The 576,716-nt window shown below is 36.1% G+C and overlaps 5 protein-coding genes and 1 long non-coding RNA gene across 19 annotated transcripts in view; 3 read left to right on the top strand and 3 right to left on the bottom strand.

The window, feature by feature from the left end:
- Window positions 1-72,533, bottom strand: part of LOC117403637 (rho GTPase-activating protein 15-like) — a 161,292-nt gene extending 88,759 nt beyond the window's left edge. The window contains exons 1-7 of the mRNA XM_034005889.3: window positions 72,452-72,533; window positions 70,690-70,926; window positions 68,411-68,572; window positions 53,334-53,399; window positions 49,412-49,473; window positions 47,782-47,869; window positions 44,068-44,157 (exon numbers count right to left, since the gene is read on the bottom strand). Coding sequence (XP_033861780.2) covers window positions 44,068-44,157; window positions 47,782-47,869; window positions 49,412-49,473; window positions 53,334-53,399; window positions 68,411-68,563 — 459 coding nt within the window. The 5' untranslated portion in view covers window positions 68,564-68,572; window positions 70,690-70,926; window positions 72,452-72,533. The remainder of the gene's footprint in view (window positions 1-44,067; window positions 44,158-47,781; window positions 47,870-49,411; window positions 49,474-53,333; window positions 53,400-68,410; window positions 68,573-70,689; window positions 70,927-72,451) is intronic.
- Window positions 72,534-74,190: 1,657 nt separating this feature from the next.
- Window positions 74,191-85,013, bottom strand: LOC117403699 (kynureninase-like). 5 transcript variants are annotated; one of them, XM_034006037.3, is made up of 14 exons: window positions 84,882-85,013; window positions 83,547-83,734; window positions 81,751-81,871; window positions 81,258-81,340; window positions 79,967-80,028; window positions 79,794-79,865; window positions 79,128-79,202; window positions 78,568-78,714; window positions 77,503-77,601; window positions 77,140-77,213; window positions 76,626-76,678; window positions 75,521-75,606; window positions 74,757-74,987; window positions 74,191-74,437 (listed from the first exon to the last, which is right to left on the bottom strand). In XM_034006037.3, exons 2-14 carry the CDS (start codon window positions 83,713-83,715, stop codon window positions 74,309-74,311), a joined length of 1,401 nt encoding a protein of 466 aa, XP_033861928.1. In that variant the 5' UTR covers window positions 83,716-83,734; window positions 84,882-85,013; the 3' UTR covers window positions 74,191-74,308. The 5 variants fall into 5 exon arrangements, with proteins under 5 accessions (XP_033861928.1, XP_033861935.1, XP_058888347.1 ...); XM_034006044.3 differs by having other exon boundaries at window positions 83,547-83,729; window positions 84,835-84,996; XM_059032364.1 differs by having other exon boundaries at window positions 83,547-83,729; window positions 84,882-84,996.
- A 42,409-nt stretch (window positions 85,014-127,422) lies between these two features.
- On the top strand, window positions 127,423-467,885 carry LOC117408938 (low-density lipoprotein receptor-related protein 1B-like). 8 transcript variants are annotated; one of them, XM_034014419.3, is made up of 92 exons: window positions 127,423-127,665; window positions 184,779-184,901; window positions 220,738-220,875; window positions 245,355-245,474; window positions 246,755-246,883; window positions 254,544-254,801; window positions 258,693-258,855; window positions 271,406-271,628; window positions 277,594-277,780; window positions 278,740-278,883; window positions 280,554-280,790; window positions 281,096-281,276; window positions 285,140-285,359; window positions 285,999-286,188; window positions 288,759-288,881; window positions 291,005-291,145; window positions 291,440-291,565; window positions 296,762-296,878; window positions 304,810-304,890; window positions 307,931-308,098; window positions 309,486-309,668; window positions 318,608-318,808; window positions 323,837-324,082; window positions 328,822-329,019; window positions 330,101-330,305; window positions 331,246-331,410; window positions 332,102-332,346; window positions 339,552-339,683; window positions 344,178-344,405; window positions 344,940-345,114; window positions 346,697-346,791; window positions 348,560-348,709; window positions 355,905-356,045; window positions 357,993-358,118; window positions 358,245-358,376; window positions 363,872-364,006; window positions 364,413-364,542; window positions 368,257-368,383; window positions 368,579-368,730; window positions 369,036-369,160; window positions 373,899-374,270; window positions 389,086-389,275; window positions 391,497-391,701; window positions 394,614-394,806; window positions 400,024-400,149; window positions 403,340-403,468; window positions 403,705-403,824; window positions 404,381-404,494; window positions 405,042-405,191; window positions 405,695-405,817; window positions 406,634-406,753; window positions 408,184-408,312; window positions 411,740-411,862; window positions 412,970-413,110; window positions 418,757-418,944; window positions 419,283-419,466; window positions 419,766-419,851; window positions 424,081-424,203; window positions 424,885-425,066; window positions 425,186-425,385; window positions 426,825-427,013; window positions 427,261-427,409; window positions 427,809-427,902; window positions 428,402-428,518; window positions 428,859-428,978; window positions 430,024-430,143; window positions 432,604-432,720; window positions 434,628-434,734; window positions 434,867-434,996; window positions 441,853-441,959; window positions 442,581-442,713; window positions 443,940-444,062; window positions 444,456-444,578; window positions 445,184-445,324; window positions 446,143-446,277; window positions 446,723-446,842; window positions 448,074-448,315; window positions 448,713-448,936; window positions 449,515-449,621; window positions 450,580-450,696; window positions 450,926-451,099; window positions 452,696-452,821; window positions 453,413-453,577; window positions 458,138-458,299; window positions 459,736-459,910; window positions 461,217-461,321; window positions 462,631-462,744; window positions 464,043-464,119; window positions 464,795-464,885; window positions 465,197-465,341; window positions 465,875-465,949; window positions 466,874-467,885. In XM_034014419.3, exons 1-92 carry the CDS (start codon window positions 127,584-127,586, stop codon window positions 467,012-467,014), a joined length of 13,905 nt encoding a protein of 4,634 aa, XP_033870310.3. In that variant the 5' UTR covers window positions 127,423-127,583; the 3' UTR covers window positions 467,015-467,885. The 8 variants fall into 8 exon arrangements, with proteins under 8 accessions (XP_033870310.3, XP_058888344.1, XP_033870304.3 ...); XM_059032361.1 differs by having other exon boundaries at window positions 441,850-441,959; window positions 458,174-458,299; XM_034014413.3 differs by having other exon boundaries at window positions 441,850-441,959.
- Window positions 467,886-495,374: 27,489 nt separating this feature from the next.
- Window positions 495,375-562,498, top strand: si:ch211-246m6.5 (von Willebrand factor D and EGF domain-containing protein). Of its 3 annotated transcripts, none has more exons than XM_059032358.1 (32): window positions 495,375-495,451; window positions 511,630-511,814; window positions 513,322-513,550; window positions 514,738-514,803; window positions 515,038-515,270; window positions 517,894-517,983; window positions 518,202-518,343; window positions 520,338-520,555; window positions 522,873-522,946; window positions 524,511-524,784; window positions 525,225-525,439; window positions 526,395-527,365; window positions 532,362-532,498; window positions 534,383-534,544; window positions 535,248-535,352; window positions 536,375-536,489; window positions 537,374-537,624; window positions 541,050-541,269; window positions 542,225-542,362; window positions 547,588-547,740; window positions 551,874-552,038; window positions 553,763-554,659; window positions 555,293-555,388; window positions 555,946-556,041; window positions 556,614-556,709; window positions 556,896-556,991; window positions 557,241-557,336; window positions 557,452-557,547; window positions 558,843-558,938; window positions 559,183-559,278; window positions 560,534-560,631; window positions 560,896-562,498. In XM_059032358.1, exons 1-32 carry the CDS (start codon window positions 495,430-495,432, stop codon window positions 560,914-560,916), a joined length of 5,949 nt encoding a protein of 1,982 aa, XP_058888341.1. In that variant the 5' UTR covers window positions 495,375-495,429; the 3' UTR covers window positions 560,917-562,498. The 3 variants fall into 3 exon arrangements, with proteins under 3 accessions (XP_058888341.1, XP_058888343.1, XP_033860344.3); XM_034004453.3 differs by lacking the exon at window positions 495,375-495,451 and adding an exon at window positions 500,977-501,349; XM_059032360.1 differs by lacking the exon at window positions 511,630-511,814 and having other exon boundaries at window positions 495,396-495,451.
- LOC117402871 (uncharacterized) lies at window positions 544,891-565,167 on the bottom strand. The gene is made up of 3 exons (XR_004544513.3): window positions 565,035-565,167; window positions 546,981-547,013; window positions 544,891-546,694 (listed from the first exon to the last, which is right to left on the bottom strand). It is a non-coding gene; the product is annotated as an uncharacterized LOC117402871 (long non-coding RNA).
- Window positions 565,168-572,039: 6,872 nt separating this feature from the next.
- LOC117406281 (transcription factor 15-like) lies at window positions 572,040-576,121 on the top strand. Its single transcript, XM_034010225.3, has 2 exons — window positions 572,040-572,666; window positions 573,691-576,121. The coding sequence occupies exons 1-2, from the start codon at window positions 572,202-572,204 to the stop codon at window positions 573,721-573,723; spliced, it is 498 nt and encodes a 165-aa protein (XP_033866116.2). The 5' UTR covers window positions 572,040-572,201; the 3' UTR covers window positions 573,724-576,121.
- Window positions 576,122-576,716: the final 595 nt, after the last annotated feature.

Here is a 576,716-nt window from a genome sequence, read left to right as displayed (position 1 = left end):
TGCTTTGACAAATTCGCTTTAAGACTTCCAGCCTTGTGGACTAACTCAATTCTTCCTAGAGCAATTTAAAATCTGGAATTCTGATCCCCACAAATCACCACCACCATGGACATATGGGTATCTGCATTTGAGGACTTAAGAGACTCAAGTGTAGATGTACTAAAGTCACAATACTATAAGCGACTTTTTAGGGACTGCGTTTTGGCAGCAGTTTTTCTTTGCGGTTCAACCTTAGAACCTTAGGTATTCATTTGATTTTATTACTGTACTGTATACTGTATAGGCCTACGTACAGATTTAAATTTTTACATAATGTAATGTGTAGCCTACCCAAAACACATTACTGTTATTTCAGCACAACGATTTGCATTTAGAATCCATTGAGCACTATAAATGTATGTGTGTGCGATTTTATTGTATTATTTTTAATCCTGACACCTCCTTATGTCGAACAAACATGTCCGGCTTAGCGAGGGGTTACTGTATGATTATGAAAAGCTTTTGGGGGTGAAGGTGGGGCCCCACTATAGAATCTGATGGGATTAAACTTCCATTCATTTATATATATATATATATATATATAATTAAAATAGGTAGAATGAAGACAGAACAGAATGCATTGCACAGGTGATGTTTACATTTAACAAAAACAATGCTATTTTGATTCTTGCACCCTTGCACCCATGTATAGACGTTATCCTTCGGACACCATCTGCTGCAGCAGACCACAACTCAACTCCCATTATTTATTTGAACAATGTCGCAACACATATTTAAATTAGTATTGTGTGGCGTAGTGGTTAGGGCTCTGGACTCTTGACCGGAGGGTTATGGGTTCAATCCCTGGTAGGGGACACTGCTGCTGTACCCTTGAGCAAGGTACTTTACCTAAATTGCGTCAGTAAAAACCCAACTGTATAAATGGGTAATTGTATGTAAAAATAATGTGATATCTTGTAACAATTGTAAGTCGCCCTGGATAAGGGCGTCTGCTAAGAAATAAATAATAATAATATTGTGGCTCTTTTCATTAACATATTTTCTCTTAGTACATATGACAAAATGTATACTTTGCGAATTGTCGCAACGAAAATGCAAATTGTGGTATGTTTGCGCTGCGACTGACCCATCTTAGTACATCTACCCCCCCAGTGAACTTGATGCAGTGCATTGCCCACTCAACATAACTTTAAACATCTGGGTATGAAGCACCCCACAGAAAACTCTCCCTGTAATATACTGTACAGTACTGAAAGTGAATTGTTGAGTACATTGCATAAACACTTTTGAGAACCCACACATTACATCACACCAGCAGACTGAGGACTTGCCAACGTTTGCACTTCCACAGAGCTTTAGTGACAGCTTAAGTATAATGTTGAAGCAGGTGGTTAATAGATAAGCCCTTAGTAAGAAAGAGTAAATAGTTATTTCCTTAACCTCATCTGCTCACTTGTTTGGCTTGGGACTTTAAATAACCATATGCATATAATCTATACCTCACAGTAGATACTCAAAATAATTAGAGATATACGTCCAAATGCCAGGGCTTCAAAAATACACTATTAGCAAAATACTGGGCATATAAAAATTCAGTCTGTTTTGTTTCCTTTCATCTGAGCAGTAAATGCAGTTGGCAGTGGTAAGTGGGATAATCATAGCGTTAATAAAACTTTTTGTAAATACTGAAATTAAGGTCACTGTTGTCACTTAACATTGACGTAAAGCTAAGACACACTGATTTTTACCAATGGGCACACCCACAATGTTAATAATCATTCTGACATTATTTACAAAAAAAAAAAAAAAGCTTTTATGTTTTTATGCACAATCTCCTGCTGTTAATAAGGTTATTTCAATGACAACAATAATGGATACTAAGATCTAGTTTTAAGCCTTACATTACATTTCTCATTGTACGGTTACTTTTGTGTGAAGCAGCACATTGGTATTTTAACTGGATTAAACTATTATACTTACCTCATTATAATGCTTAAAATGTTTGACTGCTAAAGGCAGTTAATAAAGGTGGAGTGAACTGCTAAGCTGTTCACTTTTACACTTAATTGTGAGGATATAGTTATACTTTTAACAATTGGAAAATTGTTATCAATCCTGTGCAGTTCTTAGCGGTCTGAATTAAATTATGTAATATATATATATATGGAAGAATTCTAAACTATTATTGGGTTTCTCAAATATGGTGGGAGGTAAAACAAATCAAAGTGTAAGCTGTGTGTGTTATTATTATTATCATGATATTGTGTGGTTATTGCTTTATTGGATTAGTTCATTTTCGTGTATAGAGTTAAGATTTATTTATTTATTTCTCACTTGTCCTTTACATCGGCATGTAGTGCTGTGTGGGTCTCCATGGAGACGGTTCAGCTGTGTCTCCCAATTAGCACAGGTGCACATTTCAATTAAACAGGAGCTACCTGTTTCCGGAACTCTGAGCTTAGAGCATGGGTTTTGGGGAACTGCCGTTTGGGTAAGACAGACTTTGTTTGTTTTCCTTGAATATACTTGTTGCACTGGGAATTGGCTGGAAGCGCATGCTTGGAAATGTTTAAGAGTCATTATTAATATGAAATAGACTGTCCCGCTCTGCATTAGAGTGGCATGGCAATAGCATCCCCCATGCTCTCAGACTGCGGTAGCTACAGTATTTCGGTTGACTATGACAAAAGTAAGGGTTTTGTTTTTAAAACTTTTATTACGGGCCGGTCCAAGTGCATGCAGTTTAAAAGGGATTTGGTTCAGTGAGTGATTGATCTGCGTATTTTACTACTAAAAAGTACCCACACGTATTCATTGTTCCTGGCAGTGTATTGACTCCTGATTCATTTGTGTTTATTAGGAGTATAATAATCTTTTGATAACAGGTATTTCTGACTTGCTGCTACGTAGTTTACTAATTGCTTCTACATACTACTATACTGATAAACTGTTAAACGTTAAACTGTTACTATACTTGAAGTCTTTGCTATTTATGTTAGGATTGGGATTATCAATTAGTGTACTGGACTAAAGGTGTTAAATATATACTGTCCTTTTAACTATAGGGGGCCCATTTACTGGGTGATTTAACTTACGTACTGACTTAATGTCTGTGCTTAATGGTTTAAAAGTCTGTTTTTACTCTTAATAAAATAATTGTTACTTTTCATTATGAGTTTTTACTGCCTCCCTTTATCCACTTTATCTAACTTGCTCCTTGATCAAGAAAGAATCTGTATTAAACTATTTGGACAAATTGGCATAGTCATTAAACCTACTTAATTGATAAAGTAATTACTTAATAAAATACTACTGAGATTGCTCCCTTCTCTCAGTCAAAGTTCGGGAACGCTACAAAAGGGTTAATTAAGTATGCACTGTTGAACAAGTGAAAGCCATGCTTGACTTACAAAAACACAAACTCACATTACAGACTGCTCAATAACAGAAAATGTTTAAAATAAAAAAAAATGTAATAAAAAAGGCAATACAAAAATAAGCAATTAACTACAGCATAAAATAATAGGTCATTCTGTTGCTAAATATCATCATGATTAGCATGTTTAGTAAAGTTGGCTACATTTCTAGACTTTTCTGTACCGAAGTCTAAAATAACTACAGTTTGATTAAAGGCTGTCTGTTTGTCTGCACATTGAAATACATATTGTTCCTGCCCGATTTAGTGGTAAACAAATAGTTGAGCACAAAATTGATTACAATACTGAGAATGTGGGTCCTGGATCCCTTATTTCCAAAAATGTGTGCTTTTAATTTGTGGTTCTACTTACATTGATTCATTTTATATTCTTGAAATGTATCCATCCATCTATTTGCCCCAAACTTTTCTTACAAAAAGGGTTACAGCAGACATTCAAAGCACTAGCCCTGTATTTGCACCATAACTAAACAATCTGTTTTTTTAAAGGATGCTGCTGCTCTCTACAGTTTAAAAATATCCCTCTCTCCCACTTGCTTCCCTCTGTCTCTACTGTATTGCAGAAATCAGCACAATGCAACAGCCCAGAGTAAGTATTTTTCCAGTGATAGTAAAACACTTCCAAAGGCTTTAGCTAGTAAATCCTACTTGAAGAGTGGATATTTCCCAATGTTCTTCTTCCTGCTTGGTAAATGTTACTTGGATGGGATTTCAAAACTATAACAGTACTTCAGACCATCAAATGTAAACACCACTGGGAAAAGACATTCATTATCAAAAATACAAGCTACTAAACCTGTAGGAGAAAGATATTATGACCATAACAAAATAAAAAATAAAAATAAAAAATGAAGCTAATGATCTTTGGAGTTAAAATGACCCTTCGAATATTGCTTGTTTTTTCTATGGCTCCTTAAATAGCTACCCTCTGTCACTAAGCTTCAGTACTTTTGAAAACACACACCCAAGCTTAGGCATATCACTGCATGTTATCTAGAGGTTGCATTGTATCCATAATGCGTATTTAGGCAATTCTATATAATATACTATAGGGGTGACACTGAATGGTCGACTAGTCGAATAGGAAAGTCAACCACAGAAACTGTTAATTGATTAATTGCACATCACCTGATTGTGAAGTAATTTCAAAGTGTGCGGCTTCAGATGGTCAGAAGTGTGGTTGTGGTTGCAATCCATTAACACAGAAATTATTTTTTAAAACATGAATAAATACTAAAAAAAAAAATAACTAAAGTAGGTTTAAAATATAGTTCACAAACAGCAAAACTGAATTACATAGAGATACAAATAGAGAACCACGTAGCCTTTCTAAATTAGTAGTCATTCTACCCCTAGTATACTATGGTGTTTTTGACAGGGCAGTATTCACAGGGTTCACATACAAGGGGTGCATGTTTTTTTTCAGAAAATTATGGTACTCAGGTCCCGCAGAAAGAACTGGGAAGGCAGAGGAATTACTAAAATAGTGAAATATTTTGGAACTTAAACGTCATGATATACAGAATCACAGGAGACTGGGTACTCCACTTTTAATACATAGAAAATAAGCAAAGATTAAAAATATGTCTTTTCTCATCACAACTGTTCTTCACTACAATTTGAACCTTCCAGCATTTTGTGAGAAAAGTTTGGCTTACATGTAACAGACCTTGCTTATTCCATTTCCAGATGCCATTAGTTGTTAAATAATTTCCTTGCAATAGCGCATAAGCACAGAATAGTTTAAGGCACAATTCATGTCGAAATGCATTTGTAATCCTGTATTCTTTTTATTACATTTAAACAAATGTGTTTGTTCTGGAGTGATGTGTTTCCTGGGGGCTGCCCTTGCAAGCAATAATAATGGGGTTGCACCAGTCCTGTGCAGTGGGTGTCACTTGAGAATTAGCTTTGTTTAAATTGGCAAACATAACAATTCTTGTAGAATACTCTATCACTGAAATCTTAACAAATATGGAAAGTATAGCATTCTCAATACATATAAGTCTGTTCAATGTTCAATTGCAGGACAAACTCACATCAATTTAGGAAAAAAAGTGTATAATAATTTTAAACAGAAACATTACATTAATAATTTGTATTTATACATCTTGACCAAGAGAATGTAAATATATGTACACAACTCACTTTAAAATTGCTATATGAGTGTTAAAGATTTCCTTTTATCTGTGCCAAAACGGAGTCAATTTAATATAAATAACCTGGGATCTGAACAAAATCAAGCTGAGAAAACACATTTTCCACATTATGATTATGATTTTAAGTTTTATATTTCAGATAATTGCAATGGAAAGATTGTATAGTCCTTTTTCAGGATGAACTCCATAATGAAGCAATAATGATACCAAGAAGGTAGTGTTTACTGTGGATTTTAGCCCACTTTAGGTGGTTTTGAACCAGTCTAAAAAGCAGATGCTACCCTTGAAATAATTATTGTAATAACAAACTGTGCTTTAAAGTCCTAAGATTCTAATAGCAAATTATAGTTTGGAAATGGAGTAGCTGTTGAAGGTCAGGGAGTTTTGCGTGGGCGTTAGACAACCTGTCAGTCAATCAATTGTCAGAATTCTGACAGCCTGTTCCAATCTATTTTAGTTGTTTTTATGCATTTTTTATTGTGTGGTGGCATGCTTTTACAAAAAGCTCAGTTAAAAGGATTGCAGTTTCTATATATATAAACACATAAATACTGCTTGTCAGCCAAATAAAATATTCTATTGGAACAATCTTTCATTCAGATCTAAACACAACTAAGATGCCCTGAAATACTAGTCATATTTTCCTGATTTGTTGGTCCGAATAGATGACATATTGGAGTAAATCAAATAGTTGTTAGTTGATTTGACTGACTCCTGTCAAACACTTTAAATATGTAGCATTCTGACTGGTGACTTCATGAAATGGATGTTTAAATACAGAAATAGAAAGCTACACCATTTGAATTACTTGCAGGAAAAAACAGGCTCCCTGAAACAATTTAAAACAAATGTTGGTTTATATACAAATGGAATCTTCTTGACACGATGTTTATACGTGCTTATCTTTCATTGCATTCGCCACCGTTATGATTAAAATATATACTGTATTGACATTGAACCATATGAAATATATGGTAAGTATTTATATTATTGGTAAAATAAAACACACACTTAATCAGTAACCCTTAATTCAGCACATTCATTAAATAATGATTGGATTTATTCTATTATAGTTTCTTGTAATGTGACAAAAAAAAAAAGTTCAGAAACATTTATACACTGAAACGGTTTGGTACTTTAATTATAACATGCATATTAAAAGATGCTGCATTAAAGCAACTATAATTAGACAGCTGGCAGTTTTCGGTGTAAGAAATGTCAAGTTGGAATGTTGCCTACAGTAGAGCATTATTTTGTACATATTTTTAGATATTCATAACCACAATTTATATTCGTCTCAGCAATGTCATGTGTACTGTATGTGCCAATTCCCAGCAGCAGAGACCTTCATATATTTTTATTTTAACAATAACAAATATATTTTTTAAGACATTAAGGACTGGGTATTGTGTAAATGATGAATGCAAAAACAGTATGTAAACAATTCATGGCCCTATTTATTTATTTATTTATTTTTCACACCCAACAAAGCAAGCATAACACTATCCCAACTCATATGTATCATCTATTTTTCACTATTTAAAACTTCTGTGGGATGGAAAGCACAAGAACGGTAGTGAATTGACTTATTTTGTGAAGTGTCATCAGAATTCAGGCTGTGTCTTTGGATGTCTGTCCGGGTAGCTCTAATCACTGGGAGCCACTGATTTTATGGACTGGAGCACTTTTTAATTTTATAATCCATAATTGGGATTACTAAAGACAGAACAGATTTAGGCTGGGACCAAATCAAAACTTTGACAGCCCGCTAATCGCACTTAACAAAACTGTATTTAATAGCGTTTTCTTTTTTTTTTTCTTCTACTCATAAAAAGAAAACACTATTAAATACAGTTTTGTTAAGTGCGATTAGCGGGTTGTCAAAGTTTTGATTTGGTCCCAGCCTTAGTCAAATGCTGTGTAATTTTAATATCTGTTTAGAAATTCTGTCTGGAAATGTTCAATTGACTTTTCCACAGCACAGATTGGAGCTGTGACAGTTAAATCTGGTGCTGCTGTTAGAGTCGTGGCATTCTGCTATTTGGCTTGGTGCAACTCAATCTGTGACATGCTTGTGAATACTTACTTCTGTGCTGTCTGGGTGACATATGGAACTAAAACATTTTTGAAACCCGAGATTTGTATATTAGATGTTTCTGCTTTGAATAAGTAAGAAAAAAAGCTTCAGATTGTATTTGAATCCAATTTTACTCAAGGTGCTTTTTAAATTTAAAACCTGCAGAATTTGTTTTGTAATACTCATATATGAAAAGTCTATTTTGTTTTTTTTTGCCTTTCACTGATCATATTTCAGCATTCTCAGTATATATGGTACAGAATCAACATATTTGCTCTAATAATTACATATATACTAATTAATTAATTAATAATAATTACAGATAAACTGAATACCATTGTGACTAGTAGTGTTAGAATACAAACAATTACAACTTTCATATCACTACTGAAGACCAGAACATATTTACCATATTTGAGAAGTCTGTATGTTTTGTCTGTGATGCTTTAGTTCTGCTTTAGTCACCTTGCAATCAAATCTACTCTAAAAGATGCTTTGCAACTAAGGTATAAATTAAAATATACTCTTTTTTTTGTCAAAAGGAAGATAATACACTTTAACTGCCCAAAAAAGTGGATCATTGGATGTTGTTTGAACTCACCTTACTTGACATGACTTTCCTTAAAATGCAATAACTAAATAAAGTTAAAATGTACAAGCTCCAATTAAAGTTCTAAGAAAACTGAACCACATATAAAATGCGCTGTGCTGTTTTTGGTTGGCACAGCAACACATTTCAATAAAATGATATTGTGTTCATTTATAAAAGCTAGAGTTACAATTTAAAAGGTCAAGATATTTAGATATTAATTGTACAATGATTTTGGTCTTTTGCCTTTGACAAAGTACAGTACATTTGAGGAAATAGAGGGCACACTTGCCTAGCATTTCTAAATATGATCAGCTGTGTGGAGAGGAAAGCGTACCCTTGAAAATATGGTTTTCTGCAGGGAAGAATGTTTCTGCCAGTCTTATTTTCCTTTTTTAGATATTACCCCTATCTAAAGCCTAGTATTCTTATCAAATGATTGCTAGACTCAGCTTTTAAAGCGAGAACGAAAAAGACTTCTAAATAAAAACAATGGCATTTTAAGTTAAAAAAGAGAATGCATTTATTAAGTCATTTAACCCTGAAGTTGTAATCAATATAGCTTCTTTATCCTACAAGTGAAAGTGTTTCAAAGCAACATTATTTTCCATAAATCAATGAGCTTTACTGAGAATAAAAACACAATACAAACACTATCCAGCCAAGAACAGTATCACTGTCAGTCGGGAACATGATTAAAAAAATAGTGCATCAGCTAGTATTTGGCGTTCTAGCAAAAAAATTATCTTTTCAACTTGTCAAGTTTTCAACTAGAATAAACTGAAAACATAAATTGTTTTGTGCAAGTAAAGTACAAATAATACATTTGTAAGGGCAGACATTACAAATTCGGCCTGCCCCTTATATCTTCTGCCACCTACTTAGAACAAAACACATACTCAGAGTCTATATTTGTAGATAATCACACAACATGAAAGTATGTTTTTATAGTAATGGGAAGTCCTTTTGAAGAACAACAGTTCAGCTTTCCCATGCTGGAATTATGGGTGAGTCACAGTGATTGGAAAAAGAGTAAGACTGCTGAGTGATATAATTCTTAGAAAGTGTAAAATTCATACACTGTGCAAGCAACACAAAGAGCCTTTTAACAGCAAATGTTGATATTTTCTACCATACTAACAACATAACTAGTTAGATTCCACACCTTGCAATAGGAAATAGCAAATGTTACTGCTGTGGTAAGATGTAAAATTAGTGTGTTTCAGTCTTGCATGTTAAGTCCTTCTGTTGACACGTGAATCCAAAATGATTTCATATTTGAAAAATACTCTGGCAGCTGGTGTTCCCACATCCATGTAGTGAATTAGCCATTTATATTCCGTAACTCTATCTGGGCTGCACCTGGGCATCTCATGTGTCAGGTGGTACCTTTGACAAGCAAAAATGAGTGGGGGGGGGGCTGAAAGGAGATCATGCCTTTATCTTCTGAGTTTTTTTTTTTAAATGCTAACACCTGTCGTGCTACAATTCCTGTCAGTGGGATTCCAAATCACCCCAAGAGAGTTCTTACTGCCAAGTGAGCCGTACCAGCCTGAGAAACAGACGACAATGTGAGAAGGTCCTGCTGCCTTCTCCGCCTGCACACCAATGACTCAGTCCCAGTTCAGCTGTTTGTTCAATAAGGGTTGTAATCCAAGCCAAGCACGTACATCTTTCACTAATATATAGCCTCACACTTCTGTTTGCTTGCTCGCTCCAGCCAGGTCAGATGTAAAACCTGACTGTTACTCGGCACCTTTTCATAATATAAAATTCCTACTAATTGCTTCCTTTTTTTGCAAGCCTTGTTTTACAGTTTAAGGGTAAAAAAATGCAACTATCAAACCTAAAAACAGGTGTCTATATTTCATTTGGTATACAGAAATACACATCTGACATTATCAGCATATATATTTGCTGCTGATTGAGAAACTAGCTGATCAAGCATTGTTATGATATCATCTACATGGGTAAATATATGGGTTAGCTACCAGAGCTGAAAGTCTGAGCAGTCAGTATTCAACAGCAAAGAGACATTCAGTATAAAGCCAACAATAATAAAAAAAAAGCAACAGAACTCAAAATAATTGAAAAGGTGTTTAGCTTACTTCCCAGGAAAAACTTAATAAAATAAAATGAACAACAGTAATCATTTAGATACACCATCTTAGTACAGGTATAGACAACATTGGGTGATAACCACCAAGCTGAAACTTGGAACTTTTATCTTTTTGTCCTTGGTGTAAACCAAAATAGTAATAATAATAATACTAATAATAACTCAAGCACATTGGAGTACATTGGAATTCTAATGACTAAGGTCACTAAATATTAAGCAGAGGCATTTGGAAAAGGCATAACTATACTAAGGCAACAACAGGCCCCAGGGCAGCTGCTGGTCATTGGATCCACAAGCCTTAATTCATCCTAATTGTGCAAGTACTAAAATAATTGGTTTAAATTAAAATAGCACACTGTACTTGAATTTGAAAGTATAAAGAGGAAAAGTAGGTACATTAATTCAGTAGTACTCAGTGCAATGAGCCTGAATACAATGGTTTAAGTAGCTCTGAGCACTGGAAGACACTTCGAGTGGGGGATACTATGTAAGCCCTTTGCAGCCCCCATCAGCCACTTTCAATTCCCCTAGTGGTCTTTGGGTAGCTGTTGTCAGCTATGTTCGATTCCACACTATGCCTCTCTTCTTCGCTGTGTAATTACGGCAATCTGTCCCCAAACCACACCAAACATCAGCATGGCAACTGTCTGAAATGGGCTGGGTGGGGTACTTGCTGGGGTAATTGGGTGGGCACCTCCCATCTCCAGTTTTTTTTGTCGATTTAGCCCACACCACCTCAGGAAGGTTTGAAAGTGCTGCTGGTATCCCAGCACCACTCCCCTCCATCCCCCACCCAACCTAGCCCAGTTTACGTACCTTGGCCATTCATTCCTCATCATTGATGTTAACTTCTTCCATCGCTTTACCGTTTGGATGAAACATTTGTTCTGGCAAAGGTCTGGGAATAAATGCCTCAGAAGGATGGTGAACTCCCAAAATGCTTTGGATTAGGTAAAAAGGGCAGCAAATAAATGTAAAATAATGTTTGAAAAGAAGATTGCACTGGTGTTGTACTTTTTAGTGTTTTATTTTGTTTGTAGATTGGATGACCATTATCAATTGCTTATTGTCAGTGTTAAATTACCACCACCCCCAAACAAGATGTAATGAATCTCCTCCTAGTGGCTGATAAGTTAATAATTTTGACATCAGCATAAGACAGCACATCTCGACTACAGAGCTTGCTCTTTACTTTGAATAGTCTTTGAACTGTATGGTTTGTGGCTCACGTCTAGACCTTTTGTATTCAATTCAATGGGCTGAGATGCATCACAATGACAATCACGTTTTATTAGTACACGAGGGAAATTTAAATTTACAGACAATTTTTTTTTTGTTTCTCCCTATTTGGTGACTCCCATTATTCCTTATGGAGAGGTGAACACATCCCTGGCTATGTATGAACTTGGCTACCTGTACTGTCAATGGTGGGGGCGTATGGCATTTCAAACCAAACTCAATATGCTAATTCACTTCATAAATACTCAACAGGAACTTATTAAATACCCCCATAATACAAATATAAATGAAATAGTCAATGGAATAAGTTAGCCTGGCCTGTCTAATGAGCTAGTGTGCCCTGCAAATTAGGATTACTATTGGGAGATATGAGCTGTTTAGAGCCAAGTGGCAAATAGTTCAATGGAAGAGGAGGAGGCCACAGCTTTCATGGCGATCCAAGCTGTGCACAGAGAAGCCAACAAAAAGATTTCAGGAGCAAAAAGCCCTCATGCCACTTATCTTTGCTCTTTATAACAAAGTTGGTGGGATGGATTAAGGCCCAGAAGATATGAAAAGGATGGTGTTGTATGAACAGAGTTCATAAAGAGTACAAGAAGGAAGAGGATTGGGTGTTTAGTTGAGTGAGCGATCATTTGTAGCTCGCTTTGGTGTTCTTGCTAGTGACTGATTGCTCAACAAGACGGGGTGGTGGGAAGTTTCAGTTAAGTGGCAGTAGTCTCACTATGGTTGACATTTTATGCATTTTATCTTTTAATCTACTGAAAAGCATTACTGTTCCTGCATTTCTGGCTTGCACTTTATCTAGATTATTCAATATTGTGTTCCCTATAGTGGAGTTGCAAAAACAAACAATTGTGCAGTTAAGCAAGCAAGCAGGCCATACAAAAATGCAAATATAATTTAAATTAATGAATTGATATTCTGAATATATAATGTGGATGTCACAAATATGTATACACAGTATATCCAGAACATTATATATATATATATATATATATATATATATATATATATATATATAGCTCTTTAGCGCTTGAAGATTTCCAGAATGGGCAGATTAAAAACTGCACTTGTTCTCACATGGACAACTATGGTTTGCTCATGGGTAAATCAAAGAAACCAAGCTTTCCTAAATAACTAGAATGAGATGTATTGTCGCTGGACTGCAAACCAGAGACAATACATTTTAGGACTGGCCTACAATAGTCAGGCTTTTCTACACAAAATAATTATAAGAACATAAGAACATAAGAAAGTTTACAAACAAGAGGAGGCCATTCAGCCCATCTTGCTCATTTGGTTGTTAGTAGCTTATTGATCCCAGAATCTCATCAAGCAGCTTCTTGAAGGATCCCAGGGTGTCAGCTTCAACAACATTACTGGAGAGTTGGTTCCAGACCCTCACAATTCTCTGTGTAAAAAAGTGGCTCCTATTTTCTGTTCTGAATACCCCTTTATCTAATCTCCATTTGTGACCCCTGGTCCCTGTTTCTTTTTTCAGGTCAAAAAAGTCCCCTGGGTCGACATTGTCTATACCTTTTAGGATTTTGAATGCTTGAATCAGATCGCTGCATAGTCTTCTTTGTTCAAGACTGAATAGATTCAATTCTTTTAGCCTGTCTGCATACGACATGCCTTTTAAACCTGGGATAATTCTGGTTGCTCTTCTTTGCTCTCTTTCTAGAGTGACCAGAACTGAACACAATATTCTAGGTGAGGTCTTACTAATGCATTGTAAAGTTTTAACATTACTTCCCTTGATTTAAATTAAACACTTCTCACAATATATCCGAGCATCTTGTTGGCCTTTTTATAGCTTCCCCACATTGTCTAGATGAAGACATTTCTGAGTCAACATAAACTCCTAGGTGTTTTTCATAGTTCCCTACTTCAATTTCAGTATCTCCCATATGCTATTTATAATGCACATTTTTATTGCCTGCATGCAATACTTTACACTTTTCTCCATTAAATGTCATTTGCCATGTGTCTGCCCAGTTCTGAATGCTGTCTAGATCATTTTGAATGACCTTTGCTGCTGCAACAGTGTTTGCCACTCCTCCAATTTTTGTGTCATCTGCAAATTTAACAAGTTTGCTTACTATACCTGAATCTAGATCACTAATGTAAATTAAGAATAGCAGAGGACCTAATACTGATCCCTGTGGTACACCACTGTTTACCTCGCTCCATTTTGAGGTTTCTCCTTGCGGCGGAGTGTCCCGCCCCTATATATATATTTATTATTATTTGTATTTTTGTTTGCGGCGCAGATCAAAGCGCCGCGTATTTGTTGTTTGTTTTTATAATTTAAAAACCTCGTGAGGATGCGTGGCTGATCAGCTACTGATTATTTAACTAGCTGACAGTCACACATCCTTACTAAACTCGTGCAGACTGTGGCCGAGGGGTAATAAGATAATTAACAGCTAGTTAACCCCTCGGCCAGAGTATAAGAACCTGCAGCTGTCCGTGCTGCGGGGAGAGTGTACAGAGGAGAGTACGGGGAGCGGAGAGAGCGAGGAGAGAGAAAGATTAAAAACATCTGCCAAGTATTGTGCTGGTGCTAAAACCAGCACGCTTATTTGTTTCTATTTGTTTGGCCAACAAGCCTTTTTGTTTTGTGTTTTGTTGTTTGTTTAAATCTTTTGTTTTGTTTTATTATTGAATAAATACGCTGAGCGCAGTAGCGTTCAGCTTCACCCGCCCATCCACTGTTTTGTTTCTGGTACTTCCTGGTCCGTGACGTCACCACACACGCCACTCAACAACAGCACTCGGTCACACTCCTCTAATCAGTACTTTCTGTTTTCTACATGTTAACCACTCCATAATCCACGTGCATGCATTTCCTTGAATCCCTACTGCGTTCAGTTTGAGAATTAATCTTTTATACGGGACTTTGTCAAAAGCTTTCCGGAAATCTAAATAAACCATGTTGTATGCTTTGCAATTATCCATTGTCAATGTTGCATCCTCAAAAAAGTCAAGCAGGTTAGTTAGACACGATCTCCCTTTCCTAAAACCATGCTGACTGTCTCCCAGGATATTGTTACCATATAGGTAATTTTCCATTTTAGATCTTATTATAGTTTCCATAAGTTTACATATAATAGAAGCCAGGCTTATCTTATCAGGCAAATCTAAAAGCTGAACATAAATTTATTCTATAATGATCAAAAGCCTGCTTATAACATGAGCTCTTACACTGGCTCTCAAAAGTATTCACCCCCCCTTGGACTTTTCCACATTATATTGTGTTACAACATGGAATCAAAATGGATTTAATTAGAAGTTTTTGCCACTGATCAACACAAAAAAGTCCATAATGTCAAAGTGAAAAATAAAGTCTACAAATTGTTCTAAATTAATTACAAATACAAAACAGAAAATAATTGATTGCATAAGTATTCACCCCCTTGAGTCAATATTTGGTAGAGGCACCTTTGGCAGCAATTACAGCCACAAGTCTATTTGGATAAGTCTCTACCAGCTTTGCACATCTGGGCACTGCAATTTTTGCCCATTCTTCTTTGCAAAATTGCTCAAGCTCTGTCAAGTTGGATGGGGACCTTTGGTGAACAGCAATTTTCAACTCTTTCCACATATTCTCAATTGGATTGAGGTCTGGGCTTTGACTGGGCCACTCCAATACATTGACCTTTTTGTTTTTAAGCCACTCCAGTGTGCCTTTGGCTGTATGTTTGGGGTCATTGTCCTACTGGAAGATGAATCTTCTCCCAAGTCCCAGGTCTCTTGCAGACTTCAGCAGGTTTTCCTCCAGGATTTCTCTGTACTTTGCTGCATCCATTTTGCCCTCTATCTTCACAAGCTTTCCAGGCCCTGATGCAGATAAGCACCCCCATAGCATGATGCTGCCACCACCATGCTTCATGGTAGGGATGGTATTCTCAGGATGATGTGCGCCAAACATAGTGCTTAGCGTTGAGGCCAAAAGGCTCTATTTTGGTCTCATCAGACCATAGAATCTTCTTCCACTTGGTCTCAGAGTCTCCCACATGCCTTCTGGAAAACTCTAGCCGAGATTTGATGTGAGTTTTTTTCAACAATGGCTTTCTTTTTGCCACTCTCCCATAAAGGCCACTTTTGTGAAGCACCCAGGCTATTGTTGCCGTATGCACAGTGTCTCCCAGCTCAGCCGTGGAAGACTGTAACTCCTTTAGAGTTGCCATAGGCCTCCTGGTGGTCTCCCTGACTAGTGCCCTTCTCGCCCGGATACTCAGTTTTTGAGGACGGCCTGTTCTAGACAGATTCACAGTTGTGCCATATTCTCTCCATTTCTTAATAATGGACTTTTCTGTGCTCCAGGGGATATTCAATGCCTTGGAAATGTTCTTATATCCTACCCCTGATTGGTGCTTTTGAAGAACCTTATTCCGGATTTGCTTTGAATGTTCCTTCGTCTTCATGATGTAGTTTTTGTTAGGAAATGTACTAACCAACTGTGGTACCTCCCAGAGACAGGTGTATTTAACCTGAAATCATGTGAAACACCTTAATTGCACACAGGTGAACTCCATTCAAGTAATTATGTGACTTCTAAAGACAATTGGCTGCACCAGAGCTTATTTAGGTGTGTCATAGCAAAGGGGGTGAATACTTATGCAATCAATTATTTTCTGTTTTATATTTGTAATTAATTTAGAACAATTTGTAGATTTTATTTTTCACTTTGACATTATGGACTTTTTTTGTGTTGATCAATGGCAAAAACTCCTAATTAAATCCATTTTGTTTCCATGTTGTAACACAATAAAATGCGGAAAAGTCCAAGGGGGATGAATACTTTTGAGAGCCACTGTATCCTGGCTGTGCATAAATTACAATAAACTCTTAATGATACACCATTTTATATAGTTTAATACATGCCATGAAGTCCCCCAGGCAGACCAAACAAAAAATGGTGGAGCACATAACAAAAGTATTTCAACGACATGAAATGACCACCCCATATGTTGACTTTAAACAGATTACATTCACAATGTTGTATATGTATTATTATTGGATCTTTATACATTTGCAAAATAGGTATAATAATTAAATCATTGGTAACGCATATTACAATGCTGAGAAAATATGTAGAACTTCTTGATTGGAAAAATTAGATACAGTAGGATATTACACTTAACATTAATTGAATAAAATAACCAACCCATATTGAAAAGATCACTTCCTAAGGAAGCATTAGAAAGCATCAGTTGGAATAAAATATGCCTGCCAAAAACAATCCCTATCTGGGGAAAATGCACGTAAGAAAAAACAGCCTAAAACAACAGGAAATAATAACAACAAACAATGCAAGCCATGTGGTATGTCATATAAAAAGTAAAAAGAAAACGGCACAAAGATGATACAAGGGGGCGTTGGGATGCTTATTTATACTGCTCAAAATAACTGGAGAATGTAAGGAAAATTATAACAACCTGTAGTGTGCAATGTATGCAAATGTATTATGATATGTCATACAGTATGTGTGAGTTTCGTGCAACTACTCAGCAACAATCATGGATCTCAGTGACTTTATGTATTGAACAATGCAGCTGGGTTAAAAAACTAAATATGTCCCAAATCACAGAAACACAAGCAATGCATTGTGGGCTATTAAGGTCATCCTGTATTTTTGTGATCTGTCAGTCTACATTAATATTAACACAGGGGGCATTTAGTTCAATCATAGTAACTGAAATGAAGTCATGGAAAGGTATATAATGTAACACTGTATACAACATATTTGCCAAGCTTAAATATCCTGGTTTAGCCAAAGAAGCACTATTTAAAGTTGTAATCTCCGAGGAAATCTGCTGTTCTAGGTCTGAATCCCTTCTTCAGCTTGACGATTAACATTAATTTTGTTCCTTAAAAAACGGAAGAAAAAATATATATATAAAGAACAAAATTAATGGTGAACACAGTTTAAGCAGCTTTGTAGTAGTGAAGTCCAAACTGTAAATACCTATTTCCCTTTGGGAATTTAGGCATGCACATCATCACATATTATGGTAGACAATGTAAGCCAGGCTTTGAATAAACTTCAATGTAACAACATTGTGAAGGATGTTGAAACTGCAAAACAAATGCAATATATATGACTTGTTTATTCCAGGGAATAAAAGTACAATATTAAACATATAATATGCAGTAATTCCCATTTCACACTACAGTACCTTGTAATGCATCTATCACTGCAGCTCTTTAATTATAGGAATGTGTTTACTGTATAAATGAATAGCAGTACCATAAATGACTTCCTTCTTCCATATAGTATATACAGACTTGGACCTCATATAAATGCAGATATTTGTATTAATACTGTGACTATATTTTATTTCCCAACAGGTACAATAATTATTAAAGCAATAAAAACACACATAAATAAATAAATAAATACTTACACTAATTAATTAATTGATTAATTAATTAAAATAATTAATTAATTAATACAAAATAAAAAAGCAGCTATGAAATCAGACTGTGTTGCACATCATCTTTTTTAAGGGCAATTAATTCTCAGACTCACAGGTGATGTCCTCTAACAGTCGGATCCTACGAGCTCCCATCGGGCCCATAAAGCATGCCTCCCTATGAGGCCTGTTAGTGCAGATCAGGTGGTCATATGGAGGGAAAGATGAGCCTTCGCTGACAGATGGTGGGATGACCTGGAAAACCTGCCCCCTTTTTCTGGGATCAGGCAGCAGCTGACAGGTATTATTTCATAAAATAAAGTCTAAAATGAATTGCTAGAGTCTCTGCATTAATCTGGGGCTGCAACCAGCCATGTAACATTGATGTCAGAACAAATCTGTCTCTGTACAGAAAGAGAAAACGTGCTTTTTGATGAAGTTGTTTATACATTTTAATATAATATGTCTGGTTGATGTGAGAGATTACTCCCACATCCTTTGGCTTTGGTGAAATAGTAAGAAACAACAGAGAAAGATGCTGTTGCTTCTTTCTGTTTTTGAAAAAACAACAACAAAAAAAAAAAAAAAAACATAAAAACTCAAAGTGTAGGATTCCAATTCTTCAAGCTTGGAATAGCTTCAAATTACTGGGACAAACCCATAGCCAAGTGCAGAGAAAACATAAACCATGAATGTGATTGATATGAAATAACGGTCAGGTATTTCTATGCATAAATGAACAATGATATTTCAACTATATTGATAAATATGTTTGAAGGACTTATTTTTCTCCTGCAACAATAAAAATGTATATTTCTATGTTTGATTATAAAACATAACATCACAAAGAATTACTTTTTTTCAAATGTAGTGTTCAATCTTCTTCAGTTTAATGATACATGTGATAAATATGCTGTAAAGACTACATTTCTGTAGTGTATTGATGGTGTTTTCTTTAGTTCGTTTTCTGAATTCTGTGCCAAGCCTTCTGAACTTGCCTAACACTCAGGCTTCAATAACCACTATTGATTTGCCCAGGCACGAATGCTATAAGCTATTCTTTTTTTGTATAGCCACTTAACCAATTAAATATATCAGAGGTTTTTTTATCTGCTTGAAGAACTTTAAATAAGTACAATAATATGGAAACCACTAAAACATTTCCTTTGACTACAAACCAAGTGAATCTAGCTGATTCATTAGAAGTGTATAAACAGAGATAACCACATTTGTTTTCTACTGACTGTTAAAAATGGACAGACTGTGCCAATAAATGAGAATAAATAGTAATAACATAACAAAATCAATACTCAAAATGTAAGTAATGTATAGCACATGCCATACACAGGCATGTACAGTTAGCAGACCTCCCTAGCCAAGCATCCTCACATGAAACCCAATCCTGACCTGACTGCTCCAGGCAGCCAAGTGTCTCAAGCTGTACAATGGGTGTGATATACTGTCCCCCGTAGCAAAATGGTTGACACAAGCAAACAAGCTTTACTTGTGAACTAAACATTAACATGTTTTTAGCTTGTAACAGTATTCCATTCCACGGGTGGGATGATAGCTTGGTCTCCATGCCCATCCAATCCCGGGCCTCTCTGAGGGACTATCAGTACAGGTTTGTTAATTAGTGGAAATGCTTATGCTGGTTTTGTGATGAGAAAGCCTAGCAACCAGATACTGGGATGAGACCATCAAAACACATTAGCCCCCAACAGCTATTAGTTAGAAATTACTTTTGGTTACTTTTGGATTGTGACAGAATTGGTGCAGTGCAGCAACCCTAAGTAAACACACTTATGCTGTATCATCCCCAGCAAGTATACTGATCAAAGATTTTTTTTCAGTGCCTTTAATGGAAACAGCTTCCTTTGTTGGAATGCATCCCTCAAAGTGTCCAAACGTTGTCCTATTCATTTCACATAAAAACAACATTTCCGTTTTCTAACTGCTAGCTTTTATTGAAAAATCTAAAATAAGTCAATGTGTCAGGACACTCCAGCTTGGTTTTACATTTGGTATCAGGTTCCATTCACCCACATGATAAAGTAATAAAATACTTCCCTGCTGCCTAAACATGTCAAATTATACTTTGGCAGTAATGGTGGCTATTAAAATACAATGTATAACTATTCTTACAATTCAGTAGTCAGTCATTTAAGCATGTCAGTTTACAAACAAAACATTCAAAACATCTGTATCGTATTTATTTATTTATTTATTTATTTATTTGTTTATTATTATTATTATTATTATTATTATTATTATTATTATTATTATTATTATTATTGAATGTACAATTCATTTACATTACAACTTGTGTTCATAACCCACTGGGATACAAAAGGCTCTGCTCATTACAACAATGTTATTTAACCTGTACTACATGACCTTTATATGAGCCCCCATGATGAACAGCTAAGTCTTAACATAAAAAAACAAAAAACATCTGATATGAAGGCACTGAGAGTGGTAGCCTCTCCTATGCATCTTTACTAAAGGTTTTTGGAGGACCTTAACCCGGAATACACAAGAGGGCACTGTTGTGCAGAACTGACTGATACTTGAACAAAACACAGTAATCCAGGATTATGGCATCATGGGGAAATATTTACAGGGAAATGGGGCATGAACAGTGTGTGTGCTGTCTACTCTCCAAAGTGTACATCTTCTTGTTCTGAATTTTAAATTTGAGAAGCCTTTATATTTATTCAGAAAATACACAGTTTCATTTTTTGTTTCACGGTTTTGTTTCATCGAAATCTGAAACGGGAATGCTTCTTGTTCATTGCTCAATTACCACAGTGCAATATCCTTCATACCTTCATTTATGTATCAATATAACCAATAAAAAAGAGAACAAAAAATCACATGACAGTTACTGTATCTCGAATATGTAAAAAAACAAACAAAAATTAATTAAATCAAAACAAAATGGAAGCCAGTACTGCATTTTAACACATAGGCAAAGTAAGCTGTCTTTCCTTACAGTCATTGTGTTTATAAACTGTATCTAAAACTGTGCATTTACATCTGCACACCATTTAGTCACTAAAGCTCAACTAATAATAGTGTCTGTTCAGCTATCATGCAGCCAAGTCACACAGCTGAGCTGTGTCACACAGGTTTCTGGACGTTTCCTAACAGATATTGATTGGTCTACACATCATCAAGCTGTTGTCTTTAAAGGGACAACGTCTATGAAAAGCTGAATACTGTGCCTAGACATATCTGTGTCATGCTCCATCCATGAAAAAAAAGCAGGTCTCTTGAAGTGCAACCCTTCACAGTACTAATCACAGAAGACTATTGACTGTAATCAAATAACATGTACTTAAGTTGGATTTCACCAGGGACCATCTGCACTATAAGTGATATACAGTATATACGGTTTATAAACTTTTTCATAAGAAAGCTGCATAGTGTTACTGGTACGTAACAAATATTTTCTAAGGTATCTTAATTACTCTGAAGAAGCAGTACTTTGGCTGGTGGACAACACAAATAAGTTGATTTGCATTTCTGTGTTGTGAGTGTTTTGGCAGTCGGTACACTAGTCCAGATTGTAACCCCTATTTCTGCCTCCAAAGCCTGCCTTGGAGGAGTGTCCACAGAGGGATTAGGGATTTAGTGAGGAAGGTAAGTGTGACTACAAGCTTTGGCTCACCATCTGCTCCCCAGCAGAGCTTGGGCCAACCTGTGCAGCCTGCAGCAAAGACCTGGGCGCTGTGCTAAACCCACTCCTGTCCAACCTGGCACTGTCAGCACATCACCATCAGTCTGCTGATTAGTTTTAAGAAGCAATCCATATGTAGTTTTTTTTTTTTTTTTTTGCATATATCGATTTATGTGCAGTATGTATATTGTATGTAGTAAAATTATACTAACCATGTCAGCATATTTTCTTAAAAATCAACACACATATATTATGATATAGTTTATGATATAGTTGCAAGAACATTTTTAATTTTGTGGTAAACTTCAACTTTCTTTTAACAGATACAATCCTATTAAACAAAATTGCAACCATGAAATGAACAGGTTCCAATGCATTTGTCAGAGGCTGAATCTACTAGGCTATAAACGGTTGTTACCAGTGGAGTGTTTATAGAAATGTCCCCTGTTAGAGCAGAGAAAAAGAAACAACATAACCAGAAGAAAAGGAAACATAATACTCATTATTAAATTGCAGCAGTCGCCTTTGCCAGGAACCTATTTCTCATCATTAATTATTCATATTATACTTCAGTAATCCAATACTCAGGTGAGGATAACAGTGATAGAATGTGCAATTTCAAAGCTTAATGGTGATGGGTAGCAGAATAAGGGATTACAAATATCAAATACATCACTAATGTGTGTATAAATCTAAGATGAGCGCAAAATCTAGTTTTATGTTTATTTACTTTATTGCATTATTTCCCTGGAAGGGAAACAATTATGTTGACCTTTTCGTAGATTTGAGAAGTCTTACTTATTGTAAATGATGATGTCCAAAGCACATTTTCAGACTAATTTTAACATAATGAATTACAGGCATTACCTAATAACATTTGCCCAGCAATTTGTGAATGACTAAACTGCATATTAATCACAAGGAAACATTACCATTTTGAGGATAAAGGAAAAATTACCAGCACACCTAAACTAACATCATATGTGAATGAGTCTGTTCAAGTGGTGCCGTTCCTGGACCCAGTCATCCCTACAACCTACAGAAGAGGATGCATTTGTATCAAACTGAAATATTAAGAGTTTAATTCTACACCATACAAATGAATTAGAAAATATTTAATCTAAAAAAATCAGCAAATATCCTAAAAATGTTATATAATATAAAAAGTTGTTAATGAACTAAGAATGTGATCTTCAAACAATTGATTGATATGTTTGTCTACTAGTCTGTATTTATTTATTTATTTAATCAGTTTTATTAGATAGCCATGGATGGGAAAAGGCATGCTTGCTTTAAAAACAATAGAAATATAAATGTTACAGCATCAGAGATTGTCCAAAGCAGATGGAGCTACTTTCTGACATCAGACTGCTGAATACAACAGCATATTAATAATATTTTATATGTGCTATTTCTACACATATAATTTTTTTTTTTTGTTCCAACACAATATTTTTTTGTTGACAAAACCATACAATAACTGACATTTCAGATGATTTCTAAAATGTATTTTTCTACTGATTTTCAAAGTATTTTACAATGCATCATTTAAAAAACGATTGCTGTTTCTCAGGCCTGGAATGAGTGTTGATAATGTGGTTAAATAATTCTACATAAAAAACAATTGAGATTTAAACATCATTACTTGGACCTCTCCCAGTTTAGCATCACTCTAGAAATAAATATATTCATAATGAATTAAGCTCCATTGCATTATTGTATTTCCTTTTTAAAACATGTTCTTGGTGTGTTGCTAATGGTTTGAGGGAAAATAAAAGGTCAGACACACGAGTCAAATTGTACCAAACTAAGTTTTTAATGCTTTGTGGTCCTAGCAAATGTATTCACTGCAACACACTGTAGTTAGCCAACCCTATTCCCCTTTGTAAGGCTTATAGTAACAGAGGAAGTCAAAAAAGATCTTACATTATGCTTACATTACCCACTAGTTTCTCAGCACCTTCATGAAATCTTATGAAGGCTCTGGCTAATGCATAAACTAGTCATCAACATTAGCATTGCCCTGTGTATGGCATTTTGTGCCAACTGCTCTCTGAGCAATCATTAAAGGTCATGTTTTGATGACTGAATGCCACACAGGTACCTTTTCCCCTTTGAGAGGCATTCCCCAGGTGAATGTGAAAGGTTAAAAATTACCTTCTGAGCAGAGTTGTTTTCTCTCTTTTAACAATAGATATTTTTACACAGAACTCACAGCAGTACAACATTCTGAAGTGTTTGGAAGGTACATTATTTTGGGAGGAATACAGTTGACCAGGACATGTGGTTGTTAAAAAAAAATAATAGATAAGACCTGAACATAAATGGCTGAGAAACAAGGGGGTGTTCTGTAACTCTTTAATAGTATGAATCAGATTTGGAACTCTGTGTCACTAAAACATTCCTTGATAAGACAACCTGGCAGTGAAATTGTTCAATACAAAAACAGTTATAAAAGGACCCCCCCCCCCCCCCCCCAAAAAAAACAAAACAAAAAAACAAACAAACAAAAGAACTAAACATAGGCAGTTATTAATCTTCTTCCCAGGAGTCTCGTTGCACTTAACTCCGGTTCTGAAGATGCTGGCATGCCCGTTGACTGCATTTATATTCCTACCACAACATCCACAGAGCTAATAGCAGGGTTATTAACATAACAAACTTAAATGTTCTATATAAATAATACTGTTTCAGGATGCACTCGCTCAGCTGACAGTATTTAGGCAGCAGCTCAACATCTGTTTATGAACACTTTGCCTAATGATATCATCCGATAGCATTAAGTGTGGCACAGAACTGCACAGAGGCAGGTGCAGCTGCTTCAACTACCCATCATACCGAAAGAAAAGAGCTGCATCCCCCATCCGGAAACCCATTATTAGGACAATTTTCTTCGACAAAAAACAGCCCTGTGATTTCAATCTGTATATCACCTGTAATTGTAGTTTTTAGCAAGTCGCTGATTCCATACATTTAGTAGTGAACTGCAATGATGGTCTGAATGCTGAAAACACATTTGTGCCGCCAGCTGCAGAGCCTTTTTTTAGACTCTGTTAACAAACTGCGGCTAACATGGTGGTACGCAGAGTACAGCTTTGTTTCTGTCCCTATTTGCTCTGTTTGGATGTACACAATTATGGAAATTACTGATTATTCATTTCCTACAAAGGCAAGGTTCCTGGTCACTTTACCCTCACTGACCAGCTTCAGTGACTACACAAGTTTGGACACGTACAGTTATTTCATTCTACTAGTAAAACTGCTGATGGATGGGTAATAGAATAGTGAAAGAAATGTTTTGTAATGGGGGCACACCTTGTGTGATCTTTCTCTGTTTTGTGTTTTGTTTCAACTGTCAATCAGTAAAAAACAAAAGTAGTTGCATTTTTGAGGAAAAAGGCAACAGCTGCCTAATTGAATAATACAAAAAGAAGCTAGATCTCTTCTTATTTCTTTTCAGGTTTGTTTCTGTTCACGTGTGATTTTTGCCAGAACCTGAAGATCCTACTAAATTTCCAAAACATTTTAGTTAATATTAACACTTATTTGCTGTAAAATAACTGTAATTTTCAACCAACTGAGAAGGAGTTGTACAATCTTTAAAAGTATTATCTACAAAATGACAGAATGACAGTTCGAACCAGTTGTAAGCTGCAAGACATCAGCTTCCTGATTCAAGTGTGTCAAGCATTCCTAGAAGTATTTACAGTTACAATTACAGTTTGAAGGTACTGTTGCTTGGTCAGTAAAGTATATTAACATGTTATGTCCATTTATATGTGATGATTTGAACGTGCACACTAAAAACTACTATTCCCAGCCAGCACTGCTGTAAACACGCTAAGATGCCACCTGATTCATGTGGAATGAATGTGTTTATATCTTCTCATAAACAAATAGAAAATAAATAAATAAATAAATAAATAAATAAATAAATAAAAATGTTTAAAAAAATGATTTCCATTACACGAGAGTAGATGTTAAAACTTCATGCTGATTTGAACTCGGCTCTCGCCAAGATAAGCACCAACTAAGACGTAGCTTTACAGTAAACTAATGTGATCCATATGTGTCTCCATCCATTTACGTTTCCTTCCATATGATGATGTAAATATCCTTCTGTCTGGTGTTAATGGCTGAAGTGTAATGCTGGCTCCAGGGATCAGCTTATTTTGCCTCCCTGGCGCATCAGCACACACAACGGCTGCGATGCTGGCTCCAGGGATCAACCACAGTGCGGCCTCCCCAGCGCATCAGCATGACAACCGTCTGGATTGAGCTAAGTAGGGTACATCTCTGGGGTTTTCAAGTGGGCACCTTCCATCCTCAGTGTTTCGTCGACTAGCCCACGACACCTCAAGAGGGCTCGACGGTGATTCTGGCGTCCCAGCATCACCCCCCTCCGTCCCCCAAAAAGCATGCACCTACAGTAACTGATGAGATCTGCAACAATTACTGCATGTTATGTATTATTTTTCTAAATAAGTTAATATCCTACAACAAGCATGCTGTTTCAGACACAGTAACAATATTCAGATATATTTTGTTTTTGGGGATATTTAATACCAAATACACACACTATAACTGGAAAGTTCTCTTGATATCTTCCTATTGTTTCAGTACATGCTGCTTTAATCAGCTTATGGCATGTTAACCTGACTCTTTGATTCCAAAGATCATGAGTTTGCTTTGAGCACTGATAGTAAAATAGGAGTGTGAACTAACTATTTTCTAATTCTTGATTTCACAGGACATTCAAATAGCTTTCTTTGGTGATAATAAGCTCATTTTCCCCTAAGAATTAACAAAAATCAAATGCTTGACTCATGGTGCACACTGACCCAAGAACGTGTTCAAGACAAGCTTGCTTTACTGTGGGCACTCCATTCCCAACAGGCTATGAAATGTTCAAGGGATTGCAAAAAAAATAATAAGTGAATTATACTTTTTCTTCCTGTTAATAAATATTTGTGGTAAATAATGATAATAATAATAATAAGAAGAAGAAGAAGAAGAAGAAGAAGAAGAAGAAGAAGAAGAAGAAGAAGAAGAAGAAGAAGAAGAAGAAGAAGAAGAATGCACATAGTTAGTATTTTCAATAAAGTAGTGATCGTTTTACATTTCCTGGGAAAAAAAAAAAAAAAAACCTGCTCTTTCAATATGGCATCACTTAATTGAATGCATAGTAATATGTTTCATTTCAAAGGAACTTTATTATATTTCAAAAGGACCTTGTATGATTTGAATCTTGGGTGTTTTGGCAGCAGCACCATCAGAAAGAGTTTATTTAGCTTTTATTTACAGCTGTTCTAAATTCTGAAGCCTTGTATGTAAACATTCAGACAGGAGGCCTAAAAGAAACCTTATTTTAGTTTCACAAGTTCCCTAATAGACAGACCAAAGAGATAGCAGAATGTCCTACAGCCTTGTTGCCCTTAGGCAGATTCTTGAGATCATAGAAAAACTACACAAATCTCCCAGTGGAATGAATAAGATTTTTTTAAAAAAATTTTAAATCATAATATATATATATATATATATATATATATATATATATATATATATATATATATATATATATATATATATATATTAAAATCCTAACACTAGCGGACAACTAGCACTGATTGTCTATTAACGATACTTCATCTACATATCTACATCTCTCAATCCTTTGAAGGTGTATAGTGCCTTCACATACATTTACATGATATAATTATTAAAATTAATCATAACTGTCTGAAGTTTCTCTAAGACGTGAACAGTACAGTTTGCATTGACATGAAATTGCAGACAAAGGCATTGTTATATAATTCCTGCTTCAACAAATTAAAACATGCTGCAGAAAAATCTAAAGGCTAAGACTAGCTATTACTAATCCACACTATTGTTATCATAACAAATTGATTATACAATGATCCTTCTTAAATAAACCAAAATGTTACATTTACACATATATTATTACATCTTAAATACACCAAAATGTTACATTACATATATCTTATTGTATCATTTACCTTTACCCTTTAGGCCACACGATTATGTTTTACCAGTGCATCTTATCCTACCTGTTATGTGAAATCAGGAATGTTTAACTGATACTGTAGGTTTTTCTTTAATATTTTAATATGTTGTGTGTAGTCACAAGTGCTCGATGATGCTCAGGTTTTATTTTTCCGTCTTTCTCTTTGTTAGCTGACAGGATACATTAATGCACAGCATTTATTACTTCTTGTTTTCCTGCATAAGATAATTTGCCAACAAAGGAAAAGAGCTGGAATGATAAATTGAAAAATGATCTTAAATCAAACTATTGTCATTCATTTAAGCTATACCTACACTTAAAAAATACTACCATGTAATATGTTAAAGTAAAAATTATCCACTAGTATAGATCAGTTACTGTAAAAAGAGAAAACAAAATGTCCTTTCCCCCATGGTATATATATATATATATATTGTAGCGTTCCTGGTTCCCGCAGGCAGGCACATCACACTGGGCGAGGCAATCCACACACAAGAGGAGGGCGGGCGCGAACCCGGGACCTCTTGCACTGAAACATAGCGCCGATACCGCTGTACGAAAGAGCCGGCTCCTTTGCAAGGAGCGTATATCGGGCTTATGTCTCTGTGTGTGATTACGCCACCTACCAGCCCTGCTGCTGCCTTCCCCCGTGCACGCTACAATATATATATATATATATATATATATATATATATATATATATATATATATATATATATATATATATATTCACACACACATATATATATTGCAAATAGACCCGATACAGAAGGCATTACCACGCATTTAGACCATTTGGCTAATGGGACATGAGACGAACAAAACTGTCCATATATGTGTTCAGCATTTTGCAGACACATGGACATCACCCTAGACTTACAATGATTTCATTTCATTGTTCTAGATATCCGTAAAAAAACAAAAGAGAAAAAAGTAGCTTAGGTGTTAGTCCAACAACATCTATGATATTTGGACACCAAAATGGTCCATGATCTTTAAATTAGACAAGATCTTCTTGTATGCCATTGTAGCAGGGTGGTAGAGAGCCCTGTACATTGATTTGTTTATTTACTTTTAGAATGGGGTTTCCCCCTCCTCCCCTGTGTTATTTTGTATTTGTTTGTTATGATTTATTTATTATTGTGTTTATATGATGGTGAAGCGCTGTCGGTATTGTTTTTGTATTTATTTATTATTGCGTTTATATGATGGCGAAGCGCCGTCGGTATTGTTTTTGTATTTATTTATTACTGTATTTATGTGACGGCAAAGCGCTGCAGGTTTTGTTGTTATTTTATTTAGAAGGTGTTCTGGCAGAGGCGGGAGTGGGTACTCGTCCTCTGCCAGGAATAATTAGAAAACCTTGTGCAGAAGGTGGTCATCTCCCAAATGAATTAAGTTAATTTGTTGCTAAATCAGGAGATGGTCACCTGCATATAAACCTGCAGCACTCTCAATTCCGGGTGGGTGTATGAGGAGCGAGAGTGGAGAGAGCGAGGAGAGAAAAACGAAACTAAAAAAAGATACAGGAACAGTGAAGGCTACAGCCCAGCCTGACCTGTATGGTTCATTTATACTTTGTGTTCGTGACTTGTTTTTGTTTACCTGTTTTATTTTTGGCTCTGTGAGCAAGTGTTTCGTTTTGTTTAAACCTTTGATTTATTTTTGTTATTTAAAAATAAAACGGCGCGCCGCATCTTTTTGTTTCAAATCTGCCGTTTGGTGTATGTTTCCCGTCCCTGCATCTGTCCTGACGTCACCACCCAGCTAGCCTGTCACAGTCGTTTGTTCACAGGCTAGAAACATAGGCATTTTGTGTTGCTCTAGCAAGACACTGTATCAGAGAATAACTATTTGCATTTATTCAAAGGCAGGAGACTTGTCAATTGATCAATGCATGGATTATAACCTACAGTAGGACCATCTGAACCATCGCTGTCAGGAGGCTTGTACTGCAACCAGGAAAAAAGTATTCCAGATTATCCCCTCCACTATCTGAAATCCAGCGAACATATCAACCCTAACAAGTGTTTTTTTTTATTTATTTTTTTTATCAAAAGGAATTTCTGTGCCTCTGTTATTTCTCTTTTGCAAGTAAATTACACTTTTTAGGATTTATTAAGACAAGAAATAATTTTCAAATAGCAGGTCAAAACTCTCTTCGGAAATATGCTCATTACTTTCTAGCCCCAGGCGGTTTTTACTGCTCAAATGTATCCATCTTCCTTCTTTTGTTTTTAGTTTTTTTTTGTTTTATTCTAGATCCTGTTGCCATGCCTAATGCTATAATGTCACAGCAGTTTGTACAAAGCAATGATGTGATTTTTGCTCACAGCAGGTGTTACACAAACTCTGATCAATTATTGAAGTGAAGGCTGTGCAGCAACATGACCATTACTGCAGCAGGCAGATAAAAACAGAAGGCTTTTAATAGCAATATTTTCTCTTTCCAGTTGCTGAAACAAAGATGCATCAAAAGTATTTCATTTATTTTACTTTTGTATCTTGTTCAGCAAATGTTTCATACTTATAAACAGTTGTCCCCATATATTTGATGCAATTGGGCACTTTTAATTATCTAGACAATGACAAATCTAATTGGCCCTCCCAAGCCTTTACAGATGTTCTATATCCATTTTCAGCATGTGCTATTCTTTCTTGTAATGTGAAGCAACCAGCTCACTTGTGCTTTTCTAAATTTACAGTACAAAATGAAGAACCAGTGCTGCCAGTTGACTCAGAGACAAGCTCAGATATTTTCAAATAAAAATTTTGCCCTGGTACTTTGGTAGTACCTTTTTGATAATTTGGGTTAACATTTACCACTTTTTAGGGAAAGAAATAGTCCAAAATTAAAATGATCTAATTAATAAAAACAATATGGGAGGTTATATTTCAATTTTTCTGTCAGTGTTTCAATTTGGCCTTGCACGACTGCAGATATCGTTCAGATTTCTTAAACTGGATTTATAAGAATATGTCCGAAGACAGCAAGTGCAGCCTGCTTCATTTGGCCAACATAATAATGATAATAATAATAATAAATACCCGCCAGTTGAAGTTGTTATATTTGTGTTATTACGGCACCAGTATACCAATATTATTCAAGTTCATCAAACTCCTCAGGAGATACTGTGCATGTCTGGCACTTTGTTTTGTAAGTCTTGCAGCAAACTGATACTTAGCCCCACATTAGTCTCTTTGAATAAAATTGGAGAAACCAACAGGTTTGTTTTCTTCTTAATTTGTTTTCTTTTTTCTTTTCTTTTTTTTTCAACATATTGCTTGTTTGCAAAACAAATCGTGCCCTATGAAGGTTTAGGAGATTTAATTTCAGCACTATACACTTCAGCTCTGTAAACTCTAGCTCTATAGCCTGGTGCTGAGGTCGGTAGCCAGTGGCAACTAAAAAGAATTGAAAAAGTTAGCTACACATGAATAAATAAGGTTTTAAATGGGTTTAAAAGTAAAAAGAACTAGTAGCAATATTCCTGCTGACGAACAAAATCTGGCAGTTCTGTAGAACATTTACTGGAACCTGCTCATTGTATTGTGATGGAAATGTGTCTTACCTGGTCTGTGAATTAAGATAGAGTTTCTTTCCCATGCAATTACACAAATAAAAAAATAAAAAAAAACAATAGTTCAGTTGGATTTTTAAATGCGATCATGTAGACCTACACTACTGATCCAATTAGTTGGTTCTTTAACCAGTTGTCTAAATACTAGGTTAAATTAGTTTACTTTTTTTTGCCAAAAGTACATGCCAGCATTTGCTAGTTACAGTAGGTTCCCACCAACTTTTTATGTCTTAAAGTACATTCCTTGTGTGCTAATTAGCCACGGAATATTACTCCAGATACTCCAGACAGGTGTTTGTAGCCTGTCAGGGTCACAACAAGTAAATCAGCATGAGCTGTACTGAAGAAAAAAAGATTTGTGAATTACAAACACAAAACGTGTTCATTTCATCTTCCATCTGTTATTATGTGTCCGGTGCCAATATTTCAGTTTTACCAGAGAACTAATGGTTATGGGAACAGGTCTGTCATTTAAAAAAAAAACAAAAAAAAAAAAACATTCCAATCAAATGTAAAGATGTAAAGAGCTACTTGGTATTGGATGGCTATGAAACATTACAGCTATCTTATAATACAGTTTCTTCTTGTTTATAATAACTTTGTATCATCCTGGTGACTTAAAAAACAGTTTAAGCACCCCTGTGGCCTTAAAAAGGCTCTTAAACATGTATTTTCTGGTCCACCAGATTGCAACCATGAACTTGTCCTGCTGCAACACTCTGCCCCCAGTGGAGGCAAGAAATGCTACACTTCTATACAGTATTTCTTATTGTGTATTTCCACTTGGGCATGCACAAGAGTGTGGCATGGGGGAAAAGAACCAATCTCAATCAGCAGGTTCCTCTTAACCTGTTGACTGCCATGCAAATAGAACTTGTACACTGTTCTATTATAACCTTTGTTAAACCAATTTAAAAACAACGTGAACATCCAATCGGTGATGTAATCTAAGAGAAAGCCCTCCTCTGCAATGGTAACATGTAGATTCAGATAGGAAATAAGAAATCTGACTAACCTGTGTTGTCAGTTTCAGAAACTGCATTGTCAAATCAAGACACACATATCTAACATGTGTACTGTATATAACAAATATTATCGTGTCAGGTATTTTCTAAAGTAGATTTAGAGGCGGTCTGTTCCACACTTATTGTAGATTGCACATTGTTACATTTGTTTACATGTAGAGTATTAAATGGAAATAAGGCCATCTTATCTATTTGTACCCTTTATTAATGTTACGGGGTTCCTACTGTATGTGCACCTAAATTGTTTAATTCTAGTTTAGATTTTTTTTTTTCTTTTCTGGAGCTAATCTAATCTGTCCCAGACTTGTTTATAACCAGCCATTAAAATACACTTACTGCACTATAATAAACCATATAGTTAATTATACTGAATCAGTAATACACCAGTGATACTGCAATTCCATGTTTTGCTGTTATTGTTATTCTACAGTCTAAAAGGTATTTACTATACATAAAAAAAACACCTGCCCAATGCACCTTGCATTATAATTTTAAAAATACAATAAAAGAGGCAGTGGACATTTTGAAAAAAAGCACAATTTCATAATTGCATTCAGGGGTGATTATGCCCTCAGCACAACATTACATCAGTGATACAGTGGAAGGTTAGATGCTGTAAATTTATATATCAATCTATTGATTTGTGTTTTATTATAGATTGGCAACTATACTTTGATTACGCATTGAAGAAGAACAACTTTCTTTATTATTAGAACATAACACTTGTTCGACTCTGAAGATAGCATCTTGTTGAGCATAAATCCTCTAGACCATAGTTCCTGAATTTGTTTTTCAGAATTGTGTGTTTGTACTGTAGCCTACACTGATAAAGCTTTGCCTTTTTAATTCTTAGTAAAATGTTCTACTTTATTTACATCCACTGGTCTTTACTGATGACTATATAGTACGACCTTATAAACGCACCAAAATGTACACAAGAAGCTATTTTTTAGTCCAAAATCAATAAGCTTGGATCATGTGTCCCTCTATATGACAATTTATGGGTACAGATTCTAAATGTGACATCGGTGTTGACTGATTCTAAAGCAAGTGCAGGTTTATCACATAAAACAAAAAAGTAAGTGCAAAGTTAAATTGGTGTTTTTTGTTTGTTTGTTTGTTTTACACATCTGGGATTCACTGAATCAACATTTCCCATTGTTAAATGTTGAATGATAGATACTAAACCCTATGAACTCTATGGGAACTTTTTATTGTGTTCTTAATGGAAAAATAATTCCTTCACTGGGTGGAGGGGGCTATTTGTGCACATGAAATTTGCCAGAGAATATATAATCTTTGAAAAGGTGACCCTTAAACAGTTTCTAATGCTTACAGTCATGACAAATAACTGAAGACAATTATTCATATTGTCATTAGAAATACATTTATCTGTAGATGCACTGAGCTTGGTGGTATGGGAATGCATATAGCAATTATTCATGCAATTAATTTCATGGTGTACCTGCACTTTTTAAAATGAACTCTTAAGAAAGGCATATACTGTAATAAAGGCCTGTCGTATTAAGACTGGATGGATGTCAGAAAATGAACCCTGTACATGAATTCACTAAATAATAAGGTATCACAGAGGTGACAGTGAAAGGCAAACTGGGAGTAATTTCTGGTTTGTTTGTCTTTAAATATGACCCTTTCCTGACAAGGTTCCACAGCTTTGGTCAAAGCTGTTCAAGTAACTTTCCTTGGTTAAAATAAAACCTATTAACAATGTTTACAAATGAGGAAAGCTAGATAAGATGTAACCCTGGACAGACTAACTGTGGTGCCCCAAAACACTTTTAATGTTTAATATTTCACGGCTAAGTGCTTCAGATTCTCATGCAGATTGTAAATTGCATCAACATTTTAGACCTTTTATGGCATCATTAGAGCTATAAAATATACACATGAGGATGAAGTGCTCACTGGTATACCAGCAAGAAAAACTGCTTAATCTTTTGAAAACACATGAATTACAGTACAAACAAGTACAAATTGTAACATTTTTCTGGACTGTCGCATTATGGTGACATTCAATCTATTTTTTCATTTTTTTTTCTTTTTTGCACATCAGATAACATTGGGTTCTTTGTTTAACATAATACTAAAAAGGACAAGCTTATGAAAAAGAAGTGTTCAAAATACTAAAACATGTATGTGTTGTGTGCTTGTTCTTGTGTATAGCCTGTTTCTTTCATTAACTAATTTTGCCAAGGAATGAAATAATGAAATCTTTAAACTCAAGTTTAAGCTTTTAACTGCAGAGAACAAGTGGGATCTTGAGAAAGTAGCTGCAGCTGAAAGTGTCAGTCAAAGATTTACAACTTTTTCTAAACTTCTTGGGAAGTGCAGCTGCCTAAATGAGAGGGATTAAACTAACACCCTGCTTAGAGGAAGAGCAGGCCAGGATTAGGGCACTGGGCTTGGACACAGCAACCATTCAAGCAGGGACCGGAGCTTTTTAAGAGGGGGAAAAAAACGGTCTTGCTCAGCCCTCATGGGGATTCACAGCTGAATTGCCTGAACAAAAACATAGTCAAGCACTGCCTTGTCAACAACATGTAGAACCCCCTGCCTGACAGCCTCAGAAGGCCCACGTGGCCAACTTGAACCAAGAACAATGATAGAAAACAGGTGGTTGAGTCCACTGCCACAAAAAAAACACCTGCTTATGAAACCCAATCCAGGTACCCCCACACATTGCTTTTTTTCCCATCCTTGAGGCTACAGTGTTCAAATAATTCTCACACTTCACATTCAGAGCATATATCACCCATGAATGTTATAACTGTTAAAAAATAATTATTTTTTTAATTAAAATATATAATTTGTTTACAGTGGGTTCAAAAGCTCCAGTTTGACTGAAGAAAACTTGTTGCAAAAGTCTCCCGGATGTTACCGTGGAGATCATACTACTTTTTGGCTTTCAAGTGATTCCCAATCATTAAAAACTAAAGGAACAACCTTTCAAGTTTGAGCAAAGTTATTTTGAAGTGTATTATACATGCAAACAAGGTGAATGGTGTTTTACAATCATTATTACATGACATCAAGCCATCAGGAAGGCTCGGTAAAACAGGGAAGGATTGTGGTGGATTGTTATGAATCATCTAAGTGTATAACATACATGTCATAACATGGCTGTCTACACTGGAACTCTGGGGGAGTGACCAGCATCTTAGTGTGTCTGACTCCTGAAATGGTTGGTTCAGCTTTTCTGTTGTCATAAAATGGCAATTCGACAATCTGGTCAACCGGCAGATGGTCATGCTAGTCTATGTTACCCTGAGCACTGTGTTCCATGGTTTCCCTGTCAATGTCACTATCTTGAAACAGCAATCATAAGACCAAACAAAAGACTGTGATGGTCAGGTCAGCTTTTATACATAAGGGATAACTGTACTTGACAGGTGACAGGTACATGGACAGCATGCAAAAATAAGAAAGCAGCTTAGCAAATAGGATCTCATAACAACCCAACTGAGAAAAGTGTATCTTAGCTCACATCTTTACATGAGAGTGATGGTTTTAATGGACACACTTTTTTTTTTTTTTTTTTGCGATACTATATAGCAACTTAGGGAATTGCATACTAATTACCATAAATAAGATTTGATAAATGCATTTATTCCTGTAATCTGTCCATAAATCATGTTAAAAAGATTACAGCAGAGAAATAATATATGAAAAACAGAATTTACATTATGCAATTTAAAATATATTCTGCAAATTGATTTTATTTTAAAGTCCCACAAGGGGCAGTTGCTTACAGTACAAATAAGAAAAGCTGCTATATGTGAACCCAAGGGAAGCTGTATCCAGTTGTGTTTGTCAAAGCTTAGATCCATCATGTCATGCTAGCCTATTGTACTACCTACTCTTCCCTTTGCATGCTCTAACTATTTTCTGTTAAACTAAGGCTGTCACTGAGAAAACACATATACAAACTCTTTTGCAAACACAATGTCCACTTCTCTTCTGGAATTCTCAGGAGCCAGGATTTTTTTCTCTCTCGCTCTTTATCTTGTGGTGAATGTTGACAGACCACTGGACCTTGTTGTCAGCCATGACAAGCTTATAGCTATTTTGTAGAAACTGGAGAAAAACAAAAGGGCCTCTAGTGTAGTGGTTAGCTATCAGAAGCAAGGCAGTGCAATCAAAAGGTTATTTGCTTACAGCCTGCCAAAGCTGCATTTTCAGCTAGAATCAGTTTGCTGGGTTATGGAAGTGCATAAATTGCTCACTTTGAACCATTATAAAAAATGTTCTTGCTGAGAAGGCAGCAGGAACCATTTCATCCAGTTATGATGCAGTTTTATGTCTCTATTAACATTTACTGTAATGCACATGCTCCTGTTTCTCTTCTCAAATGGTCACTTACCAGATCTTGTTGAAAATATGATTTACAAGTAATTATAGTAATTACGACTGAGATCTGAGGGCCTGTGTGTAACAGGAGAATATGGCTGTGGGACACTGCAATTGTATTTAAAAACCTGTTCATGATTAACTGAGAACATAATTAAGGTAAGAATGTAAGTAATGTGAAATATTGTATTTTTGTTCAACAAAAAAGGCAAAAACAAACTTAAAACCGGACCCTATTAAACAAAAAAGAAAATAAACTTCAAACCTAAGCCTAATTGTGTTTCTCCATTATTTTAGTTGAGGATCACATGCACAAACAAGACATGATAACCAGTGTTACTAACTCATAACATTGACGTTATTTGCAGTGCATGGAAAAGACCTTACTGGTTTGTATAAAAACAAATCTGCACTCATTTTAGTATATGCAAAAGGCCTTTTATATATTCTACCAGGTTACGGTCGTCATTTTTTAAATGATATTTTGTATAGTGACGATGGCAAGCTTTCTAAGAATATATGACACTACATATTATTTGTATATACTATACAGTTTAGTATACTGTGCATGAATTAATTGTTTCAATATCACATTGAGAAGACTACAATGAAAATCTAAATAATATGTTGCATTATATATTATTAGAAAGCTTACAATCTATGCTATACAGGTTCATCATCTGTATTTGACTGGTTTTAATGCAGATCCTCCTAATGTATCCTTTACATCATGAATGTCATTACATTTAAGTTGGAATTTGAATAGCTCTAAGACACAAGTGAGAATAGGCTAAAAAAAATCATTTTCATCCTTAAGTCCTACAAATTCATGGAATTTTGGATTCATTTTGCAATTTATGAAGTTTCTCTTCATATCTTTCCCTGGTTATGTGTCAAAGTTATGAAGCCCATACATTTTGGGCAGAGTAATCTGATTGTCTAGACAAGTGGTTTACAAGGTAATGACCTGCACAACTATCAGATTCCAGTGAACTTCCATTGAAGGAACTTGGGAGAGGGTGAGGTTATACATTGAGGGCACTAATCCATTACACCTCCCTGTCATTTTACTTTTGGAAATCTTCTGCATACAACACTGATTCTCAGTGAAAACAACAGAATGATTTATAAAAATTGTCACCGGACACTCTTATTATTTCAGCAAGGCTTTCTTTTCCCATGTATTAAATATGGAAACCGTATAGGTTTTCTTTGTACAACTACCATAGATACATGTCACATAGCAATCTCTACTTGTCCACACCCACTCACATCCTAAAGTAAACCTTTCTGTCCAACTTTTCCAGCCAAAGAGTTGTTTTTTCCAATCTTGGGAATTCTCTTCAGTTGAATTGCTTGACTGAGCTTTCCTGCTTTATTTTTTCTCAGAAGGTGCACATTTCTCAAACACTAATAACATTCCACCCAAGAGATTCCCATGAGCTACGGCTCATTACAGTTTCAGCAACAAAACAGGAAAACAAGTTCCCAAAATCGCCCGTTTTTGAAAAAATAAAAAAAAAATGGTTTAATATATATATATATATATATATATATATATATATATATATATATATATATATCAGTGTAAATTTACAGTGTAAACATTTCAAAATGTGTACGATAAGAACAACTAAGAAGTTCTAATCTAAGCAACATTTATTACCAATTTGTACTTAGAATTTAAAATCAAAATGTGCTGCTTGTATTAAGAGATGTATATAACCATTTTATTAAGTCAGGACAAATGTCACCTTGTTTTTTTTTTTTTAAGTTACAACTATGTATAAATATACAGCCCTCTTTGCATGCACTACATTTTAAATAATGCATGCATCTGCCTTTTAAAGAACATTAATATGTCTGGAAAAACAGCTGAAAATGGGATCCTTTTTACGAAACCGTTTATAAAAATTCTTAGGCTAAACAGTGCTATGAGAAATTTGAAACAAAGATTTGGGATTAGGTCCAATTATAGGTTACATAAACTTGTCTTTGCAAATAAAATAATGAACTGTAAAAAAAAAAAAAAAGTTATAAGTAAAAATGTTATTGGAAACAAATACACCAGGTGGCAGCACTGTGACTTATTTCATAGTTCAGGATTATAGGCAGCACCCTAAACCTACACAGTTTTAACATGTGTGCTATACAAATTACTGCAAAACTGTATTTGTATTCATTCAAATAACAGGTTTTACTGATGCAAATAACTGGGCCAAAACTGGCCAAAGGAAGACTTTGAGGTTGTTTTTTAATATAAAACTTTTTACCCTTTACCTAGTCCTGTAAAACAAAGATCAGAAGTATTGGCATCCTTACAAACTTTTCTGTCTAGCCTTATTACATTAATTTGAGGTGAGATCCATACATTAGTATAATCAAGTACATATCTAATTAATGAAACAGATTGAGACAATATCATTTCAGTTTGTTAAGGTATGCATTTATTATCTCTAAAACATTATATCTTATTGTAATTGAAAAGGTTAAGTGCATTAATTCCTAAACAAAACTGCAACTACTTAATATGTTCCATAACAGCAAAACTCAAAAGATCTTCTTGCATGGATACTTTTGCCACAAAATAATATACTTTATTTGATGCAAACAAAACTGAACATATTATTTCCTGGAACGAGATCCTTTCAGAAATACTGACGAAGCCGAGCCCTTCTCTTTGATTTTTAAACATAATCATTGTGCAAGCTGACAACGGTAATCTAAGGCAATGCAACCCAGGAGGGTAAAGCAATCAAAATGAATCTGCTTTCTTTTAATCTACAAATATGTTGGTCTGAAAGACCTTAAAGGTTTAAATGAAAAACAGATGTAATACTGGCACCTTGGAGCAAATACTGTACAGTTCATAAAAACAAACAATCTGTTGATTCACAGAACCACTGTAAGCATGAAAAGATTGTCCAAACTTCTTGGTACAAAAGCTTTTTAGATTGGAAACCACTTTCAGAGGTCAAGATATTAATCTCTTGTATGTATGTATGTGTGTATGTGTGTATGTATGTGTGTGTGTGTGTATATATATAATTACTAGTACTGGGTATACATTCTTGACTTGACCATGTTATGTAAGATGTATAGCTTAAATGAATGACAATAGTTTGATTTAAGATCATTTTTCAATTTATCATTCCAGCTCTTTTCCTTTGTTGGCAAATTATCTTACGCAGGAAAACAAGAAGTGATAAATGCTGTGCATTAATGTATCCTGTCAGCTAACAAAGAGAAAGACGGAAAAATAAAACCTGAGCATCATCGAGTTTCAAACACCCTTACTGTACTGACTGAACCTCTTACCAGCATGGTATACCTGATGATATATTGACTTTCAACTTGTCTCAGACAAGCTTTAATAACTGGTTTTACTACATATTTTGAAAAAAAGGTTAATTATAGCACACGAACAGCTTTGTGATCAATGTGGCAAGTTGTCAAAACTGCCCAGCTTAATAGAGAGCCCACATTTTACTTGATGTAGAAGATCAAACACATTAGTATAGCATCGTAACCCTTCAAATGTCCCCCACCAAAAAAAAAATCTTTCAATTGTTTCACAAAATGATGGATGGAGAAAGTTATGCACATGCTGGATAATGCATACAAACATGACTAATGAAACGCTATACATAAAAATGTCAAATCAGATGCATTAAACCAGAGCATTACATACTATAAAGAATCCATGTGACATTAATCAAAAAAGAAAAATTAAAATGAGAAATCTTCTTAGCCCGATCTCTCCCTCATTTGTAAAGACTTTGTCCCACGCTAGCTGGTCAACAGTTTAAGAGGTATTACTCTTAAAATACAAAAAAAATACAGTATTACCAACTTGTACACTCATTTTAATCCTGCCATTGACTGACAATGCTGTCAGACCTCAGGATGGGTTTATATAGTTATTACAAGCATTTCTCTGTCCATGGCACTTTGGATTATTTGAGATTATGTTGTAATCCCTTTAATCCTCGTTGCATTAAGGTTTCAGTCAAAATACTGAACAGTAAAATACCACTCAGCAGCAATGAAGTCTGCTGCATGTTATGAGATCTGGAAGCTACCTTCATTTATTTTTTTGCATTACTCCGGGCAAGCCAAACATTTATGATAAACAGAGAAAACAGCTGACACCCTTGCCCTCTGTTAACTTAGTTTTAACATGTATTTTAATGTACTGCTTTGTTGTTCCTATTTTGTACCACAGATAGAAGTAAGGAAATACAGACGTACAAAAACATGTTACATACTGTATCACCTCAACAAGACCTCTATGCATGGAGCCGCATGTCTGACTTCTAGCGTGTGACATGTGCAGAAACAGCTAAGTTGAACTCAAAATGAACAGCCATATAAAGATGTGATATGAAGTACAAAGAACAATACAGTAATTTCCCCTACACAATAACACATTTATTTGTACTGTAATTCTGACTTGTCTGGAGTTAAAGTGTACAAGACACGCATTACGTTACCATTGTTGCAGATAAGAGCATGAACTGGATACACTGCGATGTTTAGATGAAAAAAATATCTTTCTTCTGATGAATGTGCCTGAATAAAATGAATTCCTATGTTGATCCACCTATGGAACAATCAGAACTGTGTTGACAAATATGGACAGCATGGGATACAGCAAAGGTAAAGTACTGTGTATCTTGTGAACAGCAGGCAGTTCTGTAACACTTCAATTCTAGATAGTGTACTCAACACAGTAAAAATCAACCTATCACCTAATTCAATTATGTTTTGAGCTGGAGGGAAACTAAGGGGAATGGTAAGTCAGTGCATCTGAAGTAATATTAACTCAGACTGAATTAGCACATCAGCATCACTAATGTTTTAATTGAATATTGCTACACATTGCTCTATTGATTGTTACGTTTCCCTCCAGCTAAAAAATGTTACCTGAATTGGGTTTTTAGTGCTTTTTTTTTTTTAAATGTTAATAAACAAACACACAAAAACAGACACAATGTAATGCCATTTATTTATTTATTTATTAATTATTAATTTTACATTCACTATGGTCTGGATTTGAACTGCTGATCCTTGGCACCAAGGCACACGTGCTACAGTTTTGCTAAAGGGGAATCCCCCTAGTGGGGTTTGTAGTCATGTCATTATGCACACATACAATGTGCCTATTCGGCCAGTAGGGGTCATTCATTATTCATCACAACAAACACAAACTCACACTTGCTCTTATACTGGGCAATCTAAGAGCAAACAGTAACAGTACCAAGTATTTTTGGTTAAACCAACTACTTAGGCCATTCTTAAATGGCCTGGAACCAACTCCCCAGTAATGTTGTTGAAGCTGACACCCTGGGATCCTTCAAGAAGCTGCTTGATGAGATTCTGGGATCAATAAGCTACTAACAACCAAACGAGCAAGATGGGCTGAATGGCCTCCTCTCGTTTGTAAACTTTCTTATGTTCTTATGTTCTTAAAGCCCACTGTCCCACCTGTAAAATGACAGTCAATGTCAGATTCAGATCTATATAATGCAGTGTGTCTGTACCCAATTCTAATTTGTTATGACAAGCCACTTTTGACAAGACCTGTTATTTGATTTTCTATAGCGAACGAAAAAAAAATCTAAATAGACCAAACAGGAAAAGTGATTAACAGTACTAAAACACCATTGATTTGAGGAATCAAGGAAGAGAGGCTTGTAGAATGTCCTTCAAGTCTTATTCCTAGCCAAACTCAAGTTCATCCTTTTCAGCTATTTTTCCATTACATAACATAGAATTATTTATGAAACCTCAAGCACGATATGACACATACAACACAGCTTTGAGAATGAAACCTGTATTTCCTTTTTCTATGTGTTACATTAATACCAAAATGGATTCTGGTATGTAATACTTGTAAGACACAAAATGTAGAGAAAAGGACTGTTTCCTCTAGAACTCTTGGTAAGGACATTGCTTTGGTAACTAGGTTACTGTTTGCTTTTAGGACTTCTGACCCTCTGACCCTGGCATGGTTCCTAGTCATAAATCCCTTCAGCATAATGAAACCTCTCCTTGTACATGATGGCATGGCCCTTAGGATACAACCACAAGTCAAAGAGCATACTAACATGGCACTTCAAAAAAATAAAAATAAAACTTTAACCAGCCAGTCACTGTGAACTCCAGAATTGGATATAAAGTACCAGGATGTACTTTATTTGTAAGAGTTGCACTTCCTGCTATTACAACATCGGCACATTTTCAGGATTGAAAAAAAACGCCAATCATCAGGTTACTATTTCTTATTATCAATAAATCACAAAACTATTTAACTAAGTATCACTCAGAGCCTTTTGCAAAGAGTAAAATGCATACAAACTATTTAAGACTCAATTAAGATAGATAATACAGTTTAAAACAGAAATGGGACATTACTATTCAAAGAGTACATGGATAAAACCCCAGAGTTTTGAAAAGGTTACATTTTGCTAATACAAAGAACCCATGCAATTCCTTTTGAGCATAATATACAGTTTTGTTTTGTTTTGAATGGCTAATGCTTACTTTTCTTCCGCTATATCCAAGAGACGTACCTCAGTTGAAACCTTAGCATCAGTATAAATAAACAGGACAACCACAGTCAGTTGGATCAGTGCCTTGTTTAAGCATTCTGCCAGAACAATATTTATTTAAGCCAGTGTTTGCTGGAAAAAAATAAATCCAAAGAGGAATGACCCGATAATCTTTAAAAACATATTACATATCTGTTACATGACCATAAAACTTGTGTAAGTCACAACATTTTGAGGCTTGTAATTTCACTTAAACACCAATTGTTGTAATATAAAACTGTTAACTGTTCACTGTTCACTGCTATTGACACATTTTCAACATGGATATGTACTTTGTAGAGACTGAGTGCTGGAAAACCTGCTACTATGGGGTTTGGCAGAAAAATAACAGCCAGTACAGCAAAAAAAACAAAAAAAAGCAAGAAAAAAAGCACAAGTGTAGATAAGTTACTCCCCTATTTCCATGTGATATCTGAATGTATGCAATAACAATATGTTGCATAACAAGTACTGTAATGGAATGTAGTCTGAAGTGTATGCATATATGGCTAACTTATAAACGGTTGAAATAAATCAATATTTGCAGGTTCCCCCTCATCACTACTACGAATACTTTATCATTGTATTTGAGGTTATTGATTTAGTATGTCTACCACTGAATGCCACACACAAAGATGATAGGACAATTTGTCAAGCATACTGAATGCCCCCATCCTTTAACAGCCAGCAGCTTCTGGGCCCTGCTGTAAAAAATACTTCTTACAGGTACAGTGTGCAGATTGTCCTACCTGGAATACATTCTTTCGGCTCGACTTCTCAGTTGTCCATTCGATTTGAGCACCATAAAGATCTACGCTCTCCGGCTTGCATCCAGTTTTCTGAAAGAATGAACAAATGGCATTTGTATATAGATAGGCTATCCCCAAGAAATATAATAGAGGGCTCCCGAGTGGCGCATCCAGTAAAGGCGCTCCGCGCAGGATGTGCCCTATAGCCTGGAGATCGCAGGTTCGAATCCAGGCTATGTCACAGCTGACCGTGACCGGGAGTTCCTAGGGGGCGGCGCACAATTGGCTGAGCGCTGCCCGGGTAGGGAGGGCTTAGGTCGGCAGGGGAATCCACGGCTCACCGCGCATCAGCGACCCCTGTGGCCGATAGGGCGCCTGTGGCTCTGCAGCGGAGCCACCAGATCTGTGTTGTCCTCCGGCACTATAGGTCTGGTGGCATTGCTGTGGAACTGCAGTGCGAAAAATGATGGCTTGGCAGGAGCACGTTTCGGAGGACGCGTGTTCCAGCCTCCGTTTCCCGAGTCGGCGCGGGGGTTGTGAGCGGTGAGCCGGGGATACAGATAATAATTGGGCATGCTAAATTGGGGTGAAAATCGGGGTAAAATAATTGGCGACGACTAAATTAAAAAAAAAAAGAAATATAATAGAAATACAAGTCAGGTTATTTAGATTGTTTTTAAAACGTGAGAATTAAATTGTCACAGCAGAAACAATCTCATGCTGAATATTTATAAAACAATATTATAAAACAAATTTACAGTCTCTGTGTCCTATAACATGTATCCCTTAGTGATCAAGTGAATTTCAGTCATAGGCTCCAAATTACTTTGGGTGAATCTTAATTGTCTCTGCGGTTAAAGTTTAAAGATCTAAATTTTGAATTTCTACTTTTCTTCTTTTGCATGGACTTGAGGAATGAAAGAGTGCAGACGCTATTGTGGGAAGACCTCATTTAATTTAACAAACAATAGAGCACGGTTGTGTAATTCTTTCTTTGATTTATCTTAACAGAATTGCAGTAACGATTGTCTACCTTTGCGGTTATTGTAACACATAAAACATGTAATAAGCGGGCTGCATAAATAAATCTCTGGCTTTTAAGATAACCAGTGTTTTAAAATCAAATGTCTTATATATTAGCTATATTAAACTTGTTACTGGTCCCCTTCTAATTATGCTAAGAATCTGGTGCTGTTGCTAGCGCTATTTTTATTTATTATGTTTTTATATTTAATATAGACCTTAACTGACGGCATAAGGGCTCCATTCAATAGTTAACTACAATATTGCCCAGCAGGACTGAGGTGCCAGTTCAGTTAACCTCTATGGTTGGTGCACCTTGTTAATCCTTGTTGTGGATGCCCGTTTCTTCCAGTAACTCTGCCTGTTTGACATTCTATTTCGTCAATCTAGATAAGACTTTTTTTTTCTGTCTGCAGTCAGGTCATCCATCACCAGTTTGTTAGGCTAAATGGGCTGCAGCCTGCTACACAGAGGATACCACAGGGACATTGACACAAAGATGGTAGATAAAACCCACCAAAAAAAACCTGGCTATTGCTGGACATTTCCAAAACATGTGCATTTCGCTGCTTACAGTACACGCTGCTGCCGAAATAAAGTATTTTGATTAATAATATTTGAACCAATTGCCATATTTGAAAAAAATTAATGTTTTTTTTTATATATGAGAAACTTACACAAACCTGTAATACATTCAGTATTTCAGAGACATTTGAAAGCTCCCAATCAATATTACTACCAATATAAATAAACCAACTTGAGAAACAAAGAGAATTCCAACATGTGCGAGGGCCTTCTAAATATATATTTCAAATGCTTCCCAACATAATTCACCTAGAATTACGTGCTATTGAACAGTTAGGTGATTTATTACTGTGTGTGTATACTTCATTTGCTAGATGAAGGTTGAAGGAATGTTTTAAATTTAAATAAACATTAGAAAAAGGTTGTAAAATATGTAGCTTTTTCAATATAAACACATGTTTTTTTTCATATAAACACAGCATGCACACAAGGGTTTTCAGCTGTTACTTGACATTGTTATTTCAGATAATATTCAAAGTATTATTTACTTTCAGGTTAACATAATTAGAATGTACTGTATTCACATAACAAAGTAATGCCTATTGGACTATTTGCTATTTGAATTACTGTTTCTCGGCTCTACTCACACCTTTATCTTGAATACCTGTATGCGGCTCACACATAATTATAACACAAGATTGCCTAGAAGAAGGTGTGTAGTATTTTCTATTCATCCATTTACTAGAACCTGAATACTTAATTGCACAATTGTTTAAATCTGAATCCAGTTTCAAGTTTCTGAATGTAGCCTTGTAAAAGTAACATTGACAAGTTTCGGAATTAGACCACCAAGGGTGACAGATCAAGCGCTGGTCACTCTTCTCTCTACTGACTACTTATTTTGTTCAGTAGTGGTTGTATGAAATCCATGAGACTTACTCAATCAGAACTCATATTACAGAAATGCATTATGTTGCTGTTGTCTTCTCAAAATTAATTACATTGCTGGCCAATTACTGTACTGACAAACTTCCTAATACATACAAACCAACCTCAGCTTGTTTACTGTGAGTAACCTACAATCCAATACATCATATTTAGGGTCAGTTGTAGAACAATTTGAAAATCAAACCATAAATGCCATATATTGATCTCTGGTTTGTGTTGTACATTGACATGTTCTCATTTTCGAAGAAAAGGAAATCTGCTATTTGTAAATGTTATGTATGTTTTCTTTTCTTTATCTTTTGCAGAAACCATATCTTTTTTTTAAAGTTGAGAACATTTCCCCTGAAACTAAAGTGGCAAGAAGTATAAAAGATTGTCCTCAATTGTCCGATCTGAGAGAGGTTATTGATTGTGACTCCTGCTTGGAGTGCACCTTCCCAGCCGTCTGTCATACAGATACAGCCTGGCAGGTCTGACCCACCCCTGACAGCTCCACACAGCAGGGGGGTGAGAGGGAAGGACTGTCACACTCTGCCCCATTCTGATCACAATGTCATAACAGACAGCTTCAAGGCTAGCTTTTCCTGCTTCTGAGCCTACAGAGGTGAGCTTTTTGTTTTTAGCTACAAGGTGAGTTTTGCTGCCTCACTTGGTTATTTTCTATTTGAGCATATCCAGGTCTGTCAGATTTTTTTTCTTTCAAACTGTGCCTGAGGATTAAGAGGAATAGTTTTATTCCAAGAATCGTATGAGTGTCTGTTTAAAGAGTAACGTTTAGAAATGATGCCTTGCAAAATACAGTGTCAATGTTATGGTATCATTTACTGAAGCTTTTCTTTTTAATAGTCTGCAGGTAATGGAATGTCGGAGACACTTCAAAATACAGGTACATTAACTACACGTAGTTACACTGTAGTTACCATTTACTAATACTGGCAACAAGCACTTACACAATAATTATATGATTGTAAGGCTGGAATTTTATCAACCTGTATTTAACAACGTTATTTTCCTGGATGCTGGAATTGTGGTCTGCTTGCTTTGATTCGAAAATGTGAACCAAGAGTGAATTCAGGTAACAAAAACAAATGTTTGGCTGAGTTTGGTTACAGACTGAAAACTAAATGAAACTTCATGTTGTTGATGATCAGAACATACAACTATAATTAAATATTAAAAGAAGACAAAATGATGTAATACTTATACAAAAATACCTACCAAATTTGTTAAAGCCTGTTGTTTGCTTTCTTTGTAAAACAACAGCTTCTTTCCATCTAGAACAACCCAGGTTGAGGCCCAGTTTTTCCTACAGAAAAATACATAAATACAATTATATAAATGTACATATTAACTAAAAGATATGGCTCACTCTACAGGATCCAACACAATTGTAATTTATTCATACCACACTTATGATTACATTTTCAAATGATATTTAATTTCATACTTGTTTACTCTGTACTTGGCAAGGTTTAAGGTTCAAAATCATATGCTATTAAACTTTAAATTAAGCTTAATTAATTCCATGCTCATGTCTTTAAATTTGACAAATATGACCTCCCCTTGCTCGGTGGTAGGATTATGATGAACACAAGTTAACGCAAGTACGATATGCAAAAAAAGACCTCTCTGTCAACGATTAAGGCTATTGGGGACAGATTATAACTTCTTAACCTCTCAGCTAGATAAGACAGACAGTAACATCAGGAAGGCAAAAAAGAACTAGAACTGAATGTGGAAATGTGGAAGCTGGAAGGGTGAAAAAATTGCTCTTCAAAACAGAAATAGTAGAATACAGGGCAAAGTATTAAAAAATAGTTCTAAATTATAATGAGAAGGAAATTACTTTGACTATACTGTATCAGATGTAATATATAATTTAGCATTATATATCTAATCTAAATCCCAGTATATATGTGTGTGTGTGTGTATGTGTGTGTATGTGTCTACATATATATATATATATATATATATATATATATATATATATATATATATATATATATATAATCTTTTCAGGAGAACTGAGACTAGTCAGATGTAATTAATCAGATTAAAAAATAAAAAAATAAATACATAAAAATAGATCATAAATACATTGTCAGCCTTTGCAAACCAAACACATTTTAAAACTGTATACAACTTTCCTGCTAAATTAATTTATTTTCTCAAAATCTAATACCTGTATTATTTATCCAGTAATAATGTATGATAGATTTTTTGTTAGATTCATAGACTACTTTGTTGGGCCTGTTTTAGTGTCTCACATTACACATTATTCTGAGTAACCTTGCATTTACAAGTGCATTATCCACTTTGATATGGAAGATTGAATCTTTGATATACATACATTGTTACTATATGATAACCTCAATAATAAAATAGGTATTTATTTCCATGCTTTATCTTATCACCAATTGACATTGATATTACTTAATATGTAAACCACTTTCAATAAACCACATCAAAGCATTCATCAATGCATTGTGTCAACTAAACAGTAAACAACACAAGGTTTAGGATAGTGTGTATAAGATATCAACAGCAGCTACAAATACATTACAGAAAATAGAATAGAAAGTAGAAATGCCAAAATGATAAATGGTACTAACTTTCATTTCACTGATATTTGCTGGCATCAGGTTAATAGAACATGTGTTTGTACAGCATCCTAGTGTTTACAATGTGGTTTTATCAGATGGAGAACAAAAGGACCATTGTAATTGTATATATAAAAATAGCTTAGTCAGAGATAACCAACAACAGAAGTCTAATCTAATCTAGTTTTGTCTAATTGACATCAACATCAGCTGAAATGTATTTTAAAGAAGTTTATTTTTCAACATACCTTAACTTTTTGCCACCCTCAGCAATTTTGGCTTTATTCAGGTATTCACATTTTTCTGTGTCCTGCAAACAAACAGAAAAGCATAGCAGTATAAACAAACCGAAGAACTGAAAAATTCCATGTTTGATATTACGGTGAAATACATAACTGTAAACAAAATCTTCAGAGAACACTCAAGACAGAGAGAGAATGTTTGTCACTTTTAAAATAACTGCATTATTTTGTGCAGTCTTTTAGACTGATGCACATTAACTTTGGAATCATACTGTAGATTTCTCTGGAGAAATATGCTTTCAATGTATTTCATCAAATACTGTGTATCTATGCTTGTATGTAGTGTCCTCAAAAGACCATAAGAACTGCATATATATATATATATATATATATATATATATATATATATATATATATATATATATATAGTATAGAAGAATCCAAATGTCTTAATTAAAATATTAAAAATGACTAAAATAAAGCGTTCAAAAAATATGTAAAGTATGGTGACATTTTAAAAATGAAAACTACTATTATCATCAAATTCATCAGTGACCTATTTTATATATAACGACTTGAACACCAGCAGACAATCATTAACTGCATCCAGACTTATTGTATGGCTATGGTGTTTAGGGATTGAATACTGGGTTAAGTGTTGTGTTTAATTCCAAGTAGAAAGATGATGAAAAGTAGAGTGCAGTGACCCCCTGAGGATCATACATTTGATTATTCAGTAACATTTGTAATGTAGGGTTAACAACTCCCCAAACACAGAGGCACACAAATACACATATATTTTGTGAGGGGAAAACAAAAACAACCAGGCCACTGAATAAAATATGTAATACAATCCTTCCCTCCTCAGATATCAAATATTTGTTTCATCTCCTCTAAATATATCTAGTGCATTTTGAAAAACCTTCATGGCTAATTTTTGTGTGCAAACTTCCTGATAACCAATGTTAACCTATCTAACAAAGAGAGGGTGATGTTAAGTAATGCCTTTGCAATTTATACTCATACTCATACTCTAGTGCTGAATTGTTCAGCAGTTTTTCTGGCACTTAGTGTCTTTACAAGTTTAATAACTTTAATTCTGTCATCTATGGAGGACCTTTTGTTTCTACACATTTTATCTCTTCCTTTACAAGAGAGCGCTGTTGTTTTATTGATTACGGATAAAAGACAGCTATAATGGTTACCGTATTCCTTTGAATTTAGAATGTGCCATTTAAAACCATATATTTCTTATAACAATAGCCCTGTGTAAGGGTGCTTAATACAGGTTTGAGTCCGTTGCTGGGTAAGAGAATTGTGGTCGCTGGTTGAGTTAGACAGGTGGTCGCTTAATACAGTTAAATAAAAACACAAATATAATTGGGAGGAATTTAAAGTGGTCTTTAGACCAGGTGGTCGCTAAATAAAGGTGGTTGCATGAGCAGGTTTGACTGTATATATACCGAGCATCAAAAGAAACTTATCACTATTATAACACATTTATTTTCGAAAAAAATAAAGTATATAAATGATGGACATTGACTAAATGTTTTGGGTTTCTTTTTAAATCACTCGATCATTCATCCTTGACCATGACACGCTTGAGTGACTATGACTGAAGCATATGCACTTAATCACCTAATTAGTGAGACAGTTGATTGGACACTGGATATGGAGTGATTTCAGCTGTTGAATTGCAAGCGTGAATAAAAGCAATAAAGAAAATCACAGAAAAAAAACAATACGCCACATCTGTCAAGAGAGCAGCACCTTCGTGCAGTCAGCATGTTGGAGGCTGGTAGGGCAGCGTACTGTGGCTCGCCGTCTTGGGTGCTCACAGCTAGCAATTTCAAACCTGGCGAGACGGTATAACCAGACACACTCTGTCAATGACAGGCCACGAACTGGGAGACCAAGAATCACAACACTTGCCCAAGACCGACAGATCATTTTGCAGCATCTTCGTGATGTCAATTGTTAATCAGCACAATAAAAAGTCACTGCACCTGCACTGAAACAGTTTGTCATTTTTCGATCACATCTAGTGAATTTTATCCAAATGTAAGTGATACGTTTCTTTTGATGCTCACATATAAGTGATAAGTTTAATACAGTACAGCTAGTTATAATAAATAGTGGATTATAATACATCCATAACTTTAAATTATAAGCCATGTCCCCATTGGAACCCATTAGCAAAAACTACGCCTACAATTACACTGATCGTCTAGCTCCCACACTTAGAATGTCAATGACAAAGCATTCTAAATGTTTAAACCACAACAGATGTTCAATTTTTTTTTTACTTAATGACTTATAATATGTTTATAAGTGTTCAGTGACTACCTCTAATCAAGTTGAGAGTGTATTTTCTGTTGCACTGTTTGTATGACAGACCTGACTCGCCTAACACACTTGACACAGCAAAGAGTGCACAAGAAATACACTCTCAACTTGATTAGAAGTAGCCACTGGACACTTATAAACATACAAGATATGCATTCAGCAAATATCAATCTTCATCCATTAGAGAGCATGGGATGTCCCAATAAGGATTTGCAGGCATTGTTAAGAAGATCAGTGACTATGAATATTAGGTGATCAGTTACTGTGCAAGACCTTAAGGCTCAGAGACTGATTCTTTGACCAGTAAGCTAAAGAGCAAGGTCTGTTCCAAGTTGTTAAGTCAATTAAAAATGTACATCTGCTTTTCTGAACTGTTTGTAGCTCCCAAGCAGCACATGATTCAAAGAAAACCACTGAGGCGCTGTATCTAAACAGAAGTCTACTTTTTATCTCTATAGTTTTAAAGATTAACAAGAGCCTCTATGTAAGACAGTCCGCATTATTGAACAGGAAACGTCAATTTAATTTTTATTTGTAGTTTGAGATTCATTTTAGTTCCTTTTCCCTTATTAGCAGTAGCTGCAGTATTATTGAGATGAATAGCTAGACTTGAATAATTTAGTTTGAAATTCAGTTTGAAGTTTAGTTTGAAGTTTATAGTTCTTGTTCCCTGCAACGTTCAGATTTAGGACTGCTGCACAAACCAAACTTTTGTCACTAGCACAATGAAGGGCCCTTTAAATATGTATTATAAGATGAGATAAAGCACTTGGATAAAACATTTAATTCTGGCTTATGTATTTTGTTTTAATTTGATTTCCTTTTTTTTTAATAAGATGTACTTTCATTTCCAGTGGGTTTTAATAACAAAGACACAATTTTACAAAACAGTTCCAATGGTAAACATTACAGAGTACAGATTGTTTGAAATCAATTCAAACCATTAACTTCAAAAATACTAATAATGCTCACTAAGTTAAGTTAAGTTAGTCTAAACATAAAATTCCCAAAACTGAAACACAGTACCCCACTGTGTATATGACTCACCTTTATATAATCGGGAACTGATGTCAAAAATTAAAATTTTCCACAAAAAATGTGTTCATTCTTTGACAAAAGGTTGTGTGTGTAACTTCATTTTTGTATAATAATATGATCACATTTTAGGATGATTTATGTGTATTATATACAGGATGTGTGTTATATACAAGTAACACAGTACACTTGGGCTAAAGTATTCTATGTGTTGCTAAGGTAGTATATAAGAGATGCATGTTATACAAATGATGCCAGCCAGCTCAGTGATTTGCATTATATTCAGGGTTCACGTTATATACAGGGTGCACATTACATTCTAGGAAGGTTCTCCTTTTTCTCCATCAAGCTTTGTAGGTCTAAAGAGTTTAGGTGGTTCATGTATATTCTCAAAACCATTACCACCTTACGACTTAAGAATGAATATACAAGAGACTGATCACACAGAAACAGATATATGATGCTTCATGTATAACCTATTTTCATAAATATATATATATACTAGATATATAAATATATATATATATATATGAAATACAATACTTACAGGCTTCTCTCCAGCAGTAATATCTGCCAAATTATGCTGGGAATGATTTCTTCTATGACGAGATACCTGAATATAACAAGAAGAAAAATATTGATGGTTTTAGTGCATCTTTTCATTTTAATTTAATGACAAACTCCAAAGCAATCCTAAAATTATACAAATTTGACATCATTCTCATTTACTATAGTGCCACAATGTACTTGTCATGCTGAATTTCTCTACATTCTGTGTATCTGTTGTTGTTTTCTCACTGCCACATAAGAGATGCAGGAGTGGTGTTATTAATGTTCAACTCCCACAATATCAGATATCAAGCTGCCTCTGCTTTAAAGTCAGGACATTAAAACTATAGCTAATTACAGTAATATTGGCATAACTCAGCAGGGGAAATACTATCTGAAATTATAAAGGTAGTATATTTCATTTAACTATCCTAATGGTTGAACGTTATTTTATTTCTACCTTCATTGGCAATGCATTTATTTTCACACTTGCATAAGAAAAATAAATCAAGTGGTAACAAAATGATAAATCCTTATTTAAAAATATATATATATTTTGACGTTTTGCAAAGACATAAAAACAACAAGTGCCTTGTTATGCATTTGAACTCAGCTGTTTGTAAAATAAATAATAATAATAATAATAATAATAATAATAATAATAATAATAATAATAATAATAATAATAATAATAATACACCAGTAAAACAGTAAACTGTTGTATTTTTCCAATATTTTAAAGTAATGCAATATTAGAAAGTATGTCTCAGCCCATTTGTTTTTCCAATAAATTGTTAATTTGTATGTAACCACTGCTAGACATCCCCTTTTCATTACAGACTGCTCTTGATATTTACCTCATACACCTAAACTACCGTATGCCTGGGAAGCACAGTTCAAATTCAGAAATGAAGGATGTGTTAAGAAATGTATGTGTACCTGCAGTACTGCTTGAAGATTTCAGATATGTTTGTAGACAAAAAATTAAATAGTTTTGGCATCAACTAGCTCTCAGACAACTTCCAAATACATTTTATACAGTAAGTCAACGAGTTGTAATTCCATTTCATGGTAGAAAACAATAAGACTTGCCAATCACTTAGGATCACAAAACACTGTTCTTGTAACTAAGTGATGTTATCATACAGTACGCAAGTAATATACTGCATTGTAACCCTTAGCTAATCCCTAGCCTTGAATACAGTTTGCAAGTTAGAATTCTGATGAAAATAAGTACTAAACTGGAAATAATTATCGGTGGACATAAGATTCAGGGAGAAAATGTCAAGTTCATAATATGGAAGTAGATGTTGAGCCACCTAAACTGTGACAGTAACATAATTCGTAGTATGCCTATGGTTTGTAAAGCAAAATAACTCTGAAGGCTTTTTTTATAATGTTTACTACAATATTTAAGGCAAGGGGACAGAATAATATATAAGAGAATATTCGGAATTGAAAAGACCACCTTTAGGTGGATTTTTTTTTTTTTAAATCACCCTTACTTACCTAACACACAAGCAGAGCAGTGATACGACGCTCCTGAGGAATTGCTTCTAAACTTAAAAGAATATATTCTGACAATCTCACATCCCCTGAAGTAAAGGATGCCAAAAACTACAATATTTCTTCTGAAAGCTATTTTACTGAAGATGTAGAAGATTAGGAAGGAAAACACTTCAGGACACTACTATGTCACCTACCATTAAGCAGCCTTAATCTTTTTGTTAAGAGATATTTCCACAAAACAGGTCATGGGAACTAAAGAAATGGGTATGTTTTTGCAAGTGTAGAAAGCAATGTTTAAGATATCGGATAAGAGGTCATACATCTGCTGCCAAAAACAATAGCCAAAAAGAATAGTAGTATATGAGACAGGGAACTCTATGTTGGACATGGCCACCTGTCCAGGGGGAGGAAACATTCTACATGTCAAAGTCAATTTACAGAGACCAAGGCTGAGGGAAATGCTTTTCAGTATTGCTACAGGCTGCAATACTATAGTAAATAAGCAACACCTTATTGTTTTGCTATTGTGAAAGGCACCCAATCATAGTGCAGCTCACAATACAGCAGAATATCCATGGCTTATATGTAATTTTTCATGGGAAATATAAAGGTACATAAGCACTTAAATTAAAAAATATATTCGTAAGAGGAATCTGATGCATAATATTAGTGGTCAAGTATAAAAGAAGAAGAGATTTTTGAGTGTGCGACCAACCTCGTCTCTACGAGCGACATCGAGCAAAGTATACATGGTTTACATGTCATTGCTGTTAACTATGTTTTAACTCTGCAGAGGCATTAATATATAAAGTGCCTTATGGTCGGCACCAAAGGAGGCAAGGGAGGCAGAGCCTCCTCAACTTTTCAAAGAAAAAAATAAATAAACCTAAAAATATATATATAATTTTCAATAAAATAAAGTACAATTATTGGCTAAAATGTAAGAAAAAAAATATTTTAACCTAAACTCTAGATTCAACATTCCTAAAGAGACACGTGCTTACAGTGCCAGATGGTGTTCTGGTCGTGGAAGAGCGTTTTTTTTTTTTTTTTTACAAAGGGAGGCAAGCCTCCCTTCTCCCATTAAACACAGTGTTAGCAGTGGCAGATTGTGTGATATGAGCACAGGTTTTAATTGGAGGAAACTCCAAAAATGCTGTCATTTCTCACTTCACCAGACGAGGCTTTGCCATTAAACACAGCACTCCCACTAGCAGATCGGGTGATCTGAGCACCGGTTTTAATTGGAGGAGTGACCCACATCCTCCCGTCCCCTTCTAAAGCGCTGTTGTAAGCAGTTGTATGTGCTGTTAATGTAGGAGTGAGGATTGAAATTGCTTTGTTTCGTTTTCCATCAGTGGTAAGAAACACACTATATGTTGTTATTGTTTTATTTTGGTGCTTGTCTTGTGAAGAGCTCAAATGTGAAATGCAGCATAAGGCAGTTGATCGGCTGATTAAGACTCAATTTGCCACGCAACTCTGAAGGGAAGCCATAACTAAAAATTGAAATTGCTAATAAGAACAGGTTATTTCATTTGGCAGTAGAGCATTATGTTTGAGATTACATATTTGAAGGGAAAATGTGAAACTTTAATTGTCACACACACTAGAGTATAGGGCAGGGAGTCTTGGCTAAAAAAAAAAAATAATACGTTGCTGGTTGTTGCTATGGTAACTTAAGACGAGACGCAACGCACTGTGGTTTTTTTTTTCACTGTAATCAAAGTTAGCTCACTAATACAGTAACAGCCTTTCAGAATGTCAAAAATGACTTTTACATCTGGAAAATCCTCAGCTAAAAGGCTTAGTTTAAAGTTGCAAGTCAGTTAGTTACCTGTTGTTGTAGGCTTTTTTTTCTTTCTTTTTTACCGTAATAACTGATGACTCATACAGAGAAACAAAAAACAATCATTTGTTTGGTTGGAGTGGAAAAAGAAAAAAAAGTGTTTTTAACCAGTTTTTAAAGTTAACAATACTATTTTTTTTTTCAATAAAAATGTACTTACTACAATGCAGAGGAACTCAAACCGAATGGAAAAAAATAGAAGCCTGTATGTAGATTTACAATTTTGTGTTGTTCGCCTGTGGTGTACATAAGTTCAATTAAATCAACTTAATTACGTTTTTTTAAACGGTAAAAACTGAAATCAGAAAATAATAAAGCGGATTTCATAGGGCCCTAAGTTATTTATGAACCTGTTTTTTAATTTAACTCACTATCAATGTTAATTTGTGATGTTAAAGCTGAAAATCATGTTAGAAGTCATGTTTAAAATCCCCATTTCTGTAATGCTAATAATCCTGAATACTGAAAAAAAGACTTTGTTTAAATGTTCAATATTATTGCAAATGTTATGCCTTTACAAGAGATTACTGGTGATCTTAGAATGCTATGGGTAAGTAGAAAAATAGATACATTGCACATTATGTGAAAAAAGTTTTACCCTCCCCCCCTGTACTTGTGCCTCCCCTGACACAGAGGTCACCAGCCGCCACTGGTCGGCACCTCTTTTTGGAAAAGCTTTGCTGTGCATGAATGACTTCACGATTATATACAGACGTGCATCAAATTTGTTGGTACCCTTACAGCTCATTGAAATAATGTTTCATTCCTCCTGAAAAGTGATGAAATTAAAAGCTACTTTATCATGTATACTTGCATGCCTTTGGTATGTCATAGAATAAAGCAAAGAAGCTGTGAAAAGAGATGAATTATTGCTTATTCTACAAAGATATTCTAAAATGACCTGGACACATTTGTTGGTACCCCTTAGAAAAGATAATAAATAATTGGATTATAGTGATATTTCAAACTAATTAGTTTCTTTAATTAGTATCACACATGTCTCCAATCTTGTAATCAGTCATTCAGCCTATTTAAATGGAGAAAAGTAGTCACTGTGCTGTTTGGTATCATTGTGTGCACCACACTGAACATGGACCAGAGAAAGCAAAGGAGAGAGTTGTCTGAGGAGATTAGAAAGAAAATAATAGACAAGCATGGTAAAGGTAAAGGCTACAAGACCATCTCCAAGCAGCTTGATGTTCCTGTGACAACAGTTGCAAATATCATTAAGAAGTTTAAGGTCCATGGAACTGTAGCCAACCTCTCTGGGCGCGGCCGCAAGAGGAAAATCGACCCCAGATTGAGCAGAAGGATAGTGCGAATGGTAGAAAAAGAACCAAGGCCAACGAGATACAAGCTGAACTCCAAGGTGAAGGTACGTCAGTTTCTGATCGCACCATCCGTTGCTTTTTGAGCAAAAGTGGGCTCCATGGAAGAAGACCCAGGAGGACTCCACTTTTGACAGAAAAACATAAAAAAGCCAGACTGGAATTTGCTAAAATGCATATTGACAAGCCACAATCCTTCTGGGAGAATGTCCTTTGGACAGATGAGTCAAAACTGGAGCTTTTTGGCAAGTCACATCAGCTCTATGTTCACAGACGAAAAAATGAAGCTTTCAAAGAAAAGAACACCATACCTACAGTGAAACATGGAGGAGGCTCGGTTATGTTTTGGGGCTGCTTTGCTGCGCCTGGCACAGGGTGCCTTGAATCTGTGCAGGGCACAATGAAATCTCAAGACTATCAAGGCATTCTGGAGCGAAACGTACTGCCCAGTGTCAGAAAGCTCTGTCTCAGTCGCAGGTCATGGGTCCTCCAACAGGATAATGACCCAAAACACACAGCTAAAAGCACCCAAGAATGGATAAGAACAAAACATTGGACTATTCTGAAGTGGCCTTCTATGAGTCCTGATCTGAATCCTATCGAACATCTATGGAAAGAGCTGAAACTTGCAGTCTGGAGAAGGCACCCATCAAACCTGAGACAGCTGGAGCAGTTTGCTCAGGACGAGTGGGCCAAACTACCTGTTTTTATTGAGAAAAACATTATATATTAAAAATACAAAACTGAAAGATCATAATTGGATAAGTCTCATCCCCCTGAGTTAATACTTGGTGGAAGCACCTTTGGCAGCAATTACAGCTGTGAGTCTGTTGGGATAGGTCTCTACCAACTTTGCACACCTAGATTTGGCAATATTTGACCATTCTTCTTTACAAAACTGTTCAATCTCTGTCAGGTTCCTTGGGGAGCGTTGATGGACAGCAATCTTCAAATCATGCCACAAATTTTCGATTGGATTTAGATCGGGGCTCTGACTGGGCCACTCAAGTACATTTACCTATTTGTTCCTTAGCCACTCCAGTATATATGTAGATAGATAGATAGATAGATAGATAGATAGATAGATAGATAGATAGATAGATAGATAAACAGATATGTATAATACTGTACTGTATATATAATTGAGCCCTGTGATTCCTGTACAGTGAAAGTCTGGCAGAAGTCCGTGACCACGGGGGTTGATATCCTCAGGGATCTATAATGAGCCAAATTTCTCAGACAGAAAAAAAATGCTTCTCTCACAGCTGGGGCACAAAGCAGTTCTCATTATGTGCAACCCAGATGACACTCACAATCGAACCATTACAAGATACCATAACAAGAGCATTGATAAGATGTGATCTTATCAAGTGTAGTCTTCATGTACTAAGGCTTCCAAGTAGAAAATATGAAATGTGATGATCATATATGTTAATAATTAACACATCATCATACAATGTATCTTTAGAAGAAGATAAAGAAATACTGTAGACTTTTGGATGTGGAAACCTGTTTGCCCACAGCAAGTATCCATTGCCCATATTTCCCATTATAAACCTCTTGGAGAGTGATATATACAGTTGATTTTACATTGTAGATAATGTATCAATTGTATTGTTTACGTGTAGACTACACCTTTACAACCCTAAACCATACAAAGTAAACTTTAATACCTAATAATATTAATAGTCAAAAGAGCTAATGGCAAAGTCATCAGTTACAAATACAGTTCACTGGACAGGAGCTATGGCTAAGTGGTATTAGTAAACATCAGGATCCCATTGCTCAAAGAAGGAGCCACCATCCCGGAGGTGCAGGGCCGAGCGATTCGGTCTCCGAGCTGGATAGCTTACAAAAAGAAGGACCCCCAGCTCCCTGCAGCTGTGCAACCAATGCAAAATACGGAAAAAAAACAAAAATATTGATAGACCGAATAATATATATACACACACACACACGCATATATCCCTTTTTCTTTTTTCTTTCTTTTTCTCCTTTTCTCTTTTAGACGATGTGTGCTCTACTGCTCAGTGCCACTCCGGGCATACTAGCAATATTCTGTTGAGCTGTGGAAATGTTTGAGAGAGAGGAGTGGAAGTAGGTTTCTACCGCAGAGGATGTCCAGCACCCCATTCTTTTAATCTTATGTTGATTTATGTTAACTTTGGCTGCGGAGGTAGCTGCGCCTATACGAAAAGAATGGGGAGTGTAAAACTGAGATGGCAAAATCCGAAATGGCATTAGCAACAGGTTGAATGAGTTCTTTAATGTCCTTGAGAATTTCCTGATGTAGATCGTAGAGCGGATCTTGGATGGATGGTGGCTGAGGAGCTGGAGCAATTGAGGCTGCTGGTTGATGGGGCAGCTTGCTGTAAGGATGCAGGGGGGCGTGGATTCTTGAAACTGAGGAGGAAAGATAGGTTCGGTTGAAATGCTGTTGCAGTATAGAAAAAATATTGGATTTGCGGTCGCTCTCCGCTAGAATCGGAATACCTCTTTTAAAAAGAGTTTTCAGGAGTCTATCGACTGACCAGTCTTTAAAATACAGCCGAGCTGGAGAGGATTCCCGAGGTTGACGCCGCTTGCTTCTCCGTGGCTGGGCTGCAGAAGATCGGTTAGCAGCGGCTGGAGCGGTGGATGATACAGCTGGAGGATCCGAGTAGAGAGGTATAGGTCCGGGGGTGGAAAGCTGGGGAGAAACCCTTGATCTTTCAGATGGAACGCGGACAGAAGTGACAGACGTACTAGCCTCTGGAATAAACTCTTCTTCCAAGTCTTCTGACTCCAATGATAGGAGTCTTACTGAGAGTGTACACAGACACAGGATGGGGAGTGCTCAGGGTTTATATATGATTGGAAATTGAATTGGCGTGAACTGAGAAAGGAGGTGGAGCCCTACCTCCTGTCCCCTAAACCCCACATAAAGGTTAACATTACAAGCAGGTAACAGCTTGAGACTTTACATTTCAAGTCTGTTGTTCATTCCAAAAAATAAAGAACAAAAATATATATCTCTACTTTCCTGATGTTTAATATGATGTACACTTATTTGCTGATAATCATCAGATACACATTTTTTAAAGGTGAACTATGATTGATTTACATCCATATAATAATATTAATATATTATTATTCATTACTCTTGTCAGTTTTCAATGAAATGAGTTAGAGGCAGAAATAGGCCACTTTTTACATTTTCTATTTTGTAAAGTATATATATATATATATATATATATATATATATATATATATATATATATATATAATTTACAAAATATAGTTTTGTTTTGTTTTTTTGTTTTATTTTTTTTTGGGGGGGGGGGGGGGGGGCACTTTCATTTTCATGTTGAGATAGATATGCCTTACTTTGTCTGTTTTTGAATTTCCTCGGCCATTTCACCTGGAGAGTGGAATTCTTTCCAGGCCTTCAACACCTTATTTCCTGTGATTAACCAGCCTGCTGCTTTCCAAAATGATTCACATACTCTGCAGCCAGTGACAGGCTTTAACACTGAAGACCCCATAGCTGAGGTGAAATGGTCTCGCGACAACCCGAAAGTAAGTATGTTGAAACTGTGAGCTTTCTTTAACCTTTCTTTAAATGGTTATGTATTTCTGATACTGCAGCACAACACCTGAATAAATGTTCACCATGCTTTTCAACTATAGGAGGCTTATTTATCCCCTGACACAACCACTGAAGTTTATGAGTTTCCCTCTCAAAATGAAACAGTATATAAAAACCAGGATATGGCATTGTGTATTGTTCATCGGGATTTGGTATGTGGAAAGGTGAAGGGACACCAACACCTTTGAAAATGTTTGACTTAAAAGGAAATGGCAAGAATGGAAATACAGTTCTTGTGACTTTTGCAGAGAAACTTGGGGTTGACCACAAAAGTTGCACATAAGAATAGCACTTTTTACTTCACATCATTTTTAGCACATAAGAAACTGCAAATGCTATATAAGATCTTGAGTCTTATCAAGTACAAAAAGACCTGACTGGAACAACATCTTACAGGGCTTACAGAGAGGCCATATCATCCTTTTGAAAAAACATCTTGATAATCTGAATATTATCCCTGGACCCCTGCTTTTTGTAGTGTTGTCCTGCCCTCTACTGCTTTCGTAAAGAATGCTTGAAAATAGTGATATGTTTTTTTTTTTGTTTCAGTGTGTAAACTACAAAAATGCTGTAATTTCTCACTTCTCCAGCGAGTTCAAGGTCATAGCCCTGCTATTTCCAGCTCATCATCTCTTTCACCCATGTAGCAAAATGACAAGGTAACATGATTCGGGGTCAGCTGTATTACAGGAACACTTACATAAAGCGGGAAAGTGGAAATCAATCCTGACTGACAGTGTCTTCAGGATAATCAGACCTACTGTCATCTGCCCCCCTCCCCCACAATGAATCAAACGTGTAGAAGGTCTGTCGTTTCTTGTTAGCAGAATCGTTTTTACTCCTGGCAAGGTAAACAAACCTTTCACTGGGCTTACTATTGACCATATTATTAGCTAACCCCCACCAATCACTGTTGGATTTCTATGAAACAAAACGAATTAAGCACCCATCCTTCTCACATGTGCTTCTGCATGACATTCCAGCACTATATACTATAGTTTATAGATTATTTTAACCAAATCTTCAGTGAACATAACATAGGCCAAAACAATTTGGAGGAAGGAACACGTAAAGTATTGTTCTGAGCCTTTGCCTTATTTTTTTTTTCAAAATACAGTCCAACACTAACTCACTGCTATATAATTATTAATTACATTTCTTGATGTGTTAACTTAAAAAATATATATATATATAGTTGTAGTCAAAAGTTTACACACCCCAAAGGAAATTTATAATCTTTAGACATTTCTTGAAAACAAAGAAATTTAGGAAAAATCTTTTGTAGGAAATGTTTTGCTTTCGTGGATGAGGAAAAAAAACAATTATTTATTTCAGCAATTTTTTTGCAAAAATCAAAAAATGCTAATTCAAAAGTATTCATACCGGTTGTTGCTATGATAGTATTGTCTACAAGGTGCTAGAAATTTCAATATGTTTATGCAGAAGCAAATTCTAGAAAATGCTGGATTGTAGGTGAACATTCTTACAGAGTATAAAAGGGTTAGGCATAGGATGATTGCTGTCATTACCAATAAGTCAATATGGGAAACTATCCGAAGACCTTAGGCAGAAAATTATTTATTGTCATAAAGCTGGAGAAGGATACAAGAAGATTTCCAAGCATTTGAGTATCCCAATTTCAACTATTGTTTCCATTAAGTACAAGTTCAAGAAGTACAAGACTTATGGTACTGTCACAATGGTCCCTCAGTCGGGAAGAAAGAAGGTTCTTTCACCAAGAACAAGTAGATGAATTGTGAGAAAGGTTAATTAGAATCCGAGATTGACTGCCAAAGACATTCAAAGTGAATTGGCTGCAAGTGGGACTGAGGTTTCCATTTCAACCATAGGTCGAGTATGGCATGGTGAAGGTCTCAATGGTCACAGGTCAAGGAAAAAGCCACTCTTAGGAAAATGTCACAAGGACAATCGCTTAAAGTTTGCAAAACAGCATTTGAATGATGGATGAGTTCTGGTCAAAGGTTTTGTGGAGTGATGAAACAAAAATCGAGCTGTTTGGTCATGCTGATAGTCATTACGTTTGGAGAAAATACATGGTATACATGGTAAAATGGATTCCATAGCATACCAATAGATACTGGCCAATCATCTGAAACCCTCCGCTACAAAACCTGGTTTAAAGTGCAACACGACAACACTCCAAAGCACATATTAAAATATTTTTCAGAATGGTTAAAGAATAAAATCAAGGCTCTGGAATGGCCTAGTCAAAGTCCTGATCTAAATCCGATTGAGAATCTTTGGTATGAGTTGAAGAAGGCTAAACACAAGAGAAGACCTCGGAATTTGAATGAACTGGAACAATTTTGCATTGAAGAATGGTAAAAAAGCACTAAAGAATCATGCCAAAAGCTCATTGACAAATATCCTAATCGTTTAAAAGAGGTTATTTTTCTTGTCAGAATGTCAATGAAAAAGCCTTCTAAACTTCACAACAGATTCAATATAAACAGATTAACTGTTAATATCAGGGTTGTGTGTGTTTTTTATTTTATTATATTTTAGTGAGAATTGTGACTTTCTGTAAGTTCTTGACTTTACAGTTACAATATTAAAATGTCAGACTTCAATCATGTTCTCATGTTTGTCTTTATTTTTGTATTTATTTTTTAATACTATATAGTAACATTCAGCACGAAACTGCAAGCACATTACTGACATTTGAGTAAAACATTCCCCACTTCAAAAACAAATAAGTTATAGGTTGGTGTGCAGACAAAATCTAAATCTCCCTCCACTTTGATATTTCTTTAAAAAAAAAAAGAATACCTATAAAATGTAATTCATTTTATAAGAAATAATAAAAAAAAAGGTAAAATTACTTAATTATTACTTTTTTAGAAGTACATTTCCAGTAATATTCCTCATTTTAGCACACCAGTTTAGGATTATAATTACCCCTATACTTCTGTGGCAAAACAATGCCTGAATTGGCATCCATTTGAATTTATCACAGGTCATTGAGCATTCTAGTTAATTACTGCATGAGTAGCCTGTTTTTCTCCCCTCTGGAAACACATTTCTAATGGAAGACGAGGAATGACAAATGTGTCATCTATATAATTAGCTAGGAAGCAACACATAAAACATTAAACATGCTTTGTGCCGACGACAATCAAAACATTTCATTTGTTGTCAATTATTCATCACTTTGTAGGTTCTGAAGGGGTTGTTAATATGGAAATCAGTCTAGATGCTAACAAGGTTATAGTTTCTGATTTCAAATGGAAATCATTTAAATACATTAAAAGGCAGATTTATTTAATTTTTATCATGACATTTTAAACTTCATATTTTACAACAAATGCTATCTTTTTTACTTCAGTAATGACAGATACAGCAATCTTTGATTTAAAACAAAAAATGCTGCATCTACCTTTTGATAAAGATAATATAAGTAAATACTGTATATTGCACAAATCTTTAAACTAATGGCTTTTCAAAGTTTGATGTGTCCAGAATACTTTTAATAGAAGGGATGTTAAAAAGTTGTAGATGAGTTACTGACACTCTGTAAATATATAACATTTTGATGTAGCTCAAAGAGGTATTTTTAAATCTTCATTGAGGTGTTTATGCAGTTGAAGATGCCCATAAATCCACCTCTTTACTGTATAACTATGGAAGTACTTAAGCACTTATTCAGATGTATTGGCATATACAGTTAATAATAGCCAGCAAACAGTATTCAGGGCTTACCAATATTTATTTTACATGTATTTAACACAGACTGAGTTTGATCAGTTGTGTACACAAGACAATGCTTTTTTGTTACAATAGAAAAAGAAAACAGAATACGTGATGCCTTTCCAAGGGAAATCTGTTATAGGAGGCTGAAGAGGGAAAGGGAAGCTGGAATGGGGGGACTGTGTTTTAGATTACAGTTTCCCTTTTTTTATTTTACTTGGATGATGGTAGAACCACAAAACTCAAATTCATTCTAGTTTCATTGGAAATCCTGCTTGCTACTAATTATTACACCTTTTACAGCTGTCAAATTGTAAAGAAGTGAGCCAAAAAGTGAGCTTTTTAAAGTAATTAAAACTGATGCACGGGGCTCTCAATCTAAAATGCCAACAGGAACCTTAGCTAGCCAATACCCACAGTAGTGGAAGCTGATAGTCTGTATGCTTCCAAAAGCATATTCAAAAAGAAGCATTATGGTTAAAATAGACTTCCTAATCAACAGTATTCAAATATCAATCTCTAAATGGAGTTGACAGCATGGTTTGGCTATAGATTTTAAATGCAATTGATTTTTTAAATGTTATTTTAATGACAAAAAAACAACCAATACAGGCAATTACCTTTCTGATAACTGCCATGTCTGATCAATCTTGCCAGGCTCAATGTCACATTTACAGAATATCAAGGCTCACTAGAGGACAGTGTGCAAACAAAGCCTCCAACTTCACTCTTGGCTTGAATTGAAATTAATAGGGTCAAAACCTGTGATCATTAAGATATGGTAAAGAAAACATTTCTCTAACTTTTTTCTTCTAAAATGATGTCCATCAACAAGCAGGAAATCAGCAAACGGATGGAGTTGAAAGTGGAGTATAGCAGGTTATCCACCATAGAGCAACGAAACTCAGCAGGCACAATAACTGGAGACTATGGGAAAGAGGCTATTACAGTTTAGACCTGTCATCCAAGGAGGTGCTCTAGAACGACACTTTGGTTTGATTTTCAAAGAACAGTAGCCTACAGGGTGGTATAGGCTTCTACAAAATAAAAAGTATAAATTCAAAGAAACAGCTAAAATTATGTTTGTGTGTGTGTGTGTGTCTTTAAATGTACTTATTGATTTTATTTGCTATACAGTATTAATTTGTTCTTTCAAGTCCACAAGCCCTGATCTATGAAATGAGAATACTATAAAGTGATATGCAGAGTGGAACAACCCATTTCCTTTTAATATGAGTCACAGGTAGACTGCTCTGAGCGGAATTGTTTTTCTTTTAAAGCCAGGTGCAAAATAAATGGGCTGATTGTATCAACAATAAAACAAATATCTTTCAACTTTTCTAATAGAAAGGCAGCAAACAATGTATTTTAAACAAAAAATGTGTTTGTGCATTTTTTTTTTTTTTTATGTTTACTGTATTGATACTTTCATTTAGTAGTCTGGTAGTAAAAGGTAGTTAAAGCAAATTTAAGCTAAACTTGGTCCTGTCTGCCGTTACACCAGTGTAAAAGTATTGGGAACCAGTATCTGCATGTACTAATGCACAGAGCAAATGGAATTTACCGTAATGTGCTGTAAATGTGGAAGCAAGTTATTGTTTACTGAGCTGCGAGTTCTAGACTAGTTGCCTATTGTGAAATCACCGAATACAACTTCAGGAGTAAAGGCATCATCGTGTGTAAAAATGGTATAGGCACAAGACATTGCCATGTTCTTCTAATACACTTTATATGCCGTAGCCAACCAATAAACTAAACTCCTTAAAGCAGGTAACATTGATAAGAAAAACTGTCTCAAAATTATTTGCCAAAAAATTACAAATGGTAATTCTGTCCCATTTACCAGCTGGGTATGGAAATGCTCATTACTTTATAAGAGGGTTAATCCATTTAGCTTTCGCATATTGATATGCCAATTATGTCTAATTGCAGAAGAGGCATCAGTCAAGGTAATAGTGCATAAACACATGCAAGAACATTAAGAACATCCCAACATGTAATAAAGTAGGTGTTAATTGGTAGCAGGGTATTGAGGTGTATAATTCTGGGAGAGATGGATCACTTGCAGTGTCTCTAAATAATTCCATTTGCAACCACACACTGTGATGTTTTCAAGCTTGTCCAAAAAAATAACCCCCAAACAAAACAACACACATTTAATATAGAACAGAGCTGCACTTTCAAAAACTGCAAAAGTTATAACTGACTAAAACATTTAGCAGTCACCAATTGTTTTATTTTTCTAATATACGCAAGAATATATTTTAAATTCTTACGTTAAGTAACAAAAAGTAAAAAAAAAAACAACACTTTTTTTTGATTGAAAGATTGTGATTCAAAGTTTCCTGTTTTCTGATAAAGAGAAAATCTAAATAATCTTTAAAAACAACATTTTACAGTTTTTGATAACCACTTCCTATTATCACTGTGAATACGTGTTTGCAAATATTAATAATAATAATAATAATAATAATAATAATAATAATAATAATAATAATAATAATAATAATAAATCACTTGTGCAGTCTATGAGGTAATTTCCAGTGATTTACAAGATTATTGAAGGCATGTGCTAATGTAACTGCATGGTACATTGTGCATAACTTAATTGTCCGTATTTCATTACAATTGCACCTCTACCTGATTTGAAAAAGATACTAAATATTCTTGTTTTATATAGACAAACATACTTACATTTACAGGTCAAAGTTAGCTTTTTGAACATGAACACATTTCCAACTAAATCAAATACATTGTGTAATGCAGTATGAAAGTATTTAAAACTGACTCTTCATGTATGTTCTTTGAAGTTCAGTTCAGACCAAACTTTTAGCCCTACTTTAAATAGAACGTTTGTGTAAAAGGTGATAAGTCTACTGTTATAATTCAATCATGTATTATTATTATTACAGTAAACCATTACTTACTGATTTTAGATTTATTTTTTTACTTTTCTGTATAATCTGACATTGGCCATGAAAATGTATTTGACTGGGTCCTGTTTTTTTTTTTTTTTAATGATTCATTGAAAAAAGATGTGTGATGATACTTACAGCTTTAGCAGGGTGTCCAGGATCGGTCACGACCATAGACTTGGTTTGGCTCAGTCTGTCAGAGTTAGCTGTGATACTCTTAATCCTCATTTGAACTGCCCCAGGGTTTTGACGAGGGGAGCTTAGTTTGTTTGAAACACTTTGAACATCCATTGTACTTTCCTGAAAAATTAAGAAAAAAATAAGTGTTTTACTATGAGTAAGTACGTTACTTATATCCTTCATTTACCTTTACCTAAACTGTTTATCAGACAGGTAATAATCAACAGTGACAGAATGTATACACAGATCTACAATTACTATTTGGCCTTGTGCAGTATAACGCATAAGATCGATCAATGAATAATGAATAAATGAGTAAATACATAGTAGAAATAGCACTGTGTGTTTTTGAGATATGACAAGTCGTCGTTTTCTACACATTCTATTAATGACTATACAATGCAATCTTGTGGGGAACTCCCAAGACCTGCTGGTATTTTTCGCCCTGGAAGTTCACAAAAGCACCAGTAGAGGGTGTACAAGCTTCAGGTTCTTAAGAGCATTGCATTCCATGTGCTGCATTGTATTTCTTACAATTTAAACAGTTTACATGCTGTAACTGTTCTGACTGTTAATGTGATACTTGTTTCCATATTGTTAAAGGAATACAGAAAACATATTTTAAACTTTAACCCTCAACTGACAGACTGCGGCTCCTCGTGGATTCAGAAATACTGTCTTCTTGATTCTCCTCTTCCTGGTTTGTGGTTGATGCTGACTTGTGGTGTTTTCAGATTTGCAACCCTATCACTCCTTTTGTCTGGTCCCTCAGTTAACGTTAAAATGAATAGCTTAGGTTCATGAGGTTACTTTATTGTGTCATAGGAGGACTGTTCTGTTCTGTTTTATACCTTTAGTATAACTCATTTACTGTAGCTGTATACAAATGTGTGGCGCAAAGTGAATAAACTAAACTAAACTAAAATATTGCAGCAAACACAATTTAAAAGTGTTTTTAAAGTTCTGAATTCATAGGCATCTGTTTGTGGGTGTGTGTGGGTGTGTATGTGTGTGTGTGTGTGTGTGTGTATGTTTCTATGATACTGTTGCTAAGTTACTTTGATCAACCTATACCCTGCTGAGATAAGTCACTGCTGGATTGTATTATAGTGTTTTACAGCACCAGGGAATCCACTGGGCATGCACAAACCAGCATTGTTTAGGTGGTAATCCCAGGATAGGTGGTTCAGACAATCCAGGGGGGTTCCCTGTGCTGTAAAATGCTCTAATACAATCTATCCTGGCAGGGTATGTACAGGTTGATGAAATCATCCCCTAAAGCCCTCCACACACAGTGTGTTAAGTGAGTGGATTCTCTTCGTTCGAATAGTGAGTCACACCATACATCACACTAATTTCCTTTTTCACATAAAAGGCATGCATTTTTGCTTCCTGAAGGGTCTGTTTGCAAAACAACTGAGGTGAGCAAACAAAAAGAAAAAAATAAAGAAGAACAATTCATTTCCAAATTTGCTTTGCTTCATTTATTGCCTGCTCTGCAGGACACACTGAGGCTGACAGGTTGTCAGTTATCAAGCAATCCAGTTAATTGGAACACTCTGCCACCTTCAAGAAGATCCCTAGGCAACTTCTGCTCTTTGCCTTTACATCATTTGCACATTTTAAAACTGCTTGTTAAATGATTTAAAATGTTTTTATTGAATCTGATGTATTTGAAAGTTACCCAATTAAAAGTAAAAACCTGAATATTGACTCCTACTGTGTCAAGGTATGATTCTCTCTGAGAGGATGGATTCAAATCCTAAGATTTTTTTTCCAACGTATTGTTCACAGAGGTAAAAAACATTTCAAAACCCAAGTTAAAGGGATCAACCATACATAGAAGTGATATCTAGAAAAGGGGGCCAAGTTATAAAAAATTGAGTTATAAGTTATAAATAAATAAATAGGGAGGCAATGTCCTTTATTATTTATTATAATGTGGTTTGCAGACTTAAGTTATAATTCAATTTTGTGCAAACTACCTGAGGAAATACCTGTATTCTGTATTACTAATATTTTCTAGTTTGTTTTTTGATGTCGAATTGGAAACAAAAGTCTAAGCTTCCCCAAAGAATAGGATTGAAAAATGACTTGTTCACATTCTTTAAAATATTAAGTTAGACGCATGCTATAATATGGAAATAATGCAAAATAAAATAAACAAAAATTGTATTATTATTTTTTTGTTTTGGTTTTTACAGATATACTGTACGAAGTTGAACTGAAGTTCTCACCTTTATTTCTCTATTTGGCTGCACAATTCGAGGTGGTTTCCAAGTCTTCTCTTTAGTGATTGAATGCACAAAAAACTTCCTTCCTGTTGTTTCATCCAGGTAAACCTCCCACAGCTCCAGAACCTGGACTGGGACTCCAGTCGGACTTGGAGGCTCCAGTTTTAGGTCCTCTTTAAAATAATTCAGCACACTTTACAGGTTTTTTATTCTCTTTCATAGGACAGCGGCTAGGTAAATCTGTCAAATTAGAAATGTTATGGTCAGAAGCCACAGTGTAAACTGTATGATGTACAGCTTGTTGTACAACAAATATGGAACACCTTTACTGTCTTGCAAAAATACAATTAATAAGAGTATAGACTTTTCAGCTATTATTGTTTGTTTAGCTTTATTCTCTCAGAAAAAGAGGAAAACAACCAATGTAACCTTCTGCTTAGTTATAATATTCTACACATGTATGTTATATTGCTGTAGAAAAAGTAGGTCCATCCTTAATTACCAAACAACTAATTTAATACAAATAATTTGTTTGGGGAATTATATGCAGTGTTAGCATTAAATAATTGTAAACAGTTATTATAATTTTTTTGTCAATTTGGTACTTTTTTAAAACGTCTACAATTAAAAATGAACCGAAGGGTATATCTAAAAAATGTAATGTGAAATGTAAAAACATATACATATTTATTTTTGGGTATAAATTAACTGCTACAGCAAGAGGTAGATCCAGATAGTCGGTCATGTCCAACAAAAGCTATAACAAATGTCGCTGTGTTATACAAGCCTACCGGTAAGGCCTGCCCTGATTCAATGCTTGAGAGCAGCTTGTGACTTATAGTATTGGGCATAATAAGGACAGGTCAGGCCATTTCAAATTACAAACATCATTTCTGCAAGTTGGATGTCCTTTTTTTATAGTTTACAGCTAATTTGTCCTGTCACACCCTGAGCAACCTGGACAGTACAAGGTGCCATGTTTATACAGAACACAGATTGCAATTTAAGTGATTATTTTGTGTTTTTTAAAAAAAAGAAAGCTAAAGGGAACCAGAAGGTGTGGGAATGTAGAATCAAGTCAATCTATCACAAACATGGTAAATACTTGAGAAGCCAGATTGGAGGGAACTAGGGCCTGGTAGATGCCCGTGTTGGGAAGGGAAGTGACTGTGCTGTACAGGCAAGGCCAACTACGACGGTAATGCCCCACCAATCTTTAAATCTTTCATTTACAGATTTATTTACTTTTTCAATGTTTTACATTTGTTTCAGATAGACTGTGAGCATCAGTCATCCACAATTGAGTGCTCAATCATAAATTCTAAGGTAAAATTTAAGCAAACCATTTTGACTGAACATGTAACGGACCAAAAATAAAGACATTTGATGTTACTCTGGTTGAAATAATAATGGTCTGCAACCAATCAATAAATGTAGGCCCTGAACCATAAATGCTAATTTATATACAGTAAATGTTTACATCTTTAGTACAGCCACTTAAAATATTTTTTTGAAATATATTGTTACCCGTTAAAACAACCGAATTATAAACAGAACACACGGCAGACACCTTTTCCTGAGTGTTGTAACTTTCTCTGAATTGGGAACTGTAAGTTTAAAAAGTATTGTTTAATTAAATTGAAATTTAAAAGAACAGACATTTTAATACACTATCGGGGCCCAAAACTCTACCATGTTATAAATGGCTGAAGTTTTTAAAAGCTGCTTTGGCATAAACATTAAGAGTTATATTGAGGTTTCTTACCTAGCACCCGTCCGTTGTCTTCTTGTCTGTTATACTGCCATGAATTTGAAGAAAAAGACAGGTTCCTCTAAATCAAGGAAGTGTGTGAAGCATCACGTGCATAAAACCCTGTAGTCTCACAAAGCATACTCTCATGATAAATGCAAGTTAAAACCACTTCCTGGAAGCTGTGTATGTTTATACCACAGAATTATATGTACAGAAACTTTCTTAGTATGGGTTACACTGCAATCAATGCAAACAAATGCAACGCAAATCTTTAATGAAGAGTTTTACATTTGATTTTATTTTGAAAAATGTTGGTCTAAACATGCGGATAACTATCCCTCTTTCTCAGTTGCCTACTTCTCCTTTGTAGCTCTTATCAGCAACTACACATTTCAACATACAGACCTTGCACAAATACACAACAGCTTTTTTGTTGCATTACAACAGTAAAAAGTATTTCTGTTAAAAAAAAAACATTTATCCTATGTTTGTCTCAAGGGATATCATTATTAAAGTAACATTAAAAACAGCAGAATATAAAATGTTGATCAGGGCCATAGCCGGCCATCTAAATTCCTTATTGTCATAACATTTTGACACTCGCTCACACCATCTTTGTTTTTAAAAATGACTGCGCAAAAAGCATGCAAGTTAAGTAATGAAAGCACTTCAAGCAGTGGCATGGCAGATTTGCCGTGACAGCGGCGCCAGACTTTCCATGATGAGGTGGAAGGGGGGGCAGAACAAAAAATTGAGGGGGCTACACCCCTCTTTGTGCAGACATGCATAAAATACATTCAAATAATTTTCAGTATCAGAAGTGGACCAGGTTGAACAGCAAACATTTAAACAGCAACCTTAGGAAAGATAGAAGTTACAGGAGAGGAGTCATTATCTGAAGAAGTGAAATAATAATAGTAAACTGTAAAAAAAATATTCAGCGTTAGCTTATGGAGTGTACTGACGCGAATGGGAATGAATGTGCATACCGAGTGTGTGACTAAAGTTTATTGATTGAAGGCAGCTTACATACAGAGTGTTGTAAACAAGGTGGGAGAAGGGTTATTACCAGATAAAGTGTAGTGATCATTTGTTCCTGTATTATGGCGTGTTGTCAATAGATATCACTTGTTAAGGGACACACATACCCTGTAGATAGCAGTGACCTTTAAACCATGCGTATCTGCATGCGTATTTGTAATGAAGGGCAACTACTTTTACAAAAACCTGCCTACTTCTTCCCAAAAGAAACCATAATAAAAAATTAAAACATTAAAAACCATGGCTCCAAGACTGAATTTAGTTCTGTGCAGCTGGATGTCTTTGAGATCGGTGCAGTCTGTGTCTTTTGTGTCTAGTTTTAATGGTCTTTTTTATTTTTTAGTAACTTAACTAGTAGTTTTCTAATATATTAAATATTTCCTTTTTAGGGGATAGTAAATATAACTTGAATATTATTATTATATTTAGAATTGTTGTTTTTCCCTGACGTTTTCTTCTCCTTTAAGAATTTGATTGACCCCTGCTAGCCATTTAGTAGTAAAATTAGTTTCATGTACGTGTTTTGGTGCATGCAGAATGGGTGCAACATTTTAATAAGCGATTAATCAATAATTTAAAACAGAATGAATGCAGAACACAGTTTATTACAATCACTATTCATAATTGTGTTAACATTTTTTTTTAAGTAATGCATGTTTACTAAACAGTGTATTTTGCTTCTCCAGAAGAGGAAGAAAAACAAGAACACGTTTTGATATCTTATTCCTTTTACTGTATTTAGCATCATTATAGATAATTATTAAATTGGTACAAAGATACATTACTATAAGAATATACAGTTTTATACATGAGTCCATCCTTGAATTGTTATGCTTGTTCTTTCTGGCTTGCTGTGAGCACAGACCCCAGAATGTTGATAAAACGGTACACATCACTGAATGAATTGTACAGTGGCACTGGTGCAATGCGTAGCACATTTGGTTCCCGCATGTCGCACTGAAAAAGAATGGGTGAAAGTCTATTAAAGCAGGTTTTCCACAAATTCTACTGTGACTTTCATTACAAAACCATTATGCATACACAAATTAAATAGCAGTGGCTCAAACACTCTATCATTTTAAACTGGGACACTAATAAAACTGTCAAAAGGTACACAAATGTTTTTTTATGCAGGACCTTTACTTGGTACTTACAACTGTCTCAATAAATTACAAATTTCTAACAAATGATGGTTACATTATTATAGCATGTACTACCATGTTCACATTTCCCCAACTGACATTATACAAGATGTTGAAATTAACATTCTACTTACTGCTACTCCTCTCTTCTCAAGTTCTTTATAAACTGTTTTGATTGGTACCGAAAAGGCTAGGGAAAGTTGGCAGCCACGTTCCTCCACGTTTGAAGGTGTAATGATTTTCACATACGGTTTCTGTGGATCTGATTCGTCCTTTGTGTAGCACTGCTTAATAAGGCACTCCAAATAACCAGTAAGGAGAACAGATTTCTTTCTTAGTGCCTTCATACTAGTTTGGTTGAAGATCTAACCAAGGAAAAAATATATCTGTAATGGCTTAACAGAAAAGAGGCAGAATCAAATGGATTTCTATGCATGACAGAACACAGAGCACAACAACTACAGAGATTATGCAATCAGAAATGCTAAGTTGAGCTTCTGTGCAGGTTGTGATGGTGTTTTTGTGATGTGGACCAATGAGCCTGAGATTCAAACCAGGTTCCATAAGAACATCTTTAACCAGTGCATGCACATTCAGAGGGAGGGTCCTTATAATTCAGATTATAGCCAAATGCAATTTGCAATGTCTACAGGAGGCTAGGAGTGTATGATAAACGTTTGGTGAAGGTGCAAGATGCAAAACCAAGGCAGTTCACCATTTGGAGTACTGACAGACATTTCCAGCGCATAAGGGTTCCCATTTTGGGGATGAGGACCCTAAAAAGCACTATAAGTTCAATGACGTGAAAATAAAAATTTGCCTGTTGAATTTTTGGATTAAAAGATATACAAATACATGTATTGGTATGTACAGCACACAGTATACAATACCTTCTTACCTCTAAGGAAGCCTGCAGGGCACAGACCAATAAAATCGAAGGATTTGATATCCGATATCCATTTATTCCAGGGCTTAACTGAAGTTCTAGGAGATTAATGAGACAGGTTAAACATAACTGTCTACTGCAGCATGGTATCATCAATTTACATTACATTCTATTGAATGTTACAAGAACCTGGATATTATGTAAAAATAATATTTGAATGACCACAAGGGGTCAGTGCAAGCTTACTGATGAAAACATGCTAATACTATAATGATGTGGCTGGTACTCTGAAGTAAATAAGGTTCACAAGGCTTTGGATGAAATACACTTTGTACACACTTGTGTTATTATTTTATTTATGTATTTACTTTTTTATTTCAATATACAATTTATTCTAGTTAGTTGGAGAAAAAAAAAATTCTTATCATTCCTGAGTTTGTGTTGAAATAACTTAAGTCAGCGGGGAAATAAATACATAAAGAAATAAATAAATAAATGTTTATTTTGCTTTCCTGACCAAAACACTGATAGCATCTGTTAGCCCTACAGATGGGAGACTGGCTAGGAGCTGATATGTAACCCACAGTGTCTGTAACTGCACATTACATAATTAATCTCTAGAAAGTCCCCTCTGGCCCCTGCAGTTTGATTTTGTCTGGGTGAGCAGCTGCCAAAATAAAATAGTCTCCAATGTAACGTGTTCCAAGGGCATCTGGACTTAGGGCATGTAGTCTATTCCTTCACCTTTTCTACCTCAGTAAACATGTATTGATGCTGCTGCCTGAGGTTGCTGAATCAGGGCAGCTAAGGGACGTCAAAATCAAGACAAGGTTTGGTTATGCCAATAATTTTATAATATTCCCAATGCTTTAAATGATGCAGTGCTCAATGATGTACAAATACAGCAGCAGTACAGTATGTACCTGGAAACCTGATGTAACCAGCTGCCAGCAAGGCTGAGCATTTGTGGTTGCTTACTCTGGGTGCCTTTCTTGTACTGTACCCAATTCTGACTGTGCCTTATCTCACTGATTTATTTACCATAATAAATATTTTTTATGAGGCACAAGCATTCTCTTTAACATTGCTGTATCTAGAGGACTATTAAAACACGTACTGTTATCCATAAGAAATCGAGTTTTCATTTCATGACCCCACCAGCCAATCAACCTGCAAATTTAAAAAAAGACTTAATGGTAAGTGAAAAACTTATTTTTTCTTTTTTTTTTTTTAAATTGAGTAAATCGGCAATTGATTTTACCCCATTTCTCTCCCAATTTGAAACGCCTTTACCGGATGCGCCACTCGGGAGCCCATGAAAAACATTTTGACCTTTATCTATTACAGTATTTGTAAAGAAACAGTTACACGTAATGGAAATATAATGTTGATCTCTGGGATCTATTGTCTGTACAAGAGTAACCATCAAGGACATATCAGAAGTGTTCTTTGAAAATGTCAGAGAACAAAACACAGAAATGTAGTCTAGAATAAAATCTTTTTTCATTCAGTTATGTATTCTCCAAAATTATATTTTTAACATACTCATAACATAAGAAAATACACTAACAAAATAATCTATAAAAAAGCTGATTTTAGCAAGTGTAAAATTTGCAGTATTAGATACTTACACAGGCTGAACAGTGTTAGCATGTTTTTCATGAATAAACGCTCCAGCGAGAGAACCTGCTCCAGAATTCATATACTGGAATAAAAATGTAGAGTTCCATTTTAAAATCATGTTCTCCAAAATAACACCCTTGCACTTGTGTAATGGCTTGAAAGGTATATCCTTGTTGGAATAGTCTGGAGTAACTGGATTTTACAACTCCAGCAATGTGTTTCAGAAATACTGGATAATTCATTTCCTATGTTCCTGAAATTGTAGGCACTGGTTACATGGTATTGGTGGAATGTATAACATTATTATTATTATTATTATTATTATTATTATTATTACAAATTCCCTTCATTGTGGGACATCAATGGCCTACCTTGTATGTACACCAGCAGGCAAAGTCAACTTCCCAGTCATGTAGGTACAGTTCTGCATTGCCAACAGCATGAGCCAAGTCAAATCCAACAAAACAACCCTAGAACAAAACCTATATGAGACATGTTTGTAAAAATACAGTTTTTTTTCTTTTTTTATCAGACTACTGAGTGAGAGGCATCCACCTGTACACACATACAAATAAAACAAATACAGTATTACAAGTCAGCTATAACGTCAGAGGGCAGCTTTGCAATTCCACTGTGTAAATAAGTTCTGGCATTGAAAATGTAAAAAGCCAAAAACATAATGCAAATGTATACAAATGAATGAATACTGTTAATATTAAACAGCTGAGCACAATGTAATATGCACTAATACCACATACAGTACACAGGTAAGTACTTTTAGGATAATTAAACTAATTTAGATTAACTTCAGTACAACCCACAAGGTGGCAGTAAGGACTGTTTGCATATTTTTTTTTCTCTTCATTTTAAACTCACTGGTACAGTTAACACCATGGTTTTTTTTTTTCTTTTTTTTATATTTTTAAGGAACATAATTAAAGTAGTTTTAACTCCAATTTACAAGGAATTAACAACAAAATAAAAAATGTAAACACACAGACATTGAGACAGAAAGCAGTTCTTGTTCATGACTGACAAACAGGACTTTCTAGGTCAAAGGTCACTGCTAGAAAAGGGGTTATTTACAGCGTAATCCTATTCAGAATTTACTTCAACTTACAAGGTTAAACCCATTCCTAACTGAGTGTATGTTTACCAAATACACAATGAAGGGCAATTATTTTCCCAAGAAGTAGTTTTACCTGTTTTATTTTAGTTTAACTTTATATTAAGTTGATATGAAAAACATGCAACCTTGTAGACAGCCAGGGTACCAATTGACTTTTTTTTTTCTTTTTAATTGTGCACAGCAATATAATGAATAGTAATTGCATTAAAATTAAAATATACATTGGTTATTTTAGGACATTTTTTAAGCCAGTTTTTAAATTTTATTTTTTATCTGAAACTACTAAAATGGGAGATATAAACTATACCTTTTTATGGCCCGCCTTTGTAATTGCTGGCATATCAAAAAGCTGTCCTGTGTAGTATTGCACTCCACTAAACAGAATCACAGCGATTGAATCTCCTTCTTTCTCAATCGTAGAAATGATGTCTTCCATTCTTAATGTCTCTTCACCCTAAGAATGGTTAAAACATTATAGTGATGTTCCAAACAGTTCAAAACTAAAAGGGCTACTCAGCTTATGCCTTACGGTTATCCTAAACCGATTACTTGCAAAAGTTTGATCACTCAATATGTACAGTCATGAAAGTAACAGAAGATTAAACAAAAAAACAATGAACTCCAGGCATAAAAATAAAAAACAAAGAAATTAAAAATCCATTCCTTTTATAAGTTATTATTTTTACAGTGCAAAAGGGTCTTTATGAATTATTGGTTCATATACAAGCTTAGCTTTTTTATCTGAATAAAACAAATAATTACTGTTCATGTACATTTACAGTGCAGTTGTTATCTCCTACTGTATTCCCCTATTTTTATTCAATCTGAAATTGTTTCCAAGTCAGATAACTTCCATCTAAAACGTACCTCCCTGGGACGCATCAGCAGCATGCTTTTTTGAGGATCTTGTCCTCGAAGCTGAATTTGGGATTCTACAGCATACTACAACAAATTGCATGTGAAACAGCATTTATTATTTCTTCAGAAAGATAGTACAGGTAAGTAGTATATTTAACATTATTGTCGTTTGTAACACAGTCTAGGCAATGCTATGTTTAAAGGAACATTTTGCAATATGAAAACTAGGTTTGCTTGATACAGTATGGAACTTCACATGGCATTTTGAAAGATTGCTGACTACAATAGGCACTATCTACCTTTATAGTTATTGCACTTTTGCACAGAGGATAATTCTTGGTAATCAACGGCTGAGAACAATGCAGCTTATTACATTATTGTAATGCACATGTTTACCTCACTGAGGGATCAATTTGGCAATAATAATGAATATAATTACTCTAAAAACAATTTCACAAATATCGAGCTGGCAAGTTGTAACCGTATCTTGTACAAAATATGCAGAAAGATTGCTTAATGCCAAAGCCTGTATACAATGGAAATTCTACATTGCACACAGTATATGCCACAGCTAATCTGTGAACTGGCTGATCATTTTGTCTCCAAACTAAAAGACAGTCTCTAGACTAGTTTATATGGTAGAAATCTATTCTGACTGTTAAATGTATTGCTTACATGGTCTGAAGGGAATGCTTTGGCCTCGATAAGAATTTTATGACGACTTGAAGTTGGTTTGTAAAAGGAGAGCTGTAACAAATAAATAAATATATAATTGAGTAAACAGTTTAATATAAAGTTCTCTTGAAAATTCTGAAACAACAATGTAAAGGTTAAAATCTACATCTCACCAACAGAAGATGCAAATTCACAGTCAGCGCATTCATTAATGCTACTTCTTCCACTTTTGCTCCTGTTTGAAAACAACATTTTCAAAGGAGAAAAACAGTTTTTAGTTTTACAACACTTGAGCCAAACAATCATTATATCTCAATAATCTCTTTTTACACCCAGAGTCACTCATTGCCTTTGATGTAGGTTTTTGCAGGTTCCTAGGGACTAGATTTTGTCTGTCATACAGTATAAGAGATTCTGAGACATTTTAACCAAAATGATCATGTATGTAACAAAATTATCGGGAAACACACCATAAACTTTTAGATTGTTGTTGCTATTGTACCCTATGTGGGAGGGATCTCCTTCATGTGGCGAATTTCAGAAATTATTAATTGACTCTCGTTCAACTCATGAGCTATTATTAGTGGCAGTCAACTGTGTAATTCATGTATGCAAGAACAGATTAATTTACTAATCCCCTGTACATTTCTCATGCAATGTACAGGGCATTCTGTTTTTTAACTGTAGGATTACACCAATTTGTATAAAGCTCATAGTGTATGGATTATGTTGAAAATTATCATGTGGCACAGGGTAACATGAGTTGGTACAAGAACACAAATAGAAATATACCAGTCAGTTACAGCTCTCACAAGAGAGCCTGGTTATGACCATAAGCTTTGAGCTTAAGTTACTGGGTTTGTACCCATTCTCTGCTTGAGCATTGGATAGCCTCGCCTCGCCTCACCCTGTCAACCTCTCCAGAGCCTGCCTATGAACCGGAGGCACCCACCGGAAAGCCTGTTAAATGTGGTGTCAGAAGAGAACATGGATACCTGTAGCTTGTCGTGTGATGTGGGAAGTACAAGGAGGGACTTCAGGGTAGCAGAGTGTAGGATACAAATCTGTCCCTAATGCGTACAGTAAATGAGATAATGCATGCAAATTGAAATATTACAGATCTGGAACAGCTCTTGATATCTCTACCGTGCTGTGAACATGCTTGGAGAAGGCTTTGTTGTTTAGCCATTTGTGTGACTTGTGTTAGCCCATTGAAATAATATGTTCTATGGTATAGTATAGGTGTGGCCACATTATCAGAACATTTTCCCATGTGCTGTGATACATTTTTCACTCATTATATGAATCACTTGGTTGAGGGTATTGAAAACAAGATCTTACAAACAGCAATGGAGGCACTGGCAACAAAAAAAGTTGATATTTTAGGTATTGGACAAACCCAGTTGATATCAAATTATTATACTAAAATCAAATACTAATGGTAGTCAGTATTAGTAAACTTACCCACTACCTTAGCCATTAGGTCCACAATACATTCGTCTCCCAGAGCCCAAGGGCGACTGCCTTCAAAATGACCATGAACACCCCTGAATACAAACATAAATAAAACAGACTTTAATTATTGGTAAGTCTGATATCTAGTTAGTTAGAATATCATAGTTCTCATCATCATACATTAATATAGATAGATAGATAGATAGATAGATAGATAGATAGATCACACGCTGTATATTACTTTATTTGAGGTTCCAACCCTGCAACTAAATAAACAGATTAAAATACTGTTATAAATGATATAATTTATAACTGTGGGCAAGGTTAACCACATTACTACTTCAAACTTTAGAGGGCAGACATTAAAGTTAATTTCTAAACTGAAGGTATAGAAGGTACAGCAGCAGAAAACAAAATACATTAAAAATAATGAATGGGGCAAATAAATGGTTGGGGCAAACAAACACTAATTAGGAAAAATACTTAACAGTATGTTACTTACATTTTGTGCCATTTATCTAACTCTTCATTAATGTAGGTTTTAACATTTTTAGGCTGCAGTCCAAGAGAATTTCCAACAAGATATACACATTCCTCTTTTTCATCTACACATGAGAAGTCAACTGTGAAGGGATTAAAAAAGAAAACGTTTTCTTTATGGACTAACTCTTTAACAACCCTAAACTTCATTTCTACTCTGCTCCATTACATAGAAGATCAGCTTACAAAGAAATGCTGAAGAAAGAAAATGTCAAGTGCTGTAAAGGTAAAAATGTAAGAATTGAAAATAATGTTTTTGCCTGATCAATGCAAACTTGATAATTAGCAAAGGAAATAGTACTGTACCTTGCTGAACTGTCTGAACTGTAAATGTCAGTGTCAATGTTCTGTCTTTCATTCGTAAGCAGAAGTCTCATGTTCAAAATCTTATCATGCCTTTTTTATTTAGATTAAAGTTAATCTTTAATTTCTTAACCTGTTGATAAGTGGACAAATGCAGAGCTTCTGAAAGTAACTGGCCCAAATCAACTCTCCTAGCTGAGGAAACGTGTGAGCACTTGGCAGAGGCAGACCCAGTAGAGTCAAAGTACAGCCAGGAAAGCAGAGTTCTAAGTTATGCCTCATTCCTCTGATAAACATCCCAGTGCTTCAAGTTCATACTTTTACTCTGATTTCTTCTCTCTGCCTGTGCACTTTCCTCAGTCCCCATCAGTAAGATTTAAACTAATTACAACAATGTCCATCAACATTTTCACTAATTGGTTGATCATCAGCAGGCAATAGTAAACAATAATGGTTTCCTAGTTGATGGTTTCATGCTCTGAGCACTTAGCTGGGATCCTAGCAATCCGTTTGCTGCGAAATAACAGATTTTCTATGCTGGTACAGAATTGACAGTTTTACACTTGGGGCGGGGCAAAGAACATGCAAGACTTTTTTTTGTTTGTCTGATAACCAAATCAATACACTTCTCATACATAATCATCAACACAGGCTTTACATTTTTGTAAACAAACTTGTTCAATAATACTGCTTCTGTTGTACAGAGGTCAAGGTTGAACGAGACGCACTGTCACATTTAGGTGCAGTTTACTTCAGTATCCAGGGCATTGTTACTACTGAAGAAGCTGTTTAAAGATGCCGAAAACAATAAACAAAATCACCCCTAAAGATCGGGTCAGTGAGTTTGGCAATAGCCATCCAGATGACAAAGACTAATTTGGAGCTAAACTAACATGAATACTATTTTGTGTTTCTTTTATTATTAGGCCCTACTACACAGAAGTAAAATGGTAAGTTTGTTTATATTATTGATTGATGGCACTGGTGAATTTAAAAGTGTACCAATAAATACTTCCTGTATTAACTGTTCTTCATTAGTACTATTTGTGTATCTTATAATGTGACACATTATACACCTTATATTTTAATTGCGGAATAACTCCAATTTATTGTTTTTTTATCAGAGAATTTAATTCTTTTTATTGCAGAAAACTAGGATCTCTGCTTATCAGCAACATCAATCTGGATGAGAAAGTCACTGATTTTAATTCCAATGCACTTGTTTCTGAACTGTTTCAAGGTGGCTCCACCAGCAACATGGCAAGATTAATGGAATATGAACAAAAAGATATTTCATGTAAAAGGTAATTTCATTCAATACTCTCAATAAGGCTGGCTAAATTAACTGAACAGAGGGAGTCTTTTAGGATGTTTTAACCTATTAAAAACAGGTGAAGTTGAGCATGCCACACTACTTGGCAGTAGATACTGTATTAATAGATATTTCAGACTTACTACAAGGTAGGTCTTTAACTTTCGGGACCAGGAAATGTTCCCGCAGGTGTTGTAAAGCATCATGTTCGTCAAGATGTAAGGCAAGCTTTTGATCTAAGATGCTACATCCCAACACTGAGGCAGTGTGCTCCAGGATCATGGCAGGGGAAGTACAGTTCAGAAGTTCCATTGGGGTATAAAAATCTAAACTGAAAAAAATAAAACTTTAATGTTTATGTAACAGGCATATGTTTAACACCTTCCATGATTTAAATCAGCATTCAGAATTTGCACCATGGGATATTAAACATTCTTGGCATCAGCAAGCAACACAAAGTATAATTCAGAATGAGGCTTGTATAATCACAGTTTGAATATGGGAATTAACTTAGCAGTTTCAGAAATGTGCATATAGCACATGCTGATTATTTATAATACACTCCCACCAACTTGTAGTCCACAGACACAATCTGATATATCTCATGTTTTATTCAATTATATTGTTTAGCAGGGTTGGTTCCAAATGTGATTAATCCCTATAATATTGCTTTGGAAGGTATATTAAATACAGATTTATTTTACATTGTGCAAAAGTTTGACTACGTATGTCTGTTTAAATGTACTTTTTGTTGTTGTTATTGTTGTTTTACTCTCATTGTAACACAGCAATAAATAGCAGATTTGCTAATGTATGTCATTATCTCCTAAGATTGTAAGCTTTTATTATTTATTTATAAATGGCACTAGAACAAATACCATAAAAAAAAGTCTACTTTCTACTTTTCTAGCACATGTATCCTGTTCCATTATAGTAGTATGTCGGTAAACAAACAACCATTTAAATCTTTATTATTATTATTTATTTTAAATAAATAAGATCATTAAAAACGGAACATTTAAAAAATAACTCATTACTATATCTGAGTTACTATTTTTGCAAATGTACAAAAATACCTCATATTGTGTATTGTTTTGCTGATCGCATCTTTACAAGTTTTATCTTTAGTGACCTGCAATTTTTTTTTTATGTTTATCTCACTCACTTTTAGTTTTACCCTAATCAATCACTGCTGCTTGTTTTTCAATCTTGTATTCATGAACCGCCACCTATACACCTTGTCAATATCCTTATACTCATTTTCTCTTTTTACCAGACTACTATGCTGATATTACTCAATTATCCAGGTCTGTAAATATGCACTATTTAAAAAACAAATCAAACTACTTAAACACATGCATGCAGTACTTAACAAATGAACCAAATACAGTATCACCTAAGCATATCTTTTTCATCGGAAAATTGCTTTACCTTATGAGAAAATGATATCGCCGAAGTACTCTAAATGAGGCACCTACCTGGAGAAAAAAAGATTCAGTTAAGCACCACTGAGTCTGTGTTTTCAGTGAGAAAGTTGCTTGCTTTCATACTTTTAAAGCCGTCTTCCTCTTACACACTTCTGGTGCCTCCCAGCATACGTCATATCCCACCCCCTTGCCTAGCTGTATCGCAGAAGTGAAAAGTTTCTAACTGAGATGATTGAGCAACATTCTTAGTCAATAGTGTGTAAAAGGAATGCTTTACCAGTTACAATGTTTGTGATTATAGTTATTTTTTTCATAGTACTGAATACTAAATACTACCATTAGAAGCAATCCTTTTTGATTAGGTGGTAAAAAAAAAAAAAAAAAAACATTTTTGTTGATGCAACAGATACTTCTACAACTCCATAATATATCCAGTACATTTCATCATATGTTTTATTACTGTGGGGCAATGTCCAGCTGTATTTATCTAAATCTTTAAAAATATTTGATTTGCAGACCCAAAGGTCAATCGGTTGCTAGCTGGTAGTGATTCTTATCTGACTGTTGCTGTGTATATTGTACAAAAGTTGATAATTTACTGTTAGCTGATAATGCACTTTCTTTGTTTTTTTGTTCGGAATCAGATAACACCGTGTAACAATTTTTTTTTTTATTTTTTTTTTTTTTGTTCCTGGGTAGTAAGTGTTATTTCCTAATTGCTTATGCCTCAAAAGTATAGAACATGGCTATTATTCCCCACAAACTTTGCTTTTGTGACCAGTGATATTTTGAAATTTACCTATTTTTCAGAACATTCCAGATAGATTCAGTGCTGAGTAAACTTGGAGTAACTTCTAGAACTTTCTAGAACTTTCCAGTAATATAAATAGCAGTATAAATACAGGGGCCTTAAGCCCACCAGTTCAGTTTAGTTCCAGCTGCCTAAGTGGATACATATCTGCATTTTTCTGAGATGGCATCAAGAGGCTGCAAGCATCCGGCAGACGCATTTTGCTATGTCTGCGGCCAATTTATGAAGACAAGAGCGAAAAAGTACTCCGTGGAAGCATCTGCTAAGATGTGTGAGGCCTACAAGGCATATTTCGGCATGCCTGTCGGGCATCAAGACAAACCCTGGGCTCCTCATTTCACCTGCGAGCACTGCAAAAAAAACTCTGGAAGGTAAGATGGACAATTGTTGCTCAGAATTTTATGTTATAAAATTTGGTAAAGTTTTTAAAATTGTAAAAGTTTTTAATTTTAAAATGTTTTACAATTTTCAATGTTATTGAAAAAATATATCATATATGAAAAATGTTGCGAGACTCTCTTACACATTAGTCATGGGTGAAATAAATATATTTTTGTAGGATGGTACAGAGGGGAAAAGAGAGACATGAAGTTCACTATCCCAAGAATTTGGCGGGAACCCACTGACCACTCAAGCAACTGCTACCTCTGCATGGTGGACCCTTCCAAACGTCGGACTGGCAAGAATGCACCTGCTATCATGTATCCGGACCTTCCTTCATCCATCGCCCCGGTGCCACACTGCCATGAGCTCCCCGTACCCACTCCTCCAGGGGGGAGAGCAGCTGTCTTTAGAAGAGAGCAGCAAGTCAGAGAGCGAGGAAGATGTTGTAGATCCAGATGATAATTTCAGAGGTGGAGCTGAGGAGAGAAACCCATACTACCCCAACCAAAAAGACCTCAACGACTTGATTAGAGATCTTGGTCTCACCAAGTCCAATGCCGAGCTTTTGACGTCTAGGCTCAAGCAGTGGAACTTGTTGGATGAAAGTGTGCAAGTCGCAGATCAGAGGAAGTGTCACCAACCTTTTTCCAGCTTCTTCACCCGTCAAGATGGGCTCTGCTTCTGCCACAATGTGACCAGTCTGTTCAAGGCAATCGGAATCGCCTGTAACCAAAAATCTCGAAAAACTACTCACTTCTAAATCTTTTGTAGTCATTTTTGTATTACTTTAGTATAAATACATTATTATTTCTTATTTCTTAATTTGGATTCATATGTTGTTTTTTTCTGACTTTATGTGACACAAATCTGCCCGTTTTCTCATTGGAAATAGGTAAATTTCAAAATATCACTGTCCTGGTCACAAAAGCAAAGTTTGTGGGGAATAATAGCCATTTTCTATACTTTTGAGGCATAAGCAATTTGGAAATAACACTTACTACCCAGGAACAAAAATTGTGTCAAGTTCAGACTGTATAAGAATGTGTACCATCCCTCTTTAAGAGAATGTGTTGTTCTATAAAGAGAGCAGGAAAGGAATTCTTAAATTAAAAAAAAGAATTGCACATGTCAGATAAGAATGTAATGTGATGAGTGAAAATTCTAAGTGCTATAGCAGTGACGTTACGTAGTTACGAAATGCATGACTGACTTGTACACAATTATCAAACTAAATACTGTACATTTCTATAATTTTAAAATTTAGTGAACATATAAGAATATGATTTGTCCAAAATGTTAAATATCACGATGTGCCAGGTACATCATGACCCACCTGGCCTCTAAATCCAATAATCACAGAGATGGAGAATAGTCTGTCAATCCAAACAGTACCTTGTGATTATTTTCTGGTTTGAACCATGCAGGTAGGGGGCACATGGCTAAAAAATATGCTGGTTGTTAATTTGTCTGGTACTAAATACTTCAGGAACATCCACGCTTTTAAAAAACGCGCATTGTATAGAGAAATGACATTTCAATAATCCCATGGGAGGAGTGAATACCACTTTTGCAGTATGATAGGGATTAAGTTAAAGATTTTGATTAAATTTGTGATTTACAGTTAGGATTAGGTTTATTTGTAGATGTTCCTGGCACATTTGACTCTTGGTCATTGCCAATGGCTTGGTCATTGCCTTTTTATATACTTGTAATACATAACTGTCAGAATAGGTTCAATATTTAATTTGCTTTAATGTGCAGCTCCTTCAGAGCAGGAAATACTGTTTGAATCAACAGGGTATTTCCTGGTCTATGATGAACTAAACATCATTTACAAGCTAGAACTCTTTCATCAAATGGTTTGGGATAGATCATAGCTAATTCCTTAACTTAACATCTCACGAGGTGGTGTAACTACAGTATTTCCACATGTTTATTGAATTGTGAATACTAGTTAAGAATATACAACCAGTTATTAATTTATTTCCTAAATCTAAGTTTTATACATTTGGGAATTCTTTTCTTGCATACACACATTTCTTTATCAAACTTATTATGAAATAACAAATATTCAGCATTCCTATATTTTCCTTGAGTGCTGTTTTGTAACACTGTGTCTGTGTTAGGCATTGGCATGGAGATTTTAGCTGATACTGTACAAAGCAAAACAAAGACACCAAGACGTGTAAGGCCTGTGTGCTGTATGCAGGAAAGATGTAGGCAAGCCAAACCAAAAGAATCAAGCAATGTAGCAGTCCGATCAGCAACAGACAGTCAAGGAGAACAAAGAAGCAGAGAAAAGGAGTTATTACTCCAACTGCAACAGCTGGGATCTGGGATCAGGTTTCAACAGCGGGCACCCTCAGTGTAACACGACTCATTCAGTCGGAAATAAACAGCAGTGTGGGAAGGAAATAGACATGAGATATGCAAATAAATTAAAAGAATGAACAAACATGTGGCTAAAATAAGACTAACACAGATGTACATGTTTGGTAAAAGCTTAATGGTCAAATAAATAAATAAAAAATAAGCTAATAATAATAATAATAATAATAATAATAATAATAATAATGTCTACTGCAATTTTAATCTAAAATTACTTTTCTGAGTAAACATATAATAATTGTTTGTTTTTACTATATTCTCTTACAGTATATTATTATTATTTATTTCTTAGCAGACGCCCTTATCCAGGGCGACTTACAATTGTAACAAGATATCACATTATACATTATTTCACATTATACAGAAATCACATTATTTTTACATACAATTACCCATTTATACAGTTGGGTTTTTACTGGAGCAATGTAGGTAAAGTACCTTGCTCAAGGGTACAACAGCAGTGTCCCCCACTGGGGATTGAACCCACAACCCTCCGGTCAGGAGTCCACAGCCCTAACCACTACCCACTGTATATTGTTTTGTTATTTTATGTGCTTGTTTGGGTAAATTTGTGAGTTCTAGAAATTCATTAAACAAAATAAAAAAGAAACAATCAAAACACTTTTGTTTTGCAATTTCAGACCCCCTTCAATGTGTAAGGACAAAGCAAAGGATGTAATAATTAAACATTTCCAAAATGTTAGCTTTCAATCGGCATTTATCAGTTAGCTTATCTTTACATTTACATTTTATTAAAGTTACAAATAGCTTTGTTGTCAGTCGAGTACAGTGTGTCAAACCTGGTCACTTTTTGTCTACCCCTTATAAAATTACCAGGGAGTTCCTTGTCTAAAAATACAGGATGCACAAGAAAACTGGTTTAGCCAGTAACATATCACATTAGGAAAATAACATAAAAGAAATGCCGCTATGGCTAAATGCATGTAGTGCAGCACACTTACTGATTTTACTGTGACCTTTAAATATGTGACCTTTAAAATTGCCTACTATGCATGCTTCTGCTTCTCCTTACATTTGAGAAGGTTGTAATGAATACAAACTTCATAAGCAACAATAGAAGGCATTGCAAATTAGAAGCAATCTTTAAATCAATTCTAGATAATACAGATAACGACACTGGCAATTGGATGTTGGTGTGAGTTACAGTAGTGCTCGATTATTGCCATGCTGAGCATTGGAAATGGTGTGCTGTTCGAATATGGAAGACATGTACAAAATGAAAAACAGAAATAATCCTAAATGACAACTGAGCACAAATTATTATTTCAGCATAAGCATGAGATGATTGAGGTTTTTCTTGTGAAAAGGCCTTGGCCACCTAAATGTTGTATTACAGTGTAGTCTTCAGGATGTATTGGACAGGCTTACAGCATGGGGGGCGTTTCTCTTGATATGCATCAGTAAACCTATTGACAAAGATAAATAATGGTGCAATTATTGCCTTGTGATAGATCCAAAATGCCTGTCCTTAGAGCAGATGAAACTCTGCAAGAAGCCAGGCAGACTATAGATTTCTTATCAATCCCAATTAGCTAACCTTCTAAGAAATCTCTTTTACCTAAAATAAAGAATATTGGAGTTTAAGAAGCCTTTTTCCTAATCCACAAACAAACCCTAAAACAGATGACAGACAGAAAGAAACCCCAAAATATAAAATGGATACAAAAATGGATGGTCTTTTGAGTTTTACTTTGTTTTTCACAGTCCTGTGGCCTGTAAGCGGCGCCTCAGGTCAATCAGCGGAGTGGTGGGAACCAGAACCATCCTGATGATAGGCCGCACCGGAGGAGCCTGCCAGCGGTTCGACCTGCCCCGCGCCGGAGCGCGGGGAAGGAGTAGCGCGGCCACTTGTAGAGACACCTCGCATTCACGGTGGGATTGCTGCAGGATCTCCTCCACAGCTGGTCCAGAAGTATGTGTCTAGCAGTGCAGCCTTATCTGCGTCGGGGACCCTCGCTTGCGACAGCCACAGTTGTCTGTGAGCCACTATAAGACTTGCCAGGCTCCGGCCCAGGGCTTGCCCTTGAAGACCGAAGATCTGGAGAAGCGTGCCTGAAAGGACGCGCAATTCGGTAGCCACTGGCTCAGGAAGCGAGGCCTCTCGCAGTATGCTGTCCATGTAGGCCGTCAGTATACCCGCTCCATTGCTGCTAACAGGTACAAGTAAAATACAGCTGTATTCAATGTCCTCCTTCACTGTTGTTATTTGTCCTAAATCTGACGAACAACACATGCAGTACTGTTATTTCAGATGTCTAATATTAGGTACCATACATATACTGGAGCATTAATATAGAGAATTAAAAACAATCTTTGAGATTGCTCTTGCACAGTTAATCAAGAAAGTATGAGCTTGCTGTCAAATAATTTGAGCCCCTTTTGTACCTCAATGATAGAGAGCCATTGTGAAATAAATGATTCTTCCTTTATTGGATTGTGGCAGTTCAGATACTTTGTTATCTAGAGAAACTTTATAATCATTCTTTCCTTTGATGTCAGCAATCACCATTGTATTATTCTGCAGCAATTATATTGGCTTTCTCTAAGGCTTAAACAGTAAATTGGCTAAGATTTTAAAAGTGTTAAGGGATTTACTGCCCATTATTTGTCAGATCTGATGGTTTCCCTTAATAAAAGCCTTTGTATAGGTTACAGTACCACACTCTTTCTCTCTTTAACTCAGTAAATCTTACATCGGTTTTACACAGTCTTCCATGAACTTTTAGAAAAGACTTTAGGTTGTCATTGTCATTATTCAGTTGAAAGAATGTTAAAAGAAAATCCATGGATTGGACCCTTAAACCAGTACCACCATGCTCTGCTGATACAGGTCTGTTGATTGACCCTAAGACACATTTGAGGACTTGGTGGCAGGGCATTTGTTAATGTACTTTTGTTTGAGAACGCTACCACCCTGACGACAGGACATTCTTATGTTATTTCCAGATAAATAAATACTCCTATGAACTGCTATTTTCCAATCAATGTTATGTTACAGTACCTAAATTATTTGAGTTGTATTCACTTATTAATCTATTTTTTATTTTCCTCAATTTCCATGCAATCCATCTGTATATTTGTATGGCATAAATGTTTATAAAGGTTAGCCATTTAAACACACCCTACACCTTCACAAGCAAGTAGTCCATTTTAATTCAACACTTTAATTGTGGCTGGTGATAATATCATGCAAAACATGCTGTAACCGTTTATCTTGAAAGCTTGACAACATAATCAATATTATATTTATTCAATTAGACAATTAAAAGTTGTTTTGAAAATACATGCATGTATGCAGAAGAGTTCAAAGCCAAACATTTTCAGTGAATAAAATTATACAGAAGACAATTGAAGGCTCTTTAACATAACCACTCTATTACCCTGTGCTTGCAGTAAGAATTGGATTAGCTTTTTTTGTATCTGTTTCTTTAATGTTTGGGAAATACACTAGTGTGATAGGTCTGGAGAATGATTCAGGTTGTTGTGCAGTATTGTATGTACAGCAAAGAAACCTATTTGTCTAGACAGTTTACATTACCTGCCAATCCGGTGAAGTACAACATGCCTGACTGAAGAATCTTCAATGGCAATGCAATGGCACTAAGTGGCAGGCACACATCCTGCATATTTTATGTTAAAAGTATATTTTGTTGCGTCGACAAGAAGGGTTAATAAAACCCTCACTGCCTAATAACATGTGCGAATGTGGTCAAGCTAGATTGAATAATTAACTGCCAATCAAGTTTCACCACATATATAAAGGAGGAGCTGGGAGATAGTGTCCCATAATTCATTTGGAACTTAGATCAGCACATCCTGTGTTCTTTGGTCCCACCACAGTGACAGCATTATAGCCAGGTTGAACATTTGGTGAATTATATAATAATTGCTATCATTTATGAACTTTGTCTGGCATGGATTTTTAAAAATGGTAGCTTAACTTATACTTCTTATCTTGGAGCAATTTAAACAATTCACAGGTTTTGTAATACATGTAATAAACCAACATTGGATTATTGGAACCTAGATTTATTATTTTCATGAATATAATGGTACTTGCAAATTATTTTCACTGTACTGTAATTGCATCCCAAAGTCAAAGATTTGATTAAAAAAATGGTTGTTCATCAGAACAATATTGGTTAGATTGATTCGTATAAGCCAACTGTATTAAAAAAAAAAAAACTGGACCAAAACTAGCATGACATACATTTGGCCATATGCTTATCTACTGTAATTGTATATGTATATGATTGTATATGGTACTGAATACTGTTGTCAGGTTGTGGATTTTTGTTTTTAGATTCCAAAGCCACATTCATGCACTGCACCTAGGCTGTTTATTAACACTTCAAAAGAAGGTAGTAGAAATTACCTACATATGGGTAATTATGCAGAAGGAAGGCTTAGACAATAGGAATTGAATATGTCCCTAATTAAACGCCACACTAACCTCAGCAATCATGCTACAGATTAAGAAATGTTGGGGGTGAAAAGAGACTGCATGGTCCACCAAGCTACAGTTTCTCATATTTAGCCCCACAGCACTGTAAAACTTGTATGACAGCTGTATTTTGGATGCTACAACACCACCAGGTAAGTTTTTGTCTTTACTGATTTTATTTTTCAGCCTTCTGTTCTGAACATGCTTTTCCTTAGTTGCCAGGTATGTCTTCTTGTGTGTGCTGAGTTTGAAGAAGTACCCTGGGTTGACCTTATCTATACCAGAGCTCACACTAAAGGCCCCAACTTAGTAAATGTAGTAAGATTTGTAATAGAAAGGCTGTCAGACATCATCTCATAGTGACAGTCATCAAACTGTTGTTGGCAGTAGTTACAGAGCGTATTAGTATCTGAGTATGTATTTCCCTAGGCTTTTTATTTGACGTTGAAAAATTCCTTTGAGAATGATATAATGAACTAGGCTCACCTAATACATTTGAAAGCACTTTCCATTGTTCTTGTTTTCTTTGGCTGTCAACAAGAATTGATGACTTACCATCTAGCTAAAAAATTACAGTAGATAAGAAACTAATGCAGTTGGAGTGGAATCGAGGATGGAATCGCATGGGGATGCATCTAGACAGGTCCAAATGTAACATCAGCAGAGTACGTTGGCCTTTACCCACAGGGTCAGAATTCGATTGAATTGCTCTTGATGTGGCAACTCTACAGGGAGCTTTTTCTTTATGGGGGTTTTATATATATATATATATATATATATATATATATATATATATATATATATATATATATATATATATTATTTTTTTACGTATTCTAGCAGCACATTAATTATTTTCTAGGTAAAGATTTGTTTTTGTTTAATTTGCCATTAGACAAAAACTATGTGATAATTCTTTTAACAGCACTTTCAAAATAATGGTTGTCAACTTTCATAACTTTATGTCATCTATTTGTGTGCTAGAGCTGAGAAAATAGCACCAGGCTTTTAATGAACCTTACCATTCTACTCCATACTGGCAGCTGAAAAAAAAACCTATAGGGCTGGTTTAAAAAAAAATCACATAGTCTGTATACTGTGGTTTAAAACCAGCTGAATTTTAATCACAAAAAGACTAGTACAAGTGCATTATTTCTAAGGCCCTGTGTAAATTGTGATTTCACGGGCTGCACGGAAATCGTGAAATTAGCCCAATAACGCAATTTTTACAATATTCTTAAGAAATAAAAATAAATGATTTCCTAATTATTATTTGTATTTCATACAGAAAAAAAATCACATTAACGAAACTGTACAGCTCTGCTGTGTGCCTGCATGTACTATTCGCCATGCACATAGTGATCACGTAAAGCAGTATCCAGCAGGAGTTTTACACAGCAATGGAGGTAAGCACTTCTGTACGTCCTGCAACGTTACTGTAGATCATTACCGAGAATCGGCTGTTGACAGGCATTTAGATTCAAGTATTCACCGAAAGAAAAAGGTGGAAATCCAGAGTAGTACTGCGACTGCTTTACTTGCAAAGAAACAAAAAATGGTGACTTCCATGTTCTAAAAGTCCACTGAAAACCATGAAGCACGAAATACATTAAATTTTGACCTGACAGAGGTGTTTGTTTGTGCAAATATTCCTCTTGAAAAACTGGACAACCAAAAGTTACGTAAATTCTTCAGACTGAGTGTAGCAAATGGTGGAGTGATTCCTTCCTCAGCCCAGCTGATGAATACTTACCTAAAGTTGCTGAGTATCACAAGCAGGAGATTATGTAATTGGTAAAAACAGTCTGGTTGCTTGTCAGTGGTCTCTGACGAGTCGACTGATGCCCAAGATCAGTATGGGTTACACATCGTATTTGTTTTGCAAGACCTAAATGGTGAACATGTATCTGATGTACTAGAACTGAAAGCTGTCCTTGCAGATACACTTTACCTACAGGCTGTTAATTATAACACTGTTTCACAAGCCATTGTAAAGTGCTTGAATAACGTTGACTTTGATGATGTCAGTGCATTTATCTCTATATTTGATGTTTTAAAAAATAATAATAATCTGTACACATAATTTATAAAATAGTTCTGTGCACATTCCGTGAAATATGATACTTTACCAATGACACTGCCTTGAATTTTAAAGAAACTTTCCGTAATTTTGACAGAGACAGTGATAAATTGGTGATAAATCTCCCTCCCGACCTGTGAGGGCGCTGTGTAAAGGAAACAGAGTGCCCTGGACTGGATGGCCAGACAATTCATTCCCAGGGTTAGACGGAAGTCAGCCATCTAGAAAGGGGGCGGAGCTACAGTACACTAAATCATCAACCCGGAAGAGAAACTATGTGGCAGCAGCGGATTGGAGGAGCAGTTGCACTCGTTAACCAAGGGGTCATGATTGACGGTACAAAAGTGGACGTAGCGAAGTGATCTGTTCCTTTGAATGGTTAATGCTGAACCGGAACGAAAATCTGTATTGTTATCATGAGTGTTCTGTTTGTTTGTCGTGTCTAAAGAATTCCTTGTTTGTTGTTATTAGACATCACTGCACCATTGTTCACGATTAACTATATTTACACCACAAACACTATACCAGTCACTGTGGACTTGTGTTTGCATTTTGTGTTGTGTGGGTGTTTAGATCAGGGCTATTATTTCAGGACCAACCCGTGGATTACAATGGAGCAATACACAACACTGTATTGCCTGTTCTCATTATTATTTACTGTGTTTTCTCACCAGACTGCATCACTCCTGCACCTGCACACTGTTAACCACTTTTGCCACAGGTCTTAATTATTTCTAATGGGTATGTAAGACTGTTCTTCAGATAAAAAAAAAAGATATTCTTCATGCTTTAAATTTCAAATATATTCAGTTACTGAAGGATCTAAAAGAAATACACAGAAAATATATGTACATGTAATACGTTATGCACTATTTTAGTAATTAGGTAATTATGTCATGTAACAATAAAATAAATATATAAATGAATAAATTAATGAGCTCTTATTAAAGGACAACCAAAGTTTTTATATCAGACTTTCCTGGCACACAAATGAAAATCATTGTACCTCATAAAAGAGAACTTTCAAATTATGTATTAGCTTGAAAACCTAAGTATCCCTTAAACAATTCCCACATTGCCTCATTATACTTTCTATTGCCTCATTAAATCTACATAGGTTTTTAAAGAATCATACAACTCTCTGCACTCGTTACCTATAGAGGCATCCAGGCCAAACAGTTACAGCAGGTAATGAGGATTTGACTGAGTGCCGGACCATACATTGCCTTGATTGGTAAGATATAAAAGTTAATGCCAGTGGACCTTTGTATAGCTGCTGAGTCATCACAAGAAATAGTTCCGAAACATCAAATAACACATCCTGTTGTTGTTTTCTTCCTGTTGCAGTGTTCTGTGTATAGTCCTTTGAAAGGGATGTCTGAAAAGAAATAAAAAAGGCTTCACATGGTGTGCATAGTTTGGAAAGCAGTTTTACTCTGTGCAAAATTTTCTTGCTATTTTGAGTCAGGTGGCACCAGTAAGTTCACTTTCACTTTAAGCTAAAAACATGGCTTATTATAGTTTACTTAAGGGTTAGCATTTCATTACAAATTGGAAATCTAAATCGCTTATAGTAGCATTTAAGACATACATTGACTGTGTTAAGAGTTGTTTTTTTTGTTGTTGTTCACGATAGCCATTTAAGCAAATTATGTTCTGTTTCTGTGCATTTTTTTTGTCTGCTATATAGAAAGTGGGTGTTGTGTGTTTTTTTTTCTTCATTGCGATTGGAGGTTAAGGGTTAAGGAGGAATGCCCCTGGAGAACTTGTGAACTGAGCAAGTTCCAGGTATCTCCTTGTGTGTTGAGCATCTTGAATAAAGTGTCAGATAGTTATCTTTGTACTGCAAAATCCTTTAACGTTTACCTATCTGCAGCATGATTCCTATTTAAAGCAGGCTTCATTAAGAACTGCTAAATTCAGTGGATGCTATTTGGTTGCTCTTCCTTTGTGTCACTGCTGCTACATCTATTGTATAAATGTACCGCATATGTGCCACTTCAACAAGATTTTACTAATGTTCGCCTATGACGCTGCTACTTGTGCAAGTGCTCATTAAAGCCAAATTCTTTATTCTACTATTTATTGAAGTCTGGTGTCCTGATTCATAAACAATTTGTCTTATACCCGAAATTATTTCAGAGAGAGAAAGGCTTGTCAGTCATCTGCCAGCAGGGTGTTGAGCCTTTGGCAGGGGAGGAGGATGAAGAGATCAAAAGCATATTGTACTGTAGCAAAGCTATCATCACGTACAGTTCAGTCTGGAAGAAAAAACCCTCAAATTAAAAACAAAACGAAAAAAAAAATACAAATCAAAAGAAGATATTAGATATTAATACTCATCGTTTTTTTTTTTTTTTTGTTTACCTCATGATATGAAATTTAACTTTTTTTTTTTCAAAATTACCCTGATATTAAAGCCCTTTGTATCCAAGTGCATTTGTACTTAAACTTTCAGAACTGAAAAACATGCATTTTGTAAATAGTATAATTTAACTTAATTTGTTTAATACAAATGACAAAAACTCCTTTAACTTACATTACAGTGGACTGCAAACCTCCTCATCTATAACTACATCAGCTGATTGCTCATTCCTCTCAACCTGAGGACTGTGTAAGGTTCAGCAATCAATCACATCTGTGTTGGAGGTTTTCAAATGTCAAAACGCTGGCAACAAGTTGACTGCCAGTGAGTTCCCAAATAAGGCAGTTAGGGCAGCAATTACAGCTGGCAGGCAGTGGTGGCAGAAAGAAATCTGACTGCAGCAGAAGGCTATGGCTGTTTTTAAAGCTCACAATGGCAGTCTGGAATGCTCTGAAAGAGCAATGTAAGGATGAATGTAGTACATAAGTGAATCAGGTAAAGCTTGTTTTGAAAGGCAGTGTCGCTTTTCTTTTCTCGTGAGACTTGGCAACACTGGTAACCTTCCCCATCTGTCTCATAGGCGGCCACTGATTCCTGAACACCTCATTTTGTTGTTGACAAGAGTTTGTGCAGGATACAGCAGGCAGTGGCAATTTTGGGAACGCACTAATGCTGCACTTCGGTCCGTTTCATCAATCCGCTACCTCCCTTTCAAGTGCCCGCTACCCGTATTTGCCCAAGCATGGTGTTGAATGCGTCCTCAGCAACTGTCAGCCGTCTGTCCGGACGTGTAGGGTTTCTAAGCCAGGGTAGTATACGCAGCATCACCTGATCCCCAATATGCTGTATTGCCTGAATGAAAGGGAAATATATACAACGTCTCCGTCGGTTTTCAGCCATACCTGCAATACCTGTTGGTCAGTTTAATTTTATACCTCTGAGTTCATTTTTAATTAATGAGTAGTACGATAAATTATTTGAAACAGTATTCACTACTAACGACATGACACCCCACCAATGACATTTCAAAAACAGTTTGGGCAAGAGCAGTAAAACACATTATTAACCAACCAGGCACAAAGTATTTTGCTTTATTACAGCAGCTTAGATTCACTTGTGTACCACTTCTCTGCACATGGAATCCACATTTTCACAAAATTTCACTAGTAATCTTCAAAAAAAGCAAGAGTAATTTACGCACCTTTCCCATTCATTTGCATGACATCGGATGAAAAGCCCGGTTCAAAGCCCAGTTGAAAGTTACAATTATTTTGTTACCTCATAAGAACCAGTGGCTTTTCTTAATTTATATTTCCCTAATGCTCACTTGCCCAGTTCATTTGTTACATGACCCTGCTGAAAATGTGCTTAATTTTTGCATGCCTATTAATCTTGTTCCCCAAGAATGTATTATATTGAAGGATAATATTGGCAATTTGCTGGAGTCTAAACTGAAAACAAATACTGAGATAGTATATAATACATAAATTTGGATACCAGTGAAAAACAAAAATATATGTATACAGTAGCCACTGTTTAGAGCAGCAAAGAAATATAATTAGTAACAAAAAGAAAAAAAGGAGTGTGAATATAATTAAAAAAATGAAACTGTACTAACCACCATTCAGTCATGCCTTTAAATGTCTTTTACCAGATATTTTTCATTACTTTACCAACTCATGCTTATTTGAGAAGATATACAATTAACGATAAGATACTGGACTTCAAGCCATTTCTAGATAAAGGTAATCATTCTAGCCATCAAAACAAATGCTCCAAGGATTGTATTAGCTTTAAATTATGTAGCCTAGCTTCAGAAGATTTAGCTAAAAGGTAGGAGTTATAATAACAGAAAAGGTAGGCCACAAGAATGACAGTGATGGTATTTTTAGAAGCACCAATGTCCTGAACATACTCTGAATAAAGCCTCCACCAAAAAAAAAATATATAATAGGATTGTATTGACACTATGGCCTCTAAATTATGTGAGAAAATCGTATTTTTTCTTACAATCTTACAATTTAAAATACCCAATTTGAATGCTGCCCTGTAATCCATTAATCCATAAGGCTGGACATACAGGCAACGTAAGCAATGGCTATTACTAAGCTGCTAAACCTCAAAGTCTCTGGCTGAGCTTCAGGCCCCTGACCAAGAAGTCACTGACTCATGATAAGGTAAATGATTTTTGGTGCACCCTGTCAACTTGTCAAGGATTTGACCCACGCTTGCATGACTCACCCTGCAGTCTAAGCGGTAGAAGGATAGAGGAATTATAAAGAAACACAGACAAACTGATTTTGCCTTCAGATGGGAAATAATGTATTTATTTTGCTTCCCTCTACACATTCCATATGGGTCTTACTAGTTTTAAACTGGATCTTGCAATATCAGTCCCAGGTATAATCATCAACATCAAAGCCTTGATGTTCCAACCTGTGGGTTATATGTGTGTATATATATATATATATATATATATATATATATATATATATATATATATATATATATATTATACACACAGTTGTAGTCAAAAGTTTACATACCCAATGGAAATTTATAATTTCTAGAAATTTCTCAAACTTTTGCTTTTGTGGCTGAGGAAAAAGCAATTTTTTTGCAAAACTCCAAAAATGCTAATTCAAAAGTATTCATACCCTGACAAAGAAAATGAAATGAATAGCTAGCTGCAGCACCATTAGCAATAATAACCTCTTTTAAACAATTAGGATATTTGTCAATGAGCTTTTGGTATGATTCTTTAATGATTTTTGACCATTCAACACAAAATTGTGCCAGTTCATTCAAATTCCGAGGACCTCTCTTGTGCACAGCCTTCTTCAACTCATACCAAAGAGTCTCAATTGGATTAGACTGGGACTTTGACTTGGCCATTCTAGAACCTTGATTTTATTCATCTTTAACCATTCTGAAGATTTTGATGCATGCTTTGGATCGTTGTCGTGTTGGAGCGTCCAGTTGTACTTTAAACCAAGTTTTGTAGCGGAGGGTTTCAGACGATTGGCCAATATTTTTTGGTATGCTATGAAATCCATTTTACTATGTATTGAAACTAAATTTCCTGTGCCATTAGAGGAAAAACAGCCCCATAGAAGGATATTACCACCTCCATGCTTGACAGTAGATATGGTGTTCTTTTCTTTGTATGCCTCACCAGACTTTCTCCAAATATAATGACTATCAGCATGACCAAACAGATTGATTTTTGTTTCATCACTCCACAAAAGCTTTGACCAGAACTCATATCCATCATTCAAATGCTGTTTTGCAAACTTTAAGCGATTGTCCTAGAGACGTTTTCCTAACATTGGCCTTTTTCTTGATCTGCAACCATTGAGACCTTCACCATGCAATACTTGACCTATGGTTGAAATGGAAACCCCAGTCCCACTTGCAGCCAATTTACTTTGAATGTCTTTGGCAGTCAATCTCGCAATTGGTCTACTTGTTCTTGGTGAAAGAACCTTCTTTCTTCCAGACTGAGGGAGCGTTGTGACAATACTATGAGTTTTGTACTTCTTGATAATAGAAACAATAGTTGAAATTGGTAAACTCAAACGCTTCAGCTTTATGACAATAATTTTCTGCCTAAGGTCTTCAGATAGCTCTTTACTTTGTCCCATATTTACCTACTATGCCTAACCCTCTAAGAATGTTCACCTACAATCCAGCATTTTCTAGACTTTTCTACAATTAGGTTCTGTATTATCATACTGAATTTTCTAGCACCTTGTAGACGATACTATCATAGCATCAAACGGTATGAATACTTTTAAATTAGCATTTCTGGAGCTTTGCAAAAAAAAAAAAAAAATCGCTGAAATAAATAAATCTATTTCTTGTAACTATTTTTCCTCGTTCACAAAAACAAATACTTTGTCTCTGTTTTTGAGCCATTTCTAGAAATGATACATTTCCATTGGGGAATGTAAACTTTTGACTACAACTGTATATTTGTGAGCACCACTTGCAGTACTACAGTATATAATAATATCCCTTTTAAGCATTAAACTGTGACCTAGTTGATGATGTAGTACTTTACTGTTTATCTAGGCTGTATACATTGATAAATGAGTCTCTTTGTACAAGATTAGAACAAAAGAACCAATTAGGTCTCAAGGTATTAATTATTCCAAGAATAAAAGGGCATCTAGGAAACCTCTTTTTTTTTTTTTTTTTACCGACAGTCGTACATGTTGAATATGACAGAAATAGTACAATATTCTATCCTCTCTTGCTTACAAACACACACACACACACACACATATATATATATTAGCACTTGTCTGCTTTGGTAAAAAAAAAAAAAAACATTAGCATGTCCCTTGAGAGATTTTGGTAGGATGAAAAACGGCTAAAATCAATAATGCACAACTGGCACTACTGATTTGTCTTTATTATTAGGTTTTGTTTTTTTTCAAGATTCTACTTTGCATGTTTCTTCAAAAGAACGGGATGACATTGTCTCCCTGGATGTAGGCTGAAGGGGAACGATATATTTTAAAGTCAAGACTGATAGTTACAGAGGTGATTATTAAGGCATATGTTAGCACTCATTTGTCCCAAGTTATATTCATTTAAGAAATGTGGCGTTTCATATTCTGATTGTTTCATGTCTCTGGTTTGACACTGTCTACTTTTTTTTCTTGTTTTAAAAGAAAACATAAAGTGGGTTATTTCAAACTAAATGTGCTATAGAATAAACTTAGTTGCCACTATGTTTACTATTTTCTCTTCATCTCCTCTGTTTTTTCATGCCCTATGGTTTTTTCTGGAACTACAAACTTTTCAAAAAGTGTATTCTTTATGTTAAGGCTTATTACCTGTATGTCCTGTGGAATTACTACCATTGTCTGTTGTTTACAACTTTTTTTTCAGGTTTTATTTCCATCAATGGTAATTATAAGACTTGAAAATGGGTATCATCACATTATTTCTTTATGATCTTTAAGTCCTGGTTGAAAAACAAGACCAATTTTATATTTTAAAATTACCCATACATAAGCAATCAACCCAGTATTGAAAATACATGTATACAATTGCCTAATCGGAATGTCTGCTTAAATGGGATATGCGGCGATCTGATTCAAGCATTCAGAATTCTAAAAGGTATTGACAATGTCAACCCAAGGGACTTTTTCAACCTGAAAAAAGAAACAAGGACCAGGGGTCACAAATGGAGATTAAATAAAGGGGCATTCAGAACAGAAAATAGGACACACTTTTTTTTTTTTTTTTTTTTTTTTTTTTTTTAATTTAGTCGTTGCCAATTATTTTTTATTATTTTCTCCCAATTTGGAGCCACCCAAGAGCTACAGCGTCGGAGGACAACGCAGCTCTCGGGCAGCTACAGGCAAGCTCACAGGCGCCCGGCCAGACTACAGGGGTCGCTAGTGCGCGGTGAGCCGAGGACACCCTGACCGACCTAACCCTCCCTCCCCCCGGGCGACGCTCGGCCAATTGTGCGCCGCCCCTTGGGAGCTCCCGTCCTCGATCGGCAAAGGAATAGCCTGGATTCGAACTCGCAACTTGCAGGCTATAGAGCGCATCCTGCACTCACGTGGAGCGCCTTTACTGGATGTGCCACTCGGGAACGGACACACTTTTTTACACAGAGAATTGAAGGGTCTGGAACCAACTCCCCAGTAATGTTGAAGCTGACACCCTAGGATCCTTGATGAGATTCTGGGACCAATAAGCTACAAACACCCAAACGAGCAAGATGGGCCGAATGGCCTCCTCTCGTTTGTAAACTTTATGTTCTTAAAACTCTTGGAGATGGTTCTTCCTGATGCTATTTATGTTGTTTAATTGGGATGTCACTTCGTTTAACTGGGATACAGTATTTTCAAATGATGAACGGAGATCGCTTTTCAGAGCAAGACAGGTTCGCGTAACACAGTGCAGTGATTAAGCTGTGACTTGCATAAATTGTGTAAAACAAGAGTTTCCTGTGGTTTCTCAGGTTGCTGTTGCAAAGAAAGTTGGCGTGTCAACATCGCAGGTGCCTCGCCTTGTGATAAGATGTAATTTCATTCATTTTCATTTCATGTAGAAATAAAAAAAACAATGATTAATTTTGTTTAGGAAAAAAAAGGACTTGTATTTTAAAGTATGTATTTAAAAAAGTGTGACTAAGGTCATCTCAAATGCCTCTCTCGAAGCATCCAGATAAAGCGGTGCTGACTGTAATGTGAAACTGCAGAATATACACCTTTGTTTCTTACTCATTCTCAAACTTTTCTTAACTCGTTTTCATTTTAAAGCATTAAAATGTGTATTGCAGTGTAATAGCAAGTCCAAAGTTTCTGGCATTACTTCTTGGTTCTCTATGTACTGAGCATCAAATGACACAATGAGTCAATATTTTGATGGAAGAGACCTTTTTCAATAGATATACACTGACAATTGGAAGCTGAATGCTGCACTTTTCATTGCCTTTAAGATAACAATAAGTGCCAGCTTGCACATGCCCTTACTGCACTTTGTGCTGAGGTGATCGATCAGTGAGTGACACTGGTAATTATAAGGAAATACTATAATAAAGGATGTACTGTTATTCTACCCAATCAAACAGCAGCAGTATTAGCAGTATCTATGGCGTGCAGAAGAATTTGAAATAATATGTAATGCATTGTTTAATTGGCGTTTTAGACAGATACATGTAATTATCCTAAATGCCTTGTACCCATCTTTTTGTTTGGTCAGTAAACTAGCATGTTTACCTTGTAATACATATGTGGTAGTATATATTTATTAGCATGTTTACCTTGTGGCTCTCTCTCTGGGGCTCTGACAATGCTGGGCTCCCTCTCTGGGGCTCTAGCGGTGTGGGGCTCTCTCTCTGGGGCTCTGGTGGCACGAGATACTCTCTCTCTGGTAGCACAGGACGGCGGGAGGTACTCTTTCGCTGGTGTCGATGTGCAGTCTCTCACTGGTGGCAGAGTGGTGTGCTCTCACTGGCAGTGTGGGGCACTTTCTCTTGGGCGGCGCTGGACACTCTCTCCCGGGCCGCACAGGACACTCTCTCTCAGACGGCAGAGTTGGAGTGGAGCTCTCTGGCGGCAGCTGCGGCTCAGGGTTCTCTTTCTCAGGTGGTAGTGCTGGGCACTCTGGCGATGCTGGGCTCTCTCTCTGGGGCTCTGGCGCTGGCAGCATAGGATGCTCCCTCCTTGGCGGTGCAGGGTTCTCTGATTCGGCGGGTGGTAGAAAGACAAATAGGAAAGAAAGAGCTGCCGGATTTAAAAGCGTATATCCCTGCCTGCACATTTGGGCTTATTTTGTCATGTATGTGCATTAGCTGCCCCCTGGTACTTCGGTACCTCGGTGCACGCTCAGCCATGCATTTGTCATCCACAAAGTTCAACTGTTTAATACACGCAGCAGTCATAAAAATGTTGTGTTTGTTTTAAGCCTACATGTCAAAGTAGTCAAGGTTATAATACAAGACCACCCCTTGCAGCTACATGTAAGTACTTGAAGTTAAATACAGTACTTTGAGTGCATCTAATTAAGGTTGACATTACACTATGCTTGAGTGCCTTTTTACATATACAAAATGCTTTTTTTCATAGAATTATTATTGACTTCCGAGAAATATTATATGCATTTTTGCTAAATCACAGAATTATTTAATTTCATAGAATGTACAAAACTACAGAACGAAATGTTACATCCACATAAAAATCAGTTTGTATCCAAGAAAAGCTTTCTGCACTGTGACCTTAAATGACACTTAAATGACCAATGTTATTTTGTATTTTTACATGAAAGGGAATTTTTTTGTATATAGAATCAATTTTCCAAATATCTTCAAAATAAAGGTATATGTAATGTTGCTAATATTATTTAAATATTAAGTTTCTATGACTGAAGATATATTCAGAATGTGCTGTTTTTAAAAAAGAAACATATTCTTGCTTGCTTTATACCAATTCTTATACAAAACACTGAAAATAGGCAGTGAATCAATGCACTAATGATCTCTCCATGCAATTACTGGCAATTACACAGCCAAGAAACTGACCATTAGGTAGCAAATTGTTCATAAATTTAAGTAAGGGTGGCTATACTTCAGTAGAACGATAGGAGAAACATGATGTAATTGTAACAACATGTGGAGTACACTGATTTCTGAAAATATATTTTTGGGACACTTTTCCTTCCTCTACCTTAATGATGCTTGATATGTTATGAAGAACTAAAAGGCGTTATTTTAAAGATGATTGTCTTTTGTTGGGGATGAATGTAAAGATACTAAACTAGCACAGTAAACCAAAATAAGTATGTCAGAATAGTGTGTCTACAGATACAGGTTATGTGGTGATAATAAATTGTGTTCCATGTTGCCAAAGCTTCAAAGTAAAACAAATATATATTTTTTGGCAGTATGATCTGATTAAACATTTATTTATTTAATTATAATAAAAGTTATGGTGGTGCTTTATTTTAATGTATTGTTCATCTTGCCTGCTTGGGATCTGATAGTTAAGGAGAGTATCCACTGCACACGCTCTTTGATACACAGATATTGTGTTTAATTTCTGCATATTTTAGAACTAATGTTGATGCATAATAGAATAGATACAATTAGTGATTGAATGATGTAGCCAGCAGATCTATATTGAAGTATCTATACTTCAGCATTGATTTTCTCAGGGCCTAATCTTTATTTGTTGTGACAAGCACATTCTTTAATTTCTGCTTTACACTCATATCGTTTATTGTGATACATACTTATTTTTTTTATTTGACCCCATATAATTTATTCATTTTGGGATAATACTACATTAGTGAGGTATCTTTCTTGTTATTTTTAAAGAGAAGACGATTTTTGTTTCAGGGATACCAAGATATTTAAGTTAGTGGTCTGACAGAGGGGTAAAACAGCCAACACATTTTTGTTATTTATTCATTTACAAAGAGACATCATCATAATGTAAACAACATGTAATGTATATGTTATCTCCAATAGCTATAGTCTTATTCACAACAGGACCCTCAGCTTCATAAACCAGCACAGGTTTTACATTTTCTGGTTGGTCAGTATTCATTTTTTATTGTTTCAAACATTTGTTTGTATTATTATTTTTTGAATTACTGTTGTCGAGTGTTATATGTGAATATTTTTATTGTTTATTATTTCTGAAATTATTTTCTCTTGTCTAATAGCAGAATTGGATTATTGTTTTTCAAACAAAACCATAGAATATTACTTCTGCAGGGTCAGCAGGCCCGTTATCTGATTTCAAGTATATTTACTTGAGTTGAGATGAAGATGTTTTTGGATGAAAACTGAACTGAATCATTCCAGTTCATGTGCTGTTTAAGATAAGAATATGTAACAAGGAAGCCAATTTTCCAAAATAAATCTACAAACAAATAAAAATGACTTAAATTTATGTTTTTTTGTTTTTTTTTAAGATACAAAAATCATATTTTTCACTGTTTGTTAAACTGTACAGTGTTCACTTTGTATTGTTGTATGACCGTCTGTTAAACTCAGATGGTGTCTGTAATGGGTGATGAATTGGGTATTTTCCAGGAGTGTGATTGAATGGCCATTTACCCATGAAATTGTCATGCACAGTAGTGAAACCCAGATCAACAGGAGCCTTTTTACTTCTGAGCAATCAACATGAATTGGAATTGTGACAGCAATGAAGTTTCCTTGGCTAAAGATATGTACAGTAATAACTTGTTTTATGGCAAGTTATTACTGTACACTGAGACTATACTGAAAGCCTAGTTGTCTTGGAATCTTTCTTGAGCACACTTCTAGGCTCATTTGCTGCATGAGTGTAATTAGAGGCAGGCTTAACACTGTGTTGACATTTGTGAAGAGGAAGACATTATTTTACCAGTTTAAACATTACTAGCTTATTCTCAACTTCTCTCTGATGACAATTTGAAACATGAATTTATTACTACCCATTATTATAAGATACCTTCCAAATCACAACTGTATAGAGAACATACAGTGGATTTTTAAAGCTTTTTCTTCTGTGCCATACAATTTTCATCTCATTTTAGGTACTGTTCTTACAACAATGTTCTTACAGTGTTTTGCTGTTGTTCTTACAGTGTTTTGCTGTTTTCATATATTGCTCTAAGTACAGTACCTAAAATGAAATGAAAATTGTATGGCACAGAAACAAAAGCTTAAAATACCCACTGTATTTTCTCTAAAAACAGTTATGGGATGAACCTTTGCCACAACAACAGCAGGAACGATTGATTCAAGAATTCAAGACACATGCTTCTCTGATTCAAGATGACATTTAGGAATACCTAATGACTGACAGTATTCATTGTCATCAAGGATATCTGGTGGGTAAATTCTCTAATTGGCCTGATGATTAATTGGTCTATGAGTTATTATGTAATCTATTATTTTATTGTACAGTATATTATAATATATTTGGTTTTGTATTTAACTACTGCAGAACAATGTACTTGTCTTGTTGCCGTACCAGAAACTAAACTCATTGTACAAGTCTGGCATGTTCATTGAGATATATCCACACGTGCTGTAACCCTGTGCAGTGACAAATGTTCAATATGGCCACCTACCACTACAAAAACAGCCTCTTAAATAAATAAAAAACAAGACAGAGGTTGGAAGTCAACGAGCGAGCACACACACTGTAATTCAATGTCTTAACCACTGCACAAAGTCATGTTCTTTTACATAAGCACTTATAATAATAATCTTTATTTATTTAATAATAATCTTTATTTTTATACAGCGCCTTTCATAGTGGACCACCATCACAAAGTGCTTTACAAGATACGAGATGTGTGAGAACTATGCATCAGTTGCAGAGTTACTTACAACAATGTCTCACCTGTAAGACGGAGCACTAGGAAGTTAAGTGACTTGCTCAGGATCATATGATGAGTCAGTGACTGAGCTGGGATTTGAACTGGGGACCTCCTAGTTACAAACCTGTTTCTTTAACCACAGGACCACACAGTGTTTAATATCTCACCAACACTTTATTTTTAATTTTCTAACATTAAACTGGCTTCATTCATTAACCAAATGTAGCTGCACTCGCTTCAGAATAGGGCCCTTTGTAGGTAGTATAATTCAAGTAACATTACTCTGACTTTCCAGTGTTCTGTATGTGTTGATGCTTAGATGTAGACAATGTATCTCTGAATTTTACACAAATGTGTGTCTAATCCTCTGATTACGTAAATATTTTATTAGTGTTATTAGTTGTATTATTAGTAGTATTATTATTTGTTGTCTTAATAAGCCTTCAGTCCTTGCATGAGCTTACAGTAGAAATGTTGTGCCCTTGAATAAACCAGACTCCTGCAGTATGCCATAATCCAATTTAAGAGAAAAATGCTTAATTTCTATTTTATGGTACAAACAGTCTATTCTTTTAACTAAGTAATTTCTCTTGGACTAAACTTAATAAATACAAGATTCCTAAACATGATGGGCTGCTTAACCATGCCAAACACTTTTGACAATTCAATGTGCTGTGTCTCAGTCTCATAAGGTGACCCTTATACATTGCCTTTACACATTAAGAAGTATAAATAATGCAGAGTGGGTCTGATGAAAATGTAACACTGTTGCATATTACCATTAACAAATCTGAATAAATGCTGATTGCATTTTCTACTGTTTTAGAATAAAGAGAAGATAGATGTATGTTCATTTGTAAAATGTAACTACACTGTCTACCAATTATTTATGTCAATTTTACACTAGACAGTAATGTCCATAATAACAGTGTTTTGCTGTATGTTTACAAGTCTGGTTCTATAACTTTACTGTTAATCACTCTTAAATCACAATGATTTTCTACAGTTTCTTGATTATATTCATATTCTTGTAATGACATTCAGACACAAACCTCCTTGTTTGTTACTATGGTTACCAAGTCATCTCTCTGATTAGGTGTATAATTTTATGACTTTCACTATAAATTGCACACAGCCTGGTCTATTGATTATGCAAGCTGAAAATTACCTTTCCTGCGGCTTTGAATGGGATTTTAGAAAAGAGAAATTGTCATGCCACACTGACTCTGCCCGGACTGCCCTCCTCTTCCCCCAAGATAAAGCTGTCACATGGGGTGGTGACTAAATGGATAATTAGCAGCCGTCACCCTTAACTAAATATTGTAGTTTGAGATCCCCTTTAACAGCTTAATTATCGTGGGTGTTTAACTAATACCAGCCTGTCAGCAGAATGCTTGCACCTGTGTTCTTCCCTATAAAAGTTAGGTGCAGAAAGGGGATGGGGTGCACACAGGACAGAGAGCACAGAGAACAAAGCATGGGGAGAACGGGGAGAGGAGCTTCTGAACCAGAGAGCGCCCAGGAAAGCAGTTCACGGAGCGGTAAGAAATGCGGGAAGAGAGAGGCTGTGCAGAGGATTATGGGAGCCACCCACTGAGTGCCGCATCGGGGAAGAGCTCCTTGTGAATGAGAAGGAGCGTTGGATAGAAGAACGCAGAATGCGTGGCACTGAGTGGGAGCAGGAAGAGACGCTGGAGACTGCGAGACTGGCATCAGATTATTGGCAGTGCAAGTAGCTGGGATACTATTTAGCCCTCCACACAGATAAGTGCTTGTTGCCTGGTATTAAATCGTTGATAGTGTGAAATAAGTACTTTGTTGTTGGCAGTTTTTTTTTGTATAAGGATATTTTAAATAGGGATTTGTGATTTTTATCATTACTGTAGTCATTTCCAGACGTAGTGTTTTAATCGGGAGGGTTGTGACACCAGATTTAAATGCATTGATTGGAGAAGTGGGTGGAAGGGATTCGGGGAGGTAAATTACAGGTTCCTAGTACCTGCTTTAAACACTAGGTGGCGTAGGTTGGTAGACTACAACTTTATTAAATCAATTTTTGTTTGTACCTGTTGTGCCCTAGTCTCTAGGGTAACTAGTGGTAGTAGACGGAGTGTAAAGTAGCTCTCTGCCCCATCCCGAATGTATTAACTGCCGCAAAATTAATGAGGCATGTCATAAGCTGCAACATTTAAATCTGAAAATTCCGCTGCGCCGGTGTTCTGAAACCCTCAGAATGGGCTATCGGTAGCACAGACTAATTGGTGTTTATTATATATGATAAAGCTTTTTTTTTATTGACGATCACTTCAACACCTGATGAAGACACACACTGGGCCTCATTTACGAAAGAGTACTAAACATTATGGTGCACGTTCATGATTTCCGTATTTACTATTGCAATTTTATTCATTATCTCACGAAATGGTGGGCATATTATGGCGCACATTCATTTTATCTTGCCACACTATAGAAATCAAAATGAATATGTGAAGTGTATGGTAATGTATTTAAATGAGGCATCCCGCTCTGAATAATGAGATGACATTTATTCACACCATATTTACTAAAGGGCAATTATCGTAGTGTGCACCTTAAAGCGAGCGATAATTCGTGTTTAGAAACCAGGCTTTAACCACTGATAGGCACACTATTTAAACCTATTTTTAAATAGGAGGCTGTAGGAGGCTTTGTGGTCCAGTGGTTAAAGAAACCGGCTTATAACCAAAAGGTCCCCGGTTCAAATCCCACCTCAGCCACTGACTCATTGTGTGACCCTGAGCAAGTCGCTTAACCTCCTTGTGCTCCGTCTTTCTGGTGAAATGCAATTGTAAGTGACTCTACAGCTGATGCATAGTTCACACACCCTAGTCTCTGTAAGTCGCCTTGGATAAAGGCGTCTGCTAAATAAACAAATAATAATATTTTTCTGGTCTGAAATCTATCTGGCATCATGTAGGCATTACTTGCATTAAAGTTTTCATATAGAGCAGAAAATTACCTGTAAATAACAGGTTATACTAAGCTTGAATAAATGTGAATTAATGTTATCATTTCTTTATTTTACAGTTCATTACATTGGTACACATAATAGAGTGGTTAAATAAGACAGTGGACCAAACAAATTATTATAATTGAAAACAACCTCCTCCACTGGAAATTCGAACTCCTCTGCATGCAGTTTTAATTTGTGTTGCCTCCCCTGCGGAGGGCTGCGTCTGTTGATTTTCGGTCAAAGTAAGCCGCCGCCAGCTTTCATAATAAACCACTGACCAAAAGATATGCCTGGACTGCTGGGGCTTTTAATCTCATGGTGGTCACGGGTAAGTCTTGGACATTACCGTGCACATTAAATTATCGCTAACAATACATGTAGTGTGCACTCTATGGTATGTAAATTAGCCAAGTAGTGTGCATGTAAATTAATGCATTCCCTGTTTGAAAATGGGACAATACATTTAGATTTATGATGCACGTTAGGCTCACTACTTAATATGCACCTTACAGCTACATTAGTGCCCTTTCGTGAATAAGGCCCTACGTGTTAAAACGCGTTGTGTTGAAACGCATTGTCGACAAGTCACCACTTTAATATATTAATAAATCATGTATTTGATAATGTATGTTTCTCTAATTTTGAACATAACGTTTTATAACACTGTGATGTTTGTGTACTATATGTTAAAACTTGTAGGAGTTTTTAAAACTATTCATTAATGTTCTAAAATAACATTCTTAAGTAATGGATTACAACCACACTTGCACTGCCTGTCTGCACTGTCCATCAGGTACTTCCAGTTTAATCCAAACAGCTGAATACAATTAAAATACAGACATTGCTAGTTTGGTAGTAGTATAAACATTAAACACACTTTAAATAAAAACATTACTATGTTGCTGCTGTTTTGAAATTGAAACAAGAGATTCGTCGACTACGAGTTTCTGAGGTCAACTGTCACCTTTCTAGTTGACTGGTCAACTAGTCGGTGCTACCACTACTTAAAATGTAAAGTTAAATTGCATGTCAATTTTAGTGTTGCAATGGAGCATGAAAGGAAAATAATCACAAATATTTTAACATGCTTATATCTTTTTTTTTTTACTGAATAATTTATAGCTTTCCAGGATGTAATGGGATCCCCATAAAATAATTATTGAACCTAATCAGATTTTAATATCATGCTGTGTCTCTTGATCTAAGAAAAATATGTTCTGTTTGTAATAGGATTGTGGGAATCCGCTGCAAGGGATTGAGAGAGACAGAGGGATTGCAATACGTTTTATTTACAGTATTTTACAGGTGTTGCTGCAACATAGAAAAGCTGCATCTCCATGCTGCTACTAGGGTACCATCCATGGTATTACTTATTGCGTTAGAAAATAAAAGTTCCCCACACAGTTGGCTTCAGTGCTGCTCCCACTACAAAGGGAGATCCTGCTGCAGGCCACGTATTTGGTTCACTCACACTGGTTGGACACCCAGTTGATCTAGTCTGAATTTGTTTGGATGTGATTTTCGGATGGATAATGAGTGGAAACAGCATCTTTTTAATGAGCTTCTTATGAATACAAATTCCAAGACAGTTGAACCCTTTAAGTTGAGTTGTGAGCCAGATAATGCAAATTCATTGTTTGTATTGTGCTAAGCCATAATGTAATGACTGTTTTGCTACATGCTGAAGGGCAGAAAAGAGGATCAGGTAACATTTTGAACACTTGACTGGCTTCTGGTGGAAATCCAATTGAGAAAATGAGAATTATTATCCAGGGAATGAATTTGGAAAAATCTGCTTTGGGAGTTCATTTTTGCAACAAACCATTTTTAATATCATAAATAAGAATACTAGTCCTGTTGTTGAGCTGGTAGAAGAAAGACATTTAACTTCGTACAAATGTATCCTTACACCAATTCACTCAGAATGCCTGTCTGGTGAAAAAAAAATGGACAGTGAGATTGGTATTCACCTTTACTAACAAGTAATCTCTTATATATTGTATTTATCATGCTCAATGTTCAAGACAATGACCTTACTCTGCATCATATGTACTCACCTCTATATAAAACGGCACATACTGACACATCGTTATTTTTATATCATCAATCAGCAAGGCTGAACATAAGGTGACAAAGTACAACCAAAATATGTCAAATTGAATAGCTACTATTTACTTTGTATACTCTATATAAACATTGATATACTCATATGGGAAAATGTTATTTGCTGGTGCGGGTGCCAGAGAAACTACGTTATCCGAATTTATATTCTGATTCACTCAATTTTACTATGGGGAAAAAAAAATGTAATTTTCTGTCAGAAAAGGGTGGTTGGATTAAAAACAAAAAACTAAAGTTGATGCTGGGATATTAAATAAGAAAAACTATAAACACCCAGCACTATCTCCATATTGTCAATGAATTGTACACACGTATACTGAAATACATATCATAAACTTTTTGAAACCTTTTTTCATCCACCAATCAGGAAATTCCATTGTAGGACACTACCAAATTGAATTTTCAAATAGAATATCTGCCTTAAAATAAAAACATAAAAAAAACAGAAGGGATGCAAAACATTGAAAAGGTAAATACATTTGTACACTAGATTATTCAAATGTCAATTTCTAATTGTAATAAAACCCTAATTAGCGGAGACTGCTTTGGTAGCTGCCAAGGGAGAGTCTGTCAGATGGTAATGGCATCTATTTAGGGTTCTATGGTTACGAATACAACTAATTGAAAGCTAAATTATAAAAATGTTACCCCACATATTTGCAGGGTCCAATTTATCCCGTTTATGTGGGAATGTTAAATGATAAAGGTAAGGTTAAAACCTCACCACCCCAGAGTAAATATTAGCAAGGTTGTCCGGGTCGGCCATTTTGTAAATACCATTGTAATTACCCTTCATGTACACCGGGTTGTTTTATGTTTCTTCTAAATACTTAACAAACAATCACAAAAAAAGGACATTCTAACATTATAACAACATGATGTAGGAAACATACTAGAAAATAGAAAATCACAAATATATTACATAGATTATTAGTTTAATTAAAATCTGTTCCAGGTTATTAAATGTAGAATCCTATAGGGGGCACCCAGGTATTGCAAACATAAATTCATTTTCAACTGGCTTTTGCTATATGCAGTGAAAGGTGTCATTCATACAAAACAAGAAGAGAAGGGATATTGAAATGTATTTAGTGTCAGAATTCTGTTCCCCGATCAGAGATAAAGTCAATTAATAAACTCTGTTATTTAATTATTTTCTAATACTTATCTTGTTCAAAATGGAAAACAATGGTTGCTTACTGGGGATAAGAGTAGCAGTGAAGCTGTCCCCATTTATAAATCCAAAAACAAGCTTGTGAAAGCATAATATTAAACCAGGCAGTGCAATTAATATTCTCCTCCTGAATGTTAGGTTGAGTTTGAGGAACACCACGTGCTTTCCTCTCTCTCACAGCTCAGCGAAGTCGTATAATTACCTATTTAAATTTGATCCTAACAGCCTTACTGGTTTTGAAGGGGGCTGTGTATGGTAGCCTTGGCTCCTTGCCGTGGAGTTGAAAGGAATCACCATGGCAAAAGGCATATCTCTCGATGTCTAAGAAGAATGTTTTTTTTAATGAAAATACTCCAGTATTTGTCATGACTACCTTGCTTAAACTTGCAATGTCCATCAAAAAGATCATCAAGACATTTCAGCGTCTATAATTACACAGGATAGCCAATATCTATGAAGAGGACCAAACAAAACAAATGTCTAGGGCAGCCATGGTCAGCTAAAACTAATTCAACAAGCCTGTAAAGCATTTTAAATTGTTCTGGAGAGATATCTGGCCTTTTCTCAATGATACATCCGCTTCACTGACTGCAGCAAAGCCTGTTCTCCAGAATGGCCTATAACATATCATCACTTTTGAGACTTTTCCTTAAGGAACATAAAAATATGTGCAGTCTTGGATACAGAAGCACCTGCCAAGCGAACAACTAGCATCAGCCTTTTACTAGCCTTTTCAACATGGAGATGCAGTTTTTATATGGAGCAGAATACATTTTCCATTTTGCACAACAAATTGATTTTTTCTTTTTTGTTTAAGTTACTTAGTCCTTTCTATTGACATTTTCATAAAGGGTTTACATTACTGCTGACCTGGCTGAGTCTAGTGTCAACTGATCAGAAGCAAGTAAGGGGGGTCTAGTAAAGAATCAAGTAGCGTAACCCTTGGAGAGTAAACATTTACCTCTCTAGCAAGAACACGACCTTCAGATTCTAGAACCTACTCCAGCCTGGAGAAATTCTGATTTCCAGCAGTGATCAGTGAAAGATAACTTTCGATACCTGGTAGGAGAGTGTAAACATCGCAGCAAGAGGTGTTTTATATAAATTAATCTGCTAATAACACCATTACTATGGAGGGGACCATACTTTAAAGACCTCCTGCAATGTGCAATCACAGAGCTTAGTTAGTTTCTGTACAAAAGATAGGCGTGTTTACTGCCCTGCAGCTGAGAAGACCTACTTGCAAAAGGGAATGGGAGTGAAATTATATTATCATGGCCAAGAAACAATATCATTATTTCAGTGTTGCACACAGGAGAGGTCACATGTGTGTGAGATTCATTATGTTCTACACACAAACGGCATCTGCCAGTTCAATGGGTTGAAATAAAATAATGAAAAAGAGAAGATATCTTGTTTAAGCACAGCAATATAAAAGCAGTACATTTATAGTTGTAAGATATGGGGAGGGTTACTATCCAAAACATTGTCTCATACTGGCGATCAAAGATATGATTTAATACAGTTATACATAATGTGTATGGAGAGAGGTCTAGATATAGCTGCAAAGATATTTGAAAAAGTGTTTAAATATTAATGGAATTTTAATATAATTTGCAGGTGCATATTTTTGTAACTCAATTACTTTAAAAATGTAGACAGGAACATTTTTAATTATTGAAGTGTCTGTGGATTTACTTTTGTGATGAGTGTTTTGTTTTGGGTGGGTTGGCATTCAGGGTATTTGCAGCCCCTAAGGATGTCCATCTTACATAAAGCTTTGGTGAAAAAAATAAAGAAAAGTTACATTAAAACCCTCAAGATGGCAGTAGTAAGTAAGGCACGGTTTTCTATTCTGTTTATGGAAACAGATTTATTTAATTTGGTACACTGATGTAAGGAAATATGCTGCAAGATTGATTGAAAATTAAATAGATGAGTTACATATTCAATGCTTAAACCCATATTATTTTAAACCATGTCTAGGGTACCTTTTTAAAAACAACATTGGTTGCTCCACAAATATTAACAGGAAATAGACATACAGTACTGTATACCTTGAAAGTCAGTTCAAAGTAGGTGCAGTGACACTATGCCTCACTATGAGGATTTGAAAGTCAGTTCAAAGTAGATGCAGTGACACTATGCCTCACTATGAGGATTTTAGCTGTGTTTTAAACAACCAGACCACTATTTTGTTAAACCCGAAACAGGAATCTGCCCAGGGAAAACCTGTCCATTTGACTATACAAAACATATACAGTTAAAAAACAAAAATGACACACACCCTACCCCTGAAAAGGAAACTTACACACACCCTAAAATGCCACAAATAGAGCAACACAATATGTTCCTGTGATCCCCTAGTCACCCTTGATCCCAGTAGAAATATGACCCCCTTGACTTTGGATTTATTGTGGATAACTTCAATTTTGACCTCATTGGCTTGGGGTCAAGGTTGGGGTGAGGGTTAGGAAAGGGTTCATTTTATTAATTTTATTTCGCCACTATAAACTCCAATGGCATTACATTTCAGCTTTGGAAGTATACATACATTTATAAGTGTAAGTATTTTATTGGGACTTATGATTTGTACGTTTGTTTTGGATTGTGTTTCCCTTTTAATAAAATTCACCCTCTACCATTGTGGTAGAGGTTTTTCACCTCTATAAAGTGACTCTGTGACGTGTGTTCCACCTCCACACCCACTGCACCGTCACAACAATCAATTAGCACCCAGCCACCTGACATAAATGGAGACCTCAGCTCCTCAGAAGGGAGAGGTAGCTGAGGAAGCAAGGGTGGTGTTTTTTTTGTGTGCTGGTTTTTTTAAAATTTTGCAGTCCAGTGAAGGCAAAGCTCAGCCTGGAAGCTTTACTTTGTGTTTATTGTTTGTCTGTTATAAACTTTTTGTTTGGCCCTCGTGTCTGTTTATTTTGTGTTTTTTATTTAATAAAAGTCTTTTGTTTGAACTGCAGTCTGTCTCTCAGTTTAGCTGAGGCGCTTGGTTGGTAACCACAAAGTTATATCGAGCATATCGAGCTCCAGTCTGTTTCACTGACAAGCCTCCAAAGAGAAAAATGTATTTTGTAGCCATTTACTGGTGACTTCCATGTTACTGTTACCTTAAAGAGTAAGTAGTGCGGTTCCGAAAAATGTAGCATTATACATCCCTACGTGTTGCTACAACTGTTTAAATAACGTACCCGTAATTATTATTTTCATTGTTCACATCCTGACAACTTAGTATTGCAAACATTCTACATTTACAAATGAATATACTGTGTTTCTCATTGTATAATACTTCTTAACTTATAAAGTATGGGTGTGGCAGCTCAAATAAGATATACTCCATACACAACATACTGTATTAGCCAATTATGAATCACAAAAATTAAGTCTACTCAATTTTGAAACATTTGGCATTTCTCCCTCTAATTGTGCACATAAAGATTGCCTACCCAGGAACCCTAAATTGGGCAGATCCATTATTTTTCTCTCAGATAGCTTTAATGTATGAATGAAAAATGCAGTACAGCAGAAACACTCTATTAAATATATATATATATATATATATATATATATATATATATATATATATATTTTTTTTAATTTATTTTTATCAAGCGGGAAGACTAAAACAGTTTGTGATAATATACATTAAATCCTTCACAATAAACTGCAACTTGGTGGTTTCATTTATTCAACACAGCACTTTTAATATCCCTGAGTAAAACATGTACATCAATAACACTAAACTGGTGGCCACAAAACAAAACAGGACTGTGGCAGAGTAGGGCTCTGCCCTTGTAAATATTGGCAGGGATAGGGTTTAATTCTCCTCCCTGCCCAGGTTTATTGTGTCAGGTGGGAATAATGAACAATGTGACAGGGAGCGTGAGGATCTGAGCTGCAAATCTCCCTCCCGACCCAAGAGGGCGCTAAGCAGAGGTACTTGCACGCCTGTTCAGAGACGGGCCGGCTTGGAGAGAGGGGCGGAAAAGGAAGTCGGCCATCTTGGTGCAAGGCGGAATGACCATATTAGGGGACAAGATTACTGTGATCAGCTGTGCTGCATTAGACAACTGGCAGGTGTGCTGAGTCGCACTGATCATGGGGTGGAGTCTCCTAGTATATAAGGGCTGTCATTCTGTAAGTGTGGGGCCTTTGAGGTAATAGTGAGCCTGTGTTGCTGAGCTGTGTGTTTGTTTTGTTTTGTTTGTTGGTGGTCTATGTGTTTATTTATCATCAGGACCGGGGTCAGACGCCAAGGAGCTGCCGCACTACTGCCAGCACTCGTCACCTTGGACATCACACGGCCCGCACAACTGAACTGGACACTTCAGCACCTGAGCACCTGCACTTTTCACCACCCCACAAGTGCACCCAAAGAGCCGAGAGGGACATGCTTTATTGGGACTTATGATTTGTACGTTTGTTTTGGATTGTGTTTCCCTTTTAATAAAATTCACCCTCTACCATTGTGGTAGAGGTTTTTCACCTCTATAAAGTGACTCTGTGACGTGTGTTCCACCTCCACACCCACTGCACCGTCACAACAATCAATTAGCACCCAGCCACCTGACATAAATGGAGACCTCAGCTCCTCAGAAGGGAGAGGTAGCTGAGGAAGCAAGGGTGGTGTTTTTTTTGTGTGCTGGTTTTTTTTAAAATTTTGCAGTCCAGTGAAGGCAAAGCTCAGCCTGGAAGCCTTATTTTTGTAAGCTTTACTTTGTGTTTATTGTTTGTCTGTTATAAACTTTTTGTTTGGCCCTCGTGTCTGTTTATTTTGTGTTTTTTATTTAATAAAAGTCTTTTGTTTGAACTGCAGTCTGTCTCTGGGCCTCATCCCTTGCGCCATCCTGTCATAAGGACTTGTATCCATAGTCTTAATATGGGAGATAAAGAAGATTGTAAAGACGGACAGATTGAAATGAATTTCTTAATATAATAATTACATTATTAATGTAAACTATTTATTTAGCATTTTACAGACATAAAGATCTTGGTAACATGTTAGTTTAGATATCCGTTATAAGTGATTATAAACAGTAGCAAAAAATAAACAATGGCAAAGGTGTATAATAACTGTATTGCAAAAACAAAGCAGCCCCATAAAATTGATGAGACAGACATATAAAGGCAGAGAAAGACAAACAAACCTGGAAATACAGGCAGACACACTATATCCATGATAACTATATAAAATAGCAAACAAAAAAAAAAATTAAAAGGCAAAAGTGTTTACCGTATTACTTCGAATTAATGCCACCCTCCAATTAACGCCTCCTTCAGATATCAGCTTTTTAATGCCGCCCTTGAATAATCGCCGCTCTCAATAAAGAAAGTAAAGGTATTTTTTTTCTACCCCTGCTTAAAAAATAAAGAAATGCGCAACTCTGCCTATGTACATGACACCCACAAAGAGACTGCAACCTCAATCCAGCATGTAATACAAACTAATGTACACCCACCTTAGTAAGCAAATGTTATTTTATAGTACAGTCCCGACAGACAACCCAAGATGAACTACTTAAAGCACAGCAGTCCTTCACGTTCTTTTTTTCCAGCAGAGTTCAGTGCCAACACAGCAGGGGATAAAACAAGGGCTGTCTGTTTACCTCCTCGTCGGCCTGGATGGTGAAAACTTAAACTCAGAGGAACTTGGAGTTTTGCTGGTCACTCTAAGCGCTATCCGAAAGCTGGCTGAAGATATCTTCTTGTAGGGGGTTTAGTTGTTTTGTTTATTATTCAATTGGAATTTTACTCAGTCCTGTACAATTACATATAAAAAAAAAAAAAAAAAAAAAAAAGTGCTTACTATCTATGAGAAGATTTAGTTTCGATTTCTCTTACAGAGAAATTACAAACAAGCAGGTAAATTACAGTGAAAAAAAAAAAAATCAAGTAGGATATATTTTAGTTTTAATAGAAGTCAAACCGATATTCAGAGGTAATATTTTTCGTTAAGAAAAACAACTACATCACACTCAACTACCATTGTCTCTCCTCTTCTTGTCACGCCCCATAGCAACCAATACACACTCCTGATTCGCTGGTACAGTACTCCCCTGACCTCCCAACTCAAGCCCCCAAAACACACAAGAGTATAGTGCTGCAGATCGGAGCCTCTCATGGCGCCGTTTCTAAAATGCATTAAATCATTTAATAAAATATTGCAGCATTTGTAAAGCATAGATTATTAATGAAGGCCAACCTCGTATAATCGCCACCCTTGTTTAAGGGCAGCAGTCATTTTGATCAATTTAAAATAAATGCTGCGCCAAATTGAACTAATACGGTAATAATAGTCTTATTATTTCCAATCATATATAATTGTTAATAGCATAATTAATAATCACTTATAACAGATGCCTAAACTTTATAGAAGTTGCTTAACATATTTAATACATATAAAAAGCAAAATATGTGTTATATACATTATTAGAATGTTACTTGTCAAATACTTTGTTATGAAATGTTTATAAGTCAAGTCTGGGACAGCAGGCAAGGGCCAGTGCTGTGTGATCCACTGCTGTGATGAATACTTCTGAACCCTGCGGGCGAGGGTAGGTACTACAATAAAAAAAACAAAAAAACACTGGAACAGGGGGCTGATGCTTTGTAGTTTAGCTGAGGCGCTTGGTTGGTAACCACAAAGTTATATCGAGCATATCGAGCTCCAGTCTGTTTCACTGACAAGCCTCCAAAGAGAAAAATGTATTTTGTAGCCATTTACTGGTGACTTCCATGTTACTGTTACCTTAAAGAGTAAGTAGTGCGGTTCCGAAAAATGTAGCATTATACATCCCTACGTGTTGCTACAACTGTTTAAATAACGTACCCGTAATTATTATTTTCATTGTTCACATCCTGACAACTTTTTACACTTACAACTTTAAAACCGGTTTCAAACCTCTTTTCAAAATGTCTGCTCTAGTGCACTGGAGTTTGAGATCTGTCCTCTAAATCACTGCAGGAAGACCTATAAAATGGCTTTTTTTCTGTTCCGTACTACATCATGGATCGTTAATGCTGTGTTACCTGTTTGACAATGTGGGCAAATATCACTATCAGTGCACAGAGCGGGCATTTTGAAAACAGTTTTGAAACAGACTTTAAAGTTGTAAGTGTAAAAAGCTGTCAGGGTGTTAACAATGAAAATAATAATTACAGGCATGTTATGTAAACTGTTGAAACAATTCGTGGGGGGCATGTAATGCTATATTTTTGGAACCCCGCTACTTACTCTTTAAATACTAGTTAATTACAACTGAAAGTTACCTTCAATAATTACACACAGAGTCTATGATGTGCATCCTTTTCAATGAAAAGGAGTGATGAAAATAGGTTGCTCATATCCATGCCTCCAACAGAAATGTTATTATTAAGTGGCAGTTGGTAAAAACTAAAGATTAACCTTTAATAAATGATATATTGCAGCATAATGTACATCCTTATAAATCCAAGCGAAGTATATGAAAACAGGTTGCTAGGCTATCAGCACTAATCTGTGACTAGTACTACCTTGTTAATCAGGGACTTGGAATTATTGATATTCATTTATTTGACTGTCTTTGGTATCATCTTTGGTATATTCTATTACATTTTTTTCCAAGTGGAATATACATACATAGAATTGACTTCACTACAGTGCAGTGAGAGCTTGACAAGATACAACCAGTTTTTATTACATGACAAGGAAGGACTGACACTGTGGATCTGATGAGGTTTATGGTTTATTGATCCTGAAAAAATAAAGTTCAGTGGTCTTTAGTCAATTCTTTTGCTGCAGTAAAACTGTGCTTTATCTGTTTTTTCTATAAAACAGAATCGTAAATATCACTTACTCTATTTAATCTCTATATAACCCAGGAATTTAAAATTACAAATCAGATTACAACTTATGTTTATAAACTTTACTAACACAAATAATATCACAATTACTTATACTGTGATTCCTTCTCACAACATAAATACTATTAGCTTCATAAGACCTGAGAAGATCAATTTTTCTTCATTAAGGTCATCCACGATTGGTGCTAATTGTGGTCTGTGTTCACCTGCTTGCATATATATGTGTATATATATATATATATATATATATATATATATATATATATATATATATATATATATATATATATATAGTAACACAGCAGGGAGGGGGTTAATATCCTCCCTGCAGAAAATATGTGCGTATGCACATTTTGTTAATTTGCTTATTGTTTAATTTGTTTTTCTGTTAATTGTTTTATTATTTAATTATCCCCTGCACCTGGGGATCATTGTAAATCAGAGCCAGGTGCAGGGTATTTAAAGAGAGCAGCCAGTCTGTTCTAGGCTGCTAAGGAGAAGGAGGCAGAAAGGAGTGCTCTGCTTCCTGGCAGTCGTGAGGTACAAAAGTATGCTGCATTAAACCTGTGTGGTTTTTGTTTAAGGTGTTTGGCAGGTAAACGGTTTAGCCGTCCTGCGAGTGAGTCAGGGACCTGCCTGTCTAGTTAGTGCTCGTAAAGAGCTAAGTGTTTGTTTTGTTTATTTTGGTTTTTGTGACTATTAAAAAAATAGCGCAACAGCGCTTTTAAAAATCAAGTTTTGTGTGTGGCTGGGTCATTTAAAGTACTGAAAAAGAACCTGAAGGACTAAAACCCTTCACAATATATATATATATATATATATATATATATATATATATATATATATATATTAAAATAGATTTCACAATCTTGGTTGAATGAAAGGGTACAATATACAACAGTTTCAAAAGCTTTCAAACTGTAAGAGGTATGCTTTTTAAATTATAATATCACTCTATATAAGATAAGATTTTGGAGTCAATAACATTTTAATGAAGAATTCAAGATGGAAGTATAATCATACATCCACAGGGATCCACCGATAGTGCCAATAGTGACAGCGTGCAAGCAAGTAGCCTTCACGAGTGAGAGGAAGCAAAGCCATTCTTCGAGGGCTAAGTCAAGATCATCACACACAAACAGTAAGTGACTAAAGCCGGATGCAAACCCCGGCCAGGAGAGCAATAACCTACTTGCCACCTGTTTCCTAGATGGCTTTGAAAGCATTGCTCAGTTGCTCAGGAAAAAAATGGCTTTTATAAGCATAGACATTGTCCTTAAAAATTTTAAATGGGTATAATTCTATGAAAAATGTCAGATAAAGGCAATCACAGACCGCATGTATTGTTTACATTTCTGGGGAACATGAAATTCATTCTATTATTCCAGTAAATCTAACCTAATATGTATTGCCATTATTTTGTAGGTCGTAGATTTTAATATTTTGGGGTATTTTGGGGTTTATATGGATTGGACATGATTTCCAATTAGCAGACACATCAAAGAAAAATAGAAGAAATTAATTTTATTAACTTGCACAAAATACAAAGGATAAAGTGGTTTGTGTGCCTTTAAATCTGAGAGTACTTGCAGTTCCTAGTCCTCATAGAAGTATGGTTCTCTTCTTCAAGAGCATGGTACCTCCTCTAGATCTTGCTGTCCTCAATAATAGCTACAAATACATAACTAGAGTTTATTTTACATACAGTATATTAAAATAGAGATAATTCAGTAAAACATTTAATTGAAACATAAGTAAAAACTGGGGGGGCGGTGGGAATCTCAGTATGCACACTTTACATGTGGAATATGATGTGTAGCAGTTCTGGTTTCTGTTTAATAATGTCCCTGGCATGTATGATAAAGCACAATATGTGCAAGTCGAAGCCACATTTTCCCAAGTTAGCTGGTACTTTGCGAACATTTTGGAAATTGCTATGCTGACAGAAATATTATCTATAGATGGTACGAACATGAATGACATCAGCACAAAACAAGCCAGGTTTATTCGCCTTGAAATCATAAAAAGAAAAGAAAATTGACAGAAATGGGTGGCGCAAGCCATCGGGAGACAGGTCCAAAATGACACTGGACATTTCCATCAATGCATATAAGTTTACCAACTAAAGCATCACCATTTTCTGTCAAATATTTACAATTAAGATTGTCATCTTAGACAGTATTTAACTGATGGACGGAGAGTACTGTTGGACGAAGTCACCAATACATACCTCTGTAATAAACAGTGGCTGTCCAGCAAAGCACAGTGCTCTGACAAACTCATTAACATTCTGTGCTTCTTTTTATTAAAGCATGTGTAAAAGCTGCATAAATGGATTGCTTGTCTCTCAGTTCACTTTCTTGTTTTAGTTTAATGTGTTGTTTATTTTTCAGTATGTTCTTTTATTGTCAGTGCGAACATGTACCTCAATGCAGCAGTATTTGCAGCGCTATGCATCCTCTGCCTTATCTGACCCACTTTTGCTATTTGGCTTTTTGTATACTTTGAAACATTGTTTTCTGTTTTTGATTTATATTCATAAACTGAATTACTTTTTCTCCCCATTCCTCATCCACTCAAAATATTATATTTTCATGTAAGTATTTCAATTTAGTTTTTGATCAAGCTAGTTACTCTGCCACAGTAATCAAACTTTGATTGTCCATAAGAAAACAGAATCAGGTGATCATGTGTTTGTGAAGCAACAGAGAATCAATCACGTGCATCGTTTGAATGATATTTAATCCTGTAAGCACTCACTTATGATTCCTACCAAAATAATGTCATTATTGACACAGGTCACTTCCAATCAAAGCTAAAGTATGCCCATGGCACAACTACATTGCTGTAATAACAAACTAGCCGCAGAAACCATTTCCTTTTTTACCCCTCCTGCTCTTTATTATAGTCCACTACACAGCTGGCACAGCTGCCTCTTTTACTGTCAGGGTGGGCACTACCATATACATAGATGGAATGGATACATTGCTATAGCCAGTAATAAAGGCAAGGCCAGTACTGATTGGTTCCCGTCATTGCTTAATAATGGGGTTTCATTGCTTGTCATTCATCTGGCCTCAGTTATATGCCCCCAGGGTTGAAGCCGTCTGACAGATCGTCCACGTTTTCTCAATGTGGTCTTAATTGTTACCTGAAGGAGTGAATATGCACTGGAGTGAAATTTTTATAATTTGTTACTTGCTTTGTTGGACTTAAGGGTTGATTTGATCAAACTATATGGCTGGATATTTTTAGAACATTTTAAAGTACTGGGGAATCACCCTGGACCTTTATGAGCCTCTGATGTATCTGTGCTTGTCCTGGGATTACCTCTAAAAATAAGGGTTTGGCACAATCCAGGGGTATTCCACTATGGCTTATTCCTGGGACAGAAATTGATCAAATCACCCCTAGATATACAGACTGAGAATGGTTCATTATAGTGTATGTAGACCAGTGTGCCAGTTATACATTAACTGGACCGTATCAAATGTCAAGAATATCTCAAGGGTTCATTAATCACAGTTGCATTGGCATTCTTATTTTAAACACACAGTCACACAGTATATTATTATTATTATTATTATTATTATTATTATTATTATTATTATTATTATTATTATTACGAAGATATGCACCCACTGAGGTTTGCATTGAATTCCCAAAGGGTTCACCACTGTAATACAACTTTGGTATATGGAGCTGAAAAAGTCGGTACTTTAAATACACTCAGTATTTCAATTTAGAATCAATACTTTTCATAATAGCAAATAATGATTATGAGCAATATACTGTGTGTGTATATATACAGGTAGTGGACAAAAAAAATGGAAACACCAATGTAAAGTCACTTAATAGGGCATTGGACCACGATGGTATCCCGCTCTGTGGAGTTCTCGGTGGACCATTTTTTATGAAACTGGCTGCTCACGCCCCAGGTTGAAATTTGCAGTCAATTGATCTGCAGTTGCTTGCCTTTTTTGCCTTGCACTTCGAGTTAATGCACATATATCACGATCCTGGAGTATGTGCTTCCACCCACTGTTGCCCTTTGCTGATGATGTCATTCCCTCGGAGTTCCATGCCGACATCACCTTAGACACCATTGCTCGTGAAACATCAGCAAGTTGAGCTGTCTTGGTCACTGAAGCTCCTGCCAAACGTGCCCCAACAATCATCCTTCTTTTAAAGTCACTGAGGTCTCCTCTTGCAGCCATGCTAGCTATAATTATAGGCAACCAGGCCTGTCCAGCATTTTTATGCATGACCCTAAGCATGCTGGGATGTTATTTGCTTAATGTGGAAGCCGTTGCTTTCAATATACTTGGTGTCCCTCATTTACCCAGGTATTTCCATTTTTTTGTCCACTACCTGTGTGTATATATATTTATATATATATATATATATATATATATATATATATATATATATATATATATATATATATATATTGGTTTATAAAATAGTTAGAGTATAAAATATAGTTAGAGTATACATAATTACAAAAAAAATCTGCTGTGGTCTTTAGTTTTGGCAGTCATGCATCCCATGTTATTAAAGTAGGTATTCAGACCATATTTAATAAGTACACAGTGAACAAAGCCAACAACTATTCAGAAAGAATAGGTGTGCCAGCATTCAAATTGTGTGTACAATTTATTTTGTAGGTTGAGCCAAAAATATCAGTTGTGTAAGAGATGTATTGGCTGTTTGTTTTACCTTTATTCTTAACGGTCTCTTGTTTTCACAAGATCCATGAAACTGCACAGCCTACTGATACCCAGTTTATTTAAATCGGAAATAACTGGGATCTGTATTGCTACTGTATTGTTGTGTTAAATGCCTTTTCCTGGATTATAGATGTGATTTATGAGACAGGCTGGTGTGCAGCAGATCCTAGTAATTAATCAGCAGATTTCCTCCCTCTGGCATATCTCTCTGCCCCTCTACTGTGATGTAAATCAGACGTACTCTACACTGAATAGTCAAGACACACACTCTCTGTTCTCTCCTTCTCTACACCCCTGCCCCCCCCCCCCCCCCCCACTCTCTCCCTCTCCCTCTCCCTCTCCCTCTCCCTCACACTCATGCACACACACGCGCACACACACATACACCTACAAATCCTGCTGAAAGCAGGGACAGAACGGCAGGCAGGCTCATTTAGCAGAAGAATTTCAACTGACATTTCTAAATTACGCTGCTAGACTCAAAGCTGGCTGCCGACTTGCGTGAGTGTGCAGTGAAGCAGCCCGTCTTTATTCCACAACGATGTCTGAGTTTATTTTAGCCTTGCTAACCATATCGGGATTAATTCCTATTGCTGAGGTGCTGACAGTGGGAGCTGAACAAGGTAAGAGTGCATCATCGGTGATGGGGAGAGGGATTAAACAGGTCTGTTACAAACTTATTGTGCTAACCTGATACTGACTGTTGGACAGTTTGAATCTGAATTTGACTGTTGTCTACCAATTCCTAAATCCAGTATTGTGTAACAGTCATGTAGCAAAACAACGTGTGCTCATAATTTAAGTATACATCATGGTCAGTATTTTTTCATCATTTTTTAATAGCTGCAGAAGTGCGGGAAATTATTCTGGGTGTTTGAATTTGGGCAGGTTGCTTGCTCTGTGGTGCTGTACTGTAGGGGCATTGGTTCTTTTTGTTAATTCATTTTGTATACCGTGTCAATACCCTACAATTAATTTTGCACTATCCTTTAGATTGTGTTGGGTATTCATATGTAAACACAGTAGCTGTTGAAGATGTACGGTACAGCAAGTAGTTTGTTTCACATACTATTACTAGAGATTAGATTGGATGTTTTAGTTTAACGCCACGACTTCACAAGAATACTGTAGGCTACTGTATACATTTTCATCAGTTTATGTCGTATCAAAATCGTTACATTTTAATAGAGAATTGAGAAGAATGTAGCCCTACCACATGCTGTGCAAACAATTTAAACACGTATGCATGTTTTTATTCTGTATTTTGTTTGGTGATATTTGATTTCTGCATATTGACCAAAAGAAAAAGAAAAATGACAACAAAACAATCAGAAAAAACAGTTTATGTATCTTCGAAAATGTGCTCAATCTTCAGTAGATTTAATCCATATCAATTCCAAAAATGAATGTTAAATGTATCTTATTTAGGTAAATATATTGTGTTAAGTATGTGCATCAAATAATAGCATACCTGTTGACCGTGCTGTTTAAGAATAATACGTTTTCTGTGTACAGGTATTTGAGGCTGTGTCTGTGGCTGACGTTAAAATGTTCATTGTGAATCTCCAGAGTTTGGTTTACCTCTAGTTTGGGCTAATTTTGCAAAAATTAAAATTAAAAAAGCAACATTTTGCTCACAATTAAATTAAACGAAAGTAGAATTCTTTGGTGTTGTAAACATGAGTTAATTACCCAGAAGCAGATGGTGTAAATTAGTATTTACCACTAGTTACTATCAAACTTGACCACTGGTCTTAAAAAATAGGAGCATAAATGATAAGAAAGCATTGGTATTTTAGATTTTGTTTTTGTCATTTGCTGTGATGCAAAATAGGATATCCAGTTTATTTTTTAAAGGATTCATTTAGAAACATCCAGACCTACATTATAAGTATTATTGGCTAACAACAGGCTTACAGTGTATTACAATGTAATTCTAATGATGCACATCTAGTTATTTGTTCTCTCTATATTAATGATCTAGGAACTAACTTGGATGATACTAATACTAACATGCATCTTTATGCTGATGATTCTAGTCTATATTCGGCAGGACACTCCATACAGGAGGTCGAAAGGGATCTGCAGACTACATTTGACATCATACAAAAAAAAATATCTCATGATAGATTGTTACTTAATGTATAGAAGACACAAACTATGTTATTCTGTTCTAATAAAAAGCAGTATAAAAAATCCATCTTGGACTATTGTTACACGTAAAGATGAGATAATAAAGATTATAAATACTTAGACATATTTATTGATGAGAGTCTTACATTTAATCATCATATTGGACAAACTGATTTCAAAGGTAAGACCTAAATTAGGATTCCTTTTTAGAAATAGGAAGATCTTTTCTCAGTCTAGCAGATCAAAATTGGTGACTACTACTATTCTCCCTGTCCTTGATTATGGTGATTTATCAGTTAACTTCTACTCAGTCTTTACATAAACTAGACATATTTTACAACTCATGCTGCAGATTTGTATTAGAATGTCCCACCTTGACTCATCATTGCAACATGTATGTACAATTAGGCTGGCTTTCACTTACAAACCTAAGGCTTTATCATTGGTACTGCTTTGTGTTTGAGTTTCTTAAGGGATTGGTGCCTCGTTATTTAACTGCTCTGGTTAACAAATATGGTACCAACTATAATCTGCGTTCCTGTGATTCTGCCAACCTGCTCATTACAAGGGTTGGTATATGTTTGGGTAAAATATCCTTTGCCTATCGGCTTCCAAAAACGTTTAACTCTTTTAACCATGATATAAGGAGTACATTTGATAGTCTCTCTTTTAAATGTTTTAAAAATGATCTCTGTAAATTGTTTAGGGCTTCATGTAATTGTTTTGATCCTGATTAAGGATCCACACATGTTTGGGTGAATGTCCTTTGCTTATGACTCCTAAAATGATTAAGACAGTACCATACATGATATTGTGTTGTTTTATTGTATGTTTGTTAACAGGACCCCCTGTAAATGAGATCTTGGTCTCAATTGGTTAAATTCCTGTATAAATAAAACAAACAAACAAAACAAAAAAAAAATTGGGGAACGTTATATTTTATTATATGGCAGAGCTACATGATGTTATTAGTAATGGTAACTATTTTATTATTACTATTTTAAACGTAATGTTTAATTACAATTATTAAAGGAAATTGCATTCATTGTGTTATTTGATCACTATGAAAGTATTGTGAATTAATGTTTTGTAGTCAAGTTAGTCCAGCATCCCATTGTTCTTAGCATCTGAAAGACCTATATTTCCATGCATAGTTATTACATTTCTGTGTTCCTGACTGACCATATGTGGAATGGGATAACTGCTGCAAAACCGTTTTCTGAGAAAAAATAAACAGACCTTAGTACCGTTTTCTGCTTCATCTGTTGAAAGTAAATGCTTTAACATTTCCTGCTGAGAAGTTTAGGGAAACTAAACTAACAGCACTTCTTATACATATGAAGCAGAGGAATGTACAGGTTGCAAGAAGGTGGTTCTGAGTTCAGTCAGCACATTATGGCCTGTGATTAGCTTACAGGGGTAATTTTGTATGCAAACTTTTTTTTTCCTGCTGCTATTGCTGTCAAGCAATTCAAGTTAAGTGGCACAAGCAAGGCTTTAACACTTAAAGAGTAAGTAGAGGAGTTCAGAAAAAATATAGCGTTGTAAGTCCCCACGTGTTGCTACAACTGCTTAAACAACGTACCTGTAAGTTTTATTTTTTATTGTTAACAGCCTGACAATTTTTTACACTTACAACTTTAAAGTCTGTTTCAAAGCTCTGTTCAAAATGTCCACTCTAGCGCAGTGGGTTTGAGATCTGTCCTCTAAATCACTGCAGGAAGCGCGATACAAAAAAAAAGAAAATTAAAAAACAACATAAAAAAAAGTGCTCTGGCTTTTCTGTTCAGTACCACATCATGGATCGTTATTGCTGTGTTACCTGTGTTGACAATGTGGGCAACAATCCTTACACTATCAGTGCACTAGAGCGGACATTTTGAAAAGAGCTTTGAAACAAACTTTGAAGATATAAGTGTAAAAAGTTGTCAGTATGTTAAAAATGAAAAAAAAAATGCAGGTGCATTATTTAAACACTTGTAGCAACATGTAACGCTATATTTTTTGGAACCTGATTACTTACTCTTTAAATTACTGGTAGCTTGTATTATATATAATACATGATACATGTATAGTATTTGTGTCTATTTTGGGGTCTACCTGGAACTCTGAAACAATGTCTATGCTATACCTATTGACTGATAAGCTTTCATTAAATAACAGGTTTTATTCTGATACTTTGTTACTCAAACAGACATAATTACAATATGAATCCAGTGTTCACATAATTTATTCTAGCTTGTTAAGCAGCATCCCAATATAGACTAGTAACATTTGTCTGAATGAATAATAATTAAGTTGGTCCTGCTTGAAACATAACAAATAGTATTATACAGTATATGTATAGTATTAGAGCACGACTGTTTTTTTTACAGAGATTCATATTTCATAATTGAGTTTATAAACTAGCACCGGTAGAGTAGAGAGCTGAGCCACTCCAATAAAAAGAACCAGCCATTCCTGTTATTTCTTGCTTGTTCAGAGCTTGTTGTGACCGGTCAATGGGGTAAAAATGTCATGCAACAATTAGTCTGGTTAGCTATGCAAGCTCAGTGGGCAGGCGTGTTGTCTATACACATCAACCAATTGATGGCCAAATCAATCTGGGGTTTGCTCAAGTGTAATGCAAAACACAACAACGAGATATACAAGGAAATAATAACATTTAAGTTCAATGGTAATAGCTTATCAATCAAATTGCACTTAATTGTGGCCATACTTAGTGCTGGCAAGCACTGTCTCATAAAACTGTGAGAGGGAAAGTGCTAATTTCAGAGCAGTTAAATCACAGAGAAACTGTGTATAACAATATTAATTATGCTTTCCTTTTTCATTCAAAGACTATAAAAATATATCATAGATGTTGTTGACATACAGAATACAAATTAAAATTGATAGATGAGAAGCAAAAAAAATTGGTTCCAAAGGGTTATGGAATCTAAAACGGCAAACTTGTTTTGTGAACTGTAGAGGGACACCTTAACCCACAATCACATTGTGATGAAATGAGTAACTGGCAGGATAGGTATTAAACATTTTCTGCAGCTTTACAAATGTGTTTTCATAGCTGGTTCAAATTGCAGTATGGAAAGTATAACTGCAAACTTTTTTTTGTCGTTTCATATGAACTTTTTGCCAACTCAGTTAAAGCACTGGAAAAATAATGTGTCTTATGAAGCGATCCAAAAATAAAAGTCTATGTCAGGTGCTTTAAAAAAAAAAGAAAAAAAGCTTTTACCGTCAACAAGAATATGGTGAAACTTTGAAAATAACTACCTGTTACAACAAACAATCTTTTGAATTACATGTCAAATTAGATGTTTTTGATTTTAATGCGAGAGAGAAAGATTATGTTTTTAATAGCACACATTCACTGTTGCATGGACAGCACAGAAGTCTCTATATTTTGTTAGCAGAGTTTTCCTTAAAACAAAGTGACTGTGCGGTTTCAAATGTGTCTCCATTAATTTTCCTCTATCTAAGTATCAGATAGCTCCTGCATATCTCTTTTGTTCTATAAGCAATTCTACTTCTACTTGTTTTTGTCTTTTTCTTACCCTGCTTTGATTCACTAAAAGCTTTAGTAAGAACATATTGTGAATAACAGAAACAGTAAATAAAGCAAGGATTTGGATTTTAAGGATTGCATTGTTCATTTGTTATGTCTGTCTTGTAGAATTAAAGATGTTTCCCACTGGTTCTTGCAAGTGTGTGTTATTTTATGCTGCAGTCCTGTTCCTGGATTCGCTCCTGCAGTGAGCCCACAGTTAGAGCTTAAGGGCAGAACAGTTTGTTTCTATAATGGTTACATTACACAAGCTCAAGCTGGTGCGAATAGAACATGCATATTTTCTGACTGGAAGATTGTGGCCTGTGGTTCCTTTTTGGCAGTTCTCTTTCCCTGGCACTGGAGTGTTTTTTCAGTGATCAGCTTGTTCCGAATGGCTGGACAGTGCTGAGGCAACCCTCACAAGTTCTAGCCCATTCTGTTTCCTCAGCACTACTCCGTGCTGCTCTGTATATACCTGTATTGAGCAGATCTTTGTCAGTCTGTGGATATCCAAAGGTCTAAATGAGGTACAATGCAGGTGTTTTTTTCATCGTTTGTTTCAGGAAGAGGGAATACATTTATAGTCAGGCCTCAGGCTGTTCAGTGCATCAAAAATGCCCTGGCATCCCTTTACTATTAATTTGTTTGTAAAGCAACATGTTGGTTGCTTCATTCTAACACAAATAATGTGATAGATGTTGAATTTGTTTAAAGACATGGATATTTGTTTGTAGGTTTATACAGATTTGTTTGATTAATATCTTTCCTGTTTTTCCATTTTTTGATGATCTCCACATGTCCAGATTGGTTATAAAGGGTAAATAGAAACACCTCTAAAAATACTTCAAAGCTGAAATACTTTCCCATCATTTCCTACCAGAATAAATGCATTTCTTTAGAAGGCATTGTTTCATGACAATATAGATAAAACCCTTAACTTTCCAAATAAAAATATCGCCCAGTCTCGATTGTCGCTCTTTTTCATATTAGCACCCAGTTTTACTGTCAAAAGGTAAATAAATGCCCACACTCACCAAAACCCTTACCCATTCATTTTTCAATATCTTAAAATATTATATTACAAATTAAAAATGTTTTTCTATTATACACAACTAAGGAAATATTATAGATGTATATTTTATGTTTAGTGTTTATTTGTCAAAATAACGTTTTAAAAAAGCATTTTGACATGGCAAATTGAGCCTGCAAGCAACCTTGGCTTCTACAAGGCAAACACTGAAAGTTACATTAATCTCTACACCTTACATTTACTATTTTAGTTAAGACTATTCATCCATGTGTCAAGTGAATGTATTATTATCATATATATATATATATATATATATATATATATATATATATATATATATATATATATATATATATATATATATTTATACTGGATATAAATTCAGTTTTTAATATAATCTGAAAAGTTTGTATGTGATATCACCAGAGAAATCAGAAGCTTTGAGAATCACGATTACATTGATTGGCTCAATTGTCCTGAGATTATTATGGAAAACTGTTTTCCTGCATATTTAATAAAGGACATATAAAGTTCATATCAGAAAGGTTAATGCAACTTTTATGCTTTCATATGTATTGCATGTGGGGTCGGGAAGAAGCTCATGCTCCAAAGATTGGTCAGGTTGACTAACCGACTCAATGACTGATATCCAAGGTGACTTACAGGTGTTACAGGACAGTACAGGGTTACCCAACACCTTCTTCCAATCCCTGGTTAGGTAACCTGAAATTCTATTAGCAAGGTGTTACACTCTCTAGACCCAAAATACTTTGGGCCATTACCAAAATGCATTTCTAGCTAATTTACATTCATTGATAGTACAATATTAAGGCAAAACATTACAATGGGTTTTGTATTGTGCATGTAAGCTTTTATATTCTGAGCATCTGCTACAGTATGTCAATATTGCAATGCAATGAATTTCTAGAATTGTTATTTGTTATATGTATCCAATATTCAAATTGTATATTTATTAAATATCCAAACAATGTGCTTGCTGTGTGTAACTAACATGCAATTGATTTTAACTGTTATCTTCTTTCTTATGTGTGACTGTATCCTAATATTGTAAACTACTTTACATTTGTATGCAAGTCATGTTTCCACTCCTATCAAGTTGAAAACAAAAATTATTATCTGCAATAAAAATAGCAGGAAATAGCTTGAGGCTTGTAAAATAAAAGCTTATAAAGGCCTTTGTTTTTTAAACTTCCCATTTATTTTAAAACGCTATGACTAATCTCATCCGATAGCTACCAATTCATTTGTAATTCATTATATCTTCCCACTTTCTCATTCAATTCCTTATCATTAATCTTCTATTATATTATAATGTGTTATGAGATTGCTTTTGAAAATCTGCATCTGTTTATGTGTGATGAAGTGAAACTCAAAGTGCTTTTCTCTTGCTTTCTATATATAGTTTTAGTGGGCAAGCCCCATGATGCTAACAGCTGTGGGTGGGTTGGTTGCATTACAGTAGTACCTGTCAAGCTCCCGTTCTGCATGGGTGTCTTTGGGTTATGTCACTAGGGTGCACACACTGGTGGGTTAGAATTGAGGGTAGCTGTGACATCACAGAAGAGGACCCAGGGAGATAATGGACAGATGCCGTGGAGGAGAGCAAGTGCACGAGAAGCTCTACTAAGATTTCGCTGTCCCACAAGCAAGGATAATCATGTAATTTATCAGATGTTAATTATCAAGGTAAGAATAGAAATATTCTCAAAAAAACATCCAGAGCAGGTCAGATTGCATGACAGAAAAGAAAGATGACAGCAGATAACTTCAAAACATAATTATGTAAAATGCAAACCAATACATTTCTTACTTCCGAGCTAGAAGATACCACATAGTACAAGCACAAAGGACAAGTTACCATGGTTTCTCATCAAATTAACATCTTTACAATAGTTTTATTTCCAGCTATTGCTATTTAAAAACAATAATTAAAGTAAGCTGTCCAATACACATTTATTATTATAGAGTGTGGCAAAAAAAGAAAAAATTCAACAGAGCTTTGACAAAATAAATTCATATAAATTAAACAAGTACAGTTGTGGAAAGTGTGTTGAAGGCTTTGATAAGCTGTTTTTGGACAAAAACCCACAACAAAAACGTCCTCAGTAGAGCAAAATGTCCCTGTAATGCCCTTGTTTAGGTTTTGCTTATTCATTCCCAGCAGGGAAACCGTGTTCAGGCAGGTCAGATCTTGGCTGAAGTATAAAGCAATGCATCAAGACACAGTAATTAATCAGTAGAAACAAGTATTACAGTGTAAACAGTAGAATGAAAATGCAAGGGCAACTGGTAAACTAAAAACAAATCAACACAAATAATATTTCTTGCCATGGTCAGATTAAAAAGATGTACCATAAAGCAGGCACATAAGAACAAGGCACCCATGGATGCTGTTAACATTCTGACAACATAAATAATTTGTACAGGTTCATATGTAAATAGATGGTGACCAGTTAAAACAAATGTTACTTTGTGAATGTATTTACTTTTTCACTCTGCTTCAAACTGCTTTAGTATGATTTGTTGAAGCTGTGTTGCATGTAAATGGTCATAGCCAGGGGTTTTACTGCCCCTAATGAAAAATCAAAACGGCCAACAAACAGCCAAGATAAAAATTTTGTTTGGGCAAAGTGACAGAACTCAATAATTGTTTTTCAACAACAATGTAATATATAAATAAAGGATTTGGTTATATACAAAATAAACAATAGATGGCTTTCTAAAAAAATGGGTTAGCTACTCGGACATTAAAGAGAATTGTGCTTGTAAATGTGTGTCCTAAGCTTTTCATTACGATATTGAGAAATTAAAGTGTTTTTACACTTCTAAATAATTATCAATTGAGATGTAATGTTGAACATACATATATATTCATTTGTCCTTATCTCATTTAAAATTATTATTTATCAGTCACAATTACAAAACTGCAAGCAATTACATTTTTACCTTTTCCTTCAATATGGAGAAAATAGTTTAGCATCTTCACTTTTCCTTTAAAAGTGTAACAAAAGTTATACAGTACTTACCAACATTACTATTTTCAGGTTTATTTTAACATCTCTTTTGGTCACTTTTCGTCTATAGTGTACTACATGTTCCAAATTGAAGTATAAAATACAAGCGAAGAACACAAATCTCTTCAACGGGTGGCAGTGATTTTTATTACATGAGAGTAGCAGTAATTTTATGCTAATATTGGACTCGGCGTTCACCAAGGCTAAATGAGATAGTAGTCGTGGGGACCAACCAAACGTGGGGCACTTTGCAGGGGTCATCGGTGTTTTATTGACTAGCCCACAACACCTCGGGAAGGCTTGACAGGGAAACTGGCATCCCAGCACCTCTCCCCTCCAGCCCAGTTTACTTACCTTAGCCATCCATTCCTTTTTACTGATGTTAACTTCCTCCATCACTTGCCTTAGCCACCCATTCCTTTTTGTCCTTCACCTCTCTTTTGAGATCCCCAATCAGCCTCTTTCCTCCTCAATCAGAGCCATTTGCCACTTCTCTCTGCCTCCTCGGATAGAGCCTCCACTATGTCCCGCAATTCCTATCCACTAAATCCAATATCTCTGAGAATCTAGGTCATGGAGTGCGTGATGAATCTCCAACAACCCACCTCTGCTGGATAAATCCGGACCTCCTCCACCTCAGCGGCTAACTCATCATACCAGAGTTTCTTTCTCCTGTATGAATCTTCCCATGGCACTGTTAGCTCCACCGGGAGAACAAGCAGTGCTGAGACTGACCACAGGACAATGTCAGGTAGAAGGGTAGTTGTAGCAATCTTGGGTGGGAACATAATGCGCTGGCCAACATCTGCCTGCATTCTCCAATCTAGCAGCCTCCCACTGTCCCAGGCGAATCTTAGTTCCAATAGCCTTTCCTGTTGCTTGCTCTCCTGGACGGAGGAATGTTGTTTTCTGTGTGCCAGCTTTGCTGATATTATCGGCGAGCTATTGATTTTATTGTGCAGTTCTTCCAGTGCTAATAACAAGCATCCCAGCACCTGGTCATGATGCCAAGTGAAGTAAACCTGGCTCAGAGCCACCTTACATCCTGTAAGAATGTGCTCCAAGGTAGCTGGTGATGAACACAAACGACATTCAGGGTTTTCTCCTACACATGCATTCAGGTTCAGCGGTGATGGAAGAACATCATGTGTGGACCTGATAAAGAATCTGATCTTCCCCTCTTCCATTGTCCACTGGTCATTCTCCCTGCATAGCCTGGGACGCTGCCTTGACACACATCATCAGCTCCTCCTCCTTTTGCCCTTCAGTAACTACCAACTTCCTCCTTTCAGCTGCAGCTGCTTTGTGCCTCTTGGGGAAGCCGAACTTAGACCAGGGGCTCAAGTGATAATAGTGTTGGTGATAATAAGCGACAGGAAATGTGATTTTGACATCTGTTTGCATTGTAAACATCTTTTGCTGATGTTTTATTTAGATTGAGTTTGTGAACAGCTTACATCTGTTAATAGTAACAGACATCAGTGACTTCGGAAGAATATCTCCTTTCAATTTATACTTAACAACTCTAACTATATGTATGTCTGTAAATGTTGCATATTTACCTACCATAGTTGTCAAAAAAAAAAAAAACCTGTAGAGGTCTGGTTTTGTATTTTTTTCAGAACATATTTTAAATTCATCCATTTTTGGTGAATCAGGGAATGTTAAAATGATTTTGCTGGCAGTTCTTTTGTGAAGCATCTCACTCAAAATGTGGCCTTATTTCCCACATATCTAGGGGCATTTTAGACCCCAGTGTGCATGAAATTGGCTTTTTTAATGTTCTGTCTGTCAGTGAAAGAGTTATATATATATATATAGAGAGAGAGAGAGAGAGAGAGAGAGAGAGAGAGAGAGAGAGAGAGAGAGAGAGAGAGAGAGAGAGAGAGAGAGAGAAAGTTTTAATTAAAGATAGAATCCATCAGTAATTTTTCTATGACTGAAAAAAGGAGGAACAGTAGCTAAGACTGCTTTTCAGTGAAGAAAAATTTTAAATATATAATCACAGTTTCTTTATGGCTGTCTGCACATTCAATCATGCATAGACAACTAGGATGAGTTCTTATTTATTTATTTTTAATCTTACAACTTTCAGTAACAAATGATAGAGGAGTTGGTGTGACACTCTCAAAAAACATATGTATTCTCTGTTAGATCCAGAACTATAACAGACTCAGTAGTGCTTAAACAATAAGACGCTGGCTGCAGGGTCATGTGGAATATTTTTTTTTTTACAATAGAGAGTTGCAGGTGACTTCCATAACAAAGAATTTGGTCACAGAAATGTAACTGACAAGGTAACATTGAAGGTAAATCTAAAACACTTTGTTATTCATCTGATATGTGCAAGGGCAGTGTGTACAACAGAGCAAGCTATCAGGGTGGATTTATGATGGATGATCGCCTTGGTGATTGTTAAGTAACAACATCATCAGGTTTTTACAACTGAGAGCATAAGCATCTATACCAGTTATGGTTTACATGCTACTATCAGTCCTGCTGTAAATCAATTCAATTGTAGCTTGCTCAAAAAAGTAAGAATGGATAGACGAGGTATGCTGTTTCATATCTTTATACCATTTTGTGATGTTGTATAAATGAAACAGTATTTTCACCTAAATAAGATAACAAAAAGGTTAGGGAAACAAATTTGCTGGGTTATCGAACTGCAGTTCGAATCAACACAATTAATATGCTGCATCCTATTATTTAGCTGCATTTGAACATGCTGTTTTTCTATAGTACTCAATAATGTGAAGGACAGAAGCTATGTAGAAATGTGAAAATAGCACTGTCAAGATATTAATATACAGCAAGCCTTGCCTCAATGGAGTACCCCTGCCATACTCTTCTGGTGCTTCAGACTGGAGTTATAGCCAATTGTAGGTAGTTTTGCAATTAACGAATCTACTCTAATCTACAAACTAGGGCGAGTCCATCTCATTTCACTTCTACCCTTAACAGCTATCACATAGAAATGATTTCTTCACTCCGTCTTGATACCAATTTGACTCCATGTGGATAAAAGGCCAATATGGGCTTATCAAAACAAACACACTGCTGCACCAAGTCCTCAAGTGTATTAATTTAAAAAGGACCAGCACTGGCAGTAATCACTGGCTATTATAAAGGTCTTCTGCTCTTGATAAGAGCCGTCATCGTTCACAACGATAGCTGGCCTGAAATATTAATAATGTTCACATTTTGAAACAATTTCCTGATTTAGGTATCCAGTAAATGTATTTTTTCTCCACATAAAGCTTATTATTGTGTGATCCTAGGCCTGTATTTTATTGGTTATTGATACAATTTTATAAAGCTTTGCATTTTACGTTTTGCTGCGAAGACCATGTTTAAGGTTGCAAGGTCAATGTTTATTGATTTATCCAATAGCAAACAGTAACCTTCACTTAAGGTGTGATCAAACAATATTTTATGTTAGATAAAAAACTATGACCTTGCATGACTATAACTTGAATGAGAACATTAGACACTCAATAGCCTGTTAATTAATAAATAAACTTAATTTTTTTGTTAATGACCTGCATCTATTCAGAAAGGGGGAGGTGTACAGTACCTGTGCAGCTCAGATAATTGAAACACCACTGTCCCCTTGTCCCACACAACCCACTTTTTTTTAATAACTCATATTAATTCAAAATGTAATTGCCAGGATAATATAAATCTACAGTTTTCAGTTGAATTGTAAAATTATTCAATTGAAAGATCAAAGGGTGACATCATAGAAAGGTTTAAATAACTACTGATTAATGGCCAGTTTAATCTCTTTAGAAATGTACTATTTTTTACACATCCCACATAACCTTCTGGGTCACAGGAGCTTCCTTCTGGTGGACGGATTTGGTTGATGTTCTAAAGAATTTTAAAGACATGTTCGAAAATGGATTCTCTCTGCAACCTCTGACAGATCACATATATCCTATCTTGTTTATTAAAAATCACATAAGAATCAAAGTAGTTTATGGTTTTATACTAATATGGTTTATTTTATTTTGGAAAGAACCAAAATAGTTGCCTTTTGTTAATTTCCTTCACTGAGAACATTTGATTTTTCTTGTTTTATTAGTCTTGCTTTATCAAACCAGATCGCAATAAAAGATGACTTCTTGTAATATACTTCAGAGACTTAGAACCCATCTGACTTCAGTGGAACACATCCCTCTAAAGCTCTTTTGTGGCCATTACATAATTTACATTTATGTTCTGTACTCATGCCATAAGCTTTGCTTGGCTGATTTTTGTTCTCTCTTCATACATCGTAGCTATTTTGTTAATTAAAGTTTTTAAATCCTATAAGATTGATCTAAAAATGTTGTTCCATTTTACATAAATGACTGAGAGAACAAGATACATGCTTTTCTTCATAATCACATGCTGTTATTTTCAGTCAACATTGAATATTAATTCTAAAATATTTTTCAAACTATTAATTACCATCTACTAAATATCAGGAAATAGATTTATAGGCTTACGTTCATTACTCTTGGAAATTTGACATTTTTAGGTTGCTGTATTTTGGGATCACATAATACAAAACAAAAACATCCCTCTTGTATTATTCAGAAAATTCACATGGCTTCAAGCTTTCTTTGTAATAGGACTCCGTGCAATATGATTTGGAAATCCGATGCAGTGTTTACAAAACATTTTTGTAAATGTTTTTCAAAATCTGGTTATGTTCCTGTTTAAAAGAAGGCTCCCATTAATAGATGTCTGTAGGTTTATTTATTGTATTCAACCCCCCATCCCGTCTTTCTGTAGTTTCTTCAGGTTGTCATATATATACTACTGGTACTGTGCACAAACACAAACAAGAAATCACTTTACTTTTCTCAACTCAGTTCCCAATTCTCAAAGCAGTTAACATGACCACATTACTAAATCCAAATTAAACAGGATTTTATGTACCATGTAAAGGTACTTTTTTTCTCTCTAAAATACTGGTATTATCCAACACGTTGTTTCTGAAAACTTTCACAAAAACATTTTTCAATGCTTTAGTTGTTGGTATCTGTCATTGTGCTCAGTGTCACATGTTAAGGAGACACGGAATTCATATCCAGTGCTGTACAGTCTTCCATTATTCAAGTAGATTTGTAATACTTTGGTCTTAAAAGCGGGACCCTACAGTTCTAATTTCATTAGGGGAGCTGGAAACTCGGGATTATGCCATTTATCTGGGCTAGAAAGCAATTAATTAATTCTGCATTCTGTGTTTTCATAGTACGATACAGTATCAGTACTGTACAGTATTTCACAACTCTTAAAGTTATTGAATTTACACTAACGAATGTACAGTATACAGATACGGTATACTTCTACTTCCATGCTTTTGTGGATTTCAATTTCCCAACATTTTAACCACAGTGTAGTCAGTGGGTGGTTCATGTGCTTTAGTGATATACTGTATAATGCAGAATATAATAAAACTTCCTGCGCCTGCCCCCACTTCTGCTTTGTTTTAGGAGTGGTTGAGAAATTAAATTGTAATGTCCATATTGTCATACACCAGTGGTGATGATTACATGTCTAGAGCAGTTTTGATAATATGTTATGCTGATTAAAACCCTACAGTCTTGGTTTATGTGACGTATAGACTTGTTAAATTATATATTTTGGTAGGGGGACTGTGGCAATGTGGCCACGCCCTTGTGCGTAGTTTGTTTATATGTTACGTGTTGTGTGTAAATGTTGGTGTATAGTCATTGGTACACGGGATATAAATGGGTCTGTGTTTCACGTGTGATTTAAATTGTATATTTGTATTTAGGCACGAGGATGGCACATCACATCACGTGCATTTAAAGTATTAGTATGTGAACACGGGAAAGTGCACTTTAATTAATTCACGTGCAGTTGTACCGAGATTCCAATTGAATGATTGACTAGCAATCGAGTCTCGGTACAGCTGCATAAAAGCAGCAAGTTTTCACTCACTCTGGGTTGTGTGTTCGGTGAGTGGAGAACGGGTGAGGAGAAGGAGGAAAGAAGTAGAGGAAAGGAAAGTAAACTAAACTAAAATAACCATTTATTTCACTCACCGTGTTTGTTTGTCTGTTCGTTTTTGTTTACCTGTTTATTTTGGCCGCAAGTGTCGTGTCCTGTTTTTGTGTTCTCTTATTTTGTTTATTAAATGCTGAGCACAACCAAGTTGCTCAGCTTCACCAACCTCACTGTCTCTGTCTGTTCTGTGTTTCTCCCGGTTTCTGGTCTGACGTCACCCACTACAGCCGTCTTTGTGACAGGGACATAATGCCATGGATATAATCATTGCATATGTACTGTAATCCAGTGGTGAAGCTTACAGCTTCATTTAAGATAGCATGTACATTAGTGCTTCATTATTTCACAGTTGAAAATTATACTTATTAATAATATATTAACAAGTGGCTAAAACACTCGTTTTATTAAAATAGGTTATTTTACATAGCACTGACCACTCATACAAAATATAATATTCACACTGGCAATAATCACATCAATACTAACAATGTTAGGTTAATTAAGATTGGAAGGCAAGATAGGAAAAATACTTAGCAGGGACATTTGTTTACACAGAAAGCAGCCAAAATCACTATTGGTAGATGCTTCTTGATACTGTAACTGAATTTAGGATTATTTTGGCTCTTTTAGAATCTTGTCTGTATTTTTCTTTCAAACGTAAAGCTGGGCTGTATTTTAGTCTGCAAGGTTAAACGCTTAACAGCTCATGACCAATATATTGCTTTGTGCTAATAGATTATATCCTGGATACATTTCCAGTGCAGGCTAATTTGTAAAGTCGGCATTCAGTGTCCAATAAAAGTGGTGAAATATAGTCCACTAAAGGACCTTAACACCCAATAAACATTTTATGGACTTTCCCCTGTCCAGAGCATTGCAATCATTTGCAGTGTATACACAACAAATACAAATATATTTTATAAAGACAATAGCGTTGACAGAGCACTTGAAAAAACGAACTACTCATAATGGCTATTGAGATGACACAATTCCACTAGGATGAAGAATCCTTCTAAAAGCATCTGCTTAATGTTACAGATTCACATTTGTTGAGTTTGTTCTTTAAAGGTATTATGAGAATGTCTTAAATCAAATTCACAGTCTGTGTTTGGACAGGTCTACACACTTGAGTTCTAGAAGTTTTAAGCAATGTAAAATCACAATTCATACATTAAGAAACAGTGTAAGCTTTTAAGTGTAGGACACACATGACTCCGTTTATTAAGCACATTTGAATATTAAATCAGGTATATCTTCTGTACACTAGAACATAGCTACAGTTCCAGAAATGCACATTAAATGCTGAGTTTTCACCTCAATATTAGTACAATTGCACGTATTCTTACAGATAAGATTATCAGGCAAATGTCTTCCAAGATTGTTGTGATTTTGGAGACTGCACTTAAAAACCGTGCATGGAAACATAATTCTAATACAAGATAACATCATATTTTTGTTACAACATAATGTTCTTATGATGAGACAGGCAGTTTTTTCATATGCACTTTGTTTCATTGGAGCCTCAAATTCTAATAAAAAATAAATAAAATTGTCCTGGTGGAGCTGCATAACGATAAGACATACTGACAATCCCTAATCCCATTGCATAGATTTGTCTACATTTGGAGCCCTGACATAGAGAGCTATACATTGCTCCAACCCTTTAGTCTTTATAAGCTCCATTCCTTATCTCAGGATAGGAATATTAAATTAATGTTTTATCTTCAAGACAGGTGGCATTGTTGCCAATGGCCTATACTGAGTACCATGTCTGTATAAATTCTGATGGGATTTTTTCTATTGAGTTCTGAAATCAGTGCTTTCAGTATGACATTGCAGTTTTTTAAATGTCAAAGCCGTGGTATTGGAAAGAGACATTTGCAATTTGGTGATAGCAGCTGTCATAAGATGAATAAGAAATTTTATGGTACCAGTTACATGAGCAACCAAAAAAACCCTAGGAAGTCAGAAACAAAAACAATACAATTCAGGCTCAGCATACAAAAAGCATAACTTTCATGTTGAAAAATGACCTTGGAAATATACACATTAACCTTATAGAGCAGGGGTTCCCGAAGTGCGGCCCGCAATGGCACTGTCTGCGGGGGGGGGGGGGGGGGGGAGGGGGGGAAGCCGGGCTACAGATTAATTAAATGTATTACGTGTTTTACTAAGTATCAATACATTAAAACCAAACCTGTTCGCTTTGGAAGTTTGGAAATCAGGATGCAATAATACAAAGTTACCACCAGATGGCTTTAGCTGCACTGCGAGAGGGGATGTTTACTATTGTGCGAGCCATGTAAAACCAGTTTCAAGTTACATGATAACGATAGGTTGCGGATGCAACCCCGGTTCCCTGAAAGAGAAAATAACCATCAAGTATGGGATATTGCCGTCAGGCAGTAGCAATTGGCTGAGCTTTATAGCAAAGCTGCCGATAGGACTCTCTTCCTCTTTTGCTCTTCAGGCCGTGAAGGCTTCTGGAGCGACCTCGCGGCTTGATGGTTATTTTCTCTTTCAGGGAACCGGGGTTGCATCCGCAACCTATCGTTCCCTTTCAAGTCGAAAATAACCATCAAGTATGGGAACAGTGTACCCAAGCCGTTGCGAGGGAGGATTCTCGGCAGTAGGACAGACTTACGTCATAACGCAGTTGTGTAGGCAACACATCTACGCGTATGCGGAACCGCGCCTCAGCGTCTATGCTTGCAATGACACCTGTCCTAAGGTGGAATAATCAACACCATGTCGTGACAGTACTCAATATGACCGCCAACTAGGGCATCATAGAGTGTAACACGGATGCTCCGAAATATTGAGCAGAGGATTCCAGTACATTTAAACGGTAGAACCTCATAAAAGTATGTGGTGTAGCACAACTGGCTGCAGCGCAAATGTCTAAAGAGGGCCCAGGATGTCGCCATACCCCTAGTGGAATGTGCCTTCAACTGCCCTGGTGGCGGAAGGCGTGCAGATTCATATGCTAATTTAATAGCATCCACTATCCAATGGGAAAGGCGTTGTTTAGACAACGGCTGACCCAAAGTCCTAGAACCATGGCATATGAACAACTGTTCTGTTTGCCTCACAGTCGTTGTACAGTCAATATAACACCTCAATGCCCGAACGGGGCAGAGCATGTCTAACCAGAGAATGGGCAAAAACCAGCTTCTCAAGCCTCAGCTTAATGAGTACAGTCAGTCGACAAGCTCTAATGACCTACCGCTACCGATGCTGAAGACAAAAGAGGAAGAGAGTCTCTGCGCGCTGCGCATAGTAAGCTCCCAGGGGGGCGGGCTTACGTGGCAGCTCGCGCAGAGGCCTATCGGCAGCTTTGCTATAAAGCTCAGCCATTCGCTACTGCCTGATGGCAATATCCCATACTTGATGGTTATTTTCGACCTGAAAGGGAACATTTAGTTTCACGCTGCTTTTCTTATTTGTTTATGTATCTATTGAAAACGTATGTTTACGTTTAGTCTGTAAACCACACTTTCAAATGGTTTTCCTTTTTAGATATTTAAACTCACATTCTGGAAATATAATAATAATAATAATAATAATAATAATAATAATAATAATAATAATAATAATATGAAGTATAAACCAAGAAGGGGGACCAAGAAAGATTTCTGCAAAATCTGGAAGAATCGTTCGAGCAACCAAGCAAAATCCAAAGATTACTGCAAAAGATTTGACAAAAGAATTGAGAAGATGGTCAAGAAATTAACGAGCGAACAATTCAACGATACCTTGACAAGACGAATGTCCATGGGCGAAAAACAAGATGTAAACATTTGTTAAAAAGAATACCCAAAAGAAAGTGATTGGCGTTTTCCATTGAATACTTGAAGAAGCCTGATTTCTTCAACCAAATTTTATGGTCAGAGGAATCCAAAATATAACTATTTTCATCAAGAAAGCAACAGTATGTTTGTAGGAAGCTAGGAGAAGAATTTAAAGAAAAGTTTGTCATGCCCAGTGTTAAACATGGTGGAGGTTGTGATGGTATGGGCTTGTTTTTCTTCCTCATCCACTGGCGACCTTTGTATTGAAGAAGGATGAAGTATAATCCCTGGTCTGCAGCGACCTGGCAGGAAAAAGAAAGATGCGTGACTGCATTGTACAGGTATTTTTTGTGTTCTCTGTTAGTGAAAATTTGTTTTAATAAAAGGAATACACATTCATTGAATACATACTGAGTACAGCACTGTTATTGCATGATATGCATGTAGAGGGAGTGGAATTGCGGAGCTTTGCATCTCTGCTTAGTGAAAAACTGTGAGATTTGCATTGCAACTGAAAAAAAGCAAGTCACAGATGCTTAAATCCAGTGGTAGTCCTGACAGTAGAATATTGTACTGTAATGTCATTTTAATTCAAAGGCCATTACATGTAACGCCGCACGGCAGTTAAACTAGGCACTCTCATGAGACGATTGCCTAAAATAGGATTGACTAAACATAATTGTGATCATTTAAGAAGTTGCTTACCCATGAGGACTTGTTTTGATTGTTTTGACGTATTGTCCTCAGTGATTGAGCACCATTGACATTTGTATACTGTATTGAAACTGCTGATGCGCAGAGGCACGCTTTTGCTAATTGTAATCATATCATCTGCTTTTAAGAATCAGCCGCTTATAAGAATCAAATCATCCGGGACAGATGTGATTTTTATAAACAGAGAGAGAGAGAGAGAGAGAGAGAGAGAGAGAGAGAGAGAGAGAGAGAGGGATATTTTATATACATTTCTTACTATGCTATATTTTGTGCACTCATTCTGAGCAAATCTAGGTCCTGTTTTTCCAATATTGCCACTATTTATTTTTTCTAAATCTGCCTTTATTTGGCTTTGAGCTTCTCAGGAGACATGCTGGAGATAGCATCTTCATTCCAGTCAAATCATGTGACAATGTAACCCTTCAACTGTCAGCCCCACCTGCTTCTTTGTTGGAATACAGAGATTTGGAATACAGAGAATTTGGAATACAGAGAATTTGGAAAACCTTTTGGCTAATTGACATAAAGCACAATCTTAAGAACACATCAACTAGTATATATGTTTCACTTGTATCAAGCATTCTACAAAGCTACAGGTAACTTACACAAGCAAACTAAGAATACAAATAATCTTATTACTATATGTTACTTACAAGTCAGAAACTAGTTTTATATACCCCAAGGATTTGCATGAATGATTCCATAGAGTCCAATTAGTGCCTACTCTGAAATAGACGCTGTTATCCAAATAAGCGCCCAGGTAAAGAGAAGATTGAGAAAATAAGCGCCCAGGCGCAATATTGAGCATATACAGTAAAACCAAATTTTTATGAAAGACAAAACTGAATACAACATGCAAATATAACTAGCTGGCATGTTGTTACATTTTCCATTTTACAATCATTCTTCTTAATTACTTCTAGAGTCCTTCATTAATCTCTATAACACTGTTTTGCTTGTTAAGCCTTTTTTTTCCTGTTTTAGAGGCTGCTCCGAATAAGCTTGCATGACAGTATAATACAGAGGCCTATATGTGTTTCAGAAAGTCTTTTTTTTTCTAATTTAGCAAATCGATTTGAAAAATTATTTTTTATTGCCTGCAGTCCTGTCTCTGTTTTATTAAACGTTTTATGCTCACGCAAGCATGTGTTTGTAGATTTGTCGTCGCTCACAAGAACAATGATTTGCATATTCATGATACACATGATTAAGAGTACTTAGTGTTGTGCCCAAATCCAATGAAGACACAGCTGAGGGTAAAATGGTCACTAATGCCAGGCTTGAGGCTTTGTCTTCTTTCTGGCTATATAAAGAAGTACTGTGCCCTGTTCATAAAAGGGGGCTCACCAGGCATTACCTTTAAACAAAGAGTTACACACGTGCAAATTGGAGTTAAGTGTGTCTGGCTAAAAGAGCTTGCAACAAAACTTCATAAACAGACGTAAACCCTTTTTTAGCTAAGTATGTCTAAATGTGAAATAGACACTGTTTAGCACAGTACACCCTCAGTATAATACCCTTCATTATAATGAACCTTCGGTTATAACGAACTTGACCCCTGGACACCAAATTAAAAAAAAAAAAGATAATATTGTAATGTATGGGAGGTCTGTGAAGTGCAGGAATGCTTGGCATAGGAGGGGCTGTGTTTCACATCGGTCGAACAGCCTATGGGTGACAGGGACGGACCACAGGAGCTGCTGGTGATTGGCCGTGGAGTGGGACGAGGCGGGACTAACTGGGGCTAAAGACCAGTGACAGGGGGAGTGTTTGTTGTTGTTGTGAAGCAGAGAGAAGCGAATGAACAGACAGAATAGTTCCACCCTGAGATTCCTTTTAAGAATGAATTAGTTTTAGCGGCGTAGGTCGTGGCCCACAGCGACGTGTTCATTGTTAGTTAACAATTGTCTTTGATCATGTATTAGTGTAATAAATATCGAGTTTGGCCCTGAATCGACTGAAGGTTCATTCTTAAAGCGTTAAGAATTTTTGTTACAATATACACACACTGTCAACATCCCGGTCTGTATGCACAGGATGCCACCTCGCACCTCTGTCGTGAATATAGGATGTCAAAAAGCACTCCGTTTTTTGGCTTGTTCAGCAACCATGCGGCAAAGCAAAATTGATTAAAGAAAAAAAAACTGCGAAAAAAAAAACAACTTGAGGATCTGATTAACTTTTCTTTCATGTCAAAATATTCATGTTGGGTTGGAATAAAAGCTCAGTTTGGGATTCTTGCATGTTGGATTAAGATTTGGTGCACTTTGAAACGACTGATTTTCAATAAAAGTTTAGCTTCAGTTCAGGATTTTTGCTTTTTCTACTGCGTTTTAATTCTTTAACAAATTAGATAAAGTAAAGGAAGTATACTGCATGCATGAAACAAATAGCTGCATGTAATACTACTTTTATTCACAATGTCATCTCATTAACTTACTCCAACAGTTTATCATTAATTTTGATTGTCCTTTCGCTAAAACAAACCCCTCGATATAACGAACAAAAGGTTTAGACCTCAACAGGTTCGTTATAGTGAGGGTGTACTGTACAGGTAACTCATGCTTACAGTCAAGTGCAATTGAGTGCAAATCCACACTGTTGGATTATCCAATGGTGTAAGGGTAACACTCACCCAGTTCAGTTTGGCTGAAATGCAGGAGCGAAATGTAAAAAGGAATGTGATAATGTAAAACACTTAGGATATTTTGTGGCAACATTTTAAATAAATAAATATGAATGTATTTATTTCTGCATTCATTTTTAAATTACACAAAAGCACAAATTATGCATTTAAAAAGCAGCCTCAGTCATCAAAAATAAACATAAGGGAATGTTTATATATAACACAAAAACAAACACAGAAAGGCTGTAGCTGTAAAAAAAAAAAAAAAAAATCCATTTAGCGTTGTTAGTTATGTCAGTTATTCAACCAAAAACGAAGATAGAGCCACAGCTGTGCAAGCAATTGTTTATTTACTATGTGTAGAGTGCAGGATGATGCATTATGCATAACGCAATTGAAACGCTATATAAAAGTGTTGATCAATATAGCCAATCAATTTTATATGAACAGTCCCTGTAGAAATGTCTACCACATTGCAGAAGATAAGTGCAAGTCTATAAAGGTTTGAAGTTTAAAAAATAAATCAAATATTTTTTTTATCAAGCTAAAGGAACTGAATTGTCAGTGTCCCCATTTTAGTTTTCCCCAAAAGGCTTTTGGGAAAACTAAAAAAAATATTTAATAACCATAGACCAAATGGCTTGTCCTGCTTTTCACTTTTAACTGCACACATGATTACAATGACATTGGGTTGAGCGTCATTTTTATTTTGGTTCTACTAATCCTTTTAACACATTGGGCTGGATTCTCAAAGGTCATTGACCTTAAATCATTATCACAATTCTGTTCAGAACAAAATAAACAACATTTACAATTCCTAAACTAATAAGAAACAACTTAAGACTACACAGTGTTTGTTCATAAATTACCAGGCTTGCATTGTGACCAAACTGAGATTTCTCCTTCAACAACAACAACAAATAGTAATGTATCTAAGGTCATACAGTAGGTCGTAATGTATATTTTAATATGTATAGGTTTTATACAGCAGGGATTATATACTTTTAACCTGTCTGTTTTTAGACTATACTTTGGTGTTGCATTTCTTCAGTTTTGTCCCCTAAATTGTTGCATCCTGAACAGTAAAACTCTTGTATGTCTGTTAACCTAAACTTGAATTTTATGATAAAGCATTCCCTGTTTTTACCTGCCTGTCGCTGCAGACAGATTGGTCCTACCGATTTAGGTGATAACATAAATAAATCCCCTCTAGCCCTTCTGAATCTTCCAACAATTACTTTCTTACAAGGGCTTTAAACTGCCATGCATTGAATGAACATTTAGAGGGAAAACTCAGCGAATGTGTAACTATACCCTGGAGTTTTTAAGTTCCTGTAACCATCAGTCTATATTACCTCTGAGTAACTAGAGTCACAAAGAGCTGTGTCTGGCACTGTCTCTATGTTACTGCTTGCCTGAGTGTTATTATCTATTCAGGTTGTATGACTGTAAATGTACAAATAGAGCACAGAGATAAAGGGCTGCTCTTTTCAATCCATAGTGTGGTCTATATCTTGAAATTGATTTTTTGCAGTACAAGCAGTTCATGCAGTATACTTAAGATCAAAGGTGAATGCTAAGACCTGGATTTATAGGGATGGACACAAAATGCAATACCTATAAATTGATTTGTAATGCTTCATGCAAATGGTACCCTTGTTTTATTAGTGTCCTCTCATAGTAATTGGAACCATACATTAAAAAATGTTGACTGCCATTTACACCCTTAAAGGAAAACAGTGTTGTTCATAGAGTTTATTGAAATAGTTCTTATGGGAATAGAATTTAAAATAGGTTTTTAAAGATTTATGAAATTAAACAAGAAATAAAACCCATGTCAAGTCTCAAGGTTTTTCATAATTTTGAGAGTCTCACGGCCGTACAATGGATTCTCATGTTTGTGCATAAGTGTGTTATTGTTTGCGAGGCTGAGAAACCCTTTATACATGATACTGCGGTAAATCCAATGGAACAGTCCGAGCGTATTATTTAATTTTGGGGGAGTGGGGTTCATCATGAAGAGGTGTACATTACTGTTCTATATTCCTGTAGCTGCTACGCAAACTCCCCCCTTACTCCAAAGATACAACTACTACGACTACTACTAATAATAATGCTAATATTGTAAATAACTTTGAAAATCTAGTTTCAAGTTTATAAAAGAAATTGAAAGTTTGATGGAATTATACAAAGCTAAAATCAGACTTTATCGTAGGTTTGTAGCTGAAAAAGATTATCTCCCAAAGTCCATGCATTTGCATAGGAGAACTGGAAAAACATTGCAGAACACGCCTCATTCATGCTGTGCCCTCTTCATTAACAGTCGAAGTGATCCTGTCATGAGGCTTTTTTTTCAATTGTAATACTCCCTTGAGTTAGCAGAACCACAGCAGTAAATTGGTTCATGTGGCAAAGTGCCCCGCCCCTGTGTGCATTTGTGTGATCTGTGTTGTATGTTGTGTGCGTGTGTGTGTTAATGTTGGTGTATAGTCATTGGTACACGGGATATAAACGGGTCTGTGTTTCACGTGTATTTAAAAAGTGTATATTTGTATTTAGGCACGGGATTGCACATCACGCACGTGCATTTAAAATATAATATGTGAACACGGGGTTTCACGTAATTAATTCACGTGCTGGGATTCAAGTGAATAATTAATTAGTAATTGAATCCCAGCACAACAGTATATATAGATGCACATTTTCACTCAGTGGTGGTTAGGTGTTCGGAAGAGGAGAACGGGAGAGAGAGAGAGAGAGAGGAGAGTTAAGTTAAAGGTCGTAAAAGTGAAGATAAGTGTGTGTACTCACCGTGTTTGTTTGTCTCCGAGCACCGTTTGTGTTTAGTGCGTTTTGTTTGTCTTTTTACTTTGGCGTATAGTGCCGTGTCCCGTGTTTTGTGCTGTTTTCAACCCTTTTATTTGTTAATAAACGCTGAGTGCAGCCATTGCACTCAGCTCATCATCAACCACTGTCTTTGTTTTGAATTCCTGTCTGGTCTGACGCCACCCACTCTGGCCGTCTTTGTGACAGTTCACCAGATGCATTAGCTAACACATTTTAAATGACGCTGGTGCTGTCAGGCCTGTGCTGTCAATTTAATGTACAACCATGAAATAAAATTGCAGAGATTTAAATACTGTCAATTGGCAGATATCTATCATCCCTGCTACAATTTAACCAAATGCTAAATTGATGAAAGTCCTAACTTATTGTAGGAGCCATAATACTACTGTGGAATAAGCAGTGATGTCCCCCTCGTCTCATCCCTACCACGCTACTTGCAGTTCCTGTTTCCCCATACACTCAACAAAATCGCAGTTTATCATTTGACAGGGCTAACAAGTGAACCAATTGATTACATATTCAGACAATTAGGTATTGAGGTATTATTGTAAAGCAACTAGACTTACAGCTATTTATATTAAAGATAAATAAATAAACAAATACTGTATATATTTTCACAACCTGTTTCATACACTAATACACACATGATTAAAACACCATCATTATTATTATTATTATTATTATTATTATTATTATTATTATTATTAATCCTTTGCGTAACACTCCCCCACTCCCCCTTCTCGTATATTGAATGGTTTAGTCCAGAATCAGCTCGTCTCACTGTCCTGTTGCAGCCGTTAAGAGCTAATGAGACTGAAGTTTTGAAACAGAAGTGCATCTGTTTGCAATAAAAGGTGTGTAATGCCACAGGTGCCCTTTATTTGTTTGTTGCTATTGAGTTGTATCTTTTAAATACATTTTTAGCTTATTTTATCTACGTTATTTCTAATATATGGGTCTAAAAATAAGAACTGTTCCAATTATTACATCTAATTGTAAAATGCTGACACCTCAGCACAGCGTTGATACAGGTTCCCTTCACCTCTCTACATTATTCACACCTGTTGTTCCAGAGCAGAGGCACTCAATATTCAATTTTTTTTTTTCATTATTTATCTCTTAAGGGTTTCTTATGGTTGTTGTATTCTTTGCTTATTTGTATGGGTTATACACATGTCAATCTCCATGAATTAATAGGATCAAAACAGTTCAATATTCTACATGTGAAGTACTGAAGCGGTGCTCTCCCTGCCCACCTGGGAATAAGCCTGAATAACCTTACGTGGCCATCAGTGATTGATTAGATGACTAGTCTAATTAGTCACTTAAGTGTTACCATAAACATTTCACGACCCACTGCCCAATTGTATAATTAAGAATTTAAGGACAAAGGGTTATTCAAATAATTCTTGCTGTAAAGTCTTAGTTGTCAATTTACCGGTAAAGATTTCTGGAACTCCTTTATAATGTATCATACATATGGTTACAAAGCTTATAATGGATTCCTCTGCTGTACATTAATCTGTTAGAAAGGCTAATAGCATATTTTTTTTAAAAAATCCATGTTGAAAATTATTTGTAATCTGATTCAGTTCACATAAGCATCTCTTTCTATGCATTTAAAAGGTGTCTATGGAATGGGTGTCAGCATTTATACAATACAAATCCTTTTTTTTTTTTTTATATAGTGCCTTTCATGCCAAGGGATCTGAGAGCGCTGTACAAAGTTAAAAACAAAATAAAATAGCTCACTTGTACAATACACTCCAGTTACAAACAAGTATTTAAAAGCACATTAAATATATATATATATATATATATATATATATATATATATATATATATATATATATATATATATATATGTTTTCAATTTAGATTTAAAGTAACCCAGTGTTTCAGCCTGCCTAATGGTAATCGGAACAGAGTTCCACAACCGAGGAGCACAACAGCAACTGACTCCAGCTGTTTTAAGATTACTTTATGGAACAATTAAAAGTTCTGCATTTTCTGATCTCATTAGAACGACTAGGAATATACAGAGTTAATAGTTAATATAGGAGATAGGATGGCCCTAATCCATGAAGGTCCTTAAGTAGCTCACTGGTAACCAATGGAAGGACCTAAGCACTGGAGTAATGTGTTGAGAACGACGAGTATGAGAAAGCAGTCTGGCAGCTGCGTGCTGAACAAGCTGAAGCCTTCTGAGTTTAGTGGCAGGTATGCCAACAAACAAAGATTGCAATAATCAAGATGAGACATTATAAATGCATGTTTCAACATCTCTGAATCCCTCACATCCAATACAGATTTTAATTTTGCAACATTTCTCAAAGGATAAAAAGTTATGTATTGCTCACTCCACTTCAGGATCCCCAGTCTGTCACTTAAACATGGAGAAGGGTTGTTAAGTTTGGTTTGAAGCAAATGCTAGCACGGAGTAATCACTTAGTAATTGTGCAGTTTATGCTATTTACATGCCTTAAAAAAGAAGCATTGAAAAATGTGATACTGGCATGTATTAATTGTAAGATATTATTTATGTTTGATAGTTTGACGGTGGTACAAATATCCAGCTTTTAGTTTACTCACCAATTTTTCTGGCTCTTAATTGAGTTTCTGTAATTTTTTATTTGTGTTTACATCCTGGTAACTTTTTACACCTTTACATTTGTGAGCTACTCTACAACAGAATGCAGTATACTACACTTTTGTAACCTTGAGGTGTGCTTCAGGGGCCAGGAGCTAAGGCTTCTCCCCCTGTCTATTCACCATCAATCGCCATGTTTAATCCCCAGGACATGCCCTTTTTCACCTCTTGCTTCCTTCCATCCTTCTCCTCTATGCCATACCACCTCACTTCAACGAGGGTGGTTCTCAGCGAGCCAGGGAGCCTTCGTAAAATGCCTCTCTAATCAGCATACCTCTTTCCCCATATTCTATCCTCTCCTCAGCGAAGCCTGTTCTCAGCAAACCAGTTGACTACTCTTTTTGTTCTAATCCAACTGCTGTCTCTTTTCCTCCCATTTCTCCTTGGAAATTGGCCTTTAACTCACCCAGTAATAAACACTCCATTTCCCCATTTTCAGTAAAGGTCTGAGCAAATTGCATTCCATGCAACCTGCCCTGTGAATCGCAGTTCAAAGGTCTATCAAAAATGTCTTTGTCCTATTCTGTCTTAAAACAAGAGTGTCGTCCAATATGTTCTGTGCAAGCAATGTTAAGACATCCATTAAAACAGAGTGGTCTTAATTTCCAGTACCTATTAAAGTGATCACTTTAATAATTTAGGACTGGGAGTTAAATTGAAAAGAAATATTTCTTGTTTTTGAATGTACTCTAAAAGTTCAATATAGCACAGCATGTGATGGATCAAATACAAACTTCAATTTCCAGATGCCCCTTCACATTCAAATAGCAAGAGGGACTGGATCATATCTGCTTGTTCCTGATCAAAAGCGAGTCAGCCTCAGGTGCTGGGCAGTTGTGCTAAGACTGTACTTGCAAAAACAAATCAATTTTTCCAAGTGACAGTTGTGCTTTTAGCTGCAGAAAAGAAACTGACAGTTGCAAACAATATAGTTCACCTGGGGTGACTTCTGCAAGACTGTGATGTTTAAAATGTACATGTTATAGTTGCAGAGGGGTCTTTATGTTGCTTGCACACAAGTTATTGGACTAAGATAAGTACAGAAAAGAGACAATTTCCGAAGACCTTTGATTAAGACCTAAGTAGTGTGACAAAAACCTAAAAAATATTCAGAGCATCAAAAGAAACTTATCACTATTATAACACATTTATTAAAAAAAAAAAAAAAAGTATATAAATGATGGACATTGGCAAAATGTTTTTGGTTTCTTTTTAATCACTCGATCATTCATCCTTGACCATGACATGCTTGAGTGACTATGACTGAAGCATATGCACTTAATCACCCAATTAGTCAGACAGTTGATTGGACACTGGATATGGAGTGATTTCAGCTGTTGAATTGCAAGCTTGAATAAAAGCAATAAAGAAAATCACAGAAAAAAAAAACAATATGCCACATCTGTCAAGAGAGCAACGCCTTCGTGCAATCGGCATGTTGGAGGCTGGACTAGGGCAGCATACTGTGGCTCGCCGTCTTGTGTGCTCACAGCCAGCAATTTCAAACTTGGCAAGACGGTATAACCGGACACACTCTGTCAATGACGGGCCATGAACTGGGAGACCAAGAGTCACAACACCTGCCCAAGATCGACAGATCATTTTGCAGCATCTTCGTGATGTCATTTGTTAATCAGCACAATAAAAAGTCACTGCACCTGCTCTGTAACAGAGTTTGTCATTTTTTGATCACATCTAGTGAATTTTTATCCAAATATAAGTGATAAGTTTCTTTTGATGCTCAAATATAAGTGCTAAGTTTTTTTTGATGCTCAAATATAAGTGAGAAACTAAAAAAACATGCCCGCCTGGACAAAGTAATCAATCATGGAATTTGTTTTCTAGAATATCTCATCCCTCTATTGAATTTTTTTTTTCTTTTGCCAGCAACCAAAAAAGAGTCAGAATGTCTCCTGCTGACAGCTTGGACAGTTTTAAAGCTCAGATAGTACATTGGAACCTCAGGAACAATACCTTCCCTCAAAGAAATCGAATACCCTCTACAATCAGACCTAAAAAGGCTATATTTTAAATTTAGTAAACCAGCTCTTCATGATATAAAATACAATTGATACCCATCTTAAAAATTAAGCTTTATGCTTTATGGTTTGCATCATTCGAACCAGAACAGGAATCACTTTTCAGATTAGATTCCAAACGTTCTGAAATCAAAAATTTGACTAGGTGATAGCTGCATATCAATTGAAGTAGATCGACTTTGGAACTCCCTCTATTATTATTTTTAAGAAATGCTAACATGAATGTCTGACAAATTATATTTGTAGGCATAGTATTTAACAAGCTGAATTTCCAAGGCTGGTCATTAAATTAAAATAAAAACCAAACCGCACAAAGATTAATCATGCACAAAATCAAAATCAGCAATGACATTCACTAAACAGTGGTACCATGTTTTGCATGCAGTAAGCCCCTTTACTTTGCTTTGTAAACCGGCTGTATTCACTAACCAGTGGCAGGCGCATGGAAAAAGTACAGCGTTCTAGTAATTTAAATATAATGAATAATGTTAATTACCGAAAATACCGCAAGGGAGGTATTTGATATGCAAACCATATTCACTTCAGGGTGCTAACTTTACTAGGTGCCTCAGCGTGTGTTTAAAGTACCGCTTATTGAAACCAGGCGGTGTCAGAGAACCAGCAGAAGAGCTGCACAGGAGAGCGAGAAGAAGAGTCAGGAAGAGAGTATTTCAGACCAGGCTGACGTTACTAGGGCTGTGTGAGGAGGAGGTAAGAACTAGATACAGACTGAGCACAGAGATCATACTAGCCTTACAGTATATGTAGGGTCCCAGAAAATTCATGATATCATAAATTTCACAGAAATCGTGTATTTGACTGTCTTCTGTGAACAGATATTGTTGAAGTATTAGTTTGCAGTGTAGGATTAACATTAAAAATGCAGACAGCTGACAAATAAAAATCCAAATAAAAAAAAATAGCTAAATTCATTTCAACAGAAGATCGCGTTCAGAGCTAAGAAAAGGTGACGTTCTATGCAAATGGTGGGATTCTGTTTTGCTCAGCTTGTAATGTGTCTTTGGATCATCTAAGAAAAGGTGCCATTGACAAGCATCTTGACAGTGCAGTACACAAAAACAAGAAAATCAAACTTGAAGTTCAGGCTAAACGATTACTGAACAAGCAGGTCACAATCACAGGATTGTTTAAAAAGAGCACAGAAAGTGGAGAAGCACGTAATGGCAACACGTTTGAATTAGTGGAAGCTTTTAGTGCAGCGAACATACCAGTATAACATCTGGTCAATGAAATATTACGACGTTTTTTAATGAAAAAAATCCCGAATTGTGAAGCTGTGCCTAACAGTGGCACACTAAGACGAGAGTAACTGCCTAAAGTGTATGCAGCACACAAACAATATTTAAATAGAAAAATGAACGATTCTGAGTCTGTTTGCGTTGCATGCGATGAGGCCACTGATGATAAAGGCAACTGTGTTTTGTACAGTATTTTCATCCCAGAGCTTTACAACTGTTAATTCAGATGAACCTACTGTTTACTTAGAAACACTGCATCTCGGCTCTAACCACACAACAGTAGTAGGTCAGGCCATCATTAAAACGCTTGTGAAGAATGGTAATGATTACTGTGTGTCTGACAATGTAACAGAGGGAGAGACACCAGCTGTTTACAGCTATGCTTAGTTGTATAAGATGTTTTTTTTTTTTTTTAATTTTTATTATTATTAATATTATTTCATTAGGTTGATTGGCTCCAGTGGCATATATGATGCTATATCATTTACTAATAATTTTGTCTGCTTGTTACTTTTGCAGCCAACACAGACCATTTTAAACTACTCTTGTTTCCAGCAAAAGTTTGTTCCATTTTTAAAAATGGTTTCATTAGCTACTTGAGTTCCAATGTTCCAATGTAATATATTGATATAGTCACCATGTACGTGTGATATTTAAGTAGGCTAAGCTTAAAATAGCTTTGAAATATGCAAAAGAAAATTATGGAAAAGAAAGATTTTTTTGCATGCACCACTAAATAGGTAATATACTGTGTGTATATATATATACTGTGGCTGCATGTACTGTATGGAAATAATATGTGTCTGATTCACCTATTCCCTGGAACCACTACATACTGTAATATGGAATAGTGAAAGACATTCACACACCACATCAAAAGGCGATCTGTGCTTTCAATGTCAGAAGTCATGAAAGACATACACTTTATGAGATGCATAACACATTTACAATGTATATCAGTGAAAAGGGCTACACATGAAACTGATTGTAATCCTTGCATTGCATAACTGTGAACCTGGATATTGGATTAATGGAGGTCTAAAATGAATCTTTCAGACCGCATTTATGTGACTGATATCTTGAGGATCATGTAGCTGTTGAGCCACCTGGAGTGGTTGTAAACTTGTCTTCAAACCACTGAAGATGACTGGTGCCATCTGACTATCCTGGCAAAATTCCCCCTGAAACCAGCCATCATATGTTTCAAAAGTGCCCACAGCACCAAAAATAACTTTTAACAGCTCCAGCATCCTCCTGTATTACCATCTGCTCTTTTGAAATCATTTGTGAAAGCATACATTTTACTTATCTGACCAAACATTTACTCCTTTGTGTAGATTCTAAGTAATACTAGGTGAAAATGTACTCCATCAGTCCCAGCTCTGGAAAACACCAAAGTAACTTTGAAAAGTAAAATATATTCAGATTTATAGCTGCTTAGGAGAGAATTAACTAAATAAGGTATTGCAGTTACTTACATTTTTTTTTATTATTGTAATTACTTATATTTCAGTTTTAAATGAATCTTTTTGGCTTCAACAGGATTTCTTTTGTTTGTTTGTTTTGTTTTTTACTGTCTGAATTCTGCATTTCCTTTTTTAACACTGGTATACCAACAGAACTGCAATATTTTAAGTTGGACTTAGGTTGTAAATCAGATTTACTTTTTGAGCCTGGGTTGAACTTTATAAGAATGTTACAATTACTGTTTAAAGCCTATATCTTAAATAAAAAGTCAGTAAAGGCACACCAGTGCATTGCTTCACGTTGCGTCGCTTTGTTTTTTTTTGATGCGTGGTAGACCGTGCTACACCAGCGCTTCTATGCCTAAGCATCAATTCCCTTTCCGAGATATAAAAAAGTACTTTATAGCATTCCATTTAGCACGAAAATACCCTGCCTCCCCCCACTGCTGCTCTTACCTAATACAAAGAAAATATGGCTGTGTTTTGGGAAGACATGGAAAGTGTGCCATCAACAGAAGAGAAAGAGGAGGAGGAAGAAGAGATTTGTACCGTACATAAGTTTGAACATAGATTTCCATTTGACTTGAACTTCTTAAAAAAAGGTAATTTAGATAGTCTTCTAAAATAAAGAACCTTTGTCTTTAATCATCTTTAGTACCGTGTCTATTTAGAGAACATAGATAATGCGTATTGGTACATGCGTGTTTGTGTGTGCGTCTGGGTGTAGTTTTTATCTGTATATACATGTTGTGTGTAAACAGTCAGTATATTACTGGACCACAGTTTTACAGCAACTGATTATGCAACAAAAGATCTGACCGGTACTTCTTGATATTTTTAGTTTAATAAAGACTGAATCAGCAAAACAAAGCACAAACAAATAAACAGTCATATTAATTAATTGTGCAATGCGAATATCGTTTCCTGAATCAACTGTACATGCTAGGTTTCAGATCGATCTTCTACGTCAATGCATAAGACATTTTACAATGCTATAACATACGTACTATATTTAGTACACTTCGAGTAAAAAAGACGATCTTACATAGAAAATGTAGGTTTGTTTTTAAAAAGAAAAATCTAAAATTTAATAACTCTGCTGTACGGTTATTGACTCAGGTATATGATTGTACAGGTGTATGATCCTCTCTGTGCCAGAAATGGAAAAGAGCAGAAAATGGGTTTAACATCATAATTAATTTGAAACAGAATGCATTTATATATAATTTATGTTAAAAAAGTCAATTATAGAATACAGTGATGTAAGGAGTAGAGTCTACATTAACCAACATAAACAACAAATCAACACACAGTATATGAATCATACAGGGATGTCGCTAATTCACTGGAGTGACATTTTTTTTTATTTTTTTTAATATCAGCAATGACATGATGGCAATCTTTCAGTTTTAACACACATTTCAACTTCTTATTCCATGGAATTGCAGTACAGAGTGTTTGACATTATTGACAGGCTTTAGTTTTAGCTTTGTTTATGGATTACAGTTTTATGAAAGCTGGAGAAGGCAGATGATGTGACAAAACCACATTCAATTTCTCAGTAATTACAGACCTATAACTCACTTGGAATGTCCATCTCCAAAGCGATGAGCCTCGTTTTTTTTTATTTCTGGTGATGTCACCCAGGAGTTAACTGCTATTGGTCAAGTGCAGACGCATTGGACGAGCGGAGCAACAAAAATTGCTCTGGGAGAAATCTGCCGCTCCTAGGCGCAACACAATGCAAAACCCAGGCCTGTGTCCAGGCCTTCAGTGAGTTTGACATACAATCTAAACTTGTAAAAGAGAGATAGCAATTCTCATAAGGGCATTAACAGTGTTGGCACTTGAAGTATCAGGTTTGACTCACATGAGTATGAACTGTTTAATATATGTCTTTGTTGTGAAAAGAATAAAGACAGTAGAAACTGGTGTGGAATAAATCACAAAAATATACTGGTTACTAGGATTTCAGCCCTGGGATCCCCAATTACACAAACCAGAACATGTGTTATGTTACATTTCCTTCTTAAGACAATTTTTCAAGCTAGAGTTTCCAATAGGTGATTGTGCAGCTACAGGTGGAAGTGTGCTGGGTTGTCATATTAGGCTACATATACTCCATTTAACTTCATGCTCACATCTGTGCCAGAACGTTTTGCGATTTTATCGAAATTAACTGCGTCTTCAGAATTTACATAGAGGTATGGGACTGGAAATCACATTTGTCTTCAGTTTCTCTACAGTATACATAGTGCGGTAGTCTGGATCAGCCAATATATAGACAATTATAAATAAATGATAATAAAAACCAAACATGAAAATGAATAAAGAAGTAAGAAAATGAAGGAGCTATAAGGTATTAATTTATTACACTTTTCATAATAGGAAGTCTGTAACCCTCTGCTGTTAGCTTAATTTCATGCTTTGAAGCCCAATAGATTAGTGACAGTAGAAATAACTAGATGGCAAATATATCTTAATTGTATGTAGAGCTAGTAAAGCACAGGTATTCTGTGTCACGAGATTCCCCTGATCTGATCATGGCAAGTCCTCATTAGACCATGAACATGTAGTTTATCTGTGGAGCCGTACACCTGAGGAACAGCACTTAATGGTTTTATAATCTGAATGTGTAACTGTGTACATAATATTCTGCATGCCAGCTTTGCCATTACCTAATCTCTAAAAGGTTACACATGAGCTGAATTTGCAAATGGTTCTGGGAAATTCAGCCAAGCATCAATTTGATTGGCATGACTTCAAGCGCTGCAATGCTGATTAAAAAAATTACAATCTAACCTGCTGCAAACCTACTGCTATAAAAATGGGCCAACAGTTAGGTATTTTCAAGATGGTAAAAAATTCAGCGAGTAGCAGGTAATTACTGATCAGAACATGAACGCAACGTATGCTTGTATTTTTAAGTTTATGGCTCAGAGTCTATTCTTTAAAATGCAAAACTTCTGCTTGACAGGTTTAAGTTGACAGTTTTGTCACCACGTTGCATAATTTGTATCTAGCAGTAACAGTTACAATTACTGTCTAATGTATGTCATCTTGATGCTAACTCAAGGAACCACATGTTTTGGTAATTGACATATTGTTATTTTGTTTTTTCCCATTAAATTCAACTTTGAAGGGAAATGTTTATCTTGACAACAATACAATAAGGCATTCTTTCCAGAAATTTAAAAAACATTTTAAAACTTTTGTATTTAATTAGAGAGTTAGGCAGTTAGTATTATTATTATTATTATTATTATTATTATTATTATTATTATTATTATTACTACTATGACTACAATAATAATAATAATAATAATAAAAATAATAATAATAATAATAATAATAATAATTCTATCTGGCGATATGACTAAGATCATTTACTTTTGAGTTTAAGTTTGGCTTTTTTAACATCTATCAGCACATTTTCAAATGTTCTTAATGCATCCAATATGTAATACATGTCTTCAATGTATGGAAGAAATTATACATACTGTAGTAAGTATAAATGACCTACTTCATGTTTAAACACATGCATAAATATTGTGTCTCTTAAGTTTTAAATAAGAAGGCAATTATTTATCTATTTAACTTTAAATAACCTAAGTGGAGAATGCCTTTTACACCACCATACCCTGTAAATTATCTTTCCACTTAAGGATTACTAATTTAGCCCATTATATCAATTTAGAACTTAATACTTCAGACCTGTCTTTATAAAATAAAGTATACTCTGAAAAAAAGACCCATTGGTGACACATAACCAAATGCATTTCATTTGACTGCTTTTGAATGAACAATTCATTATTATGTGTTTAACGATTTAATTACGTTACCTTTTTTGTGAACAAATACAGTTGTTTCAGAACGTTGATAAAACTTTGTTCAATACCGTTAATATGCTGTACACATAACACATTTCCTGAGCCTGTAAATACAGTGTAAGTAACCTGGATAAATACAAGCATGCAATCAAAGGAGGAATAACATGAGATCAATCAGTAACATATCCAGCAGCTACTGCACCACATATTCATTACTTCATGTATAACTGTATGTACAGAGGTTTCAAATGGGCTTGAGTTTGCAATATTGACAACATATTACTATTGATGACAAGAGGTATTGGTGATAAACAGTAAACTGGTTAAATTGACTGTACATTTAAAATTGTACAACTGTTTACCTTGTCATTCACTTCCACTGTTGGTCTAGTTTATACAGTACTGTAACTGTGGTTTTGATCTTAAAAGTTGGCTGTTTGCCACAGACCCAAATCCACCATGGTTTTCAAGAATTTATGTTCAATTTACTTGTAGTCCTGCTGACAAGTTCAAATGTTTATTAAGGCAAATTATAGATCAAATATCTTGTCAAAAAAAGCCAGCTTAATCATTTTTATAAATTTTACCTAATTGTAAAATTAAAATGTTTTTTTGAGTGATTCAGAGCTGATTGTGATGAATGCTATGCAATTTAATTATTCAGCCTTGCATCGCCTAACTCAGTAATTAGTCTCTTAGCTGAAGTATATGAGCTGCCTTGAGTATAAAAAAGGGAACATGAATGTAATGGATAATTCAGTAATAACAAAGAGATGAGCAAAATATGTATGTCAAAATGAATAAAATATATAGGCTTTCACACTATTGAAATGATATGTTAAAATATCAGAACTATCCCAGCTACATTATATATACTTTAACATACTCAATCATATTCAGAGAGCAGCAGTACCAACAAATAAACAATAGATTATTTCCTAATTCCATTGGTAGGTTTCCTTTTACTACTTACTGTACACTATAATCACAAAAGGCATGTAATCTGTAAAGTATAGTACAGGTATTTATTACATACTGTGATATTTTCTAGGGTTCTCTAATGATTGTGGGATTAAGGCAAGACGTTGTTTTATTTGATATAGCATCCTTAACATTTCTATAATAACTTTCATTTAACTGATTGTATGCTAATGCAGGAGCAAAATCATTCTTTCTGCAAATATTCTCAAGGGAAATTATTGGTATATTAAAGCTTCAGACCCGAGCACTGATTAAAAACGTGCCACTATGTAACACAATTTTTGTTCCTGGGTAGTAAGTGTTATTTCCTAATTGCTTATGCCTCAGAAGTATAGAAAATGGCTATTATTCCCCACAAACTTTGCTTTTGTGACCAGGACAGTGATATTTTGAAATTTACCTATTTCCAATGAGAAAACGGGCGAATTTGTGTCTTTTCGTTCACATAAAGTCAGAAAAAACAACATATGAATCCAAATTAACATGTATTTATACTAAAGTAATACAAAAATGACTACAAAAGATTTAGAAGTGAGTAGTTTTTCGAGATATACGATTATACTGTAAATCACTTTCACGAATCAGCCCCCAAATGTAGTCTCCCATCATGTTCTCGTTATACTATCCTTGGTAGCGGCGTTCAAAGTCCAGTATATCCTGGTGGAAGCGCTCGCCTTGCTGCTCCGAGTACGCTCCCATGTTCTCCTTGAATTTATCAAGATGAGCATCAAGGATATGGACTTTGTGGGACATCCTACAGCCCATTGTGCTGTAGTTCTTCACCAGAGTCTCAACCAGCTCCACATAGTTTTCGGCCTTGTGATTGCCCAGGAAGCCCTAAACCACTGCGACAAAGCTGTTCCAAGCCGCTTTCTCCTTACTAGTGAGCTTCTTGGGGAATTCATTGCACTCCAGGATCTTCTTTATCTGTGGTCCGACAAAGACACCGGCTTTGACCTTTGCCTCAGACAGCTTAGGGAAGAAGTCTTGAAGGTACTTGAAGGCTGCCGACTCCTTATCTAGAGCTCTGACAAATTGTTTCATAAGGCCCAATTTGATGTGCAGTGGTGGCATCAGCACCTTCCGGGGGTCCACCAGTGGCTCCCACTTGACGTTGTTCCTCCCCACAGAGAACTCGGTCCGCTGTGGCCAGTCCTGCCTGTGGTAGTGCGCCTTGGTGTCCCTGCTGTCCCAAAGGCAAAGATAGCAGGGAAACTTGGTAAAACCGCCTTGGAGACTGTCGGACTGGAGTGGCGGAGGCAGAGGCAGCTCCTGCTCCTCTGCTCCTGGCGGTGGTGGAGGCAGAGGCAGCTCCTGCTGCTCTGCTCCTTGCGGTGGAGGCAGAGGCCATGGGGCTGATGGGAGGCTGTGGCGGTGCTGGCTCCCTCTGCTGTGGCGGCTGGGCTGGTGTGCGCCGTGCTCCCTTCAGCAGCATAAATAGAGGCTGCCCAGGTGCTTACGGTCTGTTCCCTCGCATACGCCTCCCATCGCTCGCTGTCCATCAACCGCAGGAACCGGACGGCTACTGGTATAGACTGGGCCTCCAGCCCAGCATTTTCCAGAATCCAGTCCCGCAGTTTGATGGCGTCTTCTGCCATTTTTTTTTTTTTTAATCCAAATATGCGGTTCCTGCTCTGGCCTGAGTCCTGGAGGCGCTGTAGATCCCACGCAGGACACCACGTGTCACAAAGACGGCCGGAGTGGGTGGCGTCAGACCAGAAGCAGGAAATAAATAAACAAAATGAGAGGTAGAGTTTGGTGGAGCTGAGCGAATGCTTTCACTCAGCATTTAATAAATAAACAGAACAGAAAATAAAAAGGTTTTAACACAACACAAAACAGGACACGGCACTTACGCCAAAATAAATATATAAACAAAACGGACTAAACAGTGAACAGACAAACGAACAAACACGGTGAGTGAAAACAACTATCAATTTACTTTATTTTACTTTACTTTCTCCTTCTCCTTCTCTCTCTCCTGTTCTCCACTCACGAACACCCCACCCTGAGTGAAAGAAACGTGCATCTATATATACTGTTGTGCTGGGATTTAATTACTAATTAATTATTCACTTGAATCCCAGCACGTGAATTAATTCTGTGCAACCCCGTGCTCACATATTACATTTAACCAGCACGTGAAGTGATTTGTGCCCTCCTCGTGCCTAAATACAAATCTACACTTTTTAAATCACATGTGAAACACAGACCCGTTTATATCCCGTGTACCAATCTATACACCAACAATAACATAATACATAATATGCACACAGGGGCGGGGCACATTGCCACAGAGACCCATCAGGAATGCCACCATTTTGAAGTCTCCTATGACCTTGATGCCGTCTCAGAAAAATGCAGATATGTATCCACTTAGGCAGCTGGAACTAAACTGAACTGGTGGGCTTAAGGCCCCTGTATTTATACTACTATTTATATTACTGGAAAGTTCTAGAAGTTACTCCAAGTTTACTCAGCACTGAATCTATCTGGAATGTTCTGGAAAATAGGTAAATTTCAAAATATCACTGTCCTGGTCACAAAAGCAAAGTTTGTGGGGAATAATAGCCATTTTCTATACTTTTGAGGCATAAGCAATTAGGAAATAACACTTACTACCCAGGAACCAAAAAAAAATAAAAATTGTTACACAGTGTCAGTGTTTTAGCAGGTAGTACATTAATATGCAGATAATGAAACCAACTTCCAAGGCAATCTTTACTTATGCTAGTTATTCATTGTGAAAAACCATATTCAGTGCACACTTAGGATTAACATAACAATCTACATATTTTAAAGGGAATTTCTCAGATATGATTAGCTAATATTGGTCTTTTGAATTAATCACCAAACACAAAATCTAAGAAATGTAAATCTGTTCTTAACATCTTTTAAAATGTTGCTTCTTTTTTATGATTGTTGTTTAGGAAATTGGAATCTTCCCCTTTGTGAGTGTTTCCAATCGATAACTTTTAAAAACAGGATTTTCACTGGAAGAAAACATGTATGCATTTTTTATTGATGTATTTTATAGTATGTCTATCTTGTTTTTTTTAAGTTTGAGTGAAGTATATACTCTGAAGCTCAGCTTCAGATTGTGTTGTGCTGCTAATTTCTTAGGTTCAGTGTCAATTCATTTCACCAAAGCAACATGCTACCAAGCTCCTGAACCTTGGAGGTAAGGTACCAGCCTGGGTAGTCTCTGCCTGGACTCATCCAACACTTGACCAGTCATTTGGTCATTAACTCTGTGGGAAGTAACCTTTTTAAAATTTAATTTATGAGAAATAGAGCAACATTGCAACTGAACTACTTGAGCACAACTTGCATGGACAGTTATTTGCATGAAGACAGAGTAGATATTTTAAATGTTATGGTGACATACAGTACATGACTGATTGTCCATTATAAACTGTGATTAAAGAAGTCTGAACTATTTAATGAATATCAAACTTATTTATGAGTCAGAGTTGAAAAAATAAACATTCTATGCTAAAACTTTGTGAATAAGTATATTATTATTATTATTATTATTATTATTATTATTATTATTATTATTATTATTATTATTATATCATTACACACACATTTCATCCAAAATATATTAACACAAATATGTACAGCTTTTGTATATCTTTTACAGCAGTTTCACATTTGTATTTTTGCCATCTTGACAAAAACTAAATAATCCATTTCCCAGCAGATGCTGTAAGTTTAGATTATTGCAGCATACACATAATACTACTGCATGACAGCTTTAGAGTGTCTTTGTTACATTACCATAAATGAATGGTCCATTAAAACATTTTGTTTTTAAGTTTTGTCATGTACCCATTGACCCTTGCAGTATAAAAAAAAAAAAAAAAAAAAAACAGGCAGCATTCTAGGTCACTTTACATTCACAGTTAGCAATTTGTTAAAAAAAAAAAAAAGCATATTAAAAAATAAAATGCAAACTTCACACATTAACAAACAAACAAACACACTGTATTAGCACAGGATATCATAGGACATACAGACTGGGAATACAGTCAAGTCCACAGTTGTGTAATTATTAAAACAACTCATGTGGGTTGAGTACTTTCAATAAATACTATACATTCTTTAATGTTAATATACATTAACAACAGCCTTATATTTGAACTGTAATGCTACTTTGAACTAATGTACAAAAACATGGTCTTAAAATTCTCATTTGCTTTATTGACCACAAACAATATGGCCGTGAAGCAAATAAAAACAGAAACCGAACATGTTTCTTAATTCCACCGCTGCAGATGGAATATACTTAACAAATGGCTTGCATGCACATACTGTATATTTGTAATATTTAAAAAACAATACCGATACTGCACTAATAAAGAGACAATAATATCACATTCCTTACTGATCACCTTGCTATAGCAATATAAAGCATCCTGACTCTCTCCAAACGCAGAATATTGTATTTATTATTTAGATTTACCTTCCAAAAATTCAGTTGACAGATGGGTAAATTGGTTGGTTAGGTTGAGGGGGACTAAGATGGCGTTGAGAAATCCTAAAGGATCAATAATCCTGTCACTTGCTTATTTACCAGTCACAAACACATATTGCAAGCAAGGTGATTCAACTGTAAGTTTTTTTTTTTACTTTCATTATATATAGTTTTTTTAATGAAAGCCCAGACGTATTGGTCATGTGTTTCTGGTAATTCCCAGACAGGCTACAATTAGCTGTCCCGGTCCCAACATGTCTATGATCCATTCTCTAGCTACCACATGCAGTACAGTATATTTTCAGAACTGACCATTGAGACGGCCGGAACCAACAAAGCTTGATAACCTGTGAACTCAGCAAAATTGCTATGCGTATTATTTTACATATTCAATTTAAATATCATATGTAATTCATATTTCTTCAATGCGTAAACACCCAGTAACACAGCTTATCTGGAGCGCTGCTCATGAGTATATGTTATGCAAATTAGGGAAAGTCACCATACAACCATATAGATTCCAAAAGGTACACTTTCAAATGCTAAATAGGAAAACATATATTTTATATGCAGGTGAATACAGTTCCAAACACATGTACAGTGGCCAGGTAAGAACAATACTAAATAATATACTGAATCTGTGCTTATTTAAAGGACAATTTTAATATCATAGATAAGTTACCAGTATATCATAGAAAATCAACTGTAAATTCAGGACAAAAAAAAAAAAAAACACTTTTAATGACATGATTTGTGAGAACTAGTAGTGCTTATACCATTCAGTTTTACAGGCATCTGTTTTACATTATAGTTCTACAGATTCCTTAAGCTGTATTTATACAATCCTAGTAAGGGGTAATAGATCTACTTGACTGATTTAATACAGAAGTAAACCTGGCACAGGCCTGCTTTACACTGCTTTGTTAATGGGGACTGGCAGCGTTAGCAGGGGTATGCAATGGTTTAAAAACCGAGCCCTGCATGTTTTATTACAGGGCGAAAGAGTACATCTTTGTTAAATTGATCCCTTAAAAATCAGAAAAAAACAATGCTGGTGTAATAGCCATAATCCTGACTTTCTTCATCAGGAAACATCGGTTTCTATGTCAGATAAAGGACTTGACATTTATTGTCTTGTTAACTTAATGCGCTTCTGTTTTTTTTACTTAGTATATGACATGGTTATAAATTAAATAAATCAAATAGATAATGTGTTAAATTGAATGTAATTATGTAATTAATGCAATGCATTGCATGAACCCCCATAGTATTAGTTATTATAGATCGTGTGTATGAACCCCCAGCGTATTAGTTATTATAGATCATGTGTATGAACCCCCAGTGTATTAGTTATTATAGATCATGTGTATTGCTTCATTGCATTTTTCCTGTTTTGAAGATTACACTGATCATTTCTCCCCAAATCTCATCTGTACCAATCTTAGCCATGTTGATATTTTATACAAGGGAGATCCTAAACTGAAATGTTAATGCAGTTTTAAGAGTCCTGATGAATTTTTCAAAAAATGGCAAATCACATGCGTATTGAAGCACTTTGACTATACCCTTGCTGACCTGCATGTGTTTGAATGTCAAGTGATTTTGCTGGTGTTCCAAGTGTAATTTTCTTTTTACTGAATAGATTTCTCACACTTGGCTTACTTCGATAGCAATGTTCTTGTGTTTATTGCACCTTTCTTGCTACTAGACTGATCATTTTGGCATTGGTACATAACTATGTTTTTCTACCATCTCTTTTGAACTAATTTATGGGGGGTTTAATGTGCTATTACTGTATATCTAAAATGTTGTATATGTTTAAACTAATGTTGCATAGAGAACTAACCGTTATTTTCTAGAGTTCCCTCATTTGTATCTGTCGTGTTTTGTATTTGGGCCTACTGTCATATTATCCCCCACTGGAGATGCACAGTTATACTGTATTGACACCTGCACTTTAAACATAAATCAGGGAACAGTAAAGTATATTTAGTCTTGCTACTATTCGATTTTTATTTTTTTGCCAAATCAATGATTAATTTCAACGTTTATTTTTTAAAGAATTTACCGTTTTTTTATCTTTATTTTTCAATTCAAGCAGAGCATGGGTGAAATCAATCTTTATGCTTAAAAACACAGACTTTTTATGCCATTGAGAAACGTCTCATTTAGAGAAACCCCTTTATCGCATTCGACATGCAACAAAACCATGGTTACCAACATTCTTATTGAAATAATGTTTGGTCACAGTGAAACTATACCTAAATATAGATGTGTTTTCCTCTTGCGCCCCATTTTCAAATCAAACTAGTAACTGTTACCATATATACCTATAGTAGTAAACGCTTACGTACACCTCAACCCGCTCATTTCAAAGTAGGCGCTTTGAATACCAGGCTATAGCTGGCAAAGGAAAGTGCAGTCGGTCTGATATTTTAAATGTCTTATTTTTTTATTATATTACTTTAGCAATATGCTTTCTATGTTGTTTCCGGTTATTGAATGCACCTTACATTGATTATTTAAACTTTGTAAATGTTAACAATCTTCCATTTCTAACCAGTTCAGTATCCCTTTCCAATCAGGAGATGATGTTGTTGCTAGGAAGCCTTTGCTGCAAATAATTGAGAAGACTTAAAACACAGTATGAATCAGCAGTACTACAAATACAGATGCAAGTAATATGACCTATTTTGTTATTTGAAAACATACATTTACATATGCCCTGTGACCTGGACTGACCCAATCAGTGGATTTAAGACTCATGCTGAGTCCTTATTGTATGAACCTTAACATAACCCAAACTTAAAAAAAAACCTGGTCCAAACATGTACTGTAGCTGTAGAAGATGGACCACACTTCTACTGCATACTAATGATGAAGGCATCGTTACTGTAGTTGTGTTTTAGGGGCTTACCTTTGTTCTATTATTTGTATTTGTCTGATGGATTTCTCATATACTGTATAAATACGGATTCACTTATGTTGTAATCATGGTTCTATTGCTTTTGTGAAACTTTTTTTTTTTGTATTTCAAATATGATCTTGTGTAGACACATACCACTGAGTGGTCTGTCTATGGTTCTTTTTCTCTTCCAGTCCGGTGAATCACAGTCATACAAACGTATGGATCTGCGCGGTCTGTCATACTATGTCCAGTTAATTTTTCTTCCTGTCATGACATGTCTACGAGCAGTCTGTCACACTATGTAAATCCATTGTTTATTTTTCTTCCTGTCTGTGCAAATCATGATCATGTTTCGACATGTCTACGAGCAGCCTGTCAGACTATGCCCATGGTTTATCTTTTCTTCCTGATGAGCAGTAACACATAGGGCAGGTCCACCTCACTGGGTTTTAATATAGAGTAGCTGGTGAGCTGTGTTATATAATTATATATAATTATTAAACTAATTCAACATGCATTCCAAATGTTAATTCTGTGGCACACCAATAGATAACACTTTACAACAAGCCTATTAATACTTAAAATTAACGTATCATAGTATTCTATTGTATGAGCATCCAAAACAAATTTGGGCAGAATGGAAGTGCCCATTCCTTTACAGCTAAAAAAGAACCAAGTATCCCCACATTAAAAATGCATTAAACAAATAAAACACAAGGAGACAAATGTCATAAAGCAACATTTAAATGCCCTTTGCTAGGGCATGCTTTCTTGCTGCTATCTTTCCACATTCCTTCATCATCACTAAACTATAAAAACAAAAAGGATGCATTTGAAATATTATTTTCAAACAGGATAGGTAAATGGTGGTAGTAGGCTACTACTTCCATGCATCTGACTACATTATTTTTCAACTGCAATTCATTTGTTGGACTATTTGATAGAAATTATTAATGTTGTATTCTTGAATTTGGCTATAAGTATATAGAAGTACCAAAAATAAATATAGTAAAATCTATATATATTACGGTAGACAGAATTTTGTCACGGATGTTATTTTTAGAAGATCAATAAAACGCTATTGGGATTGTAAATGGGATCAATACTAATTTAACAGTTCAGGTCTCTGCTAATTCAGTGTAAAAGAGAGCACAGTATTTGTTGAAACTGCTATTTCAATGGAAAAGAGAGCACCGTATTCATTATAACTCTGCTAGTGTGGTTTCTAACCTCTCTGTCCTGTAACTGCTCCTCAAAGTCTGGGAACCGTATTCAGTGAAATTGTTTTATACTTGTGGTGAAAAATATAAAATTGTGATATTAAACAGAAATCTTAAAGTACCTTTATACTCAGTGGCATAGAGAACTAAATAGAATTTCGAATTCAGACAGACAATGCCAGTTATATGACTTTATCTGATATTGCTCTGCATATTGACTTGTTACTATGGGTTTTATCCTGTTTAAAGTCTTGGCATGCCTCTGTGATAGATTACATGGTAATCTAATCTATAAAAAAGTTCAAATAAATAAATCGACCTAGCTTGGGGCATTGAAATGCAGAGCAATATTTTCTGTAGCATCTACATCAGTTTATGCAGATACTACAGACTGGAACCTTGAGTGAATGAAATAATGAGGACAATGTATTACCCCTGCTAAAAGTAACAGTAGAATGATTAATTTATACCATTACTTTTCTGTGACAGTTACTGCATAATACAAATGGATTGATTTAATATGCTGGTAAAGTAAGACTGTTTGAGATGGGCAAGTAATATGTTCTTACATGGAAATCATATCATAGTTGAATGAAAACTATATTGTAAATTGTTAATGTTGGAACACTTGTAGTTGGAAGACCATAGAAACAACAAAGCAGGATAAACTTAAAAGAAACAAAATTAAGCCAAAACATTTGTAGACTTGACAATGACCTAGATTCCATTACACTTTTGGCTTTGCTTTAAAGATGGCAGGCTTACAACCCAACCAAACAGAATCATGTTATGATTTTATACATTCATTTACCATTTTGATGATGTGATAATCCATTATTACTGGGCACTTTGGGTGGTGTGTGTCTGCATTTTGCTCTACCATGTATTCATAATTAAAGCAATTAATGAATCAGTCAAACTTATCATGGCTTGCTTTTTATAGTCCAGTGGAAAGAATGTGTTATTCATGTTGCATATATGAATGCATTAATGTACTATAATACACATAACCTTTCATAAAATGTTATTTAGTAAAAATACATATACAGTAAAGTGTATGTTCTGTCAATTAAATCCAGCTTAACAAAGCAATTATCACTGTACGCTCAGCAAGTGTAGCAGCTTGAAAAAAGTACCTTTGATTTTACTGAGGAGTGATAAATTACATACAGTTCTCAACATTTACTCGGGAGCATTCACCAGGAGAAAAAAAATATCTTCAAAGGATCACAGTGTATCCAGATCACTCTCCCTCCTGCAACAATGCTGGTTTTCTGTTCCCACAATACGTCACTCATTACAATCAGAGCATCAGCATTACTGCAGAAGGGGGCATGAACTGGATACACTGCAAGGTTTAGAAGAGAAATTATCTTTTGCTTTGCGAATGTTCCCGAGTAAAAGTTAAAAACAAGTAATTCCCATGTTGATTTACCTGTCAACATGGCATACAGAAAAAGTAACACTGGGCTGCTAAATGTAAAATATATTCCTAAAGGGAGTTTCATTTTGAATTACTGTTTTTAAAATGTTGGTTTTGTGGAAGAATTACATTAATTCTAGAAAGCACTAGAAAGAATTGTGTACACAAAATTTTTAATTGAATTGCTTGTGCATTACTGCATTTTTAACTTAGTCGTATCTTCCTAAACAAAATATAAATTGCACCTTTATCTGTCTGCTGTGTGTTGTCACAGTGTGCAAGTGTGTAAATATGATGCTTCCTACACCGTTTATAATAATATTAATATTATCCCAGCAACGTTTTATAAAAGTACAGTGCCAATTCTAATTTCCCTTGTATTAATTGCTTTAATGCCTTCCCAGGCAGTAGATGAGAATGACAGTTTATAACACAGGCCCTGAATTGTGCTGGTTTGGGTAATTTAAATATCTTTCTCATTGGTTTGCTTTTTCTTCTCTAGCAGTGATTTTAATCTAGTTCTTAGTCATTAATACTATTTCCCACTGTGGTATAGTTTGTGTTTTAACACCACAATCAGTTATACAATGGTGTACAAGATCTCCAGCTTTCTGTTAAGGTTTGGGTAATAACAGTTATACTTTTCTAATAATTTTCTTTATATCCTGTATCACATCGTTATATTTCTAGCCATTTTCTATTTAATTTCTAACTCGTCTCTTTGTACCCATGTGAAATGTTCTTGGGTAGATATAATTTATGCATATTCTTTCTTTTACAGGCTAAAGAATACAGAGCTCAAAACATGTTGTGTATAATACTTTGTAAGGGTCACAGGAATCAAAGTAGTGAGCTGCTGACAAGAGTTTTCTTTTTGTGACATACCTGTGATCAGGCTGAACTGTCAGTTGTGAGAATCATTTACCTTTAAAACTGAAGAAAACATTTCACTGCTTTCTAATCCACCTGAAAATAAGTGGACTTCAGATCGATTTGAAAACACTGTAGTGGATAGGCATCCAGAAGTCTTATTTGATTAGTTTAATGGAAGCTGTGTTGTAGGCATTCATAAGTTATGCACTGAGTTATCAGACAGGTGATAATGGAATCAATTCTGGTCAACGATAACTTCATTAAAAATGAGTAAATTGGAATAGTCAGTGGCAGGGAATAGATTGGTTTGTGATGTTAGGATCAGATTTGTCAGACAGTTCTGAAATGGAATTAATACAAAAAATAATACAAGCCATCCTGATATCATTCATAATGAGTTTTTGCATATTGAATAACATTTTCATTTAACAATTATTAAAGAGGTAAGATGTATAATGATTTAAATGCCAAACAGAACATTATGCAAATAGATGAACACATTCAAAGTGAGGAATATTAAAGTTGAACCATTTTCTATTTTATTTTTAAGACAATTACCATTGTCACAAGTAATATAATGCTTATTGTGAGCCATGTAATATTTATGCATGCATATGTTATGATATTTAAATTTAATACGTATAGAATGTATAGCAATTTTGCTGCACAGCTTGACTGTTATCACAAGCTTCGTTGGTTCCCAGCGTCGCAATCGTCAATTGTGAATATACTGCATGCGGTAGCTAGAGAATGGATCATTGAAATGCCAGGATAGCTAATTGTGGGAACTGCCAGAAACACGTGGCTAATAAGTCTGGGTTTAAAAAACAAAACAAAAAAAAACACTCACTTTGTGAATGGTGAATAAGCGACTGGATTCTTCTTGGCGCCGTCTTAGTCGCCCTCAACCTAGCCTACCAATTTATCTGTCAACCACATTTTTGGAAGGTAAATCTATATAATAAATACAATCTTATGTTTGGAGAGAATCGGGATGCTTTAAATGCTTCTATTTTCTTTCACCTTCAGAAAACGTTGTTATTGATTTATAATCAATTCAAATAGTCATGTGAGTGATGATGCACTGACTAAATATCAACGTGCTAAAGATGTCTTTGCTTATCTAATACCATTTTAAATAAGATAACTTGAGCACATAATGGAAATCAGCATGGCCTATACTGGAGGTTGCCTTATTTGTTTTACTGTTATTGAGATTAATGTGCTATTCCTTAGCTACAGTTTGCTCATTTTAGTGATAGCATAAGTTACCTGTACAATTCATGAATTTTTCTGCTGTTCGTAGCTAATCCAAATTATAGTATGCTGCTTTTTCATATGGGATAAAAACATGTTTGCAAACTAAGGGAACAACATTCATTTAGAATAATAATTACAAAACAAAGATACATGTCTAAATCAAGAGAGTCTACAGGATTAGTGATGCGTCTGATGAGAAAAGCCTGTCAGGTCAGTGTTTAATATGCTGTTGCAGTATAGGACCACTGATACAGCATGGGTTATATACGCAATAGATTGCACATGTCATAAATATGCAGATGGCATTGTGGTAGTAAGATGCAGTCTATTCTGCATCAATATAGAAAACAAGTGACCATTTACACAACTGTTACCAGTGAGAGGCTTGTTTCTGTAGTTCCTGTCTGCCTTAATGAGCAGCAAGTCAGTGGGGTACATTCAAATTAAGCTAAACAGGCTTTTATGTAGTGCTGCCAATAGCTGTGTCATCTGAAAATTGAAATATACTACTGTTACAATACCTCTGAGAATTCTGAGAGCAACTAATGCAAAACACAATGAATTGTGAACAAAACACAAGCCATGAACTATGAATGACATGGGGGTCTATTGAATGTATTACAGCATCATCTTTTAAATCAATAAAAATGTGTCTTTCTTGTGGGAAAAACCAAAAGAGACTTGCATGCACCATAACATATGCTGATTTTCCATAAACCTGGTACACAAAGGGCCTTTTGTAATTATCTCAACTGTATTTAGATTGACTCCCATTAAGATACATTAAATAGCACTTTAATAAAAACTTATCTTTACATGATTATTACAGTCTAATAATTAATATTGTGTAATGGTTTCTTTGGCAGAAAGTTGGAACACATCTCTCTACCTCTAAGAATACATTTAATGAAAAAAAAAACATTTGAAAACCAGTTCTCATTTAGACATGGTGAAGGGGTAAACCAAAGTTATTGTATTTTTATCTTGCTCCTAATTGTATTATTACTTGTACTGTGATTCTTGAAATGTATTTTTGTTTACGACTGTTAAGTCGCCCTGGATAAGGGCATCTGCTAATAAATAATAATAATAATAATAATAATAATAATAATAATAATAATAATAATAATAATGTTTTAAAGATTAGCAGGTGAAAACAGGCAAGAATTTCCCTTGAGAGTTAAAACCATTGATCTACCGGTAATCTTAATCTTTGAGAGAAGAGAATTGTCTCTCTTATGTGATAGCTCTATTACATATCATAGACATGTATTTAGGTTATTAATACCACCTTGAGGCAATCTGGTTTGCACTAGTACAAGTGTCTTGTCATTGCAAGAATTGTTTTAAGTTGAATTCGGACAAAACTGAGGTAATCAAATGTGGAAATTTTAAACTGATTTTAGACGGACTTGAGACCCAGCCAAGCACTAGTCTAAAGAATCTTGGTATTATTTTTGACCAAAACTTGGCTTTTGATGAGCATATTCATAATATTACTAAAGTTTCTTTTTACCATCTATGTAATATTGTGTGTATTCACTCCTGTCTTACTCAGGCAGATGCAGAAAAGATGATTCATGCCTTTGTTTTGTTTTTTCTCGTATAGACTATTGTAATACTTTGCTTGCTGGTGTCTCAAAAAACTCTTAAAAAATTACAATATGTCCAAAATTCAGCGGCTAGAATTTTAACTAAAACTAAATTCACTGATCATATTACTCCAGTCTTAGCCACGCTGCATTGGTTCCCAGTGGAGTTCAGACTAAAATTTAAAATCCTATTGCTGACTTTTAAGGCTCTGCATGGGTTAGTGCCAAGCTATATCTGCGAGCTTCTGGTATCATATACCCCAGTGCGCAGTCTTCAATCCAATGATTCCGGTCTACTTAAGGTACCAATAACTAAGCGGCGATCTTTCGGGGACAGAGCCTTTTCATGTCTAGCCCCAAGGCTGTGAACAACCTCCCGAAAGGTCATAAGGGACAGTGACTCTGTAACCACTTTTAAATCTAAGCTGAAAAAACATTTTTTATTCAATAGCTTTTATTGTATGAACAAATTGTTATGTTTTATTGTTTTTTTTATTGTTCAGCGCTTTGAGATGCACATGAAAGGCGTTATATAAAATAAAGATTATTATTATTATTATTATTATTATTACAATATAATGCTTTATATAACAGTACCACTGACAGAGGGAATGTCTTCAGTATTAAATAACCAGTATGCATAAGTGAGCAAAAACCACAAATAAAATTGAAAAGGTACCATATTGTAATTAGACTGTATAGAGAGGTAGTGTTCAAAATATGAGAAGCAGATATTATGTACACCATACAGACTATATTAATTAGTTTACATCACTTCTCATGTTGTCATGCATGCAGGCAATCAAGAATGAGATACACAGGTTTACTTTTAATCACCATATGACACCATATGAAAAAGTGCTCCAAACAAGGTAATGAGGTACCAAATAATACCACAGATCGGTTTCCATCTCGATTAGGTTTGAGCAATAATATTTTAGATATGTGCTGTAACTTTTAATCTTACAGACGGATGGATATTTGTTCAATGAGGAGCATACTGTATATATTCTGGTTAAACCAGTCAGGCTCAGCTAAATCCTGAATTGATTTTTGGTTAGTGACAAATAATTTTATAACATATAATGGTAAAGTATTGATTACCCCCTCCCCTCTTACTGATCATCATGCTATTATTATAGAGTTTAATCACCCATCAAAAGTTGTCCGTAAATATAATCCTGGTTATTGGAAATTAAAATGCTCTCTACTTGATAATGAAGAATTTTCTAAACAAATTATAGATATGATTTAGATTCTTAATTCCGATGATTCTCTCTCACCCACCAACAAATGGGAACAATTCAAATTTAATACTAGGCTTATAGCTCTCAAATTGAGTAAACATTTAACTAACCATTAAAAAGTAATCTGTGGTATTGAAATTAAAGATGAAGTTAATTACCTTGGAAATCTAATTAGTAAAGATAAACAATGTAGCAATGGTCATAATTTTCAAGACAAAATAAAAAAAGACAAATGTATTTGATAAATGGTTGAGAAGGGATCTATTCATTTACGGTACGGTACTCCTCTCTAAGACAGAAGGCATCTCCAGAATTGTATACCCAGCCATTTCTCTCCCTATATCTCCCCATATTTGTAAATTTGTGGAAAAGTCTGCTTTTTCAATTTACATAGCATAATCAAACTGAATATATAAATAGAAATATGCTTTGTAAAAAAATGAATGAAGGGGGTCTAAATGCAATATCTTTCTCTTCCACCAGTAGTACTTTTAAAATGAATTGGATTAAGAAAATTCTGTGTGATAAAGGAACCATTTAGTTTGCGATTCCCATCTTAATGTTTAAAACATGTGGAGGGTTAGAATTTCTATTAAAATGTGATTTTGATATTTAAAAACTTCTCTTAAAGGTATCCGATTTTCATGCACAGGCACTGGTTTCATGAAAGATCTTTTTCAAACATAATATTTCCCCCCATAAATACTGTATATGGAGTAGCCAATTCATTATCTACAAACGTCATTATCTACATTATCTCATTATCTACAAACTATAAACGTCACTCCCTATACTTGGGTTAGTTAAGGCATTATATCTTTAACAGACTTATTCAATCATGATGGATCACTGTTATATTCAGTTTTTAAATAAATATAATTATCCATTTACAGCTAAAGAATATGCAATTGTTTTTTATGCCATTCCTTCAGCCTTATGCATTTTAATACTACACTATTTACTTTATACTACGATAAGCTATAATGCCTTACCTGCTTTAGTTATTAATGGTAAAGATCTATTGTGTAATTGTAATAATAAATGTATTCATAATCGTTGCTTGCCCTATTATCATATACAGTAATTTTGCTTTCTCCATGACCAGCATGCCACTTATAGAAGTGCCTTTTTGGTTGCACTGCACGCATGGTTCAGTGATTGCATACTCCCTTTTGAAAGTGGAGTGTTTGGTAGACTGGTTAGTTTGTAAGTTTGGTGTTCGTAACTCTGTGGTTCTACTGTGTATCCTATTATTTTGATACTGTATACCAAAAACTGTAATCTAGTAAGGCATACATTTCTCAAAGTTTCTCAAACACATATACCGCAAATGTTTACACAACTAAAAAAAAGTGCCCTTTTCTTTTTATCTAGGTTTTCCGGTCTGTGGTGAATGGCACTTGGCGAGCACCAGGAATGGTTGCTTCCCTTTTCCTTCTTTTACTTTCAAACAAACACAAATAGAACATTTGCAAATCTTTTTTTGTTATGTTTGAGTTTCTTTCCTTCTCACAGTAGAACATCTGTCATTGATTAAACACACTAGTGCTTAAAAAAAAAAAAGAAACTGTTCAAAAATCATATCTGAAATAGAGATTCGCTTCCCTGCGGTATATTTTAGTGTTGCTCCTAATTAAAACATGTTTAACAGGGATGTCAGCTCTTATAAATAAGCACTATATGTAATTAATTGCCCTTGAAATTAATCTGTTTTCATATTATGGCAATGATTTATAGGGTCATTCTGTGTAATGGCAAATCAGTTCCATTCACATACAGTGAATGTAAAAAATAAATTGGCCTTCTGTGTCATTGATTTTGGTATTATTATGACATTAGCATCCAATACATGGAGGTATCTTTTACAGTATAGTATATTAAAATTAAACATGCAAAATGTTTGTATGCAGCCTCTGAAAGTTTACCACAGTATTTGTGTAGTTTTACTGTGTTTGCAATATACACGCCTTCATTGCACTTCCTACATAATGTGAATTTCCTATTGTTCCCAGTGTTTTATGCGTATTTTCAACCTCTCTGGCACATCAGTGTACCTCCAAGGCAAATAGGTTCAGGAGATTCATATACTATTAGGAGCACTGGCATTTTTTTTTTTAACAATGCTATATCCTGATTAAACCAGACACAAATTGGATATGTGTTTATAATAAAATTAATCGGTTTGGAATTACATTTTACACAGGTATGAAGTATACGCTTTAGATCAATAAGCAATATGAACTATATATTCGGCCATACCACATACAAAACCAATTCGATGGATAAGCCACTCCTATATTTTTGATTCCCGATTTTTTTTTTTTCACGTTCAATACAGCACACATTTGTAAATGAGATGTTGTAGCTCAGTGGATCAATCCTGTGTCATTATCAGCCAGTCATAATAATTAGCAAGAGAGATACGCGTTTTCAATATATTGTAAAAAAATAAATTAAGAATAATTGAAAACATGCTTTAGTCAAGGATATTACTAGTGTGTCATTACAGTCCTGTGATATAAATATACAGTATTTGCATTTTTATTCCTCAGTGCAGCTTTACAGCATATTGAATGTATGGTCAAACACAATGAACATACATGAAATATGAATTCCCTCTGTCCCTGCTGGCATCCCATATTTCACCAAGAATTGACATTCAAGTTAAGTCACATCCCCTCCTGACCTTAGCTGAATCTGGGAGAAGAATGTCTTCCGCTCCATTTGTCTGTACATTTTTTTTAAAAGGGGAGGACAGCATTCACAAATACTACCTTGAAAGCAAAACAACCCTCTATTAGTAGAACAGTGGCTGAAATCTATTAACATTGGAAAGTTTTTAAAATATTAATAAAACAGAATCTCCACACAGTACATAAAGAGTCTTGTGAAGTCTATCAAATCCCTTGGTTTCAATCTGTACACACATATACTATGTACGTGCTTTTAGAAATACACTGTTAACTTTACAACAGTTTTCTACAATCTAAACAATGAGTACACACCAAATAAAATGAATAAAACCAAATATAAGAGCAGCTTTTTGTTTGTGTTCAGACTATTGTACCATATTAGCTAAATCAAGCTCTATTTTCTAGTCTGGGGTACATCGTATGCTATATCTAACTATCCATCACAGTTTTATACATTGTAAAACATCTAATTATGCTTCCAAATTGAATGCATGGTTGAAAAGAGTTTTTCAAAGTTTTTCTTCTGGAGGGTTCAAGCGAAAAATAGAATACAAGTAAAAAAAACAAGTGAGATGGGCTGTCTGTATTTCATACAACATCTCTGGAATGAGTAATTGGTACAGTGCCAAAAATCCTCTCCAAACTGGGCTAAGAAATATATTGAGCACACAGAAGAGAACATATGGTCAATGTCATATCACTTGCGAAGCATATGCCATTATCTGAATGCTTATAAAACTGTCTTGACAGACACTATTGGGAAACCTTGTAGCCCAGCACAGATGTGCACGTCCAACCAGCAGGACAGTAAAGCACTGGGAAACGGAAGAAGTAACAGTGTATGAAATATATACTTTGGCAGTTGTTTTAAACTTTCCTGCTTGTCTTCTAAAGCGATCTTTGGCTTTGTAAAGGACAAGATTCCTGCTAGAAGTTTATATATAAATCATTTTCATAATCTGAATTCATAAAAAGCGCAATTTAAGTAGATACATGCGCAAATGCTATGTTTATAACCTTCAATGTATGTATCATTCCTAGCAGGGATATGCATCTCACAAGCACATAACCTGTACCAGAAGATTTATAACCATTCATTCAATTATTATGGACACAGTCTTGAGTTCAATTGTGTCAGTCTAGGTCATGGTGACCTAATTTTGTCTGAGTTCAGGCTTCTTATGACTATATTCGGAATCATTTGTCTCATGTCCAAGTTATTCCTTATAATGTTTATGTAAAATTGTAACTGTTGAAGGTTATGTCAAGGGAACGCTTGTCTGATTACATTATATTCCACATGATGTGGACCTCCTCTTCCATGGTACAGAGTTTTTATGACGGCCCAACTAAATTATCAATGTAAAGAAACACTTTACAAGTAACATGTGTACATATAGGCCTGCTAACAAATGCTGAAAACATGAAACCCCATATGTTGCTTACAAAAATGTTAATTTCCCTAAAGAGGGGCAGCCATAACCACACAATTAGCATGGCTGTTTGCATGGAAGCATTTAGCACAGGAGAACATATTAGAAATCTAGCTCTGTGGTGAGGATGAGAATTTTAGAACAATTAACCTTGTATTTTCTAAAGGTATTTAAATCTGACAGTAGTTATTATTATTATTATTATTATTATTATTATTATTATTATTATTATTATTTGAAGATGGTGTAGTAAAGGGACCAATAGACTACAATATAACAATATCATTATAAAAACCCATAAAGTAGAATCATATTATATCATATACCTCCTAACAATAGCTCATATTAAAATAACTATCTGATAAAATAATATTTTGTAAATAATGATGAAAGTTTAAGTATTACAGACACCCTCCGTCACCATCAACCATTATCACTAACTAGAACATCATGGCAACAACCCCCCCCCCCCCCCCTCCACCCCAACCCTCCTTGATGTAATACTTGAATGTCCCCTTGTGCAGAGTTTCTAACTTAATTCTGTTTCCATACAATATACTGTATGTTTAACCATCTCATTGATCATTAAATTTCATTTTATTTTTTCATTCTCCATTTTGTTTGATTTCCAGAACACGTCACATGTGATGTGGGTGAATTTCTTTGCCACGATCAAGTGACTTGTATCTCTGAGAACTGGCTTTGTGATGGAGAAACTGACTGTCCAGACAGTTCTGATGAGACTCTGGACAGATGTAAGTAAAACAGCGAAGTCTTTTATTTTTATATAATTTATATACTTTGAATAAGGAATCAAGGAGGAAAAAATACATGTATTTAGATTTGTATTTTCCTTATGTGTAGATATTTTTGTTGATTTTTTAAACTTGTTTGAGACCAGTTTACTCAGGACCACACATACGATTGCAAATATATACACCAGTTTAGTGTTTAGTTCTCACACAACAGATTAATATCTGGAGCTGGTCTTTTGTTGTGGTCATTGAATGTGGTCATACATGATGCATTGAATAAGGTTTTATTTTTGTTTTAGGTAACATGCAGAGTCATAACCTACAGTTTTAATTTTACAAATAGATTTGGTTCTGCAAAGAAAAAAGCTACTTTAATGAATTGAAACCAACACAATAATTCCATAAATCTTACTGATGTTGCACTTTCATTATATTTTCATTTTATAATATGATATCTGGTACTACATTAGGAACAGAACCTTTTCAGTTTCCATGCCTTATTCTTAGGAAAACCATTACACTTGGATGCATACAATATCAGTCAATAAGGAAGCAGCTGGCTCATAAATGACAGGGGAGATGCAGCTGAAGGGATGGAGACAGTTTAAATCTCCCAGTCAAATGTCCAAGGAAGTTCAAGATCAGCTGATAGCATGGCTTGTAAAAAGATGTATTTAATTTACTGTAGCACCAGATATAATTTCATACAATAGAAATACATGCATTTCTGTAAATAACAATAAAGACAGTGTTTATCTTGTTTCAGATTGTAATGGCAGACATTACCTTTGTCTGTACTCTTACCTTTCCAACCACCAGATGGTAATGCCCACTACAGGGTTCTATTGCTTGAGTAGCACTTCTTAAATGATATTGCAGTTACTGTATGTGCTTCAGTGAGGGCACCATTAATTAGTTTAAGAATTTGATCATAGAAAGGTTATAGTCATTTGTCCTCTAACCTCATACTCAAAAGACACAGGTCAGCAAAGTGGATCATTCAGAGTTTTGTAATCGATAATAAAATGTCATATAGAGAGTGTGTATATTTTTTAATATATTATATCCTGGAACTGAAACAGTGTGCTTCTAAAGCAACTAACAGTGATCGATTTGGGATATAATATTGATGACTAAACTATTTATGTGTGTACAGGAAATAATCTAGCACTAATACTACTGTTAACAAACTGGGAAGACATGGTAAAAGTAGGAGGACAATTACGTGCATACAGTATTTTCAAAGTTTGGTGGGGAACTCCCACTGTTAAAATCCTTTTCAGAATGTACTGATAAAACACAGTATTGAAGTTATTTTCAAATATCGTATTTTCAGTGTGGTACCCTTCACTATGAGCTTTGACCTAAAATGTCTGCCAAGTACTGCATGCCATGTGACCTTTTGGTTTATGGTTGATGAAAACCTAATACTTTGAGAAATGGCCTTCAAAAAATAGTATTACGTGTGTACAGTGGAGTTTATGCATAGTATTCACAATGGTTTATCCTGTCTTTAAAACAGATTAAATCATATTGCTGTAGCCCAGCATCAAAAAAGCTTTCTGTTCTATCCAAATGCAAATTTGCAAATATTATCAGTTAATTCTGGTACATATCTTAATCTAATGATATATAATATATAATATAATTTCCTGGCACAGGAAAGGTTAGAATGTCACAATTCACTTTCCTACATTTGTAAAACATGTTTTTTATTTTACTTTCTTTAATTTTAAAGATGATCTCCCTTAAAAATACTTAATTTTTAAATTATAAACCTTAATGTTAATTTGACATTATTGGATATTTTGCAAAGATTTCTGCAAGTAGCCTTCTAACAAGATATTGGTAACAAAGCAAAATTGTATATTGAGAACAGGAAATACTTTTTTTTTTTAACAATGTGGTACACTCTATGAGGGAGAATGTACAATAGTGTATTCTCTGTGCAAAATACTGCTTTGCATTCCAGATATCACAACACAACCTAAAAGGGCAGCAGTGTGAAGTAGTGGTTAGGGCTCTGGACTCTTGACCGGAGGGTCGTGGGTTCAATCCCAGGTGGGGGACATTGCTGCTGTACCCTTGAGCAAGGTACTTTACCTAGATTGCTCCAGTAAAAACCCAACTGTATAAATGGGTAATTGTATGTAAAAAATAATATGATATAATTGTAACAATTGTAAGTCGCCCTGGATAAGGGTGTCTGCTAATAATAATAATAATAATAATAATAATAATAATAATAATAATAATAATAATAATAATAATAATAATAAAAAAAGCCAAGTAAATTAACATTACCAGGAGATCAGACTGTGTGAAATTACATTTTCAAAAATTGGTTAAAACATTATAACAAAAACACAAACAATACAATTAATCCTACTTAATTATATGCCTAATCATTTTATATCCATGTAAAGCACTTCAACAACAAAACTAATCCATTTAAAATTCACTGTCACCACAGGCTCATTCCTTTATCATCAGCATTATATTCTATTATCATGTACATAAATCATGTGTCCCCAGATTTTATAATACTTCCTTATAAAGCCAGAGCAAATCTAATATATATATATATATATATATATATATATATATATATATATATATATATATATATATGTTAAGCAGTTCATTAATGCGGATTACCTATTCCTGGAAATGGGAATTAAATATGTTTTCCTAACAGATTTTTCCCCATAGTTAACTACTGTGTGTGTGTATCTGTGTCCTTTTCCAAAGTACTGTCTGTAGGCTGTGCTCCACTCCGCTGCAAGCTACGTGCTGCCCCGGTTGTGTGACTGCACACGGTCCAGGCTAGACACCTTTGCCCAATGCATCAGTGGTGCTTCACCTCGGCACGCCAATAGCAATGCCCAAATTTCACCCTTGCACGTCCCGCGGAGGGATGCTCCCTTCACAGGACAAGCACCTCCTCTATATACGGTGCCTGGGCATGCAGCACGCTACCTCCACCTTGGGGGATGAGACGTTCTGCACAATCTGCTCAGCGTCCCAGCCACGGACCTTGCGCTGGAGGCCCGCAGAGTTCACTGGTGCGGCTTCCTCAGCCAGCTGAGCCTTCTGCGGTGTTGGGAGCCCCGGTCTCCCCCCTCCTCCATCTGTCCTCGAGCCCTTCACAGAGCATTCCCTGAGCGCAGGCTCCAGCACGTCGATCTAGCAGCCGCTGAAGGTCTCCTTCAAGGAGCACTAAGCGAGCGAGACACTTGAGGCAGGCAAAGGATATCTCAGAACTGAAGAGACTCAGGTTCAGGAGTACCTGGTCAGGCAGCAGGCTCCTTCCCCTGCTCCGACCCCAGCTCCACCTCCGGCACCTGCCCCGGGACCGACCTCACCCTTACGGCGGTCACCCTCAGAACAAGACATGACGATGAGCGAGGATGCGATTTCAATCGCGGCTTCTTGGGATGGTGGCTCCCTCCTACAGGAAGAGAGAAAGGTCCAAGAGCTGACCCAGGAGACAGGCCCCAGCTCTGTTACCTCTGAGACTGGTGTTACCCCTCCCTCAATCTCAATTCGGGCGCTTATGGAGCGAGTCTCCAAGTTCCTCTAGGTTCCTTGGATGGCAGCGCCTGAACAGCGGTGTTCTGTCTTTAGAACAGTGCAGGCTTCCCCCCTCCATCCTCTTGGCACTGACCGGCCTCGGCGCCGAGTACTTCAAAGCAAGCAGCCCCGCTGGCTTCCTTGGAAGACGCAGGGGCGCTGGGCTTAGCGGAATTCCCACTGGTGGATTCTACCATCGCGGCATGAAGCGTAAGTTAGAAACTGAGTTGCCTGGCCAACCTGGATGGCATTTTGCAATTGGCACCCTTCCTTGAACCAGTACATTTGGTCTCAGGTACGCTGCTGCAAATATCAGGCCTTATAGTGGCATGCAGACAGCTTTGGCTGTCCCAGGCCAGGGTCCCGACAAGTTTGCCTTGCTTGACGCGCCTATCTCCCCTGGCCATATGTTCGGGCCAGCAGTGGAGGAAATCCTGCAATACTCCCACCAAGAACGGGAGGATTCCTGACAGGTGGCCTCAACACTCCCTTCCTGTGCTGTGGCGTGGGAGAGGATGAGACACTGGCGTCTCTCCGTGACACATGGTGACACGAACGGTTCCGATCCCCTCTGTGCCGTGCGGCGACCTGAGGCATTGCCTTCAGGCTTCCATGGCAGCTAATAACTAGGGCCGCCCGCAAGGACGGGGAAACGCAGAATGAGGGGCCCTAGCACAGCAGCTCTCAGCGAGGCAGTTCCAGCTCTGCCCTAGGCAGTCTCCAAAGCAGGCTCCACCTCAGCCTCAGCAGCCCCAGCAGGTTCCCTGAAAGCTTGTGGCCTCAGACTCACCCCTTCATGCAACACCAGCTACAATACTGGCGCACTTGCACCTCAGATTCCTGCAGTTCCCCGCAGGCCTTCCTCCCTTTCGAGGGATCACGTATCTTCCCAGCAACACCTTACCCTTGGTTGTCCAGTTTACAAGATTATGGGTGGCAAGCAGTGCTGATACTGCCACAGTTCCTTTTAAAACAAGATTTACATCTCAAAAAAACTTTACTTTCTTGGTTAAATTATTTGGAATAAACTTTGAAAAAGCAGTTTCATACAGTAGGTAATATGGTTTGTATTTATACTGTGTAACATATCAATTAGCAATGGAGAAGATTTTTTTTTTCACTGTGAATTTGCACTAATTATTTATTATTAAGCTTAAAAAATACAGTAATATGTGGAATGGCTGGGGCACTTTGATAATCACAGTAAATTAATTAGCAAGCTTGGGAGATGAGTGTTAGACTGACAACAGATAATAATTTTACTGTCTAAAGTATCAGATCCCTAGCTATCAAAGATTTATGTTCTACAAGTGTCTTTTTTAAAGTATTGGTGTTCTCATTGTTTATTAATGATATCCATGTAATGATGAATTTATAAAGAGGGAATACAGCTAAAGATACTCTAACTTAGAAATGTCATCTTTATTTCAAATAAAACACATCCAGCACTAATTGTTACATGTTGAAATGGTGCATAGTTTCATTTTATTAAAAATGTTTACCTTTATAGTATCCGAATGATATTCATTATAGCGTGTCTTTGTTCGGTTCAAATAACTAATATATATATAAAAAAAAATACAGTTAATTACAAGGGAAGTCTGTTTTGATTTTGTTTTATATTGGGTTGTTGGAGGTTCAGGTCATCAGTTAAACTCCCTACACAATTTTCTGTCAAGTATGTTTTTATCTGTGTATAGTTTCAGAAGGTTGAATAGTCTCAGGCAATTATAGTAGGGTACCTTAAGATGTTGGTCTTGGTGGGTATTTGCTGGTAGTGGTAATGCTCGATGATTTGGTTACAGATAGTTAAATGTTAGACAGCATACAGTATATACAAGGTTATAAAGACTGCACTGGACAGTGAAAACAATGAATACAAGATCAGCATCTGCTTAGCAATGCCACACAATTTTGAACAGTGCAATTCCAGTCAATCTGTCACTGGATTTGAATGATGTAAGATAGATTCCAAAATGATATCCTGAAAAAAATTCAGCAGCACTGAATATAGAAATGGTATTTCAACACTGAAGATAGTGATTGCTTTAATAGTGCTTGTTATTAATATACTTTTCTATATAATGGTGCTTTTAAATTTTTGTACAAATGCAAACTATGTCTTTTTGAAACTGAAGTACGTCACATCATTTTGCTGGACTATAGATGAAAACCTAATGGATGTCTTCCACTAACATGGATTAGTTTATTTTAATGGATTTTTCAATCTATCCAGTTTTACATACCCTAAAATGTAACTGCAGGCTCCAAACTTTAATCTAAACTGAATGAGCATCCAGCAGCTTAAATGTGCACAATTGATTAAAACTTCAATTCTGTTTGATGACAATGCTAAACACTAAATCACTACGAGCCTTTAGCTTTTTACCTGCAGGTGTTGTTTTATTTGTGCTGAAACAATCAGTGAAACCAATCCTTCCCATCCTTAGCAATGTGAAATGATCTTCAACTAAAGATGACTTTATGGTTACTTCAACTTAATTTTTAAGCAGCCTACTGCAAGCGATCAAGTCCAAAATATGACCTAAAACACATTATAAAAATGCGCAAGAATATATTTTTGATTTATAATGCTGTAGCATTACAATATCATTACACATAGATGGTTGACTCAGTGTTCAACTTGAGACAACTAACTGTCTCCATGCTTAATTAAATATAGTTGTAGGTAATTATCTATGCATCTGACATTAATGCACACTATAAAACTAACCCTAATGTACCAAGTATCTGTAAGTACCTTTATTTGGACTTTGTTGATGGTTACTATGCAACCTAATCATTACAATATGGATACTGCCTTTCCTGCTAGTATTGTATTGTATCATAAATCAATGTACAAGACCTCAATTTAGCACTATTTGCAGGTGTGTCCCTCTAGGCATTGATGATGAGTGTGGTACATATAGTATTTCTTATTTAAAAACTATTCAAAGCACGAAAATACAAAATATTCCCCCACTACAAAAAGCCGTAAGAGAACTCACTGGACCCCCTGGACATATCATTAAGAATGACCTACTAACTTTAAACTTGCACCCTACCTTCACTTGACTATTAAAATACAAATGTGGATAAATAGCTGTTAATTGTCCAAAATGACATTTTGTTACAAAGAAGTATTCTAAGTGAGGGCTAGGCAACAATAGCATTGGACTCTTGAGTAAGTGTGTGTCGAGCAACTTGTACAAACGAATGTCAATAATGATTATGGCAATTTCATTGAGTATGAGTAATCGTTATTCATAGAAAAATGCATTGTTTAAATGCTGTTTTATTGTTCATTATTTTACAGCATGGATGGGGTTAAAATTCCCCATCCATGCTAAACTCGTGCAGAATGTGACCGTCTCCAGATTCGTTAATTTATTACTAATCTGGAGACAGTCACATGTATAAAAACCTGCAGCTTTGGCTGACATTGGTTAGTGTGGTAAAGACAGAATGAGAGACATGAGTCGTGAGGTAAAGAGAACAGCTCAAATCAAATATAACAATTGCTACCCTTGCTGGTTTTATGCCAGCATAATACTTGTTTGTTCCATGTCTGTTTTGTTTGTTTGTTTTGGCCAACGTGCTGTTTTGTTTGTAAAGGTGTTTTGTGTTTGTTCAACCTTTTTATTTATTATTAAATGTGCGCACCAGCGCTTCACCCATAGTACTTGCCTGTTGTGTCAATCTCTTTCTGGTCTGACGTCACCCACAAGCCATCCTGTCCACAGGGGATATTAAAAATCCAAGTGCGAGTATTTGTACGAGTATTGGTTTCCAAGTAAGAGTATGATTACAAGTACCAGTAATGGGTTCTCTGCACACCCCTATTTTAGAGGGATTCTGTCTGTTACAGTATTGATGAATTTGTAGTCATGGCAGTCATCAAAAGTTGCACAGATATATTTGTGTTACAGTATACTATGGTGTTTTGATCGGTTAGTATACAAAAGGTCTTAGTTATACAAAGAACTGTTACTCAAGAAAGATCAGCCATGCTTCTTGTACAATTGGTGTGTGTTATAGTAAAATACAGGATGCTTTTGTGACACTAAACATCTGCTCCAAATGAAAAAAAATATTCTTAGGCTCCTATTCACAAGTCATTATTTTAAAAGCTGTTTTAAATAATACAGTAATAGTTTGATTTTCATGAAACTGCCTTTGACAGTTAATACAGTATTTTATCTTTAAATGAATTAAAGCTTTGTGAAAGGAAGGAAGTGGGAACTGGATATTATTGGAAGATTTAATGGGTCCTGTCTTTTGTACTTTGATCATATGGGGATCAGATTATCAAAAAGACAATCACAATCCGCTTTCCAAAAGTAATCACATCCAGAATGACTTATACAATTAAACATGTTTTAATTCATTATCACATTGCAATTCTAAAGAAGATTCAAAATTTAATGAAGCCAAATTTTATTTCCATAAATTCCATGCCATTGGCTAATTTTCAGTTCAATTAATTTCTTTACTCTAGCAATTCTTACAGAAATATAGATACATTTGGTAAGGGACCATTTTTCCTTTTTTATATTTCATTATGTCATATATAATTAAGTGCTGGTGGTTTATACTGATTTTCATAATTATTTGGCTCCATTTTCACTCTACTAGTTCCATAAGACTGTATAATAATTTCTTAGAAAAACTGTTCAATGATATGTAAAGGATAGAGGTCTATTTTTCTGAAATGCTTTTTTGTTTCCCATAACTAAGCCACATGTGCAAGTCTAGGCTTATTTTTATTTATTAAGTTTACTGAGGATGACTTTTTCAGGTTTTCTTCATATTAAAACAAATTGCTTATAAATGTGGCTATTGCCTCTGAGAATTGGCACCTGCCACAAGACATTTTTGTAAGTAATGTAGCATAGCATTTTGTTAGTGCACTGAAAGACAGCCTATTGCATTACGTATGTCTGTGGTCACAGCAGACACTGAACTAAGCATTCATTTTTTTGGTGGATTGTAACTTTACTGGGGCTGGTGTTTGACAGAGAATGTGCTGTAATAGATTGGCTTGTATTTACATACAATCTGTTTTGGGAGTTCAGTTTTATTTTTAGAACTGGAACAGGGGTTTTAGTACCTGCTACTTGTGTTGTGGGTGTCTGCTGGATGATGAGAGAGAGACAGAGGGATGCAGTTGACAACGCCACTCAAGCATCCAGGTTTTATTCAAACAAACACAAAACTGCAACCCGCTAATCGCACTTAACAAAACTGTATTTAATAGCGTTTTCTTTTTTTTGTAAGTATCTTATTTCTTCTACTCCTAAAAAGAAAACGCTATTAAGTACAGTTTTGTTAAGTGCAATTAGCGGGTTGTCAAAATTTTGACAACCCGCTAATTGAGACGGAATGCCTTCAGTAAGAATAGCAAACAGAAACAAGTGCATGATCCAAGGAACCAATTGCATGTACACATTCCACCACCCAAGAGGCTGAAGTCCAGAAAGAGCCTTGCCTTAGCGGCATCCAACTCCAAAATAGAACTGTGGAAGGCTATAGAGTCACAAAATGGTGGCACTGACCACAAACAAAAACTCTGGTGTACACAAAATCGAGCGAGAGCTGGGGTGGCAACAACTAGTGACAAATAGGACCAAGTGGAAGATAAGGAATGATCCCAAATGTGAATGTGGATCTGAAATACATAAACACTTAAGTTCAAGGTTCTGCATCCTGCTCCCTCAGAATCATTACACTGGGTTTACATTTCCATTTGTTTAAGATTAACTTGTGTAAATTATTTGTTTGGGCACAAAGTGAATAAAGTAAACTAATACAAAACATGTAAAGGTTCCATAACTGACACTGTTAAACAAAGAATAAAAGATGCAATGTTTTTGACATACTGGTAATTTGTAAAATATATCTTGGTGACTAGGGGTGTGCGAACCTTAGAAAGTTGAACTCTGCAAACTTCAAACCAGTAAAAGAAGTAGTTCCACCCTACTAATATTAATCCAAAGTAATATTTTGTACTGTGAATAGTTCAGAAACCCTGTATTTCTCATAAAAGTGATTCATATAAAAGTTGTTGTCAACCCTATCAACTACGCCCAAATTGCTTCAACATGTAACCCCTTGTTTTCTGGATGAAGCTATAAAACTGCCATATTTCCTTATAATATATATTTTAAAAAAGAACACAAAAAATCCCTCTTTCTTTTCTACGTTCACTTGAAGAAGATACCTCGGAGGTCTTGAAAGCTTGTGATTTAATTATTTTTTAGTCAGTCTCTTTCTCTTTGTCTATTTAATATTTCTAAATTCTCAATGTTGGTAATAAAACACATTTGTAGGTAAACATAACATTATGCTCTGTTCAGCGATTACTGAACAATACAACACTTTAATAAGATGGGTTTAGCTGAAAGGACTGCTTTCAAAGCTTATCATTTCAGTCAGGATTGATCCTCTGCACATACACTGACGACAGAATTAAGGCACTTATGACTGCTTCCATGGAAACACTAGCTACACAGTAATCATGAACCAGGTTTTAGACGGAAAACGTATTTACAAAACATGCTTATGCCTGATCATTCCTTAGAGTGCAATTTAAATAATTGATTTTAATATGAAGTTTGACTTTTACATTGGTTTACATAGTAGTTACTTAATAAATAAATGTGTACTTACACATAATTGCAAAGTTATTATTAGGGCCCTACCAAGTTCATGGTACATTTTCATAAATTTCACAGTCATAATATTTTAAAAATCTTAAATTTCACAGTTTCAGCTATTTAAATCTTACATTTCAGGTGGTGTAACAAAGTATGAACATGTAGTTAAAAATGGCAAAATATAAACATTTAAAGTCCTGAAGTTAACAAAAGCATGTGACTAACAAAGTAGAAACGCTAAAAGAAAAGAAAACTGAAATCCAGAGGATCGTTCTGTGATTGCTGTGTTTCTGTTATTGTTATTATTTAAAAAAAAAAAAAAAAAACTGTTCTGGTTTTAAACGTCATTGCAAACGTCTGCAACAGTAACTCAAAAACTACTCTGAAATGCTGTTTTTCTTCACTCCCTGTCTCTGCGGTGTAATTAACTGTCCGTATTTAGACATAGCTCTCTCTGCATCCACAGAGTTTGTTGAAATTGACAGGCAATGCCGAGCTAGGAATTGGTCTGTAGCTGGAAAATATATCCAGAGGCTAAAATTACTGACATATTTATTTTATTAATTTTTTTGCCTGCTGTGTTTTTTTATGTATTTTTCTACTCATACTACTACTTGGTATATATTTGGCTGCCAAATTATTTTACATGATCCTCTGCAGTAATGATTGTAGCACTTGATTTATTTTGGACACTCATTTTAAAATGAGATCCAATTGAGATCCGTAGGTCATACTAAACCCGCCCTGGATGCCCGTGTCTACCAATCAGTGAGTAGAGCCCAGTTATTGGATGTTGTCAAGTGTCAATCAATAAATCCTGTCCTGCTCATGATGATTTTTTTTTTTTTCTTAAATTGAAACAAGCTAACAATCGCATCAGGAACCTGTAACGGTACATATAACTGCATTGGATTTCACCATAGGGTAAAAGTACACAAAAGACCAGATTTCATGGGGGAGACCAGATTTCACGGTCCGTGACATGTTTTTCATGGCCATGAATTTGGTAGAGCCCTAGTTATTATGCATAGTTACAAAGTACTTAATGTGTAAATCGTTTAGCACAATATATATTCATACACAATTGTATCAGAAAAGGTTTAGGGTTAGGCTTGTAACTCTGCATAATAACATTGTAATTATGTGTAAGTACACATGTATTTACTAAATAAATACTATGTAAATACACAGTAATTAGAGACACTTAATGTAAAGTGTTACCGGTTCGATTTGGACTAATGTGAAACATCAAAACAAAACCTCTATGGTTCTGGTAAGTTACCCAAATACAATACAATCTAAAAACATAAGTCAAATATGTGCCTATATTCTATGTTGCCATGGAAACAGAACACTCTATTGAAAAAATCAATATAGTTGATTTTTATGTACTTTATGTACAGTACGTACGTAGGCACGTGCAAGACATATATTGTATTCCTGTTATATACACTACATGTTCCTGCGTCATGACGCTCCCTGGTCGGCAGCTGTATTTAAACATAAACCGACACCATTATCACTCTCGTTATGGTTACAAAGTGTAAATGCAGGCCTGTGGAATAAACACTTCTGGGGTGTCTTTGTGGAATAAGTTTTTTTTTTTTTTTTTTAAGAGCGAGGCCTGGATTTTTTTTAAGAAAAAGGATTTTTAACTCCAAATATGTTATAAATGTTTATCCATCACGATATAAACGTCACAAAGTTGTATTTGCATTCAGTGGTATAAACAAGAGAACAAAATAAAATAACACAATGCAAAATATCCACCATGCATGTTGATCTGAGAGTTTTTATATAACCCCCCCCTTTTTGTTTTACCATCGCTAAACTCTCGTATGATAATTTCAGTATAGGTTTTGTCAGCATTATCGCATAGTATAGCCATGTGGTCCAAGTACAGGTCTGCCCAGCCAATTGTCCCACAGTTTCCTGCATGCATACACTGACTTTAAGAATGTTAAGAACCTGTAGAAAAACAAACAAAAAAAACCAAAACAAAACATTTTATTCTACATTTCTTGTTAATCTGAAACATTTACAACAGATAAAAATACAAACAATAAATATAGAAATGTTTTATGTTTTATTCACTTTTGTATGCTTTAAGAAACATAGACTATATAACATAACATACAGTATGTGTCAGGATATATTGGTTGGTTTTTGTTGTAGAAATGCAGGCCAGGGTGAAGTCTGATTTTATATGTGTTGTTCTCTTTAGCAGGAAGTAATTAACCATCCACGGTACATTGCTTTTCAGTTTGCTTAAGCAATAATGGTCAGGAGCATTGCCTTGGAATATGTTGGCATTACATTCCATGAACAGTGTTGTCCAGTAACAAAATATCTATTTTAAGAAATAAAATAGAATTGTTTAATTTACATAACAAAATAATAATTATTTTGTAAAGAATACATTCATAAATAAATACATCTAGTCACTTTACCAATAGATTATCTTTTTGAATTTATCTTAAAGTGCATATCTCCAGTCCTCATCGTAGAAAAGGTCCATTCCAGTACAGGCCCAATTAATTAAGGATAAAGATCTGGACTAGAATGAAGCCCAGTGGCCTATACACTTTCAGTTGTGTGTATTTCTTCATTTATTCCGTTTTTTTTATATATATATATATATATATATATATATATATATATATATATATATATATATATATATATAACCATCATTCTGAACATATGCAATATAAACAATATTTCAAACAGACTTCTTTTAGTTGCAGCATGATAAAAGGTTTTCTTTTGTTTTTTGCTGTTTGTATCAGGGTGGTTAACCAACTGTCAATCTGTCAGTGCATTTTCAATCTGTAATTAAATAAATAATAATAATAAAAAAACACCTCGGTTTCTGGATAGAAGTGTTGCTTCTTTTTTTTTTCCAACATCATTTCATGAAGCAGTCGTCCTCCCGGTGGAGAGCTAAGAAAGAATGTTGTAACAGTAAAACTCTCTTTGATGTGATAACCTTTCTTCTCCTGTCTGCACTTCCTCAAGTGATAGAACAGATCCATAATCCTTCATAGCTTTGAATATAAATGATAAACTAGCCAAAAGCCACTTATGTTGACTGTTCAAGTAGTCATACATATCAAGGGGCATAAAACGCATTAGAAAGATCCTGTTATAAAAAAAAATAAAAAATAAAAAAATGGTGGGCCTTTAACCCCATTATCTCAATTCTTTCTTAATTCAAATTATATAGAAAAGGTGTTTTAGCAATTTCAAAATAAAACAACTTCTAAGTTCCCATATGGAGTATTTTGTTGTATACCTTTGGTAAACAACTTTAAAATAGACTAGAATAATTTTTGACTTTTATACTGTAAGGCACTGTTTTATTTTAGAAATCAATTATATTATAGACCTGTTGACACATCTGATCTCATGGGACCAAATCAAAACTTTGACAACCAGCTAATCGCACTTAACAAAACTGTATTTAAAAAAGTTTTCTTTTTTTGTAAGTACCTTATTTCTTCTACTCATAAAAAGAAAACTCTATTAAATACAATTTTGTTAAGTGCAATTAGCGGGTTGTCAAAGTTTTGATTTGGTCCCAGCCTTAGTGTTTATAACATTAAGGCATATGGCTTTAGAATTTTGAAATACCATTCAAGGGTTAAGGAAACAGGAATCATTTGAACCATAGTGTGGAAAACCTGAGAGATATAAACCCCAGACATTAACACCTGGGGTGTTGAATCATGTCCAGCACCAACATGCAGTGTATAGTTCAAGACCTGCTGTGAATCATTTATGGAGCTGCCACCATAAGGCAAAAAAACTGTAATAGAGCCACCAGCACGCGTTTACGTTGGCCAGTTATAATGCTACCGTTTCCTGTCTAGACTAAGTCTGCTGAAAATAACACCCTGTTTCTTATTTGTGACCGTCCATTAGGTCTGGTTTTTTCGATTCCGACAGACTATTACATAAAGTAAATATAAAAAAAGAAAGTCAAACAATGAGAAGCTTGTTCTTATATAAATCAAACTTAAATTCGATCTACCTTGCTACATCTGTTCTCATCAATGTCAAGTCTTAAGGTTTATCCATGAAACTCACGTTTTTTCACGATTTTGAGTCACGTATTATTTTGGGGGAGTGGGTGACCATGAAGAGGTGTACATTACCATTCTATATTCCTGTAGCTGCTACGCAAACTACCCTCTTACTCCAAAGATAGAATTGCCTTGTTGTCTCAAACTGACGGTTTGTCTGCGGGAGCCGTCTATGTTTCTGTACACAACACGTCATTACTCGGGCAGATTCGAAGGAGAGGCTGTCAGACTGTCACTGTCTCGTTCACGCAGAAATTACCACAGAAATAAAAGATAAGTGAACATCAATGAGAATTTAATTATTAAAGTCAAAATATATAATGTTCTTTATGATGCCAGTGTCAGTGGTTATAAAGACAATAAAAAGGAAGACACCATATGGTAAGAAATAGCAGAACAATTGTAAATTGATGATATGTCTATCTCTCTTTATTTCACCTTAGTGTAAAATGACGCTTCTTTGTTTTAATAATGTTGACCAATAATAATAATCACATTCACACACTAACTGAGAAGATTTTATGAAAACTGAAAATCAATAAAAGTATATTATATTAAACTCATTTTCTCAGTATTTACAAAGAAATCCCCCCCCCAAAAAAAACAAACAAACAAACAAACAAAAGCAAAACAAAACAAAAAAAATCTAGTGGTCTAGGTTAAGGTTTTTCAGCAGGGGTCTCACTGGAATGAACACTTAGGGGTTAACAGGTCTGTGTTTTATGTCAGAATCTGTTATTTCCCTGTAAAACCACAGTTACTAATGCATACTGACATGAATCTGTTCAGAATGTGGTATGGTAGATGCAAGTGGCTTTGCATACATTTATTCATGTATTTATTTATGTATTTGTTTGTTTGTTTTTGTTTTGGACAAAAAAAGGATGGAAGTTAAGGGGGTACAGTACAAGCCCTGGATCTCCTCAGTCAAGTGAAAGGTGCCCTCTGGCAACAGGAACCAAGCAGGTTCCAATTATGGGTCTGGCCCCTGAACGGGACTGCTGGTCAGCCCTAGGGCTATCTGATGAGGTTGTGGGCACGTTGCAGAACGCTAGGGCAGGCTCCACTAGGTCCTTATACACCAATAAGTGGAGATACTTTCAGGCCTGGTGTCTGACTAGAGGTCATGACCCCATATCTTGCCCTATGCCAGTTATCTTGCAGTTTCTGCAAGAACTGCTGGATGCCGGTAGGTCACCTTCTACTTTGATGGTGTATCTGGCGGCCATTACTGCACGCCATGCCCCCGTTGATTCTGTATCTTCGGGTATGCATTTCTTGGTGACCCATTTTCTCAAGGGTGCTCGTGATTACGCCCTCCCACGAAGGGACGTTCTCTCCCAATGGAGCCTTGATATTGTGCTGGATGCTCTCATGAAGGCCCTGTTTGAGCCCATACACTCCATAGAGTTGAAGTATCAAAGTGGGTCAGTGAGCTACAGGCATATTTGGGATGATGGCAGCAGGGTGTCACTATGTATAAACCCTGCTTTCCTCCCTAAGGTGATCACAGCCTTCCACATGAACCAGTCTGTGGAACTGGAGTCTTTCCATCCACCTCTGTTTTCTTTGGAAGAGGATGGGAGATTGAACTCCCTCTGCCCGGTGTGGGCATTGAGGGGGTACGTGGATAGGACAAGAGCTCTGCGTCATTCTGACCAGCTCTTTGTCTGTCACGGTATACAGGGCCTAGGACAGCCCCTCATATGGCCCCTGCCATTTAGCACACAGTTTCGACTCCAATGACGAGGGTCCAGTAACCTCGCCCGCCCGGTCACACTGTGTCCCCACCCCCTTCGATTGGCGTTTGGGACCATCAGAACCTTCCCCCGCCAGTCCCCAGCCATGTCTCCTCAATGCGCCCTCCCACTTTTCCTTCTGTCTCTCCTTACGTGTTTTCCTAGGACAGAAAAGGGGGGAAAACAATTCAGCGTGGAAAGGAAAAACGGTACCCATTACTTCCTTTCCTCGGGAATCTGCCGTGTTTACACGTGTGGTCGAGGCTGCCGATACTTTTAGTAAATCCTTATATTGCGTCCAGTCTCGACCCAGAATAACTGGGTGTGGTAACTTCTCGGCCACCCCCACTACTAGATGGCGCTTTATCGGACCTACCGATAAGTATACTTTTAGAGTGGCGTATGTCGCCGTATCCCCATGGATACAGGAGATCGCCACCTGGCCTTGTGGCTGCGATGACATACCTCCAAGGAGAGCTGTTCGAATCAGAGTTTGCTCACACCCTGTGTCCACTAATGCGTGGGTACTCACATTCCCCAGCGCCACATCAACAATACACGGGCCCTCCCGACCATTTCCCCATTTCTTACCCGTCTCAGACGCCAGGTGACACGCAGCCACATCGCATTCCATAGCGGCCGGGCAGTATCTCGCGATGTGTCCCGACTGCTGGCACCTGAAAAAGATTGGAGGGGCAGAGGGTGAGGATGGTACGTATCTGTCCCGCTGTTGGTATGTCAGCGGGGCAGGGGGAGCCATTCTACCCCAGCTGGGGGCCAACCTCTGCCTCCTTGGTAAGGGGGCTGGATGACCCGACGGGGCTGGTGATTTGATGGGTCGGGGTCCGGGAGTGAGGTTCGGTGGTGTTCCTTTGGTAGAGGAGGGAGGGGTGCAGTCCAGCAACGTGGTGCGGGCGGACACGAGGGAGTCCTCAAAATTCTCCGCCAGTGCCACGGCCTGTTCCAGAGTGGTGGAATTGTGCCGGCGTAACCACGCTTGCGTCTCCGCCCCAACCACATGGCAAAATTGTTCCATTACAATGGCTTCCCCCATCTGGATCCCAGTTTTCTGGCTGGGGTTCAGCCATTGCGCCATGTGGTTGCACAATCGTTGGGCCACCACCCTGGGCCGGGTGTTTGATGGTCGCCGGAACTCCCGGAAGTGGACTCGGTGGGTCTCCCCCGTGATATTAAGGCGGCGGAGGATAGCCTGCTTCACTAACTCGTACTGGCCGGTGTCTTCATCAGTCATGGCCCGCTATGCTGCTTGCGCTTCTCCCATCAAGCAGGGGCCAAGTTGGCTAGCCCAGTACTCCCGGGGCAATGCTGCGGTGGTAGCCAGCCGTTCGAAGGCTACGAGATAGGCTTCTGGGTCATCCTCTGCCATCATCTTCTGAGCCCGGGCCTTCGGGGCCACCATCACAGGGCCGGTTGCCGCCGACATAATTCCCATCCCGAACCTTTCGATGAGGGCTGTGTACCGCTCCTCCCTCCTCCGTTCCTCAGCCTCCCTCCAGCTGTCCAACGCCTCCAGAATCGCCGATAAAGCAGCGGGGTCCATCCCACGAACACATCACGTGTGACAGGTAGCTGAGTGGGTGATAGGGAAATAAAAGAGACCAGTCCCGATTTTCAATTATAATACTGCACGGCTTTATTTGGCCACAACAGAAATAATAATGGAGCTTGGATACACAACGATGTGTAACCCGGCAACCACAAAGCAAAAGGAACAGGGGGAACTTCACAAAAACCAAAAAAACAACAAAGAAGGTAAATAACCAAACAAAAACAATCGTCCGTCCTTCCTCCTTTCCCCGAGGTAAAACAGGGTGGGACCAGCGCAGCACTTCCGGGTTCGCTCCAGAGTGTACCGTTAGTGGTTTGTTACTGTTTTCTCTCTCTCTCTCTCTCGCTGTCTCTCACCATACCTTGCCAGAAGGAACAGAACCCCGGGCCACGCCCCCTTTTGTACGCTCCGTCCCGCTCCCATTGGGCAGCGCGGGCAACCGCCGTTGACCAGTGCGCGATTGCCACAGCGCTCCCCGTCTGGGTTGATGACGTTGCGCACCGTGGACCCGCCCCCCTCCAAGATGGCCGACTTCCACCTCTCCTGGGGATGTCTGCTCCTCCTCCCCAGCACCCTCACTGGTCGGAAGGGAGATCTAAAACAAGAATTCACTCTCTCTTTGTCACAGGCCCTTTGTTCTCAAAATTGTAATCTGTATCTGCACGTGCTCAAAGCCAGCTACTGCCACAGTACTCATTAGAGCTGTACAGTATATAATGCACTTGGAGACCGGTATAGTTTGCAGTGCTGTAAGGAACATTACTGACCAAGAATGACAATACCATGTGTAGTATAAAGTATTGTTTTTATATTTCCATACCAAAATACAAATCTATAGCATTGATGATTAACTTGTCATCACTGTCTGTATAATGGCTTTAAAATACATTTTTAGACAGTCCTCTGTGTGGTTGTAAAAAGCAGGATTGACTGCAGATAAATGTCATCTTCTCTAATAAAGGAACATGCCCCCCCCCCATCCAAAACTCCTCGGCATTCTTCTGTAGGTTGACTGAATTTTTGGAATCCTGAGACATTCAAGTAACTGTAGATCATTATTTTAGTGCATGCCTGTAATCCCTAATTTTTCATTTATGTAAGATGTCTCTGAGGTATTGCTTTAATGTTACATCTTTTAAGGAAATAAAGTGATTTGTAACAAAAGCTTTCTAAAATCCTTCCATATATCCCTTTGTCAATTTTAACATTTTCACAAGAAACTATCTTTTCATTTTCAGTCACACTGGTCCAAATTATAAATGATTTACTGCCTTTGAAATTACTGCTTCCAAATATTTTTTGGCACCAATGTCATATTTCCTTTTTCTGCTACACAGCAGCTTTTACAATTAATTTACTCTGACAACTGAAAAAGTGCTCTTATCAGTGAATAATGTGTTTGTGACATGAGTGTTGCTCAGAAGCATTTTGTACTTTTATTTTTTATTCATGCATATAAAAATAAAACATCATTTCTAACCTCTTCATACTAATTCTGACTTTAGATACATTTTATAGCAGTACATCACCATAAGGTTGGCTAACAATGCCAGCATGATAACATGCTTTATAATGTTTTAATAGCTGCTTTTCAATAATGACAGTGGTACATTACTGTATATACACAGTACATAAGAACACATTTACAATTCAAAATGAATGGTTTTGACTTCCTCACAGGTTATGAGGTACAGTAGCTTCCTCAAAAGAATACCCCTCATCCTGTCAATAAACCCAGTCAGCAGATAAGTCTTCATTATAATGAAGTCCTACTTACCACCTCAACTTCACTTTCTGGCCTTGCCCTTGGGGTTGTTGTTAGATTGTCTTTCTGGCGATTGATCAGCACCAGCAGGGTGTGCATATTCTGTACTGATATTATTAATACCCGGGGCTGGCATGATTTCATTGCTTTGTTTTGTGTTTGTCTTCACTGTCTTCCCCTTGGCATCAAATACTGCTCCTAATGTGTTTTGACCTTGTCAATCATTTGTACCATTTGTATTATTCTAATTTTTTTGGTCGATGGAATTTTTCAATATATTTTTTAGTTCATGCTCTGTGCTCGGGCTCTAAGCTGTTCGGCACTGGTGTACGACTTGTTTACTGTATTTTGTCATCACAAAAATCTAGGGTTCCTTTTGTCTGCTTTTATTCTCTCAGCTCTCTGGCAGTTGTTCTGGTTGCACTTGCCATTATTCCAAAGAGTTTTTGTTTAGTTTTTTTCTGCTATTGAAACATTCTTGATTTATCCTTAAATACTCAGAAATCCAGTATTTTAACTTTGGGGATTTTGTAAGCACAGTTACAGGTGTGGCATATTTGCATTTGTATTTATTCTTTTGGTTAGAATGCCTGTAAGGCTTTAGTCTTTGCCATGCTTTTTTATTATTATTCTGTGTTCAGATTTATATTTATCATTATATTTTGGGACCCAGGGGATTTATTTTTGCTTGTTCAGTTGTTACTTTCTGTTCCGTTTAAATTCGATTTCAATTTTTACTTTTGTAGTTTAAAATCAGCCCCTTCTCTCTCCTGCCTCATTGTGTATACCAGGGACAGTCACACGGCAATGTTTTAAAAATGTAATGTAATGCTTCAAATTATACCAAGCTTATTCATCTATAAAAGTGGAGTAACATTCTTTTTGGAAGAAGATAAAATGTGTTATTATTTATTTAAATCACTTTGCCCAAACTAGCAACACAAGTGTACTATGATTCTCTCAGGAAATTGATAATTTAGCATGTATGGTGTGGTTCCAGATCCCACTGGTGGTGTTAGACTAATGTGATGCTGTATAGAAGTAGCCTACAGCAAACCAAAGCTAGTTTACCTGAACATATTAAAAGGGTCTATAACAATAATACTACTTTTAAATGAGTGAAAACATATGTAGGTGCTACAATCATAAAATCATTGTATTGATATCTTATATGATTTTGCACTAGGACCCAGACTAGTGGTTGTTATGCTATTTTAAGATCAATTATTTGCATACCAGTATTCTGAAGTGTTTGCTTTATCTTTTCCTCTGGGAGGTGAGTCTAAATTATTTTTACAACAAGAATGAACATTAACCCAGAGATTAACTACATTAACATTAACGTGCTTTATCATGCTTTTAATAATACACTTTAAATTATATAATGTGCTTGGCATTTGTAAGTACCAGCATGACAGTGTTGATTAACATCAGTTTATGCATGTTGATTTGTAACTTTGTAATTTTTTAAAATATTATTTATACTGTACAGTACAGCAACAAGCCTAAAGTGTTGCTCCAAAAACAAACCAGGAAATCAATCAAATCATCATTTCATTTTATTCCACATATATGGCAGAATCAGCCTGTGATCTGTATTTGTATATGTTACAGATCATTCAATAATTGTCCTGAGGTCTTTTTATGCTGTGCAAGGTACATCCTTATTCATATTTTATTATATTTTTCCAAAACAAAAACCCTGATCTAGTTTGGGTAACTGGGCAAAACTTTTAATCAATTAAATTAATAACATGAATTCCTTCAGGAAATTACAATAACAAAAAAAGAGATGAAAGTCTCAGAATCTGGTTGGAATCAATATGTGAATATGAAATCTAGACCCATATCTACTGGTTTTATATTTTAATAATACCAAATTTGACAATAAATTATGTTGTTTGGTTAAACATATACAATTTCATTTTTTCTATCAGTAAGTTTACATGGCACAAGTATTCTGAATATTAAGTATTTGGAATACTAGAATTTTCCTCCCTGTATACATGCAGGCAGAATTCTCTTATTCCTTTCATATTCTGAGTTTCCATGGTAAACGAATGCCATTAACGCATGCGTACCTTGCTTCCCACTGCAAACCCAAAGAGTGCTGATTGTAGTAGAATAGTGTGCTGTTTATTGTAAAGAGCTGGTGGTGTGGACATATATTTCTGTAATTTGTTTTTGTTTTTTCAGATATGGAATCTTTTTTAGGTATTGATATTTGTTTTCTGTATATTCTTTTGTACTCAAATTGTAAGAGCATTTTATACTGCATCTATACAGCGCCTCAATACCTACTGGTGAGTGGCACTTTAGAAATTTTGAAAAATAGATAGATAAATAAATAAATAAATAAATAAATAAATAAAGTGTATGTGATGGCTAATATATTATAATGTGATGACATACTGACTGCTTCAGTCTCGTCAGTCAGCTGGTCAGGGAAACTTTCTTCTTCAAACCCGATGACTTCACCACACCGGTGTGAAAGTGTAACCCGTGAGATAGTGAACCCCTTACATAATAAATCAGATTTTTGTTTTTGTAATGTTTGCTACTTACTAGTTATATACAGCGCTACACTTAATAAAACATTAAATACAACCTCTTGTTTTTTTATACACTTATCGTCAATTTTTTAATACGAGTAAAAAGTTGTGTGAATAAACACACCTACAGCGAAAGTACAGATGTGGGAAAAGCTTGCAAAGAGGAGTATGTACAGTATGTGCTTGTTTCTTCTTCCAGTTTTAAAATGTTAAACTCAAGGTTTTTTCCATCGTCTCCCCTTACAGTACTGTGCAGAGATGGAATATTCATATTCCGAATATGCTGTTTACAATATATTTTCGGATTATTCAATATTCCGAATAATAGTGGAATATCACTGGCAATGTAAACACAATTATTATTATTATTATTATTTATTTCTTAGCAGACGCCCTTATCCAGGGCGACTTACAATCGCAAGCAAATACAAATACATTCAAGTGTTACAATATAAGTCATACAATAAGAACAAGAAATACAATAATTCTCAAGTGTGACAAACCACAATTCAATAATACAGCAGATAATAGTGAAAGTTACATCAGGATATGATTAAGTAGTGATAGTTACATCAGGATATGATTAAGTACAAAATACTACAGATTAAACACTTGGGAGATTACAATATTCTGAGGTACAGGATTAAATGCAGTAAAATAGGGGGCAGATAAGAGCAAAATAAAGCATATTTAAATGAAGGGTGATAGTGTCCCAGGATACAACAGAGGAGTTCTACAGGTGCTGTTTGAAGAGGTGAGTCTTAAGGAGGCGCCGGAATGTGGTCAGGGACTGGGCAGTCCTGACATCTGTAGGAAGGTCGTTCCACCACTGCGGAGCAAGGGTGGAGAAGGAGCGGGCTCGGGAGGCAGGGGAGCGTAGCGGAGGTAGAGCCAGTCTTCTAGTGCAGGCGGAGCGGAGAGGTCGAGTGGGGGTGTAGGGAGAGATGAGGGTCTGGAGGTAGCTGGGTGCAGTCTGATCAAGGCATCTGTAGGCTAGTACAAGAGTCTTGAACTGGATGCGAGCGGTGATCGGGAGCCAGTGGAGCGAGCGGAGTAGTGGAGTAGCGTGGGCGAAGCGAGGTAGAGAGAACACCAGGCGAGCAGCAGAGTTCTGGATGAGCTGGAGCGGACGGGTGGCGGACGCAGGGAGGCCAGCCAGGAGGGAGTTGCAGTAGTCTAGGCGGGAGAGTACCAGGGCCTGGACCAGGAGCTGGGTAGCATAGTTGGTGAGGAAGGGTCGGATTCTTCGGATGTTGCTCAGGAAGAATCTGCAAGTGCGTGCCAGAGTGGAGATGTGCTGGGAATAAGAGAGGCAGGGGTCCAGGGTGACTCCAAGGTTTTTAGCTGAGGAAGAGGGAGAGAGTGTGGTAGATTCCAGAGGAACAGAGATAGAGAGATCAGAGGAGGGGGAGGAGGAGGGAAAGAAAAGGAGGTCAGATTTAGAGAGGTTGAGTTTGAGGTGATGCGAGTGCATCCAGGAGGAAATAGCAGACAGACAGGTAGAGATACGGGAGGAGATGGTGGAGTCAGAGGTGGGGAAGGAGAGGAAAATCTGAGCATCATCAGCATAGAAATGGTATGAGAAACCATAGGATGCGATGAGGGGGCCCAGGGAGCGGGTGTAGAGAGAGAACAGGAGAGGACCCAAGACTGACCCTTGGGGGACTCCAGTCAAGAGAGGGTGAGGTGTGGAGGTTGCTCCACGCCAGGTTACCTGGTAAGTGCGGTTGGAGAGGTAGGAGGAGAACCAGGCCAGAGCAGTGCCAGAGATCCCCAGGTCAGCAAGAGATGATAGTAGAATAGAGTGATCAACAGTGTCAAAGGCAGCAGAGAGGTCGAGGAGAATTAGGACAGAGGAGAGAGAGGCAGCTCGGGCACACTTAAGTAATAATAATAATAATAATAATAATTTCTTTCTTAGCAGACGCCCTTATCCAGGGCGACTTACAAGATATCACATTATTTTTACATACAATTACCCATTTATACAGTTGGGTTTTTACTGGAGCAATCTAGGTAAAGTACCTTGCTCAAGGGTACAGCAGCAGTGTCCCCACTGGGGATTGAACCCATGACCCTCCAGTCAAGAGTCCAGAGCCCTAACCACTACTCCACACTGCTGCCCAAGTGAGTTGGTGACAGAGGAGGTTTCAGTGGAGTGAGCAGAGCGGAAGCCAGATTGGAGAGGGTCAAGCAGAGAGTGGTTGGACAGGAAAGCAGAGAGCTGGCGGTGTACAGTCCGCTCGAGGGTTTTGGAGAGGAAGGGTAGGAGGGAGACAGGACGGTAGCTCTGGAGGGAGGTGGGGTCGAGGGTAGGTTTTTGTATGCTACAGCTGATTTTTTTTATGACATTTTCAGAATATTGGTGTTTTTATTCTTGATCTTGAAAAAGTTAGTTTTTGGTTTTTGTTTTTTAAATGTGTTTGGTACATTGATAGAACATTTCTCCAGCACATCTGGTTCTAGTTGATGGTTCACAATGAACTATAAATCCTTCTAACATTTTATTGAGTTAGATTGAAGCCAATGCTTTTTCAGCAGCAGTTCTTCCTCGTATATCCAAAGCAGAATAAAGCAAATATTTCCAACATTTCTTTGATTCCATGATTTGCGTTGATAGATATATTTGATTAGTACAAATATATTACCTTAGTGATGCCAATTGCCAATTCTGGAATGTGAATTATGTACTGTTTGGCATGGCACACTTCATATGCATCGGAATATTCCCAATTTCAGGGGTAAAACAACAGCACAAACAAAAACACCTATGGGATTAAAATCACCTCAGAACAGTCCATTGTGACCTTATCCGCTATCTAATAGCACAACCATGGTTCTACAGTACTGGTACTGTTCAACATGGTACCGTTACAGTAGCTGTATAGACCATGGGTAGATTTAAAGCCTTAAGAGTTTGTAAAGGGGCAAAGGGGGAGGACAGACACCTCCCATGGCTTACACAGTGTCCAGATCTCAATCCAAAAAAGCTTCTGTAGAAAAAGATGGATAGTCAATGTCCACATTGCACTGATTGATGAATGGAGTTGCATTTGACAAGATGTTTATTAGAACCTTATAGAACCTTGTTGCGTTAATGCTGTAATTTATTTGAATGGGGAACTAGGCAGAGTTATCTATAGTGTTAGGTTCTGAAAAAAGCATTACTGTAGTCTAATCCATATGTTATTTTCTTTCTCACATACGCCATCCAAAAAAGTGCTTCATAATTAAGTTTAAAAAAGAGATGCTAATAATCATTGTAAGTGCCTGATTAACACAAAATAACCTTTCTACTGTAAGAAATGATGTATTATATATTTTTCTTGGGTTGCAAAATGTTAAATAAATCTATCAGTGCATGTGTGCAAGAGTTCGAGTTTTCTAAAAAGTGCCTTATTCAGATCATTTAAATAAAATAGTTTATAGTTCCAAAGAATTGGCTTAGCTTGTCTTAGTGGTTGTAATCAGGTTGCTGCTGAGAAATCTGCATTCGTTTTTGGATGAGGATGATGCAAACAACATTCAGCAGTGACACATGAATATTTCTAAAAATGTGAAAAACAAGGAGTGCTATTCAAAGGCAAAAAAAAGACAAGCAGACAGCCCCAGCTTAATACAAGATGCAAATAAGATGTAATAAATGGTGATGCACACATTAGGTCTCAGATAATGCTATGTCTTTTGTTTTAATTGTGTAGTATGAGGGCTGTATCACATCTATGAAACATGTTGATTTATTGCTATAAGCAATCTAATCTAGGAGCTGGAGTTGTGGAGTACAGGTATATTTCTTTGATACTGTTCTGTAGCCATTTCCTTTGTTGTAGTTTGCTATGAGTGCTTTCTTAAATGTGAATCCAACTGGAATTAACTTCCTATTTTTCTGGCTATTGACTTTATAATGCAGCTTAGTTACTGTGTAATGTTTTTACAGACTTTTAATGTAAAGGTGCCAAAAATTGTGAAGTGCTTTTTTTATTATAAAGATTGTTTGTTAAACTACCAGATGTTGTGCATTTTAGTAATCTGTGTCTAATGTTCACTAAATGCTTGTATTTAACTTGTTTTCTTGAATGATCTTATATTAAGTGTAGGGTGCCAATACGTTTGTCTGCCACCGTAGATACATACAGTATGTACATATGGTTTTAGTGGAAATGGGAGCAATTAGCAAAACAGTCCAGACAAAATGACCTCTAAACCTTTTACATATACCATAGAGTATATTTAAAATATAACACAGGGAGGCCTGTAAACTGTCATCTTTAATGATGTATTGCCCTACCTCATGCAAGAATACTTTAATGAGGAAAGTAAAGGAGGAGCTAGTCAGACCATAAACTGAAAAGTGTTTCATTAGGTGATGTATGGGCATTTTATTATACAGTGAGTGCTTTTGAATGTAATGTATTAACATTTCATGATTTAGTGAATGTCCTTTATTATAATATATGTACAATCTGAATAAATGACACCTTTGTTTCATTTCACGTTGATTGCATTATGCTGCATGCTATATGAATTTAATTTTATTCAGTGTGTGATTTTTATTGTACAGCAAACTAAAGTTATTTTGTTATAATGCATTACAAGTAAAACAACATGCTATTGAATGATGAACTCATAAACGTAAATCTGAGTTTTCTTTATACTAGGCGTAGCTCATTTACATACTGAGGTGGATTCAATGTAACGTAAAATGTTGTTTAAATCTTTACCAAGCGTAATAAATTATAACAGTTTTGAATTTACCATAATTCACTGTTACTCTACTGATTTTTCTTCAGTTTGTAAATTACTTATGTATTTAGTGAGGAGATAAAGGGGTTTACGGTGTCATGCATGATTGCCAGGTGTCCAGAAGACTTTTACATATTGAGACAGAGCCGCAAGTACTGTCGGTTTAGCTGTTAATCCCGCTTACTAATGCATATGATTGTGGCTGAGGAAAAGACATACAGGATAATGTAATTAAAGTAAATGCAAGCAGACATCTAGAGTTTACTATAAATAATCACTTCATAGTTGCGTTCCCTCTAAAATATATTAGTTAAGGGATTGACCTGGAAACAGTGAGAAGTAAAATAATATACTTTACCAACTTATAGGTACACAGTCTTATATATAATTTGAAATTCCTGTTGGTAATGCCAGCAAGCACAAATTTAACCTGGTTTCTCCTGGGTTTAAAACTTTTGGCTGAAGAGCTGGTTATAGGCTGACAGTGAATTTCAAGACCTTTTACAATAAGATTAGAAAATCAAGTGATTGTCATCTTCACGGTGAGGTTTTATAGAATTATTCTGTAAGAAACCAGTAAATGTGTCCTCCAGTTCCAGACATGCTGGTCATGAACCGCAGCAGAGATACAATTTGTAATCTAACAATATTCATAAATAATGTTTTGAAGATTTACCTTAGCATATATAATGTTGATTAATATGCAGGTCAGGAAGCCTTTAAAACATTTGAATGGAAAACAGTGGATTCATTAAGAACCCAATGAAAATACATTCACTAGTACAATACAGTGTGGTACTCTTGCTGAAAGCATTTATTCCCTGAGTACAAAGACTTTAGATCTGTTTGAAAAGGAAAGCACTATTATTAAGAGAAAGGGGGGCTGCCTGGAATGGTGTGTTCTATCAGTTTAATACCACAGATAACGAGGAATGACCAAATCAATTCCAGCAATTTCACTTTTTTTTAAAGGGATGGAGCTCAATCACAAATTGGGCCACATTGCTCCCCATTTAAAATATTCCTGTTGATTAGGAGCAGTTGAATAGTGCTAACCATCTACTGACTTGTGGCTCCAGTTCTTTAATTAACCATTTTTATAAATGTCTAAAAAAAAAACCAGTGTGTGCATTCACTACAACGGGTGATACTTTATTGTACCGAATGTGTGAGTAGGTTTTCATCATTCCAAGCCTGGTTAACTTCCTGCAGACCTGATTAAACTGATAATCACATTGAACACAGCCGAAGGCTTTCAGCACACATTAATTATAGGGATTAGCTGGTGTAGGGTGATTTGTCTTTTTGTTCTTTCTTTCTTGGAGGAGGGTAAATATCATCCAAGTTTAATTAAAATTACTATATGAAAAGCAAAGAAGAGTGTCAGCTTTTTATTTTGTCACAAGAAAATAATACATGGCTTTGATGTTAATGGGAAACTGAAATAATAATAATAAAAAAAAAAATTTAACTGCAAAAGCTTGCTGACTTTTTCACCACGAAAACTCTTGTTCTTATCAGTTTCGAATGTGAGTTCTAGAAGGTGTCTTTTTAATATGATATCAAATGCTTTTATATGTATACATATGCATATTTGAGAAACAACATTTAAAATAAATCATACATGCAGGTTAAAAAACTGAAATCTACTTTAAATAAAACAATGACATTATGCTGTGCCATATTTATATTGTAGATCTTCACTACCAGTTAAGTGGTCCCTTCAAAGCTCTGATGACTGTACAACCACAACAAATCCCACCTGCGTCTATACTTTACTGTACACTCCAGCAAAGAGCGTGGCCAATTTAATAAAACTCCAATTACCAGATACCCCTGAACTTTCAAGTTCTAAAGACACAGCAGTAGACGCCAGTGAGTAAACTACAAGACAGATCTGCTCAGACTATTCATGTTAATATGCAACCACTTTTCCCCAGTGACAGTGGCCCTGTGAGCTACACAAAAAAGGACAGGTGCAGTCATTGTAGTTTATTTAAGATAGTTGCTGCAATATTATTGTTTAAAAATGACATTTCAAAGACTGCCTTATACGTTTTAAAATTCAAGTTGAATAGAAAAATAAACGTGTTATTACTATATCTTAGGCTGGTAAGTATCTTATTTCTTCTACTCATAAAAAGAAAACGCTATTAAATACAGTTTTGTTAAGTGCGATTAGCGGGTTGTCAAAGTTTTGATTTGGTCCCAGCCTTAGTACCTGTTACTACTTTATAAATACAATTAGATTGCATCCATATTAATCATTAAGGTGCATGGTGGACTATCACGTGATTATATTAACCAGCTCTCACATTTAAGATTATTGCATTATTTAATGTATTCCAGTCTGTCACAGTCTTGGCAAAAATATATTTTGCAAATTCTTCTGAAAACAAATGCAAAAGAAACATTTTCACACAAACTGAGGCTGTGTCAGGCACAGGTTGTAGTGTGAAAGTTCTTATGATCAACACGGTGACACAATCTGTTCAAGAGGTTTTGGGAGTTAACTCATCTGTAAAATTACCTTCTTTTGCTGGTATTATAAGTGCGTTGGTTCGGGGGGGCTGGGGGGAGGTCTTGCAAAACCAGGTTGTTTTACACAGCCAAACTGAGTAGTTCAGAATAGTAATGACCATACCTACATTGTTTGCATTTAATTCCATCCCCATTCTTTATTGTATTCCATCCCCAGCTTGTTATCTTGGAAACTTTTTTCTTCTCTAAATCTAGATCACAGTTAGAGGCTCCTGCTGTCTAAAGCAAAATGCTGAAGTCAGAGTCAATTAATTTATAAACAAATTAACCAAACAAAAAAAAAGCAACATTGTTGTCTCTTATATTTTAGAACAATTTGGGTAGCAGGCACAGTGAGCATCACATTTTAGAATTGGCAGTATATAAATACTAGTACTGCATTTATCCATAACTTCAAAAGACTTAATTAAAACTCTTAGGTAAAACTTATTACTAACTAGTGGGGTTCTGAAAAATATAGCATTACACACCCCCACGTGTTGCTACAACTTCAAATAATGTACCTGATTTTCATTGTAGCAAAACGTGGGTACGTGTAACGCTATATTTTTAGGAACCCTGGTACTTACTCTTTAAGGTAATACATGTAGACAAGCTAAGCAATAATGTTTGTTGTGTCAGCAAAGATTTGAACCTACAATTTTAAAAGACAGCACTGTTCCCCAGGTTTAAATTACGTATAAGGAGCACATGCAATTTTTAACAGTGTTATACAGTACAGTTGTGTGTTGCAATTATTTTTATATGTTTATTTAATGCATCTCTAAAGACTGACATGCATTCCCCTAAGGAGGCGGTGTGGTCCAGTGGTTAAAGTCCAGGGCTTTAACCAGAAGGACACCGGTTCAAATCCCACCTCTGCCACTGTGTGACCCTGAGCAAGTCACTTAACCTCCTGTGCTCCATCCTGCGGATGAGATGCTAAATCAATGTCCTATTGTAATAGACTCTGCATATAATGCACAGTTCACAGCCTACCTCTGTAAAGCGCTTTGTGATGATGGTCCACAATGAAAGGCGCTATATAAAAATACAAGATATAAAGATATATATACTTATTGACAACGTTACTGTAACAGGGGACTTGCTATATGTGATTGAATGAGTGATCAATGATGTGGATGCGTGCTCGCTGCTTGATTGACAGGAGACCAAGACTGGAAGGTTGGGATTGACACGCCCTGCAGGCATGCAGGCTTATTTACATATAGTACAGGATACAGGAACCTTACATGGGACATGCAGCCCGGCATACAAAAGGCAAAATAAACACTGTGCAAAATCTATCAAACAAAAGGAGCCTGAAAACGGCTTACGCTCTTCCGCTAACAAATGGAGGTCCCGCTTCCACACCTGTCTTATACTGGGTGGGTTCTACTATCCCGAAACTAACTCCCTGTCCCTCAGGCAGTTCACCCAACTCCAACCTCGGATATACACACGATCGTTGACATGTTGCAGCTTCCTTCTCCCGGGACAAACCCGCAACCACCTCCCGACCTCGGAATATAAACATGATTGCCATTAGAGGTGGTCGCTTCGTTTCCTGAACCCAGGCATTCAGCAGCACAGACGGACCATTGCTTTGGCAGCTGCAGTGCTCTGACCCATATGGCTTGACCCTTTTATTCCTAGCACTCTGCTGCACCATGCCCACCTGCTGATTAAGAGCTTGCAGCTGGTAAACACACACAACTAAACAGACTGCTACACACAGAAAGTCAGGTTCCTCATTAAAACCAAACCCGTTCTTATTTATACAAGCACTACACTCGTATTTACAATAAACAATCACAGAAGCCTCCTCCTTATGTGCATGGCCCCATTCCTTTGCAGATCAGATTTGTAATCAATGAATGTATCGTTGGCATATTTGCTTTGTTCATTCCTCACAGTACCTACAGAGCTTCAACTGGCTCTTTCCTCGGATCATCAATAATACTATAAAACATTTTCCTCATAGCTCAAAAGCCTTTTGATTTTTTTTTACTTTTCTTACTGCCCATCCATGGAAAGAAGCTGCTATTATGTTAAACAGAATAATAATATATAATGTGAGGCTTAGAGCAGTGCTTGCAAAGAGTTGTCGATTCTTGGTCCTGACCAAGACACTTGAATATGGAAAATTGCAGCTTTTAAGACGACAAGCTTGGGAAGTATCTTGAGGATTATATGCATTAGCAGATACCGAAAATGTCATACACTGTGTTTTACTTGACAACTAATGTATTGGAAATGTGTGCTGTAAATGGAGTGTTGCTCAGTGTTTTGGGGTAGACATGACTGTTTTTTGCATACTGGGTTCATTCTATAACAGATTTTTTTAATGTTATTTTTTCCTGTCGTTTCATGTTGTATTCATTTACAGTACTGCATGTCTAGTCTAAACTTGTTGTTACAGTAACTTTTTTGATGCCTTTTTGTTACTGATGTACATTTCCTGATATATTTAAGATGAATTATTCTTCATTCTATTTTGCTAATGTAATGATTTTACAAAGTACTTGCAGGCACTGATGATCCATATGACAATAATTTGTTAACTAACATTACTGAGAAATCCTTTTATGATGTGCCAATGTAGCCCCTGGAAAAAAATAAAAAGGATCAGGCTACATTTATAAGGATTCAGGCTACATTTAATTGTTGTTAATGTTTAAGCAGATAGGTGCTTGCGCTTTGTTCTTTGATATTTTGGGACCTACATTAATTCTAATCGACTGGAAGTTGAAGGTTTAATCTTCAAAGTTTTGATATTTTGTCAGGCGGATTGTTTTCCAGCCTGAAGAAGAAAAGGGTGTTACTGAAATGGCTGACCCTATGTATTTTTAGTAGTAAAACCCAAATGTGTTTTTTAAATATTAAGAACGTAACACAACCGTATTATTTACTGCATGAAATACTGAGCAAAAATGTATCAGGAAGGAAAATAAGGAAGCAAGTTGCATTGCGTTGTAGCAAAGCTAGCCCTGCTCACTCTCGATGCAACATTTTAATCACCCTGTGGATGTGTTATAACCTGCAGGGTTGGGAATCATTTGTATGGCACTATTGTAGTTCTTGGACTCTCTTGCATAGTAAACTTTGCTGGCGTCTTTTCTACAACATTAATGCTTGTTTTATTAAAAATAAACACGGCACTGTAAGAACGAGGAAAACACCTTATCAAAATCCTCTCAACTAATCTTGGAAAAAATCTTGCCTTGTCTCAGGGCTCTTAACTTTTTTCTGACCCAACATCCTTGCTTTGAGTTTCAAATACATGTTGGTTATAGTTGCGGTGGACTAATCAATTAGTATCTAATGGAAGTGGTTAAGCTTTTTATTTACACACAGACGTTAATGGCGGAGATTTACTTGAAATTCTGCATTTTGATTGGCTGAGGCCCTGTACAACATTATTTTAGGTTTATAATAAAATAAAATAAAAATAAAACATCATGCAACAACATTCTTGATAAAACTGCTGGTTAAATATCATATTATTTTAATGTAAACCCATGATTGATTTTAAACAACACATGATATCCTTGCACTATTAACAAGCTATTAGGTGTGACAAGGCCATGGTTTATTTGTGTTGACATTTCAGAAACAGGAATGTCATGTTGAACAAAAGGTTAGCCAGATCTCCTTCTAGGCTGGCATAAGGTTATAGTAACTGAGGGCTCTAGGAACTGAAGAAATGTCAGATCACATTTGACAAATATAAAGCTTCAGACATATAAAATGTCAGGATGTGTCAGTGGTAAAGCATGATGCATGTATCTCTCAACAGTATATCTTGAAGTTTTTGTTTTGTTGTGTATGTTACATTTCTAAGCAAATCATATATTCTTAGAACAAGCGTTGAATTGACAACAGAACTGGTAGAAGGCACAGGTGTCGTTGTCCATCCATCAACAGTCCAAAGCACTTTTGACCATTGTTCCATAGTCCACTAGTGTTCTTGTGCATATTTTAACCTTTTAGTCTTGTTCCCCTTTCTTAACAGAGTTATTCTTACTGCAACACATCCTTCAAGTCCTGATTTCAAGAGTGACCTTCGTACTGTTGCTCTGATGAACAACGACACATGTGCCTTCTGCCCGTTCTGTTGTCAATTCAATGCTTGTCTTCTTTCTATTCCTTATGGATATTATCTTCAAGTATTACTCATCCTTGTTAGACAGCTTTTTGGGTTTTCCAGTCCTGGGTTTGTCAATTACAGATGATGTTTCTCTGTACTTGCTGATTATGCTTTGGATACCATACCTTGGAAATCGAGCTATTTCACACAATGTTTTTCCTTCTTTATGGGTCGTAGAAAACACTGGTAGAGGCTTTGAGTAAATTGTTGCTCATAATGCATCAGAATAGAAACATGCAACATGTCTAAGACTTTTGCACATCAGTATGTGTATATATATATATATATATATATATATATATATATATATATATATATATATATATATATATATAATACTGATGACTACATAAAGAACATAATTCATGAGGAACAGGAAAAAAATGGAACCTGTTAAAATGAAAACAAAAATGCATGACTATTGAATAATGAAAAAACAATGTGAATACAAATAGATGGTTGCTTCTTAAAGCAAATGCATTAGGAATGAAAACAGAATTGGGAAAGTCTACGTTTAGTCAAATACATATGAAGCAAATGCATACTAAGTGTGAAATGAATGCAAACGAGCCATTCACGTTTGCTAAAATGTATGTCATATGTTGTTTTGTTGCATGAGGGATTACAGCTCTTTGGTGTTGGTTCACATGCTGAAACCTCTAGAGATACTAATGTCTATTTATATGCTTATTTAATAATTTTAATGTTTTATAAGCCACTCTTACCAAAACATAATATTAGAATAAAATGATTTGGGTAGGTAATAATGCATACAGAATACTGATTCCATGTGTGTTACTTGAAAACCACCCAGGTTAAAATGTATATATATATATATATATATATATATATATATATATATATATATATATATATATATATATATATATATATATAAATATATATTGTGACAGACTAGGGGGAGGAGGAGAGAAAGAGGTAGTCCAAGAGGGGCTAAAGGACTACATCCCCCAGAATGCCACGGGAGGGATCCAGGATGAGATTCACCTGGCTCTAATAATTAATGATTCTCTAGTGATTAGCAGGCAGGTATTTAACAGGAACAGAAATGTGTGTTCAGGGCAGTCTGTGTGAAGGCAAGAGGCTGTCAGGACTTGAAAAATTACTAGAGAAGAAAAGGTACTGTGTGAAACCTGTGTTGTGTAACGTGAAGAAGAGTTTATTTTTAAAAAATCGGTAAATGGCTTAGCCATCTGATTTTAGTTAGACCCTTAAACAGTTTAGTTTGTAATCCAGATGGGAGTTAGGTTTTTGTTTTGTTTTGATTTGTATTTGCTGTAAATAATAAAAATGGCATGAAAGTGCTTTAAACTTAAATTTGTGTGTCTGCTTCAAAAGGGCTATCGGACCTTTAAAATCTGTGACCTCTCTCTCTCTCTCTCTCTCTCTCTCTCTCTCTCTCTCTCTCTCTCTCTCTCTCTCTCTCTCTCTTTATATGTCTATATACAGTCAACCCTCTTTATACCACCAGGGCAATAAGCGAGGGTGGCATTATAGTGAGGGTCAAAAAAAATTAAATGAATAAATACTCACACACAACCTTCTATGTTTGCAATAAATTCAAACATTTTAATTTTTATGTTATACAATTACAGTGTATTTACATAGTCTAAGTAAAGTACCTTGCTCAAGGGTACAGCAGCAGTGTACCCCATCTGGGATTGAACCCACAACCCTCCGGTCAAGAGTCCAGAGCCCTAACCACTACGCCACACTGCTGCCCACACTGAATTAGATAACAAAAAGAAACTTACAAAATATATACAGTGCTCCCCCTTTATAATGCTGTAGTCGGGAGCCATTATTAAGAGGCTGTGCTATGTGTTCTGCCTTATGAATACAATACTAGTGTTAGTGTAATGGCATATTGGGGCAAATGGGAGCCATGGCCGTACCGCCTTATAACCTGTTTTGCAGTATAACATGCTGCCTTATAAAGGGGAAGCACTGTATGTTTGTAATATATCATCACTCTCAAAAAACAACACCATCCAAGGAAAAAGTAGGATATTTTCCCAGATGGCTCGTTCGGTGTTTTCTATAATGGAGTTATTGAAACAGACTAAAGCAGGTCTATTTTATTCTCACCCTGCGGCCTGGCTTTGGATGGGGCTTCTTGAGCTCAAGAGACAGTCTGGCAGCATGTGTGAATGTTAATATGACTGATCTGGATATTCAGAGGAATGAGAGGCTGGCTGACATGCTATTTTAAAATGTCTTATTTGTACTGAGATGTGTTTTGCTTTTGTTTTTGTCTGCTTCTTCTGGTCAGGGTTAACTTGGTAGTTGTTCAGAGTTTTTTTTTGAGTGTTTGAGTGTGCTTTTCTACCTGGTGGCAATGAACCATGCCCTATGTCCCTTCTTCCGTTCGCTTTTAATCTATATATTAAGTTGTTTATTTATTGACTCTGTCCCATTTAATTCGAAGCTCGTCAATCATTGATGTTTTGTTCCCTTTTTAGGTACTGTGGAGGTATTGGTGAAATGCCCTCTGAATCACATAGCCTGTATTGGTACAAACAGATGCATTCATTATAGCAAAGTTTGCAATGGAATACTGGACTGTGTGGATGGATATGATGAAGGTGTGCAGTGTCGAGGTGAGTTGTTATTTATTTTTCATGGCTTGCAGTAAGGTCATACTTGCTATAATAGACAGCATACAATACATCCAGGCTCATGTTGTTTTTCATTAAAAAATGAACTGTTTATATGCTGAAGTAGTATTTAAGTATTCATGGTACACATCCAAAATATATTACTTGATTACTCTGATATGTATTTTTAATCCGGGAAGTTGTAATTACGTTTTTGCTGCTGTCTCAACTGTAGACCGCTACAGAAGAAACTCCAATTGGGAGCAATTAAAAATAGGATTATGTTGGTTAGCTGTATCAGTTGAAAACTTAATTTAACCAGATAGACTGCTGTGGTGAATTCTTAATAAATCAAGTCCATATAGATTTTCTTGGTATGGGCTTGTATGGGTATTTTACTGCCCGCAGGCATTTTGATACAGTGGAACAGATTAAGCTTTTGCACAAATGTAAAGTTTTTATGTATTTTCTAAATATAAAGCTATAAAGTTGGTCATTCTTGGGATTAGTAACACGTCAACTTGTTAGTCGTTTGCTTTTATCTTTTGAAGCAACAGTTTTTATTTTAAGAAGAAGAAAGTTGTACACTTTGCTAAGATGAAAATAAAAATGTTAATTGTATCCTGACTGTAAATTCCTATCTAAGCACTCACTGTGGGTTTGAAATCTACATTTACCTTCAATAAAGCTGAAAAGGCTTATTGCTAGTGGAGTGGTTTCCATTCAGGGGAGATTGAAAGTCACTATCAATGTTTCATAGATCACAACTCAATAGGAAAGATGTGTTGAGAGTAGTATCTATTGAAGTTATTGAGATGAAAAGCCAGGTAGCAAGGCCAGTTTGAAGCATTTCTTCTGTCTACAGGAACTCCTTCAACTTGGTTTTCATTACAGCAAACACAAAATAGTTTTGTGCCAAAAACTTAAATTGCAGTATGAGCTTAAATATAATACTTTATTTTCTAATAACATTGCATTCTTTACTACTTTTGGAAATGTGCATGGATTAAAGCTGCTTAAGGAAATGTAATCCTTAATTGGTTGTAATTTGCACTGAGACATCTTTGGGTCTATTCAGTTGATCTGGTGGCTCTAAATACCACCCCTGTTTAAATCATTAAAGGGGCCCTCGTGAAAACCAACATGTCTGTGTGTAGGTCGCTTGTATAGTGTAGTGTATGCATGTCTTTGAAAGTAGGTGAAATGCCAGGCTTGGTCCTATTGTAATATTTAAACAGTGGCAACATTTAGATCTGTCACTGCTTGGATGCATTGAAAGTAGCAAAGCTCTTCTGACACATTCAGTTGAATTGTTTTGTTTACAATCAGCAATGGCTTCCAAAAGTAAGATTACTGCTACATTTTTATGTAAATTATACTTCGTACTGTGTGGTAATTAGTTATTTTTCCTCCAGTCCGTCAACTTTCTTACTAGATTTAATTTAAGTTTTTATGCTGCCCAGTAATTGAAAACAAATCATGTAAAACATTTCTATACCATGTAATGATGTCTATTTCTGTGTACTTCCAATGCAACGTTTTTAGAAAGAGCCGCCACCAGCCTACTATAGAGTTTTCAGAATGCATTTCAGTATAACCTACTACTTATTATGACGCCTGCATTTCTTATAATTTGTGCACAAACCTAATGTAGTGGGTGGCCCAAATTGCATATGTGCAGTGTGCTTCCACACCATATTTTAACATTCAGAAAGAGCATATTGTAGCAAGAGTATTTTGGCACAACAACTGTCTAGTTGTTGCATTTCCTTAAGGGATTCAATGTGTCTTGCCTATACATTCTGAAAATTCTCACAGATTGGAGGAGTAAAATAAAAGCATTTGGATCTGTTTCATTGTGTGAAGGCGCCATATGTTTGTAGTGGTTTGATCTACAGTATTGCTTCAGAGTGCCCCCCCCCCCCCCCCACACCATGTAATCAAGTCTCAAGTTCTCTTCAGGACACCCTGTATTGTCTGTCTTACATTTCTCAAGTAACATACTTGTGACAACACCTCACCTGCTCGGTCGAGTTGTACAGAACATGAAGCCAAGAGAGTTGAAAAGTCATCTTTTGCGATTCTCAAATGATTTGTTTCAAGAATCAAAACAGTCTAGATACATTGTGAGAAATATTGCAGCAAGTCACTCCAGAACATCTCAAAAGAGAAACATATTTAAATTAGTGTTCTGCGGTATATCGATACCTATGGTATATCATGATACCAAAATCCTATGATACCTAATACCGGGGCAAAATAAAAATACCGAACTGTTGCGGTTTTTCGATAGAGGTTTTTTGTTTTTTTTTAGCTTTGAAAACAAAACTCTGTAATTGTGTGCTTTAAAAACAATATGAACTAAGCTTACTCATTTCCGCTTGGCAGAAGTGACCAACTACCCTGCGCGTTCTGAGAAAAGTAAATTACTGCAGCAGTTATGGCGAATGCCGGAGAGGAGCTTGATGTGGAACTATTTTGGATTTCAGCCAGATGACAACAGCACTCTGGTTGAAGGCGGACAGTCAAAATGTCAGACTGCAAAAGTCTGCCAATGCAGACGGCTACAGGTTCAGCATGAAAGCAATAGAAAGTACTTGCAGTTTATTATAGTAGCCTGAGTGGTTGTCTTTTGTCTAATTTACTTTCTGTGAAAGATTTTTAACAACCAAGCGAGCATGATGGGCCGACTGGCCTCGTCTCACTAGTAAAATGTCTTATGTTCTTATTTAAGGTGCACTGGGGCATTGTTTTGACGGAGACATTTGGATGGAATACGCTTAAACAGAATTCTATTCTAATAGCACTAAGAGAATTGTAGCATTAAATATAATATTTCAATTTGAACTTTACACTATTGAATTGCGTATGTTAGCAGCGTTTTTAGTAAAGCAGTTCTTTGCCAGAAATACATTTTTTCTATGGAAGCAGTAAAAATGTAACATATTACTAGACGTTTAATGAAACCAGCTGGGAAAGTGGAACATTTTCCTTTTTGCTAAACATATACACGGTAAATCTTACAACATATTTTGTTATGTGAAATTGACACCCATACCACAAACAATAAAACAAATTTAAAATCCACTACACAGGCATTGTCACAAACATACAGTATAAAACAACCTAGCTATAAAAAAAAATATATATATATACACTTAACATATATGCTAACATAAAATACATATGTTAACGCTTAATTACCACAGTACACCTTTTTACTGCACAAAACAGTCAGGGGTTATCTGAACAAATAGCCAGCTTGTCATGTGTTTGTTTTACTAGAACCAATTTCAGAGTCGCGGGCGCCCAACTTGGTTTCCCTATTTAACTGCCTTAACAATAACTGCAGTCTTTATCTACCTCTCTGCTGTGTGTCTTTGTGTGGTTTACAAAAGTAAATGGGTCTAACTTCCATCAAACTACAACAGTATTAAAATTCTTGTCAGAGAGTAATCTGTAGTCCCCTGTCTATTTTAACTTATGTCACTGCTGGATGCATTAGGGGATTATAATGAATTACATTTTATTGGCAGGAGACAAGATGTTTACAATCTTACGTCTGTAAAGGATTATTTTGTTATTGCTCAAAGTTGTTGCTTAATCGCTCGGTTTTGTGAAAAGGAATAATGTTTATTTTCTATATATGCCAATGATTAAGTGTAATAACAGATAACAGACATTTATAGAACCCATCATATATTAAGGCAACAGGTTCTATGTGCTGTAGATTAACCAGAACAATCAAAATAGGTCACAAACAATGCTAAAAGTTATATATTAGGAGTGGTACATAGAGCCATTAGTATTCATATTTGTATTCGTTAATGAATGTGGGTATGTATTCGTCAAACCGGAAGTGGGCAGGGGCAAACCTGGACGTTTACACTGTAAAAATGTCCTCAGTGATAAAACGATGCAACAATGTGCAGTTTTCTATGCAACACACATGCAAACTTCACTTATGCTGTGTATAATATATTCTGTGCAGTCCTGTGCTGTATTTTGTAACAAAGCTCTACTATAAGTAGGGCTCTTCGTTTTCGGTTTTTATTTTTGATGACGTAATGCCCCTTTTAACTACCATATTTTCCTTGGGTAAATATTGACTTCCAAACTACCTCACCAGTAATGTCTCCTACTGGCTTGGGTTCCATCCGTTGAAATACAGTTGGGGCTATCTGCAGTGCTTTTAAGTCCAGTGCAATTATAGTATTTCATTTAACAAACAAGAAAGAAACACTGCATTTTCATTTTAAAAAAAAAAAGCTTTTAGTAATTCTTAAGGGGTATCACCTTGTTATCAGTACAACATACTGCTTTCATTGAGTGTTCTCCAGCAAGTACTACTTCTTCTCTAAAGGAAATATAGAAAAATATAACTTCCCCAGAAAACCCATGGACTGAAAAGAAGAAATCAACTTTTAAAATGAAATATTACATGGACTTCCACAATATACTTTTTTAGGCAATCAATGTTTTATAAAGACGTTCTGTTTGTGATTCTCCCTACTCTTTCTATGTTATTGTCAATATTTAAAAATTATAATTATACTCCCAAAATCCCTTATCCATCATTGATTACAACACTGCACATTACATTTCAGTTTTATTTCCACTTAACTTCTATCATGATTGTAGTCCCTGTAAATTTACCATGTAATCACTTAATGGCCCATTCTCACTACTGGCCAGTTTTAAGAGAATGGCAGCTGAAATCTGGCAATCCAAGCATTGAAAAGCAGCTTTAAATCACATCTACCAGTCCTCAGTTCATTAAGCTGCGACTAAGCTTTTATGTCTGTCTTATCTAGCATTAGGCTAAGTTGTTTCGCCAGGATTTTCTTTCACTTTAGGGCAGCAGTGTGAAGTAGTGGTTAGGGCTCTGCACTCTTGACCAGAGGGTTGTGGGTTCAATCCCCAGTGGGGGACACTGCTGTTGTACCCTTGAGCAAGGTACTTTACCTACATTGCCCCAGTAAAAACCCAACTGTATAAATGGGTAATTGTATATAAAAATAAATAAATGTGATATCTGTATAATGTGATATCTTGTAACAATTGTAAGTCGCCCTGGATAAGGGCGTCTGCTAAGAAATAAATAATAATAAAATAATAATTTAAAAATAAACCGTTGCAAGAATAAACAAAATTGAAACTGAAACACAGATCAGACAGCTTCTATAATGAAGTATACTTATTTTTTCTTTATGGTATAGGCTCAAAATTATTTTGTAGAGCTAAATCAATAATTGTGTGATAATATATTCTGATCTATATTATAACAGCATGATAGTGCCACTATAGTTATGGTTTCAACCATGTCAAACCTTTAATTTTCAACCCTTAATTCAAAAGGATTCATTTTAAAAGACAAATGGGATGTCAAAACAATAAAATCTCCCTTTTGTACAATGCAGATTTATAATGTCATTTTTCAGCAGACCTGGAGAAAAACCTGTAAAAGGTACAGCTATGGTACTCGGTGCAGAGGTAGCGGTCTCTGCTGACTTCATTTCCTACAGCTGTTCGAATTCAATAGATTTTTGTGGCATGTACATTCTGGTGTTTGAAAGAAGATTAAGCCAATCACATGGAAGAATACTGATGTTCTTTTGTTCTGATTGGTTGTTTTGGAAATAGGTCTTTTAGAATGCTAGGTTTAAATTCTCTGAATAGACCCTTTTTGGTAGGGGATATTGCCTCTCTGTGGCTGACCTCCTGCAGCTGATTTTGGGCTGTGGGTCTCCCAGCCTCCTGCTGCAGACTTCCATCCCCATTCATTTTCCTATGTCGGCGGATATTCTGAACCCATTCACTGTTCTGGAATTTGTCTGGTACTGACAATACAAATCTGATTTATGTAATGATGAATACATATTTTAACAGTCAAATTTAAAGCATTAGGCTTTGTGTTTTTGTCGTTCTTTGTAAATATTATTAACTTCAGATTATGAGTTTGTAACATTAAGAAATGTAGACCTGTAGGGTATAGCATTATGGACATAAATTAACTGCATTAGAATCAAAACGCGTCTGGATCAAAAGCTTTAAGAAAAAAAGGTAATTTTGCCAGCATTAAATTTTCATATTTGACTTTTTCAAAAGTATACATTAGTCTAATACTGTCAGAATATAAACAGAACCATATACATTTAAAATGTAATCAATTTATATATATATATATATATATATATATATATATATATATATATATATATATATATATATATATATATATATATAATATAATTTTGTACATAATCTTAAAATGCTGCCGTACGGTGAGTACGATAGCCGGGTTAGAGTACTGTTGCGTTGGACTTGAAAAGATTGCTTATGACAAACTAAAGTAAAAACAATTAGGTTCAGATTTTAAAGTCGATGCAAGAAGTGATAACATAAACAAAAGCACAGTAATTGCAGACGTCGGTGTGTATTGAAATGCAGTAAACAGTAAGCAGGCCTGCCTGCCTAACTGGTGGTGGGAACAAAAAAAGGCTTGTTTATACAGTAGTCTCCGCGTATAGGAACACTTCCTAAGAGAACACTTCACCTATGTGAACACCCTTGTGGTGAAACAGATTTTTCCCATTAGAAATGCTCCAGTTAAAGGAACAGGAACTTCACTTAAAAGAACATAGCGATTTAAGTTTTGCTTTAGTTTTATGAACGTCAGTTTGTTTGTTACTTTATTATTATACTTTATTAACATACACTTGCCTATTTTGCTTTTACTTATTCAGTTAATTCCATATGTTGATGCACATGTATCATGCCAAGTAATGCATATGTATTTATTTATTATTTTTTTGATTCATGTTGTGTCTTCGGCTATAAGAACACTGCTTGTTTCCCGAGGGGTGCTCTCTTAGCCAGAGACTACTGTATTGTCATTCTTGTAAAACAAGTTGCTAAGCAGTTTTATGCTACATTTCTGTACTTATTTTACAGGAAAACAATACATTCAAGCTGCAGTTTAAAAATAAATAATTAAATACATGTGCATATCTACAAAAATAAATAATTAATCCAGCAGTAATAAGCTCTTTAGGTCAATGTATAGGCTCTACAGCCACACATCTCAAGGAATACCTTACATAAATTAGTTAAAGCCTCAAAAGTTGGGACATGCCAAACCATCCATATCTTACATGCACCCAGTGATGTGATTGGTAACATTCAATGATAAGGGGAGCAGTGAAAATATACTGTATATATTATGGTTTTCCAGAAACTATTTGTAATTGCCTTTAAGAAGTATTTATCGGTAAGTATTCAATCCGTTCATTAACATACTGATTTCAAATCAAGAAAAGAAGTCCTTCCCTCATCTTTACAATTGACTACCAATCAATGGCAATTCATTTTTCAAGTGTTTTAAAAGCAAATTTCTTTCATCCGGGGTGCTGACATTTTTACTGCTGTACTAGTGTATCGAGGCCATAAACTGACAATGAAACACTCAAATGCTGAAGTTAATTGTCATTGATTGGTACTCTGTTGCAAAAAATGGGGAGCTGCAGTTCCCTGACCCCTAGATTTATGGCCTTTTGTTTTTTGTGTGTGTGTGTGTGTGTGTGTGTGTGCAACACCCTGCTTAAATAAATCAAACCCTCAACAGTAAGCAGCGGGTGATAAAATATGTCTAAGCACACTGTGCTTTTAATCCTCTTTTTCTTCTGTTTGTTACCTTATGCTTTTCAGTACAAGTCTGCATTACAGAGATGTGTGCACAAATCATCCCGGACCACAGGAATTCTACAATTTTTGCAATACATTCCTTTAATCATGATTACTGTATCCGCCTTTTAGTGTATCCAAGCAAACCTTTATATATCGTTTTGTTCAGCACACATTGAACTTTCCACTGGTACAAACCCCTTGTGGATATCTGGTAAGATGACCAAAATATTGAGCCATTTAAAAAAAAAAAGAATTCATATGTTATCATCTTGGTTTTGTTCCAGTTTGTGCCTGTTTTTTTTTTTTCATAAGGCAATGTTGAAAGCTATATATTGTTGAATTTGTCTGTCAACATGCTTCACTAGGTTTCTAATTTACAAAAAGCATGTCTGTAACCACAATATACAACGAACAAGCCGAAAGTAAAAGAAAAAAAAAGGTAAACAAGCGTAGGTCACAAAAAAATAAAATAAAATAAATATCCTAACTCATTCCAAATAAATGACATAGGTAAGGATGATTTCTATTAGATTATAAATGGTTACTAATACAAAAAATGTTTCCAACAGTGTGTTTTTCTGTAACTGCAGGAAATGCAACAAACACAAATATATGATGTTGGTAGTTATAAAAAAAAGAAAATAAATATGTCATGATAAAAAATATAACAGGTTGGGTTAAATGAAAAAAAACCCGAGGTAAAACACTGGCAACAAAAATGTACTAAAACACAATAAGTTCCCTCACAACAACTCAAAAGAGCTTCCCAGAATGATTCTCAAAAATAGCTTTATCTGTTATTTAAATTTGTAAAGCCAAATGTGAGATGTAATAAACTTGGTAATCAAAAGTAAAATAAAAAGAACGAGTTCAAGTTGTGGTTTATCCAGATACTGATTGTAAAGGAAAGAAAGAAAAAACAAAACTGAGGAAAAAAAAAACTCGTAAAAGTATAAAATACAGGGAATATATCGCACATATAAATGTCAATTGCGGAAATAAAATTGATATAACGTATTGATAAATATACAGAAGACTTTTAAAAAAAAGTTAAGCAACGAAGTCTTAACCACTCCTCCTTGTCTCACCACAGAAACTTGAACAGAGCGCTCTAGTCATGCCTCCCAAACTTTTTTTCACGCTTTTTCGTCATGCATTTTGAACCAAGAAAATATTCCAACCCCTATCCCATGGTTCATTTGTTGCCGGAAAGGGGCCTAATCATGGCAAGCTTTTTTAAATGGTGAAAAAAAGATAGTAGCTTTTCAGGGCACCTCAAAGAGTTGGACGACATATTTTTAGGACGTGCCAGGTATGCCCTAAGGGCACTGAAGTGGTTAAAATAAGATTTTTTTTAAAGAATGCATTCTGGTAAATAAATGTAATTAGCATATTATGGGGTGTAAATCTACAATATAGACATCAGCAATTTTTTTTTTTAGGGCTATAGTTTTGGAGTAAAAAAGAAAAAAAAAACTTGTACTGTTCAGTGTTAAAAGTTATAAAGTAAAAATGTCCCCCTTAATAGCAAATATGACATTCAACTGAATACATGTTCAGAATGCCCTTTTTTTAAAAGGGCATTCTGAAGTTGTAAACACATGCCTACATTATATAACAGTAGCATTAACATTTGTAGTCTCAAAGCATGGCACCAGTTCTCTTATTTATCCTTTGTCATTAGACTGTAATTCATCGAAGGCACTGAAGCACCAGAAGTTTAGGGAAACGTGGGTTTGTGGACACTGCTGTAAATCAGTTTGTATCAAACACTCCAGTCACTGCTGAGAGAAGGGTTGATGGCTGCACAAAACAGTATTGCAATTGGCTGGACAGTGATCTGTTTCCTCATTTTTGTGAAGCGTCATGCTCAGAACAATTACCAGTGGCACAGTTACCAGTGGCATGTTCAGAGTATTTATTTGAACCCTCTCTATATAGATGTATTATAATTAGTATATAGTAGTGAATACATACTATTTTTAGGAGTTAAAGTATCAATGGTAGTTATATGGGTGAGATTCTTTTTTTCAGATCAATCTCATTGTTAATCTATTTCAGAGTCTCTTTCAACAACCAACCTATTAGATTATTTACATCATGCATTTTTTATTGTATGCCAAGACAGAGCCAAGCCGTATTACTTTTTAAAATTGTTACACTGTGCAACCCTGTGTCAGTCTTTTTTGTGTGCAGTTTGAGAAAATGTAATAATTGTGCTGTAAATATTAGATTTTTGTTCCTTTAGTGCCTTTATGTATTCTCATTGTGACTAAATCCTGAGAGCTGAGCCTCGTAAGACATAAGACAGGTGGTCACCTGTTTTTTGCTGGAAATCTGAAATGGACATCTCCACATATTCTCCACAAACAAATTATGCTATTAGCCTGCATACTACTAAAATATACTGTTTGTGGATTGTCAGAATTATCACTTTCTTTCCTACATTTTAATATGGAAGCCGTAAATTGCATCTGCAGTCCAAAAAGCATTTCTTCAGAAGCAGACTAATCAATATTGCACCAACAAGCTCCCTGTTGGTATGAGAAACATGTGCTCTTCACTAAGCCTGTATAAGCTACAGTGACATGAAAAAGCTTAAACAAGCTTGGGATTTGTACCAGACTGGAAGTTTCAGGACAGGGAAAAGAAAAGGATATGCAAATGAATGAAAATGAAATTAGAACAGTACTCGAGTTATTTAGTCATTACAACTTGATCAACATATTTAGAAAAAAAAAATAGAAATCATGCTTCCCATATTGAATTAGTAGATCTGTGTGATTCAGAAACTCTTATTTTTTTATTAGATTTAAATTGACTGTGTTTTCACCTTCAGATGTCAAAATTAAATTACATTTCTTTTAATTTCTTATTTTTTCTTGTACCTGTTGTGTTTACATACCATTACCTTTGTTGATAGCTTAAGAAAGTAATATATGTTAAGAAGGCATTTTTTAGGTATGAATTCAGTCAGATGCAGACGTACAAGAGGCAGTGTCATAGCTGTATAAGAGTAGCTGAGCGGTTTATTAGACCTCGCTGTGCTTTTTACTAGTTTCTCACATCATTTGAAAATCATTTCGGTACTTTCTTTTGGAATTATGAACTGTGCCAGGCATCTATCCCAAAGCTGGGTTGCATGGTATACATCCTTGTGCCTGATTTTGATGATGAGGCAAAACTCCAACACAAGGAGACAATGCATTTGCCACTGATTCCATCTCCTAGATAAACACCAACACAAAAAAAAAACCAAAAAACAATTGGCATACTAAAAATTCTCAGGATCCTTGATAGATTAAACATTTGGTGGGATAAACTGGCTGACAGTATCAGTAAATAGCAGTAACTCCAGAAAACCAGAAAACAAGTATGAACTGTGATGTCTCAAGGCTACACCTGTATTACAGATGAAGAATAAAAACATATTGCTGATTGGGACAAGCACTTTCCATCCTAATGTCATTTTGGAGATATGTCACCCTTTTGAATATTAGAAAGATGGAAACCAGCCCTGAACAAATCAGAAGAGCTCCAGATCTGGGGAGTTCTGGACAAGTGTATAGGTATTGACTGTCAAAAGTGATATGATATATCTTAGGGTCTTTCAAAAATAGTACCATAGTTATGCCAGGAGGAGAAGCAGCCTGAGGCCTAGGATCCTCAGAGGTTTCTCCTGTGGTTTTATTTTTTCTCTCCATTGATTTTATGGGCTTTATGTGGTGTACTGTAATAGTTTATTTATTTTTGGCCTTTTACCAGCTTTTTTCAAATATGGCAGACAGCTTTTTACAGGATGTGTTTTGAAATTCTTGGCAGATGTCGTGTCAAGTAGGAAGTTGATGCACTGCTTTAAAAAAAGTAAAGTTTATTCTGTGGATCATTTGTATATGACTGGCAGACTTTTTTTTTTAACACCTTTTGAAAAATGCTTAATCATGCCAAGTCAATGGTGTTATGTTTCCCACTCCGTTGGTTTCCTTTTAGAGGAAGTCTTCTTGCTATCTGTGAATAGCAGTGTTGATTGGAGCTGTAAATCTATACCACTATCTCACTCTAAAATATGAAACCACATTGCAGATGTATTTTATTTAGTTGCACAAAAAAAGCAAATCTGACATTTAAGTAAAACAGACATAAAGAAAAATCCTGAGGGACATAAATGTATTGGCCATTATCAGTGGCTGCCCTGAATTCTTATGAAACAGCTTTAATATATCAGCAACGCCAAGTCTGGACTGAGGTACTCTGTCTTAACGTATCAACAACCTAACAAGATACACATTATGAAAAATCCTTCAACCAAACTATGAATCGTTTTTCATTATGGCTGATGACAGATGACAGCTCCCAATAGAAAACCATTTGAAGCAAGAAAACAAAACATTTTGATTAGTAGTTTCTCTAACATGTACAATACTCCCAAGAAACTAGCAGTTGGGCAACACTAGTGTTGGTTAATTGTTGCCAAATGAGATCCGATTTCAACTCCATACTGCTTAAAACACTACTTTTCATGTTAATTCCAGCATCTTTATCTTTGGTTTCAGACCAGTTATTAATACTAAGTACCTAATATTATTTTAGGCAAGGTAGTCCAATATTGGTGCTAATGAGAGAAAACATGCCATACATCTACACTCTGTCCGAGTACTTGTTTGGTAGTGTATGTGATTACTAAATGTTATCCTCCAAATAATACCAAGTCTGAATTCAGTCATCTGGTCAGTTGATTAAAACAGTTTTAATGCATATACTAAAATGAGACAATATTAGAATCACAATAGTAAACTCTCCAGAAAAAAAGAACGTCCTGAACTGAAAAATCCAGATTAGTTATATGCTCTTAAGCAGCAGAGAAATTCGTAAACACTCAGAGGATTCATGTTTAAGTGTGTTGCACAGTGTGCCTATTATGTATTTATGGAGGCATATGGTACTGCAGGATTTACACCAGTGTTTTCTTATCTGGTATCTTTTTTACAGGAATATCAAAAAAATGTATCGACTCACACAGGGTATATTTATCGCTGCATTGGGGCCGACCTAGTTAGACTCATGAATCGTTATCAGACTCGGTCACACAAGACATGGGAAATTTTAAATGGAAAAGTGCATTTTTATTAAAAAATAAATAAACAAAATAAATAACTGACTGATATATTTGCTTTCATTGATAAGTTAACCGTGTTTATGTATGTGGGGTCCATTTTCAACCCTTTCCGCCTTCCATGTGCACTCAATTATTACCACTTGTGATGGGGTGCCCACCCCTTGAGCATATTTATGTATTTATGTATTGTTATTTATTGTTGTATAGGTATGCTGTGTTTGTGTGGACAGACAAAAACCGTCCGACATTATTAGTTATTATTTGAGACCGCCGAAAAGCCGGTCGTAATAAAGTGTAGCAAGCGTGGATGGGGTTAAATTCCCCATCCCGATAAAACCTGTGGAAATGTGGCTGGAGCTTTAAGGTAATTTATTAATGAGTAAATAAGGCTCCAGCCACCAATACAAGACTCACTCCGGGCTCATATTGCTATATTTAGATTTATACTTGTTAATTTGTTCTGTGTTTTGTTTGTTTAGCCAACGAGCCCTTTTCTTTGTAGTTCAAGTAAAGTCTTTTGTTTTGTTTAAATATTTACTTTTGTTGTTTATTAAAATAAAACCCTGAGCGCCAATGCGCCTCAGTTTCAGCCCCATACCTTTTGTTTTTGCAATTCTTCCTGGTCTGTGACGTCACCACCCACACCACTAAAGCCATCCGTTATGACACCGCTGATGAAGGGTTAAGGTTCAGAGGTTATTTTCCCTTAACTACACACTATACCATTTCTGCTATGTACTGTATGTATATGTGAAAGTAATTCCATTAAACCAGGTATTTGACCAAATTAATTCAACCTTTAGGCAGTTGGCCAAAATCTGATATTTGGTTGTTTGGTTACATGCCTGATTTGACTGATGGATTGTTACATTTACACAGTGAAAGCCTTCTGTAAAAAAAACTGCTTGTTGTTGAAATGTACTCTTGGAAGTATTACAGTAAGAACATCCATTTGTTTCATTTAAGGGACTAAGTACAGAACATCCCTGGGCACCTCTAACATCCATGGACTAGTAGTACACTTTTAAATTGCGACTCAAGTAGCCTTACATTAACCCAAAGTGATAGAGAGCCATTTGCTTCACCCCACAGACCTATAAACTATCTGTGTGAATTCTACAGCCCGCTTATACATTCTAATAACAGCTAAGTACAAGCAGTCAATTCAAGAATGCACTTGGTTTAGTTAAAACACTGATGCATGCTAAACCCTTAGAGCCCTACCCTCACAAATGGACTTAAGAACCTTTCAAGCAAATGATGAGCACAAAATGGACATCGCAGGAAGCAGTGCATTATGAAAACATGTCAGAACATAACTGGGACATATGTCATGTTATTTATGACTGCATGCATAGACATTTGGCATGTTCAATAAAATCACTGGCATATTTTACCTTTGGAACTGTCTTACAAGCCTAAGCTAGGTGGATATTTTTCATTGCAAATCTTTAACAAACTAACTGTTTCGGGTGGGAAGAAATTACCAGCGCACCCCTCTCATTACAACAATTCCACCTCAGGCATGCGTAGTGATGGGGAACGGAGGGATTTCCAACCTAAAATGCATAGTGGACAGAGAATTCAATACAAATTAATTCTCCACTTTACCTACCACTGTTCCAATCCTCATGGATTCATATTTCAGCTCAGCTTCATGACCTTTGGTTAGTAACTTCATCGTCAATAAAATGTGGACTGGCATGTGTAAATACAATGAAATATTTGGTGTCTATTTTATAGTTGTTAATGGAGGCTGATTTGTATGTCTTCTAGTGGCGGTACTCTTGTTTTCAGAACTTGAAAGGTAAGGCTGTTTGTATCAGTCGGGCCGTCACTCACGGTCGTTCATTGCCCCTTTTAAAATGAGACCCAGCACACAGAAAAAGGAGTTTTAAAACGCGCTATTTTTAATAAACAAATTAAATCAAAACAAAACCTAACTCCGTTTTGGAGCACTGACTACACAGTTGTCAGGAACTTAACTAATAAACAGGACAGGTAAGCTGTTTACCTGTTAAAATATAAACACACAGTTTAACAACACAACAAAAAGGCTTTCACACAGTACCTTATTACTTGCGATTCAGCACATTTATCAATCGGGCTGTCCACACAGCCACCCTGAGCAGCCTGACTGCTTTCTTTAAATACCCTGCACCTGGCTCTAATTTACAATATTAGCCAGGTGCAGGTGATTATTAAACAATAAAATAATAATCAAATAATAAAACAATTAACCCAATACACATTTTTAGGCAGGAAGGATATTAACCCCCTCCCTGCTGTGTTACATTATATACTTTAGCAGACATGTCAGATGCTTGCTAACAATTGAATGAGGGTACATGGCAGCTCACACAAAATTCACCTTTAGGTACATGTACAGCTTTATTTTTATCTTGACTTTTACCATTTTTTAAAATATGCAGTGCTTTTTGGTGAAGTCACAGCAGTATAAATATAATGGTAATAGTGCTCTAAAATGTTTGGTTGATGTAGTCAATTTTGTTAAAAGGCTAAAAGGAGATATATTCGTGAAGAGGCTACATAGGTTACAGGCAGCATGGCAGCAAAAATGTAAGCTACAAAGTTTAGTATCATTAATGAGACAATATAACCACATAAATAAAAACTGTTAATATTTTTTAGAATAGCAAAACAGGAATTCAGAAACACATAATAGATACACTTGCTTACATTAGAAGATTGTTTATTTGAAGGTACTCAGAATAAATATTAATAAATAATAATAAATATTCAAAATACTGCAAGTTTGTGTTGATTCAATTACAGCATGTATGGTATAAAATATATGATTGTGTTTTATATTTCAACAAATGTTATCAAAATTATATATTGAGCTCTTGCAATGCAGCAGTACAATGATTTACTGTTGTGTTACAAGCACATCTAGCATGTAATATGCATTAACCATTACAGGAACAGAATATTACAATGAAGTAATGTATTCCTCTTGCTGTTTCCTGCTGTTGCTGTACTTATGTTTCAAAATATAACTGATTGTTTGTATTTATTTATTCACAGAATTGATTTAACTTAGTTGCTGTTTGTCACTGGCAGGAAATGGTTGACTTGAGGATATGATAGAAGGTGTTTGGTTGGCATATGCTTCCTTTTCTCTTAAAGTGATTTTCTCTTAAAGTGACTTTTCTGTAGCTTTCTACTAAAATCTCTGAAATGATTGCCCCTAAACTGCGAGTGTTACAGCTGGGGTTTTATTTCCCCATATAACACCCCAAAAGTATTGTTGCTTTAGGATAGTTAATGATTCTGTGGCTTTGGTATGCTAAGGCCCTTTGATGCTGCTCAATGTGAAAGCTGAAACAGATGAATAAACTGGAAAAGGTCTGTCATCCTATTTTCCATTGTAAAACAAGCATAGTTTAATCTCTTGTTAACTGTGCATAGATACAATTATGGGTCTAGATTCCTCTATGTAGTTGCCAATTGCGTCTTTATTGCTGCTCTTTGCAAAGTAATTTGGGTTACAATGTCAAATCCCCAAATCTTTCATAGGCCTGTATAGCCCGCTGTTCTCGTTGTGTATCACTTCAGCATATACTGTTACTTAATGCACTAATGATACCTTAAGTAAGGATGTCCAATATTAGTGGCAATTTAGATCTGTGAAGTAGTACCTCATATATCTGCGACTTCCATTATTATTATTATTATTATTAATTTCTTAGCAGACACCCTTATCCAAGAAGACTTACAATTGTTACAAGATATCACATTATTTTTACATACAATTACCCATTTATACAGTTGAGCTGAAGGGTACAGCAGCAGTGTCCCCCACCTGGGATTGAACCCACGACCCTCCGGTCAAGAGTCCAGAGCCCTAACCACTACGCCACACTGCTGCCCTGTGTCTTTATCCGTGGCTCCCTGATGAGTTCTATCTCTGAAATGCAGTACATTACCCCCCCCCCCCCCCCCCCCCCACACACACACACACACACATACACATAAAGATGTATGCTTCAGTCTAACCTGTGGAGTCAACACCAAGACAGCAGTGCTACAGATACGAGGATTCATGTCTTGGTATGAACAGAAGAAGGATTCTGTCAAATTAGTTCTCCTGAGGCAGTTACTTAGTGAAACCCAGCAAACATATTTTGCCTCACAGAACAAAAGACTGATCGACTTTATCATGGTTCAAAAGAACTACTTGCAGCAGTAAATTGAAAAAAAACAAATCTGCTGGTACGTATTTTGTTGAAATGTAAGACAAGTTTAAATTACACAGCAGGCTTGTTTATTTAGTTTTAAAGTAAAACAATGTTTTCTAGAATTGTATTTATTGTTTGAAATCCTAGACAACTAGCAAAACTTTTAGCTTTGTAGTACTGTGTTTTTTTATAGTGTGTGTGTGTATATATATATATATATATATATATATATATATATATATTTTGGTAACAGAAAAAAGCTAGGGAAACGGGGTCGGATGTGTATCATATTTTGAAAAGATTTTGCTAGGAGTATCACTGTCAAAGTAAACTAATTTTAAAACATTCTTCTGTCTTTGTAATATTTTATTGCATACATCTCTAGTAAACGGTAATTTGGTTTACATTACTAGTTTCTATATTTTATCCATGCATTCTAGTCACACGCAACAACGCCTCATTTATCCGCGGATTTCACACATCCATGGATCTATGTCCCCCCAAGCGAGCGGATAAATGAGTGCCACAGTATATTATGACACATGATTTAATTACCTTCTCACATTGTTTTTCATGTTTTATATACACATGTAAATAAATCGTAACACATTTGAGGCACTTTGTCCAGTGGAATACACATATCTGTTTTTTAACCCTTTTACTGCGTATGATATCATTAAAAGTGATGTGGTGGTGCTGATGACAGTAGATTGTTATGTACTAGGTTTAGCCTACTCTTTCGTGGAGGGTAGGTTAAGCAGTGGGAGAAAGTTCAATTCTCCTTATGGGAATTTCTGGAATTGTTATCTATGACAAAGCATATACACTGATTAAATAATTTATCACAAGCCATTCACTCTTGGTGTTTAAATACCAAGTCACTATTATAGATAGATGTCTGAAAAGTCACATGTTCATATTGGTTTTCTCATTTGTTTTGTTAATTACATTGAAATAACCTATTGTGCCCGATGTAATTATGTTGATGTAATTCATGCGTTACTTATAATACTAAGTTATTGACAAAAAACAAAACAAAAACAATTACATTTGTTGTGAAAAATTCTAGTATTTTCATGGCTGGTTTTGAGGACACTGGCACTGATTTGTGAATGTCCTGGTAAAAATGGCAAAATACAGTGATTCAATTGCCAACTGTCACAGATCATTCAAGAATAATTTCCTGGGCATTACCAGTTAGTGGATGCATTAACAATAACAAATATAATATGGGAACCTGCACTTTTCCAGCTTGTGTTACTACTACAGTTAAAATACTGTTGAAGTTCAAGACAATCTCACTTATAATCTATGTATTTACTTTTATTTTACTAAAATTAATAAAAAGTTTATTGTAGCAAACATAGCCTTAGATTTAATATTTCCACCAGTCAATGCGAAAGTGTCAACAGAAAAATCTAATTAAAAAGTATATAATTAGGCTTATATCAATGTTGATAACAAAGTCAAATGAAACATTGAAATAATGAAACAAAAGGTACATTTTAACAATGTAAGGATGTAATTGCGACCTTCTGTATAAGGGAGCACGCCTTTAAGTAACTAATAAAATAAATTAATACATTGCAATACTATAAGGAATGCATGAGATACTACGTGAGCTATTTGCATTACTAATGAGTACTTAGAGCGGGCAATTAAACTGGAAATATATCTTTAAGAAGACTCACTATGCCATACAGGTACTTAGGGCCCAGAATGGATGCCTGAATAGAAGTACAGTACTCAGACGTGTGTAAAGTGTTCTTTATAAACATGTCGTTATTTATTTATGTTGGAAGCACACCATACTGTAGTCTGCCCCCAATTTATGATACAGCCCTCAGAAAATACAATTCCATTAGTCTTGTTTGGGAACCCAAACCATCTAAAGTAATAAATTATTCTTTACCTCTGAAGGGAATGAAACAAGTACAGATTCCTTTACTAGTCTCATTTTGTTTGTTATTGATGGTTTTCTATAGTTGTAAATCAATCTGATGATCTTTTCACAGCCCTCTTAACAGCAGCATAAATTTTTCATACATCACTAGCTGAACAAATGTTTTTTAGTTTGCAGTATAAATATCAGCTAAGCTTGTGTTTTAATAAGTATCACAGTGGGCTTTAGGCGTTACATAAACTCTTTGAATAGATGTGGATACAGTAAGCCCTATTCATAAAGCCTACTATTATTATTATTATTATTATTATTATTATTATTATTATTATTATTATTATTATTTACATTTAATATGTAATGCACTTTTAAAAAAGCATCTTTAAATGACACATAACTGAGAGAAACATGCATCATGAATACATAAATAAATACGATTTAAATGACAGTATATTTGTTCAGTAAATAGATGTCTGTAACAATTTAAATGTCATGGTTCTGTATGCAGAAATCCAGGTAGAGTGAACACTCACATTGTTTTAAGCAGTTCACTTCTTTGTGATAGCCCTGTAGAGACTCTTCGGTGTGTGTCCTTAATTGTCCCTGTATTAGTATTCAGTACTTATAAATCCCTATCATTGTGAAAGCTCAGGAAGAAGCAATCCATACATCATCACCTGCAATGCTTCCCATTGAGGATTCTGCTAGAATTTCTTTCCTCTGAGATACCACGTGCAAATCCTTATGAATGCAAGTTCTATTTTATTCTCTTTTTATACATAGAATCATTTAAACAGTACTGGCGGTACTCAAATAAATGACATAAATGAAGACAAATGTTTTGACAAGAGCTTTGAAACAGACTTTAAAGTTGAAATGTGCATTTACCTTTTTAGTTTATTTGTATTGTTCTGCTTACCATACCTCCTTGTACACTGTCTAAATTCCTGTCATATATTTCTCAGTGTCCATTTGAAGGTTTCCTGTTTTTATCAATTTTTCAGTTGTTAAATTTGACCTTCAGCTGTGTTGGAACTACATCTCCACATCTTAACCCAGGTGACCTTTCTTCTGTATGAATTCAGCAGATTGAACATTCCAGGGAATAAGACTAGTGAAAACCTTTTTTTTTTTTTTTTTTCCTGAAGGCAGTGAGGTAAATGCAAGCTTAGAAGTAGTGGGGGAAAAGACAACTGATGTTCAGTGAATGTAAAAGTGAACTGCCTGACAATCCTAATGGAGTACTATCACTTTACAAGCTGTTTTTGAAGTCTAGTATATTTTCTTTACAAACCAATGTAGTGAGTTCTAAAATGCACAGCCGGTCCTACAGGAGTGAGTTGGTGTGTTTTTTTTTTTTTCCTGTCTTCTACATGCGCTTGATTATTACGAGTACAGCATACAAACAAGCTGAAAGCTATATGTTTGTATTTATGTAATGAATACTGAAGAAATACAGCCAAATCATTTTTACCGTAAATAAATCAATATATATTTTTATTTAGTCATAGGGAAATGTTTTGACAAAAAAATAACATGTAGGTAATAAACAATAAACAACGGGGTGGAACAACCACAACACCACGTCCTAACCAAAAAAAAGGGGGAGAGATGAATAAATCATATATCATATTATACTGCGGAACAGGTTACAGGTTATAAGGCAGTACGGTCATGGCTGCCATTTGCCCCATATTGCCATTACACTAACACAAGTATTCTCGTTAAAGGCGGAACAGAAACAGCATGGTCTCTTAACTATGGCTCCCGACTATAGCGTTATAAAGGCAGAGCACTGTATAACTTATTTTTTATCATTAATTCAGTCTAATCAGAATATACATATTAAGAATTTCGAACCTCATTAAACCAATTTACTTACAAAGCAGTAAGAATAAGCATGAACTATAGTACTAGGTAGCTGCGAGTTCAATAAGAAATGTAGTGGAATGCAATGTCAGATCATGTAATGCATGAGAGGTACAGGGAATGGGCTCCTTTTTCCTGAGGTACTGCATGATGAAGCAAGTACATTAAATAAAAATTGAATAGGCTTGCAAACATGCCTTTGGTAATGTACAGTAAGAGTACAATGGTCGATACAACCTACACTCTAACATATTTTTATTACTAAGTTTAAACACTTTTTAGAATCTCAGGGAATCTCAAAATACTATGATATGACCCATTGCATTAATTTTTAAAAAGCTGCCAACCGTACAGCATCTCCTGCAGTGTTTACAATAAACATATTCACGATTGACATTTTTATTTACACATCGTAGATAAAATAAACTAGGAGATATATATATATATATATATATATATATATATATATATATTTACTTTTACTCGGCAATATGTTAAAAAAAAAACTCTGCAGGGTGTTTTGTAACACTAAGTAGCAACTATGAATTGGTAGCAGATATGCTTCCCAGCTGGAGGTAAACGTAATAAAAGGTATACCTGCAGGAACACAAGATAAAACTTTGCCAATGGACTGTGAAGGTATACAGTACAATGCATAACTACACACATGGTAATTATATTAGTTATGTGTAATGTCTGATTCTGTCATATGCTACATATTACTAGTAGATGTGATTTGTATTGTTCTTGGGAAGCCATTTTTGTACCACCAGCACCTCTTGCTTGGGATGTATTCAAATGAAAAAAGCACTTTGTATGCAAATGTATATATGAATCCACACTTCAGATAAATTAATACACTACCTGACAGTCAAAGAAATGAAAAAAAAAAAAGAAATTGCAATGTTTAGAAGGCAACATATTGTGCAGAGAACTTGTCTTATCTCTTTAGAAAATAGAACTCCTTCTGCAAAAATATCAGGCCGTTCACATGCTGGAGAGTTTATTTTGGACACAAACGATAACTGAGAATTATTTGAGTACCGGTATACCAAAACCATGTTAACAAAGAACACTGACTGTTTGTCATATGCTGATGTATATAAATATGTATAAATACATGTTTTTAGAAGGATACAAATTATTATTTTTCAATTAAATAGAAAGTCCAAATGATTAAAAAAGAAACCAGGTCCACTGCAATATACACATATAAACAACATCTCTGTTTCAAATTTGTACCGTCCTTTTAACCAAGTTTTTATATTGAGGCATTTGACTAATATCTTAAACTAGAGGACAAAATAACCTTGTTTATGCATTTTTTAATAGGAAGGGTAATAATACTCTTCAAGGTGGATTGCCAAAATAACTGCTCAACCAAATTATTTCATGTCAGTAGCAAACAACGTATTCATATTGAGTTTATTAAAATTGATTTTTGCACATGTTGTGCAAGCATTAGTAAATCAAAACAAATTCTCAACAAATTGAAAATCTAACTGTAGTGGACAGGAGTAGCTGTGGGGTTAAAAACAGCATGCACACTTGGCTGGAATATTTTAAAATCCATATCTAGTTGTATGACTTTTAAACATATGTTATTGATTATGTGGTTCTAAAAAGAAAGGCATTTCATTAAAGCAATGATTTATTCATCCGGACAACTGTTTTGTGTCTGTAGACTTCCTGGTTGGTGGAATCATGCAATGTTATAATTATATGACTCATAGGAGATTGTAACTAATCCTAGAATCACATTTTAGTTACGACTTTCAAAACTACCAATGACAAAATTGGTAATACTTACACAGCAAAAATTGTCTAGAATCATGAATGACCTTTATCACAGTTGTTGTCTGTTTTGATATTTGGTAAAAACTGCTATAAGTATAGCCAGCGCTCCAGAAAAGCTGCTGAATGGGTGTGTTTTACACATTGAAAAAATATGAATTACATATGATATTTAAATGTAATGCAGAAAGAATATGCATAGCAACTTTGCTACACAGCTTGAGTTTGCATGCCATCAAGCTTCTTGTACTTGATTGGTTCCCAGCGTCTCAGTGGTAAATTGTGAATATAATGCATGCGGTAGCTAGAGAATGGATCATAGAAATACCGGAAAAGCTAATTGTAGCCTGTCTGGGAATTGCCAGAAACATGTGACCAATAAGCCTGGTCTTTCAATGAAAAAAAAACTAAAATGTACATAAATCCACTCACTAACAATGTGTGTTTACAGAGTCTGAATGCTTTATATTACTATAGCAAGGCATACAATATTATTGTTTCTTTATTTGCATTGGTGCAGTATCAGTTCAGTATTTTTTATATTTTTGGAATTTTAGTTTTAACATGTTTAGGGAGCGTGTCTGTCGACTTGGAAAGGGAGAGTTACAGAAGTCAACTATACTAATGTAACAGCCTAGTACTTGTGGGAGGAGACTCGGTGGAAAAGCATTGTTAGATTTGTTTCAAGAAGAAAACAAGGAAACTGGAGTTGTTGTACAGCACTTCAAAGTAACATTACAGTTAAAATGTAAGGCTGTAATTAATGCATACCCCCATAAGTTAACATTAATATATGTACTGTATTTATTGGAATTACTCATGACTTCAAGGTAATGCTGCTTTATTACTCGCCCTAAAATGAATTTTATGCACATAGTGGACAGCAAATTACTCAAAGACCCAAAACCGTATCTGGAGCACTGAGTATAGCAATGTCATAATTACAAGTTAAGCCTAGAATAAATAATGATTTCTTGGATGACATGTGCTTCTTTCATAGCAAAGAATTTGAGACAAGCATAGTGATTAACACTGTTTTTCAAAATAAGATTTCCTACATAAATTCAGAAGTCTTTTGAACCACGTGGGTTTTTCATTGTCTTATAATATTACTAAATGGATATTCTGATGAATAGCAGACTATCAAATATAGATCTGTGAGTTTTGCAATATTGCACTGGCTTTTCTGGTGTTTGAATAATACGTGGCATTTAAATAGACATGGTACCCTTTAAACGCTTTGTGATGCTGGTCCACTATGAAAGGCGCTATATAAAATAAAAATTGAATGAATGTAATTTTTTTTTTGGGGGGGGGCTTTACAGTTTGCACTGTCTTAGCTTGTAAAAAGGTCAAGATAGTTTTTGTGTGACCAACCATATTGCAAGCACTGTGGTGAGCAAATTATTAGTAACTGGTTAGGGAAATTGCATTTAGCTTGACTTAAAGGGTGCAACAGGCTGGTGCGCTTGCTGGTTGTAGGAGCATTGCAGGGAGAAGCCCAACAGCTGCCTGACACTACTTGAAATACCTTCTTATACTAGAGGTAATTTGCTTCAGTTGAAATGGAATTTAAATTACCCTTTATGATTTGGTATGTCTTTGATTTGGAGCATGGATGGGAAAGGTGATGGAGGTTGCACTCATGCACTCATCAGTGAGAGGGTGAGAGACTGTTCCTGGGGATAAAATTATCTTTGAAAACAACCCCCCCCCATCTCAAGGGCTAGTGAATATATTTTTTAATAAATAATTTTTCAATTTAAAGCTAGGTTGTTAAGTGCTGCCTGATCAATAGACTGTTAGGGGGTCTTAAGATTTACTGAAAAAGAATTGATCCATAAGAGATAAAGGTTAAACACCAAAACAATATCTAAACAATTTAAATTAAATGATTCTCTGTTTTTTTTTTCAGAACTCTTACCAAAATGTCATCGATTAGGATGTCAGTATGCTTGTGTCATGACAAGAAATGGAACATTTTGCTACTGTGGAGATGGCTTTGAAGTAGCAGAAGATGGCCATAGTTGCACAGGTAGTCAGAAAACAAAACATACTGTGCAGTTTTTATTGAAGTTACAATGACACTTTAATTACAGTACAATGAAAACTATTATACATTTAAAAGTACTGTGCATTTTATTGAAAATACGGTTATAAGCGAACTTTTAAAAAGTATACACAGCAAAGAACTGTACTTGAAATCTGCATATCCCAACTGCTATGCTCATTTCTCAGCTTTGTGTCTCATAGTGGTCATACTGATTATGGGCATTTTTAAACCACAAGAGCAAGATGTCTCAACATCAGGGTATTCAGCAAATTGGAAATGCTGATGACTTGCATGAACAATTTGCTGTCCACTTTTGTCTGCAAGGATAATGCACATTGTTCCTTTTTTATTTCAATACTTCATGGAAATGGCATTGATGCATGAGCACGATACCAACTCAAACTGTGTCTGTGGCAACTTGAAATGATCAACAGTGCCAAAACAGAACTAAAATACAGTACAGAGGTACTAATCTGTTTAATCTAGGCTTGTTTTAATGAGAATTTACTGCATGTATTGTGATGGAGTGTATGTTTCTTACCTATATGGGCAGGTAACAGGACCCTGGGCATACTGAGTTTGGTAAGGGCAGGTAAAGCCAGGGTTTATCTAAAGTTGAACAGATTAGCAGCTCAATCACCTAATCACCTCAATTGCTAATTGGAAACAGCTGCACTTGATTCCAGTGTGTATAAAAGCTGAGGCTTTCAGTTTGTTAAGGGAGAGAAGAAAGGAGGGTGTAAGAGTAGTTGCTATTAAAAATAAATATTGTAATTAACTGGAAAAAAGAAAATATGCTTATACAATTTTGGGGAAAACAGGGCTAGCCTGTCCCCTTTATACAGAGTTTATTTGACTGTGCCTGAAGGTCAGTGAGTTTAGGGCCCGAAAAGGGGTTAGGTTTATTTGTGTATTTTTTGTTTTACACTGTTAAAGCGACAGAATCCTTGTTGTCTACTGTTGTAAATAAAAGTGTGCTATGGTATTTAACAGTATCTTGAGCCTCTGGAGTAATTCCTAAAGCAGCAAGAAGGTAATCATGTGATCAGAGGTGCCTTCCTACACCGGACGACAGGGGGCGCTACATCACAGTATTTATTCATAGCCACATAGCACAGCTAACAACCTACAAATTACAAAAAGTAGACACAGAAGTTGCTTTGAAAATGCATTATTTTTTTGTCATGTATGAAGTGATTATGGATTTAGGTCAGGCTTTGAATACATTTATTGCTTATGAATTACCTCTCCTTTTCTTTCAGATTATGATGAATGTGCTGTGTATGGGACTTGTAGCCAAACCTGTATGAACACCTATGGGTCATATGGATGCAGCTGTACAGAAGGATATATAATGCAATCTAACAGAAAATCCTGCAAAGCTAAAATAGGTGAAGTATTTTTTTCCAATGCAGAGCTGATACGAGTTATGGGAGTTGGTGTATTAAATGACTGTGCTTCTTTCTCTCATCACTTTTTAAAATCATACTGTACTTTTTGCCTTTTTAAAACTATTAGAGACCAAAAATAACAATTTAAAATATTTTTTTTTTCTGTTTTGTTTAATTATGCATGTAGATACAGCAAAAGTATGATCATTAACCCATTAAAATTGTAGTTTGCGCAGCTCAGCCTGCCATTGTTTCTTAAAATAGTGATTTATTACTTAATTCAGTGTTGGGGGTATAGTAACCACAGAAAAGTATACCCACCATGACAATATTGCAAGGTTTGCAGCCAAAATACTATAGCTTTTATCACAAACCAAACAGTATGTGGTCTAAGTACAGTACAATGACAGTAATAACTCCCAGTACAATAGACCTCCCGAGTGGCGCATCCGGAAAAGGCACTCTGCCGGAGTGCAGGATGTGCCCTATAGCTTGGAGATCACCGGTTTGAATCCAAGCTTTGCCACTGCTGACTGTGGATGGGAGTTCCCAGGGGGCAGTTGGCCAAGCGCTGCCTGATAGGGGTTAGGTTGGCTAGGAAGTCCTTTTCTTACTGTACACCAGCACCCCCTGTGGCTGGTTGGGCACCTGCAGGCCAGTCTGTATGCAATTCAGAACTGCGTGGTCCTCCGACGCTGTAAGTTCTGCACGGTGGGCTTGTAGAGCAAAAAAAAAAGCGGATGGCTGACAGCACTCGTTTCGGAGGACGCAAGTGCTTGTCTTGAGTTAGTTCGGGGGTTGCAGCGGTGAGCCAGGTTGACTAATAATTGGACATTACAAAAATTGGGGAGAAAAATTGAAAAAATGAATACGAATAATTGGTCAAAAACAAAAATAAATAAATAATAATCCCAGTACAATACATGTACTGGCAATAGGATACATTATGCATTGATACTGTTATGTATAATGACAACCATGATAGCAAAGCATTAGAAAATACATTTAAAGTTTATTCAATATACAATATTAAAGCTCAATGTTTCACTTAATCTGAAATTCATACTATAAGACTATACAACTATATGACTGACAAAACATTTTTAATGCATGAATAAGATGTAGTACAATTATAGTAAGATGGACAATGTAAACCACAATATGAATCGACTAATAACTGGATAAAGAATGTAGATAAATAAAAGTATTTTAGTTGACTGATTTGTTGTTGGGGAAGGTCCAACACAGGTGCCTCTAAGAATTATTTATTTAGAACAAAGTAAAATATTTATTATCAGTAAGGAGTGCAGAATATTGTAACCATTACAGTCCATATACAATACATATTGCGAATAGTGCACCTTAAGTTATTACCCCCCAATTGTCAAAACACTTTTAAATCAAATCAATTTTCTTTGTTCAAAATCAATTCTGTGAACAAAGGTGAACTATAAAATAATAAAATTAGGGTAGTAGACATTCTGCATTGTCACGTCTCATGAGAAGTAGCAGATGGTAACATTGTACTTTTATGTGGGTGTGAATACTTCTATAGCTGGAACAACTTAACACTAGAACCACCGAGATTTCAGACTACGTACATCCGCTGTACCTGCAAAATGTGCGGCTCCATTTTAAAACAGCTTCGATATGAAAGTGAAAAACAAACAAAAGGATACAACTTAATATTTTTTATTTATAAACAGCATACATAACATTTTCAGAGCAGAAACTCCGTATTTACATTGAAAATTAAACCTTTTTTCTTTTTTTTTTTCCAAAAAGAGCACATACATAATAAACATGAAAAATTGTAATAAAATAGATTTTACGCAGTAAACTTCTGTGTAAACAAGTGTAGAAAGCTGTATGCACATATAACATTATAAAACATAAATAACTAGTTATAAAAATAACATAAAACAAAAATGTAACATAACTTATGCAACGTGAAAGTGCTTTGAGTGAAACAGTGTTCAAAGGCTCTGTCTGTCTGTCTTTCTTCAGAGTTTTATTACAGCTTTCTAAGTACAATCTATGCAGAAAACACGCTTTTTAACTGTACCAGTGCATTTGCCACAGACTGCCTTTTCATAATGGGCACAGACATCAAAAGTTCTGTTTTTATTGCATTTAGCAACCTGGCACCTGTCTTTTATTCTGTGGGCACAGCGCTGGCTGAAGGTTGAGGGGCATTTGCCAGCCGGCTTCATGTCTTTTATAAAAAAAAATTCTGCCGTAGCTCCAGGGCTAACTGCAAAATGAAGTCCCTCCGAGTGATTGTATTGCCAGTGCACTCCTTGTACAAAACCAAAGTGTTGATGGCTGTCAGGTCCTAAACATTATAAAAAACAGCCACCTTTGTACCATCTTTGACAGAATACAGTCGTGCCATTTGATCCAGTATATTCACACCGTACTTTGTTGCATTGTAAAATTCAACAGTCTCCTGCTTTCGTTTAGCCTCTGTCCTGGTGGTCACTGATTTGTGCAGAGAGCTTAGAATAAGGACATTTTTAATTTTTTTTTACACCTGTACACACTCAGGGTAGCACAGTCATTCTGCCTGAGGAGTGTAGTGGAGTACAGGGGGGCTCGCATGGCTTGAGCTGTTGGAAATGCCCACTTCAAATGTCGCCTCACCACTGCAGAGTCTTAAATAATATATCATAAATGAACATTGTGCTGCAAAGCAGAATATTCAGCCCTGCAGTTGCTTTAATATTTTAAGAACCTTTAATGATATTACAATCTTCATTAACCATCTGCGCCATTTGTCTCTTTCTGGATCCAAATTTAATACTGCAAGATTCTTTTCACGTAACCCTTTGCAGTCCATTTATTAAGTGCGTGTCAGGCGCGTTAGGTCCAATTTATTTTCACACGCGCAGTTAATTTTAGACGCGCTGTTTAAAAGTATTTTTTTTCCAAAGTCAAATGGGTTTAAAAGGCCCTGCATATCAACAAAGCACTCACTAGGCATCTCCAGCCTCGCCCCATCCCTTTCATTTGCTATAGTTTTCACATATGCTAAGAAATAAATAATAATAATAATAGTCGTACATACCGATCAATCATCTCCTGATCACTCGTTTTATCATCAAATGCCTCAATAATGCGATCCAAGTCATTATTTTATTACTATAACATCTGAAAAAAGCTCTGCAAATGTCCATGATATTCTCTGAGCGCTGATGCAGTCACAGCTAGCTTGTTTCCTTATGGCCGCCGTTATCTGATGCCAGGGGCAAGTATGACTATTCATGAGATACCCTTTTTTTTTCGGCTTGTCTCGGCTCGTCGCTCCCACTCGGCCATTGAATGGTTCTCTGCTTTTTCTGGAGAAAAAACAACTAGAAACCCGTTTTGAAGATCAGAATGCTGTTTTTTTTTTGTATGACCGCTACATGTATTAAATACTGTTTAGCTTTGTGGATGACAAATGCACTGTATTTATTTTGAAAAGGATTACAGTACCTGCTCATGACGAGATGTAAGATATGTAAATATAATAATTTTAGACCTGCAGTATAACATGTAAACATGCATTCTCTAGTCTAGCGCCAACACTCCAATTTTATAAAAAGATTCATTCATAGCTTTCCATGAGCGATATTCCATTCTTACCATACAAAACCCACTTGTGTCATTAAATCAGCTTCTTTACTGAATGCCAAAAGCAGCATCTGCTTTAACTCTGATACAGAAGGATATTCATATGAACATGTGTTGTGATTTGTTTCATAATAACGTTTGAGGTTGCTCGCCTTGTAGTAGGCTACAGTGTGTACGATTTGTTGCAGATAAGACACAGGTTTACCACTGTTTTCAGTGAAAGCAAACTCTTTCTCCCAGTCTGGTTCAAAGCCTCATAAGTTAGTTTATTTTTTTTTTCAATGCCATTGTCTCCATGAAACTAATAAACACGTAATTCAAAATTATGAGAATTACTTTCAGCTGCACATCCAGCTTCGAAATATGCATGTGCCAGCGAGCAGTGTCGAAAGTCAACAAGAGACAAAATAACCTTGCAGTGAACATGCAGGCTCAAAGAAACAGGAGCAAGAGAACGAGAGAGAAGAAAGAATAATTAACAGGAATGAATACAGAGAACACAAATAATAAACTTGTTGTGTTTATTTTTACTTTCTCTCTCGTTTATTATTCTTTCTATAGTTCATTCAAGCCGCAAAGTGTGCATCACCCTGCATTTCATGGGGAGCCGCACTTTAACTGCAAAAGAGCCGCGGTTTGGCCACCTCTGCTCTACTGTGTCAGTAGGACACCACACACCAAACTCTCATTAGCACTTAAAACAGTTTGGTAAATTGTAATATGCAGAAAATAACAGAAATAAAGCTGTAGCAGGATAGCATGGAAAATAAGAAACATTTTCAGGGAATGGAAGAAATAAAGAGATAATCCCCTCTGAAAGGTAACATGACATTCAAACATATTACAGATGTATGCTTTTCCCAAGCACTGAGGGAGGGACTTGACAAAAGCTGTGTGTCTTAAACAGTGGGAGCAATTCAAAAGTAGTATGTCAGTGAATGATTGTAACTCAAGTATCGTAGCAACAGAATGAGATAAACTGAATGCTGAGTAAAGGATGATGGTATATGATATAAAGGCTCTTGACTGAAGGGCACATGGATGTTGTGGAGGAGGCTATGTGGTCCAGTGGTAAAGAAAATGGCTTGTAACCAGGAGGTCCCCGGTTCAAATCCCACTTCAGCCATACAATACATACAATTATCCATTTATACAGTTGGGTTTTTATTGGAGCAATTTAGATAAAGTACCTTGCTCAAAGGTACAACAGCAGCGTTCCCCACTGGGGATTGAACCCACAACCTTCTGGTCAAGAGTCCAGAGCCCTAACCACTACTCCACACTGCACGCTGCTGGATAAAGGCGTCTGTTAAATAAACAAATAATAATAATTATGAAGCACCTCAGGCCCGACTCGGCCGGTTACATTTAACTAGTAAAATATATATAGTGCACATGGCTTTCGTTGCATGAATCCTGGAAAATGGGCCAGTGTGCCAAAACAATTTTTTAAAAACATAACTACGAACTAATACTAACTTTACCGCCGCACGTCATATTTGTTGTACTGTCAGTATCTGAGACTACGTACTGAAGTGCTGTGATGGTACTCATTCCCATGGCACATCTTTTACAAATCGGGTTTTCTACAACTAAGCAACCAATAAGCCAAAAGGAAAGCGCTGAAATCAATAAATCATAAAGAAAGTAATTATGAAAAAAAACTGAAGACGAACATTCAGGCTGGCACCAAATTGAAACTTTGACAACCCGCTAATCGCACTTAACAAAACGGTATTTAATAGCGTTTTATTTTTATGAGTAGAAGAAATAAGATACAAAAAAAAAAGAAAACACTATTAAATACAGTTTTGTTAAGTGTGATTAACGGTTGCGGGTTTGCTTGTGAAAGAGTTGTACACATACATTTTCAAATCTTGAATACAGTATTTTCATTTTCTGACAAGCACAAAAGTGTGCGTGTAACATATATATTGAAAGGCTTCGTTTAGCCACTTTCTTTTGAGACATGGGCTCTCTTTGGTTACCATACACAGTTAGAAACATACTGAAAATAAAAACCATCATGAAAAAATATGGAAATATATTGGGCCAGATAAAATTGCATCTGGGCCAGTAAAAACACTAGCTCAGTGGCCCAAGGGGCCAGTAGTTAAAAACCTGAACGTAGAACCCTGTTTTCCCCACCTGGTGATAATCATAAATTTACTCCTTGCACTGAAGTACTGTATTGATGCTTGCAAAATGTTGTAATAAAGAAAACATGTGGTGTGCAGTGACGCAGGGAAGAGAGACCCATTGACGTTACATTAAGAAGCTCTAATAAAGGACTGTAGGAGTAATTTCACTGCAGAATGTTTTCATGATTTTTGTAAAGCTAAATCTTTTTCTATGAACAATAGTGAATTAGCCTACATTCATTAAGGGTTATTTTTTAAAGATTGTCAAAAACATAATAACCACCCCCCTTTCAAAACGTAGCCTGCTTTTTGGTGTGTATTCTAAAGTCTACATATATGCAAATACATTTCATATGGCAGCAAGATCAAATTACATATTTTGAAAGAATGCACACTTCAACAAATCTGTTTCTACAGTGTTTGAAAAATCTATAGAATACAGGACAAAGAAGTAAAGGGAAGTACAGTATTGTTTACTTGTTTATCATGTTGATATTAGTTATTCCATATGAAACTAGTGCAATGTAAATACCAATAAATAATTAAGTCATTTTCACACTCTGCAGGCACATTCCAACAACACACATTCACCTGTTTATTATTTTTCTAATAACATTTCTAAATCGTAAATGTAATAATCAACTTTTATTTTCAACACATTTACTTTATTTCCAAGCAATATGGAGAACGTGCTGTCTGTAAACCATCACACAGAACAACATGAGAAAGCTTATGTTGGCTTAATGATAGCCTGTGACGGTGCAGTGGGTGTGGATGTGGAACACACGTCACAGAGTCACTTATAGGTGCAAAAACTACAATGGTAGAGGGTGAACTTTATTAAAAGGGAAACACAGTCCAAAGCAACAAAAATACAAATCACAAGTCCCAATAGAGCAAGTCCCTCTCAGCTCTTTGGGTGCACTTTTGGGGTGGTGAAAAGTGCAGGTGCTCAGGTGCTGAAGTGTCCAGTTCAGTTGTGCGGGGCATGTGATGTCCAAGGTGAAAAGTGCTGGCAGTAGTGCGGCAGCTTCTTGGCGTCTGACCCCGGTCCTGACGATAAACAAATCAAAACACGTAGCACACAAACAAACACACAGCTCAGCCACCCAGGTTTAGTATTACCTCAAAGTCCCCCACTTACAGAATGACAGCCCTTATATACTAGGAGACTCCACCCCATGATCAGCACGACTCAACACACCTGCCAGTTATCTAATGCAGCACAGCTGATCACAGTAATCTTGTCCCCTAATATGGTCATTCCGCCCTGCACCAAGATGGCCGACTTCCTTTTTCGCCCCTCTCTCCAAGCCGGCCCGTCTCTGAACAGGCGTGCAAGTACCTCTGCTTAGCGCCCTCTTGGGTCGGGAGGGAGATTTGCAGCTCAGATCCTCACGCTCCCTGTCACATAGCCTATCATTGTGAATGGGATATGCAAAGTCTTAAATATGAACGGAACTTGATGAGTTCTAAATGTATACTCTATCCGCATTCCGCACCAAACTCCACTGTCATCTGTGTTTTTTAGTCCCTTTCTAGTGCATAAAATCATAAGCATTAACAAGCAACTGCTGCATGTAGCAGCTAGATTTCTTACAACCACTTGTGTGTGTTGTATTCAGGTGCTTTATCGGCTCAGCAGCACATTTATTTCATTGAGGTATGGCACCGACTCTCCAAATAATTACGTTTCTCTGGGGTTGTATTTTAACATGAAATTCTTCTTAATGAACATGGTAAAATGTAAATCCAGCACCATGGAATAGCTCATCAAGAAAATGAACATCAGGCTGCGACAACAACAGCGTTTCAATATCCGATTCTGAAACTGCATGTATTCAGCTGATGCACGACCAAAAATGAAATGTTTCTGAAGCACTTGTTTTTTTCTTCCCTTTCAGAACCCACAGACAGACCTCCAGTGCTCTTGATTGTTAGCTCGGAAAGTATTGCAGCAACATATCTTAATGGAACCACAGTACCAACACAAAACTCATTGCACAGCAATGGGGCTCTTACATTGGACTTCAATTATGATGAAGAATCAGTTTGTTGGGTTACGGCTGTTGAATCTACAAGTCAATTACGATGTGCCAAGATGACAAAGTTAAAGGGTTTTTCAGAAGAACAAGAAATCAGAACAGCACAAAACCTTCACAGTAAGGGTATTTTTTCTTGCTTTGGTGATATTAAGAATGTATGTAATATGGTTTTAACCAGATGCACTGAGATAAAGTTTATATATATATATATATATATATATATATATATATATAAATGTACAGGTAGTGGACACAAAAATGGAAACACCAATGTAAAGTCACTTAATAGGGCATTGGGCAACTATGGTATCCCGCTCTGTGGAGTTCTCGGTGGACCATTTTTGATGAAACTGGCTGCTCGTGCCCCAGGTTGAAATTTGCAGTCAGTTGATCTGCAGTTACTCGACTGTTTTGCCTTGCACTTCGGATTAATGCACGGATATCACAATCCTGGAGTATGCGCTTCCGCCCACTGTTGCCCTTTGCTGATGATGTCTTTCCCTCGGAGTTCCATGCCAACATCACCTTAGACACCGTTGCTCATGAAACATCAGCAAGTTGAGCTGTCTTGGTCACTGAAGCTCCTGCCAAATGCACCCCAACAATCACCCCTCTTTCAAAGTCACTGAGGTCTCCTCTTGCAGCCATGCTAGACATAAGTATAGGCAACCAGGCCTGTCCAGCATTTTTATACATGACACTAAGCATGCTGGGATGTTATTTGCTTAATTAACGCATGAGTCACACCTGCGTGGAAGCCCTTGCTTTCAATAAACTTGGTGTCCCTCATTTACCCAGGTGTTTCCATTTTTTTGTCCACTACCTGTATGTATGTATGTGTGTGCGCGTGTGTGTGTGTATATATATATATATGGAATGGAAGAATTTTTTTTTTCAATGATTCATTATGAAGCAGTGTAACATTTTATTCAGATAAGTTTCATAAGGAGCAATACAACAGCAATTTACTAAAATAGGACAAACTGAGCAAGTGTACACAGGGTTGTGTCTCATGTTTCAGATACCAAAATTTAATCTTAAAAACAAATTGCTTCCCAGAGCTTGAGTTTTAAAAGAAATGCTTGCAAGTTTTTGGCTTTCTGATTTCTAATTTGAGAAGTATGTGATTTTGAGGTCTGGAACATAACATAACACAAGTACATAACAGAAATTCGTTAACATGTGTTAGGCTTCAAGTAAAGTTAAAAGGGATTTTTTTTAAGTCATCTTGCTCAATACACCTGAAAAGCATTATGGTTCTTAAAGGGTTTGTTTAACTTTAGACTACAAATTACATAGTTTTTGTTTTCCCCCCCCCCCAAAAAAAATGTAGGTTTTGATTCTTCTGATCTTTTGGACCCAGCATAGTTTGCAGCTGCCATTTTCCACCCCAGATCATTAAAACACAATTTTGAGCAATACTTACTTGTAGTAAAATAATGGTTTCACTCTCATGCAGTTTATGAAGTGCTGTACTGCTCTGATTTACCAAGCTTCACAAAGTAAGTTACATTTATCTCAATGCTTGCCAGAGGATACACAATCATTGCTACTGTGTTGCTTCATTTTATGTCAATGTTGTATCTCATAACAAGACACCCAAATCTTCTATCAATTCAAGTATTTCATTATGAAAGCTTTGATACATAAAAACAATCAATTCCCTTTAAAATGTTATTGTGAATATCAAATAGAAAATACAATTGATTTAGACTGGGGAGGAGAAAATCAGTGAATGGGTGTCTAGCTTGCAGCCTAGATAAATAATGTATTTGATTTTCACGACATCATGTATTTGTCTTTAGTATAATACAGACTTTTTTCAGCTGGAATGTATATTAAGCTCAATATTGAAATGACAATTCTTCTGACCGTTATACTAAGTGCCAACAACAAAACTATTCAGAGAAATATGTCTGCCACCGACATTTCACCAATCAGTCCTGGTTAAAGAAGAAAAAAACTTTTCCATGTGGTCCAAATAGGTTGAAGTGTCTGGTATGCAAGCACTGGAATACGAATGTGTCTCTGCAAATACAGTAATTCCAGTTACCAGGGCACGTGACCATTCTATTCTATGTCTGCAAGTGTGACTGACTAGCACACTATAATGGGGAAATAACTAGCTTCATAAAGCAGTTCTTTATGTTTAGATTTAATCGATTGCTTATTGCCAAACAAGACAGATTATCTCATATTGAATGTCATTGGTTAATTTATTTCCATTCATTTACAATAATAGATGTTTTTTTTTTATATATATCTTGCTTAACGTGATAAAACCACTTATTTTAAAAGCAATGGAAACAAAATCAAGTACATGACTAAAATGTGTAGCAAAATGACAATTGGTGGTTAACGATGTGAGAAATCTGAGAGAGGGACTTGACAAGACATTTTGGAATAGTAAAATAGATCCTGTACTGATTTAATATCTGGAAAGGGATTAGGATAACACAATTATTTTACCCCGTAGAAGTGGATGGTTTTGTTTCTACAGATTTCTGGGCATGACCACAATAAGACCATCTCTTGCTATCCGTCCCCCAGCCTTTTTACCATATGTGTGATAACATTACTACTGGAAGCAAATTATACTCTAATTGTATGATTGCAACAGATGACTGCACATGTTTGAAGTAAATATGAAATTCTGATTTACAACTTGAGCAGATTTATAATGAGCTGTTCCATCGGCAGTTAAAATTATGACTGTAATAATATAGCTCAATAAATCAAAATTGTGTCAGACAGCTCAGGTTCAATTCTGTAAGGACTTGTCTCCAGATATATAAAGCTTGAATAGAGTAGGCTTTACAGAAACTTAGCATCTTACAACTGCAGGAGGGATAGATTTTTAATAAGGTTGTATAGACAGCACTAGAAACTGAAACCCTCAATTAGGTAGATCAATGAGGGCTCCTCACACTGTCCAATCAATGCAAAAAATAAATGTGGTGAACTTGTTTTGGAGTGGACTCCAAACACATTTTCTTCTAATCATATGATCTTTGTAGCACTTTAGATGAGAGGTTGTGCATAACCGTTTAATAACATGGTAATAACTGGATAAATGCCAACTTGCATGGTGACTACTGGTGGAATACAAGTAAAATTACATTGAAATGGTCTGTACCATGGTATTGCCAGGTAGCCTACTTATATTAGGTGACAAGCTGTTGTTAAGAAGGTCATTTCCATGTAATTACACAGCCATTGCCATGTAAGAGCAGGAACGATTGGTACAGTAAGTACCAAGTTCTTCTATAATTACATGGTTATTCCTGCCCCGTTAACTCACAACTACTGAGTTCTGTCTTCATATGCTTGACTTTAGTAGTATAAAAATCACTAGATCAGAGTTTCAATCTCCACACGTAGTTTGGTTCTTTGTATCTGTGTTTTTTTTTTCCACAGATTAATAGGAACAAGACTTGGTTTCTTGCATATACTAAATTAATTAGTATTACCGTAAAATGTAAAATTAGCAAGTTACGCAGTGAACTGAATACTATACAACTAGAATTATTTTTTGTCCTATATATTTGAATAAACTGTAAATAGTAAGCTGGTTAGTTTAATAAACTAATAAACTGAAACAAAGAAACAAAATCAATGCAATATGTGCAGGATATAGGAAATAACATGTTTTGTGTTTCTTGTAAACATGATAGGTTGTTCTGAATCTCTTTAATACTCTGCTTTCTATACATGTAGATTAAAAAAAAAACAGTATATTAGTAGGGCCCACAACAGAAGGATTTCAGCATATGATGTTTATTTGGAGATCTTAATATAGCCACTTGAGCTGCAGTTTTCCCCCCAATCAATTTTCAAAGGAATATATATATATTTTAAGTAATTAATTAAACTGTGTTAAGACACTCTTAAATGTTTGTTTGCTTAGCAACATCATTCAAATGTTACAGGTATTATAGCACCAGCCATGTTGTCTTTGAATCTGATGTTTAATTTTCAATGTTTTTTTTTCACACTTTTTATTTCTAGATGTGGAACAAATGGCCATTGACTGGCTAAGTGGCAATTTTTACTTTGTGGATCGGATCAGTGACCGAATATTTGTATGTAATCACAATAAAGATGCTTGCGTCACTCTCATTGATCTTGACCTCCATAATCCAAAAGGAATTGCTCTCGATCCACTCATGGGGTAAGTACAAGTTTCTAGTTCACCTGTACCAGCTATGATTTATTTTTATGTAAGCTCTGTTTTCATTATGCTGAATGGGAATTTGATGAGTTCATGTTTGTTTTCAGCAATTTAATCCATCTTGCATAGATCTGAAACAAGTCATGGAAGGTGGGTGCAAATGTTAAAGCCAAAATAAATCCCATAATTCTCCTCTAGTCTCTTTGTGGAATGATTGATTATTTGACCTCCCTTCAGATATAAGTCTGGTTGTCAAGTAATTAAGTTACAGCTAATATAACAATTGAAATTTGCTTTATTAAAAAAAATCATTACTAAACAAGTTTGTGTCACAGCTGATTTTTTACACAATGAATCATTCAATATGTGGTAGGCCTATCTGGTTAGAGGACAAAAAGGTCCTAGTAATGGTCAGTTTCATCTTAAGTGGTCAATCTGGCTTTTTTTTTAAAATCAGTAACAGACCATGCTAAATTTAACAATATTTATGATGTTTATAGTTTCAGTATTCTGTATGTTGTGATGTTTAGTCCTTTTGTATGGTCATGTGAATATTAAGATACAAAATTATTATTTTAGGGGTAATATACCGTACAGTGCCTGTGTAATGAACACGGTATTAAAAAAAGCCACAAAACTAAATTCATTTTATTCAGTGTGTGCATATTTCAATCAGGCAAGCCTTAATATATGTGCATGCAAGTTAGTGAGGTGAAATATTTCATACTTTACTGCATAGCTCTAGATACAGGTGATAAAACAATCAATGCTGTGATATTTACTAAGGATCTTATGTAATAACCAGTTAGATGTTCTGTAGATTTCTTCTAAAGACACAGATGAGAAGGTTTCATAATCTTGTTGACACAGGTTATGTCTGAATCCTTGAGGAATGATAACTAGTGCAGGCACATACAGGTCCTCATACTCCCGTAATAACTGCCAGCTTATTTGGAAATGCATTCTGAAACTTCTATAGGAGACCAGGGGCCTATTGCACAAAATTGGTTTAAAAGAGCCAGGTTTAGTTTAAGTTATCTGGTTTGAGTTAACAGGATATAATTTGGTTGCAAGATTAATCTAAATTAATCTAGATAACTCAAGGCAGGTTAATGTGTCTATCTATGCACGTTGTACCAACTGTGAGTGTGTTGTCATGGTAATCTTTATTAATGGTCATCTGAAAAAAATGAAGAAAAGGGCAACTTTCTTTACTGCTTCCGAGCAACAAATTTGAATTTCAACATATGATAATGTTAAAGAATTTTTTTAGCAAAAAAAAACAAAACACAGCTATTGCCAATAAAGCCAGGGTGGCAGCCTGGCAAACTGTAACTAAAGCTGTTAGCGCGTAAGTATACAGTCGTATCCCGAGTACACAAGCACAAATCCTCTGACTTTATTATTTATATTATATATTATTTATATCCCGCTGTATTTTGATTAATAGAAAATTAGGTATGGTCATAATTTATAGACAATATCCTAAAGAATATATACAGACAGTACTATATTTATTTTAATCCACCGCACCAATCACGTTGGGAAACCCTATATACGGTAAGTAAAAAATGTATTCATAATAATGAAATATGAAAAAATAATGAAAAATTAAAAATATGTATGTATATAGATGTTTTTTCCTTATTTATATGGACAAAAACATTAAATATATATTAGAATAATTACCTGCAATAGCATAGAATGCCTCCTTGCTAAACTGGACCATGTCCAGGAAATTTCACGAAGACTGGCAGCAACTTCTTCAGTGCCAGGTACACTTTCCTTATAGCTCTGCATATTGTTGCCTTATTAAGATTTTCGGCATCGCCGACTGTATGCAAAAATGTTCCACAGGCCATAAATCTTAGAGTTCTGCAGAGTACCTGTATATGAGTAAGGGCTCTGCTCCGTCGGGTTGTTTGCTCAAGGGAGGATCTTAGGAGATCCGCCAGATACAGGATATCATCCCTAGGGAAGCGGTATCGCTCGTACAGGGTGGAATCTGGATTATTAATTGAATCCTGGCGCTCACTGAACACCCGCTCCCAACGAAAAACCCTTCTTATAATTATAGCACCAACATATACCACTCTCGGTATAAAAGTTGACGCCATTTTCTTTTTCAGTTATATAAATCAGAATAATCTTTGTTAATCTGCTCTGAAGCAGGTTAGTTCAATCGTGATAAATTACCGTGGATTTAAGCCTGAGTTATTATCTTTTTTTGTGCAATAGACTAAGCCTGACTTTCACAATTAAACCTGGAAGTTATCAGGATAACTCTTTAAACCACTTGTGTGCAATAGGCCCCAGAAGTGTACAATAAAATGCATTTTGTGAATATTGATGCAAAATCAATGCAGATATCATGTTCATCATGTAGAGTATGACTGCCAGACTGACATGTGGATTAGTTAAATAGTTAAATGAAATGAATTGTTTAAATTGTAGCAATACTTAATATAAGCCATACTTGATGCTGCACTTTATAGAACACTGAATTGATCCATGTAACAGTATACATGTATGCATTATATTTATAGAGCTGGACTACGTGGAGATTTTAATATAAATGAAGTGGAGCAACAATCAAGCTGGCTAAAAACGTTGCCTAATAATCAAAAGAAATGTGTTTAAATGAGTGCGCGCGTTAAAAAAAGTCAAAAGGGAAGCACATACCATCAGTGTCGCATAACTATCATTATGACATAAACATATTGAACAATCATGAGGATCTAACCACAAATGTTTGGAAGAATTGCATTTACTTAAGGTTTTCACATCAGTGTGACTCTAGCATCTGATCTGAAATCCTTGTACATGTCAACAAAGAGCGGCACAGCTTGAAGAGAATCTTCAAGGTCCCCACTGGTGTTTTATTGTTTGTGAGTGTCTCTTTCTAAAAGTTCCAGTGTAACAGGAGGAAGAGTGACGGTCACTGCACCAGTTGTAACAGGTGGTGCTTGCACCCAGCAACTCCTTCACAGAAACTCGAACTCTGTGTTGTGTCTAGAAGAAATAGCCCAGCCCACGAAGTGTGTTGCTGCCTGACAGTTTTATTTTCTGATGAGTAAACACAGAAAGCAGAAAGAAAAATCATCAACGCTCACACACACACACCAGGTTACATCAGGTGTTTGCATATCAGGACTGGGACGAGTACAGGGTTGCCGGGTCCTCTCCTGAATTTCTCCCCGAATCGATCCTAAAAATCCCCCAAATCAGAGTTTCCCCACAAAATTAAAAAATGAATAAGCACGTAAAAAGCCAAGCTTTTTTATACTGAAACCTGATTTTATACTGTTACAGGAATGTACACTTGCCACTGGTCTATATCTCCCACCCCATTATGAAATGACGTGTGAAGTAGTACTTATGTATGCAGGCAGTTTTTAAAGCGACAGTACAACTTAAACATTAAAGCCTACCTTGCAATCAGCATGGCAGTACATCAGCAATGACACTAAACTGCTCTTCATCTTCATCCTGGGTGCTGCTGCTTATGTAGATCTGTGATGTAAAACACCTTGGCATTTCACTGGAGGGCTTGAACACTACAACATTTATGTTCATTTGTCTCAAGTTGTGTCTGATTCTCATTATGGCTTCTGTCAATGTCAAGGCACACTGCTTTAAATGCCACTGCAAACTCTGTGATGCTAGGCTGTACCTGAGAGGTGGCAATGTTTGGATGCAACACTGTTATCCTTTAGAGGGTTGAAATATTGTCTCGCAGTCATTTTTTAATCTCACTACAGAGACTTGCTAGGAATTCCTTGCTACGGTATTATTTTCAGCATGCCCACTTTCCAAGGTGAAATCGTAGCCAAAATTGATGGCTGCTTTGGCATAATGTAATCCTTGAAATTGTAGTTTAACAGTTCATTCCTTTTCACAAGCTGAAGCTGAGCAGGCACAACAACCTTGGTTGGTAAAGATCAGTAACATCTTCAAGTAATCTAACTTGCTCAACATTATCACATTGGAAGAATGTATTTACCCTGGTCGTCTTTTAGTATTCCCTTCAGAAAAAATATACATTTTAAAGTATCTGTCATTGTACATCTGATAAAGCTGATCAGCTGTGTAGCATCTTTCCTTATCTTTGGCCAGCATGAAGTGAAGCTTATCCCATTGATCTAAAATTAAACATATTGACTCGTGTCTTGAGAGCCACCTAGTGTTAGCCAGTTGAACCAGTTTGATGCATTTTTCATTTCCCAGGACATCAAACAGTTGTCTGTATTCATGTTGCCTCTTGATGCTATGAGCAAACCAGTTGTAAGATTCGCGAACTAGAAACTCCAGGTTTCTTGGAAGCACACTGCATGCTTTTGCTAGATGGAGAGAATGACAAATACACCTTCCAACAACTAAATGACTGCACATCTCTTTAAGCTTTGATGACACTGAACAATGTTGTCCTACCATCACATTTGCAGCATCAACACTAATGACAATTAAATGGTCGATTTTTAATCCATCAGCATACAGCTCTTTAATTAGAACATTTGTCAAAGATTCTGCATTTGCCACTTCAACATCAATATGTTTGTAAAATGTAGTCACAAGTTTACATTGTGACTCGCTGTAATAACGAATCATAGCACAAAACAACTTCATTGTTGAGATGTCTGTACTTTCGTCAGTAACTAATGAGTAGTAGCTCTTTCCAACGTCTGTTAGCAGTCCCTCAGTAAATGAAGGAGCAAGGACACGTTTTATTAATGCAGTTCATTTGGTCCTGTGCATTTTGATCTGCTTCAGTACAGTGTAACCCGCTTAATATCCCCATTACCGTGCAGAGTTATTTGGGGATATTATGCGGGTTGGGATATAAACAGGGTCTCATGTTATCCTGTGGCGCCACTACGCAGTAGAAAGTAAGGGATATTTAAGCACTCCATATTCAACCGTTCTACATATAAACAAAGATAACTGAATATAATCCATATCTGTATGTCTTGTATTGCAATACTGTACTAATATTACAGTACTGTAACATCAAATAGGTTTTTCTAAAGGATGTTTAATTAAACAATAGCAGAAATTAATTATTTGTCTAGATAGCTCAAACAAACGTGAACAATTGCTGCATACATTAATTAGCTAGCTGACATTATATCAGTGCAGGGGGAAACCAGTCCACTAAAACACTTACCACAAGTTTATTGCTGTAACGTAACATAATTACTGTAGCTAACAACTCAAACAACGCTATGTGTACACTCTAATAAAATCAGGAACAACAAAGCCAGCTCCCGATTTCGGTAGAGTTTACTAACAGTGGATCGATCAATTCCGAATTGTTTTGCAATGTTTTGATGTGAAATCTTTGGTGTTCCTAAACAGAGACATGTAATTTCCTGTTTCTGAGTGTCTGTCAGATCTTTTCTTTTTTGAGTAGACATGTTTGCTTGTAGCGAGCTACGTACAGTACATCAGGCTAGTTATGTAGCCAAAGTCAGTTTAACCGACATTTTGAAGGCGTGACTTCTGAAGTAACGCCCTTCCAGTACCGCTTTTGATAGGGTTTACACAATGTTTCTTAATCTATGGATAGTATAATTGGTTAAATAATGTATTTGAAATGGTACACCTCATCTGTGCAGCTTTGGTAAACGACACAAATGGGGATAATAAGCGGGGTTCCTAGTGATATTAAAATAGTTAATTTAACATAGAAACCTATGGTGAGTGGCAAGTGGTTTAAAAAAAAAAAAAAATGTGATAATAAGCAGGTTGGGATATTAACCGAGGGGACATTAACCGGGTTACACTGTATATCTGATTTAGGGTCAAGAGATGACAGCATTTCTGTCAGGTGATCGACGGAGGCGATAGCCATGTCATGCAAGGAAAACTGCTATTTTTAATTCAGCTTGTTTACGAGTGCCTGGTATTACTGGTGCCACAAAACGTGGCATGGAGCACGTTTTTGCTTCTCTGTCCAACATGCGTGTTTCGCTGAGTTTGCATGAGCCAACAAATCTTTTTTGTGCGTTTTCAGAATTACCTGGCAATACCGCGAAATGAGAAATCGTCTCCAGAAACCGGAGATATCCATCCTGTAAATATGGATGGAAAGAATGTTTTGCTTATGGAGAATGCATTTGCCCAGGGGGATAAAAGTCGATAATGACACATTAGAAATTTAGAGACTGCTAGCGAGTACAGTAAATAAGGAATTGTTATGCATTATTTTGTGTATCTAGTTAAAATGAAATTTGTATGTATCTGCTTTATTACTTGTCGTTCAGAACAATAAAAAAAAAGCATCAGGGTATCCTTCTGTTATCAGGTTCTTAGAAGATTTTTAGTTCGAACAAATTAAATCAATCCAAATGGAAAGTACATTATTATGCTGATCCACATATAAGCAGGTGCAATTAATTAGCATGAAAATAGAATGAATTACAATGAAGACATTTTTGCTCCAAATGAGATTAATTTTCTTTTTCATCTTTCAAAGTTCAAGGTGATCATGAAATAAATATATTTCAATCAAATACCGTATATTGAATACTACATTTAATTATAGCGTACATTTTTGAAGTGTAAGAGGTTTACATATTGCGGTTTGTATGTAAACATTTTAGCATTGCTTTATTGCTTATCTAGTATTGTTCCTGTATAGAGGGATCACTCTCCAAAATACTGGAATGCATGTTTTTACACTTTACTGTGTATAAAACTGGAGAGGAGTGTGCCAAGGAGATTGATGTGAAAAAAGAGGCTGGTTTATTTGTAGAAACTGGCATTAAGCACAACCTTAAGCAAAACAAACAAAAAAAAATGCATATATTGTCTTACTGACAGCTGGAATTATTCTTATTGTATACAGTCCATGTGTTTTTTTGTTTTTTCATTATATCAAATTAAGCATTTCTGTAGAAATGTTTTTGCTTGTCTCCCAGTCTGAATTCTGTTAATACTATCAGCACGCTTTACCTCAGATATTACCATATCTTTAGAGCTAGAAAATGTAGTTTCAACAACTTTTAATTATAGTGGTTAAAAAATCACTCTGCAACTGGGAATAAATCATGTATTGCCAAATGAAACTGGAGGCACCAACAAATGGACAATATGACAAACACTTTCAGAAAACTGAGATTCAGATGATTTAATGCAATATGTCACCTTAATAATAATGAGCTATTTGCATACTTCATTGAGGGAGTGTCGACTAATTATCCTTTTATGAGGAATTATGATATTACAGGTACCGACACATGACAGCAAATTCTGTTTATCAATGACAAAAACATGTAGGCCTATTACAATAGCATTACGTACTTTTGTTCATTTTAGTGTGAAAATGTATACAAATAATATAGGCACCTGTGGCAGAATGAGGGTACTGCCCTATGTTTATAGTGCGTGTGTGTATATGTGTGTTTTGTAGTGGTGGTGGGTAATTAAAGGGTTAATTCACTAGCACTTTAAAAACATGTGACAATGTGGTGGAGGGTGTTTAAGTGGGTGTAAATTGCTGCATAGGTGTGTATATAAGGGAGCACTGAGAGCACAGGTTTAGTTGGTGTTAGGATTCTGGAGAGGGTAGACCTCTGATCCTGTGTGTAGTGGTTGTCTTTGGTTAAGAGTGTGTGCGAGATCTGTTTTTGTTCAAACTGTTTATTTTGTTGTGTTTGTTTAATAAATACGTGCCGTAGCACTTTCACCTGCCGTCTGTCTCCGAGTCTCCCTACCTTGCTGCCTGACAGCCCTTCCACGTGTGTGTCATCCTGTGACAGCACCATAAATAGGTGGAGGTAGGGGTCAGGTTTTTTATTACAACATATATCCATTGTGTTTGGATTTGCTCATTATTGAATGCAAATAAATATACATTTAAAGTGACAGTAATTTAATGTAATTATGGAAAACAGGTGTTTGACTGGGTTGCAACACAGTGGTGTTTACTGTGAAGTCTGTTGTGTGAAGTTTACTGTGAAGTCTGACTGTGGTGAGACCAGAGTAAGGGCAAATATGTAAGGCAGATAAATGAATCCTGTTTTAATCACTTTCAGTTATACAGGCCACATCTACATCAGGAGGCTGTGTGGTCCAGTGGTTAAAGAAAAGGGCTTGTAACCAGGAGGTCCCCGGTTCAAATCTCCACCTTAGCCACTGACTCACTGTGTGACCCTGAGCAAGTCACTTAACCTCCTTGTGCTCCATCTTTCGGGTGAGACGTAGTTGTAAGTGACTCTGCAGCTGATGCATAGTTCACACACCCTAGTCTCTGTAAGTCGCCTTGGATAAAGGCATCTGCTAAATAATAATAATAATAAATACCATTTATATGTTCACACAATTGTTTTGAGATTCAGCTTGTATTCGTATTGGGTAATTTACACAGTAGCAAAATGCATGTGTTTAATATTTTATATACCAGTATATATATATATATATATATATATATATATATATATATATATATATATATAATATAATATATATATATATATATATATTGCAGTTATAAGCACAACTCACTTTCACTTTCCTGTAGCTATTTTGCATTGCTGAAGAGCTTGATCATGGCGGGTAAATGGTTAGGGTGGAAATGTGACGGGCAGATACACAATGGATTGTATATGGAAGTACATCTGACAAATCTATAAACCCCACAGAGTCTTGCATAACATTATACAAGCAATCGATTATTAAAAGATCTAAATCAGAAGTAAATTAAACCATTTTAAATATTGCAATAATTGATACTGTATACTGCATGGGCACCACTGTTGGAATAACAAACAAAGCAGAATGCAGCATTTCCATAGGGTCACAAAAATGATGTCCTTCAATTCAAGTTTCTTTTCACAGCAGTGGCAAATGTGACACAGATTTTATGACATCCCAAGTTAATTCAAGTTGATACTTTCTCTGCAAAGTAATTACGTTTTATGACAAGAGTAAAACTCCAGGCCCTAGTTAGATCACACTTATTTATCTTCTGACTCCAATAAAAGATGAAATACACTATTTGATCAGTCTAAAAGAGATTGTATTCAGGGATCACCTTTCATGAGTTTGACACACAAAGATGGCTGTTCTTCTTACTGTAATGTGTTATAATGCAAGCATCAGCATACACAAGGTTTCAGCACATCCCAGGCTAGGTACACTCACACATGTCATTGGTTTGCCAGAACATCTTTGTTCTTGGTGTCTTCTTTCAGACTTCACTGTCAATTCTTTTAGGCTATACTCAGTAATTATGGGTGGCTGATCTGTGGAATAAGCTAGCTAGTCTAATATGTCATTACATTAGGTAATTAAATGGAAAATAGGGATATCATTCTTTGATGTTCTACTGTATAACATTCATTTATATTTTTTGGGAAGTTGGCAATAAATGTATGCTTTACAGGTTTACACCAGTATTTTTATAATCAAGTAACATTTCTGTGGAGGACATGTGTGCCTTGTATCGGAAATATATTGCACTGAAATGTTATATTATTTTACACACACATGCTACATTTAACTATTTAACACAGCATAACTTTTTTTTTGTCATACAATTGACAAATACATTATTTTTTTAAATAAAATAGTTTAAACTTAAGTTGCTATTTTTCTCAACATTGTCTCTTTTGTTGTATCACTCACAAGCTCCCTATTTATTGTGTGTTCAGTAGCATTCCTGCTATTGCATTTTCTCTTTGAAAGACCTGCTTGAGGACTGAAGGTTCAGTGGGCGTCCTCCAGAACCTTGACCAAGCCAGCTGCCTCTTCTACACCCAGGAACTTGAGAGTGGATGTCAGCAAGTAGCGCGATAAGGAGAAACAATTCCTGCTTGTTTTGCCTCCCTAATCCGCGGGGAGCACCATAGCCAATGAAATGCTCCCTCCGGAAAAATGTGCTGTTTTTGGTAGTGTATAACTTCTTGAAAACGTCTCAAAATGACAGATGCAACTGCTGTTGACTAACTAAACAGTCGTTAGAATGCTATGTCCATGAGCGAAGCAGTATAAAACCAATGAACTATGCATCACAACTGCTGCTGCAGTCACTTACAGTAGGACCTCGGTTTTACGTCTCATCCAAAGGACGGAGTACAAGGAGGTTAAGAGACTTGCTCAGGGTCACACACAGTGGGTCAGGGGTTAAGCTGGGATTGAACTATGAACCTCCAAGCCTCCTTGACGCTCATGGTCGTCAGCTTCATTTAAAAACAAACTGCCGCCATTATCATTTTCACTACAAAAAGCACAGTACAATGGAGAAGAAATAATAAATTCAAAATCAAAATATACCAAACCATAACAAGAACTCAGAAACAATGAGGTTCAGACAATAACAGAAGAATTGAATTTTAAAATAGAAATAAAATGAAAGACCCTGAATGCTCCTCAGGAGTGCTCTTTATAGGACTCTGAGTCTGTAACTGTACAGAAGTCAGGTAAGCAGGTGCTGGTTACAGCATTGTTTTCATAATACCTCACTACTCTTAGCTGATTGCATCATAATTTACTATATACTGTATACAAGCACCCCCCTATCATAATAATCCCCAAAATAACCAGTATATAAGTAATAATAAATAAAATCATCTTTGCAATCCAGTTTAAGTGGTCTCCACTTCAACAGTGCACATGAATTACCACCCCAGTACAGATGTCCCATATAGTTTGATAATACATAAGTCTTGCTCAACAAGAATTAAAATGACACATTAGGACAATATATATATATATATATAGTTAAATAAACATTAAAACACTGTGGTCACATAAACAATGTACCATATAGATATTAAACAGTAACTAAGGTATGTCAAAGGCGTCTGCCAAATAAATATGTAAATACCAGTACAGATTTTAAAGTTTACTGCAAAATTTCTGCTCGATGACTGGCATTATTTTTAAAGATAAGAAAGTTAAAATAATCTTCTTGCAGCAGTACCATGCATTGTGTGCATAACATGACTGTACATTGAAAAACCTAGGAATAGTTTATGTCTGTAAATATCTGAATATATGGCAACTGAAAAAAAATAAAAAAAGATTTCTCAAGACACTGTACCGTTCCAAGATAGATTTTTTATAAAAACTTTAGAACTGGCAGTTCTGTGAAATATCTTTTAAGCACGAGGGTCTAATTGGGGAACATGGGTTCAGCTGTTAAAGTTTCTAGCATTCGGAAGCAGATCTGGTGCACAAGGTGTTTAAGCCTTGGGCAATGAAGCAAAAATAAAAGCAATTGAAAAGTGTGTGGTGGAAACCTGATATGTGCTAGGAGACATGTATTTTAAAGAGAACCTTACAGTGTTTTCTTCTTGCTGTTTTTTTTTTTTTTTTGCACAAGTTAAGACTTTGAAACTGTGGCCATGTGAAGGTCATTTTGAATCAATTGACCTTACAGCTCTTGGAAAGGCATCTAAAAGGCATTTTTATTTATCTTGTTGACAGGCTTACATACTAATTAAGTTAATTTAAATGTTTGGTTTTACATATTATTTTATCATATATCATTTTAAATGAAACTTGTGTTTGATATAATCACTCAACAAACACATAAATAACTAAATAATGAAACATGCTTAGAATCAGCTTTCTGTTATGTTTTGTTATTTTTTTTTACCCTAATTGAATACTCACATACTAACAGCTTCCTTGAATACCACTGCTACCTGGTTACATTGTGGGGGGTTTGGTTGCTTTGTTCTGTTGGTTTCCTTGTACTGTAATCTGAAGATGAACAGGATAGATTTTCTGAGATTTTGTTTTCAGAGATATCCCATCCCCATTTATTCAAGAAGAGGAGGACATTGAAGATTATTTTTTTTTCCAAATTAGCAAGTGGAAGGGAGATTTAACCAAGCCAGATGTGTGAACTGTATCTGATTTTTAATGCCCATAGAGAAGACATGGCTTTGTTTGACACCCACACCAGACATTTAAGGTTTGGGGAAATCAACTGATAGTGTAATGTTAGACCATCAACAGAAGATGAACTTGCAGTATAAAAGAGGGAAAAAAACTAGACTGTTAGGAGTACTTGAAAACCAGGGTTGAAAACATCAGTTTAAGCATATTAAGAAAACATTGCAAAATCGCCTGTAAGATACAACTACTGTTCAAGAACAGCACATTCAGACAAAACAAACTCAACTGTAAGAACATGTATTTAACTAAGAATTTATCACATGCAAATCTATAATCTTTTTAAAGGCTACAGTGTATCAACATTCAAAGTTACAGGGCTAACTAATTCCACATGAAGCTTCTTTTTCATTTTTGTTCATAAAAATCAATGTAACATTTTCAACTCCTGTTGTGTCCACATTGCACCAGAAAGGAAAATTATGCACTTCAAGCATCTCTCTTTGTATACAGGCAAAATAGAATTAGAGGTCATAGCTTATTTTTGATTGTATTAATAAGCTTACTAAAGAGTGAGAAGCATTTGAAATGTCAGGCAACTGGAAATGTAGTGGTGTTGATTCAGGTGCTTCGTAAATGTTCTACAAAGCGGTAGTCGCATGGTTCTGTTCTCATTCTTCATTTTGCAATTTTTGTTTTTCTTTAGAAAGCTATTCTTCACTGACTATGGAAATGCAGCCAAGGTGGAGCGATGCAACATGGATGGAACAAATAGGACAAGAATAGTGGATTCTAAGACTGAACAGCCTACTGCAATCGCCTTGGATTTAGTGAAAAAGTTGGTGTATTGGGCAGATGTTTATCTGGACTACATTGGAGTGGTGGATTATGATGGCAAAAACAGGCACACAATTATTCAAGGGGAGAATGTGAGTATCTGAGTTATTTATTAGATGTGCTTAATGTCAAGTATTCTATATACAAAGTATGAAAAAAAAAACACATTATTTACAACAAGACTAGGGCTGGGACCAAATCAAAAACTTTGACAACCCGCTAATCGCACTTAACAAAACTGTATTTAATAGCGTTTTCTTTTTATGAGTAGAAGAAATAAGATACTTACAAAAAAAAAAAAACGCTATTAAATACAGTTTTGTTAAGTGCGATTAGCGGGTTGTCAAAGTTTTGATTTGGTCCCAGCCTAGGTGTGAGAAATGTATTGCCCATTTTTCCGCACTCAGACCCCTTTCTTACTAAATACCTTGGTATCTCTGAATAGATAACTGCCTCCACTAAAAATGTGCAATCGATTTTAATGAGCAATTCATCTCACAAGAATAATAGTACCCCAAAATGTTTTCCTTTTTCATGGATGCTCACCAAACATCTTGGTATTGCTCCTCTTTAAAAATATGTAAAATAAGTGTTGTGGTACATTACATATGATCCACAATGCGGAATGACTTGGTAAGACATTTTTCTCTGCATAACATGAAATACTTTACAACTATTATGGCTTCTGGTAGACTTTTGCAATATCATTTCATGTGAATTTTCAGTATCAATTACAGTCAACCCTCTTTATACCGCCTGGTAACGGCCATGGGCAAAAACGGGCAATAAGCGAGGGTGGCGTTATAGTCAGGGTAAAAAAAACCCCAAAAAAACACATACACACAATCTTCTATGTTTGCAATAAATTCAAATGTTTTGTTAGTTATACAATTACAGTATCTCCAGGCCATTTTAATAAAACATTAATCTTTTTTAAAACTACAGTACTAGTTCTTAACACAACAGTAGGTCTACTAGTGACATTTTATCATCTTTTCCCATCTGTATGGAACATACATGGTTACTTTTGAGGAACAGTTTATACTTAAAAAAAAAAAAAACACTCATTTAGTGTCAAATCACCCAAACAACAATTCCATAAAAACAAAGCGTACCATTTTTTTAATTTTTTTTTTTTACTGTACTAGTCATTTGAACGTTCATGGCACGACTGTGTAAGCCTGCTGAATACTATCCCCCATTGAACGGTGCCGTCTATCTATTTCACAAAGCAATTTAAGCTCAACAGCATTCTTTTTTAAGCAGTTTAAAAAAAAAAAAAACGTTGAATCTGCTGTTTACAAAACTGATGCTTTAGTTTAAGACAGCTTTCATTTGTGCAAAACTTGCATGTAAACAAACCTCTTACTATACTTTTTTTTTTTACTGTGGTTTTTAAAAGTCACTTATTTTAGACTGGGTCAAGCCTTTTTCAGGTTAAACAAATCAGCTCTTTCCATCAAGGTAAGCCATTTGTTTTTATCCATTACAATGTCTCTAATTGTCCTTCGATTAACAGTATATGCCTCGCTTAGGCGAGAAAACATTTGCGATGTCTTACTTTCTTATTTTCAGATGTATACATGCAGGTTTTTTTATTTTGCTCTGGTGTTAAATGTAGGGTCGACTCGCCATTTTGTACTTTCTGTTTTGCTTTGGGAGTGTTGATGACATTGGTATGAACGTTCAGTTAACAACAAATTAGGAAAGCATAAGAACATAAGAAAGTTTACAAATGAGAGGAGGCCATTTGGCCCATCTTGCTCGTTGTTAGTAACTTATTGATCCCAGAATCTCATCAAGCAGCTTGAAGGATCCCAGAGTGTCAGCTTCAACAACATTATTGGGGAGTTGGTTCCAGACCCTCACAATTCTCTGTGTAAAAGAGTGCCTCCTATTTTCTTTTCTGAATGCCCCTTTATCTAATCTCCATGTGTGACCCCTGGTCCTTGTTTCTTTTTTCAGGTCGAAAAAGTCCCCTGGGTCGACATTATCAATACATTTTAGAATTTTGAATGCTTGAATTAGATCACCGCATAGTCTTCTTTGTTCATGACTGAGTCAAGCAAGTCAAAGGTTAACTGCATTACTTTGTTGTTTTAATTGGCCATGATTATTTCGCTGGCGCTACAATGAGGGAAACTACAATGCTTATATTTACGTTTGCTTGGTGTGGGAAGTTGGCAGATGCCGTACAGCGGGGTGCCAATATAACGGGTAAAAATAGCACTGTTTTTATATTGGTGACATTTGTTCAAAGAGAATAGCTGATGGTATGCGAGGGTGGCGTTATAAATGGGGGCGGTATAATGCGGGACAACTGTATTTTTCTTATTCATTAAGTATTTCTAGTGATTGATGGTTTCCACCTTTTGTTGGATCCTGACTGGTTATAGAGCTGTTTGCAGTTTTTGAATTCTCTGTATGTATAAATATACTACAGTTAATCTGCAGTTACACAAAATGTGTGTGGTCTTGAAGACTAATAGAAGCGTGAAAATCAACTTGTTGACAAAGCCCACAAGGGACTTGTTGCTAAATAACAAAAGTGTTGGCACTATGGCCTTCTCTAATTCTTTTAAAATGATTCAATCCCCTTCCCTCACATAGTTAGGAGGTCTTTTTTTGTAAATAAATGTGTAAGCTCAAAGGACTGCTAGGCATATGCAATCTGTATTTAGTTAATTAAGAAACTGTTCCTCAGTATCTTTTTTAGGTTTGTTGTCCTTCCACTTATCCTAGCCCCAGGCACCTGAACAACCAGTGCATTCCAAGGCTGCTCCTCATCAGCACTAAACCATATGGTTGGGGGAGGGATGTATCTAACATTGAATATTGTACCAGTCTTGGCCAGTAAAATAGTTTTTGGGGGTAAAAAAGAGAACAGATGCTCCACCCAGTCATTCAACATTGTTTGTAAATAAATCATATTTAAAGTACCACTGAACATGCTCATTAAAATCCTTTGCATATTTTTAAAGAGGAAACAATTATCTATTCGAGGATACCAAGATATTTAGTGAGTAAGTAGTCTGAGTGAGGTTATCCAGAAACAGACTCCCCATCCCCAGTTGTACTGCTTTCTAGGGCTGTGTTCAAAGGGTCGAAGGTTTGTTCGCTAGCCAGGAATTCAAAGGAAGTTTTAAACCTTCGAAGGTTCATCAAGTGGCATTCACGCACTGTTTTTTTTTTTTTGTTTCTCTCTGTTGACAGTATCCGCTTGACAATGAATACTATAAATCACACATTAAATGTCACTCCCATGCAAAAATTGGATCTTTGGATTTGTATAATGCATGTTACGTAAACAAAAGTTGTTGTATTAAAATCCACTACCAAATGTTATACATAGCAACTCTATATGGCGCCGCTGCTGTGTATTGAGCAGGGTATAGTATCCGAAGCCCTGGATGGTACCTATAGCGGTTGTATTGCTTCAGTAAAATATGTACTGAATACCTAGTGTACAAGACAGTGTAAGAGAAGTACTATGGTAGAATATGTTTGAAATATACGCTAATCGTCTGCTAACCGAGCACTGTCCACTAACCAAGCACCGTCCGCCCCTCCCCCCTACAGCTTGTGTTATCCAGAGACAAACCTTTAATTTCTTCATTCACCATCTCGACAGCAAAGCGTTGTATAGTGTAAGCTGTATTGAAAGAGATGTCTCGAAACCCTGCTGCTGTTTGAGATTTTTTTTTGTTAAATGCCCAGACAACCAAAAAAAAAGTTAAATGCAAACTGTGCAAGGGACTATTGATGTAAAATAAACAAGTAGCTATGGTGACATCACCAGTAAATTATGTAAATTGGTACTATTGAAAATTTGAACCTTCCTTCGGTATTCCTATGATACATATTTTCCTACGTCATGACGCTTCCTGGTTGGCAGCTTCATTTAAAAATAAACTGCTCCTACAATAAGCACAATATAACGGAGAAGAAATAATACATTCAAAATAAAGACATAGACACAAACAATGATGAGAACTGGGAAACAATGAGGCTCAGATCAATAACAGAAGAATATAAGGATACTTTTTTAAAAGAGCAAGAAAATGAACTTACAAGGAAAAAAAAAAAAAAACACTTGCAGATATAAACCTAGCAAAGAAATATATGCATTCAGTGGGAGAATCTAGAGAACTTCACCAGATACATGAAAAGACTTGGACAGGCACCTTTGGAATTTCATATCAGTAAAAAGAAATATGGTGACGACTTTGAACAACGTCTTCATTTTTTATGTATTATTTCTTCTTTGTTTTACTATGCTTTTTGTAGCAAGAGTGATAGTGTCGTGGTTTGTTTTCAAATGTCTTTTTTTTAATTATATAAATTGTCATATAATTTGTCATCATTAATCTTCAAATGTTTGTTAGAGTAGTGTTGCACATAGTACAGTTACATCCCTGCAGTAAGTTCTGTACTGTGTACTTACGGGTAAAGTGAGAAGACAAAAGTAGGTGCATCAGAAGATACTGGTAGTTGGTGTGTATCGGGTGTTTTCAAGTGCAAAGGCAAGTTTACTGAGGAATAAAATGCGTTGATGAATATAAAACTAGCAAGACAACTTGAGAATTGAATGTGCTGTACTAGTTTTGTTACTAGTTTTATAATGTACTTTTAAAGTTGATTTATTCCTCTCAGAAATGTGCTTGCCTTTGCAGGGCCCTAATACTCTGTGTGCAATTAGTTTGTAATTTGCAAAGAAGCAGGTGCAATAGGTAATTGGACAACACTAAAGTAGTGGATTGTATTGGAAAAAATAGCTACATTATTCCAGGGAGAGAATTGAGTATCTCAAGAGATTTTGTGTGGGATGCCTGATCTATTTAAATAAATATTAAAAATGAACCCATTGTTGAATTCACAGGTGTTCTTGCACTAATAAGGGGAAATCATGATATTACACAAAGGCCTTTCAAGCTGCTGTTTAACATTAATATTGTTAAACAGCAATATTATTATTATTATTATTATTATTATTATTATACATGGTTGTAACAGAGGCACTCTGTTAGTGTATGGGTATTCGATGAGAGATACACAGACGGTTTGAAGTTGAAAACGTCGCTCAGGTGCCCAGGTTTTATTTACAGACAGGCAGTTGCAGTGATTGGTGGCTGCCACTAGAGTACTAGCAATAGTAGCCCTAGCGTGGGAGGACATATACAAACATGTACATCAAATAGTCAGAACAAAACACAGTGGGTAAAACCACTAAAAACAAAAGTTTGCCATTAAGTGGTTTCAGCGCTGCTCCCACTAAAAGGGAGGTCCTGCTTCAGGAACCTTCCCCCTAACACACTAAATAAACTGGGGTGGGATTATAATCCCCTAAACTAATCCCTATCCTGAGCACTTGGATCTCGGTTCACACACGGTGGTGAGGGTTCTTCTTCTTCACCTCCAGGCTGGTCAAAAGCACCAAAAGAAGACAAAATAAGAGTAAAGGGCTGACTTTGTAGCCCCTTTTTAAAGGCAGGTGACCACGGTTAATTGATTATCAATTATTCAATTGACACCTGGCCACCTGCTGCACATGGCATTTCAATTAGACAGGGAGGGGAGTCTAACCTCCCAGCCCTGCCATATCTAATCAAACAAAAATACTTTTTATTTGGAAACCCCACCAAATATACCTTATTACCAGGGGCAGGTCTCAGCTCTGCCACATACCCTCTGATGTATCTGTTATCTCTCTGTTATATCACCATGTATTATAACACAGGATATACACCACAGCTGTACATATAACGCTGTAATTCTATCTTAGGTTTCTGGTGACATTCATAAATCATTCAAGCTTGTGCTCTTTTGATTTATATGTTACAGAAACTCTCAATAGAATTACAGCCTTATTATGCACAGTTGGGTGTTTATTATTATTATTATTATTATTATTATTATTATTATTATTATTATTATTATTATTATTATTTATTTAATATTGCACTTAAGAATTTACAAATATGTTTTGTATGTCTTATCTGTGATTGTTTATAAAATGCCCTGCAACTACTAATATAGCCTAATTCTTGTTTATTTCAGGTGAAATGTCTATATGGATTGACAGTCTTTGAAGATTACTTATATGCAAGCAGTTGCGATATCATTAGAGGCAGTAAGGTTGACATCCTAAAGATAAACAGATTTAACAGCACGGTTCTCCAGAATTTAACCACTATGGAAAATGCAAGGTCCATTCATGTCTATCACAAACTAATTCAGCCAACAGGTAAACCAGCACTTTTTTTCACTTGCATGTAGAACTACAGGGGTTGGAAAAATAGAAACAACGGCTATCCTTGCCTATTTGACAGTCCCTTCATCATTGAAGTGTATATATGCTGCATCTCCTTGCTGAAAGTTAGTTTAGTCATGTTGTGCAAGAAATCAGATTTCCTTGCAATTGCCCACCGTCAACATCCCTGAACACATTTTGGTGGTAATCACTGAGATGGTACTGTGATCTGTAAGGAATGGTTCCCTCGTGTCTTGTTCAACCTCTGTATAATGTGTTATTATTTGTTTTATTATTATTTGTTTATTTAGCAGACACCTTTATCCAAGGTGACTTACAGAGACTAGGGTGTGTGAACTATGCATCAGCTGCAGAGTCACTTACAACTGCGTCTCACCCAAAAGACGGAGCACAAGGAGGTTAAGTGACTTGCTCAGCGTCACACAATGAGTCAGTGGCTGAGGTTGAATTTGAACCAATGACCTCCTGGTTATAAGCCCTTTTCTTTAACCACTGGACCACACAGTTAGCATATCATACCTTATCTTTTTTGTGGGGCTGAATAGAATATCTTATTTCCCATTTATTCTTGGATGTTCATCAGTGGTCTGGCATGTATTGATAATTGAAAGACTTATTTTTCTTTAGCTTTTTACAATATTCTGTTATTCCTGGTGTGCGAATCAAACTTAGTGCCATGTAATGCATTAAATTAAGTAATCCCGTAGAAAAATCTTACCAGTATATAACCCAAGTTCATGCATCATTTAAAATGATCAGGCATAAATTCTGAGGTAAAACTGGAAGAAGTTCATAAAAGGAGCTTTTATAAACTGCAAAGAAAAAAGTTATGTTAATTATATCTGCCTGCCTGTGACTGTTCTGTGGAATTATTTTGAATAGTTGTATGCTAATAAATTCGCAAACATTGTTTGTCATTTGCCTTTTTTCAGTCAGAAGTCATGCATGTGAAGCAGATCCATATGGGATATCAGGAGGGTGTTCACACATCTGCCTGCTTAGTGGCAGCTACAAATCGAGAACCTGTCGCTGTCGGCCTGGTTTCATCCTTGGAAACGATGGAAAATCATGCAAAAGTGGGTTGATTTTATTCTTATGTCCCTGGTGGCACATTCATTCTGTAGTTTATTTTAAGACAGTATAAGGTTATATTTTTGTTAACTGTGCTTAAGACAAGGGTGACATCCCTGACATTAACATTTTTGTTGTATTTTTATGCAAGGATTGAACCATAACCATACATCAGATGTTGTCCCTTTCAAATGTAATACATTCTCCAGTCCAATCAGACATGGTTAGTTATTATACAGTACTATTTTTTTTTATAGAATTAAAGTACATTTTGTATTTTGCTAAGTATGTATGAATGTACTTGACACATATGCAGGTATGTATGTATAGTATGTTTATATTTAATGTATTTCCGTAAGTTGACAGTTTGATATTTTAACTTGCATACTGTACATTCTTGTGAATAACCTACACAATGGGTATCAGATGGATTTTATTGAAAAAGTATTTGCAGAAATAATCACATTCTAAAAAGTATGTAGCTTGCTAAATAAATAACCTTAATCAATTCAATATGTGAAAACTACACAATAATTTGAATGCAATGCACATTATCTTTACCATCCTAATTGAGCATGGGTTTGTAATCAAGGTTAAGGAGTCCTGAAATAGAAACAAGCTTCAAAAGATTAGCAGAACAGAGTTGATGTCAATGTTGCCATCTTCACCCATAAGGGTTAAATTTAATACATAATAATCAATAAACAACATTAAGCACACTGAAAAGAAGTCACCAGTGTTTTCGAATGATCACATTTTGTTTCATTAAATGTACCAAGATGTTGTTCTTTGGCTTTTGGCACCATTGACCTGTTATTCTTCTTCAATAATAATAATAATAATACAAAAAATGTTTCCCTTTTTTTCTGAGAAGCCTTAAGACAGGCTTAGACTTATTCCCTTGAACTTAATATGGCCCTGCTGCCTCTTGATATTGTAATTGTTTGGTGTTTGGGGATTTCAGTCAACTCCTGTAGCAAGACACCCTCTTTAAACTAATAACTTAGTGAGAGACATGGGCTCCCCAGTGTGGAATTTGCTCGAATCGGTAAACTGACTTCCTAGTCTATGTTTCACTTCACCTTGATTGATCTAGTAAGAGAGACTCAAAATATTGGACCTATCTGTGTTTGCCACAGAAGCTCCAAGCTTTTCTTTATATATGTGTATTATCTTTGGGGGCTCCTGCAGAAGCAATCATCTATGTGTATCAACCTAGACAATAGATTCAGAGCTCTATTGTGATTCTCTGTGTAAAGTTCGCTAGAGTGTGCCTCACTGTCAGGTTTAATGAATGTTGTAGTCAATACAAACAACATCTAAGCCAGCTCTTAATGAATTGTAAAATTGAATGTCTACAGCATTATAAATGCCTTTTTTGCACCGGCTACAACACTTCCACCTGACCTGCCACGTCTTGGAAATATGGGCCATTTTCAACAAAAGAATGATTAATTAGATAGAACCTAATCAGCAGAACGAATTCTTGTTTTAATTAAGGTAATATAATTAGCTAGTCCACTTGCCTTAGATACATTTTGATTATAGAAGAGTTTAATTTTGTGTGTTGAATAAAAAATGCTAATTGTGCGGATTAATTAGATGGTGACACTACAGAGTGTAAAGAAGATTAGTTTGTGCTGGTTTGTTTATTTTTGTAATCTTGCTTCTGCAGAACCCAAGACTGAGCTGTTCCTTTTTTATGGAAAGGGGCGACCTGGCATTATCCGGGGAATGGATCTAAATACTAAATCAGCTGATGAATACATGATACAGATAGAAAATCTTGTGAATCCACGGGCCCTCGATTTTCATGCTGAGGCAAACTACATATACTTTGCTGACACCACCAGCTTTTTAATCGGGAGACAGAAAATCAATGGCACTGGACGAGAAACAATCTTAAAAGATGGTGAGTGCATTGGTAACCCTTTTCTGATGATCAGCACCTTGCAATCTAACACATGTCTTTTGCATCTTTAATCAAGTATTTCTGGTGTTTTTAGAAACCTTTACCAATATACATTTTTAAAGACCTTTCAAAACACTGAAATTATTTTATGAAAGTATTAGTAACATCTAAATATATTAAATGAGTAATACAAAGGGATTTTTAGGAAAAATGTAAAGCGAAATTAAACTTGAAAGAGCATAAAAAATTAGATATTGATAAGTTACATGTGGCTTGAGGATCAAAACAGCATTTTTTTTGTATAGACCTTGACAATGTGGAGGGAATTTCAGTGGACTGGATTGGAAATAATCTCTACTGGACAAATGACGGACATAGAAAAACCATCAGTGTTGCCAGATTGGAGAAGGCATCTCAAACCAGGAAGACCCTGTTGGAAGGAGAAATGTCCCATCCAAGGGGCATTGTGGTCGACCCACTAAATGGGTATGATTAATCTGCTGTATATTATGTTATTGTAACACCTAAATCTACTGTATTTGTGTGATGATTGATTTCCATTACACAAGAGTAGATGTTAAAACTTCATGCTGATTTGAACTCGGCTCCCGCCAAGATAAGCACCAACTAAGACGTAGCTTTACAGTAAACTAATGTGATCCATCTGTGTCTCCATCCATTTGCGCTTCCTTCTATATGATGATGTAGATATCCTTCTGTCTGGTGTTGATGGCTGAAGTGTAATGCTGGCTCCAGGGATCAGCTTATTGCCTCCCTAGCGCATCAGCATGTAGTATATTCTATAATTCAGCTCTTATATATTATCTACATAAATGTGAAGTATTAATCATCTCTCCCTGCAGAGCCGTATACTAAAATAATAACCTACTATTTGAGTAAAGTCGTCCTCTGTTTTGTGTCCTTTTGAATACATGGTGCAGTGTGGGTATAGTTGAGATGAATCTAATAGCAAATAGCCACCACAACGTTCATGCATATAGAAGTTGGTTTGGAATTGGCTTATTGGATGTTTGCATACTTTGTGTAATTTATGTTTTTACCTAAATTGGCTGTAATTCCATTAACTGGTTGGGCTGGTTTCATCAGTGGAATTATTCTCTTTACCATTTGTACTTTCTGGCAGGGATGTGTGTATATGCAACAAATAAATGACCTTAGACGGTCAATGCTCTTACCATAAAAATCGTTTTATAGGTCACACTGTCAAAAGTCGCTCCCCCTTTTTGAGACTTCAATTTTAGGAAAACACCTTTTTTGTGTTTTAAAATACTTTTTTTTACAATTTGATTTTTTTCCTACATGCGCAACACCGATAAATAAAGATACACAGGTTTAGTTTCAAAATAACCCTTGTTTACAATATTTTATTCCATTAATAATCTTATAGTGTTTTTAGTTAAACTGCTAGAAACGTTTTTCAAAATTTCTAACATTTAAAAAGTAATAATTAACAGTGCCCACATCACATCTGTATTAACCTACCAGTATTTTATTTTAGCTTACCAAGTACCCATACAAGTTCAAGAACATACTGTATCATCTTTGCTTTACTGAACATTTATACAATTGTGTACAAATACATTCATTTGTTTTGATAATCAGAACCATAACCATACACATACTTTACAAGTGTACCACTGCATTGCACTGACATGTAAAACAAATCATTCAAAGTACTCCATTCAAACTAAATGTTTCCTACATCGGGCCATAAACACTTTCCTCATCTGTCAGCTCGTTTTTCTTTCACCATTTTAAGTTTTCTTTGTTTCATCTCCAGTCACATGCTGTTTTTTTCAGCATTGCAATTAACATGTATTTCGGCAAATTCAACGGCGTGCAATTTCAAACCTGCTGAGTAGCATTTTCTTCCTACTTCATCCAGTCTCAAAGCCACCTGCATTATTATAGCGCTGCAGTTATAACGAACGGAAGACTTGAAGTTTACTACTCGGCTTACTAACCAGTAGCTGTTTGCTATGGCTCCCAGGGGTGGGTTCAGTCTGAATGTTGACAAATCAAAGGCTCGGGAGGGTGGAAATAAGGAAATTAATAAAAACTGACAGCTATTGTGTTAATAGTTAAGCAGTATAGCTGTGACGTTTTCGAGAGGAGGTCAGTCAAGAGTCTGAAACCTTGCATTTAATATTCAAAATGACTAAGGGTATTGAGAGTCAGAAATTAAAACTTTTAATTAATCGTAACCTGATGTAACTATCACTGACACTGTTATCTGCTCCGATATTGAATCGTATTTTGTCATATACTTGTACTAGAACTGAAGTCATTGTATTTTATCTTGCTCTTAATTGTATTAATACTTGTGCTGTGATTCTTGAAATGTATTTTTTGTTTACGACTGTAAGTCGCCCTGGGTAAGGGCGTCTGCTAAGAAATAAATAAATAAATAAATAAATAAATAAATAAATAAATAAATAATAATAATAATAATAATAATTATTATTATTAGTATTATTATTATTATTATTATTATTATTATTAGAACAGTGGTTTTGTGTTTCTACCTAGCAACATGACCAGAATGCCGTAGTTCCTGAAAAAATAAATTGGGTTGTTGACAGTTAAGTTTGTGTGAGCCATAACCTTGGCTGTAGTAATCCCATTGTGGCACTGGTACAGTAGTTTAATATTAGACACACAGGTGTATACGTTGCACTGGTGTATTAGTCGTGTTCCCCTTTTAAGGGCCCTGCAAAAATGCCTAGAAAATCAATGTATACAATGGTTTCTATAGTATGTTTGATTAGTCACAGTTTGCTGGTTTTACTAATAAAAATGCATGGTCAAATATATCTGAGCATCAGACTGATCACACAAAGCAATATAACTGCATATGAGGTTCAACCTACAGTCAATTCTGATAAAAACGACCATGCCATTAAGAGTAAAAATGCCTTCCAATGCTATTGAATACAATAGGAAAATGAAAGCAATAGTCCCAGCAGTCAAAACTCCTGAGTATGCCCCAATAGATCTGTAATCATCAGAAAGCCAAAGTTTTGCATCACCCTATAGAATTAAGTAATTTTGCTTCATAGAGTCCTTAACATATTGAATTACATATTGCTTTGTAGTTTTCATTATACTTAACAAAAAATAAAAAAAATGGACATTTCAAAATCTAAGATGAAACACTACTAGTGTGGCTTCCACTAGACTTTTGCGTATCATTTTGTAGTTTATGTATATATATATAATTTGGATTTATATATATATATATATATATATATATATATATAAAATTCTAAGTGATGTAAAACTTGCTGTATTTCTGTGATTGAAAGAGTACATTATAGTGTATACATGATTTGACAGATACATTTATTAAAACAGCCCTTTCACAGCGTTTTGTTATTAGGGCCCATAGTCTGTAAATCAATATGTCCGTCAGTATCTCACAAATGCAAGCTCTATTTTAAAGGAGAACTACTACCTTAAAATACTTTAAAACCAAAACCAAGTTAGCAAAGATTGGATTTTAAAAGTCAAGCAAGGTTGTTGTCTTTCCGGCATTTAGGATAAAAAAAATGGCCCCCCAGTAAGCAACCCTGACCCTTGCTTACTTGCTGGCTGGGAGAAGGACAACAGTGGCATAGCTCATTTAATACCAGCATGCATTCCACCATTAGCCAAAAACACAAAACAGTATGTGAAGTAAAAATAGAGAAAATACTGTTCATATTTTCCAGGTGACCAAATGTGGATTTGTAACCTTAAGTTAAAATATTGTTTTAAACTAATTCCATTGATTTACTGCCATGTTTAACAATATTTAGCCTTGTACAGTTGGCCTAGGCCCCCATTATATTACTGTACACACTGTACCATTATATTACTGTACACACTGTGCCATTATATTACTGTACACACTGTACCATTATATTACTGTACACACTGTACCATTATATTACTGTACACACTGTACCATTATATTACTGTACACACTGTACCATTATATTACTGTACACACTGTACACATTTGCCCTGCCCATATCTTTTGTTTGTTGTTTGTTGTATTGCAGTGTAATAGAGGTAGTGTATCATTTGTATCTCATGATAAAATTGGTGTTAGCAATAATGAACTGTGTTTGATGGCATGAGGCCAATCTCACTATCACCTTCGCTGAGTGTGAAAAAAAAAATCTGTGAATTCAGTGAGATAGAATACTGTCATATGCACCTCCACAATAGATGGGCTTCAGTGAGTTACAGGAAAACAATTCGGGTTTCTGTGACAGTTTATAAATTACTCGACCTTCGCACACACATACACATGATAATCTGTGTAACATGGTATTTTTCTTTAGTTGGATGTACTGGACTGACTGGGAGGAAGATGAAGTCAATGACAGTATTGGGAGAATTGAAAAAGCATGGATGGATGGATCCAATCGGCAGAACTTTGTGACTTCAAAGATGTTGTGGCCCAATGGTTTAACCCTTGATTACGCAAACAGCAAACTGTACTGGTGTGATGCCTACTATGATCACATTGAGCAGATTTTTCTAAATGGCACAAAAAGAATGGTAATTATGCTTTTAGCAGAATATTAATCTTTCAGGATCCTAATATCTATGCAAAGATTGCAAGCAGGCGATCGCAGTATATTCGATATACACCATGATATTATGTCATCTATTGAGAATAGCACCAGTTAGGCTATTGTATTGCTGTATTGTTTTAGGATTTTGTTTTCTGAAGTGGAAAATGAAAGTACAGATGTTGCAACAATTAGGAATTTCCTGTAGAAATAATATTAAAAACGAAACTACATTTTTTTCTTTAACTATATTTTAAGCTAATTAAAATATGCAATACATAACATGGTAATGCCTAACAAGGATTATACAAATGTGATGCTTATGACATGCAATAATTTAAATATTAATTAGACAAAGAAAGTAGTCTCTTGGGAAAGCATGTAGACGTGTGCATCCTTACTGTGTGGAACAGTGTAGTATGATACTGTCTATCAGCAGTGCCATCAAGTGAATGTGTAGCTGTATTGGTCATTGAAGAAACAATTCAATATTGACAAGGGCCAAAAGTTGTGCTAGCAATGGGGCTTGGCTCATTGGTGTGAAGAACCTCTAACTGTGTCTCCTTTTCTCATCCTTCCATAACAGAAGTTGTATAACCATTTTAGTTACTCTAATTCATTTTAGGTGGTGTACAATGGGAAAGAACTGAACCATCCATTTGGAATATCACATTACCGTAATTATATTTTCTGGACCGATTATATGAATGGTTCCATTTTCCAGCTGGACCTGTTGACCAAAAATGTGACTCTGTTAAGAAGTGAAAGACCCCCACTCTTTGTTCTACGGGTCTATGATGCTCAACATCAGCAAGGTAAGAAAATAACATTTACATTGATGGGTTCTGTTTGTGGTGGGTAAATATATGCTGTTAAACAAAAGAATAGCCATACTTTTTTTCGGTGATGTCGGACACGCTAAGCATATAATCAACAAAAAAATCATTTTAACAGGTTGTTTCCATAGGAACTGCAAAGACTGAAAAGAAATACATTGACCTTTCATTAAAATGGCAGAGGTTCAGAAGGTATTATCAGTTTGAAATGCACTACATGCTAATTTTAACCTTAAGAATGCATGCAGTAAGCATTTCCTGTTTCTTGGTAGCTGTTTCATCTTTCTGCCTATAATTCACAGCACTTACTGTAATACACAGTGTTGAGATGTGAAGCACTTTCAGGTGGAGTTTAATGTTTTCTGGAGACAAAGCAATCAACACAATAATACAAAAGTCTGCTAAGAAATAAATAATAACAAAAGTCCTTGACCATGCCTATCTATTGTACTGTGCCTCTTCAGTATAAACAATACAATATTCAAATCTATTTATGTACATGCTTGTCTGTTCATATATTTGCTGTCCATGTCTGATTAACTGACATGACTCTAACCTAAGACTGATCATTGAAAATTGGTCTTGAAAATTGGACTTTCATAAAGTCTCTTGTGGCATCTAATGGATAAACACCCGTTAGTCTGCAAATACATTTACCAGTATATGCTCTCACTCCCTGTATTGTCGTTATGCATGGTTGCCAATGGGATGTGGTAACTGCAGGGTTCAGGATTAGCTCTATTATGGAACCAGTTCTATTGTATTGTAGCATGCACGGGGGTAGGGGTCAGGGCTGGTAGGTGACACAATCTAAAAATGAACACATAAGCCTGATATCTGCTCCTGCAAGGGAGCCAGCTCTTGTACAGCGGTATCGGCGCTATGCTTCAGAGCGGGAGGTACCGGGTTTGCGTCCCACCTCCGCCTGTGAGAAGTCCCTGCCTGCAGGAACCGCGGTTCATCACAATAGCTATTTAAGTTTACACTATTTATTTAACTGGTTTGACATTTCTTTGTATTAAATTGTTTACAAATCTGATTTTTTAGGGTCTGATTCTCTAAAAGCCAGATGTGTCAAGACCACCCACAAATGCAATTTGCAATGAATTTCCTCTAACCCCCTGTAGGCAAATACTGTTCCTGTGCTTTAGCGTGGTTTTGCTTTGTTTACCTATCCTGTACTGCACTTTTGCCATGGTGAATACTCTTCTATAAATGTACAGTTATCACTTTTGAAACATTTAGTAATGTGTGCAGTATTGCATACTTGGTACTTATTTAGGTATCATGGCCACAATTAAAATGTATTTCTAGTCATATTACTTTGTCTTTGTTACTTTTATGAAAATTTAAATTATTTCATATATTGTTTCTCTGACTACATGTTAGCTATGACTAGATCTTGATGTATAAAAGCATGGCATACCAAACATTGGTATGTTTTATATTACACATATAATTTACCACATTTTGATATAAAAAAGTTATTGTGCACTATAGTTGTTTTCTTGTTTGTTAACTTGATTACTGACATTAAACATTAACCCAGTATAAAATATACTGTTGCATCAGATTATTTTTAAATAAATAATTTGTATTAGAAGATAAATGCAGGTAGTATCTCAACCATTTATTATTTCATGCTGTGAGTTTCTTAAATTGGGTGGTTAGACGGAAAAGCGTAATCACATTAATTTATCTTGCTGTACAATTTCTCTTTGAATACAGAAATAGCACACACGAAAAATGTGGTTTGGAATTTATGAAATGCATTGGTGGGGGTTATCCTGTTATCGCATTGGAAAGCATAAAAAACTGTATATGTTTATAACAATCCAGATATAAAGCAGTAATAGGAGCAGCAATGATGGAAATCGTTGACACACATAACCACCTGTCATGCTGCTAAGGAGAGGGACCCACATGCTGGGAGTGCACACATTATGGCAAACAGGAAAAAATGACTGCTTTATAAACAGATATACATACAAATGTGGCAGTTTGGATCTGTGTGTGTGTGTGTGTGTGTGTGTGTGTGTGTGTGTGTGTGTGTGTGTGTGTGTGTGTGTGTGTTCCACTATTCATTTATGTTTGTTTTTACTTCCCATCCTATTTTCTCACTGTTTCCCCATGATTTTCAATTGATAAATCTCTCACAGCCTTCCATATACAATGAATTGTAAGAAGATTGTATGCATTGTATAATGTAAAGATGCCAAGTCTTTCATTAAGCTATAAAACACTGAAATATTTAAAATGAAGTTCACACTGTTTATAATATTGCACCATATTTTGCTAGTGTATGTACTTGTAATATGTTTTAACAAAGATTGTATTTGAACAATGTAATATTTCCATTTTTACCGTGGCACAGAGGAAAGCCAGCATTTCTATTTGCATGGCAGTCAAAAGGTTAATGCGTATGTCCTTTGCCAAAAAATATTGAGCAACACAAATTGTTAATGAAGATTATCATGAGCAGAAACTGTCAGGTAAAACAAAAGCAGTCTACATGATTAACTCCATTCTATGCTTGTTTTATCTTCCAGGTGACAATGCTTGTCGTGTTAACTATGGAGGCTGTAGTACTCTGTGCTTGGCCATTCCTGGAGGCAGGGTTTGTGCCTGTGCTGATAATCAGCACATGGAGAAAAACAATGTGACCTGTTCAAGTAAGCTTGCTTCAATATTTTCTTTTGTAACAAACTGGCAACAATTCAGGTATAAATTAAAAGCTCAAGCCACCGAGAGTAACTTTCTAACTAGGGAAAAAGCATTTTGGGAAATACATCAAATGTGGAACAATATGTATTAGGATTCATCATGTGTTTAACAAATCAAAACAGATGTAGCTCTATGTTATCCATATTTATTAAATTTCCCCCAAATGGTTTGGCAGGCAGCATATAAAAAACAAAAGATACCTAGTACTGTAGTGTACACCAAGATGCACTGGTGCTTCAGCCTGCCATACACACTATATATACAGACGTGCTCAAATTTGTTGGTACCCCTCCACAAAAAACGAAGAATGCACAATTTTCTCTGAAATAACTTGAAACTGACAAAAGTAATTGGCATCCACCATTGATTATTCCATATTTAATAGAAAACAGACTTTGCTTTTGATTTTTTATTCAACATAATATTGTAAATAATAAAACAAATGAAAATGGCATGGACAAAAATGATGGGACCGCTAACCTAATATTTTGTTGCACAACCTTTAGAGGCAATCACTGCAATCAAACATTTTCTGTAGCTCTCAATGAGACTTCTGCACCTGTTAACAGGTAGTTTGGCCCACTCTTCCTGAGAAAACTGCTCCAGCTGTCTCAGGTTTGATGGGTGCCTTCTCCAGACTGCAAGTTTCAGCTCTTTCCATAGATGTTTGATAGGATTCAGATCAGGACTTATAGAAGGCCACTTCAGAATAGTCCAATGTTTTGTTCTTATCCATTCTTGGGTGCTTTTAGCTGTGTGTTTTGGGTCATTATCCTGTTGGAGGACCCATGACCTGCAACGGAGACAGAGCTTTCTGACACTGGGCAGTACGTTTCGCTCCAGAATGCCTTGATAGTCTAGAGATTTCATTGTGCCCTGCACAGATTCAAGGCACCCTGTGCCAGGCGCAGCAAAGCAGCCCCAAAACATAACCGAGCCTCCTCCATGTTTCACTGTAGGTATGGTGTTCTTTTCTTTGAAAGCTTCATTTTTTCGTCTGTGAACATAGAGCTGATGTGACTTGCCAAAAAGCTCCAGTTTTGACTCATCTGTCCAAAGGACATTCTCCCAGAAGGATTGTGGCTTGTCAATATGCGTTTTAGCAAATTCCAGTCTGGCTTTTTTATGTTCTTCTTTCAAAAGTGGAGTCCTCCTGGGTCTTCTCCATGGAGCCCACTTTTGCTCAAAAAGCGACGGATGGTGCGATCAGAAACTGACGTACCTTCACCTTGGAGTTCAGCTTGTATCTCTTTGGCAGTTATCCTTGGCTCTTTTTCTACCATTCGCACTATCCTTCTGTTCAATCTGGGGTCGATTTTACTCTTGTGGCCGCGCCCAGGGAGGTTGGCTACAGTTCCATGGACCTTAAACTTCTTAATAATATTTGCAACTGTTGTCACAGGAACATCAAGCTGCTTGGAGATGGTCTTGTAGCCTTGACCTTTACCATGCTTGTCTATTATTTTCTTTCTGATCTTCTCAGACAACTCTCTCCTTTGCTTTTTCTGGTCCATGTTCAGTGTGGTGCACACAATGATACCAAACAGCACAGTGACTACTTTTCTCCATTTAAATAGGCTGAATGACTGATTACAAGATTGGAGACATGTGTGATACTAATTAAAGAAACTAATTAGATTGAAATATCACTATAATCCAATCATTTATTATCTTTTCTAAGGGGTACCAACAAATGTGTCCAGGCCATTTTAGAATATCTTTGTAGAATAAGCAATAATTCATCTCTTTTTACAGCTTCTTTGCTTTATTCTATGACATACCAAAGGCATGCAAGTATACATGATAAAATAGCTTTTAATTTCATCACTTTTCAGGAGGAATGGAGCATTATTTCAATGAGCTGTAAGGGTACTAACAAATTTGAGCACGTCTGTATATATTTTTGAGCACCAAGCAATATTGTTTGAAGTCTGCTTTTCCTGGGTTGAATTGAAATACTGTCATGATCTAGTACTTTTTAAATCCAGTTTTGATTACCAATGCCTAATGAAAAAATATGTTTTGGTCTTTATTGAGTCCAAAGAAATTGGTATATCATTCTCTTTTGAAGTCACTCCAGGGGAAGTCTTGCCTCAGCTATGTAAAAGTCATGAATTTCAATGTAAGAACAAGCGATGTGTTCAAGCAAGCTGGAAATGCGATGGAGATGATGACTGTTTGGATGGCAGTGATGAAGGACTTGAGACCTGCTGTATGTTGATTTCCCATCTATTCTTGTCTAGGCATTAAATTATATTTTAACAGATTCCCTTTCTACTCATTGTACATACAGTATCAAGTACACTGTAAGTGACCTGCATAAAAGAGTTATTTATTTAAAAAGGCATCTGCAGTATCCATGTCGTCTAATGAATCAATTTTGATGAACCGTTTCTTAATTAGTGTACATACATTTGTCAGCATTTTTATTAATGTATTGACTGAATTCTGACTTTGTCTTTATAAACATTAAATGGCTACTATTTTGGATTCAACACTTTTTCAGATAATCATAGCTGCCCTGCTGATCAATTTAAGTGTCTGAATAACCGCTGTATTCCTAAGAAATGGCTGTGTGATGGAACAAATGACTGTGGAAATAATGAAGATGAGTCCAACTTTACATGTTCAGGTAAAACTGCATTGTGTGACCCAGGTTGCCACATACAGTAATTGTACTTAAACTGATTACTTGAATATATTTAGCTTTTGTAAAGGAACATGCATCTTATTTAACTTTTGCTGGATACCCAGTGACACATGTCAAAGTGAGAACAAATCTGTCAACAGTATATTATGGAAATTATATTATGTATTATCTTTTAAAAGCCACTCTAGTGCCACAAAAAGGGTGATTTTTGTGGAAATGTGAGGTTCTCTGGTGTTCTTTATAACCAGGGATCCTAGTTTTCTGAAAAAAAAAAAACCCTGAAATTTCAGATAAAAAACAAAAATAATAATAATAATAATTTGCATTATTCTTATAGACTATTGAATAACAGTTAGTACTATTGAATAAGTTAACACAGGAAATATTTATTGGCACACTTTCAAATTCGAAGGATGTTACAAGCTCACCAGTGCCATCAATCAATAATATAAACAAACGTACCATTTTACTTTAAACATTACAAATATGTCTGTGTAGTAATAATAAAAACCAAAAAGTAGTATTCATATTAGTTGATCTCAAGTTAGTCTTTGTCACCTGGATGGCTATTGCCAAAATCATTGACCTGATCTTTAGGGGTGATTTTTATCATTTTTGGCATCTTTAAACAACAGTAGTAACAACGCACTGGATACAGAAGTAAACTGCAGCTAGATTTCAGCACGAATGTGACACTGGCAGTGCGCCTTGTTCAACCTTAATCCCTGTACACTAGAAGCTGTTTTATTAAACAAGTATGTTTTCTAAATTTAAAGCAAAATTGCCTGTATTGATGATTATATATGATAAGTGTATTGAGTTGGTTATCAAACAACCAAAAAAAGCCTTGCATGTTTTTTGCCCCACCCCAAGTGTAAAACAAAAAATTCCCCAACAGCATAGAAAATCTGTATTTTTCCGCATTATTCTTCAGATTCCTAGGATTCCTGTTTTATAGTGAACGATTTTACTTAGGCATTTCGGATGTATTTATTGCTTTTTTCACATTTCACATTTCATTTCACCTGCATAATTTGAAGATTCCCATCTGTTATGCCGCGTGTGTCTGTGCTCAGATTTTTCTGGCAGGTAGTATAGCAATTACTTTGAATGTTACATGAACATGTTCATATGGTTTTGTCCCGAATCTAGATTTAAATTAAAACTGTGATTGGATATCTTGTTGCCAAGGGGCCACCACAGTACACTATTTTGTGCTCAGAAATGTAATTCTAACTATCTTGGTTCCGCTATGGTAGTTTGTGCTGTTAAAATAGGGAATAACACATGCCAGTAGGTAAAATAGGTCTTCAAAAAACAGTAGAGAGTTTTAATGAGATCTTACATTTATGACTGGTGATACAATGTCACTAGATGGTTACTTCATTGGTAACCAGGACAACATATATTACATTACAAGAATATATATTGTTTTATTGTAATTGTTCTTTTTTTATATTGGTTTGCAAGTCTCAGGGCATTAAATGACTCAGATTTTTTGTATGTATTACTAGTTGATTTATGACTATGTTAATTATTCAATTATTATTCTATTACAAGCTGGTTTATGAATATATAACATAGAATTCTCTGAAATATCCCCCGAGGATGTTGAGACCGAGCCTGGAAATTGAAGACGTTTCCTGCTCGATTCTAGAGTATTCTCAAGCCACTGCTGCCAAAAAAGGCTTTGTAGTGACATGAAACTATGCAATTTACCATCGCCCTCCCATCTAATTCACATGGAGCTAATTAAAAACTGTTAAACTTTATTCGTGCCACGGGTTATCTGAGGCATAGCATTGAACCATTCCCAGTGAAGGAGGAGACATGGCAGAATAAATACATTAACACAAAGTTATCAGTCCTTGAAATAAAGCATTAATGAAACCATATTACCAAATTAGAATAGGCATAATAATCTGGAAGTGTAGCAAACAGTTGGTTACTACGGTTTGCAGTTGATGTTAACACATTCAGTTTTTTGTTTGGGAAGGGACACTCTCATCTATATGGCACTACAGTTTCTTAAGGGACTCAAATCAGCAGTGTCCCCCACCACCTGGGATTGAACCCACGACCCTCAGGTCAAGAGTCCAGAGCCCTAACCACTACTCCATACTGCTGCCCGTGGCTTTCAAATTCATTCAAGTTCACATGTTTGCTTAAAGACAAGAAGGGGGTGACACAGCAGCCCTTCAATTTCTTATGGAATGTCTTGGTCGCCAAGGAAAGGCATTCTGTTTCAGAAAGAAAAGTAACACATCGTTTTAAATTAGCTTGCAGAACAGTGTCAACCAATGTAAACTCTTACTTAGACTTAAACACCAGCCGAGAATTGTGGAAATAAACAAAATAAATATAAAGAAAGGCATTACAGGATGTTAGAAAAAAAAACAAAACAGACATAGGCTACGTATACACACAGACTAATATAATACATATAATATACTTATTTAATCACAGTACAGTTTTTTTTATTTAATCAAAGTAGAGTTGTATAATATTTTGTTGTAAGAAAAAAAAATGCATTTTTGGTTTTGCAACTTAAATAAAACAATATGGGACAATTCGTATCCCCAAACGGGACCGCAGCTCGTTTTTCCACCGATACCGAACGTCTCATCTGTGTGTTTTGGCACTCCAGGAAATGTCTCAGGAAATGACAAAGACGCATATATGACTCCTTAGACATGAGTACATTTTTAATCCAGTCATTTGGAAACCACTCAAGTCGTTCCCACCAGCCTTCTGGTCGGAAGATCGCCCAAATGTTTCGATCTACCGTCATGGTACTGCAGATCGTCACCACTGTATTTAGCAGTGCAGAAAAAGCAAAATGACGTCTCCGCTGGTTTTGCAGAAAAGAGCATAGCTGTGCTTGATGAGCTCTCGATCGATTACGTACAGTACTTTCTTCCAAAATCATAAACAAAAACAATCCCCATGTTGTCACACAAAACCTCACGATTGGCATGTAATGATGACCCGAATTCAGTGGTTTGTTTAAACAGGGAGTCACTCACTTCAGTAATGAAAGGTGTGTGTGTGTGTGTGTGTGTGTGTGTGTGTGTGTACAACAAACAACCGCAGCGAGTGTCATTTGTAAATACAGTTGTCGAGCCAACTGCAGTGTGTGTGTACGTAGCCTATATGAAAAGGGTCCACTCCTTGAAGAATATTCAACAAAAAAAAAAACATTGCAGTTAAGTTAGACTGTTAGTGTGTGCACTGTGGATAATAGAGTATTTCCCCTATTTCTTTGAAACCTTGTCAATTAATGTACTGCAACATTGTTAGAAAGGTTTTGTCTATCATTAAGACTGATAAATGCATGATTCAGTAAGGTGACTTTTCCTTTTATTTTGTCTGTGTCAGAACTTTGCCTTTTCTCAAACTGTAGTCACCTCATTGTCAACACGCTCTATTTTTAAGCATATTCTGAAGGATATTTCTGTATATAGGTGTGTAGCAGGAATAGAGCCATGCACATAAGGATAGTGCTTCTGTGATTGTATATTGTAAATACAAGTGTTGTGATTGTATAAATAAGAACGGGATTAGTTTCAGTGGGGAACCTGATGCTCTGTGTGCAGCAGCCTTCTTGCTATGTTTAGTTGCGGGAATGAGCAGCGAGTGTGTGTTTACCAGCTGTGAGCTCCAAATCAGCAGGTGAGTGTGGTGCAGTGGAGTGCCAGGAATAAAAGGGTCCCGATTATACAGATCAAGACTGCTGTAAGCCATAGGGGTCAGAGCACTGCTGCTGCAGAAGCATCGGTCCATCTGTGCTGCTGAATGACTGGGTTCAGGAAAAATGAAGCAACCACCTCTAACAGCGATCGTGTGTATATTTTGAGGTTGGAGTTGGGTGAACTGCCCGAGGGACAGGGAGTTAGTTTTGGGATAGTAGATCCCACCCAGTATAGCAGACAGGTGTGGAAGCGAGACCTCCTAGTCTCCTTCTCCTGTCAATCAAGCAGCGAACATGCATCTACGTCCATTAAATCATCCAACTCACGTCTCCTATCATCACCTGTAGAGAGGCCCCTGTTACTTTATAAGGTGGATATTTAAAAAATTTGAATCAAATTTAGTATATACAAATATAAGATATTATACAGAGGGAGAAAAAGTTACATTGAAAAGTAAAAAGCTGCTAAGAAAATGAACCATATGTTAGTTTTAACTTCCCTCTGTATCACTTCTGTGTGCATGCATGTGTCTATTTATTATGTTCAAGCATCAAAAACGAATAATAACACTTAGAACAAAAGTTAATGACAAGTAATGTTGGGAACAAGAAGACGCCATTCAACCCTTCAAGGCACAGTCTTTGCTAGCACACCATTAGCCCCAGGGCAGTATCTAATTGATTTTTAATGATCCTGGTGTTTTAATTAAAATCATAAAAAAAGCCATATCAAAGATGAACAATATTCTTAGGAAACTTAAAAAGTTAATGCCATTATTTCTACACTTGATGTACAGCTATGGCCAAAAGTTTTGCATTACCCTATAGAATTAACAAATATTGCTTCATAAAGTCGAATGAAGCCTGCTCAATAATGTTACATTAACATATTGAATTACATACTGCTTTGCAGTTTTCCATATACTTAACGAAAAACTGACACAAATCCGGTAGACTTTTGTGATATAATGCTGGAGTTACTTTGATGTTAAACAAAAGATCGATTTCTCGGTGATGCAAAACTTTTGACCAGAGCTGTAGGTTGATAACATCACATATAATGTTGGCATGCAACTTTTGTTCCAGGCGAAATATGAATTATTTGAACAGAAAGGCAATAAAAATGGTATTGACAAAACATTTGGACTGTGTTTAAAGCCTGATTACTTTTTAAAAGTGTTTTGGATTAAAGTACCAGGAGCATAAAAATCAAGCTAGTGGGTAGCTAAGACATATGGATATGATGACAAAAAAGTAAAATAAAGTTTATGCAAAGATGCCATGTATCTGTCAGACTTTGGGGAAAAACGTTTTAAAAGAAAGCAAGGCTTAATGAAATATGATATGTAGCTGACTAGAATTTGCTTTGCTTTGAGTTTCACAGCTAAAATCTGGTACAGTGTTTCCTTTTTCATGTAGTCAGTAAAGTGCTTTTCTCTTTCTTTGTTATTAACATTTTTTATATATGTTTCTAATTTACATTGCAGCTCAAACGTGCCAACCCAACCAGTACTCATGTGTTAATGGCCGCTGTATCCCTCAGACTTGGCTGTGTGATCGGGATGATGACTGTGGGGACAAGTCAGACGAAGCTCCTTCATGTGGTAAGCAAGTATCTTAAGGTCTTGATGCACTACCATTTTTAGGGGGTAACTGTCACTGGGAATGGTCACTGATGGGAAGAGCTTTTGTACGCTACTATATGCTGGACCAGACTAGGAGTAGGAAATATACTAAAACAGGGGTCCCCAACTTTGTTGATCATGAGCTATTGGATGATCTCTGCACCTTCTATCAATGGGTTTGTCTCGCAATGCAAAAGGGAAACTGATTTTCCCCCATTCCTGAATTATTACTGCATCATACACCAACAGGCCCTGCGTGGAAAAGGTTTGATCATGAATGACGTTATGGACATTGTTGTTAAAGTTGTAAATTCAGTTTGTTCAAGGCCACTTCAGAGAAGACTGTTCAAATCTTTGCTTGACGAAATTGATGCACAGTATGGTGACCTAGTACTGCACACAGAAGTGAGGTGGTTAATTAGGGGGAACGAACTGCGATTCAGAGATCTTCTCCCACAAATAAAGATTTTCTTAGAATCTAGAAATGAACTACCACCAACTTGATAACAAGCTGTGGCTATTAGAACTGGCTTTTCTGACTGACCTGGAGGCAAAACTGAACGAAATGAACACAGAAAACATTACTGAAATGATAAGTTCAGTGAAAACCTTCAAGAGAAACTGAAACTGTGGATAACACAACTTCAAAAAAAGGAAATGAAACATTTTCCAAACATGAGTGAAGAACTGGAGAAACAGAAAGGAACAGATCTGTCATCTTTTTAAAAGTACACCTCACATGGAATAACTTCTGGCACAATTTGAAAGTCGTTTCACTGATTTCAAACAGCTGGAGCCGGTCGCGATGTTCATATCCTTTTACATTCATGGCAGTTGATGTTGGTGAAATTGCAGAAAAAATTGGGTTAGTGTTTAATCTTGACAAGGCGGATCTTGAAAATGAAATAACCATTCAAAATTACATCCAACTAAAATACAGAGCCTCGGATGCTGTTTTTTGGGCATTGGTCAGTACATCGAAATACCTAGAGATAAGAAGGTTGCACTGTATGTAAAAGCATTTTTTGGTTCCACTTACATCTGCGCATTTGCATTTTCAAGCATGAAAGTTGTTAAATCAAAATCTAGATCAATCAACAGACACTCACCTGAATGACTGCATGAGACTCACCAAGAACACCCCAAATTTCAACAACATGGCTGATGACATGCAGTGCCAGCCCTCTCAATAATAGGAAGTTTCTCTTCCACAGTTACATTAATCACTTTTTGATTAGAGCCTATAGGCAGATCTAACTAACAGCATTATGTAGACACATTGTGAAGCAGACCATGGTAAGAAAAACAACATAACAGTACCCACATCATGCACAGTTATTAAAAGGGGGGCATTATGTGTATAATCAGTAGTATGAATGTATTGCACACCACAGCATATTTGTATATTTAAAAATGTATTATCTATAGCTTTACATTGTTTGGTGAATTCCTTTATTATACAGTATGAGCTCCTTTAAACTATTCCCTCCATACTGAATAGCTTTTTATAGTACCTGATAGGAGTACTGAAACAGGCACTTTAAATACAGAACATGCAAACAAAAATATATATTTATTTTCTACAGTAAATAGCATTTTTTTGCAGCTGATGACTGATCTTTCACCATATGAAATATGTTATTTCACACTTGAATGTAGATCTAGAATGGAATTTTAGCTGCTCCTTGTGAAAGAAGAGGACCATAATACTTTGAGAAACAATAACTAACAGTTTAGTCCTTGCTTGATTTAGGCTAGGGTCTTTCACGCCCTGTATTATTTCTTTAACCGACAGCTGATGCACAATGACATGATTAAATTAAAAATCCTCTAAGCGCAAAATACAGTAATGTATTCACCAACATTGATGACTAAACAGCCAAATGAACATTTGTCTGTATTTTAAGCACAACACAGAGAGCAGGACACAAGGATAGAGTTGGAAATTGAGTAGAGACAGTGGTAGGATACACTTTTTCTGTACCCAGAGAGTTGTTAGTTTACGGAATGAATCATTGGAATCCCTTAAAATCTGTTACTAGGAAGGGATGATCATTGATCGGCCTGAATGACCTATTTTCATTAATAACTTTTTATGTTCTTATACAATTTGCATTCATACTGGCTTTCACAACTGAACCACAAACAGTAATGCTATACAAGACAGATATTTAAACAGTACTTTAGAGCTTTGTAGAAAAGAGTAGACTTTATTAATGATAACCTTCAATTCAAATGTGGCTATTTCATAAATAGCTGTAATACTATTCAATTACCGTAAGTAATTTACTTATTTTATAGTTGCATCTATGTAGTATTATGGGTCTGCTAAGTGCATTTAACAATTTGATCATCTTTTTTTTTAAAGTATTTATTAATGCATTGAGATGGCTCTACTACAATTGTTTAATTTTCAACATTTTACATTTTTAAATTAATAACAGCAAGTTTGAGACTTGGTCCTATAGCTTCTCAAAGAATAAAATTATTATTTGATGTCTTTGTGTAATTGGTACACCATTCATAATTTTAAAGACTTTATCTTGTGCTAAACCCCTAGTCCTCTAACTTGCTCATTCCCTCAATAATTACACATTTTGAGTCGTTACCAGTTGTAAATCCTTCTGATAAAGTATGTTCAGCTTGACAAAGGGAAAATAAATGAAACCTCCTTTTCAAGCCAGGTTGTAAAAATTAACGAACAGATGTTGATAATTACAGAGGTGTTTGACTTTTATTGGTGCCCATTTGTTTTCCTTAGCCAAACCTGTCACTAGCCATCACTGTGCTATCTCTGGGAGCTTTATAGTCAAGACTGTTAAACACTTACCATATAAATAGTGTGGTTTAAATACTGGGTTGTTTTTAAATAATCCTCAATTCATTTAAAGTATGCTCCTTATAAAGACTCGCAAAGAAGCATGTTCTCGTGCATGTACTCTAGTTGTTTACAAGCTATTTGTGACAGGGTAGCGTCGTGGGCACAGATGATATTATTTCTTAGCAGGCAAAGAGACTCAGAGACAAGGAAACTGCAGTTAAAGCACTGCTGCGTGGTTTAATAACAAAAAGAAATCAAAAAGTTGAACAAAACACTGCTCACCAAGCAAAAATAAAAGGTCAAACAAAAACAAATCTCACACACAATAAACCAATTACAAAATAACTGGTGCAAGGGCCAAAACAAAAGGTTTAAACAAAATACAAAAATGTAGGCTGGGCATTAGCCTTCACTACACCTTTTTCTTTTTCAAAAATATACACTACAACCAACAAACAAACAAACAAACAAACAAACAAACAAACAAACAAACAAACAAACAAAACAAACAAACAAACAAACAAACAAACAAACAAACAAACAAACAAACACCTCCACCAAACAAAGGAATTTCCCCTTTTTTATACCATGTGGCTGGAGCCTAATTATCAATTATTCAATTAGCTCCAGCCACATTCTCACATGTATTTTGGCAGGGATAAGAAATTAACCCCATCCCTGCCAACCACCACCAAATCACCACACAACAATATTATTTACAGGCAAGGCCATGCCCTGCTACACTATTGGATTAGTTTTTTGAGATAATGTATATAGAGAATATTCCATGAGTTTTCATATTTAAAAAATGAGTATGGGCAAATAACCAAAGAGTGGAAATGCGTGAAATAACCACAGCCCTCTATGAACATCTATGGAAATAAAATACTTTTATAATTTAATAACATATCCTAATGTTATTACATGACACAAACAAGGCCCCGTTTTTGTAAACTTGCCTTTGGGAAGTTCTTGTGATTTGTAATCTGTGTTATGTTTGGAGCGTTGCTGGAGGCAGCCATCGTGGGAAGGTCTTGAGCAGGTCTCGTGTATTGGATTTGCTTTTAGAATCATGAATCATGGAGTTATATAATGGTAAATTGTTTCACTTTTTTGTTTGGTTGTGAAACAGAAAAGACTGCTATTATAGTTCGTACCATATGTTTCTTTTCTTTTCTTTTTTCCCTCATTTTTCTTGCAGTTACGATGCTATTGATGTGGTTTTGCTAAGCTCTCTGGTGGTATTTCATGCTGGCACCTTGTTGTTTTTATTAGGAGCTGAGTGTGACTGGCATTCAGGATTTTTCTTTTAAATGTATTGTTTGTCTTATATTTGGGGTGCAACTTGAATTCAGATGAGACTATATATGGTATATGGTTTGTGTTGTGAGTAATGAGCAAAAAAGTATTGAAACATTACTCGTCATTAAGAATTACGAAAGTTAAACCTAACATATGCTAAAACGTTTTTTCAGTTTATAATAGCATTAGCCTCCATGGTCATTGCCTGTAGATGATTGATTATGTCTTCCATTAAGTGCCTTTCACCTTTGGCTTTGAGACACCTGTGATGGGGTACGGCCACCCCTGTATTATTTGTGTATTAAGTTTTACATGTATTGTTTTGTGTTTGTTTAAAGGAAGTGATTATTGTTGTTTTGCAGCATGGATAGGGTTCAAATTCCCCATCAAGCTAAACGCATGTGTAATGTGGCCATCTCCAGATTAATTAAGTGATTACCAATTTGGAGCTAGCCATGTATATATAAAGAGCACATCAGACACTCAGAAGGGGGGTGGAAGGAAGGAGAAAGAACGAGCGAGAGAGCGAAGGAGATAACTGCTACTCGTGCTGGATTTGGACCAGCACGATATTTGTTGGGTATTGTGTTTGTTTATTTTGGCCATTTTGATGTTTTGTTTTGTGTAGTGATTTGATTTTGTTTAAATATGTTATTAGTTTGTTTAAAGAAATAAGAGCACATTGGCGACTCACCCCACAGTCCTTGTGAGAGTCTGTGTATTTTCTGGTCACGTCACCCACCCAGCCATCCTGCCACAACACCTAAATACTATGCTCACAGGTACAGCAGCAGTGTCCCCCACCTAGGATTGAACCCATGACCCTCCGGTCAAGAGTCCAGAGCCCTAACCACTACTCCACACTGCTGCTGAATTCACATCTTCAGAAACAAATGTGAATTCAGCAGTTTCATAGTTTCAAACTCTGTATTGTAGATATCCATCTAGCATCTCAGCTTGTACAATTTACATAAATAATTACAGAGGTTGAATGCTTACTTGCAATGCCAGCTTAAGAATGTTCAAGTGCAATAGAAAGAGCCCTCAAAAGTGTTTACTAGTATGAAAAAAACTGTCCCCTTTATAAAGATGTAATCCCATCTATGGCTGTTGCATGGTTAAACATCCCAAAGTAGAATAGGTGGCTAAAAACTGTCCCCTTTATACAACTGTAATTCTGTATATATATATATATATATATATATATATATATATATATATATATATATATTGTAATATAGCGGGTTGTGAGAGACGGCAGGGAGGGGGTTAACCTCCCTGCAAGGGAAAAAAAACATGTGAGAATGCACCGTTTTTTGTATTGCTTTGTTGTTTTATTTAATTTTCTAATTGATTTGTTTAATTGTGTTATTGTTAATTATCATCCGCACCTGGGCGTTATTGGAAATTAAGCCCAGGTGCGGGGGTTTAAATAGAGAGCAGGCAGTCTGCTCAGGGCTGCAGAGTGGAAGGAGGCAGAGAGGTGTGCTGTCTCCAGGTAGCCAAAGAAAGAGAGCGAAAAAGTAAGTGCGGTTTCAAACCGGTGTGTTTTGAGAAGGGTGGGTAAACAGCATAGCTGTCCCGCGTTAGTCAGGGTGTTACAGAAAGTTGAGTTAGTGCTCCAAGAGGAGCTAGGTGTTTGTTTTGCTTTTGTATTTTGTTTGTGTTATTTTTGTGTTTATTAAAAATATAGCGCGTCAGCGCTTGAAAAATCCATTCCTATGTTCCTGGGTCAAGTTCTTAAAGGGGCAACGAACCCGAGTGGGTCTAATCTTTTTACTATATATATATATATATATATATATATATATATATATATATATATAACATTAATAAGCAGCACCTTAATTTAAAGTGTTACCGTTTTTGTTTTTTGTTTTCTCTCTTTTTTTCTCTCTGTAGAGCATACAAACATTACTTTTATGGATGCATAACTTGAAAATGCAATTTAATTAAATTGTTATTTCTATTTTCTCATAAAATAAAACAGAAACAGTTCAATTCCAGCATTTAGAAATAACATCCTAACAAGCACACACATTTGGAAAGTGGTGCGATTCAAGTGGTGATCTCATTCAAACTGTATTCTGAGTTTAAAGCTGCAATGTTTTAAAGCCTCCCTAATACTTTTTACAAAAATGTATGCATACTATCTGCAAACTCTGGCATCACTCAAATTTAAAGCCATCCTGTTTGAAATACAAATGGTGTGTAAGACCTCTGTGCTTTCCTCTTGCATGGTGAAAAGGGTTTATGGAGTATGGATGGGTGTAGGGGCAGTAGCTACGTTTGTCCCGCAGTGGCCCCATGCAAAGTTTGATTCCAGGGCACCTATCCCCTATTCTTACCAGTAATACTACGCTATGATACCATGACTTTCAGACAGGGCAACAACAACACTATTAAATGTATTGCATTAGATTGTATTGCAATTGCAAAAAAGCACACTCTCAGAGACAGAAATTAACCTTTCGTGCATTCACAGCGGCAAAGTCTGCAATAGAACTACATAATCCGGTTTTCTGCAAATCTGGTGCACGATCAATATCTGCCTAGTCCAGTCAAACACTCCTGTGAAATTGTAGAAAGTAAATAGTTTTTAGTTCATTTTATGTTCAGGTAAGAAAAGCTTCTCTCCCCTGATGCTACTGTGACAGGCACAGTCAAAAGTAGACACAAGACAATACTGAGGTTAGGATACAGGTCGTACAAATGTCTCTTGTAGATGTAGTCAGGCAACGCAAGAGGCAAGGATGATACATTGGCTGGAAATGCATTTATTTTAATTTGTTACCAGGTTCATTCAAACACGCAGCCCTACACGTGTGAGACACCTATACATGTATTCCCTTCAAATTTGCAGCACTGATGGCACGCGCAAGCAAACTTTGTTTTTAGTGTGTCAAAATTAGTTTAGCTTAAATCATGGGTTACATGTGTATGGCTTTAAACCCCCATAGTAATTGAGCCACGACACCAGGGGCCCCCTTGCTGCCTCAGGGTCCCATGCAATTGCATGGGTTGCAAGTGTCTAAAACTGCTACTGTGTAGTGGATGAGTAGGGAGTTGAAAAGCATACCCAAAAGCTTTCTCTCATATTCACTTAGAATGTTTCTCAACTCTGTTTGGGTTTGAAATATCAGTATTTTCACTCTGAACTTTAGTTGTGTGTGACCCTGAGGGTGCCACTTAACCTCTTTGTCCTCTGTTCTTCATATGAGAAGTTAACAGCAATGACAAATCAACTATGTATATATTTTTTACTCTGTAGAAACATTAATATATGTATTTGTATATTTGAGTTCAGGTGGGAAATAGCAGTAAGTATAGAATTATGGGTAATCTGCACTGATGAGCACCAAACAGAGTGAAATGTATGCAATTTCTGTACTCTGACTTTTAAAATGCTGTGAATGTAGAAGCCTTTTGGTGACTTTCACACGATTTGATTGGCTCTTGTAATGCTTAGATTTGTATATCCTGATTACCCATAATTCTATAATTACTGCTTTCTCCTGCCTTAACTTCAAAGCTACTGGTATTTACTTACTCTCTTACTGAGCTTTTTACTAGTTGGAGTACAGTTCCACTGATGAGCCTGAAACAGGGTGAAACATGTATGCAGTTCCAGTACTCTGACTTTTAAAATGCTGTGAATGTAGAAGCCTTTCAGTGACTTTCATGTGATTTGATTGACTCTGTAATGCTGAAATTTGCATATCCTGATTACCAATAATTCTATCTATCTATCTATCTATCTATCATATATTTTTTATATCATTGACAGCTTTCCCTACCTGTGAACCGCTGACCCAGTTCAGCTGTACCAATGGAAGATGCATCAGCATGAAATGGCATTGTGATTCAGGTGGGTGTAAATATAAGACAATTAAACACTGTGGACATATTACATTTCTCAGAAGTGCACTGAATATCTGGCATGTGTCATTATGACATGTGAACGGTTGTTTGTGTGTTAGATTAGATGTCTTTTCACTTAACCACTGCTTGCCTAATCTTATTGATCCTTAATACAAAATACTTTTGATAAAACTGAATGTTGGTTTTCATGTTTACATTTTAACAATAAGAAGTATTTACTTTGCTGATGTATTTCATTTTTGTTTAAGTCATTTTTCTGATTCAAGTTCTGTCATCACATAAGCAGTATTTCAAGGGTGCATTGTTATCACACTAGCAAATTTCAAAGGGATATTTTATTATATCATCTACATTAAGATCATTTTAAGTGTACTGTTTAATATCCCATTATAAATATTCTCTGTTATCTATCTATTGTTTCTGCATAGACCATTATGTTCTTTCTCAACCACCAAAAGCTGAATTTCTTAAGTGATGTGATTTGAAAATAAGATCATTAGTGCAGCTATAATTTCGGTCCCCTCTGAAACTGTGATTGTGTGTAGAGATGTTCAATTTCAAAGGGGCAAAAATTACTTTTTCAAAGCCCTAGATTTTTCTAAAACCACCTCGTTTTATGGGTCTTTTCAGTCCCTGCTGTTGGAAAAAGGACATTAGTTAGTAAACCTCACACATTCTGACCTAAGCAGAAACAGCAATATATCATTCTAAAAATTCTTGTTAAAACAAACTTGGATTAGACCAATTTACTGATACTACAAATTTTTACAAGAATTTCTTGTTTGTGCAAATTTATTTAGGATGAATGGATGAATATTTACTCAGTTACTGTGATCCTGGACCGTGGAAGCTGTTGTCTTTGTACACTTGGGTCTCTCTCTCTCCCCACATTTTTTTCTTTCTAGAAAAATATAGAATCACGACTTTTTTTTTTTTTTTTTTTTTTTTTTAATATTATTACTGTGGTAAAGGTGGGACTGAACAATGGCGCATACAAAATAGTAGCCTGCATTATAAAAGTGTAAAAAGCGCTGAGCTTCCACACCACTACTACAGTCTATGTACAGCAGCTATTTTATAGATATGAGTGATTACATAATGGTGTAACTTTATGAGGGATTCTGTCTTCCTTTTAAGAATTTAAATATTCCTATGTGTAAACTTTTGGACGAGCAGCGTATAAGTAGAGTGTAGGCTGAACTTGGGCAAAGCAGAGAGGAGTTGCCCTTCGATTCCTCCTAATTATGAAAAGCTGTTTTAATAACGCAGTTAGATTTATTTTTTAACATGAATACAACTGTCCACGTTTGTTAATCTTTGTGACATTTTACAGAAGTGTTGTTTTAATACTAAAAAATATAACTTTTTTTCTAGATTAGGCTGTATTGTCCATTTTAAAGGACTTCATAAAAACAACACTTATATATATATATATATATATATATATATATATATATATATATATATATATATATATATATATATATATATATATATATATATATATATATATATATATATAAATTTTATTAGTATTACAGCTCCCGAGTCTCAAGACCTTAGGTAATGAAAATACATATTCCCCTACTGAAGTGCATGGTAACCTACCTGGACAGTTGTATTCATGTTAAAAAAATAAATCTGCGTTTTTAAAACAGCTTTTCATAATTAGGAGGAATCGAAGGACAACTCCTCTCTCCTCCTTTGCCCAAGTTCAGCCTACACTTTATCACAGTAACTGAGTAAATGTTCATCCAATCGGAGATCTGATTTAGTCTTTTCACAACCAACACCCGCCCACTTGTTTATGTCATTTCCGTTATAGGATTTGATTTGTATGGTGCTTTTTTTTAAGATGTACGCGTTTTTTGAGTTTGTACACAAATTTTAAGATGTACGCGTTTTTTTGTGTTTGTACGCACATTTTAAGATGTACGCGTTTTTTTGAGTTTGTACGCACATTTTAAGATGTAAGCGTTTTTTTTGTGTTTGTACACAAATTTTAAGATGCAGGCGTTTTTTTAATTGCAGGTACACATTTTTTTGTTTGTCTGTATTTTTTTTATTTGCTTGTGTTTTGCACTTCAGGGCCACCGTACTTCTGTAATTGGAATTTGATTTCAGTGTTACTGTAACTGACAGTATGCATTTGGCTTAGACTCCTAGTAATATGAATTACTGATAATAGGATTATTTTTTTACTGGTCCCTTGAAACTCGTAATAACTATAGTAGAGAATTGGCTGTAGTATTGTAAAAATGTTGTATATCTTGATGGTGTAAAGTATCCCTTTAATATTCTCAATAATGTCATAAACCAGAATGTTATGGTTAAAAGTCAGTGTAACAGTACATTTAAACAACATGCTGTGCCTTACTGTTTAATATGTCTGCCAGGCTTTACTTATACAGGTACATACTTTTACTCCTGGCAAATTTCACTTTCACTTACCAGAACCAGCGCTGCCTCTTTGCCACTATGAATTATTAATCCTTATTTTCCAATTATCTCTTCCATCTTTCTCTAATCTTCAAATGTACACCTTGCCTTAGGTGAGAGAATTATTGAAACTAATCAAAACTGGTTCCTGGGCATCATAGTAGCTTGGTTGTCTATTTAATTTAACACCAAAGGAAATACTGTATCATTACACAGACTTTAGGTTTGTGAATACACTGTTTATCTTGAGACTGAAGTTACCGCCCCCCAAAAAATTCCTTCAATTCATGTTCAAAATGTATTCGTTAGTTTGTAACCCTCCAGTATTAATTTGTGAATTGGTGATAAGTGCACACTATCTCATTGTTAACACTTTATTTGTGTAATTTATTTTTATAGTACATAAATCAAAGCCTAATTCCATAGATCAAGGGTTAGTGTGACATTGATCATTAATTGATTATCCCCTCATTGGACTTCAGTGATGTGTTCATGTGTACTTAGATTTCAATTCCATTCATTTAAACAAAACCCAAGTCAATGCGGTGAACTAAGTTTTTCATTTTTGGTGATTACACTTGTTTTAGATGATGACTGCGGAGATGGTAGCGATGAGGCTGGGTGTGTTCGCTCCTGTTCCAATATTCAGTTCCAGTGCTCTAGTGGTAGATGCATTCCAGACCACTGGGCCTGTGATGGAGATAACGACTGTGGGGATTTCAGTGATGAAACTAATGCAACCTGTACAGGGGAAGGTTAGTATTCAAAACTGTATAACTATAGTTATCACTGCTGAAGGCAGCAACACACTCCACTACCAATGAAATCAATGCATTTGAAATTAAATGACCTTGCTATAATGAAGGTTCACCTAGCCTGATGGGTAACAAAGGAATTCAATGATTATATTCCATGTGAATAGATGAGTCAGAGTATAATATTTTATTTCTTATTGAGCTAATGCCTGATAGAAGTTCCTGTAATGACAGAGGTTCACTTCTATATGTATTGCAAAGAAACAAAAAGAAAATGAGAATGCAGTCTTAGTCTTTCTTTCAGCATTGCAAAATAGGTATCAAATTTGAATCCTTTAATCTGCAGTAATTATATCACATAGCATAAATGGACCTTAAAATTGTTGAAACTCACTAGCTTGTCACAAAATTACCAATGCTATTCATCACAGTTCTCCTACACTGCTGCCCAGCTTTTTAGCCAGTAGTCTATTCTCTCCAGAGTTATCTAATGTGGAATACCCTACCATGGTATGGTTTGCACATTTCACATTATTCAGTCAGTTAGAAAGAAAGAAAAATAAAGGAAGAGCAATTTTTTTTCTTTACCTTTTTTTTTCTAGAAAATGAAAAGCTTGCGTAATGTTCAGGATTTCTATAAAAGCCAGCTTCTGGTACATTAGTCATTTTTGCATCCATGGTGTGTTAGGTTCTAAATTATACAAATTTCTGACCTATGTTAAACATGTTCTATCAGTCAGTTTGTCTTGTAAAGCATTAGCATTTTAAGTGTAATATCTGAGTATCGTATAAGTTGATAGGTATAAGATACAAGCATCTTAAAAAAAATCATGTACAGTATAAGATCCCTTCTGTCGTCAAAATAAAGTTGTAACTGAACTTTATTCATTATTACTATGAATAGTGCTAAGAATTTCATATTTTTGTCTAATTGACTGTTTTTTTTTTTTTTTTTACAGTGTTTTATCCCAGTAGTTCATTTGCCTTGTAAAAAAATGCAGACACTGTCATCACTGATCTTTCTCTCACTGGGGAAAAGGAAACCCTCATATGCAAATGCTATTATATGAACAGCCAAGCAGTAGCGAGATAACACAGGCCTTAAATTGAAATGTCAGCCCTTGACATCAGTATTAAATGACAACCATAATGGAGATTTGTAACCAGAATTCTTCAACATTTGGTATCTGCTTTAGCCTACTAAACTGAGATACATCTAAAGGCCTGGAAGTCTTGACATGCTTTGCTTTTATGACGAGTGATTGAAGAGTTACATTTCCCAGTATGGAAATGAGTGCCTCGCAAGAGTGAGCAGCTTCGACCCAAATGGTCTTCTGCTCACAGATATGCTGAGTTTGCCGTAATTGGTAACTTGTTTTATTCACAGCTATGCATCCCCTAGGCGACTGTAACAGCGAGGAATTTTATTGTCATACTGACGGGACTTGTGTTCCTGAACGCTGGCACTGTGATGGTGACAAGGACTGCGAGGATGGCAGTGATGAAAGGAACTGTGAAGGAACCAGGAGAATGTGTGACCCCAAATCTAAATTCACCTGCAAAGTATCAGGTACAGATGACTATCATTCATTCTCTTATAAAGTTGTATTTTAGTACATTTTGTGTGGCTGTGTAAATTTTTTTAAAGCATAAAAAATAGCAATAGTTAACTTATTACATTCAATACCTATTAATGCATTCTTTTGACAAGAGGTGACCCAAACCCCAGTGAGTTTGGCCAAACCAAACAGATGAGAAAAAAAATACAAGGTCAGCATGGTAAAAAGGTAATCGTGTTGTTAGTGACACCCATTCAGGTGCATTAAAGATGTGAATATGTTACTGGACAGCACAATCACATTTCTAAAATAATGTAATGAAAAAAAAATGGTCAAAGCTGCCTTTTTATGTAATTTAAGGCTTACAGTGTGAGTTCAGACCTCTTGCTGCTGCTGCATCAACTTCAGTCATTTCTGTATTTTCAATATTCTATTGTTTGAAAGAAACAACTGTAACTGATATTAAATACACAAAGAAACAATGGTTTTCAGCACTGTAAATATACTTTTTGAGTATCAGATGTCATGGTCATTGAGGAGTACACACAAGAGCATTCACTCCTTCTCTGGGACTATCAATTTTTTCAGCATTTGAAACACTAAATTCCTCTAGAGCAGTAAACTACAGGTGGTCTGCTACTACAGGTAAACTCCCAAAATGTGGTTAAGCAGTTTGTGGTGGAATTTTCTGCATACAACCGAGCAGGCACCGGTCCCGTACCGAGAGAACGATTGAGACAGAGACAAGTCGGAGCAACTCACATTTTATTAGTCTGCAGACTGGAGCATTCAACAAAGTAACACAGGCTCTGCAAGCAACCGCAAAGAAAGCTCAAAATACAGTCAAACAGTTCCTTATATAATCAGTTTTTGCACAGAGTTCATGACTTGTGGTAATTCCTATCCTCCTCAGTCAGCTCAAACCAACCTTGTGGTATTCTTGATACTGTTGTCTACCGACTTTTCTGATTGGTTGATTTTTCTAGTTGCTAGGGAGAGAGTGTCTGTGAGGTCCCACAAAGTTGATTCTCCCAATACAAGAATATTAGCTAAGTGACTGGGGAGAAAAGAGGAACTATCGCTGTCTCAAAATATTATCATTTGAGACAGTGTCCTATTCTCATGTTGCTGACTCATGCACTTCTCTGAAAACAGGGCTGCTGACCCTTGGCCACATTCCAGTGTGTTAGTTCAACATTGTAAATCTAATACTTTGTTAACATCAAACTTCATATAATATCATTATTCAGGTTATACAAATCACAGAGATCACCCAAACATATTAGATTAGAACTCTTTGTGCGATTATTCTATCATTCTTCTATCACAAGTTCTTGCATAAACTTATTTCTACACAACCACACTATACTGTATATATTACTAAGCAACACAACAAAACGTTTTAACCACATTATATATCATTATAAGATATGTATGTAGTCTGCATTTTCCCCCATTATCTGTTTTCTTTTATTACAGGTGTGCTTATAAATTTATATATATTACAGCTCCCTTTGATGCAATACCAACATCGCCTTCAAAGCCGCTATTAACTGAAACAGCTTTCTTATGTGGAACAAATACTAACTAAATAACTGTTACACATTATGAAGGCAAATTTGTCTTTTTAATCAGCATTATTTAAAACAATACATCTAGCATTATTGTACATTTTTCTAATCTGCTCATTCTACTGCTTGTTTTCACTGTTCAGGAAAAAAAAAATTAATGATCTGGCTGTCCCAGCCTTTTCGCTCCACATGAAGTAGCACACTTTGTTCAATATTCCAATATTCCATTGGAATGACTAAATCCTATCGACTGTGTGCCAGCAAGCCTGTTTTAATGGTCACATCAGAGCCCACCAGAAGTGCTATGTAAAACATCCTTTACACTCTCCAATCATTTTTGTCAAAATAAACTCTTAAACCTGCAAAATTGAGATGCCATTTATCTACACAGCATTCAGAATGTGAAAAAAATAAATTAAACTAAAGAAATGGGTACTTTGCCATCAGCAACTTTCAATGCGCAAAATGATTGCTTGATGAACTGGTAGCAATGATTCAAGCCCAGGGATCTCATTAAGTTAGGTAACTGTAAGTTGCCCTGGATAAGGGCGTCTGCTAAGAAATAAATAATAATAATATAAATACTTTACTTTCTACATGTACTTATATATATACACATAAAAATGAGTTTCAAAATGCTGTTGTGGTCCGTGGGAAAAATTCAAAACACCAAGGTGGTCCCCACATTGAAAAAGGTTGAGAAGCACTGCTGTAGTGGAATAGAATGCCCATGGTTTTGGACTGAGATTTCTACTGAGACCAGGTAGAAATGTACTTGGTCCTGTCTTGTTCAATAATCCAAATAACAGCTGCCAAATATGAGTACAGTTTAGTTTTAAGTTATGGCATTTCCTTCATTCCCTCACAACCACTTGTTACACTGATTACTGTTTTTTTTTTGTTTTGTTTTTTAACACTATGATTACAGTCTGTCTGAAATAAAGTGTCTACGTGCTCCACAGTTAGGAGGAGTCAACTGACCTGAAAGCAGGAAGGTGGTAGCACCTATTTGAGGAGGCAACAGCTTTCTCTGTAACCAAAGAAGGAAAACAACTGCCTTGTGCTTGAAGCTCATAGCATCTCTAGCAAAGTAGGGAAACTAGAATTTAGATATTGCATTACCCAGGGGAAAGTCACTTCCTTATTGTGTTTCACCAAGCAAAATTAGACATATGTGCTGTTCTTGGAAGAGCAGTTTGGCAGCTAAAAGGAAGAGGAATGAAAATATTTTTTGAAGTCCATCTGGATCCACTGGCAGATGAAGCTGAATTCACAAATAATAGCCTTTCAAGTATGAAATAATATCCCATTACCGATTGGGATATATCTCTGTGTAGCCTGTTTTACCACAGCACATATGACAAAGCTGCTCAAAGAGCCCCCTCTGCGTCAGGCACAGAGTCCCTGTACCGGAGGGGATAAAGTGCCGCAAGCAGAAGGGATCGGCAGCAATTTTTATCTTCAGCCCTGAGAAGGAAGCCAGTGCTGACCGCCACGGTTGTTTTGTGCAATAAGTCACATTGTTCTACTTCTCGCCTTACTTCCTTCAGGAAAAATATTCACACTTCTAGTATGTGTGTATATATATATATATATATATATATATATATATATATATATATATATATATATATCCCAATTACTATATATCAAAGCTCTCAATTACTTAATTGATCTAATTATTTGATTAACTGGACACATTTAACACTTCTCTTCAGGCCTCAAAATGTTTCATAGGTAGTGTACCTTGAATCAAGTGTGTTTTTAAAACCATCAACTGTAAAAGACCTTGAAAAATATTAAATATGTCAAATTCAATAAATAATTGAGCTTAAGTTGGGATGAAAACCAGAAGACCCTGCGGCACCTCGAGGACTGGAGTTTGACACCCCTGATCTAGGGAGATTGTTCCAGCACGGAAGCGGCCTGTTTCTAGGCTACAAAGCCTCTGCTCATAGACAGTCTCCACTTGCAGCTGCCTAACTCTGGTCAGCCAGCATCTTTGCACTTTAGGACAAGAAACTTGTTAGTGTTAAAGGCTGTTTACAGCTACACTCTATAGCTGTGTTGACTGGAGTCGACTACAGCCAATGAGAACATCTCGCCAGTGTCTTATGCCGCTTTAGTGAGCAGCTGATTCAGCATCACTTTAGCGAAGGCTGCTAGTAGGAGCTAGTCAGCTGGCAGATCTCAGCCCCTGCATCAAATCGCTGGTGCAAGCTATGCATTCTTGCCAAGTTGCCTCCGTAGAACATTCACTTTTTTGTGCACCACCATTTACCTCCACAGCTTGGCACTAAGCCCATACTGATCGACTCGAAGCCCCTCGGTTGGCCCCTAGTCTGTGTTGAGCACCAAGCACTCCTTTTCTGCCTGCATAGCCTGGCTATTTATCGTCGGTACTAGTGTTTTTACACTTGTTACCAAGAACACCCCAATCGGAACCGAGATCGGTCCCCGATCAGCCATCGACCCCGTTCCACGTGGTTCCCAGCCTTGCACCGGGCGACTTTGTGTGTAATATTAACTCGGCACCAACATTACATTAGTTGCAGCTGCTCAGTGGCCAGACCCACAGCTCTAGGTTTGTTGGGTCGGGATGTCACAGGCTGAGCAGGTCACGATGTGCAGGCAGCTCCCAAGGCTGGCTGACCAGGAGCTGGACCAGAACCAGGCTCAACTGGGCCAATTTGGGGCTACCAAGAGCCCGATCTTGTCTGATTTTTCTCCAGGCACAGGAGTAGTAAAATTGGAAGATAACATAATAAACGCCTTCACAGGTATGAAATATATGGACAGAGGTCAAACTTCAATAATGATGCCATTGATAGAATATTTTACACTGTTCTCTATCTGCAACTATTTTGTTTTACCTCTAGTGGTGCTCATAAATATCATGTCCTTAATGTCTGTTAAACCTTTAAACAAAACAATGATAGGTTGTCCAGTTTCTCAAAAATGCAAAATTTCAACAATATAGAAACCCATCCATAGGGCTAATTTGCAAAACTAATAGAAACTGGACAATAATGCTAGCGAGAGGGGTCATAGGCCTCATAACAGAATTATGAAAGTATATGCAACTGGGTACACTCTATACATTTGAATTACTGAGCGTGCAGAATGTCTTTGCAAACGTACTATGCATTTTATTGATATTATTCTGTTATAGTTTTTTTTTTTTTTTTTGTGGATTTCATGTAGCTAATACATGACCAATCAATAAATCAATCAATATGTATTTTATATAGCGCCTTTCATAGTGCACCACCATCACAAAGTGTAAGATAGTGAGGAACAATGCATAATATGTTAAATACAGGGAAATACAGGGCATAGTACATTAAATACAACAGTAAAAAAACAATGCAAATGCAATAAATATAGGCATACTACATTAAATAAAAGGCTAGGATGTGAATTCTAAACATTGTGGATGCGTGTGTCAAGCAGAATTATACGAATAAGATGGAGTGAAAAAACTGAAATAGCAATTTAGACAACAGCTAATAACAGATGCCAGGCTTAGAGAGCATTAAAAGCAAGAGAGAACAAGTGGGTCTTGAGAGTTAATTTGAAGCGAGCGATAGTGGGAGATGCACGCACTAAAGATGGGAGAGAGTGCTAGAGAGTCGAGGCCATGAATCTAAAAGAGCACTCTCTGAGTGTGGCGCGCTTTTGCTTGGGCATAACAAGCAAGCCTGAGTCAGAGGACCTCAACTTGTGAGCAAGTACATAGCGGGTCAGCAGGTTGGTGAGATACTCTGGACCTGTGTGATGGAGGGCCTTGTAGGCGAGCAGGAGAATTTTGAAAGTAATCCTGAACTTAACAGGTAGCCAGTGGAACTGGGCAAGACAGCGGGTAATGTGATCATGTTTTTTACATCTGGTAAGGATCCTAGCAGCGGCATTTTGAACAAACTGCAGTCTGTTTATGGCGCGTGACGAGAGACCACCTAGAGAGAGTTGCAGTAGTCGATTCGAGAGGAGAAGAATGCATGACAGAGTATCTCTGCATCCAGGAGGGAAAGGTAGGGACAGACCTTTGAGATGTTTCGGAGGTGGTAGAAGGAGGATTTGACGACAGAGAAGATTTGGGCATCAAAGGACAGGTTACTATGCAGAAGTACAACAAGGCTTCGTACAGTGGGGGAAGGCAGCAGCAGGCAGTTTCCTAGGTTCAAGGCAGCAATATTGAGATTCTTGAGTTGAACCTACTAGAAGAAATTCAGATCTGTTGGTATTGAGCTGAAGAAAATTGGCAGACATCCAGGCCTCAATGGATGCAAGCTGAGAGCTGGACCATGGCAGAGGGACATCCAGGGTCTAGTTTTAGGTAGAGCTGGGTGTCATCAGCTTAGGAGTGGTAGCATGGTTAATTTGGACAGGGGCAAAAATAATAAAATTGTCAAGATCAATAAATCATGTCATGAGTTTGACATAATAATTCAATAATTTTCTTGGAGCCCAGTTAATTGATAGGCAGTATATAAAATTACTAAGGATTCAATCTCAAATTGGTATTTTTTTTGGACACTTTTTAATGTATTATATTATGTATTATAATATATTTGGTTATTACCAAAATGCAGATTTATTTGACTTTGTATGAAACCAAGTTTATCAAACAAAATCCTAACTAAGTTTCAAATTGGCATACTTTTTTGAAACTATTGTTTGAAAGCATTTAAGCAGAAGTGATTCCAAGTCAAATTTACAATAGCTGTCAAAGTGTTGGTGTGTTTAATTAAAAATAATTTTCAAAACATGATAATAGCAGTTTTGCGTATATCCACACAGAGCATTATACAGGGTTTACCCATTAAAACACTGTATTATTTGTTTTATTTATTATTTCGTGCCTTTTTGATCATCAAAACACTTTCTCTAATGCCTTCACTTTCAAGCTGTTGGAAGGGGCCTTCCAGCAGCTTGCACCTAACAGCAGACCCACAAGCTTCCAGATGTCCCTAAGAGCACACGTTCTCTTGGTTTAGAGCCATTCCATTGTATATATATGGAGCTAGGGATGTGTTACTTTCTTCAGTTTTTTTTTTATTTTATTAATAGCATTAGTATTTCAGAGCATGCTAGAAAACAGTCAGGCAGCATACATCTCCTTTTCATTAGAGCCCATAGAAAATCAAGTTAGCAGATTTATGCTATGGCCTGCTCCATCAATAAAACAGATTAAAGTTGATCCTTGGAACTGCTTTGCTAATAGCAACAATTTACCTTGGGATAAGGCCAATTTACAGAGCCCTATCAGTTTCTTTTACATAGGATTGAAGTCTTTCTTCATGTTTATATTTGCCAATAGTATGTTCTCTTTCTCTGTATTAATTATGGTAGTGAAACAATGGCAGTGCTGCTGCACATTCATTTCTATGCCAGCTCAGTAACATTGCTCAATAACAGAAGAAGGTTGTATCTATAGCCATGTGCTTGAATTACTTTTTTTCGAAACAATTGTCTGTTTCAGCACATAACAGGCTGCATTTTTTCTTGGGAGATCAAATTATGTATTGTTTGCCAAACTGTTAAAAATAAAAACACAAAATCAGCTTGTGGGCTGTAAATACATTTTTGGTTTCATAAGTGTCTTTTCGCCTTCTGTTTTATGTTAATACAAAATAAGCTTTTTTAATTGACATGAGCTGTGAAATGTGCAGCCTTTTGTTTGGGAACTGTAAAGGGGAACTTTCTAATAAAATGCTAAATAAAAGCCACATTTAAGCCCATGAAATAATTTTAAATTTCAGTCTATGGAGAAGGTCTGCTGGGCTCATGGGTTGCAACTGGATATTTTCTCAATATGGTGCCCTGTCCACCCTCTACAAGTTATTAGAGCAACAGTTTCTTATAGAAGTTCTAAAGTAAAACCAAACTTTTGGCTAATTTAAGAAGCACTAGAATGCTGTCAAAAACATACTGACATTTTTTTTTAAATTGCATTAAACTTTGAAAACCATATGAAACAACCACATAAAAGCATACTAGTTAAGAATTAGTCGTCTGATTGGTATTACTTGAACATCGTTTGTGGACTCATTATATACTCGAAATGTTGTATTTGGGTCTTTCACAGGAAATAAGGCTAATAGTCTCTGTTGCCTAACTAGTTCATTGTGTAATAGCTTTACTAGGGCAGTTGATATATTACGTTCTTTGTTAATGCTGCTTCTTCATGTGTAGGTTTTATTTTCATTTGGAATGAATGGGTTTAATCAGCTTTTACAGTAGCTCAGCATCTTCAAAGTGTGTTTAGTACACCCATTTGCTATTAAGGTTTTAATAAAAGACCGTCCATCCTCCACATATAAATAGCTCCTATTCTAATAGGTTTCTAGATTGGCTTTGTTGGGAAAACAGTCAAAGTGTAAGTACTCTTTATTACTTCAGTGAATTTGTTTTCATCTGTATAATGTCATTAATAATGTTACTAACACATGTCAGTTCTGCTGTCTATATGCTGATAAGAGCATGCAACGCAAGAAGAGTGTATTATATATTTGGATACATATACTGTAGCTGTGTAGTATAAACAACTTACTATGTTTGAAGAGTAACATAAACGTGTATTACAGTATATGAATTCAGTTTATTTTTTGCATTTGTTTTATATACCACACACTCCTGTTGCTGTAGGAACCTTGTGTGTAATTCAAGTAAAAAGCTTATTTAGACCTTGTTAAGAGTGCAATTGGGTCCTCAAGTAGCTCATCTGCTAAAGGCTGCGTTGTGTGCAAGGTGAGTCAAACAATGTTGAGTTAGGGAGGCAATATCATCAGGGACTGCTTCTCCTCCTCGTGATACAGTGGAGCCTCCGGGCCAGGCACCCGGTGAACTGAAGCAGACACCTGAAGGCCTCTCCTTTGTCCTCACAGATGACAGTAGCTAACTGACATTTGCTCTCATGTTCCTGAATATAAAGCAGGCAAATGGCTAGGTTGTGGCATTGGAGGATTCTCCTGAGCTGTTGTGGGGAATTGCTGCGGTGAGGGAGAGTAATTAGACATTCTCAATTGGGGAGAATTTAAATTAAATCTCGCACATGTAGAATAATGGAGAATTCTGTCACTTTTCATTTGCTTGCTGTATCAGTAAAGGTAAGTGAAATTCTGATTCTGATTGTGATTACTATTGGTCAGTGTGCCAACTAGACCTACCTCTGATTTCACCGTTGTCCAAGTGGACTTGTGTCCAATTTCACTTATGTCCCAGGGGACTTTTGTCCAATTTCACTTAGTGCTTAGGCTGACCTACTTTTGGGCCAGTTTGACAGTGAACCAACTACCAACTTTAAACAGTCCTGTTGTGTGTTATACTGTGTAGTTATGCTCACTTTCCAGTTTGGTGTTTCTTCTTCTTTTTTTAAGGGAAGTGCATCAGTAAAAATTGGGTGTGCGATGGAGACAATGACTGTGAAGACCTCTCAGACGAAGAAAGCTGTGAGAATTTAGCCTGTAAGCCACCAAAATACCCCTGTGCTAATGACACCACCATATGCCTACAGCCAGGGCAAATCTGCAGTGGGAAGATTGACTGTCCAGATGGGTCGGATGAAGGGCCGTTGTGTGGTAACTGATGTTTAAAATCCATAATTTTGTTTCAAATATTGCATTTCCCAAATCTGTGTTTGTGCATTTACATATCTGCTGTGTATGCACACACCTACAGTTGCATGAAGTACAAAACCACTTGGCAGATAGTGGAAAATGAACCAATTATCCTTACTTGATAGACCAGACATCACCAGAAGACTACATAAGTATGAAAGCCCAAATAATTTGAAATTTCAATATCTTGACCATCTCCGCTTTCTTATGTAGTATTTTATCTTGTCCATAAATAAGCAGTAAAGTAGCCTTGCAGATAAATCCCTGATATCACTTTAATCTCCTCAAGTATGAAGGCATTTAAGATTGATATTATCTCATCATTGCATTAAAGGTCACAAATAAAATAGAAATGAGTCCATGTGTTTTAATCAAATGTCTGTGGTGAATATTATGAGTGTGGCTTAATTTTAAATTAAATGAGTAAAATAAAAATACTCAGACATATCAATGACGTTTTGATGTATTCTTTACCAAGTGTATATACCTTATTGAGATAGATTTATGAATTGAGTTCCTTGTTTCTATTCCTGAACTGAAGGAACCATATTCTACATTGCAGCTCATGTACTATGTTTACATAATTTAAGTGGACCACTAACTCTGTCAGTCTTGGTTGTGTGGTACTCATTGCAGTCTAAGCTTATTTTATTATTTGACCTAAACTAGAACTGAACTCTTTCACCAATTAATGACCATCTAGTTATAATTTTTAAACATGAAACTCCTTGTATACAAAATTACATGTGTCACTGTTTAGGGTAATGAATTCAATTGTGCGATAATGAGTACTGGTTAATGCAATCATAAATGTGTGGATTTCATCTTAAAGACATTTGCAAAATCAATTGCTAATTATACCTTAAAATACTGATATGCACGTGTTTGGAGGGTTGTGATGAATTGTCATCATGTTGAGGTAAACTAAATTTGATAGTGTGTTCTATTTTGTAAAGTTTGTTTTATTTTAGTAAAAAGAATTGCAACAAAAACAATATATAACCTTTTTTTGTTTTAGACACTTCATTCATGGTCATTGTTTTACATATTTTACGACTGTTCCCAGGGGGACTGTGGTAAAGTGTTGACTTTCTGTCTCTCCTGGGTACTGATTATTTCCAGCTGCTCAGGAGATTAACTACCAACCCCCAACTGGAGCTCCTCACCTGGCTTCTGAAACCTTTAGTGTGGTACAGATTTTCACTCATTGTAAAACCTAGCCAGAAATCTCATTCTGTCAAATGATTTACCATTCAGAAATAATTACACATGCTGCTCATTGTACACTACAGTAGAAATATGTATATATCATTAATATAGTAGGGCAGTGGTGGCTGGATCGTGATTTTTGGTGGATCTCAGGACAAATCAGAACAAGCACTAGCATATAAGCATACAACAGTTTTTGTTTCAGCTGATGGGAAGAATCTTCTGTGTCGTCCAGTAGCCCAGATGAAAATGTCCCAAGAGTTTCTGCATATGAGACAAAAAAAATGCTTGTGCGAACGTACATTTTAATTTAGGCGCACGTGTGCGACTAGAAATTCCTAAAGGTTGACCAAAAAAAATAAAAAATCACAGTCGGATTTAAACTCTTATAGCTCAATCGTAATGTACTCTGGGAGTGTCGTTTATTGGTGTCCACTGCCCACTGTTAATCACCCATTTAAAAACTACAAATCCCATAGCCCACCAATTTCACTGCTTTATCAGTTCGATGTCTATTCGTTTCCAGACAGTCTGAAAACTTGTCAAACCAAGATGAGGAAATAACAAATTCTTTTCATGTGATTGGAGAGGTTTTAAAAGAAAACTGCGATGAAAAAAAATCAGATATGTCAGCGTCTTTACAAGAAATGAGCAATGAAGGTATGTCAGAAGATTAAATTGAACAGGGAACTTCGAGAAGGGCTATGTTATTTACAGCGTGTTCACAGTTATAAGTAGCAAAAGAACATACACGTTCAACCAACATTGGCTGCAAGATTGCTTAAGTTTGAAAATGTTTTTAAATAATACATGTTTTACACATTTTGTCAGGATGCAGGGGAACTCGTAAAAATGTGTGACTGTCAGCAACTGATTATTGAATTAGCTGACAGTCACGCATCTTTAGTAAACCCCTGAAGAATGTGACCGAGGGGTTGACTAGATAATTAATAGTTGGTTAATCTCACTATAAGAACCGGTAGCTTTGGCTGCAGGGGGGAGTGATTTGGAGAGCATGGGAGACAATACAAATGCTACCGGTGTCTTTGTGAAAAAGGTACTCGTGCGTTCGTGTTTGCTTTGTTTTGGCCCTTGTGCCTGTTTATTTGTATTGTATTTGTACTTGTTTCTTGTTGTTTGTATACTCTTAGTAAACGAATGGTACAACCAAAAATATTTAAAACAAACAGCATTTATTTAATTTAACAACAGGTTTATAGAATAGCATAAACATTATGCATGGACAAATGTGATTGCAAAGTTACATTTTTCCAAAGCTGGTAAAGGATTTACTCATGAGTAAGGGCAGTACATCTGCTTATTAGAGTTACTGTATCCTACTTATAGCTTATCTACTCAAACAGTGTGGCTGTAAAATGTTACAATGTATTTATCACAAAATTACATGATAATTACATAAAAATGCTTTGATTGTGCATTTTAGTTGTTGTAGTTCTTTTATGTTTTATTATTGCTATCTTATGTATTGGACTTATACCCCGCTAATAATTGTTGGTCATAGCTCACTGGTGGATTGCGGAGCCCATTGAGATCCACCAAAATGGATCGCAGTGTTTGGTGTATTGGCCACCAATGCCATAGGGGAAAATGTCTTTGCTAATGAAATTAGCTAAATATCCAAATACTGTGGCATCCAGAATTGTGATGTAACCCCAACAAATCTGGATGTTTAAAAGGGAAATGTGGTCTTAGGAGATACACAGAGCCTATCACACACTGAGATAAATGAACACCTTTTGTTATCTTTGTTTCAACCGCATATCCAAAGGCAAAGAAATGACTATGTCTGGGACATCATTTAAAAATCTTGGTAGATAACGCCAGTCAAAACAGGCCAAGATAATGTTTTCTTAGTGTGTAAATACATTTTATTAGCCTGTGTCCCTTATCAGATCCTTGCTTAACTATATCCAGTGGGCGTTAAAAGGTGCAATTATTTTTCCATTTTTAATCTTGCCTGTAAGAAAATTAACTTAACTGCACTAAGCTTTTGCATGCAGTGAGAAGAGAATATATTTCAGCATAAGGACTTACTATTGTGGGATTTTACTGTACATTTGACCTTCATTTTAATATTTGTCCTTGTGAGCAAAGTCGTTTATAACTTTTGCTATGTCAATGTTATAAAAAGGTTTTAACAGGCTTATTTTCCTGTATAATGGGGGGCATGTGTAGATCACGGGTTCCCCATATTGTAGCGATATGATAGACTTCTCATGGGGGATTTCAGTGAGCATAATCTATAAATATGGGTAGGCAAACATTAAAGTTAATTTCAGAGAGCATTTGCAGAACCACACTAGGGACCACACACCCCTGGTAAGATAAAATTGTGTACATTATCAATGGAAACACTCTGCTTCCCCTAAGTCAGTTTACAGCCAATTAGACCACTGGCTGAGAGACCTCAGAGCATTGAGTAATTCAAGGCGGCACACCAAGACTGCTCTCAAGTAGAAGCCCCTGGCTTGTGAGATTGAGAAATGAGGGGAACTATATTCTGCTCAGAAATCTATTAAATACTATATTTACATTATATATCTTCATATTCCTTCCTGCTAATCTCTGTTTTTCTTGTTTTAAGAATATTTTAATCCTTGGATGCTAGAACAAAGGCTAAGTGACCTTCTGTATTTGTGTGGTATCTGAATGTAAATAAATGTGAATGACAAGGTTTCTGAATCTCAAAGTGGAAGACTCCTGTGTTAATGGGATTAAAGGAGGAAACACAAGTAGACTTTAGTGCCAGTACTTTTTATGATAATGCAAGGGATTGAAAGAAAAAACAAAAAATGAAGATTTGGAATTAAAGATTAAAGATGTAATTGTATGACTTGGTAATGATAGGTTACATAAGTTTTACCACTTTTTCCTGGTCATGCTCTCGCTTTTGGGATGAAATACAATTCAACACACAATCGTTATCTAATTTTATTCATACATATAGACTGTGACTCATTGTTATCAGACAATATACATATAAACTGTGCAATAGTAATAACTTTCTAACACATTAGGACTGTTGGACATTGTGAAATAGCACGAGAAACATTTTAATGAGCTTCAGAATGTACTGTATAAAAGAGAAAGACCTCAATGTACTGAGATAAATACCTGCAAATCCTCAATATCAAATTAAGGGCATTGAAACTGGCTCCCAAATTGTACAGAAAATATTTAACTTAAATGTCATGAGTATTGAGGGATGACATATTTTCTAACGTGTTTTCCTTTTTTTGCATATGTTATAATTGTAATGTTTCCTGTGAGGCATTCTAGTTGCACCCCACTGTAAATGCATGTTATCTGTTAGCATGATGAATACCAGCAACAGTTGGTAATTAGAACATGCATTTAAAGGTGTCTTGCTGTTTTTACAGCTGTTTTATGAAGCCGCAGAGTTGGTTTCCTCCTACAGTAAATTTCACTGTAGTAAATACCCACCGACCCAAGGATTCCAAAATAAAGTGGGGTTTATGTTCTTAAACAAGCATAACTAGTATCTGCGAACCAAAACAAGCTTCCGAAAAGCTGCAAAACATGCATTGGCCATCTTCAAAGCATAACATAAGTGTATTCTGCAACCTAAAAATACATTTTTGTGTCTATAGGTCATGAAAAAATAAATAAAGATACTTTCTCAAATCTTCTATCTTTTGTTGAACAGCACAGGTTATCAGTTTTCTTCAGTGAAAGGTTATTTTGTATAAAGTTATTTAAGGGTCTCAGTGTGTCTTTTACTCTTCTTTCCATCCCCAGATGAGTGTTCTCTAGATAATGGAGGTTGCAGTCATCAGTGTGCTGTGGCTCCTGGGAGAGGAATTGTTTGTTCATGCCCTGCGGGACTTAATCTGAACTCAGACAACAAAACCTGTGAAACGGTGGATTACTGTTCCAGACACCTCAAGTGCAGTCAAGTGTGTGAGCAGTACAAAACCACTGTCAAGTGTTCTTGCTATGATGGGTGGAGACTTAGTCCTGACGGAGAGAACTGCCACAGTACTGGTAAATACTAACATTTTCTTTTTTGTAATTGATTATAGAATGCTGGTAAGAGTTGGTTACTTTTGTCTCTGTCTTGAGTACAGAAGTTTTCAAAGGGACTAGCGAGGGAGTCTAGTAAGCAAATGTACAAACAGTAACAACAAAGGTGATAATTAAACTACTGATGTCTACTTCAGCTATTTTCACAGCACAGCAGAGAAAACACAGGTCTGTAGCACTATTTGTCAGTAGAGGACACACAGATTGAGGAAGCACATGTTTGTAAGAGAAATGCACAGCCTTAAAATAATTAGAATACTAATTATTTGAATTGGTCTGAAAACAAGTTGGTAACAAACACGATAGAAAAAAAAGTGCAGTGCATACAGATGTTTAAATTGTGTGTTTTTTATTGTTATATTAATATTCTTTATTAATAGTATTATCATGACCAAGGTTGTGTATAGTTGTCACAAAGACGGCCAGAGTGGGTTGCGTCAGACCAGAAAGGAATCCAAACACAGACAGTGGTTGTGATGAGCTGAGTGCAATGGCTGCACTCAGCGTTTATTAACAAATAAAAGGGTTGAAAACAGCACAAAACAGGACACGGCACTTGACGCCAATATAAACAGACAGACAAAACGACTAAACACTTAACAAACGGTGCACGGAGACAAACAAACACGGTGAGTACAAAACACTTATAATTATGATTTAACACTATTTAGTTTCTCCTCTCTCTCTCTCTCTCACCCGTTCTCCTCTTCCGAACACCCAACCACCACTGAGTGAAAATGTGCATCTATATATACTGTTGTGCTGGGATTCAATTACTAATTAATTACTCACTTGAATCCCAGCACGTGAATTCATTACGTGAAACCCCGTGTTCACATATTATATTTTAAATGCACGTGCGTGATGTGCAATCCCGTGCCTAAATACAAATATACAATTTAAACACACGTGAAACACAGACCCATTTATATCCCGTGTACCAATCTATACACCAACATTTACACACGCACGCATACACACAACACACAAATGCACACAGGGGCGGGGCACTTTGCCACATATACCCCCCCTTGTGCGCAGCACACATGGCCTCAACGGCCACCTCCCCCCTTAAAAACCCAGCAGTCCAGAACAAAGTCTCGGGCTGGGAAGGGAGGCTTCAGTGGGCCCTTGGCTGGCAATGCTGTCAGCACCCCTGCCGGTAGTGGCACGGCTGACAGCCTGTTGGTCCCGTCCAGCAGTGAAAAAGCTGCGGGGGCAGGTGGTCCCCCGACCTCCCCCTTCTTCGTAGCCGGCAGCTCCCTCCTGTGGGGCTCCGGCCACAAGAACTCCTGCAGCGAAACTGCTGCTGGGGAAAGTGGTCTCCAGACCTCCTCCCCCTTCTTCGTGGCCGGCAGCTCCCCTTTCTGGGGCTCCGGCCACCGTACTCCCTGCGGAGGTACGGGCAGCAGAGGCAGCTCCTGCTCCTCTGCTCCGGGCGGTGGTGGAGGCAGAGGCAGCTCCAGCTCCTCTGCTCCTGGCGGTGGTGGAGGCAGAGGCAGCTCCAGCTCCTCTGCTCCTGGCGGTGGTGGAGGCAGAGGCAGCTCCAGCTCCTCTGCTCCTTGCGGTGGTGGTGGCGGAGGCAGAGGCAGCTCCTGCTCCTCTGCTCCTGGAGGTGGTGGAGGCAGAGGCAGCTCCTGCTCCTCTGCTCCTTGCGGTGGTGGTGGCGGAGGCAGAGGCAGCTCCTGCTCCTCTGCTCCTGGAGGTGGTGGAGGCAGAGGCAGCTCCTGCTCCTCTGCTCCTTGCGGTGGTGGTGGCGGAGGCAGAGGCAGCTCCTGCTCCTCTGCTCCTGGAGGTGGTGGAGGCAGAGGCAGCTCCTGCTCCTCTGCTCTTGGAGGTGGTGGAGGTAGAGGCAGCTCCAGCTCCTCTGCTCCTGGCGGTGCTGGCTCCCTCTGCTGTGGCGGCTGGGCATGTGCACGCCGTGCTGCCTTCAGCAGCATAGCGAGAGGCTGCTGGGGGACACCAGCATCCTGCCCTTCTCCCCCCCAAAAATTTTCAGGGGGTCGAGCCTGTAACTCCTCCCCTTCTGGCTCTTGGGGCTGAACCAGCAGGCATTTTCCCTCTGCTGGTGGCTTGGGTCCCAGGGCTGTGGAAGCCCCGACTTGCCTCCCTTTGGGCTGTGGACGCACCGACTCCTCCCTTTTGGGCTGTGGACGCACCGACTCCTCCCTTTTGGGCTGTGGACGCACCAACTCCTCCCTTTTGGGCTGTGGACGCACCGACTCCCCCCTCTTGGGCTGTGGACGTTCGGGCTCCCCCCACTCAGGCGTAGGACGTTCGGGCTCCTCCCACTCAGGCGTAGGACGTTCGGGCTCCTCCCACTCAGGCGTAGGACGTTCAGGCTCCTCCCACTCAGGCGTAGGATGTTCGGGCTCCTTCCACTCAGGCGTAGGACGTTCAGGCTCCTCCCATTTGGGCTGTGGACGCTCAGGCTCCTCCCGCTTGGGCTGTGGACGCTCAGGCTCCTCCCCATAGCTGCGGAAGGGACAGTGGGCGAACAGGTGATCCTGGTCGCAGAGGAGGCACCCCGGCGATGGCTTGTTACATCGCCGTGGATGCCTGGCCCTTAGGCGGCACTCCTCCTCCCTGTCCTTCACCTCTTTATCCGTCTCTGCCTCCCGCTTGGGCTGTGAAGGCAAAACCAGCAGGCATTCACCCTCTGCTGGTGGAGATGGGGACAGCAGGTACTCACCCTCTGCTGGTGGAGATGGGGACAGCAGGTACTCACCCTCTGCTGGTGGAGATGGGGACAGCAGGTACTCACCCTCTGCTGGTGGTCCTGCTACCTGGGCTGCTGTTCCATTTATGGTTGCCTCCAGGTAGCTGAGGACAAACTCCACACCTTCCTCCAAGGTGTTTGGGGTGTGTTCCAGCTGATAGGCCTCCCATCTCTCACTGTCCATCATCCACAGGGCCTGGACGACTATGGGCAGAGACTGGGCCTCCAGCCCAGCATTCTCCAGGAACCAGTCCCGCCATTTTGTGGCGTCTTCTGCCATTATATTTTTTTTCTCTTTTTTTTTTTTTTTTTTTTTTTTTTTAAACAAAACCCCTCCTGGTCTGACGCTTGGAGGCGCGGCTATCCCACGATGACACCACGTGTCACAAAGACGGCCAGAGTGGGTTGCGTCAGACCAGAAAGGAATCCAAACACAGACAGTGGTTGTGATGAGCTGAGTGCAATGGCTGCACTCAGCGTTTATTAACAAATAAAAGGGTTGAAAACAGCACAAAACAGGACACGGCACTTGACGCCAATATAAACAGACAGACAAAACGACTAAACACTTAACAAACGGTGCACGGAGACAAACAAACACGGTGAGTACAAAACACTTATAATTATGATTTAACACTATTTAGTTTCTCCTCTCTCTCTCTCTCTCACCCGTTCTCCTCTTCCGAACACCCAACCACCACTGAGTGAAAATGTGCATCTATATATACTGTTGTGCTGGGATTCAATTACTAATTAATTACTCACTTGAATCCCAGCACGTGAATTCATTACGTGAAACCCCGTGTTCACATATTATATTTTAAATGCACGTGCGTGATGTGCAATCCCGTGCCTAAATACAAATATACAATTTAAACACACGTGAAACACAGACCCATTTATATCCCGTGTACCAATCTATACACCAACATTTACACACGCACGCATACACACAACACACAAATGCACACAGGGGCGGGGCACTTTGCCACAATAGTTTATTCTGTTTTAACTGGTGGGGAATTGTGAGATGCTTTTTAAAGACAGAATGCTGATGACTGTCCAGAAAATAATTAAAATGGAAACATTTATAACAGGTGTGTACATTTAAAATGCAACTACTTATGAACTAACATTACTTACATTTAATATTGATTCACACTAAATCTTAACACCAACAGGCACTTATTTTGAAGTGTCATATAGTATTCAAAATTCGTGAAGTTATGTTAAAACAGGTTCAATCTCTATTCTAGGACTTCATGCAATCTAACATACATAAAATACTGTATTTACCATAGGGGACCAAACACTACTAGCCACTTTGAAACAAACTAACAATATGGCTTTTGCATAATTTAAGTATTCAATGGAATTTAAATTATACAGTTGTTTGTATTTTTGAAACTTGTTCTAATACTGGTATGTACATAAATTGCCACTGTGACTGGTAAATCCTCTTCAAGAGGACAAGAAAAAAAAAAAAAACAATGTAGTAATCCAATTTAGGCTAAAGCGCAGCAGTTTAACATTATAGCAGCTAAAATGCTATCTAATTTGGATTCTGTCAAGATCAGGCCATAACAGCTATGGTACAGGAAATCCCATCTCATACGCTATGGACTGAATCCCAGGGATAAGTAATGGAGACATTTATTTTCCTTTTAGCACTGTTGAAAGTCTTTTAAAATACTTAAATACACATTTAGTCAAGCATTTAGTCTAGATTGAAAAATACCTATGGTGACAAACACCTCTACTGGTCAGATGTTCAACAAGTCATGGCAGTGACTATCCAGGCTGGGTCTTGTCTCCAGGGTTTAGTAACTTGCAGTATCATTGCTATTTAGGTTTGGCAGGAGAAAATAAAGTTGATTGGGTTGTAGCGAATTATTTTTACTCCTGCATATTAGAGAAACTAATAAAATAACATGTTTTAATTGAACTATCAATTGTAAATGATTTCTGTCACCCCTCTCAGATCCTTTTGAGGCTTTCATTATTTTTTCCATCCGGCATGAGATCAGAAGGATAGATCTTCACAAACGAGACTACAGCTTGTTAGTTCCAGGTTTAAGAAACACGATAGCTCTTGACTTCCATTTTAACCAGAGCTTACTTTACTGGACTGATGTTGTTGAAGACAAAATTTACAGAGGCAAGCTTGCAGATGCTGGAGGTATGTATTTTGATTATTTTTTGACAGTGAAAGAAACGTTTTTAGAAGCGACTTCACAGCTCATACAGTATACCTGAAAAATTATTGGCAGTCATTACTGTTATAGGAAGGTAGAAATAGGAACTGTTTTATAAATAAAATCTACCTGATTTTACTTGGGGGTTGCTTTGATTTTGTTCACAATAACAAAACAGAATAGTAGAATGGAACTCTTGCCTGTATGTCCTTTGAAAGATTATAAGTTAGTGTTAAATTAAAAAATAAAAGTTCCATTGCACTTGCACATATCACTGTTCTCAATCTCAGAATCATTTGTCTGTGCTGCATGCCCATAGGGGTCTTCCAGACATCTTATAAAGCAGTTTATGTAACGTTCTGATATCAGATGATTTAGAGAGGTAAGGCTGTTACGGGCTTTGGTCAGACACAAAGCTGGTTTACACAATGAGATCTTTGTAGATTTAAAAAATACCAATGGAATGCTGAAAGGCTGTATATTTTCTTTGTGTTATTTTTATAAAGCTTTATTAGGTTGTATTACATACAATGTCTGTTTGAGTAATAACAGTGTGTTATAACATAGTTGTATATAAAACAGAGAGCTACCTAGTTCTATAGTATCTAACGCATTGTATTATCTCCCTCCGATAATTTATAGTGTTAGGTTGGAGACGCCACATTTTTTTCAGATTTCATATTAGGATGCATAGAATTTCATGATGGCTTATGACAGCGCCTACCTTCTGTTACCTAGTAAATATAGGATAGATTCCTTTTATAGCTCCCTGACTTTTCTTTTGTTAATATTTTAGATATTGTTGAAAGCCTTCAGCCTTCATGGATAATTGCAAACAGAGTGATTCTATAAAGTCTGCGAGGCCTTTAATGTTTAATAGCATGCTGGGGGAAGCAATGCTTCTTTGTATTCTTTTTTTTTTTTGCAAAATGCTTGGGATTGTCAAGAAAATAGTTGGGGGTGAGGGGATGCCTTGAGGATCAGTTGAAAATGTTTGGCATTCAGATTTTTTTTAAAAGTTGAAAAATGTTTTCCCCATTTATTTATGTACTTATGTTTTTACAGGTGTTACTGGAATAGAAGTTGTTGTGCAACATGGCTTGGCAACTCCTGAGGGTTTAGCGGTGGACTGGATAGCAGGAAATTTCTACTGGATTGATAGCAATTTGGACCAAATTGAAGTAGCCAAATTGGATGGAACAATGAGAACAACATTAATTGCGGGTGCCATGGAGCACCCAAGAGCCATAGCATTGGATCCTCAACATGGGTTTGTTTTTAAACTTCTGTTTTTACTCTGCATCACTTAGATATTATACTCTGTCTATCAATGTACAGATAGTTTGCCCAATTTCAGACTTACAATTCTCTGTCCCTCAATCCATCTGAGATAAAACCACAGTTATTGAGATTTAAGAGTGAAAATATACTGCAAAGAATACACTTGATTATTAAGGAAATGTCTGTGGATTCAAAACATAGATTAATTTAGTCTGAAAAGAATGAGAGTTCAGTAGTAGTGGATGAGGTGCAAGACTGATCAGTGTTATCAATCAGTTATTGCAGTTATATACGCCCAACCTCACAGAAAATACAAAGACATGATATTGTAGTTATTAATGCATGGGTATTTGAGTGACTGGAGTGCATTGCAGGGACATATTGAAGAAGAATTTTACTGAGACAAAAACATAATTATATTATACAGTGTGCAGTTTTGTTCAGTGACCAAGAATAGGATGAAAGTTCACAAGCCAGGGATATTATATGTAAATGAGAATAGGATACATTCAGATTAATTTCCTCTGTATTGTAAACCTAACTTTTTTAAACCCTCGTCTTTGGCTTAGGACACCTATAGTAACTGTCGCTATGGCAATTGTCTAGCAGGTAATGACCATTTCGCCAGACATTTAGGGCTTAAACATCAATAAAAAATACTGAATACAATCGTACGTCGGGTGAGTTTTTGAATTGTAGGACTTTTTTTTTGTAAAAGACAGCAGTATTTGAACATTGTCCTTTAAAGACGTAACTACCATGATACATGTCTTGGGTCATTCTGGTGCAGATCACATTTTATACTAATCCAGTTTTGTTTTGTTTTTTTCTTAAGGGAAAATATGTAACTAATGCTTTAGTTAGTCCTTTTGAAACAGATTTGGTCCTTTGCTAGGACATTTTGTAATGTAATGTGCATTTTTGCTTAGAATACTCTTCTGGACAGACTGGGATGCAACATTTCCTCGCATTGAGGCTGCCTCTATGAGTGGTGTAGGAAGGCACATTATTTTTAAAGACATGGAAATTGGAGCATGGCCTAATGGACTTACTGTAGACCACTTGGAAAGCAGGATTGTATGGACAGATGCCAGGTATGTAATGCAAACGTGTTACAAAATATAACTAGTAACTACAGGAATAAAATGAGATGGATGCAGATGGTATTAGACAAATAATTCCATAGACACCCAGACATTCAAAAAGATATGTGATTAGACAGAGAATGGGAGGTAGTGCATACAGAAAAGGAATATAGACATGCTCACAACAAAAACTGACAGAAGTTCCAATACATTAACACATCCTTTATATACAGTAAGTATATACAACACAGAAATAGGAACTGAGCTAGATATGCTCCAGATAGATAGATAGATTATTGTTATTTGTTAATTTTTCAGTCATAGAGTTGGCTGAAAATACAATGCAAAAAGATACTGTAAACAACGGGACAATTAACCTAAATAAGCCTTCTATGAAGGATAGCACACATCCATTTGTGAAGCTAAGAGATTTTTGTACCTACGGTGTTCAGCTGATGTAGTATATTATAATGAAATCCAGAAATACATTTTATGGATGTAAGTTGTCTGGCAAGTGTTTTGTTTTTTTTTAAGCTTTTTTTTGTAGCTTTTTTTGCAATGGTAACTGACAAAGTAATACATTAATGCAGTGACTGTTTAGTGTAGCATTTATCATTGCTACACAACAGTGGCACTAGTGCCCTGCAGCAAAGCATGCTGATGTAAATGTTGTCTGATATTGAGGTTTATCTTCCTGTAGGTCTGATGCCATTTATTCAGCCTTGTACGATGGCACGGGTAGAATCGAGATTCTGCGAGGCCATGAGTACCTTTCCCACCCTTTTGCTGTTTCCCTATTTGGAGGCTACGTGTACTGGACAGATTGGAGGACAAACACCCTGGCAAAAGCTAACAAGTGGAATGGGCGTAATGTGACAGTGATACAAAAAACCAGCGCCCAGCCTTTTGATTTACAGATCTACCATCCCAGCAGACAGCCTCAAGGTAATTAACTTTTCAGTGGCTCCATAGAGTAAGATAACTGATGTATGATAGTGAGTAGCTCAATCTACAGAATTGTTGTATTTGAGTGCTGTTACCATTGGGTACACTATAATGCATGTTTCTCACTTCATAATAGATTTACAGTGAATACAGTATTTGTGTGTCTTTTTTTAACCCCTATACTATAGCTGTTTCGACTGATTTATATATAAAAAAAAATGTTTACAAACTCACAGCAAATGGCCTCCATAAGAATATTTTATAATTTAAATATCACCATTTATAAGGCTGAATCATACTTTTGTGAGGCTGATGGGGAGATGTTACCTGCGTGGGTTGTCACTGATAATAAGGAGTCAGACACAGAGCATTGGTGTTTGACACGCTGCACAGGGGCACAGATTTAATAACAAACAGGATCTGTCTGGCAGTTGAAGGGTTCTGTAGTAGTAATCCTTTTTCCTTTGGAGCAGACACTCTCCTCCACAGTATAAACGGTAAGCATCAGCACAGCACACATCTGAGGGCCAGCGGCCTAACAGCAGCCCGGAGCTGTAGCGCACTATTTTTGTAACTACCAATCCGATCTAATGTATATAACAAATGTCTTTGTTAGATACCTTATACCTGATTGGTAGTTACAAAAATAGTTCCGGTAGATGATCATATCATCTCTAATATACATTCTCCTAGCATAGCCAAGTTCTTGGACTCCAGAGGCACACTTTGATGTTAATGCCAGACCGAGAGGCCAAGGATTGGACTGGCTTGGGGGCTGAACTGCTTTCACCCTTTAGAAGCTAATGCCTTCTTTATAGGAATGAGACATATTTGCAGTTCAGTTTGGGGAATTTGAAATCAAGAACTTGCTTTTTGTGAAAAACAGGAGCAACGTGGTGTTCATGGATAATTGAGATTAACAAATTCTGCATTTTTCTCTATTGTGCATAACAGAACAAAAAGACGTTCATGAACACTTCCTACTTGAACCGTTGCCAGCTCAAAACTGTTAGAATAGAATTACAACTGCTTATTGATAAAACAAGACAACACAATAATAATTTAATAACAGAAGGATGTAGTGCCACCATGGGGAGTTAGGAGGTGGACATAGTCATTTCTCTAGAAAACACTACAGAGACATCACTGTTGAGACTGTTGCAAGCGAAGCTTCAGTAATGTGCACAATTGTGGGAAATGAATCAACTGCCAATCAAGTGCCTACTGTTATTCCTCTATTACAGTCTGTCAGGTCTGCTGTCTTACCCACCATGACTGAAACTAACTAGTTATCATGCTTTTGCTGAAGCTTATACTAGGGTAAACCTTTGTCATGAAAATATGAAGATGTACCAGTATGTAAACTAAAAGAAATAGACACATTCTGCAAGGATACATGTATCTGGTGCTAAAATCAATGCTGGAAGCAAAGTAACAGGTTGTAAACCATTGCCCAATCTAATGTTTAAGCTATATTGCTAGCCATTGTCTGGTAACATTTTGTGTTTAATGGTAAACCACAGATTGATTTTTTAGAGCATTTCACAGCACTGGGGAACCCCCCTGGATTGCATCAACAATCTGTCCTTGGCTATCCCTAAAAATAGGTGGTAAATTCTATCAAAAAGGATTCACCAGTTCTGTAAAATGGTCAAATAAGAAACCAGCTGTGGCTTACTCCAGCTGGGCTACACAATAAAATCGGTAAATAAAATAAATCTTAAATATATTATTATTGTCATGTGATTGTAACATTATTTGTCACATACAGTAGATACTTTAAACAGACATTTGGGTTTTGACCACTCTTCTCAGAAAAAAGGTGCTTTTCAGTGATGTTGAATTTCACAAAAGCAACATATTTCTTTTGATTAAGCTCTATTGCCCTCCTGCATTTAATTTAGCTTTTCTGGCGTGAGTTATGCATAAATTATGTCAGAATGGCAAAAATAAATAAAGTCATAACACTTTTTGGTTGTGATCCAAGTAGGTATTCCTCAGAGCTCTAAGCTACCAGCTGTTAAACCTAATATCTCTATTTACATGCTAGACCTGTAGACCTTAATGACTTTATTTTGGCAACTTACAAAGTTTAATTATACCGATAACGTTGTCAAGAGCCTTAATGTAAAGCATTACATTATACTAAAAGCTCTTAATGGACAATGTCTATTAGAACAGGGAAGATTTGAATTACAATATCTTTAGTACAGATGAGTTTAGCAATACCATATAGTAATATTAAAGTACCATTTAAGGTAACATTTCCCTTACTCACACATGAACTTAAGACAAGAACATCTGGGAGGTTTCTGACTTGCTTTTTTAGAAATAAAGGATGGCAGTACACTTCATTAGCTGAATGACACCATGCTTCTCTATAGAAGACAAACTACATCAAGCAAAAGTCAACACAAAGCAAACGTTTTCACCCTGCTTCAGCACGCTATGCCTTTCACAAGAGCTTCTTATGTCAGACATTTGCTCTTGTCTGTTGAATACGAACTGCTGTATGGCCAAAGATGTCTTTGGCCATACCAAGTCATTGGTTCACTGCATGCATCCTTGTGTTCGATGTCCTTAGACATGTTTTATATTTATGTTGTGACATTATTGATCATTTGATAAATATGAATATATACAATACCTTAATAAATCTTGAAGGTCACTCCATAATTGGTAAGCAAATACACCTAGAATGTGGACAGCGCACAATTAATCCTTTTTTTTTTATGTATTCTAAATTAAACAAATTTGTATAATTGTGGTTAAATTGGATGTAATTTTGAGGTAGACACATCTAACAAATATTGGATAGGGAATGTTCCCCAGAAAAAAAGCCAACTAATTAGATATTATATTTAAGACACATTTTAATGAAGGATTTTTTTTTTCTCTTGGTAACATACCTACTATATTATCTTACTGAGATACATGTATGTGTCTCAGCATGGCCTTTCAAATCAATATTTGGTGTGACCACCCTTTGCCTTCAAAACAGCATCAATTCTTCTAGGTACACTTGCACACAGTTTTTGAAGGAACTCGGCAGGTAGGTTGGCCCAAACATCTTGGAGAACTAACCACAGTTCTTCTGTGGATTTAGGCAGCCTCAGTTGCTTCTCTCTCTTCATGTAATCCCAGACAGACTGGATGATGTTGAGATCAGGGCTCTGTGGGGGCCATACCATCACTTCCAGGACTCCTTGTTCTTCTTTACGCTGAAGATAGTTCTTAATGACTTTCGCTGTATGTTTGGGGTCGTTGTCATGCTGCAGAATAAATTTGGGGCCAATCAGATGCCTCCCTGATGGTATAGCATGATGGACAAGTATCTGCCTGTACTTCTCAGCATTGAGGAGACCATTAATTCTGACCAAATCCCCAACTCCATTTGCAGAAATGCAGCCCCAAACTTGCAAGGAACCTCCACCATGCTTCACTGTTGCCTGCAGACACTCATTCGTGTACCGCTCTCCAACCTTCGGCGAACAAACTGCCTTCTGCTACAGCCAAATATTTCAAATTTTGACTCATCAGTCCAGAGCACCTGCTGCCATTTTTCTGCACCCCAGTTCCTGTGTTTTCGTGCATAGTTGAGTCGCTTGGCCTTGTTTCCACGTCGGAGGTATGGCTTTTTGGCCGCAAGTCTTCCATGAAGGCCACTTCTGACCAGACTTCTCTGGACAGTAGATGGGTGTACCGGGGTCCCACTGTTTTCTGCCAATTCTGAGCTGATGGCACTGCTGGACATCTTCCGATTGCGAAGGGAAGTAAGCATGATGTGTCTTTCATCTGCTGCAGTAAGTTTCCTTGGCCGACCACTGCGTCTACGGTCCTCAACGTTGCCCGTTTCTTTGTGCTTCTTCAAAAGAGCTTGGACAGCACATCTGGAAACCCCTGTCTGCCTTGAAATTTCTGCCTGGGAGAGACCTTGCTGATGTAGTATAACTACCTTGTGTCTTGTTGCTGTGCTCAGTCTTGCCATGGTGTATGACTTTTGACAGTAAACTGTCTTCAGCAACCTCACCTTGTTAGCTGAGTTTGGCTGTTCCTCACCCAGTTTTATTCCTCCTACACAGCTGTTTCTGTTTCAATTAATGATTGTGTTTCAACCTACATATTGAATTGATGATCATTAGCACCTGTTTGGTATAATTGTTTAATCATACACCTGACTATATGCCTACAAAATCCCTGACTTTGTGCAAGTGTACCTAGAAGAATTGATGCTGTTTTGAAGGCAAAGGGTGGTCACACCAAATATGGATTTGATTTAGATTTTTCTTCTGTTCACTCACTTTGCATTTAGTTAATTGAAAGCATTCTTACTTTACAGCATTTTTTCACACCTGCCTAAAACTTTTGCACAGTACTGTATATATATATATATATATATATATATATATAATATATCACTATTGGATATCTTACCTGAAAATGATATCCACCTTTGATCTGACTCAAACACTCCAGTTGGTGCTAGCTTAAATACAGCTTGGCAGCTTCAGCTGTAAGAGTCCAAAAGAACAGACACTATGGGTATTTAAGAATGAGATGCAGAGAAGCGGTAGAGTGTTTGCTAAGAATTGGCGATGTGGAACAGGAAAAACATTGTGGGTTCAGACCTAGATAACGCTCTCCAAATCTGTCAAATTTTAGTGTAAATAAACATCTGTACAATTTTAAAACAAAAACACACTGCCTCAAAAATGATATAACAAGGTGTGACATAAATATCCCGATTCTTTAAAAAAAGGGTTGCAAGTGCAAAAGAAACAACTCAGAGGTTAGTTTTCTACAATAGTAGAATTTCAATCATTTGATTAATGTATAAGTTAGTATATGAAGTGGAGAATTTCTATGAAGGAAAATATAGCATTCAGAGAAGAGATACAAAGGTTTCTAAAAGTGAAATCAGGAGTGATTGTAGGGGCATGCTGAGGGCTGGCATCTTGGGTTTGCATGACATTTGGTTGACACACAATACAACAAATAGACCATATAGGAACCACAAAGACAGTCCGCACATTAAAACTGTTTCCTTCCCTCTATTTGCATTGTTAAGTACATGGTACCAGTTAATAGGTAGTAAACACTTTGCAAATATACCCCATATAGTGGAATTGGTTAATTAAGTGGATTTGCTTTTTCTTCTGGTGTTTTTGACCCTTCAGTAAAATAATTAAACTGAAGCAGGAATGGTTTGTAAATGCACAATGTGTTTTATTGTTACCCCTACTGTAAATAAACATCTTGTTCTGAGACTTGCCTCAGACCTCAGGGAATTTAGAACCATTCTAAGTTGAAAAAGCTTGTCTTAAAGTACTTTTGTGCACAATGAGAATCATGCTTTACTTAGCTTGCAGGTGCTCTAGCTCTGGGTTTCTTGTGTTTTTACCACTGACAAGCCTCAGATTCTCATTTACTGTGATTTATGTTGGCTATTTCAATGCCAAATGTATTCTTAGTAAAAGCTGAAATATGGCAGGGGTACCTTGGGCTTTATCATCTGTAAGAATCCACAAGGTTTCTTAAAACATTATGTTAGCTTTTCAAGGAAATTTCTTGTGTAATTGAATTAAATGTGAGAGCCTCTTGAGAAGTCCTGCTGTATTTGAGAGTTTACTTTAGTACTACAGTGAAACCAAATTGGCAAAAATGATTTTATAGACATACTGAGCTACATGTGTGTTTTCCAACGTGAGGTTTGCTTTTTTTTAAGGAGTGATATTCATTACAGCAATTAGGGAACCAGTGATGATGTTTCTAATGCAAATACGAGTTAAGAAAGATGATTTCAAAACCTTGGGCACAACTCTAAGCATGTATTTACAGTATGAAAAAATGCAGTTTTAAAAAGACTGCTATTACTTTCTCCTAGTAACAACTATTTTAACTGTTATCCGTGAAAGTCTTTAAAGGTTAGTGTATTGGATCACTGCATCACCCACTTGACTATTTTTCTGGAAAAGCAAAATATAATATCCCTGAGGCTATTCAACTATAATGACGAAATGTGATTTAACTTGTATGACCACTAATAACATATAGATGCCAGAAAAAAAGGACACTATCTTTATTAAGGCAGAAACAACAAACAGCAAATCTTTATATATAATAAATCAAACACAAATACAATTATGCTGTTAATATTAATTAAATCAAAGCATGGAATACTGTACATATTATCCATTTTATCTGTAGGGACTCTGGGCAATCTTAATACTTTTGGAGTCATTCTGATTTATCCTCTCCTGTGTCACTCTAAAACTAGAGATATGTATTACTGTATTTTGAGCATTCTTTAAAATTTAAACTCAGAAATCAGAAACTAATTATATGTAATGAGTTGTAGAGGCTCTTATGAGAAAGAGGGCTTGCCTCACACTGGGGGAGTTAAATTTATCATCCCATAGCTAACTAGAACATATACCATCTATATAAAATCGTCTTTTCTAGGAGTTTCTATATACACTGTCAAACACAAGGGCCCCTCCTAGAGTAACTGAATTTTACTGTAGTCGGTTTCTATCATTATGCACTGCTGGGTCAGCTGTGGTCACTGGCTCAGCAGTGTGAAATTGGCTTTCTACTTCTTCAAATAGACAGATCCTCAACCAATCACTAAAATGCACATTTAAAATACAAGGATTTGCTGAATCTGAAGTCTGGACTCAGATCCCAATCTGGACTCAGATCCCAATGTAGGAAACCAGAGCAAACATCATTCAGAAGCAGCAAATCAGCACTTAATGGTGGAAATGAATATCATTTTATAACTTTTGTGGTTTTGATCACATGCTGTACCTGGCTTGCTGTGAACAACTTCATTCACAGATTAAATAGCATGTTTACTTCATCTTACTTTTAGTTTGTTTAAGTTCTTTAAATCCTTGCCAGAAAGGTGGCTCAGCAATTTGCTCATGGATCTGGGCAATTCCTCTAAGGAAAGAGTCTAGGTGGGTCAGTTAATTTTATAGTTACACACATTAAGGTAGTAGAGCATTTAATATGTGTATTAAAAAGGAAATGGGATCATATGCTGGGATCTTGAATCACCCCGCTACTTCAGCTGTGTATCTATACTGAATGTTACCTTTTGTGTATTTTGAAGACTTTCAGTCTACATTTTAGATATCATGTTAGATGCATTGTGACCTGTGGAGTACCATCTGTGAACACTCTTTCTTGTTTTCATTTAGCCTCAAATCCATGTGCAGCAAATAACGGTAGAGGCCTCTGCTCACATTTGTGTCTGATCAATTACAACAGAACCGCTGCGTGTGCATGCCCTCATCTTATGAAACTGTCTTCTAACAACAAAACCTGCTTTGGTAAGTATCTTAGATTTCACAGGAAGTGAAATCGAACTGTTTTCAGACCATGTATTTGCAAGAAAGAGAGATGTTAGTAATTTAGAAGGCGGCTGGGGACTGTACTGTATTATATATACACACACTGATGCACAAAAAAAACGCAACACTCAGGTCTAATGGATTTCATCAAATATTTTAAACATAGATATCAAAAAATGTGAACAAAAATACAGATCAAAGTTTTCAGTAACACTGTCAAAATGAAAGCATTACAAAGTTAGTATTGGGTATGACCTCCCTGAGCATTAACACAATCTTGGCAGCATTGATGCATAGACCTGATCAGCCTCTGGACAGACTGCTGTGGGATGTTCCGCCACTCTTCCTGTACAGCTGCCACCAGCTGGTGAAGGTTGGCTGGTCACGGTTGTCTCCTGTGGATGGCACTGGCGATTTGGTCCCACAGATGTTCTTTTAGACTCAGGTCAGGAGAAAAAGCTGGCCACGGCAAGACCTCGACATTGTTTTCTTGAAGTTGTGCAATTGTAATCACTGTTATTGCGTTAATTAAAAGCATTTCTTTTTGAATGGCTATTTATACAGATTCTTAATCAACTCATTTTGGCAATTTTAACTCAACTCAAATACCAAACACTGGGCACCTGGTTTTTATGAAATCACATGACTTAAGTTCAGTATTTTGTTATCCAAAGGAACAATACTACGCAAACAATCAACACACCTATCTGCTCACTATTTAGCGAGCGCTCTGCCCATGTATATTGATTGGTGTTTGGTGGTGGTTGACAGGGATGGGCTTAACCCTTTGCGGTCCATTTATTAATTGCGCGTCAGGCACGCCAGGTCTAATTAATTTTCACACGCGCAGTTAATTTTAGACGCGCTGTTTAAAAGTATTTTTTTTCACAGTCAAACGGGTTTAAATGGCCCTGCATATCAACAAAGCACTCACTAGGCATCTCCAGTCCCGCCCCACCCTTTCGTTTGCTATAGCGTTCACCTATGTAAGAAATAAATAATAATAATAATAATAGTCGTACATACCAATCGATCATCTCCGGATCACTCGTTTTATCACCAAACTCCTCAATAATGCGATCCTAGTCATTATTTTATTTCTATAACATCTCAAAAAAGCTCTGCAAATGTCCGTGTTTTCTGTGCGCTGATTCAGTCAGCCAACTTGTTTACTTCAGACCGCCCCCGTTATCTGATACCTGATACCATGTATGACTATTCATGAGATACGCCTTTTTTTTTTATTCTTTTTTTTTTCTCGGCTCCTGTCGCTCCCACTTGGCAATTGAATGGTTTTCTCGGCTTTTTCCGGCGAAAAAACGACTAGACACCCATTTATTGCGTTGCTATAATGATGTCGGACCCAGTCCGACAAAGGACCTGTGAGGAATAATTGCAATGTCGGACCCAGTCCGACAATGGACCGCAAAGGGTTAATTCCTCCCTGCCAAAAACATGTGAGAATGTGGCTGGAGCCTTAATTAGATAATCACTAATTATTGATTAATTAGGCTGCAGCCACATCCCATAAAAATAGATCCCTGGGCTCCATTTGGGGAGAGGAGTTTGGTACAATGTGTTTTGTTACATGTTTCTGTACATGTTGTTTTTGTAAAGTCCAGTGAAGGCTCTGTCCAGCCTGAACGTTTTTTTTGTTTGTTTGTCTAAACATTTATTTTGCCCTTGTGCCTTTTTTGTTGTGTTATTTTTGTTTATTAAAGTGCGCTTTAGGGCTTGTACTGCAATTTCTGGCTTCCAAGTCTCTGTCTTGCCGCTATCCTGTCACAGTGCCCAGTGAATTATTGATGTAAAACTTAGACTGTTGTGTTTTCATTGTGCATCAGTATATATTAGATACTGATATATATGGCCAGGTTTTAGTGATACCTAAAATGTGCTCATATTTTTGGTAATTGGAGATTTAAAGAGAAACTATGGTGAAAGATACACTGTATAGTACACTGTAACTATTGTAATTCAAACCACATACATTTCAAATCCAACATTTTCAGTGCCTATTTTGTTTTATGATATATTACCCAAAGGCAAAAACATGATTATGCAGAAATATGGGATTAAGGCAAGGTCTGCTTCTTGTTTCATACTCTCAGTTTTGAAAATTCAAAAACAGGTACTGAGGGGTAAATGTACTAGTGTTACGGCTGGCACAATAGTTGCAAACCAGTTGCAAATGAGTTAGAAGTCTAGGGTGAAATGTACTCACCAAGCGCAATGCTATCAGCGACTTTTAGGGAATGCTTTGCGGCAGCAGTTTTTCTTTGTGGTTCAGACTTAGATGAATATGTAATTATGGGCATTCCTGCACTAATTCGCAAAAATGGAGTGGAGCAAATGAGGGTTCTTAAATATTATAATAAGATGTACTAAAGCTGCCGGCAATTGCGACACTTACAATTGCATCAATTTGTTAAGAACTTTTGAAAGCATGTTTTAAACAGTCTCAATTAGCAAACCTTTAAAAGGCAGAATGAAAAACACTATCCCCTATACATGTATGTGTGAGATTTTATTGTATTTTTTTAAACCTGACACCTCCTTATGTTGGACATGAGGCGAGGGGTTACTGTATGATTATGAAAAGCTTTTTTTGATTCGTTTTTTTATTTATCTGATGGGATTAAACTGCCTTTCATTATTTATTCAAAAAAATGTCACACGACTCTCGCAATGCTTGAGATCTTGCTGAGATGATGCAAGAAATATTAGTATGTTGCGGCTCTCTCCAGTAACATATTTTCTCTTTGTAGATGCGACAAAATGTATACTTTGCAAATTATCACAACAAAAATACAAATTGCTGTATATTTGCGTTGCAACCGGTCCATCTTAGTACATCTACCCTGTGTGTTAAATGTATACAAATCCCTTTGACATATTTTCCATCGCATATTTAAATTTACAAATGCTGTATAAGATGTGTTTATTGTTCATTTTAAACTAGTATTGTCTGTTTCACTTGCAGTTAAAGTTATTTAAGGACTGTTTTTTGGGGGGTTTTTTGGGCCAGTTTTACTAAAAAGCTGAAAGTATTTGAAGAAACCAATAAGAGGTGGTTAATCTTATTTATAAAAACTGTCTCTTTGAAAAGTTAAATAAATAACCACAAATGCAATTTGAAAACATTGACTGTACTTTTGCTGCATTTACATGGTGGCCTGTTATGCTGACATTAAGCAATATCAGGCTATATTTAAAGCTGCTTATACATATATGGTGTTGGCTTGCAGGCATATTTGCTGAATAAGTGTCTTTTTTATTACAATTTATGACTTTTGTTTTGTATGCTTTTTATAGTCTAGTCGTAATATTGAAATTGCACTAACTGCTGCTGTTTATCAGGTTGTCCACTGATCATTGATCCTGTCTATATAACTAAGGCCCTGTGAAAATCACGGAAATTCTCTTTTAAATTCACAGCAGTGTCACAGGAAAAGTATTTCGTGGAATGTGCATGGAAATATGTTACAAATTACGTGTACAGATTATTATAATTTGTTAAACAGCAAATATACAGATAAATGCACTGACATCAACATTAACATCAAAGTTACTCAAGCACTTTACAATATCTTCCGAAACTGTGTTGTAATTAACAGCCTGTAGGTAAAGTGTATCTGCAAGGACAGCTTTCAGTTCTAGTACGTCAGATGCATGTTCACCATTTAGATCTTGCAAAACAAATACAATGTGTAACCCATACTAATCTTGTGCATCAGACGACTCGTCAGTGTGACCTCTGACAAGCAACCAGACTGTTTTACCAATTCCATAATCTCCTGCTTGTGATACTTGGCAACTTTTGGTAAAATTTAATAAGTGGACTTTTGGAATATGGAATTTTTTGTTTCTTTGCAAGTAAAGCAGTCGCAGTACTACTCTGGATTTCTGCCTTTCTCTTTCGGTGTATACCTCCAGTCAACAGACGAGTTTCGGTAGTGATCTACAGTAACGTTGCATGATGTACAGAAGAGCTTACCTCCATTGCTATGTAAACTCTTGTTGGATACTGCTTTACGTGATCTGCTGCAGACACATTTTTAGCCCTTTTAGAGACATCCATTTTCTTGTTTATAGTGTGTAGTATTTTAATTTCCCGCTCAGATTGCATATAGTCACATGACACTCACTGCACAGCACTGTGCATGGCGAATATTAAACACAGGAACACAGCAGAGTGGTACAGTTTCGTTAATGTTTTTTTTTTTTTGTATGAAATACAAATAATTATGAAATTATTTTTATTTCTTAAGAATATTGTAAAAATCGCGGTATTGGGCTAATTTCATGATTTCCACGCAGCCCGTGTAATCGCGATTTTCACAGGGCCCTATATATAACATAATTAATTAAATGATACAACGTAATAAGCACAAAATGTACCCCTATCACTGCACCTCTAGGCTGCTATAAATCTAGTTATTATTCACAACATTTTCCTTCTTTGTCTGACAGAAGTGAAGACATTTCTTCTCTATGCTAGACACTCAGAAATCCGTGGCGTAGATATAGACAATCCCTATTTGAACATCATAACAGCCTTCACTGTACCTGACATTGATGATGTGACAGTTGTGGATTATGAAGCATTGGAGGAGAGAATTTATTGGACTGATGTAAAAACCCAAACAATTAAACGAGCCTTTGTAAATGGCACTGGGCTGGAGACAATAATCTCTGGAGGTAATAAGAAAACAGCAGGCATCTTTTTTTATTTTATTTTAGAAATGTAATCCCTAAACTAATGCTTTAAAACCCATTTGTCTTGTGCTTCCTTCAATGAGAATCTGGGAATTGCAGCATTTGTGAGCACCCCCTGCAGCTTATGTCTGTCTATGGATGCTTTTGGGTCAACAGTAATTGTACAGATTAATAGTCTTAAATTGACTCCTTTCATCATTTGCATTCCAGAGAAAGCTAACTCCATTATCACAAATAAGCAACAATTTGTTATTATTATTTTTTGCTGTCTTGTAGAAAATATTCAGTGTACCCAGTATCGGCATAAACTATTTGCAGACATGTTGTTGCTTCATCGTGGTACTTTTAAATGTATTAATATTTAGTTGTGTCCAGAACTAATGTAGACAGATGTTAAATAATGATTAAAAGGTAAAAACTGACAGCTCAGTCATTGGTTGCTAAGAATTCCACAGCCATTAAAATCCAAATTGCTACTAATTTTTTTAAGTTATATTTTTCCTTTTTTCATTGCAGATATACTTAATGTCCGTGGGCTGGCTTTAGATTGGATATCCAGGAATATGTACTGGTTAAGCTCGGAGTATGATGAAACTCAAATAAACATTGCTCGATTAGATGGCTCCTTAAAGACAACTGTCATTCATGGAATTGATAAACCAAAGTGTCTTGTGGTACATCCTTCAAAGGGGTGAGCTAAACCCCAATCATGTGTAGCAAAACAATATAAATAATTATAGAAATGTGATATCAGTATTTAGTCAGTCTTTATATCACAATTTCTAGACGATTTGTTAAAGGGTATTTATTTTTGACAGGGGTTGCTCTTTTTGGTTTCGGTATAAACTGGGTAGAATTATTTTTTCCTCTGTTGGTAAGATATCAGATAACTAACACATGGTGTTATTCAAAATAGCTACACAAAAAAAACAGCAGAGAATAAATAACATAATAAATACAATTTACAGGAAGATGAAGTGTTAATAGTTCATGGAAAGATTAGAAACTGTAGGGAACAGTTTTGAATGATATCCATCCTGGAAAGATGTGAGCTTGAAGGACATGCACGCACCATTAATTGTTTAATGAATCTTATCTTGAAAACAGTGCTAGTAGCTATGCTTCTCTCAAACCTTGGTTATGAAAAAAAAACATTCTTTATGAGTCTTATATTAAGTTGGGCTTTTTAAGCTTACCTGGTTTTGTACAAGTTACAGAACCATGGGACCCATACTAGGCACAACTTTGGCATTGTTCCTTGAACAGATATTACAAAAATCAAAAATACACATCAAAAGTTTGTCAATCATAATTAATGTAGCATCATTAGAGTAATCATAATTAATATAGCAGCATTAGATTAATCTCCTGTAACATCACTTACATCACATTGTTTTGCCTTTGTGTTACTGATTGCTTAGTGCTAGATCTAAATTGTGAAAGTAGGGAGGGGTAAGTTAAAGGAAAGTGATTATTTTTGGCAGGTATAAAACTATCCTGTCTCCCTTTCTTGTTTCTGAAGAGGTTTTTATGAATATGAATCTAAAAGTCAGCTACAAAGTACATTAATTTAAAAGGATTCAATTTTAAAATCCCAACTGTCTGTCTAGTTATGCATTTAAGAAACAACTTGTGGTCTGGGACTGCAACAGGAGACATTCTTGATATATTATGAAAACTATGGTTATGATTTATTTGAATCAGCAACCAGTAGTCACATTCTTCTTACTGCTTGAGTCAGTGCTTCTCATTGTCAATTGCTGAAACTACAGCAGATTGCTATTTTACAACCAACATTACCTAGCTGCTTTAGAATACATGATGGACATGGTAGTGCTTTAACATGACTCTGAACCCCCAGAAGTTTCCTCCTAGCTAAGTTTTTCCTCTACTCTTTTGACATTGTCATTTTTTTTAGCAGACACCCTTATCCAGGGCAACTTACAATTGTTACAAGTTATCACATTATTTTTACATAAAATTACCCATTTATACAGTTGGGTTTTTACTGGAGCAATTTAAGTAAAGTACCTTGCTCAAGGGTACAGCAGCAGTGTCCCCACCTGGGATTGAACCCACGACCCTCCGGTCAAGAGTCCAGAGCCCTAACCACTACTCCACACACTGTCATTGTTTTTATACACAAGCAATGACTTCAAAAAATGCATGTCCATTATCCTTATGGTACTTTACTAGAAGATCTGACCCATACTACCTCTATATTTCCGTTACACCTCAATTATGTATGCCTTTATTTTGCTTGTTTGTTTCAGGAAGCTTTACTGGACTGATGGGAACACAATTAACATGGCTAACATGGATGGAAGTAACAGTAAGATCCTTCACCAGAATCAGAAAGATCCAGTTGGTAAATGCAGAATTATCTCTTTGCTTTTATCTAATACATCAGGATTAATTTATTCAATTTTTAATTAATTTATCAAGAGTCACTTAAGTATGTCCATAATGGATCTCACTTAGTATAAAAGCCTATTATTAAAAAAATAGCCTAGTTCTTTTTTCTTTCTTTTTATTTTTACTTCCCTAGAACAATATGCCCCTAGTATACTGAGCGTGTCCACATGATTGGTCTCAGAAGAGTAAGATTTATCAATATTTCTAATGTGATTGTTTTTAGGGCTCTTGAGTCTATTTTTAAGTATGCACTGCAGAGTTATTTTGTAATTACTAATATATATATATATATATATATATATATATATATATATATATATATATATATATATATATATATATATATATATATATATATATATACTATATGTGGTGAAATGCATTGTTTAATTATCACTTCAACATGATGTATATTTTATGCAAAGACCATTTGGGTTTCCTTTTTTTCTGAGTACACTGTGTTTTTTTCAGCATTGTTATTTTCCTTTTTTTATACTCATTCCATGCTGAATGCCGGTTATATCAACACTTTTCCAGTCAGTGTAGTTGAAGATATTTCAAAGACAACACAGTAGATGAAATGTTGCTGCTTCTTCACAAACACAATAAATGTGTAGCCCTTCTCCTAATATCACTGTCATCATGAATCCAAATGTGGTTACAAAACTGCAATGTGAAACCAAATGCACTAGGCTCAGAAGAAAATGGGCATGATCCAGCTAAACAGACTTCAATTCACTTGCAATCAAACTATAGTTCATTACAGTACAGCATCCAAACCAGACACCTCTCCCCATTAGAATTACTATATATATATATATATATATATATATATATATATATATATATATATATATATATATACGCACATTTTTCTGGCCAAAAGCATCTAGTTTGTTATAAATTACTTATATACCAGTACATGAGGGTTATTAAATCCCCTTCGCTATGACCTCCCCATTCCTCACACCAAACAAAATCAGTCATCACATCAAATAGACGAGGAGGCCTCATTAATAAGTAGCCTGCCTGCCAGCATCACGACAGGAGCACATGGTCTATTGACGGAAGCCCATGAACGCTGGTTGCAGATGGTCAACACACTGGCACATTGCTGTGTGAAGCCCTTGATCCTGTTAAGGACACTCGTTTATTTTTCCTGTCCTGTCATTCAGCACATATATATATATATAAGATTTATAAAGACGTTCTTTCAGAAACTGTCATGTGAACGCAAGGTCAAACTTCCTGTTACCGAATTGTGCCAGCAATATTTTATTTGTGTCGTCTTTATCTTTTTTGACATTTTATCCATATATGTTGGGGAACAAAAACGTCAGTCTGCAATAATACAACAATTATTATCAAAAGTATACCATAGTCTGTATACAATATACTACAATATATTCCCGTATTGATTACTGGTTCAACCTAATCAAAATCAAATGGGAGATGCCCTAAAAAAAAACTCACTTTAAACTGTGACTAAAGGGATCTGGTTATAAATATAAAGTAAAAACACATTTTAAAAAATGCCATCCTACAACAAAAAAAATATTGTTGGTTTATAATAGCATTAATGTTCTCTGTAGTTATTGACTGTAGGTAAATGATCTGCATTACATCAGTGCTGTCAGTTATCTAGCAGGTAAACACTGCTGCAAATTAAATTACGCATGTGAATGTTTTAAAAATGTGAATGTTATATTACTTTATTGCAGGTCTGTCGATAGACTATGCAGCAAACATGCTGTATTGGATCAGTTCAGGAAACAGAACCATAAATAGATGTAACTTGGATGGCAGTAATTTAGAGATTATGGAGTCCATGAAGAAAGAATTAACTAAAGCTACAGCGCTGGCTGTTATGGGTGAGTGCTATATTACTAAAGCTGATAGTACCTATTGATTGTGAAAGTGACAAGATTAACTATTGCCTTGAATGAGGCTTATTTGCCATTAGAGGAGCAAGTAAATTTATATTAAGACATATTTGTAAAATGACATTGTCAGGATATAACATGTATTGAATGAAACATTCCAGATTATTGTTGTTTTTAGCAATATATTGTATCCTACAGTATGTGTTGTTGATATCAAAAGTAGGAAATCAAAAGGATGGACGTGTAAGAATGTGTTCCTTGATGCTAAACACCAGATAGATTGGAATTACTATTCCATGTGGATCAGTTCAACTCTGTAACAGCAGTCCTTCAAATGTTGCAGCTTTTTATTTTTATTTGGAATGGTTTACTTGTTGAATTTAGCTTAATGACTTGCTATAAGTGTCCTATCGCATGCTGTGATGTCCTTGTGAGGAAGCGGGCCTGTCGATAGTAGGAAGGAGAGATAAGAGGCCCAGGGCTTGATTTTCCAAAGAGATATGAATGTACTAATATGCATGAAAAGCCAGTAAATGGGTCAGTAAGTAATACTGAGAGAGGTAAAAGTATTAACAGAAATAGATGGATAAGGTATAGGGGTAATAAAGAAGTAAACATTCTAAAATGGATTTTAAAGGGGCTTTAACCCTGCAGTCCATTTATTAATTGCGTGTCAGGCACGCCAGGTCTAATTAATTTTCACACGCGCAGTTAATTTTATACGCGCTGTTTAAAAGTATTTTTTTTCACAGTCAAACGGGTTTAAATGGCCCTGCATATCAACAAAGCACTCACTAGGCATCTCCAGCCCCGCCCCACCCTTTCGTTTGCTATAGCGTTCACCTATGTAAGAAATAAATAATAATAATAATAATAGTCGTACATACCGATCGATCATCTCCGGATCACTCGTTTTATCACCAAACTCCTCAATAATGCGATCCAAGTCATTATTTTATTACTATAACATCTGAAAAAAGCTCTGCAAATGTCCATGATAGTCTCTGTGCGCTGACGCACTCAGCCAGCTTGTTTACTATGACCGCCCCATTATCTGATACCTGATACCATGTATGACTATTCATGAGATACGCCTTTTTTTTTTTTTTTTTTTTTTCGACTTGTCTCGGCTCCTGTCGCTCCCACTCGGCAATTGAATGGTTTTCTCAGCTTTTTCCGGAGAAAAAACGACTAAACACCCGTTTATTGCGTTGCTATAATGATGTTGGACCCAGTCCGACAAAGGACCTGTGAGGAATAATTGCAATGTCAGACCCAGTCCGACAATGGACCGCAAAGGGTTAAATATTCTTAAATAGTCTTCTTTGACTATTCATTATTAACACTATAGTATAGGATGCTGTGTAAGATACAAGCTGATCTCCACCACTCAAGGTCAGTTTGTATCATACAGCACCCTATGCACAACATATCCTAACTAATTTCATCAAAGCAATAGCTGTGGCCTCAAAGCATGTCAGGGGCAATTTTGTCATTAGGTTGGTTAATGACAGGAAATAATGCATTAAAGGGATGGAAAGAATCTCCTGCTGTAAATGCAGAAATGTGGGTTGAAATTCAGTAACATTTAATCATAAAAAAGCTCTCAGACTGTGTCACATATATTAAATGTGAACTTGTATGTAAATTGACAGAAAGACTAATGCCTTTCACTCAAAGAAGTAGCCAGCTTCCGCAAAATCACACAATGATGTATTTTCCAAGAAAGATCTATCACAATTAACATGGTTTGGTTTGTAAAGGAAATATTGGAGTGGCCATATAGTTTATATTTATTTTTGCTCCTGAGGCAAATATTATTTAAAAAAATGCATTAACAGTTTATGGTTTATTGTAAAACAAACTCAAAGGGATGCATTTTTTATTGCCAGTTTATACAGAAGATGGCAATAACAAGTTGATATTTCAGTCATTTTTTAAAATTTTTTATACAAGGAACATTTAACCTGAAACAGACTAACTGCTGGTTTACAACAGCTGGGGTTGATCAGGTGTGTCAGCCTAATAAACAGGTGTATACATGTATGTAACCTCGCACTAACCAGCTCATATCTCAACCACTATTCAAAAGTGCTAAGTTAATTTGGCTTTTGCATGCACAGTCACTCCTCAGATGCATTACCTTATTATCACTGCATACGCCAGTATCCTACTGACTATCGGCTCTCCCACCTCCCTGGTACTATATTATTTTTGGGTAGCTGTCTACTCCATATCTTATAGCTCTGTGCACTCTTCACCTGAACTTGCTTGTTGGTTTACCAGTTTACATACATTCCCTAAAGATAGTTTTGAGCTTCAATGTCATATAAAGACCTTTTTTTTTTAATTAACACATTTATACAGGGACTGTCTAAGGATTGCGATTTATACAGTTCCTAAAATATTGCAATGAATTTTTTTTTTTTTTTTTTTAAGACTTTAGGTGTTGGTGTTACATTTCTTACATCATGGCACTTTGGTTCCATAGTGGTGGATTTTTTTTTTTTTTGTACATCGTTATTTATAGTATGTGTCATTATAAATACATTTTTTAACTTAGCGTCTTAAAACGAATAGGCTCTGTTAGAAATGTCATAAATCTTTGAGACTTTTGCATTGTGAGCATTTTGCATGTATTTGCTGAATTGGGTCTTTCAGTTTAATCAAAACCACATGTTTTGAAAAAAAGTACTTTTAACAGTACTTACATTTTTTAAGTGCACGTTTTTCAATTTTGCATATGTACTATACAGATTGTTTCACAGTTACAATCCAGAAACTCATACTCAGGTCTTATTGCAAGACACAAATACTAGAGTTTATTCATACAGGGTACAATGACAAACGATGCATTGGAGCGTTGCGTGGTGCTCACTGGGAATCCAACACAAACGTATATGCCATTAGAATGCTGGAAGAAAATACTGCAGTTTTATTTTATATTGAATATGTATTATGTGTTTAAAAAACAGGGGAAATACATACATACACATTAGCTTCTGACATAATATACAAGGATACTGTGTTTAGTTCAGTTTGGTGTATAGTTACTTTGCTTTTTTCTTTTTCTTATCAACTTTGAACATTTTAGCCTTTATGACTTCCATGTATGTTGTTTGTTGAACAAGTTAAACTCTTTCTGCACAAAATACCTATACAGAAAATCTACCATTGGCAAAATAATTAAATAGTTTCAGTGCCTAAAACAAAACATTAAGTAGTACACTTATATTAGTATGCCACTGCCTACTGCAGTATATGTGCTATAAATAGACTGAATATACAGAGAGAGAGAGAGAAATAGTCAGTATTTTCTGACTTCCGAAAAAGATTGATACCAAGTTACTTTATACCTATTAGGTTTGCAGCGTTATGGTTTTTTTCATACAGATCTTAGTCAACCTCATTTATGATTCATCCTAGAAATTGTGACAACGAGACCTGGGTGAATGTTACATTTTGCCCTTGAGCTACGCTATAAACCTGCACAGTCTGTCAGACAGACAGCATATGGCTTAGCAGGAATGGCATACCTGCAGAGAAGACTTGATATGAGAAGATGATGAGTATTTTCCAGGGAGTTGATGATTTCTTACTTAAACCACACAGTTTTTTTTTTGTTTTTTTTTAATGCATTGCTAGTGGGGAATCGTAAGACTTGATTTACTAAGGTTTATGGTAATTCTTGCTAAATATAGTAAAAGATTGGATGAGCTTCTGAAACAATAGGCCATTATTGCCCATTTGCATGATAATTTTTTTTTTTTTTAGATCAAGACACATTTGAGCAGCGTGTCCCACACTAAGTATATAGTTGTCATCCTCAAGTACCTGCATAACCATAAATGAAACCTTATGGCCAATCGAAAGTAGACGTTAAGCCATAGTAGAGATCTCAGAAGAATAATATGTGATGGAAATAAAGCAATTTAATGTTGCATTAAAATTGACGTTTCCCACTGCACAGCGTTTCCACATGCTAATTACCCACTTAAATTGATAACTGTACAACTGCAGTGCATACTGAAGCTCATTTTCAGGAGCAAGATTTTAATTAGTGGTTGAAACAGGCTCATTATCGGGGATGCATTCTATCCATTTAATAACATCAGCATGGCCTGCATATTTTGTAATGTTATTTCAAGACATGAACTTGCACTATTGGAGTTAGCAATTTAATGAGCTGTGACTTTAAAGGATAAAGAAACCGGATTTCCTATGATAATGATAATCCCACGCGTCAAGTAGAGATAGCATAACCAAAACTACCTTTAGGGAATGTAAACCAACCAGAATGCCAAAAAGGTCCGGTTTATGATAAATAGATCACACATAATGTATATTACACAGTCTTCCAGGGATCATAAGTTGAACATATTATTACCACAGCACCACTTTCACCTCACATATATACCATTGCTGGAATCTACCTACTAATTCAACAGTTTTATTTGATTTTCTAATTTAATGACATACCCTTTGATTGTAATACAATCATCTTTACAATCATTGCATCCGTCTGCCAATTAAGCCATGTACCAGCACACTTATCTTCCAACAAGGGATATGGCACATAATCTTCTTAACAATATCACTCTTTCATGTTCTAGTAATCATTCAGTCAAATATTCCATTTTAGAGAATATGCAATATGAACTTAAATTTAATTTAGGAGGAAGAGGGAAATAGCAGTATTAAAGCGAGAAGGATTTTAATATATATTTTTTAAGACAGTCCATTGTGCCATAAGACGATCTCACATCTACTTGTTTACATGTCTTTGTATGTGCATGGAATCAAGCATTGCTTAGGTTGTGCACTGAAAAAAAAAGTAAGTGCCCTCCCCAAATAGAAACATGTTTACCATAGCCTTATTATTGAAAGAATCAAATATCACAACATAGTTTAGGGTTTAACTGAGGATGCATTTCCAGGAATATTGAAATGTATTAATTATGGAAGTGGCAACTGCCTTCCCTCGTTGGATGGTTTATGTTGTAGCAAATAATCACAGGTGAGATTCATTGGGGAAATGCATAATTTCTGAAAAGGGGATTATTCAGTGTCACCCACCACTGTAAAGTCATTTATTAAGGGTTCACATGGCCTGATGTAAAACTGGCATGATCCGAAGAAATGCATGTTCTGGTAAGGCTAGGTAATTTAAAATGAAATAAAAAATATATAGAGATAAGTACCATGGTTCAACTGGAACGATAAACAATCAGTGACAGTGTATAGCATCTCCCTATACATAAAATACTGCTTACTGACACATTGAGCCATTTGTACACAGGTACAAAGTAGTGGTAGAGAAGGCAGAATCAGTGCTGTGCTTGGCAGATTTAAAACCCTACCGACATCAATTATAAGCATGGAGTAGTTGTAAGAATCCAAAGAAATACTGTTTGTTGAAAAGTCGGTCTTATTTTATGATAAATGGCCAATGGTCCCAGGAAAAAAAAAAAAGCTGTTCATCTTTTTTTTCTTCTTTCCTCATTTAGTTGCAGCCTGTATTTAATAGGCTTGTGTTCAGTACTGTTGCCTGCAAGATGTATTTTGTTGTAAGGTCAATCGATTTTTTTTTTCCACAGCATCAATGTGACTGGTGATTTAATACAATTGTATGCTAGTAATAGTATTAGAGACATAATGTGGTGCTTTCTTCACCTGTATTGTTGGGGATAATTAGAGAAGCTAATTTACCCCCTCATGAGCTGGAAATATCCTCTCTCCATGACCAGGTATATATTTATTTTTAAATGGCGTTTTCATAAGTATATTATAATGCAGCAGGGGACTCTTGCTGTGTGACAGTATGATTAAATATCTCTTCACATGCACATGCACACTTTGTCATGTAGGAAATATGAGTAATTCAAACATGTACATATTCAAAAATGTAATTCACTGGGATAGCTGTTACGCGTTGGTAATTGGGTGCTTTTTAAATGTTGTCAGTTTTTTCAATATCATGATTTCTAGGGGGAATTGTACAGGCGGTATTTTTTTCACATTGTAAGCTCTTGAAATAACATATCATTGTGATAAATGAAACTGTATGTTCTTTAAATCTCAAAATGAAAGCACATTCTTCATTTTCAGTTAATATTAATACATAATCAACCTCTGAACCCCCAAATTCCTTGTATAGGAAATAAAGACCACAGATCTTAAATAATTAATACATCATTTCCTGTTTTTAATCTATTTCTTGGCTTTCTCTAGATATATTTATTATTGAGAATACCATTATTTTTTCTTTTAAATATTATAGAAATAGGATTCTGGAATGGTTTGCTGGGTCAATTGATTAAAAATCAACTAGAAAGGTACATATAATTTCAGCTTGAGTGGTACATATATTTATAATTAAGTTTGCTGTCTGCTCTGCCCTGAAACTAAAATTGACACTCCTAGACCATCTGTCAGATGCTGCAGCGGAATTACTCACAACCTTACCTGAGCTGTAACCGATCCATGGGTCTACAAAAAGTCATCCCCTACTAGTTTGAAACTGATGTGCTCGCTGCCTCGCTGCCCATATAGATACTGTTGTAGTGGCTCACACCACCAGGATCACAGTTCCTTGAATGCTGCACATGAATGAAATCCCTACCTTTGACAGATCTATTTCAGTTCCCAAAGGGTGCAGACTCTCGAGACCTCGTCAAAACATCCACTCTGTTATTAGACCCAGTTCCCCTGCCCCTGCAATAATACATGAATATGCTACTCATGTTTTATTTTTATTTTTTTTACCTCACTCTACAAGTGGAAGCAATAGGGCATGATTAGGGGGTAAGGGGAGATGGAGAAGTCAAACCTGTGTTGAATTTAGGGGGAATTTGGAAGTGAACCCATATGAAACTTGACTTGTTTCTCCCTGTTTTCTGTTTAAACTTTATAATGAATGATTGATTAACTAATTATTATGAATACTGAATTAATCCTGTATGTATGTACTTTATTTAATCTATAATGTTCCATTAGGTAGTTGTTCTCCCAATCAAACAAACAAACAAACAAACAAACAAAAATAAAGCTGACAACCTTCTTTGGAGGCAGTCAAGTAATAGAATGAACAGTTGATAGTATTGACTTAATAACTTATTATAATGAACATGACTGCTGACATTTATTTTTACTAGACCCCTAAATGCGTTATGTTCTTTTTCAGGTGACAAACTTTGGTGGGCAGATGAAAATTCAGCTCAGTTTGGCACTGTAAACAAGAAAGATGGGAGAAACCCAGCTGTATTGCGGAATAAAACTGCAGGGGTGGTCCACATTAAAGTTTATGACAAAGATGGGCAAAAAGGTAACATCAAGAGTCTTCAGTCAGTTATATTCGTGGAACACCTTTTAATCCATACAGTATGTTTCATAAGATTAAATACAGTGGATTTTTGGCCCTCAGTGTTGAAATATTGGCAGAATCATCTATATTAGTGACAGGTCCATTAACAGTATTGCTGCAAATACCTTAAATGTTCCATTAGTATAAAAAATGGCAATTAAGAAGTCTTTAAGGTAGATCGTTTTACTACCACTCCAAACTTCCTTAGACCAATTAGCCACTTCATTTATCTCTCTGACACCGACCACAGGGGAGTTGAGAGATATCTCATTAGTCTACTTCAAATTAGCCCAGGAGGGGCTTCTGACTAGGCATCTGAGGGCCACAAGGAACACAAAAGCTTGAGTGCCTGCTGTTGTTAACATGCATAATATCATCTCACTTGCTAGGACGTGTATGTAAAATGTTGAACAAACCATTCAACTGTGTACTTAAACACAGTTCTACAGCTCAAAATTATACCAGATCATTTAGGTTGATTTAAGAGGCTTGATCTTGTCCACTGACTTAAAGATAAACACCCACACAGATAGGCCTGAAGGTGACTTTCATTCCATTGCGGTTTTTTCCTCAAAATATACAAATCAGAAACAGCACTTAAGGGAATCGCTTATACATAATAATAATAATAATAATAATAATAATAATAATAATAATAATAATAATAATAATAATAATACATCCATAGTCAGAAATTAATTTTAAAACCTATATAAATATAATCTGAAGGCCTTGATTTGTTAACTTTGGCTATATTAGTATAATAGAAAAAAAAGCATAATATTAAAAAGCACAGGTTACATTTTACAGTAACACAATAATTATACATATTAAGCGTCATATTCCAGTTAAGGGCAATGCAACAACAAAAATGTGACTGAACTAGGATTATAAAAAGTAAATCCGTTGCATCTCTTTATGAACGGTATATGTATGTGTGTTGGCCCTGGTCCTTAATAACTGATGGTTACAGCAGTGCAATCTGGTGACATTGTTTTTAAATGAAATGTACTTCATTAAGTCAATGACAAAGCAGATTTCTGAAACATTTCTATTTAGTTTCTCTTTGTCTTTAATTGGCATCTCAAAGGTGACTCAAGCTTTAGTAGTTTTAATGTGCCCTTTATAATTTACCGGTCTTTATAAATGTAATTTATAATTTAATTAAAAAGACTATTTAACAGCTTTTACAAAATAATTAATCTGTGTATACCTGGGAGGGATTGCAGAAGTGAATCATTTTGCATTTATTTTCATTGTACTTTATTCTAGGCAGGAGAATAGGTAACACTTTACATGAACTGTCTGTAATTTATTGTGTATGTACATATTAGTTACAGTAAATACCGTACATGTGTACTTACACATAATTACAATGTTATTATGCATAGTTGCAATGTACTTAACGTGTACATTGTTTGCACGATATATGTAAGTACACAGTTGTATCAGAAAAGCGTTAGGGAAATACACAGTAATTAGAGACACTTGATGTAAAGTTTGGCCAGAGAATGAATACCAGAATTATTTACAATCAACATTTTTTTTTATTGTGAATCATTCTACACAAACTAAGAAAATAACACCTGATCACAAATTACAGTGTAAAACATGTCGCATTCAATGATTGAGTTCCAGCCCCCACTAATAAACATGTAAAAAAAGCATAGTAGTGTGCTTAGAAGCTTTTTATTCATTTTATGATACAATTCTGAAGAATGTGCAGGCAGTAATTATACTGTAGATTATTAACAAAAAGACACAATCATTATACACACTTACATTTTATTTTATTACTTCTATTTTCTTAAGCATCTGACAGAAAATAGGGGGTTAAGGGGATTTAACTGTTATTTAAGTTGTTTTTTTCTGTTAATGTGAGCACATCCACCTTCTTTCCATTTTCAGGTAGAAATCCTTGCCAGCTGAACAATGGCGGCTGCTCTCAACTCTGCTTGCCTACATCTGCGAACACCAGAACCTGCTCATGTACGGTGGGATATGACTTGCGAAATGACCGCATGTCTTGTGAAGGTAGAGAAAAAACGATTTGAAGCTGAAAATTAAAATGTGATAATCAAAATTGAGTTTATGTTTAATATCATGCATTTTTATATGCATTTAAAGTATACACAGGTTTTCTATTTGTTTTGTAACAAGGTATTGGGTCCTTCCTTATGTACTCTATTCATGAAGGAATCAGAGGGATCTCTTTGGACCCCAGCGACAGTACAGAAACTTTGATGCCAATAACAGGAACATTATTTGCTGTAGGAGTGGATTTTCATGCAGGTAACTTAAGTAACATTTTTACAGTGTTTGTTTTATGGGTGGTCAGCATGTTTTTTATGATTGTCATAACAGCCTTTTCTGAAAACACTTCTCCTTGGCAGGTCCTTTTCTCTGTAAATGGAGAGCCATGGTTTTCGCGACATGATTTAACAGATTTCAGCAAGCTAAGCTCCAAGATTAAGTGCATGCATATAACCAGCGTAGTGCTGACCAGAAAAGCATTCTTAAAAATAACAGTTAATATGGTATATGTAAAGTATACAGTGTTTACATGCTATCGGGGATCTTTCAAAGTACTGACCTCTGTTATTTATACAGTATTCTTGGTTAGGAAATATATGTTTGAGATTGGAGAGTGTGGAACAACGCAAGATTGGCTGGCAAGACCTATGGTCAATGGAACAGAGCAGGATCAGTTTCCTCATCAGGTCAGGATATGATGTTCTCCCATCACCACAGAACCTAAACCTCTGGGTAGGAGAGGATCCCTCATGTCCTTTGTGCTCATCACCTGCAACATTAAGGCACATTTTGACAGGATGTAAGGTGGCTCTTAGCCAAGGACGGTTTACTTGGCGCCATGACCAGGTGCTGCGTTGTTTGGCCTTAGCATTGGAAGATAAGTGTAACATGACCAATAAGTTGCCACCTGTTCCATCAAAACATTACACACAAAAGACAACATTCCTCCACCCAGGAGAGCAACCACCAAGAAAAGGTGTTAAAACCAATCCTCGCCCAGGACAACTGGAAGCTGCTAGAGACTGGAAAATGCTGGCAGATGTTGGTCAACAGCTTATTTTTCCACCTGAGATTGCCACCACTAACCTTCGACCAGATATTGTCTTGTGGTCTGGATCAGCACGCCTTGTTCACCTGGTAGAGTTAACAGTGCCATGGGAGGATGCTGTAGATGAGGCGTATGAGTGGAAGAAACTGCGGTATGCTCAACTAGCCACTGAAGCGGAACAGCGAGGATGGAGAGTCCGGGTTTACCCAGTGGAGGTGGGTTGTCGAGGATTTGTGGCACACTCTACAACCCGGTTTCTCAGAGACGTTGGATTCAGTGGCCAAGAGTTGCGTCGCACAGTGAAGAACTTATCTGAAGCAGCAGAGAGGAGCAGCAACTGGCTGTGGTTGAGACGGAAAGATTCTGGCTGGGGATCTCAAGCACAATAAAAAGGACGCCAGAATCGCTGTCGAGCCGTCTTGAGGTGTCGTGGGCTAGTCGACGAAACACCGAGGATGGAAGGTGCCCACTTGAAGACCCCAGAGATGTACCCTACTTAGCTCAATCCAGACGGTTGTCATGCTGATGCGCTGGGAAGACCGCACTGTTGTTGATCCCCGGAGCCAGCATCGCAGCCGTTGTGTGTGCTGATGCGCTAGGGAGGCAATAAGCTGATCCCTGGAGCCAGCATTACACATTAGACATCAACACCAGACAGAAGGATATCTACATCATCATATGGAAAGAAGCGCAAATGGATGGAGACACATATGGATCACATTAGTTTACTGTAAAGCTACGTCTTAGTTGGTACTTATCTTGGCGAGAGCCGAGTTCAAATCAGCATGAAGTTTTAACATCTACTCTCGTGTAATGGAAATCAAATCACCTAATGCATTGGTCTGCTCACTGGGTGAACTAATTTCTGCCTTTTTCCATTGTGTTCTTCTTGAGCCATATGCTAAAAAATTTTATTAGCAGGGAAAAGGTGAATTTGTGTTGCCTTTGCAAAACCGGAATTGTTCTGTAAAAACATACATAATAAATTAAATGACTAAACAATCAAACAACTCCCACACACACATAGTATGTCCCACACACACATAGTCTGTCCCACACACACATAGTCTGTCCCACACACACATAGTATCCCACACACATAGTAAATCCCACGGACACAGTATATCCCACACACACACAGTCTGTCCTACACACACAGTCTGTCCCACACACACATAGTATCCCACACACATAGTATATCCCTCACACATACTGTAGGTTCCTACATTTGGTTCCTGAATTCACATTAATTGATGATAACTGAGGACTGTCATGAAGATGACCTTAGTGAATCATCTTTATAGTCATATGCTGTAAGCGTGCCTTTTTTGAGAGTTCAGTGGAGAATTGACAGAGTGGATCCCACACAGTATTATATAAACCGTTTATTCATCCACCAAATATCATTTCCAGGCACTCTTGTAAATCAGGGCTACCTCTTTTATTGCAGACAGTCAGTCAGATGCTTCCTCTAATGACAGACATGATTGGAAACCAATCACTGAGGTAATGCCTGCTAATCAGGGTTATCTTGCTAATTAACCACATGAGCCTCTGTTAATTTTTTGGGGAAAATAAATCTTCACCCTTGATTTCAGTCAAATGACGTGCCAAATTCAATGCCTGGTACCTGTCTTTGCTTTAATGATTAAGGATGATGTGTGAATCTAATGAACCAGAAGGACTGTGTGTTGTTTTTTTTTTTGGTCAGAGTTGTTTATCGTCTGATGTATATAATACTTGCATGTATCTATTGTCAACCATCACTGTCCGTCTTTTATTTTTTGTTGTACATCAGTGAAGCTGCCAACATCTGGTGAGCAATAAATAGATGTACTTTGAATAGTACATTTAGTACGTCTATTCAGAACTGACTGAAATCTCTAAAAGAAAAGACTGATAGCCCTGTTAAATACACAGCTTCAGTGTTTTTGTTGTGTCATAATTCTTTTTGTTCTTTATCATCACTGTTGACTAATGCTGATTTAAAACATTAAACAAATCTGTTATCCCTTTTTAGAATTCACTCACATGCTATGTCCTCAACCCAGATGATGCAAACTAAAATATGAATGAACTGTAAAGCTATGCAGTCAGTATGGGTGTATGAATGTAAAAGACTTAATGGTAATGAGTTCCATTACATGCACTCTACAAATAAACATGCAGCCTTTCGTTTTGTTTCCATATTGAACAAGAGGAATAGTATTCCTAATCTATGATTCAATGCATATTGCATATGTACTTAAACTATGATCTCCTTGACTTCACTTTCATTTAACACTTCTGATCTCTTCTGCTTCTGCTTCAGTTACCAGTGATATTGGAAAAGTGTCTCCATAACTAATGCCCTTTTAAATGATACAGGATGGTGTCAAAGCATAGGAAAGAAATAGACTTTTATAAGATTATTTTCCTTTACAATTTTATATCTTATATTTTTCTTATGTAATTCGTTTTAATTATTTTTTCTTTTATTTCTTCTTCTTCGTCTTCAATACGCAGCCTATGATCTATTCAGAAACAATGGCATTCACTGTTACATTGCTTGAGTGAGGAGGTCTGATTGAATTGCAGTGACTATGTAAATGGCTATCAGCAGTTCGCATAATTAAGCTTTATTATTTTGGCCACTTGAAATACAACGTACCTATGTACGCAATACAGTATGGCTTGTTTAAAATATAACATGGATAAATCTGGAGAGGAATTAAGAAAACATACATCTAAAGAGCAAAAAGGCAGCAGTGTGGAGTAGTGGTTAGGGCTCTGGACTCTTGACCGGAGGGTCGTGGGTTCAATCCCCGGTGGGGACACTGCTGCTGTACCCTTGAGCAAGGTACTTTACCTAGATTGCTCCAGTAAAAACCCAGCTGTATAAATGGGCAATTGTATGTAAAAATAATGTGATAACTGTATAATGTGAAATAATGTATAATGTGATATCTTGTAACAATTGTATGTCGCCCTGGATAAGGGCGTCTGCTAAGAAATGAATAATAATAATAATAATAATAAACAGAATAAACGTGTGATGGAAAAAGACAATTACGGATTCTGTATCATACATCTTTGATGCGTGCGATTTAAATGTAATTCGTCTTCTATAAAACACTATATGGTAGAATATGCAGTGAAACTAAAATAGTAATATTTGGTGTATTTAGTGGTAAAATGGTGGGATTAAATCTTAAACATTTATTTCCACTTGTTCTATCGTTGTTATTCTTTTTGTTAAATCTTATCCCTATAATGGCTTGGTTAGAATTAATCAAATCTCTTATGTCTTGAAGATAAAACTGAGGTAAAGTATTTATCATACAAAACAGATTTAAACCGAGTACAGTTTACTTTTTGCAGATAGTGGAAATGTTCTACAACATTAAACAGGGCTTGCACACCCTTGACATAATTAATCAGCAGTACTCTGCTCTACAGTGACAAGGATTAATGTTTCTTGTCATTGTGAATGACAACTCTTGAGTTTGCCATTAAATTAGATGATTTGTGTCAGTATTTACTCACTGACCTTATGTGAAGTGGAGGTCTCCAGTGGCTTGCTTATAGAACCGCACACACAATCATTATCAAGGCTTTTATTGGTAATGTAAATACATTATAGTAGTCCTTGATATTTGCTTCAAAATGTCACAATGTGTTTTGTGCGGAAGGGTAATTCTCAACCAGATTATTACTGCTGAAATTCAGGACGGAGCTGCACTTCAGTAGTTCAAACAAAACTGCCACTAATACATGTTTTACAATAACTTTTAAAATGTCTGAAATAATTAAACATTTCCTTTTGTTGTTTTGATTTTGACTTGAGAACGGATTTAGTCCAGAAATGCCAGCTACTGATCTGCCTGCGTATAACTTATCAGAATTGCCTATAATGGTAGGAAACACCAGATATCTAAAAAGATGGTTGCGAAAGGCCATGAACAGGGTTTGAAAGGAATCGATTAAATTTAGAAAATATACACATTGTATTGCTATTGATCTCTCTCTCTCTCTCTCTCTCTCTCTCTCTCTCTCTCTCTCTCTCTCTCTCTCTCTCTCTCTCTCTCTCTCTCTCTCTCTCTCTCTCTCTCTCTCTCTCTCTCTCTCTCTCTCTCTCTCTCTATATATATATATATATATATATATATATATATATATATATATATATAATGTTACCAAAACAAACAAAAATACCAAACAATTTTAACCAGCTGTTGAACTTTTTACTGGTGCATTTGTCATGCATAATGATATGGTTCAGGGGTTTCACAAAAAACCTTAGTCAGTATTACTGCACCAGTAGTGTAAGGGCATGTTCACATTCATCTCTTTAAGCCCCAAGGAAAGGATAGATCCTCGCTGATAAATTCCACGGGCTTAAAGTGATTGTAGCTAAGAAAACAGTTCTGTACTGTGCACCTCTTTCATTATATAGGTCTCCAATGTGCAGTTTTGAAAACAAAATCAAATGTTTAAGTAAACATGTGTTTTTATATTAAACATGATTTGTTATTACATCATACCTAAATCTATGTCAAATATATAATCCAGCCACATCACATTTGACAGTGCTTTTCAGTACGTTAAGGCTGTTCAGTTCTGTGAAATGACAACATAGTTATAGTGGGGTTTGTGGGGTGCTAATGCATTTTGTTTTTTTAATTGTTTGTTATTTTTAATTTTTTTTTTTATATTTCAAATACAGAAAATGACACAATCTATTGGACAGATATGGGTTTAAACAGAATCAGTAGAGCTAAGCGAGATCAGACATGGAAGGAAGACATCATTACCAATGGTATCGGACGAGTAGAAGGGATTGCAGTTGACTGGATCAGTGGTAAGTCTTTTTCAACTGCATTTCCAGTAGGATAGAATGTAATCCTTTTACATTGGGAGTTGCAGTTTACTAGCATGCTGGTTGATCTGCTGGAAGTTCCCCATCACAGTTTCAGAAAGTTGCAAAGACATTATTTAACAATCATAATGGGCTTGTACGTGTTTGTTTTTAAGAGGAAATAAAGGATTGTCCTTAATTTCAACAAATGTTCTTACTATTCAAAGTGAACATCTTAACCACTGCACAAAAGAGCCAGCTCGTTTGCACAAGCAGTTAAAGTTTTGCCTGCAGGGGTCCGTTTCCGTAATGGCAGCCTGACTGTTTTGTATAAAGGTGCACCTTGATTTTACATTGAAATAGTGTGCAGCAGCTAAGTATGTTTTTTTTTTTAAATTCTATTTCTAAGGTAACATATATTGGACTGACCACAGCTTTAATCTCATTGAGGTTGCAAGACTCAATGGTTCGTTCCGTTCTGTGGTCTTATCTGATGGGCTTGATCAGCCAAGAGCTATTGCTGTGCATCCAGAGAAAGGGTAATGTACATTTTTATTTTCTAAAATAACTGTTTTGTGACAAACTATTTTAATCCTGAAATGCCCTTTTCTGTACCACATATTATACATTGCTTAGCCACCCCTCTATATTAGTATTTTTTTTAAATCCACCATCACACACCAGAATTTCATATGCAGTACATTGTATTGTTGGACAGGGGGAAAAAAGGGTTTTACAAGAAATGGAATCTAGTTCACATAAATAGTAATTTTTCTCATTTTAAAAATGCTTGAACATAGCAGGGTTCATACTTTTATTTCTAGCGATGATTCTGAAAATATGATAACTCACTTGTTCTGTAAAACACCAGAAACAGATTCTGTATGCATTCACATCTGCATATAATTACCTCTATAAGACCATTTAAGGGACCATCTAAAAACGTTATAGGTAGGTGGTCCTTATTTTTAGGTGGTGCTTATTAGTATTACAGCTTTTTCTTAAGTTTTCTACGGCAACACTGGTTGAGAACTTAAATTAATTACATATTTTTTCAACACTACACTGCAGGAACTGGGCTTCAATTAGATTATCAGCTTCTGTTGATTAACTGGAAATAAAATGTCTGCTTTAAAAAAAAAAAAGTTCATACTGGCACAATAACAGTTGTCATTGGCTGTAAAATTGAGTTCAGTGTCGGAACACTGAAAGAAATAAAATGCACATGTGGTACAGCAGACTTAAGGCTTCTGCTGGCCACACGATTAATGAATTGCTTCCTGGAACAGGGCTTTTCTCAGCAATGAAAAATGTTTGAATAAATAGAAATACACAGGTGTGCAGGGAAGGGTCTCTTTGCAAAATGACCTGGTGTTATAAATGAGCCATTGCTGTGAAGTGTGTTCTGCATTAGCATATCAGAATGCCAGTGAGGGGATGCATGTTTATCAGTCTGTTAAATTCTAAATCAGTGACTAAATAATAATTGAACAAAAAAAAAAAAAGATAAAATATTGTCCATTAAACAGTTTGTCCCGATTTAAATATAGCAGAATATAATAATTGTATCTTTTCACTGCAAATAAAATTATATGCTATTTATGCTGTGTGAAATTTCAGACTGCTGGAGAGTCTTAGAAAAACAGATGTCAAATCTCAATCCTACTTACAGGTGCACTGATATAATTTTTGAATGTCATTGGTAATAACGTAGTTTACTGTTTTTTTACTTAGAAAACACAAGGAATGATGCCAACAACACCATCTACAATATTGTCTTTATATTGCGGCATTTAATTTGCTTTATTTTTTTCTAAAAATCTTATATCAGTCCCTTGCCATATTTATTGATTTCACCGATCTTTATTTTGCACGATTGCTTCTAAAGAAAGATGACATTCATTAATATAGTATGAAAAGATTAATACGTTTCATTTTTTAAACTACTTATCAGCTCAAGTCAGTTAAACATTTAAAGCTCAGGTGGGTACGTGCTTTTACTCCTGCTTCTCCCTTCACTATACACCCTAATGATTCCCATCAGGCAGATACATCAATGCTATTCTCTGCAGGCAAATTAAAGAAAATACATGAGTGGTTTTGTATAATTAGTGCATTGTTTTTCAGTTCAACTGGATCATTATTATTGAATGAATATGAAAAATCTTCTTAACCTTTTAGATCATCTTACCCTTCTAATTAATTGGACATATTGTTTAATTTTCTGTTTGTTCTGCAACCATAGAATGAATAACAGTGTTAATTACTGTATTGTACATGTTTGAATCCAAATCTTAGGTATGGCTTGTGTTATAATAACCTGCCATTAATTATTCACAAAAACAATGACACTTTAGCAAGAAATTAAAAGTAAGCAATTTAATAAAACAAAGAACAACTGTGTTTAATGCACTGAGCTCCAATTCTGTTTAGGTAGAAAAGAAGATGCACTATTACCCCCCAAAACATTTAGATAGCATAGCATGGTATGGATTTATGTTCAAAATAATTGCTTCATGCAAGATTCTGGTAACTACCTCATACTTTTTTTCAGCGGCAGACTGGAATTTGAATTTGACTGAATTAACCTCATGTTTTCTCCCTTAAACTTATGCTAGCTAGACTTATCTTTTCTCAGGCACTTTAACTATACATAGTGTATACTCTGATACCTAGCAAATTATAACATATTCTTAACCTTCATTAGATCCTTTGGAGCATTTTCTTTTATCTGAGCTGGATATTTTCAATTAAAAAGCCTTTGTGTTTTTAACTCTGTGGCTTACGTAATGTGTTTTCAGCTTCAAAATAAAAATGAGTAAAAATGAGTGGTGAGCCGAGGACACCCTGGTCGACATAAGTCCCCCGTCCCCCCCCCCCCCCCCCTCCGGGCAGCGCTCGGCCAATTGTGTGCCGCCCCCTGGGAGCTCCCTTCCTCGGTCAGTAATGGCATAGCCTAGACTCAAACCGGCGATGTCCAGGCTATAGGGCGCATCCATGTGCACGCTGCATGTGGAGCGCCTTTACCGGATGCACCACTCGGGAGCCCCGCATGTTCACTTTTTAACCTTTGATGCTAGCTCTCTTTGAAGTTACAGAGGATTATATTACCATAGCAGAGATCACTTCAGGTAGATTTAAGCCAGTCAGAATGCTGCTACAAATGTACAATGAACAGTGACACCCCCAAAGCAAAAAGACAACAAATGACCACGCATAATTCCCAACAAAACACAAACAAGACTATGCACATAGAGAAATGGAATTGTACCAAACTTAATAAATACATTATTAAAATGTAATATTACAGTTACTTACCTATAACCAGCGGTCCAGATAAGCTGCTTACCTGCCATTTTGACGCATTAAAAAAATCCAAAATACGCACTAAATTTAAATGTATTGCGTAAAAATATGCATAGCAATTTTGCTGCACAGCTTGTCTGCCTCCCCTCCCGCCTCCCCTAAAACTTCCACTAACAACTACATTTCCAAGAATACAATGTCTTCAGTTACTAGGAAACTGTACACAAGAAAACCCAACAAACATTGTCCAATCTCTGCTAGCCCTGTTGTCTTTGTGGCCAGTAAGAATAAGAAAAATGCAAAGCTACACAGGTTGAAGCGTAAACACCCAGTCCAGCTACAAATCCAACTGGAACCATCGTCAGAGGCAACCGCTAAAAAACGTGCCTAATATTAAACTAACTGTTTTATACCTTATTAATGCATTTCCTTATTTTATTTATGTGTATGGCTTTATATTGAAGTTTTAACATGTTCACTGAATTTAAGAATTTAATGTTAAAATATAAGTAACGTAATTAATTTGCAGTCAGCGTGATACCTCACAAACAATGCGCTGAGACGATAAAGAACCTTGTAGAGGTTTAGTTGTACAGTATGCCTACCCCATTACCATTAAAGATTGTACAGTGTTTATCGAAATTACTCATTACTTCTAGGTAATGTTGCATTTTACCCCCTGAAAATACATTTTACTCTCTCAGTGTTCAAATTAGAGGGTAAGTTACTCCCAGACCCCAAACCTTATGTGGAGCACTGCCTATAACCTTTATTAAAGGATAGATTTCCCAATGATTTTGGTTTGTATAATTCTATTTTCTGTTGGGCCTTGCATATAATTAATTGACAGAATAATACCGTGTTCGGAGGATGGATGTTTAATCTCTGCCCCAGTGAAGTTTCCTGTACAGTCTACTAAATTATTTCTAAATGATTGTGTAACACAGGTACATGTTCTGGACAGAATGGGGCCAGACCCCCTGCATTGGAAGAGCACGTTTAGATGGCTCTGAGCAAGTTATATTTATTAGCTCAGGTATTGCCTGGCCTAACGGGATCTCAATTGACTATGAGGTAAGTAAAAAAAAAAAAAAAAAATACAAAAAAAAAAAAAAAATTAAGCTTGTTCTGCACTTTAGCAAATGTTTGATCTTCAATAATACTTTAACAACAAGCTGCATTATCCTTTGAGCTTTGTGTGATTTTTGTTAATAAAATGCTCAGATAAGAGAATGACCCACTGAAGTTTACTTTAAAATTGCATTCCAGGAAAATACATTATACTGGTGTGACGCCCGCACAGACAAGATAGAAAGGATCAACCTTGAGAGCGGAGAGAGCCGAGAGATTGTGCTGTCGGGGAGCAACGTGGATATGTTTTCAGTGGCAGTCTTTGGGGCTTACATCTACTGGTCTGACAGGTAATTTATTTTCCATAAATGTTAGAGTCTCAAAACGTTATTGCAGAACCAGCTGCTGTACCCTTGTAGGATTGGCCACTCCCTAGCAAGGTCACAATAAGAATCACACAAAGCCTTGTAATTTCCCTTAGAAAAGATACCTTTCTATTTAAATCTTGCATAACTCAATGTCAATGACAAGGTTAGGTTCCTTCACCTTCTGCTGGGCCAGCTGTCTACTGTATTTTAATGAGTTTTTTTCATTTTAATTAGTCAAGGGCCATTGACTGTCTCTTCTTAAACTTTTTGTGTCTTGTATGTGGCAGGGCACACGCCAACGGCTCCATCAGAAGGGGCTTCAAGAGTGATGCTACAGATGCCTTGACCATAAGAAGTGGCCTCGGGATAAACCTGAAAGATGTGAAAGTCTTTAACAGAGCCCAAGAGAAAGGTTAAGGCTTAGTTTAATGGTGTTATTAATCCTTGCCCTGACACACATCATGTTATAACTACAAGTGGGACTACTAAGGCATGCTAAATGTATGCGAAAACTTTGATAGGGTTAAAGGTATAAGAGGTGTGAGAATATAACGTGGTTTCCTTGGACAGAATTTTTTTATGAGCTGAAGAGGTCCATTTTTTATAGAAATTGTGTTCATGAGTCACAGAGGTTTCAATTCACACTTTAAACCTGGTGTTACTCAGTCAAACTAATAAAAAGGTATTCACTTTTCCTGCCCTACTTAACTCTTACAGCACTAACCCTAGGATTTTAATTATAGTCTAGTAGAAATGAGCGAGAACCGTAAAGCTGTGTATAACAAGGTTTTTTTTTTGCTGAAATGAGATCTTCAAGGTGTCCCAATTAAGATTCTGATGGGTGCTCAGCTGGCATCCTAAGCATTTTATTTAAGAAAATGTGATTTCTAATTATCAGTTATAAGTCTGCCAGAAAATGCTTATTTCCGTTTTTACATGATATAAAACACACAACTCAAAGTTATCTATGATTTTTATTGTGCCATTAATGCCAATTCTTATAATTATTTTTTTATTAACAAATAGGTAATGAAAACAATCACTTTTAGGGTGTAAAAATAACTATTTGACAGTTATAATAACCAGTACTAAAACACAAATTACTGGTACTGAAAAACCTATGTCAACCACAGTAAATATTATAAATGTATTTTTCTAAATGATTCATTTTGTCATAGAGAACACTTTAAGTATGCTTATTACTACATGAATAAGGTATATGTTGCAGTAGGAATGTCCTGGAAATCCCTTTATTTGCTCTGTGTTATGGATTTTTGGATTACAGTATTACTAGAAACATGCTAGTAGTCCGTACACTAATATCAACTCTGCTCTCCATCAGAATCTTCAGCAATAGGCAGCCTGACCGCTTTCTCATTGTGGCGGTTATTTTGGTCTTCACATTTGCAGGATGATGTACAGGACAGTCCAGCTGTGTGTCAGCTACACTGGCAGTTTGCACAGGGAATCTCAAATTTGCAGGAGCATGCAACAACCTGCAGCAGACTTGCTGGGGCAACTTCAGTGGGTCCAACATCTGGCTGGGGTACATGATGGTCATCAAATTTCCAACCAAAGTTGGTAATGTCCACATCCGGTGGATCCTTCTGGTCTGCTACACACCAGATTAGTGTCTGAAGATGGGCTCGTTTGACATGGTTTGCTGCAGAGTCATTGGTTGGAGGAAGGGTTTTGATTTTGGGAGGTTCCTTCTTTTTGCTGAAGATCTGGTACCTGAGAGTGTTTAGGTTAGTTGTTGGGGAGCCCCCATACAGACAAAGCGGTTTTCATGACATCTTTTTCTCGGGCATTGACCTCACACAGTTGCTCCAGGTTTATATCTGGCTTGAGGAGTAGTTTACTGCATCTGTGCTGTACATTGACAGATTATGAGAAACAAACTCATACATCTCAACTGAGTTCCACATACTTCTGGGGTCATCCTCAATAGCAGACACAACGTTCCTGAAAGCAACATCAGTTGGGTCTAGGGTTTTATCTGCTGAAGAAACATTACATTTTCCTGTAAATGCGGTGTAGCAGTCATAATGATATTGAGCATCTGCCGCATGCAGATCTGAAACTGCTCCCATGACACGGATGTGCACCTGTGCTGCTCGGTCATCCTCTCTCTCATTACAGGTTTTTAGTATGTGCTGCTTTACTTCTACAGTTTTACACTGAACAACACGTTTCCATCTGTTTGGATTCTTGGGGTTTTTAGGTAAGCACTTGTCACCGCAAATCAGGCAACACTGGTTAAGTGAAAGCTTGGCTGTTGGGATCGTCTTTTTGGAGGTGGATCACTCTGTTTCAGCACTTTCTGAATATGTGATTTGGATGTGTAACTTGAAACACATGTATTATGAAATTTGATTATCAGATTTTGATTTTTTTTCTAAACCTTCTTGTAAATCTATATTGTCTTTCTGGATTTGCTGGATTTAATGGTGTTCTGTAGCCTTGCAGTTCCACCAGTAATGAGCGGACCTGTCATCTACAATTAAGAAAGCAGTTCTCTGTATTCTGTGCATTCATGTTAAATATTTATTCATTTCTTGACCTGCACGGAGGAGAAAACTATGTTAATAGCTATGCTAAGCAATACTGAGAAGCTAGCTACGTACTAACTACACATGAAGTTTCACTTACTTCTATGCCCATTTCAGAGGCAGTGAAGCTAGAAAGATCATGTAAACAGACCTGGAAGCTGAAATAGTTTACTAATTAGACCTACAGACACATTTACCTATTACTGAAATTATTGTATAGTATACAGTCACTGCTATGCAGGATCGAATATGTAAAAATGCACATATTTTATTTTGGTCATAGAAAAAAATGCTCAACAATGCCAGCTGGGCACCCATCAGAATCTTAAGTGGAACACCTTGAAGTACTCATTTCAGTAAAAAGAAAAAAATCTTGTTGGTATGCATTTTTACACTTAACCCTATTTTGTCTACTGGACTATTATGGCGATGGTGCATTTAGAACAGCTTTTAAAAAGTTTCAAATAACATAGAGCTGTGATAACTGTGTGCAAATTTTAATGCCAACACTGCATAACATGCCAACCTAAGTTATCTTTATCATATGTTTTGTTTATTTTGTTATTTTGGGCTTATTAAAAGCTGCTATGGGACTTCTGCTGGCCATACAACCCTGCATGTCCTCGACACCTTGCGTTTGATGGCAGTGATACTTGCCTGTCTATACACAAGGCTAATTTGAACAATAGTCTATAGCTTTATAATAAACAAGTAAACATAAACGACTCGCAATCTTTTGACCCAATTAAAACTTTAGATTATATGTCTCAGCCTGTCTAAAGCTTTAGATCACAGTAGCCCATGGGACTGTATATCTCTGCTTCTCTCACCTAGTCACACACACACTCTCTTGATAACCCTACTTTCAGCCTCAGTCAGAGACGGTGTTTCTCAAAAGCCAAAATATTTCACATGAACATAAAACACAAACATATTTAGCATTATTCCGTTAAACTAAATAATGAACATGTCTGCATGAAAAAAAACAAAAACATTATACCTTCCTTGCAATGTTAAATTATAATTAACACTGCTGCATTGAGCGCTGACCCCTAGTTTTGAAAAGATTCAAATTATGCGGTCCTGCTTGTTTGCACACCAGAATCCATGTCTTATGCTGAAAAAAATAACAACTGGCATGAGTATTAGTACGTTAGATTATTCCACAGATCTGCTGAGCTATCTTTCCATTTTTTTGCTGCTAATAAGTAGCATGCAATTATTTTGTAAACTTATTTTGTAAAATGTGTTCTAAAAGGGGCCTGACCATTGTGCTACACCAAATTCTGATAAATGTACACTGAGGATAGACAGATGGCTTGAGTCTGCACTACTGTCAGCTTTTTATCTGTCTACAAGCATGAAAATTCAGTTTAGAAAAAGGGTGAACATCTTGATAGAATAAAAAACAGCTTGAGTCAGAAACAGATTTATTGTTCTGTATCTGCTGTGATATGTTCATTGTTTAGTAATAAGATAACACTTCATTGTTAGCATGAGATGGATGTATTTCAGGTTAACAAACCATTTTTCATGATGTCTCACTGTTTACTTTTTAATATTATAGATTAAACTGGAGGAGTGCACAATCTTGTGTCTCCTATGATAAATAGTTTATCTATAGCTAGGATATGAGAAAATGCATGGTACTGTACCTTCACTTAAAATATTTATAGTAACTATAGTGCAAGGCATTGCACAGAGAAATATAATTCTCAGCCTGCAGTTCATGCCTCAGATCACCAATGTGGAGATATCAGGATCACTGTCTCAAATTCATGGGACCATAAAGGTCAAAGCAGCGCTCCTTGTGGGCCCCCAGCCAAGACCTGCAACTCTGCATGACAGGTATTCAAACCAGCAAGGTCTTGAGCACATAACTCACCATGTATGCCACACGCCAGTGCCTTTGCTACATAAGACATTGGAGGCATTAAGATCTACTTAACTTTTATGGATTTTAGAGTCCCTGAGTGACTCCCATGGTAAAAGCACAGTTGTGTGGTGTAAATCATGCAGTCTTTGCTGAGGATTCCAAAGGGAGTGTCGCATTGACTTTGGCGTTTTTGTGGGTTAGGGAGGCAAAACCTGCAGGACCTGTTTCTCCTCATTGTACTACAGCGGGCACTACTGGCCAGGCCCTACTGACCAGGATGCACTCTGACCTTAGTTCTTTTGCACTGTTGTGGGCAATTGCTGCGGTGACGGAATATAAATGGACATTGTAAATTAGGGAGAACAATCAGGGTAAAATAAACAACAATTTTTTTGGAGGGAATTCAATTGCCCCTAACTTATAACCCTGGTGATGACATAGCTTTTTCTGGAATGTTTGATCACTGAGTATTCCCATTTACAGATTTACAGGACACTAAATTATGTGATTAGTATATTTTGGATGTCAGCTGATTTTTGATAACACTAATAATGTTACCAATATACTGTAGGAAAATGTGTTCTAACGATTATAAAAAAAATACAATATTCATACATTTCAACACAACATGAGTCTCCTGGAGACAGGATTAAAATAGGGGTTTATTATAATCCACTAGTTAGACAGCTATTAGCATGCAGTAATATGTTTCTTTCCTACAGGTACGAATCCTTGTGCCAAGAATAATGGTGGCTGTCAGCAGCTTTGCTTCTATCTTGGAAATGGGCGGAGGACCTGTGCTTGTGCCCATGGCTATCTCTCTGAGGATGGACTTCATTGTCAGAATTATGACGGCTACCTGCTGTATTCTGAGAGAACCATACTGAAGAGTATTCACCTTTCAGATGAGACCAATTTAAACTCTCCAATAAAGCCTTATGAGAACCCTGCCTATTTTAAGAATGTCATAGCTCTTGCCTTTGACTATAGCCAAAGGGTAAAAGGAACTAATCGCATCTTCTTCAGCGATGTTCATTTTGGGAATATCCAGGTTATCAATGACGACTGGACAGGGAGACACATCATTGTTGAAAGTAAGTACATATTACAGATGCATGATTTATAATTACACTGCCAGCTTATTTTAGGGTTTTATAGTACTATCAAACGGAGTTACTGCTACAGAAACACCCTGCAAGAATAAAAAAGAATTAATTTGAAATCAAAGGGAATTCATTGGTAACCTTATAGAACGCCAGTGATACCAGTTGAAGATGTCTTGCTGTCTATTAGCCTTGATTCTTTTTGTATCATCCACCTTTTACTTACAGTGGGGTTTAGCTGCTTTTGTTGAATTTCAATTGGCTTGTAGTAAACAGCAGAAGCTTTAAGTAAGACAGTGATTTAATCATCTTTTATTTATATATATATATATATAATCTCAGTAGTAATTCTCTCCTAGGAATACTCAGATAACATCCCCAACCATGAAAGCTACGTAATTCCTACCAATCTGGGAACTGTGTGATAACCTCTTGGTCATTGTATTGGTTCCCACAAGACTTCTGCCTGTATTTTTTTCATCTTTTTCATCGGGTTTCAATGCCAAATTATTTTCCATAAATCGATGACCAGCTGTAAAACACGTCACCGGCCAACCTGTTTTAATGGGCAAATCAGATCAAAGCAAATCAGCACTTTGCCTAGTATCTTCCTCAGAACCGCTACAATCTTGGTTTTATTAAAATGTATAGATTTTCTTAGTAGGCTCAACATAGTGTGTGATTCTGCATAGGTAACACAAACATGAGCATTTTGTGAGGATTAATGGAGAACTTTGGTTATGTCTTCAGTCACGCATTGTTACTTGTTAAATTTGTTTTGCGTTACCCATTTAGCGTTACCTTGGAGCTGCTATGCAGTATTTCCATAGGGATTCATATCCTCAACGAATGGGAAGTGGAATCATCAATAATTAACATGTACACTTGCCCTGAATCACATCTAACAACAAACTCTTGTTTGACTGTAAACTATACCACAAAAGATCATGGCTTGATCTATAACTGCCGTCACATTAATGATCCTTATTTATTAAAAATGAAGTTTGCTTTTAAGGTAAGTGTGTAAAATAGTTATGAGACCCTTACAATGCTTTAGTGGAAGAGAACAGGCATGCTACATAACTGAAAGTCTGCTGTGAACTGTTAACATCAATGAAACATACATGTATGCTGTGCATTATTTGTAGGTTTATGAGGATAGAAAAATGTGCAAAATATGTTTGTTATGATTGCATGGTAGCATATGCCAGCCTGTTAACACAACATGACAGTGATAATAAATATGTCAGATAATATAAGTCAAGTGTTAAGCATTAGCCTATTCGCATGAACATTTTCATTTTAGATATTGTAACCCTGAACATAAATATTTCCATGATGTATGAACTTGACTGAATAGGTGTCCCTGGCTTTTAATCTAAAGCTCTGGGTTTGTTTAGAGAGTCATAGGACTGCAGTATTTGACTTCATTTTCACTTTTAAGTTTTGAATTAGTAAAAGTGTCACTCCTCCCAGTGGAGGCTGAGTGGTGTTAACTTACTTTGAATTATTTACTTATTTCTAAATGTTTAATCAGAAACCCAGATGATATTTGCTATTTGTTATGAGATCCTGATCAAAGAACTTCCTATAAAAATGAAGGGTCCTTTTTTGTTATTGTTAAATTGTGAATTTTAATTCAAACCAGTACTGTAGTGGATGCTAATGTTAATAGGCATGGCAATTGATGGAGTGCTATCCAGTATTTTATAATCCATTTGTTACTTTATATTAGCACTTGCAACATTATCAATGGTCCCTCTTCTTTCATGTTGAAGATATTTTGCTTATTAGCTTGTTCTGTATACTTTAATGTGGCACAATACATTTTTTTAATGGACAAACAAACTGACCATTCTTGGTATTAAATCACCTGTGCAGTAGGTCAAGTGACCTGATTGCAGCTAGACCTTTGGCGTGAAACTGAGCTATAGCACGTCTTTTTGTATCTAGAGGTACCAGCAACATTTAATTCTTGCCTTCTACATATCCCACAAACAGTAGTGGTGGAGATGTAAACGGCTTCATGTGGCTGATTTAATTTGCTTGCAAATGGCTTCCTTTACAGGTATCCATTGTTTCCCTGTCAAGGTGCCTTACTGTTAAATAACATATCTAGCACTTTTATGTTTTTTTTGTACCCCATAATTTAATCTATGAGAGTTTGGAGCAAGGGTGAATTGGATATTATTCTCTATTTGGGAGGTCTAAGGGAATGTTGTCTTGGGAAATTAGTTATATAGGCATGCAGCTCAGGGGATGGCACTGTTGAAAGAGAATATTATTTTAGGCACCATCATTTTTTAGTAACAGGTAGAGAGTGAGTAAGGGCCCTATGCAAGACATTTTGAAGCTCTGCTTCGGAAGCACTTTTATTAAAAAAGAAAATAATACATCTTATGGCAATTGAACACTATTTGTTGTCTGAGTTTGTGAGTCTTTTCCCTACCAATAGTGTCAACAAGGGGTGAAATTCTGCCGGTACTCACCGGTACTGTATACCAGGACTTATTTTGATGGCGGGTACTGGGTACCTGGACTTATTTAATCTGCTTTTCACCCAATGCGGATGCATTCCATCCACTCACACAGTCCACTAGCGCAACGTTTCTCAAATGCGCTTTCATTCAGCACAGTTCGTGCTTCTTGCATTCTGTTTCCTCATACTGCTTCTGTTTCATTTAGCTGCTATTGGTAACCATTAATGTCAGTATAATCACTGAATGTTGATTGGCTGAGCTTTCATTCTGATCAGATTTCATTTTGGCATGAGTCACAAATCTCCGCCCATTTAACTTTGTGTCAGTGCTCATTTGTTGATCAACGAGAGAAGACCTTAGCAGTGCAATGTGAAAACAGTGGTATGGAGTCATTTTGATTATTATGAAGTAATCATTATTTTTCTTTAGTGTGGCAGAGAAACTATCTGAAATATTCTAAACAAACATTCCTGCACGTGAATTTGAAGGCAAAAAGCCACATCAGTGTTCTCCATAAATTACATGGTTGATAAATATTAGAAATAGTTATCATAACACATTTTGCACAGAATTTGCATGAATGTTTCTAAAATGGCAAGTGATGTGTAGGACAGTAGAGATTAACACTAAAAAAACAGGATCAAGAAAATGCTGCTTCAGATTTTGGTAAGCGAGTCTGAATCGGGATACAGATGTAGGTGTGCTTCACGCTTTTCAAACATGGACCCAACTTGCAAGGTACATGTTAAGTATAGTGATCAATGTTTTGTTTTGTTTTGTTGTGAGGACTGTAATAAACAAAAACCAAAACGGTGAGGTGTTTTTTCTTCGTACAATGCCCTCTTTTCTAAAACATTTTGAAGAGTTTATTGAAGTTAAACTTTACTTGCGTGTTCATCTAAAAAAAAAAAAAAAGAAAAGAAAAAAGGCCTAGGTAAATCACAGCAAGGATATTACTTTATGAAAATGTGTCTTTTGCCACTTTTGTTTATTGTGCAGAAACCATAATACCAGGGATATATATATATATATATATATATATATATATATATATATATATATATATATATATATATATATACAGTACTGTGCAAAAATTTTAGGCAGGTGTGAAAAAATGCTGTAAAGTAAGAATGCTTTCAAAAATAGACATGTTAATAGATTATATTTATCAATTAACTAAATGCAAAGTGAGTGAACAGAAGAAAAATCTAAATCAAATCCATATTTGGTGTGACCACCCTTTGCCTTCAAAACAGCATCAATTCTTCTAGGTACACTTGCACAAAGTCATGGATTTTGTAGGCATATAGTCAGGTGTATGATTAAACAATTATACCAAACAGGTGCTAATGATCATCAATTCAATATGTAGGTTGAAACATAATCATTAACTGAAACAGAAACAGCTGTGTAGGAGGAATAAAAGTGGGAGGAAAACAGCCAAACTCAGCTAACAAGGTGAGGTTGCTGAAGACAGTTTACTGTCAAAAGTCATACACCATGGCAAGACTGAGCACAGCAACAAGACACAAGGTAGTTATACTGCATCAGCAAGGTCTCTCCCAGGCAGAAATTTCAAGGCAGACAGGGGTTTCCAGATGTGCTGTCCAAGCTCTTTTGAAGAAGCACAAAGAAACGGGCAACGTTGAGGACCGTAGACGCAGTGGTCGGCCAAGGAAACTTACTGCAGCAGATGAAAGACACATCATGCTTACTTCCCTTTGAAATTGGAAGATGTCCAGCAGTGCCATCAGCTCAGAATTGGCAGAAAACAGTGGGACCCTGGTACACCCATCTACTGTCCGGAGAAGTCTGGTCAGAAGTGGCCTTCATGGAAAACTTGCGGCCAAAAAGCCATACCTCCGACGTGGAAACAAGGCCAAGCGACTCAACTATGCACGAAAACACTGGAACTGGGGTGCAGAAAAATGGCAGCAGGTGCTCTGGACCGATGAGTCAAAATTTGAAATATTTGGCTGTAGCAGAAGGCAGTTTGTTCGCCGAAGGGCTGGAGAGCGGTACACGAATGAGTGTCTGCAGGCAACAGTGAAGCATGGTGGAGGTTGCTTGCAAGTTTCGGGCTGCATTTCTGCAAATGGAGTTGGGGATTTGGTCAGAATTAATGGTCTCCTCAATGCTGAGAAGTACAGGCAGATACTTATCCATCATGCAATACCATCAGGGAGGCATCTGATTGGCCCCAAATTTCAACATCATCGAGTCTGTCTGGGATTACATGAAGAGAGAGAAGCAACTGGGGCTGCCTAAATCCACAGAAGAACTGTGGTTAGTTCTCCAAGATGTTTGGGCCAATCTACCTGCCGAGTTCCTTCAAAAACTGTGTGCAAGTGTACCTAGAAGAATTGATGCTGTTTTGAAGGCAAAGGGTGGTCACACCAAATATTGATTTGATGTAGATTTTTCTTCTGTTCACTCACTTTGCATTTTGTTAATTGATAAATATAAACTATTAACATGTCTATTTTTGAAAGCATTCTTACTTTACAGCATTTTTTCACACCTGCCTAAAACTTTTGCACAGTACTGTATATATATATATATATATATATATATATATATATATATATATATATATATTAATGTCTCCTTTTATGCTGTTTCTGCCTGGAAAATCTTTTTATGGAATATATCATGGTAATTAATCTACGCAGAAACAGAGAAACACACAGAATATATTATGTAGTAATAAGTAAAAAATACAAAAAAGAAACAGGCATATGTGTTCTAATCCAAGGCTATTATTGTAGCATGGCTAGGTTCTTTTGTAGGTGAGTACCCAGGGCCTGGAAAGTATGGGAATGATTGCTGAGAATACTACGGAGATCAAAATGGCCAAGTCAAGTACATCATTAGTAGTCATAGTGCCTATTACATAAAAGAGCAGTATTTTAGCCCCTATTGTGCATTGTTTGACTTAGACCTTTTTGTATCATCTTTTCATAGCACAGTGTTTTTTTAATACCATTTTTTATAACATCATCCTTTTTTAGGATATGTTGAAACAAAACTCTATCTCTACAGCAGTTACTGCATAGTGTAATATTTCTTAATGTTTGTCAATTACGGTTTAACTCAAGTGTTATATTACAGTAGATGACTGAGTGATACATGCAGAGGATACAAATCTTTCAATATTTTCAGCTTCCTTGTTTATGGTGAATTGGTTATAATTGATCAGTTATTTTTTAAGGCTTATTTTGTATTCATAAATGTATCGTGTAGGATACCTGCGCTTGTATGTTGAGAATTTCACCCCTGGTGTCAACAATCATGACACCACCACTTAACACACTTTTCTTTTTAAAGTACATGTTATGGACAACCACTTTTATGACCGCCATTAAACCAAGCTAACACGTTGTTGAGCACACTTTTCAATCCAGTTAACTGGTCCGATATTGTTCTCTTGTTATGCTGTCAATGACACAAGTAGATCATACTGAAAATATAACATAAGTTCCACTCACTGTGTACAATATGTTTTGAAATACAACAAACATTCACATGACAGCTTTTTTTGTGGGTTACATCTTTTCTTAGAACAATTCTTTCTGCTTCATAAGTTTAATCCACTGTGATGCTTTTTTTAAGGAGAGTCCATGCAGTTTGAGTGACAGCTGTGTATTTCATCTCTATTTCTTCCCTTCTATTTCAGAGGCAGGTGCTGTCCAACCCATGCTGTTTGTCACCCTGTCCACTTGTTAGGTAGCTTGAAAAAATGAAACTTCTTACAGATATAATCAAATAAATGTTGGAGATAATGCTTTGAGATGTTGGCTTCATACCCAGCTGTACTTTGTGATTCTCTCAGTCAAGTTGTGTCTTGGGTATCATGCAAGAAAATCTAATCCTTTCATGTCAGGTATTTTATAAAGCTGCCACTACCACAGTGTCAAAGCCTCATATCTCAGAAACCATTCTACCAGGCAGCATGGCAATGTGTTTCTCAGTGGGCTCAGTAAATGCAGCTACAGCTGGATGAGGAGTCTATTTCCATGTCCCTCTTTCCTGCAGTACCCCTTATGATATGTATTGTTTCCTGTACTGGTTTTAATTTATGGGTTGCAAATCACATTTGTCAATGTGTAATAAGGATTTCAGTAACACTAAATAAAGTAAGTAGTATCTGTGCAATATAAAATCAGTGCATTGTACTAGAAGCATTTTAAGAATTAATGATCTTTAAAAATATACCTTGTTTATTATTATTATTATTATTATTATTATTATTATTATTATTATTATTATTATTATTATCATTATTATTATAACTCCAGTTAAAAACACAAGGAGTGCTTTGCATTTTCATAAAGGTCACAGTATGAAAAGAATAGAGAACTGCAGGTGTTTCCTGTATTCACTATGCTTCCTGCCATCAGTAATATAAGTCTCCTTTCCATTGTTAAAAACATTTTTGGGAGTTATTCTTAAGCATGATTATAGGAACCCAGAGGAATATTGCTTAGCACTCTTAAACTCCTTGTGCCTGTGATTGAAGTTCCAGTGGTTGAATAATTGTGACAGAACTAACATGTGATATAAAATATACTTGTTAAACAAGACAGCTGGGGAGATGCCCCTCTTTTAAATGTGCACACATCTTCACTGACATTAGAAATGGGGAGTCAAGTTGATGTTATATGTTGTCAAATTATTGCCTGAACCGGTAGCTTAATCAAAGAAATGAATGCTGCGTGATGTCTTTTTATGTGGCCAAGATGTATCTTGGCTATAGACCAACTGCTTTAATGCCCAATTTTCTGTGTCTTAGCAGCAGAATACTTAACAGAAGGGGTCATTTTTTATGCATTGGTCTTGACATTGATGTGTTAGGTGCTAAGTCAATGCAACAGCCAGGATGTTGTGAAATAAAGTAATGTGGCCAGATCTGTTTCTGCCATTTCGAACTTTAAGTGTTAGCAGCCATTTGTGAAAAATCTATTCACTCAAACATAAAGTGGCAGTGCCTGTGATGTATTGCACAGCTCAACACTCGGTACATCTAGTAAGAGCTTTGTAATGGTTACTGCTATTCTTTTTAACTAAATGGTACCAATTTAACTGTCAAAAAGGTGCTTAAGGTAACATTTCTTTTTTATTGCCTGACAGTTGATGAATTGAAAGACTCCTTTCACCCATCATTTAGAAAAAAAAAATTAAATAAATGAAAAAAGAAATCAATTTTCTTGGTTTAACTTAGAGCTTTTGTCCTTTCTGAAATATTTGGTATATAAAAGATGAGCGTCACGAAACTCATGGAACCACTTTCTTTGAGTTATTAAGTGTCTAATGACAGCATTTTCATTAAAGTACCATATCAAGGAATGGTTATTGAGATTCGTGTTTTATACGAGAGAGAGAGAGAGAGAGAGAGAGAGAGAGAGGTTGAGGGGATTATAATATACTATAAAATAAGGGCACAGAAATATTTGTATTCTCTGTATTCATTTTGATACTATTAAAGATGGATTTAATGCTATGCAATGCACCACACTGCTCTAAAGTGTTTTTTTTATATATATATATATAGTGCTGCATTACATACAATGTGCATACATACATTTGTTTTTATTTGACCTGAATCTACAGTACAGTATTTGTATCAAAGGCATGCAACAGTCAATTAATACACTAACGGTTTGCTTTCATACTGTACAGATATATAAACTGATTACCATGCTGTACAGGTTAAACCTATTAATTGCAAAAAAACAAACTCCTCCCGTACATGTATGAACAACAGTGTTCTTTAGGGGACTTGTGACTGAAGAACAATCACTGTATAATTCCAAAACAGCTTAGCGTCCTACCTGTTGAAAAGGGCAGGGATGTTAATGAATCATTTTTCACATGATTAGACCGCATGGTCTCAATATATTTTTCCTCAGCGTCTTGAATGATTTCCTGCATTATAGCTGTCTGAGGAATTTTATTGAAATAATTAATTAGAGTTCAGCTTCTGTAGTTAGTACTTTTAAGTATCCCCATCCAATGTTTTATTGCTTTGGAGTCATTGGCTTCACACCATATCTCAAGGATTGACCACCTGTTAGCCATTATAACAAAATTATGCCAATTGACTGACAGGAGGCATTCTAGTCTCCTGTGATTGGCTGTTGGATCTACTGATGGAGTTTATCATTTTTGAGTGAAGGTTAAAATTCTAAGATTCCACAGGCAGGTGGTTAATGTTGGCTGAGGTTGAATTCCTAGGTGTGTTATGGATTTTTATTTATTTATTTTGTACAGTTTTTTGTTTTTGTGAATGTGAAATTATTCTGGGATATTTGAGTTGGTTTTGTTCAAACTTAACCACCCACTGCTTATCCTGCAATTTCCACGTGGAGCGCAATTTGTCACTCCCATGAGAATAGCGTATAGGGGTTATATGTGCATCTGCAAAGTTTACCACGTCTTTTGACGTGGTAGACTAAAGTCTGCAGTTTTGTTTTTCGCTGGCAGATGACAGCAGTCCCTAAGAAATGTGCTTGACAGACCAGCCCGTCCATAGATAGCACAGCTGGGAGTACAAAAAAATGGACACCAGCTGGCTACAGAGAATGAGATAAGGGTATTTATTTATTTGTTGATGTTACAAGGGGTTGTAAAGAACCAATGTATTCTGCTGCTGAAGTGCACTCTACAGATGATAATGCATATAACCTGAAACTGTGGAAGATAGAAAGTAAGTTTACCACATCTATCACCCTGTATGACAGTTTCCTGATGTATATGTACTAGATAAAGATATTAGCATTGATGAGAGTTTGAACGGCATCTGCTTTGAAATCTATAGCACAAAAAATAATTTCTAAATAGTGATATGACTTTTTGTTGCACTGTTATAATGCTGCAATTGTAATAGATATATATATATATATATATATATATATATATATATATATATATATATATATATATATATATATCTATGTATATATAATGCTGCCATTGGGAAATAAAAGTTGTTTGGAAAACTGTTCAAATTGCTATTTGAGGACTAGGAATGAATGTGCAACACAATTTGACATGGAAATTGACAGAACAAATGGACAGCTGGGTGGTTAAAGCTTTATCCTGTATTGTGATCATTTGAGTCCAATGATCTTCACGTGCTTTATAATATACAGATGTACATACACACTGACTGTGGCTTCTGTCGAAATTCATTATCACGATTGTGTAACAAAACACATGGGTTTGGAGACAAGGCTGGAAAGAACTCTTTGTTTCTCAAAGCTTGGATCCTAACTGTAGAAAAGTTATTGAAAAAGATGATTGATATCTGACCATATTGACAGTGTCTACTTTTGCAGATGTTCACTATAAAACAACCTATATAACATTGTAACACAACATTTGACTTTGATATGGATCAGGTTGACACCATAGTTAAGAGTCTTTATGTCAATTAGTTTAGGGTTGTTTAAAAATACCTTTTTGCGTTGTGAGTGCTCATGCTAAGAGCTCCCATGGTGATTTTGACCACTTCTTACAGGTATCTCAAACAAATGTTCTTCAATTATTTGTAAGTTAGCTGTCGTCACTTTGGGATAAAGTCAGGTGAACAGCAGACTGACAATATTTATTGGCTGCTTCTTGTCTCTTTGAAACTAAATCCATCTTCGTTAAGCGCAGTAAAATGTGATAGATAGCAGTCGACAGAGTAATGATGTGATTACTCCACGGTCCGCTCAGTAAATCATAAGCTGTTGCTTTCTGTTGTGTAGATGTTTAATCAGTTATGCACCCCATGATTGCTTTAATTCAGAATGTCAGTAGCAGGTGAATTATATAACTAATTATGTATTTACAGTCCTCTTCAATGAGAGTGGACTATCCATTCGAAAACCATAATCTATTTCTTAAAGTGCTGAATGCATTTGAGCAGTGCTATATTGGAAATACCAAAATAACTTTTATATGAATATATCATGCAAATATGGAAATATGCTTACTTTGACCTTCACTTCACAACCTTATAACTGATGGCAATATGAAACAATATATACCGGAGCCTGGTGATTACACCTACAGTACCAATACACCGAGCAGTGGGCGGGAAAACCACATATTTCATCCTATCCACAGCCTAATTATAGTATATACTGCACATACTCATGGTAAAGGGTATGATACAACTAATCTTTTTACTGCTACTGAATGTACATAATATTTTGGGCCTTACAATACAAAAGATGTTATACGTTTCAGTTTCTTCTGGTAATAAGTGGATCTTGGAAAGCCAATCACATACACACATATATTTTAACATCTAGGCTCACCTCTCTTTTTAGGCAACCTTAATAAGCGTTAATCTTATGTAATACTTGTGTGAAGTTTCTGTAGTATAGTTAGTATCTTAAAGACTGGGTTCCTCCGTAAGGCAATTTGAAGGCTGTAGTACAATTACAACAGGTTGAAAGCCATTTTTGAAGACATGGAGAAGTGATATAACTAAACAGCTTAGAAGCCATTTTGAAGACAACTTTTATTGGCTGAAGCTCTTGTCATGTGATTTGGGAACAAATTAGGTGTTTAGCACTGTCTCCTTTGTGTCTGTGTGAATTTCTGAATGATTTTCTTAAAATAGGTGCTCATAACTTTTTAAGGAAATAAAACTTGCCACATGATTCCCAGTTTATAGCAGGTTGTATTTATATGTTCCTATAATATTTACCTTTCTTTTGGTATAAAACATGTCAGGGTTCAATGCAGGCAGATCAGAACTTGAATTTAGTTAATTTTAGTTATTTTAAATGTTATTTGTTACTGATTTGTTTGATTCAGAATTTTTATTTAGTGTCAGTGTTTTCTTAATTTCTGTGGACCTTCCTTATTACTTATTTTGTTTTGAAGTCTTTTAATTTTCCTAAATATCTTTTCCATTTACTATGGTCCAATTAGCGCTTCTAGGACCTTTGAGGGGCCAGGGAGTCTGGATCGTTATCAGATTTGCCAAGAAATCTTCCTTTGAAAGCTTACTGCTTTCATTGGTGTTGTTTAGTTCCTGAATAAATTACCTTGATTAAGGAACCATTGGAAAACTAGTCAGTGTCTCTGAATTTGTAGTATTAAAGTAATTACTCGGATTACTTACCTGTCTGTATTGTTAAAATTAGGCAATATGACCTACAATGTACATATGTAACGCAGGTTGTGTATTGATTATATATTTCATATAATTTTAGCTACTGATAGCCAAATTAGATGACGGATAAGTCAGCAACAAAACTTTTTTTGGGATGAGGTCAGAATTGTGTCTTTTAAAAAAAAAATGTAAAAAGTAATTCCGGTACCACGTACTGTAAAGGGAATGTAAATCAAGTATTTACTGAGTTCTTAAAATAATTGTCTTAGTTCTTGGTAATGACCTTCAACTGTATATGAGGAGAATAGTGTGCTTATAACCAGGACCAATTTCTACTGTTAAATAGATTTATACCTAGCTCATCTTTTATACTTAGATGCTTAATAGAAAGAGTCTCACTGTATCCTTTTTCTGTGTCATACCAGCATGATCTTATTAAATTTGACAGGTATTTGAATAACTTGTTAAATCTCCGTATTGTTTTATGTGGATGTCATTGTAATTCTTCGTTTTGCTTGCTTGAATTGATATTTACACACGGTCAAACAGAAGATTATTTATGTTTTCAGTTGATGTTCAACAAGACATATGATATAGAGTACTGTGCAAAAGTTTTAGGCAGGTGTGAAAAAATGCTGTAAAGTAAGAATGCTTTCAAAAATAGACATGTTAATAGTTTATATTTATCAATTAACAAAATGCAAAGTGAGTGAACAGAAGAAAAATCTACATCAAATCAATGTTTGGTGTGACCACCCTTTGCCTTCAAAACAGCATCAATTCTTCTAGGTACACTTGCACACAGTTTTTGAAGGAACTCGGCAGGTAGGTTGGCCCAAACATCTTGGAGAACTAACCACAGTTCTTCTGTGGATTTAGGCAGCCTCAGTTGCTTCTCTCTTCATGTAATCCCAGGCAGACTCGATGATGTTGAAATTTGGGGCCAATCAGATGCCTCCCTGATGGTAATGCATGATGGATAAGTATCTGCCTATACTTCTCAGCATTGAGGAGACCATTAATTCTGACCAAATCCCCAACTCCATTTGCAGAAATGCAGCCCCAAACTTGCAAGGAACCTCCACCATGCTTCACTGTTGCCTGCAGACACTCATTCGTGTACTGCTCTCCAGCCCTTCGGCGAACAAACTGCCTTCTGCTACAGCCAAATATTTCAAATTTTGACTCATCAGTCCAGAGCACCTGCTGCCATTTTTCTGCACCCCAGTTCCTGTGTTTTCGTGCATAGTTGAGTCGCTTGGCCTTGTTTCCACGTCGGAGGTATGGCTTTTTGGCCGCAAGTCTTCCATGAAGGCCACTTCTGACCAGACTTCTCCGGACAGTAGATGGGTGTACCAGGGTCCCAGTGTTTTCTGCCAATTCTGAGCTGATGGCACTGCTGGACATCTTCCGATTTCGAAGGGAAGTAAGCATGATGTGTCTTTCATCTGCTGCAGTAAGTTTCCTTGGCCGACCACTGCGTCTGCGGTCCTCAACGTTGCCCGTTTCTTTGTGCTTCTTCAAAAGAGCTTGGGCAGCACATCTGGAAACCCCTGTCTGCCTTGAAATTTCTGCCTGGGAGAGACCTTGCTGATGCAGTATAACTACTTTGTGTCTTGTTGCTGTGCTCAGTCTTGCCATGGTGTATGACTTTTGACAGTAAACTGTCTTCAGCAACCTCACCTTGTTAGCTGAGTTTGGCTGTTTTCCTCCCACTTTTATTCCTCCTACACAGCTGTTTCTGTTTCAGTTAATGATTGTGTTTCAACTTACATATTGAATTGATGATCATTAGCACCTGTTTGGTATAATTGTTTAATCATACACCTGACTATATGCCTACAAAATCCCTGACTGTGCAAGTGTACCTAGAAGAATTGATGCTGTTTTGAAGGCAAAGGGTGGTCACACCAAATATGGATTTGATTTAGATTTTTCTTCTGTTCACTCACTTTGCATTTAGTTAATTGATAAATATAATCTATTAACATGTCTATTTTTGAAAGCATTTTTACTTTGCAGCATTTTTTCACACCTGCCTAAAACGTTTGCACAGTACTGTATATCACAATATATTTAACATTCTGATCAAGGTTTTATTATTATTATTATTTTTTTTCTTCTTCGCAATTGTACCTTAAAATATGGAACCAGAAGTACTTTTAAAGGCCCAAAACGTTTCTAACACTGCACGTTTAAATCATTTGCAAAACATAACATACATTCCTTTCTAAGGTTTTTCACATATTAAGGCCATGACTGAGGGCAAAAAAATAACATACATAAACATATATTTTTTTCTGGTTTTATTGTTAATTATCCCCTGCACCCGGTGGTAATTGTAAATTAGAACGAGCTGCAAGGTATTTAAGAGAAGCAGTCAGTCTGCTCTGGACTGCTGTGTAGAAGGAAGCAGACGGTGGTGTGCTCTGTTTCCGAGCCGTCACCATTGTGAGTACTGGGTTGTTACTGTGTGTTTTGTTTATGTCAGGTAAACGGCTTAGCCGTCCTGCGAGCTAGACAGGGACCTGCATATTGTTTAGTTAGTGCACCAAAGGAGCTAGGTGTTTGTTTTGTTTTTTGTTTATTTTTTTAATTAAATATAGCGTGTCAGCGCTTCAAAAATCAATTTCTGTGTCCTGGGTCTGTGTTTTAAAGGGGCAATGAACCGTGAGTGAGTGTAAATCTGTTACAGCTGCTTTACTACAACAGAATTGTAACACTAGTTAAACATACTCTAAATAACACAGATGGGTACATTCACTTTATTAATAAAATCAGGTAAATGACTTACCAATGGCAAGGTGAAGCCTGTGTCCAAAACACTGGAGTATATACAGCGAGTACATCGAACATAATTTAAATGAACCTTTTTAAAAGTTTAACAGGACGCCTGATTAATTAAAATGGTTGACTTGACATTCAATAAAATAATGAATTCTGTAGTTAAAAATTGAAATAATGTACTGTAATACAGATATTAATCTGTACAACCTACTGACTGCCCTATGAAGTTCAAATGGATCAGTCCAAAGCTTAATACTTTTAGCACAAGATAAGGGTTGACCAAAAAATATATAAAATAAATAAATAAAATGAAACGATATAATATATTGTCAACAATATTTTTTATCGTCATTAAAGAATTCGGGTAACAACAACAATACCGGTATATCGGCCAACCCTAGCTCGTGTACTTTTCTTTTGCCAGATGTGGGCTCTGTTGAAGGACTGGCCTATCACAGGGCTTGGGATACCCTCTACTGGACCAGCTCCACCACTTCAACTATAACAAGACATACCATTGACCTGACCAGACCAGGAGCATTCAGTAGAGAGGCAGTCATCACCATGTCAGAGGAAGACCACCCCCATGTTCTTGCTTTGGATGAGTGTCAAAAGTAAGTCACAAAATAAAAACATCAACTATGATCCAAATGTCATGATGAAGCATGCATTTACAGATTTCTGACAGACTAAACAACCCAGTTGAAAGACAGTTGATGAACAGCTTACAGCAATATGAAATAACAACATAGTTAATGTCTGGTATACAGAAGTATGTTTTATTTTTTTGTTTGGAATTCAACAGGACACTTTTCTCTTGCAGTTTACCCATGTGTAGTCTCCTGTGACGGAGATTCATGTCTAAGCTCTGGGGAAGCCAGTGAGGTTGATGTAGTCTGTTCTGCTTGTTACAAACACTAATCAATCTGTTGGTATAACATGATATTAAATGAGTGAATTTTTTTTTTTTTTTTTGAATAAAATAATGATCCAAAAAATTGGGATTATGTTAAATATATTCTCTTTCAAAAAAGAGTTCACATTTTAGAGACCTCCTTTATATTATACTGGGCCAGACCATTATAAAATACTGATTTTTCTTCAGGTGGTTTATTGGAATTTTTTGTTTCACAGAGATTTGTGCTGTAGATGCAATCCAATTGGCACTAAGGACATATATGAAATGACATATTTTTAGCAGTTCAATATCAAGCTTTTAACATCAGTATGGGCATAATGGATATTTCATTATTTGTTTAGTCTCCTCACAATATTACACAAAATGGACAACGTTAAAGAAAATAGTGGATGGAAGTCATTTTTAAACCATGATACATTTCCTCTTGCTACCTCACTAAAGAAAACGGAATGATGAACTTTGTTCTTCAAGTGGCAATCTAATGAGTTCTACAGTATGTGCTGTACAACATGTTTTTGTATGTCACCATGGCATACCTAATTGCATTTAATTATACATTTATACAGTTTGAATACATTCCGATTTAATAAGAAATTATATTTAATTATATTTTTTCCAAAACAAGTCTTGCCTTTGAGTAACTTGTCAAGAATAATTTTCATGTTGTGCGATGAGTGCGCTTTCCTTTTCTGATATATGAATCACCCTTAATTATGATCTGCATGTTTTTCCTGCTTTTCACCAGTTTTATGGCTAATTATGCCTTAATTTTCCAGCATGGCATTACAGGGATCAATATGTGCTTTAAAGACAAGCTTTTTAAACTGGTAAAAAAAAAAAAATTAAAAAATAGAAAAGCTGTTTACCCTCTACCAAGTATTGGGACACACTATTCCCTAACATTGATTCTTTCTCTATTATTTAAGGATTTAAGGAAAGCATGTGATTTATCAATACAGAGATTAGCATGAGAATGTTTGTAGAGTCGCGCAGTCTGGACCATGCGAATGATCGCCTCCTTGTGTTAGAATGATGGTACTGCAAGATAAGATCAAACTCCTATTAAATCGGCTAAAGATTCGCAATCAGTGCAATATGTAAAATAATAATGTTCTCAATCAGGAGATGCAGCAGAATCTGATACATTAATTAGCATCACATTTCTGTGAGTTAATGTTTTCATAAATGTTTATTTATTTTAGAGCTTGCTCATCTATAAACTTCCCCAAAATGGTTTAAAAACGCCATGTAAATAGGATACAGAATCATACAAAGCAGTCTGCAATAAAATTGAGTTTTATATTTTCAGATTGCACTGCAAGCAACTTGGGAAAGGTGGTGGGCTCCTCAATAAATATTGCGTTATTATTAATCATTAAAAGTACTACATTATATGTTGGCTGAAACCCTCCCTAATAAAAGTTGCAATTACAAGTGGTTTTATGTGCATAGTGCCATAATATTATGCAACAATTTGATTTCCTTTATTGGAAATGCAGTTGTCACTATATCACAATGGCATACTGTATATGCTCATTTGCAATCAAAGTGAGATTCAGTGAGAAAGATAGTGAGAAGTGCCCACTGTGAAAGGTCAGATACAGGAAATCATTAGGGTGTGAAATTTGAAATTTGCTTCAGAATCAAACCTGTAAATATGTTTTTTTTTTCTGCATGTTTTTCAGTTATAGAAACATACGTCTTTGCAATTAAACATAACATGTCTTTTTTATAAAACTGGTTAATCAGTTTGTTATGTTTCTGGCCTCCTTTTACATCATGCAAATATAAAACCTTGTACAAATGTACACATATATGCATACAATATAAATTGATAAACATCACATTATTGTTTCTACAGATAAGGCATACATTCCATGAGCCACTAATGATGCATTTATTTTCTATGTCTGCAGTTTAATGTTCTGGACAAATTGGAATGAGCAGCACCCAAGCATCATGAGGGCCACATTGGCAGGAAACAACATCCAGGTCATTGTCAGCATTGACATCGTCACACCGAATGGGCTGACCATAGACCACAAAGCAGAGAAGCTGTACTTCTCAGATGGAAGCTTGGGGAAAATTGAAAGGTGTGAATATGATGGATCACACAGATACGTAAGTACAGTTGGTTTGATTTAAGTACACTTATTGTACAACATATTGTATTTTATAGATGGTAGAAATGTGTATGCTATAATTTTTTTTTTATATTAAATTACACATTTTTATGTTTGTCACAATGGTAAACGATATGTGCTTCCCTTTTGACCTTTTAAAGTGTTTAGATCTGAAATCATCTTATGAAGTATGCAACACTGGCGGGTGGATAGTTATTTATTAATTTATTCTGTGTTCCGTTGGTGTGCACACACATTTAAACAACACATTTCTTTTGACCTATTAGGCAACGTTTTTAGCCGAATCAATTGCTCCTCCACTTATCCGATATTAAAATTCCCATGTAGTCCATTTCTATAAATATAATGCAAATACATGTATATTGTGACATGGACTGAATCACTGTTCTATAAAGTACAGTGTCTAGTATGGTATGCATTAATAAGATACATGATACATTCCATTTAGCTGTTTAACTGATCCACATGTCAGTATGCCTGCAACACTCTACATGGTGAACACAATAACTGCATTTTATACACTCCTAGTCTCCTGCCGAAGTTTCAGATTGTATGCCACCAAATATATACGCTTATGGCATTATGAGGACCCTCTGTATGTGCCAGCACTGTTTATTTTTTATATTTTATATAGCTTGCATGTTTTGTCAGATCAGGTCAAGTAAGAAAATATCTTTATGAACTGAAATTTAAAGTTAAATGTCAGGGTATGCAGCAGCAATCAGACTTAGTGAGAGTAGTTGCCCTTTTCTGAAATACTAAATCTCTTTTTTAGCTGTATATACCCATAGACTGCTGGAACTTTGAAACCTCAGAAAAAAAGTACATAATTTATATTTAACCTTTTCTCTATTAAAAAAAAAAACAAAAAAACAAAAATGAAACGTATGTGTCTGTAGACATCAAAATATGGGAACTCAAATGCAAAGATCTGCCTGCCAATGCCCTCATGAGGACATACCACCTTGTTTGCAAAACATCGCTTTTACAGTGCAACGTTGCATATCCGACTCCCTGTGGACTGGGGTATAGGCGGATATGTGAAAAAGTCAGATTTGCGAACATCTATAGAAAAAGCATTTACCCATCCATAAATAGGTTAGTGAACAAAAACAACACGCAAACTGCTTTAAACATGGGGGCATTTTTTGCTTTAAAAGTAAGCAAACGTAAACAAGATTAATTAGGCTACAAATACACAGTGTTGCTATGCGGTTTGCTATAAGCCATCTCCATGCAAAGTTTAAAAAAAAAATAAAAAATACAAACCAAACGGTAAATGTGCAGTAACCTGCAATTGATGGCTTCTTTCTTAACTCTAGAAGTTCCTGCCTCCCTGGTTCTGCTTTCTTAATACCTCTGTCACAGTATTTTGAGCTCTTTCTTGATATTGCCAACAGCCAATAAGCAGCTCGGTTTGAATATTGCTTCGGCTATTTTAAACAAACGGCTGGTAAGCATTGCATTTATGAAGCTTGCTTTGATGAATTCAAGTGCATTTAAAAGCTACAGCAGCACTCTGCCAATATCTGCAAGCGTGCGCTCCATCATATAAACACATTGCACAAAAAAAAAAGCTTTCTCGACTGGTGTATTGAAACGTCACTGCTACACGCAGCTGACTGACACACGCACACAGCCCGCCTCTCTTAAAGGGGAACTCACCAAAAAGCTGATTGCTATAACGCTTTCTTTCTGTTTCCATCGCGGAAGCTGCATTTGCTGCCAATGCCATTACTCACTTAGCCTACTTTTAATATTTATTTATTTATTTATTTATTTATTTATTTATTTATTTAGCGTGGCGGTTAATTGATCAGGGTGGTTATGTGACGGTCGGATATGCGACATTCCACTGTACTTTAGTTTGCATCCCCACGAGGTGAATTTCCTGTCATGGATGACTACCATAATCCTGGTGGTCTGTCCTTTGTACTAGAACCTAGAATGTGTCCTTGACACCTGCTCAAAATTTCTTTGGCTGCTGTAGATACTGTTTCACGGTAAAAACACTTTGTTGTTTATTTCAAAGCCTCACACTATAGTGGTTGGCTGTATTAAAACAGAATAGCATCATAGCACCCTTTTATGTGTCTGATCGTGAAAAAAAAAGAAAATATAATGGATCCAGATGGATCTGTCAAAGCGTGGGTTGCTAATCCCTCCATTTGATCTATATAACTCTGTTCAACTGGCCTCTATTAATGATGGTGGGGAGACAGTGATCAATGACAAGGCGGTATATATGGGGACAACTGTTACAAAAATGTACTGTAGATTACAGGACAAGTTCCCAATTTCAAGGTGTTTTTTCTTCTAACCCTTCCTGGAGTTGCAGCTGACCACAGGCCATGATCATGTTCAGAATTCCCTGTTCACTTTCCTTGCTAAACTTAAACATACCTTTAAAAAGTATTTATTAAAAGTCATTGGCACTCCCTCTACTGTCAGTAAATATCCCCCCACAGGAAAAGAATGTAATTAAAAAAAATATCCCATACAAATATAGCAATGAGCAAACTTGAATTCTAAAGATGTGTGGAATTAAACGCAGTAGGGTTATGAATTTAAATGAAACCGCTGTGTCCTTCAATAATCTTTGTGGGTTACATTCTCCTGTTACACTTCTGCCTTTCTCAACATTCTGTTAAGGTATTTTGGTAACTTGAGTCTTGGGGCCTTTTTCTGAATCAGGAAAAAAATGTAAAAGGATATTTTCAATGAGGGATAATATCATTTTTCTACACTACAAATTAACAAGACACTACTAAAGCTGTATTTTGACCCTTCCTAAAAGTAAATCGGACTTGTTAGTGAAGTAATCTTGTTGAGTTTGATCCAATCACCAGTCAAAAACTGAAAGCAATTGATTTTCTGCTTAAATCACAGGTCATTGTGAAGTCAGGACCAGGAACCTTTTTTGGTCTGGCAATTTATGGAGACTTCATCTTTTGGTCAGATTGGGTAAGGCGGGCAATTCTTCGTTCAAATAAGTACACAGGAGGTGAGATGAAAGTACTACGAGCCGATATACCTCATCAGCCAATGGGAATTGTAGCTGTGGCCAATGATACCAATAGCTGTGAGTATGATTAAGTTTTCCTCATTAATAACAAAGATTTTGTTTCAGTTACATTTTATATTCGTGTGCTATACGGTACATGTGTAATGTGACATATTGTAGTGGTTCTGCAAGCTAGCCCCTATAAAATGACATGTCTAATTTTAGGGGCATTTAGGTGCATTGGAACTTTATTGGGTTGCTTTGGGTAGTCACTCACGAGTGGAACACAGGTAAGGTTGGTTTAGGACTTTAGGACATCTTGGTGTACAGGACTGACTAGCTCTGATGGAACTCTGCCATGCAGTGTCCAGGCTTTTTCTCTGATTGCTGTAAGCCCAGGGTAAGTTGGACTGTGAAAACTACTTGTAGCTTTTTCTTTTGTGGAAGTATGTCCTGGGTAAGGAATCTCCATGATTTCCCTGGACCTCCTTTACAGGAAGTGAACCTTCAATTAGATTTTTAACCACATTTGGTAATCACCTTGGAACACAAGGGAAGACACAAAACTCCTGGACATATGTAGAAGTAGTCACTTTTGCCTGTGGATTGTTGCAGTTTGTTATGTGCTTCTTGATCCCCTCATTTGTGAAACAGTATAAAATGTAAATTGGCTCATACTCTTTGACAGTTACTTGGGAAAAATTATAAATACAGTGCTTAATTAATTGTTCATCTCCATGAAATTGAATTTGAAGATTAGTTATGTGTTATCTATTATAAAACCTGGGAATGATTTACAGTACTTTATATATACACACTTTATATATATATATATATATATATATATATACAGTACTGTGCAAAAGTTTTAGGCAGGTGTGAAAAAATGCTGTAAAGTAAGAATGCTTTCAAAAATAGACATGTTAATAGATAATATTTATCAATTAACAAAATGCAAAGTCTGTAAACAGAAGAAAAATCTACATCAAATCAATATTTGGTGTGACCACCCTTTGCCTTCAAAACAGCATCAATTCTTCTAGGTACACTTGCACACAGTTTTTGAAGGAACTCGGCAGGTAGGTTGGCCCAAACATCTTGGAGAACTAACCACAGTTCTTCTGTGGATTTAGGCAGCCTCAGTTGCTTCTCTCTCTTCATGTAATCCCAGACAGACTCGATGATGTTGAAATTTGGGGCCAATCAGATGCCTCCCTGATGGTATTGCATGATGGATAAGTATCTGCCTGTACTTCTCAGCATTGAGGAGACCATTAATTCTGACCAAATCCCCAACTCCATTTGCAGAAATGCAGCCGCAAACTTGCAAGGAACCTCCACCATGCTTCACTGTTGCCTGCAGACACTCATTCGTGTACCGCTCTCCAGCCCTTCGGCGAACAAACTGCCTTCTGCTACAGCCAAATATTTCAAATTTTGACTCATCAGTCCAGAGCACCTGCTGCCATTTTTCTGCACCCCAGTTCCTGTGTTTTCGTGCATAGTTGAGTCGCTTGGCCTTGTTTCCACGTCGGAGGTATGGCTTTTTGGCCGCAAGTCTTCCATGAAGGCCACTTCTGACCAGACTTCTCCGGACAGTAGATGGGTGTACCAGGGTCCCACTGTTTTCTGCCAATTCTGAGCTGATGGCACTGCTGGACATCTTCCGATTGCGAAGGGAAGTAAGCATGATGTGTCTTTCATCTGCTGCAGTAAGTTTCCTTGGCCGACCACTGCATCTACGGTCCTCAACGTTGCCTGTTTCTTTGTGCTTCTTCAATTGATGATCATTAGCACCTGTTTGGTATAATTGTTTAATCATACACCTGACTATATGCCTACAAAATCCCTGACTTTGTGCAAGTGTACCTAGAAGAATTGATGCTGTTTTGAAGGCAAAGGGTGGTCACACCAAATATGGATTTGATTTAGATTTTTCTTCTGTTTACTCACTTTGCATTTAGTTAATTGATAAATATAATCTATTAACATGTCTATTTTTGAAAGCATTCTTACTTTACAGCATTTTTTCACACCTGCCTAAAACTTTTGCACAGTACTGTATATCCTCAAGGTTGCACTTTACTCAAACTGAATTGTCTCAATGGAAAATACACTGGCCTTGTGACGATTTTAAGGCTGTCAGAAAACTGCAACAGTGATTGACTCCCCATGTTTGGAATTTCGATTTTTGAAATGTCAAATAAAAATCCCTTGTTATTTCTCAGAAACATTGTCAGCTGTGTTTGTTTTACAGATCCTATTGATTATGGTTCTTTAAAGCCTAAATACAATTCCTTATTAGTATTAGGCGCAAGATGCTTGACCAGGTTTAATCTGTTGTTCTGAAAAACATTTCCTGCAGGGAATGTTTCTCTGTTTTGGATATGAGAATTCAATAGATCCTGTCCTATTTGAGTTTATGTCCAGACTGGAGTCAGTGTTTTTCAAACATTCACTTTTTTATAACAGTAATAGAATTTATGTTAAATAAGGCTAGCAGGAGATGTGAAAAGATGAAGAGAAGTTCAGAGGTCTCCCCCAGCTTGCTGGCAGACCTGCAAGGCTGACTAGTGAACTAAATTTCCCTCGAGGGGAGTCTGTAAGGCTGGAAAGAGAAAAAAAAGAAATAAGCATGCAAGGAGGCACAGCCGGGCCCCTGAGCTTAGAATGTCAGCTTCACTTGCCCCCCAAAACAGAACCCGCAGCTCCCTGCTACTGATCCACCAATGGAAAGGAAACCTCTGGTGGTCCCGATGGAGAGATGGCCCCCTCTGGGGGAGAGAGAGGAACAAATGTAAGAATGTAAGCATGTGTTCACACTGGGTCCGTTTAGAGGGTTTTGTCTGCACTCTACGGTTCGGTGCGTTTGGTGTGAAGTGTGAACAACAAAGTCCACTTGGGAAATGAACCGTACCGAGTCCACCTAAAGAGGTGGTCTCGGTCTGTTTGGTAAATGCTGAACCAGAATCTGGTTCACTTGCTAAACCTCAATGTGAACAACTTCTGGGCTCTGTCCTTTTGCAAACTGGAAACAAATTATACAAGGTAACCTGACGCGGAAGTAAATGTTTTGCGCTTAGTTTAGTTCATATTCTGAGGAAACAAGTAGAGCAAAAAACAAAAAATGTCTTTGGGAACTAGATTAGGGTTACCAGACATCCCGTGAAAACTGGGATTATCACAGTTTCAGCCTTAATTTGTTGTCCTGGTCGGAAACAGTAAAATTGTTAATCATCACAGTTTTGCTATTGTATTTACAGTGTGCTCTACAAGTTAATAGCAGAGTAATGTATTAGGTTATGTTAGCACCATTCAAAAATAAAATAAACAATTCTATGTATTATTTGTTTAATCATTCTGATTATGTGTATACCATATGTTTAAGTGGTAACAGCTGATATCTTTTTTAAATCTGGCTTTGTGTACATTAACATGTGTTGACAATATAAAGAAAATAATGAGTTGTTACGGTGTGCATTAAATTCACCAAACTATTATTGTGTTATTATATAGCCTACTGTTTTTTTGAACGGCAGTGAATTGAAGGGAAAAATGTCCTAGTTTTTCACTGTGGAAATCTGGACAGTGGGAGAAACTAAAGCTCTGACAGAAATTTGGCCAGACACCAAAATCCAAGCCAAACTGGACAAAACTAACAAAAATAGTAAAATATATTCAGTCTTTTCTAAAATTACTTTGTTAATGCCAACAGTAGGAGAAAATTGAACGGCTGTTCGCTTAAAAGGAAAGGGTGGAAGGAGCAAGGCCAAGTAGTCTTGAGTTGAGGTGAGGAGATTGTGGAATAAGCAGGGGCAAGGGTGTGCTGAGAGAACCAGATTTCTGAACCATGGGACCTGTAGGTGAGAAAGAGCATCTGCAGCATAATTGGAGCAGAGGAGTTGCATCATAAGGGGAGAGGAGGAGCGACCTTTATGCAGTGGATTAGTTGTCACAGAAGAATACAATTGATTTATTCTGCCAGGAGGGAACCTGCAACAACAATGGGGAAGAGTTTGGAATGAGCCGAGGACCCTGGACTTTGAGGTGACGGACAAGTCTCCACAGTCGACGACCCTGTGATCTAGAAATTCAGATGTGGATATGAATATAGCCAATAATAGTCTCTGGATTTCTCGAAATGTTATTACATTTGACCCTCTTTGCCTTCATGAAGTTTAGTAGAGATATGCTTTTCATCTGCAGTGCATTTTAATATCAACTAACACAAGATGACTTGGCCATTATAGCCACAGCAGGCAGTGACTGCCTGTCTGATTCTCAGCAGCCCAAAATATTTAATTTTACATGGTGAAGAAAAACTACAGTTAGAGTCCAGTTTCATACTCAAATACTTTTGCGACTTAAATGAATTGGACAACTTTCTGAGTCTGCCATTAATGCCACCACATGCTACCTCACCCCCACAACTTATCAACACATTCTACCATTCAGAAAGCTCCCCACCACTCAGAAAAATTCAATTTTGTTTTCCGCATTTTTCATTTTTCACAACTCCTGATGAGGCCATACTGTAGTAACTCTGGATTTCCCAGGGAACTTCGCTTTTGTTATTTAACAGCTTGTGTTTGACACCATGCAGTCAAGTGAAACGTCTCCATTTGTACTGGGAAATGAAATGCTTCAGTGTTCCTTGTTTGCTTGTCAGTACCCAGGGTTCCAAGGGGTATGCCCCATAGTTCTTTTCAAATGGCAGTCATTGCAAACCGCAGTTCAAAAAGAACACAAATGCCTGCTCACGTTATAGTATAGTAGTAATGTACTGTGTCCCAAACTTACCTGAGGTGTGTATACAAGTAAACTTGCTACTCAATAAATTTAATACATGCAGTAAATTATATTTTATATATACACAATATATTTTTAAACATGTAGAAATGTTTTTTTTATTTATTTCAAAGCTGCATATTAACTAATTGCCAAACAGATCAAAACCTCAACTCTGACCTCAGTTGGCACTTTTTGGTGCCCTACTCGCCAGTCTTAACTCGCAGAGAACAACAGCATAACTCCAATAAACAATTCAAAGCTTGTGCTGCAGAGTTGCTCTCAGGACATTTTACTACTTTTAATGCACCTTACTTGTAGAAAGCTCCTTATTTTGTTCTGTAAACATCATGTATGTTCTGTAAATTCATGTTATGGCATCTAATAAGCAATTGCCTCAAATTTAAAAACAGAGTTCTTGGAATGGGACTCAGTAATACAGTCCCATGCATGTTGGAATATTTTAATAGTTGTTCTTGTGACACATTCTGTTTTTTTCTTTCTCAGGTGAATTGTCTCCCTGCAAAGTGATAAATGGAGGTTGCGATGACCTTTGTGTTTTGACCCCTGATGGAAGGGTGAACTGCAGTTGTAGGGGAGAACGAATGCTCTTAGATGATAATAGATGTGTGTGTAAGTCATCAAACACAGTAATCCAATAATGTCATTCATGAAAGCTGTATTACTTTGCTCTGTCCACATTTTATTACCAAGTAAAACCAGAACTAAAGAAACCTTTTAGAAGACAAATGCTTTGATTATCTTTTCATTGGAAGTTGGTGAAATTATCACCAAATAAAACCACAAATAAGCCACAGCTATCCGTGCCAAAGAGCAACTTGAAAAATGATTGATGAAGGAAAACAAAAATACTAATAATTCTAAACTAATAACAAAACACATGATGCAAAGTGCTCTTTGGTATTTTGGGGATAAAATGAAAGACAGCAGATCCCTTTATTTCAATTTGGCCTGCGCCCTGGAGTGGGACGTTGCACACCTATTTCACAAGCGACCAGTTTACTTTCATCCTGTATATTTGCAAACTTGCTGTGGCAGAGGTTTCAGTTACCCTGAAGCTTGTTAGCATTTACTTAAATGGTCTAGTACAGAAAACAGTGAACTGGTGTACCTGTCAAATTAAATTAATTTATTGACAGGAAGCAAAGCAACCCTGTCACTGGAAAGAATGCATTTTGGAATTCGCAGACTCAGTTTTGTCCACAGGAATTAAAGCTTACAGACTAAGGGCCTTATGCACTAAACGGTGGTAAATTACCTGAAATACTGCGTAGTAAGAGAAATCCATACTGTGCGCAAAAAGGAAGGCGTAACCGTTCTATTCATTAATATAATAATATGCACAAGCACAAATAAGGCAAGCTAAATGATTAATTTGCCAGTAATCATAGCACACGAAATGCTGTACATGTTACACACCATTTATTTTAGTATATGGGCACTCCAAAGGACAGGTAGTCCGACTCTCGCTTTGTCAGAAAGACAGCGACTAAGGAGGCAGCAGCTGGCATCAGCTACATCTTCAGTGGGTCTCTGTAGGATGAGGGGAGGCGGTCCGGTGTTACGAGGATTTCTGTATCCCCATAGAATTCTTTGTCTCCTTAGATTTGACGCCTGCGTAGATCAAGATCGCTATACGTGAACGCTTGATGTTTCTGAACAGTATTTACATGTAATAAAATTAAAATGTGTTTTGAAAGAAATACAGTTTTATAAGGTTACTGTTAATCAACTTTTATAAGGTTACAATTTTTTTTTTTTTTTTTTTTTTTAATTTAGTCGTCGCCATTTTTTTTTTTTTTTTTACCCCGGTTTTCTCCCCAATTTAGTATGCCCAATTATTATCTGTATCCTCGGCTCGCAACCCCCCCGCCAACTCTGGAAACGGCGGCTGGAACACGCGTCCTCCGAAACGTGCTCCTGCCAAGCCGTCATTTTTCGCACTGCAGATCCACAGCAATGCCAACAGACCTATAGTGCCGGAGGACAACACAGATCTGGCGGCTCCACTGCAGAACCACAGGCGCCCTGTCGGCCACAGGGGTCGCTGATGCGCGGTGAGCCGTGGATTCCCCTGCCGACCTAGGCCCGCCCTACCCGGGCAGCGCTCAGCCAATTGTGCGCCGCTCCCTAGGCACTCCCGGTCATGGTCGGCTGTGACATAGCCTGGATTCGAACCTGCGATCTCCAGACTATAGGGCACATCCTGCGCGGAGCGCCTTTACTGGATGCGCCACTCGGGAGCCCCCCTATAAGGTTACTTTTAATCAAGGGTTTTATGTATTGAGCAGCGCAGGAGGCTAAGCGTACTGTAGAAAATCAGTGGTGTTAAATGTACTCTTTTATTTTGCTACAGAATTAGTTTGGTCTTGTTTTCAATATTTATTGCAAACTGCAGCAGAACTCCATGGCAGTGGTTGAGAACACAGCCGGACTCGGGTACAGGAATATCACGCATCCACGTCCAGCTTTGAAAAACTGCATCTGCACAGGCATGGAATCATGCGGGGATACAGAATTCTGCGTAACATCGGGAATTTCTTGCTTTGAGACGGTCAAAGCAGAGAAACAGAAAATAATTAACTGAAAACAAATATTTGTTTGTTCACTTTTATCCCCTTCTGGTTTGTTTTGAAGGTACTCCGGTATCAAAACATTGGCTAAATGTGTTTCTTTTAAAGGGATTGCAAGTGTGCGGTTTATTTCTTTTTTTCTTTTAAAAAATGTTAACCTTCCAGCTGCTTATCCAGCGATTTCGACGTGCTGCACAGGCTAGTCACAATTTGTGCAGTACTCACTCTTGTCTTTTCTATGACAAAAATGCTAATGTTTTTTGGCCAAAATAATTCAGTGTAATTCCTGTGTTAAAAGAGCACAACTGTCTCTTGGCTGTTTCGGCAGTATAACGACATAATGGAAAAATACAGTACACCCTGGGATTTTATACAGCACTGTCTATTCCTACAATGCATCTTGCATTGAGAAAGCAACACGTTTGGAATCAGAATAAAGGGATTTATTATGTAATACAGTTCACGTGCAGTCATCTTTTGGTAAGCTGCATTTTCAGTATCACATTATGTACAGTATTACAACACTGTATGTTAAAATATAGCCCTTAATCCACAAAACCAACAAAACACATCCTATGTAGTCAATATTTGACATTTCATTTGTAGTGTTCTGTAGAACACGGGCAATCGTTTATCCTGGAAAAAATTAAATACAGTACCTGAAAGCAGATATACGTGTTTATCATGTTTCCCACACAGCACTACTTGTGGTCTGCTTTATTTATATTGTGATTTATACAGACACTGCCTGGTTTCAATAAGTGGTAAACTTAACACGCGCTGAGACACTTAGGAAAGTTAGCAGCTTTAAGCAAATATGTTTTTTGTATCAGGTCCCTCCCTCGCAGTATTAGGGGGGAGAATTTGAATACATTTCCATGGATTACCACTATTAATTGTATGTAAATGACTTGCATGCGGTATATGCAGGTGTACAAAGCACGCAGTAACGGGCCTACTGCATGGTAAACTGGTTACCGCTGTTTAGTGCATGAGGCCCTAAGATGGTTTATAAAGCCAGTCAAGTCAAGGACAGAATATTACAGGTGACCTGATTTGAAATCTTGGTTTACATCCCAGACATATTTGCAACTTCTGCTACATAAGCACAAAGCACCAAGCCTTTGTACAGCAAGAGGAAATAGCGGAATTGAGAATGCTATCTGACTATGAACTATATGGGGAAAGTGCTAAATGAATGCTCTTTGTTCTATTTGTTTTTTTTTCAGCTAAAAACTCCTTGTGCAGTATCCACACTGAGTTTGAATGTGCAAATGGCGAGTGCATTGACTACCAGTTGACGTGTGATGGAATAGCTCATTGTAAAGACAAGTCGGATGAGAAAATGCAATATTGTGGTAAGAATGCAATCTCTGCGGGTGCTATTTGGGTATTACTGTTATGCCAGCTTGCAGCTGAAAACCACAAGGTTAGAGCAACTACCCTCTAGGGTCTTGCTTTGACCTGTTCAAAGAACTAGAAACTTCTCCCTCGCCCTTTCTCTCTTCCTCTTTCTTTCTCTCCCTATGTGCCTTGAAAAGACATGTCTTCTCCGTTGCTCAGTTAATTTCTTTTTGATGCTTATTCTTGCCAGATAACAGAAACTGCAGGAAAGGTTTCAAACGCTGTTACAATCAGCGCTGTGTTGCAAACAGTAGGTTTTGTGACGGGCTGGATGACTGTGGGGATAATTCAGATGAAGTGAACTGTAATAGTAAGTACCACTACCTTCCCAACATCAATCCTTTGGCTTGGCGACATGCTGCTGCCACTATAGACCCTTTATCACATGAGTTTATCCAGTCTGTACCATGTTATGTTTAGTAGGATTTGTGATCCCAATGAAAGTGAATGGCAGTGAGATGCAATTTGTAATATAATGTACAGTTATGACTTCAGCTGTCACAAACACAATAAAGTGCATTTCAACGTTAAGGACTAAATTCAATAAACAGTTCTTTGGAAAATACAATTAAGTACATACAAATGTCTTAGTGAAGCTGTAAGAAATTGAAAGTGACAAATTCAAGCAATTCAAAAGCTTTTTATATATCCTAATGGTAAAACACTGTTTGTTTTAGCTGTGCATTTTGATGCTTTGCCTCACTTATGCGCTGTTCTATTATTCTTGTTTTCATTGTAATTTTAGATAAGGGTTCATTCAGACCTTGACATCTTTTTGTGCAGCTGTGTGGCAGAATGAGTTACTGCCATTGCAACGGATATAATGACAAGAAAGCTGTTTGAGTGTTTGTAATTATATTTTTTAGATTCTACATGCAATTCATCAGAATTCAGCTGTCAGGATGGGACCTGCATTGCAAACTCAGCTTGGTGCAACCAGATCATTGACTGTACAGATGCTTCTGATGAAAAGAACTGCAGTAAGATATGCATCATCTTTTTCATATGCAAAACAACATTTGATGGTGGAAAAAGGTTTGGGTGAATTATGAAATAACTTTACAAGCTCTGTTATATAATTTGTATTCTATATAACCCATGCCAGTACAGTTCATCTCAGTGGTAAAAAAAAAACAACCTACAATTGTATTTTTTCATGATTATTATAATAAAAAAAAAACTGGAATGTTCCAAAGTGGCAGGGGCTTAAGCAGGAAATGTCTGGTTCTGATTGTGCTCTTATAGCATGACTTATACAAAAGGGATTCCACGCATTGAACGATTGGAAAAGCTGAGGAATGTAGTATACCTAATAACAGATTTGGTCATTAGTCTAATGTAGACAAATAATTATATACTTTTAAAATATATATTTTATAGACATTTGAGTGTGCACAAAAACTTGCTATACATCTGAGCCTTTGTGGAAAATAAATGCGATTCCAAATATATTTATATGGGTCTCCTTTTTCTTTTTATAATTTATGCAGTCCATGCATAAAATATTTCATTTTTTTTTTTTTTTAGATAACACAGAGTGCTTGGATTTTTACAAACTTGGAGTTAAAGCAACAGGTTTCATTAGCTGCAATTCCACTTCACTCTGCATTCTTCCAACATGGGTCTGCGATGGATCAAATGATTGTGGCGATTATGCAGATGAAACAAACTGCCAGGGTGAATATTGTATATGTTTTTGTTGAATTTTAAATCAATGCAAGAGTACAGGTAGTTTTGAAATGTTCATTGTTCTTTTAACTTCCAAAAAGATGTCATCCTGACTGAAATCATTCAAACCCAAAAACATGTGTAATGAGATGCTGCTGTTTTATGGGCAATTACAAGCTTAATTTAAAACTGAATATTCAACTGGTGGTTGCGGTACAATTGCTTTCTTACTGAAAGTAATCTGTAACGGTATGTACAATGTGAATAAGGTTTGGATTACGCTGATTTTAGATAACAAGTGCAAAATCAACCTTTTATGTCAAACTACATTAATTAATTATTAATGTTTTATCTTGAAGCGCAGTCAGATTAAAATGATGTATAAATTCATCATGAAGGAGAAACCTACATCTCTTCTCTAGAAAGCACCCATTTTGTCAAGTTATTTTTCTGTGTATTCTTATTATTGGTCTATTAATTCTGTGTGTTTACTCCCTCTGCTTGATTTGCAGTTTCCCACAGTCACCAGTGTGAAGAAGGTTATTTTGCTTGCCCCAGTGGGAATTGTATCTCAAGTGTTTGGTTGTGTGATGGACAAAAAGACTGTGAAGATGGAGCAGATGAATACCAGTGTGGTAAACTCAGTTTATTTGTTTTAATTATCAAAGAGGCTTAAAAACAATGACAGAATTGTTGAACAAAACGGTATTTAATGCTGACTATACATGAAGAAGAGCTATCAGCCCACCCATCCATTAAATGCACATGCAAAACATAGCTTTAATATCTGGCAATGAATACAAATTGTAATAAAATATCATACAGAAAATGTCAAATCTGATTATGCAATTCATTTGCATAATTTTCTGTTCTCTGTGCTTGTGTGACCTCACCTTCATGGAATATTTAAACCCATTGCATATTTGATATTTTTTGTTTCCAATTAAAACTAAAATGTAATATTGTAACAGAGTGAAACCGCAAATTCCAAATGAACATTTGTATTTATGTTACCTTTTAATGCAATTTTAACTGTGCCACCAGAGAGCCAAATGGTGTAATTGTGGCATACTATCCTGAAGCATTTTCTACACAGCCTAATAAGTCAAGGTCACAATGGAATGCAGTAATTTTATCAATGAGCAAATTGGATGGATGCTTTCAAAAGTTTGCTTTATTCATTTTTTCCCAGACACTATCAGTGAAAACCCCCCCACCCCACCCCCCCCACCCCCCCGGTCTGCTGTTTGATTGTCAAGTCACCTGCAGACCAAAATAAATTTAAAGAAATTGACCTTTCCCAAAACAAATGAGTTTGAATACATATATATACAGGGCTTGGATTGTTTTTGAGTAGAAGTAGGAGAAAGGATAAATGTAGGCAGGTTATGTTTCTTAAAAGTAATCTTTTCATGGATAGTTCTTAATGATATGTTTTTGACTGTTTACAGATTCTTCCTGCTTATGGAATCAGTTTGCTTGTTCTAAGAACAAGTGTATTGCTAAGCAGTGGGTCTGTGATGGGGAGGATGACTGTGGGAATGGGTTGGATGAAAGTGAAGATCTGTGTGGTAAGCATTGACTTTTTATGACATCTTTGCAAATTGATATTGATTATATATATATATATATATATATATATATATATATATATATATATATATATATTGGCTCAAAAGAGCCTAATTCCTGTTTCTGTATGTTTAACATACCTTTGTCAAGGGAAAGTGTGTTTGAAAACAAACAGTGGAGGTACAATAGATTTTTAATGCCATGGCAACTACACTCACTTATTTCTATTTAATTATAATTTCATTTACTACATAGTTAGTGATGTAACAATCTACTATTCATTTCTGTTTAACCCTTCAGGCATCATGGTATTCCTTAATAGTTTTATATTTATTCACAAACAAGCATTGTTGTTAAATTGCTTGAACCAACTGCTAAATCACATTGGAGTCAGTTTACTCCCCTTAGTGCATTTACAATTATCAGCTTCCTTTACAGTTTCCTTTACTCATAAACTGATGTTTTCCATTTCCATTTAAATAATAATAATAATAATAATAATAATAATAATAATAATAATAATAATAATAATAATAATAATAATTTTAAATTATCTTATTGATAACTTGAAATGACCTAAATATAAAGGAACATTCACTCAGTAACGGTTAAATCCTCCATAAATGTAAATAATATTGTTTAAAAATAAATGTGGTTATTGAAATAAAACAAAGCTACAATGTTAACGGGTCTGCAGTCGGTAGCTATCCAACAGCACTGGTTATACTTATAGTGTATTTGATTCATGGGTTTGAGTGATCCTGAATTTCTAAAAGAGTACTCTGTCAAAACTGACAGTTTCATTTGGTGTTGTAATGTTGAGTTCTGTAGCAGAAAAACTACTACAGTGTATTTTCAGAAGTGAAAGCATGTTAAGCACGTAGGTGGTGGTACAGCAGACTAGATGCACTTCGGTGACACTGGAACTCACTTTGAGTAGATACAAGTAACCCTCTTTCTACCCAATGAACCGTCAGAAAGTAAAAAAAAATAAATGTCATATTCACAAGTCCTTCAGTTTGAGTGCTTTGTTACATAATGCGGTTCTGTGACTCATTTTATAGTCAAACGCAAATTAATCTCTGTGTGTATCAAGCAGAAAGACAAGACTGTACTGTAGCTGGATACCTAATAATTCATGATTGCATACAATATGATCCATAAACCTTGCACAGTATTTTGTGTTAATTGGGGGAAGCACTGCTTTAATGAACTGATTCGTTCTTTTAGGATTTCTTGTTTTTCTGTATACAGATGTGCTACAATACTATATATAAAAAAAGGTTTACAAATATGATATACCTGTTTTTATATTTATATTGACAAATATTATATTACATTTTATAATATTTTATAATATATTACTATTTTTCTCTTGCAAGATGATTTGAATTGTGGGTTCCTAAACTGATCAATGGACTTTTACCAGGTTCGGTAACCTGTGCCACAGGCATGTTTAGCTGCCCTGGTTCTCATGCCTGTGTCCCACAACGCTGGCTGTGTGATGGAGAGAGGGACTGCCCTGATGGAAGTGATGAGCTATCTGCAGCTGGCTGTGGTAATTACCAGTGCTTTCATTTAATTTGCAAAAAGGAAAATGTAAATAACATATTATTAATTAAGCTACTACATACTGCTAATGGTTTTATTTGTCTAGATTTTAGACGGTTTCAGACAGATGGAGTTTTAAAAAACATGATCAGTCAACAGGATACATAAAAAAATACATACCAGTAAATGTATTGCAGCAAATCCAGTATGTCTGAGAACTGCCCTTATAAAGGTTTACCATAGTAAAAGCATAGCAAAGTGTAATACATTGCAGTGGACGTATGATAAAACACTGGTAAGCATTGTAAAGAATAGGAAGGTATGGTAAAGTATGTGAGTAAACACTAAACTATGGTAAATGCATAGTATAACAATGGGAAAAGGATGATATAACTGCGCAAATAGCATGCAAAAGTACTGTGGTAAAGATTTATAAGAGATACCCTACAACAGGTACTGCTGTACACCACAAAAACTATGTATATAATACTGTTTCATTTATATATCATGTAAACATGTAATAAACCCTGTTCCATGTCAGATATGGACAGAGCTCTTAACGATGAGCTCATCAGGGCTCCAAATGAAATGAACAACAATTGATACATACATACATACATACATACATACATACATACATACATACATACATACATAGATACATACATACATACATACATACATACATACATACATACATACATCCAGAAGCATACAGTCAATATGATTTGCTTGTGCATTTTGTCTTACATTTAATGCCTGACTTTGCTCCATTAAATGATATACTCAAGAAAATATGCAAACATGTGATTTGCTTTTTAGTTTAGTCAGAGCTTTACTCATGGAGATTTACTCAAGCTTTGCCAAGTTACCAAGCTTTGAAAACACTGTGTAACATTTTTTTTTTTTTTTTTGTTCCTGGGTAGTAAGTGTTATTTCCTAATTGCTTATGCCTCAAAAGTATAGAAAATGGCTATTATTCCCCACAAACTTTGCTTTTGTGACCAGGACAGTGATATTTTGAAATTTACCTATTTTCCAGAACATTCCAGATAGATTCAGTGCTGAGTAAACTTGGAGTAACTTCTAGAACTTTCCAGTAATATAAATAGTAGTATAAATACAGGGGCCTTAATCCCACCAGTTCAGTTTAGTTCCAGCTGCCTAAGTGGATACATATCTGCATTTTTCTGAGATGGCATCAAGAGGCTGCAAGCATCTGGCAGACGCATTTTGCTATGTCTGCGGCGAATTTATCAAGACAAGAGCGAAAAAGTACTCCGTGGAAGCATCTGCTAAGATGTGTGAGGCCTACAAGGCATATTTCAGCATGCCTGTCGGGGATCAAGACAAACCCTGGGCACCTAATTTCACCTGCGAGCACTGCAAAAAAACTCTGGAAGGTAAGATGGACAATTGTTGCTCGGAATTTTATGTTATAAAATTTGTTAAAATGTTTAAAATTGTAAAAGTTTTTAATTTTAAAATGTTTTAAAATTTTCAATGTTATTGAAAAAATATATCATATATGAAAAATGTTGTGAGAATGTCTTATACATTAGTCATGGGTGAAATAAATGTATTTTTGTAGGATGGTACAGAGGGGAAAAGAGAGCCATAAAGTTCGCTATCCCAAGAATTTGGCGGGAACCCACTGACCACTCAAGCAACTGCTACTTCTGCATGGTGGACCCTTCCAAACGTCGGACTGGCAAGAATGCACCTACTATCACGTATCTGGACCTTCCTTCATCCATCGCCCCGGTGCCACACTGCCATGAGCTCCCCGTACCCACTCCTCCGGAGAGAGAGCAGCCGTCTTTAGAAGAGAGCAGCAAGTCAGAGATCGAGGAAGACGTTGTAGATCCAGATGACAATTTCAGAGGTGGAGCTGAGGAGAGAAACCCATACTACCCCAACCAAAAAGACCTCAACGACTTGATTAGAGATCTTGGTCTCACCAAGTCCAATGCCGAGCTTTTGACGTCTAGGCTCAAGCAGTGGAACTTGTTGGATGAAAGTGTGCAAGTCGCAGATCGGAGGAAGCGTCATCAACCTTTTTCCAGCTTCTTCACCCGTCAAGATGGGCTCTGCTTCTGCCACAATGTGACCAGTCTGTTCGAGGCTATCGGAATCGCCTGTAACCAGAATGAGTGGCGCCTTTTCATTGACAGCTCATCCAGGAGCCTCAAAGCCGTGCTGCTCCATAATGGCAACAAGTACCCGTCTCTTCCCCTGGCTCACTCGGTGCACCTCAAAGAGGATTACAACAGCATCAAGACCTTTGTTTACCATCAATACCAAGTTTCCCTGCTATCTTTGCCTTTGGGACAACAGGGACAACAGGGACACCAAGGCGCACTACCACAGGCGGGACTGGCCACAGCAGACCGAGTTCTCTGTGGGGAGGAACAACGTCAAGTGGGAGCCACTGGTGGACCCCCGGAAGGTGCTGATGCCACCACTGCACATCAAATTGGGCCTTATGAAACAATTTGTCAGAGCTCTAGATAAGGAGTCGGCAGCCTTCAAGTACCTTCAAGACTTCTTCCCTAAGCTGTCTGAGGCAAAGGTCAAAGCCGGTGTCTTCGTCAGACCACAGATAAAGAAGATCCTGGAGTGCAATGAATTCCCCAAGAAGCTCACTAGTAAGGAGAAAGCGTCTTGGAACAGCTTTGTCGCAGTGGTTCGGGGCTTCCTGGGCAATCACAAGGCCGAAAACTATGTGGAGCTGGTTGAGACTCTGGTGAAGAACTACGGCACAATGGGCTGTAGGATGTCCCTCAAAGTCCATATCCTTGATGCTCATCTTGATAAATTCAAGGAGAACATGGGAGCGTGCTCGGAGGAGCAAGGCGAGCGCTTCCACCAGGATATACTGGACTTTGAACGCCGCTACCAAGGACAGTATAACGAGAACATGATGGGAGACTACATTTGGGGGCTGATTCGTGAAAGTGATTTACAGTATAATCGTAAATCTCGAAAAACTACTCACTTTTGTAGTCATTTTTGTATTACTTTAGTATAAATACATGTTAATTTGGATTCATATGTTGTTTTTTTCTGACTTTATGTGAACGAAAAGACACAAATTCGCCCGTTTTCTCACTGCAAATAGGTAAATTTCAAAATATCACTGTCCTGGTCACAAAAGCAAAGTTTGTGGGGAATAATAGCCATTTTCTATACTTTTGAGGCATAAACAATTAGGAAATAACACTTACTACCCAGGAACAAAAATTGTGTTACATAGTGAAATCAGGCCCCAAACATGCTTCTGTCAATAAACCTCCCATTCAAATACATACATTCTGTCTTCCAAGTGTCATTTAAAATCAGATCCATTACTGTAGTCTTATCTGATATTGGCATATTTTTTTTTTAGCTTATGGTGTGTAAAGCATACTTACATCTTTTTATTTTTTTCATAGCCCTAAACACCACTTGTGATGAAAATGCCTTTTTATGTCACAACAAAGCCTGCATTCCAAAACAGTTTGTATGTGATCATGATAATGACTGTGAAGATGGATCTGATGAGTCTCCAGAATGTGGTATGTTTTTTTTTTCTTTTTTATTCCTTTCTTATTCCTGTCAAAAAAAAGTACTAATGTGTGTGATTGACATCATGTTTGTTGTTTATTTCCTTATGTAAATAAAAAAAAAACATCTAAATATAATCCAGTCACTGTTATAAGAATCAATCAATGCAAGTGACAAACATGACAGTTTAGATAAAGTAGAATTTTTTAAATATGTGGCTTTTTCTGGTAGGTGAGCGTGGTGAAATTCATTAGTGTTCAGGGTCCACAACCTGTTCAATCAAACTTTCAGACAGAGAGTATACATCCCAAACTCAACACAACATAAAATGTTCTTCTGTTAACATTCTACAAGCACTGTATTTGTGGATTGAATCTACCCCTAGGTTCTTCTTCAATATAATAGAAGATCTTTACATCAATTCTCATTTCTATTACTGTCTGTCTGTTATTCTTTCTTGTATATAGGCTGTCTTCAACACATGTTGATAGGGTATAAGATACAGCCTTTTAGTGTTATTTATCTCACACTTGGTATCCCACGTCACTTGCACATTGATGAATAAAAATGGCTTTTTATAAGGAAGCCCAATTTTATTAATAGTACCATAATGTCACCTCCTTTGCAATCATTACAGTTAAGATAAAACATAATCACTTTACATATCCAGCTGAAGTGTACTTCAGTGAATCAAATATCACCTTTTATTATGTAAATGTTTTTTTTTCTATTTCTTTTTTCTTGACACCCTTTGTACAGTGTCACATGTCAGTTGTTTCCTGTAGAATATAGTTTGCACAGGTAAAGAATACCTTTTTGTTACTTCTCTGAGAACAATAGGCACCGAAAGAACAACAAAATATTCCAGTGGCAAAAAATATTTTTTTATTTGCATATCGAACAGATTGTAGCAGGCATTTTGGACCATGAAAACATTTCATGAGCATCACAGCTCTAAAAAAAAAAGTTGAAATGCTTGTGTGTGATGCTTTTGTTATTGCATAAGTGAGAAAGGAGTTGAAAACAATAGAAATTGAGGGATGCTGCAAGGTATTTCTTTGTTACAGTATCCCTATTATTTGAATGAATTCTGAATTTTTCTTTGACTATATCTTTAGTATATCGTACTTGTGGTCCCGGAGAGTTTCACTGTGCGGATGGAAGATGTCTGTTGAAGGCACAGTGGGAATGTGATGGAGATTCTGATTGCCCTGACCATTCTGATGAAGCTCCACTAAACCCAAAGTGCTCAGCTGCAGGCAAGTCTTTCTTTATATTTGTAAGAACTGGAGTATACAGAATGTTCTTAGAATCCCAGCCCAGATCGAATGTAATGCCCTAATGCTCAGGGCCGGCGTAACCATATAGGCAGTACAGGCGGCCGCCAAGGGTGGCAAATTGAAGGGAGCGGCAAAAATGGTACTTAATTACATTTTATACTTCACATTTCTTTAATTGTAAAATGTTCAACATCTTAGATCACTGTTTCTTGTTTTGCAAAATTTATTGCTGATGTTATGGAACCATATCATGAGCAGTGGTGTAGTCCTAAATCTGGAAGTACGGGAACGCTGGGAGGGCGGGGTGATCATGCCGGTGCGGTGTCAAGCGAAATCTGGTCTCCCCTGGGAACAGGCTCGTGGTTGTTGAGCCCGTTGCTAAGCAAATGACATTGAAGTTCCTTGTGTATTCAAATGGGGCGGGGCATTACTGGATTTAATTTAATTACCCTGACAATGATTCTTATAAGAGGACGTTGTTAATACAGGATAATCGAAACATCTCTGAAATTCTCAGATGACTGACCTGGAAATCGCTAGATTTGTAGCTAGTTGCTTTTGACAACAAATCTTGCCAAGTCAGCCCTTAAAGTCACTAGATTTGGTGAAAAATTCACTAAATTGGCAACACTGCTTGAAGGCGCAGAAAAAAAAAAGTTTGATTTACTCACAGCTTATTATTGCCTTGACACAACAAGGAAAAGCGTTCGCTTCATCGGTGCCCAGGCACTGAAATTAGACCAGTTATGTGCCATTTAAGCATTTTCATAACACATCGGTAAAGATTCTTTAATTATTTATAGTTAATTCTTAAGTCCAGGATCTGTCTATAGAAAAAAACTACCAGGCAGTGAAATTCAATACCTCCCCTATCCAATTATATGCATTAACAAGCTTTACTGCAAAGCATGGTGGCAGAGTAAGTCTAAGAAACAAAGTACATTTTTTTATTATGTTTACACGATCACAGTCCTTAAAGAGTAAAAGGTAGTAAACTGAAATGTTACAATGAAGAAGAGGGAACGGACTGCACATTACGGACATTGCAGATTGCAATGTTAGGTACAGTTTTACAGTAGTTAAGGAAAGCAATGCGGTACAGTACAAATAAGGTACAATGAAAATACGATGTGTTTAAAGTAACCTGCTTATCCTGTATCAATTGTTATTTATAACACTAAGCTCATGCATGATGGTAGAATCCATTGATCATACATACTGTCATTGTAGAGCTGACAGTAGATGTCACTATCGTTTGTAACCACAGTGATGATTGTACATAGTTGTCTATCATTTTGTGAAGATGTAAAAAAAAAAAAAACATAATCTGGTGTACAAATATTTGTTTATGCATTGATATATATATATATATATATATATATATATATATATATATATATATATATATATATATATATATATATATACACACATTTAAAAAAAAAAGAGTGAAAAAGGAGGTGGCAAAAATCCTTGTAACATAACATCATTCGAAACCTAATAATCAAGAAGTACTCCCAGGGTTCAAAAGTGGCTCCCTGGTAAAGGCATGACCATGTCATTTGCAAGTCTATTATTATTATTATTATTATTATTATTATTATTATTATTATTATTATTATTATTATTTATTTCTTAGCAGACACCCTTATCCAGGGCGACTTACAGTCGTAAACAAATACATTTCAAGAATCACAGTGCAAGTAATAATACAATTAAGAGCAAGATAAATACAATGATGAATACAATGACTTTGGTTCAAGCAAGTACAAGTGCGACAAAATACAGTTCAATAATACAGCAGATAACAGTGTCAGTGATAGTTATATCAGGATATAATTAAATACAAAATACTACAGATTAAACACTTGGCAGATTATAGTACTCTGAAGTACAGGATTAAATGCAGTAAAATAGGGGGCAGATAAGAGCAAGTAAAGCGCATTTAAGGAAGGGTGATATGTGTCTGTGACAAGAATGGCTGAGTGGGTGACGTCAGACCAGAAGACAGGAACACAAACGACAGAGATGTGGAGTTTGGTTTAAGCTGAGCGCGTGATTGCGCTCAGCATTTAATAAACAGAAAATAAAAGGTTTTAAACACAACCAAAAACACAGGACACGGCACTTGCGCCAAAATAAACAGGTAAACAAAACGGACTAGACAGTAAACAGACAGTGCACAGACAGACAAACGAAACACGGTGAGTGAGACAGTTATTTACGTTCTTACTTTCTTACTATTTACTTTCTCCTTCTCCACACTCGTTCTCCACTCACCGAACACCAACCCCCAGTGAGTGAAAACATGCAACTTTTATGCAGTTGTACCGAGATTCGATTGCTAGTCAATCATTCAATTGGAATCTCGGTACAACTGCACGTGAATTAATTAAAGTGCAATTCCCCGTGCTCACATATTACTTTTTACTTGCACGTGATGTGATGTGCCATCCCCGTGCCTAAATACAAATATACAATTTACACACCCGTGAAACACAGACCGCTTATATCCCGTGTACCAATGCCTATACACCCACATTTACACACAACACGTAACATATAACATACACAGGGGGGGCACTTTGCCACATATACCCCCCCTTGTGCAACGCACACATGGCCTCAATGGCCACCTCCCCCCTCAGTCCCAAAGTCCCGGAAGAGGGGGAAGCAAGTTGTTTCTGGGGGTGGCCATGGTGGAATGTCTGGCACCCCCCAATTCTTCGTGGCTGGCAGCTCCCTCTTCCAGGGCTTCAGCCACACTATCTGCTGCCGCGAAAGTGCAGCTGGGGGAGCTGGTCTCCTGACCTCCCCCTCTTTCTTTATGGCCGGCAGCTCCCCTTCATGGAGCTCCGGCCACAGTGTAGCGACCCGAGGCAAAGCAGAGGCCCCGGCGACCCCAGGCGAAGCAGGACCCTCGATGACCTCAGGCGACGGTAGCAGCAGCGGACCCTCGGGAGGTGGAGGCAGAGGCAGCTCCTGCTCCTCTCCCTCGGGTGGTGGTGGAGGCAGAGGCAGCTCCTGCTCCTCTCCCTCGGGTGGTGGTGGAGGCAGAGGCAGCTCCTGCTCCTCTCCCTCGGGTGGTGGTGGAGGCAGAGGCAGCTCCTGCTCCTCTCCCTCGGGTGGTGGTGGAGGCAGAGGCAGCTCCTGCTCCTCTCCCTCGGGTGGTGGTGGAGGCAGAGGCAGCTCCTGCTCCTCTCCCTCGGGTGGTGGTGGAGGCGCTGCCGGCTCCTCCGACAGCGGGGGTAGGGCTGGTGGCGCTGCCGGCTCCTCCGACAGCGGGGGTAGAGCTGGTGGCGGGCGTCTCCGCTGGGCTCCCTTCAGCAGCAAAAACAGCGGCTGCTGTGGAGCCTGAGCTTCACGCCCTCGTCCCTCCCAAAAAAAAATAGGGGTTTGGGCCTTCAGCTCTTCCCCTCCGGACACAGGACGCACTGGCTCCTCCCCTCCGGGCCGTGGGCGCACCGGCTCCTCCCCTCCGGGCCGTGGGCGCACCGACTCCTCCCTCTCGGGCCGTGGACGCACCGACTCCTCCCTCTCGGGCCGTGGACGCACCGACTCCTCCCTCTCGGGCCGTGGACGCACCGACTCCTCCCTCTCGGGCCGTGGACGCACCGACTCCTCCCACTCGGGCTGTGGACGTTCGGGCTCCTCCCACTCGGGCTGTGGACGTTCGGGCTCCTCCCACTCGGGCTGTGGACGTTCGGGCTCCTCCCACTCGGGCTGTGGACGTTCGGGCTCCTCCTACTCGGGCTGTGGACGTTCGGGCTCCTCCCGCTCAGGCATAGGACGTTCGGGCTCCTCCCGCTCAGGCATAGGACGTGGCAGCAAGGGCTCCTCTTCTTCATCCTGCATGGGGCATAGGGCCAACGTGTGCCCATATGCCCCACAGCCAGGGCACCACTCCCCCCATCCCAGTCTTTGGGCCATTGCCTGTAGGGTCCTGTGGACGGAGCAGGGTATGGTGGTGTGGCTAGTTTGGCCACAGTCAAAACACCACAGCCCTGCTTCCACCTTTCTCCCTTTGCCCTCCTGTGCTCTTCTCCAGCCTCTTCTCCCCATTTCTTCTCCTTTTTTTTTTTTTTTTTCCCAAAAAAAACTGCGGTTCCCGCTCTGGCCTGAGCCCTGGAGGCGCTGTTGTCCCGGTTCTGACACCACGTGTGACAAGAATGGCTGAGTGGGTGACGTCAGACCAGAAGACAGGAACACAAACGACAGAGATGTGGAGTTTGGTTTAAGCTGAGCGCGTGATTGCGCTCAGCATTTAATAAACAGAAAATAAAAGGTTTTAAACACAACCAAAAACACAGGACACGGCACTTGCGCCAAAATAAACAGGTAAACAAAACGGACTAGACAGTAAACAGACAGTGCACAGACAGACAAACGAAACACGGTGAGTGAGACAGTTATTTACGTTCTTACTTTCTTACTATTTACTTTCTCCTTCTCCACACTCGTTCTCCACTCACCGAACACCAACCCCCAGTGAGTGAAAACATGCAGCTTTTATGCAGTTGTACCGAGATTCGATTGCTAGTCAATCATTCAATTGGAATCTCGGTACAACTGCACGTGAATTAATTAAAGTGCAATTCCCCGTGCTCACATATTACTTTTTACTTGCACGTGATGTGATGTGCCATCCCCGTGCCTAAATACAAATATACAATTTACACACCCGTGAAACACAGACCGCTTATATCCCGTGTACCAATGCCTATACACCCACATTTACACACAACACGTAACATATAACATACACAGGGGGGGCACTTTGCCACAGTGTCCCAGGGGAAAAATAGAGGAGTTCTACAGGTGCTTCCTGAAGAGGAGGCGCCGGAATGTGGTCAGGGACTGGGCAGTCCTGAAATCTGTAGGAAGGTCATTCCACCACTGGGGGGCGAGGGTGGAGAAGGAGCAGGCTCTGGAGGCAGGGGAGCGCAGAGGAGGTAGAGCCAGTCTTCTAGTGCAGGCGGAGCGGAGAGGTCGAGTGGGGGTGTAGGGAGAGATGATGGTCTGGAGGTAGCTGGGTGCAGTCTGGTCTGGTCAACTGTCTTCATACAATCATGGGATTGCAGGTTCGTGTCTTGGCTGTGCAATTTTTGCTGGGGATTCCATGTGCTCTGGTGGGTTATGTAGAGAAAATCAGCAAGGACCACCTCTTCTCACTTAGCTACACTGGACTCTAGCTTGCAGAGAATGTAAGGCAATGTAATTGGACATTCTAAATTTGGGGAGAAAACAAGCTCCCAGATGGGGTCGTAGATACAGCTAATTTGTCATGTATGCTTGGTTTAAATAGCCAAGGGAGATATCCCCTTGGCTTATAACACTATATTTTTTTGGTTTCCTGATTCTTCCTGGAGAAACAATTTACTAGGACATGTTAACACTGGCTTAGTTTAGCCCCAAATGCAGTATCTGTGTCAGACTTCAGTATTCAGACTTGGAGTATTAGCTTTTTATAACATTTAATGCATTACATTTGATCATCACCAATCGACAAACCTTTACATCTGAATGTCATTTATTTAGTCACGGTTTAGATTATAAACTGCTCATGTGTTTATCTTTTCTTTCCTGATGTGTGTGTGTTTTTTTTTGTTTTTGTTTTTTTTGCAGAAAGTTTGTGCAATGGTTCATTTTTCATGTGTGCAAATGGCCGGTGCATTCCAGTGGGGGGTCTTTGCAATAAAGAAGATGACTGTGGGGATGGCTCTGATGAAAGGAACTGCAATGTGAATGAGTGTCTGAACAGAAGAATCAGTGGCTGTTCTCAGGAGTGTCAGGATCTTCCACTTGGATACAAGGTTTGTTAAAATGTTTTCATTTCTCAGTGTAATTAGAAGTAATGTAAACATTGGGGAAATTTCTTCCAGGAGATTAAAACAATAACACTGGTGATAATTACCTGCATTCCCATCTATAAGTACATACTGCAAGCAGTGAAAGAGGCGTTAGGGGAAAGGCATGGCAACCTGTTTCATTAAAAAAACAATTGTTTAAATTTCCTCAATGGTTGTGCTAGGAAAATAGGCATTAAATACTATAATAATAATAATAATAATAATAATAATAATAATAATAATAATAATAATAATAATAATAATACGAATAATAACCTTTATTTATGTATTTATTTGTTTAGTGTAAATGTTGGCCAGGATTCCAACTGAAGGATGATGGAAAAACATGCGCTGACATTGACGAATGTTCATCTGGCTTCCCCTGCAGCCAGCGGTGCATCAATATTTATGGATCATACAAGTGCTTGTGTGAAGAAGGATATGAAGCACAAGCTAATAATCCTAATAGCTGCAAGTCTCTCTCAGGTATTACTTTGCATTACAATATGTTATTTTATACCTATTTTGATAACGTGGTATCCTATTCACATAGCTACAATGCATGAGGTAATGTTTTCATGAACTTAATACTAATAAGATTGATCTTAAAAAAAAAAAAACTTTGTAAATAGTGCCATAAATTCAAATTGTGATTGTGATTACAGTTGTTTCAAAGATAGGATGAAAAAAAAAACTGCTTCAGACATGATTATTTACTTGTCAACTTTTTAACAGTACAATATGTGCATTTTAATGGTTGCCTGTATCACAATTATTTTTTTCAGGTGAAGAGCCTTTCCTTATACTTGCTGATCATCATGAAATTAGGAAAATAAGTGTTGATGGATCCAATTACAGTCTGCTGAAACAGGTATACACTGAAGATGTTTTTCCGAAACTGCATGCCTAAGTAAATGTAACTGCAAATCTTATAGCCTAGTAAATAAGGCTGCCGATTGGCACATTCTGTCAATTCCTTCTTAATTTTGAGACCTGGTTAGCACATTTCATAAAGGTTTAATATAGTAGAATGATTGTTTAAAAAAAAAAAAATCCTAGATTAGGGTTATTTCCATGAGAAGGGCAATGTTGCAGGTGTTATTAAGACTTCATCAATATCAGATTAGAATGACAATCTTTTTTCAGCTTTTCCCATGTATAGCTATTGTTAAGTTTGACATATATGCAAATATAATTTTAATATATTCAAACTGTGGCAGAATTTGACAGTTTGTTTGTCATTAGATGTGGTATTTTACCCTGACAACCCAAAGATGCAACCATCAACCGTCAAGTGTTGATTTCATAAAAAACAAACAAAAAATATTTAAAGCATTTATAAGGACATTTCAAGCTACCAGTACCAGAATTATTCATTTTCATATGCACATTATTAGGAGTAAGCGTCTTGAAACAAAATGTGATTAAGATTTGAACCACGAGAATGTTTACTGATAATACATTCAAACTGGATGTAGGCTCAAGGAGTTTAGAACAGGGAATGAAACCGTTTGTACTTGTGTTTTCTTTTTTAACCAATCAGAATATTGTTTGTTTATTTTACATTCAACTTTTCTTTTGATCAGCTTTGAGACATTGTGTTGGTTTTAACTGGCTTCACTATGCTGATCTTGGTCAAAACACACATGTTGTATTTTATCATTTAAAGCACATACAGAGATGCCACATATTGCAATCTGCAATGTCCGTAATGTGCAGTCAGTTCCCTCTTCTTCATTGTAACATTTCAGTTTACTACCTTTAACTCTTTAAGGACTGTGATCCTGTAAGACATGATAACTTTTGTTTCTTAGACTTACTCTCCCATCATGCTTTGCAGTAAAGTTTGTTAATGCATATAATTGGATAGGGGAGGGATTGAATTTCACTGTTTTTTTTTCCGTGTGATGTCACTGAAACAGACATTTCATTTTTAAAGGTCGGAGACATTTTCAGCAGTATTGGAAGGTCCCTCGGGTCATAGAATAACATGTTTTTTTATACATGTATCTCTATGCAGGTTACATAATACAAAAAATACTTAATGTTTAAAACAAAACAAATATATATATTGGAGTAGTGGTTAGGGCTCTGGACTCTTGACCGGAGGTTTGTGGGTTCAATCCCCAGTGGGGGACACTGCTGTTGTACCCTTGAGCAAGGTACTTTACCTAGATTGCTCCAGTAAAAACCCAACTGTATAAATGGGTAATTATATGTAAAAATAATGTGATATCTGTATAATGTGAAATAATGTATAATGTGATATCTTGTAACAATTGTAAGTCGCCCTGGATAAGGGCGTCTGCTAAGAAATAAATAATAAATAAATAATAATAATAATTAAATAATCTTTATTTTTATATAGTGCCTTTCATAGTGGACCACCATCATAAAGCGCTTAATAAGATATGGCACTAGGGTGTGTGAACTATGCATCAACTGCAGAGTCACTTACAACAACGTCTCACCAGAAAGACGGAGCACAAGGAGGTTAAGTGACTTGCTCAGGATCACACAATGAATCAGTGACTGAGTTGGGATTTGAACCGGGGACCTCCTGGTTACAAGCCTGTTTCTTTAGCCACTGGACTGCACAGCTGCCCATATATGTAGTGTTGAACAAAAAAACAAAATGTTAGTATGGTTTCTGAAGTACTTTATAATGTTCCCCAGAGTGTTCTGCATTTTTATAGGAAGAGAGTCATCTACAGCCAAAAAAGACCTGGTCATGGGGGAGCATCGCACTGAAAAACACTTTGTCCTTAAAGGGTTAAAAAAAATGGGCGTTTGTTAAACTGAAAAGAATATAAATCAGCAGCAATGGTCAGATTCTTGCCTGTCATTTTCTTAATTATGTTCTAAACATGTGAAATGCTGCTGGTTAATGAGTCATCTGAAGCTGCCTTTGAGAATAGAGTTAATGTTCTTCCTCCTACCTGAACTTTTCTAATTAAAAAAAAAAAAAAAAGTTATGCCATTAGGTCTCTCTCTTGGGTATTGAAAAATCTTTTTTTCTTTTTTTCTTTAATCAATGTCACTGCAACGAATGCATATAATACTATAATATAATGTCTTGTATATGTCCTAAATCAAATATGTCATGTAATAAAACATTATTAAAATAACTAATTAGTTAAAACATTGTAATTACTGTAGGTTCATGTAAAATAAAACATTTTAAATAACACTTTAAATGCTTCCTCACACGCTTGTATCTTATGCACATAATTGTGCAATGCTAATGCAAACACTCATAGCTGTGAATTGGAATGGAGATATTGCTTTGTATTGTACTTGTATTAAATGACTAAACCAAGCCTACTGGACAATACATGGTTATCCATTTAGATTAGCATTTTTATAAGCATGACATTCTATTCTGTTCTATTATTTATTCATAATTTCATGTTCTGCCTGTTTTCTGTTTGGGCTTGTACAGTGTGCATCTCTCTCTCTCTCTCTCTCTCTCTCTCTCTCTCTCTCTCTCTCTCTCTCTCTCTCTCTCTCTCTCTCTCTCTCTAATTTCTTGTTAATGCACTAATTGCAAGCCTTGGTAATAAGGTAGAATACAAAATAGGGTTTAACCAGACTTCTTAAACAGACAATCATTTTGGGAAACAAGGCCGTGATTCTAGTAAAATCAGATTAACCTTTACCTAGGTAGCAGTGATCTTATTCACTAAAACAATTATGACATTGGTTTGTCCTAACATGAGCAATAACACAAACGATTTAACAGGTCTCAGTTGTAGAAATCCCCTTTTTGTTCATGATTCTCTCAAACAGGTCAAAAAGAAAAGTGCTTGGGGCCAGAAAGTCTCAGTTTAAATACATTGACAGGTTTAGGTATGTCTTGCTTCACATCCTACCCCCTCTGACCTGCAATACTACAAGGTGCCACTGTGCTCTGTATGCCTATTCAAGAGTGAAAACCCAAAGGATCTTTAACATCTGTCTCAGATGTTCAGTAGACAAAGATGTAAGGCTTAGTTTTGTCGGCTGACTCCTTCCTCAGCATATTGCCAGTGGTGAACTTTATAAATACTTATTAGACTTTGTCTGACTTCCCAATTTTGGCCCAGTAAGGGAGACATAAACTAGGATAGATGGGGCACAGCTGAAAGGATTCATGCTGTCAAGCAGCATTCATCCATTGGCCAGTGTGCAGGTACAATTGTCTTTGGCTGCATTCTGCAATGTTGCTAGCTGAAACTCCCATTCCCTGTAAGTTTACAGTCTGCAACAGAAACAGCATGACACATCCAACCCCATCAACACTTTCAGTCCCGAATTATTTTTGTTGAGCTGAAGAACGTGAAATTTAAGTTTTACAATTTGAAAATGAGGGCCTTTATTAAGTATACATGAGAACAGGACTATACAATCCCATCAGTACTTTAATAACTTGTTAAGATAAGGCGGGACCTTGAGGTCCCACAAGGACTGAGCGGGTTAAAGAGGTTAACATACCATGTATCTTTGGATACTAAGATTAAGGTCTGGAAATAAAATAAAAATGGTGCTTCCACAACATTTATAATGCTACATGTATGTCAATATAGCCTCATTTTATATCATAGATAACAGGGCAATCAGATTCATTGTGAAAACATCATTTAGTAAAAATACAAATGTTGTAGTAAAGAAAACGTTCTAAAAGGTTTACATTTTTAAATGATGTGTTTACTATTTTAAAAAGTATACAAAATGTACCTGCTCTTTGGAGAGGTTACCTTGAATTCTGCTTTGAGAGGTTCAGAAGATTGCAATCTAGTTTGTGATGCAATATATAGTACATGCCCTTTAAAAGACGGTATTTCTCTTTTGAGATTAAAATAAATACCCACACTCCAGCTATATCTCCAGCAAGGTATAGTTAGTTATATGGTATTCTTGAGTACACTAATCTCACTCATGGTCACCATTTTATAAACTGGTCATGGCACAGACCATTTTTGAATCCTGATAAGGACAATACAATATATATATATATATATATATATATATATATATATATATATATATATATATATATATATATATAATATATATATATATATATATATTATTTTTTTTTTTACTTTTTACTTTTTACAGGCACTCAATAATGTTATTGCAATAGACTTTGACTACAGAAAGGAGTTTGTTTATTGGATTGACTCCAGCAGACCAAACGGAAGAAGAATAAATAGAATGCGCCTGAATGGAAGCGACCTAAAGGTACAATACAAGTCTACCAATGCCTAAGATGACTGTACCATGCTAAAGTAATGTTTACACATTGTTCAAAGCTGCAATGATAGACAGTACAGTGAAGCCTCTTTGGCATCAAATCCTTGCTCCATTGTAAGGTTCAATTCATTGCTAAACATGAAAATGGAATACTGTAATGTAATTGACATCTAAAAGAAAAAAAACTTTCTTACAAGATTTATCTAAAAATATATTGCAATTATATTTAAAAGCACATTCAATTTTGTATTACTGTAGTCATATTTTCCACCTTTATAGGAGAAATGTGTGCATTAAAGATACAACTGAGAAGTGTTTTAAATTTAAATGCACATTGAGTTGCTAACTTGATTATTTATTTGGCTATTTTCAAAGGAATTTGTCATATGTGTACTTTTGCAGCTTCAAACAACTTGCCAATTGAATCATCTATTTTAACATGACTGGAAAGTCATTTGCATGCATACATATACATTGTGTATCAAAAATTATGCATTTTTGGAAGTTGTTCAGCTGCTTATTTTATACAATCAAAGGGTTACTGGGAACCTCATCAAATTTCAAGAGTTTCCCCAAAGAAGTAACACTTGCATACATTCACTTCCCTGAAGCCTATTGTACTCACTGTTTCTTCCCTATAGTCAGCTTGTTGTCTTTACGCCCTTACAGATTGTTCATCGTACAGCAGTCCCAAGCGCACTGGCTGTTGACTGGATTGGGAAGAATCTCTATTGGTGTGACACAGAGAGAAAAAGTGTTGAGGTTTCAAAAGCCAATGGCTTGTATCCCACAATCCTCGTGAGCTCTGGGCTGAAAAACCCCAAAGATTTGGCATTGGATACTCAAACTGGGTATGTCATTCACAGCTATGTCAGCATAGAAAGTAGTTAACCTATGGCACTCAGACATGTTAGTGTGTATATTAGCAGTCCAAATACAATTTTAAAAGATATTTATGTGATTTACCTAGATATGTGTATTGGATTGACTGTTGCGAGTCTCCTCACATCGGTCGTGTTGGTATGGATGGCACCTATCAAAGCGTTGTCATCGACACAGAAGTCTCAAGGCCCGTTGCTCTTACAATAGATTACATCAACCGGAGGCTCTATTGGGCTGATGAAAATCATATTTTGTTTTCTAATATGGATGGATCTAATAGGCAAAAAGGTAAGAAATCATTAATTTAAACTACTTAATAAACAGAATAGATTACATTGTTGTTGTTGTGTAACATATAACATTTTGTTATTAACATTTAGAAGTCAGTTGTAACATATTTTATCCCTCAAACTAATTGGATACTTCTGTGTCAAGAAAGGCTTCAGTACTTACATAAGTAATGGATGGCATTCCTTATAGCTGTGTGCGTTTTATTATGGCAATACTGTGCCATAAAAAAGGATTCAATTATCTTTGACTCTGCAATTAGTCTTCATTTACCATGCTTTCATTTACGGATTTCCTCTTTCTAGAAGCCACATTGTGGCTGTTATATGTGCTGTATTAACTAAAGTTCAATCAAGGTGAGGCCATTATTCTCCAGTATAGTTGAAACCAGCTTTTGAAGTTTTGCCAGGTAGTCATAATAATCAGCGTGGTACTAAAATTAAAACTGCATCATTTTAAATTAATATATTCTACTCTATAGCTGAACCCAAGGGCAGAAAGTTAGTGTTGGATTTATCTGCTGTATCACACTGACCTTCATGAAAGGGCAGATTTTCATAAGTGACATTATGTACACAAAGAACAAAGTTATGATTGATGGTCTCAAACTGAGTTTTTTTTTTTTTTTTTTTTTTTTTTACATGATCTATAATAACATGGTTTTTGATTACATGTATGTTGTCTGAAAAAAAGGCGTGGTGCTGGAGTTGATTTGCTAAAAACAACTGTAACTTGAATGTTGCATCTGGCTTAATATACCTGCATTATCAACAATGCAATAACATTTGTAGGTTGCAAAGGTCCTTTTGTACCATTTTCTTGTGTTTTTTGGTTGAGCTCTATAGTTCTCTAACCAAATGTTTTATCAAGTTTTAACACCTGTTTATGATATATCATTAAATACATGTTGTAATGACATGCTCAGATTATAAGCATCAGATTCTGCTTGTATGCTTAGTCAGGTTTATATTAGATGTCACAGTCAGTAGTTTTATAGCAGTTCCTCCTCCTTGTTCTCCTGTTCGTGTTGTATATGTTTTAAACCAGCTAGCCTGTATAGTGTTTCCTGTGTTCATAATAAACAAGTAAGAGCATAACTAGGTATAGGATTTGAACCGAATTAATGAAAATAAATTGAAATGCAGAACAATGTTTTATTTTTGCATTTACACATCAGTTAGATGGGTATTTGGAGTTACTCATTAACAAAAATATTCTGTTTGCCAGGTCAAACAGTACTTTGCACTAGTCAGCAGGTCACCAGCTTTCAATTCTGTGTTCTCTTAACTGGTAATAAAGAACCTTCCGGGCCTGACAGGTTGTCACAGCAATTATTCAAAATAAGTTGTGTGGTTGTATCTGTTAGCCCTTGCAGTACTGAATATTCCATCTGGCATTTTTCTAAGGCTGATGATTAATCTTGCCGTATCCTATTACAGTTCCTAATCAAGACATTCAAGGGGTGATTGGGCTAACAGTGTTTGAAGACTACCTCTATTGGACGGATGGGAAATCTAAATCAATCAACCGGGCTCACAAAACCTCAGGAGCCGAAAGGATGTCGCTACTTAACTCTTGGCTTACAATTACAGATATACAGGTGTACCACCCATTTAGACAACCAGATGGTAATTTTTTTTTTTTTTTCTGTAAATAATGTGAGCAAAGAATATAATTGTGACATGCAGGGAATTGTTTACCCAACAATGAAACCGTAATTAAAACAGTTTTTTTCTCTGCAATTTATAAAAATATATATATATATTTCAATGATTTGTCTTGCACGCACAGTACACTATCTTTCAGCTAGTATGTAGCTGCAAGTTGAATATAATGTTTTTTTTATTACTTCATTTTTATATTACTTATTTCCAGTGCCTAAACATCCATGTCAAGTGAATAATGGGGGTTGCAGTCACCTGTGCTTGCTCTCTCCTGGTGGTGGTTACAAATGTGCCTGTCCAACTAATTTCTACCTGGCTGCTGATCACAAGACCTGTTTGTCCAACTGTACAGCAAGTCAGGTTTGTGTCTTTGTACTTTGTCACCATTTTCAACTACTGTATAGATATGCTGCAGCTGGCTGCTGTTTACTTCTCTGGTTAATGTTATAGCCATTTCAAATTACTAGTTAATTATACATGGGTATCTGTGCTAGGACTGATTCAGCTGAGATGTATTTCTGTACTCAGGGAACAACTCGGCTGTTCAAGTATTCAGTCATGTTACCACAAAAGAAAAGGAAAGATATTGAGCATCGTAACAGAAAATACACTACAGTGTTTGAATACCAACCTCCACGCCATGGCACTGCATCGTAAATCTGTTACACTGTTAAGATGTTTTTCTAATTAAAATGATTTTATATTTGGTACAAAGTAATGCATTTGTATCTGTGTAATTCTCCTTGGTCCCATCTGCAGTTCCGATGTGGGACTGATGAATGTATTCCTTTTTGGTGGAAATGTGATACGGTTGATGATTGTGGGGATGGATCCGACGAACCTGTGGACTGTCGTGAGTATCTTATACACTGTTGAACAAGCTTTGGCTAAACACATGTCATTACTGACAGTTTGCTTTTGCCATTGCACCTGATGTTCCCAGCCCCGTCTACAATACACACTGAAACAGGCAACTGGTTTACACATATTGTAAATACAGTACTGTATAAACGTACGTAGACATGAGCCGATGAGTGAAAAATGAATAGAATTGCAATCATGTTATATTGAAAGACTCTTGTGCATCTCCAAAAATAATTTTCAGATGTGTTTTCCATCTCACTCAGGAACAGATTGAAACTGATAGAAATAATACTTTAAAGATGCAATTGACATGTCTTTGTTATCAGATTTAAACTATTACTGACACCATTTAACCCTATTTATTTATTTTCCTTAAACTTTCTTCTCAACAAATGACCTGCACTTCTTTTAAACCAGAGGCATCTTATGTTTGTAAAAAGATGACTGTTATAAATTCATCAAGATCAATGGCAATCTCTTTTCCCTAGCTGAATTTAAATGCCAGCCTGGGCGATTTCAGTGTGGAACTGGGCTCTGTGCCCTTCCTCCTTTCATATGCGATGGAGAAAATGACTGCGGGGACAATTCTGATGAAGCCAACTGTGGTGAGCAATTGCTACACCTTTTAATAACCTTTGTACTTGTTTCCTATAATTCACTGCAGTTATTAGAGCACAGTAGTGTATAAATACATAAATCATCATCAACATATTCTCGTGCTAGGAGAGATTAGGATTGGAATACTATTCACCTTTTTCGTTAATATCTTTGCTTTTAGTGTCCCAAAATGACAGGTTCTAAAATGTATTAATTCCAAATATATAGTTTTAACGTTACTTATACAATTTTGAACAACTACCAGTATTTATATAGTTGCCCTTTGTTTCCACTTTCTTGAGCTGGGGGAAACGGAACAACTTTTTTTTTTCTTTTCTCTTACTTCAGATTCTTATGTTTGCCTGTCGGGGCAGTTTAAGTGTACAAAGAAGCAGAAGTGTATCCCCTTGAACCTGCGGTGTAACGGTCAGGAAGACTGCGGAGATGGGGAGGATGAAACAGATTGTCGTAAGAAGGCCCCTTTTTGAATTATTTGTGTATTATACTGCACGCAGACCATATTGATTCTGGTTGTTGTCGTATCAGATGTAAACATGCCTAGTAGATTCTCAGAACAATGATTGGCTACTATCTGCTATATGTTGTTTCTTGTTTAGAATCTTCCATTTAGATGACAATAGCAGTGTCCCAGTAATCTAAAACTACAGAGGAAAGGCTTGCCACATTAACTTTGATTCTTGGCTGACTTTCCATTTTTCCCAAGCTACTTTTCTTGCTCCTATTGTGAAGGTCAACAATGCAGGGTTATACCTTCCCAGAGGTGCAACTAAATAAAGAATCTTCCTATTTCAGTATTTCTGGCATGTCTGAGATGAGATTCTGAGATCATCCCTCTGTGTCCATGAGGACAATCCTACACTAACACTAAGTCTCCTTTATAGACAGCCGCACTGTGATTTGCTTTTTAAAAAAATGTTATCAGCACAGGGAATATAAAAATGGTAGGATGCACAACATATAGTTGGCTATGCATTATCAAACAAGTTATGAACCAGTGTCAACAGTTTTAATCAAACATTTTATTCTCTACTGTCTGACAACATTTTAGGACATCATTTATGAATGTTGATAATATGTCCTTCAACTAAAAGCAGTGCAGTAGATGCTGACTTTTAAAATAAGCTATTTTGCCCATTAGTTTGGAGTCTGCTTTTAATTTGCATAAGGTAGTTAGGTAATGTCTTTTACCAGCTTGCCATGGTGCATACAATCCTGAGAAGGTTTAAATAAGCAAAAGTAGTTTGTGTCCAACTTTTTGTGAATAGGAAAGTTATTTTTTGATATAATACATGGCTGGAATTCCTTGCTAAATGACTTATGAAATAAATAATAAGTTCCCTAATCGCCTGTTAATGAAAAAAAAAATATACAGAAATTATTATGAAGAAGTTTATTCCAACCTGTGCCCCTATTAACTAGGAAAATGTATTTTAAAAAGGATTCAGATGTCAGAATCCATATGTTAAAGTGTTACCCATATCTCTCCTCACAGCTGATAGTACCTGTTCTCCAGACCAATTCCAGTGCAAAACCACAAAACACTGCATATCCAAATTGTGGGTGTGTGATGAGGATCCTGATTGTGCTGACGGATCAGATGAGGCTAGCTGTGGTAAGATCCCTGTCCCTTTCAATTAGTGGCATTGATTTGCCATATTTTAACTTTTTTTTTTTTTTTAACGCTGATCTCTGATGCTGATAATCTAGCTCAGCATTTTTAAACAAATTCATTAGTGTTCAGAATTAAATGTCCAAACCAATCATTACTGACAGTTTTACTCTACATCTGTTAACCCTACTGGTTATTTATCCTACTCTCTGACTATTTCATCTGTGAGCCAACTTGATAAGTGGTCTAGATGAAATTAAGTCAAAACATTGGATACATTAATGCCAAGTTCTGATTGGCTGAAACAACCTTGAGCATTGTATAATTCATGTAATATAAACCTTGATGTGTAATTATAGCCAGGTAATTATAGTGGACCTTGTTAATGATCATTTTTGGTCAGAATTAACACTCACTTTCAGATTGTGTTTATTAATTCTGGTTAAATATTCAATCCGTAACCAGGCACAACTGCTGGATAATTACATATCTATATAAAATATAAATCAAATATTACATAGTTTTATAAAATATTGACAACTGAGCTACAAGGTGCAGTTATTTTCATTTCTACACTGTTGTGAATGAATATAGTATTTAATTTATTAACCCCAACAGAGTCACTAGCCAATAAAATCAGCAGGTGAAATGACTTTTACATGTTCTGTATCTTCTACTAAAATGTGTGTTTTTCAAATAAAATTTCAGCCAAACAGCCATCGAGTTAAAGCAGTAAGATCTCTTAGTGCTATGCTAGGCTTAGGGATTTTTATTTTTTTATTGACTGTCACTAAGATATGTTCTGCAGAAACAAGGGCTGTCTTATTAAGTGACATGAGAAAGGGCACAGGCAGTTGTTGATCATTAAAAAGTGTCACTTTTCTCACACAAATTGATTTGTCTGTCCTCTTCAGACTACGTGCTCCTTTGTTTTTAGTGGAGATTAATTCCACAAATACATCTGGTTTTAAGTCTGTATCAGCCACCCTGAGATTATTCTCAGCACAAGTTAATCATTTAAAAACTCTCATTAAGCATATTACTCCCCTCATTAAAAGCATGATTACTGCTATCTTAAAGAAGAAGATTAAGAGTTTTGTTGTAATTAACATTGTATTTAATTATGGTAATGATCAATTGAAAGCGTCAGATGTAGTTTAAAATTAAGTTACAGAAGGCATTTCCTTATTCATTTTAAATAGGTTGTCAGATCAATAGCTGTTATTGTTTGTTAAATACCAGCATACTGAACTTGAGAAAACTGAATGTTTTTGACATGTTATGCAGTTTTTTTTTTTAAACAATTATTTTTTGGAATGTTGTACGGTTTTGTTTTGATACTCTTTAATCATTTCTAATTTTCTAAAATGTGATTGGGAAAAGGAGCACTCCACCCTACTCAAGCTGTAGCATTACTTGTGTTTTTTCAGAGTTAATTTTTTGTTTGTAAATTAACTTAAAATGACAACCGTCATGAAAAGAACTGTATGATTACAACAGAGCTGCTGTAAAACAACCAACATGAATAACATAATATACCATCAGAGAGGAGCATAATATCCTAGTAAAACCTGGCTTAAATGTCTTCTGATTCACCAAAGATCAGTATGATTGAACAACAGTTTTGAAATTAATACGTTGTCAGTAGTTTCTAGGAAAGTTTAAGGATAAGAAATAAAACACATTTTTAGAATGGGGAACCTGGTTATTTTCCAACAAAATGATTTTCCTTGATTTTGCATACTTCACATCTGCAGTATATGAACATATTTAAACAATCCCAGTGAGGGGATTCTTGGATAAAACTCAGAAAAAGAGAGTGAATGGATTTTAGAGAATACACAAAATGTGCAAGAAGATTGTGGGGGGGGGAGTGATTCGTTAGTTATTTAGTTACCAGCACCATTTCTGCTTGTTCTTTTGGCCCGGAGGAATGCCTTCAAGAATCCTGTGCTAAGCTTGTCCTCGGCAGCTTGTTATAAACAACCTTTATTAAAGGAAGACCAGGGCTGGAACTAAATCTAAAACTTTGACAACCCGCTAATCGCACTTAACAAAACTGTATTTAATAGTGTTTTCTTTTTATGTGTAAAAGAAATAAGATACTTACAAAAAAAAGAAAATGCTATCAAATACAGTTTTGTTAAGTGCGATTAGCGGGTTGTCAAAGTTTTGATTTAGTCCCAGCCCAAGTCTTTAAGGCACAGATGCATCTTAGTGGGATAAAAAAGCACTGCTAACAGTGAGTTACATTACGTTAATATTAGTGTTAATCATCTCTTTAAATGACTCTGTACATAGTCAGCAAACTGATTCTCTGAAAATGTCAGAGAACCATCCCATCAGAAGAATACTGTATGTAAATCCCACGGGCTAAATAGTCAAACTAATACCTTGCACTTGTGAAGTAGGATCTGCACATACTGTATCAGAAGGCATTGTTTTTTGTGTTTTTTCTTTAAGATGAAAAGACATGCGGACCTCATGAATTCCATTGTCAGAATAACAACTGTATTCCAGACCACTGGAGATGTGACAGTCAGAATGACTGTGGAGACAACTCGGATGAGGAGAACTGCAGTAAGTGCCACTGCTTTTACTTTACAGCTTAGCCAGGGCAGGATAAGAGTGTTGGAGTAGGTATTCAGGCAGATTTCCCTTCAATCCAGTTTGGCGCATTTCTGGCTTTTGGCTTTCAATAATGTGAATTCTTTAGGCTCATTTTCAATTAAAGGAAATACTAAACTGGACTTACAATATATATTGAAAACACATTCTGGGTGTCGGAGGCATACTTTTGCTAGCACCAAGTTGTTGGTCTTGGCTTAAGGAGGACAGTCAGCTGGAGGGGGGCCTCCTCATTGCCCTTTAGTGGCCAAGCAGCCGTCGAGGTCTTCCAATATTCAGTTCTTTGGTAACATTGGTTGCTTAGGTTGTGTGTGTAAAAAGAGCCAATAGTATAACGGAGGTCTCCTGTTAGCATTAGAATCAGGCATGTTCTTATGTAATATCATAATAAGTAATGTAATACTTACAATAAATGTGACAGTAACTCTTAAACCAAAGTAGCCTGCATCAAGTATCAATTGCCTGAAAGTATTTATCTGGATACTTTTATAGTTAGTTCCTAGACAATATGGAGAATTATGGAGAATTCTTTAGTATATAGAAAGTAGATGCATTTTGTTTACACTTTGAGGGAGTTCCAGTAATGAACAGATGGACAGTTTTAATCCTATAGTGCCAAGCTTGGTGCTGTGCTACATGATATGTCAGGCTAGTAATCCAAAGTATGTATTACATAGAAGGACAGTTCCACTTGCAATTAATGCAGCATATGAATTGCATTCTATTCTCCCTAAACTTGCATTATACAATTGTAATGATTTATAATGATTAGTGTTTCAAGTACATTTATATGTCCATATTTTGGTTATTATATCTTAAATTGTACATGTGTATGCTATGTAAGGACCCTTTATTAATATAGTTATATCTATAAACTGCTGAGTGCAAACATAATGTTCAGTCATTTACATTGAAAGTATGACTAACTGAATGTGGCACTAACCTTTAGCCATAAATATTTTTGTTGAGAGAGATTGGTTTTAATTACTCCATTTCAACCAGAAATTTTAAATTCATGAGGAATATTCTTACACACTTGGAGTTGGAGTACAAAGAAGAGTTAGTTACATAATTACTGATGCCGTGTTTTATTTATTTATTTATTTATTATTATTATTATTATTATTATTATTATTATTATTATTATTATTTATTTCTTAGCAGACATCCTTATCCAGGGCGACTTACAATTGTTACAAGATATCATATTATTTTTACATACAATTACCCATTTATACAGTTGGGTTTTTACTGGAGCAATCTAGGGTAAAGTACCTTGCTCAAGGGTACAGCAGCAGTGTCACCTACTGGGGATTGAACCCACGACCCTCTGGTCAATAGTCCAGAGCCCTAACCACTACTCCACACTGTTGCCCAATTATTTATTTATATTTCGCACAGGATACCTGAGATTATATGAATTGCAATGACTGTGTTTCCTGGAGTCAACGTCCTAAAAAGTCACTCCTAATAAACAAAATGCAGTAAAGCTGGTTGTGAAAAAGTGATAATTGACCATCCAACCTGACAAGTAGGGAAAAAAAAGTCAACTGATCTCTAAGGCTTTTTCAGCTTGCTTTCTAGCTGGGAGGCAGCATTGTAGCTATGTCTCCATGGCCTGCATGTAAGAAGTCACTCTTAAGTGATTTCCGCTGTAGATGCAGTCTACTTCTACTCCTACAGAGGATTTAAAACCAGTTTGGGTGAACCCAGTTCAGTATATACTGTACTGGTAATTAGCAAATGCACCCTATATCAAATCTCAATTATGTTAAACAGCAGTAGTGATTTAATTAAAACAATATTAAAAGTGAATATGTATTCAGAGAATGCTTACAATAGTTTATTTTTCCTTTTAGATCCCAGTACCTGCAACTCTAAAGATTTTGTCTGTGCGAATGGAGACTGCGTATCTGCTCGATTTAGGTGTGACGGAGATTACGATTGTGTTGACAGTTCAGATGAGGTATATAACTTTCTTGTTTTTTTTTTTTTTTTATTTTTGATTTGATTGTACAGTATGTTTTGTAATGTATGCTGGGTTATCATCTTGAAGGCGTCATTATTATTATTTGCCTATTTGTCCCTATATTTACAGAAAGGTTGTGAAACTCGTTGTTCTCAAGACCAGTTCCAGTGCCTAAATAGCCACTGTATTTCATTAAAATGGTTGTGTGATGGTCAAGAGGACTGCAAGGCTGGGGAAGATGAGGAAAACTGTGATAAAGGTAAGCCTTTCATATTTTAAAACCAACCACATATCCTCATAATATTCAAGAAGAATGAACACCCATTCGTATATACCCATGGATTCCTATGCGTTTTGCTGATTTGTCTCTGTTTTGTAACTACTTTTAATTTCAAATAGTAAATATGTAAAAGGACTACAGGCTGCTCTTTACATTCAATACCAACTTTAATAATTCATTCTGAGAGCAAACTTTGAAAATCTGTAACATCACAAGGCATGGCTCTAACCAATACTGCTAATTGGCTGTATAACCTTGTAATCACAGCAAGCAACAAGTGGTACTTTAAAATTGAATGGGCATGAAAAATAACAGATGAGAGCTGATGTAAATTCACACCATGTTATTGCTGTTGTAATGGTACTGCTGAAAGACAGATTAGTGGTATTTTATATATATATATATATATATATATTGTGAGACAGCAGGGAGGGGGTTAATTCCTCCCTCTAGGAAAACATGTGCGGAAGGCACATTTTTGGTTTGTTAATTGTTTGGGTTAATTGTTTTGGTTAATTGTTTTATTGTTTAATCAGTACCTGCACCTGGCTATTATTGAAAATTAGAGCCAGGTGCAGGGTTTAAAAGGAAAGCAGTCAGTCTGCTCAAGGCGGCTGCTGAAGAGGGCAGAAGCCCGACTGTGCTGGTGTGTGGGTACAGCCGTAATTAAAAGAAAAGGTAGAGTGAGGCCTTTGTTTTGTGTGTGCTGTTCTGTTTCTTTTGTTTTTGTACAGGTAAACAGCTTAGCTGTCCTGTTTAGTTTAGGTTCCTGTTTTGTTTTAGTTAGTGCTCAAAGAGAGCTAGGTGTTTGTTTTGTTTATTTTTGTTTTTGTGTTTCATTAAAAATAGCGCAACCGCGCTTAAAAATCCATTTCTGTGTGTTGGGTCAGTGTTTTTAAAGGGGCAACGAACCGTGGTGAGTGCGACTCTTTTACAATATATATATATATATATATATATATATATATATATATATATATAATTAATAGTATACATTTAGTTACCGTTTTTTCATATTTTTTTGCTCTGCTTCCTGATTGGTGGATGAAAGGACCAATGAGCTTGTCTTTAAAACTGTAAACTTAAATTTCCTAATTTAATCATGGTTATCTAATAACGACAAAGCTAGTTGAAACAGTGTGTTCGCTCGCTTTACATACAAGCTATACATGTATACATGTAAAATAATTGGTTTACCTTAAAAAGGAAGAAGTTCCCCACACTTCTGACACCTTTTGTGTGGCAATGCTTGCACTTTGCCGTCCATTTATTATTTTTTTCATCAATTTCAAAATTGAGAAGGCAAATTTATTGCAGATCCTGAAACTAAACTGCAATTTTTTAGATTTACTGCAATTTTTAATGTGACTACAGTGACACTATCGGTACTTTCGTACCAAAATATTACTGAAAAATAAACTGAAAAGGAAATGTCACGCTCACATTCTCTTTTGCTAGTACGGGATTGGCACATCTTCTAATCTCTCTAGTCAGTCAGTGGCTCGTTGCTATGATTTTACCCATGGGAAGTGTGTGGTCTATGTTGAGAGGATGTTAAATGCTACTAGAGTGTATTTTACATTTTTTTGTAATTAAACCATATTTGTTGTCATTAATAACTGTTTATGTCTATGAGTGTGTATGAATTTGGGTGAAAATGAGGATATAAGATAATCGAGAGTATTGTCAAGACCAGACGAGCCGAGACCGAAATCAAGACCAAGACAAGACGAGCCGAGCCCAAGATCAAGACCAAAACCAGACGAGACGAGCCGAGACCGAGACCGAGATCAAGACCAAGACCAGACGAGCCGAGATCAAGACCAAGACCGGACGAGCCGAGCCCGAGATCAAGACCAAGACCAGACGAGCCGAGACCGAGATCAAGACCAGACGAGCCGAGATCAAGACCAGACGAGCCGAAACTGAGATCAAGACCAGACGAGCCGAGATCGAGATCAAGACCAAGACCAGATGAGTCAAGATCGAGTTCAAGACCAAGACCAGACGTGCCGAGATCGAGATCAAGACCACTGTGCTTGTAATCAAAAAAGTGAGCTTTTAAAAAATTGAGTAAAGTGATATAGGTTTAGTGGTTTATGAATAATGCTAACGAAAGGCCCATCTCTTATTTATAACTGTTCTCTTCTATAAAATGTGCTTATATTGGCAGCAATCGCTGTCTACACTTTTGATTTCCTTGGCAACTGGTAGGGGCACAGCATGACACAACAAAGCAGACTTATTCATGACTGGGGGGTTCTTGAACTTGATTGTTTGAAGACCAGATTTCCCCAGTAAAGCTTTCTCTAGAGGAATTGGATTTTGACAAAATGACGTTTTAAATTCATTAAAAATGGTTGAACTACAAGGTAAACAAACAGAATGAGCAATATTGTGCCTCAGGCAGAGCAGAGCCAAATAAAAGTAAACTCACTCTCTGTTCTGTTTTTTCTTCAGTCCTTTCAATAGAATTGGTTCCACAAATATCAGACTGAGTAGGCTGTTCCATAGACAGAGGCCAACTAATTAAAGACTGACCTCTGTTCACCCTTTTTATAATGGGTTTCTAAAATGCTCCATGGGAGACACGTTATGGAGGTTATTTTTTTCTTCTTTTTTTCATTTTAGTGTTTTGCCTGTAAAATATATATATATATATTTGAAGAAAATACCGTATTGGCCATGTCCAGTTGGAAACAAGAATAGTGGGTAGCATTCAAACCAGGGCATAACCTTTGTTTTTCTTGGTCTCTATGTTGGAATATTAAAATACAGAAGGGAATTACTGCAGAGCTAGAATGTCTTTCTCTCATTCCCATTGAGAGCTCACATGTCTGCTGCCCTCTTCTGTTCCAGTTCTGAATAATCCTCATGAATACAAAGTGAAGATAACAAAATACCAGCAGAAAATAGATTTAATTTGTATAGCAGAGTATCATAGTGTATGGGAATGTACTGAAACCCCCAGTGTGTGTTTTATTAACAGTATGTAATACCCTACTGAGTATTCAGAATATTCAATTCTAAGCCAGTATTTTTTTATATTTAATATCATTGCCTGTGAACAAAATGCTTGTAAATATTCTTTCCATCATAGTTCAGTGAAACAGGTTTGAAGTAGCTTGAAGGCTAATAAGCTATATTGGATCAAGCATTGCTTTAATGATCTAGTGTATGACATTTTCAAACGAATTCATTAAATGATATTGATTGAGTTACTCAGTGGTGCAAAATAAATGTACCAATATAGCTTATTTACAATCACTCATCATAGCCTGAATACCATCACCAATGCGTTCTCTGAAAAACACATTCTTAGATTGGAAATGTGTAACCGTTTTTATGAGTTTTTTCCACTTGTTTACTATATTCTGCATCTCAAACTATTCTGACAGCTCTTGTCCACATGCCCCAGCTGCAGCTGTGGTTCTTGGCAGCAGTGTCAGACCTACAAGCTCATCCTGATGCTTAGTTGCTGTTTACAAGAGGTTGTTTCAACACCCTTTTATGGTGGAGGGAATCTCATTATCTCTCCCAGCGTTCCCCTCTGGGCACCATCAGACAGAGGGAAGTGGCAATTACACAGACACCTCCACCACAGGTTGTGTATGGAATCACCAGGGTGTGATAGAACTTTGGTCCCCAGACAAAGCATTTTCAAGATGCGTACAGACTTCTGACGTGGGCCAGTCATCACTGGATTGCTATTAAGGATGTGCACCTCCCTGGTGTTTGGAACACTGCTGCAGATCTCCTCTCCAGGAAGGGACCCTCCCCAACGGTGTGGCGGTTATACCCAGAGATAATCCGTCAGATATGAATCAAGTATGGGATCCCAACAGTGGACCTGTTTGCGATCAGGGAGAACATGCATTGCCAGCAGTGGTTCTCTCTGCAGAGCGATCCTCAAGCTCTTGGAATGGATGGTCTGGTCTATCGGTGGCCCAGAACACTTCTTTATGCCTTCCTACTGTTGGTGTTGATCTTGGACTACCTAGTGAAAATCAGGCAGGAGGAGGCGCAGATGCTTCTTGTGGCTCCCAGCTGGGTAAGGGGGCACTGGTTTGCATCGATGATTCACATGCTAGCGGTGAAGCCATGGCAGCTTTCAACCAGGCAGGACCTTTTATCTCTGGCTCAGGATCATCTTGTGACATCACTATCCAGTTACTCTACAGCTGTGGGTCTGACCGTTGAGCGGCAAAGGCTATCTTCATTAGGTTTGTCTCAACGTGAAGTTCAGACTCTACAATCTTCTAGAGCATCTTCTTCTTCTTCTTCTTTCCAGTATGTTTTGAAGTGGAATATTTTTGACATGTGGTGCAATAGTCGAGACCCTGTTTCTTGTCCTCTTCCATTAATCTTGGAGTTTTTACAGGATATTTTTGAGCAAGGTAAGGCTCTTTTCAGCCGTCCATGTGAAGGTAGACCACACTAATTAAGTAATAATCAGTCAACCCACCACACCTCAATTAAAAAAGAGAAACAAGAGCACATGTAATTGAATAATCGTCCCTGCAGTCATATGCAGACAGTGAGAGACAATTGTGCAAATAATGTAGTAGAAGTGTTCTGGAGCCCTTCTTAACCAAGTATGAACATGTAATGTGCCTGAAGACTCACACAATTAAAGAAATGACAAAGGAATTAATATATCTTAATTAGGGTTTCAAAAAGTGATTTAGTGTGAGTGATCTATCTATTTTAAATGGCTGTTGGAAAAAACTTTAGTTTAACCAACTATTAACAAAAGCCTGTTCCCATTAATTGTGTGCTTAGACTACCTGCAGAAATGAAAATAAATTTGACAGGTATATTGCAGGCTATGAATATTGTTGATACATAAATTATGTTCCCTCATAATTCTTTCAATTTTATCCAAACATGCCATCTCTTTTTTTAAAACACTTGATAATTAAATGTCAGTAATGATAATGTGAACATCATAATGCTACAAATTAAATAATAGCTTAAACAAAACCGTCATTTTGATACAGTGGACCCAAATTCTATTGGAATTTATATTTGGAGGATGGACAAACCACTTGAATTTATAAAACTGAAAACAAAATTGCCTTTGATTGAAAACAATTTCTAACAATGATTGTACAGCACAGCATGTAAACAGTATATTATACAGTATAAAGTGTTTAATCTTCAAAACTAAATTAAGTTATAATAACCTCAATTGTACTGTAGTTTTGTTTCTATTATTAATGATTCACTGAGAGGTACTGCCTATAGGGCATTAGGAGACACAGTCTCTGCACAGATGAAAAGTTTGATTACAAATCACATGGAATTTGCAGTTTACTTCTTTAATGTAACCCTACTTTTACAGTGTTCTTTCAGGATGAAAAATAATTTGCTGGAGGAAAAACAAAATGAAATATCCTTGTACAATAAATCAATGCAAAATCAGTCTAAAAATTATTGAATTTGTAACTGATTGAGTCTTTGTGGAGAAATTGAATTCAAAGTGTAAGGACAGCTGGAAAAAACAGCCGTTCAGACGATTAACTGTCCAATAAGGAAAAATCATGCTAACATCAATATTGATAATTCAGATCCTGAATATTGCTCTAATGGCGCCTCTCAGCATGAGTTAGCCAGGGGGAGGGGTTAATGATCTAAATACTTCAACCCTTTAACTCTGCTTATTCAACTTGTGATTTATTGACATCACTAAATACAAGAATATGATTTAAAGGGGGCTGCAAGAGAGCAGGTTTTGAGAGGAGTTGCAGCACCCTACTGTGTGGATCATTTAAATATAGGCCCCCAGGTATTTGACTAAGACGAGACTTCTGTTGTTGAATTGCTGTTGACCTTGAAAGAGCATTGAAAGACTAGAACTGGAATTGTAGCTCAATAATTGAGTCTAAAAAAAGAAAAAGTGATTGCTGACAAACAAGCAAAGGCCTTATTCAGTTTCCTATAACGTCTGTACTGTATATGTCTGTATTAGAGAATTAGGGGTTATCATTAACTAATCATACCATATGTAGAGGTGCTAATCTCCATAATTAATATGAATAAACATCATGGGGTGGACTACATATTCAGTGTGAGTTTACATTAGAAAGTCATGCCCCTCCTAAAATGAACCATGCAAAAGATGGTCAGTTGGAGTCTTTGGTGATATTACCTGATGTTATGTGATCTGGTCTTAATTTTGAGCTAATAATTGTACAGGGTTTAAACCATAACAAACGCTGTGTCTTTTCATACCTCTCATTGTCCAGGATACCGTGCTATTGCTTTTTTTCATTCGTATATTTCCTTTTGAGCACTCAACTGATTGAGATTGTTACAAATAAAAGAGCAATTTATCAGATCACAAGTGTTGTATTATGCATGACCTGTGTGATTGTGGATGTATTATTGTTTTTCCTGTTGAGAACTAATAGCTAGCACTGCCATATGAGGCTAGTTTGAAGGCTTTACTTCTGTGATGTTGAAATAAAAGCATATTCTAAAATATAGCTGTGCAGTTGCGAGAAAGAGATACTGATTTTGCCAATTTCTTGCAATCAGTTGCATTGTAGAAATCTTCATGCGCACACAAGCTAGTATGAAATACAAATATAGATTTTTAATAATACCACCTGGCTATATATGTTTAATTTTTGTGTGTGTGTGTGTTTTAAATTAGAAAACATGGTCAATAAATGCCACTGTACTGAAGACCATTGTTTGGATCATTAAAGTGGACCCCCATAATTAGTAAAAAAAAAAAAAAAAAAAAAAATCCTGTGTATGTGTCTGTGTGTGTATATATGTGTATGTGTATATATATATATATGTAATATAATACACTTTTTTTCAGTAGTGATTCCTTCTTGCTCCTCCAAGGAATATGTCTGCTCTAGTGGGGGCTGTGTAGCAGCTAGCTTAAGATGCAATGGAATTGATGACTGTGCTGATGGTTCAGATGAGGTGAGTGCAGGTCTGTTGCATTCAGGCACTGGAGAAAGCATTGGGTTTAGAGGACATTTGCATTTGCTTTAACAGATGTGCTGTGGTGTAAAAGCAGATATTAATTATTTTGACAGAACATTTGAATTCTCTTTTTTTTCTCATGGCATATTTCTCAGAGAATTACAATATGAATTATTAAAGCACACTTGTAAAGCATGTTTAATTTGTTCTTAACCCGAGTAGACATTAAAGTAAATGCTTTTGACCCATATCGAATACCAGTACACTATATTTATAGCCTATGCAATGAAACTACAGTAGGTATAACACTATTGGTTTACCTGCCAATACATTCTGACTTTGTAAAAATGTGTATGACAGATAATGTGCGATTTTAAAATGACACCTCATGCCATCTGTTTTGTTTTTTATTTATGTTTTATTTATTACAATAAATCTCAACATTTTCTAAATGAATACAATAATGTTGCTGCATTGTGCTATTGCAAATTTAAAAAGCTATTAGTCCCAATCATGAGCCATGGTAAATCTTTATACTCTTGCTGCGTTTCCTATTGCTCTTTGTTTGGCTGGGAAATATAGATCAGACAGCTAAATAATGTAATGCTGTATTGACAGGTTGACTGTGTGACAGGCTGTAGAGAAGATGAATTTCGATGTCAGAACAGAGCTCATTGTATCCCAGCTAGATGGCGATGTGATGGTGTCCATGACTGTGTGGATCACAGTGACGAAGAAAACTGTGACCATGGTAAGGACTGCTTCATCTAGATTCACTATTGATTTGTATTGATCTTTTCACAAGCGTTCATCTCTGAGCCTTCTCTTTTTCCAGTTTCACTGCAGAAATCAGTTTTTACAGAAATAAAAAGCTGTGATTTATGAACTGTTCTAAAAGGAAGCTATACAATTGCTATTGCACTTAAACAAACGTGAATTCAATGTATAGATTTCTTGCAATTTTATTTACACTGGTTAACCCTGAATCGCTACACATTTACAAGTTGCTTTCTCCAGTCACAGCAGAGAGCTGCACTGGCAGGTTAAATTAACAGTCATCGTTCAGCTTCTGTCTCTCGAGCTCAGCCTCACAATGTCACCCCTCACCTTGCAAGTTAAATTACTGGCAGTAACGCAGCTAATGTCAGTGTGTCACGGACATAAAATACCTCCAGTCCATGATTAGCTAGTGAAACCTGGGTTCATCAGAGTGAACCTCTTGCACACTTTTCGGTCTGCATATACAGTACATCTAATTACAGGAAGTGGTATTTAAAAAGAAAAAAAAAACATGCTCACAGATTTTTCAGTGTACAATGACCAACTTCTTATAAAGATCAGCTCTGCATGCTTTAATAACTGAAAAGTTGTCTAACACAATACAATCCAAGGAATTCAACAAGAGATGAACAGTAATGCTAATCAGCGGAGGAAAAATTAATTGTATAAGTGTCCTATGATGCACGCTTAGGTGTAGGGTTCGGTACATTTCATTTATTTATTTGCTACTTTCTGTAGTTATAATATATGTCTTATATTAAACCTCACAGTAAACATACAGCAATGTAATTATTTGAAAACCACGTAAGTTGTAGGCAGTCAGGTTACACCATTATTATGTGAAGCATACAGAATTAATAATGATGAAATGTAATGTTCTGCCTTTTTAACTTGCATATAGAATGGATTTTTAAAGCCTATGCAATTTGTTTCTTAAACCCATTGTGTGCACTTTAATGAAGGTTATGCATATTACAATCTTGATATAAAATTAATGTTGATGAAGCTTAGATGATCTAATTTCCTCCACTGTATGTGAACTGATAGCATCTGAGCTGCTGTTTTATTCATGGTACACCTCTTAATAAGCTCTCAACAGACCGCTATCAATAGTGTGTGTGTGTGTGTATATATATATATATATATAATATATATATATATAGTTATTGCAAAATATGAATGAGATATAATTTACAGATGGATATACATGCCGTGCTGACGAGTTTGTCTGCAACAACACTCTTTGTAAACTCCATGTGTGGGTATGTGATGGTGAGGATGACTGTGGAGACAACTCGGATGAAGATCCTGAAATGTGTGGTACGTATTCAATATTTTTTTTATTTCATTTTGTTTTAGAAATTGTTTTCCTGTCAAACCAGCCATTGGTTTAAAGAATGATGACATGGTTTGAAGAAATAACAAAGGGCAGGACTCACTTTAATCTACGAAGTGCTACGTCCATCTTGTCATCATGCATTAACTTGTTCTACTCTTTACTGATGACTTAAGATCATGACCCCCATTATCTGAGCCAATGCAAGGATGTTTACAAAAACCTTAAAGTACTGGGTATTATTTATTTTATTTATTAGCTGGATAAAAGAATGATGTCTTTTAAAGGTCATTTTCTTTTTTTCTTTTCCTGTTTTCTTTTGCTCAGCTGTGTGTTCTGGAGTGTTTTAAATTGGTTTTTGTCTCCTGTTCAAATAGCGAAGTTACCTTGTCCTCCAACAAGGCCTTATCGGTGCAGAAATGACCGAGTGTGCCTGAGATCGGAACACATTTGCAATGGTGTAGATGACTGTGGAGATGGCTCAGATGAAGAACAGTGTGGTAGGTGAAACTTCAGGAGGAACTCTTTCTATACTTTTGAACAAAAGCTTCAGAATATAAAATATTTTTAGACAAGGTAGTACTGTGTTGTGCCCAACTTGACAAACACTTGAATTTAGTTTATTTTACAATATTTTCTCCATCGTTAGTGGTAGGTATTGTTTATCTGCAGATAAGATACTTCATTACTGAATTATTATCCAAAATGAGTACTAGTACTTAGAGTAAATCCATTGAAATTCACATTGTAATTTACTATTCCTCATACTCAATTCAATAAAAAAAAGTCATAATTAAATATCAATAACCTGTATTAAATGGATTATCCTAACATGCCACATTTAAAGAGCACATAGCCCAGAGAAATGACACACCTACCTCCCTGCGTATATACACCAGATGTTTGTATTATTATAATGATGTTTGGGGTGGTTTATAGTGAAAAGTATAAATTTTCACAATAATATATTAATACTGTTCCGTACGAGGGTTTGGGTGAGGTGTACGGATGCTTTTATGTATGTTATGTTTGTTTTTGAATGTACATGTTAATGTCTTGTGTATGATCTCCATTGATGTTTTTATTTTTTTATTGAATGAATTAGAGAAGGTGATAGAAAAGCAGAGACCCTGTGGAAAGTCTGAGTTTACCTGCAGTAATAAGAGGTGCATCCCTACTGAGCTGCAGTGTGATCTCTTTGATGACTGTGGGGATGGAGGCTCAGATGAGCATGATTGCGAAAAGTGTAAGATTTGCCAAACATACTTTATTTTAACCTAGTGTTTTCTAATTATCTTGTGCTAATTGTGATGAACAATTAGCACCATAGTCACAATGCATCTGTTTAATCTCCAGCCTATTTTAGAAATGTGTATTGTAATTTGATTATAGTTGTATTATAATGTTAACAAAATATAACCTACTGCACCAAACTTGGTTGATATCTGGAATATCATTAAGGCAAACACTGACAATCTTATCTTTGACACATGATAGATGCTGAAATAAAATGCCCTGCAATGTAATGAAGTCTGAAGTAGATTTGAACCCAGGACTCTGCAAATGAGATCAATATCCATTATTTTCTCCTTCATAACCCCTCAGGCAATGCAATCACATGCAATTTAGCCTATAGCTAGTTTCTGGTACATGGACTTCTTAATAGCTTTCTGTAGTGAATGATCAAATATCTCCCCGTTAGAATTGTTGCTTATACAGTAGGTAGTGAAATAATTCATAGGGAGATTTAAGTCTAATAAAGTAACATTTTAGACAGGTGTCTGTTGAAATGTGCATTTACAGTTACCGGTATTTAACTCCTCTGTGTTTTATATATACTGAGTGAGGGTTGGAGAGCAAAACGCATTTAAATAATTGCAGATACAGTAGTACTCTAGGTGGACCTGGTCATCTTTCTCTTATTACCTGCAGGCAGTTTGGGTATTTAAATTGTGCATGTTTAATGAAAGCCCTGAAATATACTGTGAGTACTGTGAGAATACATTCATACTGTACAGTACTCTCGATGAAGAAAACATGTTTGATATTCCCTTTTTCCTTCAGCTCCCAGTGAAGATATGTGTGAAGGAAAAATTAATCCATGTGGAGAAGATGCAGTCTGTAATCAAACCAAAACAGCTGCTGTTTGTCGGTGCAAGCCCGGTTTTCAGAGAAATCAAAAGGATAAGCAGTGCAAAGGTACGGAGAGACTCTAGTTGTGATTTTTTTTTTTTTTTTGAGTGATACTATAATGAGTTTAATGGGATATAAGTAGGAGATACTGGGTTTTTTTCAAACAAATATATTTTCTTTTGTTTCCCAGAATTCTGAAGTGTATTGCACCATTTGTGTTGCATTTATTGGAGACAGAAACATCACCCCTAGACCTCATCTATCAATATGAATCAATGATCCTCACAGTGTGTCTAAAACAGTGAAATTGAGCATGTTTCCTAACATGCATGTTTCCTAACAAGTGACACTTTTATCAGTTTAAAGGTTGATCAAGACTAAGATATTACTGGCCTTGTCAGCACTGAGATGGTAACCTACTGTTCACTCTTGAAAACACATATACACGATGACCTTTTTAACAAATAATGCAAAAATATCTCTGAAAGTGCAATCTGTGTTTTATTTTCAGAAATCGATGAGTGTCTGCAGTTTGATTCCTGCTCTCACTACTGCACAAACACTAAAGGTTCCTTCAAGTGTGCATGTCACAGAAATTACAGGGAGATCAATGGCACCTGTAAAGCAAAAGGTAATGGCATGGCATTTTTATTCACTGCAACAACAAAAAGATTCATTCAACTCAAATAAGTACTTGAGCAGATAAAACACACATCACTTTATGTGAAACTTAGTTGAATAGATAGGGAATGTGATCAGCAGGTAGAAAATGTTATGATACTGATACAGATATATACGCAAAGCATGTCATTTTATTAAACCACATTACATTTATTCAAACTATTAAGAAGCACCGTACAGTACAAGTACAGTACATGCAGAAACTTACATTACCAATCTACATTTTTTTTTATTTTACTATTAACTCTGATATACAGTACAATGTTCATAGTACAGAGAAGACCATATATACAAATTATTTTTGTTGTACCTCTTCCTTGTACAGTATGCAATGTCAGTTTGTTTTGTATACAGGAATCAGGCTAAACAAGTGCTACCCAAAGCATTATCATCACAGGTCCTTCATTGGCCCTGATGGAGATCTTTTAGTTATTTGCTTGTATTTTATACAGTTTGGAATATGTAAATACAGCATTCCAAAGACAACTCTAATATGAAAATGTAGTGCTGCTTCCTGGTATGCAATCAAACCGTGTGACCTACTTCTAAGCTACAAGGATGCAGCAATTTAAATACAACGTTGTATTTTAAATATTTGCGTTTCGTGAATTGACATTAAGAAAAAAAAAAAAAGAAGCAGTGATTTTAAAGCATTGGTTAACACTTTACGTTGTATCCATCATTACAAAGCATCACCGGAACTGCATAATATTGTGTTATTTGTCACAGTTAACACATGCTTGATGTTGGCATCACTCTAACTGCGAATCTGTAGATATTTGAATTGAAGTGTTTCAGCGACTGCAAAACATGTTCTCCTTGCTGTCACATCATCTGCATTTGCACTTGGATGTCATGTCTACATTCCAATTCAGAGTGTCAGTGGTTTTCAAGTTCAGGTTTTGAACTGAATTGTATTATAATAAATAATGAAATAAACACTCTCAGTTTGAATTGGATACAGCTCTATTAACAATATACTGTAATGGATCCAACAGTATTGTGGCATAGTGTTAACAAGTATAACCTAAAATGTCATTTGAAATGTTTGTATTGATCTTAGCTTTTTTTGTCATGAAGTCGTTAATGTAACACAGTATATTATAACACTGTTGTCTTAAACCCAGGATGGAATTTAGACACTATTCATTTTTTTTGCATATTAATGAAACAACCTGCAGGACCAGAAGATCAAGTGCTCTACATAGCTAATGACACTGAAATCCGAGGTTTTGTGTATCCATTTAACCAGAGCCATGGACACAAACAACTAGCTCGCATTGAGGACAATGCCAGAATCATTGGGATGGATGCTCTGTATCAAGGACACAAGATTATCTGGGGTACCCAGTTTAACCCAGGTGGAATTTTTTACAAAGAGATCCTTGGCAGAGGCCAATCTCAAACAAATAGTGGATTAATAGTAAGTAACCGGAAAGTTAACAAAATAAGTCGTTCTGGCCCCTGCTATCTTTTGCATTGTAGAATTTAAAACTTTGTTGATGAGAACTAAGGAATTGAATGGAAACTGTTGGGCAGCTAGCTCTTTGAGCTGATATATATATATATAAATTAATTACATTTGTACTATACATTCTCCTGAAATTTTACTATTTTTTTTGTCTGCATGTGTTTGTTTATACCGAAATAAACAAAGTCAAATAGAAGACAATGTACTGAATATGGCTATGTGCATATTTGAATACACATATAATTATAACATGTTCTTGGAAGTTTGTAGGGTATACAAAAACTGAAAGTTTAGGTCAGTCTAATGAGTATAATTTGATAGGTCTAAGATAACGAATTGTATATTCTAGTGTCCTGACTTCAGAAGACCCAGGGGTGTTTCAGCTGACTGGGTGACTGGGAATATCTACTGGACAGATCACTCCAGAATGCACTGGTTCAGCTACTACACAACACATTGGACAAGGTTAAGATATTCCATTAATGTAGGACAGCTTGGTGGATCAAACTGTACCCGTCTTATAACGGACATCGCAGGCGAGCCTTACGCAATTGCTGTTAATCCAGTTCAAGGGTAAGATATTGTCTTTCATCTGTTTTAATTAGATAATAAGAAATAAAATATTTGTTTTTTACTTAATAGAAAAAAAGGTAATTGAAAAAGTTAATATGAAGTTGTTCTCCTCAGACATGTCTTTAGTTGTCCTTAACAAGAACATTTCTTAATGAAAGAGGGCGGCAGGTGTGAATGTACCTGTATTGGAGAATTATAAACTTTGTGTTCTACAAGGTTTTCTGTGTTTGAGGGGTCTAGGAGTTTGAGTAAATAACTTACTGTATCAAGCTTTTGGCTTTGAATTCCACCTCAGCCACTAACTGTGACCTTTAGAGAAAGTCACTTGACCCCTTTGTTATCTGTTTTGAAAGGGAAATAAAGTAAAATACTACAAGAATATGAATTAGGAATATAAAACACAACAATAAAATGGTACAGCCAACTCAAATTGTAACTATTTTTCCTCTGGGTAAAAGAATCACTTGCTCCATTACCAATCCAGCACAGCTTTTGCCAGCTTCTTAGTATCAGATGATGCAGCAGTACAATTCTCTCAAACTAACTCATTTTATCTCAATCATCTTTCACATTTACAGAATGATGTATTGGACAGTAATTGGTGACCATTCTCATATAGAAGAAGCAGCCATGGACGGTACTATGAGAAGAATATTGTTAGAAAAGAATTTAAGGCGGCCCACGGGTATAATTTTGATTCTTGTTGATTTTTTTTATATATATTTGTATGTGGAATATGCTTTTGTCTGGGCACATTTTGTTAATGTAACCTTCAGTCTCCAGTATCACTTATCTTTTGGGATGCTGAATCATCTTAAATTACTAATCTGAGCTTTAATAGGTTTACAAGCCTGCTGGTGCATTTATTGCCAAGAGTGTTGTACTGTCTAAGTGAGTGAAAATGGAAGCTGTGAAAACCAAACACAGTTCATCATTTTTAATCTACCCAGGATGTGCCTTCATTGACTGCATTGAAATCCAGTTCAGATGAGGAAAATCATGGGCTAAGACTGAAGTTAAAACAAGTATTGAAGTTAAAGTTTTGTTTTGTATCTGGTACTAATATGGTTCAATTCCTCATCCATTTCTGTAAACTGAATATAATCAATTTAAACATCATGACATTCCTCCACCAATCACAGAGCTCCTACAGAGGGCACTGTCACACATATGGCAGCAGATACAGCTTTAAACACACACATTGGAAGAAAAGAAAATACCTCTAATAATGGTTCTATTTCTAAAGGATGTATTTAAAAACACGGTAATTATTGATCACATGGAATGACTACCAAGCATCTGTAATTGAAGTACATTTGAAAATCCGAATACATATTACCATAGCATGGTGAGAGCAGAGTATTTTGAAGTGTCTGATTTAAAATGGATATTTCTCTGTGAGACTGCTTGGAGCAAGAAACAGATGTGCACACAGATGCCTACATTAGACTACAGAACAGTGTATATGCTGCTTGTTGTATTTGCAATAACTTTAAGAGGGGCTTGAAAGGTAATAACACTTAAATTAGGTTATCCACTGTATGTGTTATCCAAACTCCTCACATTTGTCTGAAGCTGCTGTTGCACATTGATAATTACCAAATTGCACAACGAAGAATAACATGAGATATTTATTTCTGCAGGACTGGCAGTTGATTATTTCAACCAACGTCTGTATTGGGCTGATTCAGAGCTTTCAGTGATTGGAAGTTTACGTTTTGATGGATCTGATTCTCTGGTGGCCATCAGCAGCAAACATGGTAGATTCATATGTTTGTACTCGTTACACACAGATACAGTTATCATTTACATTTTCCAGACACAGGTGAATTAAGGGAAATGCAGTGCTTTATCTTATCTTCAGTTTTTTCTTTGTGTTAATGTTAATAGTTCAAGTAATGTCCAAGGTTTTTTTTTGTTTGTTTGTTTTTTCACCATTACCTTTTAAAGTAATTTGATGTAATGTATTCTGTATTATTTCTCTTTCAGGTATATTACAACCTCACCAAATTGACATTTTTGAGGATTATATCTTTGGAGCTGGGTTGAAAAACAATGTGTTTAAAGTACACAAGTATGGTCACAAACCAGTGGAGTATATTGATTCAGGACTTGAGAAGGCCACCAGTGTTTTGGTCTCCCACCGTTACAAGCAGCCAGACAGTAAGTAGCTATGCATACAGATTTTATATGTTTCTATTTCATATTTTCTCTCAGCACATTGGACTTAAAGTTATTGTTCATGAGGGTAATGAAGTGGTTAGGAAGCTTACTTAAGAGCCGTGAGGTTGGTGGTTCACACCCAGCCTCTTGCAATGGAGCCAGGACTGCAACTGAATGCCAAGGCCTCAAAGGGTGTCTTCCAGGCAAGGCCCGTTAAAACACTGCAAGCACAGGCAATGGGTAAGAAAGGGTCAGGATAATTCAGTGCTTTATCTTATTTTCAGTTTTTTTATTTTGTATTAATGAATAGTTCAATGTTAAGAACTGTGAGGTTGCTGGTTCACACCCATCCTCTATTGCATTGGAGCCAGGCCTCAAAGGGGAAGTCTTGCAGGCACTGCAAGCACAGAATGGGCAAGAAAGGGTGAATGATGAAAAGATCTTAAACCAGTGGCTTTGTCAAAAAACACATTAAAAAGGGTTTCTAAATATAGAGGCGTAACATATTTTAATGTGAAATGATTGCACTTTAACTTTTTATTTATTTATTTTTCAGCACTGAACAGTGATACACTTGTTACCATGGCCATTTCTTCTTTTTTGTATTAAGTAGGAATTCAATTTCCTCTAGTCAAACTACTAATTTGTCCCAGAGTATGTATTTTTTATTCCAGTCTAGTATTTTCATGCCCCATTCAACGATCAAGCTGACAGCCTCCCAGTATAAATCCACCTCCTCGAACTGCACGACAAAGTACAATTATCAGTGCAGTGTATTGAAAAACACAAGAAAGGTCAAGAAGACATCTGTCTTCTTGACCTTCACGAACTCCTCCCATGTTGAATTAATTGCGCTGCAAGTAGCTGAAGCTCATGAATATGTTCTCATTATCAAACAAACCAAATCACATATTTTATGAAATCATAACCTCATTGTGTAGGCCTTGAACTCAGTGTTACTTTTTTCTTGCTATTACTAATGGCCAGAGGTGCTGACAGTTGTCTGCTCTTCTTGCCAAATTAATGTATTCCATGAAAAACAGTACCAGAACTCTTTGTATTAGCTTGAGTGCTCGTCTGGTTAGTGGACAGTTCTTGTATTCCCTGTTGCTTTATTAATTGGAGAAAATACTGTTCTCCAGAACAAATATGTAATATACTACAGGCTACAAGGAAACAATTTCAGTTTTTGATTTCTTTAAGATAACCTTTACAATAATAACTTTTATATTGTTGGTAAATTGTTAACTTTATCATAATGTATAATGTTCACACATTTTCACTTTATTCCTGGGCTTTTACTATGTGTGTGTTTTTTTAACAGGGATTTACAGCTACCACCTTGTTTGGCCATCCTCTATCATCCTCAAACTGCAGTTTAATGTGTCATGGCTAAGTTGTAGTACAGTAGACCTTTACAGAAAATTTAATTTCAGACTACTTTTCACTTCTGATTTCCTACAAACTAGAAAAATAGACCTTTGAAAAGCCTGTCCTGTTGTGAAAACCTTTAAAATGTATACATGCAATTGCAAAACAGTATCATCCTTTATTTTAAATTAATAATAAAAAAAATCCCAATTTTTGTTCTTACAGTAAGTAACCCATGTCTAAAAAAGAACTGTGAGTTTCTGTGTTTACTGAACCCAAATGGTGCAAGCTGCTCATGCCCAGAAGGAAAAGTCTTGATTAATGGAACATGTGGTGATACAAGTATTTCAGGTAGGTATTTCAAGGCATTTCTTTATTTTAGGATATCCCAATGGTAATACAAGAATGCTGTGCAACTACACATTTTAAAATCCTTACAGAATGCACCAGAATAAAACAGAAAATGGCACAATCCATGAAATGGGTTATACATGTAGAGGAAATGCAGATTTACTCAGCCTGTATGTGCCATTGCTAGCTGATTTAAAATATAATTAATATATTTTTGTGATCTTTTGCCAACTGCATAATAATGACAGCAGTGCTGGATGACTAAAACATTCTCTTTTAGTTGAATACAAACTTGTAGAGTGTGCTACCACAATGCCAACACACTAAAGGCAGACAATGTTACCATACCTTAGGTAAGGTTAAAGATTAATGGGGGTTTTGGACCAGTTAACATGAACAGGAAATTAATCTACAGTTTCATATTTCCTTACCTATGTAATATCCTGTTACCAGTCTTCTCATTCAATCTCTATAGTTGTTTCTCCTTAGATTATTATTTATCATACAGTTAGTTAGACTTTATTTTTGTCTATACAGCCTTTTGCAGCGAGGTATGAATGGCACTTATATTTTTGTTATTTGGTCATATAGGTGATCTCTGCCGACCAGCTTGTGAGAATGGAGGGAGGTGTATTATAAATGAGAGAGGTGAAATGAGATGTTACTGTTGGCCTAATTTCTCTGGAGAGAACTGTGAAATTAACCACTGCAAAGACTACTGTCAAAATGGTGTAACATGCACAGGCTCCCCTTCAGGTAAATGCTTTACAATTAGTAAATCACATTTGGATAGACAAAAATATAAAGATGGTTTTGATAAAAAAAATACATGGCTAGGGCACTGAGGCTCAGTAGTAACTGACGTTGGACGACATGGAAACCCACTTCAGTTGTAAGTCTGTTACAAATTGGTAGCTTTGCAGTTTGACAGAGAAATGAAAAATGACCTTTATGCAATCTATATATTATATACGTGCTCAGTGTTTGACAGCAAATTATTACGCCTGTATCTTGTGATAAAGAAAGACTGTGCTTATAGTGTCTGGTTTTGCTTAACTCCAGTAATAGTTTTGTGTGGGAATGATGTATATTTTAATTGTGTATTACATTATCCATTGCCTTGCAGCATGAGACTGTTTGAAGTACGGCTTCTGTCATTTTAACTTGTCAAATAACAGATGCTGCACGAAGCATATCATTCTCACAAGAAAAAGCAATTATACATAATATCACCAAGTCCCTCGATACTGAGAAAACATATTGATTCAGCAGTGCAGCAGCCCATATCTGATGGGTACATTTAGATGTATCCACTTTCCTGTGAATAATTATATTTTTCTGACCACTGATTTTGTTTGATACCAAAACATATTCAATGACATTTTTATTTTCTCCAAAAGCCTTTGGTTAGTTTGGTGATCTTACACCATCATAATAACCTGTCAACAGCAACAAATTGTTCCAGATCGCTGCCCTCTGAGGGTCAAGTCAACCCCAAACTCCTGTCATTAACTGCAAAACCTAGCCTCACAAAACAATGTTTAAATATATAAAACAACCTAGGTTGTAAAGTACATATTGAATTCCAGTGGGGTGCATATTTTAAAATAAATAATGTATATGCTGGGAGTGGCCTGCATGTCAGCTGCTATTGCTCCAGGACAGGTTTACCCTATTCAACTGTTTTTTCTTACCTGCACTATTTTGATTTAATCCTGAAAAGTTATTTCAAACTTTCTTGAATTACATTTTGTTAAATACATACCCCTTATGAGGCTGAAACTACAAGTTAAATAATAATAATAATAATAATAATAATAATAATAATAATAATAATAATAATAATAATGTCTGATTTCATAGGCCCTAAGATAACTTTAGATAGACCGATAGATAGAGCTGATCAGGATCTAGGAAACCGGATTTATAAACATTATTTTTTCAAAATGACTGGTATTATATGTTTGGCATTTTAATCAGATGGACCTCATTATCTGCACATAAAAATTTATTTGTTTAACAAACCCTGTTGACAGTTCTACAGAAATATATGCAGTGTGTGTTTACCTACAGTAAAGGCATTTTTAAAAGTTTCTTATGACTGCTTGAACAAGGAAGAAAACACATTATAAAATTGGATAAGTTCATGAAAAATACATACTGGGTTGTAATAAAAATATTTATATATGTATTTATTGTACCATAAAGTCTCCTGGTACTACTTGCAATTGAAAAGATAACATTTATTATCTTGTCTTGAAGAAAATTCTCTTCTTGCCTGCAGATGTATGTGTAGGTGGCGGCTTTTTAAGATACAGTACATGTCTGAAAAATGTTTTCTCTAGCAAGGTTTTTAGAAATCACATTTTATAAAAAACACATAGTGGGTGAGGGATCACATACTGTAAACCCAACTATTACTTGTGATTTAAGGTCTTCCCATATAGCAGTGACACAAGTCTCTCGGTATTCATATGGTTCTGCAATGAGACCAGCTAGAGTTGAGAAGAGTTGAATACTCTCTTGGCTCACCAGTCACATGGCTGTAGAGTGACAATTTGCAAAACATGTATGCATCTATGTAAAACTTGAACAGTCCAATGTGTTGTTATAATAGCTATGCTGTCAGAAGTGTCATTTAATTCTACTTGTTTATTTCTTTAAAGTCTGTGCCTGTTGTGTTGTCAGGAATTATTGTCACAGTGTGTTTGCATTGACGGAAATAGCCACATGAATACAGTATTTATTGTATGATGTATCATACTAATGCATGGCTTGTTTGCAGACCTAATTGACTGTAAAAAAAAAATCTAAATTACCAAGATAAGGTTTCTTGTGTGTAGTATTCTCTGTAAACGCAATATTAAATCTCATTGCTATCCACAAATTATCCAGTCTTTCTATAATCAATATGACTTTTCACTTTTACAAGGAAAAATATTTTTAAAATAAATTGCTTCTGTTCTTTCGGTAATGGTGGCTATATACATTTGCCTTGCAGCCGAGAACATTAGATACAGTTATCTGTTATTGTCCCTGCTGCTGGGCAAATCGTGCCTATTATCTGCCTAGCTTCCTGGCTGAGTGCGTTTTCATAAAAGAGTAAGCTGGGCTCATTGACCACATTCCCGGAGGCTTGAAATGAAAGGATAGTGCCTGTTGGATCGCACGTCTTTTGCAAGCAGATTCTACCAGACTTCAGATAGTTTCCCACCTAGCCTAAATAATTGTTTTGGTCAGTGCATGGTTCTAAAGTGATGGTGTAAAATAAATGAAAAGCATATAGGTACAGTATACTGGCCATTATACAGTATGAGTTCATTATCATTATATGCAGCACTTCATTGCACAAAATAGTCTCAAATTAACTGCAGTAGTTATTCCAGTGTTCAAGTCTAGTGATAGTGATAGTGAAAAGGTCAGTAACTACAGACCTATTAGTTTACTCCCAGTTATTGAAAAAAATGCTGACAGCCCATCTAGACACTGGATCTTCTTCTTTACATCCAATGCAGTTTGGATTTAGAGCACAGCACTCCACAGAAACAGCAAATTGTTATTTTTTAGAAGGGATAACATCTCAGCTTGATAAAGGTGGAGTTGTTGGAGCTGTATTTCTGGACTTGAAGAAAGCTTTTGACACGGTTAATCAGAATATCCTGCTCTCTAAGTTATCCAAATTTAATTTCTCTAACAAGGTTTTGAAATGGATGGAATCTTATTTGCTGGATAGAAAGCAGTGTGTTAGAGTCAGCAATAATCAATCTACTTGGATCTGCACAATGGGAGTCCCTCAGGGATCTGTTCTAGGACCATTATTATTTAGTCTTTATATTAACAATCTTCTTGAAGTTTATATTCAAATGTATGCTGATGATACGGTGGTATATGTAAGCGCCAAAACTAGTCAATAAGCTGCTAGAAAATTAACAACTGTTATGGAAGAAGTGTCAAAGTGGCTTGATTACTCGTGCTTAAGTTTAAATGTGAGTAAGTCCATGGGAATGTGTTTCTCTATAAAGCGAAATACAATACAGAATCAGTTTTGATATTTTTGTAAAAGGGGAATAGATTAGTATAGTTTCAGAATTTAAATATTTAGGTGTCATATTAGTATCGCAACTTTCTTTTAAGAAACATATAAAAAAAAACTTTAGGTTTATTAGACAAAACTTATCTGTTACCGCTGCTAAGTTTGTATTTACATTCTATGATTTTACTTCATTTGTCCTATTGTGTAAATGTCTGGTCACAACCTGGGACAACTGCAATTAAGCCTCTGAATTCTTTGTATAAACAAAGTCTAAAAATTCTAGATAAAAAGCAGACAAGATATCACCACTGTTATACACTCAAGAAATGTAGCATGTTAAGTTTCGATAATTATATAAATTACTCATATGTATGTTTGTTTTTTACGTCTTTGCAGGATTTAGCTCCCCCACCATTAAAGGAGTTTATAAAACTCTGCTCAGATGGTAATGATAGAATTACTAGAGCAACTATAAGAGGTGATTGCATAGTTCCAAGATGACATGTTGAGTTTGCACAAACAGTTCTGTCAATGAAGTGTACCATGTTTTGGAATTTACTATTGGATGATATAAAAGGTTCTTATAACTATAAAAGTTTTACAACTAAATTGAAGATTTGGCTAAAACAAAGACAAGTCTGTGATCATGAACTTTAGTTATGTATTTTTATTTTTAATACAATGGTAATGTTTATAGCTTTGTAATATATTATGCATTGTAATGAAAATTATTAGTTTTAATATCTCTAAGGTAATGATTTTAATATATCATAAGGGTTGGGTGGGTGTTTGTTAAGGAAATGAATTTCAGCTCTATTATGCTGACAACTGTATTGGTATTTTGGTAGCTGCTATATATATATATATATATATATATATATATATATATATATATATATATATATATATATATATATATATATATATATATATATATTTATAATACAGTATATGGCATTTTGGTTTACATGAACTAATCTACTAATCTTGTTGTATTTATTGTAATGTGCTGTTTGTATGTGTTGGTTGTGTGTGTGTCTCTGTGTGTGTATATATATATATATGAAATATAATATATAATTTGTTTTGGTTTCTTGTGAGCCTAGGGACTTCTGATTTAATTGAGCTTATAGCTAAGTCTGGGTACAATACATCGTGTCATGAATGTTACAAATTGTACATTGTCCCTGTTAAATAAACATTTGAGTTTAAAAAAAAAAAAGAATTGAACTTGAAGAAAACAAATCTAATAATAGCTACCATCAAATGTGTTTTTTTTTTAGGGAAACCAACCTGTCGATGTACACTTGGATTCACAGGTCCAAACTGTGAAAGAAGAATGTGTGATCATTTCTGTCTGAACGATGGCACGTGTGAGATAAGTCAAGGGAATCAGCCTCTGTGTCGCTGCCCTGCAGACTATACTGGGGACCGATGTCAGTATCGTAAGTGCTGCATTACATAATACCCTTCTCTTAAAACTAATGAAATGTTCAGAATGCAATTCTTTATTTTTTATTTATTTTTTGTTAACATAATTTGGGGTTTCCTAAAATATTTTCCAAAATCTGTAAATCCACTACAGATATTATTATGTTCAAATACATCTGCATAGCATTGAAACATTTTGGATATGAACTCTGTATCTAGCTCTTTCCAGCACCGCGTAGTTCCCACTGTACAAATGTGCAGTTACAGACCTGAAGTACTTTAACCAACAGGGCATTGTCTTCTCTAAGATTTGTTCAATCTTTTCTAACTTATTAGCCTAAGTAATTGTTCTGTGTTCACAGTACAGCTTTTTCATCAACATGATCAACCAATTTCTGTGCCTGGAGATATACCAAACACAATACGTGGTTGTCTTATTTTATTAGAATTCATCTTTTCATGTGCTAAGTCATTTTCTGTAGCAAGAAGTGTTTGATAGATGTGATCAATTCCACCTATGACAAGACTAACATGAAAATCATATTTAATGTGCTGTAATACAATAAAAACAATTACATTTAATAATACAAGTGCAAATCTTAAACATGAAATGTTCCAAAAAGGGGGCACTACTAAGCTTTAAACCTAGGACTTCGATGGGTTGTAGGTTTTTCTTTTTAATTGAGATTGGCTTAAACATGTGGGATAGATGACACACTACGGTTTGCAGATTCCATAAATGTCCATAGAATTCAGAAACCCCCAATTATTTTTTTTTTCTTTTTTCATTGCACCATGCATTATTCATACACAGATGGACACACATGAATATCCGACACAATTACATGTTGCTTGCTCACAGCCAAAACTAATCAGCCCAAGAGTGTCATTATTAGTTTGTGGTGTTTTGAAATCATTCAAATGTAAATTTTGGATTGGGGGGGGATGGGGGGCGAGTTGACAAAGACGATTTAGGCATATCAATTTACATTTAGGACTTGTTTTTAAAAATAATTGATGTTAAATGTTTATAAAGTACAAGAGTAAAGCTCTATCTTCTAGATAATTCAATACAATGGGGTCTAATTTAATAATGTGAACCATCACAGATCTAAATGCATGTACTATCGCCCACAAAGTGGTACTCAGTAAAGAAGTGAGACTCCGTAACGTGACTTTAAGCAATCTGGAAAGACAGTTAAGGATGCAAACTATGTAAATGTGAACATCTGGGTGATTTTGTTGAAAAACCTGCATCCTTACCCTCTAACTGAAAGGGTTCTAGGTTATGACACCCAGGGGTTATTCATTTCCTGAGTAATTATATCCATGTACTGTAAATAATTGAGTGTAATTACCTTCTATATAGGACTGTACAAATGCAAATTGCTCCTTCACAGTGGATTAAAGAGATATGCCCCTCTACAGCAGTTTATTTTCCTCCTGACAGATGTCTGTCATCACTACTGCATGAACTCAGAGGCCTGTACAATTTCTAATGATGGGCTTGTTGAGTGTGTTTGTCCTCCACGCTATGAGGGATCGTTATGCGAGTTGGACAAGTGCGTGAGATGCCTAGGAGGACTGTGCATTATCGACCCCAACACTGGTGATGTGGCTTGCAAGTAAGTACCCGTGGCGGAGTGTCCCGCCCCTATGTGTGTGTGTGTGTATATATATATATATATATATATATATATATATATATATATATATATATATATATATATGTGCACTGTTATTACTTATTATTATTATTATTGTATTACAGTATTATTGTTTGCAGCGAGGACGAAAAGCTTATTATTTCTAAAAACGGATTAATGAACTAGCTGACAGTCACGCATCCTTATTAAACCCGTGCCAAATGTGACCGAGGGATAATATAATAATTGATAGCTAGTCAGTCCCTCAGTCACAGCTATAAAAAGATCTGCAGTTTGGCTGCTTTGGGTGTTTTGAGTGTGTTCGGAGTGGAGAACAGAGACGTGTCTGTCTAGCGAAACTGAAAATGCGATTGCTATCCTACAGACCCTACCTGTCTACTCTCCTGAAGGGTACTCGTTTTCATTCATTTTGTGTTCAGTTATAGTGTTTGCCCTTTTCTTTGAGTCTGTGTTTGTTCAACTGTTTATTTTGTTTGTTTATTTGTCTAATAAAGAGCTGAGCACCACAGCGTCTTAGTTTCACTCGCCAGTACTTGTGTTGTGGTTTCTGTTTCTTGGTCTGATGTCACCCCTGCAGCCATCTCTGTCACAGTACTGTAGAATCCAATTTGAACCATTTGAAAAAATCCATAATGTAACACTTGTGAAAATTGGCAGATTACATTTTAGTAAAGTGACTTGCTTATATGAAATCTGCTTTTTATTACTTTATTTAGCAGACGCCTTTATCCAAGGCGACTTACAGAGAGACTAGGGTGTGTGAACTATGCATCAGCTGCAGAGTCACTTACAACTACGTCTCACCCGAAAGATGGAGCACAAGGAGGTTAAGTGACTTGCTCAGCGTCACACAATGAATCAGTGGCTGAGGTGGGATTTGAACCGGGGACCTCCTGGTTACAAGCCCTTTTCTTTAACCACTGGACCACACAGCCGCTTTTCTTTTTTTATGTCTGTTTATATATATATATTTTTTTTTTCTTGTGATAATATATTTTAAATTAATGGTGCAATCAAATATGGTACAAATAATAATATATAACAAAAGCTATATTGGTCATGCAAAAACAGGAATAGAAGTACTATAATTATAGACAACATGTTATCCCCCTTTGTTCTAGAAATATATTAACTAATAAGATGTACTAAGTTTGGGTCATATCGTACAAGCTGCTAGTTACACCTTGTTGTTTCAGAGTTGTATATGTATGCCATGCACAGCCATCTGTACCATTAATGAACACTTGTTGATTTTCTCTAACAGCTGTACTAATGGAAGAATTGGACCTAGCTGCCAGTTATGTGATGGGTACTGTTATAACAGCGGCACCTGTCAACTAGATTCAGAGAATAACATGCCTTTTTGCCAGTAAGTAATAATTTAGCAGACAGTATTTACACATTTCTAAACATTCTCTTATGTTATGAACAATTACATATGTATCTAATTCAGTAAAACAAAACAAAGAAGCAGTAACAGACATTAGGCGTAGATGACAGGGGGAGTGGAGATGTGTGGAATTTACTTTTGGCATTCCTTTTTACAATACCATTGATTTAGGTCACACTAGCAAGATGTTGTATACATATCAAGGGCATACAGCATTCTTCATGTTGGAGATTATTTTCAAGTCAGAAGCAACAGAGTACATACTTAACCCTAAATTATAGGTGCAGTATGACTACTGTTAGTGCTGACCCTTACATGTAATTTTCAAGTGATATAAACTGCTAATGCTGTTTGAAAGAAAAAAAATACAAAGCAGAGTATAGCAAAAAGCAACACCAAAAACAAATGTCTTCCTCCAGGCAATATGTTTGGTGTCTGCAGAAGGCAGTTAAACAAGATGGTGCAAAATAAAACATTGCAGCTAGCAAACCACAGTTACTGACAAAGCTTCAAATAAAAACTAGAAAAAGTGTTTACCAAACAGCACATTATGCCAATGTGTGCAAATAAATGGTATGCTCTAGACCTTGTATTTATTGGCCATTGGGTAGGTTTACAGGCTTTGCGGGAACTCTTTGTAATTACAACCTGTAATATAAAGGCATATACACATTTTTAAATCAACCCAGCAAGCTGTTCACAAGTTAAACCCTTTAGTAGGGATACAATTCTTAACTTATGTTGACAATTAACAAGGAAGAAGTGTATAATTACATTTTAACGATATATTACTGCTTTATTCACAATAAAGCAGTAAAGAATTTCCTATGTTGTAGTATGTTATTGTTACTGTATTATAACATATTTATATACTGTAGATGTATTAACTAATATCTTAAGGGTACATCTTTAGCAATCGCTGTAAGTAATAATATTATTGTTGCAGGTTCACAAATACAATTTGTGAATTTCTGTTTTACCCAATCCACACTGAACCAAACAGCTGACTGACCATATGGTGCATTTTCTCCAGTGCATTAGTTTTCCTGCCCTCCAGAAAGAGTATATACTATTTTTAGTTTATTTAATTATTTTGAAACCTAATTTTTGGCTGTTGAAAAATTGTGGGAAAAGTGGCTCACTATCTGTATAGTATTCTTGTTTACACTGTACATTCAGCAGTTACTACATGTGTACAAGTCCTGAGTGAAGTTGGGAGAAGTGTTTTGAGTGTGTGTGCAAGAAAAAGTTGAGTTCTGACTAGTTACATTTTACTGCAATTCTGCAGCTGTACAGCTGAGTTCAAAAATCAGCGCTGTGATGAGAAAGTGAACCCTTGTGATTACTACTGTCAGAATGAGGGGATTTGCACATTAACTGCGTTTAACGAACCCAGATGCAAGTAGGTTACAGCCTTAAACTACGCACAATTCACCGTTTTCATCCAAAAACATTGTCAGCATTTTTTCACTTTAACTGTTATGCTGTGGTCGCCTCATTTACTCCACACATATATAGCTGAAATGCATTTGCATCTCATTGCACAGTTGGAGCAAGAATAGTGGGTTTGCAATTTACCTTACTAGTAGACTCATACCTTACAAGTCTGTGTGTCTGTGCAAAATGTGTATGTATTAAATCAACCCTTTCCAGTCATCACCAGGTTATTTTGGTCATGATGATACTACACTACACAGCAGTGCAACAGGAGTCATATAACTGTAAAACAAACAAAAATTATAAGCCCACAATGCACTCAACATGGTCTAAATGCTATGTGTTATTAAGAGGTGTCTTACAATAAGGAGCTCCTGGCTCACAAAGAAGTGTTAAACATGTTTGCTTTACATGCAAGTATTTTTGACAGAAAGATTATGTGCATAAAAATAAGAGGCTACATTATTTCTTTCCGTTTAATGGAAGTTCATGCTTATGCTTGCATGGATATGTATGACTGCAGAACATTTAACATTTAATTTTTCTGAAAATGTGGATCTTCAGGATCTTCAAGGGCATGAATAAATTCTGTTTTGTACGTTTCAAATCTTCATCTGTAGATGCCAATTTCCATCACACTGCAGTAAACCGAGCATGAAATAAACAGTAAAGTGGCATTCAGAAAACCACTCGGGCTGATACCAGACTTACACAGTACAAATCTCTGAAAAGTTTATATATATATATATATATATATATATATATATATATAAAATATATTAGGCAGGTGCTTTTCTTGTTGCTTTTACTTTTGTATTTAGATACATATACCGCTACTCTTGGTGGATTATCGGCAGATTTAGTAAGCTGCTCATCTGGGACATCTACAATAGAAACAAGTCTCTCCCTAAATGAGCTGCTGCAGGACCAAAGAAGTTATACTTGAAGTCTAACATTGAATATATTCAAATGAATGCTGGGCAGATGTTAACAATACCATGTGAATGGCAATGTTTAACACACTGCCACTTGCAGTACCTTGGTGTCAAATTTTCATTTTCAACTGAACCACTACACTTACTATCACTTAATGCATGGCCTATTCTAAACCCACTCCTTTTTTATGTTTTCCCTTTCTTAAAAGGTTGGCTATCATAAATGCATGCATCGATTTTCAGCAGGAGTCCCTGCTCTCTTTAGTGTGTTAGACTGTTAAGCAGCTGGTGCCCATTAATTGTACCTTATTAATTGGCTCTTTTTTAGGTGCTCAGCCAACTGGTCAGGTACACAGTGCGAGAGGCCAGCTCCAAAGAGCAGCCGCTCTGACAATGCCAGCGGGAGTAAGTACTTCAGAATCAGCATGCCCAGTTTTTCATTACATATTATAGGGCTTCAAATAAAATGTCAGATGCCATCGTCTTTCACACAAATCAAGAACTTTAAGAAGTAGGGGAGACAGGTATCATATCTACCCATGCTACTGTAAAGAAGCTGTTACACCATTTTGTTTTGGCTGTTTTATGCACTGTTAAATTCTCAGCAAATGCAATATGTATTTTAGTACAGGGGGCCAGAATTATCGAGGTCTTTGTGAAAAGAAATGACTGTAAATGTTACAAAACTAGTAACAAACATAGGAACTTTAAATTAACTTTAAATTGTGAAAGATCTACTGAAATCTGCTCCTCCATATTTTAAACTAGTACCTTCGTGATTGCTCTGTTATACTGTACCTCAACATGTTGGACACAACAGAGGGAAAGGAACGGGGACTAAGAATGTCCTGAAAGTGTCAACATAAAACATACCTGCACAGTAAACTCTTAACGGTTCTGCTTTAAAGTAAAATAAATACAAGTTGCATGCTTGTCCCGTACACAGATACAAATGAACAGAACCAAATGAAAGTACTCCAACAAATGGTTTGCTATTATAAGATATAGGTTAGTGTCACCTAGGAATGTCACAAAAGAAAAGGTTAAATGATGCCTAATTTCTGTATCCCTTTTTTTCAGGAAGCATTGCTATCATTGTACCACTTGTCCTTCTAGTTATATTGATAACTACTGTTGTTGTTGGCGTCCTCATTTGCAAAAGGCGGCAGCGGTAAGAATGAAAAGTACAAATCAAATCTTTATACCGTCGCTTGGCATGTGATTTATCTTATTCTAATGTATCTGACATAGAGTGAAGCCATGATAACACAACGATAGCTAGGGGTGCTGTGTGTTTGAGACCTCAGCACGTTCATTCAGCATTGTATCACTCAGTGATGTTAACATATGATATTAACTATATGATATTAAAAACCACAGAATGTGTGGATATATCCCAAGCCACTTTATGCCAGCTTAATTGATTGATTGATTTCTCAAGAATCTGATTGCCGAAGTCCATTTTTGTGTTGTTTGTTTAAGAGGGAAAAGGGTTCAGAGACAGCCAATGACCAACGGTGGAGTTGAGATAGGAAACCCTTCTTATAACATGTATGAAGTGGAACATGATAATCATGAAGATGCTGGAGACATTTTGCGTCCAAACTTTACACTGGACCTACATAAGGCAAGTCCTATACCTGTTTTTTTCACCTTTTTTTCTATATGCCTCTCGACTCACAACCTCTTTCGTAAAACTCTCTAATAGAATAATTTTTACAGCTCAAGTGCATGGCTGAGTTCCTGCTGTCAGATCCCTGGTGGGAAAGAATGATAAAATAGTTTCAAGCCTAGTGATATTGTGCATATCTTTTTATATAATCTTTATTTATTTATTCTGAAAGCTGTGTTTCAAAAACAGCAAAAATATATTTATTCGGTCTAACATGCTCACTATATTGTATTTTGTAGGATCTCAGTTTTCTCAAAGGAATTTGAAGTGAGCCACAGAAGTTAAAACTCAAAGACCTTCGACTAGAAAGCCAAACACAAATTTGCTCCTTTGTTTAATCTACCAATAGTCTGAAAGAAGTAGTACTATAGGGAATTTCAAACATAAATATTAAATGGAGAAAAGCTCAGTCATAACTGTACTTAAGAGAAAGCTCACATTTCATAATGTCATGTTTTGAAAAATAGCATTACAAATGTGTCTTTTAGGGGTGGTGTGTGAGGCCTACTGAACCTCACAGCTTGCCTGTCCACACAATCCCTAAGGAGATTATCCTTGGACAGGTGAAGTTGCTGTTACTTTTCTTCATAGAAACATCTACATGTTAGGCCATACCAAAAGATGCATGTTTATTGTTACGATATTTCAGAAAAATAACATGCATATGTCTTGCTCAATTAGTCAAAATTCCATTCACAGCCATATCTTGTTGTACCATTTTAATTTTTTTTTTTCTGAGAAACAAAAATGTTTACTAAATAATGACCATAAAATATTGTGTTCTTCCAGTGGTGGATCTAAATAACATTTACATATTAAAATTAGAACTAAATCTGGCATTTTACATGCTTTTAAAGACAAACTTACACTTAAGAGACTCGCACAAGCTGTTGGAGACAAGTCTCTTTTTTTTAATGATTTAAGCTATGGCCGTATTTAGATTGATCTGCCCCCATTTAGATCAAGTGATTAGTAAAGTTGGACAGAAGAGCAGTGGCTATGAAAAGTAAATACAACTTAAGATATTGGCAGAGTCATCACATATCCTTTCAGTCTTTCAATAGGTAGCCTTGTTGTGACAAGGCTTTTATTCTTAGTCCATTTGCTAATTATCTCTTTGAGAGCCTTTAATTCATGATCATAATTCCTGGCAGACACCTAGCATTAGTCCTATAAAGTGCCTACTGTCATCCACAACTTTTCTTGTTTTCTACAGAAGCAGTTTGTACCTTTTTTATATCAGCTGACAGCACTTGGTGAAAAATAAAATGTTCTTGCAGTCTGTCCACCTTTACATCCTTTTCTCCTTTTAATGTCACTACTTTTACCTTCATTGTTTTGTTTTTTTTATGTGAAGAAGCCATCTTACTGTAATCCATAGCGGGTCCCAAACATTTTCACACTTCTGTACAGCACGTTTTCTTGTATCTTAATAACTTAACTATATAATGCTACGATATGCTAACTATATCATTCTGCCATTTCAGCCTATGAATTACACCAACCCAATGTACGCAAAACTTTACCTTGATGGACAGAACTGTCGGAAAACATTAAGCCATGTGGACGAACGTAAAGAGCTCCTCCCAAAGAAACTTGAGGGTGCTATTCGAGAAACTGCTGCATAGACGAATCTTACATTCTTAACTTCTTTTATACAATCTGTATAAATGTAAAAAAAACAAAAAAAAAAAAAAACAACAAAAAACTTATAATAATTTTCTATGTACCTGGTGGGTTCTGATAATCCTTTTCTGCATCAGCATTACCTCCTCGTTTCTTTTTTTGTGCTGATTGAACTATTGACCGACCATTTGTATCGTATTTTTATGAGAAATATTAAACTGCACTATATAATATAAAATGCTGCTGCTGCTTTGCAAACACTCTTATACACAATATATTGATAGGAGGTCAATATTTCACAAGGGTATTAAAGACGAATATTTTGTATCTATTTGTTTTTATTTACAGATATTTGTCTTAAATGCTGCAAATTGTTCACAAAATCTGTTAATTTAGTTGCATAAGGTCTGTGCCAGATGTTCAAAATCTAAGATACTACTTTAGAACTTTTAAATCACTGTTTGTTTTCCTTTGTCTTGACATTTGTCAATACAAAGTATGTGATTTACAAGGTAAAAATGAATGATGGAAATTCACTTGGAACTACAACTTTATGATGTATTGGTTATGGTGGTTGACAGTTTAAAGATGTAGCTGGTATCCTGTTTGTAAATGTTTGTTAAAAGCCAGCAGAAAATATATAACTTAAGAAACACGTTTTTTTTTTTTTCATTTGTCGAGCTGTGTACAAATGTTTTTTGTTTTTTTTAAATCAAATTAAAATAAGATAGACTTGTGTAAACATGATATATGGGGTTTGATCCTTAAATGCCTAGAAAAATGTAATATTGGTCTATCAAACGTCAACTCACACTTTTATGTAAAGACTGTTTTTTTTTTTTTTATATCTGCTTTAATTATACACATTTCTTGACTGTTCCTAAAGAGACTGTGTGTTTTTTCTTTTTTTATATATATATACTGTCCAACCTTTACAAGGATATGAAAATAATATGTGAGTTCATGTTTTATAACTAGGCTTGCTACTATTAGATTTTTATTTTTTTTGGCAAATCAACGATTAATATTGACGTTTATTTTAGAAAGAATTTACCGTTTTTTTCAATCTCTATTTTTCCATTCAAGCAGAGAATGGGTGAAATCGACCATTATGCTTTAAAAAAAAAAAAAACACAGACTTTTTATGCCATTGAGAAACGCCTTATTTAGTGAAATCCCTTTAGCATATTCAACATGCAACAAAACCATGGTTACCAACATTCTAATTGAAATAACGTTTGGTCACAGCAGAGATATACCTTATATAGATATAGATCCTACACAAATTTAAAAATTGTCTCAAACCGTAGAAAACGCAGCATATAAAAGTGTATTACACAGACATTTATAGCATAAATTTACGAGTAAAAATAATATGCACAAAACAAAACATTATATAGTCAAACAGAACGAACTTGCACTTATTTGGAGTCTGAGCTCCCTCCTCTCCTGCTTCAGCACAGCTGGACTCAGAGTCACTGGAAGGTAAGGCAGACTGGCTCGCTTCGTCCTGCTGCGGAGACTTCAGACATCGGTCAGGGTATTGTGCACAATATTCATTAAGTGTTTTCCTTGTGCCCCATTTTCAAATCAAACTAGTAACTGTCACCTGCCTATATATAGCAAAAGTCTACCTACACCTTAACCTGCTAATTTCAAAGTAGGCGCTTTGAATGACAGGCACTGTAGCTGGCAAATGAAAGTGCACAGTTGGTGCAAGTCATGATGATTGACAGTCATTTAAGCGAATGAGAGCATTGTAGCGCTGCTTCAGTCAACGAGATCTGTCATAACAGGGTGAAATGACAGTGAAACTACAGTATTAATGGACCACTGAGATGATTGACAGAAACCCCTAGCCATTCAGAGCGGAAAGGAGACGGGACAGACAGCAAGTATAAAAACTACACAAACTAGAGATTATTTCTAAATTATTACTTTTGGTAAGAAAATAAAAATTAGCGAGTGGTTTTACCAATGTTTATCCTATATATTTATTTCAGTCTAATTAATTGAGAATTTGACGTTTAACGAGCTTTACCGATTAATATCAAAGTAGCAATCCTATTTATAACTAAGGCCCTTTGTTACTAACACTCAAGATGCTGAATATCATAACTAAGCATTTTATTTTAGACTCAATCAGTAACAATATGTACATTTAAAAGGTATGCCAGTTGAATATAAGTTCTCAATTATGTTAACACACTTTCGTGATTACAAAGGTGGGCAGAAATCTCTAGAAAAAAATGTTGTACTGAAAAAAATCCTTTATTTTAAGCTACTCCTGTAAATCAGAAAACATCTTCAGGACCAAACAGAGACTGCTTTTAAATGTAAAAATGAAATCAAGACAGTGCCCTGAAATGTGTTCTCATTTAATGTATTACTGTGTGAACATTGATAGCATTACATGCACACAATGTCCTTAAGCAGCTTCCACATGACTGCCATTAAATTGAAACCAAATGTCCCATGATCTGAAAGTAGCAAATGTTGGAAAATATCTTTAATAATCTGGATGTATTCCAAACCATTACTATGTATTCATCAAGGAAACACACATACTTCTAACCACATAGTAAAACCACATAGTTTAGAACATTTCTATACACATCTTACTTGTCAGTTATTTAAGAGGGGTTGACTTTCATGCTCATTGGATTAATTATTTTAATTATTGTCTAATCTCCCAGTGTCCTATTTTTTAAACCAGAAAGGGGCACCACTAACATGTATACCATTTTTCCTGATTAGAGTAGTGACTTGGATTGAGGTCTGAAAATGCTGAACCACGTGATTAACTCTACAGTGTAGCCATATGTTTTAACTGTTTATGACATATTTGTTAAAATGTTCCATTATTTTAGGTATTTACAACATTAATTCCATTGTAAATGTTTTTACTATAGTAAAAACAATGGCTTATTGTACAACATGGTAAGGACTTTCTGATCAATATTATACACGTTACTGTACAGTGTGAAAATAGTAAAATATGATTTTAGCAGGTTACTTAGTACACAATTAACAGAAAACAGAACACACACTTTATAGAAGTAATAATTTTTAAATTTATTAAATGTATATAGAAAATGTGCCAGTGTACTTATTGTAGTTTTTTTAGGTTTTTTTTTTTTGTAGTTTTTTCCTTCTATTTTTGACGTTATGAAAATTAGGCTCGACAAAACTCTTGTCAAATGCAAGTCTTGATTGTTGGAAAGTATGACGGAAATGTGACAATTACAGATTGTCTTTAATTGGTACATTTATATAATTGTATGTCGAGATCAGCCAACAGCTTTTGGCTTTACGAAGAACTGGGGAGGATGGAAACATAGTGAGTGAGAAGAGGCGGAACTAAGGGAACAGGACACAAGCAGTAAAAGATAAAAGGGACGGTCTGAAAAATTTCACTGCACTGCATGCGTACAGTTTAGTTTAGTTTAGTGAAAACTAAATGTTTCTAGCTTGAGTAGGATAGCTGGCACTCTAGTGTCGGGGCCCCGGGAGCTTGCCCGGGTTGTCCGGATGACGTCGGCTCTGCACAGGAGCCTTTACAGAATTCAATGTATGTAATCCTAGTGTCATTATTTTGCTTGATCTGCATATAGTTGTACATTTTTCCAGGTAAATTCTTAATATATTTACTTCGATTTAATAGTATTTTTCATTTTAGTTAGAATACTCATATTGACCTATGTTTGTAGGAATACTTAATAAATTAGATTTTGTTCACACGTATTTAAAGAAGTAACAAATAATATAATACATGGTGAACGATCACCATTTATTATAACAAATAATATACACCAAACCTGTACAGGCTGTAATTCTATCTCGGGTTTCTGGTGACATTGATAAATCACTCGAGCTAGCACGCCTTGTGGTTTATTTGTCACCAGAAACCAGACATAAAAATAATAATGATTTGTATTACTCTCATGTAATAAATTATTATTATTATTATTATTATTATTATTATTATTATTATTATTATTATTATTATTCAGCCTTAAATTCCAGAAAAATAGCTCATTGCCCTCCTTTCTGGCTATTAAAATAACAAGTTGTTTGCATTTTGAACATGAAGCACTTTCATGTATGAGTGGCTGCTCTAGAAAATAGCTTTAAAAGTCTTTAAGAGTACACACTAAGATATTCATGTCTGTCACTCTAATTATGATAACTTTGCACCATCGTTTTGCAGCTTTACAGTGTGTGTTCCATGATTATGTATATTATGAGTTGACTATACTTGACGGTTTTTAGTAAGCTTAGCTATTTTTTAAAACTGTTATAAGGGGTAAGCCTTTAATTAAAAAAGCCAACTATTTTTCAGCATATTTAAGGAATTCTTTACATTTTTCTGAAGCATGCCTAACTTTCTTGTCTGCTCAAGGTGTTCTATTTCTTGGATCATTTCTACCTCATTAGTCTATTTATCAAAGATTTATTACCATGAAATATCATTAATATGTTAATTAGCTTGTATGCACTCCTGGGTGTTATTAACATTTTGAGAGAAAAGGGGCTACAGTAACCTCTCAAATGACATATCTATGCATGCAAATACAGATGGAAAACTATATTCTATAACTAGCACAATATACCCGTGCAATTACCAATAAAATAATTTGGGGGAAAAGAGGTATATCAATTAATCTGAACAGCAGCATATCTAAAAACTACCATGGATAATACAAATTTGAATATTACCAAGGTTATGTAAAAAAAAAAAAAATTATCTAACAGTAGTGCATTTTTGTCAGAAAAAAAAAGTAAAAACACCAGTTAGGGTTATATTTAGTGATTTAGATGTCATGATATTTAGATCTGCTGGCAGATGCTGGAAATAACGTCAAGGCTTAAAGGAAGAAATCTCACAGAAGGTATACAATGGTGAACATTTTACTTCTTTCTATTTTCTGCTATGTTGTATTTGTTTCCATTTACTTGGGAAGCCTGCGCTAAAACGGACTGAATTCCACCTTATATGTGTATTCATGCTATGTGTTCACCCCACTAAAGCCTTTGACCTTATCTACAATGTGTTGTGGTTAAAGTATCAGGGAAGGAATAAGTACCGCAAAAGCAGTATGTATAAAACATATTTAAGTTCACGTCCAACAATAACTGACGATAAAAAGCTAATTTTATTAAACATGTATACCAATATATTATAAGTGTGTGTGTTTGGGATGCAAGTAAACTGTGAAGTCAAGAATCCTAAACCTAATCAGAAGAGAGGAATATAAAATAATTTCTCTCCCACAACATTGGAGTTTTATACTTCCACTTGAATTGTACAACACATGTATGACATGTCTGTGTAAACTGAAAGTCTGTGCTAGGTCTGGGCTACCTTGCACATAATCAACAACAGTGTCATGCTGATTACAAGAACTGACCAAGAATTAGATGAGCAGGTGATGCACGAAGACAGGGAGGTCAATACCGGGTCAGCATATTCTAAATGACATCACGCTCGGAATGTGAGCTAAGCAGGAAGCAGGTTCAGAGCTAGGAAGAAGGTCCAAGGTAAGTGAGGAAACTGGAAAAGAAAGAAAAAATGTGCCAACTAGAATTACAGACCACGAGGCAGATTAAATCTAAATTATAAAGTATATCTAGTATATAGCCTACTCACAAGAACAAAAAGGGCCTGTATATTTCCATATACTTCTAAATACGTAAATATCTGGGCAAGTTGCTTCAAATAATAAATTATACAATACATGCTTTCGTCTCTTCTGTTTTCATGCTTCTAACCCAGGTGTTTGGTTTTTTCAGCAAAAGATGGTCCAAATCATGGAAATGGTAACCTCAGTTCCATCCCAAAAGATAAAACATCCCCACATGATATCTCTCCAGCCATTTTGCGGTGCTTTTAATTTTAGGAATTGTTTGATTTGATGCTGCGTAAGAGAAACTACAAACTAGAAAGCTGCACAATTTTCAGAGCTTCTCAGAATGCACATCCACCTTAGTTTTAGATTTAATCTACCCATTTGGATATCATGTTTCTTGAGCTTGATCCAGACCAGAGGTGACAGCTTCAGTGTTTGGAATTCCCTGATACTGCTAAAGCAGATAGAATGTATAGGTTGAACTGGACGTCTTTTGTTAATATTAAAAACTGCACTGAAGCAAAATTGTAGAGTGATAAATACAAACATGAGTATGTACCCATATCTCTAAAATGGGTAGAGAAATAGGCAAGTGTTACAAAAAGAACACCACATTTTATCCACCCTTTGGCTTCTCTTCAAAGGTGGTTTTGAGGCACTACATGAAAACACATACTGTAGACAAATTACATTTCAATAATGCAGATGTCACTAAGCAACACAGAAACAACCAGAAAACAGACTGCCAAAAAGCACAGTTAAAACAATCAGGCCTTGCCTGCAGGGAATTTTAATAGGGATAATAAGAACAATTCTGGAAATCTGCCAAGGATAGGTCTTCACTTGTTTTTAAACTGCATCAATTGTGTAACTGTTCACGATGAAGTAATACTAATAATAATACAGATGAACACTGTTTATCCGCGTGCTTGGGGGACGTGCAAATGAGGTGTCATAGCGTGTGACTAGAATGCATGAATAAAATACAGAAACTAGTAATGTAAACCAAATTAGCGTTTACTGGAGATGTATGCAATAAAATATATTACAAAGACAGAAGAATGTTTTAAAATGAGTTTACTTTGACAGTAATACTCCTAGCAAAATCTTTTCCAAATGCAGTACACCTCCAACCCTGTTTCCCTAGCTTTATAATAATACTAATAAAAGATGCTACAAAACTATAAGATCAAAAGAGTTTTTTTATGACAGGAATAAGCTATTCATCCTATCAGAGCTAAAAATGTTCCTGTAAACTAAGTCGTGTGGCGAGCAGCTAGAAATACCACAAGGTATTATCACTAGTTTATTCCACGCATTGATATTAAATAATGATAGCTAAGTGCTGCTAGTTTTCTGGGCTTTCAAACAAAAAACAATTCTGTTATTATTTTTTTAACTTTTAAACTAAATAAACATGCCTGCTGTGTAATTTAAACTTGTCTTACATTTCAAATAAATACACACCAAAAGAAGTGTTTTGTTTTTTCTGTAACCGCTTTTTTTAAACAATTAACTGCTGCAAGTCGTTCTTTTGAACCTTGACAATGTCCATCATAGTCTTTTGTTTCAGTGAGGCAAAGGTTCACTTGCAAACAAACACATTTTTTCAGTTTAGGTTCAGTTCGTTTCAGAACAGGAAAATTCAATTGAACTTGAATTTATCTGTAAATGAATTCAAGTTTGTTTGTTTAGTCCACTTGCTGCTGCACGTGGACCAGAATTCTATTGGTTTCACATTGCACCTTTACAAACGTGCTCAGTTCTCTTGCCGTTTACTTGAGAGGGCGTTCTCTGTAGAAAAACATTTTCCATCATGGAGAATACAGGTACTGTACGTGCTGTGCTCTTGCTTTTCCTGTGCGTTTTATGTGGTGCTTTCACCAAATAACTGCAGCAGAAACGGAAATCTTTGTATTTTTGTTTGTTGTTTCCAGTTGGTCCTGGATATATACATCAGCCCATACTTCAAGCAAAGCTTCTGTTTCAGCAGTACTCCAGGTCATCCCTTGCGAAGACATTTTCCAGTAGTTTGTCAAAAGTGTTTGAGAGAAAAGGCTGGACACTTCCTTCGCGTTTGATGAATTATGTCACTTTCACAGTTTGGTTCGCTGTTTGGAGCATGTCGTTTCCAAATGAACCTGAATGCGTTTGCTTTTACAATATAAAAAGTCCCAAGTTCGCTTTCAAATGAACCAAGACCACCTTTTCTAGTGATCTTGGTTCGTCTGGTTTTATTCGCATTCTCGTGTGACTACGTCACTGTCAGAGGTTTCACATATAGCTACAAACAAGCCGAACCACACTTCAATCCGCATCAAACAGTCAAACGAACTAGGTGTGAAAGGGCCCTAAGTAACTGCCTCAGGAGAACTAATTTTACAGAATCCTTCTGCTGTTTATACCAAGACATGAATCTCGCATCTATAGAGCTGCTGTCATGGTGTCGACGCCACAGCGTTTAGACTGACGCGTGCATCTTCGTGTGTGTGTAATGTACTGTATTTCAGAGATAAAATTCATCAGGGAACCGCGGATAATTGAAGTTGCGGATGAACGGGGTGCAGATAAATTAGGTTCTACTGTACTAACAATAATAACAAACAAGAAGAAGAATAATACTAGTCGAGGATACATTCAAGAACCATTAGTTTCCATGACTTATTTTCAGGTAATAAGTTTAGTCATCGTATGTGACCTAAACTAATTCAAATGGTGTGGAAACCGGGTGTTTGGCAATTGTTTGTGAATATCCTGGATATAATATAGACCCTGCTAGTTTACCCTTTCAAATATATTCCTGTGCTTAAGACTGCAACTCACAGTAATGAGTTTTCAAATATTACCAGTTTTGTCACAGTGACATATTAGAAAAGACAGCATACTTGAGATACTTGGCTGTTATATTTGAGACTGGATCACTTGTGGCTGAATAGCATGAGTTTAATCTGAGGCTAGCCTGAAATGGAGAGTAGGAGGGTGGGATTAGTAAAACTGGACAGCAAAAGTATTTTTTGCTACACACGCACTTTTTTAAAATCACTATCTTATCTGAACTGTCAGATTTTACTGATTTCTGATTTTTTAGCTGAAGATTTCACAAGATTAGTGGAGAATGAAAATAAATTATTTATTATTGTAGGCTGTCAATGTTTTTTTTTCATTGTTTTATTTAAAAGCTGGATTTAACCTAATAATCTCTAAAACAGTAAGTGCCAAATTCTAAGATCATGAGAATGGATAATTAAACATCATGTTGTTTTAGAAAAGCCAGGTCAATCCCTAGAAAGGCATAGGAGGAACGGAGAAGCATGTCTTAATGATCCAGGGACTTGAAAACATGTTTCATGAAAATCATAATCTCTGCCAGAGAATTTAACAGGCTGTGTTGCAAAGATGAGATCTGTTGTATCCATCAGAGGCCTACATGGTAGAATTGGAATTGGAATTGGCAGAACATAATTAAACATATGCAGTACAAGTGCACAACAATCATTCAATAGCAAATCATTTTCTAATGCACAAAAATGTAATTCACTAAACTTTTCAACCTGTAAATTGTCAGACCGAGTTCAGAATATACTCTAGTAATCAAACAGTATCCATCGTTACATTTGCATTGAAGTTGTTCTTTTGTGATGCTTTGATTCTGCTTTTGATTAAATGTTTGGATTCAGTTCTGTGGAACTTTTGTAAACCTTAATCTTGAGGGAAAATTAGGTTTATTTTTTTTACTATTAAGTGGTACCATTATTTTAACAACTCCACCTATTTATTTGCTCAATGGAGCTGTTAAGATTATATTTTATTTAGTCGAATAGCTATGAGATATACAGAACAATCAATCTCAACCTATATTGAGTAATGTATTTTTTTCTTTGACCACCTTCCCTGTGCAGCCTCTTATTTATTTTTTTATCAATCAGTTTATTTATTTAAATATATTGCCAGGAAAACCTGCTGTGTTTTTCAAAACAATCCTAGGAGACAAGGGCAACGTAATACCGAATGGAAACAGTAATGTATTGGAGATAGGCAGTAATTACTTCAATGGATGAGCACTAGGGGGGCTTCTAATGGGCAATGTAATAGACTATGTTGTAAAAACAAGTGAACCTTATTTTAGGACCACTTTAGCTTTGATTCAGTTTAAATCTGGGTGACACATTTCCAATTACTTTCTTTGCAGTATAAATCAATTACAGTGCAGTACTGAGGGAAAGTTTTGCTTGCACCTTTATCTTTGTTCTCCCAAGTTGGTTGTTTGTTTTATGAAGCTGCCACAGAGTACAGAGGTTGGTTTTAGTGAGGCTCTTCAAAACAGCACAATTGGATTTGCTTTTACTGGCAGGGGGGTGGGACAAGTCTGCAGTACCAGTGGTCTGGATCACTCAAGGAGCTGATACTGGTTTGGACTGGTTTCACAGCATACAAAACATCCAAATATCTCACGATTATTTCATAGTTATCCAGGTATCTCCACTCCCTCTTAGCAAAAATAACTACTGCATTCACAGAGCTCCTTCATTTTCACAGTTCGACCCATATTAATATTGGTGATAAATTGTTCCCACACTATTCTTTCATCCATAACTATAAACACTCACTAGTGTAGATTAACACATTGAAACAGACCTGTAGTCAAAATGTTTGTCATTTAACTTGTTTAGTTTAGTTTTTTTCTTAATGCATTTATACTGTATAAGGGGCCTTCATTAAATCACTGCCTTTGATATTTCACATTGGTTCAAATCAGACATCACAATAATGAGGGAGTACTGTACTTGATACAAGATGTATGCTTTTTTCAATGCCTTTATGTGTCTTAAAATACACTCATGTGAAGTTAAATTCTCCTGCTTTTGAGCTGACTTCCAATGTGTACAGAATGTTTGGATTTGACTTCAAGAGGAAAAAAAGCACTAATTAAAATAATGTTACAATTTGTGGGGCACATTACAGGTAATTCATTTTTTTTTTACTTGGCACTGCTGCATTAAAATTACTCAGACATTTTACCGAATGTCTCAAGCAATGTGACAACAGAAGGGTACACATTTTGACTTTTGACTCACCTTTTCAGTATTTGGTTTGAAAAGTTTCAATCACTGTTTTAATACATGTATGATATTTCCCACTGGTTTACAGCATTCATTCAGCAAAACTTGAATTTATAGCTCATGTTGATCATAAACATACAACTGCTTCCCAGGCTGGACCTTTGCACTAAAGGATCCCTTTATTTTTCTTTATTTTTTTTTAATTAGCTATTTTCGCTGCATTTCTAGCCATTATGTGGCAGGTACTGTAGTTATGGTGTTCTGTCATTCTTCCAGCAAATTGATGGCCAGCTGTCCCACTGAAGGACTACCCACATTTAAAATGTAATCCAAGCCACTGTGGTAAAAAAAACTAAATTCCAAAGAGAAATGGATATATTAAACAGGTAAATCAAACCGTATTGTAATTACCCATATCTCCTAATTGGATATTCTGCTGCCACCCTTCTAATTAAAATGATTAACAATTGCCTGTGATAATTAATAAAGCAAATCTTCATTTAATCCAGTTCCTATACATTTATTTTCACTAAACAATAAAATACAGTGATAGTTGCAATTGAGTTCGGTATTTAGATACGGTAGTTGTCAACAGTATGCTGCTGATAGTGTTAGAGCCCTGGGTGGGGGCTGATATACTCAACAGTAAAATTAAGCACATTGCATATGACACCAAATTGCTTAATGGACTATAGGCTGGGGTTAAATCAAAACTTTGACCCACCCGCTAATCGCAAATTACATCCCAGGATTTGATGGAGGCTGTTTTTATGAGTAGAACAAAGAGCACAGCGTGTGGTTTTCACTAACTCTACTGGGTAAATATTGGGACTTTCTTCCTATGCAGCGGGATGTGGGACATTTGCTAGGAAATCGGGTACTGTCCCGACCATATAGGGACTGTTGGCGTGTATGGATTCGCACAATTCTGTTACACTCTCGTCTAGACTCCATTGCAGCCTCTGCTCCCTCAATGCCCGCCTCCACAGTGGATCTGTCAGTCATCTTACTTGTGTCTCTTCCCCACGTGGGTTCCTGGTTTAGCAATTCACTGCTACTTACGTTCAGCAGCCGACACACACACAAAAAAAAAACACAATGGGTAAGCACATTAATTGTGTTCCAATTCCCAGTTCAACGTGGGAACCTCAGCTTTGTTCTCGTTCTAGTTTTGTGCTTTGTAATGTATTACGTGAAGCCTACTCGCATAACATCACTTTCAAAACAAACTATTGCAAAAAAAAAAGCATAAACTCCAATGACACTGCTGTGCTGCAACTTTCCACTCGTGCCTCACAGGACATGGTTACCACGGCAACACCCTCATCAGCTACTACTGGGAATGTTACGTTGCCGTAGTAACCAGGCAGTTTCATGAGGCCTTGTGAGCTCTGTGCCTGCAATTTTCAAGCTTCCTGCCACTGCGTTTTCACAACTGGAGAGAGTTCAACTTGCTGAATTCGTGACATTTAAATCAACCGCAGGACCTATGTTAAATTACTTATATCCTAAAATATGTATTCAGTATATTAATTAATAATAAATATATAAAGAATATGCTAAATGTCTTCATAGATAGTCAGATAGACGACGCTCAGCCCCAGGTCACAATAGGAAATAAACAATTAAAAATCTGAAAGACGTTCTGTGAGAAATTCATTAACAAATACATATCCATTGTAATCTATAACATGTTTTTTCCTAACATACTCTTAATCAAGGTCTCCATTCTGCAAGTAAAATGAATGCTGAAGCATATTTATAAGAAAATAAAAACATATTCTAGCATACAATTTAAAACTGTTACCGTTCCCCCAAAAATGTGTATAAAAAATATAACTGCAACAATTTTAAATCACTAAAAATTGCTTTTTTATATACACATGAAAAATACACAGCCATAAAATGATACTCATTGTAATAACATTTTAAAGTTAATAGTCTCTTTGTCCTCAATACTTTTACACCCATCAGAGCATTCATTAATTCTGAAGGACAGAACTTTTCTATGCCTACTGCCTGGTTTCAAAGGAAGAGAACAATGGCAGTAAATTTTGCCTTTAATATAATGGAACTGAAGTCATAACATTCCTTCAGCTCTGTAATCAGCGAAGCACTGGGCTCCCTATTTAACTTTTTTTTTCTGAAAGGCCACAAATGCTGTGTTGAAGAACCTTATACAATGACCCAAGAGTGCTTTTTATCACCTGTTTTTTTTATAATAGGTAACAATTTTAGAGAACTAGTTGTAGCACTGAGCAGGTAGAATGGAATACCAATAATTACTGCTAGCCTTATTTTTCTGCATTTCATTTTTCTTAAAACTTTATAAAAGAAAAAGAAAGAACGCTCAATGGTTGAATACTTAACATTTCAACATTAAACACAAGTCTTTCTAAATGTCTTCAATGGGGAAACTATGGGCATTGCCAGCGTATAAAGCATGGGGTTGCAGTCCCGAAATAATAATACAAAACAGACACACAACACAGATACAGACACATCTCCAGACAGTGTGTGCTCTAGGTGCAGGTGGGGTGCTTTAAATAGTGGTGCTTGCTTGTTTGACAGGTGCAGTGAAGTCCGGGCTTATTGCTGGTTTGAAGCGGCAGCTCCCGGATTCGTATTAGCCTTCTGACAAAGACAAATGTACAGTTGCTCAAAACAAACAAAACACTTAACTCACGATTTCACAGGCCTCGTTTCCTACCATTAACTACAACAAAGGAACCGATCATGGCGTCATGTCCCCCTAAAGTACCCTAAGCCCCGCCCCCTCCGATAGCTAGTTCAATCACGTCTCCTTCAATTCATGACTGAAACTTCGTTCACCGTACTATGGCGATGACCCCTGGTACCGTGACGCCGCCCCCTTCCTGAATGGCCAGCTTCCGACTGACCCTGGAATGAACTGCCCAACCATTCAGTACAAGGCACACAGTTCCTGTTGTACAGTGCCCTCACAGGTCGAGAGGGAGATTGTTGATTTGGATTAATTTGCTCTCTGTCACATGCAATTAATAGAAAATTAGTATATGCTGGTGTTGCATGTTACAAACATTACCCTATGCAGCTGTGAGTAGGTCAATTATTTCTATGTACCCTTAGTCACCTTCACAGAGGGAGGGAAGTGTATAATTTAATAGAAAATTAGAGAAAGATAATGTCATATACAAATTTAAAAGTTAAATGTTTTTTAAGTAATATATTTTTTAATGGGCTGCCTGTTTTTGATTTTGCTATTAGTTGCTGCTTTTTTATCCTCCTTTCTTGCAGTGTTTTGGCAGGTTATAAAACAGATAACTTTGCATGCTGTTTGAAATCGTAACGAGACAGGAATTTGTCTGGAGTAGAAATTCAAACAATCGTACTATATTTGCAAATCTACTGCTAGTTGTGCCACTATCCTGAGCTTTACACTTAAAATAATTAAGTGTAACTACTACTCTATTCCAGTTAAGATATAGAAGATAGGGACTGGCGTGACTGTAAAAGGCTACCTCATGCTGTAATGTACAGATATGGTTTAGATCGATGGTCATTATTATTATTATTATTATTTATTTCTTAGCAGACGCCCTTATCCAGGGCGACTTACAATTGTTACAAGATATCACATTATACATTATTTCACATTATACAGATATCACATTATTTTTACATACAATTACCCATTTATACAGTTGGGTTTTTACTGGAGCAATCTAGGTAAAGTACCTTGCTCAAGGGTACAACAGCAGCGTCCCCCACTGGGGATTGAACCCACAACCCTCCGGTCAAGAGTCCAGAGCCCTAACCACTACTCCACATACAAAATAACCTACTGGTAAAGTTCATAAATTTTCAAGACCAAATATCTCGAGGGATGTTGAAAGACACTAATCTTAGGCAACTTCTTTCCATTTTGAAGAACAAGCTGGTAACAATCCAAATAAATGTAATGAGAAACACAGAAGGCATGTTAATCGTCACGTCATGTTCAACTAGTACTGTTGTTTGAATGCCAGATACTGTATGATGATTTATTATGAAGCAAAGATAACTCTTTAAGAAGGCAATTCTCTGAAAAGTATTTACAATAAAACATTGTAAACCTAAAAAGCAGGATATTTTAGCCTGAATGTTGACAAAAAGTACCTTTTGGTTGATTCCTTATAAGATATTGGACTGATCTGGCCAAGCCAACCCTGGCTTATCAAATACCTTTATCCTGAAATGCCCTTATTGCAAAAGAGGTTGTTTGTATGCAATCCTGTCATCTCTAAATCAGTGTTATCATGTAAATTCTTTTGGGTCGTATCCAAACTTGGATTACACATGATATGATAGTTCTTTTGAGGAATAAAGCCAAGCTTTATTCACACTGTAGCGAGGACATGCCTTGTGTTTCCTGATTGATATTATTGTATATTTAATGCCACTTTAGATGTTTTTACACAAATACCACATCTAGTTAAGCCTAAAATAATCAAAGGAACTGAACATTTGTGGCCTCTTAAGACGGGTTCAAGTACCCCTGAAGCTCAAAGTACAAAATTCCACTTCCAGAGCACATGGAACATTCCAGAGCATTCAGGTTCATTGACCTGAGCAGGCATCTGTTATCTTTTTATTTTATTTTAATTGAGCTCACCTTTTGGATGCTTGACTATTGCCACTGACAATTATTGCAAGCTAATGCCATTTTTTCAATGACACTGACACCTAATTCTGCCTGCGTCAACCCATCCTAGTTTAGAATGTGCCCTTCATAGGTAGACAATGCATTGTTACAGAAGGAATGTGGGTTATAGTGTAAGTTCTATTTTATTGATGCAAATCAAAATACTGTTTATTGGTGTCATCAATGTAGACTATTGAAAGATAACCTCTTAATTTGCTGGTTATTGTTAACTCGTGGAAAGACCTGTACGGGCTAAAATAAGAACAGACAATGTATGTTTGCACATATAGAAAGATTGGAATGTGTAGTTAAATAATGCATTGCATTTTTTTAAATCTATATTACATTAACAACTTTAAAAGAAACCCAACTTTCTTGATAAAGTTAAGGAATTGTTTAACACATTGGTTCATATAGAAGAAAACATATACAAATCATTCCAATGTGAGTTTAAGAGGCCTATCTAACAGTATCACACTTGGATCATGCATGGCTTTGTGGGTTGTCAGTGGCTACTGTCATTGCCACACACACTAGACCTCAAGTCAGCCCTTTCAAATTCGGGAACAAAATTTAAAACATTTAAAAATAAAACAACCTCTGTCCTGCAGTGACAGGTTTGTCAGTTAAGAACTACCCCCAGCAAATAATGATTCAATTACAGGTGCATTATCTTGTTCTCCCATCAGCAAGACCAATGCTATACTCTCAAAAAAATCACCATGGCAAAATCTGTAAGTGAATTTCAAAAGAATGACTATGAAATGGAATAGTAATCTGACATTAATGTCACATTGTAGATTTATGTTGTTCAAGAGACATCAATACTGTCAACGTTCACACTTCAGGGAAATGTAGGCTTTGAAAGAAAGGGAATTAAAACCAACCTAAAATGAAGAATGTCTCCAACCATATTTTTATGGGATATGGAAGTGTAATTTCTTCAGTAGATGCTCCATATTTGGGAGCATGCATTTTAACAGTACCATCCGGGACCCGGAGCATTCGAAAACATAAATAAATAAATAAATAAATAAATAAATAAATAAATAAATACTTCTAGGGCAAATATAACATTATACAAACAGATACTACAGTAGTTACAGCTATAGTACCAGCAATTACAGTATCTTGTAACAGTGTTGGAAAATTATTTTTCAGTTGGTAGTATGTGTAGTTTTTAAAGTAGTTGTAAATAGATACTGTGAAAAACATTTTGTAAAATAGAAATATACTGTGGCTCTTTGTATATGATGTATGTATTTTAAAATTTTAGCAATTCGTCTTATTTCTGTATAGAAAGGGTTAACTCTTAGGTAAATGAATAAGATTGCTCTTGACTGTTGGGGGTCTTATTTTATCGTAAGCAAAACAGTACAATTCTATAGAACCTAATAAACTCTTCCAGTTTAAGAACCTGAAGTGGCTATTTAGCTAAACTGGTAACTCAAATACTTAAATAAAGCATTGAACTAAGTGCTCTTGGAGCTGAAGGCACAGGCAAAAAAAGGCCTACAATGTGTGTAGCCGAACATAGGAAAAAAGGTCAGTTTTGGGATTATGGCATTTGCCCATAAATGAAATATTAAACATAGTATACTGTGCATGCAGGAAACTGTGTCCAAATTGACCTGAGTTTGATTTTAAATGTGTGATTCTGTGTAGCTACAAAAAAACAATCCTGGCACTGTTTATATATATATATATATATATATATATATATATATATATATATATATATGGGGTTGGAGGTGTATCACATTTTGAAAAGATTTTGCTAGGAGTATCACTGTCAAAGTAAACTAATTTTAGAACATTCTTCTGTCTTTGTAATATATTGTATTGCATGCATCTCAAATAAACGGTTATTTGGTTTACATTACTAGTTTCTATATTTTATTCATGCATTCTAGTCAAACGCAACAACACCGCATTTATCCACGGATTTCACACATCCGTGGACCTATGTCATTTGTAAGTCGCCCTGGATAAGGGTGTCTGCTAAGAAATAAATAATAATAATAATAATATACAGTTGTAGTCAAAAGTTTATATACCCCAATGGAAATTGATAATTTCTGGAAATTTCTCAAAGAATTTTAGGATTATTCTAAAAGGAGAATTCATACCCTTTGATGCTATGATAGTATTGTCTACAAGGTGCTACAAATTTCAATATGATAAAGCAGAAACTAATTCTAGAAAAGTCTAGAAAATGCTGGATTGTAGATGAACATTCTTAGAGAGTATAAAAGGGTTAGGCATAGGATGATTGTTGTCATTACCAATAAGTCAACATGGGAAAAAGTAAAGCGCTATCTGAAGACCTTGGGCAGAACATTATTTATTGCCATAAAGTTGGAGAAGGATCCAAGAAGATTTCCAAGCATTTGAGTTTCCCAATTTCAACTATTGTTTCTATTATCAAGAAGTTAAAGACTCATGGTACTGTCACACCATTCCCTCGGTCTGGAAGAAAGAAGGTTCTTTCACCAAGAACAAGTAGAAGAATTGTGAGGAAGGTTAATAACAATTCGAGATTGACTGCCAAAGATATTTAAAGTGAAATTGGCTGCAAGTGGGACTGGGGTTTCCATTTCAACCATAGGTTGAGTATTGTGTGGTGAAGGTCTCAATGGTCGCAGGCCATGAAAAGCCACTATTAGGAAAACATCATAAGGACAATCCCTTAAAGTTTGTAAAATGGCATTTGAATGATGGATATGAGTTCTGGTCAAAGCTTTTGTGGAGTGAGCTATTTGGTCACGCTGACAGGCGTTACATTTGGAGAAAGTCTGGTGAGGAATACAAAGAAAAAAACACCATACCTACTGTCAAGCATGGAGGTGGTAATATCCTTCTATGGGGCTGTTTTTCCTCTAATGGCACGGGAAATTTAGTTCCAATACTACAACTGTAGCGGTGCGCTTTTGCGCTTAAAGGCAACAAAGGTAATTCACTCTCTATTTGTATTATACTGTATCTGTTAAAAAAATCTTTCTTCGCCCGGGTGGCTGTGGGCAGTTTGACCAGCCAGGGCAGATGCTGAAATTACATATTATACAAAGCATCAAAAGAAAATTATCTCTATTATAACACACTTATTTTTGGGGAAAAAAAATAAGGTATATAAATGCCGAAATGTTTTTGGTTTCCTTTTAATCACTCGATCATTCATCCTTGACCATGACATGCTTGAGTGACTATGACCGAAGCATATGCACTTAATCACCTATTTAGTGAGACAGTTGATTGGACACTGGATATGGAGTGATTTCAGCTGTTGAATTGCAAGCTTGAATAAAAGCAATATAGAAAATCACAGAAAAACACCAATATGCCACATCTGTCAAGACTGCAGCACCTTCGTGCAATCGGCATGTTAGAGGCTGGACTAGGGCAGCTTATTGTGGCTCGCCGTCTTCGGTGCTCACAGCCAGCAATATCAAACCTGGCAAGACAGTATAATCAGACACACTCTGTCAATGACAGGCCACAAACTGGGAGACCAAGAGTCACAACACCTGCCCAAGACTGACAGATCATTTTGCAGCATCTTCGTGATGTCAATTGTTAGTCAGCACAATAAAAAGTCACGGCACCTGCTCCAAAACAGAGTTTGTCATTTTTCGATCTAGTGATAAGTTTCTTTTGATGCTCAGTGTATGTATATGTGTGTGTGTGTGTGTGTGTGTGTGTGTATATATATATATATATATATATATATATATATATATATATATATATATATATATATATATATATATATAAATTATATATATATATATATTTATTTGTTTACTTTTTCTATAAACTTGACTACTCCATTTAAAAGTTTCAGCCTTTTTGGAGAGCAGGTTTATATGCATTTCTTCTAAATATGTCACCTTTTCAAAGGGGAAGATTGTCATAATCTGTTGTAAGCTAAAATACTACCCAGCACCAAACTGGGTTCTTGTGATTACAAAAGGAAATATATTTACATTGATATAACCTTATTGTAATGCATCCACGTGTCTTCTTCATACGTACAGATGTTAACGTTAACCATATTGACTAAAGAATATACAAGCTCCTGGAGTATGACTTTCATGCACCATTATCCCTTACAGTGGGGTTTGTCTATTACAACCAATGGTACATGGTCAGGTGATCTTGATATCCTTAATAGTCTATGGATCCGAGGATGAAGAGGAGTTTTAAAGTTCCATGAGTGCATCCATCACAATAATAACTGTTTAAAGTACACGGCACCCTATTTTTATTCTACTGTGTATATTATTAGGCCTGCAACAAAGTAAAATAAAAATACATTCTTGGCATGTCCACCACCTGTTTTCGCCACCTGCATGCAGGAATAGCTTTATAAGCTCTTTGATTAGGAAACCTATTGTCTAGTATAGAAGTGTCTAGACCTGTTTCCAATGGATTTCTACATGTTGTGATAGACACTCAAAGCAGGTTAAAAGTCTGGGGGGAAAAAAGGAATTGTTTTACAATGCTGCCCTTCAAAATGTCATTTCGATAATTATCATGTTTCCTGGGCTGTTGTGCCATTCCTTAATTAGGTTGACCTGTGTGTGGTCATGAGGAGATTCAAGGTTTAACAATAACATATTGAGTAGCAATTAACAGAACAGTTTAGAGTTCATTCCCATGTCTTTCAAGAAACAGTTTCACCTGCCAACAGTCAAACTGGAAATGCACAATGGCTCATTACCTAACTAAATTGGCTTGTAAATTATTACATTTTTCAATTCAATTTAAATGTAGAGCCCAATTAGTTATTTTCTCCCCAATTTGAATTCTGCAACGTGAATGTCAGCTCACAGCTGATGGTGGGTGAGCCTAATAATGCAGAGCTATTATTGGTTATAAAGATGTACAATATTAGAAATACAGTACCCGGTGGTGTATGGATGTGAGGGCAATAGTTAAATCTATTTTTACTCTTATGATGAGGTTTTAGCCAATCACAGGCCAGAATTTCCAAGCTCTGACTCTGATATATATCAATTTTGAACATAGCTTGAACATTTAGTTTCTAACAAGCCCGTTTACTGTTCTTTTTTTTTTTTTTTAAGTTTAGTATCTGAATTAAAATTCAAAATTCCTTGTCAATAAAGTATAAACATATGGTGGGTGTGAACACTTACAGCAGCTGGTGCTTAAAAACAGGCTTTTCTAACCCAATAAACATAACTATAATACAATATCTGGATGACAAAAATGCTAAACTGTGCTTTCAGAAACGTTTCTAATGGTTTGCTTGTACTGTAGGTCCTAACTTTAACACATGAAGTGCCTGCTCATGCTCCAATTGCCAGAAAAGGACATCATTTACTGCAGGGTAACTTGGAATGCTAATGGTGTGGGCTTTCAAGCATGGTATTATAGACTCGGCAGGCTAAAATGAAACATGGCTGTTAGGAGGCACAAAGTGTGAGATTCATAACAACACACATCAAAGAATTCAAATGCCCTACAGATTCCTAATTAAAATTTGCCACCCTTACGGTGGTTTCACAGAAAAAAAAAAACTGACGTAGAACATGTTGGTGCAATTACTACAAATATAAATGTACTAAGTTTAAACCTTAGCAATAAATGTGCAAGCTGTTCCTTCATAAAAAAAAAATACATTTCCATTTGGAACCTTAAATAAATGAATAAATAAAATACATAAGTAAGCATTGTAAAGAACAGTGAAGAAATCCAGGGTAAACTATGGTGCATGCATAGTATAATACCATGGTACACTTTTATAAGGGACAATATGTATATTTTGACATCCATTCTTGTTTGCTAGGGGAACTACCTATGCTATCAATTTGAAATGAATCAGACCTGTCTTTGGAATGGCTAAGAGACGTTTGCTAGTCCTCATGATCCTCACAGAAGATGGATTTTAGAGTTTCTGTAGTGAACAGTGTGTTATGTGAATTTCAATTCCCTGCACTGTCCCTGAACAGTTAAAATAAGATGACTCCCTTTGCAGACCTTTCTTTTACAAAGATTTCTTACCCAAATTAATTGTTGTGCACATGTGTTTTTAGTAGTCAGTAGAAGTCACCAGAATTGTCACTAAATATTTGTAATCTGCACATTGAGCCTTGCAGTCACATATTGCACTACATTACTATAATAATACTGGTAATAAAGACCTGACATGATTTCATAATTCGAAAAAGACATGGTATTTTTCCAATACAGATTTGTATACATAGTCACATCTTGTTTTATCTAAATGTATTTCCTAATGCTGTACAGAAATTATATTATGGTAGGTTAAGCTTTTGTTATGATATTTTATTATTTCAAGAGACATTTTGCAGGTATTCAGGTATTATACCTTATCTAGGCTCCAGTGTATTTTAGTGCCACTGCTAGGATGTGGACCAGAACAAAACTTGCTTAAAATACAATACATGTCCTTGCTTCTTTGCACTGGCTGCCTGTCAGTCATACAGTAGGATTGACAGGAAGATGATTCTCTTGACATTTCTGTTTAAAGCTATGCATATATCCTGTACATCAATGAATACAATGCCTATGCTTGTCTAGGCTATTCTTAAGCAAACCAGGGTCATCAGGCTTTTACTTTTTACATGCCAAAGCTTTTGAATTCACTGCTTGTTACCAGTGCCTGTTTATTAATAAAACTTGAAAATGTATCACTTGTAATTGAGCTTTTTCTTGATTTTATGTGAAGATGAAGACCCTTGGTATGGTTATGGCTTTAAAGGGTGCTGTATAAATCAAATGCTGTTGTTGTTGTTGCTTCTGGGGTTAATTGTTTAAATGTTGTGTTAATTATTAATCTCTTGACCTAAATGTTGCTTCCTCCATCTACAGCATGTTAATGGTAGAAGGTCTTTCCTAACAGCAGTGAAGCAGATGTTAAAGATTTTATTTTAACTTCATGCATATTAATGTATGATTACATTTATAAGTAGAATTTCGTAGGCATGGCCTCTAGCTTGTTTAGAACTGTATAATCAGACACTGGACCAATGCACCAATGTAGTGCATTCTGTCAAATAGCTTTTTGAAGTCAAAGAAGGATGAAGCTGGGAGTCTTCTATTCTAGGTACAGTTCTCTTATGGTATGCTGTTTGAAGACATCTATGCAACCTCTGCCTCTTTGAAAACCTGTTTGATCTCAGTGACTTTGTCAAAATGTCCAAGTGGAACATGACAGTGATGGAAAGAAGTGTGGTGCCACTCTGGTTGTTACAATGTATAAGAACTCCTCTCTTTGGGATTTTCATAATGAGTCATTTAGACTAGTGCTTGAGGATACCATTTCCTCAATGATTTGGTCAATGCTTAGAGTAAGTGTCTTGATGACTTACTCTAAGATCCAGAAAGTACTTTAGAAGGACATTCTGGATCTTCTCTGTTTAATACCAATGGAAAGTGTTTATTCTCCTTCTTTAGCAAGCACTGTTTGAACTCAAAAGCAAAAATAAAATGTTCCCATTTTTTATGGGAACTATACGATAATTGTTTGATAGTAGGATCACATATTTAAGCAGTTGCCTATCAAGGACACTACCCCATGAAAATGTTAACTGTGACTGATTGACACACAAAGAGTAGAATATTTTCTTCACCACAATCAGATAACAGGGAATACAACATGTACTGGTGCTTTGATAAGTAAAAAGGTGAACATACTGACACAAACATCTCATTTTGTTTCAGTTTTATAGATCCCTTACATTGAGATATTTCACACGCACAGTCATATGGATAATAATCTTCACCCAAAAACACCAAAGAGCTTAAGACTAAACATACCTAAATGCATAATGCATGAAATATTAGACTACAGCCAAGAACTGAAATTCATTGACAGCTTGGAAATATAAACCAAGATGTTAACCTTCTAATGACCTCTATAGCAGCCTCTTATTATACTCCTATTACTCATACCTTATGAATAGATTTACTGGAGTGACAGTTTTCAAAAGCCTCTGCTTAGCAAGCTCATGATTTGATTAAAATTATGGAAATCATAGCCAAATGTATGCATATGTATTGTTCTAGCAGTTTAGCTATAACATAAGTCAATTCCTACAGATGTAAAATTTGAATTCAGATCAGTTATGTTTAACCCTTTAAATACCGGCAATGACTTAACAGTCATACAAGTGAGCAATTATGTATTATGCATTTATTAGTGAAAACAAATTAAATGTTTATTGTACGGGTACCTTTAAAAAGACGGGTAAAGTATTGTATTTTGTTGAATGTGCACAGAAATATAAAATAAATTACGTGTACAGATTATTATTATTATTATTATTTTTTTTTTTTAAACAAATATACAGATAAATGCACTGACATCAACATTAACATCAAAGTCACTCAAGCACTTTACAATAGCTTGTGAAACGGTATTGTAATTAACAGCCTGTAGGTAAAGTGTATCTGCAAGGACAGCTTTCAGTACGTCAGGTGCATGTTCACCATTTAGGTCTTGATACAATGTGTAACCCATACTGATCTTGTGCATCTGTCGACTCATCAGCGTGACCACTGACAAGCAACCAGACTGTTTTACCAATTCCATAATCTCCTGCTTGAAATACTCAGCAACTTTAGGTAAAGTATTCACGTCTCAGCTGGGCTGATGAAGGAATCACTCCATCATTTGCTACACTCTGTCTGAAGGATTTCAGTAACTTTTGGTTGCCCAATTTTTCAAAAGGGATATTTGCAGAAAAAAACGTCTCTGTCAGGTCAACATTTACGGAAAGTGGACTTTTACGTAAAGTGGACTTTTGGAATATGGAAGTCGCCATTTTTTTGTTTCTCTGCAAGTAAAGCAATCCAGTACTGCTCTGGATTTCCGCCTTTCTCTTTTCGGTGAATCTAAATGCCTCAACAGACGAGTTTTGGTAGTGATCTACAGTAACTTTGCAAGACATACAGAACAAGAGCTTACCTCCATCGCTATGTAAAACTCCTGCTGGATACTGCTTTATGTGATCTGCTGCAGACACATTTTTAGCCTTTTTAGAGACATGCATTTTCTTGTTTACAAGTGTGTAGTATTTTAATTGCCCACTTAGATTGCATATAGTTAGGGCTTCTGTTTTTCGGGTTTTATTAATTGTATTTTTTAGTGCTTATTTTTAACTATTTTCGAGTTGTATGTAAATCATTTTTTTTCAGGACTTTCGTTTTTGATATACTGTATGAAATTAGTGTTTTCGGTTACTTTTCAAAATGCTTGAGTGTTTTGTTTTTTTTTTTCTGTCAAAATATGTGTAGTAGTAACTCGACAGTACTTGCACACTTAAGTTGTACCTTCTTTACTTTGCTGTCTTCCACAACGAAATCTCTATGGTCACGGGCACATTCTTCTGTGGTTTTTGTGTGGAGGTATTTTTGTATATTTCGCCACAATTCTATTTTAAATCCTCCGTATCTTAACTGTAATACACCTTTAAATCCCGTCCATCCTGATTGTAATCTCGTTTTAAATCTCGCCAGCAGAGTCTCCAATAGAAATGTAGGAATGTGCTGTCACTCAGTAGTTGGGGCGGGTTTAAAGTATTCTGAACGAATTAATGATAGTGCAAGCCAGGAAGGCGGGACATTGCCCAGCAGCACTGGGAAATGTATTTATTATTATTTTTGTAGTAGGTTTTATTTTTTAATGGGAAAAGGGTAAAGTCAACGTGAATTGATTAACCATTTCCACAGTTTTTCCTGTGTTTTCCGGTGTTTATTGGCCATCCACCAATTTCATTTTTTTTTGTATCGGGGGTGTTTTATCGAGTTTTATCGGTTAAAACTGAAAATCAGAAGCCCTACATATAGTGACATGTCACATAACCACTGCACAGCACTGTGTGCACGGCGAATACAACATACAGACACATAGCAGAGCTGTACAGTTTAGTTAATGTAATTTTTGTATGGAATACAAATAATTATGAAATTATTTTTATTTCTTAATAATATTGTAAAAATTGCGGTATTGGGTTAATTTCATGATTTCCGCGCAGCCCGTGAAATCGCGATTTTCACAAGACCTTAATTATGAGTCACTATTGATCTATTCTTTATTACTATAGCATTTATTGCATACTCTTTAGTGAGCAATCAGGATTTGAAATTAACCTACAGTACATCCCTTGCCACAGCTAGAGCTAATAGTTTATCTTTTGCCGTGGCCTAGAAACAAAGTAAGCAGGCATTAAATACTGTCGTTCCCATATCAAGAACTTTAACACTAAACCTTTCGCCTTGCAGCAAGAAATCGTTGCAATAATTGGTAAAAGAGTTATGCACATTTCCTTAACCGCCAACAAGACAGTATTTGCTTTGTTACGTGTAGCTGACTGCACATTATTGCAGGTATTAAATAAAATAGCTTTTTGCCATCTTTGTATGTCTCATTGTTCCTGTTTATTTATAACACTTTGAAGTCTGCTAACTAATGTATGGTGTCTGTTTGATGTGAATTTGCTTTTAGTACTGCACAAGAGTCACGTCTGCAACCCTTGAAGTGATTTGAGCTGTTTGTTGTTGCCATCTGTCTGTTTTATATGGTTACTAATTTTGTTACTTTCAAACTGGTGATCGACTGCAGTAATTATCTGTTTTGAGACAATTGCTATTATTACTCATGCATTTCATGTCTTGCTTCAGATGTAACACAGAAGTTAGAAGCTATTTCCAGACTCTTCTCTCACAAAAAAAATGCTTTGTAGTGGTCAAACCTACTAACTCATTAATGTTCAGAGCAGCTAAATCAGCCGCAATCATTGCTTTTTTAACATGGAACAAGTACAGTATGTTTGATTTTATTAAGTTAGTTTCTCTTTAGGATTTACACTATATGTATAACGATGGCACTCTAAGGGAAATGCATCATACTATGTTATAAATGATGTCAAAATGCTTAAAGACATCTTCACAGCATTTGGCAATTTCTGTGAGCTGTAGGGCATGTAACGTTTCTAACAATCCTTCTAAAATACATACAATCTTTAGTACTAGTAAGTGATGTAATAGTTTCCCTGTTTTACAACCATAAAAAAACATACAATATGCTACACGTGCCCACAATAGCCTTGATTAATTTATTTGCTTTTTCTTTTCTCCATTATACTGTCCCAGTAAGCAGAGTTTCTTCTTAGGCAATTTCTACTCAGTAATAAATTATCCTAGAAAATGGAAATGTGACACCTGGAAGGGTTTAAAATGTATGAAGCTTTAGCTCTTGAACTTCTTTGTTCACATAACGAGACAGAACATCAAAGCCTCTGATAGGCACAAGGTACTTCCTAATGCTGGAACAATAATTCATTGTGGTAGTAAATGCACATATACTGTATGTATTAAGGAGGTAAATAAAAAAAATAAAAAACCTGCATTCAGAAAACCTAATTGAAAGTACTGCTGTATAATAATACAATACTTTTACTATGCATCCTTAAAATATGGGAAATTCTAATAACATTTTTGGGCTTTGGGCAAAATATTGGGCATTTATTTTGCCGATTTCTCTGACTCGTTTGTTGTTTAATTTGGTTTTGTTCTCTATTTTTAATGTACTGTTTGGCACAGTTGTGCCTTCTTTTTAAGTCATTCTTTTTATGTGCTAGTTAATGTTCCCTGTGGAAGCCAAAACTACCTGGTGGGTGTTCTACAAGAGATACCTTAATAAACTGAACTGTGCCACTGCTGTAAAGTTTGCTTTCTCTAGTGGTTGATCTGTTTAGCAGTTGTGGAAACCCATCCAAATACGACACTCAAAAAATAAGTCCAATTGAAGGTGAGGTCTGTACCCTCCCTCATGTTTCCAAAATGTAAATGAAGTTTTGGTTTACACCCTTGACATTCAGATGCACACTGTAGTGCTTTTTCTATTTTTAAATGCTATATGTAACAGCTCTTGTAAAATAATTAACTATTTTGTGGCAGTAGCTACCCATTACAGAAACATTAATGGTTTCTATTTTTCATTCTAGTTGAAAAGGTCATGTTTAATACCAGACTTGCAACACAGTCCCATTCACCATACAATGATGCATTGCTGGTAGTTATCTTAATGGTTCATCTTGTCCGAGGATATCAGAAAGCAGCTAAAATTTCACATGGAGACATTTTTCTTTCACCACCTGCTGAGAATGTTTTCCCTGTGAAGTTGCAGCTGGCAGAGTGAAAAAAAGAAAACAAGAAGAGTCCCTTGTCAACAGAAATCTTGGTGATGGAAAGTCGCTCCAGGATATAGATTATGTACATCCATGTCTACAGCGATCAAGGTTTCATTGTTCTGGAAAGAGTACATTTACTTGAGAAAACTGTTGCGGTTAAAAATAGTCTGCTTAAAAAGGAAATTATTTACATACACTGCTTAGATTTCTATCAATTTTTCCCAAAGGCCTATAATCCTGAGGTGATCAATACAATGTCTGTGATTGATGATCCTTATTTAACATGTAATTTGAAATGATTATCAACATATACAGTACAGTATATTTTTTGGCTTAGTATATCTGCATACAGTATTTGGTGGTTTAGTACAGGCTAGGGAATACACCAATGTGGTAAGTGGTAAGGGACATCAAACTGATTGTGGCATTTTCTTTTTTTATACTATAGTAATTTTGAGATCATGAAAAACAACATTTAAAACAATGTCATTCATCATACAGGGCAACATTATCGGTCTGCAGGTGCAAAGTACCTCCAGTTAGCAGCAAAATTCATAGGCATGTGTGACAGAGATCGAATGACTCTTGGTGTTTGATCTCCCTCTCGACCTGTGAGGGCACGGTGCAAGAGGAACAGAGTACCCTTAATTAAATGGCACGACAATTTATTCCGTAGGGTAGGTGGAAGTCAGTCATTTAGGAAGGGGGCAGAGCTACGGCACCCAAGCTCATTGACCCGGACGGTAAGCGGCGTGGCATCCGAGGACTGGAGGAGCGGATGCGCTCGTTAACCTCGGAGTCATGGGCGAGGGTATAAATAGGGGGCATGGCTTGCGTGATCTGTTCCTTTGTAGATGGTTAAGCAAATAAACCTAGAAGGAGCCCATGAACTTGAAACTAAGAAACCGTGAGTGTTCGCTGTATTCGTCTGTCTTGTAACACTGTCTGTTTTGTGGTGTTTGTCGTTTAAGAGTACTAGCACAATCCGGAGTTGTAGCCGTCGGCCAGCATTAACTCGGACTTCAGCACTCACTTCTTTCACTTCAGGACTGTCTTTTCACCACGAGCACCTAATTCACGCACTGTAGAAACTGTGTCTGTGTTTGTGTTTTGTGTGGGTGAGGAAAAACGGGACTTTTTGGTTGCGGGTCAAACCCGTAGGATCTGTATAAACAGAGTGATACACGCCGCTGTACCACTTCCAACAGTATTATTATTTACAGGTTGTTGCCATAAGGCTCTGGACATTATAAACAATAATAAACACCCTTGCACCTGTACCATACGTTTCTGTGTGATTATTCCGCTCTCTGCACTGCATTCACCTGCACGTAGTTACCACTTTGCCACAGCATGTCAACATAAAATCATGTGGGGTGTATATACGAGCATTAACTGTTTTACAGCTATGTGTAGCAGTGCCTGTAGTATATGGGGGAAAATATATATATATAGCAAAAATAGTTAACTCAGGTTTGATATGGAGAAGAAAGGCTACAGTACAGTAGACATTTCACCAGGTGTCTACTGAAACAGATTTTACCGTGTTTGTGATTAAAAAGATGTCCATAGGCAGATAATACAATTATACCTCAAACACTGAGAAACTGATTAGTCAGTGGCTCAATTCAAAAGACTGTAACACCTGCAGATTGAAGGCCTCGATTGCACATTAATAATTAGGTTTATTTGTTGTCAAAGTCCTTCAACTATACAAGCAACTTATGTACCCTGTAGTTAAGCATGTACTGTAATTATCTTGTAGTACCTTATGTAAATTAACAATGTTTATTCATGAAGCACTTTTTATATAATAAACAATACAAGTAGTTAGACAGGCCCCACACTAGCACTTACAATAACATTCTCCCATTTCTATTGCCTTTTTTCTGTATAAACTGGATCTACAGTGAGTTTTCACTAGATGGTGCTGTTGATTACCAACGTAGGCACTCTGACTGCTGTAGCCTGTGTTACATATGGCTGGCAACTAGGGTTGAGGAGCAGCTTCTCAGCTTCTGAACTCAGGTGCATATTACTGCATATTCTGATAATCTGAGCATAATGCAATTACCTAATGTTAAAAACAAATCAGCAATTGCATGTAAAAGCTGTTCGTTTATGCTAAAGAATGTGGGACTCAACTCAGTTTATATATATTGCAAACACTGTAAGCAGCTAGTGGAATAAGGAATAATACAATACAGGGTCATGCAGGGAAAATAAGACCTATTTACAAGATTTATGCCAAATATCCCCATATAGTCAAACACAAGACTCATTATTCTTTTTTGTGTCAAAAAAAGGTAATCTGTACAAGAAACCTACTTGGTTGAAGACCCTTGGATTTACAAGTGTGTTAGGAAAGGAAATGACAGATTATTTGCTCCCTTGGATTTGAGAGGCTCAGATACTAGCTTCTTTGACCTCTTGCCAGTCTTCATCTAAAAAAGCAAAGATTTTAAAAAGTATTATCATGCCTTTTAATTATGTTACTTTGCTAATCTTGTTTTCATGGTTATGTAGAAAAAAGGTTGAGCCTTTTGAACATGCCAAACACTACTATAAATAGTCATTGTGGTTTGGGTGCAGTGCTGTTATTTTAATTGCATAGGGCATTTACTGTTCTATAGATTCTCTATGGATTAGTCTAGACACTAAAGATACAGATTAGACACATTCAGAAATGTAAGCAACTCATGGATAATACTTTGGAGCTGCTGTTAAGTTTCTCTGTACTTATACAGTCTATTATGAACCACTGGCGATTCAATCTTTGCTGCAAATACTGTAACAATTTCAAAGAGGGAGGTTTGTCAGACTAACATCAGTGCTGATACCGTGATTCTGCAATTAGGGTATTTGGAAACACAACATAATTTCTTATCCAGAACTGTATATTATACTTTTGCAATGTTGCTATGGAGAGAGAAAAAAATATTGATACCAATTTAAAGAATGCCATTTGACAAGAGGATTATGTCCCTGTCTGCAGTTATTAATATTGTTTTGATGATAGATCCCTTCTCAGAGAAATGGCATCCATATTTAAAAGTTGCCGTCATATAGTTCCTTCACCTTCCATCCTTGTTAAATTGTCTGCTGATTTAATTACCACCCAACACATGTCAGTAAGGAATATGAATAGCTTTGAGTGACAGAATCCTACACAAATCTAACCTCAGGCTCTTGGCAGATCCACTTTAATTTTTAATACATCTCATACCTGAATATTAGACCATATCATGTCATTTTCAATCACACTGCACTATAATGTGGAAGCAGGATTGTGGGTGGTTCATGATTAAATCCCACAGTAAACATTGCCTTTACTCTAAATGTAATACTGTAATATATGTCTATAGCTTAAAAATGAAATAACATTTTTCTCTGCACAAATTTATTGGTCATTTTTGATCATTTGTGACATAAGCCTGATGGAACTCAAGATTCCAGGTTGGAATCTCTGTATGTAACGATGTTAATACGATACGTTAAGTCATGCTTTCAGTTAAATATGTTGCACACGTTAAAGCCATTTTCATTGACATACCACGTAAACTGTTTAAGAATTCTTTATTCTTAAATACTATAACTTGATTAGTTTATTTATGTCTACCAGATGAGTATCTATTGTGGGTATTTCTATGGTCCCACTTATAAAATGAGGAGAGTTCAACAAGCAATAATCTTTTTTTTTTTTTATGTAACCCTTGTCATTTGAACAAATACAAAGACACAGAAGCAGCAATGTGTCGGTTCAGTTATAAATAGAAATGAGACACTGCCAATACTTGACACCAATTGTATTATCTGTTCTGCTAATCCCTTTTTGTGTAATAACCTTTCTCTTTTTATATGGCTTGCATAAGTATCATTCTATTTAATTAGTTACCTTCAAGTTAGAATTGTACTAATTGTAGAATTGTACTATATTTGAGTTTTACTTTAAATATTTTACTGTTCACAATTGGCTTCATTGGTGTACCAAAGAAAAATGGTGTTGGATCACTTAACAAGTTTTGTAACTTTAACAGCTTTTTAATCCATTGTGCACTTTTAAACATCTAGTTCAACATTTAGTTTACATCAGAATTATCTGGGGCTATTTGGCCTTTGGCACATGAGTAGGTCAGGACCCCCCCCCCCCCCCCCCCCCCTTTCAATACACAAGTTAGTATGGGGGGTATGTGGGGGGGGGGGGGGGGGGGGATTTGGATTACTTGTAAAGTGTTTGTCGTTAGCTAGTTAAAATCAAATGTTACCTCTCAGGGTCTTTTAATCTGGTAAATATAAGTTACAGTTACATTCTTTGATGTTTTCCTTGGTGCCACTGAAGACTTTTTTTTTAAAGTTGTGTTGCTAGTGAACTGTATGCTGTCATTAGGGGTACTCTTTAATCAATCAAAGGAATTCCAGATGGAAACTCTCTTCAAAGGACACACACTCAAAAAAATACTGTACACTGTAGTAGTTTATTAAACAGATTATGTTTACCGGTCATTTATTATTTGAGACACGGCTTTGAGATACAGTATGGCTTGAGACATGGTTACTTACAACATTCTCCTTGTAAGAGCCTTTTCATACTTAATCGTATATAATCTGAGCTGTTACATGTCCATGTTCTCCTACCTCTTAAAAAAAAGATATACATCCAGTATTTAAAAGAAAGATTCAGCCGGATCATAGCCATTGACATATACTCCTTGCTGATTTAATTTATTTTGAAAAATTGCAAAGGCTTCCCTATTGTAGGTTTTCCTCCTTTTTAAACAACAAGCCAAGTGATGAAAAGGGTGATCTTTTATGCACTAATCCAATATAGCTGGCATGTTGTTTTACCGTTATTTCAAAGGATTACTGAAGCAGACATTTTAAATTAGGGATTCAATTGCAAAAGTACTGTGACCTAAAACATTCCAATAAAGCATATTTCTGAAATACTGTAAAAGGACAGAATTAATGTGGTTGTTGGAATTTGGATAATTTTGTCTGTGGCGTCTTAATGAAACTAAATACAAGAAACTGCAAACTCAAATCATTGCTTAAACATAATTTGAGAAATAAGTTATCTAACATTATGCCTATTTCCTTTGCAATATATTACAAATGCTTCAGAACTTAAAAGAGCCTTCCCTGAATGTGATGATGCAGTTTTAAAACTTCGTTAGTGGAAATGGCAGATGTTACTACATCTGTTGATTTACAGATGTAATGGGGAAAAGATAACTTTAAGTGGAATGTCATTATGACTTTTAATTGGCTTCAAAAATTGAATGCAATTCTGAAGCAAACATTAAATTTAGGTTGTTCCTAATGAGAAACAACTATGTGTAGCAAGCAGACTTTTTTGTAGGCACTTAATTAATGGATTAGTGACACCCAAATGGGTTTGCATAGAGATTAAAGCATTCCAGTTCATCTCAACTCTTCTGCAAATCATCCATCACTCTGATCCACCAAAGCAGTGGTCAGTGAGCCAGGGACATAGAACATCTTTCGGGCTTTTGACTGTGATTTACTAAGTTTGCTCTCCTGAGACATGGCAACCCTTTTTTATTAGAAACCAGATATGTGTTGTATTACCATTCTGGATGTTTGCTAGTTTTAAAAATATTATTTATGACTTGCATAAAAACATTGTATGCTGTTTATACATTCTCGGTGCCACCATCACAGTTAGACAATAATGATTAATAATGATAAGAAAAACAAGAAATTAACTTCCATGAAGGTAGCCAGTAATAAAGTGAAACAACATCATGTCACAGTCACTGTGTTTTTGTTTGTCTGTTGTGGAGCTCGTCATATACTGGCATTCATTTACAGTATTTGATATAAACCCAGTGTCTTGTACAGTATTTGATTAGAAAGGCAAACTGTCGTGGCTGCACTGGGAAAGCAAACAGCATTAAAATAAATGAATACATATACATTATTACTTATGTTTTAATTTTTAATGTGATTAATTTACGACCAAACATCCAGTGGCAAACCGTTGCTAAACCACAAGTTACAAATGTGTTGGTTAATTATACAGAAAGCTGCATAGTTATTATTTATTTATTACTTTGACAGACGCCTTTATCCAACGACTTACAAGGTTATATTTACAGTAAAGCACAGTACAATTGTAAGGAATATTATCAATACCGTACGTGGATCATTTGGTTTTAATTCGCCATAATCTAAATAAATAAAAAAATTGACAGCATTACTTTTTGTCTTTTTTTTTTTTTTTTGCAACTTCAGCACAAGTGAAAAGGGTTTTTGAATTCCGTGATACTTAGATGTTGTCAATGAGAATATGCAAATCTTTATTTTTTAAAATGTCTTATTCAAACCCCTAACCCCCAGTTCTCCCTTCCTGAGCCCACCTACTTCTGAAGTTTATCAGAGTCTAGGGAGTTGTGTTTTCATTTGCTGTACCTCCAACTTTTAAGGACTGTGTCTTCGCCGTGCCTCTGCAGGACAGGCTCGGACAGGGGTTTCACTGTATGAAAACTGAAATGCCAGTGTGCAAGGAACACTCGTAGCCATCTACAGGATAATGCACATAAGTAAAACACTGGATTGAATAGTACTTACTACGGAATTTTGACTTCATAAAAACTTTCAGATGGGACCGGTTGTTTTTCAGTAATCAATACAGATGATCTGTGGATAAAAAGAAAGAAAGAAAAAAAAACGCTGGTTATCATGGATCACTTACTGTCTTACCTCCCACGTGTTTTATGTTTTGGCCATTCTTGCGTTTTATGGATTTCTTTATTTCAACTTTGCACATCGCTGGCGCGGTTAGGTAAGGTAGCGGTTTATTTCTTACTGTGATGGTTTTTTTTTTTTGTTTTGTTTTTTGTTACGTATTTTAAAACAGTTATAAATCAGAAGGTGATCAGCAAAACATTTAAACTGTTGTTTGTAACAATGAATAGTTAACTTAAAATCTACACTGTATACTATTTTGTGAAAACAATTAAAGAAGCGCCAGGGGTTGATTTAAATAGTTTGATAATTATTTATAAAGTCATGGCCAGTGTATAGTGTGACAAACGAGCTGCATTTTTGATTGAATATGGTGACAATTCTGGTAAACATGCTTTCTTATTGGACACATATGTGTGAATAATACTATAATACTCTGTAATAAGCTCCGTGAAGTTGCCCCCCCGCCCTGCCCTGCCCTGCCCTGCCCTCAACGTTTGTACTGTTTGTAGGGGGGGTGATATTGATAGAAAGTGTATGCAGTACAGCAGTCTTTGCCATATTGCACAACTGAAACCAATACAATATATTAATCGGTGTATCTTTTTTGGGCCTTAGGAGGAATCATTAGTCATTCATTGTCAAGAGGCATTGTGTTTTGTTGGAGTTGTGCCCTGTTTCTTCAGCTTACATACAAAAAGGCCTGTACAGTAGAACTTTACCTTGTTTTATTATTTGCAACTGAGAATTTAAAAGTTTTAAAGATTACATTTCCAGTTTTACATCCAGGTGCAGAAATGCTGACATCGCTGAGCACATTCCCAAGACAGCTGTTTTAGAATTGACTAAACCACAAAAGTGATTACACAGTAGTTGCTGTATTGCTGTTTGTGTTTGTTTCCATATTACCACAAAATAATAGCCTAGCTAGCCCCATTGGAACAGCGAGGATGCATCTATAATATACCTTTTTATAATGTCTTTTTATGTGTATGAATTAAAAAAAAAAAAAAATCAGGTGCACATACAAGCGAGCATCAACATTGCTATATACCAACTACACTGCCATCTATCTTTTCATTCAGACACTCCTTGTGTGCAGGTCCATTTGGAAGTGTTTTGTGCATGCTATTCCCCCAGTGTAAAAGCTGCTTATCTGATTATCAAGTTCTTTTGATCAATGGGAAATGTGCTTTTAACCATATGTAGTCAAGCATATATAAAAGGGTATTTTTTTTTTAACTTTCTTAATTTTTTTATGAATAACAAATGTCAAAAGATGCCATTTAGTTAAGGATCTTGTAGTTATGGTACAGAAACAATTTCAGACATGTCATTTATTAAATGCATGCCTTGTGGGTAACAGTTAAAACTGGAGGCTGTAAGAATGTATTTCCACTTAATTGTTGAGTGATCCCTGGTACATTTCAGTGGTTCCTTTTTATTTAGTTACACTAATCTCAATGCAGTATTGTGTATTGGATTAGTGAGAGTGCAAAAGTAATTTTATAGTACAGTACATTTGGAAAATAGCTCTTTGGTCTGTATCCTTAGAGATGCCATATTGGCTTATGTAAAAATGTGCTGTACTTTACAACCCTTTTCAACAGTACAGTAATTGTGGTGCCCAGTCTCATGAAGGAAAAATGTAATTATAATGGTCTTTCTCTTTTCACTCTTAAATGGGAAGCAACAAAATATATATCCTTTTAAAAGTGTCAGTGTCCCACAATAGTTTTCATTTGTATACTAAAATATGATTTGCTGTTTCCAAATCTTTAGTTTAGCTTCATGTGCACTCACCCTCATCAGAAGGCAAACTGTTTTTCCATTAAAATTTATTTACATCGCTCAGAGATTTTATGTACACAAGTTTCCTTTCTCAGAAACTGGTTTGATAGAAGTCAAACAGTTACACTAGCAATTACTGAAGCAGTAGAAAACTACAATATAGTTATGAAAGAAAAAAAGTGTTTTGCTAAAAACCTGTAATGTACCTTTAGGGCAGTTGAATTCAGGGCTGAAAATTAAAGGCTGTATATTGTAGCGTTGTACACATTCTATTCATGATTTCCCTAAACTAAGTTTAAGCCTTGCATAGTTTGCCTCCAAGGACATTCAGAAGAATCAGCAATATTATCACACAGCTGTAGGAAACACAAAGGGTCATTCTGATTAGTGATGTTATGCTTATGTAAGTCTACAGTGTTTCCTTGATTGAAACATCAAGCACAGTTACATAAACATACAGATGAAGGAGTAACACTGACCAGAACATGGGCTTGGTTGTTATCTCTATACAGTTAAACAAACTAGAAAACTAAAATACATTTGTCTCCAAAGTTTCATAATACTCTAGCCTATCCAAAAAAACCAACACAAAAGTGCTGGTTGGTGGTTCTGTGTTGTGTAGTTGTAGTTGTTGCAAAACAGAACCAAACATAACGAAATAATTAAGAACTCACTTATATTCATACATACATATAACATACATACAATTTAAATCAATAAGAATATAAACAATACAAGTACATGAGAACATTTTCAAATGAGAGGAGGCTATTCGGCCCATCTACTGTAAGCTTGTCTGGTTCATATTGCAGTGGCCTTTTTGTCCTTTTCCCAATACGACTAGAGCAGTCGAGACAACAGTTTATGACTTTGAAAAAACATGGTTTAAATTACCAGGACACAGTCCAATCTTTGGATTGTGCTACTGAAGCTGAGATGATGATAATCTATCTTTCTATGAATATACAGTAACACAGGCCTTGATTTTATAAATGGTTGTTTGAGGTGATATTATTTTTAATCCAACTTGTGCAACTGTTTGATGAAGCCCATCCAGAAAGCCAAGAGGTGTGGAAAGCAAATTCTATATAACTGGCGCTAGCTCTAGACGACTAACTTTGCTTTTTTCTTTCTTATACATCGTAGCCTCCACCTTGACCCGTCATTTAGGTTTTTGCTTAATCCTCACACCTGTGAAGACAGGCGTATTTATAAATGTGGCTTAATTGCCTGATTAACACTTCCACCCCTGACCTCTTTAGTTGCCATGTTTACTGAACCTGTAGTTTCTCAATTATGTTAAACTAAACTTTAAAACACATTTATGTTAATTATTAATGTAAATGCTAATATAACCCTTTTATAGCACGCTATGTGTTGCTTGTGTTGTCATACACAAAGCTGTCAAACCCAATGCATTGGACCAACTTGCTCTGGTGGAAGCCATGGGTGATTCTCATTCATGGTATAGACTGTTGATACTTTTGGGTGTGCAAATCATTGTTTATAGTTGATGCTTTAGCTATTTTTTTTCTGGATCATGGGTATGTCCATTATGTAACTGCAACATATATGAGTTGTTTTAATGCATATTTAAAAATAAAACAACACAATAAACATGATAGGAATATAATTAAATAAAACTGACATATTCCATGTAATAACAAAATTAAGAATCTACCCTATGTCTCTTGTGAAGCTAATTTATCGTGGGTAAAATGGGCATTACAATCCATCTTGTCAAAGTTATGACCTGTGGTGTCATGCTGCAATACGATCTTGACCTGGTAATAAATCTTCTCATACAAGCCACTTGAAGTGGGTCATTATTTTTGAATAACACAAACAGTATTATTGTCATGGTTACTGGTTTTCTGCTTGACATTGCATTATATGCCATTTATAATTTTTTTTACCCTAATTGGAAAAACGGAATCAAGATGATTGTTAGAGTTAGAGGTTAATGTATTTAACCTTAAAGATCTATTTTCTATGGATGTTACGCATATTGGTTACCTTAGTTACTGTAATGCAAACCGTTAACCTATCCCTTGCAACACTGCCCCTGTGGCTATAAGAGGGAAATATACTATATCAACATATATGTACCTTTCACTGATAATATTGGAATGAACAAATAGTAAAGCACGTTATATATTATAATTAATTTCTTAGCAGACGCCCTTATCCAGGGCGACTTACAACTGTTACAAGATATCACATTATTTTTTATATACAATTCCCCATTTATACAGTTGGGTTTTTACTGGAGCAATCCAGGTAAAGTACCTTGCTCAAGGGTACAGCAGCAGTGTCCCCGACCGGGGATTGAACCCATGACCCTCTGGTCAAGAGTCCAGAGCCCTAACCACTACTCTACACTGCTGCCCTTATCTACTACTGTATGCATATTTTTAAATGTCCAATTTTTTTTAAATAAAATTGTTCAGAGTTTATGTTACTTTCTTCATTTTTTTATTAGGTGCCAGACATTCTGCTGTCAGATTCCTGTTTAATTATAACCTCAAGGTCATTTTTATTTTATTGCAGCTTGGTGCAAATCTTTTAAAGTTGGCCATTTTGTTTTCAGTACAGTTTGTACTGTGTCTTTTCATCCTGCTTTCTAGGGTACTGTCTGCAGCTTTGAACAGAATTCTTGAGATCAAACAGAATATACAATGTAACATGATATTTAAACATATGCAGAGTAACACAAAACATTCCATCACTTAAGTTTATTTCAAACTGATGCCGGAGGAATAATTTACATCTTTGTAGTAATAAAGCCCTAACATGTACTATTAGATTGTTGTAATATTGTAAGCTCAAGTTTATCCCTGTTGTCATCAGTTGCACATCAGTCTTAATAATAATTACCATATTCAAACACATGGACTGATGCTTCCGCTTTGAGTTTGGCTTTATGACAGGCTGCTAATATGCAGTCAATGGATGTTGGTTTATTCAAATTATACCATATTGTTTGTGAACAGGATGGCTTGCAGTGGTGACGTCAGACCAGAAACACAGACTCAGGAAGTAGCGGGGCAAAGCTGGAGCGCCACAAACAAAAGGGCACGTTGGCCAAACAAATAGAAATAAACAAATAAGTATCGTGCTGGGGTAAAACCAGCACACTTAGCCGTTGTTTAGGTTTTTAAATCTCTCTCCCACCTTGCTCGCTCTCCCGTACTCCTCTGTACACTCTCCTCCTTGAGACAGCTGCAGGCTTTTATATTCTGGCCGAGGGGTTAACTAGCTGTTAATTATCTTATTGCCCCTCGGCCATAGTCTGCACGAGTTTAGTAAGGATGCGTGACTGTCAGCTAGTTAAATAAATCACTAGCTGATCAGTCACGCATCCTCACGAGGTTTTTAAAATACAAAACAATAACAAATAACAATTGGCTTTCACCGTAATAAACATAAATCATAATATAAATAAATAACAAACAAAGGGGCGGGACACTCCGCCACATGTTTTATCGCAATGAAGATGAGTGGCAGAGAGATTCCACTTGTCATATAATATATAATAAAGCTAATATATTCCAGAGTATGAAACCAACACCTTTCCCCTCCCACCAAAACAATTTCTCATCTTCAAGAGGAACATCACCCAATGTGAGGATGAAAAGTCTATGTCGTTTTAATCTATTTATTTCTTAACCATCAAAGTTGGAATATAAACTATTACATGTAATATTTACTATGCCGTATGTGCAAGTTGAATGGCTTGTGTTCTAAACTATATATCATTTATTGACAGTAAGAAGGGAAGCAGCATTTGTGCCCAAGCAAAGTCCTTTTGGATACAATGTGTACGCATGCTTCACCGTTAAACAAATCTTGCTAATTAAATGTGTATCAAGTGTACTAACTTTATCACATGCATTTAAAATATTTTACCATGGCTAATCATGTTAACAATTCTCTACCTTGCATGACTATGATTGACCCTACTTACCTGTTCTTTCACAGTGCCTTTGCACATTACAATGGGAGTATTCCAAATCTCATAATGTAAGGATGAAAGCAAAGCAGTCACAATCCATTCACATAATAGTAAAACAGAGAGCTGCCTCATGTCTTTATTGTTCACTTCATTGGTCTGGCAGAATTACATTATATAGAATTCCTTGCATGCCATTGAAGTAGACATTCATTGCAGGTGCTGTGTTTGTCTGACAAGAGCTGGCACCAACCCTTATCCTTGTAGCCATCAGCTGTTTGATACTACATGTGCTGACAGCAATGCGCAAAATGAGTCTACGCTTCCCTTCTCCATCTGCTATCCCCTCTCACCTGCAATGAGATTTAAAGGTTTTTCATAGCGTAAAGCAATGAGTATCTCTGAGCCACTTTTTTCTGCTGTTACAAACTCATCTCCAAATCATCCAAGGCATGTTTTTCACCTTCTTCTTCTTCTTCTTCTTCGTCTTCTTCTTCTTCTTCTTCTTCTTCTTCTTCTTCTTCTTAACAGGTATATTTGTTTGTTTATTATTTACTTGGCAAATAATCTAAATAATCTAAACCTCAGTATATTTATACAGTATCAAAAACATTGGAAACCATGTTACAGCCTTGTGAAAGTATATTAAAATACAAAACATACTACAGATTATGATGTGCAATGCATTATTTACGATTATTTAGTGGAACTATGTTAAATACCTTATTGAAGATAGAGAAGGTTATGAGAACAGCTCCCTGCAGATTAATTGGGTGATTTATGATTCTAATTACTGTATTTTTAAACTGGTTAACTAGAAGAAACCCTTGACTTGGGAAAAGTATTTATTGTTTTACAGCTACTTAGAAATTAATCTAAAAGCTAACTGGTGTGAAAGGATAGTAAAAAATAAAATAAAAGGTTCACAAAACAGAGGAAGAATACCAGTCTAACATAAACCACAATGAACCTGAATTTAAAATCATGTTTTCCATGTTTAAAGATGTTTGTCAGATAAAAAAAAAAATTGTTAAATGTTAAACGTAAGCTTTCAGACTCTTGACTGACCTCTGACCACTGAACAAACTCTCTGAATTTCCTTATTCCCAACCCTCCCGAGCCATTGATTTGTCAACATTCAGACTGAACCCGCCCCTGGAATTCATAGCAAACAGCTATTGGTTAGAAAGCTGAGTAAACTTATAAAGTCTTCAGTTGAATTTGCTGAAATGCATGGCAATTGCTATGCTGAAAAAACAGTACGTGACTGGAGACGAAACATAAATATGGCGAAATAAAAATGTAGAAAACATTTTTCAGTACTTTGAATGACTTTAATACATACTGTAACTTGTTCTAAATTGCAGTGCAACACAGTTGTACACTTGTAAAGTATGTGTATATTTATGGTTCTGATTAACAAAATAAAATGGATGTATTTGTATAGCTGGAATGAATGCAATTGTACTGCACCGTATGCAACACTAAGATGTTATGTTTACTGGTTATTAGATGTTGCACTGTTTAGTTTATTGTTTATTTGCTTTTTTAATTGATGAAAGCAGCACTGTTTAATACTTTTATTTCAAATTTGAATTAATACAACAAATTTGTAAAAGCCAATGTAGATAGAACAATTGTCTAAGTATGGTTTTGGAAAGAAATGTTCAGTAAAGCAAAGAGGATATTCTTTAACTTGTTTGCGTACTTGAAAAGCTAAAATAAAATAGGTTAATAGAGATTTTGATGTGGGATGGTTAACTTGATTTTACGCTCTATTAATTAAAAGTATTTTAAACACAAAAAAGTGTTTTCCTAAAATTGAAGTCTCAAAAAGGGGGGAGTGACTTTTACGCTAGTGTGACCTATAAAATAATGTTTACAGTACATATCAGTTCATAATACTGTCTGCAATCTGCCTGGTTATCTTGCAAACCCCCAGATACTCTCCCCCGCTTCCTGGTTTATAACAAACCAAATGTACTGAAGCCAAGAGGGACAAAACCAAGGCAAAGCTGTAGACTAACTTTAAATAATTACTGTCTTGAGAAATCATGCCACGTTTCTGGGCTGCCATTAGAAAGATTTATAAGCAAAACTAAAAGACTCAAGTAGCATTAAAACAAGGCTGAAGCACTTTGGAATGGATATGTACAAACATTTTTCAATGGAAAAACTAAAAGACTCCAAAATCTGTGGGGAGCTATTTAGAAGCCCAAGTTCAATGTCAATGTTTTACAGCAAACTGCTGCAGTTTCAGACTGAGTGTTTTTATACACCTTAAGCTACAATTTAATTATAAGTACAAATATTGCGCAAAAATAACTGGGTAGGAATTCTGCAGATCCGGAGGGCTATTAAACTGCAAGTTTCACAGGAAATAAGTAAATAAATACTTAACTTCTGACTGGGTCTGGGTGGAGGCTTAATTGGTTTGATTAAACTGTTTAGAAAATAGGTGGAAAAAAGAGCTGGACTGAAAGTACTCCTGTTCTGTGGTCTACCCTATGTGGGTCAAGTGCATTGTTTACAATGGACATGGAAGTTTACTAAAGACAGCCTTTTACACAGAGGAAAGTCCCATGTCCCTGCTGAAGGGATTGGCTCTTTACTGCAACATTTTTGGCCCAAATTCTGGAAGGTCTGGTACAGCTATCTACAATCCATGTCATGTTTTAACAGACCCCTCTGGCCTTCCTGTCTCAGCATGTCTGTGCCACCAGCTGTGACACATTCCATCTTACCACCGCTGACTGTATAGCTTCATTTTGAAGCATCCACATTTTGTAATAACTTCCTGTCAAATTTAATTGTGGCATGATGCATCGATGATTGTATATAATTGAAGTTAAAGCTTATTTTGTCTTCACTTTAATTTCCTGGTAGTAGTAAGTGATTCTAATATTCCTATAAGTGTGTAGAAATAGGAATCTGCTAACCTATTGATAACCCCCTAGACATTAAGATAAATGATTACAAAGCTTTACCAGAACAGCTGTTAATGTTGTATTACCAGAAACCTGGCCTGTGCCCTAACCTTAGCATTAGCACTAAGAACATGTAAGCACCAATTTAATTAATAACCGTGATTGTTACTATCTAGTTTATGATAGTTATTGTCCATTTGATGTAAACCACGGTGATTGATGGCTCTGTATTCTGGTGACATTATTATCCTATTATTTTGGTCTGACTTGTTGCATAGTATACATTATTCAAGTTTATGAACAACCAAGTTTGACACCCAGACATCTGGTCCATCACAACTGTAGAGAGACTTTCTTTAATTGATCACTTTCCCAATAAATTAAATTACTAGAATAAAGAGGTTTGGGTAACTTTTACTAAATTCTACATAATAGGATTAAATTGCACACCACTTACCAGAGAGACACATTTATATTCAAGATTTTGTACGTAAAATGCACATACACACATACATAGATGACAAACAGAAGGCAAAGATGGTAAAAAAAAAAACTTACTCAGAACAATACATTAAATATTCCTACATTTTATATTGTTAAAATAGTTATAATCCTTCAACACATTTACAAGGTTACTTCAAAATGAAGCACAAACTGTTAATTATGGTGTACAATTGAACATGCCAGTAGGTCATGACCAGGAATAAGGATTTTTCATTGTCTATGTGCACATCCTTTATAAAATACCACAGTAGTTGAAGTGCAACATATTACAAATTCACTGTCATAATTACCAGTAAGACGGACTGTAAAAACAACTGTCACCATTTGGCCCTGCTTAGTATATAGACACAGAAAGGGAAAAGCTGTTCTGTCAGACAAAGTGACAAAGGAGTAAAAGGTCTCTTTTTGCAGCAGTGAATCCTCTAGTGTAGCAGTCATACATTGTTGCCTTTTGTGGCTCTTGCTGGAAAGAGCTCAAAGTAGAAACCCTCACATGTCAGTGTTGGCTTTAGGGTTAGCTGAAAGCGCACCGCATCAAATGGTTTAAAGCCTGTTATGAAAGTTTACATTTCCATCAACTTGCCTGAAAGGCAGTGATCTAGTCACTGTTACAATCATTTTTACTGTGAACCATCGAGAATTTTCCTGAAAAATATTTTTCTGAAAAATACTTGTATAATCTTTTACATATAAATAAGTCTCTGCTCCACTCCCCTAAGTCCTGTTGCAATGTTTTAGTTCTTCAAAATGAAATGTTAATTGGAAATCCTGTCTACTTTGTGGACAATAAAGATCCCTGTTATTTTCCTGAGCAGTCTTTAAACGCTGTTTCATTACATGTTGGCAAATCATTCAAGCTGCAAAACAAAATACTGCATTTCTTCCAATTTGTAAGTGTAATTTAAGATTCTCATTTGCGATCAAAATGTTGCAGCAGATTAGTAAGGGGGCATTGCCTATTCCTTCACAAAGATTACCAGAGATTACAAATCATGTTGTAGAGTACATCAGGTTTACGTAATTAGTCTTGTTAGAAAATTGAACATTTGTCAAATATTCAAGAACACTGCCTGTGAAGGGCCCCTTATAATACACCCACATCTGCACTAGTAAAATGAATAGGAGCCACAAAAGAGCAAGGGAAAAAAAACAGTTACAGTGCAATATAGCAGTATTTAATTATTATTATTATTATTATTGCAGCTCCAGAGTGTTACCCAGGTGGATATCAAGTCCTACAGAATCCTTACCGCAGCATTGATTTTGATTCAGTTGATCTTCAACACACAGCGATCCAGGACTTGATCTGCGATCACTCACTGTCATCTGGATGGTACCGGTTCATGATCAATAACAAACCAGCAGAGATGCCAACTGAATGCATAGAAGTACGCAGAGTTAATGCAGTCGTACATTCACTTATGTAATATCATATTATGTGTATTGTACATAGTTCTGTATTACCGTCTCTGCATTGACCATTATTTACCAGGCCTGTAAAGTAATGTACTTTTCAACCATTGGGCCTGCTTCTGAAAGGACTCCTTTCTGAAGAGTGGTGGTTTTAGCAATAACCACTAGGAGTGTGAAACAGCAGTTTCATTCTGCAAGTGTACTTTTAGAGAGAAACCTCCTATTTACTAACTTCTGATGGTTGATAAAGGACATTAATTAGGATGTTTGATAAATAATGTTCTAAGCAGAAACAACAATGGAGAATTAGACAAACATACATTTGAGGATACTGAACTGGTAAGAAATGTAATAATATTCGTATTTCCCACCACCACAAACGAAGAATATTTCCATTGCAAAACACAAGACACAAACCTGCTTGGAAGTAGCCAGCATATCTGAAATGTGCCTACATTGGTTGTGTTTGTCCCTAGTTTAATAAGTAATGTTAATTAGCAATTCTCCTTTTACAATAAAGGATGCTGATTGCATGTTTGCATATAGACCTGCTCCTTTTGATTTGAACTGATTGAGATAATACTAATTATTTATTATTCTTTTCCACTTCAAGATAGAAACTCATTGAGACAAACAGTAGAAGACATACAATATATATACATACAATTGCATCTACGTGGTTTACAAGGACTTGAAATATGTTTCAATGATTTGAAAACTATGAAAAATAATATCAGATGACATTTTAAAACACATGTTCTAGAACCCTCTTAGTGTATATTCCAATTAAAATTACTTTTAATGTTATAGAATACTGGTATTCAATTGCGGTTCACAAGAAGTATTCTCAGGTCAAATTGTGTGTTTTTTTAATTTTTACTTGTGTGAGAAATCCTCTGTAGAGAATATATATACAAACACTTTATATTTAGACTCATATGTGTCTGGCTTATTTGTAGGGATGGGATAAGTCACAGGAGTAGCTGTATTTTAAAGGAAAAGGAAGCTCTTCATGCCTGTGCATTGGGCTGATGTATACAGGTCGTTGACCTTAGAAAGAACTGTGGCAGCCAGTGATTTGCTATACAAATTAAGTGTTTACTCTCTTTACTGTCTTAAAATATCACATAAAAAATAAATATAATTTATGTCCAGACAAGTAAACTGATTTTAAGTTCTTAGTAGTTTATCTGTGCTTTAACTCTTGAAACTGAACAGCAAGTAGAGAGGCTGTGTGGTCCAGTGGTTAAAGAAAAGGGCTTGTAACCAGGAGGTCCCCAGTTCAAATCCCACCTCAGCTACTGACTCATTGTGTGACCCTGAGCAAGTCACTTAACCTCCTTGTGCTCCATCTTTCGGGTAAGACTTTGCAGCTGATGCATAGTTCACACACCCTAGTGTAAGTTGCCTTGGATAAAGATGTCTGCTAAATAAACAAATAATAATAAAGTAGAGTAATCATGCATTTGTACTGCTTCTCAGATGAACAAGTGCGGAACCCAAGCTCCTGTGTGGCTTTCTTTGAAAGAGGCCTCCCTGCCTCGCCTTGGGGACGTGAAGCAGCTGTCAGCCTGCGCCACATGGCAGTTCTTCCTGGGAAGCACCAAAGACTGCTGTTTGTTTAGAATTCCAGTCTCTGTAAGAAACTGTGGAGAGTTCTTTGTTTATTTTTTACAACCAACTCAGGGATGCATGGGCTACTGTGCAGAAGGTAAGGATAATGAAGAATTTGACATTCCAATGATACACCCTTTTATTCTTAAGTGATCCAATCATCTTTAATCGAAATTAATGGGCCCACACATTGTTTGCCTCCATTTTATTTATTTACTTTTGCCTACAGAACAATTTGACCCAAATAGCATTTCTGTCAGCTTTTTATGACGTGATTTTTTATGAATTAGAGTGTATCCTTAATTAATTTATGTTTATCATCAGCTAACAAAACATATTCTGAACTGCTCCAGTTTGAGTTTGAGATTTAACGTTCAGCACTACATTATTTAGATGCTTAAAAAATCTGCCGCATTTTCTCCAACTTAATAATCAGTGTCATTATTTTCAAATCTCAATGTCGCATACTAATTCACTGATGGAATATTCATGAAGGATTTCTTTCCACTGAGTGAGCTGTTTTGAAATGAGTTACCCAAAGTTGAGATTACCTAGAGTCTTGCTGGGGCTCTATCCTAGCTGTTGATTTTAGTGCATGGAGTATAGATGGCAGCTCAGAAATGTCACTGCTGCCAATCATTCCTCAGCACTTCATTCATGCCACACTCCCCTATTGTGAAAATGTCAAACAGCACAGGAGAACTATAAGGGTTATGGATTAGCAGATGTTATAGTTACAAAGATGTTCCTAGCAGTGGAGTATTAACAACGATTAAGGAGGAGCAGTGATAAGAAATATATATTTATATATTACTTGTAAAATATAGCAGAGGAAAGCATACATTTAAATGTGCCACCCCCATATGATTCAAACCTTGGACAAGACACATGCCAAAGCTATACACTGCATTTTTATGTATAAAGTCATATATACAACCAGTATCTGCTTTAATTAGCAATTCAGTAAGAGCAACAGAAATACCTGAAATAACAAGAGAAAAATAATATTACAAAATCATATTGTTTTGAAATTTGTTTTGTTTTATTAACCTATTTTGGTTGCTGTGAATTTATTTGGTATTGATGCACATCCCTAATATAGACAAAGTATATTATAGTGTACGCCCATGGCTCCATAACTCTTAAATGACTGCATGCTTAGAATTACATTTGCATTTCTTTACTGGTTCTTTTCAGATTAGCATATGGGGTCTCCTGAGGAGCAGTGGAAGTATTAGCGAGTGTTTACAAAGCAGTGCTTATTTTAATTCCCTTTTCTTTTAGCTGTTACAGAGGTTAAACCTAAAATCTGCCCTCCAGGAGAAGTTGAAGTTAATGGTATTTGCCAAGGTAAACTGATGTTTCTTCCCATCAAATCTTGCATTTAAGATGAATTCGGTTTTGTGTGTGTGTGTTTTTGTTTGTTATTGATTGATGTTGTCTATTGATTAATTTTCACTGAAGTTGTACAAGTGTGCATACATTTAAAATCTGCCTATGATACTTTCTATTATACAGTCTATTACTCGGCGATACTTCATTACTCATTGCTAACATGTTTTTGATATATTTTTTATTGTTTAGCAAGACCTTTGGCAATATCTTCAAAGCCAGTCATTACCCCAGAGCTGATTGGCAACAGCGTCCATCTGAAATGTACCTACACCAGCATGTCTTCCAATCCAGCCTTGGGCTATGTGGTGGTTTGGTTACGGCACTGGCCTCGGAATGCGAAGAAGGAGATAAGAAGAGACACGACCCTGCAGACTGTCTCCTCTGTGGAGATGGATGGAGTTCATTTTAAGCTGGGGGATACGGTAATGCTTTCCAGATATCGCCAAATAAGGTGAAACATTCAAAGGGCATAAAACACAGTGCTGCTTTGTTGTGGTTTCTATTAATACTCCATTTGTCTAAATTTGGTTTAAATTAATATAGCTATACCAAAAGTAAAATCTAGCACATAAAAAACAAGCATGACGAATTGGGTCAAAGATCAGTATCCTTGAATGAGATTTAACACTCCATGTAAGAAGATTGTGTTCTTTAATTTGAGGCATAGCCTATTTTCACAAGTGATATCATGAATTGAGAGATTGTTGAGTGTATAAAGTTTAATATAATGTAAATCTCTTTTTAATCGTATGTAAATATTGTTGACTGTGCAGCATAACAGAGGATTGTTAATGCATTGTGCTACAAATTTCATTGCAACAAAAGACTATCAGAAAGATAGAAAAGGATTTGGTCAAACAATTTAATATATTGGTGTTATCTATTATTTTATATCTGCTTAAAAGTATTAAACCTACATGCATACATATGTCATAGACTTATTCCCACAAAGCTGTTCTGTTGGCGATTGCATGGAATATTTTTTAAACATTTCAACTATGATCAGGAATCAGCATGCGGTTAGGGAAGGAACTTCCTATGCCATGTGAAAGATACAATCTCAGTCTCTTGAAGTAGAGGGTTGTTAACCTAAATGAATTCCAGTGCAGGTCCAAACAATGAAAGCCTATGAAGCCACCCAGCCCTGGTTAGTTTACGATGTATCAAGGATATACGCTTCCCCAACACCAACCTGAAAGGCTATCACTGACTATTAGACCATCTTGGCTGGGTGTCACCCTGTAGTATATGAAATAACATCGATGGATTTTTTTGTCCATTCAGTTTTTCAAGAAAATCAGACTCAGTTCACTTTTAACGCATAATGAACAATAGGTAACTAGAAAAAACAGAAACAATAAATAATGAATGGAGTATAACTAACAGGGTGGATCAACTGCAATACCTGTTCGGTTTCAGTAATACTGGTGATTAAACCTGAGCTGCAGTTCTAGCTCATTGTGTCAACATTACATAAGCAGACCTACGGCTGAGTTAAATGCAGCGATGGGAACCTTGGCAGTAATCTAAGAGGTGGATTCAATTAAGAAACCACTTAATAGCACCCTTAAAGTGATTGATTTTGATGGATTAGTGGCTTGTAAAATCAACAGCCCGAATTATATTTATACCAAGCAGCCTCGGAGAAAATAAACCCAGTCAGACTGCTATAAAACTCAGTAATCCGATAGATTACTGTGTTACTGAAATCAATTCTATGTGTTCAGTATCATTAACTATTGGTATTAGTCTGTTTTTATTTTCAAGTGATGTTAAATAAGGTTTCTACTGTGCCTTGTTTTTTGACATGTGTAAGTAACATATAGGTGTTTTGTATGTCGAATTTAGCAAGCGATTTGTACTGAATTTCAAGCCTCCGGTTAAATCAGAGTGCAGATAAATAGCAGTGGAGCTGCTGCTTGTGTGAACTACAATTTGAATGTATTAATGTGACATGAAAGCAGCACTTTTAAATTTAGAAGACAGTTTTGAAAAAAGAAAAAACTTGGTACATATTTAAATGTACAAGTACTGTAAGATTAATAGCTGTTACATATCTATTTTAATTGATAGATACAGTATGAAACAACTCCCAACTATAACTTTAATGAAGAAGCCAAAAAATAATACAGGCGCAGTAACCAACAGTAATAGCCCCTCGAGAGCCCAGAGAAATTGCAACATTTTATAACACTCATGCAAAAGAAGCACTGAAACACACAGTCTCAATCAGAACACCTTAAATTTTACAGCAGTCTCTTAATTCATAGCGCCTCTCCACACAAAACCTTATCATAGGAGGAAAAATAGATTGAATTGTTGCCCTAACACCCTTCCACCACCGTGTAATAGTCTCCCTTTGACATGTGATTGGTTCACATCACTGTCAGTCCCACCCCTTTTCAAAGGAACGCCCTTCACCTCAACTCCTCACAACAAGAGAAAATGGCTGAATATGAAAAAACTGCTGAACAGCGATACTGTGACTTAACAGAAAGTGAATTACAAAACATACTGCAAAAGAAAGATGCTCCAAACACTAAAATGGTGATTAAAACGTCACTGTCACTTTCTGAAATTCAAACAAATTCGACATCGGGGATCTAAACTGTATTATGCAGCAGTCAGCAAGCCAAATTGAGAGCTGTACACCCAAATGACTTTGATAACTATGTGGTATGTACTTCAAAAACTTCAAAAGAAATTGTCTGTTATTTATTTCTGTTATTTATTGTTTTACTTATGCTGTATCAGCTATATTTAAATACAATATATAAAGTCATATTTACTATCCAGCCTTGCCTCTTCACTGATTCATATATTAAATATGTACTGCAGACTCAGCTTGTAGTGAAAATGAAATGCCCCTCGGGAAGACTATGGCCGTCCTCTCCAGTCCATATTTACTATACATACAGTATTATATATATATATATATATATATATATATATATATATATATATATATATATATATATATATATATACCCAGTTTACCATATTTAACTACAACCAGACAATATATATGTATTTTTTATTTTACAGGTTTCCTGTAGCGTCTTCACCTTTTTAAGGAACTCAGCAGATACGCAGTCTTTACCTAGAGACAGTGATGTTTTTTTTGCTGGGATTAAGGTGTGTTATTTCATTTCTTAATGCCCTTTTGACTTTATTACATCAAGCTGGTAATACTATGACTATGACTACTACAACTACTATGACTACTACTACGACTACTAATAATAATCATAATAATATTAATAATAATAATAATAATAATAATAATAATAATAATAATAATAATAATAATAATAATAATGTTATTCTTCTTGTCTTTTGGGGTCTTTGAGTAGTTTGTTCCAGAGTTTTTCCAGATTGCAGAGGACAGTAAGGACCACTCACTGACAATTCACAGCACTGTCCCCATTCCTTGTAAGGACAGCGAACAGAAGCAGAACTGCAAAATAACTCTGCAACTTAGTACTGATGACTCCGGTAAGGAATTCGTGTGACTGTCCTTGTGAGGTCAAACATGGAGGTGAATTTATATTGGGTATTATATTTAATAGGGCAATAAATGCAGACACAATTGAAAAACCCTTATTCACCCAAGGGGAAAATATGTTATTTATTGTGTAATATAACACAGCAGGGAGGGGGTTAATATCCTCCCTGCCTAAAAACATGAGTTAATTGTTTTTGTTTAATTGTTTTATTATTAATTATCCACTGCACCTGGCTATCATTGTAAATTAGAGCCAGGTGCAGGGTATTAAAAGGAAGCAGAGAGTCTGCTCAGGGCTGCTGCTGTGTGGAGGGCCCAGTTGATGGTGTTTTTAATTGTATTAGTAAAGGTAGCTGTATGTTTTGTTTTCAGCCGGTAAACAGCTTAGCTGTCCAGCTTGTTAGAAAATGTTCCTGACGTGGGTAGTTAGTACTCCAAAACGGAGTTGGGTGTTTTGTTTAGTTTTGTTTATTCTGTTTATTCTGTTTATTAAAAATAGTGTGTCAGTGCTGTAGAACCTCCAATTTCTGAGTGCCGGGTAATTTTTAAAGGGGCAATGGACGACCGGGAGTGGCAGGCGGGTTACTATATGTATATATAATTGTTTTACATGTAAATTGGAATGTAATGTACAGTACTGTTTTTGCGGACCTAATGTTACTGTTTTTTTTAAGTCACCCCAGGGAAAGCACCAGAGGAGTTAATACAAAGTTGAAGAGTAACATTATTAAGATCCGGCACTATTTACTGTATGTCATTAAATTGACTTGTTAAAGATTTTACATACCTAGAAGAACCAACATTTCTGGACAAACCAATTGTCCGTTTCTGTCGACCTGTAGCTGAAGTTAGGAGAAAAAAACTGATGGGCATACAATTCAAAATGCAGCAACTACTTTTTTTTTTACATTTCATAATGTTGTTTTAAGAATATGTTTTTTATGAATCATACACCCTCCATTCAATAATCTCTGAGATGTTTTAAGCTAAAGTTCTCATCCTGCTGCTGTTTATCAACTTCTTCCCACTTCCCACTTCCCACTTCCAATAGAAAATAAAACTGTAATATATCTGATTTTAATGAACTTTCGGATTAAAGGGTGGGAATGTGTTAGGAATTATTAACCTAAAATGTTCCATCTGTTCCAGGCCAATTAAGGAACATTTAAAATACAAAACAAAAGACAATTAAGTGTGTTTTTGCAGTAATTGGTTATATTATATTTTGGGTACAATGTTATTATGAATAAAATAAAATGTATGTTACCATAGGGATGACTCCTGTAATAAGTCATTTTAAAGTTGGAAGGTTTTATTTTGTGCTTCCAGCTGCTTTATACACTGAGCAGCAAAAGAAACGTATTACTTATATTTGGATAAAATTCACTAGATGTGATTGAAAAATGACAAACTCTGTTTTGACTTTTTATTGTGCTGATTAACAATTGACATCACACAGATGCTGTGAAATGATCTGTCAATCTTGGGCAAGTGTTGTGACTCTTGGTCTCCCAGTTTGTGGCCTGTCATTGACAGAGTGTGTCTGGTTATACCGTCTCGCCAGGTTTGAAATTGCTGGCTGTGAGCACTGAAGACAGCGAGCCACAGTACGCTGTCCCAGTCTGGCCTCCAACATGCCGATTGCACAAAGGTGCTGCTCTCCTGACAGACGTGGCATATTGTTTTTTTTTCTGTGATTTTCTTTATTGCTTTTATTCAAGCATGCAATTCAACAGCTGAAATCACTCCATATCCAGTGTCCTATCCACTGGCTCATTAATTAAGTGATTAAGTGCATATGCTTCAGTCATAGTCACTCAAGCGTGTCATGGTTAAGGATGAATGATCGAGTGATTAAAAAGAAACCAAAAACATTTTGTCAATGTCCATCATGTATATACTTAATACATAAATGTGTTATAATAGTGATACGTTTCTTTTCATGCTTGGTATATTAACAAGCACTGTGTTGTTGATGTTTTAGACAGTATAAGCCTGGAAGCTCCAAACATAGCTCTCTCAGCATGTCAGGTGGACCTGGAGCAGACACCGTGTACAGGGGACATCTGTGCGAGTGCCTCCCTGTTCCTGATGGCTGTGACAGACTTCACCCGCGATGGAAACCGTGCTAGTCACATCAGGGTGGAGCCAGCAAAAGACAGTCCTCTTCTCTGGAAGGGTTACGTGCCAAGCCCAGTGAAAGTTAGTGTTGAGCATTAATTTCATAAATAAATTAGCATAATGCTTAAGTAGGTTTATATAGTATAAACCTATACAATTCTGCCCTTAGTTGAAAGCAAGCCAACTTTACCACTTAGTATGAGATAGATACAGTGCCTTGCGAAAGTATTCGGCCCCCTTGAACTTTGCGACTTTTTGCCACATTTCAGGCTTCAAACATAAAGATATGAAACTGTAATTTTTTGTTTAGAATCAACAAGTGGGACACAATCATGAAGTGGAACGAAATTTATTGGATATTTCAAACTTTTTTAACAAATAAAAAACTGAAAAATTGGGCGTGCAAAATTATTCAGCCCCCTTAAGTTAATACTTTGTAGCGCCACCTTTTGCTGCGATTACAGCTGTAAGTCGCTTGGGGTATGTCTCTATCAGTTTTGCACATCGAGAGACTGAAATTTTTGCCCATTCCTCCTTGCAAAACAGCTCGAGCTCAGTGAGGTTGGATGGAGAGCATTTGTGAACAGCAGTTTTCAGTTCTTTCCACAGATTCTCGATTGGATTCAGGTCTGGACTTTGACTTGGCCATTCTAACACCTGGATATGTTTATTTGTGAACCATTCCATTGTAGATTTTGCTTTATGTTTTGGATCATTGTCTTGTTGGAAGACAAATCTCCGTCCCAGTCTCAGGTCTTTTGCAGACTCCATCAGGTTTTCTTCCAGAATGGTCCTGTATTTGGCTCCATCCATCTTCCCATCAATTTTAACCATCTTCCCTGTCCCTGCTGAAGAAAAGCAGGCCCAAACCATGATGCTGCCACCACCATGTTTGACAGTGGGGATGGTGTGTTCAGGGTGATGAGCTGTGTTGCTTTTACGCCAAACATAACGTTTTGCATTGTTGCCAAAAAGTTCGATTTTGGTTTCATCTGACCAGAGCACCTTCTTCCACATGTTTGGTGTGTCTCCCAGGTGGCTTGTGGCAAACTGTAAACAACACTTTTTATGGATATCTTTAAGAAATGGCTTTCTTCTTGCCACTCTTCCATAAAGGCCAGATTTGTGCAGTATACGACTGATTGTTGTCCTATGGACAGAGTCTCCCACCTCAGCTGTAGATCTCTGCAGTTCATCCAGAGTGATCATGGGCCTCTTGGCTGCATCTCTGATCAGTCTTCTCCTTGTATGAGCTAAAAGTTTAGAGGGACGGCCAGGTCTTGGTAGATTTGCAGTGGTCTGATACTCCTTCCATTTCAATATTATCGCTTGCACAGTGCTCCTTGGGATGTTTAAAGCTTGGGAAATCTTTTTGTATCCAAATCCGGCTTTAAACTTCTCCACAACAGTATCTGGTGTGTTCCTTGTTCTTCATGATGCTCTCTGCGCTTTAAACGGACCTCTGAGACTATCACAGTGCAGGTGCATTTATACGGAGACTTGATTACACACAGGTGGATTCTATTTATCATCATTAGTCATTTAGGTCAACATTGGATCATTCAGAGATCCTCACTGAACTTCTGGAGAGAGTTTGCTGCACTGAAAGTAAAGGGGCTGAATAATTTTGCACACCCAATTTTTCAGTTTTTTATTTGTTAAAAAAGTTTGAAATATCCAATAAATTTCGTTCCACTTCATGATTGTGTCCCACTTGTTGTTGATTCTTCACAAAAAATTACAGTTTCATATCTTTATGTTTGAAGCCTGAAATGTGGCAAAAGGTCGCAAAGTTCAAGGGGGCCGAATACTTTCGCAAGGCACTGTATGTTGTATTAAATGCTTTGGTACAAGACCTCTGTAAAACAATAATAAAGATAGTGTGCTGTGTTAATCCGAGAAGAAACATTATGGTACCCAGCAAGTTGCACAATGTAATAAATGGCTAAACAAATATTTACACTTGTACAATCTTTGCCACCACTTGTGTTGACTATACCTACAATAATACTGTTCTTCCAGTTGCATAGGCAGTATTTTGTTTCAGGGATCAATGGAGATTTTTTTGATGATGGTTAGATTTCATTCCGCGGCATGGGTGCTGGTGATGGAGCATGGCTGATATTTTTAATAGTCCCATGTAGTTCAATAATTCATTTCGGGGGGGGGGGTGCTGAAATCCCTAAAGCCACCCCCCAGCTCAGAATCCTTATATGTCAACCTGTGCATTGTACTGTATAATATGTGCGTGCCATCCTGGTGTGTGTCTGTCTGTATGATCTGTGTGATGTGCCGCCATGAGTCAATAGACCACCCCTGTATTTAAAACACAAGCCTGCTTCAAGTCATAGCCGGCTTACGACACAAACATTGAACTGTGTTTTATTTTACTTCCCAGGTGATGGTTCAGGACATTCCAGCTGGAAGTTGCTACTCATTTACAGATCCCCATATAATTACATTTGATGGCAGGTAACAATGAGTGTTTTTTTTTAAAGTTTTTTTTTGCACCAAGAGGCATCATTCTGTTTTATTTTTTATTGGTCTCATACTGTACTGGTTCATACCTTCATCACTGCTTCTCTGCCAAGTGGTAGCATTGGAATGTTTGTCTGAGCTTCCATCCGCTTTGTAGATCTCATACGTGCGATTTTGAAAGAAGCACATTTTATAGTTAATGTGTATTTTCATTTAAGAAGTGACATCTGATACCATACTAGGTTAAAGCAAACTACTTACTAACACTATATTTTTTCGGAACCCCGCTACTTTAAATTCTGGTCTGCTTCTTAACCTTAACCGTACTTGGTCTTATTGAACACCTACAATAGTGTGTATGTTTACTAGTGGCTTTGCATACCAGAGCACAAGTATTCATCTAAACAAAAGTCCTATAGCAAACAGATATTACTCCCTGATTATTTATTTATTTATTTTTACTTTTTAGTTTTTTATGACATTCTCTACCCAGTCATAGTTAATTTCTACACATACATATCTGACTTACTGATCAAACATTTTAAGTGGAAATTGCAGGTTTAAAATGATATAACTTTGTTAGAAGGCATAAGTATAACATAGGTTAAATATAATGTGCAGACCTTCATTCTTGTGTGACTGTGCTGAACTGGTGCTAGATTAATATGTGTAATAGTTCACAGCATAAACTATTTAAATCCTTTTGTAGGTGTATTCCTCACTACTACAGTGCGTTTTAAAGACAAGAAGACATCTAAAGTGAGAGCTGATAAAGGCTTTTAGCGCAACCTTTCCATTTTAGGAAAAAAAAAGAAAACATTTCTCAGAGAACATTCCAGCACATTTTTATGTTTCTTAAACAAAACAAAAGTAGCTCTTAGCCTTTTAGTTTTGGCAGACCATTAACCATTACTTTGCACCAGAGGAAAAGCTTTGCATGTAATCTTCTATATGACTTTTTGGATAAAGTCAATAAATTATACATACATGATTGTTAATTATAGATGTAAGTTTACCAGGTTAGCTGTTATTTCTAGTTTGATTCATAATATTGGTAGACTCATCAAAAATAGCTATATATTTTTTATTTATTTATTTATTTATTTATTTATTTATTTAAAATAGCAAGCTACGGAGTTTCTGATAAATGTTCAACAGTTGACACGATGCAACACCAAGTGCATTACTGTTAATATAGTGCTTATTAAAATGTCTAAGCAGTTTTTGGTGTACAAAGGATTTGGTGGCTATATTTTCAAGATTTTCGCTAGAAAGTTAAGTTGTTTCATGTACATTACCTGTATTATTATACTCTGTATATTAAGCCCTGTCTGTCGGTTTGTACTGTCACAGTGGAGAACCGTTTATCCAACTGAAAGTATCATCATCCGAGAGAATGTGGAGGTGACTTGTCTGTCTCTCTGTTCATCCATACGTCACACTCATGTAACAGTTTACAACTAACTTTTGTTTCTTGAGCACTATGCGAAAGGTCAGTTTAAGATAAAGTGTACCTAGAATTGCACATTTTAAACAGCTTTTGTCTTCCTCCTTGTAGGCGTTTTGATAATTACAAGACAGGAACGTTTGTGCTGTTCAGGAGCCTGGCCCGTGAGTTTGAGGTGCAGGCACGCCAGTGGGACTGTGGGAGTCGCCACTATGCTGTGTCTTGCAACTGCGGAGTGGTGGTCAGGGAAGGCAATGACATCATTGCTTTTGATATGTGCAACGGCCAACTGCAAGAAACCAGGCCACACTTGTCAGTGAAAAGCATTGGACCAGCATCAGATCAAATCAAGATCCAGGAGGCGCACCAAGGGAAGAAGGTCACTGTATGTATTTAACAAATGAAATAGTTTGTTTGGTAAAAAATACAATAATAATGAATGTCCATAGTTCTAAGATTTTATAATTGTACAATTTAACTTTTTAATGGAGTTAGTGGAGCATTTTGAGAAACAATTATAAGGGCATATTATTATGAATGTTTGCATATTATATGAGACTTAGATGCATGAACATCAGTACGTGTAATACATTTCAAGTTTATTTTTGTATTTTATACTGACTTGACTGTGCACCTACTGTGACATTTTCTAATAGGTTTTCCTTTTGAAAATGTAAAACACATAGCATGTTCATACAGATATCATTACTTTTAGCAAAAATATAGATGTTTCAAATAAAAGGGACCAGGTTGATATATTTTGTGTAATATAACACCAAGCTCTCATATGGCTACATTTTATCACCTTGATTTTGACTTTTCCAGATTGTATTCACCTCTGGTGCCTTTGTCCGGGCAGATGTGAGCGATTGGGGAATGAGCTTGTCTGTGAGAGCACCAAGCGTTGATTTTAACAGCACAAGAGGCCTGTGTGGTACCTTTGACAGAAATAGTCAGAATGACTTTCACAGCACTGATGGCAGCATATTAACACGCTCACATAGAAATAATGACCCTGAAGATTTCATAGAGGAGTGGAGGTAATTCACTGTCATACAGTATTCATAATAGGCAGTGTGGGTTTTATGTTGTTTTTGACCTTTAATAAGCCAGTCTTTGCCTCCCTTCTAACAAAACAGCTTTAATAAAAAATACACTTATGTCAGTTATTTTTCATAGTTACATCTTTAAAGTGACTTATCTTCCAAATAACTACAGACCAAACAACATGGACATAATATCCTTAATTCAGAAGCAATGCTTGTACAGAATATTGGTCACAAAACCATTTTTTGTAATGGTAAAGATTTTTGTCAAGATTTCTTGGGCTACTGTTATCATATGTATCCCTTCTGACATTATTCTATGCTTTTTTCCAGGTCTGTAGACAGGTAGTGAAATGTAAACTCACATTCTACCACAGAGTCATAGTGTACTAAACTCTAGCTCTTGTGAAAGTTTGTTCCACTTTGTCTTTAAAAATGAGATACAGAGCTACAAATCAGATTTGTACTTGGATTATCTTTATGCAGTATATCTGGATTCTATGATACTGAACATATTGTTTTTGTACTTAAAAGAAAAGATAAACATATCTTAGTATCTATAGTTATTTCATTATTTCTGCTGTGTTTAATTTAAATTTAATCTAAAATACAAATAGCTGAAATATAAAAAACATGGCTTTTTGTTGCTAGCCACAGTTCTATCAGGTAGAATTTAGATTAAAAAATATTCAGGAGATAAGGTAAAGATAAGGAATTTATTAATTTTCCTGATAGTCTGAATATAACAGATGAATATAACAGTATTATTTTAATTAATAAGCAACAATGGTATTTATTATTACATAACCTTGAAGATTATCATATTATATCAAAAATATGTATTAGCTGAAGTTCCAAATCAATCCCAGATATAGAGTACTAATTACTGAATTCACTCAAATCTAAACTTAGTGGCTGGCTTTTTTAAATATGTTTTCTATTTTGTCAGGATACCACCTGGGGAGAGTTTATTTGACATTACTCCACTAGTCACAGAAGGAGAGAAGAAGAAACATTACTGCAGGTGCCAGAAGGAGTACACCATGTCTCTCCACTCAGTAAACAGAATGGGGGGGTTATTTGACCACTCACCTTTATCTTACTGCTTCTCAAACGACAATGTGGATTACACCTCAGTCATCCCATTCATTGACGTTACCACTGAATATATCAATACTCTTATAATCGAGACTGACATTCAGAAACGTGAGGCAGTACAGACGCTAGGAAGCCTCCCCAAGGTCATCAGAAAACGGGACAATGTGGTGCCATCCCGACAGCAACAAGCCTTAGGATTTCCTTCAGAGGATCCGCATATTCAAGAGCCATTAGAAAGAGATTATGATCAAACAGGAACAATTAATAATAAAACTGGGCCGGACATTAATTTAAGTAGAAGAAGAAGACAAGGTTATTATGAATACCTGCCAATCTTCACATTCCAGAGTTTGAGTCAGACTGATCTGGAGAGCTTTACGTATTTCTTTCCGGAGGATCATTTATCTGGCAGCAGACCTGTAGTTCAACCATCATGGCCTACTCCAAGTGGCCTGACATCAGCTAAAGCCTTGGAAATATGCCAGCAGGTCCTTGCCAACTCCACCATTGGGGTTGTTTGCAAAGACCTGTTGGGAAGAAGACTGGATGAAGCCATTGACATGTGCATCTTAGACTTGCAGCTGAAGGATGATCTGGCATGGGAGGAAGCAATGGTACCGTTTCTTGAAAATGAGTGTGAAAGAAGGGTTTTGGAAAACAGGACAAGGCAACCCTTGATGTTAGGAGGATCAACTGGAGCTTCAGAAGAGGTCATCACTGCACTGAGGTGTCCTAATTTCTGTAATGGGAATGGACTCTGTACTGAATGGGGCTGCCAGTGCTTTCCTGGGCACAGTTTGCATGACTGCAGTCTTTCCAGCAGTAAGTATGTTATCATTTCTGGACACAGAAAGTTCTTCAGATTGAATTTAACCTTTGTTACAGCATTTGGGCTCTATACCTTTGGGGAAACTTTGTTTTTCTGCATTGTGGTACGTCTTTTATAAAAGGGGATATAGTTATAACTACTGATTTAGTGGAGCTGGAACAAATAATTGAGCAGGTTGGACAACCCCAGTCTCTGCCCCTGTTTGGCATTTATATGCACAGCGGTCCAGTGATTTATTGCTGAATGTCAGACATTGGCATTGAAAGTATTTCATTCACAGAGGATGGTATATCCTCTGTGAATGAAATACTGGGGCATTGTAGATTCCATAAATAACCCGTAAAGGTCTAATGTTCTCTCGCTAATAATAGTATGCATCTAAGCATGACAAAATCATCATAAAAAGATGTGATGCACAGTTATATAAACCCTACAAGATAAATGTGATGGTGACCTTCACATTGACATCTGACCCAAATGGCTGCCATAATGTTGTCCAGTAAGCTTTGTTATTGTTCACAATATTCTAGTAATTACTAGAACTTGGTTTTGAAACTGATTTAAAGTTCAGTTTTACACTGTTTAACACAAGGACAGTGAGTTAATAAACAGATAACTCACATTTGTTTAATAATACTTTCAATAGGATCAGCTTATGAGACGACAAAGAGATTGTGGTCTCACAGTATCTTATTTATCTAATATACTTATATCTCAGTATTGTAAAATCTCTATAATTGGTTATTTAAGAAATTATGCTATTCATTAGATTTTCAATTGGAAAATGTTATCTCACAAAACTAAACTAGGACCCATTTTATGTCACAAGCACAGCTTGGCTAAGTACTACAGCTACTATTTACCTCACAGGAAAGCAGATGGTACTGTATATTGCTGAGTATTTCCTCTCTGTGAAGCCATGGATGTGGATCTTATTTCCTGTAGAGTGCTCTTTGGGGGCAAACACCTTCTTAAAACGTGGCAAGTCTTAACAGGTGTTCTTGGTTCAGTTAACATTAGAAGGCTTGAGGGGATTTGAATGCACAGGCCTACAAATCTGGCACTCAGCCCAGTTGTGAATTGTTTATTGTTTTACAATGGATAAAGCCACAGCATAAGTTATGAGCATGCATCTTGTACAAGGCGTTTAATACCTTAGGGTGCCATTCTACTAAATATGTTTTAACGCAAATTAGAAATCAAATTAACACCACTGTGGTGTGGAATGTTATTAATCAGTGTGGTCACATGTATGACCTTTATATGGTTCATGATTTATGTTGGTTAGAACAGGAGGATGAGCAAGAGGGTTAATAAATTGGTATATTAGTAAGATAAAAAAAAATGTATACTTTATTCAGCAACCCTCTTTATCTGTATAGTTGTTATACAGCAACATTCTCACTACCTACTTTTTTTTACCTCTTTCTACAGTAATTGGTATACACACTAGAGTCTTGCTGTCCGACCTGATCCCGATGGTACCCGACAATAAGTGTTGTAGTTTGAATATTATTCAGGCTCAGGTCGGATTTTAATTTTAAGTGAGGGTTTTTTTTTTCTTCCTCTGTGTGCAAGTACTTCCTAAAACTCACTTCCTGCTTCTAAAACTCACTTCCTGCCTGTCTAAAAATATCTCGCGAATGTGAAGTGCTGCCATGAGTGGCGAGGACTTCTAGCGTGCATGTCAGTTAATCAAAAATTTCTATGAAGGAGAGATTCTCTACATTTAAAATATTGAGGCTGATTTAGTGAATAAAAACTATCAACAGGAGAATGTGTAGCAGTGGAATATTACATTGCTAGAAATGGTTAGTCTAAATCCACTGTTTGGAAAAATTACAACATTGTTGTATTCAGCGACAATAAAAGTCCATGTGGCTAATCTTGCAAAATATTACGGAAATATGACAGCAAAAAGACGGGAAATTAATCTCTGCAGAGGCACACTGAAAAGGGATGTATTCGTCCTGTAGCTGGGTCATACATGACTTCTTTTGTCCAAAATGATTATGCAAATTTGCAAGAGTATCTTAATGTGTGGCTATTTATGGTACCAAAGTTTTGAAGAAGCATGTAGTTTTTTTTTAAATCATGCAGTGTTGGATTATTAGAAAAGGAAGTAAATGAGGTATGATTAATTGAGAGTGATTTTTTCTTTATTTATGTTTTAACTGGAAATCGGCAATAGACTCTACACGGACTGTACTTAGTTTCAATAGCGCATGTTTGAAATTATGATATTTGTGTAGATGGTCCGGTCGGATTGGGTATGCAAATATTTCAAAGGGCTTGGGTTTGGGTCGGGTCCCGATTTGTTTGGTCGGGTTGGGTTAAGAACAGGTATTAAATTTAGACCTGAGCAGACCTCCAATACACACCCTTCCTAATTTCTGAGCCAAAGCTTACTATAGGGTGACGTAATAAACTTTTTCCAAATATTTCAAAAGGTCATTTATCACACTATACGTTTGGGGGTTTGTAAGGTGATTCTTCCAACATACAGTAAAGGAAAGTTCATTGTACAGCGGGTACGCTATTTAAGTCAATGTGAGAACATTACTTTATAAGTTAAGACTTGGGCCTGTGAGGACCAAGGTCTGTATGTGAAACTGTAAAATAACTTTAGGGGCCATCTCTTACAGTTTCACATTCAGAATATTGCTTTTCTGTTATGTCACTTCCTTGCCAATGACAACCCAGCATATGTTTGTATTATCCTCACATTTCACTGGATTATGTTAAGGAGCAATCACCCTGATTCATCTGGATATCATTTACTATAATAAAGGAATTTGTTTTTTTTCCTGATTTTATTTACAAGCTGCCCTTGGCAGCCACATTAAAAGCCCCACAGCCTGTGTCTGACTATTTTCAGTTTTGAGTTCAAAACAGAGTTGGAAAAACACAACATGCCACATCTCACAGTGTGAAATAACACACACTGACGTTCCAGTGCATGTTTTTTTATGACCCTGGGTTTCATAGTTTGACTTCGTCCCAGGGTTTATCACTGTTGGAGCCTTTTTTATTTCCATTTATTATTTAACATGTGTGGTTAAAAAAAAACAAAAAAAAACATTTATTTAAATAAGCAGAACCTTCATAGAATTCACAAACAGTATTGACAATGAGGACTGGAGAAAATACATTAGGTAATAACAAACGTTAAAAGTACTTATGTTCTTTATGTGATGCCTAGTTAAATTTCACCATACAAATGTTTGCCCAGAATTTGCATTCCTTGACAGTGTTACACTAGTTAGGATCGCTAGCCTTACAGAAACATGTGTATCACTGAGATAAATAACATTAAAAGAACTACTGTAATATAATGGATTTGAAACTAAGGCCCAGATAAGGTTCAATGCTGGCACAGATACCATTGTACAGTACTGCTCTATATAATTATGTTTGAATATTTTCTTTAATTTGATTACTTCAAGTAAATCATCTGAGTGTTTTAAATACTTTGCAAATGGGACAGATACCAAGAGTGCAGGAGTGCACAGATGACTGTATTGTATGCCCTTTGATTGCCTACCGAAAAAAAAAAAAAAACAGGCTGAACAGCAATGGCTTTATCAATGTGCAATTAAAGATTTAAGGTCAGATGTTAAAGCAAGGCCATTTTTGTGGCGCCTAGCTAGTACACTAAAATGTATCCCTTTCTGTTACTTACTGGGTTAAAACAAAAAAAAATGTATTGTAATAGTATACTTGGTTGGCGCCATATTACCAGTTTTTTTTTTTTTTTTTTCCTGATCTTACATGTAATAGTGATAGGTCATAAACAAAACTCACTTCAGCATGAGGTACATTGCTTTAGTGTTAGTGGCAGGTTTTTTATTTGTTTTTATTTATTTTTTTTTACCAAAAACTCAGTTTTTCTATGAAGACAAATATGTTAAGTAGCTAGTATGAGGCATACATACTCAATGAAAAACATGATTTAGGATGAGCCTCAGCAGTCTCAATTTTAGTATTTATCATCCCCAATCTGACACCATGCTGTCATTTTTGAGCTGTCAGTACAACTTTGAAATTCATTCTGTTTACTCCCAGTAGCCCATGAGAAGTACAGCAAAAAGAGTCCTATTACATGATGCATAAAACAATTACAATTGCAGAAAGCCCTATATTTTACACAGAATGACACCAGTGTATTAATTACCTGCAGACAGGATCGAAGTGGAAATATGATATACTAAAAAAATGGACACAACTGTAAATCAACTGATTTTCAGTCAATGAAAGTGCATCCAAGCTGGAACGTTGTCACTACTTTTATTAATAGTTTTGCATTTCCTGTATAAACAGGAACATTGGAATCAAGAATTTTAGCATGCATTTAGATCTGTGACATACCCATGATGTTTACTGTATAATATAGATGTTTTTTTGTCCACAAATACAGGCCTTTTGGTATATAATGTCAGCCTAAATAGACAGCTAAATAGACTAAAATTAGATCAAAAATTGGCACTGGAGAAGAAGGGATGTGAACAATTGCTCATATTTACAGTACCTGTATGACCTTGTCCTTTTAGTGTTTGAACTCAATAATCTTATCATGGAATGCCATCATTTTACTGAAACAGCTCTTTGAGGTTTGAATAAGTTAATCTGAGGGTCACAAATCTTTAGTGTGCGTTATACCACCTGAGATCAACCACAGTAGGGATTCAGACATGTAATAATGACTGTCAAAGTTTACTGAATGTTTGATTTATAGTACAGGAAATATTCTCATATTTACCCAGGTGACACTACAGCAGGTCACTCCTTCTGATTTGTATTGTATTATTGATGTTGTTTGCTTTATTACTTTTATTTGTTGGGGAGGGGGGGGGGGGGGGTTCACAAGTCATTCCTTCCACAAAAGCAGCAACATGACATGCACTCGTATTTAACATGTGTGCGTAGTTATTTCTATGCAATGTATACATTAAAGATGTATAATTATATATATATTTTTTCTCATTCAAGGTCATCCCCCAGAACTAACAGACCTGGAGAACAGTGGTCTGTGTGATATACGAATATACGAGTGCAACAGTGTCCGTGTGTTTGGTCTTGGCTTCATGGACTCTGGTGACCTGCACTGTCAGGTCACTAGATTGATGGTGAGTTACCACCAGCAAGTTACCTCTTGGGTTCATAATTAATATGGTAATTACACTGTGAAAGGATTTGTGAAATAAAGTGTATTTAATGTAAGCGGTTGTAACACGAATTGGTACAACTAATTTGGTAACTGGATGATGAAAAATTACGCTATATTATAGCTCATAATACTTCATAAATACAAATAGAAAACTGTGTGCTGCACAGGCACAAAATTAATTAGAAATATGAATAATACATTGATATGCTTTGCCCATACTTTGTAAGCCTTTGTCTGTAATTTTATGCAGTATAATTATTGTCAGCTAGTATTAATCAAATATGTTGCATAATGGCTTTAGGTGATTCTGAATTCTGATAGCTCTGTTGTTTAGTCCATGATCAAAAAAATGTAATCTCCCCAGATGTACATGTATTATTAAAAGTATATATAATAACAAATCCATGAAAGAAATGAGAATGAAAGGGAGCTAATAATGAATTCCAGGATGAAGGTAAACCTGTATCACGGGGTGAAATCGTTGCATTTAGTTATTAAACTTGTACCTTCTCTTTTAGAACTGTTTAATTTTACCCCTGCAGTGATGAGGGATGCTAAAAAGGTAGCTTCCTGGTGACATTTCAGATATTGTATGCTGACACCCTGTGGTTAGAAAACCTGTAGCACACCAGCTTGGTGCAGGTATTATCCTGAACCGGGCTAATGATGCAGTCTTCACATGCACTGAATTTGTTTTTTACATTCTGACTGCTGCCTACCTTCAATTAAAACTATTGCTTCTTGCACTTCACAGTGGTGTAGCAACTTAGCAACATTTCCCATGCTGTTTCTAGCAGACTTATACTGCCCGCAGTGTCAGATCCTCCTCCAGCAACAAATTACTTTTTTATGATTATTTCTATTTTTTCCCTTGCTGCACTGTGTAAAGCAAACTTCTGATGTCTTGTATTTGGATATATTTATTAAGTAACACTAACACAGATATTTCACTTTCATTTTTCAGTTAATTCTGTGTATTTTTAATAAATAGGTGGGAGAGAATGTTGATCCCAGTTAAAGCTCCTATTTGTAGTATTTTTTCCATGTGGTTATGTAAAGTTGGAAAATGGGTACTCTCTTAATGAAGAAGAAGAAAAAACAGGTGCACTGTAATGAGTGCCATTGATTTTATACAATCCTGACTGTGGCATAGGCATGGTGGGATATAACACTGGCTTGATGTGCCTATAGAATTTCAATGTGGTGGTCACAAAGCCTACATATATCTCAAGTTTCTTTTGTAATATCAATATTGCAAGTCCTCCAGGGGCACCAAGAACTCACTCCTATGTGATTCCAGTTGTATTGGAAAGAGGCCATTACATGCTGAGACAGCCCATAATTGAGCTTCGCCAAAACCAAACTGGTTTCTTATGTGTGTCTTTCTATATCCTTCGGATGAGACGTAAAACTGAGGTCCTATATTAAGTGCCTGCAGCAGCAGCAGCAGTTATTAATGCATAGTTCACCCCATAGTCTCTGAATGTCGCTTTTTAAAAATGTCTGCTAAATGACTAAATAATAATAATAACAAGCTTCCATGGTAATCCTGTAACACCTGTAAGTCTCCTTGGATAAAGACGTCTGCCAAATAAATAAATAATAATAATATAAAACTCTCACTGAACAATTACTTTGTATACAGTGCTCCTTCGATATTCAGGCATCCAATCCACCTGGTTTACAAAATACATATAATCTTATAATATCTACATCAACAGATAACGGAACATGAGCAAACGTATTCAGGCAGAACAATACAGTCCTGCTTTGACGCTGATAGACCTCTCTGAACATCACCTATTACGTTTTCAGTGATCGTTCTGTGTCATCTCATACACAGCATGTCAATGGTCACTGGACATCGGGGGTCCAGGAGATCACTAAGGCTACATTCCTCAGTTCCAAGGCTGTGGACTGTGTACTTCCTCCTTTAAATAACATGGCCAGCGAGACGGTTGACTTCATTGTCGATGACAAGCCATTTGGTCGATGGGAAGTAAAAGTAAGTCATAGTTAATTTAAATTTGAATGTTTAATCATCATGATGTTTTTTCATAAAGATTGACGTATTATACCTAATTTTTAAAACAAGTTTGAAATTAGAAGGGACAAGCAGTGTGACAACATCTGAATGCCTTGTATTGACTTTGCCAGTTATAGATTTTCACAGTCATGTAGATGATATTTTTGTATTTTAAAACTGGATCTGCCACGAAAATGTTCAAAAAAGAAGTGATACATCTGCTCCAGTGCATAAATGGCAAATTGTGAGAAAAGAAAACGCAACGGCAGCGGTATTTGTTTATCCAATTTTATGATGTGCCCTAAAAAAAGATTTGTGTGCCTGGGTTCAGGATGACTGTAGAAAATGTGAATGTTTCTTAATTTCTTTTTTTTTTTAATTATGATTAACAATGCAGTCTGATATTTTAATTTCATGATTGTATAGATCATACAACATGGTTCACCAAAGAGATATTAGAAAACTGGTCAGCTTTCCAAAATATCATTTGAGTCGAAAGTTTGCTTCTGTTATTAATGAGTATTGTCCAGTTTTTGGTATCTAGCAATTTGTTAGCTTGCTCTGAGCTTGCTCTTGCTCAAGAGGTTTCATTTATTTTCTGGAAGGGATCTGCATGCTGAATTTAGTAGACAGTACCATATGGAAATTCAAAACTGAAAACATGCCTTTCATATCTTTATAGATAACTAATGATGGCTCCCTGTACAGTGACTCCAAGGTGGTAACCTTATATGATGGTGTGTGTCAGGTCTGTGACTCATTGTTAACTGGACTTTGTACATTAAAGGTAATTTAAATGAATGTGAGTCAATTGAAATACAATGTGTTAGCATGAATGGTTTTATTCTGTTATATTTGGTTTGCATTTGAATTTTAAAGTAATAACAAAAGTTGAACAACTTCTTATTCCTACAGTATTTCCACCAGCGGTCCACAATATTCAAATTATGCATGTCTGAAATATATATATATAGGATGTTGTCACCTTGGGTTTTGGGTGTCTTATGAATCAAATATTTCTGTTAACATCAGATAAATTAATCTTTTTAGAAAGAAAGCATAACCAAAAGCTTAAGATATCAACTTATTATCGGTTTGTGTGTGAATGCAAATGTCTATGTGTTGGACAGTGGGGAAATGATATAAAAACAATTTTTGTTGCAAAAACAGAAAACCCAGAACACAGCTCTTAAAACTTAAGCAATTCTCTGAACACTTTACAGCCAGCCTCAAACAAGATACACATGTTCAAGCATCCAACAATAATCAGAGTGGATATTAATAGAGATGTGTGTTCACGGTGGTAATACTCTAATACTGCTGCTCTTGAATGCAAGATTGTTAATAAACTAACATTGAATCTGGAGGGAACATTTCAAACTTTTAATATTATCTCGATTTCTAATGCATTTCTGGGAGAGTTCAAAGAGTGTTTACTTGATGAGGTAAGGAAGAATCAGTCTGTTTCTCATTCAGCCATCTGAGCGTTTTTCTGCACTCTGAACACATGAACATAAACCTCTGGAGATTTGTATTTAGATGCTAATGGATTGACAAAAATAGCATTTGTTTATCTTCTTACTGAATACACAGTACATTTAGTGGCAAAATAAATGTGTGTACAGAACCACTTATCACATTCTTGGTTTGGACCTTCTTTAGCATTTAGGAATAGCAGAATACATTATATAAGCTGCATATGTAAGCATGTGATTTTACACTGTATATTCTTCAATGTGTTCTATTTTGACTTGAATTTTCGTGCTCCCACAGCATGGCATTTATTGCTTTTTAATGTTATTTTTTTAGGAAAAGACATGTAATATAGATGGACTGTGTTATGGAGAAGGGGATCTCAATCCCACCAGCCCATGTCTCCTGTGTAAACCTAGCATTTCAAAGTTCACCTGGTCTGTAAATGAAAGTAAGACAAACATTTTTTTTTTTTTTTTGGGTGCTGTAGTTACTGTTTTTGCAAGTTCAATATCATCTGTCACCAGAAACTTCTACAAACTACAGGGATTACCAACAGTAATTTCCTTCACTACTGGACAAAGCCTATACATGCTATTTTACCACAACAGGTGTTCATCTATTTCTTGAGAACTGCCTATCTAATTGGAAAACATAGTGTGAGAGTATTCCTTAGCACAAGCCCTTTATCTTTATATACTAGAGTACAGTCACCTATGTAGTGTTATAATTAGCACTATAGTACAAGGAAGAAATGCAGCTCTGTATAAATAAGCCAGCAGAGAGATTGTTATCCACTCTACTTTCGGTAGGGTCAATTATGGCTGAAGTCAGCTTTGAATGACAACTGAGATGGATCCCCTAAGAAACATGGGTATTTTCATTATTTGTTTGTGCTGGGGCCTATTATTAATAGTTGCCTTTAATAATATCATAGTATTTGCACTTAACCCTTTACCACAATAGGAATGGTTTTGTCTCCACAGTAGATACAATGAAATGTTACGTCTTGTTCTTTCTTGGTAGATCATTTTCTTTTGTAGACTTTTGCCTTTGTACAATGTTTTCAGTTGCTATTGTATACTGTGTAGGTTTTATATACCAAGTTTGTGTTGTATATTGAATAAGTGCTGAAACAGCTGTATGCATTTAATGTAAGTAGTATACAATAACAATAATGAACCTCCTGCCTAAGTTTGTTAACAATCCAAACTGTTTTAATTAATCATCACATGTAAAGGATATAAGACCAGCTTTACCAAGGCTATAATTATGCAAGTTATTCATAACGTGTCTGGATGTTACCTCATGCAATCTTGTTTTCTTTCTTCTTAGACAATCGGCCTCCTATGTTCCAAGTGCCAGTTAATAAACTGCAGACGTTTTCCGGTGAAAACTTTGTCTACCAGTTCACAGCCGTGGATCCCGAGGGCTCTGCCATGCTGTTCCTGCTAGAGTCAGGGCCTCAGGATGCTTCTCTCTCCCCTGCAGGCCTCCTCATCTGGAAAGTCCATTCGGAAGAAACACAAATCTTTGAATTTACAGTGTCAGATGAATGCAATGCACAAAGCAGATACTCTGTAGAGGTAACAACTGACAGTTCTTTCTAAGTCTCTTTAATGTCTGTACAGCATGTGTGGCAATCATAACCAGCACATGGACATCCATATTCGTCAGCTTCTGAACAGTCGTTTTATATTTTCTTCAAGTGTCTCGATCAAACTTTCACGCAGATTTGAGTTGACAGTACAGTCAACCCTCTTTATACCGCCAGGTAAGGGCCATGGCCAAAAACGGGCAATAAGTGAGGATGGCGTTATAGTGAGGGTAAATATATATATATATGTTTGCAATAAATTCAAATGTTTTCTTTTTTAGTTATACAATTACAGTATCTCCAGGTCATTTGAATAAAACATTAATCTGTTTTAAATCTACAGTACTAGTTCTTAACAGAACAGTAGGTCTACTAGTAGCGTTTTATCATCTTTTCCTATCGGTATGAAACATACATGGTTACTTACTTTTGAGGAACAGTTTAACCTTAAAAAAATAAAAAATAAAAAAATAAAAAATAAACACTCATTTAGCGTCAAATCACCCAAACAACAGTTCCATAAAAACAAAAAACAACTTTTTTTTTTTTTTTTAATACTGTACTGGTCATTTGAACTTCACTGTTTGTAACAATTCCATCTATTTATTTTACAAAGCAATTTAAGATCAACAGCATTCTTTTTTAACCAGTTCAAAAAAAAAGAAAAATGTTGAATATATACAGGCAAACCCTTTTTTTTAAAACAAAAAAAAAAATATTCTGCTGTTTTTTAACATTTACTGTGGTTTATAAAAGTCACTTATTTTAGACTGCGTCAAGCCTTTTTCAGATTAAACAAATCGACCCGTTCCATCAAGGTAAGTCATTTGTTTTTATCCATTAGAATGTCTCCGATTGTCCTTCGATTAACAGTATATGCCTCGCTTAGGCGAGAAAACATTTGCGATGTCTTGCTGACTTGCTTTCTTATTTTCAGATGCATACATGCAGATTTTTTTATTTTGCTCTGGTGTTAAATGTAGGGTCGACTTGCCATTTTGTATTTTCTGTTTTGCTTTGGGAGTGGGAGTGTTGATGACATTGCTATGAACGTTCAGTTAATAACGAACTAGGAAAGCAAATTAAAGGCTAACTGCATAACTTTCTTGTTTTAATTGGCCATGATTATTTCGCTGGCGCTACAATGAGGGAATCTACAGTGCTTATATTTACGTTAGCTTGGCTTGGGAAGTTGGCAGGTGGCAGACAGCGGGGTGGCGATATAACGGGTTAAAATAGCACTGTTTTATATTGGTAAAATTTGTTCAGAGAGAATAGCTGGCGGTATGCAAGGGTGGCGTTATAAAGGGGGGGGGGTGGTATAACGCGGGACAACTGTATCTGCGCGTCAATCAATAAAACATGTTATGTCTCTCTTTTTTCAACCCAAAAGACAAGATACAGCTTGGGGTCTATTTTTAATGACCTCATTACACTGTATTTTTATTGGGTGTAGTAGTGTTATTAAATAGCTCAATAAATCACAGTTAGGGAGAACAAGGAGTAGGAATCATGTTAATATTAATGAATCCTACTAGTTTAAAGGGTGTCGGTATTTACATATTAGAGCATTAAATAGGCTGTGTCAGAGATGTCTATGTGGTGTCATAGACCTCTTTAATCAAGAGAGCATTACCAAAAACGAAGGGCTTTGTATTCAGTGTTGAATAATCATCATGATAATGATCTGTTATTATTATTATTATTATTATTATTTATTTCTTAGCAGACGCCCTTATCCAGGGCGACTTACAATCGCAAGCAAATACAAATACATTCAAGTGTTACAATATAAGTCATACAATAAGAACAAGAAATACAATAATTCTCAAGTGTGACAAACCACAATTCAATAATACAGCAGATAATAGTGAAAGTTACATCAGGATATGATTAAGTAGTGATAGTTACATCAGGATATGATTAAGTACAAAATACTACAGATTAAACACTTGGGAGATTACAATATTCTGAGGTACAGGATTAAATGCAGTAAAATAGGGGGCAGATAAGAGCAAAATAAAGCATATTTAAATGAAGGGTGATAGTGTCCCAGGATACAACAGAGGAGTTCTACAGGTGCTGTTTGAAGAGGTGAGTCTTAAGGAGGCGCCGGAATGTGGTCAGGGACTGGGCAGTCCTGACATCTGTAGGAAGGTCGTTCCACCACTGCGGAGCAAGGGTGGAGAAGGAGCGGGCTCGGGAGGCAGGGGAAATTGACTCTGTTTCACCAGAATACCTGTTAATATAGTGTGAGACAGCAGGGAGGGGGTTAAATCCTCCCTGCAGAAAACATGTGCAAATGCACATTGGTTGATGTAATTGTTTTGTTTTATTATTTAATTATCCCCTGCACCCGGTGATCATTGTAAATCAGAGCCAGGTGCAGGGTATTTAAAGAGAGCAGCCAGTCTGTTCTAGGCTGTTGTATAGAAGGAGGCAGATAGTGTGCTCTGTCTCCAAGCAGTCAGACAGAAGTAAGTGCTGTGTCAAACCTGTGTGGTTTAATTAAGTTTTGGGGCAGGGAAACGGCTTAGCCGTCCTGTGTTAGTTAGGTTCCTGTGTGTGTAGTTAGTGCTCGATAAGAGCTAGGTGCTCATTTGGTTTTGTGTGTTTGATTTTTGTGTTTATTAAAAATAGCGCACCAGCGCTTAAAAATCCATTTCATTGTTCTGACTAGGTTCTAGTGCAGTTAATCCTAATTATATCTATTAAACCTGGAATGGAATAGCCCTCTATGACCAGAGTAACCTATTCCTGCTGAAGAAAATAATTGGTTTGCCTGGTTCTGAGAAACACGTTCCCAGAGAAAGCAATACTGTGTATCATTCCATACTGTGCATTATTAATAGGATGAGTTTTATGTACCTATAACTTTTTATGATACAGTTTTTATCATACTTTTCCACAGTAATTCCCAGAAGTTTATAAGATCCCAACATGTGAAAGTTTATGACATTAAACAACTTGGATGATGAAAATTAATTCATACATGTATCATGCAATAAACAAAAAGCAGTGTTTCTTTTAGGAAGATTGAGATTTAGTTACTTTATGTGGACACATTTTAAATACTACATACAATATATTGTCAAGTGCACTTAGTATTAAAAACAAAAGCCTACATATTTATCAAAGCATATGCACAGTAAAATGAGTTTCAGATGGGTGATTGCAGTAAATCTGCCTTTAGCCTCCAGATGGGAGGCAAACATGCTTTTATTCTGCTAACAATTACTTAATAGGATTTCCTAATAATATTCTGTTGTTTTTTATGAGGATTTAAAAAGGGAGTGTAATTACCAATATCTGATCAGTCTATTGTTATTACAGTCAAACAACACCAGGTCAGGGTTAATGATATGCATTTCTGGTTATAACTGCCTGTAAAGTTTGTGCCGTTTTCTCTTGCAGGTTGCAGTGAAGCCATGTGGTTGTTTGAATGGTGGGACATGTGTTACGAATATCAATTTCCCCCCAGGAAGTGGTGAATATCTCTGCATGTGTCCCCCAGGATTCACAGGAGATCTCTGCCAGGAAAATATTGATGAGTGCATATCAAATCCATGTGGAGGAGGCACCTGTGTAGATGGAGTCAGTAGTTATTTGTGTGAATGCCCAGCTGGTCTCAGAGGTACTCCAGCTTCTTACATACAAAAGGTTATTAATGTTTAACAGTCAGTTGAGATTAGAGTATGGTAATCTTACATTTCCACTTTCACGTTTGAAGCAGTGTCATACGCCAAGTCATAAAATAGATACAGATGCAGACATGTAGTAGACTTACATTAACAAAATGAAATTTGAGAATTTAAATAAAATTTGAAAAAAGCTGGGTGCAGCTATTCAGAAACAATAATTGTGAAAACAAGGATCTTAATGAGTTTACAAGGGGCATGATAGTGGGTACTTGCAACCAGTTTTGGTAACAAAAAACACAACTGCAGTCACTGATGTGTGCAACATAATTTGTCAAGCAACAGACTTGCTTCAGAAGCAGAATCACAAATAGATTCTGAAAACATTTTAAATCTCAAGTTCATTGTTTGTACTTTGCTATTTGGGATAATCCCATCAATCTTTTTCTGTGTCAAGGATACAGCAACTGTATAAATACGTGCTGTGCTCTAATCTCTAAACAGAAAGAAATCAGAAGCACTATAGGTAAGAATGTACAGCAACAGTAAAATTTGCCAGATTTGAATAATTTAGGATAAGGATGCATCATCTCTTAAAGCCAATGTGTCATTATGGCTTTACACATTTCGAAGTCAGCACTGTTAGAAACCCCCAAAAGAAAGACTTTGTAAAATAAATATTTATGGCTACATTTGTTGCCAAATGTTTTTGGGAATCTGAAACTCAGATTAACATCTCAAGTCAAAGGTTTTGGCTTGCCTTCTTCAGTGACCTGAGGGACTGTTGGAAATGAGAGACATCACACTGTATCAGCTTAGTTGATAGTTTCGCTTGGGTCGTTCTGTATTCAACATTTTAAGTACTGTAATAGTCTCTGTAAGTCGCTTTGGATAAAGGTATCTACTAAATAAACAAATAATGCAGTACATCTAAATTTCTTGTTTCCACAGGTATATCTTGTCAAGAAGATGTAAATGAATGTGAGAAGAGCCCCTGTTACCCTGGAGCACCTTGTATCAACAGTTTCGGATCCTACAAATGCGGACGCTGTCCTCAAGGCATGGGGGGTGATGGCAGGTCATGTAAAAGTAGGCATTTTCAACCATTTTAATTTAAAAACACAACAACCTAACTTGGTTTTTTTCATTGGCATCCTGCCGTCTTACATTGATATCTCTTATAATTATGTTATAAATATTACACAACCAGCTGTAGCCGAAATGGGGTACTGGTTTTGATTTAGTGTTAACATCTGTACAATGCACGCATATCTTCTTTTTTTCATTAGGTATTTCTGACACAAGTTACAGTGATGCAGTAACCTTCCCCATGGAATAGATGGTTTTAGAAATATAGGGCAATTTAAAAAAAACTGCTTAATTTATAGTTAATTTTGGAGAATGCAGATGTCACTGTATTTTCTAGGGGTACCTATTGGATATTTGAGGGAAGCTTAACTAAGTACATTTAAAGTAAGTTAGCATAATCACTAGCAGAAAAAAGGTTAACTTCTTATAAATATATTTGTATACATATAAGCTTGAAGGACAAGTAAATTCACTAACTGTCATTGATTTCTTATCTCTTTTTAACTTCAGACAGTCAAACTACCACATGAATACACAAATGCATAGATTAATAAATACTATTGTAGAGTGTTGAATAAACATCCAACATGTAATTTTGGCAATGCTACAGAGTAGTTTATGGGAAAATAAATTGCAGATTTGTGTCATGCAATCAAGATCATAATCTTGACCCAACGATGTGACCTTATCAAAATTAAACCTAACATTATTTCCCATGAAGTGCTGTTCCAGATTGTTTCTTTTTCATCAACATGCTGTGTAAATTAAGTACTGTACTGTAGCTTTGTTCTAGTGCTCACAAGTAAATATGGTTCAGTACTAAGCTATGATTGCACAACTTGAGTGAAATTATCAATGTCTTTGGGATTGAAGGATTTTCGATAAACGTTCAAAGGCTGAATGAAGTCAATAACATAAAGCATCGTGATCTTCAGTTTAAAATAGCCTAAAAACAATTTAGCAAAATAGGTCATCTTTCCGAAACCTTTGAAAATGTAGCGATTGAAGTTGTATTGCAGTGCCACTCGGGTTGATTGATTTTCACATGTCAGGCTTTGTCATTGCTTCATTTTCAAGTGGTTGTGGCATATGTTCTCATTACCTGCATCTTTTCTTTTCCATTCTGCTTTTTAAGACCTCCATGGTGTTTGAAGAGTTTCAGCTGATTGCTTTTCTGCTTTGCTTATTTCAGTTTCATGGTTGGCTTCCAAGACATACACTTTTTGGTTTATTTGAGTTGCCATTTTTGCAGGCTACTCTCATCAATCACAGCTTCACTCCAGCTGTATTCCAGCTTCAAGGGGACTTTCACTTTAGTTCAGCAGCTTAAACATCCGAAGTGGAGCTATGAGGTGCTCTCTAAATCTTGAGATGCTCTTAAGGAGTTATGCATACATTTTATATATATATATATATATATATATATATATATATATATATATATATATATATATATTGTGAGGAAGTAGGTGGAGTGAGACAGCAGGGAGGGGGTTAATCCTCCCTGCATAAAAGAAACATGTGAGAATGCACATTTGTTTGATTGTTTAATTGTTTTATTAGTAATGATTATCCGCACCTGAGCGTTATTGGGCAGTATAAAAGTAAAGCAGTTAGTCTGCTCGGGGCTGCTGAGGAGAGGGAGGCAGAGAAGGTGCTCTGCTTCCAAGCAGTCGGATGAGAAGGTACGGTGCAAACCTGCGTGGTTTAATTAAGTTTGGGGCAGGGAAACGGCTTAGCCGTCCTGCGTTAGTTAGGTTCCTGCGTGTGTAGTTAGTGCTCGGTAAGAGCTAGGTGTTTATTTGGTTTGGTGTGTTTTGATTTTGTGTTTATTAAAATTAGCGCAACCGCGCTGTGAAAATCCATTTCTGTGTGCTGGGTCAATTTTTAAAGGGGCAACGAACCCCGAGTGGGTCAATCATTTTACAATATATATATTGCACTGTGTACCCTGTTACCAGTTATAGAACAATGTGACACAAGAACATTTTTTTGTTTTTAACAATTTAATATATTTTACTTCTATTGATAAACCAGATATTTTTAAAACTAAAATACAGCTGTGTGATTGATATAGCATGTGTGGGTATAAAGCAGTAGAAACTGATATCTTAAGGGAAATAAATGTTGCTGGTTTTCTGAAAAATAAAATAAAACGATATGTGTTCACAATGTGGCAGAATGGTATGACCACCACCAGGTGGCCAAAAGATGTAATTCTCAGGTTTTGACAATGTCTTAACCAGTGGTTTCCAATGACAGTCCCAAGTGCTGTAAACATGATAACCCAGAGCTTTTGTATTTGAGAGACTTAACAGAATTGCTTTCTCCTTCTGCTGTTTATGCAGAGCATAATAAACCATAAATAAACAACTTTAGTACAGTACCGTGACTGTCTGCATAGTGCAGTCAAGCACTGCATGTAGGACCTGTAAATATATACATACATACATACAGTGGTCTGCAGAAATATTCACCCCCTACCAATAATGTCACATTTTGTTGAATTACAAATAATTTATGCACAGTTTTTCAAACAAACTTTTTTTATTCAAAGCTGTTGTGGTTAAACTGAACACTGTTATATGAGGAGGAGGTTAAATGTCAGCAAAACTTGCAAAGAAAATGTACAAAATGAAATTTACTGGTTGCATAAGTATTCAGCCCCTTAAGTCAGTACTTGGTAGAAGCACCTTTTGCAGCAATTACTGCTATGAGTCTTTATAGATATACTAGCTTTGTGCAGTAGGATGGTGAACTTTTTGCCCATTCATCATGGGAAAAGTCCTCCAGTTGTGATAATGTTTGTTGGGGATCGTCGATGGACTGCAATCTTCAAGTCTCGCCATAATTTTTCGATTGGATTCAAGTCAGGACTTTGACTGGGCCACTCAAGAACATTAATTCTCTTCTTGTTCAACCACTCCAGTGTAGCTTTGGCTTTGTGCTGCGGGCCATTGTCCTGCTGAAATGTGAATGTGCTCCCCAGTTTCAGAGTCTTGGCTGACTCAAACAGGTTTTCCTCCAAGATTCACCTGTACATTGCACCATCCATTTTCCCCTCTATCCTGACAAGCTCGCTAGTCCCTGCTGAAGAGAAGCATCCCATAACATGATGCTGCCACCACCATGCTTGACAGTTGGGATGGTGTTGACTGGGTGATGTGCAGTGTTGGACTTGCAACAGACATAACGCTTGGAATTTAGACCAAAAAGTTCAATTTTTGTCTCGTCTGATAATCAGCGACTTTGAAATGTTCTTGTACCATTCTCCTACTCTGTGCCTCTCTACCACTTTATCCCTGACTTGTTTTGAAAGCTCCTTGGTCTTCATGGTTGCTTTGTTGGATCACTATGTGAGTTGCAGCTTGAAAGTCTTCATATACTGGAGGGAATTTATCTACAAGTTAAACCACTTTGAATACACACAGGCTGAAACCATTTCACTAATTTTGTGACCTTTCAAACAAATCATTTGCACCTGAACTGATTTAGGGCTGCAGTAGCAAAGGGGTTGAATACTTATGCAACTGAGATTAATCTGTTTTTCTCTGTAAATCTTACTTATATATATTCTATATGCATTGTTTAACTTCATCATATATATATATATATATATATATATATATATATATATATATATGTCTAAATGCTGGGTTTAATTCATGCAGTCAGCTCCCAGGTGCAATAATTGTCAAAAAATCAACTGTTGTGTTGTCATTGTAGCACATACAGTACCACAATCTTCATAGCACATTTTAAGAGAACAGACCAACTTCTTTTTCTTCATGGCCAACTCAAAAAAATGCTAATAAAGGTGGCATACAACGTTTGCCTAGGCTTTACTTAACGCTTTAACTCAGAATATGTGCTTAAGTGTTTGTCATGGATGAAAGCTGTGTTAATACCCTGTTGTCACATACAGGTGCATTCTCAGATGGATTCTTGTTTAGCACTGTGCACGTTCATTATACAAGTAAAATAAATTGTTTCCACCTGCAGTATAGCAAGACCTGTATTTAATTAGAAATCTGTCCTCAAAAGGGGGAATTACATTTGAAATTCACAGGTCAGATGTTTAAGCCCTGACGTCTTTTTCCCTGTTCACTCTATCCGTTCTGAGACTGCTTCGCTAACCATTCCCGCTGAAACCTGCATTAATGTGCTTGCTGTAGGTGGAAGGACAATCCTTGAAACACAAAAGAATGGTTTCTAGAACAGGTCCAGGTCATGGAAACATCTTAATGCTTATACACATACATCTTGCTTTGTCATGGGAAGCCTCCACACATAGGAATCCCAGTTCGTCCTTGACCTTCACTATCACCAGACCTGAGGGATATAAGATAGGAACTGCAATAAGGAATGACATAGCAGTGTTAAAGCCAGCAAATCTATCAGGCAGCCTTGAACCAGAAATGGCTTAACATCCCTCAACAAACAAAAGAAACATCTGGTAGACTCAATGAGGTGATATAATGGAGTGAAATCCCCTCCATTACTTAACTGTTAATGCTACTTTTTCAAACATTTGCTTTTTTTCTTTTAAAACACATTTTTGTTGCAAAATACATTCATGTACTCTAACTTAAAGCCAAATACGCATCAAAATACTTACCAGTACGGGGAGTCTGGGAGAAAGAACAGGAACCTGAAAAAAAGAGAAAAGAAACATTAAAAGATGGCAACTTAGTCCCAGGAGCAGAGCAGGGATCTCTAGTACACTGAATAGGGGGGCCCACAACAGTGAACTCGCAGCACATCAGTCACTTACAGACAACCATCACGAACTCCAGCGATATACTTATTACTGATTTATTCAGATGATGTCATTTGTTAGGAGGTGGAACATTTCTTATAGAGACCTTATCCAAGTCTTTACATCCAGAATCCAGTGTTAAAAGTGACTCTGAGTTGAAAAGTGAACACCATTGAACATTTTCATGGAAAGACATTTGTAAAGACATTGTTATAACTAAAGAGTTTTTTTAGATGCTCAACACTCATTACAACAGCTTAGGTTGTATCGCTCACTAAACACAGGAGCAGATTACACTTTCTGTAGCCTACACCATAGCCTTCAAATTCTGGAGTTGCTTCTCGGCTGATAGCATTGTCTGCTTAGTTAGCCCAAGACAGTACTGTCAGCACTGCTTATTGCTACATCCTAGATGAATAATTGAGCACATCTGCACTTTCTACTCTTCTATGTTGCCTTATTTCAGTTGAGAGCCTTGCTGACATCACTGACACTGCAGTTACTAGCGCCCAGAGTGTACCAGATGTGTTATCCAGGATGGAAAGCGTCAGGCTTCAGCCTCCAGAGAAATCAAAAGAGGCTGAAGGGGGCCCATTCGTAGTTAATTCTCCAAGAACAGGCAAGTATATCCCAAGTGTTGTCATTATGTTCTATGTGTTTACAGGGGGTATCATATACATGCTGCTAGCCAAATAACAAAAAAAGCAAAATACAGCAGCACAAACGACTGATATTGTTCATCAGTTTGCTATATGATAGATTCTTTTGAGTTACTGTTACTTCAGTAGCAGTTACTGAAACGTTATTGCTTCAGGGTTTTCTTTTTTATTACTACTGTCTTCCGAACGCCAGAAGTAGGCATTTTAAACTGGTTATATTATGATTGTTCTCTTAACTTTGATGACCATTGGGAATAAACAAATTAGTGTTCCAGTGAAGGATTTAGTGTAGGTTATAAGACAATGGATATGATTTAAATGGTATTATTGTGAGTTTCTAAAGAGTTGCTGTCTATATGTATTATTCTGTGGACATGTTCTATAGATTTAAATGAGTACACAAATGTCTTAAGACAGCATCCTGGTGGACTATATTATTATGTTATTGTAATATATTGAATTGTTTCTTTAGCTGATTTATCACCAACCAGTAATTCAGATCCATTGTTTCATTTTTTCTGTGTTAAGTGAATGTAACCAGTGGCAAAACAGAGCACCAATTTAAATTTTCACCCACTTGCTGTAAGTTTGCCATGCACCTAAAAAATATGGCTCAGAAAAGATTGGTGCAAATGAGCTGAGACTTACTTTTCTGTGGTGCATGCTTAAGTGTGAACTCAGCCCATCAAGGCAGCTACATTACAGTTCTAAAACAGATGCAAACAGAACAAAAATGTGGCCCAGTGAATGCTACCAGAGACATTGTGATACAAAAGAACCCAAGCTGAACAACTTTAAAGGAAAAACATGTACTTTCCCAGTACATAAGCATTCCTACATCGCAAAGGTCTGAAACAACTGACTTCAGAGGTGTTAGATTTTTTTTTTAATTGTGAAAGTGCCTTCACCATATAAATTGTACTAAATCTTCGCATTTTTTTACTTTTATCAGCAGCTTAATGTACTCCTGCTTTACTTTGGTTATAATGGTTCTTCTGGCAGGATTCCTAACAGATTCAATAAAACAGCCCTACAGTACCTGTCAGAAAGAGGTTAAAACTGTTACATTCAATTTGGCAACCTTTAGGTTTATTAGACAAAACTTATCTGTTACCGCTGCTAAGTTTGTATTTACATTCTATGATTTTACTTCATTTGTCCTATTGTGTAAATGTCTGGTCACAACCTGGGACAACTGCAATTAAGCCTCTGAATTCTTTGTAAAAACAAAGTCTAAAAATTCTAGATAAAAAGCAGACAAGATATCACCACTGTTATACACTCAAGAAATGTAGCATGTTAAGTTTCGATAATTATATAAATTACTCATATGTATGTTTGTTTTTTACATCTTTGCAGGATTTAGCTCCCCCACCATTAAAGGAGTTTATAAAACTCTGCTCAGATGGTAATGATAGAATTACTAGAGCAACTATAAGAGGTGATTGCATAGTTCCAAGATGACATGTTGAGTTTGCACAAACAGTTCTGTCAATGAAGTGTGCCATGTTTTTTAATTTACTACAGGATGATATAAAAGGTTCTTATAATTAACAGTTTTACAGCTAAATTGAAGATTTGGTTATTATTATTATTATTATTTATTTCTTAGCAGACGCCCTTATCCAGGGCGACTTACAATCGCAAGCAAATACAAATACATTCAAGTGTTACAATATAAGTCATACAATAAGAACAAGAAATACAATAATTCTCAAGTGTGACAAACCACAATTCAATAATACAGCAGATAATAGTGAAAGTTTCATCAGGATATGATTAAATAGTGATAGTTACATCAGGATATGATTAAGTTAAAACAAAGACAAGTCTGTGATCATGAACTGTAGTTAAGTATTTTTATTTTAAATACAATGGTAATGTTTATAGCTTTGTAATATATTATGCATTGTAATGAAAATTATTAGTTTTAATATCTCTAAGATAATGATTTTAATATATCATAAGGGTTGGGTGGGTATTTATTAATTGATTTTTGTTTTATTTATGATTCTGACAACAATATTGTATTTGGTAGCTGCTATATTTATAATTATAACACAGTATATGGGATTTTGGTTTACATGAACTAATCTACTAATCTTGCTGTATTTATTGTAATGTGCTGTTTGTATGTGTTGGTTTCTTATGAGCCCAGGGACGTCTGATGTAAATTAGCTTATAGCTAAGTCTGGGTACAATACATCTTGTGACTTGTCATGAATGTTAAAAATTGTTAAATAAACATTTGATTGATTGATTGATTGATTGAACCAATTGAGGCTCAGTTCAAATACTAGATGCTAGCACTAATTACTGTTCTGTTTAATTAATTACTTAAAATCTCAGAACTCACAAGGAAAAAAGATAACTGCAATTTCAAAATATAAGTCGAGATGTGGTTTAGGCATAAAAAAATCTCCTTAGAAATTAATAAGAGAGAAAAAAAAGATATTTATGAGTGAAATTGTGGAATTATATAATGATTGCTTTTTTATTGTAATTAAGAGTGTGTTTAATAGAATCTCTTCAGTTAATGTTATATTGCATCAAATATTCAGCCCCAGGTGTTAATACCGGGACTATCCATAAGCTATGAGACACACAAAAATAAGCTGCCTTTTCTGATACAATTGAGGGCAGGAAATGTATGAATTTTGAAGGCCATTATGTTGACTATACATTTAATCATAGCTCATATTACTGTCGTCCCCTTTCTTCTGATACAAAAATAAATGACTGGGATCAGTCTTCAGATCAGAGGAATTAGTGTCTCCTATTTACCCCATTTCTGATCTCTAAGGTTAAAATCGTTTTTTTCATTGACACAGTGGCTGTAATAAAGTACCACTTGCAGTGTGACACAGTAGGTGCATAATAAAACATTCTGACATTCAGACTGTGAGAGTTTACTGAATTTTTTATTCATAGCAATAGCAATACAGACACATCTCTGTAAATGACCTGTCATCACACTTTAGATGAAATGTAAAGGCACATGACATAATCTGTCATTTGGACGCTTCATAAATCTGCCTGTTTTCTAGGCTATTTGTGCTGACCTTGTTGAAATGGTACAAAAAGTGTAGGCAATAACTTTTTAAATGTCTAATTACAAGACCAATAAATCTCTCTTTAATAAAAAAAAAAAAAAAAAAAAAAAAAAAAAACAGCTGCTTGGATGTATTCTTGCCACAGGCAGATTATTGCGTTTGGCAACAAAGCAAAGTGAAGAGTCTTCTGTAATAAAAGTGTCTGCATTTCTTTTACAAGCTGATAACAGGCACATTTTAATGTTCAACAACAGTTTATTAACATAGTCATGAATGATGTTTGGCCCTTGGATTGCTTTATTCCTGGATATGCATGCTCAGATTCCCTCTCTGGTGTCTATTATTAAAACCAAGTGATGGTTTAAAATCAAAGGACTGAAATGTTCAGGACACGTACATTTAGTTACTGTCTCAGCCCAGCTCTTTTGACAGGATTCCAATTTAGAAAACCATCAGCATATTTCGCACTAATGTGCACTTCATGATTTTTGACTAATGGGGCAATACCTAATTCCTCAGTCTCATCTTTGAGGTGCAAAATGGAACAGAGGATTTTTAGAGGGCACGTTATGCTGAAATATCAGTTTATTCAGCAGAGGTTGAGTTGGAGGTGAAATAGCTGGCCACAGTCGGAGTCCTTCTCTTTCATTACCATTTAATGACCCTGTGAGCATCTCAATCATAGTTTACAAGGACTTTCACCCTGCTGCTTAACTACATTTAAAACAGAAAACTGAGTTAAAAAATTAAACGAGCAAGAAAGGATCTGTGTACGATTGGTCAACTTTCAATTGAACCTGACCATTTTCATTCCCAAAAAGAGGTTTTGTACTGTAATCAAAGTGGGCTACGGTTTAAAATATAGTTACATTAACTTGCTGGCAGTGTTATGACCCTGTTTATTCATGAAACGGCTCTTAGAAGACTTAGCCAAAAGGAAAATGATGAAATGAGGAAAACAGACATTAATAGTACATTTTCAAAATAAATAAATAAAGCTTGATTTACAAAGTGCAATAAAACTAGTTATTGTTTTACAGGCCTATCCCCTACTGCACGTAGTACTACACAATGTTCCAGCAGACCATGTTATCCAGGGGTTCAGTGTATTGACCGGAGACCTCCGTACGTTGGCTATGTTTGTGGCCGCTGCCCTGCAGGGTTCTTTGGGAATGGACACAGTTGTACGAAGATACCCAGAGCCGGTAAGAATGCAGTCTTCTTTGAAATAGAAGCTGGGCTGCTCATGGTGCCAATCACAGATACAAAAGTGAATCCCAGTGTTATCTGTATGATGTTCTCTGTGTGTAAGTCATGGGTCCTCAGGCTAATTAAAGATTTCTATTGAGTGCTCCCAGATTCATAAAACTTTCCTGTCCAAGTTGTATATTCTTTAAATTATTTTATGGTATAACTTCCATGTAGTATTTAAAGTATATACACTCGTGTTTGTGTAAACTGCAGTTAACAGTGGTGAAGTATAGGCATATTGTGTTGTTTAATCCCACCAACATTACACCACAAAATTCTTCTGTCTTTAAAAACAACTGCCATTCAAAATAAAGTAAATAAATACAGGATTTGTTGTTTTTGCCTTTTGGTGCATGTAGTTAATTCTGGCTAGTTTTACAGCATATCATAAAGTTTATTTGTTTTCTCTTTGAAAGACAGTGAGGTCAAATGGAGTCTTGTGCATATTTAAAAAAATGTAAGAAAAATAAAGTGAACCGGCACTGAAGATAAGTCTATAAACTATGTTTGGTGCATTTTTTTTTGTTTTGTAGATGTCTGAAATTTTAGTTAATACAACTTATTCTTCCAAAACCTCTTATCTTTTTAATCATTTACTTGACAAATCAAAGATTCTCAAGAAGAATTGATGTGATTTATTTTGCAGGTTATTTTTCATGTTTTAAAATAAAAAATGCAGGAGGTCCCCGAGTGGCTCATCCAGTTAAAGCGCTGCCGCTGGGAGTGCTGGATGAGTCACACAGCTTGGACGGCGCCGGTTCGCGTCTGGGCTGTGCTAAGAGGCCGAACTTTGCTGGAGACCCCGAAGGGGGCGTCACATTGGCTCTGACGCTCTCGGGGTGGGGGATGGGAAACCAGCAGGGACTGCTTCTCCTCATCATGCAACAGCTAACCCTACTGACCAGACATAGAGCACATTCATAGTAGATAAAAAGTAGGGCGATCTCTGTTCTCCGGGATCGGTAGCCCGCCCACCTCTGCTCTGGATTGCTCGGCTGGCTTTAGGCTTGTGAGATAGGAGGATGCTCACACACCCTCAATGCTGTGTGGGGACTCGCTGCGGTGAGGAGAAAAAACATAATGGGACATTCCAAAATTGGGGGAAAATAAAGAAAAATAATTATTGGTCATTCTTAATTAAAAAAAAAAATAATTAAATTAAATTAAAAAGGCAGGATAATCCAAACCTATGTGGAGCTTATTTCCGTACTCTACGATCACCACGACTGAATAAGCCATTTTACAAAGCTTATATGACCAAGTTGGTTTATTCGTTAAATCCGGTTTGTAATGTGTTAGTCAGTCTTACTGTAGTTAATGTATTCTGTTTACAGTATGTACTGCATGTTTTGTGTTATATCCTTTGCATGTTGAACTCCTTTGTGAACAATGTCTGTTTTGCTATGGGCTATATTATTGTGCTTCTTCTTATACCTGTTTACAATCATTCTGCTTTGTCGTTGCCTGTCATTTTCATTCTGACCTTTGCTGTATCTGTTCCATTTCATTCATGTTCAAACCTGCAGTAGATAACCACCTGAGAGCTGGCTGTATGGAGCCCATCCATCATGCAGATATGTTAACTCTGATTACAAGACCTTATTGAAATGTATTGGCTTTGTTTGTGGTATAAAAGTTTTCCCAGTTTGAAGAATAAAAACTATATATATTCTTGCAGTTCCGCCTCATCATGTATCAAGAATGTCACAAGTCAAGAATTCCAGATCAAATAATGTGGACATGAAAGTCTCTCAACATTACTTACCTTTTCTACCTTCAAGCAATGGAGAAGCTAGACTTTCAAGACCTTTAGTGAAGGTTAATAACGTTACTACAAGACCTCTTCGCTTCATTGACTTGGAATCTAGAGGTGCAAAAGTAGAGACTAAAGTCCTTCAAAACCAAACCTCAGGTATGAAGCAAGATGATGTGGATAATCAACAACATCAGAGACAAATCCCTGTGGTTCTGTACACTAAATTACCCAAAGACCCCTCTCTCCAACAAAACTCCACAACTAGGAACGGTGATGTAGTCAATCCGCCTGATCTTAGTAAGGAAACAGTCAAAATTCTACATGTTTCTACTCAGAGTGTCGCCAGTGTAACAACCAAGCCTTCTAAACACCAGATACCTGCTCACAGTCCAGCTTCCAGAAGAACAATACCACAAAGTTGGAGTACAAATACTACTATGGCACAGCCGCCTTCTATTGGGAGAAAGGACATAACTCTTGCTTCGACTAGACCCAAGCCAGTGCTGACTTCAAAAATAGAACTTCCCCAAACATCTTCCTTCACGGCAGCCCTAACACCTACCTCCTATTCAGTGTCCGCTTTGTCAGATACTGCTGCTTTTAGTAGGCCCGTATCCAGGACCTCTGTTTTACATAGGTCCCAGGTTAGGACTACGACGGCTAGAAGACCTTATACCTCTTCCTATAATGGGTTAACGTTAACAACTTGCGCTGACATGCCTTGTTTCAGTGGAGTCCAGTGTGAACCCACACAGGATGGAGAATTCAAGTGTGGTAGATGCCCCTTTGGATACACAGGTGATGGCATACAATGCAAAGGTAAGTTGTGTACATGCTGTTGTTTATAATAATGAAAAAAACATCCCAGCAAGATGACAGAACGTGAAGTTGTGTTGGTATATCAGGGAATGGATTCTATCAAATCACCTTCACATCCTAGCTTTGCTTGACTTGACACTTACAGACCGTTGGTAAAGCCTGTTACACTTTAGTTTAAAGTATTTTATTTTTCCCCCAGAGTAAATGGATTTTTGTAAACTTTATGTTGTATTTTTTATCAAAACCATATCATACTAGGATTTCAGATCAACAAATTAAAGAAGAGGGTGTCTCACAAATGTCACTGTTCACCCAATCTGTTCTAGATCTTGCTTGTTCAGGTATTATTGAAGCTTAACTGGGACAGTTCTGTGAGCAAGCAATTGGTTAGACTTTACACACATGCCCATTACTTCAGAAATCAAGAAAGAGTGCAGTATCAATGAGGCCTGTTCGTAAAAGTAATTTCAAGTTTTTACAGTACGTTTTTGTGAATAAAATACAGTTTAATATTCATGTAAAAACATTTTTTTTTTATTACTAATAAATAACAATTTCAAGCTTTGTTATAAGGTCCAAATTAAAACTCATTGCAATGAACTAACTAATACTCTACATGTTTTGCGTTATAAGCTATTTGCAGGTATCCTTGTGGCAAGAATATGGAATGTGCTGCTCTGAACACATGTCGCTGTAAACCAGGATACACTGGTCATAACTGCCATGTTGGTAAGCAGCATTTCATCATCTCTTACTAAACAAAACAACACCAGAAACACTGGAAATAAAGCCTCATACTTTGAGATACTGCAGTGTATGAAGGCACACTATAATATAAGCATTAAAGGGAGAGTCTCATTCAAATTGTATTTATCTTACCTAAATTCTGTTCCCCTGTTTAACTATTGAATCTTTGTTGGCACGTCCCTCACGTTTTCAGTTTACATAAATGTATGTTCTGCCCCTATGTTGTATGTTAGTGGTTTTATGTATTTTTTTCTCTTCATCTTTAAAGGTTACTGTTGCAATATCTATATATATATATATATATATATATATATTCAATTTAAGAAATTTTACTATATATATATAATTAAAAAAACAGAAAAAAAACATACAGGCTCATTATGTACAGCTAAGAATTTCCTGTCAACTATCGTTGACAATAATACAATAACTGTGCTAATTTTGCATTGGAATAAAAGCTTTCTGTAATTTGTTGATGTGTCATCAGTGATTTGCATCCCATTGAGTTTAACAGTTTGATATTCGTTATATTGTTGTAGCAATCTGCAGGCCAGACTGTAAAAATGGTGGAAAGTGTATTGCTCCTGGTGTTTGTGACTGCATGCAAGGATATCATGGAGAGATATGTGAGGATGGTATGTCTTTTTTCCTTTCCAGCTTGCTAATAAGGAATTATACTGACATATACTGTACATTTTGTGTGAGAGTATGACGTATAACAAAAGGCCAGTCAGACATCATCAGAATTTGCTTTGTTATCCACCATGCTGGCTGTTCATCAGAAGTACTATCTAAATACAGCACAGTAAGAATACATTAAAACCATCTAGCATTCCATTCATCTCATAATGTATCCTTTATTAATGGAATTTATGGATTTTTCTATCTCATTATGTATATACAGAGGGCCACACCAAAAACAACAAACAGTCTTACACATTCAGACAGGAGCTTGTCTGTCTCCGCTGTCAGCTCTGCCCACGTTGATGGACTGAAAAATAACTCAAGAGCAGAGGCCATTTAACTAAGATAATGTTGTTGTAGTGAGATATATATATATATATATATATATATATATATATATATATATATATATATATATATATATATATATATATATGTGATAATTAAAGGATAAACTTTGTGAATTATTTAGTCTTTGATCAGAAATTATATATAACGATGAAACTATTAATTTTCTCTTCAGCTTTGTGTGACCCAATCTGTGAGCACGGAGGCACTTGCATAGCCCGGAATACCTGCTCTTGTTCGTATGGTTTTGTTGGTCCAAGGTGTGAAACTAGTAAGTTATTAAACTTACTATAGAATACATATGTAGGCATGTTTTATATCCACATGCATCATAGTAGGATGACAAACTGAGATTCATAAAATGAAACAATTCACCAAAAAATGTCAGTGACATGAACTGAAAAATGACTAAAAGGGTGTTAGAACAGTTTTAACTTGGTTTTCCTTTTGTTTAAAGTGGTCTGTAATAGACACTGTCACAATGGAGGAGAGTGTGTGTCACCAGATGAGTGCAGATGCAAGGCAGGATGGACTGGGCCCTCTTGTGAAACAGGTAAAGACTACAATAACAGCAAGTAAATATACATGTCATTGTTTCTTAAGAAATGAGAAATGATGGTTATAAAAATAGTATAAAACATATTATAAAGCTTCTTTAACCAATATTAATACCAATATTAGTACATTTCCACAAACCATTAGCGATATTTTGAGGATTTGCAAAAAACATACTTGTGAAGCATCATAGAATATTACTGTATAGTTTTTAGAAACATTTAAGATTAATTTGTATTTTCATTAGCTGTGTGTGTGCCCGTGTGTCTAAATGGAGGGACCTGTCTGCGTCCAAATACCTGCACCTGTCCCTATGGCTTCTATGGGTCACTATGTCAAAATGGTAAGTTGGAAAGGTTTTATAATATCATTTGGCTGAGTTTGTGTTTTGAGTTCAATTTAAGAAACTTTACTATAGAGCGTTTCATTAAAACTTGTGTCTGTGTTATCAATTTCAGCTGTGTGCAGTCCACCATGTAAAAATGGCGGCCATTGCATGAGGAATAATGTCTGTTCCTGTCCTGAGGGTTATACAGGAAAACGCTGTCAAAAAAGTAAGTTTCTTAACTGCTTTAGTGTAAAACAAAATGTATTGTAAAAGATTAACCTTTCTACATTTTCTACATGTTTGTAGCCGGATACTATCTTAGTTTGTCTAACATGTTGTGGGAATGTCAACATGTAATGTAGCAGTAAATGTCAGTACGTCAAAGGAAATACATTAGCGTTATTGCTACGCAACCACAGTAAATCCTGACCCCCACAAAAATAATGATAATAATATGTTTGACAAAATAGTGGTAATGTTTTAAAATATGATGCACTGCACAGTAAATGGTAGTACATGTTTGTAATCTTAAATGCAATATAATTATTGTTTAACGCCTTCTCATAACATGTATTAGAAAACTGTCTTAGACGCTAGCTGGAATGTATCAGACATTAAAGACATTTACTCCAGTGTTTTTTTGTTTTGTTTTGTTTGTTTTTTAATACATGTAGTCGTTGCCAATGATTTGACCCCAGTTTTCTCCCCAATTTGGAATCGCCAATTTGTGTTATTATTAATCCTGGTTCACCGCTCAGGAAACGGAGGCTGAAACAGGCGTCCTCCGAAACTTGTTCCTGCCAAGCCATCATTTTTTCGCGCTGCGGATCCACAGTGAAGCCATCAGAACTATAGTGCCGGAGGACAACACAGATCTGAATGGCTCCACTGCAGACCTGCAGGCGCCCTATCAGCCACAGGGGTCGCTGGTGTGCAGTGGACCATGGATTGCCCTGCCAACCTAAGCCCTCCCTACCCGGGCGGTGCTTGACCAATTGTGCACCACTCTCTGGGAACTCCTGGTCACGATCGACAATGACATAGCCTGGATTCGAACCTGCGATCTCCAGGCTATAGGGTGCATCCTGCACTCCATGCAGAGCACCTTTACTGGATGCACCACTCAGGAGCATTTTACTCCAGTTTTTAATTAACTGTATTCTGAATGGAGAAAAAACATGTGCTGATTTTTAAAAACTAGAACGAAATGATCATACTAAGTAATTATATCTAAGGACTCTTAAGCACTCTCAATTTTTTTTTGTTTCTTATTTTGTAACAATAACATTGATATTAGAAAAACACAATAGAAATAATCAAATGAAAGGCTCATTGGAATACAGTAGTACTTGGAGATACATCACTGTATGAAGCCATGCTATAATGCATTTCACTGACAATTTGTAATGCTGTTTTCAAGAACACAGGTCTTTTAATCAAGCAAAAAAAGGAAAAGAAAGTATAGATTACCTAAGCATTTGTAGAGACATTTTGAAGTTGTTTTTTTTTTTTTTTTTGTAGGTGTTTGTGAACCAGTGTGTATGAATGGTGGGAAGTGTGTTGGCCCAGACATTTGTGACTGTCCATCTGGCTGGAAAGGCAAGCGATGCAATAAACGTATGTACCACTTCCAACAATATGACTTATTGTAGAACATATTTGCGTAGTGTTACAATTCTGTAAGGTTAACACATGGCTGTAAGTAAAATATATGAGACCCTGGTTAATATATATATATATATATATATATATTTTTTTACTGCAGCTGCTAGTTGTGTAAATCTGTTGTTATAAAGGTAAAATACATAAATTAATATTTTAAAAGAACCTGACAGAAGGTTTTTTTTGGGTTTTTTTGTAGCTGTGTGCTTACAGAAATGTCTGAATGAAGGCGAATGTATTGGTCCCAGTACCTGTCACTGTGTCTCAGGGTGGGAGGGGATGCTATGCCAGATACGTAAGTATTTGTCTCTTAATTTAGAATTGAAAATAAGATGTTGTTTGTAGCAGGCTAGAAGCTTTTTAGGTATATCTTCAAATTCTGAGACCTTTCACTCTTTTATTTGATAAGATCAGCCATTGGGATTTCTTGGGTAACTTTGTTCCCCAAACCCTGGTGAAATTGGCTCAGGCCTAGCCCAAAGATAAAAGCACATTGTTAGATTAAAATTACTGTACTTCAAAAATTGCGGTTCATGTTAGTTTCTGTGAGGTAGAAATGTGCTGTATCAGATAAGCTGCTTTCAAAAGCTGATAAGTGACTCATTTTATATGCTATTTTTGATCATATGTTTGTACTCTGGGATCACAAATTCACAACCACCACCCTCAATGTGAATACATTCCTACACTGTGTAGTGTAGAGATGTCTGAAACATTGAGTTAAAAGGCAGAGCAAGATATAAACTGAAGAAAAACATGTACAAATATTTTAGAAATACTTTATAGTTGTGTGGAGGTCACATTTAACTTTTACATTGGGGTTCAGAATTTGATTGTGGGGACTAGACAGTTCAGAGCAGAGTAAGTATTTATGAATGTGGCCTTATTACTATAACCTTGCTTTAGAGGTTTGGTGACACCATCTTTTAATTGAAAATCTGAAAGCTTTCAATTACAATAAAGATATACAGCTAAAATGAAAATGCACTTTCAGTGAAGGTAAATTATATATATATATATATATATATATATATATATATATATATATATATATATATTACACAGTATATGCAGTGTATGGTTTTGTCCCCTTTTAGATAATGTGGATTGCTATAGAACATTTTATAGTTAACAGGGTATGGTTAGTTTTAATGCCATCCTTTATTTTAGTCTTTTAGTAACAGCCAGGGGAAATTAAAATGTAAAATTAGAATCAGCAGTCAGAGATTAAACTCTGAAAGTAATAAAACCATTGCATGGTAATTAAAAAGTACAGCGTTTTAGCGACAGTTGAATTAATTCATCAAATGACAGTAATTCCGTAGGTACTTCTAATTGGTGGATTATGATAACGAAGGAGTTCATTGCTTCCATTGTATGTCATAAGTATGATGAAGAGGGCACTTTAGCCATTGCTTTCAGCATAATCCTCTTACACCTGAGTGAGACTAAAAGCACAGCACTAAACTAAAAGTAATACATCCTAGTACACTGGAGAACAGTACAGCGTCTCGTGTCATCAGGAACCTTCTTTCTTATTATATTTACAGCTATCTGTGAGCAGAACTGTCTGTATGGAAGCCGTTGCATCAGGCCCAATGTCTGTGCCTGCAGAAACGGGTATGCCGGAGTAGCCTGTGGCAGAAAGGTAGGCTTCAATTCAAAATACAGTAGCAAAGAATCCCAGGCCACAAGGTGTATCTTTTAAAAAGACAACTATGGCTTGGTATGTTTTTTTTTTGTTTTTTTTTCCAAAAGATGTGAAAATATTTAAGTATTTAATCATTACACAGCTTCAGGTTTGAGGTTGACAAAATATTGGGATGGAGAGATTAATAAAATGAGTAAACACAGGTTGGTTGAATGGGTCAGACCCTCACATGTTTATTAATTTTAAATTTTTGTATTGCAGCTACCGATTAGACGAGGATAAAACAACACTATCCTACAGTCCTACAGCACTGTAGACTTACCAAGGAAGAAGGCGATCAGAAGAAAATAATTATTATTAGCTTGTTCTTATGGACTTTTTCTTTCACTCTAATGTAATTTTACATAAATTATATATAAGGATAGTATCACTTTAAAAAAAAAAATGTTATACAGTGCCTTACACAAATACACTGAATATAGATTAGTATAAAATGAGCTTGGGCTGGTAAATGAAGCAAGTATGTTAGCAAGTATAAATCCTGAACTTGTGTTTTTTATAGCCATGTATTAATATAGAACACTTCATGTAAGCAGTTTTTATCTGGAAATTGGAATTGCTTGTGAATCATAAATCAATTGTTTAACATTAATAGACATGTTTGTGTATGACTGAAATATATGCAAATCAATGCTTTCAAACAAGGAATGGAACCACCATGATCACAGTACTGCTAGGATAAGATGCTTGAGCTTGTTGCAATCACTACTGCATTGTTGGGATCAGAATTGCTTTTGCATAATAGTCACCAATTACATTGCTGGAGCTATAAGAGCTACGTGAGAGCCTTGTTATAAAAGTTGCTTTATTTATGAAATTAAGTAAGTGCTGACGAAAAGCAGAAAAGCAAATGCTGTTCTGGTGGATGTTTACTGCAGTGTTTTACAGCTTTAATAGTAGTTCTGCCAATTCCCAGACATCTGCTGCACTGCCCTTGAACAATTGTTAAACCATTTCCAACTGTAAGCTGTTCTTTTTATTTGACATTCAAAAACAATCCACAGAGGTTTTAATACCTACTATTTTTGCTTTTTAGTGTAAACTAGCTTGAGATAAATTCAGAGTCATGTCCCTGCTGCCACAGTTTCAGGTATATTCGTTCTTTTAAAGGCATGTAAAACAGTGCACACAAACAGCATTGACTTACAATTAGCGCTGAGGATACACCCCACCCTTCTTATAAAATTTCCATAAAAATTTTTACTAGTTTTTATATTGTGACAAACATATTTTTTTTCACAGTTTTTATTGGATTTAGAACTTGGACCGACCTTCTGAGATTTAGAATGTACAGCTATGGCCAAAAGTTTAGCATTACCCTGTAGAATTAACTCATTTTGCTTTATAAAGTAAAATGAAACCTGCTGAATAATGTTACGTTAACATATTCAATTGCATACCGTTTGTAGTTTTTCATAATATACTTCGCGAAAAACTGAGACAAAATTTTAAATGTGACTTTTTAAAATCTAACATGAAATACTGTACTGCGTTTTGTAGTTTATTTGATTAAATTATATTAAATAAAATATCTAAATTATGTTCATATAGTTTCTGTATTTTAAATTATGTCCCAGTCCTAAAACTTTTGGCCATAGCTGTATTGTCCAGCCTAAAGCAGCAGGCTTAATTATGTTTTGCTATGATGTTTTAGTTCTAAAGTGACACTTGTGTATCATTAAGTTATTGGTTGAATGAAAATATTTTATGAATAGTGTTTGGTATTGTAAAGTGTAATTTTGTATATAATAAGAATCTTTATATGTATCCTGATTGTATTTTTGAAATAAAGAATTCTTGTGTGTGTGTGTGTGTGTATGTGTGTATATATATATATATATATATATATATATGTATATATATATATATATATATATATATATATAAAAATATAAATATATATATATATATATATATATATATATATATATATTTTAGTATGTATACCACCTTGAAGCAGCAGTTCAGCCTCAGTTGAGTTAAAACCACTATACACAATAACTGGAATTGCTTATGCACTAGTCTTCACCAACCTGTTATCTTGCACTTCCAGTCCCTTATAGATTTATATATAATTTAGATTTGAAAATAACATGTTGTTTGTAGCAGGCTAGAAGCTTTTTATGTGTATCTTCAAATTCTGAGACCTTTCACTCTTTTATTGTGATAAGATCAGCCATTGTGTAATCCGATAAACTTTGATTTTAGATTCATATTTTAAACCTGTACATGTACTCATTCACCTCAGCAGTCCAAAGCATTCACGTTATGCTGTATCCTCCCAATGTGCATGCACAAAACATACTGTATTATTAACCTTGTAGTTTATTAACAGGTATTACAAATAACTGACTACTTCCCAAAGTAAAAAGCCTGGAGAAGCCAGTTGAGGGTCATTCGATTGATGTTTCCAACACGCAGAACCAATATAACTTGCATTCATGTCATATCACTGTCATTAACGTTAGCCTTTTGTTCTTGAGAATGCCCGACATGAGTGAAACGTTGGTAATATAAAAACAGGTGAATGTAAAAAATAATTAACGCAATTGTTACAAACATATTTGAAACAATGTCAAAATGTTAGTAATGCAAGTAAAAGTGATCATTCTCGTTCTTTACTTCCCGGTTTAAAACATGCACACAGCTGCATGGTAAGTGAAAATAAAGGATTTAAACATTTCAACACCATTCTCATCTAGTGATGGTTAGCAACGTGCATTTATGATGGGTTACAATGGAAAGCTGTATAAAGACCCATCAGTGGAGAGCCAGAGACGATTCTCTTCAGGCTGCTCTGCTCTTTGCCCACATTGACTTCAGGTCAGATGCTGTGAATTACAGTAAACTGATGTTGTGTTATTGATTTTTAACAACAAATTCACAATTCTATCCAAATGCTTGGTACTGCGTTAAAAACACAATTCAAAATGTGGAACTCTCACAGCAGGTTACATTAAATTTAAGGCCCCAAAAGAAGCAAAACTTTGTTTTGAAATCAGGCAGTTCCCTAAATCCTGAATGAAATCCACTGCTGCATTATACAAGAAAATATAAAAAAAATCTTAATACCTATTAGAGTAAGCAGGGCTTTTCTTTTTAGAGATTAATTATTCTATTAATTTATGTATTTTAATGTTGTGCTTATTTCCATATCTTTATAGTTTTAGGCCATGCAGACATAATGGAGCCACTATTCCCAGTAGATAACCAAGAACAATTTGTGTCCTTTTGATAAATTAAGTTAATCAATTTTTAGGTTACATCATCCATGCTATTGTAATGAAATGAAGTAATGTGACTGTTTTTCTTCAGTTTTAAAAAAAAGCTGCTTAATGTGCCTGTGCATGACCTAATAAGGCTCATGAACTTCTAGTTTTTCTCTGCATGCTTTCTGTCACACCTGTTTCTTCATATTAACTGTATAACTGCTCTTTTCATTGTCCCTGCATGTATGGAAGAATCTAAATGATAATTACCACAAAAAAAAGAACTCTGCTATTTCAGTTTAGCGCTTTGTGTAAAAAATAAAAAAAAACTGCCTCATCAAATTGTTATGTTGTAAAGAACAACAAAATGAACCTGTGAAGATATATATGAAACCGTATGCCATTGAGAACATGATGCTGCAAACGTGATTCTGAGTGGAGTTCAGTGTAAATAAATACACAAATGTGCAAGGTTAGTTGATTATTCTGATACTATTTCTGCCTTGATAAAGAAATATTGCCAGAAAAAAAGAAAACAAGAACACCTAATAACCTGGAGTGTGCAGTTCATTCTTTTAGACAGCCTAGTTCAATATCATTAATGAAATAGAAGAAGTCTTGCCTTCCTACATTTTAATCCTATCACCTAATGTGACAAAAAGCTCCAATAAAAATGGTAATAAAGGACCAGGAATAATTATATTTCTTTGCTCACTGAAAACAGCCGAGCTCAAACCTGCTTTGTCAGCATTCCGTTTTTCACAACACTCAGACAAGCGCAAGCACAAAGGTAATCTTTATTAAAATTTATAACCATATTCATGGTATAAAACTTGCAAGAAAGAACTTAGTTACAGCTAGGGGCAGGTAACTGTTCTCTTGCTAGTTTTTTGCTTTTAAGATCTCTTGCAACCTTACCCCTGAGTGAAGCCCTCTCCTTCTAAATGCAATACAAGTCCTCCATTCATAAAGCCTTGGTAGAAAATAGTTGGTTCAAAGAAGTACATTACAAACAAGCATCTGGCTGTAAGTGACGAAGAACTACAGAGCGTCATGGACACACGAGCATATGAACAAAGTGCTTTAATTGTCATCCCTATGGTGTAATCATAAAAGGCTGAAAATAATTACCTTCTCAGCAGTGTCCTCCTGCCCTGCCTGGCAGCATTATAACCAGAGACGCGTATACCTCTGTTTATGCAGCTGTCTTCACAGATAGCTGCAAGAGATTTAATATGTGCATTCAGAAAAGCTCCAGGGCATATGCATGTACTTCAAATGAAATAGCGCTTGCAGTACCACGCTGTGCCTGCGTACGTCTATTTTTTTTCCAATTTCATTCCATGCAAAATTCCCTATCTATCTGTGTATACATTGAGAAGAGTTGAAGATACCACAGGAAACAATCGACTATCTAAAGTTTATAGATAGTACTTCATTTTATTTTACAAAAAATGTTTTTTTTGTATTCCTTTTATATATTGTCTGCGTAATTTTATACATAGTTTACATATAAAAAGGGAATATTTCTGTTATGTATATAAAATGTTTATTTTACTGTGTATATATTTTTCCAACTATAATATATAGTTTCTTTTGTTCATAAAAAAATAAAATGCAAAAAAAAAGATTAAACTTATGTGTCTGTTTTGCTTTATGTGTCAGCCTTAAGGCAAAAATTTGGGGGGTGTCGGAGAAGGCCCCTCTCTCACTACGATTTCCTACCTCAATCCTGTCTCAATCCAGTCCTCCCGGAGACGATTAATTTCAATTCCAATCACAACCTCAAGATGGCAGCATAAAACCACAAGCGCTACATAATTTAAGCTGGTTTGCTATCGTTGCAAATCTTGCACACACCAAACTTTCTATCAATTCTTGCAGTTTGTTGTCACTCCGAGGGATTCTCAGTCCCCTTCTGCCTCAACCTTTTTGCTACCTATATTAACTTTTATTCTCCAATTCATAATCGTCTTACTATCAGTTTACTTCACCTTGTCTAAATGTTACCAGCCTATAGTCATGTGTGCAGCAAGCAGCCTTTTTCTTCACAGTGAGGTTTGTGGAAGCCGGGGGTCCCGTCTTTGGGGGGGAGGCAGTGAGCTCACTCCCCCTGCCTCAGGTTCGGCAGTGCCGCCCATACGCCTACACGGCAGAGGTAGGGACCCCCAGCCACACACTGTACTTTCGCAGCATATGCACTTTTTGCCCCTACGTGGGCCCTCTATCCTAATCGTTCTCCTCTAGCCAGCTATATGTCTTAGCTCTGGCCTCTAAACTGTCTCCTATTCACAGGTTCCTTCGGGGTACGTGGGGACGCCGGCTCGACCTCAACCACGAGGTCACCACCTGGTGCTGGCCCCGTCTAAATATTTCTTATTTCAGGTCTACGACCTTTCCGTCCCTATGGGTAGCTGCGTCTCCCAAGGCCACTAGAACGTGGTCCTCCGAGCAGTAACGGGACTCTCCATGTGTTATATGTTCTTTGGTTCCAACCATACCGGAACCTCTTGCTCTCATGGGTATCTTGCTCCCAAACCCCCGAGGAAGCTCCTCATGGTAGTGAGAGTCATGTCTGTTCTGTCTGTCTACTAATCTCAGCCCTTAAAGACGCCCCGTGAATGAATATGACTATCTAGTACACAGGAGCCTCACACACACATATATATATATATATATATATATATATATATATATATATATATATATATATATATATATATATATATATATATATATATATATAATATTTCTGGTGTATTGCGTTGCATTTGAAACATAGAAATTCAATCATTTATAAACTACACTTTTAGCAAACATTGTGCTGTGACTTAAAAATAAAAAGGAAAATAAGTAAATAAATAAATATCACCACCATGCTTTTTGACATCAATCAAAAAAATGCAAAATTGAGATGCATTTGATGACATGATATTTGAATTGAAGTCCAGCTTGAGGGTGACATTTAAGCTTTTGGGTCAAATATAAAATAGAATATCAAACAGGCCCTTTGATCTACCATTTCAGCAACTGAGCTGCAATTGTACAACAAAGAACAGTAACAGGGTAAAAGTAGAGCTCATCCTTCCAGACAGTTCAGAAATCACAGAAGAGTTTCTCATCGCCCCTGTGTTATGAGGAGACTTTATCCCTAAAGTGCTGGCACAGAGCATTGCACAGAATTTTAAGTCATTGAACAGACCATGGGCTGGAATAGTATTACATACTGTATAACCCTTATTAAAGGAACAAAACTATCTGGCAACAGCTGTTCCATGTCTCTTTACTTCTAAAACTTCAGTATATTTAAACTGACATAGGAAGCACATCTTCTTTGAAAACTAAGGTTTACATCTTAGATGTACCTTTTGATGTTGTTATTTATCTATTTTAAAATAATATGTAAAAAATGGTACATGCTCAGGCCACTTGCTCACAAATTGTCAGTTTCCAGAACAGTCTGTCCTCTTATGAAATATACAGTAAAAGCATATGAGCAAGCTGTAGTTGTACCAGTATGTGCATCAGCTTGTATTTGCACTGAACTGCTCCATACCTTGCCGCATTCAACTACTGCTCCTAACTATAACTAATTACTGTATCTTGTATTTGATTTTACCCTTATAGGTAACTGTACTCACGTTTTTGTAATTGATCTTATTTGAAATCATTCTCATGCATTTATCATACTTACTACGTGCTCTTACTGGACTTTACTCATATAAGCAAATCTTTACTATAAGTTTTAACTGCTCTTGGTCAAACTCGCTTTTACTTATAATTTACTGCATTTTTTATGTTGCTCTTACTTGAATTTGATCTTATTGTACTTTCATAACTGGTCCTATCTGTATTATGATGTTCTGTAATGTGATATTTTATACTGTGATACCTTGTAATGTGATAATTTATAATGTGATAACTTGTAATGCGATACTTTGTACTGTGATATTTTGTAACAATTGTAAGTCTCCCTGGATAAGGGCGTCTGCTAAGAAATTAATAATAATAATAATAATAATAATAATAGTAATAATAATAATAATAATAATAATATTAATAATAATAATAATAATAATAATAATCTTGCTGTTCCTGAATAGATAACCCCTGAAGCTTCCTCCAACTGAGGTGTTTTCTCTTTGTTTTCTCGCTATTCACTGAGACAATCAGTTCACTATATGAACTGTTAATAAAATATTATCCCTATTCATTGATCATAAATGTCTTTCTAAGTTGAGTGCACAGCTTGGGGCGGTGGGCAGTTTTCTTTTATGAGGCATACTGAGCAATTAAAATTGAGGAGACACAGGGTCAGTCAACATTTAGGAGGTTAGGGTAAATAGGGTAAAGGTGTCTAACATGTGACAATATATAATGTATTAGCACAGGTAGATCTCAGGGAGTAAATACTCATAAATCTTGTTAACCAGGACCTTAAATATTAGGAACATTGAACTTGTGTGCACCAGTAGCCTGACTCTGCCAAGTTACCCTTCTCTATGTATGGCATATATGATCATCTGTTACTGGAGTTAATCAACTGATCACTCTGTTTGACAGAGCACTAGATGAATCTATTAAAAAAAAGCACCTGTCAGTTTTTTTTTCTGCTAGGCAGGGTATAGAAGTTGCTCAGAAAAGGCATGCACATGATTTCCTTGTTTGCATCCCCACTGAGAATATCATTTAAGGCAGGCAGAGCTTCAGAATAATAAAATATGATGGAAATGACCAACTTACTGAACAACAATGACATGCCAGGAGACATCTAACAGATTATCCTCTTGTTCAAGAAGACAAAGATACATTCCTATCAGGAAGAGGAGTATTTAAGACTGAATCTCCAGGGTAGACCTAAGAAAACCAAGCAGTAAAAAAAAAATCATACCATTGATAAAAAAAACAAACATTTTCTATATTTTGTCTATTTATAGTTGTATATCTAAACCTTATTTAAAGCACAGCTGGTTAGGAATGCAATGAAGGTACAAGAAGGTGAAGAATATATATTTTTTATCAGGGACTTACTGCCATCTTGTGGTACAGAATTTGAACAGTTAGTTGGTAACCTTGAGAATAATTAATTATATTGGGTATTCAGAATAATATGACATGTTTTAGGGGTAAGTTGTTATAAATAAAAAATGTATACTGTATCCTAGGGATCTCCAATTCACTGGATTGCAATAGACAGGTCAATTAGATAAAACAGATCAAAACATTTCAAGGGCTTAGAACCAGAGGGGCACAAGTGACATTTTCATAATTTTACAGGAGAGCAAAAATAAGATTTTGACTGTTTGTGTTTAATTGCCATTTATCAGTACATGCACAGTATCAATATAATTTTGAAGAAAATTAAAGAGTTTAAAATATTTTTGAATTTGAAACTTCAAAAAGTAAGAATAGCACCAGAAATTTTGCTTAAAAGTTAGATTTTCCATAATAACAAACTGAAATGAATACGCATTGCAGATAAAAGTGTGGTTTTATTCACTAGTATCCCAGACTGTAAAATATAAATGTTTACATATACAGTCATATTTCATAAATTATACTTAAAAAATACTACTGTAAAATATAATGTAGATTTTCTACAATTGACATGGTCTGGTTCTTATTCTGTAGTGAATTCATTTCTTGAATCCTCAATTTAACTGAGTAAAATATCCTCAAAATTTAGATATTGTTTTACACAAAGCTTTGTTTTACAGCTTTTTTTTAGCCATTTTGACTCATCTGCTGTCACTCAGCCATCCCATAATGCAACACTCAGTGCCAGGAGGGTGTAAGTGTGCTAGTTACGCCCTCCTGGCACTAAGTTTACCTAGATTTTGCAGTTGTGTCTTTATTACTTTCTCGCTTTATTCAATGCAGTTTATGATTTTCGGTTAGGTCCTTTTGGCACTAGATAGATCTCATCATGAGCTTTAATTTGATATATAATATTCCATTTTGACAAAAATGTCACTTACACCCCTCTGGTTCTGAGCCCTCGATTTGGTAATATCTTCATTGCATATAAATAATAATGTATTATTGTTATTGCTATAAAATTGAAAATGCTACCATGTGTTGTTTTTTCTGTGACACAGACATTTTTAATAAGGTATTTAGACCAAAATAAATACACTGCTGTAGAACTAGTGCAACAAGTGTTACATGTCTGTTCACCCATGAACTAATCTATTCAAATGTAGCAGTTTGTGTCAATTGCACATACACACAATTAGAGCAGCTAGTACCGGTAAACATAGTAATCAGAAACAAATCTATTTATAGCGAAAAAGTTGTCCATGGGTGCCTTTATTATTAAAATGTGGTTATTGTTTTTTGGTATTCATTTTATGTAAAGTGCAGTTTCTATAACACATTATATCCCCAGCCCTACATTGCTGATGCCTGCTGAAAACAGCATTGTATTGTTTACCTCCTGTACTAACCTTGTCCACAAGAGGGCACTGAAGACTTTTCACACTGGTATTAAATCTGCAACATATTTGCAAACATGACTGCCCTGTGGAGAAAATATTTTACTTGCAGATAAGATAAGAAATATGTACAGCAACTCTAGTCTCTGAGTGCTTTTCCAGTACAGGTTTACAGGATAATGAACGCTTTATTGGTAGAATATTTTCATTCCTAACAATTATAATGTGTTATTTGGAGTAGAGACTAGACTAAAATAGGCTGGAACCCGACCCGAAATGCAGGTCCAATGGTGTTAGAGATAACATTTTAAGTATTGTTGTTCAAGACAAAATTGTGAAAAAGTGGTATTCAATATGTTTTGCAATATATACAATTTAGATATTAGGGAAAACAGAAATAGACTTTTAGATATTGATTTACTGCATGCTGACATTTTCTGTCACCAAATATTTCACTTTCTAATGTATTATAAACACAAGCCTTGTAATCTCCATCTTGCATAAACTTTGCTGTACACAGTTTACAGAAGTAATGCTATATACGTGTCATGTATGTTCACAGATATTTATATCAACTCTAAAGACGGCACAGCCCTAGTAAGCAAGTGTTGCCTTGTCAGAGAAGAAGGACAACTTGTACACCTGTACTGTTCACTCATGAGAAAAAATCTGTAACCTTGAATGGTGAGACTTACTTAAGACTGAGAAATTAAATGAATCTGAAATACGGTTGCACCCTAGTTTTAACAAGGTCTTATTATATCCAGTTCATCTTTATTTAGGGATTAACAGCGCTGTAAGCTTAGTTTTCTCAACTGACCTGGACTTTCCTGTGAACCGTGACCTTGAAAGTGCACTCTCATTTTTGGACAGAGGGTAGTCCTTCCATTTCCGGTGAACATGTATTTGTGCCATGTCATGTTTCACATTTATGATGACAACTGCCTGCTAAGAGCTGAGCACAGAGAACCCACTGTCATTTATGACCAATTAAACATGTGTTCACCAGGAATGGAATGCAGGAATTAGACTATCTGTCCCTAGTTGTTAATGCATTCATGTCTTTGCTGAGTGAAGGCTTTGGGACGATAAGATTCTCTGGGCTTATTAAACTGGAGTTTCTCATGTTGCCAGCATCTGGGAAATTACATTTACCTGTGATCTTATTCAGTAGAAAGCTTGGGGGGGAAAAGGAGATACTGAAGAGATATTGTTCAGCTGGCAGCTAAATGAAAAAAGCTCTGAAGATGAAATTTAGCAAAAAGCTAGGAAATAAAAACAGAATCCCCAGACATGATTCCTGTGAAGTTATCCTTTGGCAAGGAAAAAGTACTTTAGTAAAAAGATGCACGCAGTAAAATGTCTTAATTATACCAGACTCTACACTGGTCAAGGTACTGTATATTATTCACTCATCAGAAGGATATATCAGATCAATGGTAAACATGGAGTGGTGATATGCTACCTGGAATCCCATTTATATATGTAAAGAAGAAGAGACAATTGAAGATGTCTTGTTTATCCAGCAGGTTATGCATATTTAACAATCGGATGGGAATGTACCCCTAACCTTTATATTTTATGTTGTAAAATATATAGCAGTAAGTTATATATAAACCTTCACTGCAAACAGAACAGGTGCTCTGCAGCTCCACCTTTCATCCTTATACAGAGACCACATGGCTGAGCCTAAAAGGATCAGTCATTCAAAAAATGGCTTGCTGGAGTGCCAGGGGATGGAGTGGACATTGGTCACCGGATCAGCAGCAGCTGGTCTTAGGTGCTATTTTCACTCTGCATAAAGTGATGGCCAGCCACTGCCTGCCATGGAATACATTCACTCCAAACTGACCCAAAGTACGAAATGAAGTCCACAGGGAGCGAGAAAGGAGTTCACCCAGACAGCTATGCCTCTGATCTGGATGAACTTGAAAGTGGCAGTGAAAGCTCTGACAAGTCCATCAGTGGCTGTAGTCAGCTTGATGGGAAAGGGAAGCGGAAGAGGAAGAGCAGCCAGGCAGGGATCAGTAAGCAGCGGCAGACAGCGAACGCACGGGAGAGAGACAGGACGCATAGTGTGAACAGTGCCTTCACAGCGCTTCGGACTCTTATCCCAACAGAGCCTGCAGATCGCAAACTCTCCAAGATAGAGACTTTGCGCCTGGCTTCAAGATACATCTCTCATTTAGCAAACATCCTCCTCTTAGGAGAAGACAGCCTGGATGGACAACCTTGTTTAAAATATCAAGCCATTCCCAATGGCACCAGTATAAGCAACCCAGCACCCAGACCAATATGCACTTTCTGTCTCAGCAACCAGAGAAAAATGGTAAGTCTTAAAAGCAGTTTTGCAATGCATTATTAAATGAACCATTTAGAAAGCATATAATGATCCTCCCATTGTGTTTATTGGACTTTTAGGTTTAAGATGTATCTGCTTTAGAATTGGTCGTAAGCTTCATTTTTAAAGGTTAGGTGATTGTTCTAGAAAGGACCGATGGCATTATTTCCAAGATTAATAGTTAGATGGCTCTTGAATGAAGTGGTTTCTTTAATGGTATTTATATCTCAATTTGTTTTCCTTATTCTACTGAGTCATCCAGTATACAATGACAATTATAGATCAAGTATGCCCACCGTTCATTTTGTTATTAAATGGAACACCTACCAGGTTTCAAAGATCTTCATTAATATGAATCTATGTAGAGAACAATATACACAGTGTAATGATACTTTGCCCTCTTTCATGCCTGAAGAAACAAGCATCACAATGTATTAAAATCGACCTCATCAATGACTCTGCTTCCTAAAACATGTAGCTCTTCGTCCTAATGTTTAGATTTATATAGCTGTGATACTGTACTCTGCTTTTGCAGGTAATATGTTGTGCATGTCAAACACCTTGAGGTGTATCTAAACAGTGGCAGATGTAATCCAGCTGGACAATATCACTACCTATAAAAATACACCGAAAGATGATAAGCTTTAGAAATTTTAAGGAAGCGGTAATAGGACTTGCCACTGTTTAGTTCAGTAAAATAGACACCCCCCTTGTCAAAAATGTATAATTCATATATTTTGAAAGTAGGCAAATTACTTTTCCTACTTTCAACTGAAGAAGAGACCCTGAAGGTCTTGAAATCTTGTGATTAATTATTGTTTAGTTAGTTTAATAAAAGGTATCACAGCTCCTTGGTCTAAAAGTAAATATAAAATTGTCCAAAAGATGTACAAAGCGGCCATATACAGTACACTATTCTAATTCATTTGAATAATGTACCAAAACCTTCATTTTTAATGGTTTTCACAAATGTATTTTTTATATTAATTTCTATAATTTTCTACATTCACAGCACAGAGATGGGGAAAAGCAATCATCTGTTTGATGTAGAAACAGTCAAGTTTCAGATGGCAAGCATTTGCTTCCGTGCTGAGTGCTGTATGGAAGCACTGTTTTGGTTTGTTGCTGTTTTTTGTGTGTGTGTGTGTTTTTAAAAAGAATTTAAAGTTGAATGTTTACATTTGAAACTATTTATTACTGTATCTTTTTAATCATTGAAGGATACTGTGTTGCACTTTCTGTTTACAATGTGACTCTTTTATTCAGGTTGTTTTGTAAATGAAACCTAACACTGTGGGTGCAGCAGCACCTGGCATGGCGGCTATTTTAAAACTAGAAATGCAAAACCTCAGCATCTCAGTCCTAAAGAAAGTCTTGCCTCTCCAGCCCGATGTCACATGATGTAACCCAAGCTGAGACGCACAGTGGTTCCTGTCAGTAGAGTGTCCTCTCGCTGTGTTCTAATCCTATGCCAGCTGTAGATCAGCAGTAAAATGTCCTGATCGAAAATGTATCTGTATCTAAAAATGTCTGGGAAAAGATGTGGCACACAGAGCATCATAAGGTCCTCATATCCGCAGCACAGTAAATTAATTTATAGTGGCATCCTTAACCTTAGACTAGGCCTATTCATGAAACAGTATGGGGGGGGGGGGGGGGTGGTAATATTATCAAATGAACAGAAATACTATTTCAGCTATCATTCATTCTTCACACAAATATATAGTATTTGAATTAATATAATATGTGATGGACATTTTAAATCCCGAGCCTGGAGGACAGTTTATCATAAATGTGAATGTTGATTTTATTTTCTGATATGCATATTTTCACTGGAAATATGTTGAAGGAAAATATTGCAATGATCCATGTACAATATCATTCTTGACCTTCAGCAATGGAATACCTATGAAGGGATATTAAAAAGACAAATAGCCTAATGTCAGTGTAGCACCTCTAAATGGATATTGCAGATACTCTGAACTTGACTGCCATTCAACCTCCTGTTCTGTTACCTGCAGTCATCCATATTAGATGCTAGGCTTGTGCTGTTGCAGACACAGATGTCATAACTAATTACATTCAGTGTTGGCCTTAAGCAAAACAATAGGTTTTTGGCATACTGAGTAAGTTCTACTAAATACAGCACAAACGTTTCATTATAGCTTCTTCAACACACTGTTGGATTACTAACTTAGAAGGCCAATAATCAAGTTTGTAGGCTACTTACTGATATATTTCACAGTTAGTTTATACCAAACACTGCTTGATATACCTTTTAAAATACACCTTTTTGGTTTCTAACTTCAGTTTATCCCAATCCTCATTAACAATTGGCCTAACAGCATTTGTAATTTAGAAGAGCATTTTAATTGTAGTTTTAAATGAGTGTTATGGCAGCTGTTTGTGTTTCGTATAACTTACTTGAGTTATTGTCTTTATGGTATGCTGTAATTAAAAGATTACATTAATAAAGACAGTGACTAGTATTCTTTTCTGACCTCAACCCCTAAAAGATACATTAGGTGAGTGGCACTCTGTTTCTTAACTGGCTCTTGTGAGACACCATGAGAATGGTACATTATTACATTTTTCTTCATACAAACATTCTTTAAAATATGTTACTACTAAGTAGTTTTTCAATACTGTTACATTGTTATTAACAAAAACAATAACAAAGAGTTATCAAAATGTTATAAGCATCAAACTATAGTGCTGACGCCAGGTCACTTGGCTTGGGTATATCCACTCAGACTACAGCTTATCTAGTTGAGTTTTGGCACAAGCAAGCCATGGGAAACACATTAAGTCCATATTGTGTTCCAGTAACACAATTCAGCACTATATGTCACTAGATAAGCCATAGACTAAGGCTTAAATCCTGTGTTCAATTACCTACATCATTTCCCCCTTCACTTATTCCCAGGCCCCATTCTGCAGCATTATCTCTGAAGCAAGACAACCCGGCTTAACTTATTTACAGGCTATATTCAATTCCTACACTCTTCACTAACATATGGTGTATCACAGAGAGCAATAATCCCCCCAAAACAGTGCTGCTAGGGCAGTGATAAAAGGCTAATTCAGTTTACCAGAAGGATATCACAATAACGTTAATGCTTACCTCAGTGAACAGTCTTGAATGGATTGTAAATGTAATGAAATATGTTTCTTTATTTTAATTATAATGTCACTGTGTTTACCTCTAGGTATTTCTTTTTTTAATTATTTTTTTTGTGCAGATTTTATAACCATACTGTACTTGAATTAATCGGGACTGTTGCCACGTTCTTTGCACACTGCATGGTATACAGTATGTTTGTGCTGCTATAAGATGATCAGTATTTTTTGTATGATGTATTTCTCTAAAGATGTAGATATTTTTGGTATTATAAACAAATGTATTTATTATAGGGGTTTTAAATGAATAAAACCTAATTATACTTTGTGTCTCTACTTGTTATTATTATTATTATTATTATTATTATTATTATTATTATTATTATTATTATTATTATTATTATTATAGCTGCTTTGGGGAAGCTCGATGCTTTATACCATTCTGCTATAAGATTTATAACTGGTGCTTCTTATCTTACTCATCACTGTGATCTTTATATTATGGTTGTATGGTCTTCATTACACAAAAATAATGTAATTATATGTAAAAATAATGTGATATCTTGTAACAATTGTAAGTCGCCCTGCTAAGAAATAAATAATAATATTAAGATACACTACAGCTTTAGGTCAATAGATAGTTGCATGGAGACATCTAATGGTGATAGAAGTTACTGCAGGTGAATTAATAAAACTTTTTTTTCTTTAATAGTCACTAGAGGGAGTACTAAACGAGGGAAATTCAGGTAAATCTCAATCTTTCTGAAATATACCTGGGTTCACATTATTATTATTATTATTATTATTATTATTATTATTATTATTATTTATTTATTTATTTATTTATTTATTTATTTATTTTCTCTTCCTCCCCAAAGTTGCTCAAAAACTCACACAAATTGGTAGGTTGGTAGATGC

This window comes from Acipenser ruthenus, chromosome 10, assembly GCF_902713425.1.
Source record: "Acipenser ruthenus chromosome 10, fAciRut3.2 maternal haplotype, whole genome shotgun sequence".
NCBI classification, from domain to species: Eukaryota; Metazoa; Chordata; class Actinopteri; order Acipenseriformes; family Acipenseridae; genus Acipenser; species Acipenser ruthenus.
The sequence above is the reverse complement of the archived record's forward strand: the minus strand, read 5'-3'. Positions and strand labels throughout refer to the sequence as shown.

Coding starts and splice junctions, on each gene's coding strand:
- LOC117403699 (XM_034006037.3), bottom strand. CDS start 83,715: ATGGAACTTCTGAACTGTACTTCCCCTGCCATGATCCTGGAGCACACT. Junction 79,203..79,793: donor AAGCATTCCCTTCAGACCAT/GTAAGCAATACA, acceptor AATTTGTTGTAG/TATGCTGTAGAATCCCAAAT. Junction 74,988..75,520: donor CCCTGCAGGCTTCCTTAGAG/GTAAGAAGGTAT, acceptor TTCCTTGGTTAG/ATCTTCAACCAAACTAGTAT.
- LOC117408938 (XM_034014413.3), top strand. CDS start 127,584: ATGTCTGAGTTTATTTTAGCCTTGCTAACCATATCGGGATTAATTCCT. Junction 246,884..254,543: donor ATCCTGCAAAGCTAAAATAG/GTGAAGTATTTT, acceptor CTTCCCTTTCAG/AACCCACAGACAGACCTCCA. Junction 444,063..444,455: donor TGAAGATCCTGAAATGTGTG/GTACGTATTCAA, acceptor CTGTTCAAATAG/CGAAGTTACCTTGTCCTCCA.
- si:ch211-246m6.5 (XM_034004453.3), top strand. CDS start 501,247: ATGGATCACTTACTGTCTTACCTCCCACGTGTTTTATGTTTTGGCCAT. Junction 535,353..536,374: donor CTGGACTTTGTACATTAAAG/GTAATTTAAATG, acceptor TTATTTTTTTAG/GAAAAGACATGTAATATAGA. Junction 559,279..560,533: donor GGGGATGCTATGCCAGATAC/GTAAGTATTTGT, acceptor TTATATTTACAG/CTATCTGTGAGCAGAACTGT.
- LOC117406281 (XM_034010225.3), top strand. CDS start 572,202: ATGAAGTCCACAGGGAGCGAGAAAGGAGTTCACCCAGACAGCTATGCC. Junction 572,667..573,690: donor TCAGCAACCAGAGAAAAATG/GTAAGTCTTAAA, acceptor CTACATTCACAG/CACAGAGATGGGGAAAAGCA.